Source organism: Podarcis bocagei (genome assembly GCF_964188305.1).
Source record: "Podarcis bocagei genome assembly, chromosome: Z".
Classification (NCBI taxonomy): domain Eukaryota; kingdom Metazoa; phylum Chordata; class Lepidosauria; order Squamata; family Lacertidae; genus Podarcis; species Podarcis bocagei.
Window position 1 is genome coordinate 45,309,236 of NC_138140.1, and position 576,716 is coordinate 45,885,951.

The 576,716-nt window shown below is 42.8% G+C and overlaps 1 protein-coding gene and 4 long non-coding RNA genes across 10 annotated transcripts in view; 3 read left to right on the forward strand and 2 right to left on the reverse strand.

Moving 5' to 3' along the window:
• Positions 1-66,114: 66,114 nt before the first annotated feature.
• On the reverse strand, positions 66,115-459,684 carry AFF2 (ALF transcription elongation factor 2). Of its 6 annotated transcripts, none has more exons than XM_081178935.1 (23): positions 459,316-459,684; positions 360,006-360,126; positions 349,473-350,363; positions 238,720-238,764; positions 228,752-228,844; positions 224,370-224,462; positions 222,894-222,930; positions 222,612-222,663; positions 176,988-177,039; positions 156,910-156,947; positions 100,142-100,304; positions 98,188-99,201; positions 94,956-95,077; positions 89,802-90,018; positions 88,538-88,674; positions 85,540-85,603; positions 81,741-81,877; positions 78,263-78,451; positions 77,585-77,656; positions 76,144-76,237; positions 74,343-74,392; positions 69,464-69,678; positions 66,115-66,654 (listed from the first exon to the last, which is right to left on the reverse strand). In XM_081178935.1, the coding sequence occupies exons 1-23, from the start codon at positions 459,360-459,362 to the stop codon at positions 66,533-66,535; spliced, it is 4,065 nt and encodes a 1,354-aa protein (XP_081035061.1). In that variant the 5' UTR covers positions 459,363-459,684; the 3' UTR covers positions 66,115-66,532. The 6 variants fall into 6 exon arrangements, with proteins under 6 accessions (XP_081035061.1, XP_081035060.1, XP_081035064.1 ...); XM_081178934.1 differs by having other exon boundaries at positions 94,956-95,080; XM_081178938.1 differs by lacking the exon at positions 459,316-459,684 and adding an exon at positions 362,997-363,225 and having other exon boundaries at positions 94,956-95,080.
• LOC308578601 lies at positions 207,800-228,718 on the forward strand. The gene is made up of 3 exons (XR_014004021.1): positions 207,800-207,961; positions 210,720-210,845; positions 228,671-228,718. It is a non-coding gene; the product is annotated as an uncharacterized lncRNA (long non-coding RNA).
• Positions 322,813-337,217, forward strand: LOC308578611. Its single transcript, XR_014004032.1, has 2 exons — positions 322,813-322,875; positions 336,990-337,217. It is a non-coding gene; the product is annotated as an uncharacterized lncRNA (long non-coding RNA).
• Positions 459,685-462,500: 2,816 nt separating the features above from the next.
• LOC308578975 lies at positions 462,501-463,036 on the forward strand. Its single transcript, XR_014004239.1, has 2 exons — positions 462,501-462,675; positions 462,859-463,036. It is a non-coding gene; the product is annotated as an uncharacterized lncRNA (long non-coding RNA).
• A 109,817-nt stretch (positions 463,037-572,853) lies between these two features.
• LOC308578932 overlaps positions 572,854-576,716 on the reverse strand; it is a 5,195-nt gene continuing 1,332 nt past the window's right edge. The window contains exon 3 of the long non-coding RNA XR_014004221.1: positions 572,854-574,342. This is a non-coding gene — a long non-coding RNA (uncharacterized lncRNA). The remainder of the gene's footprint in view (positions 574,343-576,716) is intronic.

Here is a 576,716-nt window from a genome sequence, read left to right on the forward strand (position 1 = left end):
AACTAATCTTCTCCTTAAGCTGCCATTTTTCATGTTTTTTCCCCACCCGCTATAATTACACTTTTTCTGGGCTCTTTATGCTGCTCATCAGAACAAGTGGCCTCAAGTTAAGATGCCTATTGAAAAGTGCAGAAGATTTTATCTGTGCCCGCCATGTTGCCATTTGGGCCCCCATACTTGGCCAGATGGAGAAAAGCACAGAAATGGGCAACCGAAATTACTACACAGCTGGAGCATCTCTTATATGAAGACCGTTTACAAAGCCTAGAGCTTTTTAGTTTGGGGGCAGAATGGTGAGTAGGATGGTGGTGGTGGTTGTCATGAAGTGTAGAGGTATATAAAATTATGCATTGTGCAGAGGCATAGTCAGAGGTGACAAGTTTCTGAATACCTCTTGCTGGGAACTGCAGGCAGGGAGCCTGCTCTTGTGCTGGGGTCCTGCTTGGAGTTTTCCCACAGGCAACTGGATGGTAGGAACAGAATCCTGGACTGCATGGGCCATTGGCCTGACCAAGCAGCCTCTTGCTATGTTCTTATGTTCTGCAGCATCTGACTCAGCGAGAGACAGCTTTGTGTGTTCATCAGGAGTACCCATAGCTCAGTGTTACCGAACGTGTTTTGCAGGAATAACACCCCAGTTTCAATCCTCAGCATCTCCAAGCAGGGTAGGGCAAGACATCATCCTGTCTGTCTGAATCCCCGGGAAGCTTCTGACATCAGTATAGATGACACTGAACTAGTTGCAGCAATGGCAGCCACATATCTTACTAGACTCTTAGATATTATTTTTCAAGTTCTTACTGTTCTGATGATTTTTTTTCTGTTCTCTGCATGAATGCTGTGACCTTTTTCTTTTCTTTTAAAGCATTTTATTATTTTTTTATTTATTAGAATATGCTCTGTGACTGCTCAGGAACTGAAAGGTAGGGTATTCAAGATGTCAAATCAACTGATTAAATACATAATAAATGACAAATGCAATCTACTGAACAATTTAACTGGCCAAACCTGCCATCAAAAAGATAGTGTGAGCATAAGCTCTCCTCCTCCTCCTCCTCTTCTGAGCATCTCTGAGCGACCAGGAGTGTCTCCATTGTTAATTCAGCCCCGAAGTGAACTTGTTGAAACTTTAAATTGCCAATACATTTTACAGTGCGGAAAGATACCAGCAGAGAACTCTGGAGCGCTAATAGAACCTCCAGGTATTCTCAGGCAGCTTTTGATGCACTGCCGAAGGAAGACCTGTCTCTATATTCTCCCTTTAAACATATTATGGATGCAAAGTATAAGCATTTCTTAATGCAACTGGTGGTCTCACAACGCAATAAGGGTTCTCTCTGGTCCTTTCATGGTTGGGAACATATAAAATTACTTCTTGAAGCCTGCCCAAGAACTCAAACTTAATTTACACAGTATTGAAAACATTACAAAGCATAAATCAGTTCAATTTTTAAGTCCCTGTACGATATTTTCAGAATGGCCAAGTTTCCTCATTTCACATGGATTCCCTCCAAAATTCTGCCAGCACTCCTGGAAATCTTAATAACTTTGGAGAAAGAACAGGTTCTCTGTGGAGTCTCAGATTACGCAGTTTTCCTCCTTTCCAGCAGACTGGCCTCTGATAAATATGCAGGAGAGAGGTAGGGAAATTACTTCATTTCATAGCGTCCTTATCAATTACCAACATCTAGACACCCATTTCTGCTGCCAGCAACACCCACCCCACTCACTCCTAAATGCTGGTGCTCCTAGAAACCCAGAACGGTGCAATCTCCTCCACCCAACCCCTCCTTTGCAGAAAGAAATCAGTAACAGAAAGTGTAAATGTGTTAGTGAAAATATTCAGTGGGTTGGCTTTTGACCCATTTGTTCAACATTAGGAATGACGCCAATGCTGCATTTTACAGATGTAATGGTTTGGCTCAGTTTTTGTGGATATGAATGAATGCCCCCAGATGCCCCACCTCTGGATGACCTCCAGCTCCGTCTAGGAGAGAGGAAGTCATACACCAGAGATTTAGTGCTTTTGTTGAGTTGGTTTAAGAATCCAAGGTTTTTGGCTGTTTATATCTCCACTTTAGCTAATATATTTCAGATACTTGGGGAGGGGGGGAGAGGAATTTAACTCTGCACACCCATTCTAGATATTGTCAAGGGTACCATATATCTTCAGAAGCTGCCACGTAAGACTATGAGCTATACTTCCTTGCTCTGTTTATCTTTATCTTCCTTCCACAGTTGTTCCATCCCAGTTAGCTCTTTCTTCAGCTTGGTAGCTAAGTGGTAGAGCACTTGCATTGCATGCAGAAAGTCCCAGGTAAAATTCAAAGCATCTCCAGGTATGATGGAGGAAAAGACTCCTGTGCGAAACCCTGGACAGCAGCTACCAGTCAGTGTGGGCAATATGAGCTGCATGGGGGCAAGTAACAACTCTCCCTTAACAAACTGCTGTTCCTGGGTTACTGAAATTCTATGGTTTAATATTAATCATAAAAGCAGGAGGGAAAATGTATCAGAGGCTACACTGTGAAATAAGGTATTTCCTTGAACTCAGAAAAACTGATGGATTAATCAATTATATAAGGGCACATCTGCAGTATACATATAAAGCTGTATCATACTGCTTTAAACAGTCATGGCTCCCCTCCAAAGAATCTTGGGAACTGTAGTTTGTTAAAGGTTCTGCGAGCTGTTCAAAGATCCCTATTCCCCTCTCAGAGAGGATTAATGATCAATCCCTTTTGCCAGGGAACTCTGGGAATTAAAGCTGTGTTTGGGGGACAAGGGTGTCCTAACAACCAGCAGCACCCTCAACAAACTGCAGATCCTATAATTCCTTGTTTAAGGGGTTCAAGATGGGACTTCAGTTTATCATTTTCCCCATTTTAAATTCAGTTCTCTGCACCAATTTGCAATTTCATTTTTTAAAAAAAAACCCTCATGAAAGTTAATCAGGATTTTAGTTCAAACTTCTCCTAAGAAATACATTTTAGTATGTGGTTGTATTTTGCAAGCTATTTTCCCCCAAATAATGCATTTTGTATGTTATTTTTCACTAAAGTATGTGTTTTATGCATGTTTTGCCCTAATATATGCAGTTTTCGGCAGACTGGTTGGTTGGGAACCTGCTTCGCAAAATTTGGAAAATTGCAAATTTCAAACAGTAGCTGTAGTTTAGTATGTGCATTGGCTTGAGAAGTGCAAATTAGGGACTTTTTCATTAGATTGCAAAGAAAACCATTTTACCCCTCTATCCTTACAATTGAGGTGCCACAATGGCATGAGCCGTCTCTCCTTTAGTCACCCACTTCAGACAGTGAGGCCATAAGGCAGAGCAGTGGCGTAGCGTGGGGGGTGCAGGGGGGGCCGGCCGCACCGGCCGCACCATCTTGGGGGGGGGCGCGCTCGCACTCGCAGTGCTAAAATCCACGAGTTAGGGGGCGCAAATTACTTGCCTTGCCCCGGGTGCTGACAACCCACACTACGCCACTGAGGCAGAGCACTTTTAAATGTTGCCTCATTTTAAAAATACTAAGCAACCAACCCTCCAGCCATGTAGGCAACAACCAGTGGAGGAAAAGAGCAATGCAAAAAAAATTCTCCGTGATGTGCTATGTTTCTACATGCGAGGATTTTTCAAACATTCAAAAATGTTATTTCACAGTGCTTTTTTGGTTTAAGAAAAAAAAAAAAAGGTTCCAGTACTCACTATGAAGTTGTCACAGTAAGTGCCACACTTTTAACACTTTGGGGGGAAAGTACGTACCCTTGAGTGCCCCCAGAAAAAAGTGCTGGTATCTCCTATCATCAGACTGAAGTGGTACAGTCCAGAGCACTCTTCCACATTTATAAAACCCAGGATTCCCCAGTCTAGTGCCCTCCTGATGTTTTGAACTGCCATTGACCATCTTCTCTGACCATGGGCCCTGATGACTGAGGTTGATAGGAACTGGACCCCATCAACATCTGGAGGGCAAGCCTGATGTAAGGAAGGGCAGTTCTCTACCCAGCTTGTGGAAAAGACACCATATAAGCCCCCTCCTGCAATATGATCCATATGGGCACATGTGTAGAAATCTTCCCTCCCACCCCCAACCTCTTGAAAGGGTTGACCTATGTGCATAGGAATGTATAATGGGGACCACTGTTAGCAATTTAAACAAATATATAGCACATTGTAATTTGTTTGAAAGTGAGGGGGAAAAGAGCAACTCAGCTCTCTTTATTTGCTTTCTATCCTTCACCATTCTTGAATGAAAGCATTTTACTCCACGAAGTATCCAGTTCGGCCAAGAGGCCCACATGATTGGTTACCAATGACTTCCCTTGGCATCAAAAAGCAGGATTTCCCCATAGGTGTTTAGGACTGTTCATTGCCGAATGCCTTTTTACAAGGCTGTTATTAACATTACACATTTCATGGGTGACTGAAGTCACTCAATCCCCTCCATTGATGTTTTACAATACATGAGGGCCCATTATTAATAGCCTAGTAAAATAATACACAGCCTGTAGTTATCTTAATTCAATAGCCAGTAACAGACCAGCCTACAGAAAGCCATCTCAGACCCCTGGGTTTCCTAAGCTCTTTGGAATGTAGGAGACTTAACCCCCCCCCCCAACCCACCAGATATTAATGCTAGTTGCAGAAGGCAGCTGCAGTATAATGAAGAATTGTGTACCAACAGAGGGAATCTGTTTCCCCCTAAGTGTTAATGTAGGAATAATTCTGGAGCGAGGGGTAGGTCATGTCTAGAGCAAAAGCATGCTCCTGCATCACATGGTTAAACTCCAAATTATATTATTATTGATTTGTTTGAAAGATTCATATATCTCTCAATCAAAGAACTTTCGCCAAGCAGCGTAAAAACAAAATTATAGAAATAACACACCTAAAAACCACTAGGTAATTAAAAAAAATACATAAAGCCATCACCATTAAAGTGCAGATAAAAATTGTTAAAACATTTAAAACATGTATAGGTTACTAAGCTGTGTCTGGGTCGTATGGCTATTTGAGCTATTAAAGAAGAGGCAAACAAATAACCCATGAAATGAAGACAATTCTAATTTATTTATTTTTAAAAAGTAATATTCATACCATGTGGCAACCTTTTATTTTCTCTCTCCATTCCCCATGTTGCCACTCTGAAAATCATTATTTAATGCAGTCCGTTATAGCTCCAGAATGTCACGAGTGTATTCAATATCTTTTATGTGCTTTACAAGGTTATTAGAGAATTTATTTTCTCTTTCCCTTACAGATCGGAAGGGTGGGCAGTGATATATGAGCGCTCCCACTTTATTTATTTGCCAAACTATTCCAGATGTGATCCCATCACTTATCCAGTGACACATCGAACCTGCTATATGACCTTTACAATGACCTCTTTACAACATTTGCCTTCATGCTCTTAAAGTTATAACAGCTTAGTAGGGACTGAATTTTGCTGGGAGACAAGAGAATTGATTCTCCCATCCCTATTGCCTGCATTGGGGTTTTTATTTATTTATAAAAAAAAGCAAGAATTCCTCAGCTGCTATCGGAAAACGAAATCCAGGTGGACTGCTAATCCTCAGTGGTATTCCCCCAACCCCCAGTCAACAGTCTGAAAGATCTCTCAAATATTAGCCTGCAGAAAACTATATCATCTCACAAGGTTGGAATGTGACACCTTCAACTGGCTAAATTTAATAGATTATATATCTTGGTCCCCATTGGCTGTGTACTGACACTACAGAAGATGTCTAAAGATGCCGTGTCATTTAGCTTTATGCACCCCATGGTAAAGCTCTGACATTTCACCTAAATTGCAGTTGGAAGAAAATGGGAGGACATACAGAACACACACCACAGTTTCATACCCTCCAACGTTTCTCCATTTAAAATAGGGACGTCCCATTCCATAATGATAATTTTACCATTTATACCCCACACATCTGACTGGGTTGCCCCAGCCACTCTAGGCAGCTTCCAACATATATAAAAACATAATAAAACATTAAACATAAAAAACTTCCCTATACAGGATTGCCTTCAGATGGCTCAGGGGTTGGATAACTCCATACCCTCCAACATTTCTCCAATTAAAATACAGTGGTACCTCTGGTTGCAAATGGACTCTGTTCCAGAGGCACGTTTGCAACCTTAAAAGAACGCAACCTGCATCTGTGCGTGCGCGGGTCACGATTCACTGCTTCTGCGTATGCATGTGATGTCATTTCCAGTACTTCTGGGTTGCCGCGGGACGCAACCTGAAGATGTGCAACCTGAAGCAAATGTAACATGAGGTATGACTGTAGGGACATCCTGAAAAGTGAGACATTCTGGGATCAAATCAGAAACTGGGATGGCTTTTCTAAATCAGGGACATCCCTGGAAATGCACACACATGCCTCTGAATGCTTTATTAACTTGTGTGGCCAGGAACCCCAACTGAATAGGATACTGCTGTATACTGCGTCATACCATTGGTCCATTTACCTCGCTGAGGTCTACACTGACTCTCAGCAGGTCTCCAGGAAGGTGTTTCCCAGCGCTACCTAGAGATGCCAGGGATTTAATCTGGGACCTTTACATGCAAAGTGGTTGCTCTACCATTGAGTTATAACCCTTCCTTATAATGAAAAGTTTTAGGCAACCATAATACCAGGTGTCACCACCATTTCAGCAGACATTCCTCTTCCCTGATCTTTTTCAAGGAATCATCCTTCATTTTGTTATTTCCTACCACACATTGCCAGACATGAGAACTTTTTGAAATTCAGTTCAGCCACTGCCCTTGCAAGGAACGAATACACTGACAGATGATGCTGAAAGCTGAAGAGGGGAGAGAAAAATAGACAAGGGGGGAAGGGAAAGTAAGCAACAAATGTACACCCGTGAAAGGAAATAACTCACAATAAACATTGCAGCAAATAAACTCTTGGAAGAAAGTTTGACATGGCCTTTGGAAGGAATCCAGCTATTCCCACAGCATCGCACCCTCGTGGGGAATAAAACTGTTTAGAGCTGCAAAACTAATTGGATTAATTGGCCAGATTGATTAAAAAATATTGACCCTTGATTAACCTGGAGGCACAATTCAAATGTTTTAAGAATTATTTTTAAAAGAATAACTTTTTTAAAAAAATGCAGGTTGCAAGGGGCAGCTCAAAAGTAACATCCTTCTTGTAAGGAAAAACAGAGTGATAATGAAGGGGAATGGATATTCTAAGATGGATGAGATGACGTACGAATGCATCCTCTAAAAAACAAAGTATGCATTTTGTTTCTGAAGTATTGCTTGAGTTTATGTGCAAATTTATTCTGATTAATCAAACAAACAGCTATAATTCATATGATCTATCAACTAAGATTTCTTCAAGTGGTGGCTCCTAATAATATATTGCTGAAATGAATTACAATAATCAGGAACCATTCACCTAGTGGCTTATGCTAGCTTCCCAGCAGGGGTGTTGCTGCCATTTAGTGGGAGTGGGAGTAGGAGGTGGTGGGAATGCCCAATGTGGTGCAGCGCATTAGCAAGAGTGCTGGGTTAGCTCTGCTGGTGCGCACAAACAGCGGAAATCTCCCTGCTGCTCTTGAAGAGCCTCAGAACCACCTCTTGGGAAGATAGCATAGCGACACCATCCCACCCAACGAGCCACATCTCGTAATAATTATGGGCAAGATTCACTCAGTCTGAAGCTTCATTGACAGCAGTGATAGGACTGCCATCTAGCTTTGAAGGAAGATAAAGAATGGAGGATGAACCCAATACTCTTCGGCTTGATTTTGTGGAGAAAGGATTTTGGTGCAAAAAAGAGAGTCTTGTCCCCCGAAATAGTCACTGTGCATTTTCCTGCAATGTTTTGCTGCTGCTTATTGTGACTGAGCCAATCAGCTTTGGATGCATGCCAACATCATAAAGCCAATTCATAGTGATGGCAGTGCTTCCTGTCATCTTCTGAATGTGAGGACATTTTCATCCTGCTTTGCAGCCTTTCCTAATGATCACTGAGATTATTGGGGTGTGTGGGGATAAACCTTTTTAAGAGAAAAAAAACAACCAGTTCAGAAATCATCCTCAAATCACCAAACTGGATAGGGTGCTCTACAGCATTTACAAAAACCTACTCAGTATAGCTTAGCCCCTCTCAGTGTAGAAGTGCTGTGAAATATAGATCTCCTATATCACAGCTGCCTTTGTTGTATCCCTCCGCAGGCTCTTAATGCTTTCAAAGTGCCATTTGGGAAGGCACTTCTATGTTGGCCTAACTTAAAGCCATTGCCTCTTCTAAAGCACTGAACTGGGCCAGCTCCAAACAGGCCTCCCTTATACATGACTTCCTCTCAGATGTTAATTGCTACTCTTCCTGAACTTTTGCCGAACTATGCAGATTAACTCCCTTCAACCTTTTCTCCTCACCCTCCTATTGAAAGTTGGCCTTTGCTGATATGATGTCTTGGAAATGTTAACTGTTGCTGAAAACGTTTCCTATAGAGAGCTCTTATCGAGAATACTGCCATTTAGATGGCCTGTGTGACCCAATTTGCTATGAGCTCCTCACAGGCCGTAACACAGCCAAGGAGGCAACAGTCAAGAGGGTGCTCTATCGTGCCTTGTTACAAGAAGTCCAGTGCTCTCAACTGTGCCGTCAATAAGAGCACAAGGGTATAAAATAACAGACTAAAAGTGCACAGTAATAGATATTAATCTTAGACATGATAGGAGGGGCGGTTGAACTTTTGCTCGAAGAACATTTGAGTATTTTGAGCAGACAGCTCCTTTCTGAAGATTCATAGCCAGTTTTCATTTCATTTATTCTGTCTGTATTCTACCAAATTTTGTATTCTACCAAAAAACAGACAAACCTGGGGGTTGAGTTGGATGCATGAAAAACCACTCAGCAGTTCATATCATTACTGTTTGTTTGTTTGTTTGTTTATTAATTAATTAATTAATTAATTAATTGTTATTATTATTATACAGTGGTACCTTGGGATGCAAACGGGATCTGTTCGCATCCTGAACAGAAGGTAAGATGCGACTGCATTTCTGTTTGTGTGCGGGTCACGTTTCGCTGCTTCTGCGCATGCACATGATGCCATTTTGAATGTCTGCGCATGCGCAACCAGCAAAAACCGGAAGTAGCGTGCTCCATTACTTCTGGGTCACCGTGGAGAGCAACCCGGAAATACTTATCTTGAAGCGTATTTATTCCAAGGTATGACTGTATTTTGCCTTTTCTCCCAAAGGAGCCCAAGGCAGCAGACAACAAGTAGCAAAAACAAACAAACAAACAAACAAACAAACAAACAAACAAAAATAATTAAAACACATTTAAAAACATTTAAAAACATTGTCAGCTTTATCCTGGCCCCTGGTCCTAGTGGTGTTTTGAACCCTAGATGGTCTCCTGTATTCAGAGCACCCCCTGGTGGGAAACTAACTCAAAGAGTTCCCTGATGCCCCCTTTCATTACAGCACCTGACTCTGGTGGAATCTACACACAAATAAAAAATGCTGCGAAAATGCTTTTTTAAAAAAAGTTTTCAAAATATATATTGAATTTGCCATAGCTCACCACACCATCTAGTGTCATATTTGTATACTGCACTTTAGAACACACTTAAAACGTTTTATTTGCAGCTGTATAGCTGAGTCCCAGTGTCCCCCACCCCACCCATATGCTATGTTCTTTCTTGTATTTCCTTATGCCGTCCTTTTCCTATTTCCTCTTGCACAGTGACCTCTCTTGCCTACTTTTCAAGTCCTCTCCTTATTTCTGATTTGTCACTAGGGATGACAACCCTACCGGACCCTTCCACCCTACTCTTCCTTCTTCTCCTCCTTGTTGTCCTTTTGTAGCTCACCTCATTTCTTTGCTTGCAGCTTTCCTCCATTGCTCCAGTCCCCCTCTTCATTTTCCTCCTTGCCATTGAGTGAGCTCTCAGAGGCCAGCCTTCTGTCTCCTTAAGGATGCACTCAGTATCCTTATCTACTTCCGGCTCCCATGTGTGTCAGCTCAGCTGCTGAGTTAAGTGTAGAGTGCCAGCTTCTGCCAAAATCCCTCCACAAATATCTAAAACAATAAAAAACTGCCAAATGCCCTCCCTGAACCTTAATAATGAGGGAGACAGATGCACCTCATCACAAGGGCATTCCAAAAATGGTGAGCAGCCACCAAGAAGGCCCTACTGCAAGTCACTGGTGTTTGGGAAGCATCCAGTAAGAAGGCCCTACTGCAAGTCACTGGTGTTTGGGAAGCATCCAGTGGTGGCACAAAAACAGTGTGATCCGGCAGTCTGGAGGCAAAGCAAGCACTGAGTCATTGCATTGGCCATTGTGTTGTCTTAGGTAAAGGTAAAGGGACCCCTGACCATTAGGTCCAGTCGTGGCTGACTCTGGGGTTGCAGCACTCATCTCGCTTTATTGGCCAAGGGAGCCGGCATACAGCTTCCGGGTCATGTGGCCAGCATGACTAAGCCACTTCTGGCGAACCAGAGCAGTGCACGGAAACACCGTATACCTTCCCACTGGAGCGGTACCTATTTATTTACTTGCACTTTGACATGCTTTTGAACTGCTAGGTTGGCAGGAGCAGGGACCGAGCAATGGGAGCTCACCCCGTCACGGGGATTTGAACCGCCGGCCTTCTGATCAACAAGTCCTAGGCTCTGTGGTTTAACCCACAGCGCCACCCGCATCCCTTTGTGTTGTCTTACTAACCCCTATAAACTCATGTTATTTAGAAAATGGGAGGGAAATGCTAAAGTTTTTGCCCCAGGATTGTAACCTATAATTTTGATACAGCATCACTTATTTCAAAATTAATATACGGTATATTATATTATGGGACGCGGGTGGCGCTGTGGGTAAAAGCCTCAGCGCCTAGGGCTTGCCGATCGAAAGGCTGGCGGTTTGAATCCCCGCGGTGGGGTGCGCTCCCGTTGCTCGGTCCCAGCGCCTGCCAACCTAGCAGTTCGAAAGCACATAAAGTTGCAAGTAGATAAATAGGGACCGCTTACTGGCGGGAAGGTAAACGGCGTTTCCGTGTGCTGCGCTCGCTCGCCAGATGCAGCTTTGTCACGCTGGCCACGTGACCCGGAAATGTCTGCGGACAGCGCTGGCCCCCGGCCTCTTGAGTGAGATGGGCGCACAACCCTAGAGTCTGTCAAGACTGGCCAGTACGGGCAGGGGTACCTTTACCTTTATATTATATTATGTTATGTTATGTTATGTTATGTTATGTTATGTTATGTTATGTTATGTTATTAATTATATAATGTGAAGGCATGAAAAGAACTTCATTTATATTATCGGAAAGATTATCATAGCAGCAGCATAGCATGGTTTGCTGGTGCCTGGATTGCACAATGCCGCTCATGTGCCAGGCAGGTGTACCGGGTTAGGGCTCAGAGGGTGAACAGAGTCCACCATGCCAGCCCAGCCCTCACCACCAACACCAATGAAGCAACCTTCCCACCAGAAACCTAGTGGGGCTGCACTGCGCCACTTGCACACCTGTGCATGGGAAAGCCTGGACAACTGACAGTCTTTGGCGAGAAATCTCCCTGACGCCCCAGAGGAGGAGTGCCAGGCTGGCTGCACTGGGATCATCACTTGTCCACCCTCCTCTGTCTGCGCATGCTTACTATCTGGGGAGCGTGCTGAGTGAGGAGCAAGCAAGTACTGGCCGGATGGCCATTCAGCAAGGGGGCCAGGGACACGGCAGTGAGACCAGGCAGGGCTCTTGGGCCCAGAGACCCCTGGCAGCAGGCAGGGAAGGATGGGGATCCAGGCACCAGGCCTGCCAGGATGCATCTGGGCAGGACAGGGATCCCTGTGGAAAACAGTGTGGAGATGCCTGGTGCCCCCTCAAAACGGTGTGCCGGGGGCCCCAGCCCCCCATGCTACATCCCTGTATTATAGGAAAGGACAATCTCTTGCAGCAGATATGCAAGTACATTTAGAAAATAATCAAATTTTGTAGCTGCTGAGTTATTTGTTGAGATCATTTCTTACAACTACACAAATTAGAAATGAAGCTACAAGGAAACTAACAGTATATGAAAATATAGTAGTAAGAGAGAGTACAATGACTAAGTGATTAATTTTCCTTTTATACCAAATCCTTATTGAGAACCAATTATGCCCCCAACAAAATCCAAAAAGCTGGTGGGAATTGAATTGGGATGTAAATATTGAAGAGGATAAATGGAACAATGTATGGATGAAAGGACCATATCAGTTTCTGTCAGCAACTACTAGGGAACACTCACTAAAAGTTGAACATGGATGGATGGAATTTAACACTGAGGCACCTTTCATATATTAATCCCAACAGCTCTCCAACTTATGTTGGAGTGGATGCCAAATTATAGATACATACCAACATATGTAGTGGGAATGTCCACAAATAGAACAATTTTGGAAGGACTTTTTAAAGAGATATCTCAGAGTACAGCTCAGAGAATTTGAATAACCCTTGCATTAGCCTTAATTTATATACTTCAGATATTGACCAATTAAGAAGTAAGAAATTAATAGCACATTTATTAACATCAGCTAGAATGGTAATAGCCAGAACTTGGAAAACCTTGCAATTAATAAATATTGGTCATTTGTATAATATTACCAAAGGTGTCATGGACTTTGAAGACGCGTGAACTCAGGATGAAAGGGAGAAATGTGCTAAGAGGAAGGCACACTTGGCAAACCCTCACCGTGATCAACTCCTATCCAGAAACCTATGTCCCCACTGTGGAAGGATGTGTGGATCCAGAACTGGCCTACATGGTCACTTATAGACTCACTTTTAAAACTGTGTTCATGGAAGACACAAAAATTAAAGGTGCCAAAGGGAAGAAAAACCCCCAAGACAATTTCTATACTTTGGTGTGATTTTATTAAATATACATTTGAAACAATATATGGATGAGAAACACCTACAACATATATTGCAAGCATTACTCATTAGCTCGTTCCTATTACTCTGTGTTTTCCAATATGATTTACTGAGGAACTCATTTTACTGGTTTACTGTAATCAACTCATTATTATTTACTGTAAAATAAGTTATTTAGTATTTCACTCACTTTGTGGTTCACTTTTTTGTTAGCCGTGTCATGTCTTAAGATTTATGTGTGTACAATTTTCTAACAAGAAAATAAAATTTTAAAATCAAACAATGTGCACACTTCTGTGAAGTGTTCCCATGCCTATCTATGTCATAGCAAGTCATGATGTCCAATTATTTTGTTTGGTGGCAATGGATGCATCTGGGCTTGCTTGATATCTGATTGGAACACCTGTCTTTGATTTTCAGATGTGCCAACAGAATATCAGCATGTGCCAAGTGTTACAAACAAATTCATCATTTGCAGATGTTTATTGTTTCCTTTTGGAGCAAAAACAAAAAACAAAACAAAAAACAGAAAACCAGACTTGACTAATCAGTCTGAATTTAAAGTTTGCTTTTAAGAGGTTTTGTGCATTAATGTGCAGCTGACGTTGGCTTTTGGACAGCTTTACACAAATTATGCAATCCAGGGTGGCAGTTTTCGAAGCACTGTAAGACATTCAGATTCGTCCATGCTTATCTGGAACGACTACAGTGAAGACTGGAATAATCCAGTTTCTGTTTTATCTCCACCATCCTTACCCCCAAATCCCACAATAGCAGTCTCAAGCCTACAATACTGAAGGTGCTTTTTGTGTGTTACAGAATTAATTGGATTAGATCAAGTTAAGAGAAGGTACAGAGGTACAAAATGTCCCACTGTCAAGCAGGAATGTCACAAATATACATGCTGTTTCTTTTGCAACAAAATGTTTGCATCTCATCTAAGGTCCTTCGATGATAGCGAACAAGCTTCTCTGTAATATGCAATACAGATGGAGTACAAATGGGTGGGGAACTCCAGTACTAATTGTGACCCCCAGTCCTCTCTATCTGGTCCTTTGAATTCTGCCCAAGCCACTGACCATGTTTTGCTCTCCAGGTGTTTGCGCCTGACTGGAATGTGTTCTTGAACTCTAACAAAAGGAGGGTAAATATGTGTAAAAAAAGGCCTCCTGTACAAATGGGAATGTTTACATCAATTGTTCTGCCCACATTTGCCTCTGGGTTCATCTACCACAGCATGCATGTGGCCCCCAGAAGATTGCCAAGAAAGGAAAATGGTCCTAAAGCTGGAAAGTGTCCCCTAGCCTTGCTTTAAGAATTTAAAAGTACACAGTCAGTTTATGTGGTTCAATGGAGTGGGTGAGCAGGTCTGAACAGCATAAACTCAGCATGTGTTTTGTCCCTGCAACATGCCCCAGAGTCACTGAGAGACACCCAGGGGTTCTGTAGGAAACACATCTGCAGACAGAAAGTTTGAAAGCCACAGATGTCACCCACCAGAAGCCAGAAGCTTCAAAACACAGCCATCATTTTGTTTCAAATAGTCTCCCCTACTTTCCCAAACCTCCCTGCTATAACATTGCAGCATCACTCTCTCTCCACTGCCCCCACCACTGTGGAGAACAACTGTGGTTCATTAGACTCATAAATCCAGGAGGAAGGAAGCCTCTTCGAGAGCTTATAGCCAACACAGCAGTGGGAGCACCTGCAAATTAGCAAGCCTCTGCTTTCCTAAGCAGTTTTCGCATCTGTTGAGGTGGGGGAGAATTACTATAAAGAGCAAGACTGTGTGAAGCGTAAGCCAAGCCAAAATAAATAAATAAACCCTGCCTAGGTTTCCTTGCAGAGAATCACCAAAAACTGAGGTACGAGATCTTGACAGTCTCCTCTTCAGCCAAAACAGCCCCCTGTCTTTATTGTACAGTGGTTTTTCAAAGAGGGTTGGATGATGTTTGGTGCACAGCTGACCTCAGCTGCCCCGCAGCATCCCTATGACTTGTTTCTTGGGATGCTGATTAGAGAGACTCCAAGAGAGACATCCTTTACGTTTCCAGGTTAAAGTGAACTTAGCTCATTCATGAAGACAGGAGTGCCTGGCGTGCTCTGGTCCATGGGGTCACGAAGAGTCGGACACGACTAAATGACTAAACAACAACAACAACAAGCTCATTCATGCTTCCTGAACCGATATACCAATCAAAATGCAGCTGATGTTTGAAATTCACACTTTGATTTTTCCATATAGAAATGTGTCCATGAAAAGGAAGAACACATTAGGGCAAGGGGTGTAAAAATGCATGTATTGGGAGAATTCAGACACAAACATATGTATAAATTTCCATGACCACTTCAACAAACAAAAATAAGCTTGCAAACTGATGCAGAAATGGTACAAGATGAATGAAAGATTAGAAAAAGGAGAAACTGAGAGAAACCGAAATCGTCAGATTTGTTCATTCCTTGTCCATCAAAGAAAGTATGGGTAATGATGGATAGACTTCCCTGAAACACCAGTTGCCACCACCACTTATCTTCCTCTGCAGTTTACACAACAGTGTTGGGTAAATCCTGGCCACATTCTCAGTTTGTGTAGGCTGACAAATTAGGCCCTGCAGACTTAAGGATATATCCAGCTAAGTTTTACTGAAAGACGAGTAATTAACATTAATGGACCTAAATTAGTCATGTTCCTTAATCCCAGTGGATTTACTCTGATTATTATTAACAAAGGACAAACCCTTGGCTGGTGCCCTGCATGAACTGACTGTGCCACCCTAGATTATATGTCACAGAGTGCTATCAAAATGTATAGAGGTTTTGCAACAGACAACGCACTGTGGATGGAAGATCTGAACTGCAGATTCGAATAGCATTTCAGGTGGATGTGGAATATGCCTTTTCACAACCACAAAGCTGAGGGCACTGGGTCTATTCCATTATTTTTAACATTTATGTACTGCCCTTCATCTGATGATCATAGCGCTATTCATATAAAAAATGATATATGTATAGATACATACCATGATATGCATACAATGAACAAAAAAATCAAAAGAGTTCTATAAATGTGAGTCATAATATTAAGCAACACACAGTAATAAAGCATACATAGTGGTACATAATACATAATGAACGCATACTGCACAGCAGTGTTAAAATGATGCACAATGTCATCTCATCAATAAACTCCTGCAAAATATCGTTTCATAACCAAGTTATTACCTATTTATTTTGGGTGCAACTATAAAACTTAACATATATTGAATAACAGCAACTTCCTAAAACATATTGGAGGATAAAACCAGCAGCAGGATATCCAAGGGTCAAAAACTGTATAGAAGTGCACATACCGTAATTTCCCCCCTGTACGAAACCTATTCTTAAAACCCCATTCCCCAGCCTAACCTATTGTTACTTAACCTATTGTCCAGGCCAGAACTCTTGCAAGGTGAAAGCTCTGCACTGAGTTTGCAATAACTATATAAAATAAAAAAATACAACAAACCAATCTCTTAGGCAGACACCAGATTTGTGGGGTCTATTTTAGCTTTCCCCCCCTTTACTAGAATCCTGAGATTCACCAGCTGAAGCCAGGTGCAAAATAGTGACTCATAAGGTGGAATCAATTACTCACTCACCCTTGTAAGCCATACACTGGATGGCCTGCATAATATACAAGCACCAACCTAAACCTGAGTTACTACACATCAGAGAATCAAAGCAACTGGCAGAAAGCAGTTTTGTTTTTGCAGTTGTAAAACGATCGGGAGGCAGAAATTATTGCCAATCTCATGGAAGATAACATACCCTCCAACATTTCTCCGATGAAAATAGGGACATCTCATTCCATAATGATAATTTTACTATTTATGCCCCACACATCTGACTGGGTTGCCCCAGCCACTCTGGGCAGCTTCCAACATATAGAAAAACACAGTTAAACATTTTTTTAAAAAAACTTCCCTATACATTCATACCTCATGTTACGTTTGCTTCATGTTATGTTTTTCAGGTTGTGTCCCGTGGTGACCCGGAAGTACCAGAAAGGGTTACTGGATCGTGCTTCGCGCATGCGCACAAGCGCCAAATCGTGCTGCGCACCTGCGCAGATGCAGCACTTCAGGTTGTGCTCTTTTCATGTTGTGAATGGGCCTCTGGAATGGATCCTGTTCGCAACCAGAGGTACCACTGTACAGGATTGCCCTCAAACAGTTCGGGGGTCAGATAATGCCATACCCTCCAACATTTATCCAGTGAAAATAGGGACATCGTAAGGAAAAGTGGGACATTTTGGGATCAAATCAGAAAATGGGATAGCTTCTCTAAATCAGGGACATCCCTAGAAAATAGGGACACTTGGAGGGGCTGAGATAAGCAGGCAAGATAAGCTGACGGGTCAGTAGTTACCTGGGTCGTCTTCCCTCACCAGGTTGGGCATTGCTTTCCTATTGGATGAATAGGTTAAGCAGAGGCTAAGCAGGCATTGAGCAGTTCCACCTTCTCTCTAAATATGTTAGAAAAATTGCATGCACACTCTCAGTAGTGCACAGCTGTTTGCACACATTATCCCACCCCAGAAGAGTTTCCTGGGAATTTTATGTGACCACACAAATGAAGAGGCTTTGCTCTTAAAACTTTTAGAAAAGCCCCATGCTTACTCATAGTGGTACAGGGTTCCTTACAGTCATGGCCCCATCTCAGCAGGCCCTTTATGGAAGTTCATGTGACCATGTCATATTTTAAGAAAGTCCAGCTGAGATGAGCTCTTGCCTGCAAGGAGCCCCACACAGCCAAGAGCACATGTGGGGATTTTCTAATATGTTTAAAGAACATTAAAACAGCTCTTGGCCACTTCATTCTGTATAAAAGTGTTTGAGAGCTTGAAATGTTTAAAGTTTTTGCTGTTGTTGTTGTTGTTGTTGTTGATGATGATGATGATGATGTTAAATGGTCCAGAGAATGATAGCTTTGCTATAAGAACACAAGCACACATGCAAAGTATAGTCTCCTGTTTTTATTATGTACCTCAGTGCTATGTAGTAGTACACCCATGAATGTGTTTACATGCTCGCATGCAATTTTGCCACCGTTGTGATTTATGGATGGTGATGCTGTGATCCAACCTTGTAAATTTTTACAACAAGCATGCTTGAGTTATGTGCGAAGTGCTGGATCAAAAAAACAAACAAACCCTGAGCAACTCTCTACAAAGATTTAAGCGCATATGGTTTCCAAGTCCTAGAAATATTGCTCTAATGTGCCTGTGTGATGTTTTACAGATTGTGAGTTCAAATCCATTAATCAGCAGATGTCTAATGAGTCTGACAAGAGCACACCAAACTGAGGATAAGGAGGAGGAGAGGAAGAAGAAAGCTAGCCCAGATATAGTTTGAGGAGAATTTAATGAACAAATAAGTGACCTTTGCATTGAAGGAGGATAAAGATTTCATGCCAGATTTGGCATAATATACACTGAAATTAATGGAGTATGTTTTAGGACTCCCTCCCCATGGAACCTTTTTCTTTATATTAGCTAGTGATAAGATTAGCAGGGATGCATCTGGATTGTGGCCATTGACTTCTTGTTGGCAACAGAGTGATGTAATTTCAGAAGTGAAATTGGATCATAATTAATGCAATAGGGATAAATAGGAAGAGACATGTACTAAAGAAGGATGTGTCACCTCCGATATGGGATTCAGCTCAAGGCTTCTGCATGCTTCTGTGTGCTCCTGAATGGCAAAGAGGAATAAATGAGTAAGCCATCCATCGTCACTGTCATTCAGACTTGTGAATTCTTAGTTTGAAAGAGTGAGGCTCAACATTTCTCATTTGACATGTACCATGAAAGCTAGCAATAACCTCCTGGAGCAACGCTACAGAAGTGTGGCCTAGTGGGATAATGGATGGCAAACTCCAGGTTTTAAGAATGGTCAGAGAGTTCAGAATTCTCCCTGCTCATTTGGACAGTGTGCATATTGTGGATTGCCTTGCAACATCTTGTAGACAAAAGACAACACCAAGGAAAGCCCAGTTAGGAGAGACCAAAGGTCTGTGTAGCCCACCAACCTCTTTTCACAGTAGCCGACAAGATGCTGTAGCTCAGCGGAGGAAGATATGCTGTGTATGCCAAGGGTCCCAGGTTCAGTCCCCAGTGTCTCCTCAGGTACTGCCTTCTCCTGGTAACTGGAGACCAGAAACATGGTGCCTCAGATTTGGGAGGTAATGTATAGCCACCATGACAAAACCTGCATTCACACCACAGATTTAAAGCACTATGGTGTCACTTTAAACAGCCATGGCTTCACCCAAAGAATTATGGGAATTATGGGAATTTGGTTAACAGTGCAGAGAGTTGTGAGGAGATCCCTATTCCTTCCCAGAGTTCTTAGAGTTCCCTGTGAAGAGGGATTGTTAAACCATTCTTATTATTTCTGTATAACAAGCAAGCACACTTTGGGGGGAAATAGGTCAAGCCATTTAAAACTTAAGAGTTCAGCCACAGTACATTCCCTTTTCTCCATAGACATTAAACATTATGTCTTGATCTCTGTCCCTCATCCCAGAAAATTCTGTATTAGTCTCTGTGCCCCATTTGCAGCTCAGTGGCCTCTGTTTCTCATGCAAAAGGTCCCTGTTTCAACCCCCAGCATCTTCAGGTAGGGCTAGGAGTTACCCCAGCTGAAATCGTTAGAGAGTTGCTGGCAGTCAGTGTAGACAATACTGAGCTAGGTGGATTGTCCCAGTGAAAATGAGAGCAGTGACAAGCTTGAGTAACATGTGGAAACAATTTCTTAAGTTTAATCCTGTTACATCACAAGGAGATTTCAGCTGCTGCTAACTTAAAATCCTACAATGGCTTATCTAAAGAAAATGTTCTCTCTCTCTCTCTCTCTCTCTCTCTCTCTCTCTCTCTCTCTCTCTCTCTCCATCTGCCTTTCTCACTTGTTTTACAAGCAGTGGACCTGTGTACAAAAGCTTATAAAAAAAGGAGCAGGACTGCATTGCAAAATGCGTTTATAGCACTCTGAATTTCCCTGGAGGAGTCATCTCCTTCCTGTTGGCCAGACACAGTACCTTGAAACGGCTGCCAACATTTTAAGAGTTCCTTCTTGGCTATATTCTTCTTTTCATAGCAGTGTTTGTGGCTCCAGACCAGGTTCATAAGGGAACAAAGTGTAAAATTAATCAATGGATTGATGCACTGTTTAAAATAAAAACATTCCAGCCTCTGGCTCCATTTTCTGCTCCTTCCAGCCAAATGAATGCATGAGTCTGTATGAAATGTAATTTAGTTTGTTCCTTTGTTGCCTGTTGATTTTTCTCTAATTCATTTTCCTTTTTGCCTCTTATTAACTCTCCTTCTGTCTGGCTAGTCTTAACCCTCAAGTGCATTGGAATGACTTCAAGTCAGAGACTGTGAGCCACCAGCAGGGTCTTGAAAATGGTTTGGATGGAATTAGGAAGGAGGACGCATAAATAAGTGTAGAGCAATTCTAATGATTTTACATTAGAAGAGGCCAACTGGCAGCCACAGAGCCAGATCTGGCCTCCAAAGTAGTATCATCTGGCTCTTGGCTGTTGCTTCTGAGCCATACGAGGGCAGGACAATGTGAAAGTGACCCAGAGGCTGCAAGAACTTGATGCAGAGATGGCCACCGACTTGGATGGCTTTAAAAGAGGTCTAGACAGATTCACAGAGGGTAAAAATATCAGTGGCTACTGACCACAATGACTATATTATGCATCCAGTGTCAGAGGCAGTATGCCTCCGAATACCAGTTGCTGGGAATCAAAAGTGAGGCAAATGCTGTTGCATTTGGTTCCTGCTTGTGGGCTTTCTGTAGTTAGGCATCTGGTTGGCCACTGTGAGAATAAGATGCTGGAGTAAATGGGCCTTTGGTCTGATCCAGCAGGCTAATCTTATGCTCTCAGTTGTTAAATTTAAGTAGGAAAGCAGGCAGGTGGAGGCTGAGGGTTGAGGGGTAGTGTCCCATTAGCTTTAATGAACCAGCCACCACTGATAATACATTACTTCCTAGCCCTAAGCAGGGCTGGTCCATGCCATGGGCCTCTTGGTTCCATGAGGATCTGGCATAGTTTGGCAGGAAAAGGCAGGAAAAGAAGGAAAAGAAGCATGGGGGAGGGAAGGCCTGAAGGCTGCTACTGAACAATGGAGGTGCTATCCTTGTAACTCTAAATGTCCATCTTCAACTGATGGAAGTAGATCAGAGCATTTTTTTGGGGGGGTGGGGGTGGGCAGAAGACTTTGAGCAGCCAGTGGGAGGGGCTGATTAGAAGAAGGTGGCAACAGAGTTGGTGTCAGAAGGGCAGCACACAGTGTTATCAAGAACCAGGTGCCACCTCTCTAGGTGGGATCCGGTGCACCAGCCCAGACACAGCACACATTTGCATGTGCTGCAGCCTTGTACGGCCAGAGAGTCTCATGAGCTGTGCCTGCCATGTCTTTAAAATCTTGACAAGAAGGGGTGGACAACTGTTGGGACATCTTCATTGCTTCCATTCAGTTCTGCATCTCTTGCCTTGCCCTTGGAATCATGCATTCTGTACCCTGTGCTCACTGCTAAGCTTGTGCCAATCTTAGTCTGAATAAAGTTCTCTACTGTATTCTTATGTAAGAGCCGCTGTCATGTTTTGGGATGGGAGTGTGACAGTGTGCTGTTTGAACTGACCAGCCCCAAGCCTGCAACCTCAGACGTTTTCCAGAACTGGACCCTGTTGCCCAATTCTTTGCAGTAATTCATGAAAAATATGTCACATGCATTGCTAACTGTGCAGAAATCAATGCATACGGTAGCAACGATGACTTCTCTTAGCTGTAGCTCATTAAGAAATCATATTTTAATTCCTGTTTAATTACAATTCAATTACTCCCATTTATTACTAGTAATCCTAAGTGAGGTAAAAGGAGGGCTCTATTGGAAATTAATGAAAATGTTACCAAGGTTCATTTGGAAATCACACAATAATTCCAATTTAATTATATCGCAATTACCTCCACTTATTGTAAAGGGAAGTGTGAGAACAGTCTAGGTCACTGCAGAAAATTCCTTCCTAGAAACCACTGGAGGTTGGCCTTTTTTATTGATTAACTACCCCAGTGCTCCAGTTTTCATTACAGAAGACATTAAAATAACAACTTGCTGTGCAAACCAGCTGAATTCATCTGCAAGACACAAATGGTAACTAGCAGCCTCAAACCCTGACAGGCATCACAACACCCCCTAGACCTCCCGCAACAGGGATGTTGGAAAATTCAGGAGCAGAACTTACAGCTGTTTGCTTAGTCATCCAGTATCAGGAATAGAAATCAATCCAGCAGATATGATTAGTATTTGCTGTTGATTTCACTACACAAACGATACACAGCTGATCATGTTTCTCTTCTCATTTGCAGTGTGTTTTCTTTGCATAAAAATGAAGGTGAAATAATGTAATGACAACCAAAGTTATGTAATCAGTTATATAAATTATGTAAATTACATAATTTCACTACAGCAGACAGTGAGATGAATAATGTAGTTTTTGGCAGGAGCTGCATCGCAGTGGAATGGAAACAGTGCTGCCTGGAACAAATGCAGGGCAGAATGGAAAATATTGTCTTCTTACATCCCAGCATCCTCCCACTCTGCCATTCCATATGTTAGAACAACACACACACAAAAACTAGCAACAAGTTTTCAGAAATAAAAGAGAGAAATCCTTTGAGCATGTGTAGTGTCACATTTAAAAATCATTTAAATCACAGCACGAGTATGACTACAGGAATAAATAATGTTTTTGCAGCCCTGAACTGGAAGACCTCTACTTGTGAATAAGCACCAATTTGCTGCAAAAAGGATTTGTATTAAAGTGGGGCTGCCTCTGAAGACAGTTCGGAAAGTTCAGTTGGTGACAACTCCGTGGCTAGGTTGCTCACTGGGGCAAGACCTTTTGAGCATATAACACCAATCATGGTTTGACTGCTGCCAATTAGTTTCTGGGTCCAATTCAAAGTGCTGGTTTTGACCCATAGAGCCTTAAATGGCTCAGGACCGCAATACCTCAAGGACTGCCTCTCCCCATATGAACCGACCTGAACCTGTGATCATAATCTGAGCCCTTCTTTGTGTGCCTCTGAAAACAGGCCTTTCCTCTCCCCAGGGAGACTCGCCTGGTGCCTTCATTACACATCTTTAGGCACCTGGCAAAAACATTGATCCCTCTAACGCAGCATCATCTACACTGACTTCCAGAAGCTCTCCAGGATTTCAGGTAGGAATCTTTTTGCTGCCCTCTCTGGATACCATGGACTGAACCTGTGCCAAATGCTGTGCCAACAATGGACGGCCCTGTTAGAGTCGGAACTTAAGAGGTTAAGTTGTTCCCATGATGCCTCAACATTCTGACGTCAGCTTTGGAAGCTGGGAGGAGTTTTTCTCTGTTCCTCTCGGTCTTTGAGGGAGAACGACGCAGTTTGTCATGGCTGCGAGAGGTCCAGGAGTTTTCTGAGAAATGGCGCAATAAACAACTGTAAATGGACAATCCGGTACTCTGTGTATTTGTCTGAAGCTAAGTGACAGCTTTGCCGCTGTGATTTACTCTGCTAGGCGTGACTGAACGGAGCAGAATGCGCAGCTGATTGGAAGCGCGCCGGACCGCTGTAAAGAGCTAAGTTGGATCGTAAACCAATTAGCAGGTCACGCCCTAATCAATAAATCCCACAGGTTATGGAAGCCTTATTTACCGCTTGTAAAGCTGTCGCTGGAGGCTGCCGGAATGCTTTGAAGTCTGCGTTCTGAGGCAGTGGAGCTGCCGGAGGCGGAGGTCTGACTCTGAGGCAAGCAGCTGGCTGAAAGAAGCAAAGGTTTGCCTGTGCTGAGTTGCAGCAGTGCTGAGAGCAGCAAGGAATCGTTTCTCCACGGACAGGAGCCGGAAGAGCTGGTGACCAGTGAGTACAGCTTGGGGGCGCCTTGGGAGAACGGGAGACCATGGCAGAAGGCCACGATTCATATTCCGTCCCTTTCGAAAAATTGGATGGCAAGAATTGGCAAGAATACAGCAGGAGGCTGAAGGCATGGCTGGTGGCGAAGGGGTTGTGGGAGGCTGTCCAGGGACCCCCACTTCCCACACCAGGGGCTGGAGCTACAGCAGCTGAGATAGCAGATGCCCGTAATTCTCAGAGGAGAAATCAAAGGGCCCTGGGAGCAATCGTGCTTAGCCTGGATGGCTCGCAGCTTCCTTTGGTTGAGGGGCTGGAGAATGCATGTGAGGCCTATCAAGCGTTGGAACGGGTGCACCACAGAACCACGGCTGGGGCAAAGATCCACACCACCAGACGCTTGTTTGAGATGAAGTTACGTCCTGGGGATAGCATCAGGAAGCATGTAACTGATATGCTGGCTGTGTTTAACCAGCTGAGACTATTACAAGTCAACTTTTCAGAGGAGCTGAAAGTGTACATTTTGCTTAGCTCTCTGGACAAGAGTTATGACAATCTGTGTCTAACTCTGGAATCGATGGATCCCCAGCATTTGACGCTGAATTACGTGGCGGGTCGCTTACAGGACGAAGAAGAACGACGCCAGAAAGAGGGCAGGGCTGGCACCGGGAGCTCTGGGTGTAAGGGCGGAGCCAAGCCAGCGGAATGCACGGTCCAGGCTTTTTCCGTTCGTCGTTGTTACGTTTGTAATTCGACGGAACATCTGCGTCACAATTGCCCCCACCGGAGCAAGGAGGCAAGGCAGGATGTTGTCAAGGTCAACTCCCATGGGAACCAGTCGGGTTTCCATGGCAACCAGCCTGGGAGAACAGCCAGGCGTGGGACTGAGTCAGGTGGACGTGACAAACACCATGAGGAGACTTATCAACTCACAGCCAGTCTGGCATTGTTTGAGGACAGCTGTGAGAAAGGCTTTGAGCTTTGTTTTGTAATAGACTCTGCAGCTAATTGCAATTTGATTCCAGAGACCCCTGCTGTCGAGATGTGGAATTGCAGGGCAGTTCCGGCCGAAAAAACTGTACTTTTCGCAAATGGACAGAAACGAAATGTAACTAATGTTGCAAATGTTTATGTTTCTGTTTTGCAGGAGCAGTTGGAGTGTTGTACCGTCCCAGGGATACACCACTGTCTTTTGTCTGTGCCTTATTTGTTAAAGAAGGGGTTTAAGGTTTGCTTCGAAGATGATGTCTGCACAATCTCCAAAGGAGAAAGGATACTTGCCAAGGTTAAAAAGGGGCAGAATGATCTCTTCATTCTTAAAACGCCTCTGGAGGGTGAGGGGAAGGTTGAGAAAGCACAAGCCCTGCGTGCTACAGTTCCCACTCATGTGTCATGTGCCCATGTTTGGCATACTAGGACAGCTCATGGTTCTTTAGAAGAACTACAGGCGCTGCCTGAGGTCGCCAGAGGTTGTAACATTATAGAATGTGGATGTGCCATAAATTGTGAAGCATGCAGACAGGCAAAGGTAAAAGGGTGCAGTTACCCAAAGGTGGAGAGGGTAAACACCAAACCCTTTGAACTGGTTCACATAGATCTATTGGGTCCCGTAAAGGAACCAAGTCTGGGAGGGGCCAGGTTTCTGCTGACGATGCAGGATAGCTTTACGCAGAACACCTGGACTCATGGTCTCAAGTCCAAGGAAGATGCAGCACAGCTGATCAAAGGTTGGATTGACGAGGTGGAACTAAGGTTCTCCACCAAAGTGCAAGCAGTCACCAGTGACAGAGGTGCTCAGTTTACAGGATCTGCTTTGCAGAAGTTCCTTCGCAAGAAAGGGATACGTCACACAGTGACTTCACCCAATCAGAGGGGGGTGGCAGAGCTTAGATGTGAGGCTCTGGTCAAGGCTGCAAAGGTGTTGCTGGCAGATTCTGGGTTGCCACCAAAGTTTTGGCTGGAGGCAATCAGGTATGTGAGTTTCACCTGGAATCGTACCTACAATTCACTGATAGGTGACACACCCTTTGGTTTGTTGCATGGCAGGAAACCCCAGATTCATTTTCTGCGTACGTTTGGTTCGAGTGCATCCGTGCCGGTGCCTAAGGCTTTGCAAGGGCCAGATGGATCCAAGTTCCGGAAAATGATCTTCTGTGGGTATGAGCCAGCAGCGCGTGCATGGAGGTTTGCGTTCCCATCAGGTGATCAGAGTAAGGTGCTGATCAGCAAACACGCTGAGTTCTACGAACAGGAAAGGTCAAAGACTCCTGTCAAGCGTGATGTTCTATCAGAATGTCTTTCTGATTCAGAGCAGGAAGGTTCTGAGGAGGAGGAAGGAGAGGCTGAGTCTGCTGATGACGATCAGGTCACTGACCAAAGTCTGGAGCAGGGTGGGGCATCTCCACAAGTTGTTAAAAGAGAGGCCAAGAGTGAGCCTAGTTCTCCGGTGAGTGTGATGGAGAGGATTTGAAGTCGTTTTAAGTCAGAGAGGGAATCCCGCGATGCTGAGGACACACCTGCTGGTGATGGTGTGTCAGGGGAAACATCTGAGTTTGTGCCCAGACGGTCAAGTCGCACAACGAAGGGTATTCCACCTGAAAGGTATCAGGCCACAGGTGCGTGGGTAAGTTTCGCGCAGTGTGAATCTGAGAGTTATGTGGATGTTCCACAGGTCTTGTCAGAATGTGATGCAAGAGGGGGTGTTAGAGTCGGAACTTAAGAGGTTAAGTTGTTCCCATGATGCCTCAACATTCTGACATCAGCTTTGGAAGCTGGGAGGAGTTTTTCTCTGTTCCTCTCGGTCTTTGAGGGAGAAGGACGCAGTTTGTCATGGCTGCGAGAAGTCCAGGAGTTTTCTGAGAAATGGCGCAATAAACAACTGTAAATGGACAATCCGGTACTCTGTGTATTTGTCTGAAGCTAAGTGACAGCTTTGCCGCTGTGATTTACTCTGCTAGGCGTGACTGAACGGAGCAGAATGCGCAGCTGATTGGAAGCGCACCGGACCGCTGTAAAGAGCTAAGTTGGATCGTAAACCAATTAGCAGGTCACGCCCTAATCAATAAATCCCACAGGCCCTTCCCCAAGGCTTTATAAAAAATAACAAAAAAGGGGAAAGGGTGAAGATGCTAGACCTGTTTGCTGCTGCCTCATCACCTACTGCTCTCTGGGCTGTCATTTCGGGCTCTGGAACCCTGGATTTCCATACCACCATCCAATTCTAGTTGTATAACTGGCTGTGAACTCCATCTTAATTTCCTAAAATAATTAGAAAATTAGTTCTTTACTCTCATTTCATCTTGTATTTCTCAGCATCAGATAACTGTACATCATTGAACAGCATATTCAGGTTGTTTTTAAAGGTGCCTATTATTTTGAAAAATGCAGGCGCACAGAAAGGGAAAAGAATATCATAATTGCTACCTTTCTGCAAGAGTTCTGATGCTTAATCTTTAATGTTTCATAGAATAAGCTCTCTATCTCCTGTGCAGTGATTATAGGAGACATCACTCTTTGCCTGCTACAGAATCCATTGTTGACGGATACTCAACCTGGGATATAAATTAAAGTTTCTTTAGCCTCCAAGAAATTTAAATTAGGATTATGCCTGATTTCTTTCAAAAGGAAGGCTTGTTGTGAGGGCTGCCATTAATATTAATCACCAGCGTGTCATATATTCATAACCGATTCCAAATGCTGAATGGAGTACAGGTTTTCCATAGCAACTCGAGGACTGCGCTAACTTAACTTCTTTCTTCTAAACAAAGTGCCAAAATGCTAAGATGGTTTTTGGCTTGCCATGGCCTTTTTGGTGATCTGTAAGCAGAGCCATAACAAGACTTTTCTGTGTCCAGTGGAGAAGTAAACTTTCCCCTTCTTTGCCGTTCCACATAATCTAGATTAGAAGTAGTCAGTGCAATGCCCTCCAGATGTTCTACAATACAACTCTTTGACTATTGGCTGTGTTGGCTGAGGCTGACCTAGTCCAGAATATCTGCAGGTACCATGTCAACTATATTTGGCCTAAATGAACCCTCAATATTATCAACAACGACCTTCAATGATTCTCCAGGATTTCAGACAGGAGTCTTCCCCAACCCAAACTGGGTATCCCAGGGGTTGAGTTTGAGACCATTTGCAGGCAAAACTTGTGCTCTTTCACAGAGCTATGGCCCTGGTCCAGGACGATAGGAACCTGTCTTATACAAAGACCACTTGTCCATATAGCTTAGCACTGTCCATACTGACCAGCAGTGGCTCTCCAGAGTTTCCAACAAGGAGTCTCTAGAAAGGTGGCCAAACATGCAGTACAGTGGTACCTCGGGTTACATACACTTCAGGTTACATGCACTTCAGGTTACAGACTCTGCTAACCCAGAAATAGTACCTTGGGTTAAGAACTTTGCTTCAGGATGAGAATAGAAATCACGCAGCGGTGGCGAGGTGGCAGCGGGAGGCCCCATTAGCTAAAGTGGTGCTTCAGGTTAAGAACAGTTTCAGGTTAAGAACGGACTGAAGTACATAACCAGAAGTACCACTGTACTACTTATTAAGGTTGCATGGCTGAATCCTTCCCCATATTGAGAGAACACATAAGCCCTATTTGAGTAGACAAGTGTAGAGAGAGCTGTGCAGAAATTTAATTAATTAAATTTAATTAATAATTGCAAGTTCAAAGGAAAGACATATTTTAAACTGTGGTTTATAGCAAACTATAATTGTGGCTTAAAGTGTTGTCCATGGAGAGAAGTTGATTTTGTTAAATTAATCCCAAATAATAATCCTTGGCAGTTTGAATTTGTCCCCAACTTTACAAGTTCCAAAAAGATGTAATTTTGCAAGTGTGTTTAACTGAGCACTCTGTGTGTATGTCTCTGTGTTTATTGTATGTCTTACCTCACTGCTGCAAGAGAAAGGAGCAGTCTGACATATAAAAAAACTTGTCCCTATAGTTCCTGTTTGTTCCAATGTGGGGTTTTTTGGAGCAAAATTGTAGTGGACTGCTATAAATTGCTTGGGATTGGGGCACAGAACTACAATTCGCCTCACAGAACTACAATTCCCAGAGTTCCATGGGAAGAGGGATTGATTGCTACACTACTCTGGGAACTGAAGCTCTGTGAAGAAAGTAGGGTTTGCCTAGCAACTCTTGGCACCCTTAACAAACTACAGTTCCCAGTACTTTTTTGGGTGGGGAGAACCATTGCTGTTAAAGTGTTAAACCACTGCTTTAAATATATGGTCTATATGTGGCCTGACATTAGGAGGGCATGGGCAGGATTAACATTCCTGATTTGTAAACTGACATTTGCTCTCATCTAAGCCAGGGGTCAGCAACCTTTTTCAGCCATGGGCCGGTATACCATCCCTCAGACCATGTGGTGGGTTGGACTATATTTTTTTTTAAAAATATGAACGAATTCCTATGCCCCACAAATAACCCAGAGATCCATTTTAAATAAAACACACATTCTACTCATGTAAAAACACCATGCAGGCCCCACAAATAACCCAGAGATGCATTTTCAATAAAAGGACATATTCTACTCATGTAAAAACACGCTGATTCCTGGACTGTCCGCGGGCCAGACTGAGAAGGCAATTGGGCCTTAGGTTGCCTACTCCAGATCTAAGCCAAACATTATAGCTCCTACCACATATTGGCTCTCCATGTTCAGTTTGTTTGCTCAACATCTTTGAGTTCTGTGCAGGACAAACATTTTACTCTAAAAGCAGGAGTGATCAAGGTGATGATTTCCAGATGTTGTTGGACTACTGGTTCCACAATCCATGTTGTCTGGGACTGATGGGACTTTGAGTCAACAATCTAGAGAGCAACATGTTGGATACCCCTGCTCTGTAAAGTCACAGAACTCCCCCCCTCCCCTTAATATACAGGGAACACTGTCAGCACTTGTAAATAATGAGCAAGAGTGATAATTGGTCTCACAGAGGAAACTCTTCTTAGCAAAGATTGATGCTGTAAGCAAATGGGAACACTTGAGAAAAACACTTGGATCTAGTCAGATGCTGATGGAGGAAAGAAATCTCTTTGCAGGAGTGATAGGGGTTACAAGTCAACATCAAATGAGCCAGGGTGGTTATTTTAATGTAAAGTAGAGGAACATTGTTTTATATCAAAGCGAGAGCTTGCGAGTTTTCAAATTGCTCCGTATTCAAGCTGTTGAAATCTAATTCTAGTATTTACTCAAAATCACTTCTGAGCAATCTGCAACAGGAATTTCTCTGACATTCAAAAATGTGAGGGGTATGTGTGTGCGCTTCACCAGAATAATCTACCAAATACATGTATCAAAGGAGCAAGGCCCCTACTGAAAGCTAGCAAGGAGAAATCCTGTCCACATACCCAACACAACTTATTAGACTATTTATGTATAGCAAATTAACAGATGTAAACAAACACACCACTTGAGTTAGGGCTAGCCCATGACATTTTGCTGCCTGAAGTGGCACTTCCCTTCCAGATACAGAAGCCATCAAGATTGGTAGTTGAGTCTTACTTCAACACTGGCCATGAGCTTTCCACCATACCACAGCCACCAGGGAGTGGGACTGGAGATGCTAGTAAATTTTTCTGCCTCCAATGCAAAAGTCACTTGACCAGCCCTTGATTTGGATAGGCACCATATGCCTAGGCTACTGCTTGGAAACAGGTCTTCCAAGAACCCCAGTGATTATACTGGGGCTGTTATGCCCCACCCAGGAACAGGGTACCCATGTTTAAGCAATTGGACAAGGGGCAGTCACCATTGTATCATATATACAGGAACATAGGACTCAACCTTACACTGAATCAGACCACGGGTCCATCTAGCTCATAATTGTCTAAACCGTCTGGCAGCAGCTTTCCAGAGATTCAAATAGAGGTTTCGCCAAGCCTTACCTGGATTTGCTTGGGATTGAACAGAGTATCTGCTTTGCATTCAGATGACCTTCTGAATGCAAAGCAGATGCTCTGTCACGGAACAATGGCTCACCTTCTCCAAAAGCATTCATCATGGCTGAGGATGAAAACAGTTCTTTGAGCCCTAAAACCAACCTGGATCCTGCAATCACCATCTGAGGCCCTTTTCCATGTGCCTCCTCCAGGGAAGGTCTGTTGGATGGCGACACAACAGGCCTCTTCAGTGGTGGCTTCCTGGTTGTGGACTGCTCTGCCCAGGGAAGCCTGCCTGGTGCCATCATTATTTGTAAGTGCCAGTCAAAATCTTTACTTTTTATCTGGACTTTTGGGTTCTTAACCTGAAGGGTTGCAGGTATCTGTGAACCTCTTTTAGTGGAGTGGGATCATTAAGACCTGTCTTTTGAGCTTTGATTGGTTGTGTCTGTTAAAATTAGTTTGGGCGTGGATACTATTTGCATAAGTTGCTTTTGGGTCACTTTCATGAGGAAAGCAAGTGATAAATAAATAAATAAATAAGAAAGACCAGACATTGGGAAGTTATTCCAGAGTCCCCTTTGAATAATAGCTTTGATGTATAAAAGTGTTCTTAGTTTCAATGTGCACTGCATGCCTTCAACAGAATCTGAGCTCCCTGTTGCAAATGGTGCAGCAAAGAATGCAGAGACCTGCTCACCCATAGTGGGAAATAGGGTTGCCATTTTTTCCTGCTGTCTTCAGCAGCTGTGCCTGTGCTCTTCAAAATGCCTTGATGTGCAGACAGGAGCAGGTGGTATAGGTTTACCTCCCTGCTGTGAAAAGCTTCAGCTGCTTTCTTAACAGCAAGCTGGAGCAAGAAGCACAAGTGTTGTGCCCCTTACTGCTTCCCCAGAGTCAGTTGGTACTCTTAAGGGGAGAATGGGGACAGTTTTGTACTCCCAAGTCACAAGAATGTCAGAAACATGTTTCTTAGTGGCCTCTGCAATTTTGTTATTCTCTTTACAACAACACAGAGGACAACACTTTCTGAAGAGACATTTCAAATGGTACTTGGGCTGGCTGTTCCCCCGCCTACAGTGATGCTGATTTAATATGCAACAAGAACTTAAAAACTAATCAATAATGAAACACAATCCTTGATTAGAGGAGGTGCTTGCTGGTTCCAGCATAGAAAACTTTGCAACCAGCTCGTCTCTGATGACAGCCTTATATTTATTTTAAAACTCAGAGTTGAAACATTATCTGCCTCTGTGTTGTCACTTGCAATTATTTTTGGAACTAAGACACAGCATAGTGGATGAGGGGGAGGGGAAGATGAGAAAAGGAACACTTATTTGAAAAGCAAATTCATATCTGATGAAGAGTGACAAAATTTGGGAGCAATCCAGAATGCACCCCCTTTCCTATACATTTCTTTTTTAATAAAAAAAATCGTTAATCAATTTATGCAGAAGCATGTCTAAGTGAGGTCAATGGGACTTACTCTCAGGCAAATGTGTTTTGGATTGCACTTAGACTTGGTTGACCAAAAGAACCTCATCTTTGAAAAGACAGTGAGATCTACTAGAGTAGGATAATAATAATAATAATAATAATAATAATAATAATAATAATAATAATAATAAATTTAAACCAGTCTTTCTCCCCATGAAATTCTGGTAAATATAGTTCTCTAAGCAGGGCCTAGCGGGACGCGGGTGGCGCTGTGGGTTAAACCACAGAGCCTAGGGCTTACCGATCAGAAGGTCGGTGGTTCGAATCCCTGCGACAGGGTGAGCTCCCATTGCTCGGTCCCTGCTCCTGCCAACCTAGCAGTTCGAAAGCACGTCAAAGTGCAAGTAGATAAACAGGTACCACTCCGATGGGAAGGTAAACGGTGTTTCCGTGCGCTGCTCTGGTTTGCCAGAAGCGGCTTAATCATGCTGGCCACATGACCCGGAAGCTGTACGCCGGCTCCCTCGGCCAATAAAGCCAGATGAGCACCACAACCCCAGAGTCGGTCACGACTGGACCTAATGGTTAGGGGTCCCTTTACCTTTACTAAGCAGGGCCTAGAGATCTCTAAAAGAGAATCTTTAGTAACCTCATCACTTTACAATACCTGTGATTCAATACATTTTCTGCAATTCAATTTCTGTAATTCAGAATTGTGATACCAAAATGACCTGAGAGATCCACAACCTGGTGCCCCATCCACATGTTTCGGTCTCAGTCTCATCAGCCTTAGCTGGCATGTGCTGTCTGAGGCTGAAGGGAGTTGTAAAACAAAACATCTGAAGGGGGAAGTTTGTACAACGGAACCATGGTCTCCAGGTAAGAGAGCGCTGCTGCTGAAACACAAAGCCACAACAACTTTATAGGCTATTTTTGTGTCACAAGACTCTTGGTTGTTCCATTTAAGAGAATACCTACTCTGTGCATAAGATGACTCAAAAGAGAGATCACTTTCTCCAGATTGCAGTGGATCATAGAATTGTAGAGTTTGAAAAGACCCTGAGGGTCACCTAGTCCAACCCTCCGCAATGCAGGAATTAAAGCTAAAGCACCCATGACAGATGGCCATCCAACCTTTGCTTTAAAAACCTCCAAGGAAGGAGATGTCTACCACCTCCCTAGGGAGTCCATTCCATTGTCAAACAGCTCTCACCACCAGAAAATTCTTCCTAAAGTTTAGTCGCCATTTCCTTTCTTGTAACTTGAAGCCATTGGTTTGGGTCCTATCCTCCAGGGCAGGAGAAAACAAGCTTGCTCCATCTTACATGTGACAGCCCTTGAGATATTTGAAGATGGCTATCAATTCACATTTGTGCATTACTGTACATATTGGTATGGTTAGATGTGTTTCCTTGTTACCTCTTGTCTGTCCTCACCAGTGGGTGGAGAGGTGGCATGGATGTTTTCATGTAGCTTACATTTTTAAAGCAGATTGAAGTGGGTTTTTTTGGGGGGGGGTATTTCTCAAGAAACTACAGGATAGGCAGCTGCATGTACACAACGTCACAAACCAGTGATGAGAGTGCACTGGGTGCAGAGGAGTAAAGGGGAATGTGTATACAGCCTTAATGTGGATCATTCACATCCCAACACTTTTTAAAATGAGGGAGAGAGAGAGAGAGAGAGAGAGAGAGAGAGAAAGAAAGAAAGAAAGAAAGAAAGAAAGAAAGAAAGAAAGAAAGAAAGCTTTTCACCACCTAGGTCTTGAAGCACCTTACAACCATAAACTACACAATACACAAAATTCAATACCTAAATTAAACTACCAAAATTTAAAACTTCAAAAATTAAAATCGTCATAATAAAATTGTAAAACTTCTTAGAAGCTTTCATGGTGCAATGGCCTCCTGAAATAAAACAGTCTTGTCAGGTGTCTGAAACTCAGCAGCGACAGTGCTTCTCTAAACTTCTTGTGGGAGGGAGACCCCTCTTCTAAAAAAACATTTTTGTATGCAGCTTTTTCCAACAGGCACATATTTTTTTGGACATGCAAGAAGGTATTTCAGTATGTTATTTTTCATGAACACTTTATGCAGTTTTATGCACACTTTACCACAATGTCCAGTTTTTCACATATTACTTATATATTCATTGCAAAAACAGATTTTGCCTTGCAAAATTTGGAGAAGTGTAGATGCCAAAAGAGGGCTGTGTTTTGGTTCACACATTGTTTAATAATAATAATAATAATTTTTATTTATACCCCACCCTCCCCAGCCAAGGCCGGGCTCAGAGCAGCTTACAGGCAATAATAAAAACAAGTTGAATGATTACAACTTAAAAACAAAATTAAAATACAACATTAAAATATTGAAACATTAAAATATTAAAATGTAGCCTCCTCGCAGGAGGAGAAGGAAAATGAAAAAGAAAGAGAGGGAGGGAGGGAGGGAATCAAATTGGCTCCAAGCCAAAGGCCAGGTGGAACAACTCTGTCTTACAGGCCCTGCGGAAACATGGATCACTGTGGCCAGGTTGGGGCGGGAAAGGTAAGGGACCAACTGCTTGATACTGCGAAGGTAGAAAAATGTAACCTTGGCTGTTGCTGTAACCTGCTGTAACCTCCATGGAAAGGGAGGCGTCAAGGATTACACCCAAACTCTTAACGGAAGGCAATGGCACTAACTGGGCACCCGCAAGAGAAGGGAGTTGGTCCCTCATCCCCATGCCATCCCAACCCAGCCAGAGGACCTTTGTCTTCAAAGGATTTAGTTTCAATCGGCTCCCACAAAACCATCCAGCCGCAGCTTCCAAGCATCTGGTCAGTGTGTTCGGGGCTGAGTCGGTGTGGCCATCCATCAGCAGATAGAGCTGAGCATCATCAGCATATTGGTGACAGCCCAGCCCAAAGCTCCAGATAATCTGGGCAAGGGGGCGCATAAAGATGTTAAAAAGCATCGGGGAGAGAATTGCGCCCCGCGGCACTCCACACACCAAGGAGTGGCGTGACAACATTTCCCTCCCTAGTGCCACCCTCTGTCCCCGACCAGAGATAAAAGAGCACAGCCAGTTACGGACTATGCCCTGTATCCCCACGTCTGTGAGGTGGTGGTCCAGAAGATAATGATCGACCATGTCAAAGGCTGCTGACAAATATAAAAAGATCACCAGTCCTGACCCGCCTTGATCCAGTTGTCTACGGAAATCATCTGTTAGGGCAACCAGAGCCGTCTCGGTCCCCAAACCAGGACGGAAACCGGACTGAAATGGATCTAAAGCTGATGTTTCCTCCAGAAACCTACCAAGCTGTTCAGCAACCGCTCTCTCAATTACCTTACCCAGATATGGAAGATTTGAAACTGGGCGGTAATTGGATAGGTCTAAGGGATCTAATAAAGTTTTCTTTAAGAGTGGACACACTACTGCTTCCTTCAGTTCCCCTGGGAATGTCCCCGTGTCAAGGGACAAATTGATAATTTTAACCAGGGGGGTCTGCGCAACATCTGGACATTCCCTAATCAGCCAAGATGGGCACGGATCAAGGAGGCAGGTGCTGGGCCTACCAACTTGGAGGAATCTATCCACATCAGCAGGGAGTATCCGTTCGAAATGGTCCAACACTGGACCTGAAGTCAGTCGAGGGGCCTCCAGTTCAGTCACTGTATCTAAATTGGCAGGCAGGTCACGGCGGAGCAACAGGACTTTCTCCGCAAAAAAACTTAGTTTAGCAAAGTACCTTTAAATGCAAACCGGACAGACTTTCTCCCATGTCTGAACCTCCCTGCAAACTTTGTGCAAGCAAATTGGGATGAATGCTCAATAAACAGATCATCCGGAAGTGACCACCCTCTTTTCCCCACTACAGATTTGAAGAGTTTTCTTCTAATGAGGCATCTTTGAGCTTGTCTATATTTAAAGCTCTGGAGGGCAGGAGCGGAGATGTTGCCATTAATACCACTTTCTAGCCTTTTGTCTCAAGTCAGACATCCATGTGTATTATAGTTTCAAGAGATCTTCCTTGCTGCACTCCAAGCTGGCAGGATTTCCTGTGCTGTTGCTCTCCTCCTGCTCTCAGTGGTGTGGGTGTCATTTCAGTAATGCTCATCTCATTCTTGGGGATAAGTGGTGTTTCTTTGGGCTATCTATTCTCCTAGACAACCCACGTCACTATCTGTCATACTCAGAATAATGTCCGCTTTTATCATTCACTGACTGCATGACTTCCGACTCAGCGCCTTTTAGCTCAGCAGTCTCTCCCCGCCCACCAGTGATAAGAAATCTGAATCATTCCTCTGAGGGTTTAGATCCAGAGATGTGTTCCACTAAGTGTCAGAAAAGCATGTAAGACTGGGATAAGCACAGTGGTATAGTGGTAAATTCTGAAATGCAGGTGCTCATAGGACAACCTTTATAGACCACAACTCCCATCAACCTCAGAAAGCATGGGCAGTGGCCAGGGATGATGGGCACTGTAGTTCAGCAACATCTGGAGGGCCAGAGGTTAGCCACACCTACCCTATAGCCACCACCCCACTATGACGGTACAATAAAAATGAACTTTGGACCAATGTCGATGTTTTGGCTTCAGTAACAAGCCATGACTTTTCTCAGAACCATGCCCACCTCTGCTTTGCTGAACATCCAGTCTGATGAAGACTTTTGGTGGGCTTGGAAGCTTGCTCACAGTTTTGAAACATTTTGGTTGCTTATTTAATATTCATTTATTTCATATATTTCTATCCCACATTTATCCCAAGCTGGGATTCAAGGAATATACAAAGGAATAAAAACAATATTTAAAATGCACCAAAACACTTGGAATTTCCGGACTGTTACGGATTGGCAAGTAAAACTATTTGAATACACAGAATTAGCAAAAATGACACAAAAAATCAGATACCAAAAAGGTACAAAGTTTATTAATGACTGGAGTAAATTCATAACATATATTGAAGGAAATTTAGAAATTTAAGAACTACAGTAGGATTAACATAAATCTTACTATGCGTAGATTATTGAAAATGAAACTGCAAAAGGAAAAATATACCAAGAAGCCCACAACCGGGAGGGAGGTCTATATGTGTGATGTTAATAAGATGATGTAACTAAAGAATGACTGCAAAGAAAATTTATATTATTTTATTCTGTTTGTTTATGTTTGTTCTTGTTTATGTTTTGTTTATTCTTTATTTAATCAAAATCAATAAAAATAATAAAAAATAAAAAATAAAATAAAATGCACCAAAACACATTAAAAACAGTTTGCCTTGGCTGCTGAACAGGGATCAGTAGCAACTGCCACTTAATTTTCTAAGGCCTGTCTCAGTAAGATGATCTTAACCTGCAGATGGATGAATAACAAGGTGGTAGCCAGTCAGACCTCTTTTGGGAGGGCATTCCACAATCTGGGAGCAGCCGCAGAGAAAGACTCTCTTTTGTGCTACCATTATCCATGATTTTTCACACCCCACCTCCCAGAAACACATTTAAAAGGACACAGATTTTTTTAAACAGCCAAAGATCTGGTTAGGGAGAATTGTTTTTGCCTGGTGCCTAACATTATTTAATGAAGGTGCCAGGTGAGCTTCTCTGGTGAGAACATTCCACAGAAGGGGAGCCACCACAGAAAAGGACCACTCTCCTGTTGCCACCCTCTGGTCCTCTCATGGAGAAGGGACATGAATAAAGGCCTCAGATGATGAATGCAGGGTCCAGGTCAGTTTGTATTGGGAGAGACGGTCCTTGAAATATTGCAATCCCGAGCCGTTTAAGGCTTTATAGGTCAACTCCAGCACTTTGAATTCATTTGTAGCACAATTGAGTCAGCATCAGTGTAATATGCTCAGTCTTGCCCCAGTGGCTGCTGAATTCTGCACCAGCTGAACTTTTCAAACCGTCTTCAGAGGCAGCCCCATGTATAACTTGTTGCAGTAATCTAATGTAGACATTGCCAGTGCATAGACAACAGAAGTTAGGCTATCTCTGTCCAGATAGAGGTGCAGCTGGGCCACCAGCCGAAGCTGATGGAAGGCACTCCACTGCATTGAGGCCACCTGAGCCTCAAGCAACAGCAGTGGATCCAGAAGTCTCCACAAGTACCCACTCCTTCAGAGGGAACATAACCCCATCAAGAGCAGGCAACCTCCCAGCCATCCAGTCTGAGGAACTGCTAACTATCAGTCTCTCTGTCTTATCTGGATTGAGGTTCAGTTTCTTGGCCCTAATCCAGTCCATTACCGAGGCAAGACAATGGGCCAGCACATCCCCTGCTTTACCTGTAGATATAAAGGAGAAGTAGAGCTGTGTGTCATCAGCATATTGCTGACAATGTACTCAAACCATCTGCATAACCCCACACAGAGGTTTCATGCAGATGTTAAACAGCATAGGGGATAGAAACAAACCCTGAACAACTACACGTTTAAGGCTTCACTTCTTCACCCTATGAAAATGTCCATCCAAGTAGGATCAGAACCACCACAAAGTGCTCCCACCCACCCCTAACTTGAACAGCCTCTCCAGAAGGATACCACTGAGAGCTGAAGGAGAATTAACAGGGACACATTTATCCTATCTCTCTCCCAACAGAAGTCACCATACAGGGTAACCAAAGCAGTTTCTGTGCCTAAGCCCCAACTGAAATGGATCTAGAAAATCAGTTTCCTCCAAGAACACTTGGATCTGGTCCACAACCACCCACTTAAGGACCTTGTCCAAGAAGGGGAGATTGGCAACTGGCAAATAGTTACTAAGATTTTTAGAATGCAGGGAGGGTTTATTGAGGAATGGTTTACCACTGCCTTCTTCAAGCAGGATAATCATCTGCACCAATCACTTCCTTGGGCCAGCCAGCTTCACCTTCACTGCTAATTTTTATCAGCCACAATGGGCAACGGTCCAGACTACAAGAGCTCATCCTGACCGATGCAAGCACCTTATCCACATCCTTGAGCCTTACTGATTGAAGCTCATCCAACACAACAGGACTAGATAGTGCTCTGGACACCCCTTGAGATTCATCTGCTATAACAGTGGAGGCAAGGGTGTAGTCAATGCCAGAGATAGTATTCTCAAAGCATTTTTCAAACAAGTCATAGTGAGCTACTGTCTTTCAGACTCAACACTACACAGAAAAGCACAAAGAGGATGGGAGACAGCAAAATATGCCTTATTTGCTGCCTTCTCTGTCACTAAGCTGGTCGATGATGAGCCCTCACAAGTGTTTGATTGCATTCAACTGGAGTTTTCCTGCACTTGCATTCAAGCTGTCTCCCAGCTGGTTTTCTTGCCCTAAGCTGTGGAGTATACCAGGGAGCTAAGTGAACTCCATGAAGCAGGAGAGGGTCCTCAGGAGTAAAACAAGTCGGCCAGGGCTTTTACCGGAGTGTCAGATAAACTGGTAAATCCAAAAGGGCTATCTGGAAACCCATTAGATATACCAGACTCTAAAGGTAGACCGTACTAATAGGCTCCCTGCCTCTGCAGAGGGGGAAAAGTGCTGGGAGCCTAAATCTCAGCAGGAAGTGATCTGTCCATGACATGGGACTGATGTCAATATCTTCCACTGTGGGATCACCCTCTTCCTGCTCAGTTGAGAAACCAAAGCCCAGAGTATGCCCTGCCACATGCGTTGGGTTGGTAACATGCTTGGACAGCCTATAATGGAAGATTCCTAGTTGATGCTGAGCTACAATTCCCATGAGTGCCTGACAACTTAGCTAACGGTTAGGAATGATGTGATATGTAGTTCCACAACTTCTGAAGGACATCGTGTTAGTTGTTCCTGTCCAGCTAGATTCATGAGGCTGGAAATGGGCATTAAGCAGTTTGAGAAATACACTATTTCTTATGTTGTTTTTTTGTTCCACTCTCACCTCTGGCTAAAGAAGGGTTGGCAGGTTTTTGAACAAATACAACAACCTTCAAAGCCTGTTTACCTGGCCTGAAAGTGGGATGAGTATATGCATCAAGACTAGCAAATCTTCTCTCAAACTGCCTTCAGTTCTGAAAAACAAAAGAACAAGGAGCTATTATTTGTCTTCAGCCTTCAAGATTAATAGCAGAAATTCTCTCCCCCTACCTCCGACTTGGCTGGCAATTCATCAATTGATGAGCATCTTCCTTATCCAAGAAGTATTTTCACTGCCCTGAATTGCTCCAAAATCCATTTGTAGTTTGCCCAAAATTGTGCAAATGGTTTTGCTAACCGGAGAAACCTCCCTATCTGCAGACATCCTTCAATAGCTTGTCAGCCGTTTGCAGCAAATCTTTACTAATAAATAGACACCTAATAGAACACCCTTGGCACCTCAAAATGAACTTATCTGTATCCCACAGAGCAGCTGTTCCCATGGACTGCATCCTCACTCTTCACTGCTTGTTACTGTGACTGAGCGCTTACCCATTGGCTGTATTTTCCACAACTGTGTATCCAATCAATGCCCACCAAGAACACTGAAAACAAACACTACTGTTGCTGTGTGGTGCAGGACAAGATGCTTACAAAACTTCCTGGCACCAGAGGCCCTTCTGCAATTCTCCCTTTTGTTGGAGAGGAGGTGGCCAGCAAATTGAGATCAACCCCTTTCTATGGTGGCAACCTCTCTTCCAAATACCCTTTCCCAGAGAGTTCACAGAGGACCAAACTTCTTATTTTTTCAGCGTCAGATGTAGTTTTAGCAAATGGGTCTATCCCTTGTAATGCAACCCCCCAAACCACATCTGTTCTGAAGGAAATCCCATTGAACTCAATGGGACTTACTGTTAGGTTGCAGCCTTTTACTGGGTTGCAACCTTCATCTGGATCTGCTTTTAATATTTGGATTTCCTGTTCTGACAGTTCATAAGCACTTAGTGCATTGGTGGTATAATTGCTGTTTTTACCTCTTGCTTGGTGAGCTGCTCCTGGAGCCTTTCTGGGATGAAGGGTTAGATGAACAGGCATTAAATAAACAAGGAAACAACTGTCAGGGCTTCTCTTTTATCTTCCTGCTTCAAAGAGAAATATGTAGGTCAGAGATGGGGAATCTCAGGCCTCTCTGTCTGGCCCTGCTGTGCAAGCACCATGAGCATTTTTGCCTGGCTATAATGTGCAAATGAACTCTGAGAATGCCTCTTGCTTGTCTGGATAGATAACATAAGAAGAACCGGCAGGAACAGGCCAATGGCCTATCTGGTCTTGTGTCCTGTTCCCACAGTGGCCGACCAGATGCCTGTGGGAAACCCGCAAAGAGGACCCAAGTACAGGAGCACCCTCCCCTCCCTTGATTTCCAGCAACTGGTATTCAGAAGCATTACTGTTACCAGCTGTGGAAACAGGTTGTGGCCATCATGGCTGGTAACCTTGTTCTCCTGAATTTCTCCAATCCCCTTTTAAAGCCATCCGAGCTGGTGGCCATCATTGCCTCCTGAGGGTGGGAGTTCCATAGTTCAACTAAATTCTGCCTGAAACGCTTTCTTTTATCTGTTTCATTCAGTTTCATTGGGTGACCGCAAATGCTCGTGTTGCAAGAGAGGGAGAAAACCTTTTCTCTATCCACTTTCTCCATGTCATGCATAACTGTATAAATTTCCATCATGCCACCTCTTAGTTGCCTTTCCCCTAAACTAAAAAGTTGCAAATGTTGCATCCTTTTCTCAAAGGGAGAAGGACAGAGAGGGACGCGTGGGTGTGTACAGAAACAAGTCTAATGTACAAAGGTTATGCTCACCTTTGTTGCTCTGTCAACTTCTGGCAAACACCGGCATGTGGCTGTTAGAAGATTTCTGGGAAGGGAATGTTGCCTTAGGCTGAAAAAGACTCTCCACCCTGGCATAGGTTCTAAAAATATAACCCTGTTCCTCATTGTGATGTTAGAGTAGTTACAGGTGAGAGGTCCTACCCATCTGCCCAAATGGCCTGCAGTGGCTCAGGGAGAATAATAATAAGAATTTGGGTTTGATATCCCGCTTTATCACTACCCGAAGGAGTCTCAAAGTGGCTAACATTCTCCTTTCCCTTCCTCCCCACAACAAACACTATGTGAGGTGAGTGGGGCTGAGAGACTTCAAAGAAGTGTGACTGGCCCAAGGTCACCCAGCAGCTGCATGTGGAGGAGTGGAGACACGAACCCAGTTCCCCAGATTACAAGTCCACCGCTCTTAACCACTACACCACACTGGCTCTCTAGCCAGATCCTGCTCCCCAATCCTAGAACAGGGTTGCACAAATAGGGGCTGGGAAAGGAAAAGGAAGAGATGGTGAGCTGTTGAAGGTTGAATTTTTGTTCTAAAATAGTGACTGGATCTTTCCCGTTGAAGATAGCTTGTTTGTCAGTGAACATATGCAGAGATGGCATCAGCAGATGGCATTCCTAGGCAGATTTCAAGGACCCACCACAGATGATACCACTGCCTGGCTCAGTATTCTGGTGCATTGTGGGCAGTTAGAAGGGTGGCTTCACGGGGCTGGCGCTGCTGTGCTACTGTGATGCACATTTTGGTGGTGAATAGATGACCAGTGAAGGCTGGTCTATGAGGACTAGTGGGGAACTGTCACACCAACCTTAATCTGCCCTCATCCACCTCCAACCTGACTTACAACTAGTTCAGAGTGTAGCACTGCCTGCCAGCTTCCTCCTTCTCAGTCTTAGTGTTGACCTTGCAGAATCTGGCAGGGAGGAGAATAGGGACCAACCTAGAATGAGTTGGCTGTGCCTGTCTTTGGTTCTGGCGCCATGGCCTTCCCCACCACAAGTCCTAACCTGTGCCAGCCGGCATAGAATATGGCTTTCTCTTCCCAGTGCAGCAAAACGAGCCACTTGGCCACTTATAATACTCCAAGCATCCATCTCTACTGGCCAGATGGAAAGTTCCCAGTTTGCTGGAATGGAACCTATTTGTGCATGTGTCTCCTTGAAACATAAATAAGTCTGTAGAGCCATGTAAATAATGGCAGACACCTCTGTTCACAAAGGGAAAATGATGCAGACACAGACCCAAATTTTGTGAGTAGGAGAATCTTTTGCCTATCCAGGTTTACAGACATTTGTGGAGGGGGGTATTTCCTTATTTTTTCCCCAGGAAACACCCTCATATCCATGTTTACTTAGAAGTAAGCTGCTCTGTGTCCAATGAAGCTTATTTTCCAGTTTGTGTGTGTTTAGGACTGTAGCCTTGGAGGGAGCTAAATGGATTTGGCTGGCACATTATGACTGCAACATCTAGTAAATGCTGCAGTTGAAAGTGAGAAGGAGAAGAGAAAAAGCAAGAGATTCTACAAGATAAATCACTGAAGATAAGGGACAATTTCCCATCATTTTTTAAAAAAACCTTGGCGCTATTTCTGATCTCCAAAACACTAACATTAGCTTTGGAATTAATCAGAGATTCTTCCCCGCCCCATGTAGTGGCTGTTGAGAACCATAATGAGCTCTTTAACAGTGTAAATAAAAAGATCTAAAGATTCAATAAACTATCATGCTACAAAATGACAATCATTTTGGGCGAAAAGGGTTCGGAGTTTGAAAGCATCTCGCAGCTGGAGACAAATGATTCTGGATAACATTGTAAATAACCTCTAAGCCGCCTCCTAATTAAACGGATGTTTCCTTTTCTCCTGGGCATTGAATATATGAACCAATTAAGGAAAAGATTATTTCTTCTTTCAGAGACCTATGCCAGCCCTTCTTAACAGAGAAGGAAACAAAAAAATATTTAAAACAAAAGAAAAGATTTCCACAGCAGAGACTAAAGTGATGCGTTGGGTCCACAATAATGAAGCATTTCAGCTTTAAGCAAATTTTGCACCTGTAACCTGGAGAAATATAGCCGTAGCACTTGAAAAATTACTTCGATGCTGCAAAGTGCCATGAAAATTTATCTTGGAGATGATTTTATTGCATGGTTACCCCAGCCAATTAAATCAATAAATCTTGACTGTCAGGGAGGTTGGCCCCACGCCAGGAAGAAATGAAATGCACAGAATCGGTAAATAAAAGGTTTCTGACAACTCATTCCAGGAATTATTTAGCAGCACAGTCCTTAAGTTGTTGATCTTTATTTCCCCCCTCTATTTCCCCCTCCCTTTCCTCCCCTTTCTTTTTTTAAAAAATAAAAAAGCAAGTTGCGGCTGTCTCAGACATTTATCGACATACTTTCAGAGGAATTATTATGTTAACCAACACAGAGGAAGTCGTTAAAAAACAGAACAGGGGAAAACAGGATTTCCCTCCAAGCTTATACATTACTTACCTATGAACACAGGATAACAGCGGCTTTGGAGGGCTTTTCTCTCCTTGCTTTGGGAGTTGGGAGCCAGCAAGCGCTCCAGAGATGGTCATTGAGATGTCATGGAAAGTGGAAACTACACCGGTGTCAGATCCCCCCAAAACAACCCCTTTCAGAAAGGGGTACCAGGTGGAGCCTGGTCAGGGCTATCCAAGGCTGTGAATCTTGACTGGGAGGGTGTCTTCTCTAAATGAAGGTCCCTGAGACCTTAGAATTGGAAGGGACCTCAAAACTCATCTAGTTGAACCTAGGAAACCCAGGTTGGTAATGCGGGAACTATTCTGTTACAGTATCTCTGATGGGCGGGCAACCAGTCTATGCTTAAATTTAGGACAGTCTGCTACCTTCTGTGTAATTTATTTAGTTAGAAAGCTAGAACGTTGGCAGTGGCAAAGTTTTTATTGGTGGTTGCAAGAACAAATGAGCCCTATATTCCAAACAAAGTGCTTGATTAACCTGGAGGTAGGCTGTATGAACTCTGTATTGATTTGTAATGTTTTGTTGGGTCTCTGGACCGTAATAAAGATAGTTGTTGTTATTTAGTTAATTTGTTTATATTTCACCATTCCTTGGGAAGGAGCCTTGTTTTTTGTTTTCTTTTAGAAAAGCATTCAAGCACTGAGGTAGATGGGTCAACAGCCTGGCTTTGTATAATGCAGCTCCCACTGTTCCTAATATAGTAACTAATTAAAGGGATTGCTCGGTGGTAGAGTACCTGTTTTGCATGCAGAAGGTCCCATGTCCAGCATCTCCAAGAGGGTCTGGACACCCCCATCTGTAGGTCTAGAGCAGTGTTTCCCAAACGTTTTTGGGCAACGGCACACCTGTTTACCGGAAAAAAATCTCGCGGCACACCACCATTAAAGCCCCGCCCCGTGACGTCAGCGCGCAGCGTCACGCCGGGAGGGACGCACAAAAGTGAAAGTTTTTTCCCTCCCCCTTGCCGGGGTGGGAGGAGGCAGCAGAGCGAGGGACTGAGGGACGGCGGCAGCTGAGGCGGCGGCGGCTGTTGTGGTGGTGGCGGCGATAGCGGGCGGAGGAGGGGGCGGCGGCGGGAGTTGCTGCTGCTGCTGTTGCTGCTGCTGCCCGGACATGCCGGCCTCCTCCTCCTCCGCTGTCTCGCGCTCCTCCCTTTTGCGCGTGCTGCCCCGCCGCTCGGCACCACCACCGCGGAGCCGCCCCCGGCTCGACGCGGATCCTCGCCGCCGCCGCCCGACTCGCCCGCCTCCCTCCCACGGCACACCAGCCGATGTCTCACGGCACAGTAATGTGCCGCGGAACACCGGTTGGGAAACACTGGTCTAGAGAACCATTGTCAGTGTGGATGATGCTGAGCTAGGTGTATTCAGTATAAGGCATGTTCATATTTAAAATCAACCCTTTGTTCAGAACCATAACGACTAGAGTCGGTGGTAGAACACCTTCTTTTCATGTAGAAAGTCTGAGGCTCAATTCCTAGTGGCATCTCCAGGTAGGATTGGAAAGTGCCCCATTTTGAAACCCTAGAGAGTGGCTGCCAATCAATGTGGACAATACTTTGTCAGATGGACTATTGATTTGTCTTGGTACAAGGCAAGTTCCTCTGTCAAATACATATTCTACCCAGCTAAATATTTTTCAGCTAGCAGGAATAGGAAAGATTTTCCTTGCTTTGTCTTGCTGGCAATACTGCCAGTCAGACAGGAAAATGGTGAGCAAGATGGCCCAATGGTCTGATCCAGTTCTAGAGTATATTCTTAGGTGCAGAGCTGCTGGACTGGAGATCCAGAGATGGCTGTACCATCACGCTTATATAGCTGCCAAAACAAGTCTTGATGCAGTAAAAAGTAAACACATAAAAATGGGGCATGCCTCCTCCTTCTTGCTGTTGGATTTTAAAAAATAACAGGTGCAATTTGCAAGGGCTGTCCTCCAGCCCCCTTAGAAACAGACACTTGGCTCATCCCAAGGACTGCAAGCTTGGTTTCCAGTTGTATACCATTGATTTGCATCCTTGGCTAATCCCATTCAGCTTTTATAACATTTGTTGGCAAGCAACTTCCCATTGCAGATAATTCCCTGTCAGCCCATCAAGAACACACAGGGTGATTACTGTAAAATTAATGGTTTGGAGCTCAGTAAGAGCCTTTTTATTGAGTTCTTGCTTGACAGGCAGAGAATGCAGCACTGCCCGTGAAAGGGTGCAAAGTCCCCTCTCCATTATGTACAATGTGGAGGACAAAATTTGCATGGCTTCCAGGGTTTATGCCAGGACCTATGGCACCATTCAACATGCAAGAGGTGCAGTGGCGTAGCGTGGGTTGTCAGCACCCGGGGCAAGGCAAGTAATTTGCGCCCCCTAACCCGTGGATTTTAGCACCCGAGTGCGAGCGCGCGCCCCCCCATGTTGCACCCGGTGTGGCTGGCACCCTTGGCACCCCCCACGCTACGCCACTGTTCCAACGTTCAGCTTCACTGGATGCCCACAAGTTATATTGTACAGAGAGAGGGATAAAAACTTTCCTCTCTGTCCACTCTCTCCTTGCCATGCCTTAGTTTTGCAGGCTTCTCTCCTGTCGCCTCTTGCTTGCCTTTTCTCTAAACTAAAAACAAACCCAATGCTGCCGCCTTTCCTCAGGGCACCGGCTCCATCCCCTTGCTTAGATTCCCTCTACCAAAGCTGAAAGCAGCCTGAAGTTCCTCCTGATCGTGAATGGGAAACAGCTGGCGTAGCCGGCGGCCTGCCAGGGAAGGGATCTCTTCCTAACCTGCTCCACGGAGCCCGTTCCTTGCAAGCGCTCCATGTCCCTCGGATGGCGAGCGCCTTTGGAAACGCGGAGCAGGCGCTTGCCGGCGAGCAGCCCCCCCGCCCCTTCCCAAGCTAATCCTTTTAAAACCGAAAGCCCCTTAACCCGCTGGCGAGAGGCTTAGCCGGGCCTCGCCCGCCCACCGGCTTCCTCTCGGAGGTTTTTGGGGAGCGCAGGGCGCGGCGAGGCCCGGCGGCGCGTCGGGGTGCGGAGGCTGCCCGTGCCGGCCAGGCGTCGGTGGTGGCGTCGGCGCTGCTGCAGCGGCTGCTCCTCCTGCAAGCAGTGAGTGGAGCGCAGCCGCAGCAGCGGCGGCGGGGGGCGCGCGCGCTAGGGCGCAAGGCTGGCGGTGGCTGCGGGGAGCCCGGCGGAGGAAGGAACTTGTCCCTTCCCTCTGGACTCGCGCCCCCCCAGATGTTGCGCCCGGTGCGGCCGGCACCCTTGGCACCCCCCACGCTACGCCACTGAAGAGGTGGCATTCATAGGGATGGAAAATAATTTCTGTTCAATTTGCGTTTTGGTGCAAATTTACCTACTTTGCAGCTCCTAAGGCATCATGGGAAACCAACATATTTTGAAATTCACAGGTCTCTGAATTTTGTAATGCAGTTCTCCAACCAAATGATGTGTACCAAATGAACGAACAAACAAACAAACAAACAAACAAACAAACAAAAAACAACAACAAATAATGCATATGCTAGGGGAAATTGCACCTGAAATACATACTGTATGATTTGGTGACTGCACTCCATACTCTGGTAATTTCCATACTAGGTTATTGCAGTGCAATCTACATGGGGCTGTTCTTGAAGATGACTTGGAATCTTCAGCTGCTCCAAAATGCAGACATGGATTACCAAGATACTCACCCAAGAACCCTCTTGGTAGTTTCAAATCTCTCAGAAACCAAAGTGGTGGTGGGTGGCCTGTGAGAGGGCAATCTCAGTGGCAGCTTCTACATCATGAAATTCCTCCCACACAGAGGTACATCTGGTACCTTCACTATCCCTTCACTATCCTGTTTTCAGCATATGCTGATGAACCACCTCTTCAGCTTGGCCTATGACACATGAGAAATATTTTTTTAGGACTCACTATATACTTGCAAAACTGTTTCTAATATTGCGTTTTAAACTGACTTGAATCATCCTTAGAAGCTTCGGGTGGGTAATCTGCATTGGCTGGAGCTTCCAGTGCAGACCCAAATGATCCTTCCCTTCCCACAGAGCACACTTTATAGTAATTCAGTCTCATGGTTACGGAATCATAGACTACAGTGGCCAGGCTATCCTGATTGAGATTCAGCTGCAGTTGTTCCACCACATCGTTCTGCCCTTATGATTTCCTTCATAAACAACACAGGATCTGGCTGTGTCACAATTAGAGTAGCACAGCATTTAAAATTAAAAATGGTGATATCTTGTTTTCAGCTGCTGCTGGGTTTGCAAATAAACAGAACCCATCCCGAGGACTAATTTACCTTATCTATGCACATGGCTTTCAAAAGGAAGCAGCTATAGCAATTTAAACCACAAGAGTGAGTGTGCAGTTGCAAGCCTGGTGTTTTGTGTGGCAAGGTCCCAATCCCTCCCGAGATGTTGGAATAAAGACACATGAAACCAGTATTTTAGGTTAATGGGCTAAAAAGGCCACAACTTTATTGGTTACAGAATGTGAGTACTATTAGCTTAGGCACTGGAAACAAACCCACTATATAGGACTCCTGCCCGTCTGCAGGAGTCTTGGAAGGGTTAAGTACCAGAAGGGGGAGCCCTGCTGATGCACATCAACTAGGAACTCCCCCAGGGTCACTGCTAGGGGTCATGCCATGGCCCTAGCCCCCCATCTTGGGCTTCAGACAGAGACTATGCCCCTCAGATTCCTTTAACGGAATATCCTTGAATTAGGAGGGATAGGTGATGGCCACTACCTCCCCTCCCCCCCCCAACTGAATACTCCAATGCCTAACTGCCAAACTTTACAAAGTTGTGATGATGTGCTATGAGGTAGGCGAAAAACCAAATGGCTGATGCCAATTTGCCAAGTGGAAAAAATTCCTACCAGGTCCCTTCAACAGGCGACCAACCGAGGTCCATAGGAAGGTCAAGAGAAAAAGAGCCAAACCTTAGGGAGGGGGGGAGGGAGGGAGGGAGGGAAAACTGAGTGAGCGGGAAGCAAAAGGGGGTAAGTCCTTGACCACGGGCAGTTTAAATAGCCCAAGCCATGCCCCCTGACCATCCAGGGATGATGCGGCTGAGGACTCCCAATGGCGTGGGGGCTATCCCGCCCTGTGCATGCACGTCAGGCTTGCAACCAGCCCACAACGTCATCTCCCCGGGAACAGGAAACAGCTTTACCTTGCTGTGTATCTTGGTGGATATTTCCCCCTCTACCCATGTTGCCAGAGTTGCTCAGCGGCGCAAAGTAATAATACTTTGGCCTTTTCAATATGACCTGTTTATCAGGCATTGAGCCTGGTTTGTTGAAAGAAAGTTTGTAGGGAGCTTAGACAAGGATGGCTATTTCTTGAGCATTTATTCTGATGTTTGCAGGGGGGCTAGATGATGTTGAGTCAAGCAAATCAGGCACGTCTTAGGCAAGAAACAAGAGGCAGTTGGTCTCTCAGTCTTAACTGATATTCTTAACTGAACAGAACTGAACACACACTGAAGGGAGGGACTGATTCCAGAGCAAAACAAACAAGCTCCACCCAACAGATACCAAGCCTTCTACTATTCAAATTAGGCCCCAGTCTTTTTCTTACAATCCCCTTCTCACTGGGCCTAATTTGGATTAGTCCAGTTTAATTTTGCATGTAAATTCTCAAAACTTTCTTATTTGAACATTCAACAATTTCTGTACAATCTTGCTTGTTCTCAGTACACAGAATTGTATCATCTACTGTCAGAGCCGCTTCGAGGTCCCAGCTCACAGAGGACCACGCTAGCCGGCAGTACTGTACAAAAGTCTTTATTGAGTTACAGTTCCCATTTTCAAGCCGCAGCGCGCAGCTCTACGTCTTAGAAGCTAGACCGGCGAAGCTCCGTCTGAGTCTCCGCCTCCTGTACACCAACTTAATACTCTAGCCTTACTCCACCTCTTCCATCTTTCCTTCCTCCTCTGGGTCCCTCTACCCCCCGTGGTCTCTTCCTTCCTGGACTCTTCTGACGCGGACCCCCCGGACTCTTCTCCCTCCTTGCGGCGGGCTTTAGGACCTGGCTCCCTATCCGGGCTGCTTACTGTGCCGCCTTCCTGTGCATTTGAACTTGGCGCGCGCGCCCAGCCTTCAACCTTCCTCTTGACCGTTTCCTCGCTCCCCGATGGAGTTGTGGCCAATCCTGACTCATGCCCTCCCGCTTGCGGCGAGCCGCCAGATCCCGATACCTGGGATCCCTCCCCCCTACTGCGCTCTGGCGGGGAAGCTGGTCCCGATTTCCAACTGCTGCTCTCTGAGTCCCCTCTGGTCCCTTCTTCCTGGGGTGTCCCCCTAGGCGCCCCCCTTGCTCTGACCACTGGCGCCCCTTTCTGTGAATCTTCCGATTCACTGGAAAGACTCAGAGATCTCGGGCCGCTGTCATCACTCATATTTCCTTCGGATTCCTCCCCCTCGCTCTCTGTTTCCTCCCTTTCCTGTGCCTCTGCTCCTGAACCCCTGACATCTACCTTGCTCTATACCTTTGTAGGGGATGCAGGTGGCGCTGTGGTCTAAACCCCTGGGCCTTTGGGGCTTGCTGATTAGAAGGTCGGCAGTTCAAATCCCCATGACTGGGTGAGTTCCTGTTGCTCTGTCTCAGCTCCTGCCAATCTAGCAGTTCAAAAGCATGCCAGTGCAAGTAGATAAATAGGTACTGCTGTGGTGGGAAGGTAAATGATGTTTCCGGGCTGTATTTCATATCAAGTTTATCTTTAGTCTCTAGTGCATGCATCAAGGAACTGTAACTTTCAAGCAAACGACAGAATCACTTTGTCCACTTCTTCAAATTTCCTGCCTATAGTATTTAAATAATCCATCAACTCTGTCACTTGACTTAGATGCTTTTCTAAATCTCCATTTTCTTTCCATTTTAAACAGCTTTCTTCATAAATATAAGTCTCTCACTCAGAGCATTTCTCTCATACAACTATTTCAGACTTTGCCACAACTCTTTGGCAGTCTTAAAATCTCTTATGTGGTGTAAGTCACTGTCATTCACATACGTTGAAATTTCTCCTGTTGCCTTTCTGTCCTGCTTTTCTCACTTTACTTTTTCTGCCTCTTCTGCTGCTGCAGATTTTTCAATTGTTTCCCACAAATCTTTTTTCACCAGCTCATTCTCCATTCAAAATTTCCATAAAGGATAGTTACTTGAAGTGAGAACAGGCACAGCAGGTTCTAGGGCTTTCACAGCTTATATATATGTGGCCATAATTTTTTCGTCTTCTCTTTGCCAGACTGGGCCTGTAACCCAATTGTTGTGTAGGTGCAGGGGGATGATTAACAAATTCAGTCCTCCTGGCAAACTGGGAATATCCCCTCACTCAGCCAACTTTAGGATATTCCACCATTCGTCAGCAGGGGTTTTTTTTCTTTCTCTTTGAGAAAAATATGTGGGTCATGTAAATGTAAATTAAGCTTTAATAATAAAGAAAACTGTAACAAAATAACATAAGGAGAGAAACTAAATACCGTATTTTTCACTCTATAGGACGCACCTGACCATAGGACGCACCTTGTTTTAGAGGGGGAGAACAAGAAAAAAAAAATCTCCCCATCTCTGCTCAGCGCCCCTTCAGTGAAGCGGCAGGAGAAACGGAGCCCCTTCCATGAGGTGCGTTCTGTGTGTTCAAGGTGCGTTCACCCGAAGCCTCCAGAGCGCACTGACCCCTCTCGCTCTCCAGGCTTCAGTGAAGGCAACCCGAAGCCTCAGGAGTGCGGCGGGAGTTCCCCCTGGGCTCCGGAGGCTTCAGGTCCCTTTCAACCTGCTCTTTGGGGCGGCAGAGGTTTTGACAAAGAACAGAGGTTTTGACAAATGGACTACCAAAAAACACGTGAGGCAAACGGTGGAAGTCCTTTAAAAATATTTTAATTAAGATAGATAAGGATATGATGAAAATACATAATTGAACATAAATATAGATTGGAAATGGCTATGTATAGTGAATACTTATCTACTTTTAAAATTCTCATTCTTGATCTTATTTCTTTTCCTTATCATCATGTTCTTCTTTTCTTTTATATTTTACTTTTTATTTCTTTTCTTTATTGTGAATATTGTTTTGTAGAGGTGCAAATAATTGTAAATATTAGAAGAGGTAAAATGTTTTCTAATTTTCTATTTGTTACATGTATTTTCCTTTTTTTGTATATTTGTATTTTTTTCTAATTTGTACTCAATAAAATTAATAAGAAAGAAAGAAAGAAAGAAAGAAAGTTCATCACGTGTCCATCTCCTCGTCCCACTTGGCGGCGTCAGGCAACTTCATGTTTTGTCACATGAAATCAAGGAACATGGAGGCCTGCAGTAACCGGCCCAGCCTCTGGAAGTGCCGTGTATGGTAGGAGAGACTCCACAGCTGCTTTGATCCCTTCGTATTGCAAGAGGCTCTCTGGCGTCTCATGCTTGAGGAGGGTTTCCACCACTGCCTGAGCCTCGAGGTAGTTCCGCGAGTTTGTGTTCCACGTGATGGAAAACTTCAACACAGCCTCTGGAAGAAGGGGTTTGGGGAAGACACGTCAGGAAGGAGTGCAAGTTGCAGGCAGCGTGGCCACCTTGAACCAACACACCTCTCTTGCGAAGCGTGGCCAGGTCTGGGCACACATCTGACCTGTGCCTTTCTTCAAGGCAGGGAAGCAGATCCAACACCCCTCCCCACCTAGTAGAAACAATTAATGATGGGACGGGTGACTGAGTTTATTCCAGACTACATGGCTTGCAGGAATGGGTTTTATAATATTTATAAAAGTACAACAACAACAATATGCATTATAATCTCTGCTCTAGTATTACAGAGCTGGTGGAGCTAATTTGAGGCTGTGTACACACCATACATTAAAAGCATTATCGCTTCTCCCCTGTAAGAATCCTGGGAACTGTAGATTACCCTTCTACCGCATAGCTACAATTTGTAGCACCCTTTACAAACTGCAATTCCCAGGATTCTTTGGGAGAAATGTGCTTTTAATGCCTGTTTTTCCTGCAGCAGGCATGCTCAGTTACCCCTCTGGAAGCTCAATCCCACAGAAAGCTGTGACGGCCACCAACTTGGATGGTTTTATGCAGGAAAGGCTATCAATGGCCACTAGGCACAATGGCTATGCTCTACCTCCACAGTCAGCGGCAGTAACGTTTGTGAATAGTTGTTGCTGGAAGACGCAGGAAGGGAATACAGAATGCTCTTGTTTCCACAGGCCTCTGGTTGGCCACTGTGAGAACAGGATGCTGGACTAGACAGGCCAATGTGGCCTCATCCAGCAGGCACTTCTTATGTCCTTACGTGGTTCAAGGGTAGAGATTGTGAGAAGGCATCTTCCAAAGCAATCCCACCCCGCAAATAGCTTGGGAGCCTTCTTGCCTCTAGCCTAGCCCTCACCCCTTTTCCTGTTCCTGCTGGAGTCTTCTTTTGCTTGCCACACCTGCGGGCTCTCTTCCGGCCAACGCTGCCAATGACGGATCTTAAAAACTTGGGGTCGGTGAGATTCGGCAATCGCAGCACCTTGCGCCTGCTGGACCTCCTGAGCGGAGCGGGTTGTGTCTTGCTCCTCATGAAGTAGGGTGAAATGTGGGGAGTGTTGCAAGCCGGTGCAGAGTCAGAAGGTCTGGCTGAGATGGTAGAGCACGGCTTCTCTGTCAGGGGCTTCTTCCTAACCCAGTGGAACACCAGTATCATACGCCTCTTAGATGGGTTGGACATGCTGAAGAAGGTGCTGGAGGCCCAAAGACCAGGGTGACTTCAAAGCGGAGGACGCAGCAGGCAGTTCCCTATCAATGGTGCCAAATCCAAGCAAATGTTAGCTCCAGTCCTGTTAAATCGATCCAGCAATTATGAACATTAAATAAGGGATTAATTCCTCAGGCAGTATGAAAAGACTTTCTGTGGCTTTTTAATAGATGGGAGCCCCCAACTACTGCCACTGTTGACAACCTGTTGCCCCTTCACTCTGCTTGAATGGGTTATGTCACAATGGTTCCTTCATCAGGTGTTTGTGAGCATGAAAATGCTGTTGGGAGTTTCAGCAGTGAAGGCTCAGGCATAACATACTGTTTGAAAGTCTGAACATTTCCTCTTTTTTATTTAACAAAATTTATATACCACTTTTATAATTTATATACAAATTATTAGGAGAGTAAGTTAAAAATATACTGTAGCTTATTCACTTATAGGCTAGTTTACACACTTTATTCCTTCTTATACTTCTATCCCACCTTTCCTCCATAGAGCATACACACTTCAGCCTCCACCTTCTCCATTTTATCCTGACAGCAATATTGTGAGCTAGGGCCATAGCTCAGTGGTAGAACAATTGCTTAGCATGCAGAAGGCATCAGGTTCAGTCCCCAGCATCTCCTGGTGGGACTGGGAGCGCTCCCTCTGCACTTTGGAGGCTTTGTGTTGCTATCACTGAAGCCAAGGAGCCTGCATTCACTCCACAGGACGCACACACATTCCCCCTTAATTTTTGGAGGGGGAAAAGTGTGTCCTATAGAGCGAAAAATACGGTACATCACGAGGCAAGTCTGAGGCAAGAAGCAAGAAAAGGCAGTTGGTCTCTCTTAACTGAACATAACGGAACCCCCTGAAGGGAGGGGCTGATTCTGGAGCAAAACATAGAAGCCCCACCTACCAGATACCAAACATTCTACTATTCAAATTAGGCCCCAGTGTTTTCCTTACAATGACACACCACAGTTTCCCGTGCATTTTCCTGTCACTATCCTTATTGGGAAAAGCCTGATTTGTTCTTGCTTTATGTGTGCTTCAAAAGACCAGGTTTTCTTTTATATAAAAAGGCATGAAAAATCCATATTAAAATTGTGCATACTTCCCACTTATGTCCACATTTTCTACTTCTAAAACATGCATTTTGGGAGCATAGTTTCCCCCTATTATATGCGTTTTGATGTGCATTGCTTAGGAACCAAAACTGCATCAGCAAGTTCAAAGTGTGTGTTTGACTGATAGCTGTGTTCTGTTATGCATATAAGGCTAAAAGCAATGAATTATGTCAGTTCGATTTAAATTTGCACTTAAAGAACCAAAGTGTCAGGACCAGGGGACGTGGTGGGACCAGTGATGGGAGAATTCCTTCTCTTCAATTCCACTCCATTCACGTATTGTACACAGGTATGTAGTTGTCCAAGGTTGAAGACCCATTACTATTTTTGCAGAAGGGTCTCTGCAGGGCCCCTGTCACCAGAGTCCCCCCCTCGCAATTGTTTCTATTAATTTTCCAAATTATTACAAAACAAACAAAATTATTTTAACACAATTTCTTAAAATCAGGTTTCCTGCTCCTGTTTCAAACATACGCCAATCATTTCCTCCTTTAGCTGCATCATTTCTTATTTAGCGTCCAGTTGTCATCCTTCACTTGCATCCTGTCACCAGAGTTGTACAGCTGCCTAACTAACATGAACAGGGTTTTTTGTTTTGCCACTGAGAAGTCTTCTCCCTCTTTGTGCTGACTGGAGCCAGCCAGAATGAAAGGACGTGAGTGAGCCAATGAGGATTGGTTGCTAGGGTCAGTTTGGAGAAAGCACATAGGAAGGACAGAGAGGAGTTGCTCCATATGCTTCACAGCTGAACATTTAGGAGCACTGAAAACACAAGGTGCTTCAGTTTCATGAGAACAATGTGCAAAGTTCTGTTACATACAATGGAACTTAAAGGAAAACAACTTAATCTATTCTGAAATAAGATATTAGAGCACTTCAAATCATTTCCCCCCCATGTACATCCACAGAAAATAGTAGGTCGAGCTGAAAGAGAGAACTGCACTGATGTAGTGCTCCTTTAATTATTATTAAAGCATATGGATAAGACTATTCTGTAATCTTAGAATGGTGTGTTGTTGTGGCAGTGTGTGTAGGTATGAGTGGGGCATCACTGTGACTATCATGATGGGACCCTGCACTTCTGAATTTGTCACAACACTAGTAATTATACTTTGGGTTCCTTGGGTTCCTTTGTACCAGAATTATCATGTCTGTTGAGTTTTAGGCTATTAATGTGTGAACTGTCTTGAATTGTCTTGAATTCACAGGATTATATACTGATTGTATATTGAAATCCAGGTGAGCTGCTGCCAATCAGTGTAGACAATACTAAGCTAGATAGGCCAAAGATCTTAGTGTAAGGCAACTTCCTATACTCCTAGATTTAAATGAGAGAAAATGGGTAGTAAATAAAACACAGATGGCAAGATATCTAGATTTCTACAAAGGGGTGAGTAGATGAGGCATTGATCAACTGCAGTGTAAAATTCAGGATTACAAACAAAGATATGCTTTCATAAAAATTTTATTTTCCTTTTTTTTAATAATTCAATGTGCTGGCAGTATAATTAATCCCTCTATGAGAGACATGAATGTACCAGTTCAACCAATATTATATTATACAGAGACAATTGCATTTAAAAACAACAAACAACATTGAAAATGTTTGTACAGAAAGTATTACTTTTTAGAAAGAAAGAAGAGAAATGTAAACAGAAGTGGATAATCTGTGCAACACATTGGTAATGCAAAGGAAACAAGCAGGATACTCCCCCCCCCTTTACATAGAAAGAAAAAGAAAAGTAGCTTCAGAACTATACAACATTTCAGCAATTGCCAGACATGTTAACAGTTATTGTTTTTTATCTGTACGAAAACATCTTAACTTATACTTAAAACTTTACAGGGATAACATGCTTGTTCTGAACAAAGACACATCGTGGAATTTCAGAGATTATGGAGCAGGTGGTTTCTACACATAAAAGGCGTCTATTTTGTATGAAATGCATGCTAGAGGAGGAGAGACCTCTCTCTCCTCCCTGCTCTGCCCAAGTCAATTATCATTTAATTTCAGTGGGTAGATAGCTAAATGTGGAAAATAAATATGACTTTGGTTAGCTGGAGGACCAAGAGGTCTTCGTGTTGCTATTTCTCTATCCAGTAACTAGAACACAGCATACACAATTAATCCAGATGACAACTGGAGTTACGTTTACATATATATATATATGCACACAAAATGAATATTCAAGCCTGTTTTCTGTTTGGCACTTGAGAAGCACAGGTGCAAAAATCTCACTATTAGCCAGACAAATCCCAACACCTCTAGAGAAAAGACAGAACAGCTCCAAAGAGGAAAGTTCTCTTTTGTCTGCCTTAACTGCTTTTCCTGTGACTTTATATATAAAACATACAATGGAATTCCTACCTCGCTGTGATTCAGACTGAACTGATCTCTCCCTCCAAGCCTGCCAAAGGTGAAACACATCCAACACTGCATAAATTGGCTTTCTGTTGATTTCAACTTGAGCTAGGTCTGATGAATGTGGTATAGTCCTCTGATCTGATTATACCTCCTCAGAACTCCTGAGAAGGTTAGAAGCTAATGGGAAGAAAATGTGTAGGGCATGATTTTGTGTGGGAATGCATTCAAATGAGCCACCCCAAAATGAAATATGAGATCTTAAGATGTTCCTTCAAGTACATATGAATGTGTGTGTGTAACTCCAATCCTTGCCTTCATGCATTCAAGGATTCTGGGTGTGGATGAACTGGGAGGGAGGTCAGCAGGTACAACCTTGATATGCCTCTCCACAGTCCCATTGGCACCTGAACAGGACTACGCTGGCAAGAGAGGAATATACCATGTCAATAACAGTATTGGCGCTAAGTTCTCTACATAAACAGGTCTTCATATACTAAAACCAGATTGCATTGCTACAGTTTGTCTTGCTACATGTAAATAAATGGATGGCAGAGAGATGGGTTTTAATTTAACTTTCTTTCATGCACGTCTTTTGTATGGGGAATTTCACCCTGCCCCAACCATAGTTTTCAGTCACTTAATGAATCCCACTCTCTCACCTGCAGTCTGAGTGGCACAGTCTAGTAACCATTTCACCACATGATGAACAAATTTGCTGAGAGAGCTTCTAGCTAAATAGGAATGAGAAATGCCAGAAATCAGAACCTGCTTCTTCAGTTATTTAAAGCCTTCTAAAAACTGGTGGGCTTTGAAAACACACCTCCCACTTCACATGGAGGATGGAACAAGCTTGTTTTTTTCCTGCTCTGGAGGGTAGGACTCAAAGCAATGGATTCAAGTTACAAGAAAAGAGATCTTGACTAAGCATCAGGAAGAACTTTTTGACTGGAAGAGCTGTCATAGAATCATAGAGTTGTAGAGCTGGAAGGGACCACGAGGATCATCTAGTCCAGGCATAGGCAAACTCAGCCCTCCAGATGTTTTGGGACTACAACTCCCGTCATCCCTAGCTAACAGGACCAGTGGTCAGGGATGATGGGAGTTGTAGTCCCAAAACATCTGGAGGGCCGAGTTTGCCTATGCCTGAATTCTAGTCCAACCTCCTACTGTGCCTAGCTCCTCCCCAGAACAAAAAGAGGTATGAAGAGGGCAGAACAAAAAGAGACAAGGTGTTGGAGTCTCAGATTGCTCGGGAAGGACCTTGGGTAAGGAGGCAGCTTAGGAAGCTGTGGGAAGGTAGGGACCTTCAGTCCTCACAACAGTCTTGTTGGGACAAACTCTACTGGGAAGATTTTCTATGCTCACTAGGCCTGACCTCCTGAGCTCTTTGTTTCTTTGAATAAAGTGTTCACTGATGCTGTGTGAGTTATTACTGACCTGCTCCTGGCACCTGCCCCTGACATAATCACATGAGAATCTCTGAAGCACTGAGAAGCTGGCCACTTCACCCAGTACAATAAATCCACAGGTCAAGAAATCAATGGGTTTAAAATACGAGAGAAATGAATGGAGTTTTCTTAATTGGAACCCAATAGTTTGGTTTGTTGACCAACCCCTTTCTACAAATCTTCAAAAGCCTGGAGATATTTGTATTATGGAATAATTTATATTCCATTTGGTCATCTGCCTTGCCTGGCACCGTTGCCCTCTTTGCTTAGTGAATGCCAATAACAGGGCACTAAATTGCAAGGCCTGCAGAACAAATCAGAGGCTGTTGCATCTAGATTCCTCCCCCATCAAGTCTCAAGCAAATGAATGAAGATTGTGCAGAAGTCATACTGGATGAATCCAATGTGGACTCCAGGGAGAGCATGGCTGGTAGTCTCAGCACACTTGCTTGGAAGCACGTCCCTTTGAAATCAGTGGAATTTTAAATCTAAGTAAATGTGTTAAGACTGGGGACAACTTTCACCAGTGGAAAGCCTTCACCCTATCCCCATGATTCAGTGTGATAGTTTATTGGGGACTTGGTGGTGCTCATGCCTGAACATTTTTGTTCAGCGCCCACATGATGTAGTATCCATTAAAATGTCATCCTGTATTATTTTCTCATTTAATCTAGGTTTACCATTACTGCAAAAGATCAAATAACTAACAAATGAACAACACAGGAAGACTAAATCCAGAGGCAGTGGGAAGTGGTGGAATAGGCAAAGCACTAATTCCCACAGTAAACTGTCACATGGAAGCAACTGCTGTTTGTCTTCATGGTGAGTTCACACATGCACACTCAGCCATTTTGTGGATCACAAACTCAACTGTTGGCCTGTAAAACAGAGTCAAAATCGAAGCAATATGGGAGCCCCTTACTTTTTTTCTCTTTCTCAGAAAACAACAGCTAGGGCCCCCGATTTGGCACTGGTCTGCTGCATGGGGTAAGAGGCATTTTTGTTTAGCTCTTTGCTCTCACATTGATTCCCTGACTTAAAACTGCTCTTTGAAGTTTAGGCCCAGGTTATCTGAAAAACCATATCCTCCCATACAAACCTGCCTGGGTTCTGAGACTTTGGATGGATCTACACATAAGAAAAGAGGGGGGTGGGAACCATGGAAAAATCACATCGAAAATTTGTTTGCTCTCCAGCACCATCTGGTGTTGCATATTTATAACGCATTCAAAGCATTTTTTTTACAAATGTAGCTGAGTCCCTTTAGGAAAGACTCTTCTCTCGGTCCCTCACAGACAGGTTTGCTGAGGATGCAGCGGCAGGCCCTATTGGTGGCTGTTCCCAGACAACTTTGGAACTCCTTCCCTAAAGAAGCTAGACTTTCTCCTCCCTCCTTGCTGTCCTTCTGTTGGCAAGCAAAGATTCTTTTGTTTCAACAGTCATTTGGGAACTGACTGTTTTTGAAGGAAAGGGCTTTTAACAGTGCTGTGATGTTTTTATTACTTGTATTTTAATATATTTATTTTTAATTATAGCTTTAATTCTATTAGAGGTTGATTACTTTGTAACAATGATTTTTAAACATTTTTTAATGCTTTTTGTATTTACCTGTGTTTTTAATCAGCAACATGGTCTATAGGAATACGTTCTGCACACTAATGAAGTTATGGACATTTACCTTCAGTAAGGTAAAGCTGGCAAAAAAGGGAAACTGTGCAGTCTTGAGGCCGTTTTTCTCCCTTGCATGGCATATATTGGCAAAGCTTCAGAGCAAAGGCTATATACCGCGACTGATTTACACTTTCACAATTGACAGAAACTGCCATTCATCCGAAGAAAAAGAAGGCATGAGGGTGAATTCCACTTGGTTTGATGGGCCAATAATTCAAAGTAGTACCCTCCATCAATATTCCCAATGAATTTTGCTGTAAGGTGAATGAGAACTTTTATTTGAGTCAGGGTAGGTTTCAAGGTTGCCACCTTCCCCCCCTTCTTTTTAAATGATCCCTGCTCTTGTGCTTTTAAAGCAGGCATAGGCAAACTCCAGCCCTCCAGATGTTTGGGACTACAATTCCCATCATCACTGACCACTGGTCCTGTTAGCTAGGGATGGTGGGAATTGTAGTCCCCAAAATCTGGAGGGCTGGAGTTTTCCTATGCCTGTTTTAAAGCATCCTAATTTTCAGAAATGTAGGAAATTAAGCCCTCATTCAGCACAGAAAGAAAAAGGCCTGGTTTGGATGTAACGCTATGGCATAGTGTTACGTGCACAAGCCTTGAGCTCTTGTGTTCTCCCTCTTCAAGTGTGGCTATGAGGAAGGAATTGGACACTTTCACTTCTATTTTCAATTAACAACAGTTTATTGTTATGTCCAAATACTAATCTGTGCTTACAGACATAGGGGTGTACTGAATGCTAGTCCTACTTGGAGTAGACCTGCTGACATTAAGGGGTACAACTAATTTAATCACGCTTAAGTAGAATACTTAAGTGATAAACCTTAAGTAGAATACCTTAGTGATAAACTATGATTAGTTAAAAATGGAAGACAAAACTTCTAATCTCCTCCTAGTCATGCTGGGGGAAGAGAAATGAAGGAAGAATGCAGTTGTTTGAGATTTGTGCTAATAATGCGTAATATTATTTTACTGTTGCATCCGAAGGTAGCCAAAGGCTTAGTTCGGACATCACACCAAACCATATATTGTGGTAACCAAAACGATGGCTCAAATTTCCAAGTCATGCAAACCATAATTTAGAGTTCCCGTTTTCCTTCTGCACAACACTCCCATATCTAGTGTAGCAGATCATGCAGATGGAGCAACCGTTGTAACTAAGGTTTGACAATTCAGACATCATACCAGACCATGGTTTGTAATCACCACAGGTTGCAAACCTACTTCAAACCATGTTTCTTGTGGCAAGTTCTAAAGATCTGAGGGTAGACTGCAGGGTGGCTTCCTAGGTCTAAGAAACACTCTCTGCAGCCCATGCTGGGCCTCAAACTGAGGGAAGGGTTCACACATTCATGCATATCACTTGATGACTGCAACATCAAGTGACCACTTTTTTTGTGAATGGTCACCATGGATATTAATAGCACCAGTAGGAATTTAATATGACCTAAGATGCCAATTTTTTATGACATAAGTTCATACAGCTGCCTGTATGATTCTTCAAACATCACCTAAAAGTAAGAGAGTGTGTGTGTGCGTGTGCGTGTGTGTGTAGCAGGATTGTGCTTGCTGATCCTCACTCCATGTGTGTTTATCAGTATCTGTGAAGATAACCACTGTACACACAACCAAGGGTTCTACATCGGAAAGGTCCCCAAGTTGTGCACACAAGTAGAGATGGGGAACCTGTTTCAGTCTGAAGGCTACATACCCTTGTGAGACACCTCCAGGAGTGGGGTGCATGCCAGTAGTGGGCCAGGCCAGATTCAAAAGTGGGTGGTGCCAGAGACCAAAATGGATTGAGGAATGGATACTCAATCTTTGACTTTGACTACTGAACCACAGGTTACACTTGAGCCACACACAGAGCTCTCCATACTCTACACAGGCAGAGTTATTATCACAGTTCAATGACACATTCCAGCCCGGCAAAAGCTTTTATGGATAGTGCAGGGGATTGCTAAGGGAGAGGGCATGTGGCTTGGGGATTGTTGTGACTTGGAAAGTGGTCTGACAGAAAGGCTAACGGAAGCTGAGATTTCACCACCTTGGTATGAGTGAATGCTTTGGTACAAACATAGGCTCTTTTTTCATAAGGAGTATTCCCACCTTACATTCAACAAGTGAACCCAAGAACACAGATTTTTGAGCTGTACTATTATATTCCACTGTTCACATGTAATGTTCAATGAGTATACAGTCCGTGTACTTGTGCACACAATAGCAGAGCAGCAGGTATGTCAGCATGTACACTTTCCCCACACAAACACTAATACATGTGTAGAGACAGCGTGTGCCTGTGTTCAGAGTAACGTATGGACAAGCCTATAGATTGCAACAGATGCATGACAGGCCAGTGGTTCTGCCTTTCTCTCTGCACACCTTCCACAGAATATGTGAAAATTCCTCAGGGGCAGAGTTATCAAGTACAGAGATGCATGCTTGTTAGTGTGTGTGTGTGTGTGTGTGTGTGTGTGTGTGAACCAGACCTAGGATGCACACCACTGAAAAATTAGACAGGCTCCCCTATCCTGCCTCGATAACAGATATGTGGTTACAGGCTAAATTTGGAGACAGGCATCCATTTACTAGATGTTACAGGGAACGAAACCAACACCGTGATCTCACTGAGTGGTTACAGATAACCCTTTGAAAAATGTCTTCTCTTTACGATAGGATTTCAAGTCATAAATATCAAGTACACTGTGGTCTAGGATTTCTGTTCGCATTACACTAACAAGGAGGAACAATGCACTTAATTGGGCCAAATAGGCCAGTCAAAATCAACTGGCAAGGACCAAATGAAGAGGGTGAGAAACTCTGGTTACCTTCGCCCTTTCATAACTTTATTATCAGGGACGGCCCAAGATGTTTTGCCACTTAAGACAAAGCAGAAAATGCCGCCACCCTCACTGCTGTTGCCGCCTGAGGCAACATGGAGAAGCCCTGGCATGCTGAAGGTGATGCAAGGGAATGAAGGAGACCACAGAGGAGCAAGCAGCAGCTGTGGTCCCCTCTTCCCAGGCAACACACAGATGACAAGCGAAGGTGGTGGCAATCAGGACGTTCCTGGAGTTCCAGGATCTGCTGATCCTCCCAGCTGCCCCCCACACTGCCACCTTAGGCAGCTTGCTAATTGAGTCTCATGGGTGTGCCTGCCAGCCTTGCTTTATACAACAACAAAAATGTCTCTTTATTCAGAAAATAACAATCACCTTTATAGGTACAACTTGCTCTTGATTCTGTGATTCCGAAGTCAGATTGCTGATCTCCTATAAGGATGTGTTCTATAACACAGATAAGCTGGCTAGTGCACCATTGTAGGGCAAACTGGCCCCAATCTAGAGGTGCATATAGGCTTCAGTTTATTGTGAAGCCCCTGATGGTTGGCAAGAGAAGGGGTTTCCTGCACTGAGTTCACCCTCCTCCATTATAGGGTAGGAGGGATGGGGGGGGGGAGGAAGCACAAACATAGCAGATGATCTCTGGATCAGAGCTGGAAACACAAAACAATGGATGGAGGTGCAGAGTCCTCTCTTTCAAGCTGAAGCCTCAGAATAGTGGGAGAGAAACTACCTGTGGGTACCAGTTATTGCACACAGAATGATGCTTGCTGGGTTTGGATATTGATGTTCTCTGTTCCTTAGACTCAACCAACTTTATGCAGTATTTATTTCCCAATTGTGGGATCAGTTATGTGGTTTTACAGAGCAGAAATGCTTTGTTATGTGGATTTTTAAAAGCCCCTATTAACAGATGTCAATATAACGTTTTAAAAATAATAACGTAAAACAGATTTAGAACTTGATCTGGGATAATATTAAGAATGTTCTTATCACACTTATGCAAGGCTTGTTTTCAAATCCTAGCCATGTAAGCCTAGTTACCAAGCAGTAGGGGATATTATAGGATCATATAAGAGAATGTAGCTGCAATTAACTGTCCTCTTAATGATCTAATACATATGGGAACCTATTCCAGAGAGATGTCACAGAATGACATTTACATCAACATGGGATCAGTGAATTGTAAAATTTACAGTTAAAGTCATGAGGACCACAGCGGAATGCAATACAGTTTATTAATTAGTATAACAAATTAGCTCTGTTTTGATGATCCGCACTATTTGAAAAAAATAATAACTTGATTAAAATCAATGTTGAAAGAAAGAGTGGAAATGAATTATTTAGGGAATGATAATTTTATTTATATTTTTATTATTTAATTTTAAAACCCTCAAGGCAGTTAACAAAAAATTAAATTACGTCACTCTGTTCTGAAGTGATATGGAACACATTGGTCCAAATTTGTGACACTTGTGAGCCCTGTTTAATTTGTGGACAAAGATTTAACATCAGTCTGTCTGGAAAAAGTCACCCTCTGAACTTGAAAACCCCTACTCCATGTGTATGTATGAATCTCTGTAGTTATTTACTAGTAAAGGAAGAACATTCTGCAGGTACCCAGGAGAAATTCAGTTCTTCTTACTGCTTATTTCCCAGTCTATAGCTCTGGTACTGAAAACAGATGCTAGGGTGGCGAGCTGGCAAGTAGATGAGGTTTGCTGAGCATCACATCACAGTGAGCCAGCCCACTAGCCTTAGAGGCCAGTATCGAGATAGGCAGTAGAAGCTGGTCAATTAGGATGAAAGGGAAACTGCTCCACGAACCTCAGTCTGTCCTTGACCAACTCCCACTTGCCTCCCTTCTTACTCTTAGCCAGTTCCTGGGATGGGAATTGTCTGTCAATGCTTCTGGCTCTGTCCCTGTCCCTCCCTACCAGTCCTCATGGGCACCAGCCACCACTGCAGAAAGCAATGATGTCATCATGCTTGTCTCTAAATGTATGGAACCCATACATTCCACTGGTCCCCTTCTCCATAACCTTGTCCCAGCAGCAGCCAAAAGTATGCACCCATATTGATCCTTGGTCATCCTATAGGCTGGTGGAGAAATAAATGGTCCAGGTAGGAAGCCATACATCCAGTTCCTCCCAGACGCCCCCCCCCCAATTCATGATATCTAGATAAGCCATACAGGCAGCCAGATACCCTTCAGTTGAAAATATAATCGCATAGTCTAAAATGGATGTTAAACCTGCATTGTGCTGCAATGTTAAAATTTCAAATCAATTAAACATAATTGCTTGGGCATTAATAGAAATATCTCCCCAAGTCCACTGTGATCTCATGTTGTGTGTGTGTGTGTGTGTGTGTGTGTGTGTGTGTGTGTGTGTAACTCTGTATAAGGCATTTCATGTTTTGGTTCTTGAGGATTGATTTTAGCAATGACTTTTGGCCGAAAACTGGAACCAGGACTAAACTGAACAGCTCTCAGTCTGCATCCAAAGGGAAATACTGAATTGCATGGGTTGAACTGCTACACGTTTATTTTTGTTTAGATTCAAGACATTTTCACAAAAATGTATATATCTTCAACAAAGTGCAATACTGCAGGGAACTGCCCATTCCATAAAGCACGTTATGGAAGGCAAGAGTGGCAGAATTCAAGAGATGCAAGGCAAAAATAATAATAAAAAAGAGGAAGAATCCATACTGATTAAACCAGAACAAACAAATACCCTGCTCAGCATCTATATTTTCAATTTATAGTGAATTCCACTTCTAACAGATAATTTTGTTTTGTTTTAAAGAAGGCAAAAAAGGCAAAAAAAAAAAAAAATCTCTATGAATACAGTCCCAGAAAAGAGTGGCTTTCCATCGGTGATCACCTGTGTGCCGGTGGAGGTAACAGGATGGAGCTGTGATGGACAGGATGGCAGTGACTACGACAAGTGTGCTTCAATGCGAAGCCAATGGAGTCCTTGCCGAACGTAACGGACCAGGTGGGTCATACTGCTGTGTTGCGATAATGGAGCTATCACCAAGTCCAGCTCTGTGAAGAACTCTGCAAAATAAAAATAAGGAAGTGAACTCCTATCTGGGATAACTGAACAAATGCATTCACAAAGTATTATGATTATTTATTAAATCTGTATTCCAGATTCCAGACTCCTCTGAGTAGGCTAGCATCAATGCTTCCCCCCCCCAGTGTATCAGTCATGATTTGCAGAACTGAGTGGGCTACATTTTTAAGGAGTCAAGAGATGGGGCTTATTAGAGTAACAAAGGTGGCTTGTTACAAAATATGCAATTTGAGATTTTCAGCAGCTGATTATTTCTGCACTTAGCTTTAGGAATAATAATAGCTGGTTATGGTTTCTCCAGTGGCGTAGCGTGGGGGGTGCAGGGGGGGCCGGCCGCACCGGGTGCAACATCTGGGGGTTAGGGTTAGGGGGCGCAAATCCATGGGTTAGGGGGCACAAATCCACGGGTTAGGGAGCGCAAATTACTTGCCTTGCCCCGGGTGCTGACAACCCACGCTACGCCACTGGGTTTCTCTCTACTGGCTGAGCACCTGAGCTGCTTTGACTCAATTCCAAGCAGAATTGCTTGCGGGGGAAGAGAACCTGGTGATCTTTTAACATTCAGAGCATGAGGTAGAAAACAAAAACATATGTACAAGTACAACCAATATTAACAACAACAATAAATAAATAAATAAATAAATAATAATAGTACCAAGGAAACAATTAAAAGGTAAAACAAGTTATGCAGTTGACTAGGAAGTTGCGATTCTCACATTCCTCCCCTCATTTCTGACTTGCCATTTGAATCACCACATGTAAGCATATATGCAATCTCATGTTGCTTTACTTAGCACAGTGGGAGGGTGTGACTGCTCTTTGCTTGCCTCCTGGTCCAGCCACTACAGGCTGGTGCAAATGCACCAGTGGAACCAAGCCAGCTCTGTTGTCTGTGTGTTTATTCTGTGCCAATCTCCTGTCACCTCTCCCTCCAGGTAAGCTGCTGTGATGCCTTTGGCAGCAGACCAGGTAAGCGCTTGCCCTTCTTCCCCAGCAGCTGCCCTTCTTAGCATAAGTCAGTCTTCCTCAACCAGATGCCTTTCAGATGCTTTGGAATGCTGTTGCCATCAGGCCCAGTCAAAATATCTAGAGGGAACCAAGTTGAGGAACACTAGCACAGATGCACTGGGAATCTACATTAGTTTGCTGGAACAAATAGATTCTATTGGTTTTTAGGGAGTTTCAAAAATGCAGAAGGGGATTAACTACCCATCGTGATTTGTTATCATTCCAAAGTTGTCTGAACCATTTCCAACCTGGTTTGAATGACACAACATGGTTAACCACAGCCAATGTATGAATGGTTACAAGGTGTAACCTGGGTTGACTCCCACCTTTTGCCACACACAGATGCACACACACACACACACACACACACACACACACACACACACACACACAGCTTGCAAAAATATGTGCCCTGAAATGCAGGTGAATTGCAGCAATGACTTTAAAAAATAAATATATTGCAAGCTGCTGTGGAAATGTGGCAGACCAAATACTAAAATTAGAAAAAAACGAGAAGCTGAAATTGGCTGATCCACCTTCCCTATGAGAGAGTGAACCTGGGACCTTCTTTAGGCAAAGGTTGTGCTCTATCACTGAGTTACAGTCGGTTGCTGCTTTCCAAGTCCAAACATCAGTCATGCTCCTGCAGCTCCCTTCAAAGAAGCATCAGCCATCCATTTTTCCTCTCACCTACGCTTGTCAGTGTCAACAACGGTGAAGAGTCTGCTTTAATCTGAATCCACTAGATGAGTCATGGACTCAAGGCAAACAGAATGACCTGGCTTTCAGCAAATTTGTCATAAGAGGCAGCTCCACATGAACACCATTAGTGTTGTAGATGCAATGTCCGCCCCTCCCCTCCACAAAAATTGACTTTTAAGCAAGCTGGAAAAGGCCAAAGCTGAGATATCATTCACAGTCTCAAATGTGGACCTCATTTGCTCAGCTCCCACTTGTCGGTACTTGGAGCTCAGCATTCACACAGCTCAGCTGTACCTAATTATGTTTGTCAGAAGAGTCCTTCAAATGTCACTTTCGCATTTTGTTCCCTACTAAAAAATAAATGTATAGAGCACCAATTATGGATAACCAACTTTAGTCATACTCAGTCTGTTGAAATCAATGGACTTACTCAGTGTTATTTTTATGGGAAAAGGTGCCAGAACTAACCACAAATGTTCCCCTTGTTCTCTTATAATGGCAATGGCGCCACTTGAGAGGTGCTCAGTTCTGGCTGATAGAAAGCCCTGGGCTTACTTAAGTCCATTTCTTTCAGTGGGTCTACTTTGAGTATGGTCACCTGCACAACATTCTTGAAAGGTGGTACAGGCAACTCTCAGCTCAAGTTATGTTCTGGATACAGCGAGTAAAGTCAAGATTGTGTATAGTCAAAACACATTGGATTAAATGGTGTGTGAGTGCCAAAGTCTTCCCCCCTCCCAACATCCACCCCCTTTTAATTTTTTAAGATTTTTTTTTGCCGCGTGTAAAGCTGAATGTGAGTAGGTTACCTGTGCATAAGTTGAAAGCTACCTTTACAGAAATGTATTAAATAGAAATAGGTAGGCGGCCCACCAGATGGTGCCTTTTCTACAGCCCCCCCCAACTTGGAACTGGTTCTCATGAGGACTAGAAACATCCTTTCATTTAAACAAAAGAGAGGGAAGTTGACTTTCTCTGGTTCCTGCATATAGGGCGTAGGGAAAGAATGTAATAAGCAGCCACCACCAGAGACATTCACATTCTTTAGATCAGAGAAATCATGGAAACAGTGTGAGGCACCTTTGTTTTCTCTTGCCAGCTTGTCAGCCATGTCCCAGTGCTCATAGCTTCGCAGGATGTTGTTGGTGATGTTGACGTGGCTGGCCGCCATTTGGTGGATGCGCTGGGGAATGCTTACGTTCCCTGACGAGGAAGATCCTGAAGCACCCATGGCGTTCCCAACTGAGCCAATGGGTGATGGGCTCAGAGACACGGGAGATGGTGTTCCTGTGCTCCTGGGAAAAGGGAAAGAGAATGAGGTTCCACCTTATGGGAAATTTCACATTTTGTTCCCTACTAAAAAATAAATGTATAGAGCACCAATTATGGATAACCAACGTTAGTCATACTCAGAGTTTGCTGAAATGCTTTGTTTTAGGTAGTGCAAACTGGTCTATTGAGACAAATGAAGCACCTCTGTCCCACCAGTCTGCCTTCAGCCACTTAAAACTTGCCTGCCTTCTTCCTTGAAAAGGGGGTGGCCTTGGCTATTAGCTTCCCCCTCCTTAGTTTTCAGTGCTGCCCCTTGTAGAACTCAGCAGAAAGGAGGATGTGGACATAATTACTGGCTCTGGCACTACCTACTGTTAGGCTCCCACCCTTCTCTCCCCACCAGTCTCAGGAGAGAACCAGCCACCACTGGAATTAAGAAGTGGAGGAGAATCAAACATTCACCAGAGAGGTATATTGGATCACACCTGTAAGAAGCTTTATGAAAGGGGCTGGAGGTGAATGGATGTGCTTCCAGCCCTTTGAAGGAAACATATGCCAAGGCCCTCGCAGGATGCCGGCCGGCCAGCCAGCTGAACAAGGCAATTCACAACACAGATCAAGGAATATGCGCTACCAGCGATGGTCTGTACAATCTCTGTGACCAAATATGAATTTGCCTTGTTGCCATGGGAACCTCAGGGAAGATTTCTTCCTCCCCCGCCCCAATGAAAGCAGTGGGGGCTTCCCCACTTTTTGCTTAGCACTCTAGCATGAAACCAACAGCAAAGGAAAGGCAGAATGCAAACAAGCTTTTAGCTGCAGATTCTTCCTGTTGTAAGGAATGGAAGCTGGACTCTTTCAACTCAGCTGGGCTATGGTCTTAACACCCATTCCCTCCCCTGCTTGTTTGTAACAGAGAATGCTAAGCACCTCGCCAGACTACAATTTCAAGCATTCATTGGGATAAGACATGGCAGAAGCTGACATAAGACTAAATTTGTCCATCTAGCCCAGCTATTGCAGGGACAGGGAACTTTTGACCCTTCATATGTTGTGGGACTCCAAGTCCCATCAGCCTCAGCCGACATGGCTGATGGTCAGGGATGATGGGTGTTGTAGTCAGACAACTTCTGGAGGGCTGAAGGATTTCAGGCAAAGTTCCATGGAGAGAATTTTGGTAACTGGGGATGACTGAAAACAACAATATACATACATTTACTTTTAAAAAAACCCTATTCATGCTATGAACACTATTTTTCAGATTGCTCAGTTAAGAAAGAATCAAGTTAATCAAGCCATACAACTCCCAAGACTCCCAACATAAACTCATCATGAGCTGTAAGACTGTGGCTAATTTGCATATCTTATTAACATCATTACAATGTTTGACAATTAATCTGCTGGTTCCCCCGCCCACAACACCACTGTTAGTATTTGTCTATTATTAAATTTGTCTAATATTAAAAAAAATAGTGCTTCTCCCCAAAGCCACAGCCTACCTCTCAAAGCTGCTGTATAAGCTGATAGTATTATTACTATTATATTTTTAGAAATTATCCTAGCAATGCACTAACATTATTGTATAATGTTGCAAATGGACAGTTCTAAAGTTATTTATACACAATGAGAAACACCTTTGCTTCATTTTTGTAGGGACAGTACCCCAGTTGCAACTTTAGCTTACCTAGAATTAAACAAACTGGGTATAGATTTTGCATTAAGGTTGCTGGAAAAATGTGTGTGTGTTGTGGTGTGTGTGTGTGTTGGGGGAGTAGGTAGTAACTGCCGCCATTTTGCGGGGAACAGCAGAAATAAATATATTTCATAGCTACAATGATTTTCCAACCTGCTGTTAGAAAACACTCAATGTGCATTATTGGCTTACTAGCAAAGTATTTGGTGGAATGAACTAGGACTATTTGCTACAAAATCCAGCCCCTCTGCATAGTAAACAATGGACCATTTTGGAAGGCTCCCTATACAGGAAGGGTCATAGCTCGGTGGAAGAGCATCTGCTTTGCAAACCTAAGTTCCCAAGTTCAGTCCCTTGTATTTCCAGATGGTGCTGGGAGAGTCTCTTGCCCAAAATCCTGCAGAGCAAATGCCAGTCAGTATATAGACAATACTGAGCTGGAAGGACTGATGGTCTGACTCAGCATAAGGCAGCTTCCTATGTCCCTAAAGAGCACTGGGGTAAGCACAACTAAAAATACTTCTATAGATGCCCTTAAGAACTTCTGTGGCGGCTTGTTTCTATTTGGCACCGATTCATCTGGGCAGTGTTTTACAAGAAGCTGTGCTTTAAGTTACCTACTTAGAGCTAAGCTAATGCTCTCATATGGATTTTCTTCTAATTCTAACACCAGCAATTAGGAAACATCTGCCAGCTGAAAGCCCCACTGTGGGGCCTACCCTTGCAGTGTTGTGCACTCAAAGAGAGCTCAATAAATTCTGGTTTCTGGGAATACAATTAACACCCTAAACGGAAACATTTGGGGGCATATGCAAAATCCCAAACACCTGTGCAACACAGCCATGACTTCAATACTGTCTACTGTTTATTGTTTGCTTTGGTTTAGATATAATAGGTTTTATTGTCATGGTTTCCCCCAAAATGACTTGGAATTTGGTGCAGATATTGATAATTTCTGGTTAGAATTCTTTACCGCTCCCCCTTCATAGAATTACAATCCCCACATTTCTCTATGACAGGTGTGGAGAACCTTTCCAGCACAGGGACCACATTCCCTAAGAATCATAGAAACCTTGAGTAGGAAGGGACCCCAAGGGACATCTAGTCCAACGCCCTCCAATGCAGAAATCCTTTTGCCCAATGTGGGGCTTGAACCCACAACCCTGAGATAAACAGTCTCATGTGCTATGCTACCAAATGAGCTAAGCAACCTTCTGGGGAATCATCTGCAAACAAAGCATATGTGCTAACACTTAGCTGCAGTTGTCTAGTGCATGGGCGTAGCCAAGGGCGGGGGGGGGCAGCTGCCACCCCAACAATAGGAATACTTAACTGACCAACCACGTCAGTTCTGCCCCCCCCAAAAAATGTCCTGCCATCCCCAACAAAAATCCTGGCTATTCAGGTAGGTCTGTTATTTTCTGTGCACGTACATGGGCAAATTATTTGGAGTGCTACAATATCTTGAGTGATTTACATTGTGTGTTCCGTAAAGTTGCATTCTACTTAACAGAACTTGCACACCATTCTCTTGAAATGGAAGCCCCCCTGTGTTTTAAGTGTCCCTAAATGCTTAGCTTTGGAGCATGCAGGGGCTAAACAACACCCCTTTGATGTCAACTGGCAGCTCTGCGGCAGAAATAATAATGGGTTTTCAACCCTCTGTGGCCCCAGGCCACTTAGCTATGGTCCCTTCTCCACTGTGTCTTCTGCTACATCTTAGTTGTATGCTACTCTGCTTAACCAGGAGAAAGGAATATCTTTCATATACACAGAAGACCAGCCCACCAATGACTGAAAAATAACAACCAATTCACGCCATATATTAGTTCTTTCTGTTCACAAGCAGCACCTGCCCTGCGCAACCTGTGACTCACGAAATCAAATGGCAAGGAATCAACAAGGCTGGTTAGTGACAACTCTTCCCGTTTCTGTCCCAGCCGGACAACAGAAAAGAAGGCTTTATTAAGCTCCTGGTTGGCAACACCTGATGGGTTATTGGTTCAGTTCAGTTTGGTGGGTCTCAAGGTACAAAGGCCTGGTCCACAGCATGTGCATGAGTTAGAAATGCAAGCCTGATTGATACTATATTGGTTGCAGATTTGTTACCACACGAAGTTCAATGGGCTACTGTTGGTATATAAAGCCCTTAACAAGTTTGAGACCACTTTACTTGTAGGATCTCCTTACTCTGTATGTGCCCACTCAGCCAATTTGCTGAAAGAAATCATTTGTTTAGTGTGGCAGCACTGACACTTTGGAACTCCCTGCCTATTGATATCAGGCGGGCGCCATCACTGTATTCCTTCTGGTGCCTGCTAAAACCATTTCTGTTTAGACAGGTCTACACAGTTATTTAGAATGTTGGTGCAAGTTTTAATCTGTTTTTACGTCTACTGTTACTTTAACTTTTAAAAAATCTTAAATTATTGTTGTCTTTTTAAAATTGTTTTATCTTTTTGGTAAACCACTTTGTTAAAAAAGCAAAACAACCACCTTCAATTTAGATGTGTATAAATTTTATTAAATAAAATAAAGCTGCTTTAGTTTTAATATAAGGGTCCAGTTAATCGGTTGAATAAGTGCATTCATGTATTCACCACTATTATGCTTCCAGTTTTATTAAACAGCACTTACCATTTATCAATGAAATATTCATTGGCCTTTCATTACTGAACAAATCTTTTTTTTGGGGGGGGGGCGGGGCGGGCTGGAATCATTGCCCTGGAGATTAACTATTTTGGCATCCTGGAACACCATGATACTTCCTACTCGATTAACAGCTCTTTTTATGTTCCTCATTTGGCTTTAAAAACCGCGCTGATGAAGAGAGTGGGATCGATCAATCCACACAAGGATTCTCCTTGTTCTGCATGCCAAACTAACTCATGAAACATTTCATCGTAATATAACTACTTATCTTCATCAACGAATAAAGCCCTCACCCCTCTATCCCATCTCACTGGTCGTTTCCCACAAAGAGAGAATACTCACTTTCCATTGCCTTCCCAAGGAGAAGGGGCCTGTGAAACTTTGGAACAATTCTGTAAGAAAAACAAGTTTGGGGGGAAAAGAGAGAAAGAAACAGGTCTTTGTTCACTCAGCAGCAGACACAAAGGAAGATTTACATTGCATTAATATTGATCAGCGCAAAGGAAGGCATTACCTACTTCAGTAGCAAAGCAGAAGGTTATATATATATATATATATATATATAACCATACCAGCATAATAATCCCTTTTAAACTAAAAACAAAGGGTGAGGGGGGAACCCGCAGGTTGGATAATTAGTGGGCTCTAACTAGGATGATAAAAGTCAATGAAAGATGCTATATACCAGAACTCCAGAATAAATCAAGCACCTTTTGTGAAGGTGGTTTAATTATCTTTATCTAAAATTCCTTCTGCAAAGGATGTTTTTCACCTTGCAAGGGAAATCAGCAAACTTTACATCAGGACACAAAAGCTCAGGATGATAACTTGAAATGAGGAGAAATTGCATCTCATAATTGAAAAATATTCGTAAGCTTGCACTGAAGACTGTGGTCTTGCTTATCCTGGTAGGCCTGGGCTTTTTTTGGTTCAAGCTGCCAATATCTGTGCATGTGTCCATGTTACAGCGAATACTCGGTATTTAATTAGCATTAGAAAATCCATACAAATCTGTGAATGCCCAGATATATTATGAATGTCAGCAGTGGTTGCTTACACACTAGGAAGCTTTAGCATTGCCAAGAGATTGCTATTCTACAGGGAGGCTGGAAATGACATTTAAATGATGTTTCCACATAGCATCAAATTTAGCATATATTTCTCATAGGCCCATGCTTATAATATCTAACTTCAATAATTTTTACTCAGAAGGAAGTCCCATTTAGCAAAGGACTTGCAGCTAATTAAAAGGTGGAAGAATCAAAGTAAAGCCACTTTAAGTAAAAGAAAGAAGGGCGAGGAGGAAGCTGAAAACTGATGGGCCAATTGCAGGAAGCAGCCTCAATGCTTATCTATGATGAGCTTCAGTGTGTGTGTGAGGGAAATTCACTACACCTTGGGGCTGAAAAAAACCATGGTTTAATACTACTACACGAATGAGCAGAAGTTACTCTCAGGCTTGCCTGCTCCACTCCCCCCCCCCCGGTGTAGCCTGGAGGATGAAATAATAAGCATTCACTTCCAGAATTTATTGTAACAAGTCAAGAAGATGATGTGGTTTATGACCCTGGCTTGTTAAAACCAGAGTATCTCCAGTTCATTTTAAAGCAGGCATCCAACCTCTCCTCATAGCAATGTTGGTGTAGGAGAGGGGAGTGGGAACTGCAAAACCCAAAGTCTCACTGTTGTTTATGCTCTGTTAGCCAAAACTTCAAAGCAGACTAGTGTTCAAAAACACCATAAGAATTAAGTGGATGAAAATTTTCATTCCAAATAAAGCAGGCAATGTGGATGCAACCACATGTCTTAATTGGCCCATTAGCATTATGTCCTACAACGGGGAGGGGACATAAACCAGTAAATGCTGCAATTCACAAAATTCATATGGGATTGTCAATGTACACACATAAAAATCAATACTGAGGATATTAAATGTAACATGCACAGGTGCTGCAATTGCCCCTCATACTGTTATGGGCTGACATTTACCACATGGGGCTTTTCACATGCTTACAGAAACACCATGGTCAGCTTACATAAATAGTTGCCGTGTGCAAACCAGTTGCCCATCTAGAGTCAACCATGGCTCAAGCTGTGGTTTTCTGTGTGGCACTCAGAGTAAGAGAAACAAACTGATGCTTACCTTAAAGTATTCCATAAGAGATCTGGAGTACTTCATAGCATTCTCCCTCTTTAGTTTAAACATTCTCTGGTAGAGAAGGGATAAGCATCGGTAGCTGTGTACAAGTTTTTTTGGGGGGGAAAAACACATTTCTTCTGTTTAATGAAATTGCAAACTAAACACAATCCAGTCCAAATTAAGCAGACCCAGAATCATATGTCCTCATTCCCCATCAGACTGCCAGTTGCCCCTGCCATGGTGAAGCTGCAATTATCTCAATAATTTTAATGAGCTTCAAATCTGTAAAACCAAGAAAAATACATGTGCATCGGTCTGAAGTGCAACTGATACGAGTGGGAGAGACTGAGGCTGCAATCCTAACTCCATTAACTTGAGAGTAAGTCCCACTCAATTCAACAGCACTTACTCTTGAATAGACATGTTGGAATTGTGCTGTTAAGTGCATGCGTAATTCTCATTTCAATAAATGAGGATTCATAGAACCATAGAATTGTAGAGTGGGAAGGCACTCAGGGTCATCTGGTGCAACTCCCTGCAATGCAGGAATCTCAACACACAGTCCCTCATCCAATGTGAAGCCATACCGGACCCTGCTTAGCTTTGCAAATGTGTAAGCAGTTTTATTGCTGCATAAGTGCATGGGTTTGGCTGGATCATTTGCTCTACATATCGTTTGCTCTACATATTATCCTTTCTCTCCTGCAAGGAGTTCGGGGCAGTGCTCATGGCCTTTTGTGACTATCCTCACAACAAGCCTGTGAAGTGTGTGTGTGTGGGGGGGGGGCACAACAGGAGTACTAATTGAGCTTCATGACTGAGTAAGGATTTGAACCTAGGTCTCTCCCCAAGCATAGCTCAGCACTCTAGTCACTTCACCACCATTTTGTTGCTTCTTTTCCTTTGGGTCCAGTCTTCAACCTCCCTTAGAGTGGGAACCTTTTTCCCTATGAAGGGCTGTTGACTCAAGGCGGGGGGGGGGGCGAGCAACAGCTCAATATTCTCAGTGGAAAGGCTACGTTAAGTAATATGTTTGAATGTTGAATGTGTAAGTGTATGTCTATTGTCAATGGATAAAACAAACACCATTAGATGTACTATTGGATAAGTGATGGTTATTGTATTTGAATTTGTTTAAAAACCTTATACACACACAGAATGAAATTGTGTAAGAGGCCACATGAGAAACAAGTTGAGGGCCACATGCAACCCTTGGGACACAGGTTCCTCTCCCCATGGCCACAGGGAGGGAGGGAGAGCAAGTTGAGTGGAGGTTGCCTTTCTTCGAACCTGGGCACTGCTCACGTGCCTTGTTCACTTTCCTAAACAAGGAGAAGGGCCATGGACTCTCCCATTGGGTGAGGACCCTTGGCAGCTGCCCAACAATATCTACCCTGCTGTTATATCTAAGTTGTCTAAACCAGGGCTGAGGAAGACAACTCACCATAGAACTGCCAGTTTCTTGTCTCCATCTGTGGCTGTAGAGCAAGTGAAGTTCTTCAGTCTCAAGGCATACCTTTAGTGGAGAGAGATTCAAGGGGGGAGAGGGGGGAGGAGAAAAAGGAGAAGAGGGATGAAATATTGAGTGTCAGCAAGGATGCTTTGAGAAAAATGAGTGAGTCAAGCTATTGGGTCCACCTAGACCTGGAGTGTTCTAATCCCCTTGGGAATTCAAAGGCAGAGATCTTTCCAGGTCTAGGCTCCTCAAGTGCTTTCAAACTTAGGGAGACTAGCATGTGGGCGATGCACTCTCAAACAAAACAACTGTGTGGAGTGCATCACCTGTGACACTGAACTGCAGGAGGGGGCCCCTTGCTGCTCAACCGTTTCCTGTCCTGGCTTGCGAATAATAAAGTTGGGCAATTTCCTTTCCTTTCCTTCTCCCCTCCCCTCGTTCCCTGATGAAAGTGTCCCTCACCACCCACAACATTCCGCACACTTAAGCCTTCTGAAAATCAAATCATCATAGAAAAACCATTGTTCTGAGCCTTAATACAATTTCACAGGTACTTGTGTTAGAGTAAGTAATAGAGTTCAGTGTTGCGTAAGGAGGTTTTAAGGTATCCGGGCGGTCTCATTTACAAGGGAGTAATGGAGTGCAGGAGAAATGCACTGCTTTTACCGCGCTGGATCACTGCCACCCCTGTCGTCATCACCATTATGTGCTTCATATATAAAGGACCCTTTTAGTTCAGCGCTTTCTTTCTTCATTTTCTTCCTCCCCTGCCCCTTCTTGTGCTTTACGACAGCTTCTGTCATACTTGGTGGCTCAGGACAAATTAAGGTTTCGTATCCTTTGAGGATGTGCACGCTTAAAAAGGAAGGGATTTAAAGATACAATTAGTCTAAACAGCCTTGGCAGCCGTATTTCTGGCATCCTGAGTCACTGTGATGTGTTGCTCATTCTCACAAATCAATGTCATCTGCGTGCATCTGAGCCTTTGAATAGCTATAATTAGCAAAATGGATTTAAAAAAGAACCCCCAAAGGTCTGCTGGGAGGGAAGATAGCAGGAAGAGACAAGGGACATCACTTGCTTACACTGTATCTTCCAGCTCTGACAAATCCCCCCCCCCCCCCGCTTGCTCTCTCCAGGGTAAAATTGTATGTGAGGGCAACAGACTCATGGCTTTAAAATGTTATGTGCACCAATCATATGAACATAAGGAAGGCTTCTGGATCAGGCCAATGGCCCATCTAGCCCAGCATCTTGTTCTCATGGTGGCGAGCTAGATGCCTATGTGAAGCCTGAGCACAACAGTACTCTCCCCACTTGTGATTCCCACCCCCTGGCATCCAGAGTGCCACTGCCTTTACTAGTGCAGGTAGGACACAGCCTAAGTGGCTCCCTTCCACAGTGGAGAAAAAGGGCAGGTTTACATATCAGAAAAGGTGCACAAGTGGTGCGTGATGCCTCTCTGCCCACAGATTACCTCCCCACACCTGTTTCTCTGAACACTTCCAACAGCTAGGATAGCACCTGGCATTGGAGCTCAGATAATGAAATGCAACATGAAGCGAGGGGGGAAGCTGTGAACAGGGGTGAGGTTCAGCCCATCCAATGGATAGGTCTGGTTTAGTTGTGTTTTAGTATGTGATCATTCTGCTGCCCTGAAACCTCCTTTGTGATCTCCCCTTTCTGTTTAAACCAGAGCTGCACGCAAATACACATTCTGAAATATTTACAAGGCATATTATTTCCCCAAAGATAACAGCTTCTTTTCAAATCCGGTACATTTCTGCTATGTAAACAAATACTCATTCATAATGCAAAGCATGTACTATTTCCTCACTGATACTTCCCTGACATTGAATTCTTTCATGTTATAAATATACGTTTCTAAGGGGAAATCCCACAACTGCTAGGGAAAGTTGGTTCATATGCTGCGTGCACAATGCTTGGTCCTGTACATTTGGGTTGACACCTGATTTTTTTAATGGCTTGCATGTGCAGATGAATGGCCATTTCACACACTGCTCCACAGATATCACCTCAAACAATATATTTCAGTGGAATCAATTCAGATGCCAGCTAGCTTGTCAGGAAGCAACTCTGCTCCCTTAGTCCTTCACATGCTTTGCAGGGGATTCACAAAATCAAAGAATTGTAGAGTTGGTTATACTGCACAACCCTTGTGGTCCCTTTCCAACTCTACAACTCTTTGATTCTATGGTCAAACCATGGTTTGCCTATTGCAAACCATTGCAAACCACGTGAGGGGCTCATGTGCCTCCTCCTCTTCTACTGGTTCAAGGTAATCAGGGCTGATATTCCCTTATAGGGCAAGATATAGTGGCTGCAAACCATAGTTTGCCTCCACATCAGCACTGTAGTTCAAAACCAGTCCAAGGTCCTTGATGCAGAATCTACTTGAAATTCAACAGCTAAAATAATTTCAATCCAGAGAATGGTTATGATCCTCCCTCCTTTGATTTTGGTGCCTATATAAGGCCCAATCTGTAGGGTTGGATTGCTCAGTCTTTCTGGTTTGTGTCAATTTCAAAACTGTTTATCCATCAGTCCATGTTTGCATGGAAATTCTTAAATAAATTCTTAAATAAATTCTTAAATAAATTCTTAAATAAATTCTTAAATAAATTCTTAAATAAACATTTTACTACAAAATGCATATTTAAATAGCAGTTTGTCTCAGTGCAGACATTTCTAAACTTTTACACACTTTTATCTTTTACACATTTTGATATGGCTTCAGAGCTGAAGGCTGGATTGCATAATCTGGAGAAGCGTGAAATTCAAAGGGTAACTGCATTCCAATCTGCACATTGGTGTGGGAGGTGCAAATCAGATCTGTTCACATAAAAAAGCGGACTGAACGAAGATTCTCCTCCATCCTTATCTCCTCTGAGGCCTTTGGATCTGGCCAAACTTTGCCAACCTGGAGCTTTACGGCTACTGTTGCTTATTTTTATATAGATAAAGATCCATAGCTATTTTAAAGTTACGCCCTGAGCTGCCTTAAGCATTATGGAAAAGCAGGCTAGCCATATTTCCTATAAAACAAGTAAATAAATAAATGGCAATAGTTTTAATACCTGCCATGTTTCAGCTGCTATTAAAAAGTGTTCCCATATTAAGTGAGAGTTGTTGCAGTAAAGGAAATTGAATTGAAAACTGCTCTGGGGCAGAACTTATTAACTCCAGGATCTTCAAGGAAATCTCATATTTACCAGCCCATAAATAGAGCTGGGTTAACTGATCAATAGATCTATCTTTATCTCTGTCAAGTTGAATTTAGCCAAAGACTGCTGATCACACCACTACATGGGAAAGATCCTGCAAACTCCTTTTGAAATGAAGGCGTATAGTCTTTGAAATTTAGCATGCACATAAGATAAGACCCTCTTGGTTGGATTCAGACTAAGGGCTCACCCATGCTTCTGTTTGTACTGTGATTTCTAGATGTCATCCTATTCACTCTGATCACTGATTGCCTTTTTGTAAAGAAGGAAAGTTCCCCTCCTCTGCCAAACCCGTTTGACCCCCATGTAACAGCAACCACTGGAAACTGAAGCTAACAAAATTTTGGCATGCTTCTCTCAGCCAGTAATACACATCTATGCAAGTCAAAAAAAATTGTGTGCATGTGTGCATATACATGCAAAACAGGGGCTGAAAAGCTGAAACGAACTGACAAATTTCATTCTGGAACAATTTTTAACAGCCAAATTACAAACCTCTGGAAAACAGGGTTTATAACAGAGATCCCAGTGGGCTCCCTTTAATGTCTGGAATGATAAAACTATCCCTTTTAAAAGACAAGTGTCACTGCCAAATGGTGAAATTACTATGCTTTACTTCCACCCACTACATTTCAATTTTAATTTTATGAATATTGCAAATTATATAACACACACATTATAACCTCTAACGGGGCTAATTTATAAGAGCAGTGTCCATCAATTATAAATTTTCTGTGATATTAATAAAATGGCAAGAAGAACTAATTATGATGACTTCTGAGATGAAGATGCCTTGGACTAATCATTAATGAGGTCGAAATGATACTTTTAAAAAGCGTAGCAAGTTCTAATTATGAGTGAAATGAGATTATGAGAATGATCACAGGAAAGCCATTAACCTGATGAGTTCCACAGTCTCGGAGTACATAGTGTATGGAGATTTCGCCTCTAATGGATCGCGCTCCATAGCATTGCCGCACTCGATGAAGGAAAGGGCAGCGTCAGCATAATTCACCGCTTTGCCAAACTTCTCCACCTGAAAAGGGGGAAGAAGAAGCACATTCAAGATAATGCCACAGGTTTGACTTCGGGATAGGCATACACGAGCCCAATGGTTCATACATTTTTGTCAAAACCAGAGATGGTGAGCCCTTGTAGTCTTTATAGTCCCACTCCAGCAAAGAAGAGCCACAGCCCTATAGTTCAGCATCTGTAAGTGGCTTAATTGAATGGTTCTAAAGCCATGAACTTCAAAGGAAGGATCCAAGTCTTCATTCACAGGTATATCTGCATCAACTGTACACTTTTCAGCCTTATCCATGCATTCATAAGTGGCCAAAATGAGCACGATAGCTCTGTCACGCTCTTCCACATTGTCCTCTACCAGTTGGAGGGAGACTGTTTGCAGCGGGAAAGCCTCCTCTATTCTTTAACTCCTCCTCCCAAATAGGAAGCAAACAGCAAACCATATCATTTTAACCTCCCCCCCCAAACCCCCACATTTAAAACATCTGAGAAAAACTTAAAAGTCACGTATCTTCATAGCTGATAATTTTAAGGTTGCCATGAATGGTATTATACCTATCCATGCATAGGTTTTTATTTCTGCTGCTGAAGCAACAGTCAGGTCACAAACCAATGTGAAGCAAAGCCAGGTAAGTACATGAGACACCCAAGGAACATAATGAGGTTGTACTATAGAAATCATTAATCTCCTTCAAGTTGGTGGCAGCATGTTTGGAAACTGCTATGAAATGGAAGACAGCCACTGGATAAGCCCCTGAAAAACAGTATCTTTCGGCCATCAAATGTTTCAGTGAACAGGACCTTTCTTATTTTTAAAATGCCTGCTGAAAGTGAATGAGGGAGACAGCCATACTGATCTTTCAGGGTTCTAGAATGCGTGGGGAGCTTCTTTGTGTAGCAGAGGCTCCCTTTGAGTAAAGGGAGTAACTGGAACAGCAACAGTGTGTGAAGCTAGAATGCATGCACTCCCTTCTCTCTGACATTTACGCCACTTATGAATGCCTGAAGACAGCTTCTGTGTGCAGCTGATGTAGATATACACATGAACAATCATGACTTAACCACCAAGAAAGACTTAATGTATATTTGAAGGGCGGTTTGTTGATTTTGAGCCTCACCTGTGCACCCGCCTCCTTCTACATTAGGATCAGTAAAGCCCTGAGGGGAAGCCCTCTTCTGAAGACCCCTCTTCTGTAATCCTCTCCTCTCACATTGGGTGGAAATCCCTCACTGGTGCCAATGAAAAATAATGATGAAGATCAACTGGCCCTGACTTGGTGGAATGCTCTGTCACAAAAGACTAGAGCCCTGTGGGATTTGACATCTTTCCGCAGGGCCTGCAAGACAGAGCTGTTCCACCAGGCCTTTGGTTTGGACTCAGTCTGACCCTTATGTTTCCCTCCCCTTATGGTTTCGATCTATGGGGTACTTTTAAAATGAGGCTGCATTTTAAATTGCATTTTAACCTGTATTTTAAATTGTTCCCCCCCTATTATGTTTTTATTGTAATTTTATTGGTGTTAGCTGCCCTGAGCCTGGCTCTGGCCGGGGAGGGTGGGGTATAAATAAAATTTATTATTATTATTAAATTTCCCTCAAGACGAGGGGAGGAAAGTGTTAAAATCCCTCTGTGCATGTTCTGTTCCCATTATTTATCAACCACCCAAAACTGATGCAATTTGCACTGATTTTTATATAAAAAAATACAACCCTCCCAACGCTAAATGCAAAGATGACTCTAATGTCACACCTAGTTTGTCAGAAAGGTGACAGCTACTTGAGGTGACTTGATTGGACATAGAGATAACAAACTGCAGGCAAATCCAGGAAAATAAAAGGGGGGCATGTGATGAGGGCCCTGGCAAGAAAGCAGGAGGCTCAGGGATGGGGTAAAAATATAGGGTCAAATACAGGTTGTTCCTTCGCCATGATGGATACGTGAGAGGTCTGTGATGGTCATGTGAGGCTGCTGTCAAGTTGTTAAATGGTGCTTGTCTCTGCATTCCAGTCAGAGCATAGGGGATATTCAGCAACACCATGTGATGGGAAAGAGCTTCCTTCAGGCAGCAGCATGATGCACGGTGCCTTTTTGCATTAGTGCTGCATGAGAAACAGACTAAATTCTGCCAGACGCAGATAAAGGTAGCAAGATGAAAGGCTCATCAACATGCTGAGCAAATTGGACAGTAGGGAGTGGAGCACAGGGTTGGGTAGGGTGGGGTGAACAAACTGGCATGGTGTGCAGAAGCGGCCATGAGCCATTGCCTCCAACTGTTTGCTAGTGGGCTCCAAGGGGTACACAAATATTCAAGCTCCTTTAAAGGTCAAATGGCCATGGTAAGGTGCTTTTGGAAATATTCATCAATGGATAGCTATGTTTATGAGCATGCTCGCCATAGTCTGGCATCAGCAAATCAGCTCGGGTCCCCATCGTAGAACAGGCCCTTCAAGAAGTATGAATATGAGTTCAGTGATGAGCACAGGGCACAGTCCAAATTCTGAATTACGCCAGGAGCGGATCAAGGGAGGGAATGCAGCCAAGTGAGAGAGTGCCTTCTTTGCATGCAGAGAAACCCTGTTTCCACCCAAGGCACCTCCTTCCCAAGCTACAAAGGCAGCAGAGGCCAAGACCTTGGATAGTTACTGTTATGTACTGAAGTTCTCACCCTGGGCCAGCAGGGGGATACTGTAGATAGTTATGCAAATGAAGGATCGAAAGTGACGTTCAGTGACTGGATAGTTTTAGAAAGTTATTACAGTAACAAGGTATTGGAGCTCTATATAAGCAGGCTGACTGAGCCCTTCAGTTCAGTTCTGTTCCAGCTTACAAATAAAGAGCTGCTTTGGAAGAATCGCTGTGTCGTCTGAAATGTTCACCCACAACTTAAGTTACTACCAGCCAGAATAAATGCTGTACAAACAGGCTACATCTGCAATGTCCTCTTAAAGTACTTTTACACCATTCTCAACAGTAATCATAGGTTCCCCCAAATAATCCTGGAACTGTTGCTAGCAGAACCCCATTCCCCTTGCAGAGTTCCCTGGGAAGAGGGACTGGTGATAAGTCATGCCCACATCTGATCCACTGTACAGGGCTCAGAAACAGGACAACAAGCCTTCTAATATTTCCAGCTCTTTCAACAAGCTTTCCAAGTGAATATTGTTATCCCAGTTGGTATCAGTTCTGGACAGGAGGTTCTGGTCCCTTGGTCAGTTTTCCTCACTATGGTTAGATATACGTACAGTACGGTCTTATTTAAATTACAGTAATTATTTCAAAATCTGCATCTATATAGCATATTCAACGAGGGCGAATCTGTGTCCTTGTTAGTGCTCTAGCTTTGGAGAGAGATGCATTTTCCATGGGGGGTGGGCACTGCCTAAATGGCCGCCCTGCAATTGATTGGTAAATCCAACTTTGAACGGCCTGATTGCTGCCACTTGGCCAGAAGACATTATCTGGGAACACCCTGTGTTACTGCAGATGATGTGCAGATTCTGCTAATTAATGGTGCTCTGCGCCAATAATTAGAGTAATTAATTGCACACTTTAATACACCATGCAAATCTGAAGCAGCCCTCTGGCTTATCACGATACCTTTGCAGTTCTGAGCAAACTGCCTTACAAGGCGCGTGGGGGTTGGGGTTGGGAAGTAGAATGTGGAGACCTACCAGGGCATCTGCTTTGTGCTTCAGCTTCTTGGCCTCTTGCATGTAGTGATCTGCATTGCGAAGCCTGAGAAAACAAGGAGAACAAGAGTAAGCAGCAGCAGCTGTAGCAAATGAGGCTCCAGTGTCATCATCTGTTTAGAGAATGGGCACAGCAGGGTGCTGACGAGGTTGGGACCATGTGGGCACACTGGGAGGAGTGTTGGATGGGCAATATTGGTGCCCTGGTCTGGCTCCAAGCTTGCCGCTGGCCCTTCCCCACACTGTCCAGGTTAGTGATGGTGATAAAGGTGTTGGCAAGCTGGCTTCTTGGTGACATCCCTCTGTGTTAGCTGCTCCTGTTTCGTTGGCCTGGTTTAGACTTGGTTTTTACACCTGGTTAACACTTGTTTAGTTTATCATACAGAATCGCAGTGAGCTTGATCACATATGTTTTATGTGGTGAAAAACAAAATCCTCACAAATATCCTTACTTATTTATACCCTGCCTTTTTATTTGACAGGGAGTCCAGACAGCTTACAGACAAAATAAGAGAAGCTAAAAACATAGGAAAAATAAATAAAACTATTAAACATTAACAGAATTAAAACTATATATAAAAGATATATTTTAAAAAAACAGGCAGATCGTTATAAAAAAACCAGCAACACTGCACCAGGGCTTTCATGAAAAGCAGCCAGTTTCCCAAAGCCTGTTGGAATGAGAAAGTATTCACCTGCTGGCAGAAGGACAGCAAGGAGGGAGCCAGTCCAGTTTCTCTAGGGAGGGAGTTCCAGAGTCTGGGAGCAGCCACCGAGAAGGCCCTCTCCTGCATCTCCACCAAGTATGCTTGCGAGAGTGGCAGGACTAAGAGAAAGGCCTCCCTGAAAGTTATCAAAACCCAGACAGGTTTCTATGGGGGAATATGGTTTTTCAAAGAGCTTGGACCTTTGTAGGGCTTTATAGGTCATAACCAGCACTTTGAATTGTGCCTGGAAACAAACAGACTGGGAGCTAGTGTGGCATAAAAAGAAAAAGGAAAGGAAACAAATTGTTCATCGATACACATGGCTGTACTATGTTCTAGGTAAAGATTAAGTGGTTTTTAGCTGATGTCTGAAGCTTAATACCGACAGGACTTGTTGCCTTGATCAGTTGTTTTTAATTATTCCAAGAAACTATTGCCCTCGTACATGACTTCCCAGTCCTGTTTCATCCTTGTCACCTTATCATGAAGCAGGCTAGGCTGAGAGTGTGACTGGCCCAAGGGCACTTGATGAGCTTTCTGGCTGAGCTGGGTCCCCTTTGTTCTTCTCACCTGACAGTGTGCCCACTATCTGATACTGAATCTCCCTTGATTAAGATCCAAAACATATAGACAAACAATGGTTTACTGTCATGATCTAACCCTGCCCCCTGGAGAGAGACACTGATGAGACCTAGAGATGCCAGAGAGCCTTGAGGCATGAGGGAATTATTGCAACCACGGCTTGTTCAATGCAGATGTAATGCTTAACCGTGGTTAAGACAAATAATATTTAAAAACTCATGCCTCAACAAATAAGCTCTCTTCCTGGCTTGCAGCCAATTATTAACCACTGTTTAGGTATTTAGATACAACGCTTCACTGCAGTTAAGTGGAAGCCATGGCTAAGCCTTATGTTTGTAGAATGCTCTTGTATGTCAAATATCTGATAAAAAGCGCTGACTGGTTTCCAGGATGAGAAGCACCCATTTATTTTTGCTTCTTTCAGTCTTATCAGTGCTAAGCTGCTGGATGCAAAGAAGTGATTGATGAGCTGGCTGCAAAATGGCTAACTGTGGAAACCAGGAGCCCAAAGGGGCCTATTAAACTTTGCTGAACAGAAGGAAAAGAGAAACAATTCAAAGTGATTAACCGTAACAAGGTTCCATTAGAAAAGCTAAAATGTAAAATTATGCAACAGGAAAAAGAGAAGACGTATATAGTTCTAACATGATGGTCAAGCTAAAATTCCACACAAATACCTAAATGAGGATACTGGCAATAGTGGTAATGCAAAAGGGTATATGTTTAGTCCCTGGAATCTCCAGTTAGAAGAGGCACAGGGAGAGAAGATGAGACATAGCCTTAAGGGCAAAACTAGTCATGATGCTAGTTGCAGGAATACTCTGAGTGTGCCTAGTTTTTGTAGTTTAAATAGTCATTGTGGTGGTCATGGAAAGATTGAGGCTATGGACCACATGGAGGGGTTTGATCAAGTATGAGGAAGTCTTGACCCTGCAGATTTTGCTTAACTACAACTCACCATCTTCCTTGGCCATTAGTCATGCTGGCTGGGGCACCAAGTCCTAACGAATTCAGTGGAGCTTACTTTCAGTTAAGGGCACACATAGGATTGCCATCCTAATCCACTAAGGTTCTAATTATGTCAGGTTCTTATACTCAAACATAGGAGATCTCTAACGTTTTGCCTCCATCAATATTTCCCAGCTACTATCTATATATCAGCTCTTTGGAAATACAGATGTTCCAAACATCTCAAGAACTGTAACTGAATTCTTGCAACATGTGCAGTAAGAATTCCTCAGGCATTAAAATATTTCTTAAGTTATAAAGTGTAGCAAGGAAAATCAGGGTGGTGCCCTCTGGATGTTGTTGGACTACAAATCCCATTAGCACCAGCCAGCATAGCCAATGGATTCAGGGATGCTTAGATTTGGGAAGGACCATACCTTGCATGTAGGAGGTCCCAAGTTCAATCCCTGGCATCTCCAGGTATGGCTGGGACAGGCTCCCTGTCTGAAACCCTGTAGAGCTGCTGCCAATCAGAGTCTGATTCAGTATAAGGCAGATTCCTGTATTCCTAAGAGCTGGAGTCCAGCAACAAATCCAGAGGGCACCATGTCAGATGCTGCTGGAGTTACAGGCAACTCCCACATTTTCTTAGAGTCTGTGCCTCAAATCTAGGCAATTGCAGGGCTCTGCCAATTTAAAGCATGAACAAGAAATGGCTACGTAGGTTTGCTCTAACTACTTACGTATCATCAAATGTTATTTTAGGTCTCCTTGGATCACGATTCCCATTGGTGAAGGCAGGAGTGGCAGGCCAGATGCTACTCTCTGGGTGGCTGGTGTCGGGCAGAGCATTTGAGGACCTGCTGTGGGAATCTTCCTCCTGCAGAAAGTGATTTTTAATTAGCGGCTTTGGTTTTCGTGCTAATAATATCTCTAGATGTCGTGTTAAGCAAGTTTGTGTGTCTCGAAATTAAAACCAAGGCACATATTTTGCATCTCGCAGCCCTTATGTCACAAGTCAAGCTCAATAGATTAATTAAGAACAAGCAGCTACATATTGCTCACACGCACGGTATCATTAACACCCACTTCTAGGAAGGTGTAATGTCAGCATGGACGCCTTGTAGCATCGCTTGCTTATTAAAATAAAGTGGAAAGAAGATGAATGGCAAGTGAAAGACTCACAGGATCCGATGATTAGGGCTGGAACTGGGGATAAGCAGTGGGACGGCCGCTGAAAAATAATTCACAAACTTCCTCCCCTACACATTTAAATCAACATCCATTAAAATAATGACTTAATTCTATTAAATTGCTATAGGACATTACAAAAAAGCATGCCCAGCCCGAGGCATTTTGCTTCCTGGGGTGAAGGACAATCTTCCCCTTGCAATTTTCCACATACAAATGCTGACCCGGGTTTTTTCTTTCTTTCCATTTTTGCAAAACTGAGCAAGGGTGAACTTACTGGTGGTGACCCTTTCCCCCCTTGTGGATGCCAAATGGCGGTTAACACTTCCACCCCTACTGCCCCTCTCCCCGAACAACATTACACCATGATATAGTGCTGCTCTAATGGGGAGGGGAGCCAGTGGGGAAATGGTAGCAGCTGGTGGAGGTCAATATTTTCCCCTCCCACCTTGGAATGATCACTGTTGCAAAACGGGCATAGTAATAAAGGGAAGTAAATTCTGCACTTCCCCCCTTGCAACCCTTTGCCAAAAAGTCTCCCCAAATTTGCCCCCAAGTTTTCCCTGGAACACTTTCAGCCCATCATTGACTCTGTTTGGCCAACCTGTAGCAAACAGTATAGATCCTATTTGGACATCCCCCCAACTCCCATCAGCCACACAGCCATCATGGCCCACAGTGAGGGATTATGGGAGCTGGAATCCATCAACATCGGGAGAACGCCATATTGGCTACTCTGGGGACAGGGCATGGCGGAGCAATAGTTTGCTCTGGTACAAGGGAATCCCTGTTCTTGAGTGTCCCTGAGTGACTTACACAGCTCCCCTTTGTGCTAGAAGCGGATTTGTTCTCATTTTTCCGGTGTTTGGAGGAGGTGCTGGCCTGCAAGGGATTTGAGAGGTTGTTCTCTTGGCCAAAGGAGCTGCCACTGCTGCTGCTCCGCCGGGCTGCCGTCTCATTGAGCAGAGGAGACAACGGGGGTGGAAACAGCTTCTCTTCCCTTTTCTTTGTTGCCTTTTTCGCTGAGCTGGTGCTGCCAAGCGAGAAAGAAGGACCTGTTGTTATAACCTGGGATGCGTTGACACCGGCAAATTCCAGCCAGATTCTTTCGTGCCTCCTGTTGAGTCAACAGGAGCTCCTGCTGGTCAAGTTCTGGGCCCTGGGTTTCCAAGAGTTTCCTGAAGCTGCTGCTGCTGCTATTGCAGCAGCAGCAGCAGCTGCATTGAGAAGGCACATGTGTACCTTCCCCGCGAATGTCAGGTGACAGTGCTGTGCGTAAGTGCTTGCTCTACATAGCTGAGGCACTCCAAAAGTATGCCCTGCAACTTGGGTCCATCCAAAATGGCTAATATAGTAATTGCTCTTCAGAGGCTCCAGTTGGTGCAAAACACTGCAGCTAGATTGCTGATGGGGGACAGATGATTGCCAGCACATTAGTCCAGTGCTCGAAATCTTGCACTGAACGCCCATCCACTACCAGCCCAGGTTTAAGATTCTTGTATTAATTTACAAGGCCCTTAACAACTTGAGTCCAGGTTACCTCAGGGGCTGTCTTAACCCTTATCTCCCTGCCAATTTTTTTTTTTTTTTTTGGGGGGGGGGAGTCACTGTTAGCGATTCTCCATGGCTCAGGCACACAGTTTGTACCCAACAGGAACAATTTGCTCAATATTGTGGGTCCAGTTTTATGAAACTTTATTCTAGTTGAGGTTAGAAAGGCCCCCTTCTCTGTTGAACTCCTGGCACTTACTGAATCCTTTTTTGTTTTTTTCATTCTAACGGGCATTTTAATTGATGTTTGAATTTATAGTTTTAACCGTTGTTTTTTGGTATTGCGTTTTTGTAAGCTTCTTAGAGGCTATTGTGGTTAAGCAGCATAAAAATTGTTTCAGTAAATGAATAAATGATCTAGTGCCTTGGAAATGTTTTCCCACCACCCCTAGGGGGGAAAAAGACTGACATTTAAACCTTAGATGTAAAAAGAAAAAGAAAAAAAAGGAGAGGCAAATATACCCAGCTGATTTCTTAACATGTTAATTTGACCATGGATTTTATTATATTATTATTATTATTTTAGTTACTGCCCTAGTCCAGTCAATGAAGATTACTTGAATTTTAATTTTTCCTTAGACAACTCATATTGCATTCTACAGCCATTTACTTTTCATGATTATTGACTCAAATTTTCAATAGCAAATTAAGTCAACAAGAATTTATGTCTCCCTCTTAGTCAATTTAAGTCAGTGTCAGGCAGTTATAGATTTACAATACCTCAAAGCAACAAATCAAAAAGGAACAAGGAAAGCAAAGCAGCTTGATTTCTCGATTGGGGGAAATTCAATGGCCTCAGCTGGCAGCATGCTTCCCGAGCTTTCGCAATAGTAGCATCTATTCCAGTTATTCCCTAATTGTGGCCATTAGCAAATTAAAAACCAGTTTCATCAAAATGGGCATTTAATTGCCCTTCTTCCTCACATGTTTTATCTATCTATCCATCTATCCGATTCTTAGCTAAGAATACATATTCAAGAGAACTGAGTGCAAAATAATTTGCTATGGCAGGGGCAACAGCTTGGTGGTAGAGCACATCCTCTGCATGCAGAAGATTGCAGTTTCAACCCCTGGCATCTCCAGGGAAAGGTCACTGCATGAAAACATGGAGAGCAGCATCTGGTCGGTGTAAAAATGCTGACCTGGATGGATCAAGAGTCTGACTGGGTGAAATGTAACTTCCCATGTTCAACTTGCTTTAACCAGACCTTTGTAAGAGGAGGTTGAAAGTGTGGCAAAGAATAGATTTCATTTAACCTTTCCAAGTATGTCTGTAGATGAGGGAAGGGTTTCTAATCTGTGTGAGAAACTCCTAAACCCTAATTCTCATGTTGTCCCACAGTCCTTTGGGTGGATCCCAAACCACTGCAGTAGCATCTGAATAATGGAATCACAAAGTGTAGGAAGCTCCTGTACCCCATTAGCATTTTATCTCTCTGGGGATGGTAAGTTCAGAATCAAAGAATCATGTAGTTGGAAGGGACTATCACTGTCATCTAGTCCAACCCTTCTGCACTGCAGGAATCTCTTGCCCAGTGTGGGGCTTGAACCCATGACAAGGAGATCAAGACTCTCGAGCCTGTTGCACCTACTGAGCTATCTAGCTTGGACATGAGCAGCCTTTAGATTTTTCCACTCCCTGTGATTTTACTATTCAAATATCACTTGAGCAGCATGGGAGCAGAGGGTGCATTTAGGGCAATATGACTGGTTCTGCTGTACTGGGGACCAAGTCTAGGGGACGCCACAGGGTGTCTCAACTCTGATGAACTGAACTGAGCAGAATGGAAGGTGAGAGGCAGGGAGGACACCAAATCTGGACCTGGCACAGGGTGCTGTTGGAATTTGAAAGACCAAAGTCTGCCCCTGATGGGAGACATCTATGAATAATTATTAATTCATATTTTATTGGTGGAGTCTATGCTATATTTCTTTGCATTTTTGGCTATAAAATGTGTGTGCGCACACATAAAGTTTCTTTTATAATGATCTCGTTGTGTTTTATATAGAGCACTTAGGGATTTCACATATTATTGGCATATAAGTATTATTAATAAAAAAACTGCAACAGTAATTAAAAAGAAGAGATAACTACATTGGATTGGTTCCTTAGCATGGGAGTAAAAGATGAGTAAATAGTCTGATTTGGTTTGCCCAGAGATAACATTAATCCAGTTAGGAATTGAATCCTTGCAAAGTGTAGGGCTGTGCAGAGAGCTAGAAACTGTGGTTCTGAGACTAAGAAATAACAGTAAACAAAAGAAGAACCTGAAGATGAATATTTGTGAGGTCCATGAGCATGGAGAGTAAGCACTTCACGTTGCTGACAATGTCCAGCAATTGCTTTAGAAGTGTCCACCTATTAATTTACTCTGCATTCCTGCTCTCAATTTGAATTGATTTTATTTGCCCACAATGACACCATCGTATAGCACTGTGATGGGAGCACATTCACTACATCCTCCCAATTGGCTGAGGACAACCATCTGACTTGTCTATGAAGGGAAAAGTTATTGTGAACCGTCCTCCCCAACAATTGTACTGAAGCTGCAGCAACCAGTGAAAAGAGTGGTTATTTTCACAATTATATATATTGGAGAAATAGCTCAACCTACTCTGAAATGGCTATCATTTGTTCGAAAATAAAAGTGGGGGAATAGTCAGTGTAGCCCATTATAATAATCTCAGCAAAGTCACTTTGCTGCCAGATATTCCATATATTCTTTTTGGTGGATATTCTTGATTCCTTGCTTTAAACTTTTGTATTTGTGTGCTCCTCTGGGACTAAGTTATCGAAGTGGATTGGGTTAAATTTTAACTTGGAAGAGATTAATAATAAACTGCAATGTGATCGTGGTCTTAGTTAAATATATGAGTTAAGAAAGTTGAAAAATTTTGCTTGGCAACTAGGAGCATCTGGGATCAGGGGAATGGAAAGCTAGCATAGGGGAAATAACTATTGATGAGCACAATTATATTTTAACAGAAGATACCAATGGTTTCAGAGCTCTAAGGAATCAAATTAATGACCTAGAAAACAAGCTCAAATTAAGAAACATCAGGTTGGGGGTAGATCCCTAAGGCTTGGAGGCAGGAAATAAAAGATTCATAAAAAATAATGTAAGTGTTAGAGAAAGATAAACTTATGTGTTTGAAGAAATGCCACGGAGAAAATTTGTATCATTTTAAAATGCATCTAACACCATGCAAACTATCAGTGTCTTTTTCAGACTTGAGAAATGGGGGATTTAAATATTGTAACTCTGAACTGTTGTCATTAAGTGGAAATAGTAATTACATAGACATAAGCGAGTTTGGGAACTGGTTGATTTGGTTCACAGTGGGTTTAAAGGAGATGATTTACCTGTTAATTGTGGGATTATTTAATAACGCAAATATCTTTGCTATAAGTCCAAAGTAAGGGCTTTAAAATTAATAAAAGGATAAAGCTGGGCACACGAGGTGGGGGATATTGATCCCTCCCACATGATGCTTGTAGTAATAGTTATGTATAGTATTAAGAATTGCCTCAACGAAGAGAGATATGGGAAAGAAGGGTCAACATGACTGGTAATGAGCTATATTGGTTTTGAGCCATTTTTAACTGGGACATCAGTTGAAGGTTCAAAAAGGTATTCATTCTCTTAAGTATTTTGATACTTAACAAATTATAAGGGTGTTCTTCCTTGTGCACGCTACAAACAGGGAACATGAACAACGCGACTGAAATGTTGCACCCATATTGTATATACACTATTCAGAATATTTGCAAAACTGTTGCTGACTCAGGGATTGGGAACCTCTGGATGTCTGGATGTTTTGGACGATAACTCCCAGCGTCCCTGACCATTAGCCATGCTAGCTGGGGCTGATGGGACCAAGTCCAAAAAGATTAACCCAATTAACATGAACAGTTTCAAATAGTTTAAGGAATTCCCACAATCCTCTCCTTAGCATTCTGGTTAGAAAGACAGGCAGCTCAAGAAATTCTTGTCACCTATAAAAGTATGCAAATTGCACTCCATTAGTGTAAGACAGAAAAGTCCACTGCGGCCATAAAGAGATGTTATAAGATTATTTTGTATAACAGGAATATTTAGGGCTGGCCCAACACTTCTTGCAGCTGAGGATGAACAGCAATCCACACACACACACACACACACACACACACACACACACACACTCACACTCATAGTGCAAAGGTACCCAAGGCTGGCCATGAGACAATCACACAAGCACCTCTATTATTATTTTTGGCCATTTCATGACACACAAAGCCCGCTGACTGAGACAGCAACTTAATTCAGCCTAATGGTAAAGCTGACCCTATTGGTAAATGGTAAGGAGAGGCTTCCCTATGACAACTGGATCTGAACAACCATGCTGTAAAGGACCATCTTAATATTAGGAATAACTTACTCTTTAGTACTTGGTACTCTGTGGTTGGGTATTGGGGAGATGCAGGGTGGAAGCGAACACATTGCAGCAGCCTCCTCCAGACGCTGTTTCTTGTTTTCACCAAGCGTGTCTTGGTTTTCAGACTGCTTCAACCACAAAAACAAAAACCAGTCAATTATGACAAAATCTCATAACACCAACATTACCAACCATTGCAGAATGCAAGAAATCACAATGAATCTCTCAAGTAACTTTAAGCAAGGTTGCATCCAGACAGGTGGTTTCGGATTGGTCAAAAAATACTTTTTTAAAAAATGCAATTTCCTCCTACACTGGTGAGAAATTAATTACCAAGCCACACTTCTCAAACCAATATACAAGCCGAAACTCAAGTTATGAATTCCTGCATGTCTCTGAAATTTGTGGTGCAGTTCTCCGAGTCTGCACAAAATTGCATATATTAGTGTATATAAAAATGCACCATATTTGGGGAAACTGTTTGTATATTATTCTTGCACCACCACTTTGTTTTTGTTTATTAAGCTTTTTATATCAATAAAAGTGTGTATATTAGTTATAACTGCATACAAAATGTGTATCTTAGGAGAAATTTGTACTGATGCTGATGAATTTTCATGATATAAAAATTACAGACGATTTGTTCCTGCCTACATCTCTTTCTTGGCAAAGAGTCAGCATTTTGTGACTCAAATGCATCCTTATCAGTATTGCATATATTGAAGAGGAGGGCACACAGGCAAGTGGCACCTTTATTAAAGAGGCTCAAAGAGAGCAAGCTATGCAGCCAAAATTCTGCTTGAACCAAACATGCCAAGTGCCTGAGAGTTGAACTCAAGCACTTCCTTGTTTGTCAAGCCAGGAAGACCAAGCTGCAACACAGGCTTCAGAGATAGATGCAACCAACACTAACAGCACCACATCACTCCCATATTATTCTGTGAAACAGACCAGGGAGATGGTGGTTTGCAAACTCATTTCACTGCTAGTACAGGGTTGGAGCCATGCCTTTTGCTTGGATTTCTTCTCCTTTACACAGTTCTGAAGCTGGCATTCTTAGAAGACAAATGGTAGTGATGGCTGACATCACATTTGTGGGGATTTACACCCCCCCCTTTAAACACCATGAAACTGTTTGGACTCTGATACCAGAAATAGAGCTGTTTCAGGCAAAGGGGGTGGGAGGGGATGGAGATCCTTCAGACTCTGCAAATACTCATTTTTTGATATAAAACCCCTGCTTCCTTTCTAACAAACAAATTTCAGTTTGAAGCATGCTGTCATATCCCACACAACAGGATGCCCCTGGGCAAAAATAACATAGAACACATGATAAAGCATTGTCGTTCGAATCACAATAGATTCCACTTTACAGGTAGTTGTTGCAGAAAGGGAGGACTGCGAGTTAAGTGAATGGCATTTTGATAAATCACAGCTGTTTATGTAGGAAAACCCACATACTCTCAAGGCATAATTCGGCAACTGTACCCACATACTCTCAAGGCATAATTCGGCAACTGTACCCACATACTCTCAAGGCATAATTCGGCAACTGTCAGAGAAAAACAGCGAAACCTCTGCTGGTTTTGATGGAGGCATTGCCCATTTAATTTGGAGCCAAATCTGGGCTCGATTCTTTGGGCACTTAAAATATATCAGCATCGGGCAAATCCCAGAATAGACATTTTATAGTCTTTTCTATAGTTCACCTCTCACCTAGAAAACTAAGGAGAGCCCTGTTGTATTGGACCAAAGACTTATCAAGTCCACCATAGACACAAGGTCCATGACTAGTAGCCACTGATAGACTAACTCTCCATGAATTTGTCAATTTCCATTTTAAAGTTGGTCGCCGTCCCCATCAGTCATTTCCCCTGCTTGATGGACCATAATTCCTAAATTCCCATATTTTATTTTTTTAAAAAGTAACTTTCTAGCAGTTGTAGAACCTGACATTTGAAGTCTTTCCTTCTGCCTGCTCTGAAGCTCTGAGCATTCAGCTTCATTGGATACCTAGGGGATCTAGTAATGTATGAAAGGGAGAAAGACCTCTTTCTATTCACTTCCTCCACATCATGAATAATTTTATCATGTCCCCTGCCCCCCAAACACACATTTACTCTAAACCAGTGGTTCTCAAAGGGTGTGGTGCACCACCCTGGTGTGGAACGGGATGGAAAGTGTGATGGGAAGATTCAAGGACAATCAAACTGTGTCGCAACACGTTAGTGTGTTGGGTGCAATGTGTAGGTGTGTTGCTAGAATGCTCTTATAAGGGGTTAGTTTAACTTCTGGTTTGCTAGTAAAACTGAATTACTGTGTTGCAAAATGATGCATGTCTAAAAAGTGTGTCACCAGCATGAAAAGTTTGGAAACTTCTGCTTTAAACTTTTCAGGGTAGTATAGTATAGCATAGTATCAAAACAATTTTCTTTTTATTTGCAGAATATGGTTGAATATCTTTTCAAAATGAGAGAAAGTGTCAAGCTCTCACCTCTCACTGAGTTTGTATACATACTTAAGCTACATATATAAGATGCTCGTTTATAATTATATTTCGGGAACGATCCATAATTCATCGAGCTGCATTGTTTCATACTTTCAGGAAGTCCCCATGAAGATATTACATAGTAGTTGTGTTATATGCTTTAAATCAAGCACTGATAGGAGTTGTTTCTTTTTGTTTTCCAGTGCATCTCTTATCAGTTAAAAAAAAAATTAGTAGGGAATGAGCAAATTTTTATTCTGAAGGTGTGGCCCAGAGAATATGCTAAACCAAAAAGAAAAAAAAGGGGGGACACTCAAACATTGCAACCTTTATTATTTGTCTGCCATCCTTCCTGCATGACAGCAGATACATTGGGATGGTGGTGGTGATGGTGGGGTAGCTGAGTGAGGCACTTTATGGGCTAATAGCCGTAAATAAATGAATGAATGAGGCACTTACCTGCAGAACACTACGTCATGTATGGATTGTGCTCCCCCCCTTTTTTTTTTACTATACTGATTACTTTGAGTCTGACTGATGCTTTAATGTATTTTAAAATATTTTGTTGCAAGCCGCCCAGAGTGGCTGGGAAAACCCAGCCAGATGGGCGGGGTATAAATAATAAATTATTATTATTATTACAGTCACCTCACTATTTATCTGGAAACTGAAGTGGCAAATAACTGCAAGCCTGGAGAGAGAGAGAGAGAGAGAGAGAGAGAGAGAGAGAGTTTGTGTTTGGTTTACCTTGTGCTTCCTCTTCAACTTAGGGTTGGGTTTTTCGGGCGCTGGTGTTGGGGACTCTCGTGACTGTCGCCTGTGCTTCGTGTTGGCCTCCCAGGGCTCCATTTTCCTGGGTATGGCCTCGAAGACACTTTGATTGGAGGCCTGAGAGATTAGATCCAGGTCTATCTTCACCCAGAGGTGCCTGCGCCCTTCAAACTCTCTTAGGGGAGATATGGGTTCACTCTGCAGAAGTTGTATTGGGGATAGAAGCTCCTCCAAGTCATTGCTTTGGTCGACGGACACATTGCTGCTGTTGCTTGTTAGGCTGCTGACACTGAGAACGTTGCTGCTGGAGTTCTTGGCTTTGGTGCCACTGCTGGGGCCACTGCAAGATGGCAGGTTCTTGCCTTGTAAGCTTTCTTCCTGGTCGGTGTTTGAGTCGGATGTGGAGGAATCTGTTTCCACAAATTCCCGAGACTTGGGAACTGTTTTGCCAGGGCCTCTATACTTCTTCTTCTCGGGTGCTGGCCCTGTGGTCATTCTTGGCTCTTTACGTGGAGCAGTCTTTCCTGCAGTTATTTTTGGGCGGACTTTTGGCTGCTCTTGGGTTTCTTGTGTTTCCTTCTCTTTGGGTGTGCTGGTAATATTTGGTTTGGTCCAATTGTAGTCTTCTACACTGGAAGTCCTTTCTATCTTTTTGGGTTGCTTTTTCCCGGTAGTCCTTTGGGTGGTGGGTTCATTGTGAGCTGGTGATTTCTGCTTGGAACTCTTCACCTCTGGCGGAGCTTTCTGGGCAACGCGGGGTTTGGCTTTCTCTGAAACAGGGTTACGGAGCGCCCTGTCTTTGGAATCAGTCAGAGGCAGGGTGCTAGCCGCTTTCCCTTTGTTTTGTCCTTCAGCCTGTGAGTTGCTCTGAGATTGAGAGCTGCTCTCACCATGACTCTCATGCTGCTTGCTGATGATCATTTTGTTGTGGGGATTGACTTTATTTAACCACTTCACCAACTGCCATTTGTTTGCTGAGGGAGGTTCAGGCTGCAGAAGGATGAAAGAAGGAGAAATCTTGTTTCTGAAAAGGTACCAGCTTTTCTGGTAGCAAGTCTGAACCTGAGCAACATTCCTCACCCTGCGCCATCAACTGGCAACCCCAAGTGAATTGCATTATTGCTCTAAAAGCTTAAGAGGTTTAAACATTTGCAAAGAGATGTGAATATTTGCAAAGACCATGTCTGATCATCATAGTCACCATATATACTAGGAGTCAACTCATTTCTCTGGCCTGGTTCACATGTAACACTAAGCCATGGTTGATAAACGAAGGTTTACTGAACCATAGTTTAAACTGATCAGCTGAAGCCACCCCAACAATTTACACTGACCATAGCTTAACATTACCTGTGGGCCGAGACTCTTAGTGGTGGCCCAGAAGTAGCCAAAGTGGAGGGAGGAGAGAAGGGGTGGGGGTTGAGGTGGAAATTATCAGCAGGTTTGGGGGGAAATTCTGAATTTGAAGAAATACAAAAAAAAAAAAAAACTTTGATAAAAAAATAATCCTAAGAGGGAGCACCTCAAAACAGCCTCAAAACATGGTTGAACATGCTCAGTGGCCATGGAATGCTTACAGGTGAGAAGGAAAATCAGAAGGCAGAGAGTGTATCATTTTGCTGCAATGTTTCATTTCAGGTCCCAGATGTATAAATGAATGAAATGAAATATAAATGAATTTTGGAGGGGAAGGGCGTCAGACCTTTGGTTTTTACCTCAGGCTTTCAACTGCATGATTAAGTTTTTACCTCTGGCATTCCTCTGTGGGCATGGAACGCTTTCTGACTGTTCGGGGAGAAAGGACAGCCAGAAGACAGAGGGAATGCGGTGGAACATTACTTTGCTGCAATTTTTTGTTGCAGATCCCATATATAGAGAGATTTTGAAGGGTCACACTTTTGGACCTTGGGATTTGGTTTGTTTGTTTTACCTTTGGTGTTTCATTGCGTGGTTCTTTGTTGCATTCGCTGTCGCTGGAGCTGGTTTCACTGTCTGAATCAGACTCCGAGCTGCTTTCAGATTCACTGGAGCTCCCAGAACCTCCACTGGAATGTATTAAGACTGGGTTGTGTGCTGCTGGCGACACAAGGCCACTGCAAATAGAAAAAGACACATACTGGCTGTTAACGTTTCTGAGGAGACACCAGGTTGTCACTACTTCTGCTCTGGTTGATTTTAAAGGTACGTGAATTTCTCATTCAGCTCTGACTCCCAGTTGACTCGGAAAAGAGAGTTTCAACAGAAATAATTCTGGGAAGTCAACTTTGCCTTTATCCAACTAGCTCACTACCCCATATTTATTTACTTTGCTTTTGAATTGCTTCCCTTGAAACAATAAGCAATTAAAAAGAACCCCCCCCATAAAAATATAAACAATAAGAACTAAACATGTATGCAAGCTGATTACATCCAACAGTGAAAATGAGTTGGATGACTTCACATCCAACGCAGATAGAATCTGGGATAAGAAGGTGCAGAAAGTTCTCCTCCCTCCTCAATCCCCACAACAACCCAGTGAAGTAGTGTTAGGCTGAGAGGCACTGACTGGCCCCTCAAGGTCACCCAATAAGCTTCACGGCTGAGTGAACGGATGCTAAAGAAAGAGGTGGATTTGCCCTGCCAGACCTTAAACTTTATTATGAATCAGCTGCTTTTTGTTGGCTGAGAGAATGGCTGCTTCTTGAAAATACTGAAGTGTTGGATTTAGAAGGTTTTAACAATGTATTTGGATGGCATGCATATTTGTGGTATGATAAGGTAAAAGCACATAAAGCATTTAAAAATCATATTGTTAGAAAAGCATTGTTTAATGTTTGGATAAGATATAAGGATTTGTTAGGGGGAAAAAACCCAAGATGGTTGTCACCAATGGCACAGAAAAAACTCAATATGGAGGCCAAATGGCCGAAATATTGGGAAATTCTGGAACAAGATGGAGAGAGAATAAAATTGCAGAGCTTTGAAAAACAAAGTGCGAGATTGCTCCATTACTATCAAATAATGGAGGCATACAAATTGGACAAAAAAGTTGGTTTCCAGGTGGAAAAATCAAAATTGGAAACAGAATTGTTAGGTCCAAAAACTGTGAAATCAGCTATGATTAAATGGGCACAAGATGTTGGACATAACACAATGATGGCTGACTGGGAACGGTTATGGACCACAGGTATGAAATTTATGGCATGTAATGCCTTAAGAGAAAATTTAATGAAAATGATTTATAGGTGGTACATGACACCAGTTAAGCTTCAAAAAATCTACCATTTGCCCGATAATAAATGTTGGAAATGTAATGAGACTGGAGGTGCATTCTTTCACCTTTGGTGGACATGCCCGGCGATTAAGGCATTCTGGGAGATGATTTATAATGAAATGAAAAGGGTATTTAAATATACCTTCCTTAAGAAACCAGAGGCCTTTCTCCTGGGCATGGTCGGCCAATTGGTGTTAAAGAAGGATAGAACGTTTTTTATGTATGCAACAACAGCAGCAAGAATACTCATCGCGAAATATTGGAAGACACAAGATCTACCCACCCTGGAAGAATGGCAGATGAAGGTGATCGACTACATGGAATTGGCAGAAATGACTGGCAGAATCCGAGACCAGGGAGAAGAGTCGGTGGAAGAAGATTGGAAGAAATTTAAAGACTATTTACAGAAATACTGTAAAATTAATGAATGTTAGAAGAATGTTGGAATGAAGTTATATGGCTTTAGTAGAAATGTTACAAGGAATTAAGTATAAATAGATTATTAGAGCATTAAAGGGAAAATTAAGGTTAGAATGTGTTAAGACAATTATAGGATAGAAAACAGAGGAAGATGGAAAAGAATTGCTGAAACAATTAATAGAAGTGGAATACAAAAAGGGAGGTGCGAGGTCGTGGAAATTAGTGAAAGAAAGATAAAATATTGAAATTGGACTGTGTTTTAAATGGTTTTTGTTTTGTTTTGTTAGTTGTATGTTAGTGTTTTGCAGTGTAATTTTTTTGTATTGTATTGTATTATTGTATGTTTTTTCTTTTTTGGTTTTTTGTAGTGTTGTGTTCATTTTGTTGGAAAACTAATAAATATTATTATAAAAAAAAAGCTTCACGGCTGAGTGGAGATTTGAACCTAGGTCTCCCAGGTCCAAGTCTGACACTCTAACCCAGGCTTCCTCAACCTCAGCCCTCCAAATGTTTTTGGCCTACAACTCCCATGATCCCTAGCTAGCAGGACCAGTAGTCAGGGATGGTGGGAATTGTAGTCTCAAAACATCTGGAGGGCCGAGTTTCAGGAAGCCTCCTCTAACCACTACACCACACTGGATCATTCCATGTGATTTCATGTTACTAAAAAAATATGGGGAAAAGCCATGGAGAAACCATAACTCTGTCATTCTGTTCAAGCAATGATTGACCCAAACCCATTCTTGGCCTATTCTATAAACCGAGAAGATTAGACTTTCAACCATCAATCTCCATCTCCTGCGTACTCCCATTCAAATAAAAGGAGGCTACTACAGAATCAATGGGGATGAGTATTTGCATGCTGTAATTTTTCAATTGGTCTCTGAGGTTTTTAAGTTAAGTAGGATGCAGGGATTATGAGCAAGTAGCCCAATAAAATGTAATTTATTGTCACATGTCCAAACCTGTTAGAATGCGGCTTCCAGAAACAAACAGCAATTGTTTAAATAATTTACCAACAGAAATGTGCAGTCCTCGATTTTCTTTTTTTTGAGCCACACATTCATAATTTATGCTCAGATGAAGAACATTAGGCAGCTCTAATATTTGCATGTAAACATTGTAAAAATTTATTTTAACTAATGCTATGGTTTATTCCACCCCACCCCCTGTCCCCCACACACTGCAGCCAGGGTTGTATAGAAAGAGCAATAGGTGCATTACAATTCTGTAGAGATGCCCTGGGGAGTCTTCATCTGAAGCTAGTTATTCACTTGTGCCTTTGTAAAACACAGTACTAAAATAAAACATTTTAAAGGCCTCTCTGTTTCAAATTGCAACACTTATCCCATGTTTCTTTCCCCACCCTGTGCTACAAGTTATAGATTCAGGGTAAAGATCTGGATTTCCAGTGCAACAGATTTTGCTTTCTGCAGTGGTTGAGAAAGCAGTGCCTGTCTGCCATCACACTATGCAAGAATTTTGAATGCCTGACATCCATTAGTGCCCTTTGTTTTCCTACCAAATCTTACTTTACTTTCTTGGTGCCATAAATGCTCGTTCTTCCTGGACTTTGCTTTGCACAAATGCTATCATTTTCTTGCAACATATGCTACACACTATTATTGCCCTTATATGCATTGCCTATATTTTTGGGTGGGCTATTGGTTCCTCCCACCCGTAATAGGATGGGATCACTGTATTCCCATTTGATATGTGCTAGATTTTTTGAGATCAATGAAATTTGTTTACAACAGAAAGAGAGAATATGTAGTACCCTCGGGGATTGAACCTGGGACCGTCTATCTACAAAGAAGATGTCCTTCCTCAAATAGAAAAGCTGTACTTTTTGCTTGCTTGTGGGTGTGGTGCCTATAGAAGTTTCCCCAGTTGTCACTGAATCGAAGAAGCCACCTCCATTTTTATGACCCATCCTGCTTTTTTTTTTTTTTTTTTTTTTTTTTTTACAACTGAAGGTGCAGCATTCTCTTAAGGGAAATATCCATGCACCAAGCCAGGAGAAACTATCTTCCCTTGGGAGACAGATGCATGAGCCAGAACTCATGCATCTTCTGGAAGCAGAACAAAACATTTTTTTCTGCACAGGCTTTTGTTGGCTACTAGCTATTAGGTAGAATATTATTATGTGACCCATCCTCCTAAGATGAGAACAGCTTTGAGTCCAAGGACATAACTGGTTGATAAATAAATAAGGAGCCTCTTTCATTAAGCACAAGCAAAATGCTCATTAAAATGCAAGGGATACCTCTAGAGGGACATACCACTTTCCATTGTAATGATGAACATGACCCACATGTGGAGCATGAAAAAGTTTGTGCGCTTGGCACTCTAGTAAAACTGACTTTAGCCTTATAAAAGCACACAAATAGAATTTCTGACTTTCACAAGAGGTAGTAATTCACACTTCTGTATCCATCTGCCTGAATGAGAGGGAAGAAGGAGAGAGTGCCTGATGGTTGATTTTAAGTATGCGAAGCTGAGCCAGCAAAGCGTCAGAGAAGTGAGGTCATTTGATATTATTCCTTTACGCCTATTCAGCATATCTCATGGGAAACACATGTGCCCAATATCAAATTATCACCAAAAATAATTTGGAAGTCTTTTTTTTTTTTTAAAAAAAGAATTAGGTTCCATTGCTCCTTCCCCACCACTAATCCCTTTCCCATTATCCTTGACCATTGGCCATGTTGGCTGGGTGCTGATGGAGTTCAAGTCCAGCAACATCTGGAAGGACAAAGGTCTCCCATCTCTGTCATATAAGATCTGCATTCTCATCATTAAGTCCAATTTTGAAACAGTTATCTGTATTTCCACCCACCTATGATCCCAGCATCTGCTTGGCAATATTCCCTGCAGTGGGCTGAAATCTGAGTAATGCTGTTGTGGTTTTAACTTGACTGCCTGGATGTGAAAGCTTTATCATGGTCTGCTCATCTCTAAACTTGAAGGGGAAGAGGACCTACATATGAACATAAGAAGAGCCTACTGGATCAGGCCAGTGGCCCACCCTGTGCCCAATGGCTGACTACATGCCTATGGGATACCTATAAGCAGGACAACAAGTGCATCGGCACTCTCCAGCAAATGAAGCATAATGTCACCAGCTGTGAAGTAAGAACAGTCACCAGGATTAGTAGTGACTTATAGCCTTATATTGTATAAATTTAAAGCCATCCAAGATGGTGACCACCATTCCCTCTTGTGGGAGTGAACTGTGCAGTTTAACTACTGTATCTGCTTTGTGAAGCAGTGCTTTTTGTTCATTTGTCCTGAGTCTTCCAACACTCAGCTTAACTGGGTCTTCCAACACTGAAGCAAACGCAATACTGTTCAGCATATACACCCTGAATGGGCTGTGAGTGCAGCAGCCTTGTAGTCCACCTTAAAGTACTTCCGATAGAATATACAGACAACATTTTTCTCTCTAAGATATATTCATAGTGGGATGGCTGCCACAGGGGCTCCCATTAGGAACAGAGGAAGCTGCCATACAACAAGCCATGTGTTCTTTGCTCCTCGATATAAGGCATTGAACACCTGAGGGCTGGGGGCCAAATGAAATCCTCCAAGCCCCCACTCTAAATGGCCCTTGGGACTTTCCCCTTGCCACATCCTCCTTGGGTGTTTCCCCCCTGGCTGGAATGTGTCATTGGAACCGCAAAGGTGGAGGATAGAGATCGAGTGTGTGAAGAAAGTAGATTACTGTGCAAAGATAAAATCAACATGATTTGCTCCACCCTATTTGGCTTTTGGGCTTGCCCTACATTAACACATGAACCCCCCAGAAGGGAATGCAGCCTGAATGCAGGGCTGAAAAGGGTTCTCCACACCTGCATTAAATGATGCTCTTGGCTTACTCTGCATTCAAAACAGGGTTCTTACTGAACAGGGTTGGAGAAGTTTTCTTGTTTTTAAGGAAACCAATCTACCTGCACATCTCAGACTATTGCAAGGTTCTCCACAGGCTTGTGTCATCTTTACAGACTGACAACAGCTCTACAGGACAGCTCAGAGATTCAGGTGGGCTTTCTGGCAGAGGGCTTCCCCAACGCTACACGGAGGTGAAACCAGTCCAGAATTCTGCTTATGTAGTTGGTTTCCTGGCATGTTTACAGCCACACGTGGATCTATGGAAGATCTGTTTATTGTGCAGGTTGTTAAAAATGACAATGAAAAGCTAAACCTTATGTCAGTAGCCACAGCACATTCCTGGACTAGTGCAGCACCAACTGCCAAGGCAGAAGCAAGCATGCTAGGAAATGTATGTATAGAGCGGCCTAAGCCTTTAATCGCCTGACAAAGAAAAGACCAAAATAATAGAAACAGACCCAGCGTGGCCTTAATTTCTTTCCAATCCAAAAATAATCCCAAGAAAACTACTTATATGCGAAATAGCATTGAAAAATCAACTTCTGAAAGATTACTGGTTTGCTCAAAATATCCCCCCTCCTTCTTTTGTCCGTACAAAATACAATGGGGTCCTGTTTGCTTTTTCATCTTGGGTAACAAAACTGACTTGATATATCTTGCAATTCTGCACTGAAGAACTCTTAGCCCTTAAATGGTCCACTTTAAGGCTGAAGCACTCCCTTTTTGTCACTTAGGTTCAACGTAAGAGTAGTTCCTGCTTTATCACTGGCCAAGATGTGAAAACCCTTTTATCTGCAATGTTCGTGCAAAATGAAAGATAAGGGGCATCTTGCATACGGAAAGATGCATGACTGATTCTGGGAAAAGCAGAAATAAACAGAATGAGGTACTGGTGCAGGGGAAGGGGATCCTTATTTTGAAAGATGAACTGAAATGGAGAGATTACAGGTTAAAAAGAAAGAAAGAAAAAGAACAGGTTGGGTTGAACCTCCACCTGGACACTAGGGTTTGGCCATGTGCTTGAAATGGTTTCCTACAAAGATCAAGGGACAGAAGATTGACTGATGGAAGTGCTGTTCTCTCTTTAAGCGAGTCATGTGCACCCCAGTCTCCAAGCAGTGAGAGACTCCAGAGATGCCGGAGCCTAACTAGAGTTTGGTTTCCTTGTAATGAAGGTAAATGGAGACTTTAGGATATATGGTTTCTTTTACCTTTACCTTTACAATTTGAGCATGGGAAGCAAGGGCTCACAACGCTCCACAGATCTTGCTGTTAGACTGTGACTCCCCTTATCCCTGACCATTGATCGCACTGCCTGGGGCTGCTGGGAGTTAGAGTCCAACATCTGAAGGACACCACAGAGGTGACCCCTGACCTCTCATATCACTTTCTGTCACTGCACCTCAAAAAGCGATATTGCAGATCTGGAAAAGATACAGGAAAAGGCATCCAAAATGATCAAGGGGGTGTATGAGGAAAGGTTAAATTGGTTAGGGATTTATAGTTGTTTTTTTTGGGGGGGGGATGTCAAGCAGGGGAAAACATGACAGAGGTGTATAAAACCATGCCTGGTGTTTAGAAAGGGGACAAAGTAAAGTTTTTCTCCTTTCATAACCCTAGATCTTGGGTTCATCTGATGACGCTTAATGGCAATTCAGGAAGGACTCCTTCACATATTGCACAGTTAAAACTACCCATTTGCTTCCAAAAGATTTGCTTGGACAGCTTTAAATTAATATTGGATAAGGCTATCAGTGACAACCAGCCATGATGTCTGCATTACCTCTGGTATCAGAGACGACATGCCTCTGAATAGGAGCTGCTTGTGACTGGGAGAAGGCTGTTGGGTGGTCATGCCCTGGGGTTGCAGATCCTCCAAGGGTCCCCATTTTCCAGGGACATCCCTGATTTAGAGAAGCCATCCCTGTTTCCAATCTGATCCTGTAATATCCCACTTTTCCTTAGGACGTCCCTATTTTCATTGGAGAAATGCTGGAGGGAATGGTATTATCTGACCCCCTGAGCTGTCTGAAGGCAATCCTGCATAGGGAAGGTTTTTTAAATGTTTTATTATATTTTTATGTGTGTCGGAAGCTGCCCAAAGTGGCTGGGGCAACCTAGTATGAAGTGTGGGGTATAAATGGTAAAATTATCATTATAGAATGGGACGTCCCTATTTTAAATGGAGAAATGTTGGAGAATATGGGGTTGCTACAGGCATCTAGTTGGCCACTAAGGGTACAGGGGGCCAATGTACTGTTCCAGCAGGACTCTTCTTACGTTCCTACTAGAGTCTGGATAGTGGGGACAAGGGACGGGGAAGAAAATTAAAATACTTCTCAATTAAAGGTGGATCAACACCAGTCATCCTTCAAAAATTGCACCTTTCTTAATTTTGCAATGCAGTTCTGCATCCAAGTAATGTGTACAAAAATGGATATACAGTAGGGCAAAATGTGCATGTGTATTATGTGTATTAGTGAAAATAGCAATGTATAAGGGAAATTGCATACAAAAATGAGTTTGTTTTGTGAAATGCACACTGAAATTGCTGGTGAATTTTCATGAGAACTTTATTTTTTATTTAATCACAAATGGATGTGGAAATGCTGGAGAGGTGAATGTGAGACTGCAAAAATGACAAATGGAAAGAAACCAAAGCTGATACCCATCGCTAGGGATGACTACAGGCCTTGGAGACCATGTCCATAAAAAGGCCTGCTTTCCCCTCATTTCATGTGCACCTTAAGTCAATCATATATGAACAAGTGAAGCTGCCTTATAGGAGTCAGAGCACTGGCCCATCTAGCCCACTGCTGTTTCCTTGGATCAGCAGGAGCTCATCAAGTTTTCACCGATAGGCCCTTCCCAGCATTGCTAGCAAAAATGGAGAGTGAACCTGTGGCTTTCTCCACTCCACAAAATCTCCTGTTGCACTAGGGCTATCTGCTTCTCTGTGATAGATCTTTTATTTGCTGTTGAATCAAACACTCCATAGCTACCAAGAGCAATCCCTCCCCCAGTTCAGTAGTTTGAGGAACAAGCCATCTGATTTGCACGTTCAAGCCTCCACTTTTGCTTCATGTACAGTGGTACCTCGGGTTAAGAACTTAATTTGTTCTGGAGGTCTGTTCTTAACCTGAAACTGTTCTTAACCTGAAGCACCACTCTAGCTAATGGGGACTCCCACTGCCGCCGCGTCATTTCTGTCCTCATCCTGAAGCAAAGTTCTTAACCTGAGGTACTATTTCTGGGTTGGAGGAGTCTGTAACCTGAAGCGTATGTAACCTGAAGCATATGTAACCTGAGGTACCACTGTATTTCTTAAAGTTACAGATTCATTTCCAGACATTTCTTAAATGATTACAGAGCTGTCATGAGCATGGCTTATTTTTCTGCACCATAAATGATGAACAAATGTGCAATTCATGCATTGGTTGTGTGTGTCCCCCCCCCCCGCCTGCTCACTGCTGAGACTGTTATTACATTATTTTCAACACATCATTTACCCGTAATATTTTAATAAACCACTTTAAAGGTGAAGCAGAGTAGTTACAATAAATAACTACTGTATTACTGGCAATTATTAATTTTGAGAACGAATGGTGCCGGATCTTCACATTGCAAATATATTCACAGCGCAATGGTAGGCATTGCCTACTCAGAAGGAAGCACTGTTTAGTTCAGTAGGACTTACTTTCAGGTAAGTATGTAAAGGACTAGTACTGCAATGATCAAGAATGTCACTTGGCACTGGGGCTACCCACCAAGTAAAGAATGTTCATTTTTTTATTGGATAAATGGCAGATAATTAATTCATTAATGTATTTAAAGTAAATATACTTATTATACAAAGCAACCATTGGGTTGGATCCAGAGTCAAGATAAGCAGAGACAGGCAGCACTGAATAATATCCCAGCACTGCACTCAGACCTGTTTGGTGACATTGGGAAGTAGATGGGCTGTTTGATATCTTGACCCTTACCTGATGCAACACCAAACCCTGTGATGCTGCAATCAACAAACTGTGGCCATTTAAAACCCATCTCAGCCTATGTGCAATTATTTGCTTCCACATGCTGCATCCCTGTTGCGTGTGGGCACACTGCCTACTGATTAAACTGATCTAGCTTTGACACCCTGGTTGATAAAAATGTGACAAGTCTTTTCCGAAAGGACAAAGACTGTCTGATGTCACTCCATGCAGGCTGAGCAAAATTTATCTTCCAAGGTGATTTTTATGTAGAAGGTGCCAAGTATCCAAATATTTCATCCGTATCTTTTGGATTTGCCCCCCCCCCCCATGTCTATCTATCTGGAATGAAGTTTCCATCATACAATGTATCACAGGCTACTAACGTCTTGCAAACTCCTATTTAAAAACAAACTGAATGGGATGATTTAAAGATGGTGATAAGCTTGCTCATAACAGCTAGGTTGTGTGTAGGGCAACACAGGAAATCTCCAGAACCCCCTATTATTACAGAATAGCTAAGGAAAACCTGGGAAGCCATCATATTACCCAAACTCACTTATAATTCAAGTTCCAAGCAAAACACACAAAACTACAAAATAATAATTTCACTGAGTAATAGTCTTTAAATATAAACTATTGGAATGATAAAATTCATAATATGCAACCGCATGTCTTTTTTAAAAAAATTCAAAACAAAAACTTGTCTTTTAAGAGCCACTGAGCTAAAAATCTACATGAGAGTTGAACTGATAAAGATAATTGCTGCATCTGTCTTATTTGTTGCTTTGTCTTTATTTTAATATGCTGCTTGTTTGCACTGCTTATTCATCTTCATTAATGCTTCTATTTTTAACAAAAAACCCACCTCCCATTCTTCCTGTACATTCTGAGTTATTGAAAATATTTTAAAGAATGTTTTTAAAAGAGAAGGCCACAAAGACAGAAACCTCCAACTTTCTCAGCTGCTGGACTGAACTTCACTACCCAAGTCAGAGATGGGCTACATTTTGCAAACCAGGGGCTGCATTGGGCCACATGCCACATGTAGGTGGGGCCAGAGGCAGAAGTGGGCAGAGCAATGCATGCAAATTTTAATTTTGCACAGGAAGCAAGTTTACACACACACACACACACACACACACACACACACACACACACCCTGCATCCAGGCAAACATGACTCATTATCAAACTACACCTTCCAGCCAGGTCAAAACATTTATGGAGGATCCAAAGCAGGACCAGTCAAGGGTGTGGTCTGGGGTGATTTCTGAGGACCAGAAAAGGAAGATTAAAGGGCCACACTTGAAATTTCCCACCCCTGATCAAAGTAAATGCAACAGTAGGATTCAACAGGGCATTTCCCTCTTTTTATGTGCTTTTTTATTACACATGTACCCCACCTTTCCTCCAAAGGAGTTCAAGGCAGCATTCATGGTTTCACAACGATAATATGTGCTAAGTCAGGGTAAGATAAAATGGCTATCCAGATATCCCCAATGAGCTTTGCCACTGACTGGGGACTGGAACCGGAGTGTCCCAAATTCTAGTTCAACAATTTAAACCAGTGGTAACCAACTACAGCCCTTCAGAAGTTGGGACTGCCATCACCTCTGGCTTCAGTGGCCATATTTGCTGAGATTGATGTGAGTCCTGCAATGTCCGCAGGCCACCACCATACTGGTAGCTCTAACCACCATATTTTAACCTCCGTGTCCTACTGGCTCAGGTGAGTGAGTGGTAAAGGGAACCAGTGGAACAAGTGTCATTTGTAAGCATTTTGTAACAAGCATTTTGGTACAGAAAGGCAAGATGAAAAGACAAACAGTGTCCCAAGCTATAAAAACAACACAAAAAACTCCCTTCCACTAATTCCCCGTTTTGGGGAAAATAAATAAATTCCCATATGGGAAACTTAGCATGTTCTCTCTGCATTACAATAATGGCTTCTGTTCATTATTACACTATGTGCTAGTTTGAAAAGAGGTTGCTTTCCAAGGGTACAAGAGACTACCTGACCAACAGAAATAGCTTTTAATCCATTTTGGATTAAACATTGCCTCAAAGGTTTTTATGCAAGAGGCAGAGTCAACCTCTCATCCCAACTTCAAATTTCTTGCTAATTATGACATTCAAAACACAAGAGGGTGTTTCTGCTGAAGATAAATGGATTTCAGAACCCCTCTCAGCATTCACAATAAATCAGAAAATGACTATTAATAAACAGCTGTGTTGGAGTGGAGAGGAAATGACAGATTTTACAAAGATCTGCTCCCATCGCTTGTCTGATGTTATCAGTGTCATGTATAAGGCTGACATCTTAAAACTTTGGCATCAGAATCCTGGAAGACAAAAAGCTCAGCTCTTTAAAACCAAATTAACAATGCCTGCTGCTCTGAATGACAGTAAAAGAAATAGGGTAAATCTATCTGATTGATAACCTTGCCTTCTAGCCAGTTTCCCTTCACCCTGCCATTGCTGTCAACCATTGCCATAGCAAGTCCCCAGTTGGGGAGCGGGGGAAAGCAGGCTGCCTGCTGAAAAACCGCAGATTGGGCATTGCATAGTTAGGTGTTATGGATGCTTACGTCCCACAGAATGAGAGTCATAAAAGAAAAAACTTTTTGTGTGCATCCAGGAACTCACTCATGCTTAATTTTATTTCTGTTTTGATATGGATCTGGCCTCTTGCGATAAAATGAAGTAAATCTGATCTCTTTTTAATTGTTGCTGAGAACAGGAAGTTTCAAAAGGCTTCTGTCCCAACCTCCTAAAATGCATTTATATCCCACCTTTATTCCAATGATATCAAGGCGCTGTAATTTCCCCCCCTCACAGGTAAAGGTAAAAAGGTAAAGGACCCCTGGACGGTTAAGTCCAGTCAAAGGCGACTATCGGGTGCAGCACTCATCTTGCTTCAGGCCGAGGGAGCCAGTGTTTGTTCACAGACAGCTTTCCGGGTCTTGTGGCCAGCAGGACTAAACTGCTTCTGGTGCAACAGAACACCGTGATGGAAACCAGAGCACACAGAACCGCCATTTACCTTCCTGCCACAACGGTACCTATTTATCTACTTGCACTGGTGTGCTTTTGAACTGCTAGATGGGCAGGAGCTGGGGCAGAGCAATGGGAGCTCACCCCATTGGGGGATTCAAACTGCTGACCTTCCGATCAGCAAGCCCAAGAGGCTCAGTGGTTTAGACCACAGCACCACCCATGTTCTCTTTTCTCACAACCACCTTGTGAAGTAGCTTAGGCTAAGAGGCGGTAACAGACACAAAGTCATTCAATTAGCTTCTTAGGCAAGTGGGAACTTGAACCCTGGTTTCTCAGGTCAATGTTTAACACTCTAAGCGCTACACCATGATAGTAAAACTCTCTGAAGTGTCAGCTGCCCCAACTCCACACAGGTGTCAGCCAATTCTGTCAAGTGGTGGGTGGTTATCAGGAAACTCATAGCATGGTGATGGTGGCTCTTTATGGGGAAAGTAGGTATGGGGCTGCATGCCTGCAATTTAAACAAGCTCTGTGCTTACCGAAAAATGGTCTGCACACTGCAGCAACCGGTTTTCACCTTCTTTTCACAGTAAGCTGCTCAAAAGTTAGGTCTCCATACACACTCACCTCTCCCTAGCCTGGCAAGCAAGATGGGCATCTCACAGTCAAAGGACATATTCCGCCCAGGGAAAAGCACAAGATGCGGGTGCAGAGCAGAATTGGTAGGTCTGGCTTAAAGAGTGGGATCAGCCTAGGGAGAGTCCCAAGGGCCAAATAGGTATCATGACTGGCCCCTGGGCCTTAGGTTCCCCAAACCTACTCTACACTTATAGCAGAATCACACTAAGTTGGGATACAACCGTTTGACCCCCCCCCCCCCGGATGCTGTTGGACAAGTCCCAACTTGAAGTTCAATAACACCTGGAGGGCCACAGACTGTGGGAGGGACTAACTTTGGCCTATTTATTTATCTAGGAAAGTGACCCACAAACAAAAAGGCCTAGCCATGTTGCTTTGTTTCATTTTTTTTGCTTCCTGGTTGGTTGGTTGGTAGGCAACCCTTACTTTGCAGAGATATTTTTATTTCCATTTTTATAGCTGTTTTCTTGGTTTATTGTAGCCTGCTGTCAAGAAGTATTTGCAAAAGAGCACAGTGCGTGACTCATCTAAATCCTCCGTATGACTCATTTGTATGGGATAGAGCTCCTGAGGAGTTTTAACATAAAAGAAAGAAAAGGAAGGAGGGAGGGAAGAAAGAAAGAAAACACTAGCTCTATGGGATAACAACTTGTTCCTATGGCAGGCATAATTACCAGGGCCATATAAGATTAAAGTGGAAACTCAGTGGGCTTTTTCAGCATGTTGCTGCGCCATGACCATGTTGACAAATTCTGAATACGAAGTTGGCTGCCCTCCTCACGACAAAGCTCCCTCCCTCCCTCTTATGAACTCCAGCAGCTCTCTATCAGGAGTCGAAACCATGTGAAAACAGTTAGTTACTTGGAGTAAAAGATGTCAACCGAGTTAGCCCTGTCCTTGCTTTGTGCAGTTCTATCCCAAGCATATTTACTTGGATGCAAGGCAACCACTTACCCCAAAGAGAACAGCCTTGTGTTAAATGTCCATATGCTGTTTTATGGGGATCATTGCAGACTGAGAAATGTTTACCATGATTTGCATCTTTGCTATGGTGGGGATGGCTGGGACCAGGCAACCTTTCCGCCTGCTCAGTCTGCTGCCCAGGAACTAACTACCCATGGGCAACTTTGGTGGAGGCTGATCGGTTACGATAAATGTGACACTGCTCCATCAACACTCCAACATATTTGCACCGGCAAGAGTGACAGAGATCATCTTTTCCTAACCATCCCAGGGTCATTGACAGTCACATTTACTAGTGGCAGCATCTACGCCTTAAGTTTGAGGCCCAGACGGTTGAATTTGTGTGCTTATCTCCATGAAAACTTGCCTGAGTAAGTTGGATAAAAAGTAGGGTGGTGGTGGTTTGGAAAGCATTAGGTGGAAGCTCACCCCCCATGACATCATCAGGAGATTGAGAAGGGACAACTGAAACTGAGTTTCCAAATGTTTGCCAACACCTTAATAATAATAATAATAATAATAATAATAATAATAATAATAATTTATTTTACTTGAATCCAGCCCGAATCTGACTGGAGTTGAAGCAGTGTTGACACACCATTTGCTAATAAAGTTTTGTTTGTTGATTTTATTTATTTCTTACCCACCCCACTTATTCATTCTGGCTTATTAATTTGTTGGTCTGGTGGTTTTTATAATTCTAAATTCATCGCAGGTCTCCCTCCAGTATCCCTCCCCCCTTTTTTACTATGCGATATGCAAGGAAATACAGTAAATACACCAACAACCTGAAAGCTGCTTAGCGAAATGATTTTTAATATACTAGGCAGTGTGAGAATGTGAAAAAAGAATCCATAATGACAACAAAGATTAGCCATTTGCTCTCTAACCTTATTTACAGAAGCAATCAGAGGTATTCAGGTCGAGTTAATGACCCTGTCTCCAATTAATTCAATTGTCTACACACAACATTGATGCAGCAGCTGTATCAGGGACAATTGCAAAGGGAATACACACAACTCCATTAAAAGTGACAGTAATAATGCATTTATTACCAAGGAAAAAAGCACACTATTGTATCATAAACTCAGGGTGTTAAATTATACCCCATGCTTTAACAGAAATTCAATTAGTGAAATAATAATAACTATAGCAAAGACTAGGGAGTGCGAGAGCAAAAGGAGGGAAGCTGGCTGTGCCTAAATTCCTCAGATTAAAAATTTGGCTGCTTAGTTACCAGCAGTTGGCTGGTTCTGCAGTTTCTCTGGTGCGAAGTCGTTCTTTTGAATCAGTGCCAGACACCCCCCTCGTTTTATGAACAAGTTGCAAAATGAAATCTGAAGCTTTTGAATCCAATTATGAAAGGCGCACTGGAATCTATCATTGGTTTAAAAAGTGCCTTTTTTTCCTGCTGCTGTGTTCAGATTTGTATAGTAATTGAGGTAAGCACAGGTGCTGTTCATTATGGGCCATTGTGCGCCATCTGAATTCTGGGAATGGCAGAATTAAGGCTGTTTAAAACTCTGTGTGAATAACAAACAAGCATGATTTGGAGGTTGTTTGTACAAGCCTGGACACAGCTCATCTGGGGCTCCTAAGACACCTGCTCACCCTTTTTGCAACCAAAACACTCTCATTGACATTCTGGCTATTTTTCCCAAGGATAATTTTGCAGGAACCCTACATTTCCTCCCTCCCCTCAGGCTGTTATCGATGGCAGAACTACTGACAAAAGAAAAACAAGGATATGACAATTATCCAATGTAACGGGGAATGCTGAAAGCTTTAAAGCCACATTTTTGCTTGAGAGGATTGAGCCGCAGGCTGCCTTAAGAGTGAAGTAAGAAATTGCTTCTCACTCAGGTTGTTATTTCCATCTGGGAATCTGTTCTGGATGAGGACTATTGTGCAAAGGAGCTAACAACTGCTTCCCCCACCACCTTCCCTGACCTTCACGTCTACACTGCATGTACACAGAACTAAACCCCACTTACAGTACTGTATATCACCAGGGATATTTGAATCTGTATCGCCAGGGATATTAGACAAAGGGATGAAGTTCAGTGGCAGAGCATCTGCCTTGCACACAGAAAGCGCCAGGTTCAGTCTTCAATGGCACCTCCAAGTAGGGCTGTGAGGCTCCAGACTGAAACCCTTGAGAGTCACTGCCATTCTGCATTATCTGTACAGAACAAGGTGGACCAATGGTCTGACTCAGTATAATGCAGATTCCTTCATTCATTCCTATGTTGTGTAAGCATCTGAAGTAAATGCTACCTGTGGACCAGTTCCAGTGATCTTGTCCTTTCTTATGGGACATCCTAAAGCCCCCTAACAGCCTGATTTAATTTGTTCTCAACCTGAATCTAGTCCTTCTAAGCACTGCCTTAGCATAACTCGGTGGGGAGAGACAGTTCTAAGATATAGACCAATATCATGCTGTGGCCCCAAAATGCCAGTAGGGGCCACTACTGATGTCTGCCCAGGGATCCTCCTTATGTGCTGAGTCTGGGAGTCACCATTTAAAGTTCCCAACATGTCCAAAGAATGAAGTTGCATCAAGGTAATTGTGGGAAATGGAAGTTCTTACACTGATGCTAATGTTGCTGCCTCGTAAGTCCATGTGGATGGGGAGGAAGTTCCACTAATGTAGGAAAGCAACCCCCCCCACCAAAAGGCACTATGTAGAAGACCCCCCCCTTAAACCTGGAGCTAGCCAACTAAGACATGGTCTAGCTCAAGAAGGTATTGGAAAGCCAATTAGGCCCCTGTGGGTGACTTCCCAACAAGGGCCACCACATATCTATCTGTTGTGCCTTATTGAATAGACATTGTGCATAAGTGTTGCCTGCAGTGCACATCCACCAGACAACACGGAGCAGCTGCTTGTATTCTTATTTGCTATGCATATACATGGTCTTCAAACAGTGCTGCAGGGTGCAGTTCACACAGTGACCAGGGAATTTGAATTTTTACTCTCTCTCTTTCTACACTGCTGTATTCAAGGTGGTTTACAACTCATAAATGTCAACATGTGGAACAAGGATCTCATTACTATCCAGTAAGATTTCAAATCTAACTGACAACACATTTGACGAATCCATTCCACATATGGTAGTGGAGGGTTATTGTCAATCAATCAATTTCTTTATTCGACCGATAGTCAGAATTAAAACATTACACAATAATTATAAACTATAACATCATAGGAGATACATAGGTAAGGTAGGGCCACAGAAATAGACCTCTCACAGATAACCCACATCAAAGCATTCAGTTATACGTTTCCGACGCTTGAGTGCCAGGAAAAGAAATTTAGCCACTGACAAGGTTGTTTTCCCAGAAGACTTATTTAGCAGATATGCTGTCTGGATTCCTCTTTGTCGGGAACTGAGCTGGGGTAAGTATGGAGTTATAAGATACTGTCTTAAATCGTTGTAGAAGGGACAGCTCAATAAAATGTGCTCTGTGGATTCTACCTCACCCAATGCACAGTGGCATAATCTCTGGTCATATGGAACTCCTCCATATCTTCCCTTCAGGACCGCCGAGTCAAGAACATTCAGCCTAGCCGCAGTAAATAGTCTGCGGTATTCCACGTAGTGGATATCCGCCAGGTAGCGAGCTGGGGCAGCCCGATACAACTGCTCCCCCAGAAACAACCCAGGTTTCACACGGGCTATGTCCTCCTGTCTGGCAATATCCCTTAATCTTTGCGCGATCACCGCCTTTGCGTGGCTATACGTCATGGACTCTATATAAAGGGAGGACAACCCACACTTCTGCACTTCCTCCACTATCTCCCCTTCCCATGGAGATTTAAAGTTATCCCTCAGAATCAAGGGGGCCAAACCCACCGGTCTGAAACAGAGCTTGAGCCATAGCCATAGCTTCGCTTTCAGGGCCACATACCTAAAGGCTTGGCAACCGGTTTCCAATCTCATGATCGCGCCTGCCACGGAGGGGGGGATCCTGAGTATGGCCCTGAGGAATTGGGTTTGGATAGATTCCAATTTTTCAAAATCCCTACGTGAGCCCAAGGCAATGCCCACCAGCAGAAGAGGGAGGACTTTCATTTTAAAGAGACGTAAGGCAACATTGACAGTCTGTGCCTGTTTCTTGGAGTACAGGGTTCTAATCGCCAGGGCTGCTTTGGATGCGTTCGAGGCTATGTATTCTCTGTGCGCCAGGAAGGACCTATTTGATCTTACAACCTGACCCAGGTATTTGAAGCAACTGACCTGCTCTAAAGGAATACCATTAATTGACCATAAATTAGGTTTCGGTCGAGCAGCAAAGACCATTATTTTGGTCTTGGCATAATTTAATTGGAGCTCGTGTTGGGTCTCATATTCATGAAGAGCTCGAAGCATCCTCCTTAATCCGATGGGGGAGGTAGCTAATAGGGCGGCATCGTCCGCATACAGTAGGACATTTAAGGCTCGTCCTGCCAGTTTTGGTGGATGGAAATCAGCATTTGCCATATGCACCACTAGCGAATTAATATAGAAGTTAAACAGAGCAGGGGCAAGCAAACAGCCCTGTCTTACCCCCCTAGTGGTGGCAACCGGATTGGAGACTAGCCCCTTACTATCTATCCTAATCCTCAATAGGGTATTTGTATGCAAATTAATAATCAGCAAGAGAAGGCGGCGGTCGATAGATGTCGCTGCCAATTTTGTCCATAGCTGGTTCCTGGGAATTAGATCAAAGGCCTGCTTAAAGTCTATAAAGGCGACGTGGAGGGCTTTTAGGCCATTGCCAGCGTACTTGGTGACCAAGTGATTTAGGATTAAGATTTGGTCTGTTGTTGATCTTCCGGGGCGGAAACCCGCCTGCTCCTCTGCGATGATATTGTTGCTTTCCATCCAGGTCGTTAATTTGTTAAGTAGAAATCTTGAATAGATCTTCCCAATAACATTTAGCAGGCTAATTGGTCTAAAATTGGCCGGGTCTGTGCGCGGCCCTTTCTTGTGAATTAACACAATCAGTGCAGAGTTCCAGCTTGGAGGAAATTGTGCTGTTTTGTTTATATAAGTAAAAAGAGCTGCTAGAGGTGGACACCACCAATCCTTATTGGCTTTAATAACATCTATGGAAATAAGATCGTCTCCGGGTGCCTTGCCCGCCTCAAATTGGCCTATAAGTGTTTCCACTTCAGAGCAGGTAACAGGATCCCACTCTGGCAAGGGGGCCAAATCTAACCTTCCTCCGCTGGGTGCGTGAGCTGCATATAAATCGGAGAAGAAGCTTTCCCAGGTGTCAGCTGAAATTTGAGGTTCTATCCTTGACAACGGTCTACCCAGGTATTTGGAAATTTGGTGCCAAAAGGAGGAGGGATTTCTATTTTCTGCAGCTTTTAGAAGGTTCTTCCAATCATTTCTTTCTGCCGCAAGCTTCTTTTCCTTTAATAGTGCTTTATACCTTCTCTTGAGGTTCATAAGGTGACTGCTAGGTGCGGGGTCATTTGATGCCCTATATGCCAAGAATTCGTTATATAGGTTGTTCTTGAAGAGTCTACATTCCTCGTCAAACCACTTTTTATGAGAGAAATGGTTACTATTCATTACCGGGGTCTTAGCCAACGAAGGTTTTAGCAGTTCTACTAAATTGTCATATATTGGCAGTGGCTCAACTGCCTGGATAAGGGAGTCCCTTGTCTCTTGCAGTTGGTCAGACCAAAGGAGTTCATTTATCCGTTGAGCCATATTGTTGGTCCATTTTAGGGCAGTGGGCCTCATCTGAAGCTGGTTATTTGTAATAGGCACACAGGAGTAGGTAGCCAATTCTCCATCCAGGGTCAGAGAAAGTTCTAATGGAAAATGGTCACTTTCCAGCCTCGTTACCACCCTAAAGTTGGAAATTTTGGGAATTAGGTCTACTGATGTCCAAATAAAGTCTATGGTAGAGGCTCGGGAGCCTGACCAGAAAGTAAATTCGGCAGGGTAATCAGAACTGAGAGCTCCGTTTAAAAGGTGAAAATTAAGAGCCATCAAGGTTTGTCTACATTTAAAACCTGCATATGTAGCAACACTGTCTTTAAAATTCCTAGGTAAAAGGTCTGAGGTTAAAATGGGTAGTGAGGGATATTTATTATACTTAGCAAATAATGATTTATCAGAGTGAGACAATCGGCCATTGAAATCTCCTGCAACTAGGAAGGTGGCTTCAGGATATTTCTCTAGGAGAGTTTCAAGAGTCTGTTGAATTTCCCTCCATCTTTGGTCCACCAGGTTTTTCTTATAGATTGGGTGCAAATAAACATTAATCACCACAAACACTTCCTCCGCTGTTTGTAGCTTTACACCCAGCATGGATGACGACTGGATGTCGATTTGTTCCACCTGCAGGTTTAAGGCCAAAGAAACTAGGGTAGCCAACCCACCTTGTGGTCTGCCAGATGATAGTAAATTCTGTTGTGCATTCAGGTAGAAGCCCTTATACCCTGATAGGGAGAAGCCCTCACAAGCCCAGGTCTCTTGCAGCAAAAGAATATGACTGCCTTTTATGTAGGCGACAAAGGATGGATCCATCAGCTTAGGTTTAATGCCAGCTACATTCCAGGATAAGAAAGTAAGTAATCTCCTGGTCACCCCTTCGAGTCATGCTGGGCCTTGCGGAACCAGCACGGCAGAATCCACCTGGGAATGCATGCGGCGAGGGGGGACAATAGGCTGGAAGAAGGAAGTAATTGTAGCTTGCTTACCAGGCAATTTCCGAGCACCACTTACCGCAGCAGCAGCCATGGTTTGAGGCTTAATTATTGGTAGCTGCAGGGATGGATTCTGGTGCACAGGAGTATCACTTAACGACAGGTCCATAGACTCTACATTTAAAGTATGCTCTAAGATTGAGGGGGGTGGGCCTTTTGGATCTGCGGATGCTGTAGGGAACATGCAGTGTAAGGCAGGTGGAAGGCATCCTTTTCGGTTTGCCTCCAAAAGAGCATCCAGTCTTGCCACAGCTTCCGAGTTTGACCAGAGGGTTGTCAAATCTTCCACTGTATCCTGCCCGGGCTTGACATCCCGAGGCCGTGTACAGCCAGGTTGCAGATCAAAGGTCGTTAAAGCAGGTACCACTTGGGCTTGTGTAGACTGATCTACAATTGGTGAGGAATTCATCTTATTTACATGAGCATGATCTTCTGAGTTACGGAGACAGAGTAGCAACTCGTCCAATCTGTCTGTTATCTCTGTCCGCTCCAGTTTTGGCAATTGGGAGAAGGATAGAAGTAACTCACGCTCCGTAGAATTCTCCAGATGTATAGCCTTTGTCAGTGGAGGCAGGGGGGCGTCAATCCAGCTGATTAGATCTGCGGCCAGGGGAGTTGGGGTCGTGGCAATTGGCGGACCCTCAGACTTATCTGCTTTCTTTTTGAACAAGCAGTTTGGTAAGAGGGGGCAGATCTTGGTATTGGTAAAGACTCTTGTAGCAAGGATTCCATAGTTAATTAGAAGGCTTCTTGAGGACATAATAAGTGCAGGGAGCTTTTTGGTTTTAAAGGAGAGCAGCACTCTCTGCCTCTGAGGTCTGCTGCTAATATGATCAATATGCCTCAGGTCAATAGAGCTAGGGATTACCCTCAGAAGCTCCGCTAGGTGTCTCCTTATATCACTCTTATAATGCCAGTTTATTACCTTGCCTCTAAAGGGGCAAACCGTTAGGCAGATTTTGGTAGCTTGCAGCAGCAGTTTGTGAGGAGGTGCAGACTGTTGTTCCTTCTTATTTTGCTCACCTTGCTCACTTTTCTGATTTCCAGCAGCTTGAGGAATTATACAGGAGGTATGAGGTAAAACGGGTGCTCTGGGCATTTGTAAGGGCTTCATCTCAGGTGGTACATCAGGGGAACTGTCTTTACCTGTTAGGGATACAAGCGAGATAATCTTCTCCAAGGATCCTCGGATGTCTTTTATGTATTTAAAGATATAGTCCACTGTTCTAGCAACCAGGTCTAAAGTAGATGAGTGTTCAAATAGTATCTCATCAATGCAGCCCCCACGGGCTCCAGTGCAAACACTCGAGTGGATGCCAGCATCACCACCGCTTGAAGGTCTAGTAGGCAGGTCATCAAAAGGTTCCTTCACACTGGTTTCCCCGTCATTCATCTCCGCCAGCAGTGCGAAAGAGTTTGAAACCGGGACATTAAAAACATCCTTTGTACCTTCAGATTCGCTAATTTTTGATTGTTTAGCAAGAGGCAGGCATCTCAGTTCCTCTGTGTCGTCTATATCTCTGGAATCTCTGGTACGTTTCCCAGTTCCTCTCCCACAAGCAGGGCTGTATAGTTGCTTAGTCATTTCTCTCTTCATGCAACCACCCCAGTTTCAAGGTTAATGGTTGTCTCCCCGATAGAAAAAGGCGTCCTCCTACTCACTAATTTAAAACTAAGACTAAAAACTAAAAACTAAAGTTAAAAGTTAAAAGGTTAAAAGGTTTCTATGCTCATTAAAACAATGTTAAAAGATAAATCAGGGAGCTCACACTCACGCTGACTAAGTGCCGTTCGCCATCTTGGAATCCTATCATTTAGCAGTTCCTCGAGGGTTATTGTGTTGATAGACAAATTCATGGAGAATAAGGCTAATTCTCTTTTAAAGCCATCCAAGTTGGTAGCCATCACTACCCCTTATGGGAGTGAATTCCATACTTTAGCTATGCACTGTGTGCTTTCTCTTGTCTGTCTGACTATATTTTGGAAATGTAGCTTCATTGGATGCCCTCCACCCAGTTCCAATATCTCAGAGAGGGAACAAACTTCTATCCACTATCTCCCCATTGGGAATACTTTTATTCTTCTCTGTCCTGCCTCCTCTTACCTGCCTTTTCTCTAAACTAAGAATGCATCTTAAGGAACAACAGATCATCATAACTTCTCTTTACATGTTGACTTTGTGAATGTAAGATCAGTGGCCACACCCAGGCTTCTAAGGTTGAAAACTACATTTGTTTTCAGCAGGATTATATCTATGCATGTGGTCACTGAAACACTTCTCCCACTGGACCCACTCTATCTTCATGCAATTTTGAGGATGAAGAGGCAGATGAGCTCAAATACATGAAAAAAGGATTCCTGTTTGAAGTCCTAAAATGACAGGGGACAATTTTCTCCAAACAAAGGATGGCCATATTTTTCGAGGGATGGGTGGCATCCCTACTACCACTACTAATTTCCCCTCTTTCCCCAACCATTTATATACCACTTAGCTACAACGGTCTCCAAGCTGTGTATAAGAATCACAATACAATGGAAATAAAAACTAGTTCAATTTATAACATCAGATTTCATTTAAAATGCCTGCAGCATTTTTTAAAGCATTCAGTAGGCACTTGAAGTTTAACAGGGAGATGTCCTGTTTGTCTTTAGCTGGAAGCAAGTTCTATAAAATCAAGCCCAGAGTACTGAATGCATTGTGGATATTTAGCTGTGCACCTTAGCTATGGGAAACCACCAACAATTGACTCCTGCCCAAGACATCAGTGATCAGTCGGGGATATAAGTTGTTAAGGGCCTTGCAAACTAACACAAGATCCTTGAAACTCTCCCAGTAGCGTATGAGCAGCCCGTGCAAGCTTTTGAGCACTAGAGTTATGTGCTGGCAATCATCTGTCCCCATCAGCAGTCTAGGTCCAGCATTTTGCACCATCTGGAACCTCAGGGCTAAGCCCAACCAAGGAGAGCTCCCAATAAATATAGCAATAATAAAACAAGAGCAGGCATTGTGGAATAGACGTGCTTGAGGCCCACAAGGAGCCTCTATCAGACAAAGTGGAAAGTACATGGCCTTATCCACCAATTGTCTAACGCAGTTTAAAGCAGCTTCCAAACAACTGAATGGTTTTGCATACATTAAAGCCAGTTTTCTGAACACTACCCCACTGACAGATTTCACAAAGATCAACAGATTTTTTCTCTTCACAAAGTGGTCCACATGTATAAAAATGACCACCAAACCACGAGCGCATCTTAAAAACTTTTTTTAAAAAGCCACCTAGGAATCAATAATCTTATAAAAACATTTTAGAAAGCCAGCCAGCAAAAACAAGACACACCAGACACACCTAAACATGCTATAGATTAAAAAGCAATTCTATTTTTGTAGCCCATAGTCATAAGCCAAAGAACACAACTCACAATTTTTTGTGTGGCAGACCCAGTGGAAGCCTGTTGGATCAGACTAAGGATTCACTCTCCTCAACAACCAGCTTCGGATGATGGTCAGGCAGGGGCCTCCTAGAGGCCCACTAGCAGAGCTTGAAAGCAGCAACCTTTCACCACTGCTTCACTCTAGCAACTGCTGAGATACAATCCACGCCATCCATTTAAAGCATATGACTCCCTCCAAAGAATTCTGGGAATTGCATCTCAATCTGGGATCACACCTGCTACTCATATCAGAGGAACTGAATGAGAGGTGGTGTTTCACCTGCAGTAGCAATGTATCTCAGGCTGGACCTGGTTTCAGGAGTCAGAGGGGAAGGCCTGTTGCTTGTGGGCTTCAAGGAGGAATCTGACTGGCCATTGTGAGATGTAGGTTGCTGAGCAAAGGTCCACTTTAACAAAAATGACAACTCCCAGACGGTTTTTGTGTGTGACAGTCACCATGTGCTTTAAATATGTGGTGTGGACTTCCAGCTTTCCTGCTGTGGGAAATGGCTGCCTCCCACACGAACGGACCCCAGCCGTGCCAGTAATTCGGGGCTGATATGGGGGTAATTAGCCCTGGTAGACTCCCCAGAGTGGGGGAGGACTGTCTCACAGACCCATGGATCGTCTGTGATCTGTCGGCTCGCATCAAGGTGAGAGCGGTAGGGGCACTGGGTCTAAGAGCACAGTACGGCTGGCACTCTCCAGAGCCACTCCTACACGCAGGGGCACCTGTTTCTTTAAAAATAATAAGATTCGGCGTAAAGTAGGCGTATTCTAGACTGAAGGAGAAAAGGGAAACAATCTGCAGAACTGCACAGTCGCTGGTGTTTTAAGTTTGGACTTCAAAGAGATTCTCATAATTGGTGTTTTGATTTACGGAGGCAACTGGTACGTACTTTCTTTATATCTACATTTGCTTTTAATTATTCAGCTGCACAGTTTTAATCGGACTTGACAAAAGATAAAGGAGCAGCTAAGATGGTGTTTGCTAGCTCTGATGCGGGACAAAAAAAGAGCAAATTTCTCCCTTTTTCGAGGGAGTGGGAAACATTTGTTGGCTGATTCTACAACAATCTGAGACAATAATTTGGGAAATATCCCACAATGCGTGTTCTCATTAAAGGAGAGCACGTGTTGCGGATGGGGCCGAGCAAAGCACCCCATGGTTGCCAGGCAGGATAGATTGAAGGGGCTTGGATCGGATTGGTGGTTGGTGTTACTAGGGTAAATTTGATGTTGCCAATTTAGAGGTGGGAACAGAGGTTATTTAAACAAGGCTCACAGCATGTTCCTTTCTCTTTCGCTGTGGGCAAAATAAAATAAAATAAAAAATAAATAAAATAAAATAAAAAATAATAAAGTAAAATAAAATAGGTCCTTGCTTTAGGTGGTTCCGTGATTTTGCACCCTGTGATTACCTTCAAGGCTGCTGCCCTCTTTAGGGCTGATGGGGTGCATCTTTCCCCTATAGGTAACGACACCTGGTTGGCTACGGTTGCTTTGGGATTGAAGGAAGGGTTGCATTTGTGAGTGGTTTGGCGGTGAGCTAAGGCTCTGTGGCGGTTAGGCATTGGTTAAAATTGGTTGGTGGAGGGGTAAGTGCCTACCCCTCCAATGGTGGTGCGGAAAGGGAATTCCGTTAAAGGAATCCAGGGGCTTGCCATCCCTTTCGTCCTAGTCCCTGGCATCGGAGTTGGGCCGTGCAAGCCCCAGGGGGCATGTGGGTGAGAGATGAGGGTCTGATGCTCCGCTCCATTTCTCCCCATATGGTTCTCCCATACTGGCTTCCGCTGGAATCCGGAAGTCAGTTCTGTCCCTGGGGCAAGGACAGATAGTCGTAACCAATGCCTAAGCAACCACTCACGTGTGTGTATTTGAATAAAGTTGTGGGCAAATTCATGCCCCCCACACTGTTTACTGGTACTGATGATATGGTGGGGCCCAGTCGCCAGTGCTGCCCTGCTGAGGTCAGGTGCAGCTAGTTGGGAACCAATGCCTAAACAAACTACCACCAAGGAGGCCAGAAAGCATGTTAATAAGACGGTGTAAAACAAAACAAAACAAAACAAAACAAAACAAAACAGGTCCTGGCTTCAGGTGGTTCCGTGATTTTGCACCCTGTGATTACCTTCAAGGCTGCTGCCCTCTTTAGGGCTGATGGGGTGCATCTTTCCCCTATAGGTAACGACACCTGGTTGGCTACGGTTGCTTTGGGATTGAAGGAAGGGTTGCATTTGTGAGTGGTTTGGCGGTGAGCTAAGGCTCTGTGGCGGTTAGGCATTGGTTTAAATTGGTTGGTGGAGGGGTATGGATTGGCTGTGCCTGCCCCTCCAATGCTGCTGCTGCACGGGAATTCCGTTAAAGGAATTCAGGGGCTTACCATCCTCTCGTCCAAACCCCTGGATTCGGGTGCAGGCCATGTAAGCTCCTGGGAGCATGCGGGGAGAAGCTGAGGGTCTATGTCGCAGCTCCAGTTATCCCTGATCTTGTTCCTCCACACTGGCTCTCGCTGGAATCTGGGAGTCAGTGCTGTCCCCCAAGGCGGGGGGGACAGATAGTCATAACCAATGCCTAAGCAACCACTCACAACTTGTATTTTAATAAAGTTGTGGCCAAAATTATGCCAAAAATCTTAAACAAAAATTATGTGTGATGTGTGAGTTATTGGGGTGAGGGTGTTTTGGGGGACCTCAGCACGCAATATACAGTGAATCTGTTTGCATGCTTTTCTTCATTATGGATGAGAGAGAAGGCAAAGCAGGCATCTAGCAGCTCCCCTCCAGGGCCCGGAGGGCGGGGTCTGAGTGATCCCCGGGAAAGCTGATCAATCGCCAAATGATTTATATCTTCATTGCTACATATATTCAAACTGTACTCAGCAGATCAAAGGATACATGGCTGTTTAACATGATGAGAACAGATGAACCAGGGACTGAGAATTTTGAGAGTTTAAGAAAATATGAGAACAAGAAAAAGGCAGAAAACATAATTGTGTGAGATGATTCCTGCAGAGGTCCAGAATATGGGAAGTCTGTTTGAAATTTAATAATTAATAATTCGGATTGTAATCCCCCCCCCTTGAGTTGGATTATGATTGGATTTGATTTGTTAATAATTGGATGTTCTTAATGGAAAACTAATAACTTTTTTTTAAAAAAATAAAATAAATATGTGGTGTGGATGCAAACGAAATCTGTACCTGGAGCTTTGTCATGCCTGAAAGAAAAGCTAAGATGTGTCCTCCATACATTTTCCCCTAATACTATTTTAAAGCTACTTCAGATTGCAATCATAACCCCATTTACCTGGGAGTAAGCTCATTGGAATCCAATAGGACTTGGCCTGGGGGGTGGGTGGGGCCATGACTGACTCCAGCTACAAAACCTGAGGCTGATGAGATCAGAGACTATCTTGGCTGTGAGTTCTGGAAGACCTGCTCCTTGCCTTGCAAGCCTATTTTTCCACCTCCCCCTCCCCTGGCCTGGGAGGGCAGTGCCTGGACTGACTCCAGCTATGAAAGCTCAGGGTGCTGAACAGACTCTTGGGTTGGGGTATGGTATTGTTTAGGGGGTTTTGTTGGGTGGGGGATATAATTTTTTTGTATCTGTATTTTAGATCTTATTATGATTTATGTGGAAATTGTTCAGTTTGGTCGTGTATTTTATTTTATTTTTGATGTTTTATTCATTGTGTATGGTTACTTATGTTATGTTATGTTATGTTGTAATTACGTATTTTTTCATGTTGTAAGCTCCTATGAGCATGGCCTGAACTATGAGGTGCCATACAAATAAAATGAGATGCTTACATATGTATGTGTTTCTGAGTTGGCAAGACGTTGTATCCAACTAGGGCCATATTTGCACCATATATTTAAAGCACTATGACATCACTTTAAACAGCAGTGGTTTTCCCCAAAGGATTCTGGGAGCCAGAGTTTGTAAAGGAATTGAGAATTGTTAGGTGGTGTTGTGCGTACTCTGAGAAGAACCTAGGTGTCCTTCACACTGCTCCCATCCAGGTCCTTCTTGGGAAAAAGGAATATTTCAACTCAGAATTTTCTGCTGGAACTTTACTTTAAGGGCAACATGATTTTGTACAAAGCTATGTATCTAACTAGGGACGCGGGTAGCGCTGTGGGTTAAACCACAGAGCCTAGGACTTGCCGATCAGAAGGTCAGCGGTTTAAATCCCTGTGATGGGGTGAGCTCCCATTGCTCAGTCCCAACCTAGCAGTTCGAAAGCACGTCAAAGTGCAAGTAGATAAATAGGAACCGCTCCGTCGGGAAGGTAAATGGCATTTCCGTGCGCTGCTCTGGTTCGCCAGAAGCGGCTTAGTCATGCTAGCCACATGACCCGGAAGCTGTACGCCGGCTCCCTCGTCCAATAAAGCGAGATGAGCGCCATAACCCCAGAGTTGGTCACGACTGGACCTAATGGTCAGGGGTCCCTTTACCTTTATGTATCTAACTGTGTTGTCCATACAGCTCTGATAGTATCTCTGCCCAGCAGCAACAAATGGCCAGATGCACTTTCCCAATGCCAGAACTGAAGACGCTTATAGAAATTGAAGGCGTTTATGGAAACCAACCCTTTGGGATTCCACTGGAAGGAAAGACCACTGGACCCAGCTCAAAGAATAAACTACCAAAGCTTAACATTCCTCAAGCTAGTGAAGTAAGTCTTCTTTATTTGTTCAGTTGTTTGCTTATCTATTTTGCCTCCAGGGTTTCAGTCCACTACACTTCCTCAGTTTCCTGTTAAACTGTTGCTCTCTTAGGCCACATTTACACCAAGCATTTAAGGCAGCTGAGAGTTGTTAAGGGACCCAAATTTCTCTCCCAGACCTACAGTACACAGAGTGGTTTAATAATCAATCCCTCTGCACAGGAAACTCTGAGAATTGTAGCCCTGGGAGAGGAATGGTTTTTTTTTCCTAATAGCACTCAGCACTCTTAATAAACTACAGCTCCCAGAAGCCTTTTAGGGAAGCCATATTTCTTTAAAGTGGTGTCACAGTGCTTTAAATGTATGGTGTGAATGTGGTCTAAGCTTTACTCAGAGTCGACCCACTGAAATTAATCAACCTTGTCCACACTTCCACTCAGTGCTATTTTTCTGGAAAAAGTGGTACTGGAACTCACCATGAATGCCTTCCTTGTTTTCTTAGAATGGCAATGGTGCCCTTCTGAGAGATGCTGGAACTGAGTTCTGGTGAGTTCCAGCTGAAAAAGGAAGAAGCCCTGCTCCTGCTTGTCCTGTGCCTCAAAAGAATGGGTCTGTGTAGTTTTCTGTTTGCCGTCCACTGAATTGGAGCAAACATCAAATCAGCAGAAAAGCCGATTGACTTTTGCTCTAATTACCCACCGCATTCCCCCAGGGAAACCTGGCAAGTGGAAGTCCGGATACAACCCATGGTTAGGGCCGTAATTCAGTGGTGATCGATACGTCTTATGGAAGTGAGTTTCAGAAGTTAACTTTGCTAGAAGGGTGATACTTGTTCAACATGCTGAACAGGTTGACATGAATACTGAAAAGCATATGTGATTCTTTCTCTCTGTTTCTGATACACAGAGCTAAGCATCAGTATTTATGCAGCCAAATGCATTATTCATTTACAAGAGGGAGGTACAGGTAGGCCTTTGTGAGCCCCCAAGGTTTGAAGAGTGTATATATATATATATATATATATGCAGGTTTTGGTGTCTTCGGGTGTCTTCCCGTGTAAGAGTTGGGGTGTCTAGGCGACGTTTCGACGAGGTCTCACTCGTCATCTTCAGGCTGGTGCTTTCGGCTTCTTGTTACTAGAACAGAGCAGGGTCTCAGTGTTTGAGTTCCTATAAATACTGTTGAGGGGGTGTAGTGTATAGCCTCCAACGTTCTGGGCAGAGAGGAAGTTCCCAGGTTAATGTGCCTTTTCTTCTTTTGTTCATTAATTACTTGAGGGATATCTTGAGTGATTACTTGAGTGATATTCTGAGTACCACTTAGGAGGGTCATTAGGTGTGGATTAGTTGCTAAAGCTTTCGTGTCTTGACCTCTTGAGCTTGTGAAGAGTTTTTCTGAGAAGATGGCTGTACTGCACTTAGTTGTGCTCTGGCTTGGCTTCGTGTATAGGGGCGAGCTGTGGTTTTGTGCCCTGTGCCAGCCAGATCTGTGTAGGGATTGCAGGGGGGTGCAGCATCCGGAGGTGCCACTATGGTTTGGCTACTGGATGGTGTCTGTAATTTATCTGTGGAGAGGGTCTGGGTTTGGGTCTGGTGTGGTTGATTGGAGATGGCGTTCTGTGTGCCTCTGGTTCTGGTGTCGGTTTTTGTGGGGAGGGCTAATTTCCAGATGTCTGGCAGGCGGGACGTGTCGTCACGCTTGTTCATGTTGTGAGGGTGTTTCTCTATCTCGATGGCTTCCATGATTATTCTCTTGTGGTGATGTTCCATGTTAAAGAGCAATTTGGAATCTGCAAAATTAATTTCGTGTCCTGTTTCTTTCATGTGTTGGTAAAGAGAGGAAGTTTTTTCTTCTTTTTTGACGGCATTCTTGTGTTCTGCGATACGTGCATTTATTCGTCTGTTTGTTTGTCCAATGTACGTGGCTGGGCAGACTTTGCAGGGTATTTCATAGACCCCTTGGTTTTCTAACTGGATTTTATCTTTTGGGTTTCTGAGGATATTGGCTATTTTTTGGTTGGTGCAAAAGGCTGTTTTGATATTGTGTTTATGGAGGATTTTGCTAATTTTATCTGTAGTGCCCTTGATATAAGGAAGGAGGGCCATGCCATTGTTTTCTTCTGTGTCTTGGTTTTTGGGGGGTGTTTCTTTTTGGATTAGCTTCGTAACCCTGTTTTGCTGGTATCCGTTGGCGATTAACACATTTGAGAGATTCTGTAACTCAGTTGTCAAGTGGTCTTTGTCAGCCAGGCGTTTGGTTCTGGAGATGAGAGTCTTGGCTACGGAGTTTATTTGTGCAGGGTGGTGGTGTGATTGTGCATGTAAGTAGCGGTTGGTGTGTGTTTTTTTCCGGTAGATAGTGTGTCCTAGGGAGCCATCAGGTTTTTTGTAGATTAGGACGTCAAGGAAGGGAAGTTGGTTGTTGGCTTCTATTTCCATAGTGAATTGTATTTTGGGGTGTAGGCTGTTGAGATGTGTGAGGAAGCTATCTAGTTTTTCCTTCCCGTGTGGCCAAATTACAAAGGTGTCGTCAACATATCTGAGCCAAAGTTTGGGTTTGTGTTCTGACTTGTCTAAAGCATTGGTTTCAAAGTGTTCCATGTACAGATTTGCGATGACCGGTGAGAGGGGTGATCCCATAGGTGCTCCTTCTATCTGTTTGTATCTTTGTCCATTGTGGATGAAGTACGTGTTGGTTAGGCAGTGGTTGGTCAGGTCCAGGATGTATTCGGGGGGATTGTATTTGTTTTGAATGGCTGTCAAGGCTTCATTAATGGGCACTTGTGTGAAGAGAGATACAACATCGAAGCTCACAAGTAGGTCATCGGGATGTAGGTTTTGCTTCTTTATTGTTTCTATGAACTGGAAGGAGTTTGTAACGTGTGAAGCGATAGATTCTGCATAGGGCTGAAGTTGCTTAGCGAGAAATTTAGCGAGATTTTGTAGAGGTGAGCCTATGGAGCTGACTATTGGTCTGAGTGGTGTTCCTTCTTTGTGTATCTTGGGGAGACCGTAGAGTTTGGGGCATCTGGATGATTTTTCTCTGGGGATGATTCTTAGCTGGATTTCTTCACTGATAGGAGAGGCTTTTATTTTGGATTTGGTGGTTTTTTCCAGATACCATCCAGTAGCCAAACCATAGTGGCACCTCCGGATGCTGCACCCCCCTGCAATCCCTACACAGATCTGGCTGGCACAGGGCACAAAACCACAGCTCGCCCCTATACACGAAGCCAAGCCAGAGCACAACTAAGTGCAGTACAGCCATCTTCTCAGAAAAACTCTTCACAAGCTCAAGAGGTCAAGACACGAAAGCTTTAGCAACTAATCCACACCTAATGACCCTCCTAAGTGGTACTCAGAATATCACTCAAGTAATCACTCAAGATATCCCTCAAGTAATTAATGAACAAAAGAAGAAAAGGCACATTAACCTGGGAACTTCCTCTCTGCCCAGAACGTTGGAGGCTATACACTACACCCCCTCAACAGTATTTATAGGAACTCAAACACTGAGACCCTGCTCTGTTCTAGTAACAAGAAGCCGAAAGCACCAGCCTGAAGATGACGAGTGAGACCTCGTCGAAACGTCGCCTAGACACCCCAACTCTTACATGGGAAGACACCCGAAGACACCAAAACCTGCATTCCTGTACCCGTGAAAATCTACGAAAGCAAATATATATATATATATATATATATATATATATATATATATATATATATATATATATAGCCAACCAGTTTCTGGGCCCAATTCAAAGTGCTGGCTTTGACCCACAGAGCCTTGAAATGGCTCAGGACTGCAATACCTCAAGGACCATCTCTCCCCATATGAACTGACCTGGACACTGCAGTCTTCATCTGAGACCCTTCTTCACATGCCTCCTCCATGAGAGGTCCATAAGGTGGAAACATGAGAATGGGCCTTTTCTGTGGTAGCTCCCTGCTTGTGGAATGCTTTCCCCTGGGAAGCTCACCTAGCACTTCTGTTACATATCTTTAGACCAGTGTTTCCCAACCTTTTTTGGGCAAAGGCACACTTGTTTGATGAAAAAAATCTCGAGGCAGACCACCATTACAGCCCCGTGACGTTAGCGCGCAGCGTCACGCCGGGAGGGACGCACGAAAGTGTAAGTTTCAATTTTTTCCCCTCCCCCTTGCCGGGGAACCTCCAAGCTTTGGGGGTGGGGGGGGGAGGCAGCAAAGCGAGGCAGGAAGGAGAGCTTGGCTGGGTGAGCTTTGGCAGGGGCAGGGAATGAGAGCCGCGAGGCGGGCGCTGCGGACGGAGGCGCTGCCCGCCGAGCTCACAGGCAGCCAGGCAGGCAGACGGCGAGAGCCCCGTGCTGGGCGGCCTCTCCTCGCCGCCGCTGCCCCGCCTCTCGCCGCCCGACTCACCCGCCTCCCTCCAGGCAACATCTCGCGGCACACCAGGCAACATCTCGCGGCACACTAGTGTGCCGCGGAACAGTGGTTGGGAAACACTGCTTTAGACACCAGGCAAAAACAGTCCTCTTCTCCCAGGCATTTGGCCAATTACAGGTTCTATGGCCTTTTAAACTCTCTCTCTCTCTCTCTCTCTCTCTCTCTCTGTGGTGCGGTATTGTTTTTGTTTGTTACTATGCTTTTTGTGTTTTTTTATACTGCAAACTGCCCTGAGATCCTTGGATGAAGGACCGCATATAAACTTAATATAACAAATTCAATACAAACTAACAGGGAAAACCATAGCCTTCGGGGTTAATAGCAATTGATAGCCTTTTCCTCCAACATAGTACGTTCTAATAAAGAAGCATATTGAACAATGGAACGCCTAATTATTAAGAGCACTTCTATACAAGTGGAAAACGGAAAGTTACCCAACATGACAACCGCTAATAAAGCCGATGAAAACGGAAATCGGTCAGAGTTAAGTTCCTCTATGTCTCATGCATTAAATAAGACTAACGTTGTTTGACAGGGCTCTGTGGAAGGTGCATTGGACTCTCTCTTCCTCCACATCATTATCACAGTCAGAAAAAGGTAAAACACTGCAGGAATATAAATAAATTGAAAAGGCTCAGAAGACAATATTCTACTGTGGGCCTAATTTGCACTTTAAAAAAGATGCCCTACAGACCTTATGTACTTTTAAGATTCATCTGAAAGATACATGAAGAAGTCTTCCAGTCAAAAAATGTACATATTTAATGGAATTAGATCTCTAGGCTAGAAAAATGTCAGAAGAAAAGGAGAAATATTAAAGTGAATGCAGGGCACACCTTTCTAGTGCTTTCTTGCTTTGATAAATATCTTTTGGGATGTCATTTGCTAGAAAGTCATGATTTAATGAAACACCCCCTCCCCCCGCGCACAGTATATAACACAATCGGCTTATCTCCAGAGCAAGTTGATGTTTTCATATTTGGTATTGGTCTTATTTTGCCAACATGAGCCCCTGAAATTTCGCCTTGTATGCTGCAACCTCCCTGTCCCAAATAAAAACATAATGATTCATGGAAGAAGGTATGTGAATAGTGGAAATATTTTTTTTGGGGGGGGGAATGGGAGATCTGCTGCCTTGTTTCCCAATGAATTTCCACCACTGATATCCAGACTGCTGCTTTACAGTAGTTTGCAGAAGACTTGTGATCCCGTATAGGGGTGGCAGAATCTGCTATTTTTGGTTTCTCACAGGTTCTCATGTATCTAGTCGTAAGTTTGGTTCTTCACATTTCCACATCAATTTACTTAAAAAAGAAATCCTCATGAAAATCCAAAATCATTTTAGTGTGAATTTCTCGTAATACATATATTTGTAGAGATATGCTTACAAAGTGATTTTCTCTTATATAATGCATTTTTGTAAGCTATTTTCAGTAATATATGCATTTTATGGATGATTTACCCCAGTATATATGTTTTTGTACATGTTACTTGGCTGCAAAGCTGCATTGCAAAATTTGGAGCAGTGTGAACTTCAAACGGATACCTATGTTTTGGCTCATGTATTGATTTGGAAAGTGTAAAATTAGGTGGTTCTGCCTTTCGATGCAAACTGAATCAAATTTCTTCTTCTTCCCTGCTCCTAAACCCAGAGCTCATTGCTGGGTGTGTAGTTCCAGTCACAAAGCCATGTTTTATATCCATGAATCAGAAACTGAGGTGCCCACTTGCAACTTGCTTCCCTCAGCTTATTCTGCAGCATCCATGGAACCGGAGGGGAAAATAGTAAAGGAAAAAGGAAGGTGAATCTGCACAGCAATGCTCCCGAGTGGGTCACAGTGCATTAGCTCTCTGCTTCCTGCATCCATAACACATTGTGGCAGCGTCGCTCCTGTGGCGTGACTACATTGACGCTGCAGAAGGATACCGCCACATCAAGTCTGCAGCCTCACTGCTATGCTACGACCTTAAAAGGAGCCCACAATATCAGGTCTCCTAATGGCATTAAAGCCAGCGGTATTACTTTTCATCTGCCCAGAGTCAACTGATTGAGTGTAACATTGCCAGAATTTCATTTCCTAGATCTTTAATAAAGCAACACGGTTCTTTGAAGAGAAATAGGAGCAGAAGAGAAACCAGAAACTTTTTTTTTTATTGCCTACATTAAGAAAAAAAGAAAGAAAGGAAAGAAAGAAAAAGGAAGAAAGGAAACTGACTTCATATTAGCCCCAAATCAACCATATATCCCAAAGCCGCTATGCAAAGGAGTCCCAGATGCAAACATTGGCAAGATCTAACCAACCCTAATGGGGGCATGATATACTATGGAGAAGCAGATGTTCAAATTTCAGCGGCGATAAGTAAACAAAGCTTCCATGTATTGGGGCAGTATTGTTCCCTCTATTTCCAGTTCAAGTCTTTACAGGCTTGTGGGGGCAAAGCCAAAATTGCCCCACTCATGCACTACAGGGTTTTAGAGATGTGGTGTAGCACCCCTTCCCTGCTTAGAACCCAGAACATGAGCCAGCTCTTACCTGGTTGGAATCCCTATCACTGTGTCTAAGAGAGAGGTGGATGGAAGCAAGCAAGCAAACAAACAAACAAACAAACATCTGGTTTGCTTAGAAGTAAGTCCCACTAAGGAGGATGGGGATAGTTACTTGACTCCACCTAACATAGGTACTCTTCCCTTTGTCCATTCAGTCCCAAAGGGCACCAGCCTCTACTGTACCAACAGACTCATGATAACCTGGGGGAGAGGACCCGGGTTCCTGACTGCTGGGGATCAGGAAATGGAATACTAGGGAAGGGAGAGGGGATTGGGCTGCAGTGGCTGGACACTTGAGCAGAAGCCCTGCACATCACTTTGTTGCAGGGCCCCATATCTATCTCTGAATAGCAGTTCATAGGGCAATGAATGTCCTGATTAGGATTGCTCAAGTCACATCTCACATTGTACACTTAGTGCACATTTAACAAACATTTAAAGCGTATGGCTTCCTCCAAAGATTCCTGGGGAATGTAGTAAACCCCACAGCAGAACAACAATTCCCAGTTTCCTTAACAAACTGTGGTTCTCAGAATTCTTTGGGGAAGGCCATGTGCCACTCTAGGTTCCTTTGGAGGGAATGGCAGAATATAGATTTAATAACAGGTGTGTTTTAAATGCATCCATACCACCCCCTGAAAGTGTCCTGGAAAAACTGGGGCACGCTGGCCATTATTTCATGCTGAGATCTAGCCCTGAAAAAAACTTTTTCAGAGGTGTGTTTTGGGGTCCTGTGAGATCATGGTCCCCGCAAAACCATGTTATTGGGCTTAGTGGTCCCATGTGGGTCACATGACTCATGCGGGGAGCACAGACAGGAAGATGTGCATCCTGGTTTTGGGACTCGGCATGTTGGAGGATATGTGTATGGCATGGATGTGACCCTTGAGGCATTTGGCTGGCCAGTTTTAGGTTAGACAGGCATAGGCAAACTCGGCCTTCCAGATGTTTTGGGACTACAACTCCCATCATCCCTGACCACTGGTCCTGTTAGCTAGGGATGATGGGAGTTGTAGTCCCAAAACATCTGGAGGGCTGAGTTTGCCTATGCCTGGGTTAGACAGATCGTGTTGTGAACTAGCAAAACAGTCTGTAACACCTCTGAGAGCTGAACTATGCATTCAGAATAGTCAGGAGGAGGAGTTTATTTCAAGGCATATTATGGGCTGGCAAGCAGGAGAAAAGGCTGGCACCTTTCTTCCAGAAGTACAAGCTTTATAAGTAGAGGGAGCTTTTTCATGGGGGAAGATTTGAACTTTGGACTGGAGGCAATCTGGGTTCAAATCCCTATTCAGTCATTAAGTTCTGTGGGTATACTTGGGTCAGTCACTCACTACCTCCCAGGGCTGTTGTGAGAATTAGCTGGGATGACTCCATTTACACTGTCCTGAAATGCTTGGAGGCAGTAGAGAAATGCCATGAATGAGAAAATAAAACGTAGACTTGAATCCTCTTTCATAAAAATAGGTTAGCAAGTGGCACTAAATGTTCCCTAAGCAGTCTTTGGATTATTGCTAACTCACGTTATTGCCAAGACACCTTTCTGTTTGGTAATAAATGACCTTGCAAAGTACTAATTGTTTTGGAGGTACTTTTATTGACTTCCAATAGCTAGCATTTCTTCTGCTACTCTGATGATAGCTATCACCTGCTAGTTGAGGAATGCAAGATGGCAGAAGTTCCTACCTTTAACAAGTTTTAAATCCCAGCAGAATTGTCGGCAACAGCCATAACCACAAATTGGTTTGCAATTTTTGTCTCTCTCTTTCGCTCTCCCTTTGAGGCAAGTCCTGTATGGTTACGTGATGAACCTTGCTTCAAACAAACTGCTTCTGACTTTTATGATCCTTTTGTGATCTAAATGGCTATCTCGTAAGTTATTCCATTGTAGCTTCTCCCCCTCCCCTCCCCAATTGCTCTTGCCGTGAAATAGAATTCTGAAGATTTCTGGGGACCATTTCACAGCCTTACTGTATTGATTTGCTAAACCTGATGAGAGCTTTCTACTTAATATACAGTCAGCTATAGGAACAGAGGCAAACACTTAGGCTTTTTCTTTTTTTAAAAAAAGTCAGATCTAGTAGTTTCCAGAAGCTAGGATGTCAGAGAATTGCAACAAAAACAGAAATGGGAGTAGAAATTGCCATTGTTCACTTATTCATCCCATATCCAGAATGGAAATCAATCCAGCGAATATGACTGGTATTTGCTGTTCTTTTCATTTTAGTCTGCAAACTGTAATTGATTATTTGCGTTGTGTTTCCTTTGCACTGAACTGAATGAGGTGTAATAACAAAACAACAATGCAACACATATAATTTACGTAATTTCTTAAGTTATGCAATTTTGCTGCGTTGGACAGTGAGACAAATGTAGTTTTTTTGGTGGAAGACAAACTAGCAGAATGAAAACCTTGCTTCTTGAAGGCACTTAAGTATATTTACAAATTTATTTATTTGTTGCATCTTTAATGCACCTTTCGTGGTAAATGATCCTCCTGAGATGGTTTGCAAAGAGTCACTGACACAGTATAGCAACCTCCCATCTACGCAGGGGTTACATTCCAAGCCAAAGTCCACATCAGTGAAATGGTCTGCCAACACCCCATTCTGCACGTTTTCCCCAAAAATACAGAACATGTGTAAATGGGGGGGGGGGGAGGGGTTGCCTGTATAGTAATATAGCAAGTTACTAAACAACAGAAATGACAAACCAACAATGTTTAAGGAAAGTAAATAGCAGCTGTGCATAGGGACATCCTGATAGCAGCAGGGGATGAAACAGAGATTAAAACACAATACCATACAAACCATCCAGATTGCAACTGGATAGGTTTAAGGGCATCCCTAAAGGCAATCAGGAATGGGGTTGGCATTTTCCTGGAGGATTTTCCAAAGAAGAGGTTCATTCCTAGCACCTGTAAGTCTCATACTGTGCACCAGAAAGCAGAGGTCAGGTGCTCAGATGCTAGCCGTAATGTTACCCCTTGAAGGCTAGGATCTCGTTATTCCAGAGACCCCTGAAAATCCAACAGCCCAATCTCCTCTTTCCCATCAAAATGCTTAAAATTTAAGTAGATCAAACCAGCTGCATAATAATAATAATAATAATAACAATAATAATTCCTCTATATTAATCTCCATTATCCCAACGCAGGGTTTGAGTTTGAGACTCACAGATGGGCCACCGCATTCATAACGATGGCAGTTCTGCATCCATCCATGCAAAGACAAGTGTGAAATTGTCTCCCTTCTCTCCTGATTGTCTGACAGCCATGCCTCTCCTCTCTAATCCTGACAAAATGCCAAGATCATCTCTTTTAGCTGTTGATCTGATAACGTCACTTCACCTCCACTCATCCCTATTTCAGCAACTCCAGAGTTCAAGCTCTGTGTCACTGAAGCGACACTGTGGGAGTCTTTCACCCTGGACTTGTGTTGTTCAAGCTCCTCTTAAGAAGGGCAATTTAATTCCTCCAGATCTGTACAAATATCCCCCCCCCCTCCATGGGCACTCTCCAAGTTCGTATTCTGAACTTTTAAACACACAAGTCCTTAACGGAACAGAAACTTCCACAAAACACTGTTAGTTATCAATATCTGAGCAAGTATCTCATTAGGCCATGTTGAATGCACATAACAACTTATGTGTCTGTCTGTCTGTCTATCCCTGTAGTGATTTCTTATTAAAGTTTGCAAACACCAGTGCTAAAACAAAATGTTAAAAAGAGGAGGTTAACACTCCACTCTCAATCCACAGTCAGATGTTAGCAATGCATTCTATGTATGATGCATATTGTGGTAGCCCCATCTTGCAGCAGTCTCAAATTGGGATCTTCCATCACAGCTGCTATTTGCATCAGAGGGAGAGAAAACATCTCCAATGAGAGACAATGGGAGCTTTCTCCCCCTGCCCTTTCCACTTGTGCAGCCATGGAGAGGAGATTGGAAGTGTCAACTTCCGTTTTAGAATTTCATCTAAATCTTAAACTGTGGCTAATCTTAATAAGCCAGCTTCATAAACCATGGATGGGTTTGTTTTCGTGAACCATTGTTAAGATTAACCCACCATTTGTCCTAGCTTGGATAGAACGGCAAACTGTCGTCAATCTGAAATGTAACAAGAAGCTTTTGAACTTTTCCCTCTTGGCCATTTCACCGGAGGAGGGGAACAGAAAAATTTGAGACTTGCCTAGGCTTGTTCTGGTAATGGTGAACTATAGTTTAGTGTTACGTCTGAACCAGACCATTGCTACAAAGATATTGTTCCCAGCTTTGGTCCAATAAGTGTGCTTTCGGCCAACTCATTTTCCTTCTGAATGGTCAATCTTAGCTTTGGGTAGGCAGCCTCTCTTTTTGGTAATTTCACAAATAACTGGATGGATGTTATGGAATTTCCTTGTTATGGCCCAAAAGAAAAACATCACATCAAATCATATCATATCATACCATATCACTGTCTATTACTGATGTGAATGCACCTCAGAAATTCTACTCACGCAAATGGGGAGAGAAGAAATAAGCATGCTAAGCTTCACCATCACACTCTCTGAGTTGAGGGTGAACTTACGAAAGGGGCCAAACTTCACATAAATGTGTATAAATTTGACTCAACTGCTTGTTTTTTTGTTTTGTTTTAATTTAGGGGCATAGTAAATGCTCAGAATTAGTGGAGTTAAGCACTACCTCAGATGATAGTCCGCCCTTTTTCAAAATCCTCCCTCAGCTCTTTTTCTCATTGTGAGAGAAAAGTTATGTGAGGATGTAATGCTGCTTCAATTTGAAGATGGGCTGCAGTTCAGTGGGACAGTCTGTTCTGTGTTTGATGCCACGTTTGACCCCCAGCACCTCAACATAGGACTGGAAATGTCCTCATCTAAAATCCTGGAGAGCCACTGCCTGTCAGTGTAGACAATATGAAGTTAGATGGCCTGATTCCATATAAAGGAGCTGCCTATGTTCCACTTCAATATTATGGGCCAAGTGGGATTGTTCATCTTAGTTTATTCGTTCATTAATGAAGACTTCTTGCCAGTTTAAAATTGACAATGTGGTCCCCACACCATGCAAGGTTCCCCACGCCTAGTTTAGGCAAATAGAGTAGTGGGAGATGGGGCCATCCAAAACATACCAGGTCTTGTTTTTCTGTGGCTATTCTGGATCAACATGAGGCACACAATGAAGCTACTTTTTAATGCAGGTATCAGTATCAAAAGCCTGGAAACTCTTTAAAAGCTGCTGGACCATCTGTGTCTTTAAGCAGCTGCCAAATTCCAGACTGTGGTTCCTTCCCTTCTAATTCCACGTTTTCAAGATAGATTAATGAACGCCTTTCTTCCAGAATAAATAAATGTGCTACGCCATCTCTCCATTCCCTCCAAGTCCATTCCTTAAGATTTCCACCTTACGAATGAACACATTAATTCAGGAATGAGTTCAGCGGTGATCCAATTTGAAGGAGAAGGACTGCCTGGATATGCCAATTTTCTCCTCCGTACTAAAAGCCCTCGAAATTGTTTTTTTCTTAAGTGAGAGAATTCTAAAGTGCAAACAGCCTATATAAATCTTAAAAGCTTAAAGGGCTTTTCTTGCACCTTCCTTGATTTATACATAACCTGCATGGAGAAATGTATGTTGATATTTTATCCACCCTAGTCATTCGTCACAGTGTGTATTCATCTGCTTATTTCCTTTGAGAGTCGCTTTAGGTGCATATTTAGATTTTTCACCTTGCTAATTTATGCCATCTGACGTTTAAATTACAGGCTTTGGAAGAGAGCTGAAGAAGCAAATGTTTACATAGTGCTTGTGGCGCAAATGCCAAATGTAAGTAGCCAGGTTTTTGCCACTTCCTCCTGCGTGTTAATCTGGACACTTTGGAATTATGCAGACACAATGCAATACTGATAAGAAGCAGGAAGGTGGAAATACAAATATTTAGAGCTCTATTTAGCTGATATCACCTCTATTTGTGTAGGGAGGAGTGCAGGCAACTATGCTAGCCCTGCACTCCATGTCTCCACTAGGGCATTAGAGAACACTCCTCTGAAAATAACATATTGAATATGCCCCTCCTCTTTTGCATTCAGTTACCTTTGCTTGGAATTAATGGGATGGACTTGGAGCCACCAACTTGTGCCCAAGATTGAGAGGGATGGATCATGCGTGTGACACACAATGTCATATTTCAGGAGAAGTCAGGATACAGAGCTGAACGTATTGGCTAGGAGCTCCTCCTCTCTCATGCTCAGCGGACTTCCAGGGCAGGAGGAGGAGAAGGAGCTGGCTACTGAAGCCATGCTTGGCTTCACACTTGGCTTCCTCCTTCCCCTGATGGTAGGGAACAATGGGGGAGCCCTGCTCTCCAAGCAAATTATTACTGGGGCAGGGGGAGCTCAGTTACCCAGAGCTGGCCCCCCTGGATGGAATAATGTAATGACAACATAATTACAGTGGCTACCGAACAAATCGGCTCCCAAACGCCGCAAACCCAGAAGTGAATGTTCTGGTTTGTGAACTTTTTCAGAATCTGAACATCCGACACAACTTCTTCTTGAGTGCAGGAAGCTCCTGCAGCCAATCGGAAGCCGAGCCTTGGTTTTCGAACCATTTCATACATAATTTGTGTAATGGATTACATAAGCTATGCAAGTTACATAATAATAATAATAATAATAATAATAATAATAATAATAATAATAATAATAATTTATTATTTATACCCCGCCCATCTGGCTGGGTTTCCCCAGCCACTCTGGGCAGCTTCCAAAAGAATATTAAAATACTATGATACATCAAACATTAAAAGCTTCCCTAAACAGGGCTGCCTTCAGATGTCTTCTAAAAGTCTGGTAGTTGTTGTTCTCTTTGACATCTGGTGGGAGGGCGTTCCACAGGGAGGGTGCCACTACTGAGAAGGCCCTCTGCCTGGTTCCCTGTAACTTGGCTTCTCGCAGTGAGGGAACCGCCAGAAGGCCCTCGGTGCTGGACCTCAGTGGTAGAACCATGGAGGTGGAGACGCTCCTTCAGGTATACTGGACCGAGGCCGTTTACAAAACATAATTTTGGTAGAGGGCAAACTGCAGTGAAATGGAAACATGATGCATTCTTACATCCTAGTTCCCTCACTCCCAGTGACTCCACCCTTGACCTTTCTACATTGAGTTAGCAGGTATGAAGAAGGCTTCCAAGCATGCCTAAATAACCAGATTCCTCAATGCAAACAGTCTCTTCTCCATCTACAACACCCAAGGGAGGTGTTGAAGGTTGCCACATAAGAACATGCTCTCTCTGTGGTGCTTCCACACCCACAGAATGCTGTCCCCAGTAAGATGTGCCTGGTGTCATCCTTGTCAGTCTTCAGGTGCCAGGCTAAAACCCTTTTGTTTACACTGGTCTTTAGGCCTGGTACTTTGCATGTTTATTCAAAAGTAAAGTTTGCACACATTTTAATACGTGAGATTTGTTTTATAGTGCATTTTAACTGCTGATTCATTTATATTTTGAACTTTTTAAGGCTGACTTGTTTTGAACTTTTTATATATTTTATGGAAACTGCTTGTAGGTTTTACAATTACAATTTTGTTAAGTAATTAAAAAGTAAGCTCTCTCTGCCTTCAATGGGGTTCACTCATAGCTAGCTATGAGTAGGATTGTACCTTATTCTTTCTATGTGGGGAACTTTTAGCTCTCCAGATTGTGTGGTACTACAACTCCCATCATCCCCTAGCAGGTGGGAGTTTCCAGTTCAGTAACATTTGCAGGGCCAAAGGTTCCTACTATGGCCATAGATCAAAACAAATGTATGTGCTGTATATGTGTTTAGGTAGATAGATAGAAAGAAATGAAGGCAGAATCTCACAGAAATAACATTTCTTTTTTTAAAAAAGCATACCAAAAAAAAAGTTAGAGCTTGCCAATGACACTTAATCCAAGATTTCACACTGGAAAGTATTTTGACTTCTTTGAGCCAACACGTTTATAGTTGCTGCAATGAAATTTTAATTTTGTGCTCTAATGAACACAAATCGATCCATATTCCATGTTGGCAAAACTTATGATGGCTGCATAATTGAAAGAACTCTGTTGCATTTAAAAAAAGAAAAAGAAGCAGCAGCCCCACAAAACTGTAGCCAACTGCCGAAACATTAACGTGCAGGATGGACAGCCAATGCAGAAAGTGGAGGCAGCAGCTACGCTTGGTTAAGAGGAGGCTTTGAATGATCTCATGTACAAGTTTGCCATTATTCTTTCCACCAGTTTTGGTAATTGCAGGACTACAGATAGCTGGTGGTTGGGAAGAGTTCATCAACTTAATTAAAAAAAAACACAACTATGTTGAAAATAACATTCTTGTTGCTACAGTTTTCTTAAGAGGGAAGGACAGTTTTTATTTCTGGTCTACTTTCTCATAAGATTAATTGTATATAGTAGGAATTCCTCTTTCAAGCCTCTAAGACTCTCCCTAGACAATACATGCTAGACCCTGATCACATTCTCACTGGCTCTGCTCTGCTTTGCATGCAGAAGGTCCAAGGTTCAATCCCTGGCATCTTTGGGTAGTGCTGGGAGAGACCCCTGCCTAAAACCTTGGGGAGACAACACTGAGCTAGATGGACCAATATCAGTATAAGGCAATTCTTTGTGTGGGTCTGTGAAGGTATAGACAACATAGTGCTTTCCAAGGACTACAAGTGATTCTGGCTGGGGTTGATAAGAGTCTAACAGCATCTGCAGGGCACCACATTACCGAACTGTGGTCTACTATAGATACTCAACCATTAGCACAGGAGCGGCTTGGGCAACACAAATACCAAGACTGTTTTATCTATGGACACAATGCCCTCCTAGAAACCCTCACTGAAATAGGATGATGTAGCGCCTCCTATCACAATGTAGGTGCTAAAACTACATCTTTCACCGTTTTTTTTTTTTTTTAAGCTATGAACCAAGTCCCTGGAATACAGCTGCTATTTATTGATTTAAAAGCATTTGCATACCACTTAAGGTTTCAAAACTCTGAGCAGTGCACAGATTAGAAAACAAACATTATATTAACAACCCAAAACTAGTAAAACAGCAATATGAAAATGCATAGAAACATATAAAAGCAGATAAAAGAGAAATCTTGAGGTTTTAAACTCATAAAACACGGTCCTATCATATGGGTCAGGGAAGGTCTGAGCAGAAAAATTAGCTCTTCACAAGATGTGTGTAGCAATAGATGTTTGCTGCTTTCCATTTGGCATTCCTCAGAATGGGGGAACAGCAGAAAATGCCAATTGTTGGATCAATGCCCTATGATATTCTGTTGAGTGCAGTGCAAAGAGTAGATGACCTAAGTGACCTCTCCTTTCTGTAAGGGACAGCAGGTGTTTCAGGGAAGCTGTCCCCAAGTTGTTCAAGACTTTATATGTTAACAACAAGGCTTTGGACACAGCCGAAATCCATACAGAAACATGATGAACTGGACATTAAGACTGGAAAGCTGAGAAATGGAGAGAAACTAAAGTTGACATATTTATCCATCCCAACATCAGCATGGGAAAGAGAAGGTGAGGCTGACACATGCAAGGAACTTGGGGGCATAGGTAGGATGCATGACTCTGTGGCCCTAAGGCAGGGTGTATAGTTCCTGCTTGGACATACCAGATGAACAGGATCTTTCCCTTCCTTTTCGTTTTTTATTAACTTGGAAGGCAAATCTGACTCTTACTGTGGAGGAGCTGCTACACATCATGGCACTGGTTACTGGAAACTGAATCAAAGGGAGTATGGTCCACACTAATTTTGTGTGAGATTCAGCTGCCTTTGATTGACACAGGGAGCTTGATATATATATAATCATCTCATTGACATTCCCTGGGAACTGAGCTGTGACTGCTCTGCAGTACAAAGCACAGCAAGCTTATTACAGGGCCCCAAAGCATTTTCGAGAACATCCAAGTTATTTGTGTAGCTAAAGAGACAGGTGTGTGTGTCTGTTTAAGAAGGTAGGTGTGTTTTCCTCTGGCTTATATGCATTGCAAATTGTATCCACTTGAGCTGTACTTAAGGAGTGGTACCCATTTAAGTTAATAGTTGGCCATGTTCATTATTTTTATTGGGTCTACTCTGAGGAAGACTACATTTCTCCTCACCTTCCAGAATTTAGATTGGGGTAAACTGCTTCTATACTTTGTAGAAAACAAGCTCCATCTCAAATAAAACAACTACTTATTTCCAATTCATGAACAAATCAATGAATTGCACCAATGAATTGCACTCTTAGAATTCAAAGCGACAGATAATGAGATAGAGAAAGTTATTATTATATTTTTATTTTGTTGTTATCCTTGATGATTTACATGTGGGATGATGTATTTGTTATACTTTTTGAGTTTTCCAGGAAAATTAAAAATCCCTTTTCAGCCCTCCTTGTAGGGAAAAAAAAGTATAGTTGAAAGTGGCTCTCCTAGCCTTCTGACATTTTTATTATAGCTGACTCTGAGAGGGTAAGGATTATCAGAGATCTGTCTTGCTTAAAAAAATAGCTCTGATTTTCTGCCATCTTCAGCCTCATCTGCCTGAATCAGCCCTTTTAGACCTCATCATTAGCCCTTCCATTCCATGGTCAGCAAAGGCACAGACACAAGCTCCAGGTCTGCTTTCTATCTGGCTTCAGGGACATAAGGCACTCTATTTGCAGCATGCTTACTTTTCCTCCTGGCATGGTCTGGGTAATCTGTGTATGTACCTGAATGTAGGTCCCTTAGTCAATGCACAGTGCTGTCCAGGCAGCCAACTCCTATAATTAAAAAGACTCACCAGCTGGTAGGACCTGATGGATGAGCCAATACCTGAATAAGGAAAGTGTGAATTACATGACTCTACAAAGACTTTGATGCCCAATAGGGAAAGACAGAAAGTGAAAGAGAAGAGAAGAAGGAGAACAACAAAACAATGGAGGAATTTACAAATTCCTCTGCTCCTAAACTGTAATACTGTCTTTATTTGTTCTTCTTCATTGGGCCTTTAATCATTATCTAACATTATTGACAAGAGTTGTTGACACTTGAACTGAATGTGTGTGTGTGTGTGTGTCCGAATCTGTTTCTTTCTGCTTGCCTCTTGGGGTGGGCTACTCAGGCAACAGATTGAGAAGTTCCTAACGTCCCAAGGTTGTGATGTTCTCGCAGGTTCCGGGGTAACTCCCCTTTGCCCATGTATCCCATTGGTTTCTTCTGACTTGGTACTGTTACAAAAGCCTCCAGGTTAGGACTTTACGAGAGCAACAGGTGCCCTTGACAGCTGTGTCAATTGTAACAGGGTGTCCTGCTCCTGCCCAAAAATATGATGACAGGGGCTCTTACTTGTGAGGCAGAGATCCTTGTTAAAGCAGAAAAACGATACAACTTCATAAGCACTGAGCTATTCAAGTTCCAGAACTTCTTTAAAGCCACAAGGAGCAGAAAATAGCCCAGTCTAAAAGCCAGGACCAAGGTTGAAGAGTCACAGACAAGGTGGTTAATGTTGTATGGAAGCTGCAGAGTTTTGCAATGCTTGTCTTGCCCGATTGTCAAGCTTTTAAACCTAGGTGAGGTGCGTTAACCTGTGAGGAGTGCAATTTCTGCAGCTATGTCTTGCTTGAGGGTGTGTGCTATGTCTAAGTTGCTGTGTCTCTTCTCTTCTCTTCCCTTCTTGCCCTCTGAATCCTGTCCAGCCACCCTAGGCTGTGTATCAACATCCTGATTCTGGCAACACTATCTCCTTCACCAGAGTGAAAAGAGCAGCTGGAACTCCTGCCTCACCGTCAAAGCCCACCTGGAGCAGGGAGGGATTCCATCTGCCAGATTCTGCTCTGCTGTTCCTCATCCACCACCACCCCTTCCACCACCATGTGCCTGCCCTGTGGGACTCATGACCCACATTTTCTCCCTTTCCTGCTAGATTCTCCTTAGCCCAGATCCTGGGGCCACATAACTCCTGCACCCAAACCCAGCCCATTCCCTGGACTGCCCACAACCAAGCATTATGAGAAGCATTCCCCACATTTCTCAATCTACGCTTCCCTCAATGAGTCAGGGTTTTGGGGCAGAAGGGCAACTCTTATTCTACCCTCACAACAACCCTGAGAAGCAGGAAAGGAGGAGTGTGTGTAGGTAGCACAAAGTGCCCAGAGAGTGTCATGGCGAGTTGGGATTTGGATGCAGCCCTCATGGGCCCAGCTCCAACATTCAAAGCTAGGTGTTGCCAACGTGGCTTCTATGGATGCTACTGTAGCCATTGGCATTCCCTCCCAGGTCCACAAAATGTCACAGGTAATATTCCCTCAATAGTCCATATTGCAAGGGAAAGTGGTTGTACTTCCTCTCACTTTCTGTTTGCTTTGGCTCAGCTTCTCCTGTACTTGACCACACACCCTTAAACATGCCAACATTTTACTGGGTGGTGGGACTGGACCTGTTCCCTCCCGTCACTTCTTAACAGAGATGTATAAAGAGTTTCTCACTATGAGTAAGCATGGCAGTGACTGGTGTATGTACCCTTTCCTCCACTGATGGAGTAACTTGATTGGTGATGGTGGGCACATCTGCACCTTTCTTGATCCTGCCTTTTTCTGCTCCTTCAAGATTTGGCTACTATTTTATGTTCTGCCATGCTCCTCCTCCAGAGCAGCTATTTTGTGACTGGCACTATTTAAATGTGTCCACTAGCACTCTTCCTAAGGGTTGCCATTCTCTGCTCCAGTATATTTTCTGGTACAAGCTGCCTAAAAGGGTGCCCTCCCCAGTGCAAACCATCTCAGACTGAGATCAGGAGGGGAAGCCTTGTTGGTGTCTGGTTGGTGAACCAATCCATGGCAGGGCCTTTTCGGTGTTGGGTCCCTGGGTTGTGGAATGTGAACCTGTCACCATCATTATCAACTTGCAGGAGGAATTCATAAACATTCCTGCTTACCCAGGCATTTGTTGGCTGAAGAACAGTGTTTTAATCTATTTTTGCTTTTCATTTTTTAACCGCATATCTGTTTGCCACCCTAGGCTCCTTGTAGAGGAAGGGCAGGATATAAATATAATAATAAATCAATAAATTAATATTATCTGCAACTTCCTGACCAGAATTAACACATTATTATTATTTAAAAAAGGAAGCAATATTATGAAGAAGCTGAGTTTGTTCACTAAACTCTTATCTGACAACTTCTGGAGGGGGGAAAAATAAATAAAAACAATTCAAAAGCAAACATTTCAAATATGGCGAGTCTTCCACCCCACCAGAAGGGTTGTTAATGAATTTGTTGCATGAACGCACAGACAGATTGGGAGCTAGAGCTCTGCTGGCCAGCCCAACATGGCCCTGGCACCAGAAAGCCAATTTGTTCCCATGCATTGTTTCCTCTAGAGTATGTTTCTCATCCAGAGGTGATTTTCCAATAAAATCAGCCTCAATTATTGCTAGCGCAGGAGCGACCCTGGAGGGAGGATAAGAGGCAATTCAATTGTTGGAAATGCTGCACGAAGCAAAATTAACCTTGCTGTGCTATTATCCTTTGAAACATTTAGCTAGTTTCTCCTCTTTCTTTTGTATTAGTTGACCCTAAATGGAAGTGGGGAGGAGATGAGGGGAGGGGAAGGATATCTACATATATTTCTAACCCTACTTATTCATTATAATGTTAGGAAACACAATATGTTCATTCACTTTTTCATGCAAATATAAAAGTTGTTGACATAGAATTGCTAGACTTTTAAGGCATAGGTGAAAGCTTCTTGTTGAGATACACATGCAAGCAGATTTCACTGAGTAAGGTGGTGTACACACCATACATTTCAAGAGCATTTAAAGCACATGTCTTCTCCCCAGTGCTCCCCCCCCCCAAAATGTTTAGGGGGGGGTCTCTCATTTTGACTCAAGAAAATCACCATTTTATAGTTCAAATCGGTAAAAATAAATACAGTAAATGGACAAAAGTACAAAGATTCACAAAATGTTTAGGGTTATGTGTACCACTGCGTACCCCCAGAAAAGAAATCACTGCTTCTCCCAAAGAATCCTGAGAATTTTAGCTTGCTAAGAGTGCTGAGCACTGTAGATCTGTGAAGGGCAAACTGCAGTTGCCATGAGTCTTTGTGTTTTATGTGTGTTTAAATGTATGGTATGTACACAACCTCGGTGTATGTGTGTGTTCGTGTGGGATAGTATTGCAATTTCAGATGTGATTCAATGTTTCCAAAAGGAAAGACTGAGGGGGCAATCGCCTAGCAAGATCCAGCTCAGCTGGTTGCTTGCAGGATCAATTGAAGTTAAGTCCCCAACCCTGGCTCAGCAAAAGTTACGCCACTGCAAACTTGCTCATCCCAGTTTAGATGGAGCTCAGCTACCTGAGCTGAGGCCCATGAATGTCAACCAAAACAGCTGTGGCAGGGCTGGGTCTGGGTGTGTGAAATTAGGCTGGATCCTAAGCCCATTCAGTTTGGCCATGTGATGTCCTGAGTGAGGCCAAAATTTGATATCCAGCCCTCATGCTGCCTTCCCAAAACTGGGTAAGGGAGTCACTGGGCTTTGAGAAGATGTGAGGTTCTAGCAGGGTTCTAGAGCTCTCATGTCTCAGTGCTTACAAATTTTGGGAAGCTGCTCCCTTTCCCCGTGCGGTAGAACTGGTCACAGTGCCCTAAATCCTTCTCTGTATGAATTAGCAACCCGGCAAAAAGCACTCTTTTAAAGGATTGGTTTGCCCTGCTTGGACAAAGCAGTATCCCTGCTGTTGAATGGGGTTTGGATCTGGTGTAACTTCATGTTTGCTTTACATCTGTTTCTTGTGTAACTACTGAAGACAAATTCTTCCCTTTACTATGGGTTATATCCAACTACGTTCTACATAGTGTAGACTCACTGAAGTGAATAAACCCAAGTTATACATCTCCATTAATTTCAGTGGATCTACTCTGAGTAGAACTAACATGAGCTGCAACTCCATAAACTGATGGATAAACTAAATATTATGCAAAACATGTTGCAGAATATTCTGCATTTATGAAAGTATGTGCATTAAAAAGCATATATGTTAGTGAAAATAACATCGCATTATATTCAGGAATGTATTATATTTGCGAAACGTGCTTGCAAAAATCTGCATATGGGGCAAATTTGCATACAAAAATGAGTATACTAGGAGTGAATTGAACCTAAGACTGGGAAAATGAGAAATAGGGAGAAACAGAAGTCGCTTCTTTGAGGTCTTGCAGCCTTGCCCCAACATTCTCTTGTCATTGCTTTGGTCCACTGAACCCAGCTAAACACCCTTAGTGCCATTTGCTTTGCAAATCATCCTTCAAAAAACAACAGCCACCCAACTGCAGTGTAAATCAATGGCAAATTGACTAAAGCTAAGACCAAATTATCACAGACAACCATGGCTATATTGGCCTCTGAAGCTGCGCTGGGTGGGGTGGAGAAACAATATTCAATTGATTAACTCTATTGACCATTCTTATATCTCTACTGGGAATCTTCTGATAGAAGAATGCTTTGCCTACAGTCACAAAAATACTTGATGATCTGCTTTCTCTCCCCCCGCCTTTCTTTCTAAAATCTCATTGCAGGAATAACAAGCGGAAAAGAAAAAGCAAAAGCTGCTGTTTCAAGAACCAAAGAAGATCCCTGCTGGATCAAGCCAAAGGCCCATCTAGCCCAACATCCTCTTCTCATAGTGGCCACCCAGGTAGCTGATACCTGTGCGAAATCTGCAAGCGCAAGAGCACTTTCCCCTCCTTTGGATTCAGAGCAAACTCATCATGGCTAGCAGCCTTTGATAGATTTATCCTCCATAAAACAAGTTAAAGAAATACAGCAAACACATTTTTCAGTAGCAGCCAGCTTGTGCTACTGCAGTTCCAGCCAAAAAGGGGTGGTTATTTTTACCCTTAACCTTCATTAAAGGTAAAGGGACCCCTGACCATTAGGTCCAGTCATGACCGACTCTGGGGTTGCGGCACTCATCTCGCTTTATTGGCTGAGGGAGCCGGCGTACAGCTTCCGGGTCATGTAGCCAGCATGACTAAGCCACTTCTGGCGAACCAGAGCAGCGCACGGAAACACCGTTTAGCTTCCTGCCAGAGCGGTACCTATTTATCTACTTGCACTTTGATGTGCTTTCGAACTGCTAGGTTGGCAAGAGCAGGGACCGAGCAACGGGAGCTCACCCCGTTGCGGGGATTTGAACTGCCAACCTTCTGATTGGCAAGTCCTAGGCTCTGTGGTTTAACTCACAGCACCACCCGCGTCCCCTCATTCAAACAATAAGCCACCATAAAAACTAATTATAGAAATAGCCAATAAGTCAGCCAGCCATAAAAGCAGCAGATACTTGAAAATGAGGGATGAGATAAAGTGGCTTACTGAAATTCTCCACCATAACATAAGAGAAAAAGAACAGTCTGCTCTTTCTGTCAGCAGTTGGCAATCAGAGGCATACTGCCTCCAGCATGGGAGGTAGAACATAGTCATCGGTGCTGCAGCCACTGATCTTACATCTTTCAAAAGCACAGTTTATGCTAGTTGCATACCCTCCAACATTTCTCTGATGAAAATAGGGACGTCTCATTCCATAATGATAATTTTACTATTTAAACCCCACACATCTGACTGGGTTGCCCCAGCAACTCTGGGCAGCTTCCAACATATATAAAAACATAATAAAACATTAAACATTTTTTTTTAAAACTTCCATATATAGGATTGTCTTCAGACAGCTCTGGGGTCAGATAACTCCATACCCTTCAACATTTCTCCAATGAAAAGTGGGACATTCCAGGATCAAATCAGAAACCGGGATGGCTTCTCTAAATAAGGGGCGTCCCTGGAAAATAGGGACACTTGGAGGGTCTCTAGTTGAGGCTGAAGGGAATTGTAGTCCAAGGCCTTTGGAGGGCACCGGGTTGGCAAGGGCTGGTTTACAGCTTTGCATGGCATGTGAAAGTGGCCACAGAATGAAGAGGTTAACTGACTCGTTTGCAATGAAGTATTGCCCTGTTTGGGTGCCACTACCAAAAAGTCCCTGTTCTTTGTAGTGGTAGACACAGCAGCCCCCAATGCCTGAACATCCTGATCAAAGTATGTGGCCAGGTTCAAACACTACTCTAAGGAAGTCGGAGAAGTGCTTAATTTTCACATCAATCCTGATGATGAATCCCTTCAAAGAACTTCCTTTGTACTCCTGCAAAGCTTCAAAACCCAAACCCAGTGTTAAACGATTCCTTAACATTGAATGAAATCTGATTCTAGCAGACAGCCATGATGTCAGCAACATGTAAGTGCAGAGAATATTTTTACACTAATGACAACTGAGAACCTTTCTTTCATCCACCCCCCTCCCTTTCATATTGTAGCAGATGTCAACTGTAGTTAGATTCAATTCAACTTATTAGTGCGTGGCTTTAAGCCAACAGCCATTCACATTTCCAGAAGTATACTATCACATATGTCTTAATAAGTGAACCCTGTTTTTAAAAATGTATGTGATAAGTCACATATGCTAGAAGGAATATGGACATCTTTCACTTGTGGTGACAATGGAAGTGACTAAACAGTGCTGAGCACAGCTGAAGAAGATTAACATTCAAGGGGAATTTTTGATGATGTTTGAAAATACAACAGAAGTGACAGCATGGGGGGGGGGGAGCCTACTTCCTCCATACAAGCTGAGCCTTCATTTCTTTGTCACACACACACACACATATATTTGTTTTTCTACAAAAGGCGTGTCTTCTAGCATAGCATTTTCCTACTGCTACACTGAAGTAGTAGTTATTAATAACAACAACAATCATCATCATCTTAGGGAAACCTTTGCATGTGCTTTCCAGAATGAAACTCAATAAACTGGCCAGGTATTCTGTGGCACATTCTGGAGTGCACAATTAGTTGTCATGGGATGCTTGGGACATCCTGGGCTAGGGCTTGGAATGCCCTCTTCTGAAAAACTCTGGAGAGTCGCTGCCAGTCAGTGTGAACAACACTGAACTAAGAACACTGAATTAGATGGACCAATGTTCTGTGAAGCAGCTCCCCATGTTTTAATGGGTTGTATTCATCCCAGTTAGAGTAGACCTGCTGAAATCAATGAACGTAAGCCAGTTATGCCCATTGGCCACACCTGCCAATGCTTTTGACCAGTCTGTCTATGCTAACAGACAGTGTGGAGGGAGGTCAGTAAAGGAAACAGAGCAGACCAATCCTTTTGTTGCCTCAGAATGCAGCAGTACAGTCAAGGAGTGGAAATGGCAAGGAGCAAGATTTCAGGTAAACATTAAGGGAAGCTTCCAAGTGCTGGAAAGATTTTCAACAGCAAAGGTGATGGGCTCTCTTTCATTGGAGGTATTTAAACAGAGAGTGAGGGTCCATATATCAGAGATGCTGTAGTTGCAATCTGCATCATAAATCAGGTATGGTCCTTCAGGAATTGCTGGCTTCCATCCTTGTTGTATACCCTGAACTGGGAAGGAGCTGGACTAAATCTGGTGTCCTTAATGTTCCATCCATGGGCACCTCAGACACCCCCCTGTGTCCCTCAAGGTCCCTGGCTCTCTCAATTTTAATTTTATTTTTTTTAATGGGAAGGGGTCCTGAGCATCATCTTTCCCCCCTCAGAATATTTTGTGGCAACTACAACAGTTTCTCAGATTTCTAAATGTGCCTCTGAATTCAAAACCCCTGGAACAGATGACCCCCAAACACTATAGTCCTATGAATTTAATGTGCTTCACTACGGTATATCATGAAAATGTCTCCAAAGTATAATAAGGGATGAAGGTTGTATTCAATATTAGCCATAGAGCAGATCCACTGAAATCAATGCATAATTATTGTTGGTGCATCAATTCATTTAGTCTACTCTAAGTATAGTTTGGTTCGGCACAGCCTAGGTAGCTAGGTTGGTTACAGCATGATGCTGATAATGCCAAGATTGCAGGTTCAATCTCCATATGGGGTGGCTGCATATTTTTGCATTGTAGGGGGTTCCACTCTACAATTCTAAGATTCTATGAACCCAAAGTAAGGATGCACAACTCAACAAGTGACAACTCTTAGTTTTGGATACAGAAAACACTTTACAGTCCCACAAATCTGATTTAAATTGAAGTTTGGGATAACTGGGGAAGCAAACAACACACATACACAACCTACTGAGAAGCTGACGCACGTAATTTCAGTGGTGCATGCCCACTGAAAACTAGGGGGTTTCCCCAGCGCTAACTCAATCATGACAAAAAGCAGGGAGACTCAGGCAGCAAACTTTCCTCCAAAGAATCATGGGAACTGTAGTTTGTTAAGGATGCTGGGAAAGGTAGCTCTGTGAGGGATTAAACTGCAGTTCTTAGAATTCTTTGGGGGAAACCATGTGCTTTAAATGTATGGTGTGTAGGCAGCCACAATGAAGAGCTGTGTGTAAGCCAGGCTAGGAGAGAGAGGCATTTAGACCCCCTGGTAGAAAGAGCCTCATTAAAGAGGCTTACATTGCACTGTGAGAACTGCAGCTTTAATGGGAAAATAGTAACTTTGCACAGGTGGGTAAACTAATAAAACATATCAAAAATACCAAGCAGAATGTAATTAATATGCCTAATTTGCTCCCATGGGAACTAATTGAAGCAAAACCCAAGGATGCATTCAGAAAATATTTCAAATAGAAAGGCAACAGAGCATAAATAATACATGGAGTTGGGGAGATCTAGTCTGGTTGGTTGGCCGTACACCTGAATCTTACTCCCTACCGCACCACCTTAAGTCTCACACTTCTGCTGGGTCCATTCACATGATCCAAACCCCACAGAAACCATGACTATTGTGCACCACCCACTCCTTAAGACACTTCTAGGTACAGTTTGGGAGTAGATGATGCTCAAAGCACTTTCCCTTCTGTAGCTGACAGTATGTTGAAGGTGTGGGGTGGTAGTGGTAATTTTTTATCAGGACAGTGATATGTGGAGAAATTGCTCATTGCCTTTCCCTGCACACCATGGCTCTTGTCAAACCTCTCTGCAGGTGCTATTTAAAAACCACAGCAGAAACACTGCTATGAACTGAAGTAAGGTGTAGTTTGGCTCCTGCAAATCCTCTGGGAAAAGGATCTTGCTGTCGGGCTTGCATAAACTTACCCTGAGAGGCACCACAGACTTTGTGGGCTCTACATCATTATCAGCAACATTAAATTAAGGGGCCTCCAAAGCAATGGAGTAAATACAATCTGAGATGCCTTTGAAGCCAATGTCTGGCAGACTGCTTATCTCATCTTGTAGCTCTTTTCATGCACATGGGAGCGTTTTCCATATGTATAAGCAACAGGCTAGGAAGGGCCCAGGAACATAGGTGCAAAATGTTATTCCCATGTGTCCTACATACTCTGTGTTATTTCCCCTCTGTCAGACCTTCCCAGAGATTGCAATTAAAAATCATAATCTTTTTAGCGTGGGCACACTCCCCCTCAAGGCTAGGAGATCTCTGCACTGAATGTGATTATAATATCATTTAGCAGCTATTCATAGATGACACATATTAATTTATGTAAACCAGGGACAACTTGGAGCCTGTAGCCATTAGCGAGCCATGGAAAATGTAAAACCTGTCCTTGTTGATCAGGGACTTAAAAAAAAAGAGAAAAGGCTATGACTACAGAGTAACCTGAGTCACTATGTTTTTATTGCCCAGGTGTGGGGTTTCCTTTTTTTTTTTTTTGCTTGAAGTTCATTAAACCTGATTTTTTTCTCTCAAAGGGATATTAAAAATAACTTACTTTACAGGAATGTTTCGAGGCTTTGTCTTCTCTGCAGTCTATAAAAATAGGAAAGTGAATGAGCCGTTAGTTAATCTTAGCAAGAGCAGCCTTTTAGAAAGACAGAGGTAAACCCAAGATATTTTCTTAAGACACACACACACGCGCGCGCGCACACACACACACACACACACACACACACACACAGACACCAGCATATTTCTGAGAACTGCAAATGAATATGCACAATATTGTACTGGAAGCCTCCATAATTAAGCAGGAAGCACAGCAAGAGAAACAACTGTTTTTCGCTTTTAATGGGTTAGTGGTGCTGAAGACTGGTAGAAAAATTGCAACACCACAGAACCTCAGAGAGGCAGATGGTAAAGCGATGGCGTGAATGCTGGGGATCTCACAGTGGCATCAATTACATGTGCAGTCACCACTGAGGAGCAGCCTCTGTGGTGTAACCTTAATGTGGCCACAAGGACAGAGTGGATTGTGGAGCCCTTTCCAATGCTATTTGCACCCCACTGGGAGGAATGGCGCTAGCTGGGTAACAGAGACGTCTGTAATCACCTTTGCTCCTGTGACCATGGTAATGAATGCAGGACCATAGAGTGCGGTGCTCACCAGAAGCATCTCCCACACAAGCTTGGATTACTTGTGAATTGAGTCTCTCTCAAGATCCTGGCTAATCTGTGTCTGCCAGTCAAGCAATGCACATATTTTAACCAGAAGCTGGGGCAAAGTGCACATAGTGCTGAACTTCTGGAGCTCTGTTATCTGAAAATGGGTCAAACTGACATACGGTTCAGAAGGTTGCATACATGTGCAGCAGCTGCCAGCACCTTAACACATTTGTTGAAATGGCTAAACCATGTGCAGACATGTAGATTCATTTGTGCCTAGGCCTGAGAATATGTTTAGGCATTATGTCAAATATAATGAGGTGAGGTGGGCTCAAAACCCCCAGGAATGTGACTTTGCTGTCCTGCTGAGTAGGGACAGACTTGAATGCAAAGGACTTGGACAAAGGGGTGTTAAATTCTGTAGAGTGAGGGGGAAAGTCAAAACCAAGACACTTCAAGGCATAGCTATCAACGTTTCCCTTTTTTAAAGGGAAATTCCCTTACTCCAAATAGGATTCCTCGCAAGAAAAGGGAAAAGTTGACAGCTATGCTTCAAGGGGCTTGATTGATACCATGGCAATTAGGGGTTTGCTTGTTTTTAAATCACCCCAAATCCACAGCTTCTCCTTGAGTTCCTTTACATGGCTAAAATTTGCACAACAAATAGTCAGCCCTAGGGGAGCTCGTTCCCACTGGAGGCCCCCAACCTGGATGGCTTTAAAAGATGATTGAACAAGTTAATGGAGGATAAGACTATCGGAGGGTACTAGCCATAATAGGGATGCTCTGCCTGCAGCTGTGGAGGCAGTAGTGCTTCTGAATGCTAGTTGCTGGAAACCACAGGAGGGGGAAATGTTTTTGTGCTAAGGTCCTGTGTGAGAGTTTCCTCTGGGCATTTGGGTGGCCCCTGTGAAAGCAGGGTAGTGGACGGGTCATTGGCCATTCTTATGTTCTTATTTTGTATCAAGAATCTAAACATAATGGGCAAGGGCATAAAATGACTAAAACTTTTTTAATCTGGGTCAAAATGGTGTCCACTTCTCCATTCACCTTTGGCCAATGGCTTGTGAATGTGTGGATACGCAAGACATTGCTGTGATGGATTTCATGCCTGCATGAGAGAACGGGATTGTGGACATGTGCTTGTATGAGTTTGACTTTGAACAGAATGACTTAATCACCCTCTCCCTCCTGATTAAATGTTTTTGAATTCCAGTCATCAATACTCTAGAAATTCAGATAAACAGACACACAGTTTAATAGTCTGAAGTTACATATTATTAGCCAACAACACTATATGTGTGTGTGGGGGGGGGGGACTAACTGAAAGCCAGTGGGACTCACTTTCAAATAGAAATGCATAGAATTGCACTCTAAGTTTTTTATGCTTTTTAAAATTTAGATTTTATGGTCATCACAAATTGGCACAGATCTAACAAACCAGGAAGTAAATTTGTTTAGAATTATTGCAGCAACTGAGAAATTAACTTTATCTTAGCTACTGTCAGTCTTAAACAATGAGATCAGAAGAATTATATCTATCATGGCAGAATAGATTCTTTCTCCAAAGCTATTTTTTATTAGCCATCAACAGAAAAAGGCAAGATGGGATGACCAAATGTTCAGATCAATTTCCTCCTGTGAAACCTTTAAGAAAACACACTCCAAATCTTCTAAATGAGTAACTATCCAGGCCTCTTGGCCTGCACCGCCTCAGATTCAGAGGCTGGTTCCAGTTTATTGCTGAATCCATTGATCTGTATACAGTCCATTTATCATTCATGAAAAGAGCTGGTGATCTTCACAGTATATTAGAAGAAACAACTCAGATCATCTGTCAACGGCCCTCTTATTTCTGTTTCCCTCTCCGCAGGGATTTCATCTCCATCCATTCTTCTTGAATTAAAATGTTGCTAAGCAACACAGCTGGGGGCACGGATGGCAGAATGGCTAGAGTCTATCAAGCTGTTTAAGCTGTTGGAGATTTTAGCGGTAATGTCGTTCATATGTGTGTGTGTGATGATATATATATATATATATATATATATATATATATATATATATGTATATACACACACACACACACACACACACACACACACACACATATTTCGATGGCATAATCTGCTGCTTCTGAATTTTCTACCTATATAATGTGCCATATGTCTGTGGGCTTCTCAATGTCCCTCTTCTCGTCAACTGGTTTCTCAGTGGAGATGGGAAAAAGCTATCAGGAATTTGACAGTAGTGATGGGATGTTTAGGGAGGCAGGAGGGGCTATATTATTTTATTATATCCTTCCTAACTTGCACCAGCAAGTTCTATAACTTAGCAAAGTTGTTAAACAATCCCCCTCATCTCTCTGGTGTTGCAATAAGAGAATTCCACAAGTCCACTTGGAATCATTTCGCAAATGTAGTGGTACTTTATGCCAATGTATTTCATTCTTGTGTGGAACTTATCACTCAGAGATTGCTTCATGCAACTCTGATTGTCCTCTAGCAGCTTAACAGGTACCTTGCTCACCAACCCAAAGTCCTTAATGAGTTGATCCAGCCAGGCAACCTCTCAGCATGCTTCTGTAGCTGCAACATACTCTGCTTCTGTGGAAGATAATGCTACACAGTTCTGTTTATAACCACCCCATGCAACAAGTCCATTCCCTACACACCACAACAGAACTCCATAGCTGAGAAAAAGTTTAGTTCCATCATGGAGATGGCAAGATGCATGTTAAAGAATGCATCCCTGCCACAGAAGCTGTGGGCAGATGCAGCAAACACAGTAGTGTTTCTCCAGAACCAAGGGAGCTAAACGCACACCTTTCAAACTTTGGCATGGGAGAATTCCCAACCTGTCACACATATGTGTGTTTGGAAGTTTATGTTACTACCATGTCCCCAAAGAACATAGACACAAGCTTGACTCCAGGGCACAAGCAGGTATCCTTGTGGGGTACACCTCTGGAGGCAAGGGATAAAAAATTTTGGACTTACAAACTGGTAAGACGAGTGTGCACCATGCAGTTTATTTTGATGAACACAGCAAAGCTGCCACTAAAAATAGTGTCGTAGACTTTTCTGAGGAGCCAGAAAAGGTTCAAGAACGAGAAAGCAATCATTTGAGTTTGTGGAATCTTGTGGCCTCAAGGTGTGTCCACCAAAGGTAAGCACCTCTGATCCCAATGCCAGCAGCCAGTTGACAAGACCCTTTCCCTCTGCCAAAATGTCTGCATATAGGGTCGGCCCAAGACATTTTGCAGTCTGAAGTGAAGGACCTTCCCTACCATACGTGAAAAAGTTGGCTGAATCAACATTGGCAAGGGGATGGTATCCTCCGCTGCATCTGAGGGTGGCACAGCTCTGTTCTCCAGCAGACTGGAAGCCTTAGGCACATGGAGAGGGGCTACTATTGTTGCTTCCTGCCTGCACAGCATCTACTACCTGAGGTGGCCATCTCTGCCTAATGGTAGGGCTGGCTCTGACATGATTGCTTATCCCAAACAAAAACCAAAGGGATGATATAAAAGAGGCAGCAGGTGTAGGCAATGTGGCCACAGATAGGCGGAATGAAGGAAGTGAGCACTACCAGAGGGAAGCTAAGACAGGCTAGTTGGCAAATGGGAGCCATTTTGAGATGGGAAGGGGGAAAATGTGCTGATGTTTAAGGCCATGCATACACATACACCCCAGTTTGGATTATCGCCCAGCCTGATTAAAGTTCTGTGGAACTCAAAAGTGTACCCCATATTTTGTGATAGGAACATAGGAAGTTGCCTCCTACTGAGTCACACTGTTAGGGTCCATCTGGATCATGCTGCCTACACTTACTGGTAGAAACTCTCCAGCATTTCACGTACAAGGTATCCTTCCCAGCCCTGGAGATGCTGGGAATTGTGAAAAGCAGATATTCTGTCACTGAGCTACAACTCTGCCCAACTCTGGTTTAATCTATTGGTTAGCTTAATAAATATATTGCCTTAATAAGGGTTTTTGGAGTCTCTGTTAGGGTCCAAAAGATTTCCCTTTCCCTTTTTGTGTCTACTCTCTTCAGTTTTGCTAAGCAGTTTCTTATTGCTACTAGGATAGATTTCATTATTTCTGCTGCTCCTTTATAGGGTCTGGCATTATATGGTTTATTGAAATGCTGATGTCATGTTCATTGAAATGAAATGTTACAGGATTGTTTATTAAAACACTATTAAAAATGCAGATATGGATATCATGGACTCTAGCACACAAATGCTTATTATATCATAATAGATTTTTAAAGTCTTTAAGGTTGCACAGGACTTTGTTGCTGATTTTGGGCTTATTGAAAGCTTTCTGGAAATGCTGATATTACATTTTGGAATAAAATTGTCACTATTGTTTTGCTGCATTTTTATTTTCTGCGCATTGCAAAGATGCCATTTTTTGTGTGTGACAAGGCAGCACACAAGTTTAAAATAGTAACAGCTAGTGGGAAGTGCCCAGCCCTGTCCAGAAATTCAAATAACAAAATAACAACAAGAAAAATTGTTTGGTGATTTTATTTCAAGAGTTGTCTAAATGCATAGAGAAGAAATAGACAAGCAATTCCCTAAAATATATAGTAGAGGAGTGCCTGGAGCTGGCCATGCTTTTTTTAAATTAATTAAAGAAACTCTCAAATTTTGTGATTTTTAAATGGATAGTGTAATTTGTGAGTTTAGATCTTTCACGCCAAAAACTGGGAGAAGTCATGCCAAAGTAACAGTTTAATCTACCAGCTTGATTTAAAATGGAGTCCAGCATGAAAACATCAATGTTGACCCTCACCGACACTACGGGAACCCTTGTGTCAAGTTTGGTGACAACATATCAAGACATTGTTAAACCTATTCCAAGCTCCAAAACTACACTGTCCACTTTAAAATTACAATGTTTTTTTTTGGTTTCTGAAAGTCCTTAGGCAGTGCTGGGACTCCCCACTAATAAAGAAACAAATAGAAAATCTGGCCACTATGAGGAATACTGTAATCAAAGCACCATTCATTGATGCTTCATTGAGTACACGTTGCATTTGAATGCAAAAATACATTGTATGAAAACATGTTGTATGCAGCAGGTTTGCCAATTAGAGATAATTATTATTCTTTGATCAGGGGGAAAATGCATTATTTTCTTAATCTCTCTTTTTGTAGCCAACATCCTTTGAAATATGCATCTTTGCTGTAACGTCATTATAAGAAAATACTGTCTCCAAATTAGTCCCTTCTCTCACCCAGTTCTCTTTCTTGGGATAGCTAGCTATTGACACAAATTGTCTGCATTGAGTAGTTCTCTCTGCTTTGATAATTAACTTTTGATCATTACTGACTTTAATGGTTCTAGTCTAATATTGTCATAGTCATCCTCCTCAATTACTTTAGCACTCATCACCTTTAATCTTTGAACAAAATGATCTCACTGAACCTCCATCAGCTTGACTACAGAGTTAATAATTTCTGCTTCTCGTCTTCCTGGCTAAGTTTGATTTGTCTGAGACGTGATGTGAACTTTTGATTATTAATTTAAAGGATTTCAGATACCTTGCTCGCTCATTCTCTCAGTTGGGATATTTGTTCAACCTACATAAATGTAGGCTTAGCAAGGGTTCCACCCCCCAGACAATTAATAATGATTTCTGTGCTTCTGTTTTTATTTAAATGAAGCAGGAAGGGGGTTTCTAAACACTCCCAAGTACTCAAAGGCCCAGTTGTCACTGAAGCCATATAGCTCTATCTGGGCAGCAGCACCTTAAGAAGCAGGTGGGGGTTATATCTATCTACCACTACTAGTCTCTTATCACGCAAGCTGTTTCACTGTACTCTTTTTGGTACCTGCTAAAAACATTTTTGTTTAAGCAAGCCATTCCAGGTATGTACAACGATGACATGCATTCTAATCTATTTTTTAAACTTATTGAAGATTTATTTATTTTAAATGTTTTAGATAGCTGTTTTGAACTGTTCTTTTTTACTGGTAATTTTATTATTTCATTCTTTTTGTAATCCCTTTGAAGTTTCATTACAATCCAGGGGTAAATTTCTCTCTCTCTCTCTCTAGCATCTGGTGAGTTTGGGCAGTGCCATGCCATTGTCCTTCCAACAGTAGAGTTACTGCCATTTACTATGATGGTACCAAGATGGTGGAAAGCAGGAACAGGCAGAACCAACATGAAACCAGCCCCAAGTTTGTTATCACCCCACCCTGCCCCTGTGCCATCATGGTACCAACCTAGTAACTGGAATTCAGTTCCGGCACCTCTCTGGTGGGCACCATTGCCATTATAAGCAAACAAGGGAAGCGTTCATGGTGAGTCCCAACACCTCTTTTTCCTAGAAAAATAGTGCTGCCCATTCATGCTGACTCCTTGCTTCCTTCATGTCTGCCTGCCTCCCAGTTTGATACTGGTCCACATTCAAGGTTCTTGTGTTAATGCACAAAGCCTTAAACACCTCCGGAGCACTAAACAACGGATACCTTCTGCTTTACTTTGATCATTGAGATCTCCTCTGATGGGGAACTTCTGGTGTTTCCCCACATCTCTGAGTTTCGGGTGGCCTTTGCTGGGGACTGAGCCCTGCCTCTGTGGTGGGCCCTGCCCTGAGGAACTCCTTGCCAGTACAGCTGGGAAGAAATCAGACAGAATCCTGAAAACGGTGTTATTCAGACAGGCTTTTGAAGCACAATTTCCTTTTTCCTGACCAGTATTTATTGATGTTCTTATTGATCTTGCTGCAATTTTGAATGTTATACATGGCCTTGCTGTAATATTATGAAAACACAGCCTATAAATATCTAAATAAATATCTGCAGCCCTGGTATGACAGGGAGAAGACTTACGCCAAATCCCTTCACCATGGGGCATCTAATTTCCCATGTGCTGTTAATTGTTTTGGAACAGAGGCTTATTCCGTGATGGCAGAGACTTCCTGTAGCCTAAAGTGGCACAGCTCAGCCATGGTTTCACAGCCTCAGGAAGAACAAGGTCTGAGAGGAGAGATCATACTGTGAAGGACAGAAATGGAATTGAAAGAGCCTAAAGTGGACCCTTAGGACATTAATAGGGTTACATCATGTGGCTGCCGCTAATTTTGAGTCTGAAAATGTACATTAAGATAATTAAAGGTAATTGGAAAATTGAGAGCAGATTGAGGCGGACAATTTCACCACTTCACTTTGTAATTTCCTTATGATTTTTATACTCACAGCTATATCCCCTAGAATGTGCCATGTGACTGAAATGTCACATGTATCATCAGTATGTCAGGGTAGGATTTGCTGCAATGCTGCAGTCATTTTGTAAGATAGCATGTGCTTCCTGGAAATATGTGTGTGTGTGTGTGTGTGTGTGTGTGTGTGTGTGTGTGTGTGTGTGTATATATATATATATATATATATATATGGGACACGGGTGGTGCTGTGGGTAAAACCTCAGTGCCTAGGACTTGCCGATCGCATGGTCGGTGGTTCGAATCCCCGCGGTGGGGTGCGCTCCCGCCGTTCGGTTCCAGCGCCTGCCAACCTAGCAGTTCGAAAGCACTCCCAGGTGCAAGTAGATAAATAGGGAACGCTTACCAGCGGGAAGATAAACGGCGTTCTGTGTGCTGCGCTGGCTCGCCAGATGCAGCTTGTCACGCTGGCCACGTGACCCAGAAGTGTCCTGGCCTATAGAGTGAGATGAGCGCACAACCCTAGAGTCTGTCAAGACTGGCCCGTATGGGCAGGGGTACCTTTACATATATATATATATATATATATATATATATATATATATATATATATATATATGTAACTATAATTTTGTCCAATTTGTCAGTAAGTAGTTCAAAGCAACATATGCAGTTCTTCTGCTCCCCTGTTATTCTATGAGGTAGCTTAGGCTGAGAGACTGACTATGACAAGTGCTGGAAATACGATAATCTCTCTCCATCTTTTATCCTGTCTTTACGGAGATCTGTGAACTTACTGGCCAACACCTACAAAAGACAAGTGAGCTAGCCAGGTTGAATTTATTTCATGGTGAAAACTTGAATGTTCGCTTTAAATCATTAATTGAATATTTACAGGTGGTGGCCAAGGTTGGTGACTGCCACATTCTGGAAGGGATTGGAAGGGGCAACTTTTATGACATAGCATAAAATGGTGTGGCAGATTGCTTTAAATGAAAACCTTAAAACAGCAGATTGACACTGTTTTGTTATGAATATGAACAACATGGATAATTGACACTATCCTACAGCATATTAAATCTTTTGACTAGTTTGATTTCTGATACTGTTCTGTTTTTCCTTTATTGCATTGGATTCTTCCTTTTCTTTAATTGGTTATATAATATGGCTATATTCTGGGTAGCATCATAGTTATTAAAGCAGTAGGAGTTTTTGTTGTTGCATATGTGTTGTTGTTTAAACATTAAGAAGAAAAGCTTTCTATATCTATATAAAATGATAGTATTTGTGTCCCAGTTTCTAGCATTCTTCTTACACTGCAATACTTCCTGCATCATGGAACTCTTTAAAAAACACACACACACCATGTCATACTAAATTACATTCAAACTAGTGGGCATGGGGTGGCAACTGCGTCCTACTGTTCCCACATGATTTACCCATGAAAATGGCGGGGAGAACTGTATGCCACAATGCAGCCCTGAATTTCATCCCATGATTTTCAAGTCTGACCAGGTTGATTTCCCCCCTGCCCCCGAAAGCAATTCACACAGAAATGAGCACTAAACTTCCACTAGATTTTCCTAGGATTCCAGAAATGGCTTTATTCTGAGTGAGAGATATCATTAAATGCAAATAAATAACAGGCAAGGGAAGATCTAGAAAATGGAAGAATGTGCTGTCCGAATGCAGTCTAAGTGTCCTACCTATACCATTCCAACCAACCAATCCTTCTTTCCCATAAAACTATTTGTAAAGGGCAGTTCAAGACTGATGATTGCCATCATGATTGTATCCTACCCTTCCACAATGAAGGTCAAGGTGGCATATACAGGGGCATTATTTCACTTGATCCTCACAATAAATCTTGTGATCTATGTTAGGCCAACAGATGGATGAACAGAATCACAGATGAGTAGAATCTGAACCCAGGTCTCTGTGTGCCAAGTCCCAACAGCTTTTCCACTGTTACATTGGTTCTTGAGTCAGGTAGGTAGCCGTGTTGGTCTGACAAAGTAACTGAAGAAGTGTGCATGCACACAAAAGCTTATGCCCAGAACAAACTTAGTTGGTCTCTAAGGTGCTACTGGACAATGTGTTTTGTTTTTTTTTAAATTGGATCTTGAGGATAGTTTCAGTGACCCAGCTGAGCTGACTTTATGGGAATTCTGGAAGGCCCTTTGCAGTCAAAGCAATGAGAAAATGACCCTCATGCCCTTTGGCATTCAGGGAAACTGGTACAGTGGAGTGACTGAGAGTTGTTCCTGCAAGATGGTGCCCCCAGCTCAGTGCATTGTCTCCAGAGGAAAATATCAGCCCTTACCCTAATCTCCTGTGACAAGAAGCTGGCAACTTTGCATCTGGGAGTCTGAGTGTCACGGTTTAGGTCAGCCTTTCCTTCAGGGTGATGCAAAGGCTGTTTATCAAAAGACTGCATTTGTAACAATGGCTCTCGTCTCCTGTGTCTCATATATTCAACATTCTCCCCATGCCTCCATTTGCCATACAGAAAAATCGTTATTTAGGACATGTGTTTTCCAGAGAAAATATACACCTCTCTAGCTGAGAAGCTGGTACCTGATTAATTTAACACTCATCTTGCTGTTAATTATAAGGTTGTTAAGAACTGCCGGATTGGATCCGACCAGGGCCCATCTATGCCAGCATTCTGTCAAATAAGATGCCTCTCAGTTGCTCTAGAAAAGGTCTACTCTCTTTATTTGTCTGAAGCATTCTGTAGTCAGACTGCCTATGAAGGTTCATATTCTATATAATAGGGATTTGGAACTTTTTTCAGTCCAGGAGCCAAATTTACTTCTGGGATTTACATGTCAGTGGTAAGTAGGAACAGAGGAAGAAATTGATTCAGTTTGCTTTTAAAGACAAATCTATCCAATCTGCTCTCTTCAAGACAGCATGTGAACTGAAACAAAGTTATCCTTCAAAATCCACACTCATCTGAATTTTGCGATGCAGTTCTCCAACCAAATAATAGCTACAAAAATGCTTAGGGATGTGCATAAAAATAAATATGTTAGTGAAAACAATGCACAAAAATACATTGTATTAGGGGAAATTGCTTGCAAAAATATGCATATTAGACAAAGCTGCATATACTTAGGAAAAAGTCACACTAAAATGCTGGTGAATTTTCACAAGTATATATATATATGAGCGTATATATATGTATATATAAGTATATGTATATATATATGTATATATAAGTGTGTGTATATATATATATATATATGCTTTCGTAGATTTTCACGGGTACAGGAATGTAGGTTTTGGTGTCTTCGGGTGTCTTCCCGTGTAAGAGTTGGGGTGTCTAGGCGACGTTTCGACGAGGTCTCACTCGTCATCTTCAGGCTGGTGCTTTCGGCTTCTTGTTACTAGAACAGAGCAGGATCTCAGTGTTTGAGTTCCTATAAATACTGTTGAGGGGGTGTGGTGTATAGCCTCCAACGTTCTGGGCAGATAGGAAGTTCCTAGGTTAATGTGCCTTTTCTTCTTTTGTTCATTAATTACTTGAGGGATATCTTGAGTGATTACTTGAGTGATATTCTGAGTACCACTTAGGAGGGTCATTAGGTGTGGATTAGTTGCTAAAGCTTTCGTGTCTTGACCTCTTGACCTTGTGAAGAGTTTTTCTGAGAAGATGGTTGTACTGCACTTAGTTGTGCTCTGGCTTGGCTTCGTGTATAGGGGCGAGCTGTGGTTTTGTGCCCTGTGCCAGCCAGATCTGTGTAGGGAATCACTCAAGATATCCCTCAAGTAATTAATGAACAAAAGAAGAAAAGGCACATTAACCTAGGAACTTCCTATCTGCCCAGAACGTTGGAGGCTATACACCACACCCCCTCAACAGTATTTATAGGAACTCAAACACTGAGATCCTGCTCTGTTCTAGTAACAAGAAGCCGAAAGCACCAGCCTGAAGATGACGAGTGAGACCTCGTCGAAACGTCGCCTAGACACCCCAACTCTTACACGGGAAGACACCCGAAGACACCAAAACCTACATATATATATATATATATATATATATATATGTGTGTGTGTGTGTGTGTGTGTGTGTGTGTGTATATACACTTATATATACTTATATATATAAGTATATATATATATAATACTTATATATACTACCGCTCTTAACCACTATACCACACTGGCTCTCATATATATACTTAAATATACATATATAAGTGTATACATATATATATATATACTTATATCTATAAGTATATATATATACTTATATATACTTATATCTATAAGTATATATATATATACTTATATATACTTATATCTATAAGTATATATATATACTTATATCTATAAGTATATATATATACTTATATATACTTATATATAAAAGTGTATATATATATATGTATATATATATATATATATATATATATATATATATATATACACAACACACACACTTATATATGTATATTTAAGTATATATATGAGAGCCAGTGTGGTATAGTGGTTAAGAGCGGTAGTCTCGTAATCTGGGGAACCGGGTTCGTGTCTCCGCTTCCCAACTCCTCCACATGCAGCTGCTGGGTGACCTTGGGCCAGTCACACTGAAGTCTCTCAGCCCCACTCACCTCACAGAGTGTTTGTTGTGGGGGAGGAAGGGAAAGGAGAATGTTAGCCACCTTGGGACTCCTGAAGGGGAGTGAAAGGCGGGATATCAAATCCAAACTCTTCTTCTTCTTCTATATATTGCAAATTGCTGCAAAATGTGGATAACTCAATTTAAGATTGGAAAAATGAGAGAGAGAACCAAAATTGACACATCCTTCTATTCTTTGTGGTAGGTGGGGTCAGAAGTAGAGGTGGGTGTAGCAGCAAATGTGAATTTTACCTTGTCCAATAGGCTAAATAGGGAGTGTGGCTCGGAAGTCTTAGCGTCAGATGTAGAGCTCTGGCACCCTGGACTTTTTAGCTATATGCTAACTGGAAACTCATTCTCCAAGAGGGGTTCCTTAAGTAGCCAAAATGAAAACATCTACATGGAAGTGGGAAGTATCAGCTGACTTGAGAAACCTTAAGGCAGTTGGAAGTACAAAAATACTTTTGAGAAAAGAACTAAAAGAGAAGGAACCATAACAACCAAATGAAGATGGAATATGCTTAGTGGCTGCAGGATCCCGACTGACTGTGGAATGGGCAGGAATGGAGAACAGTGATGGAGAGGAATGGAATGGAATGGAAAGGGCATGGCTGGCTGAAACCAAGGCTGGGCAAAGGTTTGCCTCCATCTCCCTCAGTCCCTTCTTCTGAATGCAAGTGTGTATGGGGGAAACTGGGTGTCATTTAGTGCTGGTGACAGAGAAAGTCAGTTGACTTTCAGGAGTGGCGTGTGTGTAAATAGCATTTACTGCTCTTTGTTAGGTGCCCCATGTCATTTTCTTTTTTAAGTCTAGAAGTCCAAGCTGCACATCCAGCCAGCTAATGCATACTTTGAAGTAGCCATGGATGCTATAGGATGAATGAATGATAGTGTCCTAGCCAGGGACATTATATGAAAATACAAGACAGGGCCACTCCAAAACCACCAATATTCAGCTGGGCTAAACATTTAACCCAGCCCTCCCACTGGAAATCTTATGGGATTTGGAGCCCAACATCATCTGGAGGGTGCCACATAGCCTATCCTAATAATACATGAATATAGATGCCCAGAATATGGATTGTTGGTCCATTTAGTTCAGAACTGTTAGCCCATAATACATAGTATGGGTCTAAGTAGACTAGTCCTGGGCTTGGTGGGCCAATAGTGAGCTGTCTAGTCTAAGACTTGTCTACCCTGGGCTGTCAGCTATACCCTGCGGCCTCAAGCAAATGTCTTTCTCACTTCTACTACATGAGATCCACTAACAAGATACTGACCCTGGGGATTTCTGCATGCAATGGAGCACACATGCCCCTTAACTATTGCATCTCTCATCTGCCCACAGTATTGCTCCTCTGAGAAAATATGTTGGTGTCTAGTTTAAGAAGTTAAGGCAATGGCGCCTGAAGATTAATTGGGATGTTTTGCCTTTGAACATGCTGTTTCATTTCCAGGTAAGGTTCCCAAGGCGTCTGTGGTAATTAGCAGCACCGCTTTAAGCTGCCCCAAGTCCCCATTTGTATCTCTGGTTCAGCTTTCAAAGATTGACATTTAGAGATCTTTTCTTTGCAACGACTCCCCCCCCCCCCACTTCCCTTTCAGAATCCCAATGTGAGGGTGGCGTCCATGTTGGAAATCGTCTGTCGGCTTAACGCCAAACCCTTCCAGATAAGTAGCAGATAAGCTGCACAGGCTTCAACAAGTCTCTACAAATACAAGGGTGACATCCCAGGGGGAGAATCTCTATCTCTTGCTTGCTCTAACTAGGTCTGGTTTGTGTTCCCATTATTATTGCGTTGAAGAGAGCCCCCCTATGGGTTAAAATTCCTTTTGCCACGCTGAAAGACATTTCAGCAAAGGCTGTTCCTGGCCTCCCTTTCCTTGCAGCTGTTGCCCTTAGATTCTCCTTTATGATGAAGGTCTTCTTTATTGTGGTCCTTGGGGAATCTGCAGCAGACCCTAATCTCTATCCCTCTCTCAATCAATGAATAACTCTCCAGTGAGGAAAGGGCAAAAGCAAAGGATAACAGCAGCGACATCATGGAGAAAGAAAGAGAAAGAGGAGGGGTGGAGTGGAGACGTGAGGCCTTGCTGCTGCCATTGTCAATGCAATGCTCCATTGCAGAGTTCATCTGCTGGGTTGTGGGAGTGTAAAAACCAATTACATGTTTACGAGCCATTATAAGGAATCACTAGGAGACGAAATGTAGATATGCTGAAGGTCTAAGTTTCTTTCTGATCTGCTAAACTTCAGGTTTCTTGGCTGGTTTCCAGGTGGCTTGTCTATTGAGCATTCATCCTGCTTTGTTGGTGGGGAGGTGAAATGACATTGCGCCAAGCACATGCCACCCTGCTCTTTCCAGCATATTTCCCTGTTACTTTCCTTATTGGGGGGGGGAGGAGTCCAGTATTGGGGAATGGGGGTGGAGTCGATTTGTTGTGCACAGCTCCAAAGCAACTTTAAGAACTGAACAACCTGAATTTGCTGGTATGTGATTAATTCCCATCAAAAAACAGAGACAGTTTGGAAATGCCTCTTGCCTCTGTCACCTCAGTATAAAGTGATAAGAAACTCCCACTCCACCCCCCCCCCCACACTCAGTTGAGAATACGGTCCTAAGTACACTTGCTTATGAGTAAGCCCTGTTGGTTTCAGTGGGTCTTTCCTCCAAGTAACACTATTGAAGCTTCAACACACCCTTATTAAAGAGGTGGTGAAAACCATCCATATTGGCCTTTTAATACACTGTAAAAATCAGTTCTTAATTGCTTCTGGAAACATTGTGCTGCCTAAGATGTCAGTGAAACTCAAAGGAAGGCAAACTGTTTACATTAAAATACTCCATCAAAGTTATTTGTAGCTGGTTTCATCCTAATCCTTCTGATTCCCCTAGCCCATGCCTTTGACAGGATGACCTTGCCCCCGGTATGTGTGTTCAGTATTGATGCCATTACTGAAGAATGATTCCTCAGCTTTTCTGCTGATAACTAAATAGAAACGTGGGGAGGAGGTATTGTGGGAGGTAAGCAAACTTTTCAGGATCTGGGTAATAATGGGTGCAGGGAGGTGGAGGTCGCTGGAAAACAACAACCGATCCTGCTATTAAGATTCAGATGCCATATCTCTTTAAAACAGCACAACTATATCTTCCAAATTAGCCAGTTTTTAATCAGGGTTTTAAAACAACACCGGCGAGACAGACAATTGGAAAGAAATGTTCCATGCTTCCATTATCTATTGAAGGAAGGGGAGGCTCAACCTAAGGCCCGACAAGCGTTGGAGTGATCAAGTAATTCATTTTGCATGCAATTATCTAATACAAACACAGCCAAGAGAGAAACAATAACTGAAATATGACAGCCAAATCAGGAACAAGGATTAAGTAGGAGGTGGCAATGGAGTTTAGGGTTATCTGAGATCCACATGTGTAAAATTTAATTGTTTAAGGGAGAAGGGAGGGGGGAGTGTGAGGCTGAAAAGATAAAAATCCACTTCAGCAATTTGTTCTGCCAAGAAAATACTTAAATGCAGAAAATGGTGATTTTTTTTTAAGTGAATGGTATCAAAGTTACTTGGGTCCAAAACACACAACACTCTGGCAATGTGTTTTAGATTAAGGACACACGTTTCAAAGGTTAAGAGGACTATTTCTTGGGCAGAATGCAGAACAAAGAATGGGCTGGAGAAGATTAGTAAACTGCGGCTCTTTAAAATACTAGTTTCTGCTGCAATTCACTTGGATAACTCAAAGCTAATTGGGACTAGACAAGAATCCAGACACTGAGCTGCTCTTATTTATTGTGACTTTGGAACAGGTTTAAATTGTTTTTCTTTTCTATTTTTTTAAAGAATTGTAAAGAGAAGTCAACAAGAGCTGATCCTGCTAAACACACATTGCCTGATCAAGGATCAGATTCTTGCATGCACAATTGCAGGAGAAACTATGCTCCTCGGGGTTCAGTGAACCATCTGGGTGGAGATGGCAATACGCATATCCATGCAAAGCAATTAGTTCCTGCCTGAAAGTGGTTGCACATGGCAAGAGTTAGGTTGTGGCAAAGGATGCGGGGAAATTCCATCAAAGTGGGAAATGGTACAAGGAATTGTGTCTGTTCAGGAATGGAAGCCAGGCAGGCAACTATGACCAGTCCACTCCCAGTCTGTTCTTATTGATGCTGTCTCCCCCACCCCTGAAATGGTGTGGAATCATGTAACACACCATGTGACAATCATGCAACAATCACATAATTAATTAAGTTATTAGATTTTACCACAGTAAACAGTGAGCTGAATAATGTGGTTTTCTGCAGAAGGTGAACTGCAGCGGAACAGAAATGGTGCAGCATATGATGGCCACAGGGTGGAAAATAAAATCAATGCTTTTTAACATCCCTAGTTGTGTCCAGTGTTATCAATACAAAAATCCTAATATTGAAGGGAGGTGGGTTGCTGCCAGAGGGTCTTTTCTGTGGTGGGTGCCTTCGTTGTGGAACACTCTTTCCAGAGTGGTTTGCCCAGTCCTTCCTGTACTGTTCTTTTGGCACCAGCCAATTTTTTATTTTCCTGGGCATTAAAGATGCAGCTTTAATCCTGCCGATTCTCCCCCCTCCCACCCCACCCCAGGTGGTTTCTAAAATTTACTTTCATTAAAGCCACATAATAAGAGAAACAATTATTGCAGGTTATTTGATTGTGCAAAATATAGAGCTAATGACTAAAGACCTGACATTTATCCCATATATTCATTCTTTTCTGCTTAGTACATATAATATACGTGGTGTGTGTGTGTGTAAGTAATAATTTGCTGTGTTGCATCCAACACTGCCATTCTGCTCATGCAGCGGACCTGCTTGTGCAACGGAACTTCCCTCTCCTCTTTCCTACATCCCCCTTGCGCACCCACCAAGTCTGCACCAGAACGTTGACAGATCCTCTGGAGCAGATCTGGGGGGCATGTGAAGAAAGGAGAGGAAGGGAAAGTCATGCAGGGTATTGGATGTGGTTTGTGACATTTTGTATTTACATTTTAATTTTAGATACAAAAAAAATTAAACATGCCATTTTAATTGTCTTCTCTGCAGTATCCCTCATTTACAGAACGTTCACCCCAAGGAGGTTTGCTTGACATCTACCTTTCATTGTTTTAGAACCAGGACCAGGCAAAGGCAGCTTTGTTTTACCAGGTATTTGGGAGCACCAATGATATAATATTGTTCTGTTACATTTGTTTTTAATACATTTATGTGATTTAATTATTATATTTTTTACTTATCTGCAAATCACTTTGGGACTTTTTCTTTTATAATAATAATAATGATAATGATGATGATGATGATGATGATAATAATAATAATAATAATAATAATAATAATAATTATACCCCGCTCATCTGGCTGGGTCTCCGCAGCCACTCTGGGCGGTTTTCAACAGAATATTAAAATACTGTACTACATCAAACATTAAAAGCTTCCCTAAACAGGGCTGCCTTCAGATGTCTTCTAAAAGTCTGGTAGTTGTTGTTCTCTTTGACATCTGGTTGGAGGGTGTCCCACAGGGCGGGTGCCACTACCGAGAAGGCCCTCTGCCTGGTTCCCTGTAACTTGGCTTCTCGCAGTGAGGGAACCGCCAGAAGGCCCTCAGAGCTGGACCTCAGTGTCTGGGCTGAATGATGGGGGTGGAGACGCTCCTTCAGGTATACTGGACTGAGGCCATTTAGGTCTTTAAAGGTCAGCACCAACACTTTGAATTGTGCTCGGAAACGTACTGGGAGCTATGCACAAATTCACATATGAAACTGCTTGAAACTGACTCTGAGCTAGTGGTCTAACCAGCTCCGTATTGCGTACACTGGCAGTGGCTCTCCCAGTCCTACCTGGAGATGACATGGGGGACTGAACCAGGGAGCTTCTGCCTGCAAAGCAGTTTCTCTGCCACCGAGCCACAACTATTTAATTCTTTTTGTAAGCCGCATGGGAATATGGTTGAAGGGTGGTGTAGAAATATTTATAACAAATAAAAGTTTGGGTAGATGAAGCGTGGTGCAGAGCTACAGTTTCCCAGTACACAGGAAATTCAACTTTGCATCTGTGATTTGGCCATGGGAATGCTGGTGGCTCTTGCATTACTTTCCACGCAGTTGGGGGAACTCTTAATATTTTAAAATGCAGAAAACGCTTAAGTTCAGTTTAATGATACTGCTTAATAAAACATTAAGCAGATGTTTACCTGCTGTTAAGAATTTGTGCCTTGTAGCCTGGCCAGCATGCATATTTAAGGGGGAGGGGGGGTCATAGGAATGAGACCATATTGGTGGATAACTTCAAACAATTTGACAATACTTTTATAAAGCCATCAATAGAATTTTCTTTCCTTTTTTTTTTTTGAAAAAAGCATTTGATACTGATTATGCAGCCCATTCTGAAAGAGAAACACAAAGGCTTGCATCTTTAGATCTTTCGGTGAACTGAGAGCACACAGCATTAATAGCTGCTGCACAGCTGTAAATGAAAATTGACTCCAGATCTAACCCCTTATTTTCTGCCTCCCTTGGCACCCCAAAGAAACTCAAAATACTCACAGAGAATAAAAGGGGGACAAACTGGGCATTTGATATATGTGAAGGTGTCTCGGTGTGACTCCTACACCTTTGCCAAAGTATTCTGAAAACAATCAGCTTTGCAGAATGTGGATAAGCGTCTGAATGGAAGCTTTAATGCTGGGATGGGTAACCTCAGGCCACAGGGGCTGAGTGAGATGCCCCAGGCCTTTCCAGCTGCCCTTGAGCCTCTCTCCAGGCCACACTTCTTTGCCACATGACCCTTACTGGTCATGTTTTGACCCTCCTTCAGTATTTTTGCCTGACTATAATGCACCTTGACCTCTTGCTTGCCTAGATAGAGGACTGAGAGGGATGTGTGAATGTGCATAGAAAAAATGCCTCCTTTGCAAAGGTCACGTTAACATCCATTACTCCACACAATTTTTTCCTCTGATCTGCCTACCGTGGAATGTGGCCAAGAAGGGAAAGAGGCCCTTAGGCTGGAAACGGGTTTGAGCCCTGTTGTAATGGGTCTCCTTTCATGGAAGTCACAATGAAATGGTGTCCACAGTGGCAACCAACCTTGATACCTTTGGTAAGATAGACTGAAGGAAGATGTAGATAGGTAGCCGTGTTGGTCTGCCATAGTCAAAATAAAAAAATTCCTTCCAGTAGCACCTTAAAGACCAACTAAGTTAGTTCTTGGTATGAGCTTTCGTGTGCATGCACACTTCTTCAGATACACTGAAACAGAAGTTGCCAGATCCTTCTATATAGTGAGAAGGTGGGGAGGGGTGTTACTCAGAAGGGTGGTGGGAATGGGAGATAGGCAGATAGCTGAGAGAGCCTGTGTGGAAGATGTGTTTGATTAAGAAACTGCAAGAAGTAAAAAGGTACTCTCTTGAGTACTTTCATCAGGATAAAATAAATGCTGGTGTATCTGGAATGAAGGACAACCGACAAGCAATTGCAAAGTCTTTTGAGGTGCTACTCATTAGCTACCTAAATGGAAATGACATTTAGGTTCTGGGCAGGCAGGGATAAAGTGTTGCAAATATCATAAAAATTCATGCAGCTACATTAGGCATTTGAGAAAGCAGACTGGATGTCAAAAATGTTACCTGCTCATTATCGTCTTCATCACTGCTGAGTTTCAGATCATCTTCAAGCATTCTTTCAGGAGGGAAAAAAAGACAAAGAAAGAAAAAAATGCAAGGTTATTTAAAATGAACAATGTTTGAGCCTCTCTTGAAAATAACTAAGCAATCTCTGTGCTAAAAACCAAAGCACATCTAGATTAGAGCTACTAAAATAATAAATCTGTGGAGCACATTCTACACGAATCTATTTATAGTATTCCATGCTATACCCATTGCATTTGTCTGTTGTTTTGGAGGGATAACCTTTGGAGGTCCTTACTCTGTATGTCCAAGTTAAATGCATAATATTAAAAACAGTAAGTAATTAGCAGCCTTATGCAGGAGCTCAGTCTATGCAATGATAGATTTTGAAACAGCTGTCACATCAGAGACCAAGATTTCTTGCCACTTGAACACAGGTTCTGATCACGTGATAACAACATCTTAAACCACCACTAGATTAGTTAATTCAGGGTAATGATCTGGCTCAGTGACATTTGAGGGAGTTCCCTCTCCCATGTGAACCTCCTAAGACATTCAGGTTTTCCTTAAAGACCCTGCTCCAAGTGTCCTGGCTGTTAGAAGGACAGGGTCTTCTCAGTGGTGGAACCAAAATTTTGAAACATCCTCCCTAGGGCTGTACATGCACACCAAAATAGTGCAGTTCTGGAGATTGTTTGAGCCCCTGTGTTTTTGACTACATTTTCAACTTAATGGGTTGGATTGCCAATCTGCCTGAAGGACCCTGTGTGAGAGGCAGGGAAAGAAATCTCTTAGGAGAGAAGCTGGGAGAAGAGAGGGATGCTCCTAGGTGCAAGGACACACCCTTTTGTGAACAGGAGAAAAGTTAAGATTTATCTGTGAGAGAGGATTCTGTACTTATTTATCTCTTCTATCTTTTCTCTGTTCTTTTATTCTTTTTCTTTTTCTTATTTTTTTCTTATTATTTTTCTTATTTTCTTATTTTCTTATTTTATTATTTAGTCATTACTTTGCATTTTATTGTAATGTGAAAAGTGTTAATAAAACTTTATCAAGAAAATGTTGCCGATCTGATAATCTTTGATTTTTTCCCCCGCTGGTTTTAAATAACACAGCCAGTAACCTTGTTGATTGCTGCATCAAAATGTGCTACATATTTTCATATTAATTTTATTTTAAATGAAAGTAACATCACTAACAGGGTCTAAACCACAGAGCCTGGGGCTTGCCGATCAGAAGGTTGGAGGTTCGAATCCCCATGACGGGGTGAGCTCCCGTTGCTCGGTCCCTGCTCCTGCCCACCTAGCAGTTCGAAAGCACGTCAAAGTGCAAGTAGATAAATAGGCACCACTCTGGTGGGAAGGTAAACGGCATTTCCATGTGCTGCTCTGGTTCAGCAGAAGCGGCTTAGTCATGCTGGCCACATGACCCGGAAACTGTACGCCGGCTGCCTCAGCCAGTAAAGCGAGATGAGCGCCGCAACCCCAGAGTCGTCCGTGACTGGACTTAATGGTCAGGGATCCCTTTACCTTTACCTAACTTCACTAACAACAGAGGGAATTTATTTTTGTTTTACATTAAAACTGTAAAATAGTTTGTTCTCTTTTATGCTCTGTGAAAATACATTTCTGTTCTTTATTTCAAGAAATGTTCATTTACGTAACAATCACACAGAACAATGCAAAGAATTCCACAGGGATATTTACATTTAGTAAGTAACTCAATAAACAAAACTGGACAAAAAAGATGCTGATGACAAAAATGTTAGATGTGCAGCAAAGAATTAAGCACAGAAGCACCACTTTTTGATGTGCTGCTTATAAAAGGGTTAATAAAAGGCTGTGAAGATCAAAACATACTTTTAACATATAGCAATCCATGACTGCCATTTTCAATGTCAACAAAGAATTCTGTGGCATGATCTCTCTTGGGCTGCAGCATACTATTTCTTTTCCATAAAGCAACCTGGAAGGTGGCTGCAAATATTTGAGGGTACAATTGAGCAAAATGGCCTGACAGCCACATAATGGGCAATTGCTTTCTGTTTTGAGAGAACCATTAAAGTTCAATTCAAGAAAAAATGCTACCATATTTCTTAATGAACTTGTTTTAACTCAGCAACTTTCCATTATGGTGTCCCTCTGAACTCTTTGTATGTAAAGTTCCATGGATACTATTAGCACCCCAAATTTTAAATCTATCTGTTTACTTTTTAAAAGTGCAAAAATGCATGTTAACTGGTTTGTAAGTCATTCGTCTTTCCCTGACCTCTGTTGTCGGGTGGCTCAGCTGTTACGAAATATCTAGACCTGAAACTACTGATCATTAACCTCTTAATCAATGACAGATGCCTCTGTCAAGTGCAAACCCGTAAACGTGTGACCAAGATCACAGATCTTTCTTTCTACCTAAAACAAGAGACCCTCAGCAAATATTAATCTTTAGCAGTTTGGATTTGGGGTGACAAATGGGTGCTCGTTACTTGTTTATCTAGCTGCCATCTTTGTTTCTACAGTGGCATTAGTCGCCCGTGATGTTCATGACAACAGACCACAGAACCTCTATTTACCCTTGATTTTTATCAGCATAGTACATTACACTCTCTTCAAAGGGCAAAAATGCCTTTAAGATTCAGTTACAAAAATAGCAGCCTACTGATAAGGCTACATCACAATGATGACCACCATTAGCTCCAGCTAAATCCTTCCTTTAAAACTTACATCTCTTTTCAATATGTAAAAACTCTGTCTTTTAGAAGATTTTTTTAAAAAATAATAATAATCTGTTCTGTGTTATTAAAAAAAATTATAAGGAGAGAAGCATGAAAATGATTTTCTTTTAATCATTTTCTGAAGGATCTCTTTCTTTATTGAGCACATTTTCTTTATTCTCTTACATGTTAAACATCCTTACTTGACACACTGTGGTAGAAACAAACAGAGTGGATAAAGGAAACTGGAGATTAGACAAATGGAAAGAACAAAGGAAAAAAGAGGAAGAGATGATAAAACTGAACACAATGACTAAATGAGACACAGCTATCTAAAGGGTCTGATGAAGAACTGTTCTTAAACACCACCATCCTACCAAGGGATGAGCAAATATGTCAGTTTTTGTTTCTCTCAGTTTTTCGGTTTTCCAGGCTTTAGTTTTCCACATTCCCACATCGGCTTGAGGGTTGTTGCTTTTTTAAAATGCCAGAGTGGCTTAACAGTCAATCCCTTCCCCCAGGGAACTCTGGGAATTGTAATTCTGGAAGGGGAATACAGGGTCTCTTAACAACTCTCAGCACCCTTAATATAAGACAGCTCCCAGAATTTTTTGGTGGAAGCCATGACTGTTTCAAGTGACACCATTTTGCTTTAAATGCATGGTGTGAATGTGGCCTTTAGCACTCATGTGTAAGCAATTAGTGATTTCATTGGATAACAACCTTATCTTCTACTGCCTGTAACTTTGGTGTTTCCATTCTAATGGCCATTGGGTACAAACAATTAGACAATGAATCTCAGCCACAAAATTTGAAGCCAAATTACTTCAGGAACATAGAACACAGGCAGCTGCCTTATACTGGTTCAGAGCATTGATCCATCTAACTCAGTATTGCCTACACTGACTGGCAGAAACCCTCAAGAATTTCAGACAAGGAGACTCTCCCAGATCTACTTGAAGATGCTGGGGATTTAACCTGGGACCTTCTGCATGCAAATTAGATGCTCTGTCACTGGGGATTGCCTTAGCAATCCCTGTGAAAACTAGTTCTGAACATGATGTTAACAACTCTCACGTGTCAATATACTATATACCAGGCACATCCAACTCTTAAGAGACTGCGATAAAAAAACTGGCAGTGAACTATCTGTTGACATTGAAGGGAGGAGGAGTGTACATGGGCTGGGTTGGTGGAAGGCAAGGACTGACCAGAGTTGTTGAGATTTTTTTAAGGGTATATGCCATACATTGCTAACTGAAAAATCAACATCAAACACACACCCACACCTCGAAATAGACAATCATCGTATCCACAATCGACTGCAGCAAATGCCAAACAACTACCCATGTAATGCGACAGAGGGAGTGGAAACATTCCTTCCCTGGTGTCCCCCCTCTAGCGATCAATAAGGATCTCACAATCAACCGCGATCTACCAGGATCACCCGGGGATCTATCCATCGATTGCGGTCGACTGGTTGAACATGTCTGCTATATACTAACAGCAAACTTCTTTTCTGAATGCCTTTATTTATGCAGCCAAAATAGTAGCATTAACAGCTTCAGGAGAATCTTGAGGTTTGAAGGTACACAACAATGGGGCGACCCTAAGTGGAGGATGGAGCTCAACACCAAAGGACTGGGAATGCTCAACTGGTGGGTTCAGAATATTGACTCTTGGAAGGATAGGAAAGGAACACTGAGTGGGATGGGGAATGGAATAGTGTGCTCTGAAAAAAGGTGGCAGCTAGGTAAAACACTGAGCACTTCATTATGTGTTCGTATGTTTGGAGGGGTGCTTGAATGTGTGCATAGACATATACATATAATACACCTTCACAAGATAGTAAAAGACAACGCTAGTGTGTGTCCCTCTCTGTGGGTAGACACACACACACACACACACACACACACACACACACAAATGGAGGCAGTGAAGCTAAATAAAAAGGGAAAACAGATTGCCTAAGAACGCAATCTCAAAGGATATTAGGAATTCACTTCATTTTCTATTCTTCTCTGGCATTATTATTGAAAATACATATACTTGTTTGTCTTCTCATCCATAGCTAATACCCCATATCACTTGGGGGGGGGAGGGAGGGAGCTTACAGAGGATATTTTGATCTCATTATTGGAGCAATGCCATTTACATCTGATAGTTAGCATATTCCTAGCCTGTTCCTTCCTGCCTTTCAGACTGGCAGGCATTAGGGCGGTCTATCAACATAAAGCACAGTTTCTAAAATTCTCTTCATAACACTCTGAATTTACATGCTTAGAACATGCACGGGAAATTACTGGGGAAAGAGGGCTAGGAATGTGATGAGGGAGTGAAGTACAGGAAGTGGTGGTACTGAAACAGGACAGGAGAAAGATAAAAGAAGGTTATGGCTGAATACCTCTCCATCTCAAAATATTTTCCCAACCCACATGTGAAGTCTCACAGGCTTTTAACCTGTGAGTAATAATGAAGAGTTTGCCATTTCCCCATAGACATAGAAACCACTTGCGTTTGTCATAGGCATTTACTGAGAATGACAGGTGCATGTGTTGTTAACATATACATATGTGTTTTGTGTGTGTGTGTGGACATCTACAAGTGGCAAACTACTCTTGCTACTTATGTGATTTTCACAGGTATTTTTCCATTGTAAGGCAGGTGGCTATTGTTCCCATTTTACAGATGAAAATCTGAGTGACTTATTGAAGGCCAGACAACAAGTTCCTAACAGAGACGGGAAATGAAGTTGTGAGTTCAACTCTCCGTTCACTAAGCAATGCAGTCTTGGCCATCTTATAGATTCTACACCGGTTCACAGAATGTCCTTGACAAAGGAGACCTGTACATGTATACTTGGAATCAAATCCCACTGTGCTTTCTCCACAGTATTTAGGATTTTATCAAGAGAAGAACCAGTGTGATGTAGTTGATAATGTTTGGGATTCACATCAGTCTGACCTATCTCTAAAGGTTGCTGTGAGGATTTTTTAAAAAAATTAACCACCACTGTGGATCGATTCCTGGGCTGTTTTGAGGGAAGGTGGTGTACAACTGCAACTCTCATGGCTGCAACACTTAATCAGTTAGATTAGTTGAGACACAGCCTTAATGTCTACTCAGAAATCCCATCGAGTCCAGTTGGGCTTATTCTCAGACTGCAATTTCAGAAAACAAAAACCCACTTCCAACCAACTAACAACATTCTCCTGATTAACTGGGTTGCAGTCCCCCCTCCTTTAGAAAAACCCCCATTGTTTTTAACACCAGTAAAAGTTGCACACAGCAAACACCATCTTAAAAGAGGGTATTGGTCTGAAGGCACATAAGGTGGTGAAGCTAAGCAGGTCTGGGGATGGTTGATGCTTGGAAGGGAGACCAGCTGTGAACCACATGGATGCTGCCTTGGTGGTGCTCAATGATGAAAGGAGTTTGGGATATCAGTACCCAAAGTTATCTTACATAGGAGGAAATGCAACTTCTAAGTGCTACAGTGACACATGTTGCATCATTTAAAAACAAGGGAAGTATGCTTCTTGTTTTCAGAACTATTGCTTTCATGCAGCTTCATTCTGTTTTAGGGATTTGCAACCTTCCTTTTGTGAACAGGGGCTTCACAAAGCAGCTCGCAACATATACAAAATGCAAAGCCAAGTCCAAATACAATAGGAAACCATTTAAAATATCCACTTTGTGGCAAAGCTTTATAAAGAGAGTTAGACAAATTCATGGAGGATACGGCTGTCAATGGTTACTAACCCTGATAGCTAGCTTCCAACTTGTACGGTTGGAGGCAGTATGTTTCAGAATACCAGAATACCAGCTGCTGTGAACAAGTGGGTGAGCAGAGTGTGCTTGTGCTCTCGTGTCCAGGTTGCAGACTTCCTACAGACACCTGGCTGGTCACTGTGGGACCAAGATGCTGGAGCAGATGGGCCACAGGCCTGATCCAGCAAGCTCTTCCTATGTCCTTCTTAAGTGCTTACTAAACACTTAACAACGAATGCAGATAAATTTATCAACTAAAACATAATATGTCTCAACTAAAATTAATACAGTTCATGAACTTTGATTTTTTTCAATTGGGTAACAGCTCTGGTAGATGACGACGGTTTCCACTTTTTTTTGCATAATAAAGCATTGTTCAGTGGGAATTTAAGGTTTCCTAAAAATGATAAAGTAGTAACTGATGGATTGCACAAATGTAAGGCTTGATTATAAAAGTATTTATCAGATGTGTTTGTATGTGTGTTCATATTTTGTGGAAGAAACCCTCAAACAACTGATTTCTTAAGCAATTTTGTAATGCATTGGAGTTGTTGTTTTTTTAGGCCGTTGTTGGGAACTCAAAACAAATGGCAGAGTAATCTTGAAGGAGAAAGAGGAGCCTTTGTTTTAAAACATTCCCTCTATAAATCTTGAAATTTGATATTCACTTGTTGGGCAAAATGTGCAAGTCATTTTTTAAACATTTCCTCTGAGAATTTGCAAGAGTTATAGTTTTTCTTTTTCTTTTTTAAAAAAACTTTTTAAAAACTCAGGAGAATAAAAAGAATTTACAAGCATCATTTAGCTTGCTATTCAACAATTATAGACATATGCAACTGCATTTGATTAAACTTGTGTTTTACTTAATTTCCCCCTTTTGTTAATACAGTGGTGCCTCGCAAGACAAATGCCTTGCAAGACGAAAAAGCCGCTAGACGAAAGGGTTTTCCGTTTTTCGATGTGCTTCGCAAGACGCATTTCCCTATGGGCTTGCTTCGCAAAACAAAAAAGTCTTGCGAGTCTTGCAATTTTTTCCCTTCCCCCCTTTTTCTAAGCCGCTAAGCCGCTAATAGCATTTTAGCCGCTAAGCCGCTAAGCCTTTAATAGCCGCTAAACCGCTAAACTGCTAATAGCGCTAAGCCGCTAATAGGGTTGCTTCGCAAGACGAAAAAACCGCTAGACGAAGAGACTCGCGGAACGGATTAATTTCGTCTTGCGAGGCACCACTGTACTGTACTTTGTTCAGTTTGAGCTACCTTACTGTTCTGAGGACAGCTCAGATCACCCCAGTCCAGCAAGGAAAATCTGTGCATGGAGACAGCATTCCATGCACCAATCCCATTCCTGGATTGGGTCCCTTACATAGAATTGTGTTTTGTGTGTATGGTCTCATTTATGCTAGACTACCCAGGCAGCTCCTCTTGCTGTATCAGGTGCTGTACAAGCAGCCCCCGGAGGTGACTGGAAAAGTCAGCTGTGATCACTGATTTGAAGAATGTGGCTTCATCATGTGGGCTGGGGCAGGTTTCTACCTCCAGTGATCAGTTTTTCTGTCTGCAAAATGGAAATAAACAGTGCTCTGCTTCACAGGGTCTCTATGAGGGTAGTTAGGGTTATAGAACAGTTTACAAATTAAGAACAAAGAACCTTAAATACTAACAAATATATTATGACATAAACTATCCTTATGCCATATGAAATGTGTTAGTTTTTATGATGCCACAAGATGGTTGTTGTATTTTTGCTAGAAGAGAATAACAAATCACCCCCTCTGTAAAAGTTTTCATATTAATAATATTGATTGCTGATATCATCATCATCGAGTAGTATCCAAATCTAGTCCTGCTCAGAGTAGATTCACTGAAGAAATGACTTAGGTCCATGGATTTAAGTGGATCAACTCTGAGTAGGACATATTAGAGACAACTTCTCTTAATGTATTAGTTGATTGACTCAGCTGTTAGTCAGGTCCATGAATTTCAGTGGGTCTGCCACCCACAGAGTGACTTACAAAATGTAGATGCATAAAGTCATGACATAAAATAGGAAAGAATGAAAACAGTACTAAAACTAATTAATAATACCATGTATCTTATTGTGGTAAGCTGCCTTGAGCATCATTTTGTAGCAAGGTTGGATAAAAATTAAATGAATCATAGGATTGATTTTAAAATGTAATATTGATACAGCACCTTTCATATGAAAATTCATCTGAAGGAAATGTGAATTTGGTCATTGGGTTTTTAAATTTTTATTTATTTAAACCTCTTACAGATAAAATACCTGAAGCTGTTAACCACATTCTGTACAGTGACAGATAAGTGCAGGCCCCCAGTGCAAGGAGAACATTTTGGGTTGACTGCCCTACCACCATGACAAACAGATTGGCAGAACTGAATCATGCAAGGGACATCTTTGGCAGCAGAGAAGAGGTGCAGAGGTAATCTGGTCAAGTCTTGGCAAAATTTCAGCTTGCACTCCAGGAGTGAAAACTGATTGTATGAGGCAGGCTGAGCTACTTTTTAATGATAACCAACAGTGTGATTGAATTGTATTAACTGTGCAATCCTATACATGTCTATTCAGAAGTAAGTTCCATTGAGTTCAATAAGTTTACTCCCAGGTGAGTAAAATACAGCATAATTAGTGTATTTATTTAGGTGTTGCTTATGCATATGATTGGTTGTTGTGTTTGGTTATGGCTTTGTTCGTTGAATATTACTGAATAGTGTTGATGTTGCTATATTTTTTTGAGCCAATATCCCAAACACAGTACATCCTCCCATGTGTCATGCTGAACTAGTTGGTCATGGGAAGCTGTCCTATATCAGACTGAAACATTGCTTCACCTAAGCCAACACTACTTACTCTTATGGGTAGCAACTCTCTGGGTTCTTGCTACCCAATACTTTTCAGTGGTGGCTGGGAATGCCAGCAGCCATCCAAGGTTTCAGACAAGGGTCTTTACAGCCCTATCTGGAGACACCAGGCATTGGGATCTTCTGCTTGAAAAGTTGTGTGTTTTGCCAACAAGTTTCTCTGCAGCTAAGTCAAAGCTTTGCTCTTGTGAGTAAACCTTCAGAAATAAGTGGGTCCACTCATGGGCAGAATACTGTTTAACTGACTTGCTCATTGCAGAGTGAGGCTTTTTCATTTGAAAGATGGAATCCGAGCAAAGCGATTCCAATGAAATTTCAGGAAATAGGAAAAGGCGAAGATCCTATATCTGGGAGGCCCTGCTTGATGCCTCCCAACCCCATGGGACTCATCCACTCTCTATTAAAGTTCTCTCCTCTCAGCAAACTGATGAGGTAGAGGGAGATCTTATGTTGCTAAGAAACACTCCATTTTGTGTTGTCACACTCAATCTGCCTTAGCACCATATCAGTAATTAGTGTAATTACAGCTACTGAGAAGAAAGTAACCCCTGTGGTTATCTATTAGGTAACTCACAATCAGAGAGTGCACTTCATTACTCATCTCTCCATATCATCTCCTAATTTCAAAAGGATTAAACGAAATGAATTCTTTTAGCAGGAGAATGTCTTTATCTCGATGGCCATTAATCTCCCCATGTAAAAAGCTCTTCCAGGCAATTCAAATACCAAGTTGTTACTAAGTGAACGGAAACCTCAGCTCTTCTGATAGGTGTATCCCTTCCTTTCACAGAAGTAAAGATAAAAAGAGAAGTCAATCAACTGCAGTGATCTGTGTTCCAACAACAAAATGACCTTTGGAATTATGACATGCCATGGTATCTTTTTTCAGGCATCTGTAATCTGTGTTGTGTAAACACATATAGGTGATGTAGGGACAAGCATGCTAGCCCTGTCCCTGTCCCCCACCCCACTATGTTTATCTGGAATTGGAGGGTGACCTTTTGAAGCCAGGAACTTAATCTACTTGTGTAGATGTTGGTAGGTATGTTGAATATTGATCATTTCAGAGGAATTCGGGGAATGGCCGAAAACTGAAAAATATGTTAGTGAATGTTGAATTGTACCTAAAAGTGATAGCTAGCACTCAGTCACTCAATGGTGTATGTCCAAAAAGGGGGGGGGGGATATACAACTAATTTTAGAAATTTACAAACTATATATGGGAATGTAAATTTTCACTAACTTTTGAACATTCATTAACGTATAATAGTTGTTGAAACAGAAAACAATGGCATACTTCATGAGACTGTCTTTCAGCTGTGTGGAAGACACACTTCGGATGATGTGAGAAATGGATGTTGCCAGAAATCAGTACCAAAGGATAAAAGAGGAGTAATTTTTCCATATGGCTTAACTCTACCATGTAATCCAAAATACATGTTCACAGAGGAATTGGTACAGTCCTGCTATTCACAGTGGACTAATCTGATGTTGATAAACTTGCTTGTGGATTGGAATGCAACTACCAGTCAGACTGCACCACTCTCCAGGTTTGTAAGATAGTTGCAGTCCCCAAAAACATGCACAAAAATACGTCTCTTAAGGAACAAATGCATACATAATACGTATTTTAGATTCAAATGTAAACAATTATTTTGCACATTCTTTCAGGAAGTCTGCAAAATTTGGCACAGAATAGACCTTTGAAACTGACATAAAATGGACTTAGGCTGATCTGTCCATAACTAGCCACATTGCCACATGTCATTGCTACATGTCATTATGATCAGGCTTCATAATAGTGCTTTCATGGGAACATGGGAAGCAGCTTTATACTGAGTCAAACCACTGGTCATCTAACACTATATTTTCATTACACTGGTGGCCAGTGACTCTCCAGAGTTACAGATCAGTGTCTTTCCCAGCTCTAACTTAAATATGCTGGGGACTGAACCTGGGGCATTCTGCATGCAATGCATGTGTTCTGCCACTGAGCTACAGCCATTCCAAATCTCAGATCCAAACAACAACAACAAAAAGATTCAGCTCCTCATGCTGCAAAATTTCCTGACAATATACCACAACTCCCTTTTCAAAATTACACTGATAATGTATTTCATATACTGAACTGCTCTAATGCTGTACCATGCCATGGCTTTAAGTCAGGGGTATGCAGGGTAAGATGGAGATCTTCGAGACAGGCTAAATACTATGGAAAGGCAGGGACAGCAGCAGGTGGTATGTCCACAGAACCCTGACAAGTTAGGTTGGGCAATGTCTGCAGGACGTATACAGCCACCCAGAGCCCTCAGATGTCTGTGGAGGCTACCAAAGTCCAGCAAGGCCCTGACTTTGTAGGATCAGAAGCATCCCTTTAAAGGCTCACTTGTCCATTTAGAACCTTGCCCTTTTCCAGCCACCTGTGACCTTCCAGCGGGTCTGTCTGGGGCCAAATGATAGCATGGAACAATTAAGCAAAAATGAGAACTTCCCCCTAACCAACAATCTGTGAAGCTGAGTGTTATGCATGTACCTGATTCAGATGTTTAGGAACATGTATGTACATAACTGCTGAGACATATCTGGAGTTATATTAGGACTACTTGAATATACTTCAGACATTGAAAATAAACTCTGATGTGTATGTGTGTGTGAGAGAGAGTGTGCTCATTTGGTGGGGCAAGCCAACACATTGTCTTTGATGAGGTGGGCTGGAAGATGATCCTGAGCAGGGATGTCACAAGAAATCAAATAGGGTTGCCTGAAAAACACTAGTGGCCCGCTGGTTATGCTCACTGAGCTGTGCAGTTTTTTGGATCCTAGCCTATGCTTATCCAAATGCAAATCCCACTGATTTTAATTAGATTTCTCAGAAAGCAAATATAGTACTGCAGCCTTAGAGTTTTGATTAGAGGGTTGCAATGATGCTATCTGCACACTTTCTAACTGCTTCACTAGGCGGCTGAAACCTGCCTTTTCTGACAGGTTTCTGATATTTATTTATTTTGAAATGAGGAAAACCACATGCACACAGAAGCACTCACCCTGTACCACAACCACACAAACCTGCTACTCATCCTAGACTGCTACACAGCAGATAAGCCACCCACTCACACTGCAACCACACGAACACACACCACACACATACCAACTGTCCCCCCCCCCCACTGTGGTCACACACATATATACACTGAAATCACCCAAACAGGCCACACATCTCAGACTGCAACCATACGCACAGACCAAACACCCATTGCTCCACACAGCCCTTCACAAGGAAAATTGGTGATGGACATGCACAATCTATACCTGAAATCTGTATTTAAAAAGAGCTCGTGTTAAACATGAGGGGGGTATTGTTGCAATGATATGTATGTATAGGGGGACTGATCCAGATTGGGATTCTAGCATGGGGGGGGGGGTTCTAGGTGTCAGGGACTGGCTGGCTGATGAAGAGTGGTAGGAGACGCCAGCCCGAGAACCCCCAGGGATGATGCAGAGGAAGAAGACTTAGACCTAGGACAGTGGTGATGGGACACTGAGGACCAGTCTGCGGAAGGGACAACCTGGGAGGTAATAGAAGCAGGAGGTTTGAGTGAACATGGGGGCAGTACAGAAGGAGAAAGCCGTTTCAGGACAGGGCTGGGCACCAAGGTCTCAGTGTGAGCGCAGACTCTGGGCATCTACACTGGTTGGATATAACATTAAAGATGCTTTTTAAAAATGTGACATCAGAGGATGCTGTAAAGCAGCGATCCATCGGCAATGGGAAATTGCATTGAGGGCTATATTACTTTTATCAGTGTGGATCCAGCCTCAGCCAGAGAGGAGCCAGATGCTGCCTCAGACAGCCCTTCTTCAGCTAGCTCTTCTCCTCCACTGATACCCAGATCATGACGAGCCTTGCACATTTCTGAGCAATGGGCCAGAGTTTACGGCTGCTTGGGAGGAGTCTAGAGGGAGAGGGCTAGAGAAGGAAGGAGGGGCCAGACACCAGTCCTAGCAATGTCTTCAACTAGGGCAGGTTAGATGTTGTGTTTTTACTTTTGTGAATTAAAGCTGTCTGCAATCTGCATTTCGTCCTCTTCCTGACCTGTTGATGAATCTGCATTCTTGACAGTCTGTTGACACTACGGGGGCTTTGACACTTTGCCTACTGTTGTGTTCCTGGTCCAGGTTGCTAAGCATTAGAAAAGGAGCATCTAAGGTAATGTGTGACCTAATGTAATGTGTGACTGCCTTTCTGCAGATCGGGATAAAGAGTTATTGAGAACATTGGAAGCTGCCTTATAACAAATCAGATCATTGGACTATCTAGGTCAGTAGTGCCCACAGTATAAGACTCTGCATTGACTGCCAATAGCTCTCAAGAGTATGCTTTGGAAAGCCACTGCCACTCGCAGCAGAAAGTATTTGGACAGATGGACCAGTGGGCTGACCTTAGTTTAAGGTAGATTTATAATATGTAACCTGGAACACCAACCTAGAATGTTACTGTGCGACTGAGGCAAATGAAGCAAAGTATGTAGGCTGGTTACTTACAAGTCACAACAACGGGAGGACAGGCATCTGAATGCAATTTGCATTTGCTAATTTATATACAAATTCAGCAGTATCTGCCATCATTTAAATAGAAATGCAACCAACCTTAATGTGGTGGAGAAGACTGACTAGCTGGCTTGTATACCTTGTCCATCTGCTGTCCAGGTGATAACTGCTAATGGGTCATTTCAAGTCCTGCCCCCTGCTGTCCCTTCCTAAGAATTATTGTCTTTAAACTGGACCTGGACTAGACAGTGCAACAGTAAGAGGATGCCTTTAAATAGAGGACTGATCTCTGAATAGCCTTTCAAGCAGAGGGGTGTCCTCAGTGAAACAGGACACCTGGCACTCCTATAAAGGTATGCGTGCTGTTTATGGTGCAGTTAACTAGAGAGAATAAGGGGCAACTGCACATAAATCACAAGAGTATCCCTCTTAAAAAGAAAACACAAAAGATAAATGAAAACATATTTGTTTCAACTTCCACGTTTTGTGTTTGATTGAGATACTATTTTTTCCCCTTGGCAAGCTCTGTAAATGTAATATTGCTTGATAACCTGATTGAAAAATTTGATCCTATTGTTTTATAAGGGGCTCCAGCATGTCTGAGCACATTTTACCCCTGAGTAACAGTACAAGGCTTGTATTCCCCTAGGCAGTTCAAAACTTTTTGTTGTTGTTGATGTATTTGGCTGGAGCCCCAATCTTGAGCTGCCTGGAATCCAGGAGAATTTCCCCTCAGCATGGTGAATTGTGGCTGTGAAAGGAATTCACAGCCCCTTCTGTGCTAGTTATCCATGTTTCACGATATAGTTAGCTCTTGCAGAAAGTTTGTTTACCCTGCAGTATTATAGCATATGAGGTTTATGTTGTTGTTTGTTAAAAAACAACAATGCCACATTGGGCTTGGGGTTCAGAATGGCAAATTATTATTTCCTATGTCTTTTCAAAGACTGTTTTCACCGACTTCTGAAGTTTGTTTTGTTGTCTAGTTAAATACTCGGTTACCTGCCTGGAGAACACCAACGATGAAGACACAGTGATAGCTAATTAGAGAGGAATTCTAATGAAAGAAAACGTGTGTGTGTGTGTGAAAAGAAAGTAAAAACCTTAATGCAATCTGTACCATATCTTCAAATAGTAACATATAATCGCCAAGGAAGAAATCTAACGCCAATCAAAACAGGCATTAGAAAAAAAGCCCAACCAACCAGCTGAAAAATACTTAGTAATCAACAGTGGGGAACCTGAGGTCAAAATCCATGTTAAAGATAGGAATGTAGGAAGCTCGCTTATACCCAGTTGACCATTGGTCCCTCTAACTCAGTACTGTCTACACTGACTGGCAGAGGCTCTCATGGCTTCAGAGCCCTCTCTGAAGATGCCAGGGATTGAACCTTGAATTTTCTGCATGCAAAGCAGATGCTGTATCTTGAGCTATGGCCCTTCACTGTAAAGATAAAGGACCAAACTTCAGAGCTGAAGTGCCTCTCAAGCATTAACACCTGGACAGTAGTCTGAGCACAGCTTCTCCTCTGTGGACCACACCATGGAGCACACAGTCTCCTTCACACGCGTACAATGAGAACATGCAATGCTTATGCAAATCTAATGCCATGTCTCTCTGTCTGGTCCTCTGGATTCTCCATAGGGCATGCCCTTCCCAGGCTCCTCCCCCTCCACAACCCAACTCTGAACCTCTATTTATTGTTTTTGCCTGTCTTGATCTATGATGATCCCACTTGCTCGCCCTGGATGTAAAGTCGTGCAGGCCACATCCATTGATCGATCCACTTTTGACCATGGGCCCAACCATTTTTATGTGGGTGTCAGCTGCCTTTGCTAGTTGTCAGTACTGGTTCTCTTCTCCAACCATGAAAAGTAACAGCTATAGCAACACATTGTAAAATATTATTTTAACCAGGTTGGATCACCCTGCTCTTCTTTAACAATGATTTGGGGATCGTCTCCCCACTGTGGAAGAGTGGCAACTGACACCATATGTGGCAGGGGGAAGCTATGCCAGTTTCCTAAGTTTATGGAGGTAGTGAGTCTAGTGACAGGTGGAAACCCTCCCAGATATACTGTATCATCATTAACCAGCACATTCAACCTCTCTTGTCTCTAGGTAGGGTGGGAAAAAGCCACAGCACAACAATATTGAGCTGGTTGGACCAGTGATCTCAGGCAGCATAGATAGGCTCCCTGTTTTATCCCTGTTGCATGCCTTGGGAACACCTCAGAACCCTGGGGTCTTTGGGGTTTCCCTCACTCCCATTCAGAACCCAGAATCTCTTCAAAAAGACTCCAAAAAGGCACCATAAATAATGAACTCCCTCAGTCGTTTGGGTGGATCCAAATCCACATCTTGATATCTACGCCATCAGTAACCATGTCTAGATTGAGATAGAAAATGGCCAAAATCCTGCTTCAGACCATTAAGCCAACACATGCTGCTTCTTTTGGCCCACTTCACTCAGCTGAGGATAATCTGGACAGGGAAACAAGTCACTCAGGTAATGTGCACCTCTGCCCTATGGGCACAATCTTCCTTCTTTAAGCTTTGCTTCTTCATTACCTATAGCCCTCCTTAATATTCAGGGATAACCTTCACATCCTTAGGCAGGGTGTAGTCTGCAAGTGATCAAAGGCGTTAAATTAAAAGCAACTGCAAAGATTCAGAACTCTGAGCAATTTCCTTGGTAGCATTTCAATTTCCTCTGTAACCACAGCAAGGAAATATCTATGTGTCTTAGAAGACCATGTGCACTTTATGACACTGTATCATTTCCACACCAAGTAAAAACAAACAAACAAACAAACCTCAGTCCCATCTCCAGAAGTAAATAAGTCATGTCATTGTGATTGGGCCCTAACTCGTTGCTCTTCCAACAAGCTCATGCAGATCACATTGGTTTCAAAGGGGGACTCTGGTTCCCTCTCCCGCTTGAGGCTACTGCAAAGCAAACAGGGGCTTCCCCTCTGCTTTGAGTCCACTTGTTCTTTGTTGTTTTTAATCGACCACCCATCAGGGCTGAATTGCCTTGTAACTGTCACCCACATGTTCGTTTGACAGAGATAGCTACTATTGTTAACATGAGCCTTCACTTCAGCCCATTTAACTTCCCTGCATTTGACAGCTTCACAATAGCCACCTTCCATCCATAGAAAATTGTGATTTAGTAGAATAGGGGATGTGGGACAATAGTCTGATCTGTCACTCAGTCTCCTGTGAGTTTTCTTGGCATAAAGTTCTTCCACAATGCTACAGGGATGAAATACTATGGGAATTAAAGATGGCTATCAAAACACACACACACACACACACACACACACACACACACACACACACACACACACTTACATGTTCCAGGAGAATCTAAGGATGTCAGGGTTGTATACAAGTATGATATTCTCAAAGTAGACCCATAGAAATTATTTTATCAAAGCTAGTCATGTCTATCAACTTTCAATGCAACCCTCAGTTGAGGAAAGATATGTATAAAAAAACACAGGCCTTTCTTGTCAGTAAATACTTTTTGACATGGCAATAAAAACCCCCTGAATTGATTGCTTTTTAAAAAACACACACACACAGCCATGCCATTTTTTTAAAAAATAAACCTTATTCTTCCAAAGCAAAGATTTAGTTTTTGTTCATCCTTAGTTATTCACCCTGTAATTGTTCCACAATTGATCTATGACAGCTCTAAAGTGGGAACTGTATGTCATGAGTAAAACCTTTAAACCTTTCATTGTGTTACTCGTTCCTCATTTTCCACATGTGTTGGCATGAAAAGATATTGATAAATTAAGAACCTATATGTTCTCCCTTGTGGACAATTAAAAAACTTCCAAATTACACTACATTAGGTCAAAAAATCTCACTACAAATTTCACTGTGTGCTTTGAGTAAAGCAGTTGTGGTTCATATGCAAGGATACTTCCCTTAAAATATATAAATTTGTAATTCATTAATTTAGTTCTTCTAAATTTTGCAATCTCCTCCTCAGGAGGGAAAACAGTCAAACCCAGGAGGATATAACTATTTGTTCAACTTTTAAAACATTTTTATTTTCAATTTTTTAAAAAATGAAGATGCTCAATCAACTCAGTTGACAAATGGTGGGGTGCTTGTTGGTATATTTTTAAATACAACCCTATTGCAATGTGAAACAAATTATCTGAATGGGTTAATGGAAAAGGTAGATATCACACTGATAGTACATGAAAAGCAGCAGGAAAATCTACAATCTACTGTTGAAGATGGAGTGCAATCTCTCATATTGCAGATTGGTTTCATAGAATCTGCAGTCTTGCTATGAAGGGGAAATGGAGACACTGGTCTGGTTCTCATGTTACGCTAAGCCTAATCTCGGTTTACCAAGACTGCATGTGTTGTCTAAATGGGCGTTCATACTTACACTCTCTCTTCACTAACCATAACCTGTAGCACTTGGTATTCATAGCTCTTCAGGGAGCTCTGGACACACATTTGCAAAATGCAATTCAGCCATCCAAAAGTTGGAAAGCAGGTGGACACCCAGTGGTGGCTGGTGCTTATTGGGACTGGCAGAGCAGAAAGCAAAGAGTCCAACAGCAAATGGAGTCAATGATGGGCAGAGCCAACTAATTCTAATTCTTCCCATTGTCCTCACAACAGAGCTCTATAAGGGGCTGAAGAGGAGGAAGCTGACAGTTATTCCACCCCTTGGACTGGGTGTAAGAAGGAAGGCAGGTGGAGGCAGGCCAATGGAAGACTGGAGGTTGTGGGACAGTGCCCCATTAGCTCACTGCTGCCTCTGAAACAGTCTACCTGCAATTCAGGATTCAAATGTACCATCCAAACTGATCAGTTCCTAAATACAGTGCCATCCTACCCACCATTAAATGAGTAAGAAACTTGTCAGGCCATATTATAGTTAATGATGGCTAAACACAATAGACTTCTCTCTTCTTTAGAGCTCCTTGCCTCCATTCCATCTTTTTCTTAGAATGGTTTACATTAGAAATGATATTACATGAAAAGCTTCTATATTGTTTATGGGGAGAAAAAAGCTTCCCCTCTCAAAGGGTAGCTAACACAAAGCTTTATCTGATTTATTCAGCAATCTATATAAATCTGCTTTTATGTTTTATTTGATTCCAGCCATTAGCCTGTGCTAGGAAGTAATACTAAAATATACATCATATCAGCAATTCAGCCGACTACATCACATTAATCTACATAAATCTATACCTGTTTGCAGGGCCTGTTTCAGGCTAACCTCACAGCTCAGAAAAGGGGGGGGGGGAGAGAAAGAGAGAGAGAGATTACAGTAATTCCACTTGTGGGTTTTCTAGGAAAAATCAACGTTTTCCCTTAGCCACTGGCAGGAATACAAATGTTCTGAGCTTTAAAAAATCTTGTGTTTAAATTAACTGCATCATCATTAACAAGGTTTTATGTTTTCAATTTCAGAACAAGAAATTGCATATTATGACTAGTATTTCCTCTGTATGATTGATTTCAAGTTAGGGACTTGGAAAGGGAAATCATTTTGGAACAGAATATACAACTGTGCCCCTTACAAAAGCTTAAGTCACTCATATTAGCCTAAAGAATAAAATAAAATGTGGGTAGGGGATTAATTCTACTTTGAAACACTGACAGAGGCCAGCTGTCAGTGTTGAAAGTTTGTTTTAAAGAATTTTAATCCTTTTCTTCTTCTTTTCATGGTTGATTGTTCCCAGGTCATTTAGAGATCAGTGCCCAAAATTTGTTCGGAATCTGGAACCAGGTATTCTTATTTTTACTGAGGGAATAAACTATGCAAATATATGTAATACTTAAATTTCATGTATTTATTTAAAGCTGTTTTTAGCCTCATCATTTAGCCAAAAAGGCTCCCAGAGAAGCTTATGCAATACAGTGGTACCTTGGGTTAAGTACTTAATTCGTTCCGGAGGTCTGTTCTTAACCTGAAGCACCACTTTAGCTAATGGGGCCTCCTGCTGCCATCGCACCGCCGGAGCACAATTTCTGTTCTCATCCTGAAGCAAAGTTCTTAACCTGAAGCACTATTTCTGGGTTAGTGGAGTCTGTAACCTGAAGCGTATGTAACCTGAAGCGTATGTAACCCGAGGTACCACCGTATCAGAAAGGGGGGGGGGGAGGAAGCCTGTGGACTCAGGTTTACAATAAAAAGGCTGGTTTTGACCTATAAAACCTAAGACAACAGCGTAAGGACACAATGACAGCCACTAGTTTCTATTTTCTCAGACACACTGATGGTATCAGAACTTGCCAGTGTGCTACTTTGTGAGATGGGTCTGGGCCTTCATTTTCCATACTTGACTTCATTATCAAACTGGCCTTCCAGGAAATATAGTTCCTGACTTTGATAGTATTTAGAGTGCCTGCACAATCCGTTTCCATTTAGTTTGGAAAAGAACAGGGCTGGGATCCAAAGAACTACATGAATGGTTCAGTTCAAGAAGTGTACTGTTCCCACTCAGATGGCTCCCCATTCAACTTTGAGAAGAGTCTCTGGAGGCAGATGATGCAGTCATATAACAGAAGGTAAGCAATTCTGGGTCCAGTTAGTACCTGGATGGGAGACCACTTGGGAACTGTGTGTCTGGAAGGAAGGTGAGATATAAATGTTTGCTTTTTTAATTGGATAATTAAGAGGTAGGCTCTTGACAACAGCTGAGTGACCATAAGCTTGTAAAAACAATCAATGGTTTTGAAAATCCATTCCTGAATGAGGTGCTGTGGCAGAATCAGTTTGTCGGGAGGGGAGGGGCTGCTATGCTAGCTTCCCAGCAGGTGGGGCACTGTTACATATCAGAAGAGAGAAGGACAAAGTGATGGGGTGGTCCATGAAGTGCAAACACATCAGCAGGCAGGAGTGCCAACTTGAATAAAATATTGGGAGAAGGCACGCATGGACACATCATTTGAATGACAATGCCCATCAACTTGGGTGGGCCCTGGTCTCCTCAAATATGTCAACAGCAGTACCTGATTGGCTTCCCCAACGCAGGGTGCTCTTGTCAATGCCCCCCCCCTCTTGCTAGTGAGTCAGCCCTTGGCAGATTGCTGACCATGCCAATTATTGGTGCCAGCCCTGTGACAAAATGTACAACTCGGTTCCCACTAGCATTTCTTCATGTGACAGCATAGTGAGAGCAGAATTGTATGAGAAGCATGCGTTGGCTCTGTATTTGTTCCTAAACCGAACTCATGTAAAGTATGGAAAGGGTAAAGTTTCCTACAAGAAATGTCAGGTAGTGTCTGAACCCAGGCTCATAGTTAAGCTCTCTCCAGATCAACCACAAACTATAACCAATGTTTACAGTGTTTGCACTAAGCTAAGATTTAGTTCCTGTGATGGCCTCCAGTGCTTGTGGATGACACTACATTTTGCCACCCCCCCAATCCCTTGAGAGTTTAGGTTTTTTGCCCACAGAGGAAACATAAAAGCCACACTGACAGCAGTTGCGGGCTTGGCCTGCTGTAAGAAATATCTATACACATTACCTCTGATGATAGGCAATAAGCCTGAAAGCTTTCCTTACCTGCCCTGACTTCTAAGGGGGAGCTGAACTTGAACATGGATGCCTCATTGATGGTTTACTGGCATTTTTATAGCACTATTCCATTGGAAAAGGCCTCTGTCATTATTTTCTGGGTGATATTTCAACCTCAGGTCACCAAGGTTCATAGAAAAGTCAATTAATCAACTGGTTACAGGGAGCATAAAGAACTCCTGGTAGCCATTTCCCATCCAGTGTGAAAGGAAAGGGAGAATTGATGGAAGGCTCGGGTGGTTGGCTGTTTGGCCATTCCTGATGAATCCTTCATTAGCTGCAGGATATTTCTGTATTTATTTAGTATCTGAACAATGCACTCAAGGCAGTTCACTGTTTCAAGTAATGGTTTACCATTTAATAGGCATTGGGGAGGAGTGGGGAAGAAAATGAGGGGGGAAAGGAGAAACTAAGCAGATTCAAGCCCATACGTGAGGCAGCTTGAAAAGGGAAGGGGCAGCTGGACTTGGCCAGCCCAGTGGAGGGGGTCTCATGTCACCCTCTGAAGCAGCCACATCTCTCTATTTAGCTTACTTCCTAACTACATTTGCATACTACCTATTTACCAATGTTTGAGGCAGTCTCCAGTTGAAAATAACGTATTGCAATTTAATCGTAAAAATAATGCCTTGCAATTTACTATAAAACTGAGAAAGAGACACTCTCGGGCATCATGCCCATCTGGAAGACAGTTCTGGGAAGGAGGAGTCAAATAAACTGAAGGAAGAGGCCTTGCTGCCTCAGCTCTCCTTTTTCATCCAGGTGGAATTGTGCAAATGAAGGCAGTTCTGAGAAGGGGGGACTATCTTGCACTTGGTCCTAGCTCAGGGCACTCTAATTTTTCATACCAAGTGGGCCACAAGAGTACTTCAGCATGGAACCTTGCTGCATGAGGGGTTGTGGGGGAGCAAGGCCTAATTCGGATGCTCCCTCAGCCCTCATGCTGTCTTCTCAAAACTCACTAAAGTTCTGACAGGGTTGTAGAGCCCTCCCACCTTCTTCCCAAAGCTGGGAAAGCACTAACTAGGCTTTGGGAAGGAGGTAGGATGATCCTGTCAGAGCGCTCACACTTCCTTCCCAAAGCCCAGTGCCTCGCTTACCTGGCTTTGGGAAGGCAGTGCAAGGATTGTGGTGTGTGTTAAATGCTGCTGAGGGCCACCAAAAAAGGCTTCAAGGGCTGTTGTTAGACTGTCCTGTCCTAGCTGAAGCAACAGGCAATAATCGCTCCAACCCTGACAACTAGGAGGGGACACCATACTCCACAATATGAGTTCTCTTGCCAACAATCATCATCACACACATTATAGCTTTTATTTCTGCTATTGGCCCATTATGGGTCAATCGGGAAATTAAAGGTGAATGGAACATTTGCAGATTTTAGATATGCTCCCAGTTTATGTGGAAAAGAAACTAGAAACATAACCACTGTGAGAATTATGAACATTATCTCTAATCCTGCTCCCTAGATATATAACCTCTGCTGTAACAGGCCAATGGCTAACCCAGTTCAGCATCCTCTTTATCACAATGGCCAACAAGATGCCCTAATGAGAAGTCCACAAAGAGGGCCTCTCTGCACTAGGATTCTCAGCAACTGGAATTCAGAGGCACATAGCCTCTGAAAGTGGAGGTACAAAACAGCCATTGTGGCTAGGATCCATGAATTTGTCTACTCCTAGCTTAAACAGTAAATACAATTAAACAGTAAATACAATACAAAGTATCAAGGAGGCATTTGGTAACCCCAAAGTTGCCATGGTTCAGATCCAGACTATGTGGGTAGAGAAGGAACAGACCTACAAGTTAGATTTGTTTATAATTTTTTTTTAAAAGCAATGATAAATACAAATTTTCCTACTAAAATTAGGTTTTTCTATTCAAAATGAATTTTATTTTTGTTAAAAAAAATATAAATGTTGTTATTCTGAAAGAAGAACTTGGTTGATATTAAACATTCTGAATGTTGGTAACCAAGACAACAACCCATTCAGCAGTGTATTGTGCAGGATGTAGCTCAAGGGTAGAACACCTGCTTTGCATGCAGAAGGTCCCAGGTTGAATCTCTACAACCTCCGGATAATCCCCTGGAGAGCCACTGGCAGTCTACGCAGCTAGATGAACCATTGGTCTAAGCTTTCTATGTTCCAAGGACATTGTAAGCTTAGTATAAATCAGTACAGTGGTACCTCGGGTTACAGACGCTTCAGGTTACAGACGCTTCAGGTTACAGACTCCATTAACCCAGAAATAATACCTCGGGTTAAGGACTTTGCTTCGGGATGAGAACAGAAATTGCGTGGCAGCCGCAATTGGAGGCCCCATTAGCTAAAGTGGTACCTCAGGTTAAGAACAGTTTCAGGTTAAGAACGGACCTCTGGAACGAATTAAGTTCTTCACCCGAGGTACCACTGTACATATAAAAAAAATCATGAAGTATCCAGTATCACCTCATACACAGTGCAAACAATACTCTATTTATTTGTAAATTAGCATGAGTTAGTGATAAGAATTGCATTATTGCTTAAGAAATACATGAAGATGTTTCAGTGGCACATGATTTAAAGCAATGATTTCACAAAACAGCCCTGTGCACGTCTACTCAGAAGTATGGCTCAAGTGGGTATATGATTGCAGCCTCATTCATGGAATTAAATTGCCTTGATTTTAAATCATTCTGCCCTACTTGAGATACGCCTTAGTTAAAACTGGAATATTGGAAAGTTATAACAAAAATTGTCCCAGGATTCTCCAAGGTATAGTGAGCATTAATTTCATAGTGTCATTCCTGGAGAAATGAGGGAACCTGTACATAAATATTATCAAATGGGTTTGTGGTTTTCAGACTGAGTAATTTTCTACGGAAAGAAGCTGCATTGCCTGAATTTTAGTGCCACCAGAGGCAGCCATTCTCTTCTCCACCCCCTGCCATCTCAAGAATGGGTTTGCAATTTGCTATTAACAATTACAGTGGGGGTCTAATAAAAGAAAAAAAATAACTTTATGCATCTGTCTGCATTATACAAACTAAGTACAGTATATTCAGAATATGGAGCCACTTTAGAATTCAGTATCTCCTGCAGCCTGACTGCAGTGGGAGAAAGAGCGACTCTATTGGTTTGTGCACTGAAATACAGTAAGTGGAGAGGAGAAAGATCTGAATGCCAAGATTTCATTGTGGAAAGTCTAAATGTCATGGAGTTTGCAGGTTTCAGAACATTGTCCATTCATACTCCATTGTCTCCATTCTCACCAACTGGGCATGGCCCATCCTTCCCCCTCACAGAGACCACCAGTTCCACCTGCCCTATGAAGAGGAGCATCTAAGGCAGGGGGAGAGATGGTATCAGCTGAGGCCTCATCAGCCTACCTGTTGTGGCAGGAAAAACAAGAAGCTAGCAGGTTCCAGATTGGAAGGGCCCATCTTGCAAGGTCAGCAACTTCATACTGCATTGGGGTCCCTCCCAGGAAGGTTGGGCAACCATGTTACCCCCACCCCAAGGGGCTGACACATCTCTGGGCAGAGGTGTTGCATGCTGACAAGGTTTGGCTCTTGTCAGCAACTGTACGATTAGCATTTGCCACTAAATGCAGCTTCTGGATCCAGCACAAGGGAATTTTCCCAATTTGTAGCTCCATCACTTTGGGGGGAATCCTATGGCAAGATGTGCCAGGATAAGCAGTTTAGGATGCAGTAGACATTCAGTTCAATCCTCAACCCCAGCTCATCTGGATACACAGTGGCATAACTTGCTCATCCTGGCTCAGCCAGGGCTCAATCAGCTGAGCCAAAATTGGCTCAGCCAAGGCCAGTGGAAGTCCCCAAAGTGGAGCATTCCGTTTTGGTGGCACGATTAGAGAGGAGGCATTTAAGCTGGAGCCTAAACCCATTTAGCTTGGTCATGTGACCTGGAAATCCAATGTAAAGTACTACATTAAAGACTTGGTTTCCCTCTGCCAGGCTTTAGTAGAGCTGTAGCCCCGCGGCTGAACAGGGTTTGGATCTGGTATAGTTTTTACACCAGCTCACCTTACACCAGCTTGCTTTACGCCAGCTTCTTGTGTTTAGGATTGCTTTCTTAGCGACAAGTCTACCCCACTTCCCTTCTCCCACACACCTTCTTAAGCCTCATTTTCAAGGGATCCATTCCCCCCCCCCAGTGGACCTATTCCCACCCCACCCCTCCACAGGTGACACTGCTTACTGGCCAAGTTTATGCTGTTTTATCTTTGCACTTAATGGAATTCTTAGCATCGCACAGAGGGTCATAAATACAATAGCACTCTTAGTCCTAAAAGCTAGCACAATGCGTATTATTACAGAGCACCGCAAAGCTAGACATTACTCTGACATTAGGTATCTTCATGTTAGGCTCATATCGATTTCTACACTCCTGTGCTGTTGAGCAGGGATCAGGGATGCCACTCAGGGATTTAAATTATATACTGTGGCTTTACTACAGGACAATGTTAAGAGATCTTAAAATCATCCTGCTAGTGCAGTCTTCTCCCCCTCTCCTTCCCCATGGATCTTGTACCAGTGGAGTTCTTTGAGGTTCTGGTTAGGCTCACTGATTATGGTTTCACATCCACTATGAGATCCCATGATTTCTACCCTATTAGCCATTTCATAGGAAGCTGCCTTATACCAGGGCAGACAATTCTTCCATACAGATCAGAACTGTCTATGGGCTTATTCATAGCTCTGTTTGCCCTGCTGCTTCTCCCCAGGGAAACCCAATCGTTAGTACTGAATTTGAGCCAACAACAATCAGGTTTTCTGCAGATTGCCATTTGTTCTGATTTAGCACACAGGAGCAGGTTTTCTCGGGGCAAGCAGTGGGGCAAAGGCAAAACTGCTTGGACCTATGTCCAAAAAGAGTGGGCCAAGCAGAAAACTTATTGGAAATGTGCTTTCTAGGCACAGGACAAGTGGAGGTATGGACGAGCCCTGTGATGATTGACAGCAGTCAGAGATCTAGGACAAGGCTCTTTCATGTTACCAACTACCTGGTTTATTTATTTTTTAAGTTGGAAATGCCAGAGATTGAACTTGGGACCTTTTTCCTGCAATGTATACATTGCAAAGCATTGTAAGAGGATTGGAAAAATTATTGGGGGACAAGGCTATCTATGGCAACTAGCCATAATGGCTATGCTCTGCTTCTATGGTTGGAACAGTAGTGCTTTCTGAATACCAGTTGCTGGAAGACCCAGGAAGGGAGAGTGCTCTTGTGTTTTGGTCCTGCTTACACGTTTCCCCATAGGCATCTGGTTAGCCACTCTGAGAACAGGATGCTGGACTAGATGGGCCCTGATTCAGCAGGATCTTTTGATGTTCCTAATCTAACACTTGAGGTATGGTCGCTTCTCTTGATTCTGCACCATTACACATGACCAGATAAGAAGCCCAATGAGTGAGGAGCGTGACAAAGTGCTTGTTTGATGGTTTACCATGTGGCAACATGGATCTTTCATCCCCAGAATATTCTGCAGTCCAAGGCACGAAGAAGAGTTTGGATTTGATATCCTGCTTTATCACTACCTTAAGGAGTCTCAAAGCGGCTCACATTCTCCTTTCCCTTCCTTCCCCCACAACAAACACTCTGTGAGGTGAGTGGGGCTGAGAGACTTGTGTGACTGGCCCAAGGTCACCCAGCAGCTGCATGTGGAGGAGCAGGGAAGCAAACCCAGTTCACCAGATTACGAGTCCACTGCTCTTAACCACTACACCACACTGGCTCTCTGTGGTGGAGACAAGATGCTGCCCCCCTTGCCCAGTTCCATTTTAAGTAGCTGATCAGGCTGGCCCCCGAAACTTACTTCAACACTGCTGATGGGACAGTGTTCTCCTGAGAGCAGTAGTCTAGCTGAGAGGGCACAGGGCAGACTATGTGGGCAACATAGCTCTGTCTTCCATTAGCACAACTCATTCACCTCATGTAGTTTCCTCACTCTGTCTAATGGTAGGGCTGGCCCTGAAGTGTCAGTTGACTGGAAACAACTGGCCTAGAAATGTTCACACGGATAAAGCAATTTGTCCAATCAATACATGTACCTGGTTGTTTTTTTCCAGACTCCTCCTTTTAAATTATGTCTGAGTAACATTAGCAGAACATTCCACAACAAATGCAAATGCTTAGAAATATTGTATTACTGGTTGATAGAAGGACGGGTAAGCAACATAAACAGTTAACTACTGCTATGTGCACTTGCTCATTCTGTTAATGCCCTTGCTTTTGATTGTCTTCCCTAACGAAGTATGTCTTTCATCAGGCAGTTAGCACAGTTTCTAGGGGTGGGTTGGAGGAGAGGGGACAGGATTATTGATCCAATAGATTGCAATAGTTCTTTCTGAGCCATTCCCATCAATCATTTCAATGCATATTCAATGAGCTTTAATCTGCAAATTTGTCACATTTGGAAGTCATTATTCTTTAATGGATTTATTGTTTGTTTTTTGTGTTTTTAAATATGATGCATTAATTCTGCTTTGTTCACTGCATGCTTAGTCACTTTTAGTGAGGGGGGAAATAGAGTATAAGGCAGACGTCAGCTGTGTCTGCTAAGTTGCAAGATAAGCCCTGCCTCATGACCAAGCATTCAGTCTGCTGAGACTGGGGGCCCCTCCAGCTTTGTTCATGAGGATTAATGTTCATGGTGGTACTGGGGCAACTATATATGATGCTGCTTTCAATACTGCTTGCACCAGGGGAGGCAGGCATACTGCTTCATCTCCAATTTGTACACTCTTGCTTTTGTTGCCCCTCCAGACAGCAATAATTCAGTAACATTGGGGAAGCATCGCAGAACAACTAAAAAATTAGAATGATGTGTGGATGGTACACTATAAATCCACCACTAATGTACAATTAGGCCTCATTCACAGTGTGCATTTAAGGCACTTTAAACATAATTCTCAGAGTAGTATAACAGTCATTACCCCTTCCCAGGGAACTCTGCTGGTTGTAGCTCTGTGAGGGTAATAATAATAATAATAATAATAATAATAATAATAATAATAATAATTTATTATTTGTACCCCGCCCATCTGGCTGGGTTTCCCCAGCCACTCTGGGCAGCTTCCATAGAAACCAAAAAACACTAAAATATCATACATTAAAAACTTCCCTGAACAGGGCTGCCTTAAGATGTCTTCTGAATGTCAGGTAGTTGTTTATCATTTTGACATCTGATGGGAGGGCGTTCCACAGGGCGGGCGCCACTACCAAAAAGGCCCTCTGCCTGGTTCCCTGTAGCTTTGCTTCTCGCAATGAGGGAACCGCCAGAAGGCCCTCGGCGCTGGACCTCAGTGTCTGGGCAGAATGATGGGGGTGGAGATGCTCCTTCAGGTATACTGGGCCGAGGCCGTTTAGGGCTTTAAAGGTCAACACCAGCACTTTGAATTGTGCTCGGAAATGTACTGGGAGCCAATGTAGGTCTTTCAAGACCGGTGTTATGTGGTCTCGGCGGCCGCCCCCAGTCACCAGTCTAGCTGCCACATTCTGGATTAGCTGTAGTTTCTGAGTCACCTTCAAAGGTAGCCCCACGTAGAGCGCATTGCAGTAGTCCAAGCGGGAGATAACTAGAGCATGCACCACTCTGGTGAGACAGTCCGCGGGCAGGTAGGGTCTCAGCCTGCGTACCAGGTGGAGTTGGTAGACAGCTGCCCTGGATACAGAATTGACCTGTGCCTCCATGGACAGCTGTCTATAAGAGTCTTCTAACAACTCTCAGCACCCTTAATAAACTACAGCTCCCATAATTCTTTGGGAGAAGACATGGATGTTTAACGTGGTATCATAGTGCTTTTAATGTATGGGTTGAATGTGGCTTTACTGCATCCATGGCATGTTGCAGAATTCTTCCCCAACCCCCCCCCCAAAAAAAAAACCCCAGTTTGGAGGGCTCCTAAAAACCAAACCCTTTGCATCTAGACTCTATAAAACCCCAGAAGTCACTTTTACAATATTATTTTGTTGTTGTTGTTAATTCAACACAGAGTACACAACCAGCTTATCAGGCTTGTGACAATCTCTAACAAGTTTGCATTGCACATAAGCTTAGCCTGTGCCATCTCAGTTTTTCCAGGCCTATTCCAGTTAGCTGTGGATTCGTTAAATGGCACCATTTCCCAAGGATAAAAAGGGATTAGTCCACTGGGCCCAAAGCACAATATGATCCGACGAAAACAAATATTTTTAACGACACAGATCTCCTTTATGATGCTAGTCTGTTAACTTGGTGCTTATGGAGTTTGGAAAATGGCACCTTAGTGGTTTATCTTTCATAGTTTCCTATAATGTGTTTACAAAGTCCCTGTTACTGCTATATGCTTATATATTTTGATAAACGGCACATGCCACCGTAGTGTGCCTTTGGAGAGTTCACTACTCTTCTTGTTGTTATTTAGCTTTGTTTTTGGCACAGAACCCTCTCCCCACTGGCCCCTATTCCTGTGGTCGGTAGGCAATGATTGCAGAATTAAAGGCCAGGTGAGCAAAATGGTCACATTCCAAGAAATGCAATTAACCAATTTTATTTCTTATTAAAACTTGGAAGTGTGCTTTCACTTCATGTACTACTGCTTGCAGGAGAGGGTACCACTGGCTTTGTCAAAAACTGAGCGCCACTGTGGTGTAGTGGTTAGAGTGTTGCACTAAGATTTGCAAGACCTGAATTCAAATCCCCACTCAACCATGAGGCTCACCAGTCACTCACTTTTGGCATAGCATGGGGAAGAAGGAGAACCATGCACACCAACTTCAGCCCCTTGGAGGAAAGGTAGGATATAAATGTAATACATAAAAATAAATAAACAGAAATCGAGATTAATTGGGCAGAACTGCCCACAGAACACAGAATGTGCGATCTTGGAAACAGCTGTGCCGGATTGCAGTACTAATCCCAAATTTTGCCAAAAGGCAAGGAAAAACGAGACAATTCCAGTTTAGTTTATTGATTATGGATGAAGGTCACTCACTTTAGCCAAGGGTCCGTGGAGCAGTTGCTGACTGCACCTCCCTTCCTACTCCTTGGAGACTGACCTTATGCATGGACGGTGGTGGGCTTCAAAGGGCACTTTTGGCCATGATGGGCTATTAAGATGGGAGCACCTGACATAGGACCCAAAACATCAAAGGCTACAATGGTGATCTTTGAATGTATCCAGAACACATTCTAATCTGACATAAGTATCTCTAATAAGGAATGTCTATGTGTTTACACCCACTCACACCCACCCACAAATATGGAAGCAATCAAATAACCATTTTTCTTTAGAATTACTTACTTTTAGGATGCTTCCTCTCTTCGGCAATTTACAGTGCCTCTTTAAATTACACAGATAGCCCCTCCTCCAGCTGATGACATCATAATGTCAACAGCTCACATTTTATAGAAGTCTGCCAACCCCCAGATAAGCTGGTGGTTTCTGAAGGCTTGTGTATATGTCACAACTTTCTCCTTTCAACACCACACAGGTAAGGGGGAACCAAGCTGTGAGTACCACAATATCCACATGATGTGAATGCCATCAGTGTGCAGGTTTTATAAAAATGTAAACAAACAACAGCCAGGAGTGAGGGGAGGAAGCAGCACCAGGAGGACATGAAGTGGGATGGGGGAGATTAACTTTTCCCTCTGCAGAGATCCCATATGTCATCCCATGGGAGCCAGCATGGTGTAGTGGTTAAGAGCGGTAGTCTCTTAATCTGGGGAACCGGGTTCGCTTCCCCGCTCCTCCACATGCGGCTGCTGGGTGACCTTGGGCCAGTCACACTTCTCTGAAGTCTCTCAGCCCCACTCACCTCACAGAGTGTTTGTTGTGGGGGAGGAAGGGAAAGGAGAATGTTAGCCTCTTTGAGACTCCTTAGGGTAGTGATAAAGGGGGATATCAAATCCAAACTCTTGAAATTCCTATTTGCTTAGAGAAGTAAGACTCCATTGCTGGTCATGGTAGCTCCAGCCTGGACCCAGAGGGAGCATTTTCACCAGGGAACAGGTCAGAAGGGGAAAGTGTTAAGCACCACCCAACTGGGTTCTGAAACTACTGTTTACACGAAACATGCACAATAACTGCATTTGTCCTATTACCAATGAAATTAGGAATTATTGACTAGAAGTTTCATACAACTTGAGATTTCCTTCTAATATTAGTGGCAAATTTCCTCCCTGCCTAACGACTCTCAGCACTTTTAACAAACTACAGTTCCCAGGATTTTTTTATATGTAGTTTAAAGCAGTATGATTTTCCTTTAAAAGTATAGCACAGGTGGGGAGCCTCAACAAATAAATCTCTTCAAAAGATAAAATCTTTCATTTTGCCATTTCTTCCCCCCCTTCCGTTTGTCCTTTCTTTTTTATATATATACAAGTAAAGGGGAAAAGCAGATTATTTCAATTAAGGAGCAGTCTTTGACAATGGTAAGCAATCTTTCTCCAGAGTTCAAAGCAACACTTGCAGTTTTAAGTTTCTTTTAGGCATATCTGTCAGGATCTAATTTTCAAGGCACAGTTGCCATGGCAGCTTCTTTGAATTTTAATCTAGCACTAAAGGTCAAGACAGGTCAACAGCTTCAGTTCCTCTTCAATATTAGAATAAAGACACACATACACCCTGCAACAGCCTATACAACTTCTAACCGTAAAGGAATCCATGGGGGACACCCCAAGATCCTAAAATGAAGGATACGTTGAAAGTTTATGATTTATACAAAACCCTCAAATTCGTTTGGTACTATTGAAATCAAAGCTGAAATCAAACGTGAAGAGATGTTTCTTTTAAACGGAGTTAATGACAGTGGTGCCTTTTGAAATTACTTTAATGTCTAGCTCTGGAGAAATAACTCTGTAAAATCTAATTGTTTTCTCAAATTTTATTCTATTAGTTTAGCAGTGTAAGTGATAACTGTATTATCCTATCCAATTGACTTTTAAAAATTATGAATAGTCTCCCCACCCCCTCATTCCTAGATTGTGGGTGAGTTACTTTACTCATGGTGAGAGCAATGATGGGGGGGGGGGAGTCTGGAGGGTCTGCATTTCATATGCAGATCTTAGGCTGCAAGTGGTTTAAGGTTTTGGATAACAAAAGCTTAAGCCTGTTGTTGCTTTTCATCAGCCTGCATGTTTGCATCATGCTACCACATGGCAGCAGCAATGTTTGTATACACTGGAGGAGGATGGGGGAGAATTTTTTATCTACTTCTCATTGGAAGGTGAACCTCCCTAATTTTTCCTTTCCAAAACAATACATAAGATGAAGCCATCCTTCGAAAGCCTCACTGCTCTGAATTTTGCAATGCAGTTCATCGGTCAAGTCATGTGTACAAAAATTTACATACTGGGGTAAAGTGTCCATGAAAATGCACATACCAGTGGAAATAACATAAAACTGCATTGAAAAAAATTATGTATATTTGGCAAAATTGGCATACAAACATATATATGAAGTAAAATTTGCACAAAAATATTAATAAAATTTCATGAGGGTTTTTTATTTTAAAAAAATAATAATTAGAACAATAGAATTGTAGCATTGGAGATCACAAGGGTTACCTAGTCCAACCCCCTGCAATGCAGGAATCTTTTGCTCAATGTGGGGCTCAAACTCAGAACCCTAAGATTAAAAGTCACATGCTCTGCTGACTGAGCTATTCTGGCTTATTAACTGGTGTGAAAATGTGGAGAACTGATCTTAAGCGTCCACCTGCACTATACATTAAAACAGTGTCATGGCTCCCCCTAAACAAAATCGCAGGAACTATAGTTCGTTAAGGGTGCTGAGAATTGGTAGAAGATTCCTATTTGCCACTATTCAAGAGGAAAAGAGGGATTGATTCTTAAAGCACTCTGGGAATTGCAGCTCTGTGAGTAGAGTAGGGATCTCCCATTTTAGCAAAAATTAAAGTAATAATGATGCAAACATGTACAAAATGGCAGATGAGTACAATAAACTAAGAAAAGGCCAAGGACTAACACCCTACACAAATCTGGAGTGAAGTCTGTAAGGCAGTTGTATGGCGCCTTGTATGCCTCCTTCCGGCAATTCCTGTAGCCAAGCTGTTGCAAATTTATTTCTCTGCTTTTCTTTGGGTGACAGCAGTGTGGCCAATAGGGGGCACTTGCCATCTGGATAGCCCAGGACCTCCATACTTGCTGCCCAGGCTTGCACCCTGGGGAAGTTGTTTCCGTGTTGCAAACGCAGCAAAAACAACATGGAAGGCAAAAGCTACGAGTTCTCCCCTATATCCACAGGCACTATATCTCTCCAGTGGTTAGACTTTACCCCTGAAGACACACTCTTCCATTGTGGCCCAAGACAGATGAATGCCAACAATAAACCACAAATAATACCAGCAAAGGCCACTGAATGAATAAAAGGTAGCAATTCGATTATTTATCCATCCTCGTCCCCAAAAGTATGCTTTTAGGATTATCAGGAATGATCTTTTCCTGAAAGGAAGAAAGATGTATAAAAGATAACTGATGCAATAAGAGATTAATCACTGCCGCCCATCCATATTCTTCAACTGGTGTTTTGAAGAAGAACGAAATGAGCGGCAACTGTATGAACTGTATGAATGCTTACATCGTGGCCCTAGCTTGTATTCATTTTGTGGCCTTGGCCTGCATTATATGTAGTTAAACTGCATCATTCCATTATTCTGTACATAGTTGCATAAATATTAGTTTTACCATTGCTAAATGGGATTCCTGTTACTTGGTCTCTCTATTGACTAGAAAACTGAACAGAAGCACTCCACACTACAATATTTTGTTGTTGCAGGGCCCACATGTTACATTTTACATTGCTGCTTTCTTCACTGGAATTCAAGGTGACAAACTACTTGACATACCAAGGAAGGATGGAGGAAAAATCCATGCTTTCTGAAACAATGTGCAGACTAAAACACAGCTATCTTTTAACATTTGTGATACAGTTCTCTAACCAATGTTTACAAAAATGCATATAGCAAAGTGAAATGTGCACAAATATGAAGATGATATTAGTCAAAATAACATACAAAATACATTATATTGGGGGAAATTGTTTTGAGAAACTAAAAGATAGAGTGCGAGATTGGCTTCATTATTACCAAATAAGAGAGGTATATAATTTGGATAAAAAAATTGGCTTCCAGGTGGGAAAATCAAAGTTGGAAACAGAATTGTTAGAACCCAAAACTAAGATTTTGTCAAAGATGTATAACTTGCTGTTGAAATGGAATACGCAGGATGAAATGGTGAAATCTGCTATGATTAAATGGGCACAAGACGTTGGACATAATATTATGTTTGCTGACTGGGAACAGTTGTGGACCACAGGTATGAAATTTACGGCATGTAATGCCCTAAGAGAGAATATTATGAATATGATTTACAGGTGGTACATGACACCAGTCAAGCTTGCAAAAATCTATCATTTGCCCGATAATAAATGTTGGAAATGCAAAGAAACTGAAGGTACATTCTTTCATCTTTGGTGGACGTGCCCAAGGATTAAGGCTTTCTGGGAAATGATATATAATGAACTGAAAAAGGTATTTAAATATACCTTCCTGAAGAAACCAGAGGCCTTTCTCCTGGGCATGGTCGGCCAATTGATGCCAAAGAAGGATAGAACTTTCTTTATGTATGCCACAACAGCAGCAAGAATACTTATCGCAAAGTATTGGAAGACACAAGATCTACCCACCCTGGAAGAATGGCAGATGAAGGTGATAGAGTACATGGAATTGGCAGAAATGACTGGCAGAATCCGAGACCAGGGAGAAGAGGCGGTGGAAGAAGAATGGGAAAAATTAAAAGACTATCTACAGAAATACTGTAAAATTAATGAATGTTAAAGGGATGTTGGATTGAAAACAAGCGGTGTTGGTTAAAAGATTAACAAGAATATGTGAATATGGATTGATAATGGTGGAAAATATATATTTACTATGGGTTAAGATGTTTTGTAAGGATAAATGATAGAGGGTAAGGATTTGCTGAACTAAATATCTGAACTGGAATACAAAAAGGGAGGTGTGAGGAGGTCAAGAAACTAGTCAATGAAGTATAAGATATGAAAATATTTAAAAAAATTCTGTTTTGTTTTTTGGTGTTTTTTCTTCTTTTTTCTACTCTGTTAACTGTTCTTTATTGTGTATTTCTATGTGTTTTGTTTTGTATTTTCTCACTTTTGCAGTTTTTCTTGGTTTTTGTATCTGGAGGAGCCCTGCCTTCTTTAGAGAAGGAAGGAAGAAATGGGGGGGGGGGAGCACCTCATTATATTTTAGCTTCTGAGGCAACTGGGTACCAAAAGCACTACGTAGCCATGTGTGTACTGATATTCAAAATGGAGAGGTAATGGCTGAACCAATTCGTGAAATTCTTTTTCAATAGTACATCAAAGGCCCCACACTTACATTTTTTTCTTATGGTTGGGCTGCTTGTTCCTGCCTCCTTTAAAGTACCAATTAGGCCTGAGATGCGCATGCAAATTATTCAGCACCGGGTCATTAAAATATAACCAAATTAAATTCCCATTGTCACAGAATCTTTTAAAGTAATTTATAAACATGTCAAGAGTAGGCTGCTTATTAGACCGGGCTAGCAAATATTTTATTCTGACGGGGAGGTTAAGATGCATGTGAGTCATTTGAATAATGAAAACAAATTAAAAGATTCATTTGTAAATTATTTTGAAGAATAGCCTCATCTGCAGGGGCACACCAATCTTAATTATTTGTCTGCATTAAATATAATCTGAATTGTCTATTATTAACGCTGCACTGAACGCTCGCCTGTGAATATTTTCTGTGCGATAGGTATGCTTTCAAAAGAGACAACCCCTCCCAGTCCTTCTACATCTCCGAATGTTCACCTCCCCCCCACATTTCACAATACATACTTCTGCTGTGTTGTCACCCTCTCCCCCTTTTCTCTCTGTCAATCAGTATAAGATTCCAGCCAATCAGGGGTCACAGAATGAATCTGATGGTATCAAGGTGCTGCATAACTAATCAGATGTGCTTATATGACAGCATCACTGAGGGAGAATGGAGGAAACTGGAACACAGAAAACTGCCTTATAGTGAGTCCAGACCCTTGCCCATCCAGCTCAGAATTGCCTGCACTGATTAGTGGCACCTCTCTAGAGTCAATCACAGCCCTACAGGAAGATGCTGAGGCTTGAACCTGGGACTTCCTGCATGAAAAGCAGTTGCTCTGCCATTGAATTTACTGCCCTTCCCCCAATTGATAAGGCAAAGTTTCCAGTTTGATCACCTACTTTCCCCACTGTATCAGCTAACACTTTCAGGACCTTTTACCGCCTCCCTGCTCCCAAATCACAAAACGTATCACCTGGTTTGACCCACAGATGCACTACCACAAATGCAACGTGTTTCACTACAGCCCATCAATTTATGTCCATCAATGTTTTGCCAGCATTTATGAACCCTGCCCCACCTGATACTGAGCCTTTTCATTTCAAGGTTTTCAGCACAGCTGTTTCAGTACTGAGACTGACCTTTCCTTCTTCTTCGCAAAGTACCTGTGGATTAGTTATTAGACCTGGAGCAGGAGACCAGCTACGTTTGTCCATCCTGGATTTTATAGGCATTGTGACTTTGCTGCTCAGTTGATCTTTCGTGGTATTTTATCTATTGTGCCTTTGCTGGTTTTTAAAATTAATCATAGACTAGCAATGATTTGTTGTAATTGCTGGGAGTGATTTTCTGTTTAATTACTACTTGCTGATATTCTGAGTTTTAATTTTATCATGTAATTTTTATTTTTCAAATGGATAGTTGGATGTTACCTTATTTAAGTCATATATTTTTATAGCCAACTTTTCATTATCACTTATTTGTACTGGACTGGATTGTCATAGAATGTGTGACCTTTATTGTATATTTGCTAAATCTATGACTGCCTTGTGTACAGCAATGTATAAGGTGGTATACGAATTGGAAACAAAATTAAATCAACACATTCAACTGCCTGTCATCAAATGCCACAAAACCAATTGATGCATATGTATATGTGAACCAGCCTTTGAACTGTGCTCATGATGAGACAATGCACAGAACCCAGCATAATGGATCCAAAACTATAGTTGCACATCAAGCCAATGCAAGACTATTTATCCATCTAGCTCAGTATGGCTTTCTCTGACAGTGATTCTCCAAGTTCTTAGGCAGGGAGGTGATGAATGTTGGAAGATTCAGAACACATAAAAGAAACTACTTCTTCAAACAGCACATAGATAAACTATGACACTATGGAGGCAGTGATGGCCACCAGTATGGATGGTTTTAAAAGAGGTTTAGACAATTTCATGGAGGATAAGGCTATCAATATGTACTAGCCGTTATGTCTATGTTCCATCTCCATGGCTGGAGTCTGGATGTCACTTAATACCAGTTGCTGGGCATTACAGAAGGAGAGACTGCTGTTGCCCTCAAGTCCAGCCCGTGGGCCTCCCTTGGGTATCTCTGATTCAACAGGGCTTATGTTCCTGGAACAATTTTTTGAATGCTCCACTGTTGGCGCCATTATGACTCTGAACACCAGCTGCTGGGATTCACAAGTGGAGAGAGTGATGTTGCACTCAGGTTCTGCTTGCAAACCTCCCATAGGCACCTGGTTGGCCACTGTGAGAACAGGATGGGCCACTGTGAGAACAGGATGGGCCACTGTGAGAACAGGATGGGCCACTGGTCTGATCCAGCAGGCTTTGCATATTTTCATCTACTGCTAGCTTAAGTGAAAATGTCTTAGGTTGACCATGTGGCCATCTGCAGGTAAAACACATGATCTAACACTTAACTGTGGCCCCTCCCATATATTTCCTAATACTAGAAAATTAAAAAGTAACATGTTTCCAATAAAAATAATAATTAGAAAATATAGGCGTGCTCATGCCTCTTTATGACTGCAAAAAGTTCAAAACCTGGGGGAGTTGGAGAGGAATTCAAATGCCACCACTGACAAGATTACGTTGTTTAATGTTCCTTGTCAACTTCGAGAGAACACAACTGCATTTTGATTTGAATGTTCTGAAGAGCAATATTGACTGTTGTCACATTACCCAATATGAAAAGCTTGCTGTGAAAACCCTCTTGATGCCTGATTGCTCTTCATAAGGGGTTCCTGCTGGTTCATTTCAAAGAATGAATTACCTTTAATTCATAGCATGAAGACATTGCCAGTTTTTGTGTGTGTTTTGTTTTCTGTGCTCCCAGGTGGCTCCTTTTGATGTGGCAGAGAAGTTCCAAAAAGATAAGATGAAACACTCTTTAAGAGTAGCTAGATATCATGAAGTGTGTTTCCTTTTTCAAACAGACTTCCAAGAAGTATACTCATAGTCTTTGGGGTTAGGAATCTAGTGGCAATTATCACTGAAAGCGCCAATCTTGTAATAATATAAGTCAGTAATGGCCCCTTGCTTATTTTTCATTGTTTTGAGTTCTTTAAAGACACTGTTTTGATTGGAGTTTGTTAAAGTGTTGACGCAGCTGAGTTTCGTTCAAGACATAAATCTGTTGATGTAAGATGAGACTAAGACGCTGCTAAGATTCAGTATGCAAATGACCTTTACACATTTCAATATATAGTATTAACTGGTTCTGACCTCACAATAACCCATGGTTTGCCATGATGAGAGCAAGCCACAGGGAATCTCAGGCATGCACTCTCTCAATGCTCCTCTTCTCCCCCACTATGGCCACGAAGAAAAGAATGAAAACTTCCACTTACATTTTTTAAAAAACTTTGTTTTTCAGTTTCTGAAAATGCTTATACCAATCGCCATATAACCCCCCCCCCCCAAGAAACATTCCATGCACATACAGTGGTACCTTGGTTTAAGAACTTAATTCATTCTGGACGTCTGTTCTTAACCTGAAACTGTTCTTAACCTGAGGTACCACGTTAGCTAAGGGGGCCTCCTGCTGCTGCCACGCCACCAGAGCAAAGTTCTTAACCCGAGGTACTATTTCTGGGTTAGCAGAGTCTGTAATCTGAAGTGTATGTAACCCGAGGTACCATTGTACAAGGCAAATGAAACTGCCAAACATTAAGCCAGTTTGTACAATAGTTTAGGAGTTCACTAAAGCAATTAAGTGCTTTCTACTATCCATTTTAACAGATTGTCCCAGAATGACCAGTAGGTAGCTAGTCACTTCCATTTTTTGTGTAACACATCTTAGCATGTTACCGTAAACTGTGGTTAATCTTAACTCCAGGTTATTGAAAAAAGCCATCTGATTCATATCCCATGGTTTGAAACTGGCTGGCTTCAAACAAACTATTGCTAAGATTAACCACAGTTGTTGGATACGTATGAAATGACAATCTGCAGTTAATTAAAAATGGGTGCAAAGGGTTTCAATCTCCTCCTTGCAACTTTGCTGGAAGAGGAGGGGAAAGGGGGAGAATGTCGGCCCAAAGCTCACTGTGGCTCATTCATGTCATGATAAACCATGGCTATCTTGACATATTCCTTTATAATCCTAAGAGGGTTTAAAAACAAATCTTCGCAGACATGGGGCTCAAGAGTATATAAACATTGATAGGACATTTGCTTGCAAATTTCTTTCCTTTTCCTGTTTGTATTGAGCTACAATGCTGTCTACACCTATTCATTACTGTCATCACCAACTTGTACCCAACCGCATAATGATATGCATTTGCCCCAGTCGAAGATTGCCATGATTTTGTACCCATCTAAAGCCTTTGCTCAATGTTATTTTGGAATTTAGGAGCACTTTCTTCTTTTACTTGGGTTTCTGCCTTGATTCTGTGAAACTGCCAGTCTCACAATACACTTCTGCTGATCTTTGGACATGTAGATGAATCATGGGATGTTGTCATGCCATTAAAGTATAATGTGTGAGCCTGTTTTAAAAAGGAACCGGTGAACCCAGCGAGAACCATCTGCTTGCAATCTGGTGGTTGGTTTTTCCTTTAACACACCCAGGATTGTAAGGACACTTGAGTGCCTTAAATATGTATCTTGAAATTGTTACTGAGGCTGTGCTGTCCTCAAAATCACTAGTGCTTTTCTGGTTGTGAGCTGTTGGCCTGGATCCACTTGGAATCCACCCAGGGCCCATTTTAAATGAAGGACATCATGTTCTGTTTGTCATATTACTGATCATTCTTAAGGACTTCCCTTAAAAGCCAGTCAGAAGTAAAATGAGGAAGTGAAGAGTCATAAAAGGGATCCTTGTCATCAAATAACATTTTGAGCTCACTCTATTAACACACTGTTAAAAGGTCCTGGCTCATGGGCTAGGGAAGCTACTGAGAATGATTAAAGACTTGGAAAGGCAATGTTTGAGGATGCACACCAAATCCATCTCTTATTATTTCAAACAACCTGGCCAATTCCTTTCAAACCACCATTTCACCAGTTCCTGGAAACTGCAGGAAAGGACAGTGCTCTTCCACTCAGGTCCTGCTTGTGAGCTTCCCATAGACATCTGGCTGGCTTCTGTCAGAGCAGAATGCTGGACTACATGGGCCACTGGCCTGGTCCAGGAAGCTTTCCTCGTCTTTTTATGTGCATTTAGAACTGCCCCTCCCCAAATGCATCCATGATGCTACTTCTTTTCATTCTCTGAAACTCCTGACACACTTCTCCTGACACACTTTTTCTTTGAAAGCTTTGGTACAATCTCTTGGTACCTATTCCCTGCATTAGGATTGAGGGACCTATGGCCCTCGAAATGTAGCTGCATCTCCTATCATCCCTGGACATTGGCCATGCTGGCTGGGGCTGATGGGACTTGGAGTCCAACAATATCTGAAGGGCCGCAGGTTTTCCAAACCATTACTCTGCTCCAGGTAGTAAGAGTCACCAAATATGTAGGAAGTTCCACATTTTAGGATAAATACAAACACTAAAATAAAATATACATTTAAATATGTGTGTGTGTGTGCGCACGCAAGCAAGCACCCCCCCTCCAGATTAAAGCTGAAATGTAATCAAATGGGGTCACATATGTGAAACAGACGCAAACCTGGGGGGGGGCATGTTCTGATCACCTAAGATGGCCTCTATAAAACATTGTAAACCAGGTGCTGGGAAATTTTGGTCCTTCAGCTCTTACTGAACTACAACTCCCATCAGCCCTAGAAAGCATAACCAAAGACCAGGGATGATGGTAGCTGAAGTTCAGAAAAATCTGGAGATTCAAAGGTTCATCACATCTTCTATAAACACCCCCCCCCCCCCGCTTCTTCAAAACTGGCTCAACTATATATCCATAGGACCCAGGGGCAGGAAGCAACACCAAAGGTTTTGCAGACCTTCCTTTGGAAAGTAAAAATAAAAGTAACTTTTTTTATTTCAGCTTTGATCTGTCATGTGAAAAATCCATCACCTTCCCTGAGATGGCAGATCATTCCTCACAGGATTCTGATTGATAGCGCTGGAACCTTAGATCAAGCAGCAAAACAATAAGAGAGGCTGGTTCATAAAACGTACTCTCCGTGTCTCTGGTTTTATATTTGGCTTCCTGTAGAGAGAGCTTTGGTCCCATTAAATGCACTATATACCACTGAGCCTAGAAATGCACTCTCCTCCTCATCCTGAAAGCAGGCATATAACCATATACACCATGATTGACATATCTACTACTGCTTGTTATAAACTACGGAAACACTTTTTGTGATAAACTCAACTAATTTTTCCCCCCAGCACACAGTCCCAGCCTATCTGTTTAAAGGAGCAAAACCATTTTAAAAAAAGTGAAGATGTCAACTATTTTATTGTAGAAATGGCACACTGATGTAACCTTGAAATACGCTGCATACATGCTAACCTGCCTGAAGAAGAAGAAGAAGAAGAGTTTGGATTTGATATCCCGCCTTTCACTCCCTTTAAGGAGTCTCAAAGCGGCTAACATTCTCCTTTCCCTTCCTCCCCCACAACAAACACTCTGTGAGGTGAGTGGGGCTGAGAGACTTCAAAGAAGTGTGACTGGCCCAAGGTCACCCAGCAGCTGCATGTGGAGGAGCAGAGACTCGAACCTGGTTTCCCAGATTACGAGACTACTGCTCTTAACCACTACACCACACTGGCTCTCAAAAACACAGTTTTTTCTCAATCTTGTCCATGCTCATCCTCACCATACTGCTTTCAATCTACACAAGGTTAGGTGTGGTTACTTGAAAACCCTCCCCTTGATTAGGTTATCCATGCCTTTTTCTCCCTGCACATGCCCCAGGTGAAGGAAGAAGGAAGTAGTGATTGAAATATTGGAATACGCCCGCCTACATTATGCACATTATGCACAGCGGGTCAGCGGTTCAAGTCCCCGCAATGGGATGAGCTCCTGTTGTTCAGTCCCTGCTCCTGCCAACCTAGCAGTTCGAAAGCACATCAAAGTGCAAGTGGATAAATAGGTACCGCTCCAGCGTTTCTGTTCGCTGCTCTGGTTTGCCAGAAGCGGCTTAGTCATGCTGGCCACATGACCCGGAAGCTGTCTGTGGACATATGTCGGCTCCCTCGGCCAGTAAAGTGAGATGAACGGCGCAACCCCAGAGTCGTCTGCGACAGGACTTAATTGTCAGGGGTTCTTTACCTTTTTACATTATGATATAGCTGGGACCACCTAAACCTGTTTTTCAAATGGACACATTGAGGGTAACACAGAATCAGGTTGCAGCCAGATTATGTTTTCTGAATTAATCCAGTTTCTTAATAAGAGCTTATTGGGGGCATAAAAATATGCAGTATTTCCCATTTTTGTGGGGACTACATAGAACAAAGAAGAACAAAGACTCAGCTTTTGTTGATTCTAGATTAAAAATGCCATAGCTATGCAGCCATATTGTGTTCTCAACAACACAACGACATTCTGCTGATGTGCTAACACCATTTTGCAGAAAAAAGCAGGGAGTAGAGAGCACCTTGTGGTTCGCCGCTGGCTGAGCAACTTCCTAGCATTCCTACCTGTGACACACACAATTCCCTCCCCCACCAGAAAGTCAACACTGTTTTGCAAAACAGCTAAAAATAAAATGACAAGAGTGGTTTTGCTACTTCCCTATCAAAAGGTATTAACAAAGATGGCCTGAGCATATATGCTCAATGCTCAGAGTCCCTAAACATCCTATTGCCAGAAGCTAGAAATGATTGACGTTGCAAGTCCAGGCTTCTGCTTTCCCTTGCTGACAAGCTGGAGAATTCTCAAGTACAATGAGGTTTATGTTTTTTCTCACTAAATAGAAACTAACAGACAACTGCCGGAGGGAGGGAGGCAAAATGCTGGCCCCCTAGGCAATCCCAGCTGGCAGAATGCTTCGAAAGCCTTCGAAATGAAGAGGAGGACCTGCTTCATCCCTTCTGCCTGCCAAGGGAACCTGGCCTCTTAGCTAATAATAATAGAATTGTAAGAGACCGTGAGGGTCAACCAATCCAACCCCTTGCAATGCAGGAATATTTAGCCCAACATGGGGCTAGAACGCACAACTCTGTGATTAAGAGTCTCATGCTCTGCCCACTGAGCTATTCAGGGTTAGCTAAGCCTCCACATCCTGTCATGGCCAATGTTCTCTGGCGCTACACTGCTCCTCTCAGCAAGACTTTTGTACCTTTGCATGTATTTATACAGCCATTCTGGCTTGAAAAGGTTTGTAGATTAAGACCACAGGATGAGCCTGCCGGATTAGGCCAGTGGTCCATCTAGTCCAGTGTCCTGCTCTGACAGTATTGAGATGCATTATGTGTCAAGTTTGTGGCTATCACTGCCTCCTGAAGGAGCAGCTCAGGAGGTGACTGAAGATACTGCAGTTACACCGCTCCCTAAGTGTCTAGCTGTCATTGGATGCCTGCACACATGGGAAGATGGTGGCTTGTCAGTTAGCAAACATGCACTTGCATTGTTTAAGGCTCCTTTTCTGCACCTCTGTCTCCCATCTGATTCTGGTAAGGATGGAAATTCACTAATTCCTTCAAACCCTTCCCAGTGGTTGCAAGCAGGTCCTGCCAGTAGATCCCTTCACCAGCTATTGTTGAACCTTCCCAGCTTGAGCTGGCCTTTGCTTCTAGATTACATGAATCTGGTAAGCAATAAAGCCCCTTCCACATAGACAGCACTGGTTTATTGGTCTTACACTTACTATGCTGGTTGGAGTTTCAATAGTACCTTTCCAACCACTTCTTATAATGTGGTGGGGGCAGACAGAGAATCTAGAAGGAAGAAACCCAACACTTCCTGCTTAGTTATTGGGTGAAAGAGGTCAACATACATATACTCTACTGAACTTTCACACAAACTATGGTGTGTTCTGGGTGTATTTGAGATGAAGTATTAGTAACAGTTCTCAGAACTAATAGAGACAGTGGAACAACAAATGTGGAATGAAACTTTGTGGATAAAGTGCCTTACATACACAAAGCATTAGAACACACACATATACAACGCAAATTATACATATATATCCTGCCTTCCCACAAGCATTGCTTTCAGTGATGAACGTTTTGATTCTGTAAGGGTAAGATTTACCCTCTGCCCCAGAAATCCATTTTCTGGGGTTTTCTATGAGTCACTGTTCCAGGCATGCCTTTTGATTGGAGGGCAGCCTCTTTCAAAGGCTTTTCTCTCCACTGGGAATGACTGGATGCTCCAAACTCACCCAGTGCAGAAATGAGATGGGAACACCTTTCTTTCCTTTCCACAGAGGCTAACCAGAAGGAGGGAAAGCTAGAGGATAATCATGCATAGGGAAACTGCAGGCAGCTTCTCCCATAGATGAGCACTTCTTCTTCTTTAAAAATAATTAATTTCCCACAGCATGCTAGTGTTCCCCTGCACATTGGGGTAGACTCAGATATGGTCATGCTTGGAGTAGACCCATTAACATGCTCAACAATTTCATGGACCTACACTAAGCATTATTAAGTCCCAATTCTGACCATAGTTTATGAATGATCTTCAACGCAGCCTAGATATTGCTGGACTACAACCCCATTGGCTTCAAGTAGCATGACAAACTGGTCAGGGATTATGAGAGTTATAGCCGAGCACCATGTGGAGGGCACCATGTTGGGAAAGGCTGCATTGCACTACATCACGGCAGGAAAACACAGCATCATCACTCAGGCATATGGAAAACTTTTCAAGGAAGAAGGAGAGGGAAATTACTTACGATTTCTGTGGCACTGATTTGGTTGCAACTTTGCCAGCCGGCTCTCCCCATTCTGAAAAGAAAGAAATCACATCCATATAATTGCACTGAATTTAACAGCACTCTCAAGAAAGGTTTAAGTGACATAAAAACTGGTCCACAACACATTAACAGAACAGTGTGAAGAAACAACATCTATTTCAGCAGTGCACTGATTAATTTTAAACCTGCTGTCTTAATGATACTGTATAATGGGCAGAAAATGATAACTGATAGTTTCAAATAATATCAGGGAAGACCTACTTTGAACTCCACATCCTAAGGTCAGATGCTGTGGATCCTACAACAAAAGCACACAAAATGTCGACATTAGTTAAGAACTTAAGAAGGAAAACCTGTATTTTCTCCTTAGACTAAGGCACCAAAGTGACCTTAATAAACAAAGGAAGCCCCTTACAGTATGTAGTTCTTGCAACAACAAGAGAAGAAACATTTGTTCATTTGTACACTCAGAGAAAACTATTGAATTGTAGCCAATTAGGGCCCCTTCTGCACTATGCATTTAAAGTTATAGCATGGCTTCCCCTAAGAATCAATGGAACTGTAGTTTCATGAGGGTGCTGAGAGTTACGAGGACACCTCTATTACCATCAGGTGGCTATGTGCACCTATGCCTGTGAGCTAGATCATGATAAATTAAGTTTTTTTTGGACTGGGCAAGTGAACAGGCAATCTTCCTACAGGGCTATGCCTGAGCCACTTGTTTCTGCCAGCGTTGACATATGAACCAACCAAGCCTCTGATATCACCATCAGAGGTCCATCTTTGTAAGCCTCCTCCATGAAAGTCCCAGAGCGTGGCAACACAAGGATGGGGATTTTCTATAGTTCAGCTCCCTGGTTGTGGAATGTTCTCCCCAGGTGGGCTCGCCTGGCACCATCATTATATATCTTTAGGTGCCAGGCAAAAACTTTCTTCCATAACCAGGCCTTTGGCCTTTAACTATCTATGACCTTTCATAAGTTGGTAGGATGTATTTCCTTTTCCCCTTGGTTTTAATGTATCTATGTAGGGTTTCTTGTTGGCTGGCTGGCTGGTTGGTTATAAGTTGCTTTTGGTTGCCCTGGGCAAGATAAAGCAAATAACAAATAACAACAATAATAATAATGTCCTAGGTGATGGAGTAGAGACAGTGCCAACTTGAAGTTTGAGCCATCTTTGGTCAAGGAAGCAAGATAAGAGTGTTAAGCAGCTTCTGGGCAGGTATAGAATCAAAGAATCATAAAACTGTAGAGTTGGGACCACAAGGGTCATCTAATCCCACACCCTGCAATCTAGGAAGCATTTACCCAACATTTGATTGAAACCATGAGCCTGAGATTAATAGTCTCATGCTCTACTGACTGAGCTATTCCAGGATTTGATAAAGCATCACTTCTGGCAGTCTATCGGGCTTGTCCCTGGGATATGATTCCGTGCCCGTGACCTCCTTCCCAGACAACTACAACACCTCCTGGGACCGGACATCGCCTGTCACACACTTCACCAGGATAACTGGCCTCCAATTCTTCAAACTTCCCCCACTCCTCTTCTGTAGCTGGCCAGCCCTTCCAAGATGTCTCTATGGGGCTCATAACAACATTGTTGATATGCATAATTAAGTTGAATACGTTCAGGGCTGAACTGATGCCAGTGTAGCCAAAACAGTAATCTAATTTAGCTGAACCAACCTATGGTCTTGATGCCCGGTCTGCATTTCAAAGTCCACTCTTAACCTACCTGTGCCTTGCCCGAAATGGGAAACTTATTCTGTTCAGCCTTTCCAGGTGTGTGTATAGCTGTAAGTGGTGGAGGCCAGGAATGGGTCATCTCCTAGCAAAGAGAACAAAGAATAATCAGAATAATGTAGTCCACATTATACCCCCATCTATTTTCTCTGGGTTGTAGCCAATGCAAGTTCTACTCAGAGCAGAACCACTGAAATTCATTGCCGTGGCTACCTTGAGTTCATTAATTCCAAAGGATCTATGGTGAGTAGAACTTGGTTGGCTACAGCCTTCTATTTTGCTTATGATTTAATGAGCATTCAGAAAGACGTTGACCATTTAAAATATATTTAAAGTACAATGATACCACTTCAAATAGTCATGGCTTCCCAAAAATAAGTTTATTAAGGATTCTGAGTGTTGTTAGGAGGCCCCTGTTTTCCTCCTAGAGCTACTATTCCCAGAGTTCCCTGTGAAGAGGGATTGTCTGTAAAATCACTTAGTGGATTGTAGCTCTGTGTGGGGAATGGGGTGTCAAGATTTTCACCCCTCAGTGTAATGATTTCAGAACAACCATACTGGATAAGAAGAGTAATATTCAATGTTCATCTTCATTTTCTCCAGTGAAATACTTATTCCCAACACAGAAGCTCATCCTTGTTCTAAGTTAGCAATACAGCTGGACCCGATACACACTTCCGAAACACTGATAGGGAATAATCAAGGTTTCTTCGTTCACTTATTTGTGGAAAGAATTAAACGTCCAAGATTGGAAGGATTTGAAAAAAATCTCTGAGTATCACAGAAGTAACAGAAATGTTTTAAAGTGGGGTGTAATGGAAGTTCAGAAAATCAAACCAGGGTTTACTTCCGTGTGGTTTGGACTTACAGAGTCATGTTAGCTATTGGAAAGGGTGCAGGGTTTATGCACTGAAAGAAAAGGGATTAAATGACAGTTAAGTGAGTATGGTTTTGTTGGCTTCAGAGTTGCTTTGGCCCTAAGGATGTATCTGCTTATCAAAGTGTACTCCTTCCTGGAAAAATTATTTAAATATTGTTTTCATTGACACGGTGTGTTTTATTATAAGGGCTAGGCATGCACACTTCTCCAGCCAAGTCTCCTCCTCCTCCTCCTCCTCCTTTTTTCTCCCCCCTCCAACCATCCTTTTAAACTAGCTGTACATGCCCTGAGGTAAGGAACTGAGAAGGATAACATACAGAAGATGCTTAATGAATAGCTAGGGAAAAAGAAGCAACAGCAGCATAATTTGTCTGCAAGGCTGTAGGGTTAATGGTTCCTACAGTGCTCGGAAGGACTGGAGAGAATTAGCAGGAGGCTCATGTAATTCTGCAAGGCAGGTTTGTGAAGCAGTTGCTGCAGGAGGAACTCCCGTCTACAAGTAAGACGCACCAAGAAACTTTCAGTAAATGAGCCCAAGGAATTTGGACTAGCATCAATTGCTCTCTTTTCAAGTGATTGGTTGTCTTAAAAGGAGGCTGGCTAGATTGATAGTGGGTAGATCTATCGTGAGCTGAGAGGCCATCAGTAGTTGCTGGCAGGGTGGTTTGGTGAAGGTGGGGCTTCCCAACACCATGCATCACTACCACTTATGGAAAGGGAGAGGGGCAAGGTAGCAATGGAGCTTGGCATGGTGTGCGTGCAGCATTTGGAGCATTGGATTGGGTCCAGTGCTGTGCTTGCACCATGCTGAGCTCCCTTCTGCCTTCTTCCCTCTCTCCTGGTAAGCAGAAGTGATGCATGGCATTAGGAAACTGGGAGAGCAGCCCAGCATCAGCCCCACTGCCCCACCAGCTGCCACTGTAGGCAATAGTATCTAAATAGAACTTCCATGTTCGGATGGAACAAAAGCAGTTTTGGTTGAATAAAAATATGAGTAGGGTTATTGCCTTTGACTTCATATCTCACTTGCAATTTCTCAGGTGTTAAGAGTTTGCCCTAAAGCTATCAGGGCTGTGGACTTTTTCTCAGAGTCTTGGGGGAAGCAGTTAAATCAGAATTGAAGACATAATTGCCAATATTGTGCTTTGCTGAATCTGAGCTGCCTTAAATCCGTGTTGTGTTATTTGTATATTATGCAATCTGAGTGGAGGAGCCTTTCCTAGATGGTGGCCTCAATTTTTTATCTCCTCACCTCTGGAGGGCCAGATTTGACAGTGGGGTTCCCAAATGCCAATTACTTGACATCACAGTGACATCAGGGGATGGCACACTTTAAAGGCTCGGGGCTTCAGAGTGCAGGGTGGGGCTGTTTGAAAGCCTTTTTGCAAACCATCCCATGCTGCTCTTTAAACCTCTGATCTCTTGGGTGTGGAGTTCCATTATGCAAGGGTAAATCCAATGGAACAAATTGCTTAGCGCTGCACTGGACAAAAGTCACAGGGTTGGATCAAACATAAATCATACTCAAGAGTAGACCCATTAGCCATGCCCATTATTTTCAATGGCTCTACTCTGAGTTGGGCTAACAGGAGATGCAACCCATAAAATTCCAGCTCATCAATGGAGCAGCAACACATATGTAAAGCTGCATCAAAGGACAGGAGGAGGAAAGCTATTTTTTTTTTTTAAGAACTACTAATACTAAGTAACATATAATTTTATCTCTGAAAATTTTAAAACCCTGGCAGGGTTCTTTCCACAAAACAAAACAAAACCCTCCTGCCGCTTCTTGTTCTGCATGGGTGGTTTTTTAAGGGGTATGTGATAATTTGTTCCATCCATCTCAAGAAGTACAAACAAATTAAGAAACAAACAAAAATACCCTACCACATAGGCTTCCCTTAAAAATAGCCAACACTTGGGCTTTGCTCCAAGAAGAGAATGTAATTACAATTTGCAATTGTCAGACAAGGCTGGAAATATCCAAAGGCAATTATTTGCATGTATGTATGCATGTATGTTCAGACTGTTTCCATTTCACGGTGTAATCAATTCCAATTCCATACACAAAACTTAGCTGACAGTTGCAAAACAGATTGATGCAGAAGTGGGAGCAAGGTTGACGCAATGTTTGGGACATCAGCTGCAGGCGTCCACTTCCCAACATTGACTCTGCATTTTCTGCCCCTGTCTGGAGATCCTTATTGAGACCTTGTGGAATTGACAGGCATGTGTTGTTTTTCATGCCATTCTGCGATCATTCAGAACCCAAAGCATGCTGGGCCCTTTCAAAAGACTGCAGATAATTGCAAATGAAAAATGTAGAACAATTGCCATTGTAAAACTGCTGATATCACAATGCCATTATACAAATCATGGTGCAACTGCATTTGGAATTATTGTGTGCAGTTCTGGTTGTCTCACCTCAAAAAGGATATTGTAGGGTTGGGAAAGGTTCAGAAGAAGGCAACCAAAAAGGAGGAAGAGGCAACCAAAATGAACAAGGGGATGGTGGAGCTACTCCCTTACAAGGAAATGTTGTAGTGTATGGAGAAAGAGCTGCTGTATGCCAGGTTGCAATTTATGTGGCAAGCAAGTTGGAGAAATTTGGCAGGATCTTCTGTACAGGGAAAATAAATGGAAGAATCCATTGCAAAGGCTCTCTTCAGCACAACACAGCCCTGTGCATCCACCTAATGGTCTTGAGTTTATAATTTAGTATCCCATTTTAATGAAATGCATTCATGGCTTATATGAAGCAAGTTAGAATTAAACCAAGGAAATGGAGAATTCAGGCTCTGAATCCTCCTATGTGCTAAATTGAGTGCTAATGTGCCACTGGCTGGAATTGATGTGTTTAAATCCTTGAGGATTTTGGCTGGACTCATCTTGGGCCTTTTGCAAAGATGCAGATTAGTGACGGACTCCAGTGGTTTGGAGGCTTAGTGCATAAAGTAGAACTAAATGGTTTCAGGAGTAATTCCACAAACAGGCACTGTGACAGTTTAGTCTTGTCCTTTAGAGAAACCAGAGAAGTTTCTTTTTTGGTGCTTTGGAAATCAGTGCTTCTGAAATGAAATGCACTCCATGAAATGTTTATCCTACTAGCATCACGAAGGGCTCTATATCCACAGATTCTCTGCTGAGGGACTTCTTCCCAGAGAAAGGGTGGATGGCTCAGGTTATTTCTGTGCTGTGTCACTTTTATATGTGTTCTGTTATAGGTCTCCTTTGATCTGTTTTCTGCACACCCACAAAAAAAACATATCATGCACAATGAATTCACATTTAAATTGTGCGCATTTCTACTCAAAGTATGTATTTTACATGTATTCTTTCCATAAAATGCATTTTTTGTAAGCTTTTCAATGAATTTCCCCCTAAATTGTGTATTTTTGTATGCATTTCTACAGCATATTTTGACCAGAGAGAGACCAGAGAGCCCCAATGAGTATGACCCCAAGACTTCAGATGGGGTTCTCTCTCAGCCCTACCTGAAGATGCTGAGGACTGAACCTGGGACATTCTGTATGCATATCAGATGCTGTACCACTGTGCCATGGCCCTTCCCCATGTTCCTTATGTTCCTAAGAAAGGAGGAATATAAATGTAACAAATAAATATTTGCAAATAAATCTAATTTTGTGAGCATCAGTTCAAGTCATTCCTTCTTCATTGGCTTTTCCTCCCTGAAGGTTGAATGTCTGGCTCAACTGTACCCCAGAAGATGACTCAGAAACTTCAAGTGGTTCAAAATGCAGTGGTTAGATTACTGGCTGGGGCTCCCTCCAGATCTCATATAACCCCTGTTTTAAAACAGCTGCACAGGTTGCCAGTTCATTTCTAGCCCCAGTTCAAGGTGCTCATGTTATGTTTAAAGCCCCAAATGACTCAGGCCCCAAATATCTGAAAGAGTGCCTCCTTCCCCACAAGACCAAATTGGGGGCTAAGATTAGCAGAGAGTGCTCCATTGGTTGATCCACCAACCTCTGAAGCTCAGGGTGTGGTGGACAAGGAAAGGACATTCTCTGTGGCAGCCCCTAAGTTGTGGAACTCCCTTCACACAGAGGTACATCTGGCACCTTCATTTATACAGCTTTTGGCAAATGCTGAAGAGGCACTTCTTTACCCTAGCTCTTAACACCTGAGATGTATGCTTCAGGACCTATCTAAAAACAGGTTTTAAATATTTTTTTAAAATATTGTGCTTTAATTGTTGCAACCCACCTTGGAACCTTAAGGTGAAAGGTGGTTAATAAATTGAAATGATAATAATGATGGCGAAAATGGTCTGATTGCATCCCACATTAATATTACCTCCCGGCAATGGCAACACACACTGCATTGTGGGTGATAATGATTATGGGATTCTAGCCTAGGAATACTCAGGCAAAAGAAGACGGTTCAGGGCATTCAAGAGCAAGCTCACAATTTCTCAGTGGTGTTATGAAATACAAATGATGCGGGAATCCTCAAGGTTCTCCTTGTCCTTACTCCCTAAAAGCTACAACCTTCAGAAATATCTAGGGGATGGAGAAACTCACCTAAGAGAAAAGGTCACAGCATTTGGGGGGTTCTTAATTTAGAGAAAAGACAAGCAATAAGAGACGTGATAAATGTGTTTAAAAGTATGCACAGAGTGGAGGAAACAGAGAAAAGTTTGCTCCCTCTCATAACACCAGAACTCATAGAGGTTAAATGAAATGTTGGAACAGGACAGACAAATAAAGCACTACTTCATAGTGAAGCTATGGATCTCATTCCCACAGGAGAGAGTGATGGCCACCAACTTGGATGGCTTTAAGAGAGGCTTTCCCAGATTCATGGAGGTTAAGGCTATCAGTGGCTACTAGTCATGGTGGCTATGCCTCCACAGTCAGATGCATCATTCCTCTGAATACCAGTTGTTGGGAATCAAAAGTCAGGAGAATGTTGTTATGTTTAGGTCCTGCTTGTGTGCTTCCCTTAGACATCTGTGAAAACATGGGCCATTGCCCTGATCAAGTGGGACTTGTCCTATGTTCTTAAACTAAAGTCACACAGGTACAAACCCTTCACCGTCTTCTCTTAAGTATCATGTTTTTCCAGCCAGGGCAAGCCAAGAGGGCACAAAATACTGTTGCCGAGAAATTCAGGAAGGCTTTGAGAACCCTGACTTTTTTTTCTTCCTTCCTTTCTTTTAAAGAACAGATCTTAATTATTACTACGGCATGCATTGCCTTTGTTGCCTCCAGCTGGTCATCAAACACTAGCAGGCTGTTCATTAGCAACAGTTTATCAGGGGGTCACACAGAAAAAGCTGGATAGACGCCCATGTAAAGACCACCCAGAAGAACCGTGATTACTACACTAGTTAGCCCTAAGCAGTGAATGTTATTCATAACTCCTGCAAGTGTCAAGCAGTGACAATTACCAGTTATCATACAAAGCGGAACTGGAGTAAACCTGCCAAAGAACACTGTTTTCCCCCCTCCTACCCCCAGTGCAACATGCAATTTATTATCAAGTTCCAGCAATTACAAAATGGAGTTGTTGATCTCGCTTTGCTGGAGAGATACAAAGGCTAGACTTGGTAATGTAGCAATCTCTTTCTCTTTCTTACAAGGATAACTCATGTTCCGAGAGAGAGAGAGAGAGAGAGAGAGAGAGAGAGAGGGAGAGAGATGCCCTGAAATGACAACTCCACACTGGCAAAAGGAGACAGAACAACGCATTTAGCAAAATCCCCCAGCCCAAGTCTTTTCAAAGAGCAACAGTCAGTAGAACTGCTTCTGAGGACTATTCTCCCTTTTCAGACGCAATCGCTTCCTTGTAGTGTTCACTTATCACATTAAGAAAAATGGTAATGAAGGGTTCATGACAACTTCTTTTTGAAAGTGACAAAGGCAGAATTGCTCAGGCGAAGAAATAAGGAAGAATGATCACTACTTTCTTGGAGAGAGGCCTCCAGTGAGCAACTCAAGAGTACTGCTCACTTTCTGTTGTTACTTGAAAGCCGGAGAAAGAGAAAAAGTGGCAGGCAGCTCCAGGTTTACATCTGAGCAGAGCACCTGCGCTTCAAGGGATCTTAACACCATTCTCCCCTCAGGGCTTCCTATAGCATCACATTTCCTGTTTCTTAGGGCACACTGCCTTCAAAGATGTTTCAAGTGCACACCTAGATCATGCCTAGAAGGGCCTCCTAATTCTGCCTATAAGGCTGTTTTCTCCAAGTCCCATCCTCCTGCCCTACCCTGACATTCTATGGGACAGATAAAGAAGTGAGGTAAGCACCGATCAGCTGACCAGTGCTTACAGCAAAACCCACAGGAAACGATGCCTTTGACCATATGGTTTGATTTCAAACCACACAGGCAAAGGAAAATGCTTCAGCTGACATCATGGTGACATCACATGACCAGCAGTTTTTAAGCCCCACTCATCTGTCAATGTGGTCAACACAGGTTAGAAGATAGCAGGATGTAGTAATTTGTGTAGTACCTAGCCTATTGTACAAATGTGTAGTTGCTCTACCTACTTTTGCCTCTGGCACCACCTACTACTGGTATGTGGCCCTTAGGATATTGCTTGTAAGGGAATATGGCCCTTGGGCTGGGAAAAAAAATCCTAAGTCCCTGTAGCTCTCCTGCCAAACTTCACAAAAAGCAGAATTCATGCCAGGCATGTGGTTCCAGTCATTGTTCATTACTTGAAAATTCTAGCTGCCATACTGAAATCTGCCCCATGTTTGCCACATGTTCATTCTGGGCCAGTCTGGTTCCCAATACCTCAAAGGTTACCATTTTCCAGCTGAGCATACTTGCTGACTGAGTTCTAGTCAACAGACTTTGTTGTCTTTGGAACAAGAAGAACAGTAAACGCTTGGTGTAGGGATCTCAGTGTGGCTGCTCAGAGACATGGTTGAAACCTTCTACAACAGTTTATCAGATATTCTTATAACTAAGATACTCTTGTATTGAGATAGGATTTCTTTGGGCTACTTGATTTGCATTTGTTCCCAAGTTATTGTTGCAAACCACTTTGAGCAACTGGAAAAGTGAAAAGTGATATATACGTTTAAAAACAAAACAAAGTAAATGTGTTTCTCAGGTTCATGCTGGCCCTTTCTGACAACAACAACAAAACGACTGGGCATATTCTCTCCTCTCCAGTCAATTCTCCAAATGCCTTCAGGGGAAACATAACATCAAAGGTGTTATTGACTCTAGGTCTGGTCTCATGCTATTTTAAACTAATGGCTAGTGGGGCCTTTGAGTTTTGCCAACCAGCCTGCAGAGTATGTTCTGTCAATAAGCAATGCAAGGATGTAATGCTATCTACAGTGGTGAAGAAGTGTTCGTATTAAAAGAAAAACTGGCAAGGAATCTTGAACCAGAGTGTCAAGACAAATGTGCTCCCCAAAAACTCAGTTACAGAAAACAATACTTTCCTGACCAATCCCTAATTTTTGTTGGGGATAAGAGCATTCCCCATTGCTGATAGGCACCATCACACAGTTTCAGTTAGTTTCTCAGGTTCATGCTGGCCCTTTCTGACAACAACAACAAAACGACTGGGCATATTCTCTCCTCTCCAGTCAATTCTCCAAATGCCTTCAGGGGAAACATAACATCAAAGGTGTTATTGACTCTAGGTCTGGTCTCATGCTATTTTAAACTAATGGCTAGTGGGGCCTTTGAGTTTTGCCAACCAGCCTGCAGAGTATGTTCTGTCAATAAGCAATGCAAGGATGTAATGCTATCTACAGTGGTGAAGAAGTGTTCGTATTAAAAGAAAAACTGGCAAGGAATCTTGAACCAGAGTGTCAAGACAAATGTGCTCCCCAAAAACTCAGTTACAGAAAACAATACTTTCCTGACCAATCCCTAATTTTTGTTGGGGATAAGAGCATTCCCCATTGCTGATAGGCACCATCACACAGTTTCAGTTAGTTTTTAAAAACATCTGCTCTGTATGATGTGTAGACCACACGTGGTTTGCCAGCTAACACCCATCTTTAAATGTTTTGCTCCTTTTAAAATATCTTTGCTTCTGGACTTAGACTTTATATATAGGAAGTCTTGGCCCAAAGCTGATAAGGAACAGAAAACAGAGGTCTCTATTTAATTTATATTTCTTTTGACTGAGGGACTGTTGACCAAAAACCAAATGCTTAAAATGGGGGGAAACAAACCCCTCTCTAGCAACTTCAGTCTGGAGGTACATGCTGTAGAATATGTAGGGGTGTTGCTAGAAAGGTCACAGGTTCGGTCCCCAGCATCTCCAGTTCAAAGGCTCAAAAAGCAAGTGAGGTGCCTCTAAGATACATTTTTTAGGGGCCATAGGATTGCATTCCAAATTGTCTCTCTCTCTCTCTTTCTCTCTTCCATGCAAAGAAGCTGAGCCAGTCTTGATGTGGACTTTTACTAGCCTTTACATCTCAATTTCCACTGCTGATTTGTCTAACATATTGGGGATATCGAAAATATTGCCAAGCAAATGAAACTGGGTCAGATTTATGATGCCTCGCTGAGATCTACTTATGTGACCCTGATGCTGCATTGTCTTAAGCTCTGCATCATCACCATCTCCACACCTGTACAAATGATTAGTGTTTGACACAGAATATAAATTTTCTGGGACAGATTCCATCCCCCTCAACGTCTAATTATTGCACAGCTGGGAACACGCAGCATATGTAAAACAAGGGAGATGCGGCCAAAGGGCAATTTTCCTGTGTCAGGGAATCCTCTGGCAGCACAAAAATTGCCAAGCTAGACAGATCAGTTTCTACCCCAGTCCTTGCCTCACCCAGCCCACAAGAAAAGATTACTGAAAGAAATCCATAAAGACTAAGATGTTAGGAAAAAATGCCTCTTATGACAAGGGGTTGTACTCAGCCGAGTTCTACTCAGAATAAACCCACTGAAATTAATGGGCCTATGTTAGCCATGCTTATTAATTTCAGTGGGTTTGTTCTGAGTAGGACTAGTGATGGATATAACCCTAGTTTCCCCTCCAAGAACATCTACATGTTGGATAGGGAATTGGTGGAGCTGGTGCCCCCACATTGTTGGACTACAACTTTCACCATACCTGATAACTACTGGCCATGCTCAATGAAGCTGATAGGAGTTGGAGTCCAACAACATCCAGGGGGCTACAGACTCTCCGTGCCTGACCTACATATGTCATTGACGGGTCATGCTTTCCATTAATTCTGTCTCCTTTCTGCACAAACAATAAAACATATTTTCCAAGACAGCCAGGCAGAAGTCTCAAGCCAACAGCACAGGGAAGGAGAATATGTGACCTTCCACATGTTGCTGGACTACATCTCCCAAACCAAATGGCAGGTGCCAATTCGCCAAGTGGAAAAATTCCTACCCAGCCCCAACAACAAGGCAGCTGACATTTGTCCATAGCAAGGTTATGTCATAACAAAGCTTTAAAAAGAGGGCATGTGGGTATGGAGATCTGGCAAGGAGGCAAGAGAGGGAAGCCCCCAGCCGCACCACGGTTTAAATTACCCACAGCCACTCCCCCTGCTGGCAAAGATTGGCTGGGCAGGGGTCACGCGGCTGGGGCAGACACGGAGGGGGCATCAATCTCCACCCTTGAGCTGGGTCACTACAGTGGCCCAGATGCCCAGCCACAATGCTGCCCACCACGAAAGGTTAGAGGTCCTAACAAACACATATTAATTTCAGAACAACACAAAGCCAGCAGCAGAAATTCACTAAACCTTTGCCCAAACAGGGAACTCTAGGGGGATAGGTCAGAACAATGAAATGATCTCCCATCCATCCATCCATCTGATTTGTAACTTGCCTTTCTGTCACTGAGGTTTCCAAGGCAGCTTATGAATATGTTTGGATAAAAGTTTTTCATAACTGTGGTCCCCCCGCCCCGCTAATGACCCACCCATGTGTTGAAAGAACATGTGAGGGGGCTGCAGCATGGACAGGCTAACAATGCCACATGCTGCGGCCGCATCCTCTGCTGTCTTCATGTTTATCTGGAGTAAGAAAAGGCTCTACATAAGTACAGATTATGCATGCAGAGTCACAGTGTCGCTATGCTGCCTCACTTTCCTTTGCTTCCGGACCTTTGCCTCCCAACATGGCAGGAGCTTCCTTAGGATCTCCTTCAGCTCTTGGGGTGCCCTTTTGTGGGCTTCCCTGATGGCATATGGCAGTGTCAGCAGCAGAAACCCTCCCAAGAGCACCTAAGACTTGCTGCTGCCATTTAAATGTATCAACCTGCCCAGAGTGTCCATCTTGCTCTGGGGCATGGTTGTGATGGGGATTTAATTGCCAGGCATTGCTGTTATGGTGCTTATCAAAGTGCTGTGTAATGACAGCCCAAGACAGGCATTGTCAGTTGACCCTTTCAGGGCCCTGAGTCCTTGGCAGCTGCCCTAGAGTGCCAGGAACTGACACCATTTCTATTCTAGCTCTAAAACTATTTGCCGAAGAGTTCTCCCCAGCACTGGTGCTAAGCCTTAGGTAGAGACAAGGTGAGGAGCCTGGGGCATTGAAGATCCAGGAAACTACCACCCGCTGCCCTGACCATGATGCCCATATAGTCCTTCCAAATGCCATGGGCCAATTGGACATCACAATACAGGGCTCTCATTCTCTCCTACTTGCACCATGCAAGGCAGTAGTGCAAAGACCTTAAGTCTCCCGTCTGTAGCCCTGGCTGCTCCTGGCATATGGGTTGATTTATCTACTCTTCTGTTGGAAAGTGCCCATTCTTACTCATTCTTCAGACAGCAAAAGGGCTAGGTTGCTAAGTTACTGATATTTGACATCACATCCTTCCCAAGGTGTTCCTACATTTGACAGGCTTGCATGATTTACTATGCTGGGTGGCTGGCTGTTCCCAGGCCCAATGACGTCCGTAAAGTCACTTGAAATTCAGATCATCTCCTCTCCTGCCCCCCTACCCGACCTCTTCCCAGCAAAACCTCTGGATTCTACGAGAAAATATTGAAATGGCTTGTGAGCAGCCCTGCTAGACACTATGCCGGTGTGTTTCAAAATGCAATCAGCACCCTCATCTTATGCAGTTTTCCAGCATCTCCTTTTTTTTAATATAAGTCAGAAGAGGAAACAATGAATAGGGTGACAAGGAAGGTGGGGATGTTGGGATAAACCTATTAGTGGGCTAATTTTGCTTTGTGAACAAGTCACCTCAGCTATGGCTGGTACATATTAAGTCGATTAGCGCTTTTTCAAATGCTACGAGAAAGGTAATACCGCATATAATTTACTCAGTCAAGGGCATTTTCACCTGCTGATCAATTTACATATTCTCCAATGTCATTAGATTGAATCCAGTCATCAGAAGGAGAGAGGAGAGAATAAATTACAGCCTTTTGTTCATTTAACTCAAGTCATTTTACTCTAATTATCGGCAGGTTTTGTTTTTGCTCAAGACTACAGAGCTTTTAATTAATATCACACCTGTCCAGCTATTTGTTCAAATGTTCAAAAGTTCAAAAGCTGAATGTGTGTTCCTAACTTAGAGTAGTGCTGTTCTTAGAGTGGGTATCTGTTGAGACACTCGGGGAGTTCCCAGACTGCAGCTGTTTTGACATGGGGTCCAATCACACACCAACAAATTCAGGGTGTGCAATTGTAGCGGATTGGCAGGTCCAGATTGGACTTTTTGCAATAAGGAAAGTGGCAGGGAAATGCCATGGAAAGTGTGAGAGAACACTTGCTCTGGTGCAACATCCTCTAACCTCACCAACAAACAAATCAGAACAAACCAAGAGGAAGTCCACACTCATAATTGCCTTTCACTTCACAGCCTCCTCCACTCTCATTGGAACTGTTTCTCATTACTGGATGGCAAAGGTGTGAGCACAATATTTAACATGTGGATTTCTTGCACTGGATGGAAAGGTCATTTGTGAAACTATGCATGGTGTGGAGAAAGTAGATAGAGAAAAAATGTCTTCTCCCTTTGTTGTAACACTAGAACTTACAGGCATCCTATGAAGTTAAACGCTGGAAGATCAAGGATAGATAGAAGAAAGTACTCGTTCACGCTCCGCATAGTCAAACTATAGAACTTGCTCCCGCAGGAGGCAGGAGGATAAGTCTATTGATGGCTATCAAGCATGATGGCTATGTTCTATTTCCCCTGTCACAAGCAGCATGCCTCTGAATATCAGTTACTAGGAATCACAAGTGGGGAAGAATGCCGTTGCGCTCATGCTTAGCTTGCTGGCTCCCCAATGTTCTTGGGTGGCCACTGTGAGAACAAGATGCTAGACAAGATAGGGCATTGGCTTGATCCAGCAGGCTTGTCTTATGTTGTTTAGAGTTTTCTGAAGTGACATAAATACTTTTCTTGACGATGCTCAGTATACTTGTGGTGTCTCTAAGTGTTGTAGCCTCCACCCGGTGGAGCCATTGTGCAAAATATTTCCCCAGAGGCCTCTATGTGGGGGTAGTAAATGGTTCTTTGGGCTGGCTTAAATTTGTCAAAATGTGTGTCTGATGTTGGGCTGGACAGATTGCTGTGCACAGTAGAACAGGTGTGGGGAACCTTTGGCTCTCCATAGGTTGCCGAACTACAACTCCCATCAGCCCCAGCAACCATAGCCAATGGCAAGGGATAATATGCCATCAATATTTGGGGGCTGAAAGGTTCAGCAACAACTGGAGGTCTAAAGGTTCCCCATCACTGCCATGAATGTTCCTGCACTAGATTTCAAGGCCCCAAACCAAGACTTTCCAAGTAGGAGAATTAGTGGAATGGAATGGAGAATGTATAGACATCTTCCCTTGCAGTCTCTTATGATGGAGAAGATGGACTTTCCTCTAGGACCATGGTATAGATGTCGTTATTATCCAAAGATACTTTTTGTCCATGCTGATTTTCCAAAATGCACAGTTGGGCAATACTATTCCTAGGACCATGCAAAATGTCACAAAATAGTGAGCAAGTTTCAACAACTCAATAACCCTTTAATAGGCAAGATATTACACAAAACAGAGGCTGGGGACACAAGGGGGAAATCCTGCCTGATCGCCGCCCTCCTCCTCCCAGCTGTGTTTTACCTACATGAGGATACAGAGCAGAATGAGTTTGCTTTTAGTATGTAGGATTTATTATATGTGCACACCACATTTCTTCCATAGAGCTCAATGGTTGCATCCAATGCTAGTCACCTTAAGAGTAAACCCATTTAAATTAATGAACCTAAGTTAGTCATGCAAAATAATTTGAATTGGTCTACCCTGAGTAGGACTAACACTAGGTTACTTCAATTTGATGTATTTGTTTATTTTTACTTCCCTTCCAACCCATTAGATTAGTCTGAGGGAGATGGATTGGGCTCAAAATCACCCAGTAACCTTCATGCATGAACAGAGATTTGCACCAGATCTAAGTTCGCAATAGTATCAGCTGCCCCCGCTCCAAAGGTTTTCAAGTGATAACAGATGGAAACATTTCAACTTACCCGCAATATGTCATCCACACAATTGGACTCACTGAGAAGGTTGACCTAGAAGGGGAGAAATGAATTATTCTTGTTATTACTATTACTAAATGTATTACCCTCCATTCACCCATAGGTTCCTGGACAGGTTACAACCATTTAAAATTCAGCAGGCAGTCAATGTGAAAGCAAACAAACTTTGAATTGTGCCAATGGAGATGTTGCAACAAGGGAGTTGTATACTCCCTATAACCAGCTCTGGTCAACAATCTGGTTGAAATATTTGAAGTAAAAAATATCCACAAAAACGGATAAAAGAAGAATAGACCTTAGTAATGTAACAAACTTCAATTTCTACTTCCAAGTCAACTTTATAAATTGAAGCAGTGCAAGAGAAGTGTTGCATTATTATAATTGCTTTTGGATGGCAATGGTGGTGAGATTATATTAATTGCCCCTGGTTGAGGCTGTAAAATAGCTGAAGAAGTATTTCTTTGCTACAATGCATAACTTAAAAAGCTAAAGAAGTCTGGATTTCAACAGGATTTTTACTACCTCCTCTTTAGTTACATTTCTAATTAAACCACTTTGATCTATTGATGCAAAGAGACACTGCTAAATGTATTCACTATTGAGGTCTCTAGCCTTCCCTGAGATTCAAAAAACTCTTAGATCTGTATGTGCTCACACATCACACTTCTTAACTGCTCCCTAAAATGTAAAGGGAGAAGGAGATCCTAAAATAACTCACTTCCATTCAATTTATAAATTGCATTAATTAAATTCTACATTTCCAGCAGTGTGCAGCCCAGGTTCTATGCAAGATCTAATTAAAGAAAACAGGAAAGTTGGAAACACAAAAAAACATGCATACAAACCCCACCGCCACCCCCACATACCGAAATACTGGAATTGTAACACAGAATTGTAACTGTTTAGCCTCAAATTAATGAGACACTCTGCTAAGCAAGAATGTCCATAAATCCCTAATGAGGATTTTAAACACATTAAAACTTCCTAATACAAAGTGTTTGCCTTTGTTTTTATCCAATAACAAATAAGCCAATAATTTTATGCCTCTAAATGACACTATTAACTGTCATGGCATGTTTTATTTGACAATAGCTCTATTCAAATACAGTAAAAACCAATTAATTTGCTTGCTGTGAAATGCTTCTTGATAGCTTTTATGGTTGCTGTTCCCCCTGCCCTGTTCTCAAGGAAATGTAAATAGGAGGTCAGTAGAGTGCCTGGTTTCACTTTAAAACACAGGGCAATAAGCTATAGATTTTCTACTCAGTTTGCATTTCAAATGAATGGTAAGATAACCTCCAATTTTTGGAGGGTCACCCAACATACAATGTCACCCTGATAAGCAAAGAGTTTCAGAGTAATCATTTTACGACCTGTGAAATAGCCAAATATTTGAGATGTGATCGTTGCAAAATTACCACTTGGCTCTCTCTTTAAACAACAGCCAGCAATTGAGTGCTTAGCCTCTATTCGTTTCCTACCACTTCCCACGCTCTGAAAATGCAGAAGCATAAAATCTGTCATTGCAATATTAGTGTATGACAAAGGTGGTCAACCTTTTTGGTCTGGCCAGCCAGATCTTTATCTCTCACCCCCCACACTATGGGCTAGCTTTTGACAGCTGGGTGGGGCCACCCACCTGCCAATCATCTGGTGTTATGGTGATGTTAGGCAACTGGTAGGTGGGTTGGTCTCCCCCACCTGTAAAATTGGACTGGCAAAGCAGCACCCAGCAGGGCTGAAATCCACCCCCCAGCCACCAGCTGATGTCACCCCAAAACAGCTAGGCTGGGAAGCAGCTTGCAGCTATGAAGGGCACTCACAACTCTCTCCATCTTCCATCCAATCAAGTACTGGACATATCAAGGTTCAAGGATATATTCTGGGCAAAGCACTCTGGAAGGGCACAGAGCAGGGATGGTGAGAAGTATGGATTTGGAGAGTCTTGAGGGTCAGATATAGAGAGCCCCGGAGGACCTCATTTTGTGAACTGACTTGGAGTGGCTTTCCAGGGTTTCAGGAAATAGTCTATACTAATCCTGTCTTGAGAAACCATGGTTTGAGACTAGGACCTTCTGCATTAAAAGGTAAATATTCTACAAATGAGTATGTCCAACGCCCTCTGTGTCAGATCTCCTTTTTCCCTTTTGTAGATGCAAGGCAAAATTTGGAAGAAGAAACAGAGCTATGGTTTCCACTCGCTATGAAAGGCAGTCGCCTCATTGTAATAGCAGTGCTATTTATTCTTTATTTTAATGAGGATTTTACATATGGAAAATATAATCAGCATTGGGCACTTTGTGGCAGATTATTGCTACAAGTCTTCTTACATCGCTTTGGGTGATTTTATAGTGGCAAAGCTCTCTGTGAGTGAAATAAGAGGGCTTTCACCTGATTATAGAAATGTTGATCTGAGTTTTAGTTGGCTAATCAATTAAATTTGCAGCAATTTGGGTATGAGTGAAAATAATGGCTGTGAAACAAAAAGGATTCTTTCATGCTTTTGAAAAGAATAATTCCATCCTGCTGGGGAGCTAAAGAGGAACACCTCTTTTAAGATGGTGCTTGCCACCTGCAGTTTATTGTTTATATTGATTAGACACAATGATTTTGTGTCTTTGTATTTTAAAATCTGGTGCCCACTTAATCTAGGCACCTTTCTAGTCAATCAAATGAGTTTTTAATTAATCTCACTAAGGTAATCAATTAAATCAGGAGTGGTGAACCCCTAGCGGTTCCCTTTGACCACTTATTTTGCCAGTGCTGAGTGCAATTGCCTTCAAACTAGACACAGTGCTGGGCTTGGCAGAGAGGTTTAAAACTCTCTGCTCAGCCCACTGCTGCAATGGAAATTTGAATCATGAAATAACCCCCTCTTCACTTATCAGATGATCTATCTCATGACCATGGAGTGGGCAATTTGAATCTCCATCAGACTGCTGGAGTGAGAAGAGAGGCTTCAACCACTTTGCCTAGCCTAGAACTGCAGACTAGTACCTCACACTGATCAACTGATGAGCAGGAAGTGGGTAGTAGCAGCCTCCTCAGTTGATCTGTATGGGGGTTATTCTCTCTCTTTCTCTTCTTGTCCTGTAGACGTGTGCCCTGTGGTGTGGGCATGTAAGAGTGTGTTTGTACCATGGTGTGGTCACACCCACCACAAGACTGCTGTTAAAGGTGTGGCTGCTGGAGGATCACAGCCAAGGGAAAATGAGAACCTCTGGTCAAAAAACCAAACAAATATTCACCACCCTGAATTAAATGATACCACCCATTCATTACATCAAGTAATCTGAAGCAGCCACTTTGTGATACAGATAGGGATGTTGGAGAACTGCATGAAAAACATAAACGAGCAGAAATTGCAAATATCTACTTAGTTGTCTCATGTCCTGAATGGAAATCAATCCAGCAATTATGATTGGTACTCGCTGCTGCTGCTGTTGTTGTTGCTTTCAATCCACAAACGATAAGTAATTAGATTACTCTCCTCTCCTATATGCATTGCGTTTCCTTTGCATTTGGAATGAATAGGTGGAATGATGGCAATGGACGTGGAACATAACTAACTACATAAATTACATAAGTTATGCAATTTTGCCAGTGGGTTGAATAATGTACTTTTTGGTGGAAGATGAACCGCAGTGGAACAGAAACAATGCTGTGTGAATATAGGAGAAGAAGGCTATCGATGGCTACTAGTCAAGGTGTCTATATATTTCCTTCTGCAGCAGAGGCAGTATGTGGGAGATTATGAGCAACAGAGTCTGATTGCATTCAGGGCCTGCTTGTGAGCTTCCCATAGGCAAATGGTTGCTTTTGTGGGAACATAATGCTGAACTAGCTCAACTTTTGCTTTGCTCCAGCATGGCTCTTCTTGCTTTCTTATATTATTGGGGGTGGGCTCATTTTTCCTTTTCTAAATCTGTGTGACATTTGGAAGCAAGCGCCAATTTGCATTAGGGTAGCAATGAATCATATTTGTTTTACTTGTGGAATGTCAATGTTTGCCAATGCAAACATTTTTTAAAAAGGAAACTAAGGAATTCACTGAATCTCTTTGCCTGTGTGCCTAATTGCTGCTGGGCCAGTCAAAGAAGATCAGCGGTCCCTTCCAAAATCCACTGAGGACAGAGTGCCAAGTAGTTCTTTTTTGGCACAGATGAGGTGAGTTCACCAGACACACGACGGTGACAAATCTAAGATTGTAAAAAAGCTCTTTGCAACTCTATTGGAAAGCCTTCCAGCTATTGGGCTGTCCAGAGACAGATTGGTTTTTAAGTGGAAATCCCCATTTATATCAAAAGAGGTTTTAGCTGGCAACATTCCTCCCCCTCTCTCTTTTGCTGGAAAACTTTGAAAAATAGACTGCAAAATGCAAACCAATTCCTATGCAGATGTCTCTGAGCAGTTGGAGGCTGCTTTAAACCTGTGTTAAAGGGGATTAAATTAGATAACCAATCTGACAGAAAAATGCAAAGGTATGGGACCCTGGGCAGTTGCCCAGTTTACCTCCTGGCATGGGGGGGGGTTTGCAAACGTGCTACCCTCACTGCCAGTAATGTGGGTTCTTCGGAAACATTTGTATTGAGATAGTTGTTTCCTCAAGAAGTGGTAATTTGCAAATGAGACTCAGTTGCACTGGAAAACTTTCAGTTTGCACTGAAAAATTTCAGATGCCCTAGGGAGTGGCCTAATTTTAGAATGTTTATTTTACTTCTATTTTAGTAAACAAAACTAAACACTTTGAAACTACCAAGCTTGCCTTATATTGTATTTGGCATCCATTATATTGTATTTGGCATCCATTCTTTGTTACTAATGAACTTATGAAATGGGAAATATTCCATGGGAAATTAAAGCATTGGAAGAAATGCCCCCCACCCCTGCTTCACTGCTCACTGCAGGTGAAGAAAACTGCCTCTCAGCTGTGTAAACTGGTCCTTCAAATACCCTTAGAATCAGGGTTCTTGTTTGCTAGAAACAGCTCTCTTGGAGGCAAGAACCAAGGAGACTGCATATGCAACCATAATGTCATTTCAGTTGTAGACACTCCAAACATTTAGATCTACATTACTGCCAGGATCACAACCGTTATATTGAAGAGGGGGATGCAACCAGGCATATCTGAAAGCTCATCTTATATGTTCCTCATCCCCCTTAAACTTTTAATCAATGCACAAATGTAAATAAGACCAGGGGGGGGGGAATAGGGGTTTCATTTGATCCCTAGAATCTCTTTAAAAATAAAAAATAAGGATCTCAATGTTCTTAGAAGAGATTCCAGTTGATGTCTCAACTAATATATCGGGGGGGGGGAGGTTTTTCTTTCACTCTTCTTTTTTACATCTACCACCTAATCCAGATCCCCCTCCCCTTTTTAAAGATTGGGCTAACACCTGACATTGCTTTACTTGTGACCTTTTTCATCTGTCAAAACAGACAGGTTTTTATCCTGCCAGAGTCAACCCATAGCCTCAAAAGGTGCCGTGCCAAAGCGTTAATCCATTCTGCTAGACAGTCATTGAAATTATAATTCAAAGTTCAACTTCCTTTAGCATTTCCTGTTGAAATATTTTTGGCATCTCAGGGCAGAAAGTTGAAATCTGGTTCCTTGCAGAGACTGCATCTCGTGCCTCTCTATAAATGTTGGCCGTGAAAATTCCTTATTGTTGGAGAGATCAGCAGATGCTGGCTCCCATTAATTTTCTTTCCCCAACTGCTGCTCACTTTGAGAAGCCTTTCTTTTACCTTAGGATGCTGACCTGCTGCTGGACCCCATCAAGAACAGACAAGAAGAAGACACTGATATATTAGGCAGCTGGGAATTCCCAATAGCAGCCTTGGCAGACTTTCCTATTTCCATTCATTTTGACTGATACCGTAAACAAAATAAAGCAAAGTTTGTAGGGAAACCACAGGACTGGAAGCTGTTTGAGCTCCAGATGTAAATGGGCCAAAGCATTCTTTGCTAAACTTGCAAAGAGCCTCACAAAACATTTTAAGATGCCAGTCTATGTGCTCATGCAGATCAGTGCTTGTTTATTGTAGGTTCGGATGTAAGAAGGCTTTGTATTTCATCCCATCATTTGTTTGCCACATACAGCAATGTTTCCATTCCACTGCAGTTCACCTTCTGCCCAAAATGGCACCATTTGTCTCTCTGTCCACTGAGACAAAATTATGTGACTTATGAAATTAATTATGTAAATTGCATTCATTACATTACTATTGTTTTATTGCACCCCACTCATTTCAATACTGACTGTTTTCACTGGGTTGATTTTTGTTATGAACATGGGACGAATAAGCAAACACCATCAATTTCTGCCCCAATTTTCTCTTTTAATCAGACTTCTCTGATATCCTCAACTGTAGGCTACAAAAGATTAGTTAACCCTTTTGGGGGAGGGGGTAGAGCCTCTCTGTGCATGGCAAGGCTGGGTTGTGGGAAAGGGAACATAGGAAGTTGGTTTTATGCCAACTCCGACTGCCTAGCTTGGTATGGGCTACACTGGCTGGGTTTCGCACAGTGGACATGTTGGAATTTGAACCCGGGACCTTCTGCATGCAAAGCTGGCAGTCAGCCACTGAGACCTTCCCATATCTGAAGTGGGACAAGAGATAGGAACAGTGGCGTAGCATGGGGGGTGCAGAGGGGGCGGGCCGCACCGGGCGCAACATCTGGGGCTTAGGGTTAGTGGGCGCAAATCCATGGGTTAGGGGGCGCAAATCCATGGGTTAGGGGGCGCAAATTACTTGCCTTGCCCCGGGTGCTGACAACCCACGCTACGCCACTGGACAGGAACCATGAGACAATGGTCAGAACTGATGGGTAAGGCAAGAGCAATGGCAAACCAGGAAGCAGGATCAATGACCATGTGAGGATACAGGAAGTCACCATAGCACATGAAGATCTTGCTGTTCAAGAAAGGCTCAGCTGGAAAAGGAAGTCCTTATATACACATCCCTGCCCAGGAAAAATACCAATGCCCAGCCTGGATTGAAGAAGCCAAACTAGACCTGGAAGGTTATACCTGGGCTTACCACATGGGGCAGCATTCAAGAGTTGGAAATGGTCTAGTCACCTAGGTAAACAGGTAGCCAACCGGTTGAGTAGCTGTTCTCAACATGCTGCTACACCATCAAAAGTTGTTAAAAAAATCTACAGGCTTGGTTGGGCGTGTGTTCTTTTCACTAATGCTCTTTTCACAAATGTATGCAGTTACTCACACTTTACCTTAGCAGATGTGTTGTCATACACATTGCTTGGCTAGATTGCAAAATGTGGGGGAGTGTGAATACTGGAAGGATGGCTGTGGTTTGGTATGCTCAGTGTTTGAGAATGTGTGAGTGATCTGGATTCAGCTTTAAATGAGAAATGGAGCAATTTTCTCCCCCATCCCTAGAATAATAATAGTAATTTATTTGTACCCCGCCCTCCCCAGCCGGAAGATGATGTTAGGGGCAGCTACCCACACCCTGTAACTCTCCAGCCTAATTCTCTTCATCAGCACTAAGCAGCATTGCCATTTAGTCAGGAAAGATGGGAGTTTGTTTTCCAAAACATCTGGAGGGCACCAGGTTGGGGACAGAGTGAATAGAGTGTTTGAAGCTCTTTTTTTTTTTTTTACCTTTCTATGGCAGAAAGGCTTGATTTTTCTCTTTCTTTGAAAGTCTAAACTGTGAAGCTTGGATGCTTTGTCTCCAGGGTAAATAAATTAATCTTTGGGTATTATTGGTAAACTTCTTAAAATGAAATCAACAGAAGGCTGATAGGAATGAAACATATTTCTTATATTACAAAGAATATGAAAAGGTAGAAGAGAATGAGCTAATCTTTAATAGGCCGAAAGCGGGAAAATATTTGTCATGTTCTGAACACCTGACAAGGAGAAATGGTGGCATAAATTATTCCTTCACAACTGATGAGGCTCCAAGACTTAATTCCATGCATCATGGCAAGATAACACACAGTCTTGTGCAGCTGACTCCCATAAATGCTTGAGGAGACAAGATATCTTCTAACATTCATTTGGCGATTAAAAAAAAAGTTTGCAAACATTCTGCACAAAATCATTCAAAGCTCTCTCTCTCTCTCTCTCTCTCTCTCTCTCTCTCTCTCTCTCTCTCACACACACACACACACACACACACACACAGAGAGAGAGAGAGAGAGAGAGAGAGAGAGAGAGAGAGAGAGAGAGAGAGAGAGAGAGGACCAGAGTTGTTCGGTAATGAATCCGCCTCCCCAAGGAACTTTGGAACTGCAGCTCTGTGGCGAGGAGTAAGGGTCTCCTAACAACTCTCTACACCTGTAACAAATTACAGTTGCCAAGTTTCTTTGCACAAGTCATGGTTGTTTAAAATAATATCACAGTGCTTTAAATGTATGGTGTGGATTTGGCCACACAGACACACACAATTAAAAACACACCCACTAATTGCAACTGGTGCAATATTTAGAAAGGAACTTTGAAATCATGAGGTCTAACCCCCTGCTCAATCTAGGAAAACTACAGATGGCTGTCCAACCTCTGCTCACCACCATCAAAGGAAGCCCATTCCACTGTAAGAATCCTTTAAATTTTAGAACTCTTTTCCTTAATGTTTAGCCAAAATCTGCTTCCTTGCAGTTTCCACCTATCAGTAACACCTATTGTAGTAACAATGACAGTAACAACAACTATAATTATAGTAACAAGGAGAAGCTAAATCCAATTTTTATGAACAGAATAAGAAGGCAGACCTCCTTTGAAAGGTGGTTCTGGAGAGTTGGCATGAGCACCCAAAAACAGGTCTCCTTTCACCTCTCTCCATAAAAGAGTAATCCAAAACTTTGATTGCCAGCAACTGCAGATGGGGAACTCAGCAATGAAGTTGAGAATGTGGAGCTTGTGGTCAGCCCCAATCAGCTGATTGGCGGTAGCATCAAATGGGTCACCCTGATGTCATAGGGGTGTCAGATGACTGACAGGTGGTCATGTCACACAGTATTACTTTATTCACAGCCACACTTCCCACACCAGCATTTGTGAGTCAGTCCTCACATGGGCTACCATTCCATCCCTTATCAAAGTGACATGGAGCCACACCATGACAAGCCCTATTTGGCAACTACTATGTGATAAGCCACTGGGAAGCTATCAGGGTGCTTCTCTTTGCTCCGATCAGATGATCAAACAGTGGGCCAGTCAATGGAAAGTTAAATTTGCATCCTTGCTGGACATCCTGGCAGAAAAACCAATCCAGTGCAGATGAGTTTGTGGTCTGATAAGTCACTCTTAATGCTTGTCAAATCAGTCTATTGTCACAGTACTTCTTTGTCAAAGTACTTCTATTAAAAAGTGGGCTTACACCAAAGTTTAACCCACCAAAAATGTTCAAAGCAAACAAGGGGGTGTTGTTGTTGTTTGGTCATTTAGTTGTGTCCGACTCTTTGTGACCCCATGGACCTTCCAGTGAGCACTCAGGGCTGATTTCTTTCAGAATGGATAGGTTTGATCTTCTTGCAGTCCATGGGACTCTCAAGAGTCTCCTCCAGCACCATAAATCAAAAGCATCAATTCTTCAGCGATCAGCCTTCTTTATGGTCCAGCTCTCACTTCCATACATCACTACTGAGAAAACCAAAGCTTTAACTATATGGACCTTTGTTGGCGAGGTGATTTCTCTGCTTTTTAAGATGCTGTCTAGGTTTGTCATTGGTTTTTATTCCCCCTCATTTAGCTTCATCTGTTCACAGTCTGTTCTCAGCTGCTCGCCAACCAGCATCTACTGGTTTGACACATTCCTTTTTATTATTATTTTTTAGGGTTGCTTCCTAATGTAATCCCAGTCTTAGGATGCAACAACGTGAAGGGACCACCTCATTACAAAGCCAATTGGATTAGGCAATGTGAGGCTATCATGAAGCCACACTAGAGTGAGGGCAGGAAACAATGCCATCAATCTAAATAGGCATTCTGACAATGCCACATTGTCAGTTTGATTTGATTAGGTAATGATGCCACAAAGCAAAGGGAAGCCAGTGCTTCTTTCCTTCACACTGGGGGGGGGATCAGTGTTTTCACCCCCTTGTGCCCCCCTCAGTAATAAGTAATAAGAAAAGAGGGGAAATGTTCCAAGTGGGAGTGAATATGCATGGGGCAAACTCTTTGTTTTACAGTGTCTCTGTTACAGCCAAACTCTAATTTTCCATGTGCATAATACTTTCACATTTTTCCTAACCAGGTAAATCAGCGTCAGATTTAGGACAGTGCAGGCGGTTCCCCCACAAAGGGCGCTGAGCCAAGGGGGCACAAAATTGAAATCCATAATTGAGAAGATCCCTTTGGGGGAACCAAATTTTGGTCTTACCAGAGTCCACCCCTGGGTTAACGCATACCAATCAGGAGGAAACCCACCAGAATGTAGAATATATGACGAGGAATCTGTTACTCCCAATATAAATAATTGACCCTTCAATGTCTGGATTGATTCCCATGCTCACTTCAATGTGGCCAACAAATTATGTCAGCAAACGACATTCCTCAGGAAAAGAGTGCGGGTAAACAGAATAATGCTGCTGATGCAAACTAGTAGTTTTCTTCCCATCTGTTTTCCTAAGTAATAGCTGAATTGTTTAATCCTGGAGGAAAGCACCCATTTTAACCAGCACATTGCAAGCAATAGCCTGTGGTACCGAATATACTGCAGGAAGCCACGGCAAACAGCTTAGGAGGAGATGAAACAAAGAGAGGGTCTAATTGCCATGCAAAGCACAGCATCTCTCAGATGTGATGAGAAACGTGACTGGTCCTGGGGAAATTTCAAAATATGACCACCCAAGCATAACAGAGGAGAATGGGTGAAAACCAAGCAAATGGCAACAAGGAAGGAGGGCAAGTAGTTCTAGCTTAGTTCCTTTGATATAAATACCTAGACAGAGTGACTGCTCTCTGTTCAAAAATACATACTTCTGTGTTAATATAGCTGATACTTGTGTCTCTCTGTGCTTAATCTAAAGAGACTGGTGGTGGATGAAATCTTAACACTTCTGGGAATGTAACTGGGTTCAGTCATTCAATATTACTTTTGCGCTAATACATAATATGTCATCAAGCATACAGGGCACACACTAAGCTTTGGTTTTCGTTTTCTCCCACATAAAATGTGAACCAAAAACGCGGCATATAGAGGATTTCTAGGGCGGGAAGGAGGATGATTCGGGAATAAACCTTTGCACTCTGGTATATATCAGTGGAGCTTCTTAAGCAACCCGATTGACAGCAGAGACCTGCAAATGTTTACTCAGAAGTAAGTCCAATTGATTCCAGAGTGCCTTAGTAATGGTGCATAGGGCTGCAGTGTAAAAAAAACAAATGGAGGCCAGCAGGAGGTCTATCTATAGAATTATGGATATGACTCTGCATCCAGATGCAAAATAGTCAATGGACGGTATCCAAGTGTGTCACTGCAGAACAACTTCTGCTCATGCAATGGAACTTCTTCTCCCTCTCCTCTCATGTGCTGTCCTACAGATCTGCTCTAGGGGTGCATCTAACTCTCTTGGAGCAAATGCAGGGAAGTTCCACTTGACAATGGCTTCACTGGTTGCTACAACGCAGTGAAATTGTTATCTGCATTGCAACTTGACATGGGGAAGGATTTCCCATCTACCTTGCAATGCAGGTGCAAATTTGATTCCATCTGCTGCCTCAGCCTACTTGTTGCATATACAAAACAACAACAACAACCACAGCTGTATAAGTCAAGAGTAGTCAACTCGCATTTCATTACTGCAGCTGAAAGACTGACAATAATGATATTAATGCCTCCTATTAGATGTTAAGCCCCTGGGCAGTATGTTGCAGGTTTATCTTTGACTAGTACTTACCATTTGGGGGCTCTCAGGATTATCACTGTTAGATTCAAGGCTGTTTTCCTGGATTAACAACCATGCCTCCAATTTGTTCATGTGGTATACTGAGTTTATCTAATTGCTGGAGTCCTAACTTTTACCTGCTTGATGCTGTTTGATACCAGACAGAAAAAAACCGGGATGATCAGATATCAACAGTAATGCGCCTCACTTTCCTTGCAACTGCTGAGCATTGAAAAATGAGGTGAGAACGGAGTCTCTAAGTATACAGGGGCTTTCCCTTCCTCTATTTTCACTGGCTTCATTTTACATTTTGCACTTTTGAGTCTATAGCTCCTAGGAATGTAAAGGTAAAGGTAAAGGACCCCTGACAGTTAAGTCCAGTCGTGAACGACTCTGGGGTTGTGGCTCTCATCTCACTGTACTGGCCGAGGGAGCCGGCATTTGTCCGAAGGCAGTTTTTCCAGGTCATGTGGCCAGCATGACAAAGCTGCTTCTGGCAAAACCAGAGCAGCACACGAAAATGCCATTTACCTTCCCGCCAGAGTGGTACCTATTTATCTACTTTTTCTTTGAGGTGCTTTCAAGCTGCTAGGTTGGCAGGAGCAGGGACCGAGCAACGGGAGCTCACCCCGTCGCGGGGATTCAAACCACCAACCTTCTGATCGGCAAGACCTAGGCTCTGTGGTGTCTTTTTTTAAAAAAATAATATTTATTAAAAGTTTAAGAATTAAAGAAGAAAGTAAAAAAGAAAGAAAAAATAAACGATACAAATCAATACATTACAATACATATAAAAAAGCAAAAGACACAATACATCAAAACAAAAACAAAAGCAAAAAGAGTTAAAAACACATCCAATATTTCCATATCTTTATCTTTCATTAACTTGTTTCATCGACCTCCTCACACCTCCCTTTTTGTGTTCTAGTTATTAATTATTTCAGCAAATCCTTTCCATCTTTCACTGTTTTCTGTCATTTAATTATCTTAATTTATTTTAACCTTATCTTACCATTAAAACCCTAAAACGTATTTATACTTAACTCCTTATAACATTTCTACTAAAGCCATATAATTTCATTCCAACATTTTTCTAACACTCATTAATTTTGCAACATTTCTCTAAATATTTTTTTAAAAACTTTTTTTTTTCAATCTTCTTCCACCGTCTCTTCTCCCTGGTCTCGGATTCTGTCAGTCCTTTCTATCAATACCATATGGTTCATCAACCTGGTGACCTTCTGTCTGAGGCTCTTAACTCTCTTCCATGTCCCTTCTGCAAATCTTCTTCATATTTATACATGCACTTTACTTTATCTTCTGCTGATCTTGTTCTTAATTTCCTTCCTTTGGCACTGAGGAGTAGATCTCGGGGAAACTCCAACCTAACAATGTCTTTAATCCTTCTTGACAGGTCAGCCCATTCTCCATAGTCAGAACTAAAGTCCAAAAGATATTTCAGAGCGCCACTCTCCCCCTGACCCAAATCCAGATCCCAAAGGCCAGAGGATCCCTGCATAGGAGGATCTATCCAACTTTCCTTTTCCAATCCAAGCAGGGCTCCATCCCACCAAATCTGACTTTCTCTAGATTTGATCATAAAGGGCAACAGCTTATGTTCATCAAATTGCTCCTGTGAGGCCGGGGCTCTCTCCACTTGAATTACTTGAGGTTCAACAACAACTTTCTCCTTCGTCTTCTCCACAGCTTGCCATGTCAAAACAGATTCCTGGGTTAATTCCTGAGTAATTTCTGTATAGGTATTCCCTTTTTGTCTCAACTCAGTCATTTTTTGTCCCATATTGTCAATTTTAATAATCATCAAATCCGTCTTCTCATGAAGCTGTTCCAACAAAGCACTTGTCTTGCAAAATGCAATCACTAAGGCTTCTTCTGTCAACATTCTTGTCCAAGGTCAAACTCTGATTCTCACGCTCTTTAATCTCTGCAGCTGGAAAATTCCCCAGCTCCACTCCAGCAACAGTTTCAAAAGCTCCCTCTAGGGGAAACAATTTCTATTTGTATCCATCCTTTTAAACGCAGATCCAGTGACAGAATTAGTTTCGATTTTCAGTTACTTTTTTGCTCCTTTTTAAGTGCAAAAGGAAACAATGGAAACAATATATTTCTCTTATTTAACTATCTGTCAACATACGTTTTATTCACAGTCAATGAACTTTCCCAAAACGTCAATCTTACTGGCAGCCCGTTCCCAGGTTTGAAACAGTGGTGATTTATCTTTCTTCACTCTCTCTCCTGCAGGCTTAAACGATCTAGAATTTCCCCCCTCTTCTCCTGCTTCCAAGGGGGGTTTAGTAATTTTAACCGTTGGAGATTTAATCCTTTACAAAAGACTTTGCAGGCTTTAGCTTGCAACGTCTTTGCTTCAATCTATTTACAAAAGAGGAAGGCGGACTTCCTGTTTGAAACCTTCCCATTTCGATGCCAAATTAAGAAGTTTAGAGATCCAATTTTCTGTTCTACTCATGGGTAGTTGTTTAGAGTCCAATTGTCCACAGGAAAAAGTCAGAGCTCTCCGGCAACAGCAATGCGGCTTCACTCTGTGAAAGAAGCAATCGATTCGAAGCACCGCGCCGCTCACCCCACGTCGCTCCAGATCCCCGAAACCGGGTTTTCCCGCAAGTAGGGGAGGCGCAAAAGGTGCCAGCTGAATCCCACGTCCACAGGCTTCTCCCGCCTGTGGTTTTTAGTGGGTCTCCGCCTCGCCGCGGCGGTCCAGACCCTGATTTCCACGGAGAGGATCCCTCCTGATCAGAGGAAATCTGCCATTGCCGGAGGCGCTAACCCGGAAGTCTTCGACCTAGGCTCTGTGGTTTAACCCACAGGGCCACCTACGTCCCAAACTCCTAGGATTGTAGGAAGGGTCTTATATACACAGTGGGATTCAAACCCTTTACATGGTTTCTCCAGTGAAACAAGTTGCTTAGGCTTCTGCCTTACTTATGTGGCGGAACAAAGGAGAGGGTTTATGTCTCTTTTCCTCCTGGGTTTCCCTTCCGCTACCCTGCAAACTGCCCCATGAATTACAGGCTGAGTCCTTTAAAAAAGGCCCCGTGGACACAGAGTACACATGTTCCACAGGGCCTCATTTAAAAGACTCACCCTGTATTAAGCCATTTTAAAACCTTCTTGAGAAGTGACGATGTGTAAGTGTGTTCACTGTAGAACTAACATTTCCAGAGTTGGCGATTTACAGGGAGTCCAGTATTACTCAAGTTGTAGAACCAGCCAGTTGACTAACAGTGGGCATCATCAAGTAGTCAATTATCAAACACAGCATGAAGGACGGAATAGGCAGATCAAATTAAGAAAGAGAGAGAGATGGAATTATCTGAAAACCTCTGTTGAGCTTATCCAAAAGGATTATTTCCCAATACCTTGACCTCAAAGAAAGTTATAGTTTTTACTGGTTCTGCTAAGAATATGAGCAATTATTGCATATTGTACACAAAAACACTCCAGGGGTTGTATTCAATGCTAGTCCTATTTAGAGTACCCCCACTGAAATTAATGGGTACGACTAGCTTAAGTCTAATAATTTTAGTGGGTCCTTTCTGAATATGACTAAATTGGATACAATCCCAGGTTTCCTAAAATAATCAGTGGATAAACAGATAACTTAAAAAATGCATATAGTTACATAAAATACGTATGTATGGATTCTTATAAATTTATGCTGCAGAAAAGTAGTATTTCATGGGGCTTGACTATACGTGTAATTCAATATTTTGGGTATAGCTTTGAATCTCTCTGTGTGTGTGTATACACGCACAACACACACACGCATATACAATGCACATGCAGACCAAACATAAAGCAGGTGCTTGAAACAAAAGGCAGTGGGCAAAGCTTGATCAGGTTGAAACAGCCAAATTCTATGCATAAATCCATTTGAAAATGATTCCTCCTCTATCCCTGGTTCTGAGTGCATTGAACAAACTTTATCATTGTTAATCTGCAGCAAAAAAACCCCAAAACAAACCCAAGTAGAAGCCACTTCTTGAAACCACTTGACCTCCTAGCTTATTCACTTTTATCTCCAGAATGAGTATTACACAACAGTGCCAGTACTGAAGATCTGGCAGACTCTACATGAATCTTTTTTCCAGTTTGCTCTCATTTCCACACAGCTTAGCAAAAGAATTTATTTACAACCCTCCCAGACCGCCAGCTGCCACAGACCGCTAGTAGATTCCAAAGGCCTTCCTCCCTGTCTTCTGCATTCTCTATTGCCAAGAGGCAATCATGCCTCCAGGTGAAGATTTAGGGAGCCTGTAATGCTGCACTCTGCATCCTTCTCAATAAGAAGAGGCCACCCTACCATGCGCTCCCCACCAACTCCCAGTACACATTGTTGTTGCAGTCAAAAGAGTAAGCCATCATTGCAGGATACTGTTGCTTCTAATTACAGTATTATCGAGGAATTTTCCTCGCTGGATTTCTTTTATCACTGGGTAGGCTTTTATTAGAACAACAACAACAATGGATCCAAAGCCTTATGTAGTAGCTTGCAAGGCACATTATATATTCACAGTGTGCATTAGAAGCTTAGGTGTTATTTTGGATACCGTTCTAAAGGTTCAAAATTAAACCTTTCTGTATATGGTGGTGAGCATGGAATTCTGGTTAACTGGTCACCTGTAGGAAGGTCTGTAGCTCAGTGGTACAGCATCTGCCATAGCAGTATCTCCTGTCTGAAACCAGACAGCTGCTACCAGTTAATGTAGAGCTAGTCAAAGCAATAGCCTGACTCAATATAAGGCAACTTCCTATGTTCTTGTGACAACTGAAATTTTCCTGAGCCAAACTCATAAAACAAAGCAAAACTTAAACTCAGGGGCTTGTGAAATCTCACTTAAAAGAAAAAGTGAGCTTTCAAAAATCCAAATTCATCTCCCAGTTGGATTTAAATTGAGCCTTCAGTTCTCAAGGGGAAAAGAAATCACACCTGAGACAGCCCAAGCTCTTGGAATCACAAGGAATATATTTTCCCAGAAGAACTGAAGTTCATCTGATAGGAGCTCTGGGGAACTCACTCGCCCATAGACATCAATTTTTATGGATTTGCAGTCTCTGAATTTCTTTGTGAAGTGGTAGGCCAAGTGAGAAAATGCATACGTAAAGGGTAAAGATGAAAAGGTTTTTGAAGTGCCCCAAATATTTTATTGTTGCCTGATCCATTTCAGAGATGCATTTTGGAAACAATAAGTGCATCTGAATACCAGGAACTGAGGATCACAAGTGGGGAGAATGCTGTTGCTCTCAGATTCTGTTTGTGGGCTCCTCATATGAATTTGGTTGGGCACTGTGAGAATAGGATGCTAGATTAGGTGGGCCATTGGCCTGATACAGCTGGGCTATTCTTATATTCTTTTTTAAGAGTGTTCCTTATCGACACCTTGCAAAGGTATAGAGCTGTTTCTTTTTCCTTTCCAAATGCAGCAGTGCAACATTTTTTGCAATATATTTTTGCATGCATAAGCCCAGCAACTGAAGCTTATTTTGATCATGGAAAATGGGATGGTGTCCTTCATTGTACTCGAGGGCAGAAGTCTGGTTATGGGGCTGTAGATCAGACCACATGGCGAACACACAGCTTTGTCCACCAGAAGGTGAGCCAAGGGGCTCAGAGGAACAGACTGATCTTCCACAACATTGCTCCCTAACTATGAGTGGCACCACTCCATTGTACTAGATTTATGGAATTTGATCCTTTTATTAAGAAGTATGTTCATGTGTTTTCTCTGACTCCCTCAGTGAGTACAGTAAATGAAGAGTACAGCAAGATCTCTGCAAGCAGTCAGGCTAATTGTTATACTGCTGGTTGTATATTGTGTGGGGGAGAGCATGGAAACATCACTTGCAAGTCTTTAGTTCTAGATATGGGCCATGCAAAGATAAAGAGGCAAGATGCATTGCTTCCCTAGGCTTGGTGATCTCATCCTTTTTAAGTAGCGCTGAGAATATGCACCCGGCATTACCAGGCTTATCGCTCTCGTTCAATGAGATTAAACTTGTAAATCTCCAGTATCTTTTCACTTTGATTCTGGGCTGCTCCAACACAGTTTACAGGAAAATAAAAAATGGGATCCTTGATCGAAACAAGAGCACCAGGGCACCATAAAACCCTTTCAATCTTCTTCATGTGTAAAAAGCAAGCTCCCGTGAGATGGACCTATTCTTCAAAGACAAATCAGCAGACAAAATAGACAAGGCCAAACAACCAGGAAACTGATCAACCTCACAATGTGTGTACCAGTTTCCGATACTCAAGAACACCAGCGCACATGTAATGTATATATAACGTTTCTTTAGATTTAAAATTGAGATCAATTCAACAAAATCAGAAAGATATTACAAGTATTTCGGACTCAACAACCTCTTTATAGGCAGGAACTATGTCGCTCAGATAAATGCTATCAATGTAATGCCGACAAGGCCTCTTTGAGGCATATCCTGTGACTGTGTCCTGTGGGGTCTTCTTTCTAGGCAGAAAATGTTCTCTGTGTTAACTTTGTTTTGAGGGAAAATAATCATTGATATTTGCAGATATTCACAATGTTTAAATTATGTTCTTGCTATATGGAGACTAACAAATAAACAACAAAAGCTGCTGCATCAACTGAAGTACCGGTATAGTGTCCTGTTCAAGGGAAAGAACAGTATAACTCTATTCTGCCTGGGTCAGACCACACCTGGAATACTGTGTCTAGTTCTGGGTGCCACCATTTATGAAGGATATTGACAAGCTCTAATGGGTGCAGAGGAAAGTGACTGAGATGATCAAGGGTTTGGAAACTGAGCTTTATGAGGAATGGTTGAGGGAGATGGGTATGTTTAACCTGGAAAAGAGGAGACTGAGAGGAGATATGATAGCCATCTTCAGATATCTTCAAAGGGCAGTTACACGGAAGATAGAGCAAGCTTGTTTTCTCCTGCTCTGGAGGGTAGGACTCGACCAATGGCTTCAAGAAAAGAGATTCCAACTAAACATCAGGAAGAGCTGTTCAGCAGTGGAACAGGTTGCCATGAGAGGTGGTGGTGGACCTTCCTTGGAGGCTTTTAAGCAGAAGTTGGATAGCCATCTGTAATGTATGAACTAGTTGAGATTCCTTCATTGCAAGGGATTGGACCAGATGACCCTGGGAACCCCTTCCAACTCTACAGTTCTATGATTCTATGATTCTATGACCTAGTGATTCCTCATGGTTGCACACCATTAGCTCATTTGTCAATAATCTGAAGACTGAAAGGACAAAAGAACTTTCAACATTTGAATTTATATATATCCAGTATAGGGAGCCTTTATTCCTACAAATGCTGCTGAAGTATAATTCCCATAAATCCCAGCCATCATGGCCAATGGTCAGAGGTGATGGGAGTTGTAGTTCAGCAACACCGCAAGAGGCAAAGGTTTCACTGTGCTTGGCATATTTTACAACTGTTGATCTTGTTTGCATAGCTATTATTTATTTCTTGCTTTCCTCAAGCCAAAGTACAAAATGCATTGAAAACAGCTAAGAAACAGTTGAAAGCAACACTGCAAATAACAGCGGATAAATTGAAAAACAATACTGTACAGTCATACCTTGGGTTACAGACGCTTCAGGTTGCGTTTTTTCAGGTTACGGATGCGCCGAAACCCGGAAGTACCGGAATGGGTTATTTCCGAGTTTTGGCAGTTGTGCATGCGCAGAAGTGCTAAATTGCGCTTTGCGCATGCACAGAAGTGCCAAATTGCAACCTGTGCATGCGCAGACGTGGCGCTGTGGGTTGCAAATGTGCTTCCTGCACGGATCACATTCGTAACCTGAGCGTCTACTGTACTAAGTAGATGCCCTGTGATATATGGACTGTATATATTTATATGTATGTTAAAATTAGGATTGCTGGAGAGCCAGTGGTGTAGTGGTTAAGAGTGGTAGACTCGTAATCTGGTGAACCGGGTTCGTGTCTCCGCTCCTCCACATACAGCTGCTGGGGCACACTTCTTTGTAGTCTCTCAGCTCCACTCACCTCACAGAGTGTTTGTTGTGGGGGAGGAAGGGAAAGGAGAATGTTAGCCGCTTTGAGACTCCTTTGGGTAGTGATAAAGCGGGATATCAAATCCAAACTCTTCTTCTTGTTGTTGTTAATGTGAGCTGATGTTTCTTTCTCTTTCCTTTCTTTTTCTTTCTTTCTTGCCTTGCTGCTTGTTTCATTTTCAACCCGAAACTGAAACTGGAGAGAGTCCAGGATGTGGGGGGCGCAACTCCCTCGAATTGCAAAAACAAACCTTTTACAATGTTTTCTGTGATTCTGTCCTTGGAGGTTAAATTTTATTTTTTTTGCCAGTATCGGACACTTACATTGCACACCATGCAGACCAAATCAATTACTTTCCAGACCAGCCACTTGAGCCAAACTAATTATAATGGGTCAGAAGTTAAGATGAGAGAGAGAGAGAGAGAGAGAGAGAGAGAGAGAGAGAGAGAGAGAGAGAGAGAGAACATATTTTCCCCACTCTTATCAGCTCTCAGAATGTGATAAACATGAAGTGAAGGCTGGAATAAGGAGCACTCTTAATGATTACACTTTATTTAAGGGTAAAAACATCAATTCTCTACCTTTTGTCTCTGTTTCCAAGATAGATGAGATGGAAGATGAACTTTGCAAGGCTTTCAAAGGAGAGCACTCAGAAGAAATCTTTCCCCTGTGATATTAATATCTGAGAAAACTATTATTTTGGAATGTGATTGCATTTCCTTCTATACCATTTTTTACCGTTCAGTTGCATGAAAAATTATACCTAACCTGTTGGAATGGAATTCTTGACCCACTCACTGCTACATTAAAGGGTATAATTTAATGCAATCTAACTAAATTAGCATCAATTAGACAGGCTAAATTAAAGGGCATGTCACTAATAAATTTTATGCTAAACATATTCCTGATAATAAGCTTACTAAAAAAAAAGTATAATGAAATAAGACTCTTTTAAACACTGTTGAAGTTCTAAATATGAATATATAAAAATAATGAAACCTAGTAAGCTAATTCCATAGCTGCTTTTCATGATTGGTTCACAGCAATATTAGAACATGGTGATTAATGTGCTGTTTAAAGTTATGGGCCATATCCTGCAGTTAAGCAAAGATTCAGGCAAATGTCCCAGAGGGAGCCCACAAGCATGAAAATCTCAAGGTGCAGACTTCCTGGAAATGGATTACAGACATGCAGTTTAAAGCAACTTGGATAGCTTTAAATCAAAATTGGAAACAGAACTGTTGGATCCCAAAACTAAGATTTTGTCAAGGATGTATAACTTGCTGTTGAAATGGAATACTCAGGATGAAACTGTGAAATCTGCTATGATTAAATGGGCACAAGATGTTGGACATAACATTATGATGGCTGACTGGGAACAGTTATGGACCACAGGTATGAAGTTCATGGCATGTAATGCCTTAAGAGAGAATATTATGAAAATGATATACAGGTGGTACATGACACCAGTCAAGCTTGCAAAAATTTATCACTTGCCCGACAATAAATGTTGGAAATGTGAAGAAACTGAAGGTACATTCTTTCACCTTTGGTGGACGTGCCCAAGGATTAAGGCTTTCTGGGAGATGATTTATAATGAAATGAAAAAGGTATTTAAATATACCTTCTTGAAGAAACCAGAGGCCTTTCTCCTGGGCATAGTCGGCCAATTGGTGTTAAAGAAGGATAGAACTTTTTTTATGTATGCCACAACAGCAGCAAGAATACTCATTGCAAAGTATTGGAAGACGCAAGATTTACCCACCCGGGAAGAATGGCAGATGAAGTTGATGGACTATATGGAACTGGCAGAAATGACTGGCAGAATCCGAGACCAGGGAGAAGAGTCGGTGGAAGAAGATTGGAAAAAGTTTAAAGACTATTTACAGAAATATTGTAAACTTAATGAATGTTAGAATGATCTTGGATAGAAATTAAGTGGTTTTTAGCTGTAATATTATAAGGGAATATGAAAAATGGATTACTAATAGGTAAAAATTTAATGTCACAATATTTTAAGATTAAAGATTAGGATAAATAAAGAGGGGAAGGATTTGCTGAACTAACAAACTGAACTGGAATACAAAAAAGGGAGGCGCAAGGAGGTCCGGGAAACAAGCTAATGAAAAACAAGTAATGGAAAGATTGAGTTGTTTTTAACTGCTTTTTTATTTTGTATTTTTCTTTTTTCTTTTTGTAATATTTTGAAAATTTTAATAAATATCTTTAAAAAAATAAAATAAAATAAAGCAACTTGGATAGCTTTAAAGAGGATTAGACAAACTAATGGAGGACAAGGCTATCAGCAGCTACTAACAGTGATGTCTATGTTACTTGCCAAAGGCATTATGCTGCTGAATACTGGTGGATGGGAATTGCAGATGGGCAGGCTGCTGTAGCACATCCAGCTTACAGACTTTCTACAAACATCTGGTGGGCTACTATGAGAATAAGATACTGGACTGGATGGGCCATTGGCCCCATACAGCAGGGTTGTGTTATATTAAGGGGTGATATGATAGCCATGTTCAAATATATAAAAGGATGTCACATAGAGGGAGAAAGGTTGTTTTCTGCTGCTCCAGAGAAGCAGACACGGAGCAATGGATCCAAACTACAAGAAAGAAGATTCCACCTAAACATTAGGAAGAACTTCCTGACAGTAAGAGCTGTTCGACAGTGGAATTTGCTGCCAAGGAGTGTGGTGGAGTCTCCTTCTTTGGAGGTCTTTAAGCAGAGGCTTGACAACCATATGTCAGGAGTGCTCTGATGGTGTTTCCTGCTTGGCAGGGGGTTGGACTTGATGGCCCTTGTGGTCTCTTCCAACTCTATGATTCTATGATTCTTAGTGGATTCTGGGGATCCTGAGGTTCCTTAGAAGCTTATTTTATCTTCAATACTCTGGAATGTACAGAAGAAGTAGCCTTATACAAGATCAGGAAATGGTCATGGCTGCTTGCATGTAATGGCAAGCCAGACTTTCTGGTTTACCATAATTTATTATAAAGAAGCAGTACACTAATGTATGCTGATTTATCAATCCTGCTATAGTTATCCCTGGGTTGAGTGGGATAAACAAACAGGGAAGCCTTTACTTCCCATTATTTCTGAAACGGAGATTGTGGTTTCTTCCAAGCTTGTGAACATTGCTGAGCCAATGAACAGAGACTGCTTCAACACAAGTTCTGGGTTGCAGCTCAAATAAACCAATCACTATTCCCCACTACAGCTTAAGGCCTCCTGGTTGGCTGTCTCTGATCCTTCCAGCTTGAAAAACAGCCCCATCTGGCAACAAGTGCTCAGGTAAAGGACATTTATTCCAAGCAACCCAAAATCTTCTGTAGTCGAAATATTGGGAAAGTCACGAAAATAGATGACTACATTGAGAAGTTTTAAGGAGCACCATTCTAGACCAAAGAGCACCATCTGAACCCACTCCTTCCTCTGAAAACCGAACTAAACCACAAGTTATGCAATTTTATTTGGGCTGCCAAGAAAGCTACAAAACTCTCCCTTAGTTTGGTTCATTAACCTGTAACTGTACAAAAGCAGGAGTCAATTATGTTGCCACATCAGATGTGTGTAAAGATAATTACCCTGCAAAGAAGATGTAAGGATGTCCATAAAGGCAGTGGAATGTGACCTATTAAATCAAGCCGAAGCCTATTATGGGTCAAAAAACACATTTGCAGGGCCAATAACCTCATGGCTCTGGGCAATCTACCATGAATTCTGCAGGCATCTTTTTCAGATAAACTTGAAATCTCTCCTTTCTGTCCCTGTTTCAAAGCTCTAGCTAACTGATATTCGCAAAGCAACTCTTCTACCAGTGCACAAGCATATTTTCTAGCTTCATCTAGTCTTCTGTGGCACTGATCGAGATGCTTCATTTTTTATATTTTTTATAATTAATTAAATGTCTATACCGCCCTTCATCTGAGGATCATCTGAGGTTTACAATATAAAAACACAAAAATACATACCATTATAAGCAACAAAAACAATACCCTTTGCTTGGCACCTGAAGGTTTGTAATGAGGGTACTAGGCAAGGCTTCCTAGGGAGAGCATTCTGTATGTGGGGAGCCAGGGCAGAAAAGGCCCGTTCTGGTGTTGCTGCCCTCTGGACCTCATGTGGAAGAGGCACACAAGAAGGGACTCAGATGACTAGCATAGGGGCTGGGTCTGTCCATATGGGGAGAGGAGGTCCTTGAGGTATTGTACTCTTGAGTCATTTAAGGCTTTACAGGTCAAAACCAACAGTCTGAAATGGGCCCAGAAACTAACAGCAACCAGTGCAGTCAGGCCAGGATTGGCATTATATGCTCAAACCATCTTGTGCTGGTAAGCAACCTGGCTGTTGAATTCTGCACCAGCTGAAGTTTCTGAACCATCTTCAGAAGCAGCCCCACATTTAGGCCCTAAATAGTAGGTCTGGTTCATACTTGGGCACCGCTTCCTTCACATTTCCCTTCATAATCTTTAAGGTCAGGCCTGTGACCCAGTTTCTAATCTAAACATATACAGTGGTGCCTCGCAAGACGAAATTAATTCGTTCAGCAAGTTTTTTCTTCTTGCGAGTTTTTCGTCTTGCGATGCACGGTTTCCCATAGGAATGCATTGAAAATCAATTAATGCGTTCCTAGGGAAACCGCCTTCAGACCAGGTCCGGGGACAGTCTGTCCCCCGACCTCTTCTGAAGGCTGAGGGGGGGGGAACAAGGGCTTTTCTTCCCACCCCCAGCCTTCAGAAAGCTGTTCTGAAGGCTGGTGGTGGGAAGAAAAGCCCTTCTTCCCACCTCCCGCCCTGCAAGCTCCGGGGACAGGAGGGCTTTGCTGCCGACCTCCAGCATTTTAAAAGCCCCTGCTGTCCCGGGGCGATTTTAAAATGCTGGCGGGCGGGAGCAGAGAAGCAGCCCCCTGCGACCCTCTCCCGGCTGGAGAGGTGACGTGCGCCTATGGCAGGAGCCTCCATAGGCGCGCGTCACCTCTCCAGCTGGGAGAGCGCGCGGGGGGCTAAAACTCACAGCCAACAAAATACCCTGGTTTTCAACAGAACACTACCAGTTTACCCCAGGAGAGGATCTAGTCATGGTATTGGGTTGTGTGTTGTTTTTTTAAGCCTCCCTTCTTGGAGGGCAGGTAGAATTTTATATTTCTCCTTTACAAAACCATGCAATGGCCCATTGGGAGGTTGATGCTAAGCAAAAGATGTGTCAGCTCATTCCAAAATCTATTAACATAAGAGTCTTTAATTTGATTTGCAAAATACTGTAACAAAGTCCCATCTAATGTTGCCTTAAGGGATACAATCAGAGTTGCTGGAGATTAAATTAACCTGATATTTGTCCTAGACTTTAGGTTCCCTTTTAAAAAAAATCCTCTTTGGTGCATTAACCCCAGTGTTCGTTCCAGTGGAATGCACCCGGGATCCAAGCAGGAATAATGTGTTTACCACAAAATATAGCTCCCCAAAAAACAACTGATTATTAAACTATATCCTTCTTCACTCTGCTTTACTTAAACCACACTCCTTAAATATATAAGACATTGGCAAGGTTAATTTGAAGTCCTGGCTACTGTTAAGAGCCTCATTTTCCGCAGAAAATTGGGTACAGCAGGTAAGGAGAAAATCTAATTGTGTTTGCATTTAAAGGAGAACCTATCTAATCCACACTTTGTGAAACAATATATGAACCAAAACAGAGGCATCCTTAGAAACTCATACTTTCTGAATTTCAAAATGTAGTTCTGCTGCTAAGTACTGAGTGAAAATGTGTACATTAAGAGAAAATCATGCTAAAATGCTAATGGATTTTCCTGAGGAATATATATATATATATTCACCTACCCAGGTGGCAACATGGAGAATGGAACCATTCCACAATGAGGGCACCATCACTGAGATATGCCTGGTGCCACGCAGTTCACTACTGAAGGTGGGGCACTCAGAGCAGAGTCTTAGATATAGTTTTTAATAAGTGGACAAGTGTACAGCTTCCCTGAATGTTCTTTTCCTGTGATGTAGTCTGCAGTTGCCCACACAAGAGCACTAAGCCTAGGCCTTCTATCTGAAACAGGGAAACACTGATCCCCAAAGGCCTGGCCTGGGCCCCAAGAATTGTGTTTGGCCCTAAAGTACACTTCAGAATCCTCAGGTGTTCTGTGGCAGGTGTGTTGGGATTCCTCAGTTGACGAGGAATGTGAACAAAGGTAGGATGTTCGAAAACTCAGCGTAGTAATACATAAGCTTTCACGCTTGGTTGCCTCCAGGTGATTCTCACACACCACAGGTAGCCAGCAAGTCTATTTACAAGCATCAACAAACATGACTTTTGACACCACTCTGCTTTTCCTCTACTTGGAGGTGTAAAACGCCAACCCCAAAACGCTCAGCCTTGGAAAGGCTGATGCACATGGACAAGTTTGCTTTCTTGAACTCTACGATGGATAGCACCCATGTGTACCTCTAACTATAAACATTCCCACAATACTGGGCCATTACAAGCACTTAAGCTGAAACCTGACTACAAATCCACCTTTGTTCCACTGTGAATTACCTGGAACTGCATATATGCATCTATAAAGAGGGTGTATTTCGTTTTCTCATTAAAACAGGATGTCCCCATGAAAGGCGCTCTTTAAATCACACATTGTGCACTCTTCCATGATATGATTTGTCTTGGCTAAATTTGCTTTTTCTTTAAGCAGGTGATAAATATAGAATGCTTCCCCCGCTCCCCATCCATGTATCTTTTAATCGACTGCAGTCATTTAACCTAGACCCTGTAACCAGATTAATAATAGAAAACGTGTCATAACAATTCCTTACCACTGGATGAATTATCATTATTGTTTTGGCATTGAAAACCCTCTCTGTTACCTCAAATTACCCTTCTTTTCAACGGTGCACAATACATGAATCATTTCCCTAATCGTGCTTGGTAGTAAAAATCACATCCCGGCACAATAGAATCATCTGACAAGCTCTGTTCTGACAGCAAGCTAAGCTATCATATTGGTGTATTCCCAGGGACCCTTCACTTCAATTATCTTCACCCCATCCCTTCTATAAAAGTTGTAACTAGGGGACAAGAAACCTGAAAGCATTGAAAGAAGGAAGAGCAAGTGAGCATCTCAACACCAGGAAATCAAACGCATCCCAATTCTTCTTTCAGTTTAGCATTTTGGAAACTTTGGCTCCATGTAGTATGTTAGATGATAGATGACATTTGGCTCCAAAGACATGTTAGATGGGTTTTCTTCCATTTGTTACACTTCAGAAATATTTATTCCTGGAAGGATTTTGTACAGTAATGTCCACTGCTCTGGAAATAAATTGGGCTGACCTGGCTGTTACAGCTGAACACTAAAAAAAACCCTCAAGGATTGAGGAGGAGATCAAAGAACATGTGGATGAACATGTGGATTTATTTAAATATCTAGAAACCACACTGTCATAAAACTATAACTATATATATATAATCACATAAAAACACAACCAACAATAGCATCCAAACTAATGGATTCAAATGACAAGAAAGGAGATTCCAACTAGAACTTTCTTAAGGTAAGAGCTGTTCATGAGTGGAACAGACTCCCTTAGAAGGTGGAGGACTCTCCTTCATTGGAGGTTCTTCAGCAGATATTGGACGGCCATCTGTCAAGGAATCTTTGGCTGTGATTCCCGCATCACAGGGGGTTGGACTAGAGAACTCTTTGGATCCTTCCAACGCTACAATTCTATGATTCTACTATGAGACACCAATACTGTAACATATTAATAAAAATTGCTTTGTAAAAAAGAAGAGAGATTCCAAATACTTGTCTGAACAAAGTTTTTGAAAGATATCTGAAATAAAGCAAAGATGATTCATGCCTAATGTCTACTGGGAAGGAGTTCCACCGGAAGGGCTGCCATACTAAAGGTGTGGTCCCCAGTCAAGGCCATCCAAGCCTTAGGAGCTTGGGGGACCACCAAAAGTGCTCCTTCAGAAGATCTCAGTGAGTGAGGCAGAGCGTAAGGAATCAAGAGGTTCTGATAGCACTTTGGCCCAAAGTTGTTTAGGGCTTTGTGAATCTACACAATAATCTTGAGCCCTAACCAGTATCAAATCAGCAACCAGTACACCTCTCTCAGCAAAGGAGCAACATGTAACCTGATCCTGTGAGTTGTCCAGCTACTATATTTTGTGCTAGTTGCAACTTCTGAACCAGGTACAAGGGCAAACCCACAAAAGGCACATTAAACATATCAAGTCTTGAGGTTACCATGGGCAGCGTGGAACAAATGGTTTGTAATCAGACTTCATGGCCTCTGGCTGCCAGTGATGAAGGTGGAGAATGGTTCCAAATTTGAATCAGTTAAATGTCAAATGGGCTTTTTCCAATTTGAACTGAGGCTGCCTTATTTGATGCAGGACGAGGGGAAATTGCATTTTTGGTGCTCCTTATCTTGTTCACTCCATCCCTAGTATGATACTAAGCTTTCAATGCCACTTGAAAATGCACATATGAAACCAGAATGGAAGCTGTTCTGAACAGGGACTTCTCTTTTTCTTTGTTCTATACTTAACACTTTAATGCAGATGAATGCAGCTAAAATAAATCATCACCAGCACTTAAGATACTCATAGTGTAAGGGTGGGGAGCTGGCCAGATATCTATCTCACCTACCCCTCATTGGTTAAATTTGACGGGGGGGGGCAGGACAAGTGATCACTGGGACTTCAAAACACTAAACAGGGCATGCAAGGAGCCCTGCATGGTGCACTGAAGTCCCGGTGATTAGCAGTCTTGAAGTCACCAATTAGCATCTGATGCATGGTGACTTCAACCCTTTTTCCTCAGGGGTTGGCTGTGTGATGCACAATCTTTTTGACTGGTCACACAACCAATTCAGCCACAATCTAATTTCATATGTTCTGTCCGGTGTGGGGCAAGTGGCCGTAGTTTGGGGGAAAGAACCTCATAAACCAAAGTGGAACCTGTTCCAGGTTGAACATGACAAAAGGCACAAAATAAAAGAGTGAGTTAATTTGGCCTCCAGACTTGCAGCGCAGTGGTGGACTGACCAGGGTGTCAGCTTGCCCAATGGCAAGTGGGGCCCCTTAAATATTAGACAATATGTTAAAAATGGTAATGACCTTTTATTATCTTGAAAATATAACAGAAGTTCCAATATAATAAAAACAACTATTAAACAACTATTAGAATGTTAATGCAAATTATGAAGAATATGATACAAGAATTTTTTATTTATTTATTTATTTATTTATTTATTTATTTATACCTCGCACATCTGGCTGGGTTTCCCCAGCCACTTTGGGTGGCTCCCAATGGAATACTAAAAACATAATACAGCATTAAACATTAAAAACTTCCCTAAACAGGGCAGCATTCAGATGTCTTTTAAAAGTAAAATAGTTGCTTATTGCCTTAACATCTGCTGGGAGGGCATTCCACAGGGCAGGCGCCACTACCGAGAAGACCCTGTGCCTGGTTCCCTGTAACCTCACTTCTTGCAGCGAGGGAACCGCCAGAAGGCTCTCGCCGCTGGACCTCAGTGTCCAGGCAGAACGATGGGGGTGGAGATGCTCCTTCAGGTATACAGGACCGAGGCCACTTAGGGCTTTAAAGGTCAACACCAACACTTTGAATTGTGCTCGGAAACGTACTGGGAGCCAATGCAGATCTCTTAGGACTAGTGTTATGCAGCCACTCCCAGTCACCAGTCTAGCTGCTGCATTCTGGATTAATTGCAGTTTCTGAGTCACCTTCCAAGGTAGCCCCACGTAGAGCAAATTGGAGTAGTCCAAGTGGGAGATAACTAGAGCATGCACCACTGTGGCAAGACAGTCCACGGGCAGGTAGGGTCTCAGCCTGCGTACCAGATGGAGCTGGTAGACAGCTGCCCTGGACACAGAATTGACCTGCGCCTCCATGGACAGCTGTGTGTACAAAATGACTCTCAGGTTACACACCTACTCCTTCAGGGGCACAGTTACCCCATTCAGGACCAGGGAGTCCTCCACACCTGCCTGCCTCCTGTCCCCCAAGAAAGAATTAGTCACGGAGTTTCTCCAGCAGTATATAATTCTATTCAAGATTATTCAACACAAGATAAATCACCCATCAATCAGTTTAGCATTATTATTCAGTATGTACTTAAAGGTGTTATCTGTGAGCGACTACTTTTGGTTGTACCAAGTAATGATCGTACAGGACAGGGACTTTTTGATCTAGTGATTGAAACATTACAGCATCTTAAAATGCATCCCCAAATTGTTTATCTGATAGTACAGATAGAGCTGCAATTACCATGGCCAGTATAAAGGTTTTTACAAAGTAAAATTACTGATGTGGCTGATCAGCATGTTCCTATTCGGTGCATGCCCATGTCCTGAATTTGGTGATAACTGAAACAACAAAACATGGCGTGCCCGCAGTTTCTTTTTCCCCAATTTGCTCCAGAATTTAGTAACTTTTTTGAAAACACCATACAAGAGAATGGTTGTATGGATAGAAGCTGTAGGAAAACATATAGGACAAGAAAAAATGACACGATTGAAGATAATTCGTGAGACAAGATGGGTCAGGAAAATCCAATGCAGCAACAACTATATTTGGACTGACCAAACTGCAAACAGAGCCCTTTACACCTACAGATTGTATGGCTATATTGAGGTTTCTATAAGCTGCAACCTGGAAAGCCTTCATTCAATCCTCCTAGAGCTAAAAAGTGGGGCCTTTTTGCCAAACTTTTTGCTTTTTAATAAATTCTTAAGTCACACGCCCAGGGATGTAATAAGAGAAGCACCCCCTAATGGTGCTTTCACATTGCAATTGGTGACCCAAATTCAGTCAATCTGAGTCGCACAGCGTATGGAAGGTATGTGTATAACAGCCTAAGTGTTCCAACTAATTGAGCAGAAAAGAGTGGCGCTTACCCACTGTGTCTTCCATTCGCCCAGGGCAACCTGATCACACCAATGCTACCTTTGAACTGACCTGGTACACAACGGGATTCAACTCAAGCCCTTCTGCTCAATTGACTGGTGCACCGCAGGGAGCACGATGCTTATGGAAAAATGCACCACACCAGAGACACGTCCAAATGAGGATATCAGGTTGTGACCCCTGCTTGTGCCAGAACAGTGTGAAAGATGGCACATCTGGTTTAGGTCACTCTTTTCCTCCTACAGCATGAATCAGATCAAAGGAAGAAGGCAGCAGGTGCCTTGGAAGCCTGGAAGGTGGTGCAAGTATAACTGTATCTACAGAGGTCCAAGGAACCCATAAATTTCCAGCCCAATGTTAGATGGGAGACAGAGAAAATTACTTTCCCCATGTCACACAGCAGTAAATTAATCAACACAGTCTTCTTCATAAACAGAATAAAACTTCACTGAAGAAAATAAACTTGTTCAGAAACAGCATAGTTAAAGAGCATACACAGAGTGCTCATAGCACCTATCTGACTCTTCACAGAGGCACAGTCTTAGTTAGTGATTTACTGGAGTCCTGGAGCCACTCTGTCTGCAGCAACACAACACACACACAAATAGCTGAGACACAAACAGAGGCTGGCTACTTTTATAAGGAGAATGAGTCATCACCCAAGATGAGTCACAGTGACGTAGCAGTTTGCTGTTAATGCAGGCTTAGGCTTGAATGATTGTGTAGGCCTTATAGGCCTTACTGCTTCTTCTGCTCTCAAGAACCTTTGTCTCATGACACCCCGTTCTTGCATAATGCTCTAAGTTGAGGTCACCCAAGAAAACTGGCCGGGTATTTGATGCAAAGATAGTGCTCCTTTCACACAATGCCTGGTTAACATGTGGAATTCACTTCCACAAGATTTAGGGGGAAGGAAAATAGCTGGAGCCTCATTTTCATACGCTGCAGGATGGGGTGGTAGAACTCTGAGATGGCACAGAGTACTGTTATCACTTCAGAAAGTAAGTGGTGGTGGGACAACTTTTTGGAATGCTCCACTGCATTAAAACAACAGCAGCAGCAACCAAAACTCCAAACTATTCCTGCAAATAAAGACAAAGAAATCAACCTGACACAGCAGGGAGAAAGGTTCTGGCAAGCTTGTTCTCTATTGCATTAAGTTTCTGCTTGCAGGGGATTCTGTATTTAAAATTATGATTCCTGCAGTCTGAAGCACTGAGATCCTTTGCACCAACCAGTGGCGTAGCGTGGGGGGTGCAGGGGGGCCCGGCCGCACCGGGCGCAACATCTGAGGGTTAGGGTTAGGGGGCACAAATCCACGGGTTAGGGGGCGCAAATTACTTGCCTTGCCCCGGGTGCTGACAACCCACGCTACGCCACTGGCACCAACTTGGAACTCTAGTCCTATCTCATTCCTATCTCATTCTGGTGCATGGAGACACCACGTCTGAGACAGATTTGGAAGGCATGTTCTCCTTCATGGAGAGCACGTGTTGCGGTGGGGTCTGACAGGCCACCCCTCTGTTGCTGGGCAGGATCGTTTAGATGGCCGTTGGCAGCGATTGGGCTGTTTGGCTTACTGGGGGAATTTTGATGTTGCCAGTTGTGGGATGGACCAAAGGTTTTATATACAGGGCACGCAAGCATTGAGCGTTCTCTTTCACGTCTGAGACAGATTTGGAACAGGGTTAGAAGAAAACACACATCTAGAGGAGTTGTTGCATCAGTGAGTCTGCTGCAGTAAAAACAATAAAGGGTCTTGTGGATTTTAAAGACAAACTGATTTTTTATAATATAACCTTTTGTCAACTGCAACCCACTTCAACAAATGCATGAAGTGTTATCTGCGTTGCAGGTACACACACACACACACTTGACCTGTCACTAGCAATGCTGCAGTTTACTGAGGAGGAGGAGGGGAGGTTGGACTGATGCAAACACAGTGGGCAAGCTAATCTGGTGTGCATATCGGTACATTTGTGCCATGCCAATCTTGCCCCTCCAGTAAGTCACAGCAATGCCAGTAGCAGGCCACTACTGACTGTACATACACATAACTAGGAAGTGAAAGGATACAGTGAAGTCAAAAGGAAGTCAATACAGGACATTAGAAAGTGATAGTTATGGTATCAAGAGTGTTCACTCACCTGAAGGTTATTGATATTGCTATAACAGAAGCATTCTGGCACTAGGAAGCCAACTAACACACATGGTGTTTGTCATACTTTGTCTTGATTCAGTCTACTGGTGATTTCACTGAACATCGTAACTCAATAATAAGAGCATCTGCTTTGTATGTAGAAGTTTCCAAGCTCAATGTCTGGTGTCTTGGACTGCTGCTGTCAGCCAGCATGGGGAAGGCTCATCTGCACTATATATTTTTTAAAGTTTTATATTACTTTAAGCAACCATGGTTTCCTGTTAATAATTCTGGGAGCTGTAGTTTGCTAAGGGAGAGTTGTTAGGGGACTCCTATTCCCCTCACAGAGTTACAATTCTCAGTGTACGGTTCTCAATGCCTCTTCATGGTGAACTCTGTGAACTGTAGCTCTGGGAGGGGAATAGAAACCTCCTGAGAACTCTCGGCTCCCTTAATGAACTACAGCTCCTAGAATTATTTGGGGAAGCCAGATAAGTGGTACCATAGTGCTTTAACTGAGTAGTGCAAATGGGGCCTGAACTAGATGGACTGATCTGCATATGGAAGCTTCTTCTCTGCCTCTTAGACCATTTTAGGCTGTGATTTAGTCATGGTTCATGTCTATTTGGTGATTGCTTTTTGAGCAAATCGCTGTAAACCATTTAGATGTTCCAACAGAAAAATGGCAAATCAATATCTAGGAACAATCAAATTAAATAATTAAACTGCATTAACTTCTCTCCATGGAAGTATTCATTCAGCTACCTTCTCATTATGGTAAACTTGCACTCATTGAAGGAAACATGCTGCAGTGCTAATCCAATAAATGTTGTGAGATACATGCTCTCCAATATATTGAAGAGAGATTGCAAAAGTAGTGTATTTTCTTATCATCATCATCATTTCAGTTTTGACTATGGCTTTGCACTCAGTAATGCAAATGCAAATGCTCCTGTCTGATAAAGATTGATTTGATTTAAGTCCTCTTTGTTCTAAAGATATATTCAATTTCTGCTGGTCAGGCAAGTTTCATTTTGAAGCACACCTGTATTTTATCATAACAATGAAAAAATTCAGTGTTACTGGGAAGGAAAAAATATCTTATCAGGATTTCCGCTAGGCGTGCCAGAAGGCGGCATGGACTTGGTTTGTTCCAAATTAATTAATATTTCAGACTACCAATCTATAGGTTACATAACTGCCGCTCAGATATTAAAATTGCTGATTGTTAAAAATAATAATGCTGAGTGAGATAGGAAAAGCTGTGGTTCTTGTTCAGGCCACATCCCTGTACATTTAAAGCACTATTATAGTACTTTAAAAGCCATAAATTTCCCAAAAGAATCCTGGGAACTGTAGTTTGTTAAGGGTGCTGCGAGTTGGTAGGACAGCCCTTTTCCCTTCAAAGAACTGCACTTCCCAGAGTGGTTCGTCAAATAAGCTCTCTTTCCAGGGAACTCTGGGAATCATGCCTCTGTGAGGGGAATAGGGGAATCGCCTAATAACACCCTTAACAAACAACATGATTGTATAAAGTTGTATCACAGCACTTGAGATGTATAGCTCAAGTGCTGCCTTCTGCCTTCTTCAAGCTGGTGCCCTCCAGATGATTTGGGCTACAACTTCCATCAGTTACAGCTGGCAGGTCATGGAAAGCTTCTCTCGTTAATCTCGTTGCTTTGAAGGGAATGTGATCACCTTAAAAACTGAGTGAAACAAACACACACACACAAAAGTAGGATAGTATCGCTCTCGTAGTCCGAAGAGCAGCTGAAATGTGGGAGTGAAGGCTAATTATGTCTGAAACAAACATGAAGCAGAACAAGCATCTCTCCTGCTCACTTAAACATTCCCGTAACTGTCTAGAAGCCTGCCTATTAGCATAGAGGTGATTTATTTATTTCCTGGTCACTTGACTAAAGGATGAATTGCCATTCTGTGCTTTAAAAGAGAGCTGTTGAATTGAACGGCAAGGTGAGCCACAAACTGCTGGTACCATGCCATTTCATCCGTCCCTGTTTCCTTATGATGCTCTGCATACAAACACATGCAGCGAAAGCCCTCTCCAGGCTGTGAAAAGGGAAGGAGGGCTACTCATGCAAGTCCGTCCCCCCCCAAGATCCCTGCCCCATCACACATTCAGGTTTCCCAATTGCAGGGAGGAGTCTAAGTGCATCCAGATGAATGGCTTGGCTTTCCCCCTTCAGAGCCCAATGTGGTGCTTCAGAGCTCTAACAACCAGCTGACCGTCAGGGTTTCAAGGTGCTGTGCACTGCCAGTGACCACAAATGAGTCACCTGATGCCATTGTGATGTAAGGTGATTAACAGGTGGATAACCCAATCTTGTTCTCCACAAGCACAGAATAGCTCCCTATCTCCATCCTAGGCTCTACATGTGTTTGCTGAACATGCAAGGCAACAGGGTAAATGATTTTATGGCACGCCCTCAAATGCTGTTGCTCCTTGAACTTATGGCTTTTAAAATGTAACCGTAGGAAGATTTCACTGCAGCTACTTCCGGAAAGGGTAGCCATGTTAGTCTGTGCTGCAGCAGAAAACAGCAAAGAATCTTATGACATCTTAAAGACTGATACATTTACTGGGCATTAAAGGTCAGGTATGATGAAGTGGACTGTAGTCCATGAAAGCTCATGCCAGGGGTAGTTTTCCCGATTATAAAGCTAGTACTTCTGTCCTGTTTTCTAACCTTCCTTTCCCACTGCTGTACCTGTTGCGTTAAGGAACTGTGGCTTTTTGACCAATTTATCAGCCTGTTGCACTAAATGTCATTCATACCATTGGGCATGGTCATCATCACTACTCCCTCACTATTCCACATGTGTGCTTCTGTTCTCTCCCCAACCCCCCCATCCACAATTCACCCATGAAAATAACAGGAAAAAAAACTGTATGCCTGTATAACCACCCCAAATTTCATCACTTTACTCCCACTATTTTCTGGGTCAATGAAGTTGCAAACTGAGTGTTTCTGGAACAAATTAACACAGAAAGGATCACTAAAGTTCCATTATATTCCACTAAATTTCCAGAAGTGTCTTTTTCATCCAACAATCATAGAACGGTAGAGTTGGAAAAGATCCCGAGGGTCATCTAGCCCAACCCCTTGCAATGCAGGACAATTTTGTCCAATGTGGGGATTGAACCCTCAGCCTTGAGATTAAGAGTCTCATTATGTGAACTCAAATATAATACAGAAATCAACAGTTGGTAAAATGTCGGGGAATACATTGCTGTGTGAATGCAGCCTTAGACTCCTGTTCTCGCTGTCTGGGGTTGACAAGAGTTGTAGCCTGACAACGTCTGAAGGCCACCATGTTGACTACCAATGGCTCATGCTGTGATAGATTTGCTCAGTCTTGAAGTGCTACAAGGCATGCTTTTGTTTTTCAAGCAGGGAATTAAAGAACCAACAACAGTAATGCGGAGCTCATGGGTTGTATCCAGTCTTTTTGTCATGAAGTTACTGAATTGCTAAAGTGCAATCTGCAAGGAAACGTGCACATGATGGTAGAAAAATAAGATAAAGATAAAGGACCCCTGGATGCTTAAGTCTAGTCAAAGGCGACTATGGGGTTGTAGCGCTCATCTCGCTTCAGCCCAAGGGAGCTGGCATTTGTCGACAGACAGCTTTCCGGGTCATGATTAAACCGCTATTGGCACAACGGAACACCGCGATGGACGGCAGAGCGCATGGAAATGCCGGTAACCTTCCTGCCGGAGTGGTACCTATTTATCTACTTGCACTTTTGGCGTCCTTTCGAACTGCCATTATGGGGATTCGAACCGCCAGCCTTCCAGTCGGCAAGCCCAAGAGGCTCAGTGGTTTAGACCACAGCGCCACCTGCATAACATGGTGGTAGAACCTGCATTACAACAATGGCATATCCTTACAATGAAACCTGCTTCACATGAGATGGGAACCATTTTAAAATGAGTTCCAGATATGCACATTTGTATCTAATCAATCTGTTTGGCCATACTGAATAAACAATTGATATTTCATCCTTCGTGCATATCATCAGTTTTTTAAAAAATATTTTGGTTGTATTGAAATTACTTTCTCTTAAGCATTGGTGTTTACAAAGATGAGCTTCACTTGTCAAAAAGAAAAAAGAGGAGAGAAAAGAAGACACATGCACATGAAAGGCTTGTACAATATAACAGTGAGCGCAGTTCACTGGTTCTGGACACACAAAGTGACCTCCCCTAGCCTCTGTTTGAAGGAATTTGGCCCAGGGAGGCAGGAATCAAACTCCGTTGCAGAACCTGTCACCTCTCATCAACTTGTGATTTAGAGTAACCTGAGCAGAGGCAGCCCTGTTGTGTTTTGTATGAAGCAAGGTGACAGTAGCCAGAGCTTGGAGGTCACTGGTTTAAATCTCAACTAATCCTCTGTGTCAGTCGAAAGGCTGCGATCGGGGCACTTTCAAGCAACCGGAAACATTCCCTTGAAGTTTTAAAATCATAATTAACCATAGGAAAAAGCACACAGGGCTTTAAAAAGAGAAGGAGAAGCAGAATGAATATGGTTCTAATGACTTGAAATAATTGCCTAAGTAGGTTGCTGGTGGAGTTGACCGGAACTCTGTCTAATGTGAATAGAGCTCAGTGTTCCTTTTGTCAACAGCAAATTAGATGGCAATTAATAAACTTTAGTCATCAACATGATCAGATTAACCGGTCAGACTGGGAAGTGATCCTTTCAATTAATCTCTGTGCCTGTAACAAGAAGCAGGGCAGGGTGCTCATCAGCAACCAAGAGTATGCACCGAAGCAGGAAGAGCCATGCTAGAAACAGAGGAAATAGGCTTAAACAGAGTCAGGCCATTGGTACATTTAGCTGAGCATTGTCTAATCAAGGGTTTCCCAAATTTGGGATTATGGGAATTGTAGTCCAAAACAGCTGGAAATGTGGCAGCAGCTGTTCAGAGTTTCAAGCAGTAGTTTTCCCCAGCCATATCTGGGGATGCCAGAGGTTGAATCTAGGACCTGCTGCACTCAAGGCCCATGCTCTGCCACAGAGTTGTGATCCTTTCCCACTATGCATAAGAACATCCCTCAACTATACAGTCATTATCTCGGGTTACAGACGCTTCAGGTTGCATTTTTTTTGGGTTATGGACCTGCCAAAACCCGGAAGTACCGGAACAGGTTACTTCCGGGTTTCGGCAGTCGCACATGTGCAGAAGCACAAAATTGCACTTTGCACATGCGCAAATTTGCCGCTCCAGGTTGCAAACACTGTGGGTTGCGAACGTGCATCCCGCATGGATCACGTTTGCAACCCGAGTGTCCACTGTATGTAACTGCTAAGCTAAGGAACTGCATAACACTTTGGAGTGCCTATCAGTAAATGAACTGACCCCACCCAAACTGTCCTGTGTTTTTCTTTTACACCCCCATTCTGGGTTTTCCATTTGCACAATCTGCTGGCATGTTAAATGGGCACTCCGCACATGCCCCAACAAGGACCACATTGTGAAACCACCATAGTACAACAACAAGAAAATGAAGGGGAAATGTACTTAAACGCTGCTGAAAATTATGGTCTTTTCCAATACAGTGGATATGACGAAAACTTCTTTATTCACTTAAAATACATTGCTGACACATTCTTGGCAGGATAGCAAAAGTCCATTTAGGAAGACAATTGAAACAGCAAAATGTAGGCACTATAATTAGAAGCATATCTGGTGAAGCACTAAAACTTCCAAACTGTTAAATGGGACACTCCTTGTGAATTATGCTGCCACAGATGCTGGACAGATAATGCAGATTTAACAAGAAGGTGATTATCATCTGCAATTGAAAATTGAAAATACAGTGGTACCTCGGGTTACATACACTTCAGGTTACATACGCTTCAGGTTACAGACTCTGCTAACTCAGAAATAGTTATAGCTGTGGCCATCTGCTCTCTACCTTCCCCTGCCCAAGCTGAGATGTGGCTTCTGGAAGGTCACCCATGAAGGAAGGTGGCCTTCACAATGAAACAGGATCCCAGCCCCTGCCTTGAAAGAACCACAAAAAACAGTAGGCTGTGCATGACTTGTCCGTGCTTTGCTTGTTTATTTACTTTTTAAGTGCTTATGGAAATTTATCAGCATGTTAGCATGAATTTCCCTTAACATACACTGTTTCTCAAGCAATCTTCCTGAATATATTGCTGTTTCCTATGTTATTTTCACTGATATATGCATTGTTCACCTATATACATAGTTTTCGCATGCATTTTTAATGGACACTTTCCCCTAATATACACACTTTTGTACACATCATTTGGCTGGAGAGATGAGTTGCAAAATTCGGAGAAGTATGAATTTCAAAGGATAGTTTTGCAGTTCACATACCATTTCAGGAAGTGCAAATCAGGTATTTTCACGTGCGAACAAACTGAGTATCTTCCCCATCCCTGCGGTATAAGGAAAATGTGGAGGGGGGACGGGACAGAAGGAGCTCTGCACCAGCCCTATATACTAAAACCTATTCCCAGCCTCCATGGGATCTGTACCTTGTACCAATTTGCAGATGTAAGTACAGCATGGCCTACTAATGCACCCACTCAAAACCCACTAATGTACCAATAATCATAATGCTCAGCATAGCGATTATAAAGTGCTTCAGTCGGTCTCCAACAGTGAAAGCTTTTACTTTCCTAATTTTATCTACTGGAGGAAAGGGGAAGGAAGAGAAGAAAGGAGGGAGGGAGAGAAGGCTTTCACCTTTATCCATGCTGGCATTTCATTCTCCCCCCTCCCCGTCCCACGCCGCTGTGTGAAATTAATGAACAGGCTCCTAAAATTACACTTCCACAATAAACTCTGCAGCCCTGCATAAGAAGTTAATATTGGTCTTCACACAATAGTTGCATGGTAGAAATGTTGCTGATAATTGGCTATGTGCTGGTTAAACAGAAATTAAAGATGATTAAACACAAAGAAAAATTAACTTTGAAGGACTGGGAAAGCAAGGGAGCAAACAGAATACGAGAGCAGTGGAGGAGAAGTAGCTGAAGGGTAGCCAAATTGGGGCAAGGAGCTCCCCTAAGAAGAAAGGTCACATTGTTTAGGACTTTTTTTTAGCTTGGCGGGTGGGGGAAGGCAAGTAAAAGGAGAAAGGGACACATATATTCATAGTCTGTGGACAGTGTGTCCGGTGTAATACATTATTATTATTTATTAAATTTATTGGTTGCTATTTTTAACTATGCAACTTATAATACATAAACAAAGAAACACATATGTTAAACCTGGCATGAAAGAAAAGCAAAGTAAAGAATCTAAAAGGCAATCCTGCTTTTGAAAGGCTGGATTAAAGCATCCCACCCATTCAAGGACGCCACAGATAATCAAGAGCCTCAAGCTTAGTAATGATGATCCCAGCTGAGCCAGCATCCTGCATTTCTCACCCTCTCTTGCAGTGGTGGAGCTCAGGGTCTTCCCTGGAAACTGAATGGTGGGAGGTGAAGGACTGGCAAAACTCATTTGATTTATAAATGTATGACTGATTCAATTTAGAAAACTACTGATGAGTCTTGCCCAGCCAAAAAGGGGCAAACCCAAGGGCAACTCATGACCAAAAAAGAATCATTAACAGAGCTAATTGTGGAGGTACAAATAATTGTTGGGATTTTAGTGGAGGGAACTGACTTACTACATAAAGAGTTCCAACCACTATGGTCAATGTTCAGGGATGATGATAGTTGTAGACCAGTAAGATCTGGAGGATGACAGATCCCCACCCCTATTTTAAGGGAAGGGGAGCACACTTCGGGAACAAACTAACATATGTAGGCCAAATGACTCCCAAAGGGTAAAACATGTCCTATCTGAAATGCCTAAAGTCGTAAGATCAGCAAAAGAGATGAGAGGGCTGGTGGATGGTTTGTGGACACACACTTGTAAAGGTTAGCAAAACAATGGTTAGCCTTCAGGGAGAATCTAAACAGGTACCCCACCCCACCCCCAGGAAGTACTGAGAGCAACGTTGTAAGTCATCTTCATATCCGTCAACTTCAGAACTAATTTACATATGTAATTTCTGATGGGTTGACAATTGGTGCCCTTTTCCCCTCACAGCACGAAGTGAGAAGTCAATTGTTATTCCGTGTATCAGTTACAGTGGTAAAGCCCTTAACTGTATTTTATATAATGTGCTATCTGCAGAAAGGAAGATAAGGATTTGATTTAACATCCAATTAAAAGCCGTCATTGAAAAATTACTTCAAATAAACCTTTTATTTTCTTTAATCAGTCTTCAATTCAAGCCTTCCTCGGACCTACTGAAGCAAGTACCGGGACTCATGAATTTTGATTAAAAAATTTGAGCCTATTTCTAACTTAAGCAGATTTTTTTTTGTTGCACAGTTTGATAGAAATTTAATAAATCTATGAATCCTCGCCAGCGTCATTTATCATCTTTTTTTCCACAAGGCTGGCCCATTATGCCGAGGCAGTAAATTACGAGGGAGCCAGCAAACCAAAACTTTTCAGTCTGATACTGAAGAAGAGATATAATCACTTGCATTGAACCATATAATTATAGTAGAATATGAAACTCTGAAACATTACGTCCCTGTTTTGAATATATAATGGCCAGCCTTTGAGAGCCTGCAAAGATTTCTAGCTGATCTAATATAGTTCAGTTTAGCATCATATTGAACAATTTGCCGTTAATGAAAACGACAGCAAAGCGCTATAAACAAGCAGGGAGCCTTTGTGAGAATTATTAGTGAAATTTCCCTCGAGTGAGGATAAACAAATCACAAAGCCAAGTAATCACCCTTAAGGATTTAGATTTGACGACTGTTTGTTTTAAAACAAAAGTGAGTAATTCAACTTTTCTTTTTTAAAAAAACAAATCCCTTCTTCACTTTTCATGTGTTCAAGATGAGAACTGGGCCTTGTGAAAGAAACCGAGACAACCCAACAGACAAAACTGTGATGATGGTGCCACGTGGGTAGCAGCTTTAACCATGGCAGGTAGGTGGTCAGCTGACTTCCTGATAAGCCACATGCTCTAGCCATATTAGTCAGTTGATCTAGATAATTCATATAAGGGAGAACAGAGAGGGATGTACCTGGGTTTTGTTATGAATCTTCCTGCACACTCAGCTCAGTGCTGGAGGCAGCACTTCATAGAGATGCTGGTGATGTTCACTGAGCTTGGTCTTGGAAACAAACTTTCGGGGGCTCAGAGAGGCAAAAAAGAGGCAAGCTTTATAAGCACCCAAGACATTATCTAACCACTACATTCCTCTATGGATTAGATTAAAATCTAAACCAGGAAAGAATTTCCAGTGCTGCCCCTATCCACATCTTCTGCCATTGCTCATTCCCCAAGAGCCAGCCTCTCCACCTCCCAAACACACACCACATTCTCCTCCCACCTTTTTCTTACCTTGAAGGTGGGCTGGGCTGTAAAAGTAGCAGCTGCTACTTATGCCATGGCAGAAGCTGTTAGTAGAACTATATCTCCCATACTTCCCAGCACTCCAGCATGCTATTAGTCAGCAGAGCCATAAGGGGAGGGCCATAGCTGTCAGGGAACTGACATCGGAGCCAGAGGCGGAGGGAAGGCTCCCAAGTGATGCTGGAGAAGGATCCAGCAGGGAGAGAGGCAGCTCATCAGCTGGGGAAGGAAATCAGTGCAACACCAGGGATAAAGGGGGGCAGATGGGGGAATCGGTGAGAGGGCTCCAGGGCTCCTCGCAAGACACCAGCGGGGAGAGCACGGGTCCCCCGCTACCCACACCCACCCTGCGCAGAAGACTTCCGCGCAGGGAGAGTAGGAGGAGACTTGGCGTCAAACAGCTTTTATGCTGGAAAAGGTTTAAGAAACGCCCACTGACGGATTCTGCTAGCGACTAAAACAGCCACGAAGTGAAGGGCAGTCCAGACAGGAAGGTTTAACCAGGCAACCTAGCCAGGAGTGGCAGCAACTTACGCACGAGCAACCCCTATTACTATTACAATAGCTCAGTGGGAGAACATCTGCTTTGCATACAGAAGATCTAAGGTTCAATCCCTGACATCTCCAGGTAGGGCTGGAAATGGTGTTCCAGGAGAGCTGCTACAAGTCAACATGGACAATGCTGAGCTAGACTGACCTATTGTCTGAATATGTTTCTATGTTCCTAAGTTCAGAGGATGGAGGAAAAATATATACCCTTTCCTCCAATATTGCCCCACTTATCCAGGTTCAAGAAAAGGGAAGAAGAGTGTGGAGTGTTTGTAGATAGTAAGGGCAGCTGGAAGAAGGTATGGGGCAGACAAACCATTTCTGATGCACCTGGGAAACTCAGAAAATGTCTAGTTGGAATCTCCTTTCTTGTAACTTGAATCTATTCAGTTGCGTCCTAGCATCTGAAGCAGGAATAATCAAGCTTGCACCAACTTCCATGTGGCAGCCCTTGAGATATTTATAGATGGCTCTCATATCTTCTCTCAGTCTCCTCTTTACCAGGGTAAACATACCCAACTCCTTCAACCACTCCTCGTAAGGCTTGGTTTCCAGACCCCTAGATCCCTGTCACATGTCCTAATGGTGAGCCAAGTGCCCCTCATCTTATACTTATAAAGCTGGTTCTTCCTGCCCATGTGTAGAACCTAACATTTGTTCCTATTGAAATTCATTTTATTAGTTTTGCCCAGTTCTGCAATCAGTTTAGGCCACCTTTAATCCCAGTGTTGTCTCCTTGGTTGGTTGCATCTGCAGATTTGATGAGAATCCCCTTGATACCTTCATCATAGTTGTTTATGAAGACGTTGAATGACAACAGGCCCATGACAGAATCCTGTAGCACTCCACTTGTCACTTTTTCCCCAGGATGGTGAGGAACCATTAGTGAACACTGTTTGGGTTTGGTCAGTCAATCACCTACAAATCCACCAAACGGTTACCTCATCCAATCCACTGCGACCATTATGGTTTCCCCAAATAACTATGGGAAGTGTAGGTGGTTAAGGGTGCTGAGAGTTGTTAGGATGCTTCTATTTCCCTCACAGAGCTACAATCCCCAGAGTGGTTTACCAACTAATCCTTCTTCTCAAGGAACTCTGAGAAATGCAGCTCTGTGAGGGGAAGCCATGACTGTTTAACGTGGTATCAAAGTGCTTTAAAGGTCATGTGAAGACATGGCCTCATAGTCAATGGAATGTGAATGGCTAGTACATGCCATCTTAGTTGCCACAGGTTTAACAAATTATCTGAACGTTAAATATCCAAAAATGCTTTCTATCCGGATTTTGATGTTTTCTACATAAATCACACTCCTGACTCTATTTTTCTGCAGCTTAGTGATGTGAGGTTTTATGTGGAAAACCTCAGCAGGGCACAGAATCAAGATCTGTCAACATAAGAGTCTGGAGATAAAGATGTGTAGCATTTCTCCTCAAGAGCTCCTGGACCAAACACATCTGCAGACTCTTTACATCTACTATTTACATTGTTCAGAAAAGGACATTTGTGGATGCTATATCCCTGCTGAATCATTCATGCACACACAACACAACACAACACACACACACACACACAAACACACTACCCCATGATGATTTTTAAGGTATTTCAGATGGCTTCCATTATTCATTACAGAATAACATCTGTTTGACAAACACCACTGTTCCTTGAAACACACCTTTATCCCTTTATAAAGTTAAAGAAAAATGGCATAGTTTTTAAATAACTTGCATCCATGAGGTTCACAGACACATTACAGTGAAAGCCATCAGCTAAAGAAAAGAAGCAAAAGAAAAATGTGTTGGAAGAAGGGAGATCGCAGGGGGCAGACATGGGGGCGGAATCCCTCACAGCCAGGAAGGTAAAAAAAGACAGATGTTGTAGATTGGTAGGGCAGTGCAAGCAAAGAACAAACTCTACTCCAAAAAGGCCAGGGGAGGGCAGGGAGAGGATGATCACAGAGATGTGTGCAGGACTGAAGAAGGGAAAGGAGCAGTTGTGTGTGCGGTCAATTGCTTGGAATGAGCCCAATGAAATGGGATGTTGTGACCCAGCTTGAAAAGGAAAGGAGGAAATGAGTAACAAAGTGCTACTTTCTTGAATCACAATATGAACTGCTTCCATAGAGTGAAATGTAAAATAATAATCACAATCAAGACAATCATACCAATGGTGTTAGAAGCTATTCATTGATGAAAATATATGCACCCTTTCCGAATAACTGATATATTGGGGAATGCAGTTTGAGTGATTAATGTGCATAAATGCACACACATACCAAGCATGTTGGGTGATGATGCATACTGGCCAGAGAAATGTACAAAATTCAATGGAGATATGCACATTCCCCAAGGCTGCTGGAGAGTGTGCCTAATGACTGGAGAATGTACAAAATCCAGTCAATGCACGCACATTCTTCCACGCATGTGCACAGTTCTTTCTTCGTGGATGGAATGGTGTGCACATTCTCCAAGAGGCCTGGTGAAGATGCACAATGACCTGGAGATGCTGGTGATCAAACCAGGGACCCCCTGCATGTAAGGCAAATGCTCTACCACAGAGCTACAGCCCTGTTCAAAGTACATGGGTTTTTTCCGCCCTTCAAAAACATCTCTTCTTCTAAGTGAGCAACAAACAGGAATGAAAAAAGTGCTTCCTTTTAACCCCCTAAAGAAAAAACAGCAGGTAGGCTGAGAAGGGAGAATAAATAAATTCAGAGAAACTCACTGACAATAAAATAACGTGTAGGAGAGATTGGCTTTTAGTCAATGGACATCAGTCCCAAATTTCTATTATATATTTCTGCTTTTTTTTTGCTGCTGCTTTTGTGCTACAATAATTAGATGGCTGCTAATTTGATTCTTTGCTTTTATATTAGTGGAGGTGAAAGTGGGGTGTAATTTTGTTTTGAAAAATAAATAAGTGTGAAATTTTTTTCAAACACAATTAAAGACTTGCATGATTTTACACACACATGCAAATTATGTGGGGTGTGTAAATTATGCAGGGCTTAATTTGGAAATGAGAGCTATGGGAGAAAGCTAACCTGGCAGTGCTGCCTGATGCTAGGTCCCTGATTGCTTTTGTGGGAAGCTCCACAAGTGCAGATCTACGCTGGGGGTTTTCTTACTGTGGCAGCCAGCATTACAGTCCAAAATGAGGCATTTCAGGGGCAGGGCAAAGATGGGGCAGAAGCAGTTTTGGATCCGAAGGAAAGTATCAGTATACAGGGATACTCCTTCTCAGTTACTGGGTATGCCCACTGGCAGCAAAATATTGAAATCTGCGGGGAGGGGGAATGAGAGGATGGAATGAAACTCCATAACAAAAGGGCATGGCAGGCTGACACTCAGATTAGGAGCAGCGTCCCCTGCAATGTTTTGCCCCAGGTCCCATTTACTTTGCACAGCGCTGTCTCCACTGAAACTGCTTGCCTGGTAGGCAGAGAAGCCAGGCTCCAGAGGCACATTTCCTCTGACAGCCTCTCTCCTTGGCCAGAGGAGCTCCCCTGCTGCTTAAAGAACTGTCACACTGAGGCAAGAAACAAGAAATAACAATGCTCGATGTTGATTTCACCTCCACTGGGATATCATCACTTCCTCACCTCCCGCGTTGCCTTTTCAAGCCCCACCGCCATCAAGTACTGCGCCAAAAAACTGTCTCCTACGCAGAGGAAGCCCTGATGGCATACTCAGAAACACTATTATCCATCTCCCCTAGTATATACTCTTCCCATGGGGAAAATTTGTTGCAGTGGGAGCCCATTCTGTGTTGGAATGAAAGGCAGGGCAAGACCAACCACGTCCAAAGGGCCAGAGGAAGCCAAGTCTGCTGCGTGGAGTCCTGCTTGTGTATTTTGAAGCAACACTGCTTCAGGACAAACTCCAAAGAGAGACATCTGCACCGTGTTCCCTGACAAACTGCTGCTACATTGTGGATCTCTCTGTGCAGAACAATTTGTAAATGTCTCATTAAAATGTACTTTTTGTTCCTTTCTTCATTTTCACCTCAAGCCAGGCTCATCTGCTTCCTGGCTATTTTCGTTTTCCAGGGAGAAAATGTCACATTCCACTGTCAGACAATATAAATAACCTTTAAAATTCTCCCTCCCTCTCATACTCTCCTCTCCCTCTCTCTCTCTCCCCCCCCCCCATGACCAGGATTCTTCCAGATTTATCCTGCAGCCAGAAGAATTTTTTTTTATCTAGATAATAGGTATTTTTCTTTCTCTTTTTCTTTTTTAAAAGAAAGAAAATCACTTGGATTATTTGTATCTTTGGATAATTGGTACCTTGGGGTGGGGGAGATAATAAGAAAGTTGTGGTTTACCAACTGGAAGCTCATTATATATTCAATTCTCTCTCTCTCTCTCACACACACACACACACACACAAACAAACAAACAAGCACACACACAGAGGTTCTCCCAGAAGAAATTTCAACCTGACATCTGCAAGGGGGTGGGCATGGATGGTGTCCACAAACCACCCCCAGCACACCTTTCTTTCTGCCACCAATTTTCTGGTGGTACTTTCCTTCCTTCCTGCCAACCTAGCAGTTTGAAAGCACGTCAAAGTGCAAGTAGATAAATAGGTACTGTTCCAGCGGGAAGGTAAACGGTGTTTCCGTGTGCTGCTCTGGTTCGCCAGAAGCGGCTTAGTCATGCTGGCCACATGACCCGGAAGCTGTACGCCGGCTCCCTCAGCCAATAAAGCGAGATGAGCGCCACAACCCCAGAGTCGGTCATGACTGGACCTAATGGTCAGGTCCTTTACCTTTACCTTACTTTCCTTCCTGGAGCTAGTGACTCCACTCCTATATAGACTCATGGAACTGTAGAGTTGGAAGGGACCATGAGGGTCATACAATTCAACCCCCTGCAATGCAGGAATCTTTTGCCCAATATGAGTTGCCCATGGCCCTGAGATTAAGAGTCTCACTACCAATTGAGCTAGGTGGCCACCCATTTACTTCTTTGCCATATAATTATAGAACAAGGAAAAGACCCTGATGTTGGGAAAGATGGAGGGCACAAGGAGAAGGGGACGACAGAGGACGAGATGGTTGGATGGTGTTCTCGAAGCTACCAGCATGAGTTTGACCAAACTGCGGGAGGCAGTGGAAGACAGGAGTGCCTGGAGTGCTCTGGTCCATGGGGTCACGAAGAGTCGGACACGACTAAACGACTAAACAACAACAATCAGCCACAGTCACAGAAACCCAGGAAGCTGCCCTAGACTTGGAAGTTTATTGATAATTTTAATGCATATTTTGGGGGGTTTGGGAGGGGTAAAGGTACCCCTGCCCGTACGGACCAGTCGTGTCCGACTCTAGGGTTGTGCGCCCATCTCACTTAAGAGGCTGGGGGGCAGCGCTGTCCGGAGACACTTCCGGGTCACGTGGCCAGCGTGACGAAGCTGCTCTGGCGAGCCAGCGCAGCACACGGAAACGCCGTTTACCTTCCTGCTAGAAAGCGGTACCTATTTATCTACTTGCACTTAAGGGTGCTTTCGAACTGCTAGGTGGGCAGGAGCTGGGACCGCAGACAGGAGCTCACCCCGCCGCGGGGATTCGAACTGCTGACCATGCGATTGGCAAGCCCTAGGCGCTGAGGATTTACCCACAGCGCCACCCGCGTCCCCACTAAGAGCTTTTATTTACAGCCCTGTGGCATACAACTTTTTTTTTTTTAAAAAAAATCATTGGTCCATTTAGTTTGGTTTTGCTGACAATGACTGTGAGTTTTTGGGGTACAGGTAACAGACCCTCCATGTGTCCCTATTTTCAAGGGATAGTCCCGGATTTACAGAAATCATCCCAGTTTCTGATTTGATCCCAGGATGTCCTGCTTTTCCTTAGGACATCCCTATTTTCATTGGAGAAATGTTGGAGGGTATAGAGTCATGCTACCCCCAAGCCAAGGAGATAAGTAACTATATAACTATAAATCTGAAGGATATATATAGGGAAGCTTTTTTAATGTTTAATGTTTCATTATTATTATTATTATTTATATGATAGAAGCCGCCCAGAGTGGTTGGGCAGTCAGACGGATGAATAATAATAATAATAATAATAATAATAATAATAATAATAATAATAGAATGGGACATCCCTATGTTCTTCAGAGAAATGTTGGAGGGAATAAGGCAACCTTTCCCCAGTCTTTCCTGTGATTACTAAAATATCAGAGATATTAAACATGAGCTCTTCCCCATGGAAGGCAAGTGCTTCATCTCTTCTTTTTGAGGGGAGGGAGCTTTGGCCTCTGGTGACCTCACTCCTCCTCGCCAAGGCAAAACTGATCACTCATTAGTTCTCTTTTTCTCTCTCTTTCCCCTCTCACTAGAGGGAGAGTACAAGGCAGATCAATGGCACTGATGTACTGCTGCCTTACTCTCTTCATTGCTTGTGTGCTCAGACACGGTGTGTGAACACAGGCAGCAATAGGAAAGTTGATGATGAGCAGGAATCTGCAGGGAGGAGCAGTGGCCCTTGGTGTGGCCCTTGGTGGTTACCTGGATGATGCTGACCCCTGGATGCAGTTTCAACTCAAAGGAACTTCTGGAGGAGGAAACAGAGCACAGGAGCTGTCCAAAGGAGAACCACCACCACCATTTTTGATCCATTTCCCCACCCCCTGCATTCCCGTGGTTCATATGTTCCCCTTTTATTTATCATTTTTTAAATGAGAGGAGAGGGTTTATGCACATCCTTTATATATCAAGCTGGGGGCTTGGCTGATGGGGGGGGGGGGAACAGGCTAAACCCTTGTGCTAGGAGTGGGAGAGGAATTTGATTTAATTTGCATTTTTAATAAGGAACCACCTGATTCGCACTTCCCAAACCAATCCATAAACAGAAACATGGTTATCGTTTGCAGTGTGTATCTCTCTGAAATAGGCAGTGCCATTCTCAAACTGAAGTGTGTTTACAAAAATGCATAGATTAGGGGAAAGTGGGCCTAAAATGCATGTTAGTGGAAACAACCCACAAAAATGAGTTATATTAAGGGAAAGTGCTCACAAAAATATGTACATTGGTCAAAAGCAGATGAATTTGCACGATGAATTATTCAAAAAGATGGCATTTATGATTGTAAAAAATGATAAACAGAGAAACTGAAATGGATAGATTCATCCATCTCTACCTCTCACTGCAGCTTCCCCCATCCCCTTTCTTTTCAAGTATCCCCCTTTACAAACAATTAATACATATAGTGACACACATGCCTAAAGATGATTGCAATCAGAACCCCAAGCCTATAATGGGAATGGAAAACAATCACAATAAACTGATAACTATCTCTTTGCAGCAAGAGACGTCATCAAAAGTCCTTGCTCGATTAACATACATATACCCAAATGGCAAACATCTGCTTGGTATATCAGATCACCTCTATATATGAAATTGTAGCTCTCTGTCTAGTATATTCTCTTGTGCACCTCGCTGCTCTCATACTCTTAATGTCTGCAAAAGCTTGATCTGCAAATAAAAAGATCCAATAAGAGACAACTGGTGGTTTGATCAATGTGTTTCTGAACCCAGGCCATAAATGCTGGTTACATGAGCCTCCATATGGATGACTCATAATATATTTAATATTGTGTGAGTTTGCCTTGAGCCAACTGGTTGTATGTCTCCCCCACTATGAGCACCCCTTTGCACATGGATTTTCCCTCTTCCCTCTAACATTATACAAATGAAAACAGGAATATGTCTGCAACACCATTTAAAAAAAGAGAAATCCTTTTATAAGGAAGTAAAATATAGTTTATATTTCATTCTTCCAGTATCCATCAATTGCACATAGTATACCTTATTGGAGACAAAGCTGATAGGTTAGATTAGAGAAACACTATTGCTAACATTTATTAATAATAATAATTAGAGAACCCATTTTGGACTTCTCATGTAAAATCATCTATTTGGGTTGGAAGATTGGGAAAACATTGCCTAACAGAAAGTAGATCAGCTGGGCGTCATTCTAGAGTGAATATTTTGAATCATATCTTTTACATAACGAACAGAGGGAAAATCGGAAGTCCTTTTTATTTTTCTTCCTCTCTTTTCTTCTATTATTTTGGTTTTCCTTTGGTGTTTACTTTTCTCTTTCTCTTTTTGCCTTTGCCCCATTTTAGAAGAGTTTCTTTTATTGCATTATGAAAAAGCTACAATAAACTCTTATTAAATACCAATAATGTAGCACCCCTACCCAAGGACCACCCTATCCACTCTGCTTGCAGAAAGCTCTTCAGTGGCCTCTTAAATGCAATATTCATTCACTTTTGCAAAATCTGTCTTCTGCTGATTTAAATGTCCAGAGGCTGTGGTGTTTTTTGGAGGGGGGGAGATATTAGAGTGATTGTGTGAATATGTGTGAGGTGTGGGAATAGAAAGAGTTGAGCAATATTGAATTAGCATGTACTGTATGATTTGTGCAGACATGAAGACAGAACTTGGGTGTGATGTATTTGTGTTAGTGGGGTGAGTGTTCTGTCCACCCTCAAGACATCGCACAAGGCATTATCAGAGTTCAGTGAGGCATTCCCGCAGGGCGAAAAACACTAAATGGCAGTGTGAAGCAGCAGGGCAGGTGAGGAGCATGGCCTGGGGATAGGGTGTGTCATGCAGGGAGTGCCCCCATGGTTAGACAGACAGGTCTAGGGGCCACATTTGGCTCCCATTCCTGGGGCTCCCCATCCCTGTTTGGGAGCCTACTAGTATTAGTGGTAAACCACAGCCCCAAGTCCCCTGTTACTGATCTAATAGAACACCATGGCTTTTCTGGAAAGCCACCTGGAAGCCACTCCATTGGATTAATAAGGACAGTAAAGGCAGGAAGGAATAAAGGGCAGGGATGCCTGATCCAGAGCTGGGGGGGGGGATCTGTTCAAGTTACTTAGAAACATAATTTTAATACAAAGTGACATCTGGTTGGCCAAATACTTCACACAGCCCTTGGTACAATGAAGGCTTACATCTCTAGGGAGGCTGAATAGTGTAACAAACACCTCCTCTAGGGAAGAGGTCAGGCCACACAGGGACTTGTCTCGCTACAAGAGAAAACAGTTGGATCAGAGAAATTCTGGCTCCAGAAGTCCCTGGAGCCTTCTGCGCAACTTTCGCTCCCAGAGGTGGAGAGGGAACCTCTCTGTAAGCTTCTGCAACCAAATCCTGATTTATGTACTTTTGCAAAATGGATTCCCCCCCCCCCTCTTTATGCCAGGGCAGCCCTTCAAATAGAGGAACCTTCAAATATGACAGTCTTTTGAAAAGAGGTCTAAAGCAGGGCACATGGACACCCGAAAAGAGTTTCAACCTTCCAAATACAAACATGTAATGGGCCTATTCAAAAGCCCCATCAAACTAAACAAGAGCTGTTATTTTCTCTTCCCCCCCCCCCCTTACTTGGCGATTTTTCAGAAAATCTTATTTATTTCTCAAAGCCCTGCTGTATATTTATACATATTGGGAGGTCATGGGGGGGGGGGGGCTGTTATTAGTGGCTGCTGAGAGGCCTGAATATCTCACAACACAAATAACATTTTTTTTCTGGACATTAAAATATGCACTAACATGGCCATAACATTTTAAAATAGCTGGTATGCAATACTGAAAAAATAATTAGTTTTCAATAAAGCTTGCCTCTTTTTTTATTACCCAGGCAAAGTTCTCCAGTGACTTTTAAGGATCTGCCAAGTGATTTTAAAAAAGAAAGAAAGAAAAGACAACAGAGTCTCTGGTTGTGGCAGCAAGCCGAGTGGAGTGAAACACGAACCTGCTGCCCAGTGCCAAGGATTAGGCACACCATGCTGCGGCAGAGTGATTAAGTTGATCCACAGTTTTAACATTACATAAACCAGGGTAGGTACAATAGTCCTCCACTCCTGGGCAATTCGCCTTTCAAAAAAAAAAATCATTTAGCTTGGTAAACAGAACTGCAGTTTTCCCAACTGTTTCTCCCAATGCTCTCTTCTGGAAATCAAAAAATAATCTTCTAGAAGATAGTAGAAGGATTTGCATAGGAAACCAAACCCACTCATCCTCACATGCCATTATAAAACAGTGCTTTCCAAAGAGTGTTCCAAAGGTGGTTATTGGTGGATTATGCAATGAGATGAGGACTAATGGCAAGAAAACTAACCTAAAAGATACTACCACCTTGGCTCAGTGGTGAAGCTGGGGATGGTTGAATCTGTCAGTTCTGCTTTTTCTCATTTTCTCACTTTTCCACTCACAAGTTCAGTTCTCCACAGTTCCATACAACTTTGCATTATTATTTTTTTAAAAGGTCCTTGTGAGGATTCATCAGCATTTTTGTGCAGTTTTCTTCTAATATATGCACAATTTTCTGGACAATTTCTGTCTCTTATGTGCATTTTTGCAAACCAAATTTTCCTAATATCGTGTATTTTCACTAATGTGTGCATCTTTATGCACAATTTACCATACTATATATATACCTTTCTATATATATATATATATACACATTACTTGGCTGGAGAAGTGGAATGCAAAATTTGGGAAAGTGCGGATTTGGATGGGTGATGATGTGCATTGCAATAATTGAGTCTTACCATTACATGCAGCATGTGTCCGGACTAACCCAGCCCAAGAGCAGCCTGGACCACAAAGTCTCCAAACAGAGGACCACCAATCATAAAGTAGGACACAGGGGAATCCTCACCTTCAAAATGATATAGTGGAGCTGGAAAATGTTCATTAAATAAAAGCTGGAAAAGGTTCATACATAGCTTTGGTCCAAGCTATCTGAAAGACTGTATTCTCTCATGTGAACTTGCTGGGGTTTTGAGATCTTTGGGGGAGGCCCTTCTCTCGGTTCCACCAGCCTCACAGGCATTCTGGGTGGGGACATGAGAGGGGGGCCTTCTTGGTGGCTGCTCCCAAACTATGGAAATCCCTCCCTAGAGAAGATAGACTGGCTCCCTCCTTCCACCAGCAGGTGAAGACTTTATTGTTTCCATAGGCTTTGGGGAATTGACTGCTTTTAATGAAAGGGCTCATGCCATGCAGTTTTAGTTGTAATAACTGGCATGTTTTAAAGGCTATTGTTCTACAGATATCTTCTCCCTCCACTGTCAGAGGCAGTGTGCTTCTGAATACCAGTTGCCAGAAACTGGTAAGGAGGAAAGGGTGCTGTTGTTCTTAAGTCCTGCTTGCAGGATTCTTGTGGGCATCTGGGCACTGGGCTAGGTGGGACACTGGCCTGATCCAGGAGAGTTATTCTTATGCTCTGATGACCCTTTTGTTCATTAAATTAAATTAAAACAAAACAAAACAAAACAAAACAAAACACAGCACCATCAGATAGAAATGTGTTTATAGAAAGATGCTGTCTTTGTACACTCACAAATCTGGTGTTAAATCTTCTAGCAAAGGTGTTACTTTCAGACTCCATCGCAATGTACCCACGTGAAATAAGTCTAGATCACTTAACTTCTTAGTACATATCCCTTTTCATGGAAAAAAGCCAATTACACCACACAGAGACCTAGACTAATCCCTTTAAATATCAGAGAGGCAGAAAATAGTGTGAAAAGGTAAAAAAGTTTTTATTATTATTATCTATGTTAGGGATAGAGCAGGGGGAGAAGGAATCTGATTTATTTTTCCCTAATTCACACTTTGCAAAACAATACATGGATGCAGCTATTCTTTGAGATTCACACTTCTCTGAATTTTGCAATCCATTTCTCCAGGCAAAATTGCATCTGTTAGAGGGAAATGCACCTAAAAATGTGTTTACCTTATTCAAATTAACACAGGGGGAAAGCATTGTATTAGGGAAAATTGCCAGCAATATGTATTTTAGTAAAAAGAATGCATACAAATATGATTTTTAGGAGACATTGCACAATAAATGCTGGTGAATTTTCGTGAAGGCTTAAAAAAAAGGCAACAATAGCATAAACGGATCTTCCAGTTGGGAAAAAAAAATGAGAAACTGAAAGAAACTGAAATAGACAATCCCTTGAATAACTGGAGAAAATGGTAAAAGGGGAGGGGGGGACATAAGGGCAGCAAAACAAACAGGAATTGGTTCAAATGCCTGGAAAGAAGACAGAAGGCTTATGCTAACAGAAAGATGGATGATTCTCAATCAAAATTTCTGTGCCTGCAAGCTGTTAATGTTTAATGATATCATTTATCAATGAACATCAGGTTTTGCAGAGTAATGTAACCAAACAGGACAGGTCTTTGCCATCAAGGAGGTTACAATTCAAATATAAATCACATCTCTGGGTTTCACATGTGTTGAGATGGGGTGGGGGCAACACCAGGAGAGTAAGGGCAATGTAGAGTGGATATGAGGAAAATCTGCCTCAGTCTCATTTTGGCTGAAGATAACATCTAAGGCAAAGTGATAAACCTACAGCTCTTTGGGTGCTTGTGCTTAATTTTGTAGTGCCTTTGGTCTAGTTTCATGTGGGTGACAAGGAGGCAATGGAGGGAGGAAAGGAGAGAGAAAGACGGAGAGCAGGAGAGAGAGGTGGAGGGCAAAAGAGAAAGGGGTGACAGAAGGAGAGAAGGTGGGGGAGAATAAGGGTGGCAAAGAAGATGATAAAAGAGTCCCAGCATCCTCTGGCTCTGACCCCATCACATCCCCCAACAGATCCATACTTTGTAGGGATGCCTCTGACAGGAAAAAGGGGCCCATCAACCCTTCTCTAATGGATGACATAGTAATGTTTAACGAGGGATTTGGGGTAAGAGAGAGTTGTGGTAGCATATAGGGAGTTCTTGGCTTAAGACCAGCAATGGGGTGGGTGGGGGGTGGAATCTATTCCAACAATGCCCTGGAAGCAGAGAATACATTTACCTTGCTGATCTTGTTTGCCTTTTGTTTTTCTTGGTTTAGCCTTTTTGTTTAAAGAAATCCTTCATGTATCTTTCCTTTTTCTCCTTCCCCTCCCCCTCTCCTCCCCACCACCAAAAGCCCGCAAACGAAAGCGAGAATGCAACAAGAAGGTGCTTTTTAGCATCTTTGCTAAATGCCCATCCATGAGCTTTGCAGTTTGCATCCGTCTGCAAAGGATTGCAATTAAAATACCTTTGTTTTAATTTCCCTCGCCCTCCTCCTCCCTCCCTCCGGTATGGAGCAATCCAGGGCAGGTGACAAGCCCAGCTGGGAAGCTTCTCCTTCATTTTGCTGCGACCACAAATCAGACATCTCGGGGCCCGCAGCAGGACAGGCTCTAGTGGCAGTAATTGGTACCATCTGTTGCTGTCAGAGCCCTGCCTGGCATTCCGGCATTTCATCTTCCCGGCACAAGCATTCATCACCAGTCCAAAAACCCAGCCAGCTGACACTGAAAGATTAACTTGAATTGATTTGCTTGGATAAACTCGCCTGTGTGCGTGCACCTCACTGGGTACAGAGCATTCCTGTTTAATAGCCACCCCCCTCGTACCCCAGATGTTTACAAGGCAATTGTCTGCTTTAGCTTCTCTCTGGCTCTCCCCCCCACACACCCTCCATATCATCCCTGTGCTTCACTCCTAATGTGTTCTCAATGATTATAATTTAGGAGGGAGTGTATTAAAGGAAAGAAAGGAAAGAGATGTGAGAGCAATCAAGACGTGAGCCAAACACGGCAGAAGGACAATAGCAGTACTGCTTAAGAAGAACCCTGGCTGGATCAGGCCAATGGCCCATCTCGTCCAGTATCCTGCTTTCACAGTGGCCAACCAGATGCCCTATGGGAAGTACATAAGCAAGACTTGAGCACAACAGCACTGTTTCCAGAAACTGCCATTCAAAGGCATACTGCCTCCGGCAACAGAGGGCAAGGAGTGAGAAATAGTTCCATCAAGGAATAGGCCACATTGCAGATGACTTTGTGCATCCCTCCCACCAGAGGCGCCATCTTCTTAACAGGATGGGAGGGCACATGTTTGTGACGCTGCACAACGTCATGCCTTAATGCGCACGATGCCAATGGATAGATGGACAGAGTTCCCCAGAACTCATAATAAAGTTAAATCTTGAAAACCAAATGCAAGGCAGGGAGGGTGGGGAGACTACTTAACATCTATTCTAGTTTTTGCTGGCATGGAGTGAAGCCATAAGGGAAAACATTTTTCTTTCGTTTTTGGTTGTATGGCATCTGCTGTTAAAGACACAGGAGGAAAGACTCAAAAAAAAAAATGGCAATCTTGCAATTCATCACATGTGTTCTTCCCATGTATATTTTTTCCTCTCATGCATCCAAGGCGCACAGAATAATGCTTTTTTATGCCAGTGATTATGAATAATACACTAGTAATTAATAATTATTACTTGCTAATGTAATTATTCCTGTCTAATATTCAAGTTTTATATGATCTAGGATTGGGCACCGCTAGAATGGACGGAAGCTACAGCTGCCAATTTTCCCTGTGCACCTATAATTGTGGATTCATCTGCTAGCAATGAAGAAGTGAAGCTTTTTATGGCTTGCAGAGAAATGTTATCACCTACTACGCTGCAGTTAAAAACACAGGTACAGAAACCACATAGAAAGTTGGCTGTCCTAGGAGGGACATGTGCTAAGAATATCATTACTCCAGAGGCTTTTGGAAGCCTCATATATATTTATTTGGGTTTCTGGTCCAAAAAAACTGCCCACATTGTATTCCACACACACACACACTCCTGTAAAAGCTGGGGTCTAGAAAACTTTTTTAAAAAATGTGCTCCCACTATCCATGGCCCTCTTAGTGAAATCTATACCCCATGCTCTGTGATGCAGTATCAGTCATGTAGATTTCTAAGCTTAAAGGCCCATAGGAATGAGGACATCCCCTAAGGAGGGAAAAGAAAGACATGTGTCATTCTTTCATCAGAGTTGTGTGAGTGTCAGGCCTTACACAAAGACTCAGTCTCATGGAGAACAATAAACTCCTATGTGGGTTTGAGGCTTTGTAGGTTATTTCCTCTTATGAATATCTAGTCCCTTGCATGGCTCACTGGTAAACAGAAGCTAGGTAAATTGCATGTGCTGAAGCAACATACCTATGAAATTGATTTGACTCAGTTGCAGCTAGGGATGGGCAAATCTGTCCATTTCAGTTTTTCTCGGTTTGTCATTTTCCCACTTAAATGCACTACTCTGCATTTCCATATCAGTTTGTGATTTTTCTTTTAAAGTCCTCATGAAAATTCACCAGCATTCTCTCAATATACACATCTTTGCAAAACATCTTTCTCTGAATATTTGAATTTCCCTGAATATAATGGGGTTTTCTTTAAAAAAATACATTTTATTGATACAATGTAGAAGCACATAATTTTCCCTACCCACAGAAGAACAAGAAGCTCTACTGTTTCTGAGAATATTCAAAGTAGAAGAAATTAGAGTCCAGCTGGCAAAGGGCAGAAGCCACTTCAGACCAATGTTACACGATCTCAGGAAAGCAGATGAAAGATGACCTTGTATACGTCCCCTAACATATTCCACAAGTTGGCTCCAGGTAGGAAAAGGTCAAAATGTTTTGCCTTTCTCCTTTGGCTAATTTTATACTGTATGACAATTTTTCTTCAAGTTTTTTCAGCCTTTGCTCTAAAGTTAGGTTGACAGTTGACTTCCAGTATTTTGCCATTTCTAACTGAGCAGCCAGTAACAAGAAGGATATTAATGTTTTATGTACCAATTCCTCATTGCCACCAAATCCCCATAATTTACTTTATGCATTTCTGTACACATCACACTGATGGAGAACTGCAATGCAAAATTCAGAGAAGTGCAGATTTTGAAGGACAGTTGTGTTTTGGTCTACATGTTATTTTGGAGAATGAAAAATAAATAGATTCACCTTTAAATGGAAATGATAATGAATTTTGGCTGGTTGTGTCAAGCCATCTGAAACAAATATACTGCCTGTATTGCATGCCTCTTCCCATGAACACCAACGGCCACATTCTGGGTGATATCTTGAACAATCCAAAAGCCCAGACATAGTTTGCCAACTTTTCCCCACCAAGCTCTGCTCCTGCATCTTTAGCAGTATGTGATGTGATCTGGTTATGTGGGGCTACCCTGAGGCCTGATCCACAAGAATCAGCTGGTGCAAAATGTTGCAGCTAGACTGCTGATGGAGACAAACAATCACCGGTATGAACTTTGATGCTCAAAGTCTCCAATGACCAAGTCCTTGTATTAATTTACAAGTTCCTTAACAACTTGGGTCCAGGATACCTCAAGGACCACCTGATCTCCTATATCCCTGCCCAAACATAGGAGTCTTTGGGGTGGTTGTGACCCCCATGAGTTAGATACATAAATAGTTCACATCCACCAGAAACTGGACCTTCAGTACCGTGGCCTTAATTTTACAGAAAACCCCATTTCAGTTGCAGTCAGACACCCCTCCCTGTTAAACCTCCATTGCCAACAGAATACTTTTTTATATATAACAACAGGCATTGTAACTGAATTCTGATGTTATCATTATAACTTATTTTCATTTTCATTGCATTGTGTTTCTCGTACACCACTTAAAGATAGCTGCAGTTAAATGGTCTATAAAATTGTCTAAATAGATAAAATAAAATATGCTGAGATTAGTGAATAGTTGCATACATTTCCATGGCATTAATGTCAGCATCTGCTGATTTCTGTAGCTCAGAACACTACTAAAAGACACTGGAGTAGGCCAACTAGTTTTTAGTTCTGGTCATTTGGCAGTCCTAGTGATTTACAGGGGTGGGTTTTTTTAGAATTATCTGGGTACCTCTAAATACTGCCTTAATATATATATATATATATATTCACCTGTCTCTATATTTTTGCTACTCCTCCCCCACTGCCTTCTGCCATTGCACTTCATCAGAGGTTTACATATTTCTTAAAAGCAGATAGAAGTCATCTGCAGAGTGCAGTTAAATGCATCACAGATATGGAATGCTCTTGCAGCAGGTTTCATTAAGTCTAACATGATTTACGGGACATAAGACACATTGCTTCAAGATTTTTATATCACTGCAGTAAGTACTCCAGGGATATTTCGACCCACTTGAAATTGTTTTAGCTACGCTATTACCAGGGTCAAAACGGATGGCAGCATATATCAATTAGATTGGAGCAATTTTAAAAACCTGCTCCTGGACACTTCAAAATTCATATCCTAAGATTTTTTCCTCCCCTCCACCCCATAGTCCTAAAAAACAAGATCTAAAAACAGAAACATCACTCCAACCAAGGCTGTGATCCTATATGTTTGTACTTGAGAGTAAGTTCCACTGTGTGCAATGGGATTACCTCTGAGTAAATGTGCATGGGATCAGGATTTATGGCTGTCAATTTATGCACCTTTACTTGGGACTAAGCCACTTAACACAGTGGTACTTCCTTCTGTGTAAATGTGCACAAAGGATTGGGCTGCTTGCATTAGTAAGCTTTTCTAAATACACCCACATTTAATAAAATAAGAAGAGCCTGTTGGATCAGGTCAACAGCTGTCCTGAGCACACCCAGTCCAAGGAGAAGGAACAGGTGGTAGTTTAATTATTTATTGGCAAAGCATTCTATTAGAGCATCTCCTGAGGTCCACAGGGTATACATACCATGTCTGCTGCATGATAGCTAGACATCTACTCTCCAGGCCTGTGTCCTGAAGTGGGCCATTGGAGCACCTCTCCCCAAATTTAAATCCCCTCACCTGATGAGGTGCTCACAAGCAAACTGCAATTTCTCCTGCACTGTACTTGCTGCTGCACCTGGTGCTTTAAGACCCTCCTTGTCCTTGGAAACAGCAGAGGAAGGGACAGAGATTCTAGGGCTCAGCTTTCTCAGGATCGGTCTCTTCCTCTCCTTCCCAACACTCCTCCCCTGGCTCTGAGAGCCCCAACTCTTCCTCTTCCCCCAGCTCCAAGTCCTGCCTCACGGGTGACACAGAACCCCACAAATTGCTGGCCCCTTCTCCAAGACCCTTGCCTCCTCTACATACCCCCAGAGCCCCTCCGATCCATGACAATACCCCATCTAGTCTAGCATCCTGTTCTCACAGTGGCAAATCAGATGTTTGTGGGAAACCTGCAAGCCCCAAAGCATGTTTCTCCCTCCATTCAGGCAATATGCAGGTGATATGCAGTCCAATGGCACATTCCAGCCAGGCAAAAGCACATGACGAGGGCGCAGAAGCGGGTGGTGAAGATGCAGCAGTGCATCCTTGGGAGAACGTCCTGAGGGCGAGATGAAAAGGCCTGGAGGTCCATATTTGGCTGCCAGACCTGAGGTTTCTCACCCCTGGAGTAAGGAAGTACATGATAATTTTTGCACACCCACAGGACTGCAAACATGGGGTTATGGGAAGCTGTCATGTGGTGATCTGGATCATTGGTGCTTATATCAGAGTAATGACGACACTGTCTGGCAGCAGTGTTTCAAGCTAGGGACATTCCCAGACCTAGATGGGGATTGAACATGGGGCATTCTGCATGTGAGGCAGATGCTCTCCCATTGAGCTATGGCCTTTCCCTTGACTAGCCCCACCCAGACTGAGCTTTGGGCCCTCCTAGACAAATTCTGCACAAGTGCAGCAGCCATCTGTGTGAAGGTTTAGAGGTGGACCTACAGTAAGGAGAGGCATGGCAAGGTGGTGGTTTCTGGGCATAATTTAGGGCAGCAGAGCAGGAAGCAGTTAGGCTAACCCTCTGCTGTGAGGGTTGACCTGAATGCAGCTGAATAGAGGATGCTCAGGAGAACTTGCCAATGGACCACAGATAAGGTTAATTGGGCTGGAGGTTCAAGCACAGGCAGCGAAATGTCACCAGCTGACCTTAAGAGGCTCAACTTTCTCCAGCAAGAGAGTGTTATGAAAAGCTGACTGTGGGTACTTCATCTAGAAACATAGGAAGAACCTTTAAACATCCTTGGTGCATCGAGCTGAGCATTGCTGACACTGACTGGCAATGTCTCCCCTAGCCTTACCTGGAGATGCTGGGGACTAAACGTGGGACCTTCTACATGTGAGGCAGGTGTACTGTCAGTGAGCTACCTGCAGTCCTTGCCCAAACTGTGTTGCTTAGTTGTGAGACCATGTTGGGGGAGCACCAGCCCAGTGAGTCTGGACTTTCTCTTTTAAATCTCCTGCTGCCTTCTGCCTCCAGCGTCCCAGCTGCACCACACTTTCCCCACAAGCAGAGATTCAGTTGTATAACTCCCCAGGCCTTTGCCTACATGACATGAAGCATATTGCCTGTGGTTTTCACTGTCCGGAAGACCTTCTGACAAGGATCGAGGGGCATCTGTCTCATTTAAGCAAAACCGCCTGTGGTTTTACAGTGGCCCTTCTTCAGCAGGGATTTCAGAATACATCTACTAGAAAATTCATTAGATGAAACATTTATCCCATGAATAAATCAGAGACTCTGGAATACAGTGCAATAAAACCTCTTTTCTCTCTCCCCCTGCCCTGCTTTGCTGCTGGAAGGAATTTTATGGGTAAAATAATGTGAAAATTAGTAATATTAAATATGATTCTCCTTAACCCAGAATAGCCCCACAACATAGAATTGTTATGACATACAGTGCCATTTTTGGGGCATAACTCTAAGGCTACTTGCAAAATGGAATTGGAACTATTTAAATCAGACACTGGTGGGACAAGGAGTAGAAGGCGAGCACACAAAGCAGTTTTCTCCCTCTGGGTTAAAGGAAATATCCTTATTGATCAGACAAAACACGTGGCCTTGATAGCACTTTCCTGTACCAATTATCTCCAAGACTGTTTCATCAACAGAAACCTCCAACAGCATTAGACACCACAAACAACAGCTTCTAGGTTATTGAACCAGGACCACGTCCCAAGGGTGAAATGTTGGTAATAGTAGAAAAATGGTTAGGTAACACCAACACCATACATTCGAAGCACATGGCTTCCCCCAAAGAACCCTGGTAACTGTACTTTGTTAAAGGTGCCAGGGATTTTAGCTCTCTCAGAGGTGCATTAAAGTTTTCAGGACTCTTTGTGTTGGGGGAAGCCATGAGCTTTTAAAAATGTGCTATAAGTGTATATTGTAGGTTTGAACTAGCTCACATGAACATGACTGCATCTCAAACCACCTCCACTCAGTAAATCTGAAATGAGGGCAAGGATGGGCAAAAGGACTTGATTCAGGGCCTGCATCAGTTACCTGGAGGATGCTGGGATTTTTCACAAAAAGCACATTTAGGGCAGCATGACCGGTTCCACTGCACTGGGCACTGAACCTAGGGGACTTGGCAGGGCATCACAACTATGACATAGTGAATTGAGCAGAAAAGTAGGAGAGAGGCAGAGGGTCTGAATTTTGGCCTCGCAAAGCACACCACTGAAATTTGAAAGACCAGAGATGTTCTGCTACCCATAGGGCCTTCCCGGATGTCCATCTTACTGTGCATCCATGATAATTTGTGCTCCTGACAATACAGGGGCAGTTATAAGCAATCCCACTGTCAATACCAACTGCACCTGCAAAGGTTTTTTGGGAGGACACACTGCTTCTTTCACAAACAGCAAACAACCCCACAACTTTCTGGTGAAATCCTGTAACTTTATATCCTACAAATGTTTTGATTCATTGGTTTTTCTTGCTCCTGCTTTTGCTGCTCTGTAGTGCAAGAGTCTTCTCCACACAGCAATATTGCTGAAACATTGGAGAAGCGTCTCAGAACAAGGAACAAAGTGGAATAATGCATGGCCAATCCAGTATAATGCCACATTCACACCATATACATTTAAAGCATCATGATACCACTTTAATCACCCATGGTTTCTACAAATAATTCTGTAGTTTGTCAGAAGCTGTAGTTTGGGAGCTGTAGTTTGTCAAAGGTGCTGAGAGTTGTTAGGAGATACATGTTCTCAGAGTCTCCTGAGAAAAGGTATTGTAGATCTGGGAAGTGTAGCTTGGGGGGGGCGGGACGGGAAAGTGTCTCCTAAGAACTCTCAGCGCCCTTAGCCTTAGCAAACCACACTTCTCAGGATTCTTTGGGGGAAGCAGTGCTGTTTAAAATGGTACCATAGGGCTTTAAATGTATGGTGTGGATGTAGCTCAAATCCACCACTAATGCATTATTATTGCATCAATGACATACTGCAGAATACATCATTCCGAAGGAGCTCACAGATTGTGTATCAGTGTGTGTCTATGTTTTGGTGAACCTTTTCAATGAGCTGGTTGTCCTCCAGTGGAAATGCCTGAAAAAAGGGCCTCCCTGTTGCCATCCCTGTCCCAGCCATAATGCTCAAAAGCTTTTGGAACTTGACCAAATGTACTGTGCAGTCTGCAATGTGAGCGGGAGGGCTTGTTCCCTCCTTTTTTGCAATTTGCGGCCAGGGTGCAAAACTCACTGCTGCTTCCCTCACCTTCTTGCTGTTCCTGGCAGCTGTCTTAAATTCCCCACCATGATGACAAAGCATCATTTCAAGTTAGTTCTTGGAAGGAACTAACAGCCTTCACTGCCCATCATCACAGGAACACAGGGAGCTGATTTATGCCGCCCTTGACTGTTGGATCAATCTAGCTTACTATTGTCTACACTGATTGCCAGCAGCTCTCCAACATTTCAGACAGGAGTCTCTCCCGGCCATACCTGGAGATGACAGGGATTGAACCTGGGACCTTCTGAATGCAAAGCTGAGCTATGGCTCTTTCTCCCACCATTTTTGATGGGAAAGAAGATGATGGTTGAAAGCAGTGAAAAACTGGCAGGACTGTGGATGGGTTTTGAACTCACTCTTGAAGTCCTCCCTCTTACTTTCTCTATCCGCCAACAGGATGGTGAAATATGGAGGGAGGTGAGGCTGATTCAGCCCTATGTGGCACCAGTTCTCTGTGTGAGGAAGAGGAAAGCAAGGGGTCTTTATTCCGTGGGTCCATCTCCTTGCAGAGAGATGTTTGCAGGTGACAGTGTCTGTGTTTCTGTGTGTTGTGAAGGTAAAGATCTTCGGATGTATGGAGTTGGGAAGACACTGTGTATGAGAAACCAGGAAAGAAGTAATTGAGAAAACGTTCCAGTGAGAGAGAAGGAACGAGTAGAACTGAATGCATCATGCTTAATAAATTTAAAGAGTCTGGAAAAGGTTATGAATTGAATTATTATGTGGTGTGGAGACTTAAACATAGAGTTCCACGAGTACTTTCACACACCTGCATCCCAGGAGAGTTGTAGGTAGTTCTTAAGTGATCCTTCTAACTCCGCCTTTCACGTCTGTGACTTCCCCTTATTTTTTACCGCCCCTCCTCATGCTGGAGTTTTAATTTCCCCCCAGGCCAATATTTCTGCCACCTTCTCCCATCCAGCCACCCCTACTTTATTCCAGCCATATACCTCCTCAAATACAACGTCGCCTCAATTGCAAAATGCAAGTCTTCCATCCACCCACCCACTTTTATTCCAGCCACTTCCCACATCAAATAACAACCTCTCAAATCCTCTCTCTCTCTCATAAAATGGAAGTAACGTTCCATAGACATTCGCCAGAACACAGTGTGTGCACCACGAAATCAGAGAGCACTACCAGAAAAAGAGCGAGGCAGCTGGAAACTTGAGGAGGCCCCCCAAGAGCCAAGCCCTAGTCACTAGATGGCTGCTAGCTCCACATAGGCGGCGGAAGGGTGCCGAGATAACACGGCAATATCAGAGTTGATTTGCCATACCCCTAGCGCCCTGCCATACACTCACTGCAAAAATACAGTAATTTGTGTAATGAGTAATTAAAAGTGTTAGAGAAGCTAGGAAATATGTGCATTTTCAGTTTATTGTAATTAGTTGTTAAGTAGTGTGGGTTTACGGCATATATGCTGTAAATGTTTCTAAATGATATACAGTGGTACCTTGGTTTACAAACATCTCGGAAGTTGAACACAGTGGCGTAGCGTGGGTTGTCAGTACCCGGGGCAAGGCAAGTAATTTGCGCCCCCTAACCCATGGATTTGCGCCCCCTAACCCGTGGATTTGCGCCCCCTAACCCTAACCCCCAGATGTTGCGCCCGGTGCGGCCGGCCCCCCCTGCACCCCCCACGCTACGCCACTGGTTGAACATTTCAGTTATGAAATGCCGAAAACCCGGAAGTAAATTATTCCGTTTTCGAACAAGCCTCGGAAGTCAAATGGCGTCCACTGAGTCTGTCCCCTCCCCCCAATTTTCTCTAATGAATTTGCAGGCCACCTTTTGCGCCTCCATTTTAGAATGTTTCGGAAGTCAAACAGTCTTCCAGAATGAATTACGTTTGAAAACTGAGGTTCCACTGTATGTGTTGTGTGGGTGTGGGTATGTAAATATATATCCCTGTTTTGCATATAAATTAAAAGGTCCAGCTCTCCACCCCTGCCCACCACAGTCCAACAGCCAACTAGTTCCAAGGATTCAAGGTGCCATGGGGTACAACAGGGAAAGGAAAATAAGCTCTTTTAAATATTCATGTCCATGCTGTATAGATCATTGAATAGAGAGCAAAAGCCAGGGGTCATATATAAAACACTTAACACACTGCCATCAGTATGGCCATGTCCTTCAATATGGCCCAGGGCACACCAGCTATCAAGTCAAGAAGCTCAAATTAGCAAGAACATAGAAAGTTGCCATATACTGAGTCAGAGTCATACCAGGAACCCACCTCGGTCATTATTCTCTGTACACTCTGGCAGCAGTTCTCCAGGGTATTGGGCATGGAGTCTCTCCATACCCTACTTGGAGATGCTAGAGATTGTACATGGGATGTTCTGCGGGTGCTGCACTAGGAATAAATGATAACAATTGAAGTGATAACCAGCTATTTACAGGCATGCTAAAGTAATAAATTTACGTACTCAGTAGCTGGCTTTGCATCAGCCAACATCCCAAATCCTTCAAGGTTGTTGGGATGCGCACACTACTGAATTCAACTGTTGCTTAAAAAAGAAAAACGATAATGTGAAACATATATTTCAGAGCCGCATTTGTCATGGCCTCTGGGCCAATGCAAAATAAGCTACTTACTTCCCAGCTACACTGGTATTTGAAGTGAGAAAAAGCTGTGAGATGATTGTGCAACCCTAGGGGGCTCCAAAATAGTTCAGAAAAGGTGTCACTACACAAGTGCCCGTCCTTCCTTCCTTCCTTCCTTCCTTCCTTCCTTCCTTCCCTTCTTCCAGTGCATTGCTAATTGCTTGCAACAAACAAAGAGATGACTTTTGTGGGAGGAGGGAGTGAAAAGAAACAGAGATGGTTAGTATTACAAAAACAAAGTTGTTACTCGTTGTTGTTATTTTAATTAAAGCATAATTGGCTTGGGTTAGTGTATATTATGAAGTTATCACACTTCTGCTTTTCAGTGCAAAATGTGCTAATTATTTTACTCATTCAGCTTGCCTCTCTTTCAGTAAAAGTGCTAAACAAATCACTGGCATCTCATTTTATGCTATAGTGCCGTGTAATGGCAAAACTTATTAGGCACTAGAAACAAATCTCTCCTAGTCAAGTTCCTGCTCCCATTCATTTTCGAGTTTCATTGTGGCTGTTGTTATTCTTTATTAACATGAAATAAAAAATGCACATAAATAGAGAGCAGATACTGTGGAAAAATAAAAGCAGCAAAGCACATCATTAAAGCCAGATTTTGTGGGGAAAGAGAGCTTTGTGCATCTGAGTTTAACACTTAAGAAATGAAATCCCACCAAATGGTGCAGAAATGTGTCTTCCCAACTCTTAAGGTAAAGGTAAAGGTACCCCTGACCATTAGGTCCAGTCGCGGACGACTCTGGGGTTGCATCTCGCTTTATTGGCCGAGGAAGCCGGCGTACAGCTTCCAAGTCATGTGGCCAGCATGACTAAGCCACTTCTGGTGAACCAGAGCAGCGCACGGAAACACTGTTTACCTTCCCACCGGAGTGGTACCTATTTATCTACTTGCACTTTGACATGCTTTTGAACTGCTAGGTTGGCAGGAGCAGGGACCAAACAATGGGAGCTCACCCCGTCGCGGGGATTCAAACTCGTAAAAACATGTCGTTTATGAGTTATTTTCTCTGCAATAGCCAGAGCCCACGTATTTGTGTAGCGCAGTGAGAGGTTTAAGTCCTTCAGTGACTTCCGTTTCTTAACCTAAGTAGTTTTCACAGCAGCCAGCATCCACACAAGGTGTTCCTTAAATCAGAAACTTACTGTTCAAACACCATTAGAACCTCTTGGGGGTTGCTTAACATGCAGATCATGTTGTCTGCATGTAAGTTTAGAGGATGCTTGTCCCCCTCCACCCAGTTTCCCTTGATATTTGATTTAGAATACAGAGCAACAGCTAATGGCTCCAGGGAGAGGAGATGAAATAGTGGAGATGAAGGGCAGCTTTGTTTGACATATGGGAGAGGCATCCAAATTATTAGCACAGACTTCAGCATGGTCAGTTTTGTAAAATGTTGAAATGATAGAAATTAATTTATGACCTCACTGATGCATTTCCAAGACTCGGATTAAATATCACTACTCCGGGCAATCAAACACCTTGTATGCCTCAAGGGACAATAATACCAGAGAGGAACCCTGCTTTTTGCTATCATAAATAATAGTAAGTAATATTTGGCTTATGATATGGGATAAACCATTAGGATAAACCCTCTCTGATCAGCACCTACCAATGTATGTATCACCTACCCATTCAGGAGGCAAAAAAAGGGACACAAATATATTTTGGTCCTAGTCGAGATGGGTGAATGGCCTATAAGAATACTTGGACCCAGTTCAGACTTAGGCATATTCTAGTAATTCTAGAGACAATCTAGGTCAGGGGAATCATGCCTCTAGTCCAAAATTCACTGAACATAACAGAAAGATAAGGAATCAAGACTTCTTTAGTAAAGCTTCCTTGGTGAGGTTCCTCATCCCTTACATGTACATGGAAATTATAATACCAACCAAACTTATAGGATTATTTTAAGGATGCCTTAATTAACTTCTATAGAGAGAGATCTGTATATGAAAAACAATACATTATATAAATCCTTCTTTGTTCTTATGCTTATTATAATTATAATTTATTAGAGCTGCCACCCAGTTAGGAAATTGTGGCTGATTAATTGTACATCTTTTTTTAAGATAAAATGTGGAGGGGAGGGATATAATTGTGCCTGAAATATAAATCTCACATGCTCTGAATTGTGGTATGTGTGCATAAATCTGCATATTTGTGCAAAGGAATGCCCTCCACCTTTCCCCAACTGGTACCCAGGATACTCACACAAATTTGCAACCTACACTAAATGAATCCAGCATGTTAGCACTAACTCCACACAGGAAACATTTCCTCCATCCCCACTTTGACTTCCCATTCCTTCTCAGATCTTAGCACTTACCAAGTAGGGCTAGTCTAATGGTAGGACCATTGCCTAAACGTAAAGCTGGCCTACCATTAGGCAGAGTGAGGGAGCTATCTCAGGAGGAAGATTACTGTTGGAGGCAGGGAAGGAAACAGCAGGAGGATGACAGAGGTATAAGTGCCACATGGCCTGCTCTGAAACCCTCCACACCAGCTTGCTGCCCTCATGGAGGAATGCTGAAGTATCAGCAGCATTGGAGTAATGTTCAATTCTAGTCTAGCTGACTTCTGCACAAGGTTAAAAAAGTGGGGGCTATTTGTCCCTTCTGTGCAGTGGCAAAATGTCTTCAGCTGGCCCTGTTACCATGTCACTTCAGGGGTGGGGACTTGGAAGGGGAAAGGTGTTACTTGGTCTGGAATTTTTCTTGTGTTGTTCTTATTGCTAGGTGATCCGTATTTCGCTTTGGTTTGTGTTTTAAATGGGTCACCTGCAGCTCCAAAGGTCAAGAAGTTGGATTAATGTTGTCCTCATAACATCGGTCTTATTTGTGGTAATGATATATTAGAGCTTCCATGTGTACGGGGGCTGGGGGGGTGAGCATGAAGGCTACATTTGTCTAATGGCTCAGTTCACTGGGGAGTAGGATGTGTTTGGAAAGGTGCTTATAAACAATAGCTATCATATTAGCTATATTCCGTTGAAAATATTTAAGCAGTCTCTCTAGTCCTATATGTTTGTATCTGTGCGCGCACACACACACACACAGCAACAGGAGCACAGTTAGGAATGCTATGTTAGATGGGGACAAAAAAAATAACAAAGCACAGTCCTCTTAATCCTCTGAGAGAATCTGACACCTTTAACCCTGCAATAAACCATGCTGACTGGCAAAGTTTCCCCAGGAACCCACTTCCAGATGTATGCTTTTGGAAAGCAGCTGTGTGTTGACCAAATCCCATCCCACCTGCCTTGTGTCCAGGGTGGGAGAGAACTTTGGATCAGCAGCTCAAGATGGCTGCAAGGCATTCTTTCGCCCCCCCGCCCCTTAGGCGCTCACTGGTGGTGTGTTCCCATGCTACTAAGAATAAGTGGAAGTTATTGTCATCATTGCCGTTGTTAATTTCCTTAAGCCCATTAGTGAACACAGAATCTTATAACATGAACAGAAAAATAAGAGAAAGTTCCTTGCCCCAGGGAGCCTACATTCAAAAGCTTGAATATGATGGAGAGAGGAAAAGGGAAAGAAGAGAAGGTGGCAAGGAATGGGAGCAAGCAAATGCAGTCTCTGTGCGAAGGGAGTTTTTAATACATTCTTAAGACTCAATGGAACACTTGGCACACTTTGGGCATCATGGATTTGTTCACTTTTGGCTGTGGTGTAGCAGTAAATTTTGAAAGTGGATGCTAGACAACAGTGCCAGGGTACACATGTTAGACTCACAAACCTAAGGCTTACCTTGCAAGAAGAGAGTAACTTACTCCCAGTCCTTTGCTGGGGAGTCACAGAATGAGGCTGCAAACATGCCTAGGAACTGGAGGGATGTGTTCTCTACTGGATTTAGTCACCACCTCCACCTTTCTGAATGTAGCTAATCAGGTTGTATATCTTCAGCATGTTACATTAATACTTATAACATTTTCTACCAATTTATTGCCTCCTGGGTCTTCTTTATGAGTGTGGGGGCAAATAAAGTAGCTGTGTTATGTTTAAAACCATCTTTAGCAGATTAATTATCTGTGCTTTACAATGCAAACATACAAATGTTTACTCAGAAGTATGGCTGGTTAAATGCAAAGGAGGTAACACCCAGGTAACTAGGTTTTGAACAGTAACCTAAGCAGATTAACTGACTGAACCACCAACCAAATTTGCATATGAGGAAAAATGATTCATTGTAGGGAGGGTGAAGAGTACAGTCATACCTCAGGTTACAGACGCTTCTGGTTGTGTGTTTTCGGGTTACTTCCGGGTTTCGGCACTCACACATGCGCAGAAGCACTAAATTGTGCTTTGTACATGCGCAGATGCAGCGCTGCGGGTTGCAAATGCTGCGGGTTGTGAATGTGCCTCCTGCACGGATCACGTTCACAACCCGAGCGTCCCCTGTACTTTTGTTTTTAGATTATTCTCACATGTTTCAGAACAAGTATAATCTCTCTCTTCTTACTCAAGGTAAACCCTCTTATGTACTGGTGTTTGTCACTGCAGTTTTAAAAGTTTTTCTTCTTCTTCTTCATGCTGTTTTTCTAGAAAAAGAGTTGCCTGGACTCACCATGAATGCCTCCCTTTTTCTCTTATAATGGCAATAGTGCCCACCGGAGAGGTGCTGGAACTGAGTTCCAGTGAGTTCTTGCTGAAAAAAAGCCCTAACAATGATGACAATAATGATTACTTGATTAATTTGGGGCTCCTATAAAGTTATCAAAATGTCTGAAAGAGGTGAATTAACTGGTTAATTCCATCCCTGTGGGAGGGGATGGAAAACCACTTCAAACAAGGCACTGACAAAGTGGTGGACCTCCAGAACTTGTCAAACTACAAGTGCCAATGGCCACAAGTGATGGGAACACAGGAAATCACCACAAACCCATGGTTTATCTAGTTCAATATTGTCCACACTGCCATCAGCTCTCCAGGATTGGCGTTAGGAGCCCCAGTCCTATCTGGAGATGCTGGGGATTGAACCTGCATGCAAGACGTATGCTCTACCAGTGAGTTACAGCCCTTCACCTCTGTGCCCTAACATGTCAGTACCTTGCCCAGCAACTCTTAGCACTAGAAGGGAAATCCAGTTCTGCATCCAACACTACCTGCTGGACAATGCTTGCTCCATCTAACTCACCATCTGCCTAAAAAAAGAACTTTTTAGGAATGCCAATGGCACTTATTGCTTGCAAAAACCTTTGTGCAACAGCTGCAAATATGGGTCATAAGTGCATTAAAGTGTCTCAACAGTTTCTGTTTAATTACTTCGGCGTGCTAGTCTTCTGTGAGAGGGTCACTGCGTCTTTTGTCTCTTTCTCGGTTCCATTCCCCACTCCGTCTCCACTACACACACTTCTTAAGTGAATCAAATGCTGTATATAAATATTGGCTGTTCTTATGCTGGCTTTTTATCCTAACTCTAATGGGCAAAAAAAGCTTCAGTGAATTTAAGAACTCTTCCAAGCGAGCCTAGAGGGGCCTGTTTAGAGATTGCATCTTTGGCAAACAGTGCGCCGCAGCTCTTCAAACAATAGCCGAAATGGGGACCTTATGTTATTATTTCTCAACAACTCTGGACTTTCTGATGTAAACTCCTGTTGCCCTTTTCCAGCACAGATTTGACATCCTGCCACTTTTGTTTGAAACACCCAGTGAAAATTAGTGCTGCGCTGAAAATTTCTTCTTCAGTGTTTTCTTTTTAAAAATCCCCATCAGTTAATGAGCAGAAACAATACAAAGAGAAATTATCAGAGAAAATTGCAATTAAATTCTCATGGCAAGTGGGGGGAATTGGGATTGTTACCTTTATTAGGGATGGGTGAATATGTCAATTCTGATTTCTTACAGTTTCTCATTTTTCCAATCTTAAATCCAGTTCTTCACATTTCCAGATCAGTTTGTGACTCTCCCTCTCTCTCTCTCTCTCTCTCTCTCTCTCTCTCTCTCTCTCTCTGTGTGTGTGTGTGCATGAAAATTCATCAGCATTTTACTGCAAATTTCTTCTAAGAGACACATTTTTGGATGCAGTTTTGCCCTACACACAAGTTTTGCAATACAATTTCCCCTGATATTTTGTACATTATTTTCACTAATATATGCATTCAAATGCACTCTTTACCCCAGTATATGCATTTATGTAAACATTACTTGGCCTGATAATTGCTTTGCAAAATTCAGAGAAGTGTGCATTTCAAAGGACTCTGATTCATTTCACATATTGTTTCAAGAAGAGCTAATGGCATAAATTTGCCTTTAAATGCCCAAGCAACAATTAAAGTGAAGCGGAACACAGAAGGGTTCGCTCAATATGAGACTCTCAATCTCAGGGCCACGGTTTCAAGCATCACACTGGGTGAAAGATTCCTGCATTGTACGGAGTTGGACTAGATGATCCTAATGGTCCCTTTCAACTCTACAGTTCTATGATTCTAATAGTGAAGAAACTCACAAGTTTTTTGTTTTGTTTTTTCAGATGAGGAAATATGGGCAGCTTGAGAGACTGCAGAGTGCTAGAAAAACATTTCCTGGGATGAAATACACACACACTCCTCTGTCATCTCGCCAAAATATGGTTAACTCAGAATGCCATGCTCCTTGAAATCAGGAAGAAAGTGGCCTGAGAATGGGGCAAAAAGAAAAAAAAGAAAAGAGGTGGGCTCTTTCTCAGCAGGGAGAAACTTTGAAGAAATTAAAAGATGGGTTGCAGCAGAGCAGTTATGAAAATTCATTGCCAGGCTTACTGGAGATGGGCTGCTTTTCTGGATTATAAACACTGGATAATAAATAACACAAGTGCTGATTTATTATCGGTCAGTCTGGGATGCACAGCACTGGTGTGATTTTGGAAAGCAATGTCATGGAAGATCGTGGTGGGTCCCTGAGTGGTTGAAGGGTGACAAAGAAGGATCCACATTTGGGAACTGCAATTACCATAACTTGAATAAAATCTATGACCAAAGCTGTACAATAGATGCCATACAATATGTAACTATACAATTTTTAAAGGACATCTGAAGGCAGCCCTGTTTTGGGAAGTTTTAAAAATATTTGATGTTTTATTATGTTTTTATATGTGTTGGAAGCCACCCAGAGTGGCAGGGCAACCCTGTCAGATGGTATTATTATTATTATTATTATTATTATTATTATTATTATTATTATTATTATTATACACCTCCCCTTGTCCACAGTCTCACTAAAGATGGTATTAATCCAAGGAGGTGACAGCAACTCTCCCCTCTTTCCTTTCCTTTCTTTTGTATATAGATAGGTGACTTTTTGTGTTGGATCATACTATTATTAATGTCACACATTTTATTATGTTTTATTATCTGTGTTGGAAGCCGCCCACAGTGGCTGGGGCAACCCAGCCAGATGGGCAGGGTATGAGTAAAAAAATATCACCACCACCATCAACAAAATATATTCAGTACAAAATAAACTACAAATACCAATACTAGCTAAGCACTGCACACCAGCTTCTGTAAAGACCCTCATAAAATTTTGGGGCACTACTGTTCTCCTCCTTCTTTCTCTTATCACATGAGCAGCTATGGTCTAAAACAAGGCACTCAAATCCAGTAAATCCCAGTCTATACAATGTAGAAATGGTAAACAGAAACTAAGAGAGGGCCAACACAAAGTCTACTTCCCTTTGCAGAAAGAGGTAAACCAAAGTGTAAGCTATACACAAGGCTCTTCCTCACGACATCTAGAGGGCCACATGCTCTGCGGTAGAGAATCTGCTTTGCATGCAGAAAGTCCCAGGTTCAATCGCCAAAGGCATCTCCAGCTAAGACTGAGAAAGAATTCTGGAGTTTGTGAGCACCTACTGTATGACGGAGGTCATGGAAATCATGTCAGAAACCCTGTAGAGCTGCTGCCCTTCAGTGAAGGCAATACTGATCCAGATGGAGCAATGGCCCAACTCAATATAAGCAGCTTCCCATGCACTAAGTATGTAGTTTGCTACTGGTCCACAAGCCTTCCCCATCATGTATAGGTCTGCATATATTTGGGTGGATGAACATACAAATTTGAGTGATAGCTTTTGCTTTAAAGAGGAGGAAGGTTTTATTTTTGAAGAGATGGGACTGCTAGTTTGGCAGTAAAACATGCACTTTACTGAGAACCCAACCATGAGCTTAAACTTTAGCATGTGCCTGAACACTTTTGATGGTTGGAGTGCTTTTCCAAAACCCATTAGAGTCAGCGGAAGGATCCACCGTGGAACTATCACCTCAATTTAGAAGAGTTGGGTTTCATGGTTACTGATCAGCTTTGATGGGAAATCTCACTGGATTTCAACATCCGGAAATGTCCTACCCAAAATGTGACAGGCAGTTTGCATTTTCCAAAGGTCAGGTTGCTATAACTCAATTAGTGTAGTATTCTTTTTAAAAATACGAGAAGAAAATTTGTCTGTTGAAAAATATATTGAGAGCCTCATTTTATATGAAATCTAAGTTAGACATCTCAGAGTTAAGATAAGTAAGAAGGTAGAGCAGTGAGATGTTCATATCTGGTCCATGTGAACTTTTAGGGTGTTGAAAACTCTACAGATACTGGAAGATTTCGACATGGGGATCAGCATCAGCAAATTGCAAAGGACATAAATGAGGTTTCCTTTGCACACACAGTATGTTTGTCTTATTATCTGTCTTGACATAATGATTTAAAATCCCTGGTATTTTCTGACCTCTTTTGCACAACCCCTTAAAATCATAGTTAAGCTTAACTATGGTTAAAAGTTGAATGTGCAACGCACTGATGTACCAGGAGAAAGTCACAACCAGTTCACCCCTCTCCCAAACAATGAGCCAAATTTTAGGGACTGTAACACCCTGCCACTTTCAAAGATGGATCTGCTTATTTTAATTCTTAACCACATTAAAGAGTCAAGAAGCATCCTGTGGGATCATAGGCTCAATTATCCCCATCTCCTCCTCCTTGCACATGGGAATTCTCCCCTTTCATTTATGGTCCGCTGAAAATTTGAGTAACCATGGATAGCTCCAAACTACAGTTTACAGCCATACTTTGTAATGGGTAGAGAAACTGGGGGTTGGTGCTAAAGACGGCTAACTATGGCACTGGTGCAAATGAAACAGTACAGAGTGGTTAATTCAGAAAACAAAAGAGATGGAAAATATCCAATAAAGTTGAGAAGAGGATTGAAGTGGGAGAAACATTCAAGCCCATTGGGGAAGAGTTATATCTTCACTGGGCTATCAGATTTCTTTCCACAAACGTCCACATAAATGTGATGCACACATCACCCCCTACTTCTCTTATTCCGGCACATACAAAAAACCTTTTGGATTCCAAATTTATCTGGGAGATATTACCATAGGCTTTGGGCTATTGACACATGGAATAAATAGAACGTTGACCATGTCAAATGAAACAGAAGCTACTAGACACCACATTGCACTGATTCACAATCCTGAGCCTCCCTGTCTTACATTGTATTTTTAGTGGGATAGGACCAAGGATTATTCTCCTAATATTCCTGAAGTGTGCCTTGTGTTTTTTAGGGAGAGGAATTCACTGGGAAAGTCTGCAATAATTTTTATATGTTGTCCATTAACTGGTACTAAATTAAATTGGAATTGAAAGAGCATTATAGGATGACATGTATTAAACAGGAACATGTGATAACCACATGGGTGTCACATTAATCCATTATGATAAGTACTTTTCCAGTAAAAGCAAATCAATCCATGGTGACCCCAACACTTAAAAGAAAGTGAAGCCCATGAATAGAAATGGCAGAACAGCTGAAGACTATTTTAGACTCCACCTTTTACTGGTTCAGAGAGAATCAGCCCTGTCGGTTCTAAAGGGGGGTTACCAGGAGATGCAATTATGAGCACTCTCATCCAGCAGCAGCCCTATGCAAAGTGAGAGGATCCAAATGTCAAATTTCATGGGTCAGTCATGGGGGATTTCACAGTGGAACACAGATTAAATAACAGGGGAACATACACAATTACAAACAAAGGCATATCAGCTGCTGAAGAAATTGACACCTCAACAGCCTCATATACAAGTCTACCCAGAAGCAAGTCCCACTGAATTCAGTGGTGCTTACTCCCAGGTAGGGATGGGTGAGAATTTTGGTTTGGCTTCCATTTTTATGTGAAACTTCCAAAGTCTTATTTTCTGAAACAGCATGTGAACCGAAAGGCAGTTATCCTTCAAAATCTAGATGTCCCTGAATTCTGTTATGCCGTTTGCCAGCCCAAAGAATGGTGCATTTTGCACAGAAATGTTTGTCTTCACATGCTTGTGAAAATAAGATACAAAAATGAATACAGTGGGTTGCTTGTAAAAATGTGCATGTCGAGCAAAATTCAATACAAAAACAGTGCAAGCTGGCCTCAGTGAGCACTAAAATGCTGACTTTTTTTTAAATACAGAAACAAATTGCAGCCTAATGCAGAAATGTGACAAGAGATGTGAACTTAAGCCTGGAAAAATGATAAATTAAGAGAAACTGAAATTGACAGATTCACCCATCCTTACTCCCAGGCAACTGGGCTCAGGACTGCAGACTGAATTCAGGTTCTAGGAGGTGATATCAATTTTTTTTAGCCAGTCTTCCTGTTGAACCAACCTACATACAGATGCACCACTGGGTACATTCTGTCACCATCTCAGCATTACAGTGTTCATCTGTGCGTCAGGGCTGTGAAGCAGGCAGCTGCTGGTATGAGCCCAAGAACTAGGAATTGTGGAAGGATGCCAGAACCAAGAGGAGCAAAGCCAGGAGTTTTGAGCCAGGGAGCAAGCTCAAAACACTCCAAAGCCAGGAAGACTGTTTGCCCAGGAAAAGTGAAAGCCCCAAATAGGAAGCTACTCAAAGCTGCTGGTGCCTGGGATGTCCAGTGCCACCTGCTGGACTGGATTTAAAGTAAAAAAAACAAAAAAAAACCAGGCAGGTGGGGGCTTACTGGGGTTGACTGAACTAAGTGAAACAGTGTGTCTCAAGCACACCGTGCCCCATTGAAAGCAAGCAATTACAAGTTTATTTCTTTATTGACAAAGCACTCGATTACGTCAGTTCCTAAGGTGCAAGGGATATATGCAACCACTCCAGGTATCTATTTTTTCAGATTTGTGCTCCAACCCATACAATTGGGGCAACAGTGCAACTACTCCCCTTTCAGCTCACTTAAACACCCTCATCTGACATGGTGTGTGAAGGAACCAGTGACATCTCCTGTGTGGCAGCTCCAGCTGCTCCTGTCGCTTTAAGCCCCTGCTTGTCCCATGAGACAAGTTGGCGAGGGGATGGCGGAGATCCTGACAGCCCAACTCTCTTTGGGACCATTTCTTCCACCTCTGTGCCTTCCTGAAACTCTTTCCACACCGCCTTTCCTCTCACCTCTGATCTCCCAGACACTTACTTTTCTTCCATCCCAGGGCTGCTGCCTTATGGGTGGCACAGTACATCACAAATCACTGGACCCTTCCCCTGGGCAGCACCTAGCACCAAGCTACATTCCCTGCAGCCAGCCCAGCTGCTAGGCACAGTATAGTAACAGATATTCATTTAGCAGATATATTCTTATCTTCAGTCAATCACTATATTTATAGCATGGCTTTTTGTAATACTCTGAGTGTATTTTTCTTTCCTTTTCTTGTAAAATTGATTTCATTTTTACATTGTTTGTATTTTACTTGGCTTCTTCTATTCCCCAGGCTGACCAATACCAATCAATTAATCAAATGAATTGCTCAGTTCAAGACAAAATGCTATTTTCGGGGAATGGCAAAGTTCTGCATAAAGCAGGGATCGTGAAATCTGTGGCCCATCAGTATGGTGGGACTCCTACTCCCATCAACCCAAAGCCAGCATGGACAATAACTGGGTATGATGGAATATGTAATCCAACATCATCTGGAGAAGCATACATTCTCCACTCATAGTCTGTAAGAAGCAAAACCCTGATCCTATCTTTACTGGCAGTAGGTTCAGAAACAGCAAGCAAGCAAGAAAGGCCCTTTTTCAAAGATTTAGTAATTCATTTACAGAATTTGGATGGCTTTAGTAGACAGAATCATGGAGGTCTGGGAATATAACTGCTAGCCCGCTATAAATGCCTATTAGTTATGGCAGCCAAGGAGAACCCTCCATGTTCAGAGGAATTATGGTCAGACCTTACCTGGAGAACTGTGGCCAGTTCTGGGCACCACAGTTTAAGAAGGATATTGATAAGCTGGAACAGGTACAGAGGAGGGTGACCAAGATCATCAAGGGTTTGGAAACTAAGCCTTATGTGGAATGGTTGAGGGAGGTGGGTATGTTAAGCATGGAAAAGAGGAGATGCAATAGCCATCTTCCAATATCCAAAGCGCTGTCACACGGAGGATAAAGCAAGCTTCTTTTCTCCCTAGTCTGGAGGGTAGTAATAGAAACAACAGATGCAAAATACAAGAAAGGAGATTCCGACTAAACATTAGGAAGAATGGAACAGTGAAACTGACTCCCATAAGAGGTGGGGTACTCTCCATGAAGGTTTTTAAGCAGAGGTTGGATGGCCATCTGTCATGTATGAATTCATGTATGAGATTCATGAATTGCAGGGGGTTGGACTAGATTACCCTTGGGATTCCTTCCAATTCTACAGTTCTATGATTCTACTTCAGAATACCAAATTTTAGGGTCAAAATACAGTGGAGGGTTGATGCCATTTTGTTCTGCCTGCAGATTTCCTGAAAGCATCAGCCTGGCTGTTGTTGGAAAGGCAGATTTGTTCTCATCCAACTGGACTAGGTAGACTGGTTTCTTATGGTGTTCTTGTGCTAGAGGGAGCCTGGTATTAGCAAGGTTGTCATGATGGCAGTGACAAGTGGACAATTCCTCCCCCCCCCCAAAAAAAATGGCCAGTCCCAAGAGTCAACATGGTTGGGCGTTCGCCACTAGCTCAATACCCAGCAGTGGGGAGGGGCACTGGACAGGAGCCCCTTTGGACCTGCCCTTGCTCTCCAGCATTGCAACCCACTTTTTCGTCTGCCTCTCACACTAGTCCAGAAAACAGAAGTGGTGAGGAGCAGCAGCAACAGCAGTAGATGCTACTGACTCACTGAGAGAGGGAGGCCCATAAAGGAAGCTCACCAGAAGGCACTCCAAAACTTGGAGCTAGCACTGGTCCTACAACCTTTTTTTTACCTTAAATTGGGGGTTTCCCAAACTGTAGTCTGTGGGTCACCAGTGGCCCACAAGCTTTGTTCAGATGGGCCACAGCATGTCCACATTAAATATTCATATTGATTTTTAACTGCATCTTTATTGCTTTCTATTTCCGATATTGTATTTTATTGCATTACCATTTGAATTCTATGGGAAGCAAATTGTAATACAGTAAAATACCATATAAGAAATAAAAGAAGCCATAATAATACAATTTAAAATCACACAGCGTCTAGCACAGCTCATTACAATTGCTACATCAGGTGGAAAATCTGTTAAATAGTTCCTGAAGACCACAAGCAATTTTCAAGTGGTCCATGGGGGGGGGACAAAAAGTTTGGGAACCGCTGCTGTAGACCCCAACAATAGTTATACCTTCAATACACCAGTCAAACACTCCTTTAAGTTGCTTTGGACAGACTTCAAAAGGAGGAATGAATGAGAAAGAGAGCAGTTCCACTGAGAAGCTGCACCCCTTTTGCCGAGAATATTAAATGCTAATTTGCCAGCCTCAGGTCTGTTTACACAAGAATGGCAAAATATTCAAGTTATTCTACTGCAAACATAGCTGCTATTTCCATCTAGCTTCTTCCATTATAGTTGCCAGAAAGAATACCTGGTAGAATACATCCAGCAGATGTTGAAGTAACAGGGGCAGAAACACAATAGTAGTAGCTACTCACAATAAAGAATGCTGTTGGCGGTTATCAGCTTCCTGATAACTATTATCCCAAATCTCTGGGAAGGGAGGTTGCTGGGATGTCATTCCATCCAAGCTTTGAAACCTCAACAGGGTTCAAGATAGCAGGGTCAACAGCTCATTGCCCAACCCCATTGTTCACAATGTGCCAGAACTGACTCAATGCTGCCCTTTGGCTCAACTGGAATTTGTCTGCAAATGCCTGTGGTTCCCCCCTCCCTTTTAAGTGTTTCTTAACTTTCACAGCAAGTGCAAAGGTCAATCAGGATGTAATTATTTCTACTCTCAGGACAGAGATCCAGGCTTCTGTTGTGATGGATCTCAGTCTGCTGTATGCCAGGCATTGCTGATGCTTCCGAACAATTTCAGTCTGCTGGACGTTGTAACTGAGAATAGCTCCCTTGCTCTCTTGTATCATTATTAATTGCTGTTCAACTAATCAAGTAATTATTTTAAAAGGGACAGTTTTCAAATCAAGGATTTGTAATGACAATAATGATGTCTAGCAAGAGAGCAATGAGTATTTTTAAAACAGAAAAACAGTTCAGAAACAGCTTCATTCAATTGCTTAAAACTCCTCTTAAAAGGGAGTGAGGCATGGGATGAGAGGGGAGGGACTTGGGGTGTAAAAGGGTGGGTGTTGGTCAGGTGTGAGGGACAGGCAAAGGGGTAGGCAGGGCTAGGGAATGGAGCAAACAAGGTGGCAGTCTTGTATATATGTTTAATCTACAAAACCTACCTGACTGGGTTACCCCAAGCACTCTGGCCAGCTTCCAACGAATTAAAACATAGTAAGTCATCAAACATTAAAAACTTCCCTATACAAGGCTGCCTCCAGATGCCTTCTGAAAGTCAGATAGTTGCTTATCTCCTTGACATCTGGTGGGAGGGTGTTCCATAGGGCAAGAGCCACTACCGAGAAGGCTCTTTGCCTGGTTCCCTGTAAACTCACTTCTTCCAGTGAGGGGACCACCAGAAGGCCCTCAGAGCTGGATCTCAATGTCTGGGCTGAATGATGGGGGTGGAGACATACACATCACATACACTCAAGCCTCATATTTGCATTGGTTCAGTGTATGGAAGCAGGCACATTTATGACAATGAGCCTGGCATCCATCCTCTTTGAGTAGCACTGATCTGTTTGCAGGATTTTGCCACTATGGTTTGAGAGGTCTTTGGGAGGTTGCATGAAAAGTCACATTTAAAAGATGACATCTGTAGAGTCAATTTAGTGAAATGACTATAAGCTGAATGGCCCACAGTATACCTCAGGAAAACTGTGGCACTCCAGATTTTGTTGGCATCCAAATTCGTTCGCCCAGCCAGCATAGCCAATAGCCAGGGTTGGTAGCCATCTGTAAGGTGCCATTCTTGTCCTACAGGCAACCAGGCAGGTGTACCAGCCTTCCCAAACTGGGACCCTCCAGATGTTGTTGAACTACAACTCTCATGGATCCCAGTCAGAATGGTTAATGTTTGTGGTTGCTGAGAGTTGTAGCCCAGCAGCAGCTGGAAGCAGCTGGAAGGTCAAAGAATGCCCACCATAGCCATACATAGATCCCATTTCCTATCTGTCATAACAAACTCATTGTAGGAAATTAAGCAAGTCATTACGAACGGTTGGTGTTTGGTCAATATACTACAGAAAGAGATAGTCTGATAAGATGGCTGGTTGAAAGGATAAAGAAAACTTAAGGTTTATTACTCATGGGAAACAAAGCCATTGTAAGTATAGTTTTCTCATGTGGTCGAGATGGAGGCCAGAAGTTAATCCTATCACATGCTAACTCATATTTGGACTAACTTGGAGAAGAAGCAGGAAGGACATAAAGCCTGAGAGGAAGTGACAGCAGTTTTGCTGCTGCTGCAGATGGACAGAACTTCCAACTCCAGGAATATAAAGAGAGCAATAGCAGTATGAACACCACCAGAGAGGTCCAATTAATTGAGTCAGTCTAAGATATCAGAAAACGAAGTACTCTTCTTGTTCATCTTAAAATAAAAAAAAGTTTTCTTTTTAAAATGTTATGGTAAACAGATGCAATGCATCGGAACACTTGTTATTTATTTGTTGCTGTCAGTTGAATTTATGCCTCTCATTTTATCATGAACTGCAAGACTTCATAAAAGTGTGTCTTATTTCACTGATCTTTAATAACCTGGAAACCTGTAACACAAACCTGTAATGAAGCACCCCATATACTCCAAATTAAAAATAAATGAGTGACCTCAAAGAGCTTTTGCCTTCAAAGGCTCTTTCGTTTGAGTGGTTTGGTTTATATACATATAAACAAGGCGATACACTGGTAAAAATTTCCAGCATCTGAATGTATATAATGCAAAGGAAGTCGCTGAGCAGCTATTTATTCCAGGCACATGATTTAGCATTTGTTTATGCAAACCGCATAATTGGAAACTCTGTCCATTTTTCTGCCTGTGCTAAACATTCTGTGTATAAATACTTTTTCATAGTAGATAAATAGGGTTTTTATTTAGGTCTTATCACCTTCATATTACATATTCATTGATTTCAAAACTGCTTTAAACAGCTCAGTAGATGTGAAACATTATGAATTCCGTTTTGGCACCTTGGTATTAAATTTGCATATCAGGTCACGCACTGCTTGACATACATGCAGAATTGCACCACGGCTATTTTATTACGACTCACAAAAGATAGTCAGGAACTGCACGCGTAGCATCAGAAATAAATTAAAAGGGATAAAAGGCCCAGCACTGGACCACTTTTCATTGTTTAGGGATGCCTGAAATGCTTTATTTCTGCCACTCCATAAGTAAGAATCAAGGCTACAGTGCATTTTACTATTCCTCCTCCCTCTTTTACTGGATTTTAATTGTACAAGTTTAATAATAATAATAATAATAATAATAATAATAATAATAATAATAATAACGGAGCCCTTTCACCCAGGTTTGATTCCTGTTTCAGTTCTAATGTTTTTATTCTGTTGATTGGCCTGTAAAAATGGATAAGTGGTCTGTGACAAATAGACATGGTATATTATGCACTGAGACTTTCAGATATGTAATGGCTACTTGATTTCTGGGACAGTGTGGGGCAGGCGTTGTCAGTGTAATAATACTCTCCAGATGTCATTGGATTACAACTCCCATTATTCCTGCTTACTCATTGGATAACACTGGACCAATCACTATCTCCCAGGCTACAATGTTGTTGTGCTGATAAAATATGGAGGGCTTCATGAATGTCATCAGAACTCTCAAGAAGAAGAGCAGGATATAAAGGTGATCATAGAATCATAGAATTTGTAGGGTTGGATGGAACTATGAGGGTCATCAAGTCCATGCTCTACCAACTGAGCTAGGGCTGTTTTGCTTATTCATTTTTCAGAGTGGAAGGGTATACTTCAAAAATTATACAATTATCAAAATGCCAGTCAACTTCCAATTAATTCATTTTAGTTAGTGGCTCCCCGCATGGTGGTTTGGATGCAATTCCAATTTTATACTACTGCATTCCATAATCTTAATTAATGTCAGCTACATTTCAGTTATAATAATCCCTTAGTCAACAGCTACATAATTAATGATTTCCATTCATAATGTTACAATATATAAAATTATAAAGCTTCAAGTGAGGAACTCAAACTATTATCTTTATTCTGTCCTGCATGTGATAACTGTTATATCCATGGAGATTCCTTCTGTCCATATATGATGTTGTCTCTTTCACTTCCAAGCTGTTGTTTTCTACCTTCGTGGCTTGGAGCGGAACTGAATCTCTAAGTTTCTCAGAGATCTTATCTTTCCATCCCTTGCTTTGATGTCTCAGAGCAGGTAACAGTCTGCTAGAAACCATTCAGTCTCACTAGTAGAACATGTTACAGGTCTTAGCCATCTTTCTCTCAGCCTAGGAAAAGGTGGCAGTTTTTGAATGCACAGAAGATTTAATACTGCTTTCTACTTCCTAGAATCTCTGCAGGTTCTTATCACAGCCCCAAAATTCTTTTCATTCCAGCAAGAGATTTATGGCCCAATTAAAGTTTATCTTAGATTATATTCCATCAGTAGCACACACAAATCTCAGTCTCTTTTTCCTTGTCTGTTGTTTTTAAATGAAGGTGAGGAGAATTACTCTGTCTTTCCAACATAGTCATACTTGAGCTCCCCCTCCCCCTCCTTTTTTCATTTCAGATCACATGAAGTTTCCATTTTTGCTTGTTAATATCAATATTACTCCAATGTCCCTTCCTCACTTGTAAATATATTTTTATCTTATATTCTGGAAAGGGTTGCCGAATCATAAATATATAAAAGAAGCTTAGAACAAACAAACCCTGGGCTTCCCTCTCCCCAACCAACTCTCATACTGAAGACAATCTTATCTCAGGTCAAACTTTTGATCTATGTAGTTAGTATCTTCTGCAATATGTTGTTGCAACCCTTTCCCATCACACGCTGGTACTTTAAAGCCAATTAAAGATCCAATAAAATGGAGAACATTTGTTTCTTAATGGCAGAATAGGAGGGTTTTTGCCAGGCGAAGTGCTTTTGCACTCAGTGCCTCCCACATTCCATGCCGGAGTGGGAGCCAGGTACCGAGACGAACTGTGAGTGAAACCCATTCTCCCCATCCCCGGGGGGAATTTGAAAGGATGATTTACCTTTTGTCATCCTTGTTTTTTGTTTGCTGACGAACCCCCGCTGTTGTAGGGGCTGCCTCCATTAAGGAAGGCGGGACCAGAAGCCGTGATTGTGTCATGTCTAGTGATGCTACAACCATGTATTCGTATTTCCCTTATTTCTCAATTATTTAAAAAGTTGTACCATGCCTGTTCTACAAAACACACCCTTGTATACTTCCTCTTACTATAACTGTATATGTATAACTGTTTTGATTTTTTTATTATTGTATATCGATTATGTTATGTATTGACATTCAACTCCCATAATCCCTGATGGCTGGGGCTGATTGGAATTGGTGTCTAACAGGATCTGGAGTCCTGTGGTGTCGGGGAAAATATTAATATTAATACCCTCAGTTCAGGTTGCAATCCTATATCTACTTTCCCGAGAGTAAAGCTCTTTAAAATCAAAGGGACTTTATTCTGGGAAAGACATGTATATGATTGGACAGCTGGCCTCCTGTTTGCACACATGAGTTTTATGTGTTTTTGAGTTCTGAACCAGAGAACTTAAGAAAAGCCCTGCTAAATCAGGTCCATGGCCCATCTAGTCCAGCATTCTCTTCTCACAGTGGCCAGCCAGATGCCCATGGGAAGAGTGCAAGTCAGACATGAGTGCAACAGCTCTCTGCCGACCTGCGACTCCCAACTCCTGGCACCCGGGACATAGCCATAGTCCTCCCAAAAAAATTCAAGTCCTTTTAATCCAAGCTGGTGATCATCACTGCTTCCCATGGGAGTGAGTTCCATAGTTTAACTATGCACTGGGTGAAGAAGTACTTCTTTTATCTGCCCTGGCTCTTCCAACATTCAGAGGACTGTGGCAAACGTGCCCAGTGCGGCACTGGGAGAGGACTGTGCCTTGAGTGGGTTGCAGGGCCAATGAATCAAAGTCAATTTGCATAATAAATTTTGATAGGCTTGACCTTATTTGCAGATGATCTGCACACACATGAAAGAACCAGAGTCGTTCATCATGACAAACAAGTTCAAGCTCACCAGATGAGTAATTTAGCCTTCACACAGCCATCTTAAAATATAATGATAATCTTAAATTATTTAGCATTATTTATTTGAAAACTTATAAGCTGCTTGATCAAAAAGTCACTGGTGTATGAAGAAAATGATAGCTAAAATATAGGTGAAATCCATAAAACAACTGAACAAATATACATAATTAATAACAAAGAAAAAATCACTAAAACAAACATAAGTAATTAAATCATGTGTCAAGGACAGACTTCCTAAGACAAAAATATTTTCAGCAGGTATCTAAAATAATATAGTGAGGGTGCATGGCTAATGTCAATGTCAATGCCTAATGTCAATAGGCAGGAAGTGCCAAAGCCCATGTGCTATAGCAGTGCAGGAACAATTCCTTGTATGTGGCAGGTGCCACAGACTGAAGAAATCAAATAGGCATATATAAGAGGCAAGGTGATCCCTTAATTCTGTTGTTTTAAACTTCACTTTAACTCCATCTTCTCCAACCAGTATCTTTCCACAAGACTTTACTAGACTACACGTTCCATTATCCCTGACCATTTGCTACACACCTAAGGAGAGCCCTGCTGGATCAGGCCAAAAGACCACCTAGTCATACAATCATAGAGTCAGAAAGGACCCTAAGGGTCATCTAGTCCAACCCCCTTTAAGGCAGGCATCTTTTGCCCAAGGCAAGGCTCAAACCCATGACCTTGAGACTAAGAGTCTCATCTCCACCGACTGAGCTACTAGGGGAATAATGGCCAAATGGATGCCCCAGAAAGCTTGCAAACTGGCTGGGGCTGATAATAGCTGGAGTCCATCACATCCAGGGAGCTAGGGGCACCTGCTTTAGATTTTTTTTAATATTGATTTTTAATTGTGTGGTTTGCACTGATTAAAAAGTAATGGTTTAATACAACATTCTTTTCTGCAACTCATTCAGAGACATTTTTAGTTGAAAATTCAATAAAAGTCTAAAGTTCAATAATAAATAAGCAATTGGGGTTGTTTTGCCAGCATGCTAAGTTGTTGCTATGCTGAGTCTATCATTGTCATCAGCTCATTGCTGGCAGTGATTAGAACCCATTCCTTACACTTTCTCACCTCCCTTGTTTGGGATGATGGACCACACTGGTGTTCCAAAATTTCCAAAGAAACCCATGTATCTTATCTGAAGTACCATATTAATGGGCATTGCCTAGTAACCCTTGTTGCAGGGTGTGTGTATCTGTGTAGATATTACCGTATATCAAGCATTTCAAGGTATTACTTTACCGCAGGATGCTTTGCTAAATCCACACACTCTTAGCACTTCATAAAAATGTTTAATTTATGTTTATATATTCGTATTCAAAATGTTAGTTAACAGCCTGTAGGGACCTGGTAATAGGATATTTTCCCCATTCTTTTTTATGTTTATTAGCTACATTAATGACTGTTTCTGCAACTCTGCTACAAAGGCTCATGCTAATGAATGCCAATTAATTCCAAAATGATTTTAAACAAAGGGTGATGAGAATAACCAATCAACCATGGCAGTGTAAAGAGCAGGCAAGTCGCTCTGACCTATTCCCCCCCCCCTTCCATGTTGTTTCTCTGTTGACAGCTAGCACTGATAGTCCTCTAGCCCACTGTTTCCTGTGTACACACGCAAGTGTAACATTCCTTATCATTTCTCCCTCTCTGACACACATGTACACTTGGAGCAGACCAGAGAAACCAGAACTGATTTGAAATTTCTCAGGAAAAAAGTATTCTGAGAAATTATATGAGAATTTACTCTGCTTTGAGAGGAAGGGTCTGCTTCCAAACTATAATTTAATTGGGGGTGGGGTACATCTATAGACGGGAAAAGAATAAGTGAGATCAATACCTCCACAATCATTTTGCCACCAGCAAATCAAAAGGAGAATTTGTATTCAACTGTAAATCCCACCCAACATTGTATGTTGTTTAGGGAAGCAATGAGTTTGGATCCACACTCTCAAAATATGAACTGTAGTGTCCTCTCCCATAAGGTTTTTGAGAAATCGAAAAGATCCATGATAGAGAAACACTTTGTGCAAGAAATATTATGCATACATGTCCAACTGCAATGGCACACCAGCTTGGCTTTGGGTCCTGTTGTCTGTCTCGAAGAGCTAACCGTGGAAGGACAAAATGTCAACATCATCCATTCGTGTGGAAACAGAATCACCATCCTTGGGCCACCTTCAGTGTTCAACTATTAGCCCACATCTCATTTAAGTGCTACAATTAGATCTGCCACTTATTATTCCTCCTGCCATAGTTTCTCAAAGATTTCTAACAGTGGCCATGCATTGCACACCTGGTAGAAGATGGGGTGGGGGGAGTTTCCTTTTAAACAATGCAAGAGCTAACCAATGCAAAAACCTAATAATTAAATTACATTTAGCCGGCAGCGATTATTATTCTGTACTGCTCTCCCACCGAGGCAGCCACGGTGATACGATTTAAGCAGCAATCTAGCAGAACACTTTTCATTGCCCATGATTGTTGTGCTGAGTAAATTGGCTCGCATCATCTTTGACTCTAATTTGGGTTTTTAGAACAGTTAATTTGAACTTAAGCACCTACGGAAATGTCATTATCAGGAGGTGTCTGCATTGGAATCCTCTTTCTAGTGGGGCTGTTTCAAACTGGCTGGGCAATTCTGTAGATGTTTCTTATGCTCTCTAATGTGCCATTTATCAGTGATTTATCAGACAATGTCAAAGAGAAAGGGGGCTTTGCTACACACAACAGCTTTTGGCAACATAAACACCACGGAAAAAACTGAGATACTGTTTCTTTTTGAAAAGGTAGTTGGTCCTTTTACAGTGCGGATCTATGCTAAATAAGGACTCACTAAACAATTATTTGCTTCAGTTAATCAACTTGTTAACTGCAGATGAAGAACATGGACCATGACTGCAGCTTCCCCTTAGAAAAGGTTATTCACCGCTGATGGCATTGTTGAGAAAGTCCCAGAAACCCACATAATGTCTTCAGGGTCTGATGATTAGGAAGATATAACAGTGCATAGGATGGTTGCCTGACAGGGCAGCTCTGGGACCCCAGGTCAAAGAGCTGTACCCAACTAACTTTTATTCAGGGTAAAGGTAAAGGTAAAGGGACCCCTGACCATTAGGTCCAAGGTAGACCCATTTAAATTAATAGTCCTTAGCTTGTTGTGGCCATTAACTTAAATAGATATACTTTGAGTAATACTAACTTTGGAGGAAACCCAAACATATTCATTAAAAGTAAAGAATGGCATCCTGGAGCCAAAAGTAGACCACCTTCCTCCCACAACCCCAACATAAATTTATGTAAAGCATGTCTAAGGATGGAGTGCCAGGTATGGCATTAGAACTTGTTGATGGATGACCTGGGGATAGAAATTGGCTGGTGGCAAGTTCCCCCCATGTGCTCTAAACAGCAGTTGTCATATGTCAGCAAACAGTATAAAGCCAGACTAATAAAATGCTCGCATTCGTGTTTTAACTTGCTGCCTGTTAGGGAGAAAGTCAACTGGCCTCCCAGCGTAAAAAGTTCTACAGCTTGGGTGCAATCACCGAGAAGACCCTAACTGCATCTCTACATGTTGCACATCAGATCAGATTCATAAGCAGATCAGCTGCTGATGCACTGGTGCTTCTGAGATGCATGGGTAGGTTCATTTAGGCTAGGTGTCAGGAATCTTTGGTCCTCTAGATGTTGCTGAACTACAACTCCTGTCTTCCTTGGCCACTGGCTACGCTTGTGGGGATTCAGAGGATTCAGAACTTTTCACCTTTTGGTGAAAAATTATTTAAATACGGAATTTTTTTCAACAATGTGGGATATGTTTTGCTGAATTGGACTCTGATAGTAAGAAGGGAGGCTCTGAATTTGTTTCTGAAGTCTCACCCAGTTGATAGAGGCAGCCAATTGGTAAGTATGTGCTGAATTAAAAATGTACACCTCCCTTAACAGGCACAGGAGGCAGAGTGTCACTTTTCCTCACCGAGAGAGGAAAATCATGGATTATATATACGGAACGTTAACTGTATCAGGATGAAATACAAAGGAGTCACATCAAAGAAGCCATGTTCAAATCAGTGAATAGTTTAGCAGAAAAGATTGGGAAGGCAGGATGCTTGTGGGTTTTGTTAAGAGCAAGAGTGCTGACAGAAGTTGAAAGTGATTACCTAGTTGAAAGCAATTACCTAGCCTGATGAGACAAATTATAATGAGCATTGCTTCTCAAGAGCCAATGGATGTCCAGATTAGATACTTTAAAATAGTAGAATAAGTAGGGGACACCCAGCAACTCAAAACCTCAGGTGCAAATAGCTTTCCAAGTAACTTGTAGTTTACTTGTTTACAGAATTGTCTGGAATTTACGCAATCAAAGCTTGCATTCCTAGATGCCACAATGGGCTTTGCCTGTAATGATATAAGGTGTATCCATGTTGGGGGATGGCATGGGGTATATTCAAACATGGGAAATACTGCATTTGTTTTCCTGATTATAATGCTAGCAGTTCTGTTCCATGCCCTAATCTTCCTTTCACACTGTAGTACCTGTTGTGTTAGTTAACTGTTGCTTTCCGACCAATGTACTACCATGTCATGCTAAACTACATTCACACTAGTGGGCCTGGTGTACCACAGCAATGACTGTCATTGGACAATGGGGATTCTCCCCAATCCTTTCCGCACATGCATACTTCTGTTCCCCCATGATTTCCCCACAAAACTGGCATGAAAGAACTGGATGTATGCTGGCATACTGCCCCAGCCATGGGAGATAGACCCAGATCAGGCTCATTATGCAGGGTGAATAGATTCAGCCCTTTTCTCTGGCACTAATTTTCCAAGTGCAACTCTTACTCTTTGCTGATATTTCAACCCAGGATGCTAACAGGAGTGCTTTTTTTCTGCCCAGGGGGTGGGGGTTAAGTAGGGAGGGATTGCCGGCAGAATTAAATGGCTAACCCCTGTGTCACAATCCCAATCTGGATCTCTCACACCACTACTTTCAGTTAAAGAGAGAGAGAGAAGGAGAATCCCAGTAATGGAATTCAAAGGTCACTTCCAGATGACCTGCTAAATGAGCATTCATCCTGATTTGTTTGAGGGGAGAATAGACAATGTCAGCTATTTAATGAGCGTTCATCCTGATTCGTTTGATGCCATTGCATCAAAGCAAGTTTTATCCTACACTTCCCACCTGAAAATAGCTACAGTCCCCCCAAATGAATTTCATCAACCCACTCTAACACACTTGTAGACTATCTTCCCTCCAACAAAATTCATGGGGGGTTGCCCCACCCCCTGCCTGCATTTCATCCTACAACAGTATGTGAGGTACATTAGGGACCCAAGGCTGGATGGAAAGCCCTAATATGGGTCTCATTGATCCAAGCGTATCCACTACACTGACTCTATGAAGCTGTTACACCTGAGCCTTTGGAAATGGAAAATGGAACAAATCATAAAAGAGTGCATCATCATCTAGGTACAAAGCATTTCTTTTTTAATGCATGGCATGATATGTAGCAGTTTCATGTCTGGCCAAGGGGAGGGGGAGGCCAAATATTGCCAGGATCACAGAACACAGAAAGTCTTCTCTGGCAGAAATGTAAGAAGGCATCATTATTCATTCTGGCCCATATTCAATACAGGCAGCATTGCTTCTGCTCCACTGCGGTTTGACTTCTGCTATTAAAAAAAAAAAATGTTATGTCTTATTGTCTGCTGTGGCATAATGGAAAACTGAAATAACTCATGTAATTAATTATGTAAATTATGTAAGTTGCATCAGCATTATGTTATTCCATCTTATTCATTTAAATGCAAAGGAAACACACTGCAAAGGGTGGGGGGATATAATCAATTATGTATCATTTGCAGACTGAAAGCAACAACAGCAAATGCCAATCTTATTTACTGGATTGATTTCTGTTCTGGACATGGGAGGTGTAGCCTAACTCAGTCGGTAGAGCACAAGAATCTTAATCTCAGGGTCATAGGTTTGAGCCCCACATTGGGCAAAAGATTCCTGCACTGCAGGGGGCGGACTCTACAATTCCATCTATAAGCCAACATTGGCAATTTTTGCTTCCGCTTCTGTTTTTCATCAAAATTCTCTTACATTCCTCTTGCCATTCATGACCTCCCAACCGCCCCTTGAAATTGTCACCCTGTGCACCTACAATGTTTAGAAACAAAAATCCTATTAGCACCATTTTTATTTTTTACTACGCCTAGTAGTTGGGCAGGGGTGATTCCTGAGTGGGGGGGATTAATGGCTGGAGGGGAAAGGGATAAACCTCTTGCCCCTGTGTGCTCATGTTGCTGATAACCATCACACTTCCTGCAGTTGTAATTTATTTGAGAAAAACAAGAGGCGTAGCTACCTGCTACGCATGAATCCTAATGTGTAGCTTGATCCTTAGAATAATAAGATTCAAACAGCTGGAAGAAACTTGGAGGTCACATAGTTTGACCCCTGCTCAATGCAGGATCTGCAATGCAGAATGAAACAGCAGCATCCCTGACAGACATCTGTCTGAAATCTTCTTTCTTTCTTATTAAATCTGCATATTGCCCTTCATCCAAAGATCACAGGACAGCTCACAGTATAAAAATACAAAATGAGAACACAAAATACATAACGAAACAACAAATGCAAACTAAAAACCCCCTCCCAGAAACACATTGAAGGGGCCACAGATTGTTTTATCAGCCAAAGGCATGATAGTAGAAGGACATTTTTGCCTGGCACCTAAAGATATGTCGGCAAGCCTCCATTGGGACAGGATCTGACCAACGAGGAGCCTGCTTTCATGTTGCCACCCTCCTGACCTTTCTTGGAGGGGACACACAAAGCAGGGCCTCAGATGATAATCACAGGGTGTGGGTTGGTTCATATGGGGAAAGGCAGTCAGTTCTGCCACCTCCTTTGGGACGGACTGTAAAATGGTCTGCACTACTCAGAAAAGCTCTGCTGGAGGGACCAATGGTGATGGAATGGAGGCAGAAAGGTATACCTTCTTTGTTGTCTTCACTGCAACTAGGTAGGCTCGATTATGAGCCCTCACAAGTGTTTGATTGCATTCAACCACAGTTTTGCTCCATTCATGTTTGAGGCATGTTTGTTTCCTTGCCATAAGTTCTGGAATATACCAGAGAGCCAAGCAGGCTTCATGAAATGAGGGAGCTCAGGGGCCATCAGGTCAATAGTTCAAGCCATTCAGATGTTCCAGAGGTCATCCAGAGTTTCAACTGGAATGCCAGTCATATTAACCGGGAAATCCCCCAGGGTCATCTGGAAACGCATTGGATCCATCAGCCTTTGGGGGTGGACCATCCTAAGGTGTCCCCCACTTCCACATTGGGGTAAAAGGTGCTGAGAGCCTAAATCTCAACAGGAAATGATCTGTGCAACAGGCCTTCAAATATTTGAAGACTGCTATCATATCTTGTAATCTTCTCTTTTCCAGACTAAATATATCCAGCTCTTGCAACTAAGGATGCCAGTTAATTCCAACAAAGACAGAAATAGGAACAGAAATGTCCCATATGTGGAATGGAATCCAATTCAGCAAATATAATTGGTAATTAATGCTGTTGTTTCAGTTCACAAACAACACATAACTGATTACTCTCCCACTATTAGCATTGTGTTTCCTTTGCATGAAACAAACAGGGGGGAATAATGCAATGATAACCATATGTCACCACAGCAAGACATTCAATGTTATTTTGGGTGGAAGACAAAATGCAGTGGAACAGAAACAGTGTTGCATGCAGCAAATACAGGGCATAATGGAAAACAACATCCTCTTACATCCATACTTTTATCTACTCCTTATAGGACTTTTCCAAGCTCCTTCATCATCCTACTGAGTTTGTTTTCCACTGGAAAGGAGTTGGGGAAGGGCAAAACCACATTGACCCATTCCTAGAAGGTATAGGTCAAGTGGCAAACCACTTTAATCCATGCTTTCTAGGCACATGTGGAAGTGTAGACAAGCCCTAGGTTATACTCAGAGCAGACCCGTTGAAATTAATGGAGATGGCTATGTTAGGTTCATTAATTTCAATGAGATTACTGTCAGTACACGTTCAATACACCCAATAGTTAGTAGCTAAGTCATACTCAAACTAGACCCCGTGAAATCAATGAACAAGAATAACTTATGTCTGCTTATTTTGATGGGTCTATTCCAAATATGACTTAGTTACAACCTTAGTATACAACCTCCTAGGAGTGCATTGGCTTTTTTAAATATATAGCAACGTAACATTGTTGGCTCATATTCACCTTGTGATCAGCTAATGGAACAGTTCAAACCCTAGATCTGTGAGGATGAGGTGGGCTATTTAGGTGGATCTCTGGCTATGCTGGCTAAAGCTCTTCATCCTGACTCAGCCAAGGCTCAGCCAAAGCCAGATCAGCCAAGGCTGGGATAAGTTCCCCAAAAGGTGAGTGTTGGGGGCGTAGTACAGGAGGGCAGGGCAGGGCAGGGCAGGGCACAGCAATACTTACTCCCATGAATCCAGTGGGAGATACAATGGCAAAAAGGCTTGTGTATATCAAACTCTCTCTTAATGGCTTATTTCCCTTCTGCCATGCTCATGTCAGCTCAGTCTGCAGCAGCACCCAGTGTAATGTGTGCTGGATTCCTACAGTTTGGATTGCACTGTTAGACAATGAGATTCTTTGCACAGGTACTTCTGCCAAGCCAGATCTCCACCATCCTATACTTCCACCTTTGGCTTTCTTCTGGTACCTAATGCAAGACATTACATTCATTTCTCTTGAATTTCAACTTGCTGGTTTCTAACCAATGTCTCAAACTGCCAAGATCTTCTCCACATACACACCCCTGGAAGATAGCTCAATCTATGCAATCATCAAACACAAATACCAAGCACTGTAAATCTGATAAAGAGATGCAAAGTTCAATACAACCCAGAATCTCCCAAACAGTCCATATATGTAAACAAAAGAACACAGAAACATTTTTAAACAACAAACTTTCAGCTTTAAGCAGAATCCCATTAACAGCATGGATTCCTATAACATGTACACCAGGGCATGCTGTCTTATGTAAGCAAGTTACCAATAGGGAAGGGAAAAGAAGCCAAATATATAACAAGAGGGGTCTGCTTGTCCCCCTCCCTATGCCTAAGATTGAATGGGCCTTCTAACTGAGAAAATCAGATTATAAAAAGATCCCTTTGTCTTTTATGGTGCTACTCAGCCCTCCCAGCTTTGTACTCTTTGCAAATCTGTCATGCATCCCCTTTTCACTTTTATGCAAATCGTATCGTGTGTGTGTGTGTGTGTGTGTGTTTTGAACAGCACAGGTCTGAGGACAGAGCCCTGTGGCATTCAACATGAGACCTCACACCCAGATGATACTCTCTGGGTATGCTTGTTCAAGCAGCCAGGGGTCTACCTAGCAGGAGTATCGTTCAGCCCACCTTTCCCATCCTGTGTCATTTCATGATCAAAATGAGCTTGCTACCATTTTTATCCCTGTGCAGATGTTTTAAAACAAAAAACAAGCAACGTGCACAGACAGATCCATTGTTTATTTACGACCCCCATGACAATCAGTATGGCATATGCGCCTACAATGTTTGACAGATAAAAAGAGTTATTTACAGAAGCCGTGTTTATTATGTATGAAGATGCAAGCAGCTCTAGTATTTGTTAAGCCCTCCATTCATTCTCCCCAGAGCTGGCATCCAGGACAGTCGTAGAACGGCACAGGGGTAACATCGCAAATGCATGTCATTTTCATCTTGTGACTGTTAATTTTGGAACACAGTTTAGCTTTGCCATTTTCACATGGCTTCATTTATTGGGTGGGGCAGGGAATGGATGCTCAGCACAGGAATTTCTCTTAAACACACTGGATTTTTAACTAAATTCTTTGTTGTACTCCTGATAACTCTATTCTCTGGGCTTTGGATGCAGTCCAACCAACAACATCTCCCAAGTGCCATGCTGGCTACCACTGGGCATTATTGTAGTGGCAAATTCAGAGGTTCAGGGCTCCCTCATGGTAGTCACAACTATGTCCCCTCACAGCCACTCAGCCTTCTAACACTATACTATAATTATGCAATAATCATAAAATTTTGTAGTAATAATAGAGATGTATTACCATGATCATTGCTGATCTCTCAGCTCTATCTATTTTCTGTGCAAATGCTTTGGAGTGTTTTCCATGAAGTTCCATTGTATGTAAAAAAACAAACAAACTTGCACACCACTCTCTTCAAAGCACCTTGTGTTTTCAGTCTTCTTAAATGCCTAGCTTATAGAAAAAGTTTTTCCTTGGTGTCCTTTCTATGTACCTTCTCCAAAGTGACCCTAGGAACTACCGTATTTTTCGCCCTATAAGACGCACTTTTCCCCCTCCAAAAATGAAGGGGAAATGTGTGTACATCTTATGGGGTGAATGCAGGCTTTCGCTGAAGCCTGGAGAGCGAGGGGGGTCGGTACGCACCGACCCCTCTCGCTCTCCAGGCTTCAGGAAGCTATCCGCTAGCTGTGGGAGACCCAGCTCTCCCAGGGCTAGCAGAGAGCTTGCCTGCACCCAGAAGCTTGGAGCGCGCTGAGCTCCGCACGCCCCAAGCTTCGGGATTAGCGCAGTGCTCCGCTAGCCCTGGGAGAGCCGCGCGGATCTCCCACGGCTAGCGGACTGCTTGCGCGCACCCAGAAGCTTGGGGCGCGCTGAGCTCCGCACGCCCCAAGCTTCGGGATTAGCGCAGCGCACCTGGGGGGGAAATAATTTTTTTTCCTTTATTTCCCCCCCCAAAAAAACTAGGTGCGTCCTATGGGCCAGTGCGACTTATGGGGCGAAAAAATACGGTAATCCTCAGTGGCAGGCTCACTTCCTTTTACTCTGGGCTGATGAGACTAATAGTAGGTGCAATGGCCAAGAAGGCAGTTTCTGCAGGTGCTGTAGAGGGAAGTCAGGGGCAGATGGGCTCATCAACCTGGGAAAATAGCCCAACTAAGAGAAGGAAAGCTTTGATCCTAAACACCTGCTTCCTTGCAGGATATCTTTGGGAGAAGATAAAGCTAAGGAGTAAACCCTACGCAAATCCGGAGTGGAGTTCCTAAGATGGTTGAACAGCACCTTGTACACTTCCTTCCAGCAACTCCTACAGCCAAGCTGGTGCCAAATGGATTGCACTGCTTTCCTTTGGACCACAACAGTGAGGCAGAGAAGGGGGTCTTGTCATCTGGGCAGCCCAGGATCTTTATATGCACTATATAGGCTTGCACCCCAGAGAGGTCACTTCAGTGCCGCTAATGCAGCGGTTTGACTTCAACTCTGATGGCACACTCCATTGTTTCTCAAAAGAGATATGAATGCCAACAACAATTCCAAGCCGCACAAAGGGTGAGAAGGCTTCTTCTCCTGGCTTCTTCCCCCCTTTCATACTGACTGGGCAGCTCTAGGATGCTGGAGAGAGGCACCCTGCTGCAGAAATATTAACAAGTCTTTGACCCTGGACTATTCCATCTCTAATTATGGGCTATAGCTGCAGGAGGGAGCAGGAAGCAGGAAAGCATATAGAACATGAGATTTAATTTAGAAGGAAACCCTTCTGAGAAAACTGATGTAAGAAAGCTATATCTCAACAGCAACTTCAGCTTCCAAAAAATATTGTGTATAGTCTTCCTATTTCCTTCCTCTTCTCTCCAAGGAAACCCAGCTGGAATGATACTTGTGCACCAAAGGCTTATGGCTAGACATCTACCATCTCGATTTGGATTCAAAAGACCTCAATCAAGAAGCGCCATGCAGCCACTGCTTCAAATGAAAAGGAACAAATGTTTGCAGAAATTTGCCAATATCATTAAGAGCATGTCAAGCTGGTTTCAATTAGGAAAGTACTGATTTGCATATTAAAGAAAATACCTATTTCAATGTTCACCTGCTAAAACACAGGCAACTGTAGATGTAAGTGTAAAATGTCACTAACAACACATATGACTGCTGATATTTCTACTAATTGTCACCACTGGTGATATCCCTGCTTGTAATTCCAAGCATACTGCCTCCAGCAATGGGAGGAGGGCAATCAATATGGCTAGTACACAACCTAATATTCCATCTTACTGTCTTCTTAATAGTTATGGAGATAAGTGGCTGGCTAATACAAGGTCTGGCTGTTTGGCCACCTCATCTAGTACTCTAAACTCTGACTAGCAGTGAGTCTCAGGGTTCTCACTCAGGCTGTGAACCTTCCTGTCACTCTCTGAATGGGAGATGGTGACTTTCTGGTTTGAACCAAGGACCTTCTGCATGCTAAGCACATGTTCTGCTGCCGAGCTATGCTCTCCTCCCACTTCTAGAGTCAGCACAGCTTCTCTACTGGGTGGAGTGGAAAAGCAAAGTATTTCCTCACTCAGTGCATTGCCTCCCCACCTCAAATCACCCCCTGAAAAGCTCCTATCAATCTCCTAAAGGGATCCACCAAAACAAGCTAGATATCTTTCCCTTAAGCAATCTCCCCACAAATTCTATTAAGTGTTAGCAATTGACTCTAAAGGCTGCTTTCTCCCTCTTATAATGTTATGGGATAAGTTGTTTAAAGATTGTTCTTTATCCAAACAGCAGTGTTTCCTTTTTAGTAATGGAAAGTTAGATCGGGATCCAAAGTGCCTTGCAGCCAGTTTTGATTGCCCAGACGGGTGTATGTGTGTGTGCTTAAGCCTTGTGTTACTTGGACAGCATTACTGTACAACAAACTTATTTTGAAACTGAGCAGTGTGTGTGTTTAAAGATCTCAAAAGAAAACTCACAGGGTGCTGCCAAAGTCTGTGGGTGGAAGTACAGTAGCTGCTGGGATCCCAGTTTTAGACTGAACAGGAACATGATAGCAGCCATTCCACTTGGACAGTGGTACCATCAAGACAAGATTTCTGGGGATGGATTCAAGGACCACTTTAAGAAAAATATGCAGTAGGGACTCCCGATGTAACTGGGCTCTCTTACCACAATTTGAAACAAGTGAAGTAATACATATTACTATGCAAAGAGCCCCTGCCCTGGCCAGCCATTAAATCTAAATTCTTCTAACTGCACCATTGATTGTAACAGAGATGAGAAGCGGAGCCACTCCATGGGTTCTACTGAGATACCAACTGCCATTTTTCTTCTCCCCTCCATGAGCTGTCTCTGCTATAAGTTGTTTATTGTAAGAACAATTTAACCTTAAGAACTGGTGCCTGTCTATTCGACTGCAATCGCCAGGCAGGGAATGTCTTCATTGTTCATTATCTGTATTGCACTTAGCAAAATTTAGGCACTGCTTGATTCTGTACATGGATAATTATAATTGGTTTGCTAACAGCACATAGGATGGGAGCATGTTTTAAGGTGTGAAACTGCTCCTGCATTTGGTGGGGCTATTTCTTGGAGACCCTATGGGCATAAGCCAATTAAGAACCATCCAGAGCCAGCTTTCAGAATTGGTTTCAGTTTGTTTCTTTCATTTCAGAAGTCAGACTTGGAAAGTCACATATAAACTATATGCAACGTAGTGCTTCCAGACTGGCCTCCTTGCTCAAAATGTTACACATCTCTTCTTTAATAATAACAATAATAATAATGATAATAATTAAAAAATGTTTTATTTATACCCTGCCCTCCCTGGCCAGAACTGGGCTCAGGGCCGCTAACACCAATAAAATCACAGTAAAAACATAATAGGGGAAAAAGAGAGGGGGGGGCAATTTAAAATATCAATTAAAATACAATTTAAAATGCAGCCTCATTTTAAAATAGCCAATAAATCAAGACCATAAGGGGAGAGAAACATAAGGGTCAGACTGAGTCTAAACCAAAGGCCAGGCGGAACAGCTCTGTCTTGCAGGTCCTGCGGAAACATGTCAAGTCCCTCAGGGCCCTATTCTCTTGTGAGAGAGCATTCCACCACGTTAGGGCCAGTGCTGAAAAGGCCCTGGCCCTAGTTGAAACCAATCTAACCTCCTTGAGGCTCGGAACCTCCAAAGTGTTGTTATTTGTGGACCTTAAGGTCCTCTGCAGGGCATACCAGGAGAGTTATTGCTACTTGAGCTTGCTATCCTGTCCTCTGTCTCCTATTCCCCAGGTAGATTTGAGGTCCCCCCCCCCAATAAACCATTGCCTTCTGATTAGAACAGTGCTTTCAAACATCTGGCCTTCAGGAAAGGGTTTCCACACTGATTTGTCTGCAGAGGGACCCCTGAGCAGGATCTGGAGTCCTGCTCCTTACATTGCATGTTCTTTTTATATGGATGGAGCCACCCACTGGTTTGTTTAGAACCATTCCTATACACCTATGGGACTGGGCATTGCCAGGGAAGATCACTAGTTGCTAGCAATTTTGGAGGGAAACTGGTCCACCATGGATTAATTTGTCTCATTGAGGAACCCTTTGATAATGTTCTAAGGAAAGTAACGACTCTCTAAAACACAGTTTAGGAAACCTAGAAATTATTTATCTGATCCTGACTAATTACATATTTATTATGTCCATCTTCCCATGAACTACAAGGTGGCATATGTGGTTCTCCCCCCATCCATTTTATCTCACAACAGCTCAGCAAGGTAGGTTAGGTTGAGGCCTGAGTGGGGGTTTGAAGCTGGGTCTCCCTGGTCTTAGTTCAACACACTAACTGTAGTCCCGAATCATGGGACTATTGAGACTTTCCAGCACATTTGACAGTCCTTCAGAAATCCATTCCTTTCTTTCGTCAGTTTTTAGGTCTTCTGAACCATTGGCCAATTAATCGTAGGGGTAATTTTACAAAAAAATAATAATTGATCAACATTCAAACTTATACTAAAAACAGCTGGTCAGAGGGTGTGATTTCATTCTTTAGAGGAAGGCACTGCCATTAAATCTTTCATGCAACATCCTTTCATACCAATTTAAGGAAACTGCAGCTGCTATGTCCTTTCTTTGTTTTCCAAAAAGCAAAATGAATCCACTTAAGAAGGAGGGATTTTGAAACCGAGTTCCAGGAGAACTCTGGGGTTTTTCACAGCAACAGGAGCTCCTCACTAAGAAGAAACCAGTAACAGCACACAACAAGCCACTGAATGATGGGTTGCCTAACATGATCAAACTTCAAGGGATGCATTGGGAAACTATGCATTTTGGTAATCTATTGATAGATTACTGGATGAATTACATGACATCAGTAGAGCCCTGAAATATATATCCCACATCTTCTCCAAGGAGGTCAAGGTGGTGTACATGGTGGTACACAGTTGACCCTGATGGAGTAATCAACCTGCAGATTAGGTTGGTCAATTCAGGAAACACACCCCAGTGCCTAAGCCAAGACCGTATTGCATCTGTAATCAATAAAGTTGTGGTCTGCTTGATCCCAAGAACTGCCTTGCTGCATCTTTATTACTCTATCTGTCCATGGCAATCATGACATTCATCTGCTTACTGCTTCTGGGCCTGCAATGAAGTTCGGTATTTGATTACACACACACACACACACACACACACACACACACACACACATTTTATCCAAGTATGTGCATTTCTAGTAGATGTTACTTGGCAGGAGAACTGCATTGCAAATTTCGGGGATGTGTGACTTTCAAAGGATGGCTGTATTTCAGTCTGTCTATTGCTTGAAACTGAGCTAACTAGGACTTTGTAAAGCAAAACAAAAAAGAGGAATAAGCAAATTAAGTAGGTTCACCTTTAAATGCAAACTGAATTGAATTTATCTCCCAATCCTAGGGTGAAATTTAATGGCAGTGGTGGCAGCAGCATTGCAGTGCACCTCAGGCAGTGTAAGGCAACATTCTCTCCTCTTTGCTCACAATCTTTTCTCTAAGAGATCCCATGTCATAATGTAACATTTTTTGAAGGAGGAGTTGTGGGGCAAAATGGTGGGTGCTGAGAGGGGTGCCATACCCTCTCCCCCAATTGAATTGCCTTGGAAAGATGCAACATCCTGACATAGGATCACTCATGCTCTTTAAACTTCACCCCACCCCTCACAACTTTCTCTGAGTCCCTCCCCTTGCACCTCAAACTGACCCCTTTTAAAGGTAGGGGGAGGGGCTTCATAGAGTGACTTACAAAGGAATGATATATAAGGAGAAATGATGTTGGGAAGTGACACTAATCTCTCCCCTCCACACACATATCACAAAATAAATGGTGGTGAAACCCAAGCAGTGGTGGTGGGTTGGCTTTGGCCCCCACTTTCACCCTGAAACTACCAAAATTGCAGCCAGTAGTTTCTATCCAAAGGACTTTCTCCTTAAGTCTGGTAAAAAAAACTCAAGCAATAGACTTATTGCCTAAGTAAAATAAAAAATAAAATAAAATTCGGAAATCAGATCCCCTCCTGTAATATTCATGAAATGGTTAGCCAGCCAAATTTCAGCTTGAATCTACAAGTCATGGGTAGTTGCCAGGGTAGGTGGTCAACTCTGTTTCCTAGCATGTACTTTGTTTCCTCTTTTTTCTTAAGTGTTATTATTTTTATTCACATATTCCCACATGATGCTTTCACTTGAGGCCTTTAAGTGTTTTCCCATATTTGAATCAGGGACCAAAAAAAAGTGTGTGTGGAAGCTTAAAGATGGTTTGTAAAAACCTAGAAATGCTCTACAAAGAGATTTCCTCAGGTTTTTTTGCACGGCAAAACAGTGATATTAGCACATTTAACTGGGGCACAAATGATTTCTGCAATTTGTGTGGGCACATCTGCAGCTGACTACCACCAGGCAGCTTTCAGGCTAAGGATGCGTACACACCATACATTTAAAGCACATGACTTCCCCTAGAGAATCCTGGTAAATGTAGCTTGCGTCTCACAGATCTACAATTCATAGCACCCCTAGCAAACTAAAATTCCCAGGATTTTTTTGTGGGAAGCCTTTGCTTTCAATATATGATGGGTACACAACCCAAAACCCTACTGAATGCATGGCTGGCCATTGCAGTAGAGGAATGATGCTTGAAGGCTTGATGCTGGTATGTGCTAAGGTATTTGAAGTGTGCAACTAATCAGAGACAACCAATGTATTACACACAATGAGCTGGCATGTGAATAGCCCTGAGGGATCAAGCCAAAGAGAGCCAGTTTAGTCTAGCATCCTGCTCTGATAGTGGCCAACCAGATGTCTACAGGATGCTCAAAAATAGGACCTGATGGCAACAGCACTTTCCATACTTGTGATTCCCACAAAATAGTATTCATAGGTGTCAGAGCCGCTTCCAGGGTCCCAGCTCACAGAGGACCACGCTAGCCGGCAGTACTGTACAAAAGTCTTTATTGAGTTACAGTTTCCATTTTCAAGCCGCAGCGCGCAGCTCTACGTCTTAGAAGCTAGACCGGCGAAGCTCCGTCTGAGTCTCCGCCTCCTGTACACCAACTTAATACTCTAGCCTTACTCCACCTCTTCCTTCTTCCCTTCCTCCTCTGGGTCCCTCTACCCCCCGTGGTCTCTTCCTTCCTGGACTCTTCTGACGCCGACCCCCCGGACTCTTCTCCCTCCTTGCGGCGGGCTTTAGGACCTGGCTCCCTATCCGGGCTGCTTACTGTGCCGCCTTCCTGTGCATTTGAACTTGGCGCGCGCGCCCAGCCTTCAACCTTCCTCTTGACCGTTTCCTCGCTCCCCGATGGAGGTGTGGCCACTCCTGACTCATGCCCTCCCGCTTGCGGCAAGCCGCCAGATCCCGATACCTGGGACCCCTCCCCCCTACTGCACTCTGGCGGGGAAGCTGGTCCCGATTTCCAACTGCTGCTCTCTGAGTCCCCTCTGGTCCCTTCTTCCTGGGGTGGCTCCCTAGGCGCCCCCTTGCTCTGACCACTGGCGCCCCTTTCTGTGAATCTTCCGATTCACTGGAAAGACTCAGAGATCTCGGGCCGCTGTCATCGCTCATATTTCCTTCGGATTCCTCCCCCTCGCTCTCTGTTTCCTCCCTTTCCTGTGCCTCTGCTCCTGAACCCCTGACAATAGGCAAAATGTCCCTACCCCTCAAGTGTCCTGGTAAAACAGATACATCCTCTCTTTTTTCACACAAGAACACAGCACCCATTTTGGATGCTGCAAACTTGGCCCAAAAAGTACCTTTTTCAGGGCCACGGTTTGAGGCACCATGCTGCCCTGAAAAAAGTGTGTCTTTGGGGGCTGCAATCTCACAAGGGTCACGTGAATTGTGTGGGAGTGCAGCCCCAGAAGTGTCTTGGGTTATTCCCCCCCCAATGTGTCGAAGGCTATGTAATACCTTCAAGAGTAGACGAAGAAAATAGCATTGTGGCTAGCAGCCACTAAAAGATGAAGATTGAGGCAGATACAGGTGGCAGATACAGATTTCTGGAAGGCATATCCCTCCCCAGGCCACACCCCTCACTGGTCTTGTGTAACACCCTCCTTGAGTGCTTTTGCCAAGCTGGAATGTGTCCTCCCAACTCTGATAATGCCCTTTTCTCTTCTGGCTGAAGCACAGCTCTTCTGATTGCTTCACCCATGTTTCCCTCTGGCTCTGTGTTTCTTTCAGTGTCATGTGGACTTCAGAAAGCTGCCCTTGGGACAAAGGTGGCCCTCAAGATGAAGAGGGTTCACCACCCCTACCCTAGCACAATTCATTAGTTCCAGCTCCCGGTTCCCCTCTGATAGCTACCTAATGCTCAGTCTGGGTGCATTCAGGCTTGGGTGGCAGGTGGTGCTAGCCAGAGGCCAAGCCCCTGAAATGGGGCTCTGCCAAGCCGCATTACAAAGAGAGACGTGTCTACAGCCAGAGTTCTCTTGATGAGCCCATCATATGGCCTTCATTATAAAGTATTGCAAAAGCAATACTTCTCACAGTATTTACAAATGTAAACCACATGGCCAGGCCTTGTAATACTCCACGGACAACTATGCTAAGGGACTGAGGTTTTTTTGGGCTTTGTTTTATTGGTCGTTTTATTTTATTTGAAATATGAACCAGGCAAAGGGGGTTTCCAGCCTAATGCTTGTTCCAGTCCATTATTCTTCCTCCTCTGAAGTTTTCTAAAAAGCAAAGGGGAGGCTTAAATATGGAATGAAAGATCCACCCGCAAACAGAGGACATAATGTAATGTTATTTGGCAAATCAACACAAAACGAGGAATTAGTTAATCCAGGGCTCTTCCCCCACCCCTTATTCTCCCCTTTTTCTTAGCCCTTCCATTCAATTAAAAGAAATAAAAATATAAACCCCTAAAACCTACTGCGCTTGTAAAGTTTTATAAGTCATATACAAAGCTCCTTGCATTTACCGCTCGAGCTGAATCAATATGGTTATCTACCTGTCAATTTTTTTGTGCTCTTTAATCCAGAAAGAGTGCAGGTCCTTCCTTTTCCCTCTCTCTCTCTTTTATAGCTTGCTGAGGAAGTACTAAGCTAATCAATATATCCTGTGATAAGGGGGTGATTTGAAACACATATAACAAAAGCTTATCATTTCACTGTACACTGAACCCGTCAAAACATTTTCTCAGAAGGAATGGCAAGAGAAATCTTCCATGTTTCACGGCTTAGGTGGGTGGTGTCAGAAGCGTTATGGAACTTTTCACTTCCCACTTTCAGGGGCCTGATTGCTTCCGATATATAATGATCTACAAACTGCCACAGTTTCCAGAGAGAACAAGGAACGGCTATCTAAGGAGGAATGGAAAGTTCCAAAGGTATTTCCTAGGCAAATCATTGAGTGATATATAGGGATATAAGGCGAAATCATTTTCTGTTCCACCTTGTATTTGTCAGAAGGCAGACTTTGGTAATATGGCACCCTGAGTGAGGACAAAATTTGGCACACATACCCAATTGGGACAAAATTTGGTACCCTCCCTCCCTTTCACTTTCCGTTCTGCACATGTTCTCAAGTGCGCTATGTCCTGGTTGCAGCAACTCAATTGCCCTTCTAAATGAGTAAGGTAAAGGTAAAGGGACCCCTGACCATTAGGTCCAGTCATGGCTGACTCTGGGGTTGTGGCTCTCATCTCGCTTTACTGGCCGAGGGAGCCGGCGTACAGCTTCCGGGTCATGTGGCCAGCATGACTAAGCCGCTTCTGGCAAACCAGAGCAGTGCACGGAAACGCCGTGCTTTCGAAGTGCTAGGTTGGCAGGAGCAGGGACTGGGCAACGGGAGCTCACCCTGTCACAGGGATTCGAATCTTCTGATCGGCAAGTCCTAGGCTCTGTGGTTTAAACCACAGCGCCACCCGTGTCCCTTATCTAAATGAGTATAAATATAGGTATGCGGTGGAGGAAGAGGAGGATGCATCCCCTCAGCTCGGCACTGGGGGGGGGGGGACTGCCCAATCCATCCTAAATCACCCGGTGTTGCATCTGTTGCATGCCACACTGTTTCCATTCCACAGCAGTTCATATTCCACTAAAAGCTACTTTATTCATCTCACTGTCTGCTGTGCTGAAATCATGTAACTTACATAATTAATTACATAAATTGCATAAGTGACATTGCCATTATGTTACTCCACCCCATTAATTTCAGTGCAAAGGAAACATAATGCAAATGTGGACTGGGAACTATAACCAATTGCTCATTGTTTGCAGAATGAAAGCAACAGCAACAGCCAACAGCACTCATGGCAAATCAAATTCACTAATATTGATTTCCGTTCTAGACATGAGATGAGCAAGCGAGCACCAGCAATTTCTGCCCCTGCATCTGTTTTCATTGGAATTTTCCAATATCCCTAGTGATAAGAGAACTATTCAAAATGTTCCACTGTGAGAAATCTCAAGAATACAGTAAGCTGTGTAATACCAAGTCAGAGCACTGGTTCTTGTAGTTCAGTATTGTCCACACTGAGTGACCAAGGCTCTCCAGGTTTCAGTCCCAACCTAGAGGTGATGGCAATTGAACCTGAGACCTTCTCCATGCAAAATCAGAACTCTTATCACTGAGCTATGGTTCCCCCCTTAATTAAGCAGGATTCCATTCCTCATGATTCTGAATAAAGGGCTGATTTCAAGATGAATGTTGGAAGCCATCAGACTCATGGGTACATCTAGCTCCACACTGACTGGGTGGGTCTCTCCAGGGTTTTAGACTGGTACTTTCCCAGTGCTTACTTGGAAATGCCAGGGATTTGAACCTGGGATATTCTGCATACAAAGCTGAAGCTCTGCCTCTATACTCTGTTCTTAATAAGACAGATGCTCTAATGCTAAACTGAACCTTCCTCTTACTCATGCTCTGAAACCAAGGCTAAAACATTTTTGGCTTCTACTCGCAGTTCTTTGGATCCAAGGCCTTTGGTCATAAGCAGCCCCCCCCATTACACTATTTTTTAAACACACACCCCTTCAACTGCTCTCTGACTTAAATATTCTCTTTCAAATTTGTTAATGGATATGTTTTTGTTTTTAATAGACAGCAAGAGTGAACACATTTATTTGCCTTTGCAACCTCATTATTTTCTTTCCGTGCAATTATTTCCTTGCCAAACAATACTGGTGACAAATTGCAACAGACTACTCCAGCAGATTTTTAACCAAAGGTAAAAATAAACAGAAACATCTGTAAAACAATCTTGTACACAGCTACATTTATTAACAAATACATTTTTCTAATAAAACACCATCTGCAAGGAACCCTCAGCTTCCACTTCATATAAATAGGTCTTTTTACGGTTTTCAGATGCTGTTCCCAGAAAATTATTCCAAGCTCTCCTGCAAAACACATCAGTCTTTGTTGCTCTTTGGAATGTTAATAAATAATGGCAAGGGATTTCCCTCCTTCTTTAAAGAAGTCAAACAAATTATTGGCCCCAAACAATTATTCTAAAGGGCGGGGTTCGAATGTGGGTAAGGGAAGCCAACCTTTCGCAATAAAGCACCCTAAGAATGTATCATCACTTATTCAGGGTGTAAAAAATATTACCAGCCACGAAATAGGTATTTTGGGAACTCTGCTAGGCAAATCCTGCTATTTCAATCTGTTTGGAAGTATGCAGTGGTAGACACCACCTTGCTTAACACCTCTTAAATGTAAAATAATAGTACAATATTTATACCATGCAGATTCACTTTGGAGAGCTGCTTGTATTCAAGACTAAGCATATACAATGTTACAGAGAGTCAAGTTCTACATCAGGGTAACCCAACCGCTACAGGGAAGTCCTGTTATGTAACTTGAATGAGTTATGTTGATTTTGCAAAGGACTTCCCAGGGCAAGACCGAGCCCTGACTCACTGGGATAGCTGAGCAGCTACCTATTAGCTTCTGAAATTTGGTCTGGATTTAAAGCAGGGCTAGTCAACTTGGTGCCTTCAGCTCTCATGCAGCCTCAGCTGCGTTTGGAGAAACAGCTGGGTAAGCACTGCATGATGCCTTGGTTTTCATGTGCATGCACTTACATGCACATGTACTAGATACAAGACAGGCATGTTTCTCAGACTGGAGCTTGCTTCTAGAGACCACATGAAATAGAATCATAGGATTGTAGTGTTTGAAGGGACCGTGAGTGCAATCTAAAGGAGTTGATCCCTGAAGAATGGCACCATTAGAAGCCTTCCCCCCAACCCCAACCCCCGCCTCTTGTGGGTTAACTGCACAAAAACTTTGCTACTAGATGTGAGCCACAGAAAAAACGGCTGATTAGACTGAGAAGAAGGATGGATAATATTAGTGCTGAATTTGAAAAATACTGAAAATGCAGAGACATGAATGAGGATGATTGTCTCCAGACTTCTGGAACATGGGAAGTCCCAATAAATTTTTTATAATTGGAATACATAATTGGTGTATTGTTATTATTGTAATTTTGATTGATTTGATTTAACTTGTCATTAATTGGAAGATTGAAAATGAATAAATTCTTTAACACAAAAAAGAAGCCTTATCCCCAGGGCCGGTGTAGCCATTAGGCAGGGTTAGGCAGCTGTCTTAGGTGGCAGAAACAAGCAAGGCAGTGCCCCTGTGGGTGCCCTGGCTGTCCTGCCACCTTTCCTGCTGGCAGAGAACTGGCATCAGCATTAGCACTGATTTTGAGTGAGATCACATCAATTTCCAGCAAGCTCTTACTAAACTTGCACAAGATCCTGCAGGGCATGTGAGATCTAGCTGGAAACCAGCGTGATCTCACAAAATAACCAGTGGCAGAGGTGGTGAGGTGGGTGGCAGTGGCAAGGCAGGCTTTCCCATTTCACCTCAAGCAGAAAAATGGGGTGCTCCACCCCTACTTACCCAAATATCTTTTAAAAATAAATAATCCACAAAAGGGACAAAACAGGGATTGTGACTTAGCATGGAGAGGGACTAAATTATAGTCATTATATTTTATATAGTCATTAGAGCTCCATTCAATGGGAATTATTTCTAAGTAAATGTGGATAGGATTGTAGTTTTCATTCTTCCCCAGGTAACTAATTTCTATGAACCTGGACGCACAGCATATTTACAACCAAGTTTTGTCAAGATGAGAACTATTACCCATTGCAGCCAATGATTATTGAGATTTCCACCAACACTCCACATTTCTTGCACTACAGAAAATGGGATCTATCTATCTATCTATCTATCTATCTATCTATCTATCTATCTATCTATCTATCATCTATCTATCTATCTGCTGTATAAATACTTCCCAAGGTATCCATGTTGTGCAATTCTTCTGAACATTTTAAATTGACAATAACAAGACAAACAACAAAACCGCAACCCACTGACACTTTCCTATTTTTAACCACAGACCTGATTATGTTGACCACACTCTTGGGGTCAGGTAGCAGGATAAGCATAACAGGACGTGCATCCTAGTAATCTTAAAAATAGGCAGAACAATCTGTGTGAGACCCAAACAGCATGTCAAAAAGAGCTTTCTTTTCAGCTGCAGTGCCCAAGCAGTGAACAGATATTTAAAGCACATAATTTCCAGAGCTCCCTGCGAAGAGGAATTGACGATTAAACCACTTTTGGAACTGTAGGTCTGCGAGATGGAGAGGGGTGTCCCCTAACACCTTTCAGCATCCTGGGGAAAAAACTACAGCTCCCAGAAGTCTTTAGGGGAATCCATGACTGTTTAAACTGGTATCATAGTGCTTTAAAAGTATGGTCTGGATGTGGGGTAAGAGACTGTCAGTTAAACAGGAAACTGAGGAAGTGGACTGAAACCCTGGAGGCAAAATAGATAAGCAAACAACTGAACAAATAAAGAAGACTTACTTCACTAGCTTGAGGAATGTTAAGCTTTGGTAGTTTATTCTTTGAGCTGGGTCCAGTGGTCTTTCCTTCCAGTGGAATCCCAAAGGGTTGGTTTCCATAAACGCCTTCAATTTCTATTGGCATCTTCAGTTCCGGTGAGTCGTTGGGAACTTGGTCTTGACCATCCATTGGCCTAACGTAAGCAGTGGGCTTTTGCTGAGTCATGCTGCCCTTGCAGTGGAGGCCCGGCAGGAAATTTTGAGTTGAAAGACCACTATTTCCTGACAACAAGGATGTAGATGGGAGTGGAGATCCAGGCCCGTGACCCAGAAACTCGAGGTCCACTGGGGACTTTGAGTGGCTGCTTTCTTTGTAAGAGTGTTCTGCCACCACTGATTTTGAATGGGTATGCCTCCTCGAGTGTGATGAGGATGGTGTTGCGTTGGCTTCATCGCCTCCTCCGGGTTTATGCTGCTCACTTTGGCAAGCATAGCGGTCATCATACCTGCCTTGTGGAGGTTCGTGGGATGAGCTGTGCTTTGTCCGACTTTGCGCACTCCCGGACTGACTTGGCTGACCACCGTTTGAGCTGTGGCTGACACGGGACCAGTCAGTCCTGGATTTCCTGCTGCTCTGGTGACTGTGCACTAAAGTTGAACTGGAAGATATAGCCGCAGGGGGCGGCATCGAAGCTGAGGAGTGCCCCGTGATTTGGTGGGGTGGGACCATCCGGTTCCTTTGTTCTGGGAAAAAGGTCTGTTCGTTTTTATCTACTGGAGTTTGTGGCACAGAATTCTGTGGGATTCCTACAAGGTGGCTCTGGCTGGAATGGTTGGTCAGAAAGTCCTTCATCTCATCGTAGTTCCCCAATGTATTCTGGACACGGTTGGCTAGAGCATCACCTTTGTTAGTCTGAAATACAAGAAGGGAAACAATGACAACATGAATATACCTCAGTGATTTCACTATTCAGCATGGCTGCAATCTTAATAACATTTACTTGGACATCTTACTGGACTCAGTGGAATCTATGCCTAGGAAAGCAGTGTTAGGATTGCAAGAAGCAGCAGGGGTAAGTAGCGGTGCTGTTGAAGACGAAAAACAATGGACTCAGAATACGACTTTTCTCGGCTCATAATCCTTGGATGCATTCTGAGGAAAGCTCTGTTGCCTCAAAAAATTTCCTCAGCTTTGAATTTAAATTGAAAATATTATGAGCTTGTGTGCCAATTTTGCACCGAGAAAGTCTACATTCATTCATACATACCCCCCCACATAGACAACATATATTTTTAAAAAACTGCATAAACCTGCTATTCAGATAGAAAGTGTCCTAATTATGGACTACAGGTTCCACATTTATAAGCATCTATTACAATAGCCAGTGCTATAGATCACTAATACTCTTCCAACATAGTTACGTTGCATTTCTGCTGCAAGAAAATGTTAAATGATTGCATCTTGTAATTCTGTTCAATAAAATGAGATGATAAGCTTCCAAATTCTTCTGGGTTTTTTTTTTACTCTTTTCCCCATCGTTCTGACCAATTCAGTTAATTTTTGTCACCATTGTGAGTTTTCACTTTCATATTCCATGCTTTTACTGTTGGCTTTTACTGCTGGCAATGTTTCCTATGGGGATTACATGCTCTGATTATGTATCTTTTCATTATTACAGATCTCTTGATTGCCATTGTTAGTGCCCAGAATCGCAGAATCATCAGAACCTATAGCTTAGCAACTGGGAAGGGCAAGCGAATATCCTTAGCGTACAAGAAGGAACTCAACATCTCTCTTGTTGAGGTGTGGAAAGAAAGTCTTCAGCATTTGCTTTGTCCCTGCTTAGTGTGTGAGGTAGGCACCCCTAGCCACATGCAGATATAAGCAGTCAATAGAGTTCATACCCATTGGCTTGGGCTGCATGTGACATTTCAAGTTGAGAGAGAAAGGTACAAGAAGTGGTTAGTGCCTGCTCTGTTTGTAGTATCCCCTACAAACAGCAGCTGGAGTCCTCAAAGGCAAGTCCGGCCTTTGACCCTTGAGCTGCCAGCCTAGAGCAGGGGTAGCCAATGTAATGGCCTCCAGAACTACAATGCCCACCATCCTTAACCATTGGCCATGCTGGTTGGGACTGGTGGGTGTTGTAGAGCACAGCATCTGGAGGGGCTTCACGCTGGGTACCCCAATGGAGAAGAAAAGGGAAGCGCGTAGAAAGGCTGGCAGCAATGGCAAACAGGACCCCCAGGCAGTCTACTATGTTAGATGGTGAAGGTTATAAGTTATAGCTATCTAAGGGTTTGTACACATTACCATATACTCCAGCGTGCTCCCGCCGCTGTTTTATCTAAGCCAGGTTCACACGACGTTAGCCACAATCCATCTGTGTCCCGCAGCCTTAAGGGGAATACTCCTCTTTGGATCTGTTTCTCCTGAAACCAGGTTCCATCCGGTTTGAAAACAGAAGCCACAGTTCTGTCGCGCTCTGAACAAGTTCGGGCGGCTTTTGCACATGCATGGTTGGCAGTGCGCCCACACACCACAGGGGAAGAAATCGTCGGGCGAAGGCATCCCCCTGCCTCTGCTTTGGTGTGAACAGTGGTGGGAGAAAGCGACTGGGAAATGCAGCGCAAGGAAAATGAACTTCAGGCTGCTAGTGTGAGCAGAGTCTAACTCAGAGATTTCCAAACAGTGTTAGTGTGTCAGCAGCAGTCTTCCCGTGCTCCTTCCAGGGCTAGAAAGGGGTTAGTTTAACCTCCAGTTTGCTAGTCAAACTGAATCAATGTGTTAGGAAATGATGCATGTCTAAAAAGTGTGTCACCAACATGGAAAGTTTGGAAAGCACTGGCCTAACTTGTCGTATTACATTGTGAGGCAGAAAACTTTAGAAAGCTTTTCTTAATATTATTGTTCTGCTCAGTGCTTTTTTTCTGGGGGTACGCAGGGGTACACATACCCCTAAACATTTTGTGAAACTAAGTTTGGGCAGTATTTCAATATGAGTAGGATAATGAAAGTACCCCTAAACAACTTTCTTCTACAGATTGCTTAAGATCTATTATAAAAGGAATATGTATCTATATAAATTGTTGCCAGCTAGATTTGGAAGTCCTCTGTTCTGTTTTCTAGAACCGTTTAGAGTCTGTTTTGCAAATCTATGATTCACAGTTATTTTCTGTGCAGCAGTTATTAAGCAAATCCTGACTCATTTTTGACATTATTATGTTTTCATCTCCAGTGCTTTTCTACTCTGTTTTCCAGACTGTTTCTTCTTTCTCACCCCCAAAGAATCCTTTTATATGAACAGGAATTTGTACACAGATTATTGCTCATTTTATGGGCCAAAGTTACATCTGAGCAGTAGCTAGAAATAATTTTTTTAAGAGAGGTAATTTACTAGGAGTAACTTGAGTCTACCTCTAAAGGAAAGGGGAAGGGTAGCCAAGTGTGAACTGGCTTGAAGAAACTTAATGATTATACAAATTCCCCTGAACTAAATACATTTTTTTGAGGCTATGAGTGATGTGCTTGTTTTTAAGTAGGGGCAAAATTAACTATTTTATTCCACAGGAGGATGCAAATACAGGAAATGACTGGAGAAAGTATGTAGTTTGCTGAGATTAAGAGTGAAGTGTGTCTCTAGTTTTAAATTGGGGTGGGTTCCAGCAGTGCCATTGCTCCTTTAGGAATGACAAATGCTGTTATATTTTCATCCCTGTTTCCTCTCCATTTTGATTATTTGTGATACTTAAAAGTGGAACTGGATGAGGCATAATCAGCACCCATGGTTCTGTCAATGCAACTGTAACAGAAAAAGGTAGATCTAAAGGTATTCAGTAGTTACTTTTTATCTCTGCTGCAAAATGAAATGGAAAATTGGTCTCTCTGGACGGGTGTATTTCTGAAAGTGTATTCTGGCACATGTCCGTGACACAACAAAAGTGCATTAGTGGTGGGTTTATTCTGCCATATTAGTTGCTCTGCGACACTTCCCCAATGCTACCACATTATTGCCATGTGTGGAAGGCCTACAGCACATCAAACGTGGAACAATAATAAACCAGAACATTTGTGGAATAAAAAGCTATGGGATTTCATGGAGGAAAGCAATCAGAAGAGTATCCTCGGTGATTACCACAACCTGGAGTGTTGTCAGATCGTAGTCCTTAGGCATGAACCCCAAATCTATTGAGGTGGCCCCAAACTCTTTTGCCCTTTCCCACCTTTTCTCAACATTATTTTTCAAAGAAACCTTGCTCATAGGGTTAGTCTGCAAAGCGCAGCATGGAGGAGACCCCAGCCACCCCGTCTTAATTCCCCAGAAGCACCCATCCATACAAATCAGGCAATGCAAATTTTATGCAAATGCACACTCATGCACCTGTGTCCCAAATCCGTTAAGTAGTTTGCAACACCCCGGATCATAACACTGGAGTATAAGATTATGAGGAAAGGGTGGGGGGAATAGGAAGAATGCATTCCCCCCCCCTTCTGGTTTTCCTCCGAGGGCTTCTATTCAAGGAGCTGTGCACTGAAGTAAATATTTAGAAAGCTCATCAATTGTGTAAAGCTAAGAATTACACTGTATACAAGAAACAGTTTTGGGTTTTTTAAAAGCACACACACCAAAACTGAAAACAAAAAAGCCCACTCTTAAATTGGTAATTTTGAGTGGCAAAAAAGTGCATTCCATTTAAGCTAAGAATAAGCTCTTTGTGCCTGACCCGCCTCCTTCAACCGAAGCTGCACAATGAACTTGTTTGGGCAGCAGCCAAAGCTAGCCTAGGCTCAGCCCCCCCAATTTTTTAAACAAGGAGATTCCATTGTGCTTAAGGGACCGGGAGGAATTACGATGCAAATGGTGAACACTTGCTTGCTTGTTCTCCTCCTCTCATATCCTCCCTGCAGTATTGCTGAGGCAGCATTTGTGTAAGGGGTGGGGAGCTGGGCCGCTGCCACTTAGACAATTCTCGTCTTAAGGGTCTGGTTACACTATGCGGATTTTCACTTCTGGAAAGGTGAGGAAATGGGGATATCTGGTTGCCTGGTAACGGTTCAGTATCAACATCAGAGACTGCTTTATACTGACTGAGACCCTTGGTCCATCTAGCTGACTGGCAGTCATTCTCCAGGGTTTCAGGCAGGGATATCTCCCACCCATACCTGGAGATGCTGAGGACTGAACTTGGTATTAATCAGTATTAAGGTAACTTCATATGTTCCTATGAGGTCCCTTAAGTGTATGCAGGCATCAGCTTGGCCAGCAAGAATTATAAGGAGCTAATATATTTTCTATGTTGTTTGGAAGGCTGATCTTTATCATTCTGGGCGTAGTCATCACCCAGTTACAGGTGTCTGGGATAAACATTTGATCAGGTACTGCATGGATCCCAGTTGTCTGACTCTATAGTAAGCTTTCTCCTAAACTTACTTACTTTCTTTCTTTCTTTCTTTCTTTCTTTCTTTCTTTCTTTCTTTCTTTCTTTCTTTCTTTCTTTCTTTCTTTCTCTTTCTTGTGAAGAACTAGTTGAAAACCCATTTCACCCATGCAGTTTTTTCTGAAGACTTAGGGAATCATAGAATTGTAGAGTTGAAAGGTACCCCAAGGTCCAACCCCCTGAAATGCAGGAATCTCAACTAGAGCATACGTGATAGATGGCCATCCAACCTCTGCTTACAAACCTCTAATGAAGGGGAGCCCACTAAGACATAAACTCCATGTCTGGTTTGATTCACTGGTATAATTCTTCACACTCATTCAAAGTCATTGATGAATAGCAAAATGTGATCCTCCCTGCTTTTTTAAAAATGTGTTTAATCAAGTAACATTTCACTTTTCCTAGAGTAAAGTGACGTCTGGCTACAGTTGTTCATGTCCCAGGCATTGGACATCAAGACACAATTTGCAAGCTACAGTTACTTGTTTCTTTGAGTCTTTCAGAAGCAGAGACTTCTGCAGACAAGGAGATGAGTTCTGGTTTTAGCAAGTGCTGGAAAAAATGCCTTAAAAAAAAAGTTCCACATAATTCTTTCCACAACCAGCTGGCCATGTTCCACACCATCTGGGACTCTCTTTCAAGCCAACTGCCTTAAAAGACCATGTTAAAGGTCCTACTGGCCCATTAATGTGCTGAGATGCAGGTGATTCTAATCATTAAGGTTAGAGTTCTGTATCACTCTTCTCTACAGAAATATACTGCTATCTACATAAATTATTTCCTACAAAAAGATTCACCTTTCCCTTTTGGGTAGATTTCCTCTTGTTTATTGTTTCCATTCTTTAGACTTGACTCCCCTTTCTTTATTCTCTTATCATCTCAGTGGCCCATAAAGCTCACTTTGCACTGAAGCAACTGGGTTCAATTTCTCAGTTTGAACTATTCCACATCAGTGACAAATGTCCGCATGAAAGGGTTTTAGCTGAATTTCTTCAATGGAGCTGAAGGACACTGTGACAACCAAAAGTGTCAGTGAATAAGAGACCATTCGCTTGGGGTAACCACATAAAACCAGTCCAAGACCCTTAAAAAGAGGCGTAAGACAAGGAGATAGCTAATCACCTAAGCTATCTACAGTCAACTTGGAAGATGTATTTAAAAAGCTGAGGTGGTTAGAAAAAGGAATCAATGGAAGTTATTAAATCATATACAATATGCAGATGATATAGCCATAACAGTCAAAAGTAAAAAAATAATACTACAAGAAATCCTGGAAGAACAAAGTGAAAAATAAAAAAGGTATGAAGGTGAATCTAGCCAAGATTAAAATAATGTTTGAAGAAGAGAATGATATACTATTTTAAAACAAAGAAACAAAGCACATTGAAGAAAACATTTAGGATAAAAAAAAATCATATTGAGAGCAGAAAACCAAATGAAATAGGGAGGAAAATAAAACAATCCTGGGCAGCCTTTGGAAAACACAGCTTTAAGATGAAAAATAGAAATATTTCCTTCGACTTGAAAGCTAAAGTGTTTAATAATAATAATAATGATTTACTACTTATACCCTGCTCATCTGGCCAGGCCTCCCCAGCCACTCTGGGTGGCTCCCAACAGAATATTAAAAACACAATAAAACATTAGACATTAAAAACTTCCCTAAACAGGGCTGCCTCCAGATGTCTTCTGAAAGTCAGAGAGTTGTTTATTTCTTTGACATCTGATGGATGGGCGTTCTACAGGGCAGGTGCCACTACCAAGAAGGCCCTCTGCCTGGTTCCCTTCTCGCAGTGAGGGAACCACCAGAAGGTCCTCGAAGCTGGACCTCAGTGTCCAGGCTGAACGATGGGGGTGGAGACACTCCTTCAGGTATACTGGGCCAATTACCTGTGCATATTACCTGTGATGTGTAATAGTGGAGAAAAACAGTCCATGGACTTCAGCTAGATTGGTAAAGAAAAAGCAATTTATATGCACTGTATATGCGATATAACATTGTGACACCGATGGCACTGTGGAACCCAATTTTTCTCTACCTGTTTCTCTGTTTAAATTTACAGCGCGTTTAACTGAAACACTTCTTTGATGTGTCTAGATCCGGCTCATGACACAGAGAAGTATGAACACCTCCAGAATAACACCACATTTTCTGGAATGAGCAATATTCTGAGAAAGAAAAACTAACAACTGGATGTAACAAAGATAGAAAGTTATGGTTGTAGTGGAAAAGGCCATGATGTTAAAATGGACAAATGCAGGACTTGCAGCAAGAGGTGCTTCAGGTCAAAGGAATAAAACAGTGTCAGTATGGAGGCCCTACAATCTCAAAAGACCAAGGAGACAACCACCTATGTGAAGGGTGGATAATCCAAAACTTGCAGCAGGTTTTATGTGCATGCAGGAAGCAAACAATGGATGTTAGATGTGGCAAAAGAAGCAGCAGAAACAGAATATAAACAGCTGTCTTGATGAAATTTCAGAGAACTTGGATAATTGAGTTTGGATAAGTGGGCATCATCAAGTCACAGGGTTTCTCCCATCATTGCCAAATTAAGATTAACATAAACTAGCAAAGTTTTGTGGGCCAACAGGGACATTATGAATGAGAGCAATGACAATCAGAAGTGAAGATCCTATTAATGTAGACACTGAAATGATCAAAAGGTATCCTAATTTATGCTGTGAACTGCCCCAAGATCTACAAATGAAGGGTGGTATACAACTTTAATAATTCATTTTATTCATTTTTATTTAAGGGACAGGGGTCATATCTCAACAGAAGAGCTAGGGATGTAAGGAGACAATGACTTCTGTCCCATTTTGTGTTCATTGCAATCAGCAGAGTTTCTGTGTTGCTACAGTTCGGAGTCTTACATTATTCAATTTGCTATGAACTATGGCTGGAACTAATGTAATTAATTACATAATTACTTTCCATGCATTTCAGTGGAAGAGAAACACCAAAAACAATGCAGAAAATAGCATAATTGTTTACATAATGCTTAGTAACTAAAAATAATGATGACAGAAAATAACAATGAATTTTGCCTCGAATTCACTTGTGTGATTTGTGCTCGTGACCTCGGACAATCATGCCTTCAGATCTAGGCTTATTCCACAGAGAAGACTTGAAAGGTTTCATCTTCCACTTTATCTGTTTGTTATATGAACCCTAGGTGGTATTTGCCAAAGACTGTCATTGATGGAAAGGAAAAAAGGAATCTGTGCATTTCAATCCAGCTGAATTCTTCAGGGAATGCTTTTGGGTGATCATCAAAGCAGCAGAGACAGTCAAATGGGGAACATCCCTTGGTGATGAAAATCACAGGCAAGGAAGTCCCTTGGAGGATTTTCAGAAGAGGCTCTGCTACCCTGCTGATATGCTGTACATTTTCAACCATTCTCCCAAAAGATAGCTTTGGATAGTTATGACAGTAAAAGAGAGAGAGAGAGTTTCCCCCTTTGCTTCAGAAAGAATTGTTTTTTCCGCATGAGGTGTATACCTTCTTAACCATCTAGGGATTGTGTGCCAGTTTGGAAGTGGTGGAGGTGGCAGGATATGCCAAGTGTTTTCCAGTAAAAAAAATTCAGATTGATACTAGTGGGTTGTCATTCCTGCATAAAGCCACTTAGGCTGCGTGAACAGATTCACATTCTCTCCTCCCCACCTCCGGCCCTGCCAGTCCTGTCCAGTTCCATTGTTTTGCCTGGTGGTTACTGCTTCAACACTATTTCCCTCGATACCATTGCTTCCACCTGGATTAGCCTGACGAGTGATATGAACCAATCAGGGATCATCTAGCAAACATAATGATGATACACCATTTCGTGACAAGATGAGATCTTGCTATATGATGTGGGTGAGGACTTGAGATTACATGAATGTGAACATTTCCTTAAGTGGCAAGAAGAAGAAGAAGAAGAAGAAGACGACGACGCAGCCAAAACAGCAGTGGGGCCAGGGGAGAGGGGAAATAAGCATTGGTGAAATGGTGACAGAACAGTCTTTTTCAACTAAGATCTTTATGCTAAGGAGCCTGCATAATTTACTAATGAGCAAGAAAACTGAGCAGGTCCAGGGGAGGATGATTTTGGTAGGATTCAATCCAGAGTTTACTTGCATGGGCTAAGGAGCTCGTTTTCACAGAGATTCTCTCAGTATTGCTCATTATTGTTCTGCTAGTTTTATATTTCTTGGATTTTGCTATGGGTTCTGGCAAGAGTTCCGGATACTGGGGTATACATTCACAACAGCAATTTAATGAGCAACACACTTCCCTTTATATGACATTTATATTCCTGTGAAAGGTTTGAGGGGAGAGGGGAAAGTAAGATATAAATTCAAAGAACCATCATCCTCAGTCTTTAATGAAAAGTGATAATAATAAAAACATTATTATTATTTTAAAAAACCTTGTAAATAAATAAATTATTTCAGGTGCCTTCTGGGAGTCTTATTTAAATTTAGTTTGTGGTGGGGTGGGTTTTTTTGTTTTAACTGGAAAAATAGAAAATACAAGCCCCTCCTTTCCTGACTGCAGAATTCCAAAGATATGCATCAGGGAGAACAAAGGCTTCTGGCATGTCTGTGTATTCTGTAGATATCACTAGTAAACCCATTTCTGGGCTATACCTTTTCATACGCAAGCCTTAGCCCCCAACACACAACCTGAAATGGCACAGCCCAGTCACAGGTTGAACACCTCAGAGAAAGCAGGGCCTCGACGGTCAACTCGCACGGCTGTCTTGCAGTGATATCATATTCAAGAAATCTCCATAGTGGGAACTGCCACTGAACTGTCATTGTTTCAGTGCTAATTATTCTTGCTATTGTAACAACCCTTTGCAGACTAGGGTACTTCAGCCACTGGGTGGATCTCATGCAGAAGAACCCAGTGGCAGCCCAGAGGACCCCCAATTGCCACAGATAATTAAACCAGTCAATGCACTTCTGTGGAAGCATATTTTGCAATGCATGAAACCAAGAGGATGCCCTCAGTGCTGCTGTCCTCTCTGAGGAACTAACATGTGATTAATGTTTGGTGAAATTGCGGAGGGTGGGGAGAGCTGCTTCAAATGAAATGAATGTTGAATACAGCTTCAGTTGTTTGTTTACCTTGTAGGGTTCTCCAAAGAGGTTAAAGCCAGATGTAAAGAAGTCTTCATCCTGCTGGACCTCTTGATTTCTCCGTTCCCATTCTTTCCTCTTTAATGCGTTCCGATCTTGTTCATAGTGACTAGAATTTTAAAAAGAGAGAGAAGTTGTTATTCTTCTTCATACCAAGACATTGTTCTTACCAGTTTTAAGTGGAAAGCCTTGCCCAGACTCATAATATCCAGCTGCCAGTTATTCAGGTGGGCCACCGGATCCAGACATTCCTATCTCCAGGTCTGGAGGTCCCTGTACCACCTGCAGAGGTTTGTGCCAGGTTTTCAGTTTTACCGCAACTGTCTTTAAACTTGTTACAAAAACCCGGTTGTAAATACAAATCAACAAGTTGCTCGTAAACAACTATTCTCCCCCCAGTTGTTTTTGCAGTTTGACTAGATTGCATTTAGTCTTCACTGTAATGTTAGCTTAGTTTAGACCCAATTCTGGCAGATAGGACTGGGCGATATCTAGTTTTCAGCATTGCTATATATCACCAGCTAAACATTGTGATATACTGATATATCACAATGTCTGATGTAAGAATGGAGCTATGTAGAAGCATTGGCTGGCTTCACAGTTTTTCTTACATTGTGATTTTTGCATGCCACACACAATACACATACCATGATTCTCAATATATTGCCAGGTCAAAAATTATGAAACTGATACAGACTTCAAACCAGTTTTGGACGATATATCAATATCGCCAGCCCTATTGGCAGGTGCGAAAATCTAAATCAAAGCATAGAGTCAACATGGTGCTATAGTCAGACTTTCTTGCTTACATAAATTGTCTAATAAAACAATTCACAGGTGGATTACAAACAACAACACATTTCTGTCTGCTGTCCCCTGCAAAGGAATTTCCAGAAAGTTTACATTTCTAGAGGGGTAGGTTGCAGGTGAAGGGAAGGTCTGAAATCTTGGAGAGCTGGTACCAGACTGAATAGACATTTCTGGGCTGGATGGGCTAACAATCCAAACTGGCATAAGGCAACTTCCTGAGTTGAACCCAGAGCCTTCTTCCTAGATGGGATGTACTTCAACACGTTTTCATAGGCAAAATACCATCATAACTACAGTAGTTTAAACTGTTCTATCTATCTATGGCAAGCAGGGCTACATGTGTGGGAGACATTTTAATAAGAGAAATTTATGCAACCAGAGTATTGTAACAGGAGCTTTGTTTTAATTAAAAAAAACCCACTTTTATTGCTGCTTTACGTGTTTAATTAAATCCCACCAATCTAATCCAGTCTGACATAAATCATTACTAAAAACATAATTATATAGTAAATAAGCAATATACCATTTACTATTTTCTAGTAGGTTAAAAAGTAGATTAATAAAAATCAAGCTCTATAATTGCTCAAATCAATGTACATAATTATAGTCTGTCCTTCTAGGCAGCACAGAGATGTAACAAATGGGATACATTGGCTGTTAGTTGTAAATCAGCACTTTAAAACAGAATGGTTGTGTTGACAAGTCTGAGAGAGATCCTTTGTTTAGGAAATAAAACAAATGAGAAACTTGATTTTAAGATTTTGGTTACTACACACCAAAAGCTTCTTGCTTTATCATTAAATGATTTGTGTGAATTGACTTTAAATTGCATATTGGCAGCCAAGTCCTAAACATTTGCACCAAAATATCTGCTTGAGCAAATCCATCAAAATGGACCTTAGTGGAATGTTTTAGGAACACAGGAAGCTGCCTTCTACTTAGCCAGATCAACCAGTATTGTCTGCACTGGCTGGCAGCAGTATACCATGGTTTCAGGCAGGAGTCTTCTGCATGCCCATCACTGAGCTGTGACCTTTCCACAGCTGATAACAGGGCAGTGCACCTGAGAGCAGCAGACTTGCAAGGGGGACATAGGGGAGGCTGTATGATGCACACAGCTCTGTCCTCAAGCAATTTTTGCTGCGTTGGGTTCTGCTGCCTCATTCTGCTTCGTGGTGGGGCTGGTTCTGAGAAAGTGTGAGTGGAGTGGGTATGTAGCTTGGGGGTACGTCTGGTTCCTTTGCTGTCACCTGAGGCTCAGGTTGCCTCATTGGCGTACAGTGAGTGCCTTCCATTAGCTTTAACTGGTGTCCCAACTGTGTCCCTATCTTGACAGAGATAGCCTAATTTGTGTTGTCTACCTCAAAGTTAGAACCTCTCAGATGGGCACCATTGCCATTATAGGAGAACAAAGGAGGTGTTCGTGATGTATTCTGGAACCCCTTTTTTCTAGAAAAATAGCACTGAATATAACCTAGATGTTACCAGAGCACAGACAACAGAAATTAGGCCATCCCTGTCCAGATAGGGACACAGTTGGGCCACCAGTCAAAGCTGATGGCACTCCTCACCCATGATTCACCCATGAATACAGCAGTAAAGAACCGGTATACTGACCCAAATTCTGTTTTCTGTTTCAATGGGATTCCAAATGGATTATATCTAGAACCAGTTAACACAAAAATGAGCTCAAAGCTTCCACTGTATTCCATTAGGTTTCCAGAAGCGGCTTTTATGTCATGTGAAAACCCAAATATAACACAGAAATTAACAGTTAGGGGAATGTCGGTGAAACAGAATAAGCTCCCATGTGAATGAAGCCATCATCAGAAGGATAAGCCATTTGGGTCAATACTTCCATGTTAAATAACATGACCAGTTTGCCAATGGAATGTGGCTGTGTGGGTTGGTAGAGGATTAAGACCTTAACTCACTCTCACAACTTACTACCTGTCAAGTCCAGCTGCCATACTTCATGCTCAACTGCACCTTCCTTTTACTTTTTGCTTATGGGTTTGGAAACTGCTAAGAAGATGACAGAACATCCATGGAGTGCATTTGGTCCAGATGTTCTAGCTGCTGGCCCCTCATTTACAACTTTTAGCCTGATGCCCAACATATTTCTTTATCTTTCATCTGAATGAGTCAAAACTGATGGGTTGAACTTACTGGGTAAAGCTTTTTCTCCTTGTGCCTTTCAAGAAACAGTAGGCACCTCCTACCCATTTTCCTCCTGTCTACTTTGAGTCAAGCCCAAGGAGACCACAAAGTGCTCCTCTTGAGACACTGCAGGAGTCACATAGTTCAAAATACACTGAAGTGGGTGAGAGCAGAGATGGTGAACCTGCTTCTTAATGTGGATTACAGCACCTTTGAGAACTTTTACTGCTATGTATTCTCGGATCAATGAGCTGAGGTTGAGATTCCAACCATACATTCACTGTGATGTCACAAAGCACATGGCAGAGCTGAAATTCAACAGTGTTGTGCTTCTGTGTGTCTCTGTGTGGGGGTGCTGTCAAGTCCCACTGTCATAAAGTCACAACATGCTTTGCAGCCAGTGATTTTGGCTTCCCATTCCAACTATTTTGGAGAAGGATGAACTACCGTACATTGCAATTATGTTCTCTGATTCTGTGCTACTTGTTAAGAGTAGAAGTCACACACAGGAGCAGGTAGTTACATATCTGAACCCATTCACAATGTGCTCTCAAGCCTTATAATGCACAGTCACTTCAGATCTGTTTGATAGAAGATGGTGGGTTCTGAACCCCAGACCACATCGCTGCCACAGATAACACTCACAGTCAAAAACAGGTATTTTCTCTCCCTCTGCTGTCTCTATTACTTTCCATCTGCACTATACATTTAAAGCAGAATCATATCCCTTTAAGCAGTCACAGATTCCCCCAAGAAATCATGAGCAGTGTACTGTATTTTTCGCCCTATAGAACGCACTATCCCATAAGGCGCACCTAGTTTTTTGGGGAGAAATAAAGGGGGAAAAATTATTTTTCCCCGAGGCATGGGGCTGGGGCGGGGGAAGCCCGAGCTTCCCCCGACCCCAGCCCCCAGAACAGGCAACTCTCCGCAAGCATCGGGAGCCCAGTGCCGGCTCCCGTGCCTTGTGGAGAGGTGCGCGAAGTCTGAGCACGCTGAACTCAGCGCGCCCAGCCTTCGGCATGCAGGCAACTCTCCGCAAGCTGTGGGAGCCCGGCGCGGGCTCCCACGGCTTGTGGAGATCTGCGCGAAGCCTGGAGAGTGAGAGGGGTCAGTACGCATTCACCCCATAGCCTGCATTCACCCCATAGGACGCACACACATTTCCCCTTCATTTTTGGAGGGGAAAAAGTGCGTCCTATGGGGCGAAAAATATGGTAGTTTGTAAAGGGTATTGAGAGTTGTTAGGAGACCCCTATACCCTTCACAGCACTACAATTTAGCAAAGTGTCCTGGGAAGAGAAACTGATTTCTTAAACCACTCTGTGAATAGTAGCCTCCTAACAACTCTCGGAACCCTTAACAAACTACACCTCCCAGTATTAGCCTGTAGTAGCTCTGCCTCCATAGTTGGTGGCAGAAATGATTCTGAATACCAGCTGCTGTAAACCGCAGGAGGGGAGAGTGCTCTTGGGCTTAGGTCTTGCTTAAGAGTTTTCCACAGGGATCTGGGTAGCCACTGTAAGAACGGGGGGAAGCCATGACTGTTTAAAGTGGCATGATGCAGCTTTAATTGTATAGTGCAAATTGTGTTATATATGTGTGTGTTTGCGTGTCTGTGTGTGCAATATGCTGAGCAAATACTGGCGGGACCCTTGGAAGGGTATCCAGCTATGTTTTACCCCCTGAAATTAAGGAATCTAAGTTAGTCATGGTCATTAATTTCAATGGATCTACTCTGAGTAAGACTAACACTGGCTACAACCCCAAGTATCTCGTGATGAATGGATAGATCTTAATCTTTCTTCACCTGTGCATGTAAGTTGTAGCCTACTTAATTTATCTCATGCAAGAGCCATTGAGAACTGACCCAATCCTTAATTGCAAAGGCCTACCTTAAGTTCTACTGCTTGGTTTGATCTTATGCAAATATACATATATACATAGGCACACCACCCACTCTCACATATAAAAATTCACCTTCCAGACATGGTCACACATATACATGGCAAAGAACAATATATTCCCACATCTCTACTGGGAATGAATTTAATCTCCATTCTAGCTTTTCTGCACCAGGAAGATAACCCAATATCGATGTTTGCCTTTTCAGCTCAGCATGCCAATATACTGAAAGATTCACACAGTGTGACATAATGAGGAATGAGCTGTGCTGTGATGGGGCTTTTGCAGGGTATAAAGTCACTGATTCCTCACTGAAGCCACAATTACTAATTTGAAGCACTGTCTAATTAAAACCACAGCTATGTATTTAGCCTCTTGTTATACCTACTATAGTTTTATAATTACAGAGACCTCTTTATCTACTCAATTAAAGTTCTCCGGATGCAGGCAGGTTGTGTCTGAACCCAAACACCCAAAAGGGGCCAGAGACGTCCCATGTAACCATCTCCTTGATGATTCCTTAGCTTTGCATTCTTGTTTTCACATGGAAAGAAAACAGAATAAATGAAGCCACAATAAATGTACTGGAAATCTCAGGAGAGATACCCACACAGTGAAAGTTGCTCCCAGTACCTGTAGCTACACAGAAACCAAGATACTTTACTGTTGCAGAAGATAAGGCTCAGCAAAACAGTAGGCTTTTGCAAATATAGATAGATAGAAATACAAAGTATTTCTGATGCTCTAAACAAGTTCAGAGAATTAATATATAACACCATACAAGTAACACAGACTAACAGACTAACTGCAGACTCACAGACTAAGAAACACTGAGCTGACTGCTCAGATATCACAGATATAGTCAGCGCACTGGGCTATTATCATAGTAACTGGCTTGGCTGATCTTGCACCTTCGATTAGCTCATCCACAAGGTGATTTACACTCATGAAGGAAATTAACTTCTCATGCCCAGTTACTCCAATAAAGTGTTCAGATTGAAATCTGGGGAAAATACAATTGCTTTCCCTGACTTCTTCTGCTCCTTCCTTCCTGAATTTGTCATGTGGGTGATCCTACCCAACCAGGAATCACATAGTAATACTGCATAGTACTACATAGTCATGTGATGACATGATAAGATATCAGAGAATAAAACAATTGGTTAATCAGTTTTGACTACATTATGACGTCACCGAGGGCAAGTGAAAGCAATGGAAAGTCTTCATTATGATAAAGATGGGGGGGGGGATTGCTGAGTTAAAGCAGGTGTTTTCAGCATGGCTGAAAACTGTTATGAGGGATAGTGACTAGCATCAGTTCAGCCCTGTTTAGGTTTGTTTGCATGCTACTGTCTTTACGTTGGCTTTAGTCCACTCACATGATCTGCTATCCTAAAATAAACTCAGATTTGTTTAGCTATTACAGGGCTCGGGTAGGAAGAAGATGAATTTTCCTCCAAAAGAAAATTCCAATACTCTTTACTCATGTCTTGTTCATCTCTAGATACATGATCCTGGTATGCAGACATGGGTGGGGTGCCAAATTAAGGATTCTATAGGGACATCTTCTGATTCATGACTGGCCTGAGATAGTTGCGGTGGTATGACAGGATGCGAGAGGCTGATTCCTTGACCCTCTCATGACAACAATCCAGAGATAACTTCCTCTGAAATAAGTTTAAGTTTTTCCTTTGCATGAAGCTACCTTGAAAGCTGCCGTGGTTCTCATAAGGAGACAGTTCAAACGTGCTGTTTTAGGGTCCACTGTACAGCATCTGATTTGCATGCAGAAGTTTCAAGCTTCACTCTCTGAAATCTCTCCATGAAAGGCTGAGAAAGAATCCTCCCTACAACCCTGTATTGCTGCCGCCACTCACTGTAGTCAATACTGATAGGGTTGCCAGATATCCAGGTTTGCCTTGGCCCCTCCAGGTGGCAGATGGAGAGTTTGAATCTCCAGGTGGGCAAAAGCACTTTAAAAACTTTTTAAAATCATCAATCATTAGAGGCCATTCAAATCAGAGAATAATTAAAGAGTGGGATGGAGTGAAGGAATACATGAAAAAATATGGTTCCGGAACTGGAATATTAATAGATAATGTGTCAAACGTGCAGGGGTAAGCAAGGAAATAATAAAAGAATAAATGAATAATTATTAAACTACACCAACACAACAAGATGGAAGAAGTAAAAAAATATATTGAGATCACACATGGGTGAAGGGGAGTGGGGGGTATGGTGGAATTTATAAAAAAATTCTAATATATTTCTAATTGTGTTGCATTTATATATAGCAAAGGGAAGTCTATAGCAATTAGGTATATTTTAATCTAGTCAACTATGTAATAGGCTTAGGTTACAAAACAAATATGGATTTTGAATCTGATGTTTGTAATTCTTTTTCGGTTTTGGAATAACGTTTTAAAAAAATAAAAATAAAAAATAAAAACTTTTAAAAATAAATTTTTAAAATACATTTTTAAAAAGAATTTTTTAAAAAAGAAAACCATAATCTGCGTGCAGCTTGCAAGCTTCAGCCTGGCAGGACCTGGCTGCAAATTATTGCATAGGTTCTCATGGTGGTGAGGCTCTGTACTCCTTTACTTTCTCTATTCATCTCAGTCTCTGCAGTGGAGATGCAGAGTCCAGACTAGAGGAGGTATTTATTTCAATCTGAAGTGAAATGGAGACTAGATGGATTATTTCAGTGGAAAGTAGGTGGAGTGGGGGCTGGCTCAGAGGCAGAAGAAAAGAAAACACTGGATCAGGAAATTCACACTGCCATTTCAGTTATTTCCCCCACCCCTTCTGTCTCTGGGGCAGCCCCTTCCCCTGACATAATCCAATTGGGAACCCTAAACATGGGTTTAATAAATCAATTTGGATATGTAAAAGAATAGAGTGGTGCAGGGGAGGGAATACATTTTAGGAAAAAATAGTTTTCCAACCTAAAATCTGGATTGAAGACAGCTATGCTGATTCACAAAAGGGTGTTTTTTTGGCTAGTCCAGTGGTATTTTTGACTACCACCCCTGACACTACTGAGATCTTAAACAAAGAGCTTGGGGAGTAGGCTGTGACCATGTGTAAAGTAGGTATTTGGAAAGGTCTGCTCTTGGTGTGAAAATAGAATCCTTGCATTTTTTACTTGGGCTGACTACAACTTCCATCATGAATGCAAAACTTCTACTGTACCTGGGAACACCTTTAGCTAAGGTTTCTATCTTAATGTCCAAGTAGTGACATATCTGCTCATTTGTCAGACTTCCTGTGTTTAACTTGAATGAAAGGTTGGAAATGGAAAAGTGGGGAGGGAGAACAGAACGGAGTATCCTGCATAATGGCTGGCTGGCTATTTGCCCCGTGTGTTTTGTTGCAGGACCTACAGTACTTGATTTAATATAAAAGCAAGCTTGTGAGCAGTCCAAGACCATTATTAATCAGTAACAGGTTTAAAACAAATTTCCAGAGGGACAGCTGTGTTAGTTAGGTTGCAGCAAAAGCAACAAAGAGTCTTGTGACACCTTAATGAAGACTAAACAATTTTGAGACAAACACACTTAAAGACTTTTTAAAAAGACTAATAAATTTAAAACAGCTATCTCCTCAGGAAACTTTCGCTCCTGCTGGCTCCAATTCTACTGTTTAATAACATCACCACTTAACAAACAGTTGAATCAGATTAATCACAGTACAGCATGTTCATTAAGAAAATGGTATGCAACGCACATATTTTGTCTATACACATTTACGCATCATTTCCGATTTTGCCAGAATGACTATCTCTTTCAAACAAATATTTATCACTGTGCTTCAAAATCAATCTTTTGTCTATTAAATATAGATGGTTCTATCTTTGATGTTCAACAGTTACATGCCGAAGCCCTCAAGATGACCACTTTTTTTTTATTTACACAGAGTGCTAAATCTGTCCAAGATTTGCATAATGTAATGTGACAAATGACACCACACTTGATACAAAAATAAGAGATTAAAGTATATCTACGAAAACACCCACTGCAGGACCCGAAGGCAGTTTATGGAAATTTTAGTTGTAGGGTTGAAATCAGGACCTCCCTTTGCATCTTCCTTTCTCTTGTCTGAAGCCTATCAAATCACCCCCAACCACCCACCCTGCACACACACACACTGTCAAAATCGTGCAACGTCAGTCATGTCTCAGTGTCAGTTTGGAACAAAATTCTGGTGCAGTCTCTGGAGGAAATAAATGTCAAGATCAGATGATGTTCCTAGTCCCTCGTGCAAACCTTGGGCATCCAGTCTTTCAATGCATGCCATAGGGAACATAGCAAGCTGCCTCATACCGAGTCAGACTATTGGTCCATCTAGCTCAATATTGTCTACACTGCTGGCAGCAGCAATCCAGGATTTCGTACAGGAGTCTCTTTTAGCCCTACCTGGAGATGCCAGGAACTGAACGTGGGACCATTTGCCTGCCAGGCACATGCTCTGCCATTGAGCGATGACATCCCCCCCAAGGGGGCCTCAGAGAATGGTCCAAGGGCAAACAATGCTTTTAGGTTTCAAGAAATTAAGCAGGCGTTTGCTCGAGAGCACCATGAAAGAAACTGGATCAACTTCATCAGGTTTTATGTGAATTAATTAAACTAAATAGTTTTAATTTGATTTCAAATAAAAATGCAATTAATTGTTAATGCTTTGAATCTTATTGTGTTATTATCTTGCTCAAGTGGCTCAAGCCAACTATTTTCAATAATGCTATTTATAGGGTAGGGTAAGGGTAACTGGGAATGAGTTTAGGGAACCAAGGGAGCACACCAGCCTGAAACATTTGGGAACCACTGGTCTGATAGAAATAACAACAATAGCTTTGCACAAAGAGGCCAGTTTGTGTGACAACATACACTTCTATCCCCCAGGCAAGTAGTTCCCAAACTCCCTTCCCATCCCCTCCATGGGCTATTTGAAGATTGTTAAGGGTCTTGATGGAACACCAGATATTTTTGTTTTCCTGCCTGTTATAGTGATTGCCATGCATTGTGCTAGCTGCTGCATGCTTTTTGCATTACAAATTTAATCCCAACAATTCGTATTATTGGAATGCTCTAGTTGAGATTCTTGCATTGTAGGGGATTGGACTAATGATTCTTAGGATCCCTTCCAACTCTATGATTCTATTAAATTGTAATACAATAAAATATGCACTTCTGATGCCTAATCCTCTTTCCACTCCTTTCAAGTCACTCCCCCCTGCCATTTCTGATCTGTCCCAGAACAGCCACTGCCCTTGTTCCTCTCAGACCACCTGAATTACCGGTAAGCTCATGAACTACAGTAAGGAGACTCTTGACCTAGACCACTATGTGGAGAATAACAGGCTCCACCCCCCAGAACAGAAACTAATTGCTCTTCAGTTAAAAGGGCTCTCTTCACTTTTGCTAGTTGTACCATACCTTTCTATTCCAAGACTTTCTGCATGCACAGTTGTTAGCCAGTAACTGTAAGTTAACTGTAGCTTAATTTTACACTGTTCCTGTTCTATACAACTGATTTGCGTTATTTTTATGGACTTTATGGATTTTTATGTACTCACTTGCAAACCCCCCTGTGACTTGGACAAAGGGCAGCATATCCATCATCTAAATAAATAAATATGCTAAAATGTCTCATGGAGTAGATGTAATAACTCACTGGTCCCCACTACATCCAAAGCCACATGGTATCTCACATAGACAGCTCATTTCTCCCCATTAAGCATCACTTTGTTTTATGTTGTTGTTGTTGTTGTTGTTGTTTTAAATGAAATGGTTCATTTCATCCATCCCCAGGTGGTTATTGTTTTCAGGAGATTTCAGTCTCATAACAAAATACAGGGGGTGGGTTGGAGAACTGCAGGTATGAGAAAAGCTACCATTATTAGCAACAACAGCAACAAAAATCCATTTTGTCCATCTTCTCGAAAGCTGGCAAATGCAGAACTGAAGCTGAAATTCCATCCTCTTTCCTCCCCCACAAGGTATTCAGATTCTCCTTAGAGTCACAGCAGGGTACCTATCTAACACAGCCTCCTAATCCACATCCTTTATCCTGGATGTAATTTAACTGGTGCCAAGACTCCCTAATGAATTTCACACATGTGTACTTAAATTTGTTACAGCTTACCAGTTCAGTATGATAAGCAATAACTGGAATGCTGGATTTTATGTTTTCTCCTGCCAAGTATATAGCGGGCCCTACTAATGTCAGAGTATCGATACAGATTCATTAATTTGTGTTAATTTTCAGGTCCAGCTACATATAGAATGTTGGGAGATGGGTCTCTCTTGTGATTAGCTCAATGTGCAAAAAATAAAATAAAAAATACTGTTTTTACTGTTAACTGTTGTATTTCTCAAATTCAGCATACTGGAAAGAAAATACAAGTTGACAAGGTAGGATTGTAACAGCATGCCGAAGACATCCTGAATATGCATTGTTAACACAGTACCCACCATGGATATCTTATGTACATGTGCCATTGTTCAAGAGATTAATGGGTCTTCTTAATTCTCAAACACATCTAGATGAGTGTCTCCTAAGCACTTTTTTTTAGTAAAAGAGAACAAGATGAAAAAGCAATGGATAATTGAAAAGAACACCAATCTATTCTTGCATCACCAACATGCCCTACAACTGTGTGCAAAGATTTCCAGGAAAGTACATCTCACAGAAAATTATGCATCTTACCACCAGTTGTTTTCCTGCTTAATAAATGAGTCTTAATTTTGCTGTTGCTGTTTTTCTTCCCCTTGCACAACACTGTTCAACCATCATATGTTCACTGGGACCATTCTGATTGCAAAGTGAATGGACTCTGATTTACACAACCATTTGTCACCTTCTTTGAGATTTTTTTTCTGGCTCCCAGGGCTGACATCAGTGCAACATAACTGCCTAAGCACTTTATTTCACACCAGTTTTTGATCATTCAAACTGTTAACTAATCATTTTGAGAAACAGTATGCTGTTAGACAGGAACAATCTACCATATTTTTTGCTCTATAAGGCTCACTTTTTCCCTCCTAAAAAGTATGGGGAAATGTGTGTGCATCTTATGGAGCGAATGCAGACTGCGCAGCTATCCAGAAGTCAGAACAGCAAGAGGGATCGCTGCTTTTGCTGCGCAGTGATCCCTCTTGCTGTTCTGGCTTCTGGGATTCAGAATATTTTTTTCTTGTTTTCCTTCTCCAAAAACTAGGTGCGTCTTATTGTCTGGTGCGTCTTATAGAGCGAAAAATGCGGTAATTCTTATCAGCAGCCAAGATGTATACACTTTTCTATGAATATATCTCTGTTGCCAAATGTGATCTCACACCTAGACATATCAGAAGGAGCCCTAGATTTAACCTACTGTTGGCCTCACTTTCCACCCCAAAGGGGATTGGCTGTCACTGGGAAGTATCCAATTTACTTAAGTCCATTGATTTCAATGGGTCTGCTCTGCATATGGCTAACTTTGGACTGGGACGCAATGCCATTTACTGCTAGCCATAACAAGAGCCTGATGAATCATGCCAATAGCTCATCTAGTTCAGCATCCTGTTCTCACAGTGCCCAACCAGATGCCTGTGGGAAACCCTCAAGCTGAACCCTTGAGAGTGCAAAAGCACTCACTTCTCATGTGGTTTCAGCAGCCGGTATTCAGAAGCACTGCTGCCTCCAACCATGGAGGCAGAGCATAGTCGTCATGGCTAGTAGCCTTCAATAGCCTTATCCTGCATGAACTTGCCCAATCCTCTTTTAAATACATCCAAGTTGATGGCCAACATTGCTCCCTGGGAAGAGTGAGTTCCATAGTTCCACTGCATGAAGAAGCCCATTCTTTTGTCTCTCCAGAGTCTTCCAACACTCAGAGTCATTAGGTTTCCATTGGTGGGGAGGGATAAAAGCTGCTTTCTGTCGACCTTCTCCACACCATGCATAACGTTATAAACTTCTATCATATCACCTCTTACTCACATTTTCTCTATACTAAAAATCCCCAAGCACTCACAAGGGAGATGCTTCACCTCCTTGATCATTTTGGTTTTGTTGAATCAAAATGGTTAGAGCTGTTGAATCTCTCCTTGAAATCCAAGAGGCTTTCAAGTGCTTAACTTTGGCTAGATTGTGTCCTAACTGAATGACTCCAAAAGAGGAAGCTGCAACGCCAGACAAGTAGGCATTTTATTGCACAGTGCTTCTATCACTCTGTCTATTTACTAACAAGTTACCTTCTCCACTTGGGAGGACTCACTTATGCAGTGTAATGGTACTTTGCCCAAGCTTTATCAACAATGCAAACTCTTCCAAGGTAAAGTCTAACAGTTTAATAAGATTACTCCTTCTTTTGCTCATCAATTATAGATTGAAGGAGCAATGCACTTATTGCCTTTGTAAGCTGCAGATGGATCCCCATTGATCCACAGGCCCCCAATACCGAGATGAACAGCTCTAGGAGTTCCAATATAAATTAATGCATTGGTTATGCAAGAATCTTCTGGGTGAGATTAATTACTTCTCAATAAATTAATTCTATCTCTGTTGAAGCCTTCCTTAATTGCTTCCACTTAGTATAGTAGCATCTGCTATATAAAAATAAACAATTTGCTGATAAGAATGCAAGATGCCTTGCATTCCAAATTGCAAAAGTATATCTTACCTCTTTCAACACCTCCTTGGAACTGGGAAGCCACAGCTCCCCTGTGTGAGAAAGGGGGTGGGACCCAGGAATGTCTGAACAGGAACCACCTGTCTACTGTTCATTCCTTCCAGGGGGGGGGACTCCTGGGCATTTTTTGCTGTTGTTCCTTCCTTAACAATGCTCCTGCAGTACTTAGAAGCTTCCAGCAACACCTGCTGCGTGTCTACACCCAGATGAACTGGGTGATCAATCTGAACTGGTGGAAAAAGAGCAAGGGCAAAGAGGGCAAAGAGAGATATGTAGGGGTGGGGTAACAACTCTACTTTATCAAAGGGGGCGGTGCAACATGGTGGTGGTTGCTGCCATATTCTTCCCCTGTTCAAATAGACTGGAAAGTCTTGGCAACAGTCCCCCTGGGTTGAAAATGCTGCTGGTCAATGACAGGTGGCAAAACAACAGCTATCCAGGACTTGATCCTGGATGAAGCTGGGGGTGGTGGTGGTGGTAAAACTCTCTCAGCTTTGCCCTTTGGGGTTCTCTGTACAGCAGTATGCAAGGTCTGGGGTGTGGAATTGCAGTGGTCTACCATGATTGCATTCCTCTTACCAGGTACCTTCTCCTGCACTCTGCTGAGTTTGTGTGTGTGTATCTGAAGATGGCCAGGATGAGTACAGATCCTGTTGGTGCACCACACACCCCGCTGCTCAAGAATCTCCCTTCCTGAGCTAACTAGGGTGGTCTTGGGGTTGGTGCTAGAGTCCCCTAACTTGTTGTGGTGGGGGACTTTAATATTCACACTGAGGTTCTCCTGTCAGGATTGGCTCATGATTTGATGTCTGCCATGAAAACCATGAGTCTGCCCCAAGTGAATTCTGGACCTGTCCCTGCTGCAGGACACATTCTGGACTTGGTATGATAAGCATAGGGGGGAAAGTGGCCAAACAAAACATGGTTAAGCAAGGTTGTTGGGTTCAGGCATAACACCAAACCCTAGGTTGTCAAACAATAACTTGTAATCAAGCAACAAACCATAGCTTCACGCTGAGCTTGGTTGGCAGAAAAGGAAGTTTGGTTAATCTCCTGAGCTTGGTTGGTACATTCAAACACACCATTGTCAGGCTTATTAAGATGCATGACATAGGCACCGGTAGGGTTACTATATTTCAAAAAATGAAAATCCAGACAGAATAGTTGTTGAGCATTGGGGGAAAAAAGGGGGGGGACTTTTCTTGTGCGTTTTTGAGCTATTTCTGAGGGAAATCGGCAAAAACAACACTACTGCCATGGGCTGCCACACATCCAGAAAATATGGCAACCCTAGGCACTGGGTTCCACACATTTTTTAGGGGGCAGTCACACGTGTGATGCCATGTGCATGACATGTACACATGGCATCACGCAGCGACGGGAGGCTGTGGGGAGGCCTGAATGGGCCTACTGCAGCCACAGGTAGGCCCACCCGGGCCTGCCACAGCAAGGCCCGATGAGGCCTGGTCCCTCAAGATTGGGGGAGCTCAGTCTCATCCCAACACACGGGGGGGGGGGTAGCCTCATAGAGTTGGTACCTATGGTGTGTGAACCAGGCCACTGAAAGTACACACAGATAAACACAAATATCTATCTATCCAAGTATATTATGGATTTATTATTAACTGAATGCTACTTGTTTTACGTATGTTGTCTCACCTTTCCAGTGACTCTGCAACCATAACACCAGTATAAAATGCTTGTTTCATCATGTTTAGTATAGTTTGAGAAACCCCCTAGTGTTTCTTTTACTTATAAATACATAGAGTTGAAAGAATCAGAGACTCTACTTAAAATAATCCACTAAGTACCATCTGGAAGGAAATTAATTTTGAAGACGAGTTTATCAAGTTAATTTGGCTGATACAAACAGACAGATTTGAGGCAATTAACTAAATATTACCCCCTCCCCCGGTTTCAATTCATTATAGCAAATTAAACATTTTTTCCACTTGAAAGTGTTGTAGTGCCTACATCTAAAGCCTGAAGATGTGTTTATTATTGAATTGCTGCTTTGAAAGGAATCATTCTTCAACAGAATAAAACCAGAGGGTTAACTGGTACCATTTATAATAATTATAATAGTTGTGTGTTTTGGCTATATTTGTGAGGAAATGGGAGAGGGGGTGTTTATGCTTGCAAATCTTCACAGCTTCTGGCTGGGGAAGCAATCTGCTCATTCTCTGCTCTCTGTTGGGAATCAAGAGGTAAAGACAGAAACTCCAGGGATGAAGGGTGCATTCCATAGTGCTGTTGTCTACCAGGATTACATTTAGCTTGCAACAGCCTAAGAGTTCTTGAAAGTAAGGATGTCATCCACCTGGGAAACAAGGAGCATAGCCTTTTGTGCTTTTAGGCTGCAACCCTATACAGTTTTCCTGGGAGAACTCAGTGGGGCTTATGACTGAGCAGACCTGTACAGGATGTCAATCTGTTGCATGCCCTCTTGGCGATCATTTGCCTGATAGACAAAGGCAATGGAGTCTTCAGATTCTCTAAGGTCCTTGGGTAAGCCAACCTACTTGTGCGCTCCCCTCTCTTGCTGTACCTACTTCCTCACTGCCATGATGACCAGATGTGGTTGCTCCACTTCCTCTTCCTTGCTACCAGCTACTGGCTTGCCAGACAGAGACACAACTTGTTAGCAGGCAGATCAGCAAGGATGTTGCAGTGGTGAAGAGAAGAGGAAGGCTCAGAGGCCCTAAGGCAAGGAGAAACTTTTTCAATATGCACTTAAATGATGCCATGGGGGGGCTCCCACTGAATGTGCACATTGAACGTTGACCCTTTTACCAACTACGTTTTACCCAGATGCTTGCTCTCTTGATCCCTTCTGTCTGTGCAGAGAAGCCTCTCACCAAAAGAAACACCTAATGGGCTGTCAGGGCCAAGAGCTAGGTCACAGGAGGTCAATTCAGGAGAGAGTCTGAACTGAGGAGCTTGGCCAAACATCAAATATATAGGGCCAGATGGAATGCTATTGGTTCCCTGCATCACCTGATCTCTGTTGGACTGGAGGCTCCACTACTGCCCTTGGGCTATTTACATTGGTGGTAATGCAGCACTGTTTCCTGCTTGCAGGTTGCCATGGTGGCATAGGGAGTAAAGAGCCTGGGTTCTGGTTCAAGCCTCTTGGTGCCTTAGAAGGACTAGTTCCCCATTTGTTTGGACAGCTTGCTGCAAAGAGAGTGCCCTGACACCACCACCTCCTCGGATTATCTACAGGGACCACTAAATAGCTTTCCCATTGGATGCAGCTGTTCTGTCCAAGGGGAAGAGTCACTGGCTGGGAGGAACTCCCTGATGTTATAACAATTTGCATTTCATTATCTCCCACTCTTGCAGAGTCACGTTTTGCCTCTACCATTTCCCCATTTTAATGATTTCAACATTTTAATTCATGATTTCTGCTCATGTCAAGTCATGCGGTCAATACTGGGTGAATCTCTCCAGTGACAAAACAGATGCTAAATGCACCGAGAGGAAACCAAAATAAGGAAATATAGCAGTATCCATCCAATTAACCTATAAAGGGGAGAGAGACGATACTGTGAGAGTGCATTAGATGACTCTAGAGGGTTCTTCTTTTTCTTCCGCTCTTCCCAACAAAATATTAGACCTTTTTGTACATTATATTGAACACAGGTACAAGCTGTCTCTACACAAGCACAAGTGTTTGTGTGAAATAACGACTTACCTGGGGCTCTGGGGAAGCAGGCTTTGCTGCCCAACATGGGCAGAATGTGGTCCTGGGGGACATGTTTGGCTTCTGTGTGGTTAGGGGTGGGATGTACGGGTTTTCCCTCCCAGCTGTGCAGGCATTGGTCCATGCAAATGGCCCATCAGTAGTCCTGGAGGAGGTGGGCTTGCGTACCCTTTAAATGAGGACCGTGCCCAGGGTACCCCTCTGGGATCACCAGGAGATTCACCACCCACCCAGTCTGTACACCCCTTGCTCAAAGGTGAGTGTGTAGGGCAGTATGATGACCTTGATATGGTATGTCCGGTTGCTGTATTCAGGACCAAGGAGAATTTCCCCCAAATTGGTTGGTCTGCAGGTTTTTGCCTACCTCATAGCAATTGTTACAGCTTTGGCTGCTTGGGTACCAGGATGGAATGTTTCTGTCCAGGTGTCCACACAGGGGTCTATGGGCCATAAAAATGGTAGCTCTGGCGGAACACCTGAGGCACATCAGGGGGCGACTGCTAGTAAGGGTTGACCCCTGCCTTATGCATCAACCAGTAGACAGGCTGCTTGATAAATAAATAAGTGGATTTATTACACTAGTGTGCCTTTAATCGTGCAAACTTAAGGTTCTGGTATGCACTTGAATCCCTCCTGCAAAATACCAACAGTCTGGAGGCATCCTCAGTGTGGCAAAACTAATGTCTAGATATGGATATAAGAAGGCATTGTTTTCTGTTTGGTTCTCTACTCATCACATACAGCATTGTTTCCATCCTACCGTAGTTCAGTTTGTCTGCTTGGCATGCTGTCTTACTATATTGTTACTTGCCTGCACCATTGGGGATGAGACTGTCTACAAATGTATAGTTAGATCAGTGTGGCATTAGATGTACAATACTTGGTGGTTTATCTATGTTTGAAATTATATTTATCTAAATTATGAATTATCCCATTTACACTGAATCAAAATTCTGGACAGTCTGGTTTCTTTCATTTCCAGTTTGTTTCATTTTTCATCTCTTGAATTTACTTAGAAGCTGTGTGGTTTGTTGTTGTTTTTATAAAATAAAAATAAAAATTTAGAAGATCAAAATATCTCGGAAACATCTGAAAAGAGCAAAAGTCCCTAAACCTTTTCACCCAGAGCCTTTTAGCTGTAAAATGAAACAGACATTTCTTTCAGGTTTGTGATGCCATTCCAGTGTGTTAATGAACAGTAGAAGCTCAAATATATGGATTCGAACACTGTGTTGTTTCCACAGGCCTACAGCGATGTTTGGCACAGATTGTACTCTCTGAAGTTTTGCTTTGTTCTCCGGATTTATTTTATACGGGTCAAAAGATCAGCCTACCTGCCCATATCTGTCACAGATGCCTAAGAGCAGCACAACTTACAACTCAGTCTGGAAACAAGACGAGGGGGAAGTTTGTGAAAACGAACAACCAGCTGCCAATCTCATTCTACTATCATGCCGCTTGATGCTGGAAGGCTGGAAAATTCAGAGCTAATGGTAGCGGCTGGCTTCTGTGTCTACTTTTTCAGACACACCATGCTAGAACTCTCTCTTCCTTTGTACAGCCTCTCCCGACGGACACATGAAACACATCGGCGAAGCTCATTATCGCCGACAGCCCAGTAAGCACACACAGAAATCCTGCTGGCAGCCAGCAGGACTCTATGAGTGCATGCGAAAAGATGCCTTCTGCAGCAAGAGAAAAGATGGGAAGCGAATGGCCACCTGAACAGAAGGGTTATCATCTTCATTTGTGCAACCTGGGAAAGTTCAACTTACTGAGACAGGAGAGCAAACGGAGAGGGGTATGCTGCCTTCAACCAGCAGTTGTTGTTGTCCATTAGGGCTGGAAGAGTGGAAGGCAGAGAAGTCAATGGCAGGTGGAGCCAGAACCAAGGCTTCACAGAGCCACAGCCAATGACAGGCAGAGTGGATTAATGCTAGTTTTGTTCCCTCAGCCTCCTCCCGAGTTCTGCAAGGGCAAAACTGCAAGGGAGAAGGAATCTAGCAAGCAGTGCCACCAGCTGGTCTGGTTGTAAGAAGGCAGGGAGGTTGGGTGTTAGCTGAGGGGAGACTGAGGCTGGTGTGGCAGTGTCACGTTTGCCCTAATGGCTTAGCCTCTACTGCAGAGCTTTCCAAATAATGTGTTGCGACACATTAGTGTGTCAGCTGCAGTGTATAGGTGTGTCATGTGAATGCTCCCCATGCTCCATCCGGGGCCGGAAAAGGGTTAGTTTAACCTTTGGTTTGCTAGTAAAACTGAATTACTGTGTTGTGACATGATGCATGTCTTAAAAGTTTCGCATCAACATGAAAAGTTTGGAAAGCTCTTCTCTGCTGTCTATAACCCATTCTACTGCCACATTAACAGGAGACATGGGGAGATGCTTCATTTAAAAAAAAGCACTGGAGGGCAAGGCCCTCAACAAAGTTACATGCACTGTAAAAAGCCAGTAATTGAGAGAGGGACCAAGGGAAAGCTGGGGTGAGGCGTGGGGGAGACTCCCCTTAACTGGAAGTATCGGGTAATCTTAGGTTCAGACCAGTAAAAACACAAAACTGCAAGCTCCTTCAGAAGCTCTGGGTGGCATTCAACTAAGTTTATGCACAGGAAACCTACTGAATGAATGAACCTGACTAAGTTAGCTCTGTCTGCGAACACAAAAGCACGGCCAGTGGCTGCTCCTGCTGCCTTCCAGCGATTATCACTGCACTCTGTCTAATGGTAGAGCTGGCCCTGGAGGCTATTAAAAATGCATGTCAATATGCACAGTTAGTAGAAGGATCTTTTACTGGCAGAAATTGCCACATATTACTTAATGTTCCCAATACATCATTTTAGGAAAGAGGGTTTTTTTGTTTTTTTTTAAGTATGTTCTACTTTTACCCTTCAACAAGGAGCTTCTCAGAGTGCTTAGCAATGTCTAGAAATGAGCACCAAAAAGGGAACAGGAATACAGTAAGTCATTTTTAAAAGATGCTAAAAGCCGCCAAGACCAAAAAGCATCATCAAAAGAACAAACAGCCAGAGCTAAGAATAAATAAACTAAATTAAACTACAGTTGAATTAAAGGCTTCTTCTTCTTCTTGTTGTTGTTTTTATTAAAAATGTCCACAAACCCTGGCAAAACATCAGGAGAGGAAGGTAACCAAACCTCTTGAAGCAAGGAGTTCCACAGATAGGGCACTACTGCAGAGAAAGCCCTCTTACAGGTTGCCACCAACTGTGCCTCAAATGGCAAAGAACTTTTAATAACTGATTGATTGCTTTTTAGTTTTATATTGGAGAGATATTTTTTTATTATGTATTGTCACTGCACTACTTTTTTAGACTTTTCTTTATGTGAAATGCTTTGAGACCACCTGTGTTTGTGGAAAATATGATAGATTAAGAAACTTACTATGACTGTGACCCCATCTGCACTATACACACTTAAAGCAGGATTATACCACTTTAATTGCCATGGTTTTCCCACCCCTAAAGAATCCTGGGAACTGCAGGGGTGCTGAGAGTTGTTAGGAGGCCCCTATTCCACTCCCAGAGCTAGAATTTCCAGAGTTCCCTGGGAAGTGGGGTGGATTGTTCCCCCAGCTGAGAATGTCTGTCAGGTTAGGCCCATGAGTCAGGGGTTTTCCCAAAAACATGCCATTTACTTTCTCCCATATATAAATGTAAATATAAATGCCAGTCACTCTTACGTTTCCTCCCAACAACAGTGGAGTGGAAAGGAGACCTACCGTATTTTTTGCTCTATAAGACACACTTTTTCCCTCCTAAAAAGTAAGGGGAAATGTGTGTGTGTCTTATGGAGCGAATGCAGGCTGCGCAGCTATCCCAGAAGCCAGAACAGCAAGAGGGATGGCTGCTTTCACTACGCAGTGATTCCTCTTGCTGTCCTGGCTTCTGGGATTCAGAATTTTTTTCTTCTTGTTTTCTTCCCCCAAAAACTAGGTGCGTCTTATGGTCTGGTGTGTCTTATACAGCAAAAAATACGGTACTTTGGCTAACAAGAAGCCTGTCAACAGGCGGAATGTGTCTCTCTATATGTCATTTGAGTGTTTCTGTGATCCCTCCATACATGCCCTCCACATCATTATTGACAAACATTTTACTAATATTGTAATATTAGTAGCTAAATGCCAGGGCCCAGCTGGGGAAATATCACTAGCAACATAGTTTTGGTTTGTACTGCTCTCCATTTCCAAAGAAGACAGGTATTATGCAGCATGCAGTGTTATCACCTCAGAATGCCACTTAATACCATCTAATACAAAACAAGGCTTTAAAGCCCCATATCATAATTCAGCAGAACATCCCTTATCTCTCCTGATAGTGAATCTCGAGTAGCAACTACATGTTATTGTGTTTTAGGGATTGACATTTTGCGTGAACATGCTGATTTTCTCTTCAAGGCATAGACAATTGGCGTTTTATGCCAGGGAACACTTAAGCCAACAATGGCTCCTATCAGTCTGAGATATTCCGGCAATTGCCAACGTGAATTTCATTCCTCCACCCTCCACTCTTCATCTTATGACATCAATAGTGAGCCGGCTTTTCTTTGATAAAAATAAAAATACCAACGAGACGACTTCATTCTCCTGTCACAAATTGTCAGAAAGATTGAGAAACCACGTCAAAACAAAGATGTGTTCGTGACATGAGAAAAAGTGGTAACAAAAAGCTCTGCACTCAGACGAGAGAAGCAGCACAATACCCAAATCTGAACGCATATTGTTGAGACGCTGAATTGCAGCAGCACCTGCTCCCTCTGGCCATATGTATAAAGCCTGGTAGCAATGTGACAGTGGTCAGTGGCAAGTCACCACTGATAATCCTCTCTTCTATGAAATTGTCTAATTTTTTAAAAGATGTTGGTTGTTGGCCATTGCTACCTCTTGCGAGAGTGAAACCAAGAGTTTAACACTGCACTGCTGCATGAAGAAGTGCCAAGTTCTTCTGTCTGTCCAGCGTCCAGCTTCATGGGATTGGATCCAAGTTCTACTATTATGAGAGAGGAAGAAAAACTCTTATCCCTTCTCTGCCTCTGAACAGGGGCAGAGGAAGGTGGGTGCTATGCGTGTGGGCCGCCTGGGAGAGACACAGTGGCTTGGGTGCACACAGGCTCCACACTGCCCAAATTGTCTGCCTGCTGCCTCCCCCCCATCTGTAGGGCGGCTGAGTGGGAGGAGGCAGGCAGACTCCAGAGGCCCTGTGGTGTGCCCTGCCCCTATGGGCGGCTTGTCCCGCCCCTGGGCGCGCCGCCCCAGGCGCCTGAGCGGCTTCCTCCGCTGCTGCCTCTGAATGGAAGTGGGGAGACAAGCGGGGAGACAGCTGTTGCACTTAGATCCTGTTTTTGTGTTTCCCACAGGCATCTAGTTGACCACTGTGAGAACAGGATTCTGGACTAGATTGGCCATCGGTTTGATGAAGCAGTAATCATGTCTTTGTCTACCATGGGTTAAATGTCACCATTTTTGAAAGGCCTGGTTGACTTCCACTGCTCGTTTTCCCTTCTGGTGTTCCTGAAAAGGATTATAAATCATTTCAATCTGCTTTCAGATGCTAGCTATGTCTTGGTTGCTGCTGCAGTTTGGAAGCTGTTTTCTATTTTGATGCAGAGGTTTTTTTTCGTTTTACAGGGATAGTTTCGAATTGTTCTATTATTGCCTCTGAGTTATTTCATTGTAAAGCTTTTAATAATAATAATAATAATAATAATAATAATAATAATAATAATATATTTTTTATTTATACCCCGCCATCCCCAGGCCAAGGCTGGGCTCAGAGTGGCTTACAAGCAATAATAAAAACAAGATGAATGATTACAACTTAAAAACAAAAATAAAAATACAACATTAAAATAATGGAACATTAAAATGAATTGTGAAATCAGTGTAAAAATGTGCAAACAGAAAAATAAATAGATGCACAGCAAATAAAGCAAGGCATGCTCCTGTGTATTATAGAAGTTGTGGGCAATTGACCCCTTAAGATTATTCACTCGGTTTGTGGACAGAAAGAAAGGAGGGCACATTTCACAGAATTTCTTCTGCGAGAGGAGAAATTTCCCAACAGTTTTTCAGGTGCAGGGCTCACAAAAAGCACAGCTTCTTTCTTCCCCTAAGAGTGGTATTTTATTGGGGGGGCACCCCCTATTTTTTATACTCCACAATGCCCCTGACTTTGCAACAATCTGGGAAATGTCCATCTACCTTCCTTTTTCCTAAAGGGGGGAGAAAAATAAAAATAACCAATTTCCCCCCAGAAAGCACTTTACATAAACAGATGTAATACTGGCATGATAAAATCTGGCATATAGCATTGTGGGAGAAACTTTACTACGAACTACCACTGATGAGGGGACAATGAAAAATTGATCAATCTGCAACAACTTGATTTCCCTTTATTGACTATACAAATGCACAGGATCATGATAGGATGGTCCCAACAACTTATAAATTGGTGTGGATATCCTGAATTCTATGGGAATTTTTTTTGTCTGCCTTTGCCAGTTGGAAATCTTGTAATTTGTAAAAAGAAAAAAAAAGGAAGACAACACTTACAATATTCAAACACTGCTTTTGAAAGCTTATTAAGTTATATTATTTGTATTGCAGTATTTTATATTGCACCCTGAATTGCAGTGAGGGGTCTGAATCCTGTTTATCTCTGTAGTGGGGGTGGTTTATTTATTTGTTGTATTATCTTAAGTTTACGTGATAGCTTTCTCTTTTGAAATATGCAGAAGCCAAAAGAGAACTAATGAATTTTTTAAGAGTCTTGTGAGAAAAATTCAGTTCAGCTCTATTTCCAATACCCACATCCGTATTAGGAAATGATTATCTCAGAGACATAGCATTACCCATATGTCTTTTAGGTGTCTATTTAGCATTAGAAATGCCCATGAATGTCCACTGAATGGTCCATTTTGCAGTGACCACCCATGGGAAAGAGAACTGCAGGCAGTTCTGACCAACTAGGAGCAAACTCTTAACAGTAGCTCTTGACAAGCTCTTAGCTAGGATGTCACCTGACTATGCCAAACTAACCAACTTCTGCTTCCACCTATATACTATCAAGGACCTGCTGATGTTTTCTCTTTAAGCAACTTGCTGGTATGGGAAGGTTCCTGATGCCTTTCTTCAGTTCTTTACACCTCCTCCCAAGTCCTCCTCCTTATTCTAGCTTCCCCCTTCTCAGCTTGTCCTGCCATGACATTGGCTTGCCCCTGGACAGCGTACTGGTAATGATTCTGCCCATGTCATACTATTTACACATAGGCTTCACACCCATTTGGTTCTTTTCCTGTCCCCAGTTGCCACCTGAGCCCTCTGCCACTGCCAAAACCCAATACATTTTGCTGCCTGAGGTAAAGGACAAGATGATACCTCTCGTCCCATTCTATGTAAAGAAGTTGACAGAACAGGCAGTCAAATTTTACTAGTGACCAGATAGCATCCTTCGCTGTGCCTGAGGCATTATGTTAGTTTAGAGGAATCAAGGTAGACCATGCCACCAGAGGGAAATGGTGCTGCTTCCCCTGCAACTGATGCCTGGGGAAGTCCTCTCACATTGCCTAACAGTAGGGCTGGCCCAGAAACACAACATCCTACATCCAAGGCCAGCTCAAGACATTTTGCTGCCTGAAGTGAAGGACAAGATGGTGCCCTCCTGCAAGGCACATACAGAAAAGCCAATTGTACTGGCAGTTGGATCTTACTACTATATTGGTGAAAGGAAAGTATTTTCCACTGCACTTGAGGGCAGCAGTCTAGCATAGTGGGTACAGGACAGGCCCCTTAGCATATGCCACCTGAGGCAGCTGCTTCATTCTGCCTCATCATAGGGCCAACTCTGCCTACATCCAATATGCGCAAAGGAGGCTGGCTCAGAATGGCATTATGAGCACAGTCAACAATGTACTCTGGGTTTTCCCCCCTTCCAAAATTTGGTAAATGTGTTGGCACCTCCATGAATCTTATATCTCAGACCTGGCATGAACAACAACAAAGCCACTATTTGTATACAGCAACATCCCCAGTGCTTGAGAGGTGATGGGGAGGAAAATATAGCTATATTAAGTATTCAAGGAACATTCCGACACATTTTCGGCAAGATATTTTTAACTCTCCCTCCATACATAAAATGTACAAATACACAAAAGGCTTTCTTAATTGGCCCGTTTTATGTACCAAGGAATAATGGTCTTAAATGGGTTGAAGAGAATGCCACATTTATCTCTCCAGTGAGGGGAAGACATGATGATTCAGAAACTGAGAAGCCAGGAGGATTGAGTCACGAGTGGAATATATATTGCTCCTTTTCAATATATTATGTATTCCATTCCTACTGCAGTTCCCTAAAGGCATAACTCGAATGAGAGGGGGTAGGGGCAAAATCTAAATGTTTCATTTCTACTCGACATAAGTCATCTTCCCACACCCTACCTTTTCCTTTTAGTTTCTGTTAAAACCTTTTCTTGTCCCCAGAATTCTTAATCACAGACAATGAGGTTTTGGCAAGTGTGCAAACTCTCAGCTATCACAATAACGTTAAACAGGTTTCCTCTTCCCACGAATGAAGATGGCTCAAGGCCTATTCCTGCTTTTTAATCCAGAGTCAAGAGTAGTGATGTCAGGGAAATTCAATGAAAACAGAAAAAGAAGCAGAAGTTACTGAAGTTTGCATGTTTGTCTGGGCTCAGGAACAGAAAATAAATACAGGACATAGAATCAGTTTTTGTTCACATGGGAGGGGGGGGTCTGAAAACGTTACATGATGAAAGACTTTTAAACATTATTTTGGTGTTTTATTTACAATGTAAATTATGAAGTAGGTTAATTAAATAGTCATGCAACTTAAATAGCTGACAGTGAGATGACTAAAGTAGTATTTGGTGGAAACCAAAGGAATGAAAACAGTGATGATGGTGATGAATCAGGATAGGAACTACTGCTTTTCAGCTCTCTAATCAGTAGAGTATTCTCAAAAATCTAAACCCTGCTAGGGATCTCCTACTGAACATGTAAGCAGGCAGTGATGGCTCAAACTATTTCTGGTCCGTGTCGGTGTAAGTCTGTACAGTCACAATGCCACTTTGATCCACATTTGGATGGCATATTGAGTTAACACAAGAGCATGCTAGTGTCCTTCTCCCATTGCTATTCCACTTGCCATGGAGACTAACCCATGGAGACTAACCATCTGAAGTGAAAAGAAATGTGGAAGCTCCCTCTTTGTTCTTTTCTGAAATGCGCAGGGAGCCTCCACAGATACAGAACAGTGTGTGTGTTATGAGAACAGGAAGGGGGCAGAGCTACCACTCTCATCGCCACACCACCATTTTCCATTTTTTAAAACTCTTAACAGGAATGTCTGAAGAGGGCTCCTCTCTTCCCTTACACAGATGCACTCATCTGAGAAAATGAGGAAGCATTTCCATGAAAACAAAAAACATCTCAGACAAACGAAATATAGATAAATGTGTGGGAATGTTGGATTCTGTTCATTGTGGGAAGTGTTTCTTCTCCTATTGTCAGATGTGTTTAGTTTTGTTTTTTGTCCTGTGGGCCATTCAGTCTGCTTGGATTGGTGAATTAACACCAGTAGAAGCTAGACTTCAAGGCATCCCGTCTGCGAAAGAATACACTACAGATGGAGTTGACTTATTGGGAAAACACATATATATGGAGCATCTCATTTCCATTCCTCAGGCTCATAGCTTCAGTTCGGGGATTACTTCGGCAGAATGTCCTCCCTCCTCCACAAGTGAAAGTTCAGTCTCTTGCATTAACTTGAGGTTGATGGAAGGAAAGAAAGAAGAGAGGAAATCAGCAGGTAATATTTCCTTCCCTTTCAACAGACAGACAAAGCTTCATGAAGTGAAGAGGGTTCAGCTATTCCCAAAGCAATCTTTTGTTACTGACAGTTCTGTGTGCTGTGCTATGGTTTGTGGGTCTGCTTTGCCCATGGCAAGTCAGGTAAGAGCCTCAAGCATCTGTAATTTAAAATTCAGTTATGCTCCATCAAGTAGCCTTACGCTGGGATGGAATCCATTTCTGTTTTTCTTATTTTACAGACTTCTTCTTTTTTTTTTTAATGCTTTTCTGTCTCTCTTTCCACTCTCCACACCCCCGGCTGCTGAGATTCAACTCTTGCTCACTTTGGGGGTCTGGCTGTGAAATTAAAATGCAGTGCACGCATATCAACAGTTTAGGACAGAGAACGACAAGCACACACAGAGCTCATAATTCCAGCTTGTGGCTTCCATTTCAGCTATGGCATTAGGAAAGCTACCACCCTCCCCACACTTTCTGACACGAAATCTCAGTCCTCTGCATTTATATGAGTTTAATGGGGATGATTAGGAAGAGCAAATCTGCCGGTTTTAGTTTCTCATTTAGTTTCTCATTTTTCCAACCTTAACATCAGTTTTCTGTATTTCTCCACCATTTATGGGGTGTGGATGTTTGTTTGAATTTTTTTTAAAATGCCCCAATAAATGCATTTTTGGCACACATTGCTCGATAGCATTGCAAAATTCAGTAGTGTGATGCACATTTCAAACAATGGCTGTTCAGATCCTGTTTTGGAAAGTGCAAAATTAAGTCTGTTCACATTTAAATGTAAACAGAATCAAATTTCTCCCCCAGTCCTACTGAATAGGGGCAGGAACAGCCAATCTGCATTCCTTTGGGATGCTGGATGAAGCAGACAGGTTTAAACATCCCATTTCACCCTACTACTGCCCTAGCTACTTTGGCTTTTTGTTTGTGGGGTCTTTGGTGCAGGGCAGAAGAATTTGCCAGGGGAAAAGCACTTAGCCACCCCTGAGCTAAAGCTTTAGGTAAAGGTAAAGGTACCCCTGACCATTAGGTCCAGTCGTGAACATCTCTGATGTTGCGCACTCATCTCGCTCTATAGGCCGAGGGAGCTGGCGTTTTGTTTGCAGACAGCTTCTGGGTCATGTGGCCAGCATGACTAAGCTACGTCTGGTGAACCAGAGCAGTGTACGGAAACGCCATTTACCCTCCCACTGGAGCGGTACCTATTTATCTACTTGCACTTTGACATGCTTTCAAACTGCTAGGTGGGCAGGAGCTGGGACCGAACAACGGGAGCGCACCCCATCGCGGGGATTCAAACTGCCAACCTTCTGATCGGCAAGCCCTAGGCTCAGTGGTTTAGACCACAGCACCACCCGTGTCCCACTGAACTAAAGCTTTAGTCTTAATCATATAAGAGGCAGGGACACTTTTAATGTTGATGGGGCAAATTTTAAACAGCAATCCGGGAACGAACAACAAAATTGCTCATTTTTAAAAGGAATTTCGGCTCCTGCATGTTAAACTAATACCTCTTCCTCAGAGAGTCTACCTCCATACCACCAGGGTCATAAGCCCCTCCTCCTCATCGTCATCATCATCATCACTGCTGCCACCTACTTGCTTGCTGGGCAGTCAGTCAATGAGGTAGCAGGAAGTGGGCCCTCTTCCTTTTCCTCACCAGCACTATAGCCTGGTCCAGAATGAGAAGTAGTCACACAAGCAAGATAACTAGGTGCAGTGGTGAAGAAGAGCATTTCCAAAGCATGCACCCTGCAGGAGCCTGGGCCCTCTGTAGTTGGCTGACCATAACATCAGCACTAGCTCAAAGACAAAAGAAAAAAATAGAGGTGCTTCTGTTGAGATTTGGGATGGGGAAAGGCACTAATACTGAAATACCATACACAAAAGCAATTCCTGTAAGTTCCCTGGCAAGAAGTATTGATTGTTAAACCCTCTCTGGGAATGGTAGTTGGGGGGGGGGGGTAGGGCTCTTCTAGCAGCTCTCAGCATTCTTCACAAACTAGAGCTCCCAATATTCTTTGTGGGAGGCCATGTCTGTTTAAAGTGGTGCCACAGTGCTTCTAATGTATGGTGTTTATGTGACCAGAGGCAAAGATCATCATTCAGCAACGAAATATAGGTGCTGAGTTATATGTTGTCATCTCTACAGAAAGCCAAGATGGCCCATCGCAAGAAACAGGCAGCAGGGAGAGATTTTCATTCTCTTTTTGGCATCCTGCCGGCAGCCTTCTTTGCAAAGTAAATATTTAGCATTGAGTGAAACCGCTTGACAACAGTTTACAAGAGCTTCCAAGCATTGCAGATTACATTTTACCTTAAACCATTTGACAGAATCGAGTTGACACTTCTGATTGTTAAGCTTCTCTGGAGACACCTGCACCTAGCTTCCACTAATACTACAGTCCAATTTCAGACTTCACTTACACAGGTGCAAGTTCCATCAATGCCAAGGAAGAAGTCTGGCTGCAACAAGTCACAATTTGGCACTGCATACAATTTATTTAATATTGAGCCCAGAATGGGCTATCTCGTTTCTTTTGAATATACAGGGTGACATGAACTCTTGCTTCACAGTGACTTGCCTAAACTCCTTTTGATCCAATTTCTCTTCGTTGGTTAAAGATTGAAATTAAGTAATATCCTTGGGTTAGCTAAAATAAAATCCTACAACTATCTTCTGGAGCAGTGCTCTGTAGAAATGTTTACCAGAGTTGAAGAAGATGGATGTGGGTATTATATTCTGCATGTCCCATGCAGAAATTTCACTGATGCATGACAGATGACAGGTTCCAGTGGAAACAAGAGTACAAAAGAAGTCATAGCAAATAACATAAACCAAAACCAACCAAATGCTCCTTCCTAGACCCCATCAGTTTCAGTGTCATTTCAATGTATTTTAGTGGGTTTATGTGGCATCCTGGGAATCTTTGGGTTGGATTATATAAATAGAGATTACTTTTATTATTAATATGGTAACAACAACAACAACGCATGCAATTTTAAAACACAAGTACATATGGGCATCTCCTCCATGCAGAAAAAGTCTTCATCAAGCACATATACCACAGGATCTGTGAAGATTGCAAATCTGCTTTTTTGGCTATGGGTGAACACACTGGGAAGGGTGGTCATTTCTGGGGAACAGGATTCCCCCCCCCTTCCATGGAGGAGAATTTAAGGAGGCTCATTCTGTTGCCTCCTGGAGCAGCCTTTGCATTATTACTCTTCCATGAACAAAACTGGCTGTCCAGAATGCCTTCATTTCCATCTCCCTTTCCCTTTTGCAACAAGACTTTATGGCATAAATATCAGCACTTTTCTTCCCCTTTTAATATTTCCTCCCCTAGTACTTTGACATTATGAAAGCTACAAAGCCCATGCTGGGATATGACAGCCACTTAACATACCGGATTGCTTCCTTAGGAACATGATGTTGAAATTCAGATTTTCTAAAAATGTTGGGAGGAGAAACTCCAATCCAAAGGGAAGTCGATAGAGTTAACTTGCTAACTGACAGGAAACCAGTGAAGACCAACAGCAGGGTGGGGGAAGCAAATGGGTTATGAGATTACTGGTTATCAATTTGGCAATGTCAAGACAGCAAGCAAGTAATTATTATTAAAGCCAAGTAAAGCTGAGTAGAGCAAATAAGTGAGGGTGAAGTACTACTAAGAACTTTTAAAAGGTTTGTTTGTTTGTTTGTTTGTTTGTTTGTTTGTTTTACAATCAAGCAGTATATGTAGCAGCAGTAGCAGCACTAGTAGTAAATTACTTATAACCCGCCTGGCTGACTGGGTGGCCCCAGCCACTCTGCACAGCTTCCAACAGAATATAAAAGAACACATGATACACCACACATTAAAAGCTTCCCAATACAAAGTTGCCTTCCAAGATCTATGGAAGGTCGTATAACTGGTTATCTTTTTGACATCTGACAGGAGGGCATTCCACACGATGGACACCACTACCAAGAAGGCCCTCTGCTTAGTTCCCTGTAACTTCACTTTTCTCAGTGAGGGAACCGCCAGAAGGCCCTCGGAGCTAGACCTCAGTGTCTAGACTGAATAATGAGGGTGGAAACGCTCCTTCAGGTATACAGGGCTGAGCCCATTTAGGGCTTTGTAGGGCAGCACCAAAATTCTGAAATATGCTTAGAAATGTAAAAACTTTAATATTTCTTGTTTGGCGCAGTAACATCTTAAGTATCACCAGGAAAGTTGGTTGATATTTCTGTCTTACAAGACTGGCTGAGCTCACACAGCATATGAAACCACAAGTGGATAAACCTCTTTCAGCCCAAGGACTGCATTGCCTTCTATGGTACACAGATCCAAAGTGAACAGTGCCAGAAGCAAAAGTGGGCAGAGCAATCAATGCTAATTTTAATTTTGTACAAATGACTAATTTCTACACACACACACACACACACACACACACACACACACACACACACACACTCTGCTCTGTCCTCCATTAAGGCTAGCAAGAAGCTAGAGTTCAGGGTTCAAGGACCTATTCTAGCCAGGCAAAAGCCTTGAAGGAGGTTTCAAAGCAGAGATGGTGAAGGGATGTGGAGAGGGATGTGGCCTGGACCAAGTCCTGGGAGCCAAGTAGAGAGGGCTGGAGGGCCACATGCGACTGCTGGGAATGAGATTCCCCATCCTTGTATTAAACCACAGTTTAAAGCAAAATATGGTTCCATGTGAATGTGCAGTAGGATGGTGCACACTGCTTTAAGAGTTCCCTCAGCCCTCTTCACCTGCTCCTGCTGCTGCCATGCGGTGGACAAAACAAGCCAAAGTTTGGCTTATCATGTCATCCAAACCTGACTTGTACTTTGTTTCCCCCCAAACAAGTGGGAAAGCCAACAATAAGCCTTGGTAACTACTGATCATGGTTTGTTTGAAGAGAGAAAAAGAGTAACACAATTGTTATTGTTTTAAGGTTCTTTTTTTAAAAAAAAATATTTTATTTACTGCCTTACAAACCATCTTGAGGGCATGTGCATAAAATTAAAAGTTATAAATCCTATAAAGAGATAAAACAAGGCCACATTTCTAATGGGCTCTCATATGTGCTGGTTCCAAGGCCAAGACCTGGGGCAGATTTCACCACTGGGTTCCTTGAAACCCTGCAAGGAAAGATGAATCATCAGCAAACTTCTCCTCCATCTGATACCGGGTGCATTGAGAGGCTGCACTTTTAATAAAGAAGCAGCTGCCTCTGGCTGAATGATTAATCAATACCAGTAAGCTGACATCTTAAGAACTTGCTGCACTAAAGCATTTCTTTTCTTCCCCACCCTGCATCTACAAATAAAGTGCTCTACCATTTGACTAAAGCCTTGTCAACTTGACTGGGGGGAGGAAAATAATAATAAGAAAATACGTTCAGAATCCTATTTAAATGACATTTGCAAGGAATAAGATTCTATCCCGGCTGCGGCTCCTTATCACTAATAATAACATCAGATGAGTGGATTTAGACCCGATGATTAGCAGCAGTGGCCTTTTTTTACCCCCTCTGAGTCCTTCTTAAAACAGCTCTTTCCATCTGTCTAGTCCAGCTCTCCTCTCCTTGCATGGGCTGATAATTAGGTCTTAAAATGGAGCTTCAGTGGATACCATGTGGAACAGTTGGACAAAGCCTCATTATTGCTAAGTCAGTACAAAACATTTATCAGATCCGACTGCTTCTCCCCCAAGATCAAAATACTGGGGTATTTGTTGTTATAGGCACAAGGTGCTTATGGATCACATATTGCAAAATGTTTCGGGAAAGTGAGCACCTGCACAAAGAAATGTATTTAGAACTCCCACAAGGGAGGCTGAGCCACTTAACGACACAGTGATAACAAGGGGTTTGTGTACAGCAGTACACAAAAACGTAAGAAGAGTCTCCTGAATTATAGCCCATATTTCCCTCATGGAGCTACAATTCCCAGAATAGTGTAACAGTCAATCCCTCTTTACAGGAAATACTAGGAGTTGTAGCTTTGTAAGTGGAATTGGGGTCTCCTAACAACTCTCAAGAGTGTTTAAAATGGTGTCATGATGCTTTCAATGTATGGCATGAATGCGACTGAAGTTTCTAAAATCTGGAATGAGACAACTCCAAACAACTGAGCAGCAGTATTACGTAATTTCTTAGAGGCAACTTTTGAATCAACATATATCATATAAAATTTATAAAACACTTTGGCTTTTGTGCCAGCCTTTAAGAAATGGAGATAGTTTATGTGATGCAATGTTTAGCTTTAATCTCATTAACAGTACATCTTCAATGTGGGCAGAGTAACAGGCATGAATCTTACTTCTGTACAGTGGACGATATTCCACCCACTCTGACACCTTTCTTGGCTCACAGGCAAGCAAGAGAGAGACACTATCATAGTTCAAGGACATGTGCCAGTTGGGCAAAGGAACCTGAGGATGCCATGGAGCAGGGCAGGTGAGAGGCAAGGGCTGGGGAGGGGGAGGTGCCTGTGAGCCAAGTAAAGAGACTTGAAGGCTCAAGAGGAGACAATGTGCTTCTGAACACCAGTGGCTGGAAACCACAGCAGAGGAGTGTGTTGTTGTGCTCAGGTCCTACTTGCAAGCATTACAGCATCTGGCTGGCCACTGTGGCAACAGGATGTTGGACTAGATGGGCCATTGGCCTGATCCAGGAGGCTCCTCTTATGTATTACCATAGTACACACACCCTGGCCATCACTACATCTTTAAATAGCTCAGCCTCCCTTGTTAGTCCCAGTTGGGCTGATGCAGGTTCCCAAATTGGGGAACACCAGCTCTCCTCACACTTCTTGACCCAATCAATGCCATAGGCAAGCTCAGGGTTGGGGTGGGGATGTCCTTCTTTTCAGTGGAAAAGGTTCGCGCATCTTACAGGGAAGAGGGCCCATCTCCACTGTAATTCATCTTTGTCTTATTAGCTTAACTTGTTCTTCAGATATTTGCCCACTAGCACTCCCATCCGAGACGGTGAAGGGGCTCCATGCGCCAACAACCACTGCATTAAGATGATAGCAATGGATTATTATAATTAAGACTCCGGCTGTGTTTAATTAATGGCTTGTCTTTAAATGCAAAAAGAAAGGGTGACAGTATAAATGCCAAATCCTCTTAAGCAGCAGTTCTGGAGTGCATTTTAGAACTTATCTGAGTTTCAATGCTTGCCTTCTGCTTTTGGTTTTAGAATCTCTTTCCTTCTCAGCTGTGCTACTTAATGGCAATTTAAGCTAAAAACTGACACTTCCCTCTCTCTGTGGTACAAATTCTGCACTACAGAACTACAGCAGTTTTAAGTGTTGCAGATTTTTGCAAAACAACCTTGGGGACTGCAGCTTTGCAAAGCTGTTGTGAATTATTTGTAACCGATTCTGTCTTCCTTGATGGATGGATGTATAGCGAAAGAGAGAGCAATTGTTGCAGGAGCATAGGAAGATGCCTTATACTGGGGTCAGGCTATTTGTTCATCTATAGCCCAGCACTGTCTGCTGACTTGACAGCAGCTTTTCAGGGCTCTTGGGAAGAAAGCGATCTTTCCCTTCACCTGTTAACTGATCTTTTTAGCAGGAGATACCAGGGACTGAACTTGGTAGTTGTCTGCATGCAAAACAGATGCTCCAGTGCTTCACCACTGAGAATGAGGCATGTTGCTGTCTCACCAGAGCTGAAAGCCAGGTATTGCCAGTCCAAAGGCTTCTAGCCCCCTGCTAATAAAAGGGGAAAATGCTTCATGAGCCATTTATTAAAAAAAACTTTTTGTGTACAAAGAACACAGAGAGGCCTGAGGATGAAGTGTGGATGGTAACTCACTGGGTTAAGTCCCAGCCCCATGGCACAGGTGGTAGAGCACATACCATTAACAGCACCAGCTCCTGAGGGCTGAGCCCTTTTGGGGGCCCTCAATATTTTTGGGGTCACTTCCCCATGTCCCAAAAGCCCAGAGACTGAGTATATGGCTCCAGTGGCTGGCTCCTCCTCCTGCTGTCATGGAGGGAGCCGAAGCAGCCTCCCACCAGTTGCAGCGCCCAGAGTAGGCACAGGAGGAGCTACCAGCCATTTAAGCTGCATGACCACTGAGTTTGGCTCTGCCCCCAGCTCCTCCCAATGTACATGACGTTGGGATGCCAGCTGCTTGTGGTGGTGCTCTTGGTTGCATATGGGCTTTGGTCGGTGTCCAACAATGCCAACCCAATACAGACTAAGCTATGCTAGATGGTCAAATAGTCGAGCATAGTATAAAGGATCTCCTGCTCCTGGTCCAAGCACCAGAAGCTCATGCATGTCAAACATGCCTGGAACTGTTTCATGTTGCCAGTATAGACAAGACTATCAGCCCCTTCTAGATTCTAAACTGTGGTCTGTGAACCTTATTCAGATGGTCTACAGCATGCCTGAGGATCTGAGGCAACATTTCCAGTGCACTGAACATTCATATTGACCTTTAACTGTATATTTATTGATGTCTTATTTCCTATGTTGTATTTTATGGCACTGCAGTGTGAATCCTGTGGAATTGCAATGGCTGCAACAAGCAGAAAAATCAGCTGTTTTAAAATGGTCCATGTGGGGAAAATGTTTGGGAACCAATGATTTAGAGGAAGGCTCTTTTTTATGCCCACTTCTGCATTTATGCCCACTTGGCACACATTGACACCCCCCCAAAAAAAAACCTGTAGAAGAACTGTGCCATCCCTATTAGTTCAAACTGACACACTGGCAGCTAAAGTGTTTGGTGCGGTACGTTGCAGGCAGTGGTGGGAACATGCACGCATAGGCACAACATGATTGGGGATATCTTTATTTTCATTCCTAGTCCATTCCCGCCTTTCATTTCCAGATATTTTGTTCCTTCAACCAAACCATTCTCAAGAGAAGCTGCCACCTGAACAAGTCTTCAGTAAATACTGCAAGCTTGACAACAGCTGCACACCAAAGATAAGCCCTGCAGTTTTCATGAAACCAGGTTATTTGCACATCATGCAAATCTCTTAACTGCTGGGTTAGTTTTGTTTTTAGCAAGCTGCTGATCAGGCCTAACTACATCCAAAAAAACCAAGACAGAACACAAAATTTGTTGCTTAAGGGCAGTGGAAACTCTGTTGATGTCTGATGAAAAGAACCTGACTCTAGCCCAGGGATGGGAAGGATGTGAAATCAATGACAGCATCCATAGCCACTAAAAGCCATCATCTGGATCCCTCTGATCAAAGGACAGCCTATTTACTTCTCCACAAGTCTGAAAGTGTTTCCTGTTAGCAAGAAGCCAAAGGCTATCTATGCCTAACCCAGATCACCATGTTCTGAATTCAAAAAGGAAACCACACCCCCAGGTGGCAAGAAGCAGAGGAGCTAGGGCACAGCTGGAGGTCTGAGGTGGGGAGTGCGGGGGCGGTGGTGGTGGTGAGCAACCTAGTAGGATCAGGTGGGCAGAACCTGTATGTGAGGTGGAGGGGGGTAGAGGGCAGAATCTAACCTGTTCCCCATCCCTGGTATGGGAAAACTCAGCTGGGCAGCATCCCCTGTTTTGCCACTTGGCAAAGATGTTTTAGTAAGCAACAAAAAACAAGAGAAAGAGGACTTCAATTGGTTAAATAATTATTATTTTTATTTTTTTTAATAACTGTCTTTTTATCTGCTACTGTATGCTTTTTAATCTTGTTGTATTTGTTGATGGGGTGGTGTGTTTGTGTGTAAAACACTCTGAGGATATTTATATTTAAAGATGGCCTAGACATTGTAATAAATAAATAAATAAATAACCAACCCCCCCCCCAATGGCACTTTTTTGGCTTTGTCTCTCCTTAGAGGTATGATTAGCTCATAATAACTATGTGACTCCCCCATCGCCGCTGCCTCTCCACCCACCTGCCCTCCACACAACCTCGTTGTGTCTTATTGCTTAATTAGCTGCCGGATGAAACACTACTTTCTCTTGCCATCAACTTTGTGTAATTGCCTAGACATGTATTTCCATGAAAAGGGGGGAATATAATAATGTGTGTGCGCGCGTGCGCGCGCGCAAATGTGTGTTGCCGGGGTGTGTGTGATAAATGTCTCCATACATCTATTTTATTTGATTAATCATGGCGGGGAAAATCTGTCATTAAGGGATTTAAAGCAAAGCCGTTTTACCCCTGCTGATCATGTTCGGCAATTTTAAAATTATTTTATGATCCTGATCAATGTAATTAATGAGAATGACTGTTAATTAGTTACACCAGCAGGTGGGCCGTGAAAATACTATAGAATAACAGGCAATGTAGGATCCCTTTTCTTGCCCCCTCTTTGGGTTTTGCAGGGCTGAAAGAAGCAGTACTTATTGACTAATTCTGGGCTGTGTCCTTTCAGTACTTGAAAACACATTACTAGAAGGAAAGCCATGCTATAATTTCTGCTCTATTTTAAAGGCAAATCGCTCCACTGGTTCACAGACTCAAACCTTTTGATCAGGAAACAAGATCTGTTATTCCTAAGTAATAGGAGCTTCACAAACAACATCTTGTTAATTTAAGCAATCTCAGCTGGCCCTTTCTAGTTTCCTCAGCCCCTCTGGAGAAAGGCTTGCGATGAGAAACCACCCCTTGGGAGCCAACTTGAGATAGACACTAAAACTGTTAACTGCTCTCGGCTGCTGTGTACCTAATTAGCATCGCTGAGAATTTAATAGCAGTTATCAATGTCATGGGGTTGACAGGCTACCTTAAGGGACGAGAGCAGATACATGGTGAGCAAGATCTTATTTTGTGTGCGTGTGGATGTGTATACAGTCATACCTCAGGTTGAAGTAGCTTTGGGATGAATATTTTCGGGTTGCGCTCTGCAGTGACCCAGAAGGAATGGAGCGCATTACTTCCGGGTTTTGCCACTCGCGCATACGCAGATGCTCAAAATGACATCAAGCACATGCGCAGAAGCGGCAAATCATGATCCACACACATGCAGATGCAGGTTGTGTTCACTTCAGGATGTTAACGGGGCTCCGGAACAGATCCTGTTTGCATCCAGAGGTACCACTGTACAGTGGATGCCCAGAAATGCAAAGAATGGAACCTTAAGAAACATTAACCAGTAGGGGCAGGGAGCCTCAGGAATAGTGTCCAAATGTGGCTCTTTAGGGCTCTTTACCTGGCCCTCAGAACTCTCCCGGGCCATATCTTTCTCTGGTCTTGCTTTGCACTCTGAAAGGTTTTGCTGGCTGGAGTGTGTTCTTGAGCTCTGATAATGCCTCTCACTACCCTGGATGGAGGATACAGAACTCTCTCTCTGAGTGTAGAAACTAGTCTACTGTACAAAGGTAAAAATTACATTTGTTGCTCCTCCCACTTTTGCCTCCTCCCCCAACTGGCATGTGGCCCTTAGAAGGTTGCCCAGATGGGAATGTGTCCGTCAGGCTGGAAAAGGTTCCCCACCCCGATTTACCTTGGAAGAAGCCATGACTGTTTGAAGTGGTATGATACTGCTTTAAATGTATAGTACTGGTGAGCCTAAAATATGGAATGCAATGCTTTAAATGTATAGTACTGGTGAGCCTAAAATATGGAATGCACAGTTGTTGGGTTGATAGGTTGGTTGCCTTGGCAATAAGTATCTCCCCTCCTTTCACAAGAACCACCAAAGACTTCTGGACAGTATTTCACCTTTCTACCAAAGCATATGAATAAGTGCCAAAAAATTTCTCAGTTGGGGGAATATTAGCAGTCATATACATATCACATATCACTGAGGGAGAGTACAAACACTTAACTGAGCCCTTTACATGCCCAAATCTGTCGGCATTTTAGTGCAATTTTTTCCAACCAAACATATTTTTGTATGCAGTTCTATTAAGCACCTACATTTTTAAGCAGCTGGCCCTGATATAATGCTTTCTTGTATGTTATTTTTGTGCATATTCTTTGCAGCTGGAGCACTGCACTGCAAAAATTCAAGAAGTGTGAATTTTGAAGGACAGAAGTGTTTTGGTCTGTGTGGTGCTTTGAGGTGTGCATTAAACAGTTTCTCACTAAAATGCAAACAAAAATGATTTCCTCCTCCATCCCTACTTGATAGATAGAATTGCATCAAGCCGGTTGTCAGAACCATACCAACCCATTGTGCCGCAGGCATGTTGGGTGTGAGACAAAGCACTCAGCACCAGGTTAAACAAGAAAACATCTGCCCACACAGCTCTGCCAAGTGTACCTCAAGCAACGTGGCAAAATCGTTCCTGTTTGTTGTCAGTAAGAAGCTTCCTGCTGTGCCTGAACTAACGATCAATTTTGAGACATGGCAGGTCAACCTTGAGGTTCTGAACTACATTGTTTGCAGAAGATTTCTAGTTATTAGAGGAAGCAGAGAGGTTAGAGAGAGAAGGAGAGAACCTTCTCGTTCTAAACTAGTGCTGAGATGAACATGCTTCCCTTGTCTTTTTTGGACCACTCTTCATCAGTGAATGAGAAAATAAATTGCTTTTGAAAACTATTGAACAGAAGAGAGAAAATTTCAGGGAAATTCTCATGGGTGGGGTGCAGGGTTTGTGTCATGTCTACTTTACTGGTGAGTTGGCCAAGGGGATATTTCTGAGTATCCTTTCTTTCATTCTGAAAATCATCTCTCCATTGGCCTCCACTTTGCAGCTTTCGAGACACTCTCACATCAATTAATGCCTATGGGAAGTCATCATTATATTATTCCTTGTATGAGGCCTTTTCCAATCAGGAAGTGTGGGCAACCGAGGGAGGCTGCAGAATGCAATAATGGAGTAATATTTTACGGATAAGAAAAAAAAAAAAACCCCCATCATGCTGCCTGTGACCATCTGACAACTATCAGGTAAGCTCAAAAACCACTCACCCAGCCGCCAAAAATTCTAAGGGAATTCTCAAGTGCCCTGGGAACATACCAGAAAAATTGAAGGTTGTTTCGCAGAGCAAGAAGACTTTGGAGAAACTGAAGGATAGGTTTTGGCATAGCACCACTGCTTTTTTCGGGGGGGGGGGGGAGGGTTGCAATGGTACACATACCCCTAAACATTTTGTGAATCTAAGTTTGCCTTCATTGTGGGGCAGTATTTCAATATGAATAGGAAAATGAGAATACCCCCAAACATTTTTTTTAGGAAAAAAAGGACTGCATAGCACAATGCATGGCACAATGCAAAATAGAACAGCAACCAGGGCAAGAAGTTGGGCTTTTAACCAAATCTAGTCAAATGGCCCATTTCCAACAGGGATTGGTTTTATTGATATGTTAGAAGCAGCCTACAATCATTTACTAACCGAGAGAAACATTTTAAATCCAGGTGTGCATGCATTGCCAATAATGAGTCTAAAAACAAATAAAAACAAAAACCTTTAAAACCATGTTTTGTCACCTGGCAGCCACCCATGATTTGCCCCAAGCTACTTTTATCAGCTTCAGCTGATATACCAACTACAGCCCCATCTGGACTGATGCCACCTTGCTACGATTCTCCACACTCTGGTAACCTCTCGCTTGGATCTCTGTAATGCAGCATTTTGGGAAATGCCTTTGAAAACAGTCCTGGTCCGAAACTGGGCAGCAGTTGTGTTAATTGGGAACTGGACAGTCCCTTAATACAATTGTATTCCGCAAGTTCTTTTGCCATCTGTGTTTCCTTCGAAGTACTAGCATTAACCTTTTAAGCCCAGAACAGCTTGGGGTCAGAAGAATACCTGGAATATACTCATCCAAGGCCCCTTCTTCAGGTTTCCTCACCAAATCAGGAGTGACAGGTGGCTACTAAAAAGAGGACCTTTTTGGTGGTGGAATGCCCTTCCCAAAAAGGCTCTCCTGGCACCCACATTATGGTCCTTTCTTCAAAATAATATCTTAAAGAAAATCCACAGGCATTTTGAATTGCTACAATCTTTTAGTGCTTTTAAATGCTGTTTTATTTGGGGTTTTTCTCTTCTGCCTTTTTGTGATTGCCTTTTACAAAATACTAATACTAATAATAGGCTTTTTAGTATGTTGTTTACCACCTAGAGCACATTAGTTATTGCAAATATTGATGTTGATGATACCAGGGAAGTGGGCTATGCACAAGAGCAGTTTAACAATTTACAACCCATAGTGGTGTCAACATGATGGTGATGCCAATGCAAGCATTTGTACTGACCGGAGGCTCATCCACACATCCCTTTGTGTCGTGCTTCCTAAGCACAAGTCCAGGATTTCTAGGTCTGTATCTGAGCGGTTGTTCTTTCTTTTCTGGTCCTGCCCATCTAGCTCAGAACTGTCTGCACTGACAGGCAGGAGTCTGCACACACACACACACCCCGCCCACCTACCTGAGGTTGCCAGGGACTAAATCTGGGGCATTTCCCATGCAATTCTGGGGCTATATTCCTCAGATACAGGCCTTCCTCAATTGGGCTCTGCAATGCGAACATAAAATAAAAATGCATCTCTGCTTTTGGAGATAAATGTCCTGAACATGTATTGCCTGTGGGAAGTCAGAATTGTCCATGGAGAGGGAGAGAGAGAGAGAGAGAGAGAGAGAGAGGTTTCATCTCCCTCTTTTATTTAAATTGGGGAAAGGGAGGGATTCCAACAGAATATGGAGAGGGCTTTCAAAATCATTTTCTCTATGCTTTTCTGTAACAGCTTAATGCTAATTCCAAATGGCCCGCATCCAGATCCCATGAAGCCAGCCTTAGCAATCTCACCTGCCGGCTCTGGCACTCAATAACTCTCGCTGGCAAGCGTTGATTTGAGCGAACGGTATGCTGGCCTCTTTTGGATGAAAGGAAATTGGTGTCGGCACTCTCCTGAGCACATTTTAATAATCAGGCTGATCATGGGTGCACTGCAGCTGCTCTGTTGATGGTGTTAGACAGCAAATAAAGAAAGATGCCAGCAGTGCCCTCAGATCTGACATAACGAGGGGAACATCAGTCATTTGGCTAAAAGGCTCATAAAGGTTCCATCAGCTGTGACACAGAGGATTCTATCCTGTGCGAAGCTAACGAGGAAATGTGACAATGTTAGCAATGTCTTTAGACAGTAACAAGTTACGAGGGAGCTGTGTTTCTGACAGAGGAGGGGAAAAGGGGGAGAAAGAGGGTATTTCTCCTCCCCAAAAGCTGTCAAGGGTTTCCAGAATTGCTTTTCTTTTCTTTAGCTGATGATCTTTAGCCTTTTAATCAGTTCTGACTGACGGATAGATTCAATTGTTTGCCAACTGTCTTCTAGGGGTGAAACTTGGGATTCCTCAAAAGTATGGCTATTGATAGCTGCGAGGGGGAACTATCTGCAAGGCGGATGGCCTCCCTACATCAGTGAATGCTCTGGCCAGCATTTACGTTTCCCATAATGCCCCAGGGATGATGCTTAGGTGGGTGTACCAGAGCAATATAGGAAATTTAAAATGGCAGGTGGCTCCCACACTCAGCAACAGATGGGACATTTTACTTTTTTGCTTACTTCTGCAGGACTGAGTAAAGTTGTGCTGGTTATCAGCCCTGACATTGTCACCTGAGTAGGGGCAACACAAAACCTTCAGGCAATGTGATGACTTTTTCTTTTCTTTTAGGAAGTTGAAAATAGCCCAAAGGCATTGCTGAGACAGTGGAGGCAAAATGCAGCCCTATCCTCCATTACGGTAAGTACTGCTTCCATTGTCAGAAACAGGGTGTCTGAATAGAGTTACTAGGAATTGCAAGTGGGTAATGCATGGTTGCTTGTTGGCTTCCCATAGGCATCTGGACTAGATGGGCCTTTGACCTAATCCAGCAGAGCTTTCCTTATGCTCTGGAGAGCCTTCGTTCCCATATGCCGTTGGACTACAACCCCCATCATTCCTAGCCAGCATGGCCAGTGGTCACGGTTGATGGGAGTTTTAGTTCAAGAACCCACAGTTGAGAAAGGCTGCTCTAGAGAAAGGATGTTTCTGAATTTCTGATGCTGGCTAGCAGCTGTTGACCAAAGCCTTCTTCATAGATAATATTATCAAATATAGCATGGCGGCAAACCACAATGTTTCACTTCTAGGTTTCTGTCATAGCAATGGAGTCCAGCAGGTCAAATCAGTAGGATTTAGAGGCAGCTTGGAGCGTGCAAGAATGCAGGCATTTGTAAGCATATGGAATCACAGAGGAGCCTCTCAAGAATCTTTCCAATAGGATAGCTCAGTTGATGGGGCTTGAGACTCTCAATCTCAGGGTCATACGTTTAAGCCCCATGTTGGAGTAGAATAATGAGCAGAGCAAGAAGCTGATTGGCCTAGAACATTTCCAGCATGCAAGCTTTACTTTCTGGAAAGTACGCAAAAGCATCAAATGGTCCTCTGAAGGAGGGTCAACTCTACCCCCTGAGCGTGTTGTATCTCATTCTGTGGTATGTACTGCATCCTAAGCAGAATTGTAAAGAGTCCTCCACCTGGAGGGGGTAAGAATTCCCTCCAGGCGACCTGGCTGAGTGCACATACCACCTTGGGGATAGCCTTCAAATGATGTTTTAAAATTGCTAGCTTTATATCAACAGCTTACAGATTCCAGTGGCATTATTGAAAGCTCATTCAGAATTACATCTGGAACACACTGGGAGCTTGGAGAGAGTTACAGAGTTACATTCCCCCCATGTCGAATAGGTCACACTACCCAACTTGACTTCTATTGACTTTATACCTAATGCACCACCTAACATTAATCTTTGTTAACATAAAGAATACCGTACCATGTTTTTCTTACTTTGCTTTACTTTTGCTCTCTGCCTCCGAATAAACTCATGTACTGATTATGGCTAGAACTGGGTAAATCTTGGCATTTTTATTTCTAAAACAACAGCAACTATCTTTCTCTGGCCATGTGTAGGAATGGCGGTAAAATTAAAACCTGTTTGCATTTCATTGGGAAACTACGAAATCCACACTTCTCTAACCAACATGGAAACTGAAGTACATGTATCCTTGTGAATCTGCACTTCCCCAAAGTTTGCAATCAAATCGTGTGAGCAAAAGTGTATATATTAAGGGGAAATGTGCACACAAAACTGAAGGGAAGTCACTTGATCTGGCCATCCCTAGAATAAAGCCTCGTTGAACTCAATGGGACTAACTTCTGAGCAGACCTGCAAAGGATTGCATTGCACTATAAATTAAAGATTACTGAATTGGGATGTATCTTCCTCCTTGTCATTTATATGCACAGCTGTGCCATGTTAATATATTTTTCTCAGTTTATGTCCTGCCTCGTATGTAGTGTTAACAAGATTGGTGTTCAGAGAACATACTGGGTTGAGTTGGCATCACTGTTTTTGTCACCTGTAAATAAGAATCTGGGGAAATCTTATGGGGCAGAGGGGAAGATGCATGACCCAGAACTTTTATTTTTTGTTTTATTTTTTTCCTCAAAAATACAAAATGCTAAACGATTTCACTGCTTCTGTTAACCCACATGTTAACAGCTGCCTGCATTTTCAGTCACCCTCTGCACATTCACACAGTGTGCTACCTGTAGAAGAATGTATTTACTGCCATATTTCAAAGCTTTGTAACATGCCAACATGCAAATTAAATTCTTCACTCCAAATGTCAACAGCGAGGTGATTTCCTGCCATCCTGAGTATCATTTTCCTGAAGCAGTAAAAGTTACACAGTCAATCTTATCTTATCTCTCTCCTTTCCAAACATGCACACACATCATCCACACAAATGAACAAGCTCCCGACCACACATATACTGCTTCCCACAGGATCCCTGGGAATTTGTGATTCATATTCTGAAAGCTATAAATGCTGCAGCCCTTGGGGGGTGGGGTGGGGGAGAGATTTATATTAATGGAGACATTTTCTTATGCCAAAGCTGCCTATTTAACTGGAGAAACAAGGGATCAGTCTGTTTGGGAGCAGCATTTAAATTGCCACAATTAACCCTGCCAGAATTAACATTAGTTAGCACCATTGGCAGCTGTTAAAGAAAGCCATACACTACATTTTTTCCCAATCTTAAAATAATATTTCCACATCAGTTTGCAATTTGCTTTAAAAAAAAATCCTTGTGAAAATTCATCAGCATTTTGTGCAAATTTCACCTAAGCTATGCATTTTTGTATGCAATTTTATAACGTTATTTTTTTCATAGTACAATGCATTTTGGTATGTTGTTTTAATTGATACACACATTTTTATGCACAATCTACCTTAATAGATGGTTTTTTGGGGGGACACATTACTTGGCCGGAGAACTTCATTGTGAAATACGAAAGCATGTGAATTTGAAGGATGGCCGTGCTTCAGTTCATGTATTGTTTTGCAATCAACTCCCCCCCCCCATCCCTAATTAAGAGACTGTGTAAATCTTCAGTTCACATCTTGGCTCCCACTGTGGGGCTTTATTTTTTATTATTTATTGAATTTGTATACGGCCCTATACCTGGATGTCTCAGGGTGGTTCACAGAACAAAACCAAAACATAAAACCAAAAATATATAATCAAAATAAAAACAACAACCCAATAACCCACCCACCCTCCTTTAGTGAAGCTACTATCTTATTGGCCATCTTGGCTACTGCAACTTTGATCTTGCTTACAGGGTTGTTATAAGGATTACTGGGCTGAATGTGCGAAGTGATCTGAGCACGCATCAAGTTTAAAAATGCTGTAAGTAATAAGAATACATGAAAAGCCCTGCTGGGTGCTCAAGGTTTCATTTTTAACATGCAAAGCTTACCTTTCCTTTTACAAATCTATTATCAGATGGCTAAAATCAGGAGGGGGGGACTTTTTTTAGTCTGAGGGCCACATTCCCAAGTAGAGGCCACATGCCACTATTTTCCATTCAGACAAGCAAGAAGCACAGTCAGAATTTAAGGACACAGAATTATAGCCAGGCAGAGACATTTGGGATGCAAGCCGCAGCCTGATGAAAGAAAGGTGTTGTTATCTGAGGAGACGTTCAAGTGCCAGAGAGAGACATCTGGATGGCTGCATCCAGAACCCAAGCCTGAGGTTCCCTACCCCTTTTTAAGATCATTGCAGGAGTTTTTATTAGTGGCAGAGTATACTGCTGATTCTCATAAAGCGGCGATAGGTCTGTCAATGCCTATCTTCCATAAACTTATCTAATCTCATTTTAAGAGAGCTTATGGTGGGTAGATCTCACCATACTACCATGTGACAGCAAATTCTGTAAATTCATATCATCACGCAAAGAAGTGTATCCTTTGCCTGTTGTGCCAATCAGTTTCAGTGGATGAACCCAAGTTCTAGAATAATAGGAGAGACAAAATTCTCTGTATCCACTTTCTCTGCCCCAGTTACTGATTATCTTTTAACTGTCCATCTTGTTCCCTGTTTGTCATATTTCTTTTAAACTAAAATATATATAAACAGCCTGATATTGTTAGGCTTTCTTCATACAGAATCTACTCCAGACCGCTTGTCGTTTTGGTATTATTATATTTGCACAGCCATCCTGAGTTTTCCCTTCCAGCACGACATGCAAAGATGATCATGTACAGATCAACAATCTGCCCAGGGGTCTGAGCTCTCGGCCTTTTAGGGCAGTGCAGAATTGGTCTGTTTCCTTTCAGTTCAGCCTATCAGGGACTTTCATCTCCTATATGTGCACTGGATAGCTCAATAGGTTAGAAGAGGATGCTGATAACACCAAGGTTGCAGGTTCAGTTCATACATGGGACAACTGCATATTCCTGCACTGCAGGGGGTTGGAACAGGTGACCCTCAGGGTCCCTTCCAACTCTACAGTTCTATGACTTTATGTGGGAATGTAGCCACTCCAGTAGGAGTACATTGCTGGTTCCCTCCAACTGTGATACCCCTGTTGTTCTCACATACCCCCCCCCGCCCAAAAAATAAGGACCTTGATGCAGGAAGTGTCTCCTGAGGGCAAGAAGTTTGAAAAATCACTGCTCAGCAAGACACACAAGTCCACCTGAGCACCATCACAGTCTGGTGGAATCAAGATCTAAAACTTATTGCCAGCTTCCTTCTGACAATGTATTTAAAGGCAGACCAGCTGTACATCAAAATCACTTTAATCTCACTTCACACTGGCCCCATTTAAACAATCTGGGATGGATGATGAAAACAGACGGTGGATGCTGTAATGCCGAAAACAAGCTTCCCTCCTGTTTAACCAGCATTTGTGTTTGCTCCGCTCTCCACTCACTTAAAATGTCGGCTTGTGGGGAAGACACTGTACAACTCAATTTCTAGCAGGCAGGAATCAAGGCTGAAGCGTTCTTTCAAACTGGTGACCTGAGAGCTCGAAGGGAAGGGGATGGGGACAATCAAACCAGTACACACCATTCCCAGCTCTGTCCAAAAGGGTGGGAACCTGCAGGGAGACGATCAACTTCAGCAAACAAAGTATTCTTTAACTAATAGGCCAGAGTAAGTCAGCTATCACTAACTGACCCCAATAAGGGCTCCTGGATAGTAAAGCCTTGTTCATTAGGGTAGATGGGGCACTGCCTTGAAAAATCTCAGCTTGCCCTCACCTGCCTGCTTCTCTTTTTAAAAAATAGCTTTATTGATTATTTTTTGAAAATAATAGAAAATCCCAAGGTATACTGTGAAAATACAGCATAAGGATACGCAGTCAGCAGTCTAAAAACACAGGGTATGATTTATCCTAGAGCAACTAAAATATCTAGATGCCCATAAAAATCCGGGATTATTTTTCTTATTCAAGTTCTCAATATAATAGTACCAGTCAGTTGTAAATGAGTCTTTGTGTCTCTGTCCTTTACCTAGTTGTATTGTGTTGGTGAATTTCTCAGTTAGGACCAACTGCCAAACTCTATTAGGACAGTTTGATGGGGATGTGCCTTTCAAATACCAGGTATTTCCAAAACTGGGCTATAACAAGTTTATCTGCTAACAATAAAGAACCACTAAAATATTCATATTAAATATCTTCAATAAAATTATCAGGGGAATGAATGACCTGTTGACCAGGGATATTGCATATCTCTTGAAACACTGTCTCCCAGGAACCTGATACCTTAAAACAGTACCACCACATATGCTGCCATGCGCTATTAGTTCAAAATCCTCAACCTCCCCACCTTCTTACTTGCAACCAGCTCAGGGAGTGGCACAACCAACCGGCTTTCTCCTCCTAGGTTTACTGTTGCCCTTGTAGGACTCATCAAAGAGGAGGATGGAGGCAAAACTAGGCTGTTTGGGCTCTGCCTGTCACTGGCTCTGGCGCCTCCTACTGTTGGGCTCCCTGCCTTCCAGCCCACCAGGCCCAATGGGCTGTGCTCTGGGTCAAGCTTCTTTACTAGTCCAAGCTATGAAGAAACCTGATTTTCTTCTTTGCAAACTTCATTGCCCTTCCTTTTTACCACCTTTGCCTTCACACATTTGTTTAAATTTTATTAAAAGCTTTTTTATTGGTGTTGATCTTCACGGCAGCTAACAACAAATATGATATGCAAATCATAAAAGGTGTACAATACACAATTAAGAAGCAAATGACCATAACTGCCCCCCTCCCCAAAAGATGCACACCGGCAAAAAGCAATATAGCAACCTTGCTTTACATTCAGGTTTGCAGGAAGCTGCCTTTTCTGAGTCCAGCTTGTTTGTCCATTAATCCCAGCACCAGCTACTATGAGTGGCACAAGCCTTTCACATCACAGTTGTTTGATGCTTTCACCTGGTAGTGTCAACGATTAGGATCTTCTGTCCACACCTTACCACTGAGTTATGGCCCCTCCTCAAAACATGTCATGTTCAGTGTCTAATATCAAAAGTGTCAAAAGGTCAGATAGTAGTGATGTGGAGGTTTTTCTCCACAGGGGATCCTGGAGGATACCTGCCACTCAGAGGAGATAATAAGAAAATAAGAACACAAGAATAGTCCTGCTGAATCAGGTCAGTGGCCAACCTGATGCATATGGGAAGCTTGCAAGCTGGACCTGAGTGCAGGAGTGCTCTCCTTACTCACAATTCCTAGTAACTGGTATACAGAAGCATAAAACCACATACGTTGGAGGTAGAACATAGCCATTGTGGTTAGCATGATGCTAGTCTTATCCTACTAACATGAGTTTGACCAAACTGTGAGAGGCAGTGGAAGAGCCTGGCATGCTCTGGTCTATGGGGTCATGAAGAGTCGAACATGACTAAGTGACTAAACAACAACAACAAGTCTTATCCTCCATGCATTTGTTTAATTCTCCAAGTTGGTGGCCATCTCTGCCTCTTGTGGGAGAGAATCTCATAATTTTACTATGCACTGTATAGTTGGTTCATTTAGCTCAGTACTGAGCTAAAGAAAGCAATTATCTCAATACAGACCTAAATTAACTCCAGGACAAGGCAGTTAAACCTCACCCAAAAAATAATCAGGTCACAGCGTTCCCAAGCACCCTTCTGAAAAGGTCAAGTTTTGGCAGTGTACCAGAAAGCAAGAGATATTGAGCCAGGCAGGTTGCCCAGGGGAGATTGTTCCACAACTGAGAAAGCCTTTCATGTACTTTTGCCGAAATGCAGAGGAACAAGACACCTACTGTTGATGGAAGTGCAGGGGTAGTTACCTTGCCCCGGCCTTGTCTTCATGAAGGGATGACCTGTTCCAACATTAACTCATGTTAAGAACCTAAGATGAATTCTGCTGGATCAGACCAAAGGCACATCTAATCCAACTGAATGCTTTGGAAACTCCTCTGGATAAACTACTTGGCACTTTCCAAATGGACATGGGTTCTAAACTCAGAAAGTGGGTAGAGAATGCTGTACAAAAACTGGCCTGAGAACAGTCCATGCTATTAAGTTGTTGTAGCTAAGCAAGATTCAGTATTCCTCTAGTTCAAGGTTTTTGTGCAAGCCTTTTCAGTGCAAAAAAAAAATGATGGTTAGGAATTTTTCCCCTTGTGTCAGTTCAACCATGGATTGGTTGTCCCTCTGGGGAGCAACTTCAGTGTCAATTACATCTTCCAACATGGCTCCTTCTTCACCACATGAACCCAGCCAATTAGGGATCATAAGTTTATTTTATTTTTCAATATTTATTTCACTGCATTGCATTGCATTGCATTGCATGCATATCTCACCTTTTTCTCAAAGGTCCTCAAGGTGGCGTACATGGTCCCCCTCTTCCTCATTTAACCTCCACAACAACCCTGTGGTGTATGGTAGTTTGAGAGGCAGTGGTGACTGGTCCAAGCTCACCCATTGAGCTTTGTGGCTGAGTGGGGATTGAACCCTGGTCTTGCAGGCCCTAGTCCAGTGGTGGCGAACCTATGGCATGCATGCCAGAGGGGGGCACTTGGAGCCCTCTCTGTGGGCATGCGGGCCATTGCCACAGCACAGAGTTTGCCAGAGTTTGTTACTAGAAAGCCAGAGGGCTGCTCTCCTCCCCCTCTCCACGCACCCTTGAGGATGTTTCTCACATCACACACACCTCTGCCCAGCCCAACTGCTTCCGCTCCATTCTACGCCCCTCGACTGAGTCAGGCAGAGCCAGTCAAGCACATCACGTGAACTGTTCCTCACACTCCAAACGTGTATGAGTTGTTTTTTCTAATCTCAAACCTCAGTGTTCAGGTTAAATTGCCGTGTTGGCACTTTGCAATAAATAAGTGGGTTTTGGGTTGCAGGTTGGGCACTCGGTCTCTAAAAGGTTCGCCACCACTGCCCTAGTCCAACACTCTAACCACTATACCACACTGGCTCTCACTATGCCAAATAGTTAATCAGAGCTGACACAGTGAATTGCACTGAGGGCAGATATATCAAATTGAGAGTGAGGGTAACCTTTTGTTACTTTGCCTTACTCCAAAGTAGCACAGCAAACAACATATTCTGGGCAGGAGAGGAAGAGGAGGATGCTAACCATTGCAGATGCTGCCACCTAAGTAAGATGGATGTAATTTCACAGACCAAGCTCTCAAATACTACAACACCACTCCTGCCTCAGAATTTCAAAGCTCTTTGCAAAGCAACAGGACAAAAAAGCTAGTATACTTCTTGTCAAACCCGGTATATTTTTAGAATATGCATTATTATTAGGTACACAAATGGTGTTCCAAGTTCAATATTTTTTTTTAATTAGATAAGCACAGATGGAAGGGTAGAGCATCTAAGAATGAGAATAAGAAAGTGTTATTTAAAAGAAGAATGAACCAGGTTCATTGAGCCAAGTGGCTCTTTTTATGTTAATAAATTGCTACTTTACTCTCTGATTAATTTCCCCGTTCAAACAGCCAGGAAATCAAAAGGAGAGATTTTAGAGCACTCGATGAACTCTGTGGAGATACTGGAGACTTGGACAAATAATAGCATAAAATGGTTTATGAAACCAGAGGGTTTATGGTCTATAAATAACTTCCATGTAGTTTTTATTCTTTACACGTACAGTATTACAGAGGGCTGGATGATAGCTTTTCACTGCAGCCCGGGTGAGTTCCTTCACATACACACACAAGGTAATGACAATATTGATCCTAGAGAGACATGTTTTTAAGGCAGATGGATATATCTATCTGTCTATCTATCTATCATCTATCTATATCTATCATCACTCAACAAGGCCTAAAATGATTGGGCCTAGCAACCCCCCAAAAATTGACCATTTAAGTGCTTGTCAGTTGCCTATGCAGTTTTACAATACCAATACCAATTTGAGATGTTACATTCATGTATTTATGTATGGTTGTATCTATACGCCTATCTATAAATGCTTGCTTCAAAGATGTTAGTTTTCCAAAAATCCAGAAATGACTCACCTTTTATTTGGCCTGTGTGAGACAGCTGGCAGGTATCTCAGTGAAAACAAGAGAAACTGAGTGTGAAAATATTTCTCTTTCTGTCACACACACTCTTTTTTAAAGGACTTAAATCCTTTCCCTGTTGGAGTGAATTTTGAGATTTCCAGTGGGCCGAAATCCAGAGCCGTGGCACAGCTTGGGTTTCCATGGATACTGCGCCGAGAAACGAGATTAATTATACATGAAGCTCGTGCCATTCTTCTGGTGTTCCATAAGGAATGCCAGGAGATGTACCTTCTCTTTATAGCTGGGTTGGGGGGGGGGACACCCGTTATTTAAAGGACTTTAGGCCTGAGCTCTAAATACCACTGATATTTCCTCACAGCATTACGACATCTCCAAGACAAGGCTCATAAATATCCTTTAACCACCCCAGTATATGAGGAAAGCAAAATATTTCTTTCCTTATCTCCACCCCACCCATCCCCCGTCCAGGCCCCCTCCCCTTCACTCTGTGCCTTCCTCTCCATTTTTGGTCTTGCCATTTCCACTATCTCCACTATATGCGTTAATTACAGCTACCATTTATCATCTGGCTGTAATCCTAAATGAAACAAAGTTGGCTACTTTGTATTCAGGGGAGAGGTTCCAATGGCCACATTTCGCAAAAGATGTATTCCAAAAATTGTACAACAACAACAACAACAACAATAATAGTAATAAATGTTGCATGGGAGCCAAATTTCTTCCATAAGTTGTCACTAAGCTTATGTACTTCTCCTTGGGTATTTTTTAGTAGCTGTAATTGACATATCAATAAATACAGCCTTCTTCCTAGGTCAAATATAGTGTGGCAGCAAACCACAATGTTTCATTACTAGGTTTCTGTCATAGCAAAGGAGTCCAGGAGTTGAAATCAGCAGGATTTAGAGGCAGCCTGGAGTGTGCAAGATTGCAGCCAATGCTATGTACAAGTGCAGGCATTCGTAAGTATATGGATTCACAGAGGAGTCACTCAAGATTCTATGGAATAGGACAGCTCAGTTGGTAGAGCATGAGACTCTTAATCTAAGGGTTGTGGGTTCAAGCCCCACATTGGGCAAAAGATTCCTGCATCTCGGATGGACCATCCAAGATGAGCAAGCAAACAAGTGTAGAGTGTGGAGGAGGATCTGCCATGGCTTCCTTGTTTGCTGGCTCTCTTTGGTAGTAGCAGCGAGGAGGCAAAGGAGCAACAGTAGCTGGCATGCAATGGCTGCGAAGAGACAATTTCACTGAAGGATGAGAGACCACTGTGGGTGCCTTGCCCATGAGCCCCTCCAAACCAAAGCTCCCCCCCAAAACCCCAGAACTGGAATGGTGAATTTTTGGGAAATCTAAAATGGCCCGATGAAGAATAGTGGAGCTCTGAGAAGATCCCGATTTTGAGATGCAGCAGGTAGCCACAATGTGCACAGCCTTTTCAGTGGTGGCTCCAAAACATGGGATGTGCATCAAAGTTCCTCCCTGGTTGTTGCTTCTCCCTGCCTAAGGTGGGATTGTTCTGGCATGCATTTGAACTCGGACTGCTTTTTCGTTAGCTGCCATAAAAAATTCATTTAACCCATTGGGAAATCAGGAAACAAGATGTATAAATTGATCAACACAAGGTTACCCTTAGCTGCCCAGAGACTTTAGACAGAATGGGATACTCATCCAATTAATAAACAAATTCATTGATACATTGAAGGTCAGGGATTAGGCACACTGCAATGTCAGAGTGGGAGCAAAACCTGTCCGTGACCTGGTTCATCCTCCAGACTTCCAAGGAACCTATGTACACACACCTCAAGAGTCCTTGCATTATTACACACCCTCCGCACATGTACACACACACACACACACACTCCTACCCATCATAATGACGGGCATTTTGCTAATAGAAGATAAACAGCACATGTCATGTGGGAAAGTGTCAACAGGGCTTTCAAACAGGGCACATTCCGCCTTTAGGCTGTCAACGTTTGTCATTCTGTGACATTTTCTCTATGCTTGAGAATGCTGTTTGTTCGCTCCCCTCCCCCTATCCTGATGGGTGCAAGCCGTAGAAACAATGGAAGGAAGCAGAGAAAAGGGGGGGGTGTTGATTCATTGCCTATTGAATTAAATTAATGGGCTTTGATTCACTGCCTGCCTAACAAATCCCCCCACTTAGTGAAATGGCACAGCAGACTATTCTTAAGTCTGGTCAAGTACACAATAGGAAGGAAAGCGGAAACCAATATTTTGCTGTTATATTTTGGTTGCTTTTATATGTATATATATAACTTGGAGCAACAGCACATCAAATGTTTTCAGACAGAATGGCGGTTTTCAGGGGAGGCTCTCTCTTTATGGGGCTAGGCTATTAACCTGCTGTTTTATTTATGGGGGAAAACAACAGTAGATCCAGTAAACATAAGAAGAGCTTAGTTCACCATCCCACCTACTTCTGCATCCTGGTCTCATAGTGGCAAACCAGATAGCCTAATGTGAAGACTGTAAGCAGGGCCCTAGCGCAAGAGCCCTCGCCCCTCCTATGGTTTCCAGCAACTGGTATTCAGAAGCATTAATGCTTCTGACCATGGAGGCAGAGCATAGCTACAGTCACTTGCAGCTATCAAGAGCCTTGTTCTCCATGAATCTGTCTAGTCCTCTTTTAAAGCCATCCAAGCTGGTGGCCATCATTGCCTCCAGTGGCAGCAAGTTCCAAAGTTCAACTATCTACCGCATGAAGAAGTACCATCTTTTATCCGGCATGAATCTTCCAACATTCAGCTTAATTGGATATCTGGGAGCTCTAGGGAGACCATTTCCCACGCCCACCCCCATCTACTTCCACACACCATGCATAATTTTATTAAGCTCTATCATGCCATCTCTTGCATGACTTTTCTCTAAACTAAGAAGTCCCAAAGGCTGGAACTTTCTTCATAGTGTGTGGAGGTAAACCATGGTCCCAATGCTACCTGCCCTGTGTAGATTGCTTGAAGAATCTAGTACAAACACACTTGTCTGCCAGCCCAGTTGCAGAGTTAGCATCTTTGAGAAGGTGCTAGAGCACCAATGACAGGACCCAGCATTGGGACTCCCATAGGTTCCTTGTGGCTTCCATTTTATCCCCCCCCCCACAATGCTGCAAAGCGATACTTCATATGGGGCATTTTGGGGAATTACAATGGTTCCCCAAGACATACAAACCAAGTTGGATAGCCATGGCTTGCCAAACAGAAGGCATGGTGAAGACAGGGAGGTTATATTGTAGCCTTACAGCAGTGGCTGTTGTCCTTGATATTCATGGGTAAAAGGAGCGCCATCCTGGTAAATGTTTCCTCCTTGGACCACCACAGGAGGGATATCCTCAAAAGGGAGGTTCACACAATACATTCGGTGAGTATACACTCTGTGTACCTGTACAAATCAACATGTGCACAGTCTGGCTCACAAGCCCTTGTACATGGGTAGAGACAGCTTGTACCTTTGTTTAGGATAATGTATGAACAAGCTTATAAATCAGATTCATGACTACCAAATACATCCCACTTCTGACTTAATTATGACATGAGAGGTGATATAACTTTGGCCTACTAGGTCCCCCTAATGGCCTCCATTTTTCATTTTTACTGCTTCCAGGGCTCCAGGTTTGAGGCCACTGGCAAGCTTGCCACCAGCATTTTCCCTGCCAGGGCCACCCCCAAGCCATTAGCTTGCTCAGTGGCAACAGCTGGCCCAGAAAGATGTCCAACATGTTAAATTTCCCACAATGCCCTAGGCTGGCCAGAACATCCAATGTATTGATACTGCACTGAATATTCTGTGGCACTGTGTCAAATTTAATGTGGCACAAGCTTTTCAGACCACTTCCACACCACACACTTAAAGAGCTACTATATCACTGTAAGAGGCATGGCTTCTCCCAAAGAATCCTGGGAGCTATAGTTTTTTTAATGGTGCTCACAATTATTAGGAGACCCCTATTCCAGAGTTTCCAAAGCTCACTGGAGAAAAGGATTGGTTGCAAAACCACTCTGGGAATGATAGCATAGAATCCTGGAAACAAGGATCTCCTAAGAACTGTCAGTACATTTCCCAGGATTCTTGGGGGGAGGGGCAATACTATTTAAAGTGGCATAACAGTGCTTTAAATGTGTGGTGTGCCTATGGCCTCAGAACTCAGATGCTGGCTTTTGGAAGACCTAACTTTTGGGGACCTGGTGGTTAGGAGAGCTGAGTTGATGTTGGCATCCTGGCCCTACCCTTGTGCCCTGAACAGCAGCCTGCCATGTTGAAATACCAAAGACAACGTTCTTCCCAGCACTGACCTCCTTGTCAGGAAAATCCTCACCTGCTCATTTCCCATATACCCCCTAGTATGTGTACCCACTCCTTGTGCACAGCGCTCTGCCAATCTAGACCGAAGCTAAACCATAATTTCCTTGACAGCAAAGCGGGAGCTGAGCATATTTAACTCTGCACCATTTCATAAACTGTATGATGTTGCAATAAAATCCGCCAAAAAAAAAGTGATTAAAGATTATACTGCATGAGAAGAGCAAGGTGATGGGGGAAGTTAAAATGCAGTTTCCCGATCTCAATTATATGCTAAGCAAATAAAATAAACATGTTATTTGCTAATTAAAGTGCACTCTAAAGTATCCTGGAACCACCATAAATTATACCAACATTTAATTTTTTGACTGTTTAACAACAGTTTATGACTCTGCCATACCAAATTAAAGGTGGAGAAAAGCGGAGCAATGCTTTGTATGGGTATATCACCACCTTCCACTTTTATTTTCTCAGGATTACTTTCTCTTGATTGCCCCATGATAAATAACCACCACACGATTTTTATTGATGGGGTATGCACTTTTATTCATACATTTTAAAGATGTAATATCTTTCCACCTGAACATTGCTTGAGCAGGTAGCAGGAATTTTAGTAGAAACACTGCTTTCTCCAGGACACACAAAACTGACCGTTCACCAGTGGAGGCCAGTTCATTAAGAAGAATGGCATTGCCCCACCAACTTCAGTCTGCCCTCAACCAGCCCATATACTTCATTGGTGGCAACCAATCAGGGAAGTGGCTCTTGCCTGTCATTGGCTCTGGCTCCACCTACTGTAGTTTTCTTGCCTTCTTCCCTACCAATGGGCACCAGCCACCACTGCCTTTGACTCATCTATCCCAGAAATGTGTGCTCCTCTCATTGGAAATTGTCCCCAGTCTTTTACAATGTGCAATGACTGATAGAGGAGTTGTGAATAAGAGTGCTTGAGGAATTAGATTTTGGCAAACTCCACTATGAACACACCCACCCACCCCATCCACACCTCCTGGACTACGAATGGATAGATGAGTCTATTCCCAGACCATGCCAATGTTGCACATATAAACTTATAAGGTCCATTCTATTTCCACAGTCAAGTGTAGTTGTCTTTTGTTTTTGTTTTTAAATGCTATAAGAAAAATATTTAAATATGTATGCTATCACAAAATATTGATTTAATTTAACTTAATATTTGTTTTTCACTTTTCCAGCAACAATGCTGAGCTCAAAGTGTCTGACAATAATAATAGCAGCATTAAAAATGATCAACTGTTACAATCCATATAATCATATCGAAAGCAAAATAGCATAGAAATAAGGCAAAAGCAAACAAATTCAGCATACTATTAATGCAATTTAATACAAACTTATTGCGATTCAAAGTATCAGAAATGGCACAAATAAGCAATACACCTTTTTTTACAGATGCTTATACCTTTTTTATCTGTGTATTGTAAAATCCAGAAAGGTGTGAAATCTAAGGGATAATTACTTTCCAATCAATGCATCAGTCCAGGAAATGGACATTAGGCTGGTTCTGAACGTAATTGTCCTTCATCCCTATCCTGAAGTAATGGACAGATTGTAACTTGGTTATCTACAGATATTCACACTTCCTGAATATTCTGATGGTAGTTCTTGACTGGAAAAAAGTATCAACATACATTTATAATGCATGTTTTTGAGATAAAGTGTTTAGAAACGCATTTTTCTGAAAAAAGACATATTTAAAATATGCACTTAAATGTGAACTTTGGTGCAAATTTTTAGAAATTACAGATTGAGATAGAAATGGAACGACATGGATTAATGAGTGAACACACACACATCACACACACACACACACACACACACACACACACACACATTAAAAGCCTCAAGGCATGGAAACAGATTGTTTGTCCATAGTTGTTAATGTGATCTAAACATTTCCCACCCATAATTTTTAGATTTGAAATAAATATAAATAAATAAATAAATAAATCTATACTTGTGGAACTTACATAATTCTTTGTTCTTGTTATTTACCAATGGTCAATGCAATACTTATTGGCATCATTACCTGAAATGTTTTAACTTGAGATATCAAGGAATGAGCTCTACTTGCTTTGTTTTTCACTGATAATCTGAGACTGCAAAAACTGGGGAGAAGTGACAACTTTGCGGGCTGTTTTTCACATGGGCGACAAGTTGCTCAGGTCTGCTCTAGCAACAGCTTTAGCATGAAGAAACATGTTTGCCTACCTACAGTGTATCAAACATATATGTGTGCGTGTGTGTGTCCATTTTGTTTTTCCTCCCAGTTTCTCATTTTTCCAGTCCTAAATATATTTCACCACATTTTTGCATCAGTGTGAGGATTATTATTTTTTAAAAGAGAGTCCTCATGAAAATTCATCATCAGTGTGAATTTCTTGTAAAATGCATGGTTTTGTGTGAAATTTGTGTGAAATTTCACTGCATATACAAATTTCTGGAAGTAATTTCCCTGGCCATAACACATTTTTGTATGTTGTATTTCAGTAATATATACACTGCAATACACACTTTCCCCTAATATATGTATTGCCTTTTGTACATTTTATTTGGTTGAAGAACCACATGGCAAATTTCAGAGAAGAATGAATTCAGAATGATAGCAGCAAAACAATTTGTGCACTGTTTCGTTCATAAATTAGAAGTACAAATTACATGGGTTTGCATAAAAATGTGAATTGAACCAAATTTCTCCCCATCCTTACTCACAAGTAAATCTAACTGAACTCAGAAAAATTTAGGCTGCGGTCTTATATAAACTATCCTGGATGTAAAGCTCACTGAACTCAACAGAAATTTACTTCTGGGTAGGCATGTAGAGGAATGCACAACTATCTCAAAGAAGTGTGTAAGCAGAACGTACTCTATATGAAACACCACAGAATTCATACATTCCGAAACTTCTAAAGAAACCAGGATCCATTAATGAAGCTCACAGCAAAATTGACAAACTACTTTAATGAGCTTAGCCCCGCTGAAGTCAGTGGGACCATGCCAGCTTTTGCTAAGGCAATACGAAAATCAATTGGACTAAGCAGGCTTAGGAGGGGATACATTGGCTTGAATGGTTTACAGATGCCTACAGGCTGTAAATCATAGAACTACAGAGCTGGAAGCAACTTCAAAGACCTTCTCCAACTCTTTGTAATTACACAGGAGTCACTGGGCCGATCTGCCCTCATGCAGAGATTCCAAGCACATACGAAAAAGGAACAGGAAAGAGAACTGTTTTAATTGCAGATTTTTTAAAAAATTATATCTTAAATATCAGCACCAGGTGGAAGCAATGCTATTTATGCTATGTCTGCACTACAAGGTTAATCGGGTTTCACTGTCACAACTTCATTAAAAAGGCCCCAGGAATCCCAGCCTTGTGAGGCCGCCAAATCTAATGTTCTGTTCGCTACCTCTCAGGATCAAACCTGTTGTGACATTCTCCATGTCTTTGAATGCCATTCATGGCATCCTACTCATCTGTTATTTTAAAATAACAGAAGCTTCAAGTGCACCCCAATCCACATCTGGACCACAACACATCCAAGGCAGTGGGGCTCCATACTTGCCCATCTTAACCATCTTCTCCCCTTCACATGCACACAAGAAGCTGCTATTTACCTTCAAACCTACTTGTTACAGATATCAGAGATGACTGTGCTCTGCATAACCCTCACAGGCGTGGGTTAGTATGGGAGGAGCTTGTTTCTTTCTGAAGAGACTAGCATTGTGACAGTAGCTCAAAATTATGGTTGAAAATGAAATTTAACTCAGTTCACATTCCAACATGGTCATACCTATGGATTTCCTAGGATGATATGAGGACCAAAACACAGCAATATTCCTTTCAGAGGTCCATATGAATGATTAATCTGCATGATCTTTTCTCTGCTTCTCGGGGGAGGACAATTAACTGTGTGAATCAAGCCTTCATGTAGATTGGCCACAGTGTGGAGAATGCATGTTGCATGTTATGTTTATGAAGTAGGGAAAACATGAATGACTATTCCTCTATTTTTTTCCAGCCAAGTCTGGATGTGAACCAGATTTTCAGGTTCTGGGATCAGAAGGAGAGCAAGTTGTCCACCCAATGTATCAGAAGAAGCTATGTGTTCCTAAATAGGGAAGGGTTGAGTTTCAGAGCAGCAAATATGGGTCAGAAGAGTCAAAGCCTAAAGTAGAACAAAGAGCAGGAGCTTAGAGCAATGTATTCACATCATAGATAAATTCTTCTGAGGCAGAAGCTCTGAACCTAGGTATCTGTAGGCCAGGAGTAGCCAATGTGAACTGTAACACCAGCCAACATATTCAATGGTCAAGGATGATGGAGTTGTAGTTCATTACCTGTAACTATTATAGGCCCTGATGGACAGAGATTGGCTCTTGAGGTCACCTGACTGTCAAAGCAGGGTTGAAGCAGAAATTTCATTCCACTAGGCTTATAGCAAATGCAGAGTAATGGTAGTACATGGAGAAGGTATCAGAGCCTCCCTGGAACTCCCAGGTTAAGACAAACACATGCACACGCTGCCTTAAATTTGCAGAACTTCCTCTGGGGAGTTACTTTTTTTAAAGTGACTCCAAGTCAGTAAGTGGCTGCCTTGATCCACTCAGCATCACAATATTAAGACCAGCATTAAAACCAGTATCCTCCAGATTGCATGGTCAACAATCAGGCATGTTGGAAGTTGTAATCCAACAACAGATGGAGGGCACCAGGTTGGGGAAGGCTGATAAAGATGGTGCAAACAGAAGATTCATTTGCAACAGTCCTTGTAAGAGCTCCCGTTTCATTGCATGTTCCATTCATAATATGTTACAGTGTTTACAACCCTGTTGGTTATGAAATCTGCTATGAGCATTCCAAAATGTAGTGTCTAATCCTCTAATCCATTTATTTTATGTTTTTCTTGATGTTTCCAAGATCTGACGAGGCTTTTACATCTTGCAAACTGATTCCTTCTGCTTGAACAACTGGGGAGGAAGATTGCAGCAAACATCGCCCTGTCATTTAGAGGATGTGTTTATAAAAACAGAAAGCAAGAGACCATCTAATATTCAAAACCACGGATTGGCTTGCTACCAGCTCATCCATTTTGATGCCAATAGACAGGGGCTTCTGCTGCTTCCATTCAAGATAAATGTCAAACCAAGATGGCTCCTTTCCAACTTTCTAGATATTCCTCGGGACTATTTGAGCCTGCTGTGCTGCAGACATTGGCAAATGCTGAAGCTGGACTTTATGCTGAGCCTGAAGTATAATTACAGAAACATAACAATGCTCTGCAAGCATTGGGGTATCTATTTTAGTTAATAACATTATATTGAACTGATTTCAAAGGCTGACTCAAACGGGCCTTACGCAGACATAGCACTTAACAGTGACTTGTTTTACAAGATATCGAAAAGGGATTGCAAGGTCAAACCAAGGCTCTCTCTATTCCAATGCACTGTTTCCAAAAACAGAAGTAAGTAGCCAACTCTGAAAACCCTACAACCATTCTTAGACATGGCTAGGTACTGCGCAGGAATATGTAAACCAAGGATTGGCTGAACATCACAATGTGACATCTAGGGCTGAATTGGATTTGCTAACAATGGTTTGCATTAACCATGTACAGTAACTGTGGCTCCACATTATATCTGCTGTGGGTTTCCCCATTCCTACTGGCACAAGCCAGCATGGTCAAAAGTCATGGATGATGGGAGTTGTAGTCCATCAAAATCTGAAAGCAATAAGTTTCCCACCCTCTGTTACAGCTAGACTTAGCAAACCACAGTGAGGGAAGCTTTTCCACCACTGCAGCTTCTCAGCTTGGCAAGACAAGCAGCATGTTTGGCCAATGCTGCTTGTTCATTTATTTGTATGGTGCTGTTCTTGAAACAGCAGAAATGTATATCCAACTTCTGAGCAATTTACAATCTAAAACTTGCCATAATGCAGGGAGGGTAGTAAGATGGGAGCTAAACTGGAGAAGATTATGTTTTGAGTTTAGCTACTTAAGCTTAGGCTTACATCAGGAGTGGGGAACTGGCTTTAGCCACAGGGCTGTATCCAGAAGTGGTCAACTCTCCATGGCTACTTTGATAGATAGATGGGGACACCATCATATGATATCAGGAGACTGAAACTTCAAGGCACAGCTGCAAAGGAACTTTACTTTTTCGCAAACCCAGCTTAAATTTAGCACTTTTAAAATTCAAGTTGTAGCTGAAAACATTCTTCCTTTGCAGCTGTGGCTTGAATTGTTAAAAGAACGGTTAAAAAACTTTCCTGAATTGGATTTTCATATGACATCAGGCACGGGAAGGGTCGGTGTGATTCATACAAAATGGCCCGGACGGGTGCAATCTCTGTGGCTAGTGAGCCAAGGTTCCCAACTGCTGACTCAAGGAGAGATGGTGCTAAGAAAAACCTTGTTTTGATACTGAATAGTCTATCAGAAACTTTCATTTGTCAGTTTAGACCAGAGCTAAACAAACCAGGGCTACACTTCCTTAACCTCGATTTGTTGTCTACACTGAGACAGTGGCTGAGTTCGGATGTTACATTAATGTCTATGTGAAAGAGCTTAAAGTTCACCAGCTCCCTGCTCCCCTCATGCCCTCTGGGAAGCCACAAAGTGATTGGAAGCTTTTGCCTCCATTTTTACTAACCACACCCAAATGTAAATTTGAGTATAATAAACAAAGAATTGTGGTTAGTCTTAACTGAAGTTCACAAACCAACTTTAAACGATGGTTTATGAAAATGTTTGTTTCAATAAACCAGAGGTGGAGAACATGTTGTTCAGCCCCAGTCAGCATGCCCAATGGTCAGGGATCATTGGAGCTTAGACCAACTACATCTGGGCCCCTGGAACAAACCATTACACTGAAATAAGAAAATAAAAAAATCAGGTTACCACCAGAGGAGGGACTCACATGAGTCTGATGTTTATGCATTGGACACTAAACCATAGCTTAGCATTACATCTGAACCAGCCTAGTTCTTCTTGCTGGTTTGATAGGGGCACAAATTATTCACTTATTGGTCTTCTGTTTTGCTTCTGGTCCTCTCATGAGCTAGCCCTCCTAAACTGTGTATTTGAAAGATATCCTCTTCCTATCTCATCGCTACCATGTTTCTATAGAAACAAGAAATAACCTTGTTCTTTTAACCCAACATCCGCCCAATAAGACATTTTAGGAGCTTTGCACAGTGCCAGGCTGAACAATTTCTTCATGCCTACAGATAATTCCATGCTTGGCCTCATTTAAACAATTAAAGACAAGGCTGGGTCAAAAACAGGGAGGCAAATTCCACACAGTATTCTGTACTAATGTATCTGTGCTACCTGATTTACACCCCTTTTCCATAAGGCCCATTTTTATACCAAAGCATTTGAACACTATATCTTTTTGCTTATTTGTTCATATAGAGATTTTTTGTTGGATGTACAGCAGCAGAGATCATTCATTGTGTAACTGAAGGGTTAATTCTGTTATTAGTAAGTCAGCTAACCAAGGTGTTGTTTCTTAGCAACTAGTCAGGAGTGGCACAATACTCTTTGAGATGACACATGATCTGAGTGGATGCTTAATTCTCTCCTCTGTATGTTCGGTTCCATGTCTCTCTGCTGTGTACAAGGGTGTTGTTTCTTAGCAACTAGTCAGGAGTGGCACAATACTCTTTGAGATGACACATGATCTGAGTGGATGCTTAATTCTCTCCTCTGTATGTTCGGTTCCATGTCTCTCTGCTGTGTACAAGGGTGTTGTTTCTTAGCAACTAGTCAGGAGTGGCACAATACTCTTTGAGATGACACATGATCTGAGTGGATGCTTAATTCTCTCCTCTGTATGTTCGGTTCCATGTCTCTCTGCTGTGTACAAGGCCTGAACTAAGAAGGACAAAATGAAGGCTCACCTGGTGCCTTCATTACATATATTTAGGTGCCAGCTGAAAATGTTTCTCTCCAACCAGGCATTCGGCTAATTAAGATGTGATGGCTTTTTAAATGTATTTGTGTCAATGGGGAGAGGGTATTGTTTTGTTTTGTTTTGTTTTCTTATGCATTTTGTATTTTTCTGTTGTGAACCCCCTGGGATCCTCGGATGAAGGGTAGTATAGAATTTTTAACAACAACAACAACTTCTCTGTTTCACCTCAGGTTATACACTGTTTTTTTTCAGTTCATTCAGTAAGGTGTTATTAGGAGTTTTCTCTCAGGGCTCCATCTGCATTATTTAAGTGATTTTGCTAACCATTTTTAGCCTGTTGTTCAGGACTTTTTTCAGCTGGAACTCACCAGAACTCAGTTCCAGCACCTCTTTTCCTAGAAAAATAGCACCGCTGTTGTTTATTAAAAATAGTCCAAGAGCAGGGTGCAATATAAAACACAAAAACACAATAAAATCCAAGTACATCAATGAAATAGCAAACAATTCAAGAAGTTAGGGAGGGCAGGCAACCCAGTTTGAAAAAATACAGAGTGAATAATTTCCCCCCTCCCCGCCACATTGAAAGCCCATTAGAGTAGGTGCTACTGGAATCTATGAGAAGAAGGCATTCCAAAACCAGGGTCCCACTACTGTTGCTGAATATCTGAAGCAATGAGTTAAAAGGGGAGCCAGTTGGATACTTCCTCAACCACCAGTCAAATTTTTAAAGTTAGCAGTCTCTTAGCGGTCGCAGCATTGAAATGAAATATTCCTCATCAACGTCACCATCAATTACTCTCTAAAAGAGCAGAGATCTTAACCACCTAAGCAGCCCAAACTGCCCACTGGCTGCCCCTGGTAGCCTTTAGATAGCTATTATGTTCCCTCGTTTTGTTATTGCGGTTCTTCTTGAGAGAGATGGGATTTGCACAGGAATTACTCAGGCTTGTAAATAGTGTATCTGCTTTCTTCTAATCACTAGGCAAACATGCTGTCAAGTCAGAAAAGAGCTTTGTAGAAATGGCTGGTTATTTGAAAAGATCATAGGAATCTTAGGTTAAAGCACAGGGAAGACCGATGGCACAGTAATTAAAGCATGTTTGAAATGCTTTGCCTCTCAAAGGTCCACATCAGACCACAGCTTTGTACTTTCCATGGAGTGGGGAGTGAGGTTGTGCCTGTTGCCTTCTCTCCCCATCCACCTATAATCATTGTCCCATCTCCAGTGCCACCAGATGTCGATGCCTGGGTGTCGTGTTCATAAAAGCAGGCACGCACAAAGTCCAACATCCCCCCTCCCCTTGACTGAAAATCCAGATAAAATCCTGGAGCCAATCCATCTCCCCGGGGAACTCTGGGAATTGTAGCTGTTTTAAAGTGGGATGATACTGTACAGTGCAGATGAGGCCTGAGCTTTGCACATTATACAATTTCATCATGGAAGATACTTGTGTGTTTGATTTCTTCTTCTTCTGACACTTGCAGATAGAATGCAAATGTTGCAATTCCCATCACTCCTATGCTGGCTGAGGCGGACGGGATTTCAGTGACATCTGGAGGGCCACAGTTTCCACAATCCTTGCTATTAAAATGGCAATCCTTTGAAAAGATATCAGATAGGAAACCAGGGGAAGAGTGGGACGGGAGTTAAAATCAAAGTTTCTAAGAGTCAATTTAATAGGAGGAATAAGTTATGTCACGATCATTACTTACATACATATGTGTTATATTTAAGTTAAGGGTTTTTCTTTCTTTCTTATTACCTTGTACTTGACTGTAACACAACATGCACTGGTGATACAGTGGTACCTCGGGTTACACGTGCTTCAGGTTACATATGCTTCAGGTTACAGACTCCGCTAACCCAGAAATAGTACCTTGGGTTAAGAACTTTGCTTCAGGATGAGAACAGAAATTGTTCAGCAATTGTTCAGCGGCACAGTGGCAGCAGGAGGCCTCATTAGCTAAAGTGGTGCTTCAGGTTAAGAACAGTTTCAGATTAAGTACAGACCTCCAGAATGAATTAAGTACCACTGTATGATTAAATAAAAAAGCAAATAAAATAAAAATAAATAAATAAAATGGCAACCCTATGGTAGGACATGACTAAATGACCAAACAACAACAAAATGGTAGGATACTTTGGCACATGGTACTGATTGGCTATGGTTTCCTGGCTCATTATGACCAACACAATGTTAATTCTTGCACCCAGTAAAAACTACCCTGAGTGTGGGAATAAGTGATACTTGAAGTATCCCTGGGGAACACTTCAAATAAGGATAGGAATGTGTGGGTATATTACATTTCTGCCACCACTGCACACAACAATCAATACGTGGTTTACCCGAAGTGCTATCTACACAGGAAATTCAGAACATTTGAAAATAAGTATGAAGAGAATTAGACCTTTTGTGGCAAGGAGGTCTCTCAATGGCTATTAGCACTGAAACCTCCAAGGCTAGGGGCACAATCTTCCTGATCAAAATGATCAAGGGGGTTGCAGAAACTCTATTATGAGAAAAGGTTACAGCATTTGGGGCTTTTCAGTTTACAGAAAGGGTCAGTACTGAGAGCGGGGCACGGCAATATAAAATAGACAGAGATATGTTTTCCTCCCTCTCTCAGAATGCTAGAACCTGGGGAATGTTCAATAAGGCTTCATATTGGGAGATCCCGTGCAGACAGAAAGAAGTTCTTCTTCATATTGCATATACTTAATTATGGAATCAACTCGCTCAACAAGGCCACAAACTTGGATGGTTCCAAAAGAGGATTAGGCAGATTAATGGAGGATAAGGCTACCTTATCATGCTGGCTGTGTTCCGACATGAGAACCTTAGAAGAGCCTGCTGGTCCAATGGTCCACCTAGTCCTGCCATCGTGTTCTCACCATGGCCAACCAGATACCTATGGCAAAACCTGCAAGCACAAGAGGACCCTCCCTTCCCTCAGTTTCCAGCAACTGATATTCAGAAGCATGCTGCCTCTGAGAGTGGAGGTGGAGCACGGCCTTATCCTCCATGAGGTTCTGCCTCCATTGTCAGAAGCAGTGTGTCTCTGAATGACAGCTACTAGGAATCACAAGTGGTGAGAGCTTGGTTGCATTCAGGTCCTGCTTGTAGGCTTCCCACGGGCATGTGGTTGACTCCTGTGAGAACAGGATTCCTGAGACACACTAGCTTGCTCTGTGCTGATCTGCTTCTGTCTCCCAGTCTCCTCAGCAACACTACCCCTAGCTTTGCCATTATAAGCAAACCAAACTCCTGCATGTTTGTATTGAGCACTTTCTTTTCTTGCAAAATGACAAAAGAGGTTCTTGCTCTAGCTAGACTTGGGGTGTGTGTGTGTGCGCGTGCGTGCACTATTATTTAAGCATTAATGACCCACTTAAAGGTCCTTACTGGTCAGGTTATTGCCAGCTAAGGAAGTTTAGGTCCTGAAGCAAAACGCCGTCATAAAATCTTGAATACCAGATGGAACTGGCTCCTTGTGATTCTATTACGAAAGCTGTGTGTTAAGGGTAATGAAATATAGTTCCAAGAGTCATCTTGCCCCGACCCTTGTTCTTTATGTCTAGCACAATGTCTACAGCCATATTCCAGCCACACAAATCATGCCTTGTTTACACTAACACCTACCGCTTGCACAAGGCAGGAATTACTGCTATGGAAGGGCGGGGGGAGAGACCAGATGTGGCATTAAGAACTCTCTGTGCTGGCAAGATGAGATTGGTGGTGAGTGAACTGTGTTCCAATTATCCTCTATTTTTGCCCTGGGCAGAAATCAATGGCAAGCAAACGACGCCTCCAGTTATCAGAGCCAATATGCTGCTGAATACCAGTTGCTGGGGAACTTGAGCAGGAAGAGCATGATAATGCGTCTGTCCCGTTCGTGAGCTTCCCAAGGACTGGCCACCATAGGAACAGAGGATTGTGCCCTACAATGTTATTCTCAGAGTAGAACCCAATGGTATTCAACAAGTTTTACTCCAAATAGTCCTATTGAATGTAATGGACCTAACTTAGTATGTTCATTAATTTCAGTGAATCCACGCTGAGTAAAAGCAACTGAATACCACCCGGTAGGATATGTCCAATGCTTGTTCTACTCAGAGTTGAACATTTGAAGTTTCATTGGTTTTGCTGGGTCCCCAGTGAGTAGAACTTCTGTGTCTACTTTTCAACTCCTGCTGAAAACTTAAAAAACAAACAAACATGCAAGTTCGTGGCCATCACTGTCTCCTGCAGGAACAAGTTGCATTGTTTAACCATGCTGAAAGCAGCATATAAATGCTAAACAGTGCAATTGTAGATATGGTTACTCAAAAGCTCAATGGGGATGACTTCCAGGTAAGTGGGCATAGTACTTCAGCATTAAATATATACATAATGCATAAATATAAATGAACATGCTATACATACATTTATTCACACTTTTGTAAGCTTGTAGACTTCTTTGCAAGGCTGACCACACTAAGGGGGGGGGAACCTTCTGTTTTCCTCTTGCATGGTTATTTGCATTATTCAAATGAAAACTTATTATCTTATTTTGTTATTATTCACACAAGTTTCTGGAGAAAATCCTGAGGAAATACAAATGTGGATGTTCCTAACATTGCTTATTTTGTGCTGTTTCCATCACGTAACAGTATGTGTGAAACAGAAATTAAAACAGAGGCTTGGTATAGCGATAACTCACAGTCAAGGTAAGGCAAAGGAATATTGGGTCATAAAAGAGCAGACAAGGTTCCGAATTGTACCCTGGACAGTCCCCGGTTCTTGCTGCTGTCGGAGGCAGGGAAGACACCAGGGTCCTCGTAACAGCTTCTCAGACTTACAACCTCATAACAACATTGATTTGGGTCCTGATTTATGGCATCATTTGTCCTTGGCAAGAGGCACTCACCATGATGCCTCAGAGGAGAAAAAGTAAAACAGTGCCTGCCTGCGAAAACTTTTAAAAGAGGGAGAAAGGAGAGAGTTAAAAAAAAAAAAATGACTGAGAAAATCAAGATGTGCTCAGCAATTTGTACTTTTTTTCCTTGCCATATATCAGCTCTATGAAAGTGTATCAACAAAAGTTGACTCCCATCATTCTAAATGTAAAGCCTGAATCTCAAGTATTCTACGTACCGAGCTTCATTCAAACTACATATAAACAGGTAGGGCTGGCCCAAGACAATGACACTCCACTCCGTGCCAGGGAAGAAGTGGTGAGGGAAGATCTACATCAGGAACAAGGGGGGAAAGAAATCTACATCAGGGTCTGCTGCCCTAGTGGATCCTGCCACCTGAGACAGACACCTCACCTTGCCTCATGGGTGGGCCGGCTCCATAAACAAGGATGGCTCACTTATACATATTTTCAGGGGACACCCCATTACTTTGCTCTAGTTTGGAGGCCTTGAGCTCCTTGGAAGAAAGGGAGGACCTGAACATAAGAAATAAATGCAATTTGCCCAACCCCTCATTGATCACCTGGCTCTGTAAATTAGTACTGCTTATCAGTAAAGTCTTCCTAGTTATGGAGAGCACATGTACTCAGATAGCTTGAGGTCAACAATGTGCAGCAGGAGGGAAGCAAGGAAGGAATGTTCTTCTTGAAACATCCCTTGAGGTGGAGTCATATCTGAGGATGAGGGACAAAATGATATAATCTTGCAAGCTCCACTTTCTTTTGACTGTGCCCCCACCCACTATCAGTTGCAATTGCTGACTGATTTTTCCATGGTTCAATGGCCTTTCATGGAGGCGGGGGGAACGTTTCCCAGTTCCAAGCTAAGAAGCTATCAGGCAGCAGAACTTTCTCAGACATTGGAGAGCTGCTGCCAATCAGAGGGAAGAATACTAAACTAGATGAACCAGCAGGCTGACTAGGTATAAGACAAACTGAAAGGTTCTTGCTCTGTCAGGAGGTAGAACCAGGAATCCACAGATCAGCGCCCCATTGTGGTGAACTATGAGAACTGCAGTTTGGAATGTCTACATGGCTGGCAGTAAATGAATTAACTGGCTCCAGACTAGAAACTGTCAGACCAGTGGTACATCAAGCCCAGTATTGTCTACACTTATTTGCAGCAGCTATCTGTGATTTCAGAGTGGAGCCTCTCCCAGGTCCACCTGGAGATGCCAGGGGTTGGACCTGGGACTTTCTTTATGCAAAGTAGATGCTTTACTGCTGAGCTATTGACCTCCCCCAGACTAGCCCCACCCAGTCTGACCATGCCCCCCACCATAGACAGGAAGGGCTGCAACTGACTTTCTGTTTGGGTTGGGACTTTGCCTAAGCAATAACATACCTCCTGGTTGTGGTGTATTTTGGCTTCAGTGCTTAGCACTAGACACATTACATGCTTCCCTAGCCACCAGCTCATCTCTACAGCTGTGTGTGGCAGCTGTCAGAAAGGAGCCAGGAGGCTTACAGAATTTGGCAGCAGTCCTTTGGATTTCCAAAAAAGGCGATGAGAGAGGGGGCAGGGGGGGGGGAGAGAGAAAGAATCTCCATGGTGAGCAAAATGGTTCGCCCATACCTTGATTAAAATCTGTTGAGTGAGGTAGGCCCCCAGAAAGTTGCTTCTGGGGCCATATTCTGCAGCTCCGTGCCTTCTCAGGTCATATCCAGTTGGTGACCCCTGACACATAAAAATAGCTAAATTATAAACCTCTGCATTGGAGGGTTAAGAGCAAAAATGTGCTGACCTTGCCAAAAATGATGAAATAGTTCTTGCTAGCATCCCTATAATTAATCTAAGTATAATGCCATTACAGCGAATGTTGCTTTTGTAAGATAATTCCCAGGCGAGGAAGCCTTTTTGTCCTCACTGTAAAGCGCTCCCCTCAAATGCAGTTTATTGCCGACCACACAGACAAAAGCGTGGTTTGCTAAAAAGGGGGATTAGGTCTGGAAGCAATATCTTAATCAAATCCAATTTTTTTTTCTGTAAAACAAATCTTTGGGCTTTTGCTGAATTAGTAGCATCTAATGCCTTAAGATAGAGACATGAAACTGTGCAGTAAAATAATGCACAGCTGGAGACTGCGCTCTGCCATCCTGCTTTTTGCCATTTACAAGTGCATCTATCTAACCTCCCACCATCCCACCTACACATTATATGGGCATAAACTACCGAGGCAATGTCTAAATTATACTCTGAAAACTCCAGGTTAGAAAACAGGGCAGTGAAAGAATTCACCTCATGCAGCTTATTCATTTCTGTAGGAACAGAAGGCTCCGATTCCACCTTGGATGCAGCTCATTTTGAACAAAGCTCCTGGATATGCAAGCATAAATTAAGGCATTATTGGGATTTATGCAATGAAGTGCAAAAGGAAAGTAACAAGACAGGGAACTATTTTTAAAAAGGGGAAATGGTAAGGGGAGCAGGAAAACAGTTGGCGTAAGAACACAAAGGGAGTTTGGGAGGGCATCCAGGGGGCAGCGGAATCATGCAGTGGGGCCAGGGACAGCATGATCTGTTCAAGATGAGCTGTAAGCAGCTGTCATGGGATGGGAAGGGTTGGGAAACAGGGAGTCTTGGTTGAACAACATACTGCAAAACCACACTAGAGCCATGTCCTTCCAGTCTAGAAATACCCAATGGCCAGCTAGGGTAAGTGAGGCCAGCCCAGAGCTTGAGAATACTGCATCTCTCATGGTTCCCCACACGGGGCAGCTGTTTGTAGCTCAGTGATAGAGCTTCTGACTTGCATGCAGAAGAACGCAGGTTCAGTCCTGGCTGTCTACAGGCAGGGCTGGGAAAGACTTATGGATGAAATATGGAGAACCACTGCTAGTAGTCAGTGTGGTCTGACCCTGTATAAGGCACATTCCTGTGATTTAACTGTAAATCAGTGGGGGATTTGGACACACAAGCTACTTCCATAACACATCTCCATTCCTCAGTGTTCTCTCTCTCTCTCTCTCTCTCTCTCTCTCTCTAAGGCAGAATGTGGAATCTGTATGTGTGAAGAATTGTACACCTTCACACAGGCCTTGATATGCAGTTCGAAAAACCCTGGGGTACTGACATAAAACTAGCCCTTCTTGAAAAGATACTCAGCCTCTTAGCAATTTCTTATTTGATACAAAACTGTCACTTAACTCTTTTTCAAACCTGCCTTTACTCCTTTTCCTTTGGGGGGAAGGTTCCATTGTAGATATCAGAATCAATTAAACAATAATTAAGCATTGATTTGGGAATGTGTAATCCTGCAGTTTTGCACACTTCTTGTACAGTTCATTTTAGCTAATGAAGAAGCTGTCAGGCAGAGTCCAAAGTCTTTGCTTTATGAATCGGGCAATTCCTCACCCCCACCCAAAGCACGTGTGTCGAATAGAAACACCTAGCTGTTTTTGAAGTTTGTATGGGTTGAGAAGAGGGACAGATGTAATATACTGCATCCAATGTTTCTTACCAGCAGTGCTAATTGTCAAGAAAAAGAGGAGCCAGAGCTCACTATGAACCTCTCCCTTGTTCTCTTAGAATGGCAATGGTGCTCACCTGAGAGGTGTTGGTGAGCTCTGGCTGGGGAAAAAACCCTGATGATGACTGTGTGCCAAAATGGTAGTGCAACATCAGCCCACCCTTACAGTGGCACACCAACACTGCTGGTTTCAAGACTGTTGTTTGTTTCCCTGGAAGAGCACTTTTGACAAGTCACCTGCATTTGTTTAAATTGCAGTTGTTATTTGCCAGTGTGCAAATTTATACATATAAACCAGCATATACAAATCTGTGTCAATGTCTGTTCTCTCTCTCTCTCTTGCTTTTGGAGATACATTTCCTTTCTGTGGGGTGAGGATGCATAAGCGGCCCCTCTCCAGTTCTTTTAGAAAAGGCTTAAAGTTGCTAAGCACTATGCAATTACATCTGCACTTGTTTCGGTTGTGTGAGCAGCCCGGAAGGCCGAAGGGCAGGATAGAGATGGAAACCGAAAATAAATTGCAACTGAATGAATAAGCAAATGCAGCCCGGCACAGACCGAGAAAATGTCTTCGATGTTTGTCGGATCAAAGGCAACTCATCAACACACTTTTAAAATTTTGAATCTGCATAATATTGTCCCAGCTTTTCAACAGTCTCAGCTGGCTGCCAGCTGCTGAGCACAGGGAGGAATGCTTCCCCCGCCCCCCCCTTCCACAAGCTCATAACCGCCGCTTTCCTTGCAGAACTCATTCTAGATTAAGAATGACCTCACCTGTGACCAGGTTATATTGCTAGACATGACAATCTGTTCTTCACAGCTTACCCAGCACAGGGTGTGGCTATGTACCTGGGAGTTGTGAAACATGACCACAACACAAGAAGGGTTACTTCAGTGCTTGGAGCTCCATTCCTGAATATATACAGTGGTACCTCGGGTTACACACACTTCAGGTTACATACGCTTCAGGTTACAGACTCCGCTAACCCAGAAATAGTACCTCGGGTTAAGAACTTTGCTTCAGGATGAGAACAGAAATCGTGCGGCAGCAGTGGGGGGCCCCATTAGCTAAAGTGGTGCCTCCGGTTAAGAACAGTTTCAGGTTAAGAACAGACCTCCAGAACAAATTAAGTTCTTAACCCAAGGTACCACTGTACTTGGTACTCCAGGGGGCATCCTATTAGGGCAGAGGTGGAGAACCTTTTTCAGCCACATTCTCTTCTGCGCAATCTTCAAGGAGCCACATATCTGTGGTGAGCCAAGCCATAGGCAAACGTGGACAGCGCAATGAATGAAAATATTACTTTTGTACAGTAGGCTGCTTTCTACACACCCCTCTCCCTTTCTACCATCTAATCAGGCAAGAGGCATAATCAGGGTCCAAAGTAGGGCAGGTGATGGTCGTGACCTGGGGAAGGTGTGCAAGCTGGGGAGTGTCCTGAAGGCCATACAGAGGGCCTGCAGGGCCACATTTGAACCTGAGGTTCTGCATCCTTGCATAAAAGGGGGGGGGTCAGTTACATTTAAGGAAGATCATTCTAGCAACTGTTATGAGCCATGACAGATGATCAGAGCTTGCAGGTTCAGAGAGACAGGATGCCACTGAATTGCAGCTGGAAAGGAAAGGTGAGCTATTGTCACCATGGCTCGCTTGTGCATAGGGATAGAGAAGTCCAAATTTTTAAAGCCAACTGACCTCATTAATATCTCCCAAACTAATGCATGCATCAGGATGTAATTCACACTTCTCCAAATTTTGGAGGAGTTATTGGTTTTTTAAAAATATGCCAAATGTACCAAAATGTTTCTTTTTAAAATAAAATACTCAATTTAGGGAATGTGTACATTGAGATTAAATGTATATTAAAATAGGTATTCAAATATGACTGTGTGTAGGGTTTTTTTTTTTAAAAAAGATAAATAAATAAAATAAAAATACAGAATTTTGATGGATTTATGAATGAACATTTGAGAACGGACACAGACCTGAAATGGACTGATTTATCCCTTCCAAACTTATGGGCTTCCCAGAGGCCACACCTTGCTATCTTCAACCTGGTGGTTAGCAGGGGTACCAAGAGGATTTTCTGTGCCCAGTAGCCTACACTGTATGCGAATTACAGGCCCTCTGACCCACTTGCAAAAGATGACATAGATGACATAGATTTGCATTAAGAATGTGCATGTGCTTTGCATTGTTGCAAATGTGTGTTTTCTTTTTTTGAAGGCAGAGTCGAAGGCCTAAATATGTTGGTGGCCACAAATATTAGAAAATGTCTAATGGACATGTGAACAGGTGAACATCTGGCTTTGTAGGTCAAGCTGAAGCAGAGCTCCTGGAGAGCCCAATCTGATGCTGCCACCTACAATGTTATTCTTTTAAAACTTTATTCTTCTTAAACATGTATCATCGGGGGGGGGGAGGTTACAAGCACTTGCCCCTTATACCCCTGCCCAGTCACTTCATTCCTTTGAAGGGGCACTGTGAAGAGTTCCAGATGCCCCAGAGGATGACATCATCTAGAAACTGGGCCTTAACTTATATTTCCAGCAATAAGGATTCAGCTTCTGAATGAACTCAGACACAAGAGCCTCACATTTTGGCTTTTAGGTGGTTATTGAAAGCTTTTAAAGAGTACATTCACCAACAATCACTTTTTCTTATCAAGAAATGGGAAGCCTATGGAGATGGTTTCGTGAGATTTACAGGCTCTATTTGAAATCAAAGGTTATTCTATGTACTGCCGTTAAGGACTGTTAATGGTACTTGATAATATTGATGTCACTCTTTATGTAAAGCAATATAATTAGTAATGCTGTTACTCCTATACTTCCTTTGTTGCCCTAATTGCATCACCATAAACATAATTTACTCCAGAGGAATAGAGAAGAGAATAGCGTGTGTTTGTGTGTTCAGTTGTTGGTTCCTCCTCCCAGCACGTCCACCGAAAGGCACAGAGCAGAGATGCAAAAGGCTACTTGTGCTTTCCAGCACCAATGATACAAGCAACTCTGAGATTTCCTGACCTAAGTAACAAACTCAACACGGAAGGCAATATATCAAACTGACAGTATCACCGTGAAAGGAGTGAGAGAGGCGGAGGAATGGAAGAAAAGGCTCAAAGTGTGACTGTTGCAGTCACCCATGGTGTTCGCCTAGAACTCTTGATTGATGACCCACCCAGAATCAGCAGAGAGATCCTGCAAGGTTGAATTCCAAGACTGGAACTGGAATTTGGTCTCAGAGCTAGCAGGGGGGGGTGGGGTAGGTGGGGGTAAATTCCATACCACCTCAGACCTTATTAGCCATTTTGCAGCAAAGGAAGTGGAGGAACAGCAGGACTGGCTCAAGAAATGCAAGAAAGGGGCAAGGTGGTATTCCCCTATCCCACAATTCCACTTGCAGAAGGCAAATAGACCAGCAGTTGAATCTTACTTCAACACTGGTGTCAACCATTGCACCTGATTAGCACAGGACTAGTTTGGAGTGTATACAACAGGCTATACACAGCCATGCGCTCTAGGGTGGGGCTCAGAAAAAATGTTTGTGGGAGCTGTCATCACCCCTATAATCTGCCACCTGAGCAGGCTGCCTCAGTCTAGCAAATGACAGTACAAGCCCTGTAGAAACAACCACTTGATGGAATCCCAGAGCTCAAAGATCTCTCACCGCACACAGAGCCAACTCAGTCAGTTGACCAGCCAGATTTTGTCAACTGACCTCCTATTTATTATTTGACTGCTATCAAAATACTCCATGAAGCCAAGAGCACCCTTGTGTAAGCAGCGCTCTCCTTTTTCCATTGCATCATTATGGAATTCAGTGCCAATAAGGAAAAAGTGAGGGCCCTTTGCTCCTCAGTCTGGCAGGACATAGGAAAACAGGAAGCTGCTTTATACTGAGTCAGACCAGTTGGTCAGCCTAGCTCTGAGTTGTCCCAGACCCTCCAAGTGTCCCTATTTTCCACTGATGTCCCTGGTTTAGAGAAGCCATCCCGGTTTCTGATTTGATCCCGGAATGTCCCACTTTTCCTTAGGATGTCCCTGTTTTCATAGGAGAAATGTTGGAGGGTATGGAGGTATCCCACCCCTGAGCCATCTGAAGGCAATCCTGTATAGGGAAGTTTTTTATGTTTTATGTTTAATTATGTTTTTATATATGTTGGAAGCTGCCCAGAGTGGCTGGGGCAACCCAGTCAGATGTGTGGGGTATAAATAGTAAAATTATCATTATAGAATGGGATGTCCCTATTTTCATTGGAGAAATGTTGGAGGGTATGTTGTCCACACTAAGGGGCAGTGGCTCTCCAGGAGTTCAAATGGGGGTCTCTCCCAGCCTTATCTGGAGATGCGGGGGATTGGACATAGGACCTTCTGCATGCAAAGCAGATGCTTGGCCAATGAGCTATGTTCCTTCCCATAGACCCTACTTAGGGTCACACATGTGCCACTCTCATTTTTCTGCCTAGAAAGTCTCCACTTTCTCCCATTCTAATTAAACCCTAAGACTCAGTCCCACTTGATAGAAGCCAGATTTCTGCATGTTTATGGGATAGCACCATTAATCCCTTAAGAAGATGAATTTACTTCAGTGACAAGCAACATTCCACCAGCCCCCTGCCTACCTCAAAAATGGAAGTACTAATCCAGGGCCCCATTCAGAATGCACAGAAGTGCCCCCAAAATGTGCACTACCACATTCTGGAACAAAGCAATACACATTAAGTCCATAGTTTAATACCCCTCTTGGTAAAGCCTAGGCACAGGTTTACCATCTTATTACCGTATTTTTCGCCCCATAGGGCGCACCGGCCCATAAGGCGCACCTAGTTTTTTGGGGGGGGAAGAAAGAATTTTTTTTTATTCCCCCCACAGGCGCGAGGCTGGGGCGGGGGAAGCCTGAGCTTCCCCCAACCCCAGCCCCTGGAACAGGCTGCTCTGCACAAGCCGGGGGAGGGCTCCCGCGGCTTGCGCAGAGCTTCCCGAAGCCCCAGCGCGACTGCTGAGCGCGCCGGGGCTTTGGGATAAGAGGCAGCTCTGCGCAAGCCGGGGGACTGCTCAGTGCGACTGCTCAGTGCGCCGGGGCTTCGGGGTGCGGGCAGCTCTGCGCAAGCCGGGGGAGCCCGGCGGGAACTCCCGCAGGCTTGCAAGGCTTGCGGATAGCTTCCTGAAGCCTGGAGAGCAAGAGGGGTCAGTGCGCACCGACCCCTCTCGCTCTCCAGGCTTCAGCGAAAGCCTGCATTCGCCCCATAGGACGCACACACATTTCCCCTTCATTTTTGGAGGGGGAAAAGTGCGTCCTATAGGGCGAAAAATACGGTAAGAGCCAAGTTGGATATATTTCTCAGCCCAACCAGGGATTGAACTGGCGACCTTCTCAATGCAAAGCAAATGCTCCACCACTGAGCTATGGCCTCTTTTTTGCCATCTTAGTATCGTTTACACTACAATAGTTTGGTAGTTAACATAACCCCCCCCCCTTTCCTTGTCACTATCCTAATTTGATCAATACTTTATTGGTCAATTGGTCAAGTTCTTTGTTGTTGCTGCGGGTGAAACGACAACCCTTCAGCCACCACCAAATAGGACAATATAAAGTGGTCTCCATATGACAGCCACATTTGTGCGGGCACTAAGTCAAGCGCAGAAGAAAAAGAATATTAACATTAATGCATGATGTTGGCATTCACATTTGCCGGGAAGAATGCAAATTTGAACAACAGACTTCACAATGCTAGCCCTGAATTGTAATTCAATTTATCCATGAAACCAATTTCTGTCCTCGGCGTTTTATGTTTTATGGTATGAAACAGAATATTATTTGCTGTAATGCAGTTTATTTAACCCTAACCTGATGCTGTCCGACGGTAGAGGCAGATATGCTGAAAATGTTAATAATACGACATGCCGTGCAGATTAAAATTTCAATTGTGTTTCCCCTCATCTCCTTTAGAAAGTTAATGAATTAATGAATCTTTAAAGGACAGTCAGGGAGGCCTTCAAAAGAAGATGCCTTTTTGAGTAAGGAGAGAAAGTGGCAGATTACAACTTAATGGCTTCAGAATAATGGTGATTTCCCTATTTTTTCTCGACTCGCCTTGGCTCAGCTAATGGCTTCATTAACCACACTCCCCCATCGAATAATGGAAGACCATGTGACATCCATCTTAGTCACATCACAATAAAACCAGTTAAATACAATTCAGCTACCTGCCTGCTCACTGGCAGTGTTAGAAGGCAGAATTAGCAACACAATCAATACAAACTTGAGCATATGCATATATATATATATATATATATATATATATATATATATATATATATTTGCTTTCGTAGATTTTCACGGGTACAGGAATGTAGGTTTTGGTGTCTTCGGGTGTCTTCCCGTGTAAGAGTTGGACACCCCAACTCTTACACGGGAAGACACCTGAAGACACCAAAACCTACATATATATATATATATATATATATATATATATATATATATATATTGCTATTGAACTTTTGAAAACACCTCTATGCTGATTAAGTAGCTGTAGAACATGAGATTTCAAAATGTACAAAAAGCCTCCCCAGTTTGATGTCAGAAAATAAGAAGGGTACCATGACTGAAATTCAAAGGGAGATATTCAACTAGGTCATATTTCTTAGACCCATTGATTGCTCCAAGCATGTCTTAACAGTGTTCTCACTATTCAGGTAAATTGCTCCCTGGTTATCAACTGCTTTGCAGGCTGTGGTTGCACAATGCCATGTACTTCTGATCTCCCTATCCTACCAGCAGTACTTTTTTTCCTCGGGGGATACAGGGGTATGCATACACCTAAGCATTTTGTGAATCTTTGTACTTTTGTCCATTTACTGTATTTATTTTTCCTGATTTGAACTATAAAATGATGGTTTTCTTGAGTTAAAATAAGAGTACCCCTAAACATTTTTTTAGGAAAAAAAGCACTGCCTACCAGTAATGGATGAAAGGGGGTACAGTTTGGTGATATATATATCTATATATCTATAGATAGATAGATAGATAGATAGATAGATAGATAGATAGATAGATAGATAGATAGATAGATATTGCAGGTAGACGGCCCCAGGATCATTATGTGGCATCACCAGCTAAAGGGAAAGATTATTATTATTACAATTAATTTACTAATCACCTTCCAAACCATCACCTGAAGGCGACTTACACATAAGATAATTGAAAACAGAAACACAAATCCAGCAAATGCATTTAAAGCAAGACTAAAACCTAGCACGTGGACGCTCATGGGAAAGACCCATTTATCCAGCAGGGAAAGCCTCTCGTAACAAAAATATCTCAACCAGAGACCCTTGAGAACCATTGGCAGTCAGAGTATATACAGGAGATAATGGACAAACCTATACTGGTGAGTTATAACGTTATAAATGTGTTATAGAAATGTGACACCAGGGGGCGTTGTACAGCAGTCAATGGAAAATTGCATTAAGAGCTAGATAACGTTTTTTTCTTAGCTTTTTTTTTTTTTATTTAGATCAGTGTAGATCCAGCCAATGTTTACAGGCTGCAGGCAGGGTAGAACAGGGGTAGCTGCCAGATGTTGCTGGACTCCAAATCCCATCAGTCCCAGCCAGCATGGTCAGTGGAGAGGAATGAAAGGAGTTGTAGTCCAACAAAATCCGGAGGCCTGCAGGATTCTCACTTCTGGTGTAGAGAGAAACCCTGTCCATGTAGCAGCCATAGATATGATGTAGTGATGTGTAAGAGAGCAGTGTCTGTCCCTGCATGAGCCATACATTTCAATGGAGTAGGTGAAACCAGCTGAGTGACTTGTGCATGACTTGGGAAGGGCAGTAGCTCAGGGGCAGAGCATCTGCCTTCCATGCAGAAGGTGCCAGGCTCTCTGGAGTGACCTTGAGCCTGCAGCTGTGTCCTAGTCTAGCCTACCTCACAGGGCTGTTGTGAGGAGAAGACATAGAGAGGGAGAACCACCACCTTGGGCTCCATAGAAGAAGCAAGCGAAATAAATAATGTGCTATCAATAGGTGTTGACCAATATTCGGGAGAGCTCTAAAGGTTTGAAAGAAGATTGTGTTGGTACTTTTCTTATTATTGAAAATCGGGGCGTATTTCTTCTAGCTGCCTTCCCTTTCTAAACTCCCCATCCCTTTCTCCAACTAGCTTGTTTCTAGAGCGGATTTTATTATTGTTATTTGGAAGAGCGATTGTTTCTTTCAGGAAGAGGCATATCCTTTTCCGCCTTGGCATAAATTACACACAAGCTAGATTTATGTACAATGCAGGGGTCCCCTCAGAATTGGCCTCCTTGGTATGTGAGTGCAACCGCAGGCTTAAAGTCTACTTTTCCTATTAAAGTTTTGGTGTTTAATTAAAATTGTCTTTAATTAAAATGCAAATATTCCAGGACTTCAACAATAAATTGTTTACACTAGACTGAGAAACAACTCTCAAAGGCTTTAGAGGTGGGAGGGGGGGAACCCTAACATTGCTGGCTGAACACTTAGACTTCACTCTTCAGTGGAGAGATGCTTTTCTCTCTCTACAGATTGGCTTAATCTGTTCTAAACAAATGAAACCTATCCCAGCCTGTATCAAAGATACCTGTATAGAATGTGAAACAGTTCCTAACGTTATCTGCAAATAATTCCCAACGTAAAGCAAATAATTGGAATACTTCAAACTCCTTTGTTAGGGTTATTTCAAACAGTGATTTTTTTTAAAAAAAAACTGCCCAAAGTTGTTGGTTTTTTATCAATTTTCGCCCAGACACTGCTGCCGACTGCAGTATTTCGGATACGTCCAGGAAATTCCGGACGTATGGACCCCCCCCCCTCCCAGCCAGCAACAGGTAGAGCACGGCACGGCTGATAAAAAAAATGTACCCACATTCATATTCATAAAACACTACCAGAAACACAACAGTCCTCAAAGCATAGTTCAAGAAGATCCATCTTGTCGGTAAATGTTGTGTGCTGTTGGCATGTTCCATGTGTGCTAGTAATGGATAGATATGTGAATCTGATGGCCATGCATCCTACTTCATCGAGGACAGCCCTCCGTTTGAAGGAACCATCCGTTTGCAGGCCTTCAGGTTAAAAGATAAATAACTCTTAACAAGAAAGGGCAGAAGCCTTGAACTAAGTACCTTGATAGGAGATGGAGCAGTCACACAGGTCTCCTGCTCAGTCTTACCCCAGTATGGTGAAATGCTTTTGTCTTTCCATTTTAGTGGCTACTTCTAAATTTGGGTCCAAAAGTTAGCACATGCAGGGAGGAGGGTTTTCCCCACCATATCTTTATGCTTCTGTTCTCTCTTTTTTTTGGGGGGGGGGGTGATACACCTTGTCGTGGGTGGAAGGGTGTGAAGAAACGAAAAGGAAGTGAAAGTGTGAGGAAAGGCAATGGGCTAGGCCCTTGCCACTCAATTCTCACTCCCTATCCTGACCAGGCAATGTTTGCTAGAGAAGGACTCATGGGCATATGGCACAGGAAGTCTATTGGTCCACTTAGTTCAGTATTGTCAACACTGACTGGCAGCAGTTCTTCCAGGTTCCAGGCATAGGCCTCTCCAAGCCTTACCTGGAGATGTGACAGGGGACTGAACCTGGGACCTCCTGCATGCAAAGCAGATGTTCTACCACTGAGCTATGGCTGGTGCAGGACGTGCCACAGGGCTTTTGAATATTGTGCCAATACCACTGGCTGGAGTCACAGAAAAGCAGTTTCCACACCAAGACTGCAATGTAGAAAGAGCACCTCGGTCTCCTTCAATCCAGCTGGAATTATAAACCATGCAAAGCAGTATCATAGCCATGTGTGAAAAGCATACAAAACATTGCATTATCTGTATATTTGTCTCAATAAGCTATAATTATATTTTTTCTTCTTTTTTTGTTAAAAAGGGAAGCAGCCCTCCAAGATTGTAGATACCCATCTTTCTAAGCCCTGCTAAAACCTCGAAACACAACAATTACAGAAAGTAAACAGCCGTAATTGTACACTAAATGCCTTTTTAAAGAGCCAAACGGTGCGTTTATAAGCTTTAACTCCCACTCGCTGTGACTCTAGAACAAACAGTACATTAGTGAACACAGAAACGAGGGGGAATAAAAGAGAAAAAGCCCTAAAGCTCTTTTTTCCAAGCAAAGAGTTCTTGCAATTTCCCTGAAAACTTCTGTGTATGTATGTGAAACTTAGTGAGCTTAATACATGATTGCATCTGCAGAAAATAACTGCTTCGCATAAAACACAAAAACTAATTTGGAAACAAAAATATATATTCTAATTGGTGCTCCCCAGAAAGGGGAGGGGGAGGGGGAAAGGAATCTAAGGAAATAGGTTTTGCCTTATTCCTGCAGCCACCATTACACACTTCACATTTCTTTAGAAGCAATAATGATAAAGGCAGCCATAAAGAAAGGCACTTTGTAAGCACCCACATTACATTCAACACAAGTGTACGTTCTCTCTAGAGAGTCAGGGTCAAGTCAGGAGACACACAGCTCTGCAAGCATAGAGGAGAAGTGCCGCCCTGCATCCCGCTAATTGGCTAGCCTTCTGTGATGTCACCAAGAAACCCCACCTCCCCTTAAATCCCTTGAACACTTTTGCTATTTAACAATGTTTTGTTTCGCTTTGCTTTTAAAAATACTAGCATGAATAATGAACACCATGCCCCATTTCTCAGCCTCATATGGCACAAAATGGAGTGGGGGGCCAATTCATTGATATGTGACATGATACTCGAGGCAATGTTGGTGGCGGGCACTTCAGATTTCCTAGAATGCTGATTCAGAGGGGAGCTGTCTTTTGCCTCCTGCCTCCAGCCCTTCAAATTTGGAATGAACTTTAAGCACTGAATGTTGCTCAGTGGCACAGCACTAAATGAACATTCGCAGAGCACTTTTAAAGATATGAAAGGAGATAGAGAGGCATTAAACTGCGTTAGTGATCTACATGTCTGCCTTTTCACAGCACTGAGGAAGGCCAACTCATCCCACAACTAAGGGACCCATTGCAAAAAATCTCTTTTCATATCATGGCTGTCACTGCCCAAGCTTTTAGCACCTGTGGTCTGCACTCTTGACGCCAAAGAGCAGCTAAAAGTTTCACTTCTGTTTTAAACCACTCTGGCTTCCTCTTTCCCCTGGGACAGGTGGTCAGGGGGCCACGAGTGCCATTAAAGGCATGGCTATTTTTGTCCTTCCTTCATTTTCTTTACAAGCCTCAAATGAGTGTCAGGATGCGCTGCGTCCACATCCCAGAAAAGGAAAGGAACTGGATCAAAACCCAAGAGGTCTTCCACTATCAGCACATCGAGCAAGTGAAATCTGCACCAAGTCAGTTACAGGTCAACTCAAGTCTGAATTCACCAACTGAGCTATGGGCTCCATTAAATCAGCCTCAGTCCCACCATGGTGTGGTACCACCAAATTGGTGCATTGTCGTGGGGAAGAGCATAGACTGCAAGATGTGAAGTCCTGATAAGGGAGGGGGACTTGTTGGTTGTGGCTCCCCACTCTCTCCAGTGAAGTCTCCCTGGCGCCTTCACTGACATCCTCCCTGCGCCAGGTGATATCTTATCTCTTTCCCCAGGCTTTTTATGAACTATAATTTTTCTGTCTATGGGTGGACTCCCCCCCCCCCCCGCACCATTGCTGCTGCTGTTTTATTGGGTTTATTTTATGGGCTACTGCATAGCTTTTTTATTGTAATGCATTCTTTTTTATGCCACACTTTATGCTTTTAAAATTTCGTAAGTCACTTGGAGGCTCCTTATGTTTCAAGCAATTACCTTCAGCATCGCAAATCCGACTCCAGGCATCAGCTCACTATACAGCCTCAATGAGGGGTCATCCTCCATGCCAGATTGTAATACTGTACAGTTATTAATGTCAGCCTACCTTCCAAAGTTGTTGCAAGAGTTACATTGCAATCCAAAGCACGTTTAGTCAGGAGTATGTTCCACTGGGCCAGATTCAGCTACTGAGTCCCACTTGCAGTAGTCCATACAAGGACTTCTGCTGGTGCAATAGGACTTCCCCGCTGCTCATCTCTCCCTCCTGCTCCCATTGGTTGGGGGTGGGTGCGAGAACTGTTTGGGGTGTGGAGAGCAGGGTCATTCCATTTAGCAAGCTGAAATGCTTGTGCTAACAGAACAATTGCTATAGCACAATACTGAATCCCCCCACTAGTAAGTGTGTTTAAGATTGTAGCCTTCAACAAAGAATATTCAAAACATCTGCTATCATAAGCTAGCAGAATGTGTAATTTCAAAGCAAGGTTGGTTCCCATGCAAAACTATTTCTCCTGTCTACTTCTGCTGATCCAGACAGCATGTTCTTTTCCTCCAGAGCCATTATTTTAAATGCATAGGAGGATATATGTAAGTTGTAATTAAACTACTTAATCAAAATGCATGCAAATTATTCGGACATACAACTTGTATGTCAGATGCCTTGGCTGGGCATCATTTAACCTAAGTAACATTTCCAAATACAAAATCCAATAAAGATGGCTATTAATGGTACAAGTTGACACTCATAAGGAGGCCAATGAATATCTCCCAAGGCTATTAGTCTGAACTCTACCTTGTTTAACTGGAAATTACACATTTCGTTCAGGCAAATAATATCAGTCTGATCAAGCTCTCCATAATTAGCTGCCTTTATTAAGAGAGATGGCAGAAATGGTGTCACCAAGGAGCTTGCCTGCTGAGCTAGTGTTATCATCACCAGATACTCTCACCTGATCTTTCTAGGTGATCTACTCACCCTCTAATTGCTAAGCGCAGACACTTTAGCCAGAGCAATAACCGAGACAAGAAGCAGACTTACAGCGCAACTGCCAACCACAGATCACTTTAAGGACTCTGGGTCATGCACTGATAAACTTCTCACTGTGTCTGTTCTGCTTGGTTTTAGCCACTGCTGAACCATTTCCCTCAGAGGCACAAACATGGAATTTTTCTCTCTCTGCACTTTTAATTATGTTTAAACACACACACAAACAGCAGTGCTACTTGAGCCAAAATAGCTAAAGGAATGTTGTTTGTGTGTTGTTGTTCTGTTATTTAATGCTTGTACCATATTTTATAGCAGCCACTGTAACACTGGGTACAGGGTTAGACAAAGCAATCAGACAACAGTAAGATGGACTTTAAAAAAAGCATTGCTGTGCATGTGTGAATGCTGGCAAAGCCCTGAGGGGGTTTGTAATACACTGGGCTAGGTGCTAAAAGAGGACAGGGCTTGTGCACTTTAAGAGGGGATTTCAGCTTAGCAGAGCCAGCCCAGGCATTAGGCAGGGTGAGGCTGCTGCCTCAGGTGGCAGAAGCTGCCAGGCAGCACACCAACAGGCTCCCCACCTGCCTGCATTCACACAGGTGGAGAAGTGCTGTTGCCATCAGTATTGATTTTGGGCAATATTGCATCCATTTAGGGCAAGATCTCAGCCAGTGACAATGGTGGTGGCGCTTCTCCACCAGTGGTGGATGCTGCAGGGCATGTGGTGGCAGTGGCAAGAAGAGGTGGTTGAGGGAGTGGCAATGGCGAAACAGGAAATGCTGCCCCTGCAGCTGACACAAGCCCTGTCCTTTTTTGCAACTGGCCACCCTATTTTTCTGAACAGGTGGTTCTGTTCTGATGAACCCTAAGAGTGGTATGGAAAGAAAGATCCCCCCCCCTCCCACTGTGCTACAATCCCATTTCCACCTATGAATCTATCAGCAGATCTAGGACACACCAAAGGTGGGGAGGGGGAGGCACTTGAAATGACACATATAATTATCTCATTAAATGTAATGCCACAAGAGGTGGCGAAAACCATTAACTCAGCTGACATTTTAAAAGGATTAGGTAAATTCAAAGAGGATAGCTCATGAAAGATGGAATGGAATTTACATCTACAGGCAGTGGTGACTGCTCCTTTAGGGCAAATGGGGCACTGCTCCACTAAACTCAGCCAGCACTCGCCTGCCAGTCTTTCTCTTTACAGTCAGTCTTTGGGGTGGCACTGCATGCCAGATTCCCCTTCGATCTTTGGTGTTGTCCCTGTAGATCTCAGCAAGGAGGAAGATGGAGCCCAAACTAGAATCATTTGGCTCTGCCTATCGTTGGCTCTGCCTCCACCTACTGTTGGGCTCTCTGCTTTCTGCCACAATAGACACCAGATGCTACTGTGCACAGGGGGAGTCTACTTCAAAATTCCAGGTGGAGCAGACAAACAACCAAGGCAGGCTGTTGTCTTCATGTACCCCAACCCCTGCCAGGGAGCTTCCCACCGGTATCTGGGGGTTGACAGATGTAAACAGAAGCCCTCTGCAGACCTTCTCCACTCAACCCAGGGAAAGGTCAAGACTGAGCATGTTGGAACAATGTGTTTGTTGAAAGTGGGGCAGGAGGTTCCGCATGCATCCCTACCTCTCCCTCCTCCATGGATGTAGAGTCTGCATGTGTAGCACATGGTTGAACTCACCTTATGTTCTTGGCAAATGTGGTTCTCTGTGAGGCTCCTCTCTGTTTGCCCTTTCCATGGAAGGTCAGGAGAGTGGCAACACAAGACCTGGCCTTTTTAATGGAGGCTCCCTGCTTATGGAATGCTCTTCCCAGGGACGCTTGCCTAGCGCCATCTTTAGGCACTTGGGGGAAAGATTTCTTTTTTCGCCAAGCATTTGGCTTTAATTATCTGTAGCCACCTTCAATAGGTGGGGTCATAGAATCATGGCAGTTTAGAGTTGGAAGGGACCTCAAGGGTCATCTAGTCCAACCCCCTGCAATGCATTCATAAACCTCTGCTTAAAAACCTCCAAAGGAGGAGAGTCCACTACTTTCCAATGTGTTTTACTCCTGCCTTCTAAAAAGGAATTAGGTTTTGATTTTACTCTGTTTTAGTTTTATGCTAGTTTTACAGTACGCGTTATTCTCTTTGAGTTATTTTTTTGGGGGAAGTGACTAATAATTTTAATTAATAAGAATATAAAGTTGCATTGCAGGGGGTTAGATTAGATGATGCTTTGTGTCCCTTCCAACTGTACAATACTATGAAATCATCATCATCATGTATGTTCATGCAATAAGATTGCTTGCCATTCCAGAGCAGGGTCTTCTTGGTCGCCTAAATAAATAATATTACGAAACAATTTTTTGTAAGGTAGAAAAACAAGCCATAAGGGAAGCTGTTGCCATGGTTTGTTGCTTCTGCTGTTGTTTTTACTACGAACGCTATGTGTTCCATGCTAGAAAAAAACCCCAGTGAAATTGGACAATTTGAGGTGTCGGCAACAGGCTGAAAGAGCAGAGAAATTTAGGAACAAAGAGAGATGAAGACTATTAAGTGTGCAAGGAGAGCCCCTCCAGCAGGAGCAGCTCGTGACATTTTCTTTTCTTTTGAGAAGGGCAAAATAATTCCCCCTCTACCCATTTAAAGCAGAGAAGATGAACCTTTTGCAGCATAAGGACCGCATTCCCTCCTTGGCACTGGTGGACAGGACCACAGACAAAAAGAGGTGGAACAATGGATGCAAATTTTACCTTTGTTCAACAGAGTAATTTCTACACAGATTCGCATGCCCGTCTCTATCCTCCATCCAGACAAGGAAGAGGCCTTCTTTGTGTTCATCATCACATTCCATCTGGACACAAACATTCAGGGTGCAAAGCAGAACTGGTGAGTGATGTGGCTTGGGGAGAAGGGATGAAGCCTATGGAAAACCAAGAAGGCGCCCCAGGAATGAGGTTCCCTACCCTTGGTGTACAGAAACCACCATTCTACATAGAGTTCTCCACCTCACTTGCCATCAATGGCATTTTTCATCCAAAGGAATGCACACAGCAGATAGGTAGTGCTTTATTGTCAACAATCACACTTACAGTCACTTGTACAGCTCTGGAGTCCTACGCACACCAGCCTAGCATCTAGGAAACTATTCCAAGGTAAGCACTCTACAGAGCAGTTACAGCAACAGGGGACCACTCCCCTCCATCAGTTTATGTATCTTTCCCCAGCAGGCTGCATACATGCAGCCAGAGGCTACACCTGTGTGGAAACTTCCTCTGCTCATCTGTCTTCAACCCACTCCTGGTTCTGGGAGGCAGTGGTGAAGGAGAGGGTGGGGAAGCACCTGGCCCTTCACTTGCCTGACCCACATCTTCCTTGTCTTTTTCAGACCCATCCTGTGCTCCACCCTCAAACACTGAAGCTTCACTTGCCTCTGACTCTTGCCCCCTTGCTGGTACAGTTCCCCACAAATCACTGACCCCCTCTCCCAAGTCAACACTCCAGCCCTGCTTCTGCCTCCACCCCCGGTGCACACTTGTCAGCATCCTGCCAGTCCCTGACACTTGAATGTAGCAGGTTAATATAGGGGAGGTCAGGCAGAGCTATTGTCACACAGAGCTCTGCCTTCCAGCATCCTGCCATTACTCTTAGCAACCACATCTGCTACAGCCTGAGGCAGCTACCTCACTCTGAGGCACGATAGAGCTGGCCCTGTCTACTAGATCAGACCTAAGGACCTTCTAGTCCAACATTTTCCCTTCACATTGGCAAACCAGAAGTCTACAAGAATCCCACAAGACAAAGGGTGAAAGCACCATATTTTGCCTAAATTTCATAGCTGAGTCTTGCTTCTTTCTTAAACCCCATGGCCAGTTGCTTCCAACAACAAAAGCAGTATTTAACTTTGGTGGTTAATCCTACCCGGCCTTAATCTAGCACACAAATATATACAGAGGACCACAAACAAACAAATAACTATCCTCAGAAATGCCAGGGGATGTGTGGTGGTGATGGGGAATATGTTATAAAGAAATGAAGGGCTTTGCATTACTGTCTTTCCTAATGAGATAGAAAGTGGCAGATGTAAAAGATTTCATTCAGCCAACAATCTCTTTTTATGATATGAATAAACTACTCAAACAGATTTAATCCCTTACTAAATCAGATTATGAAAGGCAGACAAAATCACAATTTTATTCAATATGCCATTTTATCCTGTGTGACTAATGCATTATTTGTATGAAGTTAAAGTGGAGCTTTGAAGAAAGGGGATGGGCGGTGGGGAAATACCCTATGAAATAAATCAAACACTTCTCCTTTGTATAATCTTAACAGACAGATCCCATTAAGATTCCGTTATACGTAGCTGTTGGTTAAAATCATTGACCAGCATCCTTATAAATTAATCAGCTGAGGTAATGCTGCCTTGGCTGTCAACATTTACTCCTAATCTACATTTAAAATTCACTTTGGCTTTGCAAGTCCCCCGCCCACTGAAATAAGTTAATCGGCCCTCCCTCTTCTGTTGAAGAGTCACGAAAAGCAGAAGCTCTGCAGAAGCTCCAGTACAGGAGTGGATAACCTGCTTTCACCTCACATCCTCTTCTGCAAAGCCTTCTGAGGGCCACATGCCAGTGGTAGGTAGGGCCAAAAGCAGAAGTGGGTGGAGCAATCTATGTTAATGTTACCTTTGTATAGTACATTAGTTTCAGGAGTGGTACATCCTGTTTTGCCACTTGAGGTGAAACAGAAAGTGCTGCTTTTCCTTGCTGCTCGTGCCACCAGTGCCACCTGCCCTCCTTGCTCTGCTGCCGCCGTGCACCCTGCCACATCCAATTCCACCAATTTCAGGCTAGATGGCATCAATCTGGGGCAAGAGCTCACCCAAAATCATGTGACATCTTCTACATCCCACAAGAAATCGGTGCTAAAATTGTCCAACATTGGCAGCACGGCAGGCAGGGTGCCTGCAGGAATGTCACCTCAAGGGCATCTGCCACCTGAGGCAGTGACCTCACCCTGTCTAATGGCTGGGCTGCCTCTGGTTAGTTTCTTCACATTCATGCTTCCCTCTCGATTCTCCCCCTAGATAAGCAAGGCACACGATCGGAGTTCAAGAACACATTTACAGCCAAGCAAAAACACTCAAGGAGAATGCAAAGGATGGCTGCTGAGGGCTGTAGCTCAGGACCATTCACAGCCTAGGGAGAATCATGAGGCCAAGATGGAATGCTCAGGAAAGCCCAGCATATCCCACAATCCCTGACGACTGGCCATGCTAGCTAAGGGGTGCAGGACTTGTGGCCCTCCAAACACTGCTAGACTGCAACTCCCATCAACCTTGATAATTGTTCATGCTGGTTGAGGCTAATGGGAGCTGGAGCCTACCAATATTTGGAGGGGTACAGGTTTCCTACCCTCCCAGGGTTGGCCTGTTCCTCCTGAAGTGGTACAGTCCGAGGAGAACTGCATCTTTTCCTTTGTCTGTTTCTGAACATGTGTAGGCTCTTGGCTTCTACACACAACAATTCCATTCAAGTGGGCAGTTCAGACAAGCCGTAGATAAGCATTCAGATGTTTGCTTGGCCAGGATCCAAAATAATAATTTGTAGAGCAAGGCATTCCCCTTTACGAAGCATGCACACTAGGGAATGTACTTAACTGATCTCCGCGGGACTTCCTTCAACTTAAGATTGTAACGCAAGTTAATATAAAAATCACCTGATGGATTAACCCAAAGGCCCCTCTTTTCCTCCATCCTGTTCATGCAGTGGCCAAGCAAAAGCCCCAAAACAGGACCTGAGTGCAGCAGCTATCTCCCCACCTGTGATTACCAGAATCTGGCATTCAGAAGCATATTGCCTCCAACGGCAGAGGTACAACATAGCCCTAGTTACTCACTTGGCTGTCCAGCATACCTTTCAGGCATTTCTCAACTTAAGGTCACTGGATCATTACAAGTCATCCGAAGCAGACTTCAAATCCCTGCTGACAAGGAATTTGTTTTTCTCTTCCCTCCCTCCTCTTCTGATATCCTTTTATCTCTAGATATCTCCATTAGTCTGTAGATAATCAGGGTCAGGGAGTTCATGTCCAAGAGACACTGCAACAATTTAAACAACTCTTTGAATTGCCAAGCATCATTAGCCAGCTACCTTTGGATAGTAAAAGCTTTCAAGTTGTTAGGTATTCCTTAGTTCCCTTTGTGGGCAGAGTACTGAACTGAAAACGATAGTAGGGTGGTTGTTTTTTAAAAAAAGAAAGTAAAAAGAAAAAGCTTAGTTGAGCGGACTGAATCCGACAGAATATACCAGGATATTTTTTTTTCCAATCTGAGGGCCACATTCCATTCAGGACAACCTTTCAGGAGCCACATTCCAGTAGTGAGTGGGTAAAGAGGCAAAAATGGGTGAAACAATGAAAGTGAGTTTTAGCCTTTGTCGAATAGGTTACATTACATTGAACACATCACTTGACTGGAGAACTTGCACCATAAAACGTGGAGAAGTGCAAATTTTGAAGGGCAGCTGTGTTTGCGCTTACATATTGTTTCAGAAAGTGCAAATAATGTAGGTTCACCTTTAAATACGTACTAAATCAAACTTATCCCCCACCACTAATCTCATGAAAGATGCACTGCCACAAATAATAATTCCCTCCTCCATTCCCAATGCACTGGAATGAGTACATTCTTTATATAGCCAAAACAGTCTCAGTCAAACAAAAGATTTTGATGTTGATGCTTCCAGCAACCAATACATACCGTGGGGTGTGTGTGTGTGTGTGTGTGTGTGTGTGTGTGTGTTTCTGCTGCTTAAGTTACTTTAGATGGTATCAGGTAATAATATTTGGAGAGTAGGTCTTTGAGAAGAAGAAAGGGAGCCTGAAAAACATTTCAAACTCCTAGGAAATACCATCATTTAACCCAGACATAGGCAACCTTCGGCCCTCCAGATGTTTTGGCTTACAACTCCCATGATCCCTAGCTCACAGGACCAGTGGTCAGGGATGATGGGAATTGTAGTCCAAAACATCTGGAGGGCCGAAGGTTGCCTATGCCTGATTTAACCAGTCACTTGTTTGGAGTTTCCAGTTGCCGATGGAAAATCTGTATACAGATAAGTCAGTAACAGAGCATGGAACATAGGTAAATGCCTTCTACCGAGTCAGACCACTGGTCTATCTCATTCAGTATTGTCTACACTGACTGGTAACAGGTCTCCAGGGTTTCAAGTAGGGTTCTCTCCCAGCCTACCTGGAGAGGCCAGGGATTGAACCTGGGACCTTCTACATGCAAAGCAGATGCTCTGCCACTGAGCTACAGCCACTCCCTGGTAATAGATGTGGCCCTGGGTGGGAATGTGGCCTCAGGATTGTCCCAGAAGGCCATATTCAACCTCCTGGCCTGAGGTCCTTCACCCTTGATACATGGATGTTGATTAGGGCAAGTCGTTCTACCAAGCCAATAGGTGAGATATCTTGGAGACCAAAAAGAAAGGAAGGAGGGTACATCTTCCTTAGTGCTTTCAATTTATTTTCTAAATGAGATAATAAATCTGGGACTTTTTGAAAAACAAACAATAACACACATAATTCAGCACAGGGATGGGGAACCTGTAGTACTTTGGATGTTGTTGAACTCCCAACTTCCTGCATGCAGCGCCTGAGCTTAAGTCTGAGGGCATTTGAGGCTCTACCCTGCAATCTTACACTCAAACAGCACATACCCACCTCCATCTGATTTACATGGGGCTTATATATGTACAGTGCAACCAACATTTACATAAAGCTGTCCAAAAATTCTGGATTCTTTTCTTTTCACTTCTTAAAAGCTCACTCTTTTGTTTTAGTCCATTCTTGATTTCTCTGCTTTTTTTAACCCCCTCCCCCCCGCAACATTCTTAGGTTACTCATGAGCAAAACAACCCACCCCTAAATCACACTTACTTCATCATTTCGACTCATCAGTGGCATACAAGGCTGTGTGTTTTGCAAACACCAGGATCCACTCTGGTTTAACATCCTTTGCAATCTCATGGAAGACCAGGAAAAATTTAGTATGTTACGGCATAATCAATTGCGGGGCTTATTCCACCCTCCCAAGCCTCAAACCGGACTGTATTTTATTTCCTCCTAGACTCAGCTGCTCATTCTGACAGATCCTAATCCTTCAACCACATGCAAGGAGCATGGTGAGTAATTCCTTTATGTTTGGGAGTGGGGAAACTGAAAATGATCCCAAATAATTACTTTGGGGATGTGCCTAATACAAATTCCCTAAATAAACACACTTTAACTTCCAAAAAGAGAACAGAAGGGGAAAGAGATGGGATTTCTTTTGTTAATGAGTATTCCATTCAGTATTTCAATTTCCTCCAACTCCTACCGCGAAAAAAGGGGGGGGGGAATCTATCTACTCCATTTCACACGTACCCATTAGGCAACATTGAACCATCCCAGTGTTCAGAGGGAAACAGTTATTTAATAAGTGATTTGAGGCCTCAGGGCAGTAAAGCACAGTAACTGAGAAGGCATCCCAGGGCAGCGTATTGGAGGGAGAGAGGTGGGAAGAAGGGAAGAAGCACTCACAAATGTGCTGAGGTAGAGACCAAAAACAGTTCACCTTTGTCTGGCAAGCAAGCAGGGTTCCCCACTCCCAGTTGAGGAAGTAGGTTTGACGGAATGCCCTGGTGGGGAGCAGGTGGCTTGGTTTAGGAGAGAGGCATGGGGGGGGAATATGGGGAGTGAAGGAGACCTGACCTACAGATGTTCCATTCTCAGATCCACCAGCTACAGGGCAAATTCTGACCTTTCTATTTATGTTACAGTTTAGTGAGTTTAAGCTTCTTGAATAAATGTCCAGTTTTCTTCCCCGTCTGATGCAATTGGATTACTGTTGATGTCTGGTGTAAATCAACCTCTCTTTTTTATGAGGTAAACAAACAAACAAACAAACAAAACCCTCTGAAGCATTATCTTTCCTTTTTTTGAAGGTGTGCTTTGATTCATTAATAGTACTAAGGGAGTAGCCATTGTGCCATACAGCCTACCAAGTCTTATCTGGGAGCAACAGGGGCATTGCTAAGCAGTTAAAGGGGTGCTGCAACATTGCAGGTATTTGCACGGAAGTAAATTGAACTAATTTACAGGTACAGGTGCCTTGGGGGAAATTAAGGTGTAGGGTGTCTGGGGTTTCACCGCAGCTGTGCTCGTCAGTTTCCCCACATGCCCTGTAAGCAAAGATTTTCTTTTTCTTTTTGAAAAAGTGGAAAGGAAAGAGTATCTGGGCCCTGCAGCAGAAGGCTGATAACTCAAGACTGCTTGTTAGCAGCAATACCCCGGACCATCAAACATAATAAGGACTTTTTTCTGTACCTAGGATTCTGCTGCAACACAAAAGCCAAATAGACATTGGCTCAGTGAAGCCTACAAGTTGAGAATGACTAGATTAGATCACTGGCAGAGCACCTGATTTCCAGGTAAGAAGGTCTCATGATCAATCTGCAGCATCTCTCCACGTAGGCCTGGTAATGCCCCCTGCATGAAACCCTGGATAGCCAATGCCATTCAGTGTGGACAATACTGAACTAGATGCTCCAATGGCCTGACTCTGTAGAAGCCTTCTGTGTTCCTACACATTTCAGTATAATATACTATTGATGCTGAGGAATGGCTGGTACATTATGGCTTGGCTAAAGTTACCTGATGGCCATGCTGCATTTCGAACCCAGGACTTCCCACCTCATGATCAACCACAGCACTTCAGACTCTGACAGTTCTCTTCCTTTGTCCTTATTTATTATTACTGTTTTTATATGTGCTGGAAGCTGCCCAGAGTGGCTGGGGAAACCCAGCCAGATGGGTGGGGCATAAATTGTTGTTGGTGATGATGGTGGTGTTGTTGTTATTGTTGTTATTTGTTTCCTGAACACACCTAGTGCCAACACTCTCTCTTCCTGCAACAGCCCCATCAAAACCCATCCAGATTGTGGAGTTCCTAATTACTGACCCCTGGGCCTTCCTAACCTCCAGCCATCTTTAAATATAATCGTCTATGTACCTTAGGAATCTGCCTTGCTTTGCTTAGTGCTGTAAAGTCCCATGGTCACAATGGAGACAAGAGGGGCAGTCCTGTGACCCTCCAGGTGTTGCTGGACTCCAGCTCCCATCATCCCAGATCAAAGGTCATGTTGGCCAGAGCTGATGGGAGTTCCAAGTCCAACATTATCTGGTTCCACATTCCTCGTAAAGGACCAGGGAATATCAAAAAACAAAACTGGCTTGAGGAGAGCACTGTCACTCCATGTTGCCCAGGTTTCTTTCTGGGCCTCCACATCTCCATAAACAAGGTGATGAAAGGTCCACTCAGACATGGGGGAAATTGTGCTGGTTTTCCTGATTAAAATGCTAGTGAAATTACCACTAAACTTCCATTTTTTTATGCCACTAGATTTCTAGAAGTGCCGAGTATGTCATGTGGAAGCTCAAATATAATCTGGAAATTAACAGTTAGGAAAACATCAGGGAAATGAAATAAACTGCAATATGAATGTAGCCAAGGTAATTACCGTAGATTGATACAGAGCCTTATGTCTGTTAACATGTGTCATTTTCTAAGAGAGCCAGTAGTGGGCAGAGTTTTAATTTTGCATGGAGAGAAACCTGCCTTCAGATCCCCAGACAGCCACAATTTGCCTTGGATGGGCTTGGAACATTTGCTGTATTTTAGCTTAATATACCGAGAGGTAGTGGAGATAAAACTGGGGGTCTACATAAATTCCAATCCAAGTTCCTTAGGTGAGGGGGGGGATGTAATGAATAAATAAATAGACAGGTACAATTTTACTTTGGGGTTCATTTGCAAGATGTACTATGAAACACATGTGGAGTTCTCTGATACAGACCCCACCCCAAACCTATCATATAGCTTTTGGTCTTCCATTCCCAACATAATTATTATATTTATATAGCGTCATCAAGAGAAAACCAAACCTCAAACTAGCTCTCTGCCCCAAGCAGGTTACAATATAAATTTCCATTAAATCATATGCTTACACTAGTTTTGTATAAACATCTGGATTTACAATCCCATTTCCTTAATGTAGTTGTGTCCTTGCACATTGACTGTGTGGAATAAGATGTACATATTGCAGTAATTCACTGCATATTTTTATCCCAGGGTTACAAACCCTTCTTCTTTCAGGTTAAGGGAGAGATTGGCTGCTGCTGTGTGCTCATCTCTGGCAAATTATCTTTTGTTGTTCCTTAAAGATAGAACTTAAGGCTACTTAGATGTAAATGCGTAACAGTCAGCAGCCAGCATACATCAGAATTGTTTGCACTGGTCAATTCCAGCCCCGGTCTTATGCACTTGCTTGGGAGTAAGTGCCGCTGAAATCAGGGGGGCAAATTGCTGCAAAGCTCTGAGTGGATTGCCTATTGACCCAGGTTTAGTTTTGTTTTTTTGTTTTTTTTAAAGCAGGATTTTAATGTACAGTTTCTTCCAACTTTGAGGAGCAAATGCACTCATTCCATAACTAGCTAATTAGCAGTAAACAAGGTAGAGGCACGAGCCTGATGCACAGGGTGAACAAAAGTTAAAAATTTAAATGTGTAGCAGTAGCCATTAAATTATAGATGACTATGGCTTGTTTGGGGAGGGGGTCATGATGCCAAATCAGTGAGTGAGTGCCTATGATGCCAAATTCTTCTCACCAGAAGAAAATAGTTTGGTGAACATCAACACAAATTCACAGAGACCCCAAGTGAGTGCATGTACACAACACCATGCAGACCCAAGCCCACCGAATTGATGCATTTGCCTATTATGGCACACAAGACGAAGAATTTATGGAGATACTCCATGCTGAGACACATATGAGATCAGAAGAGACGAACTCTCGAAAGAGCCCCTGCAGCCAAAAGCATTAGATGCCTTTAAAAAAATCAAAACGGCAATACTTTGATAAAGGAAGTTAATGGTGATCAGAAAAGAGGAGGAAATATTGTAACACTTGTCCACCCCCACCCCACCTCCACCAAAACCTCAACAACAAAAACACATGTTAACAGTTTCCTTCTTTCTCAAACACATCATTTCAACATTCACCATCCTGATCCCAGCCAGTGTTGGACTCTACAAACACCGCAACATGCTTCCTTTTCCAAACGACACCTCCATGCTCAGTTGTAACGGCTTCCATTAAATTAATGATGTTACCCACACCATAAATTAGGCAAATTGTATGCAAATACTGTTTGAGTAGCAATACAGTGGTTATCAGCTGTCTGCAAAAATAAATTAGTTTGGCAGGGTAAAGATACTGTGAAGCAGCATATTTAATTGAGCACTAATTTTATTGTGATTATTACTTTTAAGTAACAACGGCAAGGTTATTAAGTGACATAATGTGATGGCTTACACAGAGCTGATAAAACACTTCACAAGATCCACAATGCTGGTTTGCTGATTAAAACTGATACCAAGTAATTTATGGTCCCAAAGACTGATTCTCAACCGCTATAAAAATAAAATAAATGAAAACATGACAGTGTTTCAGGGTTTTCAAGCTGGGCAACTACAGTATGTTTGACAAAGTGTCACTGATTAGCTTGATATAAAATCTATATGTTTTATTGTTAGTATTTTCAACAATTATTTACTTAAAATGCCAGCAAATTAAAATGATTCTGCCCTTCTCTCAGCAAAACACATCATAATATTACCTATGTCGCCAAGATTTTTGCCAATCAGGCATGTAAAATGCAAATTTATTCATTTACTTACTTTGCTTGCCTGGTTAGTAAATTACAGCCTACCTCAAATGGCCACAATCCGGTTGCTCATTATTATTATTATTTTAAATTTTAGAGCGAAAGCACAAATTGCAACTTGTTAGCTTGGCAGAGTGAAACACAGAACCAGTCCAGACATTGGCAAATCATATTTAAATATTTATGGGCAACAAAGCACCTCTGTTTTCCAAGTTAAATACAGAATCAAATCACAACTTCTGCACTACTTCTGCTCTCCCAGTATCAACACCCCAATTTTTCTTTTCTTTTTTAAAGATGCCAAGCTTGATTTATTTTTTTGCAGCAAGTTCACAATAAAAACAACCAACACACACAACTCCCTTCTTCTTTGCAAATCACAACATATCTGAAATTCGAGAAAAGCATGGTAATGGTCAAGATATTTCCAAAGCTTATAAGTTAAAACAATAAGAGATCTGACAGTGACTAGGAAGGGGGGGGACCCTATCACTTCAGTTCTGGATCAGTAGAGAGGGTAGGAGGAGGGACAATCACAGGCAGTTTTGGAAACGAGAGAGACAGAAATCTTGCAACTGACACCACTAAGCTGCACGTTTGAGAAAGCCACAATGAAGACAATGTATGAACAGTGTGGGGGAGTGTTGCTGGTTGGATAACCCCCCTTGTTTTTTGTTGCTTTTGGTTTGGTAGCCAACACACACACACCCTTGCAACTTATCCCACAGGTTCAAGAAAGCATAGGTCCTGATACCTATTTTGAAACATGGAAAATGAAAGATGCGTGAACAACACCCCCACGCCCACCCCCCAAACACCACAAGACCCCCAGGGGATCGGATTGAGTTGGGAATAGGTTCAAAGAGGGGGTTCAAATAATGGGATGCTAGAGCGGGTTCAAAGGAAGCGAGGCTATGCCGACTTCTTCCATAGATGCTGCCTGTTTTGCAAATGGACCACTTCCAAGTTGGAGCATCCTCCGAAAAACAGGGCATGCGACGCGCATCACGCACCTCCGGACAAAAACCACCACGGGTGCATGGCTCTCGATATTATTATTAAGGACAAGACACTGAGAAGGAGGGGAGAGGAAGATGCAACAAAAGGTTTCTGAGCTGCACTATTAATGATGCTAATAATAACAATAACAACAACAACCCGAAGGCATCGCAATAGGATGATGAAATTCAAGAGCGGGGTGGGAAATCAAACCTACCACTGCTGGTCCAAGTCCCAGTCCCTGAAAAAGTCGAATAGATCCATAGCGGTTGCGAAGGGAGGCAGGAGAGACTCCGAGCGCTGGCTGCCCCCCCTCCCCGGGTCCGCCTTCCCCCAGCCCGGCTAGGAGAAGTCACCGGGGCAGGGCAGGCTTAGCAGCGCATCTGGAGGGCGAGCTGTGCTTTCTCCCTTTCGCCGCGCTTGGGGGACAAGCCGGGGCTGGCGATGGTCTCTCCGGCCGGAGGGGGGAGGAGGAAGGCAGCTCTGCTGCTGCTCTCAGCTCCTTCCGCTCGCTTCTGCTGGCTTCAGCTGTGGCTGCTGCTGCCGCCGCCACAGCCAGCAGCAGCAGCCTGACTGACTGACTCGCTGGCTGGCTGAGAGAGGCAGAAATAGCGGCGGCGGCAGCAATATCAACACCCACCACAAGGGGTGGAGCGAGCGGCAAGAACCACGACTCGGAGACGCGTTGTATTAGCATCCCTCCCCGCTCGCCAATTCGCAGCTGGAGCAGAGTTCACATGTGCCGCGGACGAGAGACGGGGGTTCTGGTCGCTTCCAAACGGGTGTCATTGTGGGTTGCTCTATGTGCATGCAATACTAGAATAAGAATATCAATGTAAAGTTGGAAGGGACCCTTAGAGTCATCTAGTCCAACCCCTTGCAATGCAGGGATTTGAAACCATACTGGACCCTACTTAACTTTGGAAATGTGCTAGCAGTTTTATTGTGGCACCACTAGCATGGGTATAGCCAGGATTGTTCACGGAGGGGGGGGAGGCTTTTGTTAGGGGGTGCAGAACCTCGGGTTTGTATTGGTTTGGGGGGCAACTGCCCCCCTTGGCTATGCCCATGGCCTCTAGGAGTACAATTAAAAAGATGTTTGAATATTGATGTTAATATTTTCAGCATTCAAATAACTTCATTGTTATCTAAAACTGCAGCATCAGCAATCCCACATCACAAGGGGTGGAGTAATGGTTTTGGTGTCAGCCTAGGACCTGGGAGACCAGGGTCCAAATCCCCACTTAGCCATGAAGCTCACTGGGTGACTTTGGACCAGTCACATGCAACCCAACAGACATGCACCCAGAACTCTGGTTGATTCCAGATTGTGGGAAGAGGTAGCTCCTGCAGCATGCAAGCTTGTTTGTTGGCTGCCATGTCCACAAAACATAGAATCATAGGGAATGCAGGATTCTCAACTAAAGCATCCATGACAGATGGCCATCCAACCTCTGCTTAAAAACCTCCCAGGGAGGAGAGTCCAGCAGCTCCTGGTGGGAGTCAGTTCCACTGTTGAACAGCTTTTACTATCAGAATTACCTTCTTTATAACTTGAATCCATTGGATTCATCCTTGCTGTCAAAATGTAAGTGGGAAGACACACATGGAGACAGAGGTACTGAGTGTGTGGTGGTGATGTAAGGTTCCCAAAAGCCATTAAATACCATGAGAGCTGGCATTGAGAGAGCTGAGAAGCAGAGCACACTCCATCGGCTCTGCTACAACAGGCGAGTTCCATCAGGCCTCCTCTCCCCGCAACTGTCACTTGGGGGCAGCCTTTCTCTCTCAGTGGGAGAAACAGTAAGCAGGGTTCATTTAATCAGCTTTTCTGGAGGCCCAGCTCCATCAGGAACCTCCTTGCTCTTGAACTATGCCAGCTAGTCCATGTAGGAACAACTAGTTAGAAACTGGTGTCTGAATTTTAGTGTTTATTTTCCTCCTCCCTCCTGTCCAAGGGGCAGTTGGATCTTCTCTACCTGGTAAGGTAGCCCACCTGGGAGAAGGAATACTCTTATCCTAAACCTCTGCTGCCTTGTAGATATACTGATTACTGAAAAAGGCTTCAGGAGTACACCCTGAGGAACCATTTGTACCTGCTGCCTTGCAGGACATCTTCAGCAAAAGAAAAGGCTGAGGAGTAAACCCTACACAAATCCAGAGTGGAGTCCCTAAGGCAATTAGATGGCTCCTTGTACAGCTCTTTCCAGCAACTCCTGCAGCCAAGCTGGTGCCAAGTGTATTGCTCTGCTTTCCTTTGGACCACATCAGTGAGGTCAAGGGGGGCGATCTTGTTACCTGGGCAGCCCAGGACCTTAATGCACGCTGCCCAGGCTTATGCCCTGGAGAGGTTCCTTTAGTGCTGCTAACACAGCAAAAGCAATGCGGGAGGCAACAGTTATGACTTATAAACTCAATTTGATTGGCATAAGGTATGAGCACTACTGGTTGCCTTTGGTGGTAGGAGAGATCATCATGTCTCACTAGTCAACTACTGTCCGTCTTAAGCCTGGCAACCCCTAGTCAATAAAGTATTGAGCCACCATGGTTCCCACTCTTTTCATTTTTTAAGACTGCGAGCTTGAGGATAGGGACCATCTTTCTTTGATTGTATGTAAGCTGCCCCGGGAGCCTTTTTGGTTGAAGTGTGGGTACAAATGCTCCAAATAAATATGAATAAGGAGTGCAGTAACAGATGGCCTGACATTTCTGTACACAGTTGAAATATATATATATATATATATAAGCAGTGGAGACTGGCCCATCAGGGCGAATGGGGCAAAGCCCTATCAGCCTCAGTCTGCTCTCAGACAGCCCAAATTTGCTTGCCTTCTTTTTTACAACCAGCTTAGCATGTGCCCCTGTCCGTCATCTTCTTCGTGCTCCTTCTCAGCTTCACCCCTGTAGGACTTAGCAAGGAGGAGAATGGGGGACAAAACTAGAATTAGGTAGCTCTGCCTATCATTGGCTTTGTCTCCACCTTCCTCTGGCCTCTCAGCCTTTCTTCCTAACAGCACAAATAGGTTCCAGCCACCTCTATATGAATGATAAACCACACAGTGACCCTTTTGCTAAGAGCAGCAATTGGCAGAAACACATAGTTTTGCTAATGTTATGGTGGGGGGTGGGAAGGAGAGAGTCTGCTAAACCCAATAAGTTAATGAATGTCAAAATCTAGCTAATATTTGGGATAGGAAGGAAAAATGCTAGCTACAGAATTGTGGCAGCTAAGGAATCCACGGGCCAGTAGATGCCAACCCGCCTGGCCACCAGGCTGGCTGAATTAAAGCCATTATGACACAATGGCCAGGCACCTACACATCAGAGAAAGTTTTTAGGTCTGTGCAAAACAAGGGTTGCCAAGGTGACAGGGAGAGGTGTGAGATGACAGACTGTATCTCAGGGGTAGAATACCTGCACTGCATGCAGACAGTGCAGGTCAAATAACCTAGTATGTACTGGTTAGGCTAGAAGAAACTTCTATCTGAAACCTGGAGATCCAACATTGTTGACAACAATGAGCTAAATGAATCAGCTGCCTCCATATATGGCAGTTTCCCCCAATATTTACCTCAGAGTAAGGCTACAGAATTAGAGAGGTGATTTTTTCCCCCAATTAGCATGTCAAAATGTCCCAATCTGGTGCTGCTTGAAGTTTTGTAACCCTCACAGGCTGTCCTTGCTACAGCCAGATCCCCACAGTCTTTCACAATAAGTTAAAACTTGCCACAATGTGATTTTTACCTGTCATTTTTCACAGGGTGACAGTTTCTTCTGGATGTGCCCCCATGTGGCGAAACTTGAGATTTACCACATTCCAGAGAACTTGAACAATTTTTCTGGATGATTTCAAGGCCTGATCATTCAGAACTTTGCGTCTGTGGGTGCACTTTTAGAATTATTCCTAGGGGAAGCCCATAAACAGGTTGCAGTTACAACTTAGAGTTTCTCTGGCAGCAGTTCTTCATAGGAAGGAAAGAAGGAAAGAGGCATATAGCCCAGAGAAGACTAAGGAGAGGCATGATAGAACCCTTCTTAGATCAGGAGGCCTGTCACAGAGAAGATGGAGCAGGCTTACTCTAGTAGGCCAGTGGAAATGTTTAGCAATCAGATTTTGGCTAAACTTTATGAGAAAGTTATGGCAGTGGAACAACAGCATGCCTCAAGAGAAGCAGAGGGTACATGGTCATCTGTCAGGTACACGTGTAGCTGCCTCCTACATTGTAAACATAGGGGCCAACTCCTAGGGGCTGAGGTCCCTTTGCACCCGCCCAAGACAATGTCATTCAAATCATGTGGGTGTATCCCATCATGTGATTGGTTTTGCAGGGTGGGGCATATTTTCCTTCTCCCCAATATTTTATTCAAGTTGCCCCCCCCCTGATTGTAAGATCTTGAATTGAACAGAGGCTTGGGTTAGATGACCTCTCCTTCCAACACCACAATAGGAAGGGGGAAGGTGAGAGGGAAGAAGGAAGAAGGAAGGAAGGAAGGAAGGAAGGAAGGAAGGAAGGAGGCTGTGGTAATTCCACTCAAAAGTGATAGAGGCATCGCTGAACATCTGTGTAGCGGTATTGCTATTTGGGATACATCCTTGTAGTGTGGATTAAACCTCACACCGGGAGAAGCAAGCTTTGGCTGCAGAAAGATACCACCTAAGCATATGTAAGAAAAGGATAGCCCTTCTGTTCTGGTCAGTATGCACAGCTACCTACCAAATACACAAGATTGCACTTCTACTAGTCATACTTAGAATAGAACCCAGTCAGTGAGACTGTGCTCTGTGTGATTGACTGCACATCCACACCTTATATTTAACACATACACATAACTTTCCCCCAAAGAATTATGGGAACTATAATTTTCAGAGCCCATGGAGCCCTTTTCCTCACAATTTACCTCGCAGCACTACAATTCCCAGAATCCTTAACAAATTACATTTCCCAGGATTCTTTGGGGAAAGCTATAAACATATTATGTGGATCCAACTTCAGTCTGGATCTAATTCTATGTTCTACTGCCAGTAGCAGTTTGATACCATTCTACAGTGGGTAGTCTTCCACTACTTTCTACTGATCGCAGACTCATTGAAACTAATGGCAATTATCAACTTAGGTCTATCAGTTTTAATGGGTCTGCTTTGAGTAAAATGTAGCTGGATACTACATTTCCTTCAGCCCTGACATTAGAAAATCGAAAGAGCCTGATGGATTAGCCATGTCTATCTAGTGTCTAATCCTGTTCTGTGGAGGCATCAGTAGCCTTCTCCTCTTCCACGAATTTCAAAGCCATCCAAATTGCTGGCCATCACTGCCTCCTGTGGGAGCAAGTACCATAGTGCTGCACCTACCATTAGCCATGATGCCTGGGGCTGGTGGGTATTGAGGTCCACAGAATACCCACCCATACTTTCACCAAAGGAATGCCCCCCCTTTCATTCTCCAGCAAACACCCATACCTCCTGCTATAGCCTATGCAGTACTTCTGGGTAAACCAACGACTGATTCCCCCCACCTCCATTTCATGTCCAACTTAATTCCCCTCGCCCCTCGCCACTGTGTAAACATCAGTAGAACAAGAAAGCAAATCTCCTTATGTAATGCATAGCACACGATTTAATCTACGGTTTAGCAATGTAAATGTTAAGGTAAGCCTGATGTTAAACACAAACTGACTCAATCCTACTGACTGAGAAAGAGCACAGTGTCAGGCCGATGTAAAATTAAACTGTGGTTTAGGAAAGAATGCACACAAGCGGGGCACTGATACCACAAAGGTGTCATCACGTCAGCCCTTCATGGGTAGAACTTCCACTTGGAAACCGACAGGCATTTCAAATTGCAGATGGTATGTTCAAGACAGACTCACATAGACACCCTCCATGAGTTGTCTCTCTGCCATTTTATCTGTCTCCCCCCTCCCCCCGCCAAGTCTCATAATTTCCTCTAACAGCATTTCTATTTCCTCACAAAGTGAAACACTCTCACTATTATCAGTTCATTCTCCTGGATTCCCTTGGCTTCTTTTATAAAAACACGGAGGGCAGGGGGAGAAACTCCCACTGTAAGAAGAAGGACTGCATTGTGGAGGTGTTGTTCCCACCATGAGACTCCAGCAACACACAGGCCCATCCAAAGAAGACAGTCAAAGAGGACTAGACAAATTTGTGTAGGATAAGGCTGTCAGTGGCTATTAACCACAATGGCTATGCTCTGCCTACTTGGCCAGAAGCAGCAATGTATCTCAAAATGAGTTTCTAGAAACCTCAGGAGGGGAGAGTGCTCTTGTTTGTAGGTTTCCCACAGGCATCTTGTTGGCCACTCTGAGTACAGGATGCTAGATTATGAGCCACTGGCCTGATCCAGTAGGTTCTTCTGATTCTATTCTGCGGTCTGCTGTGGTCATGTAGCCCCAATTCATTATTTAAATGAATCCCACTCTTCTGCACAGATGTTTTATATATTTTATTGTTGTCTGCATTTGGCAAAAGCTATAAATGGGCCAGGGGTTCCCAAACAAATTTCATTCAGGTAGCCTGTGGGGGTGTCCATGGCTTTGTGACTGAAGATGGGAGACTGCACATCTATTACATTTAATATCCATATTGTTTTTTAATTGCATTGAATGCTTCTTCTCTTATGTTGCATTGCATTGTATCGTAATTTGAAGTCTATAGAATTCAGCATATGTAATAAATGCAGCAATAAAAAATATAATTAAAAATCATACAGCATCTAGCACAGCACATTCCAATTGCTACAGCAGGTAGAAAAAGTGGTTCTCCAAATGTTATGCTGATTTCACTCCAATACTTGACGCTGGTAACAGCAGTGGAGCATATGCCCACACTGCCCAGGGTGGGCGCTCTCTCGAGGGGTGCAGGGTGCGGAGGGTGCCCTCCCAGGCGTGGGATAGCCAAGGTTGGAGGGCCATCTGTCATGGATGCTTTAGCTGAGATTTCTGCATTGCAGAGCATTGAACTAGATGACTCTCAGGGGTCATTTCCAATTCTACACTCTATGATTCTGGGGAGCCTGTGGCCCTCCAGTAGTTATTGAGCTCCAGGTCCCTCACCATTGACCATGCTGGTTGGGTGCAATGGGATTTGGAGTCCAGCAACATCTTCCCTGGCATACAGTGTTAGCACCTGCTGGAATGCTCAACAAATATGGCATAATTTCTTGCTGTTGAAAATATGCTGTGCAGCCAGAGCTTTTTTCAGCCAGAACTTGCTGAAACTCAGGTCCAGCACCTCTCAGGCAGGTGCCATTGCCATTCTATGAGAATGTGGGAAGTGTTCATGGTGAGTTCCAGCACCTCTCTCTAGAAAAATAGCACTGTCTACAACTCAGAGTTTCATACAACTGTGACTTTCCCATCACTAGAGATGATTCATGAGCTTTCCACCCTTGTTCCAGGACCTGCTCTTAGGGTCTAAGGTCCCAGTTACAGAAGATAATATGCCTTCACCAAAGTAGTCACCAATGATGATAGGGCTGCAGAGGCAGCATCGTGCAAAGAAATGATGGTCAAGTACAGAAAAGGAATCAAACATGATATAGAGACAAGGTCACACAACAGCACAAGCTCAATTTATCACAGGGCATTCAAGCAAGGTGCAACACAGCAAGGTGAGGAAACCAAACCAGAAGCCACAGACCTGTGTTTTCCCCAGCAACCAGAAGACGGGGTTTGCAGTCCCCTAAACCACACCCAAACCCAGCTGCTGGCTCAAGTGAAGGAGTCTTGGGGTTTGCTTACTCACAATTGGATCAACACCTCTAGGTCCATAAACACAACTGTGCTACTGCTCTTCATCCTGGACCCAAAGCTTTTGGTGCCTGCACTTTTGAAGACTGTGGGCAGGCCACTCCACCTCTTCCAGGAGTTCTTACCAGGCATCCACCTGGAGGGCTCCTCAAGGAGATCCTCAGCATTGCTCCACAAGGACCTCAAACAGTGAGGTGTCTGATTCATGCTCTGAGGACTTCATATCAGATAACTGCTCAGGGCTAGGTGTGCCAATACCACAACTTTCATCACCGTAAGTTATTATGCTCACTTGCCTTAATCCCAAGGAGGCAATACATGATGTGGGTGATAGTCCACAAGAAACAACATGGAAATTTGTGTGGTTTAGCTTGCTATAGTGGTTCTACATTGGTTTCTGTCTTTCAGTACTGAAGATGTTCAGATTGCAAGGGTGTGTGGGGGGGGGACGGACCCAATCTAAGCGGAGGTTGTAGCATCAGTAGAAGGAAGGCAAATATGATTACACAGATGGAGTTGTACTGCGTGATAAATGACTTTACGCATAACCTGACTCTGAGGTCACCATTCAGAGGGTCTGTGTAAGCCTTTGAAATGCTGCTGCAAAATGTGTACACACCTGAAACCTTTGAGGCAACTCTTTCTCTTTAAAGTGATGGACTTTCTGGCACGTTTTATTTCATAGAAGGAGAAGTAGGATCTTGAACAAATAGCTGGAATGAGGATTATCCATCCGCCTTCCTGGCAACTGGTTTCAGTGACCCAAGTCTTGCTTTTCTGGGAAGGCTGCCAGAGTCCTTTGAAAGGATGAGAGTGCTGATGGGCACATCTAGAGAAATTGTTGCACATATTAAGCAGAAGCCTGCTAAAAGAATCAAGTGAAGAAGACATATGTGGGATTTCCCACTCGTCAAAAGCAGGTTTGGAGTTGGGGGCAATGTGGAGGGACAGCAGGAGCAAAGATTTGGGGGGGGGGCAGAAGAGGTGGTACAGCAAGTAGACACAAAAGACAACCTCTCCTGCCAAGTTGTTGCTAGATTTGAAGAGATTTATATTATGACCCCACCAAGCCTAACACAAATCATCAGCCATGTTACTTGCCCTAAAGTTTTGTGCACCTGCTTTTGTTGTCTCCTTCAGACCGTAAAGGGTCCAGATTTCCAGCCAATAAGCCTTGTTTGCATTTATTGGCTCAGGAGGCTGCATTTAAATCTAGGGCATCCAAAGTTCCCAAGACCAGGGTTCAAATGCTCTACATCAGTAGTTCCCAAACTTTCTGAGGCTATCCCCCTAGTTTCCGTCAACTCATCCCCAGTGCCCCCTACCCCATAAAATGCATCATTCACAGTAGCAGTTTGCAAATAATTCATAGAATCATAGCACTGGAAGGGACCTTGAAGATCATCTAGTACAACCCCCTGCAATGCAGGGGGAGTATGCAATTGTCCCATAAGGGGACTGAACCTGTAACCTTGCCATTATCTACACCATGCTCTAAGCAGCTGAGCTACTTGAGCACTAAGGAATATAATAACACAATAAAATTCAAAACAGGAGCAATTATTTGCACATTTATTAAAAATCCAATCAAACCTATTTAGTTTGATCAATTAAACAGCACTGATTAACTTGGTCCAGTGATGCCAACCTTTCAAAGTCTGATCGTTGTTTACACCTCCAGAGCCCCCTGTTGCTCCCTTGGCTCTTAGTACCTGCTAGGCACCCCAGGGGTGGGTATGGATAAACATGAATGCACCAACATCTGGGGTGGAACACATTGTCTAATTGTCTACCTCTGCAGTAGGGGTTTCCACAGATCCCACTGCTTCTCAGCCACCCCTTTCCTGCTTTAACCTCCTACCTGAGCTAGTTATTGCAGCAGTGTGGTGGCAACCAAAAACCATTTCCATGGGACTGGTGGTGAGGCCAGAAAGGCCATAGTAAAAGCTTGGGTTCTAGCAGTGGTTCCACCAGGGGTCCTGAAGGATCACTAGTCTCCACCTGTACTTCCCCATTCCCTGAGAGTCTCATTAAAAGTCCTTGTCCAAATTCTCACATGGGCTGAGGTATGGCAGGCTGCTGGAGAGAGAGAGAGTTTCAGTGGTGGCATTTCAGCTGTGGAATGCTGTCCGCAGAGAAGTTTGCCTGGGCTCCACTTTGATGTCTTTCCAGTTCCAGAAGGCATTTAAAAACAAATTCCCCAGGTTTTGGTGGTGGTGTTTTTTAAAAAAACTTGTGTGAATCTGTGCCCCTCCCCAGTTTAAAACATTTGTGCATATAGCACCCTGATTAAATAAGACTCTATGTTTTCAATAGCAGTGTGAGCTTAATATTATTCTTTTGTCACAGATATAACTGTTGCAAATTGATTTCAGTACTTCCGTAAATTTAAAAAAATGGATTATTTTTATGCTTTTATTTTATATGGTTATTTTTAACATCTTTTAATGTGCAAGTTATTTTACTGTTGTTTTGATGTTTTATTGAAAGCTGTTTTAATAACATATTTGAAGGGCACCAGTCAAAATAAATGGCCACCTCACAGACCCATAGGGCAGAGTTGAGGGAGATTCAGTTCACAGTTCAAATGCAGAGTTACCTACTAAAACAATATGCTCCTCACCCAGTGCGTCTGAACTGATCATGCTCCTCAATATGCAAACTGAAACACAGCTATCAAATGCAGTTCTCCAGCCAGGTAATGTGTATATACCCTAGGGTATGATATACATAAAAATACATATATACTAGTGATGATAATATGCAAAAAGTGCATTACCTTAGAGAAAATGCTTTGCAAAAATGTGTATAGTAGACAAAATTGCATAAAAGTGTAAATTATGATAAATTCATACAAAAATGCTGGTGAATTTTCATGAGGTCTTTTTTTAAAAAAAATCAAAAACTGATGTAAATGTGAAGAACCAAACTTAACATTGGAAATATGATAAACTGAGAGCAGAGAAAACTGACAGATCTACCCATTCCCTACTATAGGCAAGCACAAATAAATCAATTGCTACAAACCAAGGGGCAATACATCAGGGCTGGATGGCAGGCAAAGATTTGAGCTGAGCCAGGAACTAGCAGCCATGGAACCAGCCAGTAGTCAAGAGGAAGTCCGAACTAAGGAAAAGCTCTGGTGGAGCAGGCCAAAAGTCCGTCCTGTCCAGCATCCTGTTCTCACAGAGGCCAGCATGAAGCCTACATGCAGAACCTGTGTGCAACAGTCGTGTCCCCGCTTGTGATTCTGAGCAACTGTTGTCCCAGGGCATACTGCCTTCAGCCATGGAGGCAGCCATCATGGCAAGCCTGACAAGCCTGGAGGAAACATTAAGGAGGAAGTGAAGATCGAAGATTAACAAAGGATATAGGATTATGCCAGAGCTTGAGGAGGTCATGCTGCACAAACAACATTCAACTGGAACAGGAAGCCTGTTATCAGTGTTGGACCTTGGCATCTCAAATATCATAGGCACCCACCACTTCACACACACTATTCTAAAACAAAGTTGCTGCATCACCTGTAGTGCCCCTGAGGCTCCTCACCCAGTGCAACTGAACTAATCATGCTCCTCTAAATCTACCTCTGCTGTTATGCTTCTTTCTGTCCTGGAACTGAAAGTATGTCAGGGGAAAGCTACTGCCTTGAGTTCAGTAGTTCACCACAAGAGAAGCTATTCACAGCTTCTGCAGCTTCAGACACAATCAGTTTTTGCATATTTTTGTAACAGCTTGTGTGGGGTGTGTACCTGGATATGGCATAGCAGAACTGTAGTTCAATGGTAGAGCATCTTTCTTTCTCTGAAGAAAGGCCCTGGCTTCTCCCAGATTTCATATGGGTCTCTCCCAATACTGTCTGAAATCCGGGAGACCTGCTGCCACACAGTGCTGACAATATTGAGCTTGATGAGCCAATGATCTGACTCAGTACAGGGCAGCTGCCTTTGTTGCTAGTCTTGAAACCATTCATTTGCCATGTACAAGGCATGATTATTCATTGCTCAACAATAATAAAGGTTAATGTAGTCTTGCTAAAAATATTGTTCTTACTAAAATATTGATCTTAATAAACAGGGGCCTATAATTTATCAGAGAAATATTTGGCTTCCATAAACTGATGGATGTTTATATTATTAGCCTAGTTGTTTTTTCCCTGAGATTTCCATCATTACTTAATGACTCACAAGAATGTCCACTGAGAAGGATAAGACATTGGCTTTGGACTATTTTAGTGGAATATCCTCTTGAAGAACAGAGGGATATGCACAGGGTCAGGAAAAGGGACAATAAATCAAATGTGGGAGGCGTTAATTGGAACACATGTTTGGAACACGCTTTGGCAACTGATAAAGAGTAGCATTTAAGAACATAAGAAGAGCTCCACTGGATCAGACAAAGGCATATCTCATTTTTCATGCTATTGTTGTAGAAATTATTGAATAGAATGAAAACTGAAACGTGTGTGAGAAGGGCTGCGCAAGTGAAGGTTGGTATGCGAAGGTTCTGTTTGCAAGGAAACTGTGAGCAAAGGATGGAATGACATGTATGCTGGAGCTATTGCCATAACTCTTACACATGTGCAACATTCTGTACAGACTGCCCATGTGCAGGGTCCCTGTGGTCGTCACCCATGTGCAGTCCAAACCAGCTGGGGCACATGCACACTCCGTACGGGATGCCACTCGTACGGCAGCCCATTCGGCCACGGTGCAAATGGCTTCCCATACATCCAACGTGCATTAGTAAGTTGCCTGTATGGCCACCACGATTAAGTGGGAGCCCGCATGGAGCCCGCATGTGCGGCATCCCATACGTACTGCGCACAATACCGCCACCCGTATGGTCGCTGTGCATGCCCAGTGCCTAAGCTGATGACACACATGCGCTCTCCGTATGGGATGCCACACATGCGCACTCTGTCCAGGCTGACCCACCCCGGGTGCCAGACAGGGTTCCTCCATCACTGGTTGCGTCGCTGATTAGGGTCCCCCTGTGCTTCCTGTTACGCCATGAATCTGGGTCCCCATTTCCTGTTGTGCCACCAATTCCCCCCCCCCCGTTTCCTGTTGTGGCACTGAAATGCGCCCTCCATTTCCTGTTGCACCCAGGGGCGTATGAAATGGGAGAAGAGGGGGCAGGCTGCCACAGATGCCACTCTGTGCCGGTTGAAAGATGGCAACTGCCTCCCCTTAGTGGTAGATCAGCCGAATGCGCACGCAGTCCGTATGGGTACAGCTCACACGGCATACGTATCAGCTGCCGTTCTCGTGCACTGTCAATATGGGCTTCCATACAGGCTGCCTCTCGCACAGTGACCGTATGGGCTGACGCATGTGCTCACTTCGTATGGGATGCCACACATGCACAGTCTGTACGGGGTGCCACTTGTGCAGCAGCCTGTACCGTCGCCGTGCAGGTGGCAGCTCGTATGGACTCCCTACAAGAGGCAGCCAATAGGACCGCCGCGCACAAGGAGCAGCCTGTACGAAGTGCGCATGTGCAACATTTTGCACAGACTACCCATGTGCAGTATTCCGTGTGGTCATCTCACATGCGCAGTCCATACCAGCTGCTGCACATGCACACTCTGTACAGGATGCCACTCATGCGGCGGCCCATTTGGCCGCTGTGCAAACGGCAGCCCGTACATCCAACGCGCATTAGCAACTGCCCGTATGGCCACCGCGATTAAGTGGCAGTCCGTATGGAGTGCGCATGTGCGGCAGCCCGTATGGTCGCTGTGCATGCCCACTGCCTAAGCTGTTGACGCACATGTGCACTACCTACGGGATGGCACACATGCACAGTACGTACAGGCTGACCCACCCCAGGTGCCGGACAGGGTTCCTCCATCACTGGTTGCGCCCCTGATTAGATTCCCCCTGTGCTTCCTGTTGCTCCATGAATCTTTGTCCCCATTTCCTGTTGGCCCCTGCCTCCCCCTAGTGGTAGATCGGCTGAATGCACACGCAATCCATATGGGCACATTTCACTCAGCGTACGTATCGGCTGCCACAGGCTTCCTCCTGCACAGCGAGCGTATGGGCTGACGCACATGCTCACTTCATATGGGATGCCGCACATGCACACTTATATTTGTGCATCTGGTTCTTCCTTCCTAAGTGCAGAACCTTACATATGTCCCTTTTGAAATTCATTTTGTTAGTATGGGACCAGTTCTCCAATCTGTTTAGGTCATATTGAATCCTGATTCTGCATTCAACAGCAATGGGTACCCCTCCCAGCTTGGTGTGACCATAAAATTTGATGATTGTTAGTTAAGTATAGTAGCTAACAGTGTCAGACCAGAACTTGGGGAGGAGTGTATAGGTTCAACCTCACCATTATCACTAGAATATACGAAGCTGCCTTATGGTAAGACAGACCATACAATTCAGTATTATTGACACTGACTGGCAGTGACCCTCCAAGGAAACCAGGTATTGAACGTGGGTCTTTCTGCATTCAAGGCAGATGCTCTACCCCCAAGCTATAGCTCTGCACCAGGAAACCCAGTGTGTGACCTTGGGACAGCTGCATACTCTCTCATCCTAACAATGATCTCACTAGGCTATTGATGTAGGATTGAATGTGGGAGGTTGTGATATGTAGGTTTCCTTGAGCTCGCTGGAGTGAGAGCCGGTATGTCAATTAATAAAAATTGCCCTGCTGGGTCACGTATGTGTGAACCAGCCCTTGAAAATTACAGATAAGGAAGATCAAAAGGTTTGGGGGAGAAAAACAGAATATTCCACATTGTGGTGAGCATGACTTACCTTCTAAATTTACTGGCATTTAATAGAACTGTAATGTTCTCATTCTGCATTTTTACAGCAGTAGCATCAAAATATTTTACAGGGGCAACTGCAATTAAACTCAGCCAGTTCTCTTAGCATAATTTCGCCTTGCATTAATTTTTAGCAAACCAAGTTATGGGTGTAATATTCCTCTTGGTACTTGTGGTTTTCGAAAAGAGAATGAAATGCGTCTGAATGGTAATAAAAAATATTTCTTTACCAAAGCGAGTGCAGCCTTTTCCGCTTCCCCTTTCCCTTTATGAAAGATGCACATTAAGTTTCCTGGAGGTTTTAATTTCAGCAAGGAAGGGAAGAGAGCAAGTGGCATTTGTCCCTTTAAATTATAGTTTGCGTGTTGCTGTGCCCCCTCACTTAATCTCTCTAAACAGGTAATTTACTAGCTTTTGGGAAAGCACCCATGTGCAAGGAAATGTTAGTACACTCTGGGGATGCATTCAAGATTGATTGCAGTCTAACTATGTGCACCATGCTAAGCTCTGTTTTACATGCACCTAAATCTTCAGTGATTTCTAGACAAGTAGAAGGCAAGCAGTCATTCAGCATAATGTTAGGCCTGGTCTATACACGCAGCCAAGGGGCAGCCCTAGTGGGGCTGCCCTTGAAGACAACTTGGAAATTTCAGCTGGTCCAAAATGCAGCAGAGGTTCTATTTACAGTTCCTATAGCCCCTATTTTAAATAAAAAAAAATCCTTCCAGTAGCACCTTAAAGACCAACTAAGTTAGTTCTTGGTATGAGCTTTCGTGTGCATGCACACTTCTTCAGATACACTGAAACAGAAGTTGCCAGATCCTTCTATATAGTGAGAAGGTGGGGAGGGGTATTACTCAGAAGGGTGGTGGGAATGGGAGATTGGCAGATAGCTGAGATGAGCCTGTTGACGACTCTTAACGACTGCAATAGGTCTTACAGGAAAAGGCAAGGGGTGAGAAGGTGAAAAATGGCTTAGTCATGTATAATGAGATAAGAATCCAATGTCTTTGTTCAGACCAGGTCTCTCCATGGTTTTGAGTTTGGTAATGAGTTGCAATTCAGCAGCTTCTCTTTCCAGTCTATTTCTGAAATTCCTTTGTAGTAAAACAGCTACTTTTAGATCTTGTATAGAATGTCCTGGGAGATTGAAGTGTTCTCCTACTGGTTTCTCTGTTTTGTGATTCTTGATGTCAGATTTATGTCCGTTTATTCTTTGGCGTAAGGTTTGGCCTGTTTGTCCAATATAGAGAGCTGAAGGACACTGTTGGCATTTGATGGCATACACAATGTTAGACGATGAGCAATTAAATAGTCCCGAGATGGTATGTGTGATGTTGTTGGGGCCAGTAATGGTGTTGTCCGGGTATATGTGGCATCTGGGTTTATTGCAGGCTCTGGTGCCAGTGTCCGTGTTAAGTCTGGTTGTAGTATTATTGTGGGTTAGGAGTTGTTTAAGATTAGGTGGCTGTCTGTAGGCAATGAAAGGTCTTCCTCCCAGAGCTTGAGAAAGAGAACTGTCATTGTCCAGGAGAGGTTGTAGATCTCTGATGATGCGTTGTACTGTTTTAACTTGGGAGCTGTATGTGATGACTAGAGGTGTTCTGTTGTTTTCTTTTTTGGGTCTGTCTTGCAGCAAGTTCTCTCTGGGTATCAGTCTGGCTCTGTTGATCTGTTGTCTAACTTCATCTGCTGGGTATTTTAGTTCTAAAAAGGTTTGCTGTAGATCTCTTAGGTGAGAGTCTCTGTCTGTAGAATTGGAACAGATGGACTGTTTGGTATGTTTGGGATGGTAGCTAGAGGCATGTAGATATGTTTGTCGGTCAGTTGGTTTACGGTATAAGGTGGTGTCTATGCGCCCATCCTGTATTTTTATAGTAGTGTCCAAAAAATGTATTTCTTGCATAGATTGATTCATTGTTAGGTTGATTGTGGGGTGAAAATCATTAAATTTCTGGTGAAAGGTGTCCAGGGTCTGTTGACCATGTGTCCAGATGATAAAAATATCGTCAATGTATCGCAGGTACAAGAGAGGTTTGAGTGGGTAGGAGTTTAGGAAACGTTCTAAGTCTGCCATGAAGATGTTGGCATACTGTGGGGCCATGCGGGTGCCCATTGCTGTGCCGCTGATCTGAAGGAACAGGTCATCACCGAATTTGAAGTTGTTGTGGGTAAGGACAAATTGGCAGAGTTTGGTGGCAAGGTCCACTGTGGTTTTATCTGAAATGGTGTTCCTTATAGCTTGTAAACCATCGTTGTGTGGGATGTTGGTATATAGAGATTCCACATCCATAGTAGCTAGTATAGTATTGTTGGGAAGATTATTTAAAGATTGTATTTTCCTCAGAAAGTCTGTGGTGTCACGTATATAGCTGGGAGCACTGATGGCATATGGTTTCAGAACAGAGTCCATATAACCGGAGACACCCACTGTAATAGTGCCAATACCTGAAATGATGAGGCGTCCTGGATTTCCTGGTTTGTGTATTTTAGGTAGAAGATAGAAAGTTCCTGGTCGAGGTTCTGTTGGTGTGTTGGTGAGGATCTGTTCCTGGATGTGTGGGGGTAGCTCCTTAACAATCTTGTTCAGTTCTTTCTTGTATTCTTGTGTGGGGTCTGAGTCCAATTTTGTGTAAAAGGCGGTATTGGAAAGTTGTCTGTGAGCCTCCTGAATGTAGTTTTGTTCATGATGACAACAGCTCCACCTTTGTCTGCTTCTTTAATTATAATGTCTGGGTTGTTTCTGAGATTATCTATGGCTCTCCTTTCAGCATGGTTTAGATTTTGTTGTAAGCGATGGTGTTTTCTGGTCACATCTGTTTGGATTCTGTGGCGGAAGCAGTCAATGTACAAGTACAGTGTGGTATTGCGTCCATCAGGAGGGGTCCATGTGGAGTCCCTTTTTGTGTAACACTTTTTTGGAGGTAGTTGGTGGTCAGTGTTCTGTTGGGAGGGTGGTTGTTGTTTCCCAGTGGGTTGAGAGGTGTTGTGTTGTGAAGTTGTTGTTTGTTCTGATTTGTCTTGTTGTTGTGTGTGTTGAAAATACTCCTTCAGGCGTAAACGGCGGACACCGAAGATGCGAAGGGGCAATGTGTGAATGTGGCGCCCCATCATGGTTGTTCGCATATTTGGCACAGACGCTTCGCCCATTTGAATTGGAGATATCTTCAGAAACCACCAGAGCTGACACAAGGGTGCAAATTTAATATTTGTGACAAATTTTTAGATTGCAATGCATGTAAACAGGCAAAAATTGTGACATGCTCCTACCCAAAGTCAGAGAGACAGACCACACAACCCTTTGAGTTAATTCATGCAGATTTGTGTGGACCCATGTCAGTTGAGTCACTGGGGGGATCAAAGTACTCTCTCCTTCTGGTTGATGATTTTTCAAGGTCTGCTTGGACCTTCTCTCTGAGAAAGAAAGGGGAGGCGGCTAAAATGATCAGGGATTGGATCACTGCAGTTGAGTTAACCTTTTCCACCAAAGTTCGTGGCTTTCAAAGTGACAGAGGTTGTGAATTCACTGGTTCTGCTTTACAGGATTTCTTTAGGGAGAAGGGGATTAGCCACAGATTGACCGCTCCTTACTCTCCGCAACAGAATGGGGTCGCAGAGAGACGGAACAGGACGGTGCAGGAAGCTGTGTTTGTGATCCTGTGGGATGCAGGGCTACCCCAAAAGTATTGGTCGGAGGCTTGGAGATTTGTGGTGCATACGCAGAACAGAGTGTACAACTCTAGTGTAGGAAATACGCCGTATTTCTTGCTGCATGGAAAGAAGCCTAAGGTACACTACCTCCGTGTGTTTGGTTGTGAGGCCTGGGTGCTTATTCCAAAGGCTTTACACAAGAAAGGTGAGCCAAGATCTAAAAGAATGATTTTTGTTTTTGTTTTTTTAAATATTTTTATTGCTTTTTTCCAAATACAGATATAAAGTCAGATATCCAGCAAGATAGCGAAAAAAGAAAGAAAAGAATAAGAATAAAAGAAATCCAACTTTCCAGTGCAATTTTCATAACCAATTGGACTTCCCCACGTCTTCCTCCCCATGCTTTCTTTACAATAAAAAAGTCACCAAATTAATACCTTGTTTCATGTGTTGTTTGTGTTTTCAGATAAATCTCTTTTGGGTTCAAAATACTTATTATCTATTTACTTTTACCCTGATATAAATACCATGTTATTTTAAACTTTAGTCCTTTCATAATCATATCTTAATTTCCAATATACCAAATCTTGCTGCAGGAGCTATATTTTCCAAATCATGCAGTTTCTTAACATTCATATAACTTATAATGTTTTTCTAAATAGTCCTTAAATTTTTTCCAGTCCTCCTCCATCTTCTCTTCTCCCAAATCTCGGATTCTGCCAGTCATTTCGGCCAGTTCCATATAGTCCGTCAGTTGCATATGCCATTCTTCCAGTGTGGGCAATTCTTGTGTCTTCCAGTACTTTGCGATAAGTATCCTTGCTGCTGTTGTTGCATACATAAAAAATGTTCTATCCTTCTTTAACACTTTCTGGCCGACAATGCCCAAGAGGAAGGCCTCTGGTTTCTTGGTAAAGGTATACCTAAATACCTTTTTTAACTCATTATAGATCATTTCTCAGAAGGCCTTCACCCTCGGACAGGTCCACCAGAGGTGAAAGAATGTCCCTTCAGCCTCCTTACATTTCCAACATTTATTATCAGACAAATGGTATATTTTAGCAAGCTTGACTGGGGTCATGTACCACCTGTAAATCATTTTCATAATGTTTTCTTTCAAGGCACTACATGCCGTAAATTTCATACCAGTGGTCCATAACCTTTCCCAGTCTTCAAACATAATATTGTACCCAATGTCTTGAGCCCATTTTATCATGGCTGATTTAACTGTCTCATCCTGAGTGTTCCATTTAAGCAGCAAGTTATACATTCTCGAAAGAACTTTAGTTTTTGGTTCTAACAGTTCTGTCTCTAGTTTCGATTTTTCCACCTGGAAACCTGTTTTTTTTATCCAACTTAAAAACCTCCTGAATTTGAGCATAATGAAACCAATCTTGCACCTTATGCTTTAATTTTTCATAGCTCTGTAACCTCCAATTTTCACCAACTTTTTCTATTATTTCCCCATATTTCAGCCAACCGGCCTCCATATTGGGGTTTTTTCGAGCCTTGGCCTCCACTGGTGATAGCCACCTCGGGGTCTTACCTTCTAGTAAGTCTTTGTATTTTGTCCAGACCATAAATATTGCTTTCCTGACAATATGGTTTTTGAACATTTTGTGAGTCTTTACCTTGTCGTACCACAAATATGCATGCCATCCTAAAGAGTTATTAAACCCTTCCAGATCCAGGACATCAGTGTTCTCTAAAAGTAACCAATCTTTCATCCAGCAGAAGGCTGCAGCTTCATAATATAACCTTACGTCTGGCAGGGCAAACCCCCCTCTTTCTTTTGCATCAGTTAATATTTTAAATTTTATTCGGGGCTTTTTGCCCTGCCAAACAAACTTCGAGATATCCTTCTGCCATTTGCCAAAACATTCCACTCTGTCCACAATCTGAAGGGTTTGAAACAAAAACAACATCTTTGGCAATACATTCATTTTAACCGCTGCAATTCTACCCAACAAGGAAAGTTTCAGTCTTGACCAAATTTCTAAGTCCTTTTTAACTTCTAGCCAACATTTTTCATAGTTGTCCTTAAATAAATTCAAATTTTTGGAAGACAAATTGACCCCCAGGTATTTCACTTTTTTAACCACAGTTAAATCTGTTTCCTTCTGAAACTCATCTGTTTCTAAAGGTGTCAAGTTTTTACCCAGAACCTTAGTTTTTTGCTTGTTCAACTTGAATCCCGCCACCCGACCAAACTCATGAATTAGATCTAAAACTCTTTTTGTGCTAGATTCTGGCTCCTGTAATGTTAAAACCAAATCATCTGCAAAAGCTTTCAATTTATATTGTTTCGCTCCGACCTGTATTCCTTGTACCAGCCGGTCCTCCCTAATCATGCTCAAAAGCACCTCCAGGACTGAAATAAACAAAAGAGGGGATAAAGGACACCCCTGTCGTGTTCCTTTTTCGATTTTGAACTCTTCTGTCACCACATTGTTCACTATCAATTTAGCTTTTTGTTCTGAATAGATTGCTTCTATACCATTTTCGAACCCCTGTCCCACTCCCATCCCTTCCAAATTTTTCTTCATAAACTTCCAAGAAATGTTGTCAAAGGCCTTCTCCGCATCAATAAAAATTAACACTGCTTTAGTGTTGATATTAGTTTGCAAAAGTTCCAGAATGTCAATAATGTTCCTGGTATTATCAAACAGATGTCTGCCTGGGAGAAAGCCTGCCTGGTCCTTATGAATTACTGCATTTAATACTTTTTTAAACCTACTTGCCAAAATGTCAGCAAATATTTTGTAATCCACATTTAGGAGTGAGATGGGACGGTAGTTCTTTAGTTGAGTCTTTTCAGTCTCCAGTTTAGGAATCAATGTGATGAACGCTTCTTTCCACGTTTCCGGTGCCTTCCTCCCTTCCATGATCTGATTACAAACCTCCATTAATGGTTGTATCAAATAGTCTTTTAAAGTCTTATAATACTTGGAGGTAAGTCCATCTGGGCCTGGGGATTTGCCGAGTTGCATATTCTGAATGGCACTCTCGATTTCCTGTTGTGTTATTCTGTAATTCAAGATAGTTTCCTTTTCTTGAGATAATTTTGGTAGTCCATTGACTTTTAGAAATTGGTCTATCTCAATCACTTCCTGAGGCCCTTGCGTGTAAAGTTGTTTGAAATATTTCTGGAAACACTTTCTTATTTCTTCCGGTTTCTGTATGTTTCTCCCTTCAACCTCTAGATTGGTAACAAAGTTCAATTTTTGTCTCTTTTTCAACTGCCATGCTAGCAGTTTTCCACATTTATTCGCCGATTCAAATGATCTTTGTTTCATTTGTTTAATTTTCCATTCCACTTCTTGATTTATTAATTTCGCATATTGTGCTTGATGGAATTTGATTTCTCTCAAAACTTCTTTTGATTTTGGATTTAGTCTCAGTTTTTTCTCTCCATCTCTTATTTTTTCTAATATCTTATCCTTTTTTCCATTCCAGAGTTTTTTCTTGATCGTATTTTGTTGTATCAGAAACCCTCTCATTACAGCTTTACTTGCGTCCCAGATTGTTCTTTTTTCCACCGAAGTGTTCAAGTTTATTTCTTTTAAAGTTTTTTGGGCCTTTTTCACAATCTCTTGATCTCTTAGTAGAGTGTCATTCATTCTCCATCTGAAGGAACCGGCTGGAGTAAGTCTCAGTTCCACTTTCAGAGCGTTATGGTCGGAGCAGGTTTTTGGGCAGATTTCCACTTTTATAGTCTTAGGTGCCAATCCTCTAGATGTCCAAATTTGGTCTATTCTTGTCCATGACAAATGAGCCTCAGAAAAGAATGTTCCTTCTTTGCCTAGGGGGTTCTTTGTCCTCCAAATGTCAATCAAGTCCATACTGTCAGTCAGTTCAAAAAAGGTTTTAGGTAGCCTGCCATCTTTGGTTAAATTTTGGTTTTGTGACTTATCCATGTAAGTAGAGACCACCCCATTCATATCTCCCATCAAAATGATGTTAGAATAGTCCAGATAGTCCAGCAATATCTCATGCAGCTTCTTGTAAAATTCCGACTTCCCTTCATTTGGTGCATAGATTCCTACTATCAAAAACTTTTCTCCTTGTATTTGTATCTCAATTGCCAAAATTCTTCCATGCTCATCTTTAAATAGAAATTTCGGTGACAGGTTCTCCTTTGCATAAATCACAACGCCTCTTTTCTTAACTTTATCTGATGAAATAAATTCTTGGCCTAGTCTTTTGTTAATTAACACTTTCCTATGGAGCCTGGTCACATGGGTTTCCTGCAAACAGATAATGTCCAATTTCTCTTTTTTCAATATGTGAAAGATCCTCCTTCTTTTCTCCGGGGAATTTCCGCCATTTATGTTCCAACTAAGAAGCTGCAGGGACATCCTGGATCAATCTAAGAATCCTCTTGGGGTGAGTCTTCCGTTTCGTCCAGACCCGGAGGTAGAACAGGTGTTGTTTCAGGCAAAGATGGTGGCCCGGCTCCTGCTACTCCTTTCCGAAGGTCCTCTCCGTGGTCGTTCAAAAATTTTAATTGGTCTTCTGCTGTTCTGATTTTAACTTTTTTTCCTTTAAAAGTAAAAGATAGTCCTTGGGGGAATTCCCACCTATAAGGAATTGTGTTGTTTCTCAGTAGTCCTGCTAGGTCCTTATATGTAGTTCTTAGATCCAAAAGTTGTTTCGGAATATCTCTGTAGATTTCTGCCTTTTTACCCTGAATCACCAATGCTTTTTTGAAGTGTAGGCCTAATATTTTGCCACTTTCTTGCCTAGATCTCAGAATGATCAGGCAGTCTCTAGCTCTGTCCTTCCTCACCACTCTTCCCAATCTAAAAGCGGTGACAATTTTAAAGTCCTTATCTTCTTCTATAGCCCAGAACTTTGATAATTCTGATGTCAAAAAACCAATCAAATCTTCTTGTTCCAGTTCTGGTATTGCTCGAATTCTAAGATTATTTTCCCGATTTTTCAGTTCCACCATAGACAGATAGGCCTGCTGTTCACTAATTTGCCTGCACAGTGGCCTTACTTCCCTTCTTACTTCCTCAGCCTTCTTATTGGCTTCTTCTGCTTTTTGATTTGCTTGTTCAGCCAGTTTCCGATTTTCTAAAGTTGTTGTTTGAAGGTTCCCAATTACTTGTGTATTTTGGGAGACTTGTTCAGTCAGCTTGTTAATAGTGGTTGTGACTTGGTCAAACTTTGTGTTTAAAGCTGCCAGCTGGTCCAAAATTTGTTTAGAAACAGGGTCAATCCCTCCTGAAGCCATATCTTTTAAAGCTGGCTCTTGGGCTGATTGAGCAACTTCTCCCTCTTTCAGTGTTAAAGTAGTAGAAATAGTAGGAACAGATGATCTACGTGGCGGTGCAGTCAGTGTTGTTTGTAGCAGTTGCTGTTCTGCTTTTGTTTTGGCTGCCCTTGCTTTCCTTGTGCCACTCATTCCACAGCTGTCTATGCGTCAAGGTCAAATTGTAAGTCCCATGGGAAAAATAATCCAGCATAAAAACAACCACCAAGAAGATAGTCCAAATAATGTGCAGTTCCCAGAGATTTATTAGTCCTAAATCCACTAGAGGGAGCTCCCCAGAAACTCAATGAGAAAACAAACTTTTTCCACCATTAAACAGTAGACCAAAAAGGAAAAAAGATTAAAGAGGTGCCTTCACTGTCCCTTTGTGTTTAAAGAGCTTTCCCAAAGTACAACAAAGTTTCAATAATGATGCAAGTAGCAGTCTCTTATTTGTATCCAATAGCGCTCAAACAGTAACATATCCACTTTTAGTTACAGTTTCTGCAGTTTGACAGTTCTTATTTTCCTGGCAGCCCCAACATTTGGTTATTTGGCTTTTATAATCCACTTTAAAAAGGAAGAGGAAAAGTTTCAGTTCAAATCAAATCACTCACCAACAGCTTAGTCCTTTTGCCTTTCAAGTAAACAAATTCCAACTTGCACGATTATGACAGCTTCCCTTTATAATCCTTTTCAAAGCGCTCTCCGCTTGCTAAAGTTTTTGCTTTGATCTTAGCAGCGTCGGAAGGCGGACTTCCTGTTTTCACCTCCCGTTTTCAGCCGAATTTTGAAGAAATTTTATCTCAAATTAATTCTTATAAATCCTTATTCACGGGTGTAAAATTTTGTAGCCTGATGTTCCAGGAAGAAAGGACAGCGCTCATCAGCAGCAGCCGCGCGGCTTTGCTTCCGCAGAAAGAGCAATGAACTCACAGCACCGCTCCCCCTTCCACGTTCCGGAGCCCCTTACGAGGCTCCTTCACCGTTTCTGGGGTCGCTCCTGGTGCCCGCCGAGTCCCATGGCCACGGGCTCGCTCTGCCCGTGGTTTTTCTTAATGGGTCGTCGCTGTGCCGCAGCGCACGACCCTTTTCCGCGGAGCCCCTCTTCAGAGACCGAAGAGGACCGCCATTGCTGTTTCGCGCCGCCTCCGGAAGTCCTAAAAGAATGATTTTTGTAGGGTATGAGCCTGGCTCAAAGGCCTGGCGGTTTGCGTACCCAAGTGGAAACCAGTCAAGGTTGTTTATCAGCAATAGTGCTGAGTTCTGTGAACAAGCCGGTTGGAAACATCTACACGCTAATCCAGATGTGATTCCACAGCCGTTCTATGACTCAGACGTTGAGGAGGAAGAGGAACTTGTTGCTGGGGACCACGGTCCAGAGCAACAGGATCCACCACAGGGACAGAGTCCAAGGCAGGGACAGCTCAGGATCCCTCAGAGGGGGGAACCTAGAACACCTCCTCAGGCAAGTGTCAAGTATGAGCCAAAGAGTGAGCCTTCTTCACCTGCTGGACCAGCTGTAAGGCCCAAGAGGTGCAGCAGGTCAGAGGGGGAAGACATTGCTGTGCAATTCTCTTTCCACAGAAATTGGCAGAAATTGGGGGTGGCTCATAACCTTCATAACAATACAATGAAGAGCACTCATACAATCCATCAATTATGTATTTCACTGGTCCAATCATGCAGAAGAACACTTCCGGGTCAGCGCCATCGGTGAATGGCGGAGTTCCTCCGATCGGAGGAATGGGCTCCGTGGAAATTGGGTCTTCCCACTGCGGCGAGGGTGGGGACCCGCTAGAAATCCCAGGCGGAGGAAGCCTGGGAACGTGGGGTTCGGCAGGGCACCAGGAGCGCCCCCATGCACCGGGAACCCCATTTTGGGGCTCCGGAGTGAAGTGGGGTGAGTGGCGCGGTGCTGCGAACTGATTGCTATTTTTACGGAGTGAAACCGCACAGCCATTGCCGGAGAGCACTGACTTTTTCCTGTGGACAATTGGATTTAAAACAAGTACCAGTGAGTAGAAACAGAAAATTGGATGAAGAAATATCTTAATTTGGCACCGAAGCGGGAAGGTCCAAAACAGGAAGTCCGCCTTCCGCTTTCTGTATATAGACTAAAGCAAAAACTTTGTAAGCTAAAGCCTGGAAAGCCGTTAAAAAAGTCTAAATTTCCTTCATCTATAATTTCTGAAACCCCCTTGGAAGTAGGAGAAAAGGGGCGAGAAATTTGTTTAACCCCTGCAGGAGAGGGAGTGAAGAAGGATAAGTTTCCACCGTCTCTAACCTGGAAACGGGGTGTCAGAGACAGAAATAGTTGGAGAGGTTCATTGACAGTGAATGGAATACTTTGACAGATAGCTAAAGAAGAGAAATAAACTGATTCCAATGTTGCCTTTTGCATTTTAAAGAAACAAAATAACTGAAAAATATCTGAAAAATGAAAGTAATTTTCCTTTGTTGGACTTGCCTTAAAAAAATGGATACAAATAGAAATTGTCTCCCCTAGAGGGAGCTTGTTAAATTGTTGCTGCAGTCTACGTGAGGACTCAACAGCTGTGAGATTAAGATCGTGGGACTAGTCTTTTCTGACCTTGACTAAAGATGAGCTGGGAGGAAGACTGGGTGCTTGCTTTATGCAAGACAAGTGCCTTGCTGGAACAGATGCATGAGAAGATGGATTTGATGAATGAGAAAATGGACTTGATGACTGTTGTGGTTAACAACTCTGGACAAACAGGGAACATTGATACAGAAACCATTCAGGGACCAACTCATGAACCTTCACTGATTGGGCAAGTGCAGAAAATAATGGAGGAGGATGCGGTTGCACCTCAAATAATACAAATGGAGAAACCCGAGGCCCTACAGGAGCATAAGCCGCTGCCATTGAAGATAGAAGTTGGATTGGGCCAGGGGGAGTCTGGAGCTGAGGAGGTTCCTAATTTTGGAGAGACCTTGAAATATGTTTTTAAATACTTATTGGATTACACTTTTTGGATTACACTTTATGGATGACTGTGGGGAGTGGGACTGTGGGGAATGGGTGGGTTTGATGAAGGGAGATGGAGATAATTTTGGGTTGGAACCCCCCAGAGACCTACTCCTCAATGAGAAAGCAAAGAAATTAAGAAAGAGACCAACAAATGACAAGGAAAAGGGCAAGTATAAACAACAAGAAGAAGATCTGCAAAAGGGACATGGAAGAGACTTAAGGGCCTCGGACATAAGACTTCCAGGTTGATGGACTAGATGGAATGGACAGTAAGGACTGACACAACCCGAGACCAGGAAGAAGAGACGTTGGATGAAGATTGGAAGAAAATCTATAAAGAAAATTTTTATTTGGGGAATCAGCCTAAAATAAATGAATATTAGGGAAAATGTTGGAATGAAACTATATGACTAGCAGAAATGATATCAGGAGCTATGTATATTTGAGCATTAAGATTCAAGCTTTAAGGTATTTTAGGGTAAGATAAGGTTAAATAAATCAAGGTAATTTAAATAACAGAATATGGGGAAAGATGGGAAGGATTTGTTGAGTTAACTATTAGGTTAAAATGTTAAGATAAATTATTTAACAAAAATTGAGAAAGATGGAAAGAATTTGCTGAAATAACTAATTAAACTAGAATACAAAAGGGGAGGTGTGAGGAGGTCAATGAAACAAGCAAATGGAAGTTAAAGATATGTAATTTGGGATTTGTGGTTTTTTTTTGGTTTTTTGGTTTTTTGTTGCATTGCTGTATTGGTTTTTATGTTTTGTGTTTTCTTCTTCTTCTTTATGTATTGTAGTGTTGTTTTTTATTTTTTCTCTTTTTTATTATTCTGAAACTATTAATAAATATTATTTTTTTTAAAAAAATCATGCAGAAGAATAAAACCCCAATTGTAATCTAAATAAGTTATGTATAGGTTCACAAGATAATGAATATGGTATACAACTTACCCAGGAGATCCCACCATAACATTCTCTGTGTTGAGGGTGGACTTCAATCATTATCTCTCTGTAAAAGACATTCACAGAATAGTTAAACAATCAATCCCTCTTCCTAGGGAACTCTGAAAATTGTAGCTGTGTGAGGAGAACAAGGAACTCCTAACAACTCTTAGCACCCTTAACAATCTATACCAGGGGACAGCAAACTTTTTCAGCAGGGGCTGGTCCACTGTTCCTCAGACCATGTGGGGGGGGGCTGGGCTATATTTTGAAAAAATAATAATAAACAAATTCCTATGCCCCACAAATAACCCAGAGATGCATTTTAAATAAAAGGACACATTCTTCTCATGTAAAAACACGCTGATTCCCAGACCGTCCGCAGGCTGGATTTAGAAGGAGATTGGGCCGGATCCGGCCCCCGGGACTTAGTTTGCCTACCCATGATCTACCCTTTCAAGGATTCTTTGCCAGAAGTCATGACTGTTAAAGTGGTATGGTACTGCTTTAAATATGTGGTCCATACATTGTTCTAAGCTTATTCCCCCCATTCCATTCAATTTTATTCCTATTAAGTTTTGAAATGATTTGCTCCATTAGCATCAATTTAATAATGTGGGTGTTGTTGGTTTTTTGCCGGGGGTTTTTTTTGGGGGGGTTAAAATAAAATTAAAGATGGTAGGATAAATATGAGTGCAACTGTAATGAAATAATATTGCTAAATCAAGAAATTGCACACACTGTTGTGACAAGGAATTAGAACATTAAAGCACACTATGCAAGACATCTAAAGTTCAGCACCTTAGAGAGTTAATTAAGACTTAAGTTAATTGGCAAAGATCTTATCATTGGATGGGAAACAGAAGTGATGATCTTGTTTGTGCTTAAACAGAATAACTGAGGTCATTACAAGACTTTTTGGTGCATTATTGACCGATTTATAATTTCTTAATTAATTTTTGATTGACTTTCAAAGTATCTTGTAGCTTGACTGTTAATTATCTGACTTCTTATCACATGGGAAGGTAGAGATGTGCAGGAATACTGTTCATACTCTAAAGCTGCATTCATGGCCTTTACAGACAATTTCCTACTCTTAATAATGTCATTGTATGCGCTAATCAAGTACAGCCCTTACTGCTGATATACCAATCTCCTGCTGCATTCGTAATCAAGCTCACCTTTTGAGTTCACCAGAGATAGGATGATGTTTCGGGGAAGAGCTATGAAATTGTTAACATTTGCTATAAAACTGTAATGTGGCCCTTATCAAATGGATCTTAGCTGGCTCAACAATCATGCCATTTTAGATCTAGAGTATTGTTTTTCTTCCAGTTAACCACAATCCTCGTATTGGTCTCCAGAAGAAATAGGACAGTTTAAGGAGTGGCCTGAGGGTTTATCAGCTAGAAGTGTCATTCTTCAGGATTCAGTTCGGGACTAGCACAAAGCATTTTGCTGCCTAAGGCAAAAGGAAGATGGCAACCTTTCCAGTTTCTCCTGTGGAAGCCAGAAGGACCAGCAGTTGAATATTGCTTCACATTGCCAATGGGATGGCATCTTACACTACATCTTACACTACATCTACACTACAAGGTTCCAGGTTAGCTTAGGGCACTCCAGGCTGTGAAACAAGCACAGCACAGTCCTCTAGCACCACATTGCCACTCTCCACCCATCAACCACCAGATACACCCGTCGCACTCTGTCTAATGGTACAATTGGACCTGCTTGAAATTAAAACCTCGGAGTGGATAGAAGGTATCTCTTGCCAGTAGTGTGATTCACTGCACATGAACTTTAAGGCACCATGCAGTGAGCAGCCTGCTGCTTCACACATGCCAGCTGCCAGATCTTTATTTCTATTTCTTAACGTATTTTAGGATAATTTGCATTTAGGGCACATGCATGTAGCTCCATGTGCATGAACATGAAGTCACCATGCAGCCCACAACTTGCCATTCAACACTCCAAAGCTGCTGAATTGTACTGTGAAACATTATAGGATACTTACTGTATTTTTCGCCCTATAGGACGCACCGTCCCATAAGGCGCACCTAGTTTTTTTTGGGGGGGGGGGAATAAAGGGGGGGAATTATTTTTCCCCAGCCCCCAGAACAGGCAACTCTCCGCAACTCCGCCTTGCGGAGAGCTGCGTGAAGTCTGGGCGTGCTGAGCTCAGCGTGCCCAGCCTTCGGCATGCAGGCAACTCTCCGTTGCCGAGAGGGGTTGGTGCGCACCGACCCCTCTCGCTCTCCAGGCTTCAGCGAAAGCCTGCATTCGCCCCATAGGACGCACACACATTTCCCCTTCATTTTTGGAGGGGAAAAAGTGCGTCCTATGGGGCGAAAAATACGGTATATCTTTCTACCATATATTTGATCAAAATAACTGCATCACTAGACACCAGGTTTGTAAACACAGCAACTTTTAATAGTGTTCCATAATTGTGCAAGTATGTCATTTGTGCGAGCAGGGTGTTTGGCTGATTTCATCATTTTAATGGACATATCCCCCTCACCCCCCACCAACACACCTATGGAATATTTACATATTCTCTGATATTTCACACCATCAGGCAACATTATTTCCTTACGAGCAGCACAGATAAGTCTTGCCAGTGCCTGTGACTTACGGTCGTATAGTTTCATGATGGATAATATAAAAGAGTACCACACAGAGCAACATAAAACAGCATTTAGTTTGCTGTTAAATCAACACAGAGAACAAGGCAAACACCAGGCCCTCTTTCCAATTGCTAGCTATGTTTTGTTTTAAATCCATCGAGCTGGTGGTCAGAAAATGCAATGTAGGCAGATGATAATACAGAGGAAGTTCAAAGGAAATGCATTTATTGGATAGTCTCCAGAGCATATGAATTTAGATTGCTAATATCTAATGGAGTTTATGCTTTTGATAGAGCCATGGAACCATTTGGTGTAGGTAAAATGTTAATGAGGCGGACGCGATACTTCTGTAAAGTGTAAACTGTAAACATCACTGAGTTCACATGGCATCTACCTGGCTTCTTGCCCCAAAGAATCTGGGAGCTATAGTTTGGGTCATTGGGTTTGGTGCTTTTATAACTGGATTTGTAATGGCTTTTAGTCAAATGCAATAAATGATTAATTGGTTGATGAAAAAGTGCTTTTTTCCTGAGCTGCTAACTTTCTCTCTGCATGTCATTCCTTGAGCAGCTTCCTGTGCAAAGATAAGGCTAGTGGATGCCACGAGGCTACGCTGGCTGAAATGGATGCAAACTGGTTTGGAAGCCTTGTTTGTGAACAGGCAGCCAAACAGAGGAGGAGTCGGGGTGTGGGTGGGTGGGTGGATACTGCAGGTGGGGGCTATCCCACTCACCAATGTTTGCCTTTGCCTTACAGGGATGTCTGGAACCGGTGAGGCCTTCTCCAAGTCCAGCCTTCAAAGTCATGAAGAGAACCGCAGGACGTCCCTATTTACATTGGAGAAATGAACGTGAAATCCTGGCACTGAGCAATGGACAAGGCCGTGGCCAAACCTGAGAGAAGGAGCTTTGAAGGGAGACTGCAGGCGGACATCTGCTGCATTGCTCTAGTTAAGGGTTAAGGGTTAGCATTAGAGTTAGGGTTAGCGTTAGCGTAAGGAGTAGGGTTAGGGTTAGGAGTAGGGTTCCCTTCTTTAAATGGTGTGGATGTGGCCCTGGCTTCCCTCACCCCACTGCCTCTTATTATTGAGGAATCGAAAGGATTTCCCCATTGAAATCTCTCGGAAACAGGAAAAAGAAAGACTTTGTATCTGATGCCATTTTGAAATGTCTTAACCTGAAATGCCAATAAAGGTATTTAGATTGTATTATGTTGTTTTGTTTTGTATTGTATTATGATTAATATAGGAAGTGGAATGGGAAAATGTTAATGAGGCGGACGCGATACTTCTGTAGACTGGCAGGCCCCTTCTTGTGGGCGTGGAAGGAGGGACTTGAGGATGAACAAGCGACTTTAGAAGATGTGTTTTTCCTGATGAAGATGTGCCTGATCTTGGGTTACCCCACTTGCAAGTGTGTCTAATAAAAAGGTTTCTTAAATCACCCATTTTGTCCAGATAACTTTATTTGAAAGAATACGGGGACCTTAAGTCAAAGGAACCAGTTTATTAATCTCCCACAAAGGGTCAAATAAAAAAATAATAACAATCCCTCAACTGCCAAAACAAACGGTCTTGCAGCACTGCAAAAACTAACAGGTTTTGGGGAAAACGTTTTAAAAATGGGAGGGTCAGGGGGCCTTGGTTTTTGAGGGTGCCATGGAGTCCACATGCCACATGTATCACAAGGGGGAAGTCCTCAGTCATCATTTCTTTATTAATAAATGCCCCTCCCCTTGAGGCCTAGTTTCCCCAGCCCTGTCTATGTATGGTCTCCTGTGATGTCACCAACAGACATAGAAGCTGAGGGGAAAGAGGCAGTTACTTATTCTAGAATTTCAAACACAGGAGGGCAGGAGGGGGACATTTTTCATCCTGGGAGCTGCATTTCCCTCCACACAACACTAGTCAAATGTACAAATGATCAGAGCAATGAAAGCAAGCCTTATCTTTGCACAGGAAGCTGTTCAAGGAATGACATGCAGAAAGTTAGTATCTCAAGGAAAAAAGCACTTTTTCATCCATCCATCCATCCATCCATCCATCCATCCATCAACCAACCAACCAATCATTTATTGTATTTGACTAGGATGGAGGTTTGCGAAGATTTGGACAATAATGGTCATTGGGATATATATATACTGAAGATAAAAAACCCATTGCAATAGTTAAAGGACTCAGACTGCATCCACACAATACAGTGGTACCCCGGGTTAAGTACTTAATTCGTTTCGGAGGTCCGTTCTTAACCTGAAACTGTTCTTAACCTGAAGCACTATTTCTGGGTTAGCAGAGTCTGTAACCTGAAGTGTATGTAACCTGAACCTGTAACCCGAGGTACCACTGTACATTTAAAACACCCTTAGACCACTTTAACAGTCATTGATTCCCCAAATAAACTGGGAACTGTAGTCTGCTGAGGGTGCCAAGAACTGATAGGAGACAATCCAGTGTTTTCTATCTTACAGTGACACTTTAGACAATCCAGATTCTCCTGAATAAAAGTCACTTCTAGATAACTGTTCACTGAGCATTCATTTTGCTCTGTTTGCACAGAGGTTAGAGAATATGGTGTTCATTGTGATTTGCTGGCAAGCAGGTTGGAAGCATTATCCCACACTTTCTAGGGAATTTCTTCATCACTTTACTTATTGCAAAAAGTTAATCTTTTAAGAAAGTAATAATAATAATAATAATAATAATAATAAGAAGAAGAAGAAGAAGAAGAAGAAGAAGAAGTATCTGAAGTAGTGTGCATGCACATGAAAGTTTATACCAGAACAAACTTAGTTGGTCTATAAGGTGCTACTGGACAATTTTTTTTTTACTGTGTCAGACCAACATGGCTACCTACTTGAATCTTTTAAGAAAGTGTGTTTGTTCTGCCATCCAACTGCCTTAGGGACTCCACCCTGAATTTGTGTGGGATTTACTCCTTAGCCTTTTCAGGCTAAGGCTATTCCAGAAGATATCCTGCAAGGCAGCATAGGTTTAGGATCAGAGTTTTCCTTCTCCTAGATGGACTACCAGGTTGACAAGCCCCATCTGTTCCTCACTTCTTTCTAAAGCATGGGCAGAAATTGCCTTCTGAACCATTGGACCCATTATTGGTCTCATCTGCTCAATCTGCCAGAGCCTGTCTTTGAATGCGGGGAAGTCCCTAACTCACCAAGGGTTTGAGACCTATCAGTTACCCTCACCTGGTTTAGCAGGCAAGTCAAAGCTATTCATGGGGTGTGGCTGCTGTCACATGTTGACAGCTTCTAGGAGACACCGCTGTGAGCTGAGTGCAGGATGGGGACCAAATGTGGACAAACTATGCCAAAAGGAGCATGACCAGAGGCACTGCCCCTCCCCTAATTCCCCTTACACCCCAGGTGCTCTGCTTGTCTTTGGACTGCACCAGTGAGCCCAAGAGGGAGGTCTTGTCCTCTGGGCAGCCCAGGACCTCTATACACACTGCCATACAGCAAAAACAACATGGGTGGCAGCAGTTACTAGTTAAAATTGTCTGCAGCCACAGCAGGTGCTGTGATTCTCTAGTGGTTTTACTTCACACCAGGAGGTGCACTTCATTGCCTCTTAAGACAGAAGGATGCCAGCCAACCACCAGTTACATTCTGATATACCTGGAAGTTTGGAAAGTTCAAATCAGGTTTGTATGCAGTGAAAAGCGAACTGAGCCAATTTCTCCTCTGCCTGTGGTCTGAGCCCTTTGAACTGGGTCTGGAAACTAACAAGAACCCAGTGTAAGTTGATAAAGTATCAGTTATACACAGTTGCAACTCTTTGATTAGCTCTGTTCTGGAATCCAAACTGGTCCTATCTCATTACGTTCTTTTGCTTCTGTCTTTGAGTGCTGAAATAAAATTCAAATGAGATTGAGCACTTGTAATTAGGTTTTAATTCATTCTATTGTGAAGTATTTTTAATCTCTATTTAGCTTTACATTTATAACATCATAAGCCGTCTCTAGCACTGAAGCAAGAGGGGGATGGGACACTAATTCAGTGTTTATGGAGTAGAAATTAGTATAATGATTTTGATTCAGAAACTGAGGTCTGATTCCCACATTTATCTGTAAAGCTGCCATAGCAAAGAAACTTGGTTTTCTTGAGGTTGTTGGTCGTATTGAGACCAGAAAACTAGGAAAGGACCTTCATATTAACTTGGCAAACACAGAAAGGTGTTGTTTTAAAACAATGAAACATGCAGTTATTAACCTGCAGTTTGAAGTGTCCTGCAGTCCAAGGAAGGCTGCACCATGTGATTTCTATGCACATATAGACTGATTTACTCTGAGCAGCTCTGCAAAAAAATAATTCAACATCGGGTAAAATTGGGTGTGGTTGTTTTTTTTTAAAAAAATAATGTAAGAACTATGTAGCAACATAACTATTTTAGGAGCCTTCCAATATGTATGAGAATTAGTTGGTTATTAAAAAAAAATTATACCCATTTTTTAGAGAAAGTCTTTACAAGGCAGTATACAATTATTATTTTTTAAATGAGACAATAACAAAAACAAATTACAATATATTTTGGAACAGGGTTCGTCCATCTCCTTGTCTGTCCATCTCTTCTCTATAAGTCCAGCCACTGCTTGAGATACCCTCACCAAACTTGGCACATGGGTTTCCGAGATGGGAGTGGCAGACTTTCTCATTGTTTGGCTGCTGGGCGCCATTTTGAATCAAACTGGTGGACCAGAGTTTCACTTTGGAATGACTTCACCTATTTTTCAGTGTGGAAGGCTCAAACTCACAAATTATACTATTCATTTTTTTTTTAAAAAAAAAACATTTATTTATTTTTTGTTTCTATAAATTCCTGGGCAGTGGTGGGCAACCCTTGCTAATAGCATATAGCAATGTAAGTTGGGTGGTTAATGTGCATAATAACCAGCATTATGCACATTTACCATATCTCATGGAGCATGTGTGTATAATGTGTGCACATTTTTCCATCAATATAAATAATATCCAACAGGCCTTAGGAAATGTGAATATCTTGACTGTATTTCATGTTCTTTGACCATTATGCATAATCTCCAACAGGCTTTGGGGAATATGCATATCTCAGTTGTATTTTGCACATTCTTCAGTTGATATGCTTAATTTCCAACAGGCCTTGAGAAAAGGGAATATCACAGCTACACTTTGTACACTGCTTGGCCATGGAGTAGGGAATTCCCAAGCTGTGGGGCTACTATTGAAAGAGTCCTGAACTTGGTACTCAACAACCTAATAGATGTGAATGGCAGGCCAGAAAATAGGGTGCCTGAGACTCATCTGAGAGCCCAGGTCGGCCCATATCAGTACAGGTGGCGCTTCAATTAACCTGGTCCCAAATCATTCAGATTAGTATTGGTACTTTAAGTTGCACATGGAATTGAAAAGGTAGCCACTACTATTGATTGCAATTCAATTGTGCAATTCATATGCAACTCATGTATAATATGAGCCAACTGCCTAGACCTCTATTTGTGTTGTGGCAGCTACATTTTGTACCACTTGAAGTTTCCAGACTATCTGGAAGACAGCCCCTCACAGAGATTACTACAGTAGTCTAGTCTGGATATAATCAGCATGTAGAATCATAGAATCATAGAATCATAGAGTTGGAAGAGACCACAAGGGCCATCGAGTCCAACCCCCTGCCAAGCAGGAAACCCCATCAGAGCACTCCTGACATATGGTTGTCAAGCCTCTGCTTAAAGACCTCCAAAGTAGGAGACTCCACCACACTCCTGGGCAGCAAATTCCACTGTTGAACAGCTCTTACTGTCAGGAAGTTCTTCCTAATGTTTAGGTGGAATCTTCTTTCTTGTAGTTTGGATCCATTGCTCTGTGTCCGCTTCTCTGGAGCAGCAGAAAACAACCTTTCTCCCTCCTCTATGTGACATCCTTTTATATATTTGAACATGGCTATCATATCACCCCTTAACCTCCTCTTCTCCAGGCTAAACATGCCCAGCTCCCTTAGCCGTTCCTCATAAGGGATCATTTCCAGGCCTTTGACCATTTTGGTTGCCCTCCTCTGGACACGTTCCAGTTTGTCAGTGTCCTTCTTGAATTGTGGTGCCCAGAACTGGACACAGTACTCTAGGTGAGTTCTGACCAGAGCAGAATACAGTGGCACTATTACTTCCCTTGATCTAGATGCTATACTCCTATTGATGCAGCCCAGAATTGCATTGGCTTTTTTAGCTGCTGTGTCACACTGTTGGCTCATGTCAAGTTTATGGTCAACCAAGACTCCTAGATCCTTTTCACATGTACTGCTCTCAAGCCAGGTGTCACCCATCTTGTATTTGTGCCTCTCATTTTTTTTGCCCAAGTGCAATACTTTACATTTCTCCCTGTTAAAATTCATCTTGTTTGTTTTTGCCCAGTTCTCTAATCTGTCAAGGTCGTTTTGAAGTGTGATCCTGTCCTCTGGGGTGTTAGCCACCTCTCCCAGTTTGGTGTCATCTGCAAATTTGATCAGGATGCCCTTGAGTCCATCATCCAAGTCGTTGATAAAGATGCTGAATAAGACCGGGCCCAAGACAGAACCCTGTGGCACCCCACTAGTCACTCTTCTCCAGGATGAAGAGGAACCATTGATGAGCACCCTTTGGGTTCGGTCAGTCAGCCAGTTACAAATCCACTGAGTGGTAGCATAGTCAAGACCGCATTTTACCAGCTTCTTTACAAGAATATCATGGGGCACCTTGTCAAATGCCTTGCTGAAATCAAGGTAGGCTACATCCACTGCGTTCCCTTCATCTACCAGGCTTGTAATTCTGTCAAAAAACGAGATCAGGTTAGTCTGACATGACTTATTTTTCAGAAATCCATGCTGACTATTGGTGATCACAGCATTCCTTTCTAGGTGCTCACAGACTGTTTGCTTAATGATCTGCTCCAGAATCTTCCCTGGTATTGATGTCAGACTGACTGGGCGATAATTAATTGGGTCCTCTCTTTTCCCCTTTTTGAAAATAGGGACAACATTTGCCCTCCTCCAGTCTGCCGGGACTTCGCCTGTTCTCCAGGAATTCTCAAAGATGACTGCCAGTGGTTCTGAGATCACATCTGCCAGTTCTTTTAATACTCTTGGATGCAGTTCATCTGGCCCTGGAGACTTGAATACATCTAAACTAGCCAAGTATTCTTGTACTATCTCCTTAGTTATTCTGGGCTGTGTTTCCTTTGCTGAATCATTTGCTCCAAATTCTTCAGGTCGGGCATTGTTTTCTTTATCGGAGAAGACTGAGGCAAAGACGGCATTGAGGAGTTCAGCCCTTTCTGTGTCCCCTGTTTGCATTTCACCATCTTCTCCTCTGAGTGACCCCACTGTTTCTTTGTTCTTCCTTTTGCTACGAACATACCCATAAAAGCCTTTTTTTGTTGCTTTTAACCTCTCTAGCCAGCCTGAGTTCATTCTGTGCTTTAGCTTTTCTGACTTTGTGTCTACACGTGCTGGCTATTTGTTTGAATTCCTCTTTGGTGGTTTCCCCCCTTTTCCATTTTTTGTACACATCCTTTTTTAATCTTAACTCAGTTAAAAGTTCTTTAGATAGCCACCCTGGCTTCTTTAAGCACCTTCCATGTTTCTGTCTCATTGGTATTGCCTGACGTTGTGCTTTTACTATCTCCCTCTTAACAAACTCCCAGCCATCATGAACTCCCTTTCCTTTTAGTATTACTGTCCATGGGATCTCACCCAGCACTTCCCTAAGTTTTATGAAGTCGGCTGTCTTAAAGTCAAGAAATTGAGTCCTAGTATGCTTGGCTGCTCCTTTCCGCTGTATAGTAAACTTCAGAAGAGCATGATCACTCGCGCCTAATGATCCTTCTACTTCTACCCCACTAACCAGGTCATCAACATTGGTTAGGACCAGATCTAAAATGGCTGTTCCTCTTGTTGCTTCTCCCACTTTCTGGACAATGAAGTTGTCTGCAAGGCCAGTGAGGAATCTGTTTGACCTTATGCTCTTGGCTGAGTTTGACATCCAACAAATATCCGGGTAATTGAAGTCCCCCATTACTACTATCTCCCTTCCTTTTGCATGCTTGGCCATCTGTTCCAGGAAGGCATCATCTATGTCCTCCGTTTGGCTTGGGGATCTATAGTAAACTCCCACAATGAGATCTCTGTTATTCTTCTCTCCCTTAATTTTGACCCATGTACATGACTGAGTCCATACCCTCCAACATTTCTCCAGTGAAAATAGCGACGTCCCATTCCATAATGATAATTTTACTATTTATACCCCACACATCTTACTAAATTGCCCCAGCTACTCTGGGCAGCTTCCAATATATATAAAAACATAATACAACATTAAACACTTTTTAAAAAAACAAAACAAAAACCAACCCTATACAGGATTGCCTTCAGCTTGGGGGGTTGGATAACTCCATGCCCTCCAACATTTCTCTGATAAAAATAGAGGCATCCTAAGGAAAAGCAGGATATTCCAGGATCAAATCAGAAACCGGCAAGGCTTCTCTAAATCAGGGATGTCCCTGGAAAATAGGGACAGTTGGAGGGTCTGTGAGTCCAGGTCTACTTTGTCCAGATAGCACGTAGCTGGTGAAGAAGCCTAGCCTGGTAAGAAACGTTTCTGGCCTCCAGTGCCGCCTGCACCTTCATAGATTCTTACCCTGTGGCAAAATTGATTGTGGACTGCACCATTCTCAGCTACTAGTGTGAGACTGCAAGACCAAATGCTTTCCCATATGAAAACCCCTTGCACATAGAAGAGTAGTTGTCAGGGAGAAGGTCAAATGTCTAGGACTGTGTACAGAAACATTTGTTATTGTATTTTTATACCCAGACCCAGCAACTAGGGGTATAAACAGGCATTGATTGGAGCTCCGACCCATGTTTGTTGCATGCAGCTGTTTCTCTTCCGCTGCAGGCCGCTTCTGACAAAAGCTGCATTATCCATCTCAGTGTTGTATTATTACATTACTCTGCAGCATTCATTTCAGTGCTAAGGGAACACAATGGAAATGGAGTTGTGGGAGTGATCAATTCTGCATTACTCGCTGACTGAAAACAGCAGCAGCAGCAAATGCTGATAATATCGGCCGGACTAATTTGTGTTCTTGACATGAAGTGACTTAAGTGGACAATGGCAATTTCTACTCCTGTTTCCATTTCTGTATCAATTCTTTAACATCCATGCCCAGGGATGCCAACGTGAATAAAATATTGTTGGGGCCCAGGTAAGCCCCGCCCCAAATAATTGGTCACATGATGCAGTGCACGCCCACCCACCATTTGAATGGGAATGCCCATCAGCTTTGTGGGGGTCCTCAAATATTTGATTGTGGGGGCTGAAGCCCACAATAAAGAGTTGGCTCCTATGTCCCTGCCTACAAGAAAGCATTGAAGGTTAGGGCATTGCAATTCAGAGCAGCTCTCTTCCATTCCTCCTCCCTTGGTTTTCTGTCTCTCCTCCCCCTGGTCATGCTCAGTACTCACTGGGGTGTTTTCTCATCAAAATGAAAAAAGGAAAGAAAAGAATGCTAACTACATCCAAATGTTAGTCCAGGAGGTGTAGATTGCATCAGTGAATGTCAGAGTTTACAAAGGTCAAATTACTTGAGTATCCCTAGCCTAGATCTGGTTAGTGCCTGTATTGGAGACTGTCTGAGAACCCCATTAACACCACCTCGAGTTTCGTTAAAGAAATGTGGGATAAAAAATGTAATGATTAATAATGATAGTTATAAAATCATATTTAAAGGAGTCCCTGCTGTGCCCTCTTGAGAGGTTGAGTTTCCAGAAATGTTTCTGTGATACCAGAGCATTAATGAAACGATGGCTTCAAAGACACTGGGATTCTAATTGCTATCCTAATTCAGCTCCTGCTGCTACTGGTGAAAAAGCTTCTGTGCCCATTCCTACAGGATCTAATTGTTGTTGCCTTGACTTCCCCAGAGCTCTTAAAGTGGTTTTGCAACTGTTGGTTCTACTTGGACACCGTTGCTATGCCTGGGATCTCTGGCCCCTGTGTATTGGAAGCTTTCAAATGCTTGACTTTGTTTTTATTGAATACTTGATCAGAGTGCATCCTGTGGTCATAAGTATAAGGGAAGACTTGCTGGTGTGCTTTCATGCTCCATCATCTCAAGTGGATTTAGGAGGTGGATCCCCATAATAATCAGATTAATTCAACTCAATGAAGACAGTGCTCATCCTTCACATGCTTATTCACAAAAACAAACATTATTTGGCTTTACGGTCCTGAGTCCTGAGACATTGCCAAGCTCAGGAATGGAGCAGCAGAGCTTGTTGGGCAGGGAGTAGGAACAAGAGGATGACACAGGAGTGTAGAAGAAGAAGAAGAGTTTGGATTTGATATCCCGCTTTATCACTACCCGAAGGCTTCTCAAAGCGGTTCACATTCTCCTTTCCCTTCCTCCCCCACAACAAACACTCTGTGAGGTGAGTGGGGCTGAGAGACTTCAGAGAAGTGTGACTAGCCCAAGGTCACCCAGCAGCTGCATGTGGAGGTGCGGAGACACAAACCCGGTTCCCCAGATTACGAGTCTACTGTTCTTAACCACTGCACCACACTGGCTCTCTTACAAGTGTAGACTTGTAAAAGAGGCCATGGGAACTTCCTCCCCCAGAATATGGCCACTACAGCTGGGGAAGCAGTGCTCCCATTTCACCTTCCCTCCTAAAGTGCAGCAATAGAATGCCCTACTCTTGGGCTCCTTAAACTTAGACTGCTGCTTCTAGCCTGAGCATAGCAGCTACTGCAAGACTCACTCCCTGTTGTGGAGCCAGTAGCTCTTTTCTGTTTCACTAAATATCTTTTCTTTGATCTCAGATAAGAGTCTCTTGTTGTTTTGGGATGGAGAGGAGCCCGGATATTTATGCAGAAAAACATTAATGCCTTGACTTGGAGGGTTGGGAGAATCATTCATTAGAGTGGGTAATCTCTGTACATAGAACAGGAGGAGATATGAGACTTTCCCGTCCAAAGACACCAAATCACATACGTAGCTACAAGTTTCCAGGGGTGGCACATCCCATTTCACTGTCCGAGGTGAAACAGGAAGTTTGCCACTGCACTCTGATGCCACCACTGCAACCTCATGCCAACCCACCAAAGACTCCTTTATCTAGGCGACAGCAATGGGTTCTGGTGAAATCTCACAAAGCGCATGAGATTTCCTGCTTGCTGAGAAGAAAATGCAGCTCTTGAGCTGGAAAAGATTTCTCCTCCCTGCAGTAAGGTATCATGAGTCTTAAACCTTCCAATTTCATTTAAGGGAGGGAGAGGCTACTTTTCAGCTGTTGCCAACAGATTGGTTGTAAGATGCTTTGTGTAAACAGTAGGGATCAGGACATGAGCATAGGCGCCGACTCCATGGGGCTTGAGGGGGCCCGAGCCCCCTCAAAAATTCGTTTGGGGGGGCTCCGCCCCCCCAATAATCTCCGGCGCCCCTCCAGCAGAGCGCCATCGCCGCCCCTCCCCCAGCCCAAAATGCACAGGGTCGGGCTGCATGCCTCCTGCCCTCCCTCCCGAGCAAAAGCTCCACCCAATTTCCTGATTAATAGGCGCAGCACGCTCTCCCCTATTCACTCACGAGGAGGCGGCGCCACTTTATTTGCATATTCATGAGCTTATTTATTATTCATGAGCTTTCCCGGCCCCCCCCCCAATATTTTTTATAAGTCCGCGTCCCTGGACATGAGTGCTCAAACTTCAAGCATACCACTCTTCTCAGCTGCAGTTGGTTAGAGAGTGTGCTGTGCTGGAATTATTCTGTAAGCCAAAAGGGTTGGCCCACCCATGAGTCAAGGTGAGACAGGATCCACAGTGGCAGCAGATCTTCACTTACCCCTTCTTCCCTGGCAAGGAGAGGAGTAACATTTTATGGTCTGCCTCAGGAGCAAAAATTTATTTGGGTAGCTCTGGTTGCCAGAGGCACCAGCTTGCCTCCCCCCACATTGAGGGGGCCCGCCTTGCCTTCCACCCCCACCCAGCAGGCCCATGGGCAGTGGGGGGGTGGTCCCCTTGATACTGGGGGGGGGGCTCCGCCCCCTGCCCATAAATATTGAAGTGGCTGAAGCAGCTGTTCGGCTGTGGAATAGCCTCCCTCAAGAAGTGGTGGCCTCTCCTTCATTGGAGATTTTAAAGACCAGACAAAATCAAACTTCCCTGTCAGCTTTGTACAAGCAAATCAGGATTAAAGGTCATTAAATATCACCTGCAGAAATGCTTGATGAGTAGCCACTGATATTCTCCTCCTCCATGAATTTGTCCAATCTTCTTTTAAAGCCATCCAAGTTGGTGGCCATCACTGCCGCCTGTGGGAGTAAGCTCCATACCATGGTACACTCTTACACACAAGACTTGTTCACACATCACAATGAACACAGACACAAGCTGCCTCTACACATGTATAAATTGTTGTGTTGTGGTTTTGGTTTTGTTTTTTTGAGAAAAAGTGGACGCTAGCTGATCTTTCACATCTTCCACACAATTTTGTTGGCATACTAGTCAGTATTTCCCTACCCATTTAATCCAGATTTATCCTTTATGGAAAAACAACAGTAAAACACAAAACAAAACATGTTGCCCATGACCTATTTGCAAGATATGAGTGACCCATTTACAGTATTAATCCCCTGCCTGGAAACACTCCCTGGATTGCTGGAGTAAAACCACACTATTGGAACTTTATATCCATTAGACTTTCCGATCTGGGCATCATTACACCAGGTTTTATAGACCAGATTATTCAGACTCAGCAAGTCTGTTTTTATGTCCGCTTGAAGAAGAGGGTAGATACTTTATTTTCTCTTAATTGTGGAGCCAATACATCTAAGCCTACATAGGTTACATTTGTTTTAAAACTGAGATGAAAATTAAACACACTGGTTATTCCATCTATGCTCAGTCCCTCTCTCTCTCTCTCTCTCTCTCTCTCTCTCTCTCTCTCTTAAAATGACCTCATTAATTCTTCTGCACTGCTAAGAAGAGATATTTTGAGAGCAGCTGTAAATTTCTCCTTATGCACAACTGTCTAATTTTTATTTATCTATATTGTTACCTTAAAGTGATGTGCACATGGAACTGTGCAATTATGCCTGATTTGATGTTCTAAAATTATCCTGCATGATTACACAAAAGGTCTTGGGTTATCTTAAGTGATATTTTGGATTTATTATTGGAAAAGGAAGAGACCTTTAGGGAGCCAATTAAACTTTGCTGGTCAGCTTTGCTTTAGCTGTCTTATAATGCCAAGAAACATAGTCTCAGAAAATAATAATCAATTTCTCCTAAAAAGGATAGCAGACAAATCTTCAACTGCTATGACAGTGGGTCCCAAGAATTAATGGGGAGATTTCGATTTCGGGAAACATCCCCAAACAAGCAAAGATAAAATGTACTGCTGTTGCCAATTTGGTTGAAATGCAGTCCTGTTCTGTAAAAATAGCATCATGGGCTTCTCTGTTTATGGACTCTCTAGGTTCCCAGAGCAGAAACAGCCCTGAACACAAGTCAAGGATGTTATTTTTCTCACCTTCACCTGCCCATACTGGCAATTCCATCTTCTCCCTGACGAGTCTCACTGAGCGCCTTCATTACTTGTGAGACACAACCAACAATAATGATCCTGCCTTCACATTACACCCGTGCAAACCCATTTCTTCAAATTACATCCTCGAACACAACCAATATAACCCCCTCCCCAAGCACTGAAGTGTGAAACTGGGGTTGGGTGGGGGTGTATCATTCAGTTTGTGAGCGTTTTAATAACTGGTGATGATTGGGGTTGGGAGTTATATTTTAGAGAGAGAAGGCAGCTTGACAGCCAGATATCAGGTCTGGAAAGGTGGTGGTGGGGAGGACGGTTGGCAGCTGAAAAAGAATACCTTTCCCTTGTAAATGGAGCAAAATCGATTTGGACTTGGAGAAAAAGAGATGGAGGAGGAACCCCACAGAGGCAATGCTACATAGTGATATTTAAGACCAGACCTCCATTTGAAGAGGGAATTATTGTAATCTTTATTGCTGTACTTTGGATCATGAGAGAGATTGATTTTTATTTTTATTTTTAACAGCTAGATGCAGCACAGCTGCTTACCTGTAAGAGACCCGTTGTTTCAAGAATGTCTGCTGTGCAATCTCACAGTTTGGAGACCGAAAGGCGGAGACCTGTGGGCAAGAAAGTCCTACAGTAGCGGGTGGGGGACCTCAGAACCAGGCTCCTATTTTTGCTGGCTCCAGAGCAACAGGCCCTGTAGCTGATTTTCCTTATCCTAATGCAACATAATTAGGCTTACTAAAATGGGAATAAAAGACATTGTTCTGTTTTTGTAATGTCCTTCAGATGCAATCCAGGCTGGCAGTGGTGCAGCGTGGGGGACAAGGGCAGTTGCCCCAGTTGCAAAATTGTTACGGGTGCAAAAATCCAACACCTCAATACAGCTGCATGCTTCTGGCACTGGGCTCTGTTGCAAACAACTTCTCCATGTGAACCAGGAAGTGACCTCTACGGACAATGGAACAACTCTTCTTATCTCTGTGGTTGCGATCTCCTGGTTAATGTGGATGCCATTAGGGTTGAATATGCATACTCTGTTTCCCTCCCTCCCAGCCCCTCCTTGTGGCCCCAGGTGCTGGCAACCCACGCTATGCCACTGCAGGCTGGCATACCAGATTGTTGCATCTTTACCCTCCATCCCAACTTTGCAACATGCTTATGTATGCTGTTAAAAACAACAACAGCTCTGAATTGGACTGGTTTAATCTATCCACCTTTATAGGATAGTTAAACAAATTGTATTCATGGCAAATGCTATTTTTATACTTTTGGTACCTTCAGATATGAGCCAAATATATTCCTCTATAAGTTAGGTCTTGATAGCATGTCTAGGTAACTTCTACTCAGAAATGCCTTTTTTAACAAAAATAAAAATTAGCAATTTGTACTTGATGTCGTTTTGTTGCTAAAATTATTTTGCTTGGGCTGCCCCTGTCATCATGGCTGTGAGTCCTGCTCTTTTATAAGCTGATAGGACGCAGGCTGACTCCAACTACAAAAAAATGAGGTGGATAAGCAGACAGGACATCGCTGAGGGGTTTTTGCTGAGGGGTGGGGGGTTCTGTTGTTGTTTTTATTGCCCTGTTTAAAATGTTTAAAATTGTTTTTAACTTCTTTTAACTACCGTAGTGTCCTTTTAAACTTGTGTTGATTTTAAATTAAGGGGTGTAGGATGTATCTGGGAAGAGGGGAGCATGTGGGGTCCAAATCACAGTGGTTCTGGGTTTGGGGTCCTATCAGATAGTCCTCAGGTCTGAAGCTGCTGGGTAAGACTTCCCACATCTGTTATCTGATTATGGATGAGGAGGCCAAACTGGTCTGTATCACTGAGACCTGGATGGATGAGCAGCGTGGCGTTGGTCTCACCTAGTTGTGTCCACCTGGGTACTCAGTGTCCATCAGGACAGGCTTGAGGGGGAGTTGCTGTATATAGAGATTTTCCTCTTTCCAGGCTGTTTGGGTGGGCCTAGGGTGTGCATTCCAGACACTGGACAATTGGGGCAGATTAGGGATTCTGCTGGTTTACAGCCCACCTTGCTGTCTCGCTGCCTGGGTTGGTCTTGGAGGTGGTGTTGAGGTCTCCTAGACTGTTGGTACTGGGGGAGTTCAACATCCATGTCAAGGCAACTGACTCTGGAGTGGCTTAGGACCATGGCTGCCATGGGGCTGTCCAAATATGTCACCAACCTAATGCATGTGACAGGCCATACTCTGGACTTTGGTTTCTTATCTAGGCAGGAAGAGGGTGATCTGAGAATGGAGGATATTGACATCAGTCCCTTATCATGGACTACTAACATCCTTCTGAGATTTAGACTTTCAGAAGCTTTCAGGCAGTAGACCTATAAGGATGGTCCGCCCTTGGAGGCTAAGGGATCCAATGGGTTTCCAGTTCGCTCTGGCAGGTTTTCTGGCTGATACGACTGGCATTCCTTCTGAAGGCCTGGCTGATGTCTGGCATGCCATTGACATGATTTCCCCTGAGCACCCTCTCCTGTTTTGTGAAGCCCACTTGGCTCCCTGTTATATTTTAGAGTTTAGGGCAAGGAAACAAACTGGGAGACAGCTTGAAAGCAAGTGGAGGCAAGTTCCAGTTGAATGAAATTGAACACTGGTGAAGGCTCATCATCAAACTACTTAGTGTCAGTGCAGGCAGCACTTCATCCTCAATGTGCTGCCTGGCAAAGTTTTTCTGGGTAGTGTTGGACCTCTTACTGTCTTGCCCAAAGGGGGTGGCAGAAGCAATGGTAGTTCTCTGTGACTTGTTTGCAAAGCATTTTGAAGATAAAATCTCTTCCATCCACCATAAACTTGACACTGCTGTCAAGGTTCAACAGATGAATTTCAAAGGGATGTTCAGAACACCATCTATTCCTTTTACATTGGCTATGTTTCAGTTAGTAAGGCTCAAGGATATGGATAAGGTGCATGGATAGGTCAGGGCAACCACTTGCAGTTTGGACCTTTGCCTATCTTGCCTGATAAAAACGAGTGGGGAAGGGAACTGTATCCTTGAGAAAAAGTTTGGTCCCTAGCTGCTTGAAGGAGGCTGTGGAATAATAATCACTTCCTGAATTCTGAAAATCTAAATAATTATTAACCAGTTGGGCAAAGTGCTGTCTTTATGCTGTCTGTGCTGACTTCATGATATGCCATTTATTTACACATATATACAACCTGAGCCCACGATGGAGGGGTTCACAGCGTTAACACCCCCCAAAGGGTATTGTTTCTCCCATTGCTGCAGCCTCTGATTCAAACAGAAATCAGCCATGGCTTTCTCTCTGCCTTTCTGGTCTGCAGCTCCCCATCCTCCTCAGGTCACATCACATCAAACTCTGCCCTCAAACTCCTGCTTTGTCCTAAAAGAGGTCCCACCCATTTGTTCACTGACACAGAACCCCCTTCCCTTTTGTTCTCTTAATGGCCCATCACACAGGCTGGCCTGGCTATTCCAGCAAGTAAATCTGTGCTGCATCCAGGAACTAGAAGGGTCTTGCATACAGCCTACTTCCTCCAGCACACAAACTGGCCTGACAACTACAACTCATAACAGTATTTTGGGCAGCTGATCTATCAAATCATTGCATGAAGTTCGGTATTTTGTGGAATACAGTCTTGGGTTTTGTTTTTTTAATTGAGTAAGGTTAGAAAATGTATTGACTTCAAAGGAAAAAACCTGAGTATAAATATCCCTTTGAGAGCCAGTGTGGTGTAGTGGTTAAGAGCGGTAGTCTCGTTATCTGGGGAACCGGGTTCGTGTCTCCGCTTCTCCACATGCAGCTGCTGGGTGACCTTGAGCCAGTCACACTTCTTTGAAGTCTCTCAGCCCCACTCACCTCAGAGAGTGTTTGTTGTGGGGGAGGAAGGGAAAGGAGAATGTTAGCCGCTTTGAGACTCCTTAAAAGGGAGTGAAAGGCGGGATATCAAATCCAAACTCTTTGTTTCAGCATCTCTCATCCCTTTCATTTGAAATCACCTTTTGCTTGCTGCCCAGTTGTAGCCTTCCTGATTCAAGTGATTATGATTTAACAAGGGTATCATAGCTCTGCATCAATAATCAATATTTTAGAATTGTAATGCTAGTATTTTATAAAGTTCCTTATGCTTTTAATGTCATGCATCTTCTTTTTAGTGATGCTTGATTAACTTCTATTAAGTATAGGAAATGTATTTGCCACATGGCTCATGGCACATGAGCACATCCTTAATGCTCATCCTTGAGCATTAAGTAGTCTTGTGTGCTTACAGAGGATTAATCTCACCCTTAAAGTGGTAGTAGTATCAAAGGGAATGAAACTGAAAAATGTAACCCTCAGACTTTGTTTCTGCTACATTGAAATAAGACTTGGATTTGTACTCTGAACAGAGCAAAATTGTCACAGGTTTGGGTAGAAACTAGCCTATTGAGCAGAGGTAAAAATTATATTCACTGCTCCGCCCACTTTTGCCCCTAGCCCCACCCACCACTATGGAGATGTGGCACTAGCATGTTCTCCAGAAAGGAATGCAGCCCCCTGTCTGAAAAAGGTCCCCCCATCTGTTCTAGAGTAACTTTTTTCAGTCGAAGGCAGCAGCATTAGTATTGCTACTGCTAGTTCTAGTATTAGTGGGTTCCAGGGACAGGGACTCCTGTTCCTGGGAAATATCTGTTTTTGTTACAGCGCTGCTGCCTATTTCTATATCTATATCTATAGGAGAAACACAGAATCACAGAATTGTGGAGTTGGAAGGGACCATGAGGATCATCTAGTTCAACCCCCTGCAATGCAATAATCTTTCACCCAACATGGGACTCAAACCCACAACTCTAGGATTAAGAGTGCAATGCTCTACCAACTGAGCTATCCCTCAGGGGAAATATAACAACTTTTAATGTTGATATTGCAATGATTGCAATCTTTGCACATTTTGTATGTTTTATATATTCCGTCACATTGCCAGGTGCAACCGCAGGCCCTGACCTCATTACTCAGCACAGAGGAGAAATTCAATTCAGTGTGTATTAGAAGCCAAATCTATCAAATCTGTGCTTTCTGAAACATAGTTCCCAGGATTCCTTTTGCAGGGAATCATGTGCTTTAAGTGTGTATCAGAGGTGCTTTCAATGTACAGTGTGGATCTGCCCTATAGGTCTGGTTTTCGTTGCACATTTGTTCTGATTTGCTTATTTGGCACTTGTACGGCAGTGAGTATTCATCCTTGTTTGCTTGTGGGGTGTTTACACATATTCTCCTTAAGCATTCTTTCATTCCACACTTTTCAGTGCATTTCCTCATCAGTTTCCTAACTGCAAAAAGTCAGTGCTATTTAATTGCATTTGCTTGTTTGTTAATGCAGATTTTTTGTGCTAGGGCAACAAAGCACTTTGGGCCATTTTAATTGCACAAACCTAAAGTTCCAGCACTTTATTCCCTCCTGCAAAATAGCGACAGTTTCTGCTCCTACACGGATCAGAGTTTGTGCAGGTCCACCAGACTCTTACAGTGAAGCACTTAGGGCACATAGGCCATGTCATTTTAGAAGGTGGAACTTAATTTCTGCAAATTTATTCAGTGATGGGTCTTACAAATATGTTTATGTGTTTGAGGAATTCAAATCTGCTATTATCGTTTTGTGACTGGACAACATTTAACAAGGTAGGTCTAAGTTTGATGAAGAAGCAAATGATGAAGAAGTGCTTTCGGAAAACAAACAAAATTATTTTACCTTCTGAAAACGTTGGGTAATACTAAATAATAGTAACAATATATAAATAATAATACACATAAATATTATTCTATAATATATAATATATTGTACAAGTGGGATAACTTGGTGATCATTTTCAATTATTTCTATGCACGTTTTACTTGCCAAGGAAATTATATTATCTTTTGAATTCCCAAGTCTTGTTAGAACTTTTTAGCATCCTTCATTTTTAAATATTTGTATTGTTATTAAAGATTTTCTTACTTTACAAAAGTACGTGCATTGTCTCTTTTTCAGGTTGTAGAGTCTTTTCTACATAAGTGATGCTGACATAAAAACTCCACATCTACAAAAAGTATTACCACTCCAACCCCCTCTCTGCCCCCTTCTTTTCCCCCAACCTTATTCTGTATAAAGCACTAAGCATCCTTCATTTTTGAAAGTTGAAAAATTCAACATGCTCTGTTAGGACAGAGTAGAAACCAGCTACCAAATAACAAGCAAAGAGGAACCCAAGACTGAATCAGCACAGAGAGGGCACAAAACAAAACAAAATGCCTACATTTGCTAATGTTTCTCTTTCTTTCCTTCCTTCCTTCCTTCCTTCCTTCCTTCCTTCCTTCCTTCCTTCCTTCCAGGCCAGGTTCTGCCAGTCAGTAATTGTGATGGGCATCATACGGGTTATTTTGGTTATTTATTTATTTGGAAGTGGTTTGCCGCCAATACAATACATGGCTTTCTTTCTGCTTACCGAGCGCACGGTGGACTGTGCATTATATCATATTATATGCAGGGTTAGAGCAGATTACAGCTAAATATCCACACCTTAGCATTTTGCAGCTGCTCCCCTGCCTTGGCAGCCTCTCTGGGCTTCTTTCCAACCTAGCTCAGCAAAAAAAAAAACACCGTTACCCCCAATGCCTCACGGCAGACCTCTTTTATTTATTTAGATTTATTGCCATACTTAAGAAGCTCTCCTCTTTTCCACCTGCTTTGTTCTAACCATGTCCTCCACATCTCTCGCTCTCATATTTTACCCATCTGGCTTTCCTCCAGGGGACTGGCAGGCATCTCTGGGTGCTGTGGATCGGAGCTGAGCACCATTTCAGTGGAACGCATTTCGGAAAGCACTTTTGCTTCAGTGGTGCATGCTAGGCGCTTTGTGTACCTGGGTGTTGGGACTTCTAAGCTGGTTGTGAGGGCTGGGCTGTGAGCACAGGAAACAGCCTTGTCCTGAGCCAAATCACTTGTCCACCTAGCACAGAATTTAGTGTTAACAGGTTATCAAGCATCCCAAAGCCCGAGATCAATGGCTCAGGACAGGGCATGCGCCAATGACTGTGCCTGTCAAGTAGGAGACATGTCAGGTGTTGGTAGAATGCCTTATTTTATGCCTAGCCATGACCTTTGGTTCCCTGTTCTAACCACTGACCTGCTCACCTTGTAACCTGATCTAAGCTTGATCATTTAAAAAATAATTGTGCTGAGAGAGTGCCATGTCCAGAAGTGGGAGTCAAACAATACACCCACACACTCCTCTCCATCCTTCATCCAGGCAAGCAAAACCCATGATCAGTGTTCAATGGCAGGTTCTGACCAGGGGGGAAGAGTTCTGGGGGCCAAACTTAGAGGCCTGGAAGGCCATGTTAGGTCCTGGGTTCCCAGCCCCTGAATTATACATAACTAAGACCACATTCACAGTGTACATTTACAGGGCTATGATGCTACTTTAAACAGTCATGGCTTCCCCCAAAGAATCCAGGCAGAGGGCCTCCTCGGTAGTGGCGCCCGCCCTGTGGAACGCCCTCCCATCAGATCTCAAGGAAATAAACAACTATTTGACTTTTAGAAGACATCTGAAGGCAGCCCTGGTTAGGGAAGTTTTTAATGTTTGAAGTTTTATTCTGTTTTTAATGTTCTGTTGAAAGCTGCCCAGAGTGGCCAGATGGGTGGGATAGAAATAATAAATTGTTGTTGTTGTTGTTGTTGTTGTTGTTGTTGTTGTTGTTGTTGTTGTTGTTGTTATCATCATCATCATCATCCTTGGAGCTGTGGTTTGTTACAGTTGTTAGGAGCCTCCGCCCCATTCCCATCACAGAGCTACAATATCCAGAGTGTTTTAGTAGCCAATCCCTGTGAGGAGAATAGGGGCCTCCTAACAACTCTTAGCTATAATAAACTACAGCTCCCAGAATTCTTTGGGTTGGGGTAAACCATGACTGTTTAAAGTGGTATCACAGCACAATAGGCTTATGGTTTCAATGTAGCCTAGGACTGGGAAATCCCCCACTTAGCTGTGTTGCTTGCTGGGTAATCTTGGGCCAGGCACCATCTCTCAGGCCAACCTCCACATCCTTGAGCTGTGGTGATAAAATAAGGCCGTGCAGGTGGGGGGGGGGGGAGAAGAGAGAATTTCATATTCAACCCTCAGCTCTACGGAGAAAAGATTGGATGAACATGTCATGAATAAAGAGTTTTTGCTTAGAGTCCTTGTTAAGTTATCTGGTGACTTGATTTATCCTGTTCATTTGGCCATAATAAATGCTATAAACCAGACAGAATACTTTTTAATATTCTTTCTTTGTTTACAGTAACTTATATATAAGCCAAGAGGGGAATCCTTCTTCCTGCATGAAAAATTAATGCATAGCTCTGTGATTAGACTAAATGTTTCCGGCTTTCGGATGTGTAACTGTTTCAGCTTTCAAGGAAGTGCCAGAGAGCTATGTTACTAAATAAGACAGTGGTTTTAGTTTTAGTACATAATTTGTTAAGGGTGCTGGACATTGTAGCTGTGTGAGGCGTAAACTGCAATTCCCAATATCTTTGGGGGAAGTCATGCTCTGTCAGTATGCTATAAATGTATGGGGTGCATGCAGCTGAAGTGTCAGAAATTTTTTATTTATTTTTCATTACGATCTATAGAAGATGGACACCAATTCTGTCATAGTTCTTTGCACATCCTCTTCTGGTACACACATTCAGTCTAGAGAAGCACTGGTTCCTCCACTGATCACTGCCCATTCAGTATATAGGTATATAGAAAGGAGAATTCCCTGGATGCCAAAATCCAAGTTGGGGAAAGTATTTTTTGGTGAGAGAACCCCAGCAGAGATTCAAAATCTCAAAATATGCAACAAAGTAAAGTGTGGAAAAGTATGCTGTTAGACCTTTGAAATATGCCCTTTAAAGTGAGTTCCAAAGTTTCCCTCTTCCTCTAGCATAATAAAAGGCCACGTGTTTAAGTTAAAAACTGTTTACTTGCAAACTCTTCAAAGGTCAGATTCATGTGCTTTCCCATACAACATTCAGAAAAAGTTGCACAGGCAGTAAAACTTGGCTTAGTTCGAAAGTGGTGAAATGTCCTAAATTATTGGTATAGGAACTCAGTAGTGACTTGTGAGACCCATGCAGTCTGAGCTAGATATGGGAAAGCCTTTAAAAACCAAGAAAAAATGAAAGAAAAAACCCCCCCAGGTTTCCCCCCATTTTTTCCAAAGCTATTTTTTTCCTGGATAAATTGGGGTGAGGGGAGTTTGATATAGTTTGAATATTCCACAAACTCCCCCCCCCATTTTTTCCTGAAAAAAAAATGGCTTTGGGGGAAAAAACAGGGAAAAAAAAACCTGTCCCTCCACCCCATTTTCCATTTCCCCCCAGGCCTTCCAGCACCCCCACTTTGGAGCTCCCTGTCAACTGACACCAGGCAGGTGCTCTCACTGTGCTCTTTCCGGTAACTGCTCAAAACATTTTCGTTAGGGCCAGCCCATCTGAATACATAGAAGCTGCATGTGATTTACTTCCTTTTAACCACTGCTGACTTTAATCATCTTTTGAATATAATCTTAAATACCTGCTTTTAACTGTGTTTTATCAATCATTTTAATGTTCTGTTGTATATTTTTGTAAACTGGTTAGAAGCTCTCTTCTATATTTTTGTAAACTATTTAGAAGCAGTTAATAATATATAATAACAAATTCAATTTAAAACACACACACACACACTCCTTTTCCTTTCAAACAGAATTTGAGCCTTAGTGGAACATACTATTACGTAACTGGATGTTGGTTCCTTCAGGGCCTGGCATGCAAAAAATTTGCCTTACGCTTTTGCCCCAGCTGTCCTCAAGTAGAGATAGGAAGGCCTGGGGGGAAACCTGCAAATAGTGTGGGGGGGGGTGGGCAGGTTTTTTTCCCATTTTTCCCCAAAGTCGTTTTTTAGAAGTCCATGAGAAAAATGACAAAGAGGAAGAGGAAGAAGAAATGGAAAATGATAGCAGTAGTTCAGAAAATGAGATAGAACAAACAGCAGGTATATGTTGTGTCTTCTGTTGTTGTTTTTTAAAGCACTACTAAGGGTATACCGTCTAAGGAGCTTAAATATTAAGATGGACCTTAACTTTATTTGCTGTTGGTGCTAAGGGGCAAATCTAATTATTATTTTTGTTGATGGTTTCTTGCTTTTTTGTTGCTTTTGAGGGAAAGGGGGGTGGTTACCTGTTTTATTGCAAGCATAATACTTTTATATACACTGCGTTTCATGCAATTTGTAAAACCACTTTTTCCCCATTTCCCAAAAATTTTCATTTTTCCCCAGAAAAAAATGGGGGGGACACCCTCCCCCCAAGGCTTCAAAATTTCCGAAAATTTTACATCTCTAGTCTGAGCTGGAACAACCAACTCAAACTGCTTCATGCGCTGAACATTGCCCATTTCCTCCCAAGATAAGGGAAGTGGACGTAGCTAAGCCTAGCATGAAAGCTTAGTCTATGGCATTAACCCCTTCATACATTAATTAGACTGAAGCATGTTGTTTATATGAGGTTGGTTATTCCACAAATAGGGTTTACTTGTGCACAACTGTACATGCAAAAAGAATTCCTGAGCACAAATACAGACTCTGCAAGTACAGAATAGTATACATGTGGAGCTTGTACTTGCCCACACTTTACACAGAAGTCAAAGTTTGCTAGTGGACCAAGTCCAACGTGTTAATATATAAATCCCATATATGCGCACTTGACTGCTCTGATTTGCATGACTGGCACTATTACATACACACACACACACACAATTTACTTGAGTGCCACCTTTCTTTGGTTAAAAGGACAGAGATGGGTGTGAGAGAGTACAGTAGTACCTCAGGTTACAGACGCTTCAGGTTCCAGATGCTTCAGTTACAGACTCCGCTCACCTGGAAGTAGTACCTTGGGTTAAGAACTTTGCTTCAGTATGAGAACAGAAATCATGCTCTGGTGGCACGGCAGCAGCAGTAGTAGGCCCCATTAGCTAAAGTGGTACCCCAGGTTAAGAACAGTTTCAGGTTAAGAACGGACCTCCAGAACGAATTAATCCAAGGTACCACGTATCTGTAGAGACCAGCCAACTGTACAAAGAGGGAATGTGCATTCTCTGCTCTACCCCCTTTTGCATCTGGCCCCACCCGCCACTAGCAGGTGACCCTCAGTAGGTGGCACAGAAGAGTATGTGGCTTCCAGGCTGCAGGAGATTCCCCAACTCTTATCTAAGCTGTAGGCAGCCATTAAGAAGAAGCCAGGAGCGATGCCAATTTTTAGCGAAATAACCATGTCTAAAACGGTCAGTTAAGCCAACCTGCAAGGAACTTTTGCTTCTTTATCCTCAGTCTATTCAATCTAAAACACTAATTTGACACCAAAGTTCTCTTTTGTAGTATGTTATTATGACCAGTGCTGAAAAATGCCTATGCGTGCCTCGGGATGGCCGGCTGCCTTGCTATTTTTAAGCGGTTGTGCCTTATTTAATTTCACTTAAGCCCAATAATTAATTTTATCAATGGCCAATTTAGTGCAGGCAAACTGCGATTAACCAACATGTTAATTTGGATCTCTGTGTTATCCGCCAACGCCTAGAAATGGCTTGCCGTCGGCTTCGCTGACCTCTGCCTTGCCCGCATGCTTTGCAATAATTATGAAAATGATTAACTGATCCTACACATTGAATTCTAATTCTGAGAGGCCCCCTATGCTGACATTTTAATTCATTGAATTTTCCCTTCAGATTGAATTTTATTCATGTAGCTTGGCTTTTTAATTCATTGCAGCTTTAACTTGGCTGTTTGCATCAATTCATTGCTAAGTCATACTCTCATTCATCAATGACCTAATTAACTGCCACCTCTTGGTACACGCTGAATAACTCGACTGATCATTGATAGTGCCTGTAAATATCAAGGCCCTATGTTACAATATGAAGACAGAAGAGTGCACCCATAAGTCCCTCCTGTGCATATGTGCTGCCTTCCTCCAGATTTATTTGCCCACCATTTAAAATCTTCCTCAGAGCCCTTCCTTTGGAAGCCTGAAGCTGCAGAAATTATTACAAAAAACAGGCCACATTTCAAGCTCAAGGCAATTTCATGGCCAGTGGCAGACCAACCTTTTTTGGGCTCTGAAGCTCAAACTGTTATGGAGGGAACCTTCGCAACCGAAAATGAGTTCTGGGTAATCCCTGTTACCTTCTTTTTATTTTTATTTTAAAAAAATAATACTTTATTGACAATCTTATACCACAAATATAGTACAGTGGTACCTCAGGTTACATACGCTTCAGGTTACAGACGCTTTTTTTTTTAAATGATATTTATTAAAAGTTTAACAATTACAAAAAGAGAGAGAGAAAAGAGACAATAAAGAGTTACAATACATCAAAAATAAAAAATAAAAAGCAGAATAAAAAACAATACAGCACAACAATAAAAAACATAAACAAAACAGAAACATTTAAAAACCAAAAACATTTAAAAACACATCCAGTATTTCCATATCTTTGTCTTTCATTTACAGTGGTGCCCCGCAAGATGAATGCCTCGCAAGACGAAAAGCTCGCTAGACGAAAGGGTTTTTCGGTTTTGCGTTGCTTCGCTAGACGAATTTCCCTATGGGCTTGCTTCGCAGGATGAAAATGTCTTGCGCTTTTTTTTTAAAGCCGCTTGAAGAGGCGCAGTTGCGACGGACCGTGCTTTGCAAGACGAAAAACATCGCAAGATGAAAAGACTCGCGGAACGAATTATTTTCGTCTTGCGAGGCACCACTGTACTTGTTTCATCGACCTCCTCACACCTCCCTTTTTTGTATTCTAATTTAATTTAGCTATTTCAGCAAATCCTTTCCATCTTTCTCAATTTTTGTTCTAAAAATTACCTTAACCGAGTCTGACCTTAGATTTTACACTTTGGCCCATTAACAATCCATTACCTTATCTTACCATATAAAGCCCTAAAGCTTAAAACCTAAAACTTATTTATACATGATTCCTTAAAGCATTTCTACTAAAGCCAAATAGTTTCATTCCAACATTTTTTCTAACACTCATTAATTTTACAATAATTCTATAAATGAATTTTTAAAGTTTCTTCCAATCTTCATCCATCGTCTCTTCTTCCTGGTCTCGGGTTTTGTCAGTCCTTTCTATCCCTTCCATCTAGTCCATCAACCTGGTGACCTTCTATCCGAGGCTCTTAAGTCTTTTCCATGTCCCTTCTGCAGGTCTTCGTGTTTATACCTGCACTTTACTTTGTCTCCTGCTGATCTTATTCTTAATTTCCTTCCTTTCTCATTGAGGGGTAGATCTCGGGGAGACTCCAAATTGACAGTATCTTTATCACTTCTTGACAAGTCAGGCCATTCTCCATAATCAGCACTGAAATCCAAAAGATATTTGAAGGCATGTTTCAAAGTCCCTCCAAGGTTAAGGGCACCCACAACTCCAAACTCCCCCTGGCCCCAAACCAAATCCCAAAAGTCAGAACATCCCTGCATAGGGGGATCTATCCGACTTCCCATCTCCAAACCAAACAGTACTCCATCTCTCCAAATCTGACTTTCTCCAGGTTCAGTTGTCAAAAACAACAACTTATGTTCCTGCAGGGCCGTGACTCTCTCCATTTCTATTACTTGAGGTTCAGTAACAACCTCCTCCTTTGTCTTCTGCACAACTTGCTCCATTTCTATTACCTGAGGTTCAGCAACAACCTCCTCCTTTGTCTCCTGCACAACTTGCCCTGTCAAAACAAATTCCTGGGTTGGTTCCTGAGTAGTTTCTATATAAGTATTCACTGTTTGTCCAAAATTGCTAACTGCAACAGTCATCAAATCCATCTTCTCATGTAGCTGTTCCAGTAAAGCGTTTGTCTTGCAAAAAGCAAGCACTAAAACTTCTTCTGGGCACATTCTTATTCAAGGTCAATGTCTGGTTCCCATGATCTTTAATATCTACAGCTGTAGAATTCCCCAGATCGACTCCAGCAACAGTTTCACAAGCTCCCTCTAGAGGAAACAATATCTGTTTGTATCCGTCTTTTTAAAAGCAGATCCAGCAACAAAATTCCTTTCGTTTTTCAGATATTTTGTTCCTTTTAAGTGCAAAAGGAAACATTGGAATCAATATGTTTCTCTTTTTTAATTATCTGTCAAAAAGAAACGTATTCACAGTCAATGAACTTCCTCAAAGCATCTGTCTCTGACACCCGTTCCCAGGTTCAAGACGGTGGAAATTTATCTTTCTTTACTCTCTCTCCTGCAGGTTTAAACAGTCTAAGATTTCCCCCCTCTTCTCCTGCTTCCAAGGGGGGTTTGGTAGTTTTGACTGATGGAAATTTAGTCCTTTACAAATGACTTTCCAGACTTTAGCTTGCAATGTCTTTGCTTCAATCTATTTACAAAAATAGAAGGCGGACTTCCTGTTTAGACCTTCCCGCTTCAGTACCAAATTAAGATGTTTCATAGTCCAATTTTCCGTTCTACTCACGGGTAGTTGTTTAAAGTCCAATTGTCCACAGGAAAAAGTCAGCGCTCTCCGGTAACAGCAATGCGGCTTCACTCCATGAAAAGAGCAGTCGATTTGAAGCACCGCGCCGCTCACCCCACGTCGCTCCGGATCCCTGAAACCGGGTTTCCCCGTGAGTAGGGGAGGCACAAAAGGTGCCAGCCGAATCCCACATCCACAGGCTTCTCCCGCCTGTGGTTTTTAGTGGGTCCCCGCCTCGCTGTGGCGGTCCAGACCCTAGTTTCACGAAGCAGATTCCTCCCGATCAGAGGAAATCCGCCATTGCCGGAGGTGCTAACCTGGAAGTCCTACAGGTTACATACGCTTCAGGTTACAGACTCCACTAATCCAGAAATAGTGCTTCAGGTTAAGAACTTTGCTTCAGGATGAGAACAGAAATCGTGCTCTGGCAGCGTGGCAGAAGCAGGAGGCCCCATCTGCTAAAGTGGTACTTCAGGTTAAGAACAGTTTCAGGTTAAGAACAGACCTTCGGAATGAATTAAGTACTTAACCCGAGGTACCACGGTATACATCTTCTTTAACTAGACATGAGTATAAATCTTATACCACAAAACAACAACCATATAGAAGTAATACCCCATTTGTTAACAAATAATAAACTTAATAACTTCCTGTCATTTCCCGATGTGTATTTTCCTTCTGATGGTGAATATACCTAACATTATCCTGTTACCTTCTTCAATGGAGTCGTTTACAACAACCTTTACAGTGACATCTGTCCCACTCGCTGGATCATCACCTTGTTGTGGTGAGTGGGCTTGCATGTTCCTATGACCCTTGTGAGCGAAGTCGTCAGGAGTCTTGTACTCCCAGTAGGGTCACCCAAAGCAGTAAGGTCAAGGGGGAAGAGCTAGACAAAGAATGACCCAAGTCCTCAATGGCAGAACAGGCAGAAGATAACAAGCGGTATGTCACTAGCCTGTGCTACTGACTCTCAAGCTTTGGGATTGTTGGAATATATACAACAAGAAAACCCAATTAATTTGAGTTGTGCAAATCAAATTTGGTCTACTGGGTCCAATTTTTTCAAAGCAATGAGGAGTAAAGTTGCCCCTCCAGGATTAGGAGCCCTGAAGCTTAAGCTTTATTAGTTTAATGGTAGATCCGACCCGGATCATGGCTCTCCCCAGATTATTTTTACAGCAACCCCCGTGCAGTAGATCAGATAGAATGATAGCATGTGGCCCAAGTTTACCCAGTCAGCTTTGTAACTGAGTGGGGATTTGAACCCAGGTCTCTCCAGGCTGAAGTGGGTATACAAAGTACTAAACTGCACTGGCAATTAGGCAGAGCCATTGGTTCATATACCAAAGCCTCCAGAAGAGATAACTAAAATTGGAGAAGTGGCAGACTTTAAACTAAATAAGAGTAAAACAAAAATTTTACGGAAAAATGTGAATGATCAACCCAAGAGAGATCTAAAAATAACAACTGGATTAACAATTGGAAAAAAGTTAAATATTTAGGAGTTTGGTCAACAACAAAGAATATTAATGTCTTTAAATATAATTATTTAAAAGTGTGGAGAGAAATTAAGAAAAACTTAGAAGTGTGGGGAAGGATGAAAGTGTCTATGCTGGGAAGGATGTCACTTACAAAAATGAATGTGCTACCAAAAATGTTATTTTTATTTCAAACAAATTTTATTTCAAAATGATGTACAGGTGGTATTTAATGCCTAGTAAACTAGCAAAAATGAATAAATCAAAATCAGATGTATGCTGGAAATGTAAAGAGAAAAAAGGTACTTTTTATTATATGTGGTGGTCTTGGGTAGTAAAAGCTTTCTGGGAAATGATCTGTAATGAGTTTTAAAAAGTTTATGATTACTTAAAAAAAAACAACCCACCCAGAAGCTTTTATTTTAGGAATATTAGGTGCAGAGATAACCAGGGACCAGAAAAAATACCTGTTTATGTATTCAGCAACAGATTCCCAAATAATGCTTGCTCAGAAATGGAAAGAAGATACAATCCCAACCAAGGAAGTGTGACAGATAAAATGAATGGACTACGCTGAAATGGCAGAACTACTGAACTACTGAAACAATAAGAAACCAAGAAGAAAGTATTTTTAATAAAGATTGGGAAAACTATCTGGAAAACTATCTGAAAAACTATAGTGAGCATACACATTCATTAGCAGCATTAGCATAGAACAAGCAGTTAAGTATATTTGTTAAGGAAACTTTTGAGAGTAAATAATAAGTGGAGTTAATTCCAAGGTGCAGTAATTCCAAGATAACATAAGAAACCACAGTAGGGAAATCAAATGATGTATTGTTATTGGAAAGTCTACGCAATTTGAATTATCGTTGAAAAATTGAAAATCTGGCGAGATCACACAAATTAATATGAATCTTTCTGTCCAGACATATTCCTCTGTCTTCTGATTTAGGGTAGCAAATTCCCTTCTGTTCCTTTCTTCCACCTACAAGACACAGACCTTCTAGGCTTTTTTCTGGGGGTACTCAAAGGTATGGAGTAACGACAGCTTTTTGTCTAGAAGAAAAGCACTGGTTAAAAGTGTGGCACTTCATGCTAAGTACCGGCACCTTTTTATTCTGAAAGAAAAGCACTGTCTAGACATATAATCCACTTTAGTGGAGAAGCCATCTTCTTAAGAGGATTGAGGGGGCCTGTGTGGAACTCTGCGTGACATAATGACACCATGCACATGACACCGTGCAATGTCATGATGTCGTGCACAATGTCGCAAGGAGCCATGGGGCCGAAACTGCCTCAGACCCTAGGAGTTGGTGCACCAGTGTTCAGCCAGAGCACAGATGCCAAGACACAAGAGCAACCACAAAACATGTGCACTGCTACCAGAGTCTCTCCTGTCCTGCTCACATCCTTCCTCTCCGTTCATGTTGCCAACTCTCAGCCCTAGGCTCGGGTATGTAGTTCCTGCAGGAAAAGCACCCACAGCAATGGTGGTGGCTGACAGATGCATGGCAAGCACAGCACTGAAGCTGCCAGCTGGCTCTGCCCTGCACACCTGGCATTGGCGAAGGGCTGTCAGTGCATGTTGCCCATCCCCCAAGGCCAACCATGAAGAATCTGCCCCAGCCAAATTTTCTCAGTCCACAATGAACATCAGACATGTTGCCACACCCCACCCCTTCCCTATATGTGTGCTTCTGTTTCCCCATAATTCACTGGTGCTATATCACCCAAACCCCTTCATGGATCACTGCCTTGCCGTGGCGAAGGGGCTTGAAGAACTCAGAGAAGCTATGAACTTTGCCGAGCAGGGCACCCAAGATGAACAGGTCATAGTGGAGAGTTTTGACCAAACATGATCCACCTGGAGTAGGAACCGGCAAGCCACTCCAGTATCCCTGCCAAGAAAACTCCATGGACAAAGACAACAGACAAATAGCGGGGGAGAGAAGGCAAGCAAAATGCGAGGGAGATAGTGAAAGATACAGGAAATTGAATGCAGATTTCCAAAGAATAGCAAGGAGAGACAAGAAGGCCTTCTTAAACGAGCAATGCAAAGAAATAGAGGAAAGCAACAGAATGGGAAGAACCAGAGATCTGTTCAAGAAAATCGGAAATATGAAAGGAACATTTCGTACAAAGATTACCATAATAAAGGACAAAAGTGGTAAAGACCTAACTGAAGCAGAAGACATCAAGAAGAGGTGGCAAGAATACACAGAGGAATTATACCAGAAAGATATGGATGTCTCGTACACCCCAGGTAGTGTGGTTGCTGACCTTGAGCCAGACATCCTGCAGAGTGAAGTCAAATGGGCCTTAGAAAGCACTGCAAATAACAAGGCCAGTGGAAGTGATGGTATTCCAGCTGAACTGTTTAAAATTTTAAAAGATGATGCTGTTAAGGTGCTACACTCAATATGCCAGCAAGTTTGGAAAACTCAGCAGTGGCCAGAGGATTGGAGAAGATCAGTCTACATCCCAATCCCAAAGAAAGGCAGTGCCAAAGAATGCTCCAACTACCGCACAATTTCACTCATTTCACATGCTAGCAAGGTTATGCTTAAAATTCTACAAGGAAGGCTCAAGCAGTATGTGGACCGAGAACTCCCAGAAGTGCAAGCTGGATTTAGAAGAGGCAGAGGAACCAGAGACCAAATTGCAAACATGCGCTGGATTATGGAGAAAGCTAGAGAGTTCCAGAAAGACATCTACTTCTGCTTCATTGACTATGCAAAAGCCTTTGACTGTGTTGACCACAGCAAACTATGGCAAGTTCTTAAAGAAATGGGAGTGCCTGATCACCTCATCTGTCTCCTGAGAAATCTCTATGTGGGACAAGAAGCTACAGTTAGAACTGGATATGGAACAACTGATTGGTTCCAAATTGGGAAAGGAGTACGGCAAGGCTGTATATTGTCTCCCTGCTTATTTAACTTATATGCAGAATTCATCATGCGAAAGGCTGGGCTGGATGAATCCCAAGCCGGAATTAAGATTGCCGGAAGAAATATCAACAACCTCAGATATGCAGATGACACAACCTTGATGGCAGAAAGTGAAGAGGAATTAAAGAACCTTTTAATGAGGGTGAAAGAGGAGAGCGCAAAATATGGTCTGAAGCTCAACATCAAAAAAACGAAGATCATGGCCACTGGGCCCATCACCTCCTGGCAAATAGAAGGGGAAGAAATGGAGGCAGTGAGAGATTTTACTTTCTTGGGCTCCATGATCAGTGCAGATGGTGACAGCAGTCACGAAATTAAAAGACGCCTGCTCCTTGGGAGAAAGGCGATGGCAAACCTAGACAACATCTTAAAAAGCAGAGACATCACCTTGCCAACAAAGGTCCGTATAGTAAAAGCCATGGTTTTCCCAGTAGTGATGTATGGAAGTGAGAGCTGGACCATAAAGAAGGCTGATCGCCGAAGAATTGATGCTTTTGAATTATGGTGCTGGAGGAGACTCTTGAGAGTCCCATGGACTGCAAGAAGATCAAACTTCTCCATTCTGAAGGAAATCAGCCCTGAGCGCTCACTGGAAGGACAGATTGTGAAGCTGAGGCTCCAATACTTTGGCCACCTCATGAGAAGAGAAGACTCCCTGGAAAAGACCCTGATGTTGGGAAAGATGGAGGGCACAAGGAGAAGGGGACGACAGAGAATGAGATGGTTGGATGGTGTTCTTGAAGCTACCAGCATGAGTTTGATCAAACTGCGGGAGGCAGTGGAGGACAGAAGTGCCTGGCGTGCTCTGGTCCATGGGGTCACGAAGAGTCGGACACGACTAAACGACTAAACAACAACAACATATCACCCAAAATTTCATTATATGAGTGTTGGGGGTTTAGTCCATGAAAACAGGGTACCGTAATTGTTTACAGTAATTTTTAAAAGTAAATTATAAATTTTCCCTATTGTTTATTAAAGTCAGCCTGTTTTGCCATCTCAGCCTAGTTCATCAGTTTTATCTGCCACTCTTCCTTGGTTGAAGTTGTGCCATCTTTCCATCTCTGGGCTAGCAGCATCCATGCAGTTGTGGTCGTGTACATGAATAATTTCATCTGGTCCTTTGGGATCTCTGGACCTAAAATATCTAAAATAAAGGCTTCAGGTTTCTTAGAAAAAGTTATTTTCAGCATTTTTTTCAGTTCATTGTATATCATTTCCCAAAAGTCTTTTATCAGCTTACATGACCACCACATGTGATAAAACGTGCCCTCTTTCTCTTTACATTTCCAGCATGTCTTAGACTTTGATTTATACATTTTAGCTAATTTACTAGGAGTTAAGTACCAATGATACATCATTTTCAGATAGTTTTCTTTCAAAGTATAATAGGCTGTAAATTTTAATCCTATTGTCCATAATCTCTCCCATGCTGCTAATTCAGTGTTACAACCAAAATCCTTCGCCCAGTGAATCATAACCGATTTGACCTGTACTTTCGTTTGCCAGTCTAATAGAAGTCTATACATTTTATAAATCAACTTAGTTTTATTTTCTAACAGTTCCCTTTCAAATTGGGAGGTTTTGTTTAGAAAAAAACTTCCCTTTTATCCATCTTAAACACTTCATTAAGTTGGTGATATTGCAACCAATTGGGTACTAATTCTCTTATGTCTTCAAACCTCCTTAACTTTAAATTTTGATCTACTTCTGTTAATAATTATTTATATGTTGCCCAGTCATTTCTCATATTTCTGTTTTTCACCAATATTGCTTCAAGCAGAGAGAGAGCCACCATGGTGTTTTATGTTTGAATAGATTTTTATATTTATCCCATACTTCATATGCCACTTTCCTTATAACATGATTCAAAAAAACTTTATGAACTTCAACCTTGTTACACCACAGATAAACATGGCAGCCAGATCTGTTATCATGTCCTTCAAGATCTAATATGTAGCCCTTTCCCAGTGATATCCGTTCCTTTAACCAGCAATATCTATGGCCAACTGAAAGAGTAACCAATACATAGGGCTGCTTTCGTACATCACATTAAGTCGTTGTTTGTTTTAAATCATGGCTCAATGGCAAACTTGCCTCATTGCACTGATCAGGTCCCTGTGGCATTTCCTCCTTCCTCATGACACCAGCAAGGCGAAAAAGGGCTACCCCATAGCTTGACATTTAATGTTAACAAAATAAACCATGAGCAGTAAGCCAGAAATCACCTTGGCTTATTGCTCTTGGTTTGTTTGAAACAAATGCCCCATCTGCACTATATATTTAAAACAGTATCATGCCAATTTATTATTGATTGATTGACTGATATACCACCCTTTATCAAAAGACCCCAGGGCAGTGTACAACATTAAGAACACATTTTATGGAACATCAATAACAATAAAAGCAGAATAAAAAGCATATACCAGATAGCAAAATAATAAAATAATCATAACAACAGCCCCCTGCTCCAGCTTTAACAGGCCATAGATTATTCAGTAGTTGAATGTGTGTGTAAAGAGGAATGTTTTTGCCTGGTGCCTAAAGACATGTAATTATAGCACCAGGCAAGCCTCTCTAGGGAGAGTATTCCAGTTGGGGAGCTACCACAGAAAAGGCCCATTTTCATGTTGCCACCCTCCAGACCTCTGAGGGATGGGGCATAGAGAGGGGCCTCAGATGACTTTAAACAGTCCCCCAAAGAATTCTGGGAGCTGTAGTTTGTTAAGCATGCTGAGAGTTGTTAGGAAACTGCAACCCCCTTCCAAGAGCTACAATTCTCAGTGTGATTAACAGTCAATCCCTTTCCCCAGGGAAATCATAGCTTTGTGAGAAGCACAGGAGTCAAAATAGGAGATGGAGTTTGTCTGAACCTAGAAAGTGTGTGCCAAAGGTAAAAAGCTGTTAAATAGCAGCACCTGGACAAACTCCACTTTTGCTGAAAATTTCTGACATTGCTGATGAGAAAGGCACAGCAGGAATTCAGAACAAGAGGAAAAGGGGATTTATAGGCAGCAAAACACCAGTTCACGGCTTGTGATTTTTTTATATTTTTTTGGCATGAGGAGAGTAGGGAGGATTTAAGATGGAATAAAGTATTTGCGAAGGCCTCCATAATTTTATTTTATTTCCAGTGCTGTCTTTTCGATCAGAGGAAAATTCAGTCTTTATTTCCAAAGCAAAATTGTTATCTCTCCATGCATGCAGCTATTGCAGCTAGCAAGATTTGATTGTTCTTTGGTTAGCCTTTTCTAACCCCTCTATGACTCATCTTGAAAACTGACCAATTCGGTTAAAGTCCCTATTGCCTTGGGATGGGGCTATGGGAAATATTTAATTTTCAAGCGTTAGATTGGAATAACATTTTCTTCTGAACCTTTCTTTTCTTTTTGCTAAAGTTTTTATTTATTTCATTTTGAAATGTATGCAAAACAGAAAGAGCAATTAGAACATCAGATGAAAATTAAAAAATGAGGAATGAAACTATAAAATGGGCATGCAGAATGAGTACAGTTGCACATGGGTTAAAAGTCCAAGCAGAGACTATCAGTGTTATCAGAGTATCAAGTAGAGTTCCAGATTTTCCAAGGCTTCTGATGAAGGTTGCACTGAAAGTAATATTATCTTCTAAACCTTGAGAAGGACTTTCCAAGGTATAGATTAGTTGTGTGGGATTTTTCTTTTTAGCCTTGCTTTTTAGATCCAATACTCTGATTCTAGGCATGGGCCCAGTACTAGCTATGATGGGGCAGATGTCAGGGTCCTAGGGTCCCAGCGGGTCTCGTCACAGCTGACGCTGAACTGCCAGGACCATCCCAAAGCTGATGTTGCTCAACTGAGTGGCAGCTGCACCATACAGAGGTCTAGACCCATCAGATTTATATGTAGTGGCCAGCACTCTCATGGCACTTCCTGTACCTAAAGATATGGACTTAATAGGATGCTGCTGTGTTGCTTGGGTCTGAGAGAAAGTGAAGACAGTGCCTGGGATCAGGTTGCCAAAAGTTGATTTAGTGTTATCCCTGGACATTTTCCTGTCCTTTGCAAATTGCTTAACAATACTATTCTGATACTGAGAATGGCTAAATGTGTCCAGCCAAACTATGTTCCAAGCGTCAGATTTCTGTTATGAATTCTGGTTTTCTATACATTTTGGCCTTTTAGCCATCAGGTAGCCATGCTTTTAAAGTTAGCTTCACAATCGTGGACCTGGAAGTGGAATGGGAATGTAAATGCACCCTGTGAGCTTGTACGGAAACACACTAGTCCTCATTGTTATTCCTCTTTAACTGAATCAAGCCTCGTTTGAATTTGACCTTACGTATAATGCTCTGAACAAATTACATTAAAGACTTCGAAGTCAGACATGGCAAGATCACCTGGAAGACCCCATGGGAGCCTGTCTTTTCAAAATTTCCATTCAAGGACCAACTTTCACCTTTCTTTTTTCTTTCTTTTTGGTACACAGTAATCACACCCTGAGCAACAAACTAGCCTTCAAGGAAAATAATAATAATGTTCCTTTCCCCTCTTTTGCAAACTTGTTTTTGACTGGCAAGGTGCAGTGTGTGTCAGACTAGTAAGGCAATTTATATATAAGAAAATGAATGTCAAAGAAAAGAACTGAAGCCCAGCTTTCTCCCCAATATACAAGTTTGTCAGTGTGCAGCCAATTATTTTCACTGATTGCAGGAAATAACTGAACCACATCCCATCTCCCCACCAACCTTAAGTGTTACAGTCCCAGAACAAACACAGCATGGCAGCTAAACACAGAGGGATCCTTTCACTTATGGGCCAAATTTGGACCACCAGGCCATTTTCTAAAAAAAACATACCTAGCTTCTGGACCAACTGATGTCTTATGTAATGTTATGTGTGGGCCAGATAGAGACAGCTGAATTGTCTGCTTATACTGCTGATCCCTGCAGAAAGCAGGCCTGAGCCTACCACATGCCAGCTTGATCATTATCTCGCCCTCATCCCCATGGGCTCAATTCAAGAGAGGGGCAGGACCACCACCTGCCATCTTTGACATTGGATGATTGACAAGTGGTTGGTACCACCTCTCAAAGTTGGCCCAAGGGGTGGGATGGAGGAGACAAAGATCTAGCCCACTAGCCAAAAAGGTTCCCTATCCCTGGTTCAGCAAGTCGCCCAGATCTGGGATCATGGTTCAGCTCTCTCCTTCTTTAGCCAACTGCTGTAAAGGTAAAGGGTAAAGGGACCCCTGACAGTTAAGTCCAGTCACGAATGACTCTGGGGTTGCGGCGCTCATCTCACTTTACAGGCCGAGGGAACCGGCGTTTGTCCGCTCCAGACAGTTTTCCCAGGTCATGTGGCAAGCATGACTAAGCCGCTTCTGGCTCAACAGAACACTGACACCAGAGCAGCGTACGGAAATGCCGTTTACCTTCCCACTAGAGCGGTACCTATTTATCTACTTGCACTTTTCCGCATACTTTTGAACTGCTAGGTTGGCAGGGGCTGGGACCGAGCAACGGGAGCTCACCCCGTCATGGGGATTTGAACCACCAACCTTTTGATTGGCAAGGCCAAAGGCTCAGTGGTTTAGACCACACCACCACCCACATCCCAAGCGAAGATCTAGCCCACTAGCCAAAAAGGATCCCCATCCCTGGCTCAGCAAGTCTCCCAGATCTGGGATCATGGTTCATCTCTCTCCTCCTTCAGCCAAGAGCTGCAACCAAGAACAAACTTTGTTATAGCTCATAGTCAATGAGAGCCGAGCTTGACTCTGTTTTGGATGACATGATATATTAAACTTTGTTATAGCTCATAGTCAATGAGAGCCGAGCTTGACTCTGTTTTGGATGACATGATATATCAAAGCTTAGCTTTGCTGTTCTACTCTGTTAAGCTGTCATAGAAGGACTGGGGAGAAGCACATCAGATAGGATCTCCTTCCATTCACATGCTCTTGCTAAGCCATGTCACAACACAAAGAATACCATTGCTTATTTAGATAATTTCACATCCCCAAAACATAGGAAGCTACCTTATTCTGAGTCGGGCTATTGGTCCATCTAGCTTAGAACTGTCTACACTGATTGACAGTGGCTCTCCCAGGTTTCAGTCCAGGGTCTCTCTCCATGCTACCTGGAGATGCAATGGATTGAACCTGTGTGACCTTTTGTATGCAAAGCAGATGCTCTAGCTATAGCTCTTCCCCTGATTTTAAGTAGATATAATAATAAAAATGAGATCTCCCAGCACCAACAAGAAACCTAACCCCAAAGCATTTTGAAACCAGCAATAATGAAAACATGCAATGAAAGTCTTTGTTCCTACATCCACATGCAAGCTCAACGTTGTCTAACTTGACTGCTAGCACCTCAGGGAGGGTGCATTCTCCGCCCTACCTGGAGAGGACAAGAATTTAACTTCTGTATACAAGGGAGATGGTCTAGCACTGAGCTATGACCCTTCCTCTGGCATCTCACTTAGGAAAATTGGAACATGCTTGTCATGGGTAGGCTCTCTAGCCTATGCCTCCCTTGCAAGGTAGGACTGCTGAAGCATGCCTTTTTGTGTAATTAATACACTGAGAGCATCACCTCCACCACCAAAGCTTAACACCTCAATCCAGCCTTCCCCATTCTGATGTTTGGACGACAGCGCTCATCACCCCCTTAGGAATAGCCAACACCCCCCTCCCCAAGTGATTGCACTAATCAGAATTTCTTTCCTTGAATGTTTTGAGTGATTCCTGAGATGTTTCTAATTTTCCTGTGCCAATTCTATGGTCATTCCACCCTCTCCATGCTGAAGCCTTATAAATACATTGGCTTTTTAAATAAATAACAATACTTTACAACAACAGTGTCCTCATTTTCCTACCACCTGTCTTTGCATTCACCTCTGTTTTGCTTCTCCCCCCCCCCACTCCTTGCCACTCCCTTAGTCATTTAGATTGTTTCCACCTCCTTGCCTAGAATGCAGAGTCAGCTCTGATGCCCCTTTCTTAATTGTTACAGTGAATAAACATCCCACCAGACAACACACTGCTCTGTGGAACATAAAATGCAATTAAAAGGAGACACAAGAAGGACAGGTTGACATAATGAACCCAAACAGCAGGCATATTAGATGCACCCTGTCCTGGAAAACATCTGATATGATTTGCTATTAAAATGACTTCTGGAACTGAAAAGGGTGACCTAAATGGAAAGGATACGTTTATTTACGTGCCATTAATATCTCTCTCCCTTGCACACACTCCAGGCACTGGCTTGAAGCCTGCCAAAGGGGTTATTGTACATTTCATAATATCTTAGTGTTTTTTTTAATATGCAAATCTTATATGGTACATTGTCTTGCTAACTAATCCACTTCCACCATTCAATTGACTTTGCACCATCTGAGAACACTGAACACTCTATAGGCCAGGGGTCACCTGCGCACCAGCCCTTACTACGTACGGTGCCCATGAAGTGTCTCCATGAATATCCTCTCAAAAATCCACAACACATGAGATGGGAGGCATGGTCCCACCCCGTTTTGTGTTCTTGTCTCCTTTTCAAGCTCTTTCAGATGTGGTGGCTATTTTATGTCATGTGACAGCCAACAATTGCCATTTTGTGACTGGTGCCCACAGCACTTGCTCAAAATTCCAAATGTACTCACTAACCAGTTTTGTGCCATTAAAAATAATGGTTTCTCCCAAAGTTTCCTTGGAGTTGAGAATGTTTTGACAGAATTCCTTAACACATTCGCTGCACATATGAATATTTTTCCCAAATATAGTGTAGAAGGAATGCCAAATTATCATTTTACCTGCAAAGTGAGTCACCCCATTTAGTTGGTTGGATGTTGAAAATGATAGTGCCTGACACATTTGCTTTGAGAAAGCATTCCACAACAAGGGAGTCACCACTGAAAAGGTCATCTCTCGTTGCACCTCCTTCAGGTGAGGCAGACAGAGAATGGTTTCTGATGAAGACCACAAGGGCTGTGTTGGATATGTGAGAAGAGGTAAAGGTAAAAGGTAAAGGGACCCTTGACCATTAGGTCCAGTCATGACCGACTCTGGGGTTGTGGCGCTCATCTCGCTTTATTGGCTGAGGGAGCCGGCATACAGCTTCTGGGTCATGTGGCTAGCATGACTAAGCTTCTTCTGGAGAACCAGAGCAGCACACGGAAATGCCGTTTACCTTCCTGCTGGAGCGGTACCTATTTAGCTACTTGCACTTGTGCTTTCGAACTGCTAGGATGGCAGGAGCAGAGACCGAGCAACGGGACCTCACCCCGTCGCAGGGATTCGAACCGCCAACCTTCTGATCGGCAAGTCCTAGGCTCTGTGGTTTAACCCACAGCGCCACTCGCGTCCCAGTGAGAAGAGGCAGTCCTTGAGATTTTGAAGTCCTGTACTGTGTAAGGTTTTATAGATCAAAACCAGCACTTTGAATTCAGCCTTATGCTAACTGGTAGCTGTTAGATTTGCTACAAAGCAATCCCTGATCTGGAACTTGTCGAGAGTAGAAAATGAATTTGCTCTCCACCGCAAGAATGAGATTCAAAGCTATACTGGAAACAGTCTTAAAATAATGACATATAAATATTACAATATACAAAGTCACATATTGCTTAAGCAATGCGGTCACATCTTCTTTTCGGTTCTTGAAGCAGTTTAGTAAACTTTCCTCTCTCTGCTCTCATAGAGAGATTCTAAGCTTATTCATCATCAAAGTTTTGCATCTACCACTACTGCTGTTGCCAGCTGCATTGCCTGACATAAACAAAGCTTCTCAGGTTTGCTCTTCCTGCTGTGAGAGAATACAGATTTTGGTATGCATCGAAATACAATTTTTTGTACTGATTTTTTTTAAAAAAATTAATGGGTGGAACAACACATACAAAACACACAACATTGACACAGGAAGGAAATAAGACAGATTTGTCCATACTAAAGGTTCCAGGTAGTCAGAAGAGAGGAATGGCATTCTATGCAAATGTGTGCAAATGCACACACATTGCTCCATTAGACAATCAGAGCCTTCTTACTTCTTCTGCCTGTGTGTGTGTGTGTGTGTGTGTGTGTGTGTGTGTGTGTGTACACACACACACAAACCTGGCATTTATTGCTCTAGCTTGAAACAAACAAGTGGAACTAGGAGCAATTGGTTGTTGTGCAGTTAGGGAAAATGTCTATTGTAGCCCCGTCTGCCGAAAGGGAGAAGTTGGCAGTTGCGTTTTACAGGCAATTAGTGGAACTTCTGGAGTCCCCGCATACATTCTGCAGTTTTTTGGCTACATGCTGTCAGAATCGGAGAGGGTTTAATGCTGTCACCAAAACATCATAAAATCAGGACTCATGACATCTGAAATGGAAACGCTTTGCAAAGCTTTGCGTTAATGAGCTCATTTGACAAATCTTCTTTAAAGCCGCCTCTAGCTGCAAAGTTTGGGTTGCAGCCAATTAAGTTCTCTTCAGGGTAGAACCATGAACCTAAGTTTAGCCACATCCAGACCATAGATTTAAAGCACGATGACACCACTTTAAACAGTCACAGCTTCCCCCAAAGAACTCTGGGAGCTGTAGTTTCTCAAGGGTGCTGAGAGTTGTTAGGATACACCCCCTACTCCTTTCATAGAGCTACAATTCTCAGAATTCCATGTGAACAGGGATTTTGTTGTTAAACCACTCTGAGAAATGTAGCTGTCTGAGGGGAATAGAGGGCTCCTGGGGGCTCTCTGCTCCCTTCACAAACTACACATCCTAGAATTCTTTGGGGGAAGCCATGACTGTTTAAAACTGGCATCATAGTGCTTTCAATGTATTGTGTGGGTGTCGACTTAGTCATGTCCATTAACTTCAACAGGTCTACTCAGTGTAGGAGCAGCACCAAGCCTTCTGCTTTGCATGCAGATCATCCTGGGTTCAACCGCCAGCATCTCCAAGTAGGACTGGGAAAGACTTCCTGTCCGAAATCCTGAAGGGCCGTTGTTGGGCGGTGAGCTAAATGGATACCGAGTTTACTAAATGGACTGATGGCCTGACTCAGTATAAGGCAGCTTCCTGTATTCAAATCTATTTATGCTTGCTGTTCTCTGAGAAGATACCTGCATTGCACATCCCTCCTCCCGCCCCTTCTGCTCTCTTCTCATTAAAATACCAAGGAGCTGACTTACTTGCTTACAGATACAAAAAAGGATTCCACTGACCTAGACAGAATGGAGACAAATTATTCAGTTTCCTCCCAGGCAAACTCGAGTGATTGGGAAGTTGCTATTAAGTGAGCAGGAGGGGCACATTTTAATAATGAATTGTACCTCTGCGTTGCTGGCCCAGGTAAGCACACCATTATTTTATTTTCAGCATCTCTCTGCATGCACGCCCCAAAGTAATTAAACCGTTCACAAAAGGCTGCTTAGCTGAGCTCCCAGCAAGCAGAGACCAGGAATAAAACCTGCCAGTTTCAGGTCACAAGTTTCTCCGTTGTATTGCAGCCAACGCATCATGACAAAGTCATGTTATGCAGGGAGCTTAAAAGATAACTAGAAATAAAGGCATTTACTTAAATGGGAGCTCCTGGTTTTGCTCCAAGAAAACAAAAGGATATGTGGGGCTTGTGTTTCTTTGTTTGCTTATTTTTTTATATGAGAGTTCAGAGAATCATTTTCAGCCTGAGGGCCAATTGCCCTTTTGGGCAGCTTTCCAAGGGCCACATGCTGGTGGGTGGGGTCAGGTGCAAAGGTGGGCAGAGCAACAAACACAGCTCTTACCCTTGTACAGTAGGCTAGTTTCTGCAAACACACATTCATTCTTTCCTTCATCCAAGCAAGCAAAAGGCGTTGTCAGAGTTCAAGGAAACATTCTAGCCAGGCAAAAACACTCTAGAGACTAGTGAGAGATATGTCCCAAGGAGAGGATGAATGGCCTAGGAAGAGTTCTGAAGGCTAGATAGAGACTCCTAGAAGGACACAGCTGGCCTTACAGCTGAAGGTCCCCTGTCCCTGGTTTATATAATTTATTGGCTTTCCTCAGTAGCGAATGGTATGGTGCGCAGAGATTCTGGGCCACCTTCTCAACACTGACACTTTGGGGTTGAGTGGCAACATCTTTGGGGTTGTGTAGAAACCCTGGCTAGAATTCTCCAGGAGGCCCTATAGGGATTAAAAACAGTAAAGCAAATCACACACAAATCATCTTTTTTTAAAAAAAGAAAAGATACAGGGTGTTGAATTATTTAGAGTCAGGACATTGGCTCAACTAGCTCAGCATTATCTATACTGATTGGCAGAAGCTCTCTGGGATTTTGGACAGGAGGGTCTCCCAGTCCTACCTGGAGATGCCAGGATTGAACCTGGAACTTTTACATGCAAAGCAGATGCTCTGCTACTGAGCCATGGCCCTCTGTTGGCCTAAATTCTCTTACCACTCAGAAGGGGATATCAGGGCTGCTATCTTTTGCACACTTGTAACCGTGCTACCTTGCAATTTTTGAATGAAAGGTGCTCTGTGTTTTGCTAGATCAAACAACAATTTATAAACTTACTTCTGTGTAAACTGTAACAACAAAATTTTAGTCAGAGTAGATTCACTGAAATGAATGGACATCAATTAGTGGTGTCTGTTAATGTCAATGGGTCTACTCTGAGTAGGGCTAGCACCATATGAAACTGATTCATTGGGAGAGGTTTTATACCTGCGATCCACAAACCACTTACTCCAGACCCAGCCTGTAGAACTTCTCTGTATGTCCTTGCAACTCATCTAAGAATACTGGTGAGTTTCTGGATCGTGACTTCCGAAGTTTGTTTTCTTTTCTTGAGAGAAAGAAACAGAAAAGCTCAATGAATCAAGTAGGAAAAGCATAAAGGAGAAAGGGAGAGAGGCAGCTGAATAAATAAAAATGGGCTTCATTTCCCCTAAAGAGAAAAACTGCTAGTGTGAATTTTTCAAGCTCTAGTGGTAATTTCTAACTAAACATTAATCACATACAAAAATATATCCACAATTGTTACCAAATTAAAGAGAACTGGACAACTTGATAGCTTGTCTCCTAGAGACCACACTAGAAGAAAATGCACTCTCGGGGAAGTGCTCTTCTTATATCCTTGAGTCTTCGCATTTATTTGGATTAACCATTCTCTGATTTAATCATGGGATGATCAGTTAGAACCAGAACTTTGTGATAAATACCAAGGCTGCAATTCAGAATAAGAATAAGAATAACTTATTAATAAGAATAAGAACACTCTTATTCTTATTCTTATTCTTAACTTTGTGATAAATACCAAGGCTGCAATTCAGAGAATATCACTTGCAACTAGGAAGGTGGACCCAGATCTGAGTCACCTAAACCAGGTTACCCAACCTATTACACTCTATATTGACTGAGGCTGAAAGCGGTTGTCATCCAAAACAACTTATGGTTGGCTTAGGCTCATCATGTCCCAGAGTAAGATCACAACAACACAATGCATCTAAAGTGCTATGATGCTACTTTAAACAAGTGCACTCTGGAAGCGGTAGGGGTAAGGTAGGGTTCTTAGGAGACCTTCATTCCCATTGCATAGTGCCAGTTCCTTGAGTGAATTAACAGACAATCCTTTTACAAAGGAAACCATGGAGTTGTAACTGTGTGGGGAACAGGGGCCTCCTAACAACCCCCAGCACCTTTAACAAGCTACAGTTCCCATAATTCTTGACTGTTTTCCTCCTAGGAGTTTAGGGTGACATACATGGTTCTGTTCCTCCCCCTTTTATACGCTCACTAACCCTGTGAGGTAGGTTACGCTGAGAGATGATGACTGGCCCAAGGTCACCCAATGCGTTTCATGGCTGAGCTGGGATTTGAACCCTGTTCTCCAGGGTCTTAGCCGGACACTCTGACCACTACACCACACTGGATCTCCGTGTAATTGTCACACATATTTAACCTATGTAACTTGCTGTCGCATGATGTGATGGCCAGAAACTTAGCTGGCTTATAAGGGGCTTAGATAAATTTATAAAGAGAAAGACTATCAGTGGCTATGAGTCATCATGGCAGTTATATGCAGCCTCCACATCTAAGCATATGCTATTGAATATCATTTGCTGGGCAGAGCGAAAGCAAGGAAAGGCTATTGTTTTCAGGCTACTTGCTGGTAGGTTCCCCAGAAACGTATTGTTGCATGCTACCCCAATCTCCAAGCCGTACAAGATTCCAGGGGTTCCAGGCTTCTGCTCAGGGATCATGTTTCCTTTTAGAATGAGGCACAGTGGAGACTGCAGTATCATTATGAGATATGGTTTATTTACACATATATACAACCTAAGCCTACAATGGAGGGGTTCACGGAATTTACACCCCCAAAAGGGTATGGCATCTCCCCTAGCTGCAGCCTTGGATTCAAACAGAAATCAAACATTGCTCTTCCTCTCTTTCCCCAGTTTGCTGCTTTTCTTGCAGGTAACATCCCTGCAAAACTTTACTCCAAACTCTGGCTTTGTGTGTTGAGGGAGAGTGTTCCACCCATTTGCCATCTGGCCCCGAGGCCCATAATGCTCTGTTACCTCATCAGAAAGCTAGCTTTGCTATTTTCAGAATTAGAAGATTCGATTAGCATTTAACACTTGCTGGATTCAGGGATTAGAAGGGTCTGTCATACAACCTACTGCCTCAAACTCATAACAATATGTCTGGCCACTGTTGGAAATGGAATGATGGATCAGTCCAGGTGTGGGAAGCTAAGGCCCTTCTGATGTTGTTGGACTCCAAGCCCCATCAGCCATATGCAGCATGGCCAATGCACAGAAAAAATAATAACGATGTAGTTGAATGGGATCCAGAGAACCACAGTGCTCCGTTCCCTGGATTAGAAGTTCATGTGTATGGGAAATTGCGACCTTCCAGATATTGTTGGAGTAAAACTCCCATCATCTCTGACCATGGGCCATGCTTGTTGGGGCTGATGGGAGTTGGAGTCCAAATAGTCTGATCCACTATAGCTCCTTGCTCCAATGAGTGGTTGCTCATTGCAACTGGGGACAAAGGGAAGGCGATGGCAGTCAGAAAGCACCAAAGCCTATTTTTTCAGCACTGGTGGAGACAGAGCATCAGAATTTTGCACCACTGATCATACAAAGCACTCTGCATCAATTTCCATTAAGCTTGTATGCCATTGTTCTCTGACAGGCTCAGCACCACTAAATGTTTTCTGAGCTTTGATAGAACCACAGAGGCAGGTTATGAAGAGCAGCCCAGCTGAGCCAACCCACAGGTCTCCGGCAACACTCCTATCATGCTAAGGAGGAGTGATCACGCAGCACAGTAATGATGGCAAGACTGATTACCTCTCAGGATGGATGTAATGCTACATTTCAGGGCTGAGGTGCGTAACTACTTTCCCCCCCATTATATGTTCCTTTTGTACTTGATGTATTCTAGTCAATGGCAGTGTAATTTTCCAAGGTTCTGTAAGAGGCCCACCAAATGACTCTGCCTTCCCTTCTCAGCTCCTCAACAAAATTAAAAGCAGCTGTGAGCTTTGCAAAGGCACTGCACTTACTCTTGTGCATTTGTCCTGCCTCTCTCTCTCTCTCTCTCTCTCTCTCTCTCTCTCTCTCTCTCTCTGTGTGTGTGTGTGTGTGGTCGGGAGGGGGGGGGTAACCAATCAAGGCAGCAATCCTAAACACAATTATTAGAGAGTAAGGGACGTGGGTGGCACTGTGGGTTAAACCACAGAGCCTAGGACTTGCCGATCAGAAGGTTGGCAGTTTGAATCCCCACGACAGGGTGAGCTCCCGTTGCTCGGTCCCTGCTCCTGCCAACCTAGCAGTTCGTGTTTTTTTTAAAAAAATTTTTTATTGGGTTTTAACATTTTATATTGACATCACAAACACACAAAGACAAAGACCTAGCAGTTCGAAAGCACATCAAAGTGCAAGTAGATAAATAGGTACCGCTCCAGCGGGAAGGTAAACGGCGTTTCCGTGCGCTGCTATGGTTCTCCAGAAGCGGCTTAGTCATGCTGGCCACATGACCCGGAAGCTCCCTCGGCCAATAAAGCAAGATGAGCGCCGCAACCCCAGAGTCGGCCACGACTGGACCTAATGGTCAGGGGTCCCTTTACCTTTACCTAAGTCCCATTCAGTAGGCATGTATAGGATTGCTTAGAATAAGACTTTGATTTTCAACCTCCGATGCAACAATTGCATCAGTTTCATTATTCTTATTTTAAAGAATGGTGATAAAGTTTTATACTGAAAAGAAAGAGAAAAAAGTATTAGCACTCCATGCTGCAATACTTTGCTGAAGGTCCCACTCGTCTTTGCTTCAATATACATATTGAACAGATATGAAGCAAAAAGGAGAGAAAAGCATAGGAAGAGAGCCTTGAATGTGAACAGAATCCATGTCATATACCATCCCTACCAGTTGCACATAAAACCACTGGTTGCACCAGAATTTAGCTAGAAATCCCACTGTGCATTTATTCCCATAATTCCTTGATCCTTAAGTGGTACAAGCAAACCTGTGCTTATCTGCCTTGGTGATCCCATGGCTTGATGCTAAGTAGTAACAAATCCCTGACTGATTTTAGCTCCTTCGAAGAAGTGTTGTTCCCCCCTCCACTCAGATTCCTAATTTGACTGAGCTTTACCATCTTAAAGCATCAATCTTCTTAATTCTCTTGCCAGTACATAAGAAATTGAAGCAATAAACCACAACCTGCTTGTAGTGGTGTTAACATTATTATGTATGATGCTAGCTGACAGGAGGACCGTTTTCCTATTAAACTTCAACCAAAGATATGAGCGCATTATCTTGCATGCATCTCTAACACTTGCTGCTGTGGTGTTTTTTTAAAAAAAAAACCTACTGATGACTCACTCACAAAAGCTGACCTTAAATTCACCCCGTGCAATATTGAGTTTGCATTGTGGGGGAAAGAGGGACAAGATTTTCAGTTTGCGTCTTCATTATTGCCGGTTTCAAAATGCTTTCAGCTCAGGTTCCTTGTTGGTTCTGGGTATTGTGAAATCTCATTTTTCTATTACATCCATTTAAAATTAGGGGAAGAGACTTAGCTTGAGCATCTACATTGCACGCAGAAGGTTAAAATGGACTATAACCCGTCCTTTGGCTGATTAAGCAATCCATGGACTTTTAAATGTGTTGGTAGGAAGGTGGGTTATTGGTTTGTTTTTCTTTCCTTTTTATTATGTATTTTGTGTTCTCATTTTCTATTTTTATGTTGTGAACCACTCTGCAATCTTTGGATGAAGGCCTGGATAATAACTAACTAACTAACTAACTAACTAACTAACTAACTAACTAACTAACTAACTAACTTTCCTGGTTCAATCCCTGGCATCTCCAGGCATGGATGGAGGAAACCCCAGTGTAATGAACTAGATAGCCTGTTGGTTTTCTTCTGTACAGGGCAGCTTCCTTAATTCCTAAAAATGAAGACACTGGGTGATTAGAAGCACAAATGAACCCTTATTTTTATATACAATACTGTTTTCATTTGTTCGTTCATTCAGACTTTATTGGCATAATTTAGGCAATAAAATCGTAAGAGAGAGAAAATAATAATAATAATAATAATAATAATAATAATAATAATAATAATAATAATAATAGGTAATTCAGACATATTAAACACATAAAACATATAAAAGATTCGGTAGCCACCATTAAGTAAAATTAAGTAATTTTAAATTTGACTTTTAAAATCTCAACTAAATATCCTGAAACAATCTCAGTAGTTTTGGGTATGTCGTCCCTCAACAGACATTGGATTACAAATTCTTTGCAAATAGATACTTTAAGTACAATGCTGGGGGTTTTTGGGTGGGAGGCTCAAAGGACCCCAAAGCAGAATCAGTGTACACCACTGAGGGCTAGAAACATGAGACCCAACTCCCTCTCTCCTTCCCCACTCTATACTTAAAGTAACAGAATGTTAGTCCCACCACATTCTAACTATTCAGGGCAAATAAGAAATCAATGTAAATAACTGCTCGGAAAACTACCTTTTTAAAAAAATAATAATGGATCATATCCCATCTTAAGAGTTTCCAAAATACAGCTTAACCACAGAATGTTTATGCACCCATTTATTCAATGTTGTACTTTGTGTCATGTTGCTACTTCAATCGTCTGGGGGAAATGGAATGTGTCCATTTCTCAACATGGGTCATTTTTAATACTGAGCACCAAATGAAAGCTAAACTTGATTTTCATATGAAGAGCGCACATATCAGAGTGAGATGTTAACTGAAAGCCAGTGCAATGTAATGGACTGGATGTCAGACTTGAGCTTAGGTGAGCTAGGATCAAATTCCCTGTCAGTCAAGAAACTCAGAGGTTCATTTTTTTTTATCAATCATCCCTTCCCAGTCTAACTTATCTTACATCATTTCTGTGAGCGAGAATGGGCTGGAGGTAAACAGTGAGCACAGGAACATACACAACTGCCTAAAACTGAGTCAGGCCATTGGTCCATCAAGTTCAGTATTGTTTACACTGCCTGGCAGCAGCTCTCCAGGGTTTTGGATAAGGGACGTTTCCAGCCTATGTGGAGCTGCCTTTGGGGATTGGACCTGGGACCAACTGCAGGCAAAGATGTTCTACCACTAATCTACAGACCATTGTCCTATGATGTCTTTGGGGCAGAAGTCCAGGGCTCCACTATGTAGAATGAGCAGGAGGGTTCCCAGATACAGCAGGCCTGGGTCACCGCATTTTGAAGTGAAATAAATGCCCACTGTCATTAAATAAGGGAATCCCACAAAGCACGCAGTCTAGATTTCCCCAACTGCACCACTGGATGCAATCCATAGCTATCTCCCAGGAGCAAGAGTATGATGAAAAAACAATGAATAGTGAATCTGAGCACAAAATGCCTAACATTTTACCTCTTATTTAGGCTGTTGTAAATCTAAATAAGGAACGTTACAGCTTCAGAACCTGATACTAACTATTTTGCTCGGTCTTAACCACTCGCTTTCTGCCATTGTTGCTAAACGAATTTTGGCTTGGTGACATTTTGTGCAATGGTTCCTATAATTCCAAAATATACCATTTGACTGCATTCCAGGGTTAATGCTTCCCCAGGCACTCAGGTCTCTCTACAAACATAAAAAAAAACATCTTGGCTGCAGTTTGCTTCATCCAGTATTGATTTCGTATGTGTTCGGACATATGTTTTATACATTATAGAGAGAAATAACCACTTTTCTATCCATGCTCCCGCTCCCTTGGTATTGTCAGCTCTTGGTGAAATGTCCCTCTACACATGGAGGAAGAAAAGGTTAAGCAATTACAAATACATTAATTTTAAAAGCAAAACGATGAAGCACATGGGAAAGTGGGTGGGGGGAGGGGAAGGGGATGGATGACCGACAGGATATAATATACTAAGCACACTGGATGGTGAATGAACAGACTCCGTTTTGTTTGGGAATTGGCCCAGCAATAATGATCAGACGAGGGACGTATTTTGAGGAGAGAAAAGGCATATGAAGCAAAATAAATTTGCAAAACAGCAACGGGATTTCCTTTGCTGCAGCTGCGAGCTATTACCAGCGCCAGTAAATCATTCAAGGGTTGCTTTTAAAAGTGCAAACTGACAGTCTGCTGGGAATAAGTTTTAGGAATTTTTGCAATTCATCATCTTTGCTTGGAAGTTAGCAAGAGCATCCCTGCCCAAATTAAAAGATGCTTTCTAATCTCCAAGTCTACTCCCTCCCTCCCTCTTTTCCTTTCTTTCTCCAAATAATTAAGAAACACATACTGCATTTTATCTGAAGAAGCCGTGTGGAGGCTCTTGAAGTGTATTTTCCATTCAAATGAAAATGCTTTGTCATGGGAACCCAGGCCTAATCGTCTGCTCACAGACAAATGTGTGTCATCATTGATGGAAGACCAATGGTCTGTTTAGGTGAGAAATCATAACTTCTCCAAGATTGACTGTTTCAGGATATGTCTTTGGAGCTATCCAATGAAGGTGAACATTGGGAGATCCAAGGTAAATAAAAACAGACATTTCTTTGTGCAGTTTTTAGGTGAACTGCAGAATTTGCTTCCATAAAATGTAATGATGGCCACCAACTTGGGTGGCTTTAAAAGAGGATTCCACAAATTCAGAATGTGAGGCTATCAACAGCTACCTCTGTTGATAATGTGAGGCTATCAAGCAGTTTGCCTCTGAATACTAGATGCTAAGAATCACAAGTGAGAGAGCTGCTGTTTCAGTCACATCCTGATTACAAGCTTCCTCATAGGATTCTGGACCATTGGCCTGGTCCAACAGAGCTCTTCTTACATTCAGGGTTGAGGAAGTCTTGGGCTATATGTCCTCTAATGGGCTGTGCCCAAGAAGCGCTTATTTGTATAGGAACTCAAGAGTAGCTGATGAGAGCCATGCAGCTGAGCTGCAGGGGTCAGCTCAAACCTCTTCACACACTGAGCTTCTCAGGTAGGCTGGGGGAGAACAACAGGCTTGATTACTTATTTCATTCCAAGCAAAATGAAGTGGCTTAGCTAAGCTTGGCAGGACAGCATACTTTGTGGAATTAACCACTTCATGCTTTCTTTTTTTTTTTTTTCAGATACAGAACGTGCCCTATCTTTTAATTGGATCTCTTCTTCTTCTTTTTTTTGCAAATAAATTTTTATTGATTTCCATCCAGTTATACATTTTATCCAAAGTACAACAAACTATAACTGTTTTGGACTTCCTTCAGCGTCTCTGACAATCATCCATAATTATAACTTTAGTACACATTCCCTTCTTTCGTATTGCCATTGTTCCTCCCTGCTCTCATTATTTCTAATAAACAATACTTATTTATTTTTTACAGTGCCTCTTGAAATCCCACTAGCGTTGTATTTCCACCACATGTGTTTTCCAGATAACCCACAAATTTTCCCCAGTCCTCGATGAACTTTTGGTCTTTGGTATATCTAATTTTCCCAGTTAATTTGTCCAGTTCCGCATAATCCATCAGTTTTAATCTCCACTCTTCTATCGTTGGTATTTCCTCTTGTTTCCACTTCTGGGTCAACAAGATTCTGGCTGCCGTTACAGCATATTGGAAGAGCTTACAGTCCTTTCTTCTTATGTCCTTTCCTACAATACCTAAAAGAAAAGCTTCGGGTTTTTTCACAAAGGTATATCTTAACATTTTTTTTTCATTTCATCATATATCGTTTCCCAAAAACTTTTCACTTTCTTACATTCCCACCACTGATGAAAGAACGTCCCTTCTTTATATTTGCATTTCCAACATTTGTTATCAACCTTATACATCTTTGCCAGTTTTACAGGTGTCATGTACCATCTGTAAAACATTTTCATCACATTCTCTTTCAATAACGTACATGCCGTGAATTTTATATCTCTCCACAATTTTTCCCATTACTCAAATTGAATATTCAATAACCACTTCATGCTTTCATACCCAGCTTGAGTAGTTTCCAGAGGCATGCAATGTGGATGCTGTGGGGAAACAGAATGTGGTGCTCAGTGGTTCATTTGACCCATCCAGTAGGGCTTTTATTAGGTGTAGTGATACTTTTAAGGAAAGTACACGCTCTCCAGGTTCCACCCCTAGCTGCAGACAATGCTGTCCCAATCGGTCCAACCACTGCTTTTTCTGGGGGGGGGGGACACACAAGGGTATGTGTATCCCTAAACATTTTGTGTTGCCCTGGCCAACCAATGGACCAACATCCCAGCTGTCTCCGCAGTAGCAGTGCAGACTGGAGCTCCGTCATTCTCTCCACCGGTGCCTGGGGAGGGTCTGGGGGGGCTGCGGTGGAGGTGACGGCGCTCCTCCTCCTCCTCCTCCTCTTGCTGGGCTAGAGCCAGCTGGCAAGTGCTTGCCCCTCCTTGCTCAAGCAGCCACTGTCAGAGGCCTTCCTATCCTCTCAAAGCTGCTGCCGCGTCAAGTCCCTCATCCAGGGGTTCAGGGGGAGGAAGGGGGTGAGGGGGAAGGGTAGCACCCAAAATGAGAGTATCCCTAAACATTTTTTTTAGGGAAAAAAGCACTGGGGCCAACCATTTTTGATCCTACCTCTGTTTCCTTTTAATGTAGGAGGAAACAAATTATAATGTCTTAGCAGGTTTAACACCTGCTAAATAAATAAATAAATTCATCCAGCAGCATTGTTCCTAAAAATCACTGGTGTGTGCCACATTAACCCATGAGGGGTTTTTTTGGGTGTGTGCAATCAGTGATCCCTTTCATGATGATGGCCTAATCACTGCTATTATTGTAGTAAGTTTTAATGGGGTGCATGTGTCTATGTTCAATTTCTTTTCCTTTCTCCTTCCTTCCTTCCTTCCTTCCTTCCTTCCTTCCTTCCTTCCTTCCTTCCTTCCTTTTGTAGTGCCTAGAATCTAAATGATGAGTATTGACACTTTCCCTTGCCTAAAAATACATATTATTGCACTTTTGATAATTCCTTCTTTTGCAGCACAATAATTCCTGAAAATGAAGCAAAGTTCCAGCCTTAATTACAGAACTCTGGGATGAACAGGAGAGTGCAACAAAAACCCAACATCATAAAGATATGGAAACAGATTTTAATAAAATGACAGCATTCAAAGCTGATTATAGAGTAGTAATTTGGGACGTCTGAGAGTAGACATTGTTTGAGGGCCAATAAGCATATTATTATATCATTATATCATAATATCATTTATTAGTTGCCAGTAGTAAAAACCCAACATCATAAAGATATTGAAACAGTAGTAAAAACAAGAGTGGGTGGGTGTGGATTGTTACTTAGCAGGTTTTCGTTTTCAGATCATGGAATGTGGGGAATTTTTTTTTAGGGTAAAATCAGGGCATTATAATGGGAAGGGCTGGAGTTCTGAGTCCTGAGTTTTTTGTATTGCAGCCAGGATTGCCCAATTCTCCACCACTTTTATTAACCACCTTTTGACACTTTTTTTTTTAACTGAGTGCACTGCATAAGTGCAGTGTGGAGAAAATAGCAGCTGCTTTTAATTTCCCAGAGGCATGCACACACAAAAAATGAAAATTTGTACAAAATTGGGTTATGAGTAGAGACGGGGAAAATGAGCTTCACCTTTTAATGTAAACCTTCTTAATTTGCACCTCCCAAAGCAATACATCAACCAAAATGAGTTTATCACACAACATTTGCAGTTCTATGAATTTTGCAATTTGTTCCCCAACCTCAAAAAATACCCTAAAAATGCATGTATTAGAGTGCAATAAAATGCATATGAAGATAGCATACAAAGAAGCATTATGTAGAGGAAATCGCTTGCAAAATGAGCATTTTAATAAAGATTACATAACAATTACATAAAATGACATAAGAAAGTGTACATTGTAAGAAGTTTATACTAAAATTGTGGTGAATTTTCATGCTGACCTTTTTTATTCAAAAAAATTGCAAACTGATAGAGAAACATTTCTGAACTTCAGTTTGGAAAAATGCAAAACTGAGAGAAACTGAAAGGAACAGATTCATCCATCTGTTATTCTGGGTCTATGTATTGAGTTCTTTAAGTACCTAGCAACATCCCTCTTTTAAAAGGAGAATTTTATTTCCATACAAAAATGTAAAACACATTCTGGCACAAATCAAACATGGTCATTCTTGTGAATCTGGAGGTTGCAGCTGATGCAGAACATGGAGGCTAGATTTACGAGGTTTACTAGTTTCACTATTAAAGTCAACATTGCTTTTGCTGCATTAGCAGCACCAAAGTAACCTCTCCAGGACACCTCTCCTGGGCAGTGTGTATGGAAGTTCTGGGCTGCTCAGACAACAAAGCCTCCCTCTCAGACTTGCTGATGTGGTCCAAAGGAAAGTAGAACAATATGCTTGGTTCCAGTTTGGTTGCAGGTGTTGCCAGAAGGAGGTGCAGAAGGCACAATCTTAAGGGCTCCCCCCCCCAGATTTGTGTGGGGTTTACTCCTTTGCCTTTTCTTCTCCCAAAGATGTCCTGCAAGGCAGTGGGTATGGATTTTTCTTTGGGTTCCCCCCCCCAAAGTCTTTCCCACAAATGAGTATAGCTGCAAGACAGCAGAGGTTTAGGATCAGAGTTTCATTATCCTAAATGGACTACCTTCAAGTTGGATGAGCCCCATCTACCCACACTTCCCTCTACAGCAACCTTTCTCAACCCGTGGGTCCCCAGATGTTCTTGAACTACAACTTCCATCACCTCTAGCTAGCAAGGCCAGAGCTCAGGGATGATGGGAGTTGTAGTCCAACAACATCTGGGGACCCACAGGTTGAGAACCGCTGCTCTACAGCATGCACAGGAACCCCCTTTTTGACTATTGGTCTTGTCTGCCCAAATTGCCAGAGCCTGTCTTCACTAACTCACTGAGAGTACGAGACCCATCAGCTACCCTTGCCTGGTTTAGCTGGTCAGTCAAAGCCACTCATGGGGTGTGACCTCTGTTGCATGCTGATAGCTCCTAGGAGCCCCAGGTGAGAGCCAAGTGCAGGGTGGGAACCAAAGGATGATAAACTACTCTAGAAGGAGCATGACATGTCCCCCACCAGAGGTACTATGCCTCCCCTAACACCCTATACTGCGTGCGGAAGACCCCAGCTTCAATCCCCAATAGCTTCTCCAGGTAGAGCTGTAAGAGCTTCCTGTCTAAAACCCTGGAAAGCTTTCGCCATTCTGTGTAGGCAATATTGAGCTAGATGGACTCTGTATAGCTTAGGTAAAGGGACCCCTGACCATTAGGTCCAGTCATGGCCGACTCTGGGGTTGTGGCACTCATCTCGCTTTATTGGCCGAGGGAGCCGGCGTACAGCTTCCAGGTCATGTGGCCAGCATGACTAAGCCGCTTCTGGCGAACCAGAGCAGCGCACGGAAATGCCATTTACCTTCCTGCCAGAGCGGTACCTATTTATCTACTTGCACTTTGACGTGCTTTCGAACTGCTAGGCTGGCAGGAGCAGGGACCGAGCAACTGGAGCTCACCCCATCGCAGGGATTCGAACTGCCGACCTTCTGATCAGCAAGTCCTAGGCTCTGTGGCTTAACCCACAGCACCACTCACGTTCCTTCTGTATAGCTTACTGTCTTCCTAAATATATCCCTTCCCTGGGCTCACCTCACATCTCAATCCGGGATCTGAACCTCCCCGTGTTCTCACATGGGGGTCACAATGGGGGGTGGAAAATGTTATCAATAAATGGCTTTATTTCTCTGTTTTGAAACTTGTTCTCCAAGCAGTGTACAATATAACAATAAAAACCAAAACAGATAAAGCCAGCTAAGCCAATTAAAACAGGAAAATCAAAATACAAAATGACATATAAACTGTGGCAGCAGAACAGGGACATCAAGAGACAAAACCCCTTTTTATAAATAGAAAAACTTCCGCCTGCCTGTAAAATGAAGAGAGGAGCAATCTAAAAGCAAGCTGCCTCTTGTGGATTATAATGACCATGGAGGTTCATATAGATATATCAAATTTATGAATCACTTTCCAAACATCCCAAAGCAATTAGCAAAACATATATAAAAACAATTTCAAATCCAGTACAAATACAGACTTAAAAGGAAAAGGGAAGCTTTCAATAGGGGCCTAAAAACAGTAAGGCAGCCTTTGTCTTATTTGTAATAGGGGGGAGTTCCAAAGGGTTAGGTGCCACCACACTAAGGATCTGATTCCTACATCAGGTAGAATGCACCTCCTGCAGGAGGCCCTATTCTGCAGAGCACTGTGATAAATGAGTATGTTGGTTGCCATCCATCTGTCTTAGGAGTCAATGGAGGAGTGCTCCTTCGGGGGTGGTCAGACTGTTGGAAGGTTGCAGCTCCTGCTGTGTCTGTAGAGACCAATGCAGGAGAAACATGTTTTGTTGCAGCTGGGGCAGATGAAGGTGTCAGATTGTGTTGATGCAGGTGTACTATAGCATTTCTTCTTTCTGCGCTCCTCCCAGAGATAATTCATGTTCTGGTCTATACTATGGATACTTAACCTGGCTGGGTATCTCCAGGTGCTGTGGTGGAGGTTGCCAGCCTCCATGTCATGTTTGCAGGCATGTTTGTAAGGGAGAGAGAGCTATGTCAGTGGGCCTGCTAGCTGAAGCCACTTCTCTATACAGCACATCCTTGGGGATCCTGCCATCTTACATTCTGTGGACATGACCAAGCCAACATCACTGAGAAAGAAATGCAAACATGCTGGGAATGGGCTTGGGAGAGCACATCATTATTTCAGACTCTGTCCTGCCATGTGATGCCCAAAATCTTCCTGACACAGCACATGTGGAAGGTATTGAGGTGTAGCTCCTGTCAGGTGTAAGTTGCCCACAAATCGCTTCCATAGACCTTCATCCTGGTATTGGTCATTAGCACCACATTCTCCCATACCCTGTTGGAGATGCTTGTCCATCTCAGCATCCATGGAAAGGCTGTTGGTTACGTTGGAGCCCAGGTAGACCAAATCAAGTGTGTAGTCACCAATGCTGATGCGTGGAGTGCTAGTGACATCCTGACCCAAGACGTTAATCTTCATCAGGCTAATGGTGAGGCTGAACTCCATGTAGGTTTAGACAAAACGGTTGATGAGTCTCTATAGAGCTTCTTTGGAGTGTGCTTTTGTCACCTGCTATGTCAGTGACTATGTTTTCCTGTGAGTACAGTTCTTGATAGTGCTCTGCCCATCATTTCATCTTCTTGCTATGGTCTGTGATGATCCCTCCAGAGAAAGCTTTCAGCAGTGCAGTTTTCCTGACTGTTGGCCCAATGGCTTTCTTCATACCTTTGTACATTTTGCGAGTGTTGCCACTGTCAGCAGCAAGTTGAACACTCTAACACAGCTTTAGCAAGTAGTCTGGCAATTTGCTGGCCATTGCTCTTTGCCTTTCTCAGTGCAGCAAGTGTCTTCTCACAGAGCACACACTTGTAGTTCACAAGAGCCTCACACTTTGCAGCAACAGGCTCCTTGTCCTTAATGCCAGCCTCACACCAGTCATGAATCTGCTGCTCTCTTTTGCCAAAAGAGGACATAGCTGTGTTGCAGGTTGCCTCTTTGATGTAGTTCATTCTTGCTTTGACACTGACTCTGGGGCATTTTAGTAGAGCTTGTTTGATGGAATCAGAGAAGTGTTCACAAAGTTCAGGTATCTCTGTTCTGGCAGTGTTAATTCATGGCTGCACTTTCTGCTTTGTGCTATGGGTCCTCTTTGGCTGGAGAAGGATTTTGCTTGCCACCAGGGAGCAATCGACTGTGTGGTTGCTTCATGTGACATGAACACAGTTCAGTGCCAATCACCTGGTCACAATCATGTCCATCTGGTGCCAGTGGCCTGATCTTGGATGTCTCCAGGAACTCAGTGTTTTGCCTTGGTAGAGAAGAACGTGTCTGTGATGCAGAGGCTGTGATATGAGCACAGCTCAAACAGTCTTTGTCCATTCTCATTCATGCTGCCAATACCAATGTGGTCTATGCACTTGTCCAATGTGTGCTGATCGTCCCCAACTCTGGCACTGGAATCCCTCTGCAGGACTAGGTGTGCACAGGCTGGGACCCTCCTGACAGCCTTGTCTAGTTTGTCAAATAATTGGTCCTTGTTCTATATGTCAGAACACATAGTGAGAGCATAAGCAATTAAGATGTTAACCAGACTGGAGGTAGTTGAGAGGTGAAAGCAAAGCAAGCAGCCTCAATCCTTGGGTGGTTGTTCTATTGCAGATAGAAGGGAGTTCCTCACCACAAAACCTATGCTGTGATTAGGTGGATCTTCAGGTTCCCCTCCTTGCCAGAAAAAGGTGCAGTTCTTCTCTTGAAGACTCCTGTAGAGTGGCAACCTATATACAAAGGATATGATAATATTTTAGGTATCCTAGTTCTAAGCTTCTAGCACTTTGAACTTTGTCTGAAAGCTGATTGGAAGTCAGTCAATTTCTTTCACTGCAGCATAACATGGTGGCATTATTCTGCCCCCAACCAAAGCTTCCAGGCTCAGAGGCAGCCCCACATACTGTACATTGTAGTAATCTAATCTGGGGGTTATTGGCACATGGACAACAATGGACAGGCTATCCCAGTCCAGCAATGGCTAAAGCTGTATTGCCAGCCCAAGCTGGTAAAGGCACTCCTAGCCTTTGGGATCACCTGAAGTCACACAAATTTGGTCATGAGTCTCTCTGTTCTTCTCGTGGTGGTGGTGGGATCAAGGTTAGATGTAGAAAGATGAATAAGAGGAAAGTGACTCCCAACATTTTTTCCCATCCTTTAGCAGTACTTGTTGAATGAGTGTTTTGTTCTTGCTTGGAATTTGAAAGACCAGTATGTATTTTGTGCTAAGAAATATTCCCTCATGTTATATTAGCTAATGACCTTTAGAATTTTCATTTTCATTCCACGATAGGACATGCTTTTGTTTACTTGCTCATGATATCTGGAATATTCTGCTTTGCAGTACTTCCTTCTAAGGATGCACGAATCTGTCAATCTTTCTGTTTTTCATTTTTCTAGTCTTAAGTTCAGTTCACCACATTTCCACATCAGTTTGCAATCATCATAATAAAAGTCCTCACAAAATTTTGCCTGAATTTTAGTGCACATTTCTTTTTTCTTTTTTCATATAATATTTTTTATTACATTTTTTTATACAAATCCAATAAGAGCCACATTGTCACAATACTAAATTACAATCCAATTAAAAAGAGAGCCAATTATTTAAAAACTTCCCATGCCTGGGTTTCAGGATGTGAAGTTCTTATTTCTTCCCCCTTTTCCAATCTTGATTAATCCATTAACAACAGTTCCAATCTTAATCTTTTATTTAATAGCCATTGGTTTCTTGACTTTCATTCATAGTTACACATTTATTAAATTTTATTTCTGCAAAAGGAGTTTGTGTTCTATATGTTTCCTGTGTGAGATAAAAGTTTTCCATCTATTTTTTTCATTTTTCCTGGTGTAATCCAATCTCAGAGTGCACATTTCTTCAAAACATACATTTTTGTACACGATGCCCCTGAATATATGCATTTTTGCAGGCAATTTATCCAAATATAGTACATTTTAAAATGATGTTTTCAACAATAATATGCATTTTAATGCACTCTCTCCTGATATATGTATTTGTACTCCATATCCCACTGGAGATTTGCACTGCCAAGTTTGGAAAAGTGTGATTTCAAAAGGTAGCTGTGTTTCAGTTAACGTGTCATTTCAGGCAGAACAAATAAGAACAAATTTCTGCTCACTTCCTAGACCACAACCAATCTCTTTATGTTGGCCACTTGCTTAATTTGCTACGATTTGCTGACCTTCCCATGCAAGACAATTCCTCTAACTTTGTAGCATATATTATGTACCATATAAATTGCAAAATATGTCAAATTCTCTCCATACACACCACATTCTTACCCCCAAGTCCAGCTTCTCATTTATTGTGGCGGTCTAATCATTTTTGCTTGCTGGGCTGGAGCAGATGACATGAACTTTCCATCTGTTAATTCTGGAATTCTATGATCTCTGACTTTCATATTTGTTTATAACCTGTGCTTGCTGAGAAGTAAAGCTCCCCACCCCAACCTGTCAGCAGAACTTCCAACAATCTGTTTATCCATACCCTCCAACATTCCACAGAAGAAAATCGGGATGCATGCGGGAACCAGCTGACTTGTGCAATTAAATACAAAAGCACTTTGTGACCCTCTTACAAAAAGAAGAAAACCCACCAAAGCAAATAAGAAACCTAAAATTCATTTTCTGCCTTGTGGATAATTTCTTCCCTACAAGTTCCATAATTTAATTAAGTAGTACACACATGGATTTTTAAAGTGGAAGGGGCAAAAAAGGGAAGTTTCCCCCTCTGTTGACCATTTTTTGTGTGCTATGCAGTCAGAAGAAAAGGGGTGAAAGGCATCACACACACATGCATGCACACCCAGCCCCCCCAGCCTCCTTCTCCTGTGCCTGAGGATACTGTTCTATTTCCCTCTTAACAACTCCTCTAACGGTTACCACTTCCCCTCATCTTGCCTTCTTGCTTGCACTAACTACCACCTTCTTTCAATCCTCTGCCCTCTCTTTTTCTGCTCTCTTTTTCCACAATGCTCCCACCACACTGCTGCCTCCACCCTCCGGCACCTAAGTTGCTGCTTCCCAAATTCTTTTGAGTGGGGAACGCACAGGGTTTCAGAACCATAGACCCAAACCAGAGAGTCCTACACGGTCAACCATAGAGGGGAGGGGAAAATAGAGTATGTATCCCTTCAGCACCATATATATACACCCAGCAAAAGGCTCCTGCTTCCCATTCTCCCTCTGCTTTTTGGGTAGAGGTGTGATTATTTTGAAGCACCTAATTGAGAAGCAGCTTCTCTGGTTTAGGTCTGTGGCTCTGAAGCCCCACACGTTCCTGCCCAAAAGAATTTGGGAAGCGGTGTCTAAGGTGAGCCAGAGGGTGGAGCCAAAACAGGACATCCCAGGATCCAATCGGAAGCTGGGTTGGCTTCTAGAATTCTGGGGTGGTTAAAGTGGGATGGTTGAGGGATATGGTTTATCTGGCCAGTGTTGTTCAATTACCTGGAAGAAAAAGAAGTGACAGTAACTAAACTGGCTAAACATGGGATAATTGGCACATATCCATAAATATTAGCATTCATAAACCTTCCAGGAACAAAATGGAAGGCCAATATGTGAAGCCAACAACCCGATTGCCTTGGGTGGAACTAGGTTTCATGCCAGGGTTATGAATACTGATAGTGCAGGAAGATCAAGGCCACTTTCAGACTATTTATTGACCATTCGTGCTAATTGGCTTGTACAGCATTTGCAATGAGGCTATATGTTGTCAGCTGTTTATTAATCATTCATTCTGATTTGTTTCAGGGAAGTAACTGTTATCCCAGCACACTGTCCCATCATTTCCCTTACTGCAAAAAGTCTGGTTTTCATTTTTATTTTTGAAAGTGGAATTGTTAGCACAAGAACATTAAATCCACTTAACTGTGGAACCTGAAGTTGCTGATATGCCCACAAAATAGCAGCAGTCTGGAAGTGCCCCAAAAATCCTTCTTCCACTAAACAAAAACATCCCAAGTTTTCAGATTACCCTATCAATTTGAAAGGTGCTCCTACTACAATATATCAGGAAAGATTCTACATGAGAAGCTGATCTTAATTCTTCCACTAAAATAGAAGCATCAAACAGATGAGTGTGTGTTTATCTGTGGTATCAAAGAAATCTAGCTCCCCATGTCTCAAAAACCCCTGCTGTTTTTCTTAGGATATGCTACTGCATAGGGTAAGGGTCTTTCTGTGTATGGAGAGGATCTGAGATATTTTATAATTTATATAGTATGAACATACCGCTGAGTAAGAGGAATTTTTGGCATGAAAAAGTCAGGAAGAAGCAGCTCATTAAGCAGGACCTAGGCTTAATCTAACTTTGAACATCCCCCTCCCCCTCAAAGAAACCCAAAAAACAAAAACAAATGAAGGAAAATAGAGAAATAGAAAAAGGAAGGTTGTATGAAGCTTGCCTGCCTTGGAGGTTTAATCCCAAAGCATTTGGGTATAATAAATGAGTAAGTAAGTGAATGAATGAATCAATGTAGGGCAAGTGATTAACAGCAAAGATATATATAATTTAAAAATGAAACAATGTTGTAGATAGCATCTTGTTGTCATAGCTAATGGGGGGGGGGGTCCTGTTCCCACGTTTTCACTGCTGGAAAACCATGAGTTTAAAATGGGGGGTGAAAATACTCTTTACTGACAATATCTAAAGGTTTGGAAAAGGCTGCCACATATTGACTTAGTCAAAATTACCATACTTTTCCATGTATAAGACTATGTTTTTTCCTTTAAAAATCATGCTAAAAAGTGGGGGGCCGTCTTATACATGGGTAGTGCATAGGGTGCGCATTTGATTGGTTGCTGACGAGGCTGTCAGCGGCTATTGTGTGTGTCATTGGTTGCTGCATTATTGGGTGGTGTTGATCGGCTGCTGCTCCAGCAGTTGGGCTGACGATGGGACAGACGGAAGGCGGATTTAGCGACGTGTGTGGGTGAGCGATCTTTTGCAATCCCCCCTAAAAAAGCTCAAGAACTCTGTACCATCTCCCCCCATTTTCTTAAATTTCTTAAATTTGAGTCCCACAAAACAGGGGGCATCTTATACATGGGAGTGTCTTATAGATGGAAAAGTATGGTAGGTTATATGGAAGAAAAAGGAAGGGTATTAAATTGGCCCAATTTGCATATGTTTGAAAGACCACTGCAGAACACCTTGGGTGTTAAGATTGGCAGAGGGGGTCTCTTGGTAGTCCCATCACACTCAGATGTTCCCAGAGTGGTGGCCTGGGAGAGAGGCATTTTCTGTGGTAGTCTCTAAACTTTGGAGTTCTCTGCACACAGAGATGCACTCGGCACCTTCATATACAGAAGACACTCCTCTTTATCCTGGCTTTTCATAGTGTGTGTGTGTGTGTGTGTGTGTGTGCATCTCCCACCCTATTATTGTGATCATGAATTGTTTTACTGATTTCAATATTGTCTTTTTGCATTGTTTTAGAACCTTAAGGTTGAACAGTGGGTAAGACACCACCATCATCATTGATGTCAGAAGGCATTATTCCTGCCCTTGTAGTCATTGCATGCAGTACTGTTTCCATTCTGCTGCTGTTCATGTTTTGGGAGGAAAACCCGTTATTCATCTCACTGTCAGCTGTGGCAAAATTATGTAACATAACGTAATGTATGTAATTAATTACGTAAGGCATGTAAGTTACATTGCCCTTGCATTATTCCATCCCATTTGTTTCAATGCAAAAGAAACACAATGCAAATTGGGGTGTTTGTGTGTGATCAATTACATATCATTAAATCAACAACAGTGAATACCAGTTGTAATTGCCAGATTGATTTCCATTCCGGACAAAGAATGAATAATCAAACATTGACAATTACCCCTCCCATTTCTGTTTTTGTTTATATTCCCCAACATGCCTAATCACCATATAATAAACAACAACAACAACAACAGCAGCAGCAGCAGCAGCAACAACAACAACAACAACAACAACAACAACAACAACAACAACAACAACAACAACAACAGCTGAATGGGTAATGTGTAACTTGACCCTGAGAAACAGGTACTCCTTTGGGCACCAGGTGATGATTAGATGAAACATTGCTTAAAGCCCATTGAGGATATCCTGTTAAATGCTCCATGCTCTCTCTCTCTCATGAGAGTCAAGCACAGAGTACTAATAGAAAAAGACAGGAAAGACAGGTAAATGCTCCCAGCTTCAAAGACAAGCATCTGTTAAAAGAGCACACCAGCTTTGCAATTGTTTTGTAACTTGCCTTTTCTGCAACCTGCAAGCACGCAAAGACAAGAGAAGGGGAATAAATGTGGATGCTGATGGCAGAAACAGATGTTATCTCACATAATGAAGCACAGGGGCCTAATTTGTTGCTGTTTCCCATCAGGAGGGTTGTCCATGGAGCATCTCGCTAAATCTATGTTGCATTGGCACCTATGTCCTGCTGAAATTGGCATTGCACCTTGCAAGCGGGCATCCAGCCACTCTAACAGATGGCATCAGAGGAGATATACCAACGACTCAGGATGCTTACGTGCTGAAGGAAGCCAGTTCCCGAAAACAAACAAAAGGAAAACAAAGAGTCTAGATCTATAGGTTTGAATTCTAAGGGTTTTCCAGCTTACATTCAACTGCAGATTTTAAAACAAGAGCATGCCCAAGCTGTATACAGAAAGCTTAACTATCTGTAACCATGATGGTGTGTGTGGTTTGTTTTTTTTAACTTAAAACAAAAGTAGTGCAATTTGCATCTATGCTTAGTTTTTTAAAAAAAATATTATGAAGGAAAGCATGGCTTGAAATTTAAATTATACTCATTTTTTGCATGGCAAAGGTTCTTTCAGTTCCTCTTGGGTTCCTGTTTGCCTTAAAGGATTCCCAGTACAGGACTTCCAATACCTCAAGCAATAACCAAACTACTGGTTATCTACCACCACCATATAAATACATTTCCAAAAATGTATATATTAGGCAAAATTGCCTACAAAGGTGTATATTAGGAGCAATGCTGACAAATTTTCATGTGAACTTTTTTTAAAATAGCAAACTGAAACGCAGAGAGCTGAGCTTAAGAAAAATGAGAAGTCAACCTTCAAAGTCAGCCTTTTAAAACACACAAGCGCGCGCACACACACACACACACACTATTGGTGCTCAGTGCCAAATGGTGAGGCGGCCACCAATGCAGCCTGATTCCAGAGCATTAGGTAGGAGGTCCACTTTAGAGGCCTCCTCATGTTGGAACTGACCTGCTTAGGCAGGTTCATGTCAAAGGAAATTCTCTTTTGCTTACTCTGCTCCCAAGTCATTTATTATATTTATAAAATTTCTATAGTGCCCTTCACCCAAGGATCACAGGAACGAATGAATACAATATACATACCATCCCAGTTTAAAATGCCATAGATTGTTTAATTAGCCAAAAACCTGGGAGAAGAGGAATGTTACTTCCTGGCACCTTAAGGTCAAAAGCTGCACTTTCATTGGTAGCCAGTCAGGCATGCCAACTCTATGGGGCTGAGGCCTCTCCACCTGACTTGGTATAAGGTGTCAGTATCTTCCTATGCTTCCTAACTATACAGCTTAGTGATATGGCCACTGGCTCTTAGGATCAAAGAAGAGGCTTTAATTTAGCTTCACCCTCCTTTCTGTAGCTTGTGGTTGATAGCTTGATCCAGGCAGGAAGCAGTAGAAGCCTAGCCTTGACCCTAATAATGTTCTCAGGCCTGCAATCAGAAATAAACGTTGAGAAGCTGAAATGTGCTGAAGTACATAATCTCAAGATCCACATCAACCCTGACAACAGTTGGATATGCTTCCAGAGTTGAAACTATGTGGGAAATCATGCTGGTCACATCCCTAGGGCTTCCATAAGAAGGGATGGGAAATTTCAGGATCAGGGAGCCTCCCCAGGACCCAAACCTCTGGAGCCATTTTTCCCCATCTGGCCTGCTGTGCATCCTTCTCAAGTGTTTTTGCCTGCCTGGAAGGCAGTGGCGTAGCGTGGGTTGTCAGCACCCGGGGCAAGGCAAGTAATTTGCGCCCCCTAACCCGTGGATTTGTGCCCCCTAACCCCCAGATGTTGCGCCCGGTGCAGCCGGCCCCCCCTGCACCCCCCACGCTACGCCACTGCTGGAAGGTGCCCTTGAACTGAAGCTGTGACAGCTCCATCAGTAGAGCACGAGACTCTGAATATCAGTGCCATGGGTTTGGGCCCCACATTGGGTGAAAGACTCCTGCAATGCAGGGGGTGGACTAGGTGACCCTCATGGTCCCTTCCAAATCTACAACTCCATGATTCTCTGATTCCATTCTAACTCTGACCATGCTTCTTACTTGCCTGCACAGAAGCAAGTGGCTCCTCCCACCACTATCATGTGGCCCCAGAAGCTTGCCCTGAAGGCAATGTGGCCCTTGGGCTGGAAAACATTCCTCCCCCGTTTTAAAGGAACGAAATAAAAGGCAAACTCTGGATCAAAGATAACTTCAGAAGCAGAACAACAGGACTATCACCAGATGAGCAACAATTTCATCCTAGCCTCATTGTTTCCTCAGATTTTTTTTTTAAGCAAAAAAATCCCCCTCTGTATAATGAGCACACTCCACACAAGCTGTGCAGAGCAAGGACTGATTCCAAGGAGGTACAGAGACCAGCAATAAAAAATGAAGGGGAGGGAGAGAGAATGAGAGGAAAAATGCCCCCAAACCTTCAAGCATGGACTTTGTGACATCTGCCATAGCATTGTTATCCAACACCATAATTTTTTTTGTGTCACAAATCTATAATAGTCTCAACTTTTATTTGTGAAATATCAGTCTGTCGGCAGCATCTCAGAGCTGGCAGGCGAGGACTGACAGATGCTTCGATTTCGCCTCATCTTCAGCTTAATGCGGCTCTCTCATTACACCAGCTCGAGCTGGGGAAATTATTCCTTCGCATTGGAAAGCCGACGCGCAGCCATCTGTCTCTGCGTGGTTATCAAAACTAATATGGTAATGTGGAAAAATTAAGGTCTTAAATGATACCTGGCAACTACCAAAAGACGCTATAGGACAAGGGGAACACCTAAACTTCAAAGCTTCCCTGAATCATGGAAGGTGTTGTATGAGCCTTCCCAATATTTAACCAAAGGTGAAAAAGGAGTAGGTCAAACATGCATCCTCACTTGCCTACAAACAGAGGACTCTTCTTGGTATTCTCTGATGGAAGGGCTTCCTAAATAGCTCACCAGTATGCAGTAGTAATTAGAGAGTCAGGCTGGGACCTGGGAGACCAGGGTTAAAGTCAACATTCCGCCATGAAGCTCACTTGAAATTGAGCTTGGGCTAGATTCACTATCTTTCAGAGCACCCTACCTCATGGTGTTGCTGTGAAGATAGAATGGGATGGGAGGAGAACAATATGTCCCACCTTGAATTCTTTGGAGGAAAGGGGGGATATAAATGCAATCAATCAATCAATCAATCAATCAATCAATCAATGATAAATAACCTTAAGGAAAGAGAGTGAAGGGGAGTGTGTCTGTTTGAGGTTGCCCATCAACAGCACTTGAGCTGCACACTGAAGAGGACCAAGCACAGATCTCCTGATCACAGCCTGCCTCACATAGTGAGAATTGCATTTATGTTTACATTATAGTATACATCTTGGAATGTATACTTTAACATATGCAATTTTTATGTAATCTGGTGTCCTCTTTTTTGGGTGAAAGCAAGCAGAATTAGAGCACCTCCAGCCTGTCAGCATTTTGTGAGAGGGAATCAGGCATCTAGCAGGAAATTTCGGTTTGCACCATTAACATGGATTTAGGAGCTGGGTTGCTCTTGTGCAGCAAATCCACTTTACAAAAGAAACAGTACTTCTATGGTTAGGAAAGTATTGCGAAATGAATTGAAACAGGGGTGCCAACTTGAAGAAAATATGGGGTCAGGTAAGCCCCACCCTACATGATGCTACAGATGCACACTATTTGAATGGCAATGCCCATCAATGTGGGGGTGGGGGTGTTCCCCTCAAATATTTTATGGGGGGGGGCAAAGACCCCTCGGCCCCTAGGAGTTGGCTCCTATGCACTGACAGGTGGGGAATAAACAGATATTAACATGAAGGTGGGATGCGGGTGACGCTGTGGGTTAAACCACAGAGCCTAGGACTTGCTGATCAGAAGGTCGGTGGTTTGAATCCCTGCAATGGGCTGAGCTCCCGTTGCTTGGTCCCTGCTCCTGCTAACCTAGCGGTTCAAAAGCACATCAAAGTGCAAGTAGATAAATAGGTACCGCTCCAGCGGGAAGATAAATGGCGTTTCCGTGCGCTGCTCCGGTTTGCCAGAAGTGGCTTAGTCATGCTGGCCACATGACCCGGAAGCTGTACGCCGGCTCCCTCAGCCAATAAAGCGAGATGAGTGCCGCAACCCCAGAGTCGGCCATGACTGGACCTAACGGTCAGGCGTCCCTTTATCTTTACCTAACATGAAGGTGCTTAAACACCCCACAAGCAACTCAAGAGGAATGCTCATTGTATAATCTCCCTGGGGCAAACAATTCAGAACGAATGCTCAGTAAAGACACTCTAACCACCACATAAACTTTGTGTAAGCAATTCACGATGAATGCTCAATAAATAGGTTGTCTGGAGCAGTCCTTCATGAAATGGCATGATGATCAGGTTGGCTACTCAATGGCAGGCCCATCCATTGCTTGCTGCTGTTCAGCCTAATGTATCAGGCTGTGGTCAGCTTATGCTTTTCAAATAAAATAAGTTTGTCCACAAGACAAAAATGTGCTGTCCTTAGCTTATAAATAAACTCCTTAAATGGCTAGAGTCCCAGAGGTCACCTTGACCACAGCACTTCCTTATCCGTTCTGCATATTCTGGGAACTCATGTCATCTAGCCCTTGTCTAAAATTGTTATTTTCCAAAGCATAGCTTTGCATTGGGAACATATCCATACTAGATTGGAGTATCTTATAACTCATGTCTGCTACTATTTGTTTTGACAAGCAGTATCTCCCTAGTTTTCCCCAGTCCTGCAAGGTAATTAGAACTGGAAATGCCATGGGAAGAGTTCAGAACTTTGTACAGGCATAGAATGTTCTCTCACTGAACTATGGCGTTCCTTAAAGATGACTGCAAAGTCAGCAAATCTCTTATACAGTGGTACCTCGGGTTAAGTACTTAATTCGTTCCGGAGGTCCGTTATTAACCTGAAACTGTTCTTAATCTGAAGCACCACTTTAGCTAATGGGGCCTCCTGCTGCTGCTGTGCCGCCGGAGCACGATTTCTGTTCTCATCCTGAAGCAAAGTTCTTAACCTGAAGCACTATTTCTGGGTTAGCAGAGTCTGTAACCTGAAGCGTATGTAACCTGAAGCATATGTAACCCGAGGTACCACTGTATATATTTAATGGAGGCGGTTCTGGAAGAGGAGGCAGCCAAATGGCAGTTGGCCCCCACTGAGCCAATGAAGGGGGCCTCACTGTCTCATCACACCTTCAGATGTTAGGTGAGAATGGCTGCTGATGGCAGAAGCTCTGGGAGGAAAGTAGCCAAATGGCAACCACTGGCCCCAGGTGAACCTCTGTCTCACCTTTCCATCAGAAGCAGCCCATGTGGAAAGGAATGCTGTTGGAGGCAGTACTAGTTGAATCCAAATACAATGGATACTCGGAGTCCCTGGCAGGTGAGAAGACTCTGAGATGAATACACTTTAAAGATAATAATCATGGTCGTGACAATTAATAGTCTGAGGTGGACAAGTGGAAGGTTAGGCTTGAGCTTTGTTTCAAATGGGCACTGCCTGGATGGGTGTGAAAATAAAAAAAAGCAAGACAAGAAACCACATATTATTCTCAAGACTGTGCTTTCCACTGAAACACAGTGCCTTTTAGAGCATGCTATAGTACTTGGCTGTCAGACTCTTGATCTCCATGGAAACTGTGGAGCTCTCATTAAAATACTTGGGCCATCTTCCCCCACCTTCTCCTTTTTTCAGGAGAATTATTTGTTAGGCTATATAAATACCAAAAGGAACAGGGTGCGGGGGAGATAACCTGGTGAAACAAAGAATAATTCGGCTTTTAGACAATTGCAATCTAGCATTTATTTCCTCTTATCCTGGGAGATTTTCTTGTACCCTTCAACAAGATCATTGTAATATTTGCGAGTGGTTCCCCCCTCCTTTTCTTCTCCATCCCTTGCCTCCCCCACCACCTCCCATCATTCCCTGTAATCCTGCTGAATCTCATTCTTGCAAAACAAGCTGTTGAACTTCCATAGACAGGGATATATCAAAAGCTCCAGGGTGTCCATGTTGCCAGTCTTGCTGCTCACAAATTGCCACAACCACAAACAGTTGTTCATTGGAGATAACGGTGTTGTATCATATGTTCCTCCTCCAGCGAATACCCTCCCGCAGTTCCTTGTCTGGGGGTGGGTACTGGTTGGGTTAAGTGTCAGGTCCTATACCTCATCCTGTAGCCTGCTGGCCCCTCAAGTTCCTATAGACTCCTTGGCAGTGATATTTTTCTATTTTTAAAAAGTGGTACCGGAACTTACCTCGAACCCTTGTTCTCTTATAATGGAAATGGAGCCCACCTGAGAGGTGCCAGAACTGAGTTCCGTCAGGTTCAGGCTGGGAAAAAAAGGCCTGCTCCATAGGTGGCACAATGGGTCAGTGTGTCTGGTTGTTAACCAGAAATTGGTGGTTCAAGCCCAGTCAGGGATGGCTGTGGGCAGGATTCGTGCATTGCAGGGGGTTGGATTAAATGTCCCTTGGTACCCCTTCCAACTCTATAATTCTATGGTTCTATCATTCTCACCTCCCCCCCACTGGGCTATGGCTCAACTGGAACTCCAGTCAAACCATCTCTGCCCCTCCCTTTCCCATCCTCCTCAGTTATAAAGAACTCTTTACAGTATAACAGTTATAAAGAGCCAGTGTGGTGTAGTGGTTAAGAGTGATAGACTCGCAATCTGTGGAACTAGGTTCACGTCTCTGCTCCTCCACATGTGGCTGCTGGTTGACCTTGGGCTAGTCATACTTCTTTGAAGTCTCTCAGCCTCACTCACCTCACAGAGTGTTTGTTGTGGGGGAGGAAGGGAAAGGAGAATGTTAGCCGCTTTGAGACTCCTTCGGGTAGTGATAAGGCGGGATATCAAATCCAAACTCTTCTTCTTCTTCTCTGAAGCCCCAATGCAAACAAATGAGTTTCTCTTCAGCTGGTCTGTCTTATCAGGCCCCACTGCAGGGAAGAGACATGGCAAGTTTTGTCTGGCTACAAGATTGTCCCCCTGCCATTCTCCACCAGCATTTCTTTATCCTGCATTCATGCAGGAGAGATACACAGAGGGGCTGTGGGGAGGTCAAGAAGGAAGGGGCATCATAATACATAAAAGTGAGTCCCTGGGTTTGTCTTGTGGCCCATGGAGGGTTATCCAGAAGGTGTGGAAAATTTTCTGAATCATGTTCTAAACCATGTTGGGGGGAGAGCCAACACACATAGCACTCCAGATGGACGCCAGAGGGTGGTGCCATGGCAAAGGGGGCAACTGTATAATTCCTGGAGCAGGGTTACTGTATAAGTGTTGTCCCTTAAAGTGACATTCTATTCAGTTTGCATTTAAAGGGGAACTTATCTCATCGGCACATCCCTAAACAAGATGCAAACTGAAACACAGCTATCCTTTGAAAAGCTTACTTTTTCAAATGTTGAAATGCAGTTATCTAGAAAATGAATGTGTGCTAAATAAATAAATAAGCTTGGACATTTTTTTAACACGCACGCACACACACACACACACACACACAAATATGTGTGTGTCATGAAAAATTATATATAATTGTGTACAAAGCCTTCCTTCTTTAAAATGCTGATATGTTTTATGTGCATGTAAACAAGAAGAAGGAGGAGGAGGAGGAGGAGGAGGAGGAGGAGGAGGAGGAGGAGGAGGAGGAGGAGAAAGGAAAATATGGAGATCTGAACTTAAGGTTGGAAAAATGAGAAATGGAGAAGAACCAAAATTGTTATATTCTCTCATCCTAAAATTGTTTCAAGGGGCATTAGTAGAGATGGTAGGCACCTAGTACTTCTGCAAAACAGAGAGCCATGTCCTGCTTTCATCCCTAGTTAGCCACTCACCTAAGCTCCCAAACTGAGTTGAAATTTTCCTGCAAATTTGGGGTGGGGCTGGGGGAACATTCCACCGAAAGCTTTCAACTCAGCCTTAAATCCACCCAGAGCCCTGTTTTTGAGCCCTTTTTATGTCTGACAGCTGCCTAGCCCTCAAATCTCTATCTTATAACTAGTCATAACTTATCTTCCTTTTAGCCCTTTAAAGGTTGAATTATTAAACAATTATGTTGACTTTTGCTGGATTTCTTTTGTTTTTAAACAAACGTATTTGAATACCACCCTCCCAAACACCCCACCGCCATCACTGCCTTTGTTTGACAGCCTTTTTAACTTTTTAAAATAATAATGTCATTGAGACCTGCTACCTGGCATTGGGAACATCTAAGACAGAGAGGCCCAAGCAAAGAACATATTGTAGGGCTAAACTCAAGAGACATTTGAAAGGTTAAATCCACCAGAGAGATCCCCAGTTACGATGAAGGAAAATTCCAGAATCTGACCTTGATTAAAGCTTCCAGTCATGGTGTGCTTTCCATTGTCTCAGCTGCAAGGCATTGAAATAATAACAATAAAAAACACCCTTCATTCAAATCACTTATAGGCGGTTAATTAAATAACTTTTTTTAGGAACTAAATTGGCTGTTTGGGAAAGGCTGTTTAAACACCTGTGGGCAACCTTGTACCAATTAATTATATTTAAAAACAAAACAAAACAAAACATCTATATGGGAGACGGGTGCAAAAATGGGAGATCCTGCAGGAAGCTGCATGAATATTGAAATATCCCCCAACCCCTGAAGCCTTTCTCTAGGTGTCCCTGTCTCCACATAGGGGCTTTTTGGTGGTGGCACTCCAGTGATAGAAAACCGCCTCAGAGGTTTTTGCCTGATGCCAACTATGTTATGCTTTAGGAATTGGGTCAGAACGCCTTTATTGGCCTCTGCTTTGAAATAAGCAGTGAATAATATGTACTGCTGTTTACAAATCCCACTCTGGCTCTATATATTTTATATTGCTTCATGCCAGCTTCTGCTACTTACCATTTTATGTTGCATTTTTATTCTTTTAAAAAATCAATTAAAAACAGAGTATCCCTTTGATTCAATTCACATATACTGTAAAGGCAAACCTACCAGATCTGCTATCTCTGAAACAATATACCTAACAGAAGCACAACCATCCTTCGGAATCACATTGCTCCAAATTTTGCAATGCGGTTTCTGGGTGAAGTAATGTGTATACAAATGCATATAATAGGGTGAAGTGTGCATTAAGATGTGTAATGTAGCATATTGCAGAAATGCAATCTATTAGGAAAACTCTTTTGCAAAAATGTATGTCAGACAAAACTGCATACAAAACTGCATATTTTAGGAGAATTTTGCATTAAATGCCAGTGCATTTTTTACTTTAAAAAGCAATGGCAGATCAATCTGGAAGTGTGAAGAACTGAATTTAAGTTTGGAAAAATGAGAAACCGAGAAACCAAAATTGTTTGATTTATACATGTGATATGCTGCTAGGAAGCATCCTTGCTCCTGCAACCTGATTTCTCTTCTCTTTTTCAGTCCAGATCCCCATTCCTGCTCCTTGTTCTTACCAAGCCTCAACTGCCCCTGCAGAACAAAGCTTAGAACTTGAAAATCTTAAACTTTGGGTCCCATTGCCTTAATCTACACCACATCTTCCTGGCATTACTTTGATTTCACACCAGTGATCCTGGCCTTGAGCATCACATCTCAATGCCTGATGCCTGTCTTAGTAAATAAAACTGCTACCACATCCCACAGGGTTGCAGAGAGTGCAAATTCATTAGCACATCTGATGGGATTCACCAGGATATCCTCTCTCAAACAGTGCTATGGAAGTAACATTTTCTTTTAATTAAGAGTGGCATGCAACTACTACAAACACTCTGCCTTCTTAGCAATACATGATCAACGTATTTGAAAGTGAGATTGCAAAGTGGGGGAGCTGGGCCTTCTTAGTTGCTGCAAATTTCTGACATGACTAGAACCACTATTTTAGTCCTAACACCCACAGCCCACCGCTGATTTTCAACATTCAGTCTCTGCTAACAGCAAGGATCAGATCCAGCTCTAATGAAGGATTGCTACTGAAAAATGTTTAACAGCATTGTAGCTAAAATGCCCAGTGAGGTCATTCATGCTCCTTGAATTAAAGACCCTTGTGGGGTTCAATGTATTTATTATACTGAGGGGAGGACCTGTGGCCCTCCAACAGCTGTTGGGCTCCAACTCCCATATGCCTTCTGTTGATTTTCAGTAAACAATAAACAAAAAGAAAAAGGTACAAAACATGGAGTACAGATTATCATTCACATAACAAAAGTGAAATGCCATATGAAGTTACAGCTTATTCACCAAGCAGATCTCTCCATAATGATACCTGCACCTCTGGAGGCAGATAATAGGGCAAGAAACACAAATCAAGTACTCTAAAGCTTGTCTTTTTAAAACTTGATTTCTAATCACCCTGCTGAGTTCACCCATCTGATAACCCATCTGAGTTAACCTATCTGATTTATTATCTCCCAGCCTCTGGTGAACCCCACCAGCCTTGCTATGGGAGTTGGAGTGCAATGACATCTACGTTCCCCTTCGTCAGCAGTCTCACTGTTGGATAGATTGCTGTGCAATGGCTGAATCTAGCAATTCTGTCATAAAAATGCATTTCCTGCATCAGAGTGAGGTCCATATTGGTATGGCCATTTTGTTTCCATGGTGGACAGAAGGTATATCTGAAAAATTGCAAGCAACTTATGCATGATGTGGAACCCTAAAGGGAAGTCCTCATTTTCAACCCAACAGAACCCTGCTTGGTTTGGGCTCTGTATAAGATCTGGGAGACAATGTTCCAATGCTGGGAAGTCCCAGCAAATATTCTTTGCACTGTGACGGGGCTTTGAGGGATAGCTCTCCCCCTCTGAGGGCAGGTCTTCTTCTTCACCCATGGAAAGGAAATCTGCTATGCCCTGTGACTTCTGGGATCCCTGCCCCCTCCAGGACCACAAAGAGGCCAAAGGATTATACCCTTCAAGAATCAAAAAATAAAATATTTAGAGGGATTTTGAAAGCAACTGAACTATGAAAATTGAGCAGCAAAGAAACTGAGATGGCTTAATGTGCAATTCTACACCCAACTGTTGAGTTCAAATGGGACTTGCTTCTGCGAAGACCATGCTATTCCTTACCAACAGTAAACTAGACAGCATGTAGCTAAAAGCTAACAACTAATTCATACCAAAAGCATATCGGAACAAGATGGCCACGAGATGTAGAGAGGCAAAGAAGGAATTAGATAAGGCTTTCAGGTGAAGGCTTTCCATAAACTGGGTGATACAACAGAACATCTTGTCTCACTAGCCCACAAATTCTCTTGGAACAAAGCAAGGCTTCCTGTGCATACATCAGTGTGTGAGAAGGATCATGTGGTGAGATGCAGTCCTAGAATAGGGATCAGGCAACCTTTTCAGTCTCTGCAAGTCAGATCCTCCCGTCTCCCTCCCCCTCTGGGTCACTTTGATATGTGAGTGGGGCTGCCCACCTGCCAGTCACCTGAAGTCACTATGATGTTAGGTGATAACTTCAATGAGGCCTGCAGTAGGTGATGATCAACTGATTGGCATTGACAGTGAGCCCTGCTTTGTCCATTTGAGGGCATGGTTTAAATTCAAATCGCACCTGCAAATGGACACTTCTTTCTGCAGACTGTGAAAGCTGTCTACAAAGAGAGAAAATGCCAAACTACAGATATGCTTTGAATCAAAACCACATCTACAAATAGACAACTTCATAAGAGCTTGCTGTCAGAGCCAATCAGCTGATTGGTGCTGTCAGCAAGCCATACTTGCCAATAAACAATTGGGAGCACTCTTTAAGCTGCCATCACTTCCTTTGAAACGGCATCGTTATTCCTGGGTCATCTAGTCGGCCAGATGCTAGAGTAGATGCACCCTTGGCCTGATCCACCAGGCTCTTATTATATTCTTATATCAAACACAGCAACACATATGATATCAAATGGACATGGTTTGGGGGAAACGGCCTCATGGGTCAAATTAGGACCCCTGCCAGACCTAATTTGGTCTTTAAGCTGGAGGTCCCTCCCTGCTGTTTTAGAAGATAAACAGGGATGGCAGCTAAATGGCCTGCCCATGACAGGGAGAGTTACTATGAGGAACACCAGAAGTTGCTTTAAATTAAATCAGATCATCAGTCCAACTAACTCAGCAATTCCTATTCTAATTGGCAGAGGCTCTCCAGGGTTATAGATGGGAGTTATTTCCAGCCCTACTTGGAGATACCAGGGATTGAACCTGGTACTTTCTGCAGGCAAAGCAGATGCTCTCACCACTCAGCTTTTAAGACAAAGAAACAGAGGAAACTGCTGTGTACAGAGTTTGACCATTCATCCATCCAGCTCAGTATTGTCCACTCTGACTGGCAGTAGCTGTCTAGTGTTTTAAACAGGAATTGGAGAGTTGAAAGGGACCTCTGAGGTCATCTACTCCAACCCCCTGCTTATGCAGGAAACCCACTTTATCATTATTTCTCAGTCTTATCTGGAGATACCCCAAAATTGAACCTGGGGCCTCCTTCCATACAGAGCATGCTCACTATTCCTGAGATAGGGGAAATCAGTTCAGAACTCTGCATGTGCAAGAACCATGAAGAAAACTCTGAAGACATCCAGCACAGAGCTGGAGAGATTGAAAAGGAGGATACAGGAGGCATTTATGCCTGTTTCTTCATCTTTTTGTATGAGCTTCCTGGTTATTGTATCCAGGATATGTGTCATGATATCTTAAGATAGCAAATAATTGTTCTCCCAAGGTTTCTGCATAGAGTGCTCAGACAGAGAGCAAGTTTCGTCTGAAGAGGGAAAAGAAGAGGCTGCTTCATCGCCAACATAAAGGCACCTCACATTTCAAAAGGAGCCTATTTATCTGATTCAGATAAACTTCTCTTACTTGGAACAGACTCAGGGACGGCCCACTTCATCTCTGGGTTCAAGAGAAGAGTCACAACTCACTGCCCTCCTATTCTTTCATACCTAGAGGTGCTGTGTGACGGAGAAACTCAAGAAAGGAAGGAGTGGACCAAATTTCAGAGAAGGGGGCGAAAATAATATTTCGGCTTCACTGAATTTATTTCAGACTTTCAGGACTTGCTGGTGTACAGACCAGTGTCCTTAGTTAATAAACAGCTCCAATTTCACACTACCATTCCAGATGTGTGTGAGAGCGAGAGACTACAAGTGTACAAATGTAAGTAGTGTGCATCTAATGGTTGTGGAAGGCTGATGATGGTACCCTTAGGCCAAACTTCCAGAATCTTGTGTACTCTAGATGTTGTTGGACTCTGATGCCCATCAGTCACACACAGCATGACTAATGGCTAGGGATGATGGGAGCTGTCATCCAAAACACCTGGAGGGCATCAGATTGGGGAAGGTTGCCTTAAGCCATCAATGGTTTTGTTCCATTTGTACCCTGCCTTCTCCCCAAATGATGCTCAAAGAAGCTAACAGTAAACCACAGAATACTAAAGAGCAGTACAATGCATAGCAGCATAAGAAGAGCCTTCTGGATCAGGACTCATTTAGCCCAGCATCTTGTGGCTAAGAAGGTATCTGTAGAAAACCCTGAAGCAGGAACAGAGCACAAGAGTGCTCGCCCCTCCTAAGATATCCAGCGATGGGCATTGAGAAGCATTACTGCCTTTGACCTCAGAGGCAGAGCACAGCCATCATGACTAGTAGCCATTCTATCAATTGTCCTCCATGAATTTGTCCAATTCTCTTTTAAAGCAATCTAAGCTGTTGGCCAAACAAAATAATAACAGTAAAAGGTCAGATATCAATGCAATCAATAGATAGAGCAGATGCTTTGCATGGAGAAGATTTGAGGTTCCATCCCCAACATCTCCAGGAAGGACTGGGGGAGATACTTCCATGGAGATCAATTTGTTAATTTTTTGTATTTTGTTTAAAAGACGTATATATATATACAGTAATACCTTGGTTCTTGAATGGTTTAGTTGTTGAACAAATCAAACAGTTTGTCCTGGTTTGCAAACGTTTTTCGGAAGCTGAACATCTGACGCGGCTTTCACTTGAGTGCAGGAAGCTCCTGCAGCCAATCAGAAGCCATGCCTTGGTTTTTGAATGGCTTTGGGAGTCGAACAGACTCCCGGAATGGATTAAGTTCGAGAACCAAGGTACCACTGTACTAGGTATAAAAAGGACAATTCCTGGATGCCAAGATCTAGGTTTATAGCAAGTACTCTTTGGTGAGAGAACACCAGCAGAGATTTAAAATCACAAAATATGCAGCAAAGTAAAGTGTGGAAATAAAAGCAGCAAGACCTTCAAAATATCCCCTTCTAAGTTGCTTCCAAAGTTCCCCTCTTCTCTTAGCATAGAAAGAAGCCACACATTTGGCGAGTTAAAAATAGTTTACTTAAAACACTTCAAAGGTTAGAGTCAAGTGCTTTCTCATACAGCAGCTACAAAAGACAGGCAGTATAACTTAGGTTCCAAAAGTGGTAAATGTTTTTAAATTACTTGTATAGAGACACAAAGATGGCCTGATTAAGCCACATGGTCTAAGCTTGGAGCATCCAGCTTAGACCTCCTTATCGGTAGGGTGGAAGAGAGAGTAACCCTTTCTCCCAAGATGAGGGTGTGTGGCCTTGCTAAGCCTGACAGGACCACATATTCTATTGTCCTAACAGATGGATTTAGGGGAGCGTGACCAGTTCAATCACACTGGGTGTGGAGACTTAGGAGCGCCAGAGGGGGTTCCACAGCTATTATGTAGAATTGAAGGCAAGAGGCATTAATTAGAGTTAAGCATGTTGGTTATATAGGACTGAATATCCCACACAATTCAGTGTTAAGTCCAGTTTCTGTGTCCCTAAGCTGCTTGTTTATACTGCCACCTAGTGGTGCGGAGAATTTTACATTTTCATGCTTCAGATTTCCCATATGGTATTTTGACAAGACAGTTCATCTCTCCATATTGACATGGAAAAGGTACCACAAGGTAACTTTTCATTATTGTCTTGATTGGAGGCATAAGCCCAGTGGTGGAAGCCCCAAGTGACTTATGTTATTGAACAAGACTTTCTGCCCACTACAACTGCAACTCCTTTTCATAGTCCAGGTATGGGGAACCATGGATGCTGAGATGTTGCTGGACCATGACTCTCATCATCTCTGACCACTGGCCATCCTGGATGGGGCTGATGGGGGCTATAGTACAACAATATTTGAAGAGCCACAGATTCCTTATTTCTGCCGCTGCACTTTGACTTTCTCTAACACTTCTTAGTGACTTCCATTGTTTGGTGCACTCCCGATGTTGTGGACTACAAATCCTAGCATCCCTGACACTGACCCCTGTTGGCCAGAACTGATGGGAGTCCAAAATATTCAGTGTTGGATGTGAAACTATCCATGTATATGGATCATGTATATCATGTATATATTGGAAGTTAGGGTTAGAGCAAACCACTAGGGTCATACCAATGCCAGAGGAAGGCAGCCATATTTGCACACACACCGATCCTTAACTATATTCCTGTGTGGTTCCCTTTGCTTTATCCCAGTTGTGGTTTATGCCTCTAGGATTTCATTGGGTCAGGGGCTAAAGAGAACTCTCTGTGACTGACGGTCAAAAAGTACAGTTTTATCAGCAAGGACCCACAAAGCCAAACAACTTCAGAGAAGTGCACTCAACAGAAAATGACACAGATTTCATTTTATGGAGCTACATGTGAACACCGTATTCTTTCCCTCACTCATCTAGAAGACAATATTGAGCTAGAGGTACCAATAGCCTCAGGATAAGGCATCTCTCTTCATTTATATAGCCTTAGGGGTTCACAATCTGTGGGTTCCACCAGTGGTCCATGGATGTAATTCAGGTGATCCATGGAATGAAGATGAGAAACAGCACTTCCATCACACTGGATATTCATATTGATTTTCAATCACATTTTAATTGCATTTATTTCTTGTACCTCGGGTTACATACGCTTCAGGTTAAATACACTTCAGGTTACAGACTCCGCTAACCCAGAAATAGTGCTTCAGGTTAAGAACTTTGCTTCAGGATAAGAACAGAAATCGGGCTTCAGTGGCGCGGCAGGAGCAGGAGGCCCCATTAGCTAAAGTGGTGCTTCAGGTTAAGAACAGTTTCAGGTTAAGAACACACCTCCGGAATGAATTAAGTACTTAACCCGAGGTACCACTGTATTTCTTGTATTAAAATTTGAGTTCTATGGAATTACAGTTGCTACAACAGGCAGAAAAATCATTAAGTAGTCCACCAAGTAGGGTTGCCATGTGCCCTCTTTTTTTTCTAGGACACGTCCTCTTTATCAGGGGAAAATTTGAGACATATTGCATTTATTTGCTTTGAATGACTATCATAGCGTTTCCTTTTTTGCTCTTCAAAATATGGCAACCCTACCACTAAGACCCTCAGCAATTTTCAAGTAAACCATTGGGAACCACTGGGCTAGAACACTGGATGTAAAGACCATAGTTCTCTCCTTTTACATTTTTTTCAGTTTCACTCAGCAGCCGAAAGGAGGAAATTAAGGCACCTTCTTCTTCTGCAAATAAAAACTAAGAATCACTTTTATCCTTTCCTAATATCAAACATGTATCTTATAATTAAATTTCAATCCCTCCCCCCTGCTCTCAACTAGGATCATTCATTTGACAGATCCTGCAGTGAGATTATTACAAGATTATAAACTATTGTCAGTCAAATTGTCAATGCGGGTCTGAAAAAAACCCCTCAACATTTTGTCAATGCTGAGAGCAGATGTGGGAGGGAAGGAACAATGAATGACAAGAGGTTGTCAGTTCTTGGTTAGAAGTAATTGGCACAGAGGAGACAAAAGATGAATCAAGTGAAGAAGAAAAAGAGTTTGATGGCAAAAGCTCTCACATTTCAAGACTTCTCCTAAATAGGAGGACTAATGCACCGGAGAATGAATGGAGTCTTGAACTATGATGTTTCAATTTATTGATGATGCAATATGACTTCTGCTTAAAGTAGTCGAGTCATTCATTCATTCTGCTTAAGGTGTTTTCTTTAAGTTGGGTGAGCACCAGCCTGAAAAGAACTTAAGCAAAATGAGGTTGGCAGGAGCAAGGTTACAGAGTGCTCAGTGACAATGAAGAATGTAAGAGGGCAGCAATTTCCATTCTAACTTGTATTTGCCACAGTCACCCCTGTTTCTGTTCTGCTGCAGTTCACTTTCCATCAAATACTATGTTATTCATCTTGCTCTCTGCTATTTAGCATGAGTTGCATAACTACTTGTGCAATGTATGTAGTCTACATTCATTTCGGTGGAAAGGAAACTTCAAAACAATGGGGGTGGGCAATTAATTACATATTGTTTGGAGACTCAAAAACAACAACAACCCCACGATGAAAATGAATACTGGACTAATTTCCATTCCTGACAACAGGCCTCTCTTTCCACCACAGAGTTACAATTCCCAGAATTTCCTGGGAAGAAGGTTGTACAATGACAATAAAGGTATTATTATTATTATTAAGAGGGATGGACCATTAAACCAGCCTGGGAAGTGTAGCTCTGAGAAGGTTTCCTAAGCACTCTCAGCACCCTTAACAAACTTCAGTTCCCAGGATTCCTTGGGGTAAGCCATGACTGTGGCATCATTGTGCTTTCAATGTATAATGCATATAGGACCTAAGCTCACTGTTACTGAAGCAACATCAAAGCTCTGTCCCCTTATGGAAAAGCCTGAGCCCCACATACGGCCTGGCCTGAGGCCAGTGGCGTAGCGTGGGCTGTCAGCACCCGGGGCAAGGCAAGTAATTTACGCCCCCTAACCCGTGGATTTGCGCCCCCTAACCCTAACCCCGAGATGTTGCACCCGGTGCGGCCGGCCCCCCCTGCACCCCCCACGCTACGCCACTGCCTGAGGCCAGTGCCTGCATTATACAATAAACAGGGCTATGTTGAAGTATCCTACAATAGAAACAAATGGCTTATGAGTCACCCAAGATGTACAGGCCTGGCTTAAGGATTGCTATTAAAGAAAGGTTAGAGACTGTTTAACACACACTTGTTTCCTGACTGTAATAAATCTTAACATATAAAGAACCCACACCATTCTCCAAATTATTGGCAGTAAATGTTTTAAAGCCCACCACTAAAAGAAAGAAGGGGGGGTTAAACTACAATAAACATCAGTGTGTCCAAAACCTTTTAAAAATGACAGCTGCAGTTCACAGACCATTCAGACTGGAGCAGTTTCATGGACCAGGGCGGGAATCTCATGAGCAAGGCAGCCTATGAATGGCAACCCATTCTCTCCCTCCCCGCTAGGAATATCGATTTTGTTTTGGTTTTAATTGTACATTAACATTCAGCGTTGACATTAAACGCTTGCTCCCCATGGGATCAATGGACAGAAAAAGCCTACTTTTACAAGTGCATATCATGGCTGAATAAAATCAATCACTCTGAAGCCCAAGTGTGTAACAGATTCCATGGTACAGGCATCATCTGCTCCCCTATGCCAATGCCTCATGATTACTTTTAATCTTAGAATAATCTCCACTCATATTAAAGTAATTGAATATCTACACTTCTACAGGGTAGCAGAAATATTCCAATCGCTCCCTGACTCTTACAAGGTCTGTTTTTTCTCTACTTGTGTTTTTAGAAGAGTCTTAAGGTAACTCGGAGCTGTGGCTGAGACCATATAACACCGGTTCAAAGTGTTGGTGCTGACCTTTAAAGCCATAAATGGCCTAGGTCCTGTATACCTGAAGGAGCATCTCCACCCCCATTGCTCAGCCCAGACACTGAGAGCTCCGAGGGCCTTCTGGCGGTTCCCTCCCTGAAACAGGTGAGGTTACAAGGAACCAGACAGAGGGCCTTCTCGGTAGTGCCCACCACCCTGTGGAACACCCTCCCAGCAGGTGTCAAGGAGATAAGGAACTAGACAACTTTTAGAAGACATCTGAAGGCAGCCCTGTATCGGGACGTTTTTAATGTTTGATGTTTTATTCTGTTTTTAGTCCTCTGTTGGGAGCTGCCCTGTTGGGAGCTGTTGGGGAAACCCAGCCATATGGGCGGGGTACAAATAATAAAAAATTTGTTGTTGCTGTTGACTGCCTGAGCTCTTATATCCCAGCCTAATGGTTGAAATCATCTGGAGGAACAGTGTTAGTTGTCTCCCATGTTACAGAAACCAGACTGGCCTCCTGTCCAGCATTTGGTGCCACTGGTCTCATGCCCTGGAGGACTCTTCCTGCAGAGATCCAGTAAGACCATCACTTTTGACTTTTGACTTCCATGCATCTCTTGAATGCCTTTTTATGTGACAGGCCTTTGCAGCTGCTTAATTTTTTGACTAGTCTATTTGCCTGAGATTGCTGACCCAACAGCTGTCTGTCCTTTTTCTGCTTGCTGAACCACGTGGTCAACTTTTTCCCTTACCCTCAGCTCTGAGACTCACAAATTAACATAGGAAGGTTCTTTTTATTAAGTCAGACCATTCGTCCAATGGTCCCAATGTCATCTACACTGACTGGCAGCAGCTCTCTGAGGTTCCAGGCAGGGGACACTCCTAGCCCCACCTGGAGATGTTTGGGGTTGAACCTGTGACCTTCTGAATACAAAGCAGATGCTCTTCCACTAAGTTCTTACCATTCTCCACCTCTTTTACTGTCCTTGGCAGATGCCAGTGTGATTGGGCTATTTCACTCTAGCAGTGGATTCATAGACTCTTATAGAATTGTAGGGTTAGAAGGGACCACAAGGGTCACCTAGTTCAACCCCCTGCAATGCAGGAGTCTTTTTGCCCAGTGTGGGACTTAGTCCCATAATCCTGAGATTAAGAGTCTCATGCTCCACCAGCTGAGCTATCCAACGGAGACTGAGCGATCCAAATATTCCCTCAAGACTTCTTAGATGTAAACGCATGTCCTTTCAATTAGAGATTCAGGCTGTGTGTGTGTGTGTGTGTGTGTGTGAGAGAGAGAGAGAGAGAGAGAGAGAGAGAGAGAGAGAGAGAGAGAGAGAACACAGGGCATTACTAAATTCCAGACACTTCTGGAAGTAGCATGTGAGACTAGTGTAGCATGGGAAGCAACACTATTGTTGGGAAAATTGAACCCAATTTCTGACAAACAACAGGCGTTTATTTCTGCTATCAGCAAAACTAGCCCCAGCTCGCAAGTTGACACATTGTGGTTGCTGTTTGGGCCAATTCTTGGAAAGAGCCAGGCAATATCCTCTCCTCCATCTTTCATTTGGGGGTTGGCATTTCAAAGGACTTGGAACGAATGCCAGACAGTTTGGCAAGTCTCTAATTGACTGTTTCAGGGCAGTAAATTAACAGGAGGTCTCCCTGCTTCTCTTTCTGTTGTTTTTCTTCTTAATTTTATCAGGCGGACGGCTGCTTGGCAAAGGGGACCCACATTCTCCTCTGTGTGAATTCTGGGAGTGGGGTAAATACCTCTGGGAAGATATAAACTTAAGTTGCAACAACAGCAAAAAGTAGTTACACAGTGCGACATACTGAAATGAATGTGCAAGCAGTGTGGGCACCAAGAGACTATGTGTTCCAACATCAATGGTGCCAGTCATTTGGCATTAAAATATGCGCCAGCTGCAAAGCCTTGGATCTGGATAAGTCAGAGAGTGCTGGCAGGCTGACAAGGTGCTGCTTTGGAAACATAGGGAGCTGCCTTATATTTAAGTCTGACAATCAATTCCTCTAGCTCAGCATTGTCCCACTGACAGGCAGCAGCTCTCCAGGGGTTCAGATGGGGGACATTCACAGTCTCACCTGGAGATGCCAAGAACTGAACCTGGGACCTTCTGCGTGGGAAACTGATGCTCAGCTGTTGAGCTCAGGCCTTCCCCTTGGACAGAGACTGGCAAATCAGTTAATTCTGGTTTATCCCACTTTCTCATTTTTTCAGCCTTTATCTTAGTTTCTCACATTTTCTTATCAGTTTGCCAATTGTTATTTTTTAAGTCCTCTTGAAATTGGTGCAGTTTTGGGGGTAATATACACAATTTTATATGCAGCACAGGATTCTAAAGACAGGCACAGCAGAGAGAAAAGGAAAAATACACAGCCTACATGAACACAATTTGTGCATTTTAAAATGAGAGTACAGGCATCCCCACACTTACATGTCATCAGCTCGCACGTGACCATGTATACGTGCGGTGCTTGGACATAATTAAAAATGAAAAAAATTCTAACCAGAAATGGTGGGAGAGAGCTGGAAAGTACATTGTGGCTCGTAAGGAGACCCGTCTGAAGAGGACATCAGTGAGCCAAACATCCAGAAAAAAGAGACTCCAACAGCTACAAAATGGCATGCTACCCTGCACAACAGCTGTTGGACAGGAAGCTATATGTACTGCAGGGAGCTCCCCACTTACGCGCATTTCAATTATGCACATGGGGGCCTGGAATGTAACCCCAACATAAAATCTATGAATGGAGAAGAGAAAATTAAGGGGAGACAAGATAGCAACCTTCAAATATCTGAAGGGCTGCTGTCATATAGAAGATGTAGCCGGCTTGTTCTCTGTTGTTCCAGAGGGCAGCTCTAGAACCTATGTGTGGAAATAGAAGGGCAAGATATTTTTACCAACTTTATTAGGAGTAACTTCCTAACAAAAAGCGAATACTTAAAACATAAGGAGAACCCTGATGTATCCTAGACTGGCACACATGACATTTTATTCTAGAATCCATTGAGATGCAGCACTTCACCCCTTATATAGCCCACACCCATAGAATCATAGAATCTTAAGGTTGGAAGGGATCCCAAGGGTCCTCTAGTCCAACCCCCTGCATGCAGGAATAGCAGCTAAAGCATCCATAATAGATGGCCATCCAAACTCAGCATACAAACCTCCATGGAAGAAGAGTCCATCACCTCTTGTGGGAGTCTGTTCCACTGCCAAACAGCTCTGGCCAAGCTAGTTTCGCTGCATATTTTTGCCCCTAAGAAGCACTTCCCGAGAAGCTGCTTTTATTCTGAGAATGAAAGCTCATTTCAAATTAATTCTGCATTGCCCCTTAGTGTGTCCATTTGAAAGAAGATGCAGACAGTTCTGCCCAATGACATCGTGGGTGGATGTATACCAAGATTGTAATGACCACTTCCATCTTTATTCACCTGGGCATGTGCAGGGGGCGTAAAGGCATGGATAACCTAATCAAATGGATATCCAACAACCACACCCATCAATCTAGATGGAAAGCAGCATGTTGAGGAAGAGCATTAATGAGTCCAGACTGAGAAAAACTAAACTATTGTGCTACAAATGGGTTACTGTGTATGCAGCTCCACTCCCCTAGTGGCCAACCAGATGCTTCTGGGAACTTGCAGGGAGGACCTGAGCACAAGAGGCCTCTCCCCCCCCCCCTGCAGTTTCCACCAAATGGTATTCAGAAGCATTACTGCCTCCAACAGTGGAGGTAGAACATGAAGACATCAAGGTTAGTAGCCACCAATAGCCTTACCCTCCATGAACTCCCTAACGGTAAGAGCTGTTCAACAGTGGAGCAAGCTGCCTCAGGGGGGCAGGGGGAAGTTATCCTTCACTGGAGGTATTTCAGCATCTGTAGTCACATCTTTCAGGGATGTTGTACTTGCATCCTCTATTGCATTTTTGTAATTGTTATGCCTAGAGGACATGGAGGCATCAACCCCCCATTTTTGGCCATCTGTTTGGAAGGGCAATTCTATGAAACTAACAGCTGTGAACACCGTAGAGAATTTGCTTGTCTCCTGACTTTATTTGCTAGTCTTTTTATCAGCTTACTTTTTACTGAATATGTTTGTTTCCCATTCATTGAATTCAA

Coding starts and splice junctions, on each gene's coding strand:
- AFF2 (XM_081178934.1), bottom strand. CDS start 459,362: ATGGATCTATTCGACTTTTTCAGGGACTGGGACTTGGACCAGCAGTG. Junction 100,305..156,909: donor CCTCGAAACATTCCTGTAAA/GTAAGTTATTTT, acceptor TTCTATTTGCAG/TGGCCTTGTGTCGCCAGCAG. Junction 85,604..88,537: donor AAAATAACATTTGATGATAC/GTAAGTAGTTAG, acceptor TTGTTTTCTCAG/GCTTCGCAATGCAGATCACT.